Source organism: Cervus elaphus, chromosome 23, assembly GCF_910594005.1.
Source record: "Cervus elaphus chromosome 23, mCerEla1.1, whole genome shotgun sequence".
In the NCBI taxonomy this organism is placed as follows: Eukaryota; Metazoa; Chordata; class Mammalia; order Artiodactyla; family Cervidae; genus Cervus; species Cervus elaphus.
In genome coordinates, this window is record NC_057837.1 from 2,694,697 (window position 1) to 3,236,370 (window position 541,674).

At 40.5% G+C, this 541,674-nt stretch overlaps 1 protein-coding gene and 1 non-coding gene across 2 annotated transcripts; one reads left to right on the forward strand and one right to left on the reverse strand.

Moving 5' to 3' along the window:
* Positions 1-1,827: 1,827 nt before the first annotated feature.
* Positions 1,828-394,128, reverse strand: PAK5 (p21 (RAC1) activated kinase 5). Its single transcript, XM_043884728.1, has 10 exons — positions 393,837-394,128; positions 222,364-222,512; positions 107,996-108,210; positions 43,282-44,067; positions 24,346-24,837; positions 23,020-23,153; positions 20,795-20,921; positions 8,693-8,818; positions 6,561-6,695; positions 1,828-4,114 (listed from the first exon to the last, which is right to left on the reverse strand). The coding sequence occupies exons 3-10, from the start codon at positions 108,197-108,199 to the stop codon at positions 3,959-3,961; spliced, it is 2,160 nt and encodes a 719-aa protein (XP_043740663.1). The 5' UTR covers positions 108,200-108,210; positions 222,364-222,512; positions 393,837-394,128; the 3' UTR covers positions 1,828-3,958.
* Positions 370,969-371,071, forward strand: LOC122682317. Its single transcript, XR_006337333.1, has one exon. It is a non-coding gene; the product is annotated as a small nucleolar RNA SNORA1 (small nucleolar RNA).
* Positions 394,129-541,674: the final 147,546 nt, after the last annotated feature.

Genomic DNA, 541,674 nt, shown 5'->3' on the forward strand with positions numbered 1-541,674 from the left:
CAGAGTACACATGTTTCAAGACTTCTGTTGACGGGTTTGCTGCACAATCTGGACGAGTGCTGTATCATCTCCCTTTCACAGAACTGCTCCTGCTTGTACGTTTTGTACCTGCTTCAGAGCAAATCCATCTTCCCTCTGCCAGAAATCTCATTACCGTTTCTTTGATGACCTAGTGATAGTCATTGGATTGATTTGAGCAGAGTCTGAACTCACTGAGTTGATAACTTCATGGAATGATTTTATTTTTCCAGTAATTGCTGCTGAGTGTGTTCTTCCCAGTGGATAAAGGGAACACAACAGTAACTCAGCCTGATTCTATCTGTCTAAGCCATTAAAAAAGACAATCCCATTTGAATTCAAAATAACACCCCTTTCCTTTGCTCGGGCTAAGCTTGCAGTGGAGAAAGAGACAGAGGTAGCAATGCATAGGTAGTGGCGGGGAACACGGTGCGCTTTCTTATTCTTTCTTTCTTCTGAGTCCCTCCCCCAAATCAAATCTCTTGCTAACTCGTGGCTCAAACTTATGGGGAGACATCAGGAGGGTGACGTGAGGGTGTGTCACGTTCGGTGACACAGCTGGCTGCAGTCAGCTCCCTCGGAGATGCTGTTGGAGGAAGGTGAGATGCCTGAATCTCATTTGTGTCTGCCTGAAGACAGCCTCTGCTTTTGGAGTGGTCATGGTGTAGATGACATATGGGTTTTAGAGTAATATTCAGCTCCTCCCCAGCTCCTGCACACTGTAGGAAAGCAGCCACGGACGTCCCTGGTGGTCCAGTGGTTGAGAATCCAATTGCCAGCACAGGGGACACAGGTTCAATCCCCAGGCCAGGATGATTCCACATACCATGGGGCAACTAAGCCCGTGTGCCATAGCTATTCAGGCCATGCTCCAGAGCCTGCGAGCTGCAACTACTCCTGCATGCTGCAACTGCTGAGGCCACCACAAGAAGAAGCCTGCACCCTGCACCTAAAGAGTAGCCTGCTAGCCCCAACTAGAGGGAGCCCATGTGTGGCAACAAAAACAACACAGCCACAAACAAAACAGACAAATAAAAAATGGGGGAAAAGGAAAAGCAGCCGTATTTCCCTTTGATCCCCACACGGTGCATGCCTCCAATGCCCTCGCCAAGTTGGGCTCCACCCCATTTCTTAGTTAAGCGCTGGTCATGTGCCCTGCTCCCTCTCCACGCGCCCTCGAAGCCAGAGGAAATGGGTGCCTTCCGTGCCCGCCAAGGGCTTCAGGGATCTGCCTGGGGGAGGTTGCTTCCATCTTTCTCTTCCCAGGCACACAATATATACTACCCAGAGGTCTCTTCCTGAGTTTCAGGCTACGTACGTCCTGAGGGTTTTCACTTTCTTGAAATTTCCAGGTGAGAAATGAACTCTTTATGTATCAGCATTCCTCTCAACTTCATGGGACAAATGTTAACACCTCCCCTGTCACCAAGTGCAGGAGGGGGCCCGACACTCGCTTTCAGTCTCCTGGAGAGCGTCTCTGACCCAGAACAACCTCCTGACTATATCTTCTGTGGGTAAAAGCATTCAGATCAGTCCAGCATCCTTGGAACAAGAGAGGTACAGTAGGAATCTTTGGCCATGAATCTAGCTTTCCTTGAATTTGGCCTTCCAGAATTAAATTTATTTTCTTCATAGCAGTATCTGCATTCTTATCTTACAATGTTTGTAACCTCTGGGGATAGGAATGCTTATCTGTGGTTCATGTCAATGTGATATTACATATAATTTTATAGCAACTCTTTCCATTCCCCAAGATCATAAAGACATCATTCTTGTCACTCAAGAAACATATTCAGGAAATCACTAGAGTTTCCAATGACACAGTGGAAAAAAAGGCAAACATTTATTTTTATTTGCAAGAGCAGTTTCTGCCAATAGTTAGTGCTCACAAAACCTTTTAAGCTACAGTAACTTTTGGTAAACTCAATGAAGACTTTAGAAAAGACCCAGTGATAAGAAAATTACAGAAAAATCTCCATTACACTGTTGAAAATGTTTGGAATCCAAAATCCACTATTTTCTGCAATGGTTTTTAATATTTGCTCTGGTTAAAAAAAGATTTTCTTTTTGTTTCCTTTCTACTTCTACATAGTCCTGGTTAACTGAATACAATCTCTTCCATATCTGCCATTTTCTGGACTTAGATTATTTTCATTCTTACATCCTTATATTAATATTTTAATATTTTACATAAAACATTGAATGTGTTGTGTTTTATGAAAAAAATTGTAGATCCTACTTATGATGAGGCATTTCCAGTTTAGGGAAAAACTGAAAATCTAAACAGTAGAAAGTCATTTTATGCCTTTTTTTCCTTTTTAGCTATAATAAATAATTAGCAACCTATTAATTACAAACATTCTTAATTAGGCTTAGAGTAACCAGAGCATTTTCAAAATTTTAAATTCATGTTCGTTACAGTATGTGAAGTCATTAAGAAAAGCCTCTGGTTTTCCAGTTTGGTAACAAATGGCTTTTGTTTGATGCAGAATTAATAGAAACTAATGATGACTATGTAGCTTTTCCAGAGTTTTAAAGGCAAATCTATATTGGCCTACAGTTAACATGCAAATTCTTCCAACAAGCAACACAAAATGTATTGTAGTAGTCATTCATGTTTATCAACATTCAAGAAGATCTAGTCAGCAGCACAACTCTCCTATGTCAGAAACACATAACATGGTCACAACTGAATTCAGATCACACCTGGGAGAAACCCCCTTTTCCTAATGCATCCTTTGGGGTGCAGACTTCCAGTATGGTGCAGAAACAGAAGCAATGAATACCGTGGTGCGAAGGTAAGCACAGACAAGAGTTTGGTGTGCCAGCATACAGAGCTTTAAAAACAGCGACAAACAAAACCAAACACCTTGCCCTGTTCTCTCTCTTTTCCTTCTATGAGACTAGAATTCTCAGTCTTCTAGAAACATTCAATTCAGGGAATGAAGTCCAAAGGACCCGAGCACTGCGGCGCTGAATCAAGATGGTGAAGGGGCGGAACGTGGCGTTCAGCCCCTCCCACAGACACATCAAACCATCCTAGCACTGAAATTGCTCCTTGGAGGGGAAATTTGGCCACAAGGGGACGTCATACTCACTTAAGAGAAGGTACTAGGGGAAACATACTGCCTGCAAAAGATGGTTTACTACTACTAACAGGTTTGAAGGAAAATGTGATTTTTCAAAATATTTAGTTTTCTCCCAAGGAATATTTTTGGTGGCATACCGTGGCTCAAATTTCGCTGCATTATTTTTGGTTGGATAAATGAAATGTGCACCCACCCCCATCACCATCACTCTTAAGTCTTCTTCCAACAGATAAGACACTTGTTAAGATAAGAAAGATATTCTACTAAAGCTGACGGTGATTGAGAGTCATTCAGTATTCAAAGTTCCTAAAGAGTTGTTGGTTCTCTGAAAGGGATAAAAAAGTAGGAAAGACTTTTTTCAAACTCTTGCTAGTAAACAGGTATTACTTCAACTGATACAATGGCTACGTGACATCAAAGTACTATAAATTATCAAAACTATTGTACAGAAAAATTACAAATTCATTGCAAAATACATTACACTGCTACCATTAAGAAAAAAGTGCTTTTTGTTTTCCTTTCTTTTTTTTTTTTTTGCCAGAAAAGTATTCTTTCAATATAGAAAATCCTATGCATTACCCTGCATGTGGCTAGGATATACCATAAGAGAGTTTGTACTGAGTCCTCCTGATTTGCTGGATGAAAGGCTGAAAAATATAATAATGACTCATTAAAGCCATGTCCCAAATGACGGTGCCAGCTGTCAGTGGAGAGATGCTTGTTTCAGACACAAGAGGACGCGCTGGTCTGCCGAGCCCATCAGTCAGCTGGCCTGGGTCCCCGGGTTCCCTTGCGTTCTCCCGAGCAGGTCTCGCAGCCTCGACTCGCTTTCACCTCCGTGACTCTTGCGCTCAGTGATGCCGGTACTGCCTCATGAGAGGAACGATGCAGGACGGCGGCCCCGCCAGCTTCAGGAACGGGTGTCTGAGGAGCTCCTGCGCCGTGGCCCTCTGAGAGGGCTCCCGCACCAGCATCAGGTCTAGGAACGCCCGCAGCACTGAGGAGACCTGCGGGGACACAAGACGGCCTCCTGAGGACCACCGCCGAGACCCGACCCGGCCCCGAACGTGGCCTCGCGCAAACGCCCAGCAAAGGCTCCCTCCGACAGCGCCAAAGTCCAGAAAGGCAGCTTGAAGAGAAAGAGGTTACGGGAGCAAAAGCAGGCATTGCCTTTCCTAACACATGCTGTTTTCCTTGTCTTTTTCAAACCTGAAATAATAGGAGTAAGTGAAGGTACAACAAAGATATGTTCTAAAGAAGAGACAACGGCAGCTTTATGAAGCACCCACTATGTTCAGATGCTGGTCACACACATTTGATGAACAGTGTTATAAACATGGAGTGAGGTTTATTTTTTTTTATTTTTCTAACCATGCAACCATCTAAGCTTTGTGCAATTCCTTTTTTCTTAAAAGAAGATTTTTTTTTATGTGGACCACTTTTCAAGTCTTTATTGAATTGGTTACAATATTGCTTCTGTTTTATGCTTTTTTATTTTTCTGGCCTCACGGCATGTAGGATCTTAGCTCCCAGATCAGGGATCAAACCCACAACCCCAGCATTGGAAGGGAAGTCTTTACCACTGGACTGCCAGGGAAGTTCCTGAATTCCTTTCTTGAAGAGAAACAAATTTCCCTAAGGAATCTGACAACAGATAGCATCTGTCCTTTAGTTTCTTTTTTTTTTTAATAATATCTTTTTTTTAAATTTAATTTTATTTTTTTTATTATTTATTTTTTTCAGTGGGTTTTGTCATACATTGATATGAATCAGCCATAGATTTACACTTATTCCCCATCCCGATCCCCCCTCCCACCTCCCTCTCCACCCGATTCCTCTGGGTCTTCCCAGTGCACCAGGCCCGAGCACTTGTCTCATGCATCCCACCTGGGCTGGTGATCTGTTTCTTTAGTTTCTTGTAATTTACTTTTTTGCAGTATAGCTTATGTACATTCAAGTACACAAAAAGCATATGTTTTACAGTAGTTCTTTAAAACACACACACACACACACACACACACACATATATGTATACACCTATATATTCCATACTCCTACCCAGGTTCCCTAGGTCGAGAAGATCCCCTGGAGGAGGGCATGGCAACCCACTCCAGTATTCTTGCCTGGGAAATCCCATGAACAGAGGAGCCTGCTGGGCTACAGTCCGTGGGGTTCCAAAGAGTCAGACACAACTGAGCACAGCCCATTATTTAAACTGTCTGGTGTCATAAAATTTTCAGGCTCTTGTTCAATTCAAGCAGCTTCCCCGCTTTGTTGCAGGTCCACCCAGCCTACATGAGTGATTCTCCGGGGCTCTTCCCTAATGTGTAGGGATGAGGGAAGAGGCGATGCCACCACAAACAATTCTCTCCCTCTTAGTATCTGGGGGGTAGTGGGATGGTCAGTACTTTTAGTGCTAATCTGTGGAAACAGCTCTCTCAGCAAGCCCTGCCCCACTGGTGGCCGCACAGAGGTGGTTCCTCGACTTAGCATCGTTTTTTCTGAGCTTGGCTCTACTTGATGATGCCTGGAAACCAGAAAAGACCCTCGCTGTTTCCCTCACCATGTTGCTAATTGCCCTGTACTATCTAGCCCCTGTCCACCCTCTGACAAGCCTCATCCTTCACCTTGCTCACTTTGCTCTGGCTGAGGGCCTTCAAACTGCTCCTCCCTATACCTGGGGTGTTTTTATCCCAGATCTTTGCATGACTTGCTCCTTTTTGCCAATCAGGCTCCAGTCCCTTGAAAGGACTTCCTTCAACCCTCAGCCAAAACTAACTCCCAACTCCTTTTCTGCTCCCCTCAGTCACATCACAGTGTTTTATTCATTTCTTGGCATGTACTACTCTCTAAAATTATTTTGATCATCCATTTGTGTTATCTGCTTCCCCAGCTAGAACGCAACCCCTCTGAGAGTCAGGAAATGTGGGGCTTTGAGCTGGGATGTCCCGGTTATTAGAACACTCCCCAGCATGTCTTAAATTCTCAGTGCAGAAATGCTGAGAGACGCCCACCCATAGGAGAGGAGTTCATGTACCCAGTTTCACAGAGGAGCTTCAGAGAGGAAGGGGCAGACTCACTGACCCAAGGGACTGAACGAGACGGGCAGAGACCTGAACTCAGTAACTAACTCTGTAGCGGACAGCTGGTAAGAAGCTACCGCTGCAGAGAGGGCACTCTGCTGCCCGGCGACGGCCGAAGGGTGAGTGGGGGCGGGAGGGAGGAGCAAGGGGAAGAGGGCACGTGTCCACTTGGAGCTGGTGCATGATGCTGGGCAGCAGAAGCTAACAGAGCACTTCAAAGTGACTAAAAAGCAAATTAAAAAGCAAAACAAGGTCCATGCCCAGAAACCAGGATCTACTCCCAGATGGGCTGTGCCAGGCTTTAACACTCCAGAGAGAGGGAAAAATCAAAGAGCGACGTGGAGGTTCAGCAATGGATGCTGCTTCTCACCTTGTGTAGGTCCTTCACTCTTGGAGGTAAACTGTCCCGGATCCGCCGCATGGCCTGGAGGGGGGGCTCGTTGAAGTAGGGGGGCTCGCCATCAATCATCTCGATCACCATGATTCCAAGGGACCAGATGTCCACCTGTTAGGCACAGAGATTATCTCAGGCAAAGAGAACTTTCTGAAAGGCTGAGTATGGCCAGGGAACCCAGTAGATTCATACCCATTCACAAATTTATATGGTATTTGTAACGTCTCAAAATCTACAATTCAGATTTATAGGCTGAACGGATGAGTGACCAAGTGTTTGCTACTGGTCTTCGCCTGCTTTTTAAAGGCAACTTCAGTGAAGATTCTGACAGTCAGGTACATGTGCATGTCTTACCACTCTGAAGTTCAGAACCTTTAAAAAAATCCTGTTAACTTGGGTGGTTCACAGTCTATCAGGTCAGATGAGAAAACCACTCAAAGTTTTATGTTACAAACAGAGAAGAAAATTACATTTAAACCATAAAAAAATAAGAAAAGTTTTTGGCATATTCATAACAAACTCCAAACAGCTACACTGCACAACACAATATATCCTGATTCTTTTATTAAGTTGATTTTTTAAGTTCTTTGCTGCTGTATTTAGGTTTTTCCCTTTGTGTTTTATCACTCTGAAGCAGTGTATACAAAACTGTATTCTGTAAAACCACTGTCAGGGACTGGAGGAAAGGAAAGAGAGAGATGACAAGCAATCCTTCCCGCTTAAAGAATGGGAAGTCAGGGCAACGAGGTGCCAGAGCTGCTATAAATTCCCAGGCCCTGGCAGCTCCCTCGTCCCTCATTACACCTCTTATCAGTTAGCTGCATTCCTGCCCTTGCCCAGAAGTGACCTCCGCTGAGAGCTGATGCTCTGGGGACCACGGTGAGATAAGCAAGAGGCATACTTATCCGAGGGCAGCACAGCAGAAGGAGGGCCAGCCGCCAGTCCGGTCGCTGCCTCCGCTCAGTGGTCCACGCCCCCTCCTCCGGCTGCCCGCCCAGGACTGCCCCCTGCAGCTGTGTGTGGACACGCGTGCGCCCAGGTGAATGCGTGGCTTGCTCCCTGTGTGCGCGTCTCAGAGCTTTAGTGACACTGTTCCCTCCCCCGAAGGCCCTCCTCCACTTCTGCCCCTCGTTTTATGTATCCACACCTTGTCCCTTAATAGGTTAGGAGCAGGTATGGGAGCAACTTAAGTGTCCATCAGCAGATGAATGGATAAAAAAAGACGTGGTATATATACAATGGAGTATTAATCCTTAAAAGGAATGAGATGCTACCATCTGCAACAACACAGATGGACTTGGAAGGTATTATAAGTGAAGAAAGTCAGACAAAGACAAATACTGTATGACATCACTTATGCGTGAAGTCTAAAAAATGCAACAAACCAGTGAATAAAACAAAAAAGAACCAGACTAATAGATATAGAGAACAAACTTGTGGTTACAAGTGGGCAGAGGGAAGGAGGGAGGGGCAGTAAGGGGACAGGAGAATTTAAAAAACAGAAGGTTACTGTGGGATTATATGGAATCATATGTGTGAAATGCTTTGAAAATTGTAAATTGTAGAATTTAGAGAATTGTGTAATAAAAAAGACAATTTTTTTTTAAATTTAAAAAAGTCAGTAACAACAAAAATAGATTGAGGGGTTATTTCCTTTCCAGAAGAAACAGAAATTGTGCTATATTTTAAAATACGTTGCAATATTCATATATGATTTTTTCCTATGGGGAAACATTATTTCTCACCCGAATCTTCACCCCGATCTGTGGAGCTTTCCCTGACCCTGTAGCCTGTGGACACACCTGCTCAGCTGTGGGTCTCTGGCCACTTTCCGGGTTGCGCTGGCCCTGGGGTCAGATGAGGGCTGGAGTGCCTTCCCCACTGCCCATGTGGGACCTACACACTGCCGGTCAATGCTGTCGTGACACCCCAAGCAAGGGTGGACAGACTCTCTGCTGCCACAACTTGCTCTGTGGAAAGCCTGGTGAATGGCGATCCCAAGTGGAGTTAAGTCATCAAGCTGGCTTTCTGGGGTCACTAACGAGCTCAGAACTCTTGCGTCTCAGCCAGGCCCTGCCCACTCCCCAGCAACCACATCGCCTCCTTACCTCTGTCCCATACGGCAGCCTGGAAATCACCTCGGGTGCCATCCAGTAGGGGGTACCAACCAGAGATTTCCTCTTCGGCACCTCTTTGGAAACTTGGGCACAGAAACCAAAGTCAGACAGCTTGATCTGAAAAGGAAAGGAATGCAACAAACTAACCATTTAAAAACACTGGCTTCAACATTTGGGGCAAGATGGAGGGACCTAGAGATTTTCATACTAATGAAGTCAGAAAGAGAGAGACAAGTACCATATGGTCTCACTTATCTATGGAACCCAGAATAAATGATACACGTGAACTTGTCTCTGAAAAAGAAACAGACTCAGATGTAGAGAACAGAGCTGTGGCTGCCAGGCAGGGGGATGGGCAGATGGGGGTTTGGGACCAGCAGAGGCAAAGGGCGTGTGTACGATGGACAAACAGCAAGGTCCTGCAGTACAGCACAGGGGCCTGAACTCAGCATCGTGACAGTCCACAATGGAAGAGAATGTGAAAAGGGATAGATACACACACACACACACACACACATATACACACACGTGCAATTGAGCCACTTTGCCGAATAACAGAAATTAAGGCAACATTGTAAGTCAACTATACTTCAATAAAATAAATCTTAAAAATATACTGGTGTCAAAATGTGGAAATATAACAAAAGTTTCAGCTTCAAAGCAAAATCCTCTTATCATTCACAGGCCTTGGATGTATCAGCGGAGGGGCTATCAGACCCTTTCGTTGGAAAAGCACAACCCATTTTAATGAAAAAAAGCTCTCATGGCCCCACCAGGACTGACTTTCAAATGTTTAACTCCTGCTGCTGCTATCTTTTTATAAAATCGTGAAATAATATAATACACCCAAAACAAGAAACTCATCAAAATTCAAGGCCAGTACTTCCATTTAATGTAAGAGATGATGCTTTAGTGCAAATAAACTGCTAGGCACAAAGCGAGTTTTGTGCAAACTGCTACAGTTAGGTTTTTTTTCCCACTGAACACCTTTGGATTTCTAAGTACCCTGAGATGATTCAAATAACCAACCTCATTTCTATGTTTGAATTATTGCAAGACCCCACTGGTAAAGGATGCTGGAACACCACTGTAGGCACAGGCTCCCCTTTTGGTTTTCCTCCTCTCTCAGGATAACTCAAGTTGCCAATGGAAATATGGGCATAGAAACTTGGTGTTTACAATTAGTTACCAGGAGTTCAAGGTGTTCAACTTAATTACCCATTGTGCATGCATATATGTTGTTTATTTTAGAGGTCATCCAAAAGGAAAACACTGAGATTTCTTGCCCAGAGCTTTTAAGAATACTCTTAAGAACGCATTGCATCGTTAGGAACCCCGCCAGGTTATATATTCCAGGTGACCAGGATTCAGATTATTTTTGGGAGGCTTGATTCCTGCTCATGATGACCTGATCTGATTGGAGAGGATTGTCACTTAGGATTATTGGTGATAACAGAATGCATTAAAAAAATGCTTCAGGCATTGTTTGGCAATGGTCATTTGAAGTGAAAACTGCCATAAATCAAAGGTATGGTATCTAAGGCACAAATTCTCCCTTGATTCTCTTACGTCTCTGAACTGTTTTCAGCCTTTTTTTTCTGGCTGTCTCTGCTGCCCACACCATAGTACTGGGGCTTCCTGGAGTTCAGGTCCCAGCGCTCACCTCTTCTCTTTTTATGTGCTCTTGCTAGATACTTTTTTCCTCTCCCAGGCTTAATGCAGATTTCTCTCCTTCATTCTAAACCTACACATCCATCCAGTATATGTTTCTACATGGAGTTAATTCTTGTGAAGGGTGTAAGGTCCACGTCTAGATTTATTTTTTGAGCATGTGGATATCCAGTTGTTCTAGCACCATTTGTTGAAAAGACAGTCTTTGCTCCACTGTGTTGTCTTCAGTCGTGTCTGACTCTTTGTGACCCTATGGACTGTGGCCCTGCCAGACTCCTCTGTCCATGGGATTCTTCAGGAAAGAATACTGGAGTGGGTTGCCATGCCCTTCCCCAGGGGATCTTCCCGACTCAGCGATCGCACCCACATCTCAGGCACCGCCTGAATTGCCACTCATGTCACCCAGGAAGCCCTGTGCCGCTTCTCTCCCTTCTCAGAGGTCAGGTGACTCTGTTTATGTGGGTCTGCTCCTGGGCTGTCTATTCTGTTTTATTGGTCTGATGATGGACAGGGAAGCCTGACGTGCCACAGCCCATGGGGTTGCAAAGAGTTGGACATGACTGAGGAACTGAGCTGAACTGATAAATTTTAGAATCAATATGTCAATACCTACAAAACAACTCGCTGAGATTTTGACTGAAGATTATACTGAATTTATGGGTCAGGTTGGAAAGAACATCTTGACAGTACTGAGTCCTGTTCTGCCTGTAGTCCGAGTCCCCGGTCGGGAAAGAAGACTCCTCAAAACAATGCAACTTGCAATAGGGGAATTTATTACTGACTCGAGCCAGGGCCTCCCGCCCTCACCAAGGGTGTGAGGATGAAAAGGCCCCGAGCCCCAGTTCTCTCCGGTATTTATTAGGTCAAAAAAAAGCAGCAGGTAGTTGGCGCAAGCGGATTGGTTACACAGCGGGTAGTTGGCGCAAGCGGATTGGTTACACAGTTGCAAGGCAATTTTTGTTGGCCCAACGTGGGGCTTTCAGCTTTCCCCTGACAGGTTCCCTTTTTCTTGCTAGGCATATGTTGATTGGCTAGCTCCAGGAGGCCTGATGTTACCCCAGGAAACCAGGCCTACTCCTAATCTAGGCTGCCTGTCATGGCGTTAGCCGTGACAGCCTCACAAGTCCTTCCTCTCCTGCAGCCTTATTATGATCACTTACTGTTCTAGTTTTTCTTGTTGATGCTTTCAGATTTTCTACATACATGATCATGTCATCTATGATCAAAGAGAGTTTTAATTTCTTCTTTTTCAATCTGTGTACCTTTTATCCCTTTTCTTATTTTATTGCATCAGCTAGTGCTTCCAGTATGCTGTTGAAAAAGAATAGTGAAAGGGGACATCTTTGTCTTTTTCCTAAACTTAGTGGGAAAGCATATTCAATACTTAAGCATACCTCAAGGCCCTGATCATGTCTCACTGTCTCTAGAATTTTTCTTAGGAGCCCTTATTGATTTACCTGATCTCCAAATTTGTAAGAATTTAGCACTCATTTAACTTTGAACTGTTTTCCAATGCTGATTTTGTCACTCCAGCTAGGAATGACCTTGCTCAGGGGCAATAGAGCTGTCTTTTAATTGTGAAGCCATACTGTGTTAAGATCTGGGAAAGCAGTAGGTACTCAAAAAATGCATGCTATTAGGTTGACTTTATTTGATATTGACATATATATGGGTTTTTATATACAGAATACGGCTTCCCCAATGGCTGAGTGGGTAAAGAATCTGCCTGCAATGCAGGAGAGAGACACAGGAGACATGGGTTTGATCCCTGGGCTGGGAAGATCCCCTGGAGGAGGAAATGGCAACTCACTTCAGTATTCTTGTCTGAAAAGTCCTATGGACAGCAGAGCCTGGAGGGCTAAAAAGAGTTGGACACGATTGTGCACATACAATATACACACATACATGAGACAGGAGATCACACAGCAGAGATAACACTGTTTTTCCTTCTAAAATCATCACTGACTTACCGAAGACTTCTAGAATCAAAGTTGTAACACAGATGAAATGGAAGTAATGTTTTGGAAACTATTAGTGTTTTTTTTTTTTTCCATTTTCTTATTCATGATCTTCTCACCAATCAGGCCAAGACTTGTGGAGTGTGGTTTGGGGTGGGACTCCATCAAATTGGATTGCTCCAGACAGAATGTTAGAGAAAGCTGGTTTAACAGAGAGATGATTTTTCTCCATCGCTTTGGCATATCAAGAATCATACCCAGATGCTTCAGATCATATAATTTCCATGTGGTATAAAGAAGAGTGCCCTGGGAATTCCCTCACAGTCCAGTGGTTAGGACTTGGCACTCTCATCACTCCAGGGTTCAACCCCTCCTCAGGGAACTAAGATCCTGCAAGCCACATGGTGTGGCAAAAACAAAAAGAGTGGCCTGTGGCCATGGTAGCCGGCCCATAATTCTTGTTGACCTATTGTAAACGGCATCTACAGTTCTGAGAATGAAAGCCCTTATAGCCCATCACTTTTAGCCTAGGATTATTTGCAGAAGAGGACAAAGAACAGTGACTTATATCAGGCCCCAGTTCTTTGTTATACATCACTTCTAACCACTCCAAGCTTTAAAAATACCTGAGTAGCACAGATCCCCACACAGAAAAGGGAGAGAAGGCATGTGCATCTATGTTCAGAGGTAATATTAAACATATTCAATAACCAGATTCATCTAGACCATTCAGAATCTAAACATTAAGCTGAGCACATTTCTGCAGTTATCTTGAGGGCATTACCATCTTTAATGAGGCAAAAGGAGTCCTGGTATGGTTGAGCTCAAGGGGATAATACTCCAGTGAATGGAAACAATGGCTATTAACCAACAAGCATGAGAAAATTGCAACATTTTAGCAATGGATATAGATAAGGGGCTTCCCTGGTATCTCAGCTGGTAAAGAATCCACCTGCAATGCAGGAGACCCTGGTTTGATTCCTGGGTCAGGAAGATCCCCTGAAGAAGGGAGAGGGTACTCACTCCAGTATTCTTGGGCTTCCCCTGTGGCTCAGATGGTAAAGAATTTACCTGCAGTGTGGGAGACCTGGGTTCAATCCCTGGGTTGGGAAGATCCCCTGGAGGAGGGCGTGGCAACCCACTCCAGTGTTCTTGCCTGGAGAATCCCCACGGACAGAGGAACCTGGTGGGCTACAGGCCATGGAGTCACAAAGGGTCAGAAACAACTGAGCACCTGAGCATGCGTGCATAGATACGGTGGTGAAACTCCATGCACACCAGCCTCGGGTGCACCCAGCATGGCCTTGATGGAGAGATGGCACGGCAGAGTGAGCAGAAATGAACTTGAGGCAATGCTATTGGCTTCCATCATGGCCTTTGTGTGGTGTGCAGGGGTCCAGAAGCTTCTCTCCTGCAGATCTTAGTGAAGGAACGGGGAAGTGCCCAGCACAAGCCTATGGTTGACAGGAGAGCCAGTCCCAAGGATAACTTTCAAGACTTGAGGGAAGAGGGACTTCCCTGGTGATCCAGTGGCTAAGACCACACGCTCTCAATGGAGGGCGCCTGGATTCCACCCCTGGTTAGGGGATGGGACCATACCATCAGGGACCCCACACACCACAACTGAAAATCATCCCATGTGCTACAACTTTTAGGATACCTCAGGCTGCAGTGAAGACAGAAGATCCCGAGTGCTACAACTAAGACCCAGACAAACAAACACACATTAAAAGAAGACTTGAGGACAGAGGCTGGAGTAAAATATTGCAGAGAAGCCTTCCTGGAAAGTCCAGCAGCTGAGGGGACCAGTTAACGCTCACTGGTCACTGGCCCAGATAGCAGAAGAGGCTGTTACAATAAGGGAGGACCATCAAGACACAAGAAGATGGATTGTGCCTCCTTCACCCCGAGGTCCCCTAACCCCAATTTGTCTCCATTCTGAGGAGGATGGGGTGGGAGGTGGAAAGAAGGAATGCTGCTGCTGCTGCTAAGTCACTTCAGTCGTGTCCGACTCTGTGACCCCATAGATGGCAGCCCACCAGGCTCCACCGTCCCTGGGATTCTCCAGGCAAGAACACTGGAGTGGGTTGACATTTCCTTCTCCAATGCATGAAAGGAAAAGTGAAAGTGAAGTCACTCAGTCGTGTCCGACTCTTCGCGACCCCATGGACTGCAGCCCACCAGGCTCCTCTGTCCATGGGATTTTCCAGGCAAGAGTACTGGAGTGGGGTGCCATTGCCTTCTCCAGAAAGAAGGAATAGGTGGTAGCCAAATCTGAAAGACAGGTTTTGAAGGAATCAGTTTAACCTTACTGCGGTTGAACTTGATAGACAATATTTAAATTGTATAAGCAGACTAAATTTAATAGACTGAATTAAAATAGAATTTAAAAATGTTCTAGCCACTGGGGCTTTATGAAGAAGTCATGATTAATTTTTAAGAAAGAGAGAAGCTATATAATTGTGTGTGTGTGTGTGTGTGTGTGTCTAGTTATTTCCAAAGCTCAAGCGTGAGTAAATTTGCAACTCTATTACACAGATAGGAGAGCAGGGACAATTTTGCCAATATATTTTGTTTGCCTGTAAATTTAAGAAACCTGAATGATTAAGGAGGTGAACGTTTCAACATTTTGGTATTGGCAGTTTTAATTTCAGTATCTCTAGTGTGGTTTTCTTTTCACAGACATTAAAATAAGATACCAAACCTGAGAGACTAATGATTATCTCCCTGACAAAATGTAAGATCAGACATTGAAACTCAACACTTGGAGGCCAGTTCTGTTCGTCTGTTGTAGGAGTGTAAGTGCTTTTGCATGATTTTTTTTTACTCATCCAAGTACATAAAAGAGACAATTTTCTGAAAGGACATAATTGCACACAACATTCATCCAAGTAAATCTGCAAGTAGATGATGAAAATTCAAGTAATGAGTATAATAAAGCACGGTAGGCAGTTCTTAAAAGCAAATCACAGAGACTCTAGGCTGAGCTTTAGTTTAGACAGGATTGCACACTGTAGGTACTTAGGAAACCACATTTATCTCACGAGGAGAACTGGTGAGCACGTTGCCTGCCCCTGAACAGGAGATGTAGCTGGTTCCACAGGGGCCAGACAAGGAACTGGAGCTTAGAACTCAGACAAAACTGCTACTTAAACCTGAGCTCTTATCCATATCAAGTGCATTCCGGCTAGGAGTCAGAAAGTGTTAGCTGCTCAGTCATGTCTGACTCTTTGGGACCCCATGGACTCTAACCTGCCAGGCTCTTCTGTCCATGGGATTCTCCAGGCAAGAATACTGGAGTGGGTAGCCATTCCCTTCTCCAGGGGATCTTCCTGACCCAGGGATCAAACCCGGATCTCCTATAATGCAGGCAGATTCTTTATTGTCTGAGACATCAGTCAGGGCCCCACAAAAACTTGCAAGAGGGGGAGAAAAGAGACTCTACTCACAAGATAAGTTTAAAACAGAATGTAAAACCCTTGTTTTGTGAATTGTATGGGCTCTAAAGAACTGCTGCATCTGCTCCAGGTTTTTGCTAAGGCAGAAAGATGGAGCTTTTGTGCCTTTCTCCCTAGGTGCTTCCTACAAGGCAATGGTACTCATATCAGCTGGAGATTTCTCAGAGATGCACCCAGGCTGACTGAAGCAGAATATCTGAGACAAGGGCCCAGGAATTTTTTTTGCCAAAGTGTCCAGGGGTTTTAATGGTTACTGAAGTCTGAGAACCTATGTTTTTAAAAGAGCAATGACCCACAAACAAAGGAACTGAGAGAAGTAATAGAAGGGGCCAGACTGATGATGGCCAGCTGAAGGCCCGCTTTCTCAGCAGCCAAAGCCTAGAGGACAGGGAAGGCATTGCAGCAGCGGAGCTGCAAGGGCCTGGAAGCCCCAGGCAGCCCTTCTGCCTTCCGATGGAGCTCAGAGCGTGGTAGTAACTTGCCCAAACTGCACAACAGTATTAGAGAAAACTCAACCCTGGGGTCTCCTGACTTTTCATGCTGTACCCCCTGCATTAGAAAATGGGAGCATTTGGGTCTATCTCAGAGACTATTGGGAAGGAGTGAATGTAAGCAAGCTACTTAACATGCCTGAGTCTCTATTTAAGAAGAGCTTTTGGGAGATCACATTCAGGTCTTCTCCTAACAGTAAAATTCTAACAATTTGAGGATCCAGGAAAATAATACCAAAGAATTCAGTGAGCTGGTGGAGACACTGGAAAATGAGGAGCATACACCCTTGGTGAAGAGACGCTGACATCCAGCTGACTGTCAGGGGCCCCGCAGAGGACTTGTGGAACATTCACAGGGTCTGGTTGCCAGTCTAGGCCCCCGTACTTATCCTTTAACCCTCACTTCAAATCCTACAGGATAAAGGGAACAAACATATTTGCTATTTTTGGCATTATGTTAGCTTGGGCCGCTCCTCCCCCAGAAGCAAATGCTGAGATAAGGATTCAGTGTAAGTCATGTATTGGGGAGACCCAGGAATCACTAGCAGTGAAATGGAGAAGTAGAACAGGGAAGGAAAGGTAGTCATTCAAGGACTAATCAGCAAGCAAGCAAGTTCCACCTTGGGAACGAGAGCTCAGTCCTGCTGGGGATGTCTGACAGATTGCATATAGTCTGTCCTCAGTACTATTCCATCCAGGGCGAGACAACTAAGGTATTCCTACATCGATTCCCATCACTTTCTCAGGGCTGCCTCTGGGGAGTGTGGAGGTTGATTTCTTTGGAATTTCTAGCCTGCTTTGTACTAGAAGAGCAGACTACAGTGTCCAGAGAAAGTCTCCAAGCGAAGAGATGCGAGTGGTGGCATTTGAAGGTGGAGTTAGTGAGGGCCGACGTGACATCACGTGAGTGGGGCACCAGCGACATTTGCACCATGATGCTATTCACCCCCATCATGCCACCTCCATGCCTGCTGTGTGTGAAGTCAGGACAGTGTTCTTAAGTGAGAGAGGAATCTGAAAAATCATGTGAAATTTCCTAATTCTTAAAGCGTGGCAGCCAATTTATAGTAAAAAGACTACAAATATCACTTGTAAATGTCTCTTTTTAATAGATGCATTCATTGGGCTTAGGAAGATAGGGGTTTGACTTCCATTTCAGCCAATGAATTTGATAAAAGTTAGTCACTCACTGTCTAGTGGCCCCTAAGTATCATCTCTTAAATGCAAACCCCAGGCCAAGGAAAAGTCATGGATGAATTTATTCAACTTTTAACTGCAAGGGTTGGGGGCGGGGATTGCCTTCATTTTGGGCATCTACCTTGTACCTGGTTTACCTCTTATGGCTTTATACTAATTACTTTATGTAATTCTTACAACCACTCTATAATATGTTATTTATTTTCCTTTTCAAACCTCAAACATCACTCCTTAAACACCCCTAGATATTATTTCTATCATGGACAAATAGTGAACAATTTATTTTCAGTTGATAACAAATAATTTCCCTTGTAGTCTCTGAGGAGGCCAGAAAGGATTTATCCTCTTATATGTGAGGAATTCACTGTTTCTCACTTTCTTTATTGGCGGATAACTGCTTTATAATATTGTGCTGGATTCTGCCGTGCCTCGATATGAATCAGCTACGGGATACGCACGGCCCCTCCTTTCCGCATCTCCCACGTGTCTCCGTCCCACCCCCCCTTCTGTGTTGTCTCAGAGCACTGGATTGGGCTCCCTGTGTCACACGGCAAATTCCCACTTGCTTCTATTTTCTATATGGTCATGCATATGTTTCCGTGCTCTCCTCTCAATTTGTCCCACATTTTGAAATATATATATAGGTTCATAGGAGGTTGCAAAGAAAGGTGCACCCAGTTCTCCCTAAATATTAGCATCTTTTACACTATGGAAAAATATCAACACCAAGAAATTGATGGACAGTCTATAGAGCTTGCTCAGATTTCATTAGTTATATATAAACTCATTTGTGTATGTTGTGTGTGTGAGTGTCTGTGTGTACTCGGCAATTTTATCACATTGTAGACTTGCATAACTACTAACACATTGATAACCAATGGTAACATCACTATAAAATGATGATGCTACCCCTCATCTGTAACTCTGGCAACCACTAATTTGCTGTACATCTCTATATTTACAAATGTTATATACATGTTATATAAAAGTTATATTCACAAATGTTACATAAATGGAATTATGCATTGTGTATCCTTTTGAGTTTCACTTTGTTTCACTCAGTATGGGCTTCCTCTTCTGGGACTGCACTCAGTCCTGCCGGCCACAGGCCCCGCCCCCTGGCGTGTCTCCGATGTCACCACCCCCCTGCAGAGGGGCCTTCTCTGACAGCCTCTGCAGACTCTCTGCTGTCCACCCTCCTTACTCGGCTTAAATCAACGACTCATAGAAAACTTAGAATGTATCACCTTGCCTGTCTGGTGGTGATTTTGTTTGTATGTTTATGTATCTGTTTATGATCACACCCTGATATCAGGGCTTCCCTGGTAGCTCAGTTGGAAAAGAATCTGCCTGCAATGCAAGAGACCCTGGTTCAATTCCTGGGTTGGGCAGATCCCCTGGACAAGGGATAGGCTACCCACTCCGGTCCTCTTGGGCTTCCCTGGTGGCTCAGCTGGTAAAGAATCCGCCTGCAGTGCAGAAGACCTGGGTTCAATCCCTGGGTTGGGAAGATCCCCTGGAGGAGGGAAAGGCTATCCACTCCAGTATTCTGGCCTGGAGAATTCCATGGACTTTATAGTCCATGGGGTCACAAAGAGTCTGACACGACTGAGTGACTTTCAGTTTATGATCACACCCCTATGCTTAGAATAAACTGAATGAAATTAGTGATTTTGCTTTACTCATTCTTAGGACCTTGCACAGAGTTGGACGTGACTGAAGCGATTTAACATGCATGCATGCATATATAAAATACACATATATACATGGAAATATGGCAAATGGGATTATGGGTGATATTTATTTTATCCTTTATACGTTTCTGAATTTGCTGGATTTTCTGCAATAAAATCAACAATTTTTTTTTTTTTAAACAAAGAAAAGCCGAAGTGCTTGGGAAGCTTCTGGCTACCCTCTGATCATTCCTGGGCAAATTCTGATGTGACATGAATGTTTTCCATGTGAGTGAGGACGCTGGGTGGTGCATTAGAAGACAGGTGCATTCAAGGGACACTGGCTCCATTCATCCAGGGGCTCTTACATCTGGGGGGAGTTCAAGGAGATTGTTGTTGTTTAGTTGCTAAGTCATGTCCAAGTCTTTTTGTGACTCCGTGGAAAGGGCCTAAACAGCAAAACTTCAAAACTCTCCTAACTAAGCCTTCCTGAGAACATCAACTCATTCCTTCCATGGCTGTTGTTCTATATTGTTTTGTACCCTGGTGCGGCTGATAAGTCTCAAGTGAATTCTCTGGGTAGGTTGCAGTGATGGGAAATGCAGAAATCTGAGCCTAGAGATACACCAGTGTGGTGGATATCTTCCATTCATCCTTCCAGATCTAGGTCCTCCCTTCTCTGAGCCCTGGGAGATCAACTTGTGTTGACCCACTGATGGCTTCCAGCTGGACTCAGTCAATGCAGGGCTCCAGTGGGAGCCTGGAAGGAAGGAGCAGAGTGAGGCTGGGTTATTTTTGGCCTTGCTCTCAACCTGCAGGTTCACTGTGGGTCTGGCTTCCAGTGAAGCTCAGAGCTCCTGCCAGCCAGCCCTCTCTGTGACAATCTCTACTTCCAGATTCCAGTCACGAGTTCTGCACCTTACCTCTTCAGGCATGGGGTAGCAAGATCAGTGTTCCAGCCTAGAGAACTGCCCTGGTCCTCATGATACTTCCTCTTGATTGATCTACATCCGCCAATACCTTTATTAAACTCTCCCAAAGGGCTTTCCAGGTGGCACTAGTGGTAAAGAACCCACCTGCCCATGCAGGAGACATAAGAGACACAGGTTCGAATCCTGGGTCAGGGAGATCCCCTGGAGGAGGGCATGGCTACCCACTCCAGTTTTCTTGCCTGCAGAATCTCATGGACGGAGGAGCCTGGCAGGCTATAGTCCATAGTGTCGCCAAGAGTCAAACATGACTGAAGTGACTTAGCACACACACACACACACCCAAAGTACTGGAATTTGTCATCTGCAGGGACTCTTAGTGATACCGCAGACATAAATAGGGTGGACACAGTCCTAGAAAAGTCATTTTTTCCCCACCAAAAAAAATAAGCATGTGGCAGGAAAATAAAAGACCTTTCCATATTACTTCCCATGCTTATTGTTAAAGTGGAAAATTATCCTTCAAATTCAGTTCACAGATACTTCTAACAGGATGACACAGAGGATGGTGATTTCCTTTCTATAAGCCTTCTGGGAAGTGTCATAGGTGACTTATGGAAAATCAGAATTATGAGAAATTGCTCTTGGGAAGATAATACCCGTGACAGATGAAGTGACAAAGTAAACTGGGGAGGGACCAGACATGAAAACCTTACCCGACCATCGCTTGTCAGCAGGATGGAGTCACTCTTTATGTCCCTGTGGATCACTCCTTGGTTGTGAAGGTAGGAGAGAGCTCTCAGAACTGACAGACAGACAGTGGCTATCTGCTCTTCATTCATTCTAGAAAGGAAATCACATTGAAGGAGCTAGGTCAGGTTTAAGACCATCTTTGAAATGATCAAGAGAGGTAGCTCCCTTGGGTTCCAGTGAACCCGTCCATGCTCCCCAGGCCATGTCTGGAAAACCTACAGGGAAGGAAAAGGAAGTCTTTGGGACCTGATTCCCAGAACCTAAGGCTTAATCCTAATGATGACAGGGACCACGTATAAACTGAAGGAAAGAGACCCCAGTGGCTGGTCTTTGGGTCATTAGAGCAAATGCACTTCCCTGGACTCCTACAGGCAATTCTCCAGGTCCTGACAAACCACCAGGGCTCTGCAGAGCGGGACACTGAATGGACCCATAGTTCCAGGAACAGCTCCTAGGTGACCGTGAGGAAGTCCTTTAACTTCCTTGGGTCTCTTTTTCTTCATCGTGGACATGGGCATGACCATGGTTCTCTTCCTGGGCTTCCCTGGTAGCTCAGCTGGTAGAGAATCCACCTGCAACGTGGGAGACCTGGGTTCGATCCCTGGGTTGGGAAGATCCCTTGGAGAAGGGCATGGAAACCCACTCCAGTATTCTGGCCTGGAGAATTCCATGGACAGAGGAGCCTGGTGACTATAGTCCATAGGGCTGCAGAGTCCTACATGACGGAGTGGCCGAGCACACATATGCATACACACGCACACACATGCACACACACACACCATCTACCTGTATCTATATCCATACAGGGTTGCTGTGACCTCAGGCTATACTAATAGGAATCTGCCAGCTGAAATGCTGGTGATAAATGTTCAGTGTCTTCCCCAGCATCATTTTGTTTTCAGGTGGTCTCCCACTGACTCAGATCTGTAGGGGGTCATGACTGAAACACTGCCTCATTATTGTGGAGAAACAGCAGCATCTCAGTTCCCTCACATGGGTTCCCAATGCTTTCCTGCTATCTTGCTTCCCCTCTATTGCTGCTCATCTGGATTCACTTATGATTTGGATGCCATTTCAGTGACATCTGATACAACTCCTTCATGATAATCCTTTCAATTTTTTGGCATTTTATCTACCAGCAAAGCAAACTTAAAGTTTCCTAAATGTACATGATTTTTGTTTTACATATGTGTTCCTTTGAACCTTGCTTTTCCAAGCATGGTCCATGAACTAATAGCATTAGCATTGCCTGGGGGCTCCTTAGAATGCAAAGTATCACTCTCCTCCCTATTGAATCAGGATCTGCATTTTAATAAGATCTATGGGTAATTTGTATGCATATTAAAATTTGAGAAGTACTGTCTTAGCACAGACTCTTTCATTTGCTTTCAATGCCCTTTTCTTCCCACTTGCCTTCTTAGTAAACTCCTATGCATCTCTCAAAACCCATCTTGGACATTGCTGTATATCAAAAATATTTCTTGACTCTAATAAAGGTATTCAGGTATTCTTCTATGCTACTCATGTACATCTTTCTAATTCTGCACAGGTGTTGTAATTTATTTATTTTGTACCCCCAGCATTCAGGAAAGAGTCTGGCACATAAAAAGTGATTAATACACACTTGATGAAATGACCACAACTGGCATATCAGAGAATCAAGTAGCTGAGGCAACAGGGGCAATTAACCATTGTTACTTGCAAGGCGATTTGAAACAGAATTGAAAAATCTCTCTCTCTCTCAGTCTTTTATGTAGTTTATTCTTGTTAAAACTACATAAAACTTTGCTCTTTCACCTGCCCCTGCCTTCCCAGATACCCTTGGTAGTATCAACATATAGCAATGGCATAGCAACTCAGGAGAATGAAACTCAGTTTTAGATACCTTCATAGGGATGGGAAATTCTATTATTTGTCACTTAAACTCAATTCTCAGCAGCTTGCTGATTTAAAATCAATGAGTATCAGTGAACTCCTAGAGGGCAGGGAGAGTGTGAATTAAATGAATGAACTATACATACATGATATTGTAACAGGCATCTGGGAATACAGAAGAAAGGGCAGTCATTCCTCTGCCTTCAAAGTGCTTACAACTTATGAAGAGTTCATTGAGGTAGTTACTGAAGTCTTACCCTGGGTAAGAATAATACGCATCTTGAATTATTTGTCTGGATAATAAGAACCTTACCTGGTATGAGTAACGATGTCTGTCAAGGCACCGCCTTCTAGGAATTCCATGACCACCCAGAGCTCATCACTGACAAGGTAGCTGTTGTACATGTCAACCACGTTGTCATGGTGATAATCCCGCATTATCACAACCTGGGCAAAATGGAAAGACACCACTTGACTTGGGAAGGTGAAATTAAGCATTTTGTTTTCTTGTGACCACATCTGGGCTGTGAGTTTAATGATGGAGAAGTAATGATGGGGAGGGAGAGAGATTCAGAAGTCTATTACAGACGCAGGGACAGCACTGAGAGTTGCCGGTGGGAATAGAGATCACGTTAGCAAAGTCAGAGAAAACAGCAGGTCAGTGAGACTTGGGGAGAATCAAGAATAAAGACAGGCAGAACCACAGAAGAGTCTCCATTCACAAGACTGAGGTTAGTTGACTATTTTGGGGGATGTGATCAGATTTCTCATGGGTTGCTCTTAAAACCCACTGTACATACTCTGCTGTTGGTTAACTGGGCAAAAGGATCACCAACGCAAAGTAACTGAGTCTCATAAGTGAATGAAATGAACAGTTATTAGGGTATGGGCCACATGAGACCAATTTAACTTCTTGGGAGGTCTGTATTGAGTCTAAAAGAGTTTGGGCTGAATACAAAGAATAAGTCTTGAAGGTAAAAACATTATGATTTAAGCATAAAAAGGTCAGCTTGTGTCTGCTTGCTAGAGAGAGCATCCAGGAGTTGCTGTCCTGTGGCTGCTTGTGGTGACACTTTCAGAATCAGTATTGAATAATAAATTATACAGTTATTATTTAAGTTCACCTGCCCCGTCTGTTCTGGCATTGTAATTTGGAAATAAGTTCTAGAAATCGGGAGCTGTGGATCGGAAAGAAGCTGAACCCCACTTACCTGGTGCTGTCTGTGAGGTGTGGAGGGTGGAAAAGAAATGAATACCTATGGGAGGTAGAATGCATGGAGCTTCTGGTGGCTTCATATGAACCCCCACAGAAGAAGGTTCAAAATCACAGCTGAGTGCATGGTCACAGCCGTATGAACCTGCTGTCTGACCGGGGTTAGTCCTGTAAACTGAGACCAGGTGTCCTTGCTGCTAAAATGGAGATAACATCTTTCTGTCACCTGACCAATGCTTAGCACAGAGGGTGACCCACAGGAGGAACTTCATAAAGAGGCAGCCACTGAGGCACAGAAAAAGGGATGCTGTTTTTATATTTACATTTTCAGCATCCTCTAATGTCATAAAACGTACATGCGTTATTTCTAAAATGGGAAAGAAAAGTTACAGAGGACAGAAAGATTGACCCAAACACCCCATCTACCTCATTGAAAAGCAGCTCTCGCCTCTGTTGCTTCCGGAGGTCCATTTTCTTCACTGCGACTTGTTTTCCAGTGTGTTTCTCCGTGGCGATGCACACAATGCCGGTCGACCCCTCCCCAATTTTGATAAAGTTGTCCAAGTATTCCCTGGGGTCTCCTGGGCTGACCACCAGCTGCAAGGCAGCCCGGAACTGTTCGTGGGACACCCTGGAGGGTTGCTGGTCTGAGGAGGAGCCCCAGCTGGGTGGGGGGTAGGTGCTAGATGAGATGCTGAGAGAGCTCAGGTAAGAAGCTGTGGAGATGTACTGTGAGCTGGTCTGCAGGGACGGGTGGTGGTACAGGGTGGCTTTGTGGTACCCGGATGGGTACTGGTGGCTGCTTGAGGAATAGCCTGCTTTGCTCTGACTCTGAGGTAGTTTGCTGGGACCCCTGGGGTAGGTGTCGGACCCTGACAGCGGTGGGCTGAGGACCATCTGTGCTCGATCATAGTCCACCTGGAAAGACAGACACAGACAGAGAAACTCACAGGCTCTACCTGAACGTCACAGTCAGCACACCGCTGGACCAAATGATGAGCACCACTTCTCACAGCCTGCTCGGGGGAAGGCTTACCTCACGAAGTCCTGGATGTCTGCTCCCACCCTTATCTGTCCTCCAACTTCCCCATCCAGCCTCTTTCTTCCTCCTTCCCTATTAAAATCCCGAGAAGCAGACTCTGAGACCTGCATTAGGATGCAAGTAGTAGGAGGTGATCCCTGGACTTATGAAGTGGGACAGGAATGGGGAAAAAGTCAATAAAGGGTGAATCATAAAGCATGGTGGTTAGTTTTAGGTGTCAACTTGGCTACACATGGAGCCCCTTTGCTTGTTCAAACACCAGTCTAGGTATCACTGTGGAGGCAATTTTCAGATGTGATTAACATTTAAATCAGTAGACCTTGAGTAGAACAGATTACCCTCCAAAATGTGGGTGGGCCATATCGAATCAGTTGAAGGTTTTAAGAGAAAAGATGGTGTTTACCCAAAGAGGAAGGGTTTTTGCACCTACACTGTCCTTGGGCTCGAATCTCTATCAATTCTTGCTGGAATTTCTAGCCCCCACAATTGCATGAGTCAGTTCCTTAAAACCTCTCCCTCTCTCTGTACGCATGCATGCACACACGTGCATACACTGTTGGTTCTGTTTCTCTGGTGAACTCTAACATACACAGCAAGATACCATTGATGTAACTGGAACCTAATCCCACTAGGCAAGTCTGAACCCTGGAAGACTATGTAGGACACGCACTTTAAAATTGTCCCATCTGAGAGCAGAGAGTTAAGGTATTCAGGTACCAAATCTGCTTACCATCAGCAACTTGGGATATGAATTCCCTGGCACTTTTGGCTTTCCGTGTCCTGAACTGAGCAGGCTCTGACAGTCAGGGGAAGGTCTAAGACCAGGATTTTTTAGCCTTGGTGCCCATGATGTTCTGGGCCAGATAATTCCTTGATATGGATGGCTGTCCTGCATATTGAAGGATATTTAGCAGCATCCCTGGATTCTACCCACTAGATGCTGTAGCAGCTTCTCCTCCCATTTATGGCCAACAAAAGTTTCGTAAGATGTTGTCAAATGTTCCCAGGATATGGACAAAATAACCCTTGATTAAGGACTACTATTTTAGACAAAGGAAAGCAGTGCTGGCAGATAGAAAGTCAGTGGTGAAGGGGTATGTCTGAGGCACCAACAGTACAAATGTATTGAGAGAAAACATATTTGCAGGGCTGTGTGTGTGTGAAAGAGAAATCTACTCAGCTCTCAGAAGGATTACAGCCGAGAACATTCTACTCTAATTGTGAAGAGTGGAGCGGATGGGGAGGATAGATAGGGCAGGGGTGGGGGAAGCCAGTGAGGGGTTTCTAAGACAGTAGAGGTAGGCTTCAGCAATCACACTCTGAAAAAGACCAAGAAGGAGCTCTGGCCACCCCTGGAATGACTGAGGTCAAGGATGGTGAATATGCCACAGCACACTACCCTCACCTCCTTGCCCAAAGTAGGAAGTGTTAGTAGATCAATGTACTCCTTTGCGCAAGATCCTGATAATAACAGTGTTGGGTAAATAGAAGGTGCTTGAAAAAGATTTGTTGATGGGACCTCAGCCTCTTTCTTAACACAGCATCCCAGGAAGTCTCTACTACTCTACTAGGATGTACATGGAATGACATCTTCATGCTCAACCTCATCTACCCCAAGGATCTAGATTTGCTCTAAATGATGGTTATTGGCTACCTGTGGCTATCTAATTAAAATCAATAGAAACCAAAGTTAAAAATTTCATTCTGCATTCACATTAGTCATATGTTAGATATTTAATGAGTTGCTATATCAAACAGCACAGATAAGAGAATATTTCCACCATTGCAGAATATTCTACAGGGTTGCACTGTTCTATATGAATTCACTGGTCCTGTGTGGTCCATTCATTCATTCATTTAGTGCTGTGCTTAATCGCTCAGTCATGTCCAACTCTTTGTGACCCCAAGGACTGTAGCCCGTCAAGCTCCTCTGTCCATTGGATTCTCCACGCAAGAATACTGGAGTGGGTTGCCATGCCCTCCTCCAGGGGATCTTCCCAACCCAGGGATCAAACCAAGGTCTCCCACATTGCAGGCAGATTCTTTACCATCTGAGCCACCAGGGAAGCCCCATTTATTTAGCACACGAATTAATATTTGAGCAACTATTAGCTGCTAGGCACCATCTCAGGTTTGGTGGGAAGGTCCAGCAATAATCGCAAGGGATGGTATTTCTGTCTTCCTGGAGTTTACTAGAGAAGAAGATGGAAGATAGACAAGAAAACCAATAACTATGCAGTATATGGTCTAGTAGCAATGGGTGATATGAAAAATAGAGCAGCGGAAGGGGGTTGAGAGTAACAAGATGCCCTCTTGGACGGGCTGGCCGAAGAGGGCTTTCTGAGAGGTGCCGCACGAGCAGAAGCCTGGCTGAAGTGAGGGAGCGAGCCCTGGACTATGGGGAGGGGGGCAGCCCAGGCAGGGGCGCAGCATGCGCAGAGCTCTGAACACACACCGGCTCGAGGAGCAGGCGCCCGGGGAAGGCGGGCGCAGAAGGAGCGCGCAGGCAGATCCTGCGGACGCCCTGCAAGGACGCTGGAGGTTGCTACTCAGGGGGGCGTGGTGGGGTCCTGACTCTCTCGCCGCTGAAGGAGCAGCTCTGGTGGCAGGGATGCCCGTGAGCTTACTGCAGTCAGTGTGGGCAGAGACTAGAGTGGTCTCTCTACATGGCATGAGGAACGTGGGGTCCAGGGTCAAGACTAAAGACAGAGCTGACAGGATTTGCTGACGGATGGGATTAGAATAGGAAGCAGAAGAATCAGAGGTAGTTCCCAGGATTTTGGCTGGAGAACAGGCCACTTAGTAATACAAGGAGCGCAAGGGAAGAAGCAGGATTGTGGGTGGTGAGTCAGCCTCCAAGACGGCTCCCAGGGATCCCTGCTTCCCGACAGGAATGTGCAGTCTCCTCCGCGGTATCAGGTGGATTTGTGTGGGGAAAAGAATATGGTGGAAGTGATAGCAAGTGCCCTCTGAGGTCAGTATGGACATCATGTCTTCTCCACATTCTCTCCTGTTGCTCTGGCTTTCTCTGGTTGCCATCTTGTGGGGACACTCAAATGTCTATGGCGAGGTCTTCCTGCCAAGAGCCAGCTGGAAACAGAAGCCTTCCGCCAACAGCGAAGCATGTCATCTCGGAAGTGAACCTCTGCCCCAGTCAAGCCTTCAGATGGCGGTAGCCCGGGATTCCTTATTACACACGAATAGGTAACTAACACATGGGGGAAACCCAGTCCCATCACGGCTGTGTGAAGTGTGAGATGGCTATTAATCATCCGCACAGAGATGTCGCTCAGGTGACTTAGGCATGCCTCCAGTCCAGGGAAGAGGTGAGGCTGACGACATGACCCTGAGAGCTGTCAATATTTAGCTGGCATTAAAAGCCATGGCATAGAATGTGTAAGAGAAAGTTCAAGGACTCCAGCATGTGGAGTCCAGAAAGAGAAGGAGGAAGCGGCGTAGGAGCCGTGGAGGAGGGGCCAGATGGTCAGGAAAGGCAGGAAGGGCCTAGGGTGTCCTGAGGCCCGGGACAGTGTTTCAGGAAGGAAGGAGTGGGGCGCCGCCGCATGCCACAGAGAAGTGAAGCAGGGTGCAGCAGGGCGCCTGCTGCACCTGGCCACGTCATCGGACACAGGCGCGCTCAGAGGCACTGGCCCGCACACCGCGTGGCCAGGGCCACCCCCCCAAGTCAGGGAACAGGTCTGCACACAGGGGGCCCCTGACAGGTGCCGCCCGGTCCTATTCTAGGTTACGCACGGCCCTCTGGCTCCAGATCACACTGCCCGCCTCCTGCCCTGCTGCACTCGGGAGCCTCGCACCATCTGGGTCTGGGTGCTGTGCCGTCTGAGCCCTGGCCTGCTTGCAGAGCGGAGAGAAAGTATCTAAGGATGTATTGAAAACTGAGTTTTGATTCTGGTAACTTGAGTCAAAACACTTAGTAAAGTCAGGGTCATCATATCTCTCTCCGAGGGTTTTTATGAGGTTTAAGGTAAGCCTAAGGGCCCCCTAGAGCAGCCTACTGTTTAAGAAAAGGCTCTGGATGCAAAGCCTTTTTTAGCCATTTACAAGTTGTGTGACATTGGGCAAGTTATTTAGACTCCTGTGCTTCAGTTTCTCATCTTAAAGATGGGAGTAATAATAATAATACCTACAGAATAATAATGGTACTTGCCTAATAATAATAATACCTACCTCCTTTGGTCACTGCAAATTCTAAGGAGTTGAATACAAATTAAAGAATTTGAATGGAGATTATTCCATATAATCTATTAATTCATTCTACGTAGTGTTATTATATAAATTGCTTAGCAAAATAGAGGGAATGTAAAAGAAAATAATAAATAGTAACTACAATGATAATAAAACTAGTGAGCATTTATTGAATACTTACAATGTACTTGTATATATACTCCTATCACACACATCTTCTAAAACAAAGTGGCTCATTATAATATAGCAAACATCATTGAAATACTCTATTTGAGATCAAGTTGGTTTTTGTCTAAGGCCCTGGATTTGTGCCATACACAAAACAAAACTGGTATGTGCTAGGGTTAGGGGATGACAAATGTCGCTGTAAATTAAATAATTAAATTCTTCCTGCAAATTAAGCTCAGATTAGCAAAGCCCAGGCTAGTTACAAGGCTGTCATGTGAGGGGAAGCTGGATCTATGACTTTCACTCTCGAAAGTGTGTCCTGGGAGCCATCACATGCCATTATCTCCTGCTGTCTTTATGACAGTATTTCCTCCTGTACTTTGAAACAGGATTCGTTCTCCACAAGCAGGTATAACTGATCTCTGAAGAAATGTTGGAAGTGAAAGGTGTCTCTGGTGGGAATCACACTCCTCCACTGTGCTTCCTTATCAGACTCCTCGTCACGACTGTCACGTGACATTAAGAAAACATCACGTGATTCTGAGCTTACATTTAGTTTTGTGGATGGTGTTAGAGAATGCTCTAATTTCATTCTTTGCCATGTAGCTGTCCAGTTTTCCCAGCACCATTTATGAAAGAGACTATCTTTTCTCCATTGTATATTCTTACCTCCTTTTGTCTTGCAAATCAACCATACTCCAATATAGAATAAAAATTAAATTTTAAAAAACTAAATAATTAAATACCAAAAAAGAAAAGAAAAGGATGCTTGTCTGCACAAATGGGAGGATTTCCAGTTAGATAGAATGCAGAGTTCTTCACCTTGAGCTAAAGGTCTTTGAAATTAGGTCTTAAAGATAAAACAGTGCCACTGTCTTTCATGGCTGCTAGAAGGAGGTGCAGACTCTTAAAAAAGCAATGGATGAGGCACAAATGCCATCACAAGAGACAGGTTTTGGTACCAGGCTCAAGAGATATGGGTCAAAGGACAATGGACGTTTGGCTACTGGGAGAGAATGCGTGGTCCTCCCTCTGTGCTCCGTCCACTCAAAGAGATGATGGTGGACAAACAGCTGGCTACGTAAAGGAGAAATTCATTAGCAACCTGTTCTATTGACTGTGTTGCTGAACCAAGGTCCCCAGGTTATCTTCATGACCCAAGGGTTCCATGATGGTGACTGTCGCTGGCTCAAACACTGTGGCTAGCCTCGTGATTTTTCACTCTAACAGACAAGCAGAAGGTAGTTAATCCCACTGTATGGTTGATAAAACTAAAGCTCTGGGAGGCAAAACTCTCCCCAAGCAATCCAAGGTCAAGTGGCCCAAACCGTAATCTACCATCTGATTCTTTGGTTCAGGCCAGGTCACCCCCAGGGGGACAGTGTCCATGTCCCAGCTGATGGGCAAACCGGCACCACGGCCTGGTTTACTGCCTGCCCTGGCAATTCTTATATTAGTTGTCACCTCTACAAACCAAGGCTTAATGTTCTCTTTTTCATAAAAGTAGGAATGTTTTACTGGGAGCCGAAGTCGGGTCCCTTCCTTTAACCAACTGCTTTGTTAGAAGCGTGTCCCGCAGGAGTAACACACTGATGTTAATAATGATTCCTGACATTTGCTGAGTGCTTTCTATGTGCCAGGGACTATTTTAAGCATTTTATATATGAGCCTGCATTTGAATCCCAAGTAACACAATGAAATAAAGTCCTGAAACTGTTCCATTTTACAGATAAGGAAGCTGAGACACCATGGGTTTAAGTAGGTCATGGAAAAGTCTCATAGCTCCTAAGAGTCGAGCTGGGATTCAAATCCAGACAGTATCACCTTAGAATTTGTGATAGCTTCTCAGAGGTATCCTTCAACAATAAAAAGATAGCCAGGGTCAGGACTGAGGTGGACACAGTATACAGTGATAGCTACAGAGCTGAACCTGGTTGGGTGCTTCACTAGGGGCCCAGATGTCTAAGAAGCCTGGGGCAGAATGCAAGAACTCGGCCAGAAAATGATGGATGATAATACCTGGGGGAGGGGGATGGAAGAAAAATTAACTGTGTGTGTTTTAACAGTCTTGGCTTATATAAATCAGCTCAAAATATATTAGAAAGGGATAATCAATAGTTACAGCAAAATGAGTTGATTGTTACAGGAAAATGAGCACATTGCTTTCATTTTTCTCTGGTCATAGCCACAGAAAATTTTGTGTTCAGGCACAAGGCTCAAACTTTCTTCTAGGTGTTTGTCTAAGCTCTCTTCTATAACAAGGTCTCCTGGCCTTTTACATGGCTCTTAAACTGTTACAATGATTTAATTGTCCTGCTCTAGATAATCTTTCCCATCATACCCATACCTTATAATCATAAATGGGTAAAACAAAAATGATGAATTTGCCCATATATACTGTTTTGTACATACATACACACTTGTGCCTATAAGAAAGACTTTCAAAGGAGTAAAGCTTGAACTGGCAACCTTTTCTAAACCTGACTTACAAATATATTCTAGGGAAAGAAGGAGTCCATGTGAGCAGGCCTACAGTATCTTGAGATGAATGTAAGATTTTATCATTTAGTAAAACCACAATGGAGTGAAATTAGACTAGGGAAAGGTATAGATATTTAAAAAGAGAATCCAGTGTGCTGCTCACCACCCTTGTCTCAAAACATCTATGCATCTAGTGTATGCTCTAAGACTTTACTGCAGTAAGCCCTTATTTCAAGGGCACAGGGGTGGGAAGGCAGAAGGCAGGAGAGAAAGCAGTGAGGAGCCACCAGAAAGCTTGCCCCTGCTTCTCTGAAGAAAACAGTCCTGTGACTTTGCAGAGAAGTAGCTTCATACAAATAAGACTGTGGTCTACATACACTGAAGGTGGGTTTCCATACGGCAAGGTGTAGCAATAATAGAGAAGACCAGATCGATTTGTAAATTATCACCTAGGCTGATGTCACTGCTTAGCTGAGGTCACAGGACGACTAACTGTCACTAAAAATCAGACACATTCTGAAAAGGAACTCTCGCCACAGGAATCTTTAAAATTACTGAAAACAAATACAGAAAATGTTTCAGTTTCCTTCCTTTTTTAAATGGTTAATAACATATTCATTTTTTAGTTTCCCGATGACTTTCAGAATTCCATATAAATTAAATCTTGCTTTTTCATGTCTTTATTCAAACCCCATCAAGAATGAAGAAAGGCCACACACAAAAAGCAGTATTATATGGGAATAAATAATTCTCAGTTAACAACTCAGCCAGACTACCCTTGCACAATGAGCACAACATCTTCAAGGATAGGGTCAGACACAGGCTTGTGATGTATCAAAATTATAAATAATTATAGCAATGAATTCATTTAATCAATCAATTTCACCAGTGGTGTGCCGGGGTGGACAGGACATAAAACTCCACACAGCTATCAATTGCTCTGATTACAGCTGGCTGTCAGCCAGAATTCCTCTGATCCATGTTAGTTAAATGCACATTAATCTGAATTTGGCAGTGTAATCAAGGACCTAACTGAACTGTGAAATTGAATTCTGCAGTGGAACATCATTTGGCCATTTTATGCCAAGGCTGGGGAAAAGAGGCTCGGTGGGAGGAGGAAGAGAGAAAGAAAAGAAAGAAAAAACTCCTGCGGCAGCATCTATTTGTCATCGTGGCCTTCCACGCCGGTGACAGGCAGGCTGCGGCTGGATTGTGCTGGATGGGTGTGTGTGTGTGTGCGCACGCACACGTGTGTGCATGGTATAAGTCTGCACCCACATAATGGGGACTGCAGAAGCTTCCATGAAGGATGGAGTCTCTCTCTCCATGCCCTGCAGTTATATGGAATGCAGAGGCAGCTGTTTCCAGTGCCTGAGTGTGATGCTTTAATACACCTTTTCAAAGTACAACAAAGCAAAGAGACTGCTCATGCCTGGAATGAAAAAAGCCAGACTGTGTGCTGCTTGTTCTCCACAAATCAAATGCAGGATAAGACTGAATCATAGGGCTCTAAGTAAGAAAAGGACATCTTACACTGTCCTTACTTGACTCAAAGGGAAGTGTAACAGGACCAGGCTTGGCTTGGGAAAAGGAACACATTTGCTCGTAAGGACCTGGGAGAGAATCTGGAGCTGATTTTCTCTGCAGGGACATTTTAGAGACGGATAAGTAGGGGAAGGGGATTCACTAAATCCCGAGATCTGCATCCCTTGGTTATGCTCTGCAACCCCAGGTCTTCCTGCTGTGGGGCAGAGCTGCTGCTAACGGGGCCTGCTGGGCTCCTGTGTCTCCGTCCTTGACTTTCCAACCTCTCCTTCTCCCACCACGGGGGCTGCTGACACCAATGCTCTTACTACAGGATGGTGGGGAGTTTTTCCACCTCCAGTGGCATTTTAATAAACAGTAGCTACTGTTCCCACAGCTTGAGGCAGGACCTTGACACGTGCTGAGCCAGGGTCACTTTCCTCTGAACTACTTATGTTCATTTACAAAACGGAGTGGCCCTGTTTCAGAGCCTATGACCCTGGCCGGATGATACAGAGATACAGCACACACTTTGAGCTGGCATTCAATTTTGGTGAGGTGGCACACACATCACAGCAGGGAGCAGGGGTCACGAGCTGAACCCCCTAGGACCTCAGGGATCAAGGTGTCTCCTTAAGATCCTTGTTCAGGGAACCTGGGAAGTAGGTGAAGTTCTGGACTGTCAGACACTTGCTGGGTTTCCAAACTGCATGTAGCAGAAAGCTGCTCACCATATTTAACTTTTTTCCAGGAAAATCTTCCATCTTTGATGCTGGATACCCATCTAGGCATGTAGGAACTTACACGTTATGACACGAAGTTTGAAGAGTCATGCATTTCCCTGCTTGCCTTTCCCATGCATCCACAAAATGGATGGTAAATACACACAGAGAGTCTGACAAGTGGCCCATGACCTGTACAAAGAGGCAAACCTTGAGTTACGTGAAGAAGTGAATCGCTCTCCGATCAGCAGGCTGTTCCCCCACCTTGGAGTCAGTATATCCAATTAACCCCCCACAGTGGCTGCTGCAAACTCTGCAGATGCATCCTGTATTTGAGAGAAGATTACCCCGCCTGTGCCCTGTCGCCAGCTGCAGGGATGTTGTGGGGTGGGGGTGGGGCTGGACCCCTGGGGATTAGTTTGATGCTGAAGAACATGGTTCAAAAATGTCAGGGCCTCCGAGAGCACTGGGACAGACAATGCCAGGTTAGATTCATTTCGTTTTTAATTTGGTAATGGGAAAACCCACTTATAATGACCAAAATACAATTTACTTTGAACCATAATAACATTCACGGTGAGATGAGTTCATTCATATGCAAAAGACGCCTCAAGTCTCCATCAGAAGGGACAGATGTCAGAGCTATTGCTCTGAGTCACCTCTTTGTATGTTTTATGAGCCTTAATGAACAGCCTACAGGAGCCCATGTGTAAAGGAAAAAGGTCTGCAGGCAGCACTCTCCGTTATTCTATTAGGCGATTAAGCACTTCTTTCTTTCTCCCTCTCCCTCCCAGCCATTCCCCTTCTCAGATTGTTGGTGCAGCCTATCAGATTTCACCAGCCTTGTCATTTCATCACCCATGGGGCCCCTAAAGTGTCCCTGAAAAGTATTCTGCTGGGACCCTTAGGAGACCATGAGCTGCAGTTTTGTTCCTGGAGCCTTGGTTGAATCCGGGTATGCCCAGTATCGGAAAGAATGGTGAGTCATTAAACTTGATTCAGTAAGGCTGAGCACACTGGTTCAACTGCTCTTTCCTTCCAAGGAAAGCAAAGCGATAGCTGAGCAATGAACACTGGTGACTCCAGAAGGAGGGTCTGGGGAACCATGCCACGGTTTTTTCTCGCGTCCTCTATCTTCACTCAGAACTCCTTACGTCACTGTCTACCTGGGATGACATGGGCCCGGCATGGCTCACTTTGCTGCTCTATGCAGTGGGGATGGAGTGGGCAAGGTGAAAGGGTTGGTTGGCAAGGAGTCAACACAAATATCCATCGACAGTGATGATGGTGCTTGCTTTCATGCTGCTAAATTTTTGGTTCTCTCTTAGCATCTGGCTTTCATAGGAGGTCTGAGCATTTCACTTCCATTCTGGACACCAGAGAAAGAATTCAGGTGGCAGGATTGGGGTCCTCAGGCCAGCTCAGTCATGACCTAGAGCTTTGCATGACCTTGAGGAAGTCACACAACTACTGTGGCCTTCTGTGACCCAGATCTGTAAAGTGAGGACACTTGTAATTATGAGACTGCACAGAGTGACTGTGAGGGCAGAGTCAGATAGAACTTGTTACCATATTTTGAAAATGTGTGAAAGTTTATATCGATAGGATGCTCCTATGACTGGCACAAGAGATATAGTGACATGTTTTCCAACCAGAAACATTCCTGAGTATAAGGTCTGATACTGAGGATGTGACAAGTGCTAACTCCTTTACATTTATCAACCTTTCTCCAGCCACAGGACAAGCTGGAAGCAGGTACTGAGATGCCCTATTTGCAGATGAAGGGATTGAGGCACAGACAAGATCACACAGCTGGAGAGTGCTCGAATCTTGGGGATCTGACTCTAGAACATGTGCTCTTCAATGTCTTCTGTAATGGGTGAGAAAATCTGAACTCTCTTCTACAAAATCCAATAAGACCATCACTCAGGGTTGAGGGAGTGCATATGAGAGACTCAGGGATCCCTACTCTTAATGCTTTACCTATAGATCACAGTCTGGTGACGCTAAGGAGCCTGTCAAAGGATTCCAGCCTACCAAGAACAGACAGAATAAAGTGCACTCCCATGCACCAAATCCGTCTGTGAGTCAGCATCCATTCCTTATCAGCAAGGTGAGGGCTGCCTGCGGTGTGAGCATCTGGGCCTTGAGGGCTTATGTCCATTCCCCAAAGCCTTATGTACCTCATTTTTTTTTCTGTAGAAACAGGAACATCCTGGAATAGATAGACTTTGGAGTCAAATGGACTTAACTTTGGATCTCGGCTCAGCTGTTTGTCTCACATCCTTGGACATCTAGAAATATTAAGTCTCTTTGAGTCTCAGCTCCTTCACTGTAAAAAGGGAAATGATCTTGAATTCTTCAGGATTTGTCATGAGGACAAAATCAGGTCATGTTTGCAAAACGCTTAGCATAGCACCTGGCACACAGTTAACCCAGGCATCATATCACAACAGTCATCCTTCTAGAAGCTATACACACAGACTGATGTATGCAGAGGACACATATTAATAATTAGGCTACCGGAAGTATCAACTTATTTAACCTCATTCAACATCACAAGGCGTCTTTATGCCTATTTCATAGATAAAGAAGTAAAGGCACAGTTTAGCCTTTACTAAAGTGGTGACATCAAGACTCAAGCCAGGGAGTGTATCTTCCTGACCTACAGCCATGACTGCCGGAAAGCATTTGAGAAACGACAGTGAGGGGAAAAGAGTTCCCAGCTGGAGCTGCTTCTAGAGCAGCTCCCACGTGACACTGGGCTGTTTCTAGAGATATTTTGGTTGTTATAAGTGAGGGAGGGGTGCTATTGGCCTGTAGTGAGCAGACAACAAGGATGCTGCTAAATATCCTACAGTGCATGGGGGCACCCCCACAACAAACAGTTACCAGACCCCAAACGTCGGCAGTGTCCAGGCTGAGAAATCCTGCTATAGAGTAGAACAGGATGACACAACCCAACCCCCCACTGCTGCAGGTGTTGGAGGAGATTGTAAGAAGCCAAGTTAAGGCTTGGCACCCACAGAAGCTATTCCTGTGCCACTGGGGATGTGGCCAGTGTCTAGTGAGGGGCTGAGCCCAGAAATCTGGGTCCCAGCTCTCCTATGAGCAGGCTGACCAGGCTGTTTACTGAGCCTCTCAAAGCCCTGATGGGCTCATCTGTTCAAATGGGGCAAGAATTTACAGGACATGATGCTCAACAAGGCAACACATGGATCCAACACCCAGACAGTGCCTAGTGAGCTGGCAGAGTGGGGATGATGCTAGGGCCTTCTCAGCAGCTGGAGCCAGAGCAAGGGGTGGATGTCCCAGGCCAGCTCCAGACACCTGAGCCTGGTCCCTGGAGAGTGTCGGAATAAGTACAATCAAATGCATGGCAGGAGCTCCAGCCAGCTTCTCTCCCTCTAACGCAGGCTTGTCGGCAGGGCAGGGTGGAAACAGTCTCTTCCACACTTTGGTAGTTCTGTAAGTCCTATATGGATTTGGTTTGACCTTATCTTCCTCTTAAGGATTCATCTGCTTAGCCCCAGCAGGAAAACCATTTAGAAGTAGAGAGATGGATGCCAGTGTCTACATATTCATAACAACCTTAATTCCTGTCACTCTAATGGGAAAATTAGGTAGGTAGATAACATTGCAGGATTTTTTTTTTAACTATAGGTTAACATGTGTAATTTTTGTTTTGTTTTTGTTTTTTTTGAATTTAAGCCAAAGTGTAAAACTGGTCTCTCTCTCTCTCTCTCTCTCTCACACACACACACACACACATACACACCCTCCTCATTTTTGCTGTATCTGGAAACCAAGTTTCATGCTTTCTCTCATTATTGTGAACATTACCCCCCAGTTTCTAGAATTTTCCATGAGGCAAAGTCAAATTATCCGAGTCATGATCACCATGTCTTCTCTCCACAGAAAATCCAAATGTGATTGGTAGATTTTCAAGAGTTTAGTTCTAAGGACACAAGCACCTAACTATTTTTAGAAAGATGCTATATATATATTTTTTTCCATTTATTTTTATTAGTTGGAGGCTAATTACTTTATAATATTGTAGTAGTTTTTGCCATACATTGACATGAATCAGCCGTGGATTTACATGTAGTCCCCATCCCTATCCCCCCTCCCACCTCCCTCTCCACCTGATCCCTCTGGGTCTTCGTAGTGTACCAGGCCCGAGCACTTGTCTCATGCATCCAGCCTGGGCTGGTGATCTGTTTCACCCTAGATAATATACATGTTTCGATGCTATTCTCTCGAAACATCCCATCCTTGCCTCCTCCCACAGAGTTCAAAAGTCTGTTCTGTACATCTGTGTCTCTTTTTCTGTTTTGCATATAGGGTTGTCGTTACCATCTTTCTAAATTCCATATAGATGCATTAGTATACTGTATTGGTCTTTATAGAAAGATGTTATATATTTTTTTTTTCTTTTTTTTTTAGAAAGATGTTATATTTTTAAGCAAACATTTTAATTACTAGCAGGCCTCCCACCTCCTACCCTCCCACAAGACCTGCTCATGAATTTCTCATGGGTCTCCTACGAAACACGGAACAGAAGCTTGGAGTTCTGATTATACGAGATGAAAACGACTTGGTAGGAGTGTTATATGCTTTTTTCCTGAGCCATAATAGTCTCTGCATTGTTTCTGGGTTTGAGAAAACCAGATGTCAGGGCAGCTCTGCTCTGCCTTATGTTTGGGAGTCTGCAAGAAGAGGGCACGGTAAGGGTGGGGCAGTTGATGCCCTCCCTGCCTTGATCCTTCGCTCCATCCTCTCTCTATTCCTCCAGTTAACCTAACGTTCTGGTGGCCACCAGGACCTCTTGTGGGTTTTACTGGCAAATGCAGTTGAACCCCTAAAATTACATACGCCAATATAATGGGGAGAATGTTGAGTTGGGAGAAACTCCAGGCATGGATTCTTGTTCTTGTTTTGCAGCCAGCTATGAAGCCTTAAGTGTGCCATGTGACTTTCTGGACCGCAGTTTGCCCTTCTGTGAAATGAGTAGGCAGGGGATGTTGGTGGTTATATTAAATCTCAAATGCCTCAAGGGATTAGGCTAATGGGATAAGTGAGTGAAGTGTGCTAGGCAGAGCCTATCTTTTCTAATGGGGCAAGCCTTTACCTCTAGACAGTTCTGTTTCTAATTCTGTGTGGAAACGTGGGCCCAGGGACAACAAATGGTTCCACTTTTCACAAGAGAAACCTGAGACTCAAAAGCTGAGAATTCTAAGTGAAATATCTTGATTTTTCAGATGTTGAAAATGACGCCTGATGACTAAACATGTTAATGGGCCAAATACAGCTCCATGACTGAAAGATTAAAGCCTCGGAATACTGTTTTCTCAATGACAATGACCTGAAACAGCTCTCAACACAAGCATTCAAATATACTGCACAGACAAAATCATATTCAACCATGTATAGCCAAAACAATTCTGAGGAAAAAGAATACAACTGGAGGTGTCATATTTCCTCATTGCAAACTACATTACAAAGTTATAGTAATCAAAACAGGATGGTTTTTGGCATAAAACATACTTAGATCAGTGGAACAGAATACACAGCCCAGAAATAAACCCCACAAATGTAGTCAATTATTGAAAAAGGAGCCAAGGATGTACAATGGGGAAAGGATAGTCTCTTCAATAAACAGCATTGGGAAAACTGGACAGCTGTGTGTAAAAGAATGAAACTGGACTCCTATCTTAAACCAATCATACACAAAATTCAGCTCAAATGGATTAAAGACTTGAAACCATAAAGTTTCTAGAAGAAAGCTCTTTGACATTGTTCTTTGCAATGACTTTTCTAGATGACACTAAAAGCAAAGGCAACAAAAGCAAAATTAAACAAGTAGGACTCAATTAGACTAAAAAATTTCTGCTGAGCAAAGAAGGGCTTCCCTGATAGCTCAGTTGGTAAAGAATCTGCCTGCAATGCAGGAGGCCCCAGTTCGATGCCTGGGTTGGGAGAAGGGAAAGGCTACCCACTCCGGTATTCTGGCCTGGAGAATTCCATGGAAAGCTGGAATTCTCTGTTCCATTGGTTTAAGATAGGGGTCCAGTTTCTTTGTATTCGTATTCTGTTATTCTGTTCCATTGGTTTAAGATAGGAGTCCAGTTTCATTCTTTTACACACAGCTGTCCAGTTTTCCCAACACTATTTATTGAGGAGACTACTCTTTCCCCATTGTACATTCTTGGCTCCTTTTTCAGTAATTGGCTACAAGTGTGTGGGGTTTATCTCTGGGTTGCGTATTCTGTTCCACTGGTCTAAGTGTGTTTTATGCCAAAACCATCCTGTTTTGATTACTATAACTTTGTGATGTAGTTTGCAATGAGGAAATGTGATACCTTCAGTTGTACAGTAAAAATACCACCAAAAAAAATGAAAAAGTAACCTACAGAACAGGAGAAAATATTTTCAAATCTCATATTTGATAAGGAGTTAATATCAAGTATACTTGGAACTCATAGCAAGAAATTCAATAGCAAAAATACCATATTACCATATACCTTAATTTTAAAATGGGCAAAGGACTTGAATAGACAGTTTTCTGAAGAAACATGCAAATGGCCAACAGGTATATAAAAAGGTGCTCAACATCACTAATCATCAGGAGAATGCAAATTAAAAGCACAATATGATACTACCTCAACCTGTTAGGATAGTTATTATTAAAGAGGTGTGTGTGCTAAGTCATTTCAGTTGTGTCCAACTCTTTGTGACCCTATGGACTGTAGCCCACCAGGCTCCTCTGTCCAAGGGAGTCTCCAGGCAAGAATACTGGAGTGGGTTGCCATTTCTTTCTCCGGGGGAATCTTCCTGACCCAGGGATCGAATCTGCCTCTCTTTATGTCGCCTGCATTGGCAGGAGAGTTCTTTGCCACTAGCACCACTGACGAGGATGTGGAGAAAGGAGAACTCTTGTGTACTGTTGGTGGACATTTGCACTGGTACAGTCACAATGGAAAACAGTGAGCAAGTGTACAAAAAATTAAAAGTAGAACTACTACGTGATACAGCAATCCTACTTCCAGGTATATATCCAAAGGAAACAAAATCATTATCTGGAAAAGATATCTGTACTCCCATGCCCGTTGCCACATTATTAGCATAGACAACAATCTATGTGTCCATCGACAAATGAATGGATCAAGAAAATATGATTCAAAGAAATGTATATAAAAAGGGATATTCTTCAGCCTTACAGGAGAAGGAAATCTTGAACCTTGTCATCTGCAATAACATGGAAGAAACTGAAGGGCATTATGCTAAGTGAAATAAGCCATACGGAGAATGGCAACCACTGCAAATGTTATCATTTATATGTGGGATTTTAGAAAACAAAGGAAGAAGTCAAACTCATGGAAACAGAGAACAGAAAAGTAATTGCCAGGGTCTAGGAGGTGGAGAAAAGGAAGTTGGTTAAAGGATACAAACTTTCAGCTCTAAGGTCTGAGGATGGATTGTATCACATGGTGATTGTAGTTGATAGTATTGTATTGTAGAATTGAAATCTGCTAAAAGAGTAGAAGCTAAATTTCTCATACATAAGCAAAAGGTAAATATGTGAGGTGATGAATGTCTTAACTTAGCGAGGGAAATCCCTTCACAGTGTATATGTAGATCAGATCATCATCTTGTACACTTCAAATATCTTAAAATTTTGTCAATTACAAACTTGGTAAAGCTGAAAGAAATCACATTATTTATTCCTAAAGTAAGCACTGATGTTCACAAATTAGAGAATGTAACTGGATTCAGCTACAGAATGTGTTAATTTGCTTAGTTCATTCTACAACTGTGATGCTCTATAACCTTGGGCTGGGTGATGTGCACAGGAAACTACATAAATGACCTCATGCATCAAGACACGTGCATACGGCTTCCCAGAGCTTTTGTCCTTTGGTTAGTTAGACAGACCTCTTTCCAACCATTGCCCTGGGGAGAACATTGCAAAAGGCAGTCATGATACCTTCATCATGGGAGTCCAATAAATAACAGTGAGATGGAAAGCATTCTCAATATTTAAATTTTAATTGACAGTATATATTTCAGGTCTTTATTTCTTTAGGATATATTTTTAAATATATTGGGAACTAAAGTATTAGTTATTTTGCTTTTTCTAAAGTATGGCTTAAGTCACTCTCAACATGTCCCTAACAGACTTCAACATCTTGGATTATGTTTATGAGAAATAATAAACAAAGAAAAATACGGGGCATTGATAATCAATCAGACGATGCAGGCAGCCCTGCCCTCCAAGATTCACTGTACAGCTCACCAAGCTGTTGAAGGGACAGTGTTGGGTTCCAAACGTCCATGATCATGCTTCTAGAAGCCAAGTCTCCCTCAACTGGTCTGAGACCTCTGTAATCTAAAGCTCACAGCCAAATGGCCCATCTTCATTTAGTTGTAGCTGGGAGGTAGCAAAAACATTTTTAAGTTAACTATGGGAAAATAAACTGCTGGCACACTTTCCAAGATATTTTGCAAAGCCAGTAACTCCTCCAACAGTGGTTCCCAAACTTTGGGATATCATGGCCCAGCCACATTTCAAAGCAAATTTGCAACAGTTAACATTAAGAAAAAAATATTAAAACAGAAATTACAATAATGAAAACAAGATAAAAAGCACACCAAGGAAGGCCAAGCAACCAGATTCCGTCTATCATCCTAAAGTTGCACACACACACACAACGTGTCAACACTAAACTAGTAGAAAGAACATACTCTCAAGATACCGATAATCCCTTAAATTGAATACAATTAACTTTATTAAAAACTTACCACATTATCCGGACTTTTTTCCCCTTGTTGGCAGTTCTGGGTAACCTTTACCAGAGTGGAGGAACTACTGTATTACTCCCTCTAACAGTCTATAACTCTATACTCCTTAACACAAGACATAGGGGCGTACAAGCACATGACATTTATCACTAATATATCAAAATATCTTTAAAAATTTTTTTTCTTTTGCCTTTTAACCCAGAAAGCCTGTAGGAACTCCCCAGAGGATTTGATTTTAATGAATAAATGTGCCTTGTCCTAAATTCTCTGCCCTGGGGGGTGGATGGAAACCAGGTGGAGTTTCGATACCGATTCTCACTTATAGACCAACCAGCGCTCTGGAATCCAGCTGAGAGGGTGGTGGGAGCACACCTCGCTAGGGCCCGCATGCTGGAGGAGGGAGGCCGTGAACGTTACCTTTGGAACGCACACTGCGGGCTCAGACAGGCGCGGGTACGTGTAGGAGCCGTAGGAGTGTCCTTGGGGGTGGGTTTTAAATGCACTTTCTCCGAAGGGCATCATGGGCTCCTGGAGCCCGGAGCCTGACCGGGACCTCTGCCGCATGGCAGGCTGAGGGCTCGTCTGACAGAGGTACGATGACTTTGGCCTCCTGTCATAGTCATCCAGGCTGGGTCCCCATTCACTTTCGCTGTAGGCCAGGCTCTCCTTTGAGCACCCACTGGTCCCTGCAGTTCTAGAAGGTGTGAACTGGAACGGATAATCCAGAGGGGAGCTGCCCGAGGCTCTCTGGAAGCCCCACTTGAGGTCACTGTACTCGCTCGGTTTGCTCAGTGAGTCCAAGTGTGCATGATAGTCTGCAGGAAATCTGGCTCTGTCGGACTGCAGAGGCTTCATCTCAGGATAATAGGCCTCCCCATGTTGCATCTTCAATACGTGCCCATTTTGCCTGGCAGGGTGGCTGCCTTTGTAAAATGGGTCCAGATCATCTCCATAGAGACTCTTTTCTCTGTACTTTTCAGACGCATAGTCAGCAGTGCTGTCAGATTCGCTGGAATACTGCGAGAAGGTGAGAAAGCCGTTTTCTTCCCGATGGCCTGGACCCCGGCTGGAGGCTCCCTGGTCCGGGGTGGGCGGGCTTTCCTTCCTCAGGGAGTTGGAGCGGGTCACGGAGATGTTGTCAAAATCCTCCAGCAGGCCGTTGATGGAGGTCTCCTTGCAGGGTTTGTTTCCTCTAACGATTGTCTGGGAATAATAAAGGGAACACTGTTTAAAGAAAACAATTCACACTTTCAAGCTGATGGAAGAATCCTATCCTGATTCCATCCAGTTTAAACCACAGAGGAAAATAGGCCCCAGGAACATTTCATTAAAAAAGATAAAGAAAAAAAGGCTGTTGGTTGTTTGATTTCTTGACTGGTGAAATAAATATTAAACAATAGTCTCAAATTGCAAATTCTTCCTTACCTGTCTCAATAGAGATATCAAATATCAAAAAACAATTTAGAAGGCTATATATAGGGTGTCACTGTTTTATGTGCCAGCTCATTGCTTCTTCACCAAACCCTAGCTATCTAGCAATAAGCTGATGATTATAATTTTAAGTTCATAACTCTATGCTTATTCAAGGTATACTTACTAGCTTTTTACATTCATTATCCAGATTACTTCCAAAATTAAAACCACTGTTACTTAAACAGTAACATACTCAGAAAGAGGTGCACTTTTTTTTACCTTTTTATGAAAGACATATAATAATTGAGGCTATCAGATTTCATAGAAGAGCAAACTTTCTAAGCTGTAAATAGGGAGTGGCACGAAGATTACTTGTATGATTTAATTTGTGATCAAATGTGATATAACTGTAATGGTATCTTGACCGTATGCGTATCATCAGTATCATCATTGCCAAACTTTGGATGGCTTGGTAATGATGTGGTTGTACCTGAACCTTAGTGACAAACTGCCAAGCCCAAATGTTCCCTTTAATGAACCTAAATAATACCAGAATGAATACCAGGAGCAGAAACAAATCAGAAACTACTTGCAAAACTAGTCAGCTGCACCTTGACAATGACAAGGTTTGCAGTAAAATATGACGAGGGTGGATAAAAGAACAGAGAACAAAGTGTGACTTCAGACTTCCAGGAATGCAAGAGAAAAATATCTTGTGGAGGAAGTAGCAAGGAATTCAAAGCCATCTCAGTTAGTACAAGAGATTTCAAATTGGAGGAAAAAGCCAAAGTCATCCTAGACCTTGTTTTATAGATCAGTGCTTCTGCAACTACCACAGTGAAAGACAAGTCTTTTTTTTCCCCCCTCAGTCAGTCCTAGACTAAAGACTTGGTCTTCACCTGTTCTTTTAAATAAATGTTTAAGTCTGGAATACTTTCAGATTAACAGAGAAGCTACAGAGGTCTCATATATGTCTCACCTGGTCCCAATGTTTTTTATTAATCACATGTTTTAAATTTAAACTTTTTATTTTATATTGGAGTATATGTGATCAGCAATGTTGTGTTGGTTTCAGGTGCATAGCAAAGTGCCCCAGCCATACATACAGATGTATCCATTCTCCACTGAAACCTCAGGGAAGTTGCTAGTGCCACTGTTAACATCTTGCATTACTGTTACCATAAACTGTTTAGCACAGTTTATGAAGATATCATTAGATTTTTTTTCTTAGTGTTTCAGAGCCCTATCCAGTCTACCTCACTACCTTTATTTGTCCCATTTCCTTAGACATGAGATAATTCTCAGACTTTCCTTGATGACCTTGACAATTTTAATGAGTACTGGTCAGTTATTGTGCAGAAGGTCCCTCAACTGGGTGTATATGGTATTTTTCTCATGTTTAAACTGGGGTTATTGGTTTACGGAAGGAAGATCACAGAGTAATATACCAATTTCATTACATCATATCCAGGATACGCACCATCAGCATGGTTGTCGCTGATGACATTGACCTTGACCACCTGGCCATGGTAATAGTTGGCAAGTTTTCACGCTGTCAAGCTTTGCTTTCCTCCTTCTCCCCCCGCCCACTGTACTCTTTGGAAGAAAGTCACTAAGTGCAGCCCATACTCAAGGGGTGTCCAGTCAAGATCTACCTTCCTGACGGGGTGTATCTACATAAAGTACTTGGAATTCTTTTGCATAGGACACTTGCCCACTTTCCCTATTTATTTATTTTCATTTTTATATCATTTATTTGAATCAGTAGGGATAGAATCATGAATATTTACTTGTTTTATACTTTGATAGAAAGTGAAGAGGAACTAAAGAGTTTTTTGACGAGGGTGAAAGAGAGGAGAGTATAAAAGCTGGCTTAAAACTCAACATTCAAAAAACTAAGATATAGCATCTGGTTCCATCACTTCATGGCAAATAGATGGGGGAAAAGTGGAAACAGTGACAGATTTTATTTTCTTGGGCTCCAAAATCACTGCGGATGGTGACTGCAACCATGAAATTAAAAGATGCTTGCTCCTTGGAAGGAAAGCTATGACAAACCTAGACAGTGTATTAAAAAGCAGAGACATCATTTTGCCAACAAAGGTCTGTATATAGTCAGAGCTATGGTTTTTTCAGTAGTCACAAACCAGATGTGAGAACTGGACCATAAGAATGGCTGAGTGCCAAAGAATTGATGCTTTTGAACTGTGGTGCTGCAGATGACTCTTGAGAGTCCCTTGGACTTCAAGGAGATCAAACCAGTCAATCCTAAAGGAAATTAACCTTGAGTACTCATTGGAAAGGCTGTTGTTGAAGATGAAGCTCCAATACTTTGGCCACCTGATGCAAAGAGCCAACTCATTGAATAAGACCCTGATGCTGGGAAAGACTGAAGGCAAAAGGAGAAGGGGGCAGCAGAGGATGAGATGGTTAGATAGCATCATTGACTCAATGGATATGAATTTGAGCAAACTCTGAGATAGTTAAGGACAGAGAAGCCTGGCATGCTGCAGTCCATGGGGTCTTAAAGAGTTGGACACAACTTAGCAACTGAACAATACTTTGGGTTATAATTCAATACAGGAATATTTCATTTTTATTGTGCTTCACTTCATTGTGCTTTGCAGATTTCTTTTTTTTCTTTCTTTTTTTTTTTTTTAAACAAATTGAAGGTTTGTGGCAACTCTGCCTCAAGCAAGTCTACTGGCACCATTTTTCAAACAACATTTTCTCGTTTCTTGCCTTTGTGTTCCATTCTGGTAATTCTCGAAATATTTCAAACTATCCACCAGCAATCAAGATTATAATTCACTGATGGCTCAGATGATCATTAGCATTTTTCAGCAATAAAGTATTTTAAAATTAAAATACTTTTAGGCATAATTGTTTTTAGATATAATGCTATTGTACACTTAATAGACTACAGTAGCGCATACACATCATTTTTATATGCACTGGGAGATCAACAAATGTGTAGGTCTTGATTTACTGCAGTATTTGCTTTATCATCGTGGTCTGGAGTTGAACTTGGAATATCTCTGAAGGTTACCTGGACTTTGTTGCTTTGTTGTTTTATTTCAGCTTTGGTTATTCGGTTATTTGAGTTCTTTGAGTCTGGCTGCTGTGTCCCTATGACAAGGCCCAATTGTTTTATTTTTTGATCATTTGCTTACTTTCTGGCACTCTGATAGGGCCAGAAAGTACCTTAAATACCCTAAGCTTGCCTTGTATTTTCTCTGTCCTTGCCCTAAAATCAGCTGTTTCCCCAGGGTGCCCTGGCTCACGATGTTAGAACCCAGTGCCTGGCCGCTGGTGTGCACACTGCTACCGGCTGTCACTGCCTCCAAGCCCCTTCAGTGAATAGAGCCGTGAAACAGTCACATGTAAAGTGACCCATGCACACACACATATCTATAATTCTACCCATTCATCTCTATCTACAGTAAACTTAACACCAATTCAGATGGATGTCTCTAATTCTAATCTAGTACCATGTGGTTCATTCCAGCTTTCCCCCTTACTAGTTACTTCCCTGATGCCTCTGGAAATGTAGAGGATGATGGAGGATGTGAGGGATTAAAAAGCAGTTTTAAAACACACTGATACTGTCATTAAACAGACTGCCTTTGGGTGGACACAAATGTGCAAATAGAAAATGAATTTAGAATGTTTAAATACAACTCATCAGTGAAAGTAAGTTAAAAGGTGAGGGTTATAGAGTAAAGGAAAGATCAGAGAAATCCAACTAAAAATCTTGGAAAGTTTTCAGGAAGAGGAGAATTTATAAGCTAGATCTAGGAGAGAACAACACGTGTAAGCTCTCACTTACTGAGTGACTGAGGCACAGAGATGATCAGGAAGTGTTACAATGCTGCCATATTTAAGGCCATCAGGATACAGTATAATCACAGAAGAAATGTCCCCTGCTCAAATTTGCATCACAATCACTTGCCTTTGGAATTTATATCCAGAAAACATGTTGGTTCATCTTCAGTAAATTAATAAATGACTATATTGAGGGCTGGACTTGGAAATTCCCTACCAGGACACAGATATTTAGAAGAAGAAGAAGAAGAAGAAAAGCCTTCTCTGTATGATGTGACTCCTTTAGAATCAGAACATTATTGAACTCTTCCTTTGAAATTGCTGGGTCCTCAAATCTCCCTATTTCTCCACAAATACCCTTACAAGTTCACTAATGATTTGAATGGGCAGACTTGAAACTAACTCCAGTTCTGGAGAATACTGAAAGAAAAGAATGTAGTTGACAAAAAGAGGCATCTATCTTACTCATCCATCCAGCCATCCATCCACCTATCCACTCATCCTTCCACCTATCTGGAGAGTGATATCTGTAGATAGATATAATAGATACCTGTAATATCTATATCTATACTATCTGTAAAGATTTTTTTTAAGTGACTAAGCAATAACATAAATTGGGATAGATTTTTCTCTCATTAATGTGCTATAAATATCTTACACTTGAAAAAGTAAAAACCAAACAATCAAAAACAACTATTTCACAGTTTTTTTTTTATTGCCTGGTATGTGTGGATTAGATTTCTGTGGGGATTAGAGGGTCACTGTTTCAGCATATAAATTAATCTATGACCTTAGAATTGGGAAGGTCACTGTTTCTGTGCATTTGTCATTGAATAGCCACAGTATGTTCAGTTTACATGGAAAATTATCACCTAAATCCAATAAACAGAATTCTTTGCATTTGTTAATATGGAAGAAGAAACATTAATATTGCTATGAGCTGAATGCTATTTAAAAGAAAAAATAAATACTATTCACTGAGTAAGAAATATTTTTTTAAAAACCAAGTAGCATGTATTTATTATCCCTGTTTTGAATCTTCGGCTCACAGGACTTCTCAGCCTTGTGATATTGGGCAAGTTACTTTACCTTATAACCTTTTAAGTCACAGTCTCTTAATTCATAAAATGGAAAGAATAAATCCTTGCCTCATAGGGTTAATGTGATGATTTAATGAAATAACATGTGTGGAGCAGTTGGCATGATTCCTGGCATACAGTAAGTACTAATAAAGGTAGTCACATCACTATTTTATGGGTAGAATTTACTTTTAAGTTAGGTTGATAGTAATTTAGGAAAAAAAGAAGCTGCAAACAACATAAAGAAGAAATAAATCTCTGCTTTGTATACCTGGATAAAAAGGATAATTGATGTAGTAGACTTTAAAAAACTACTAATTATGAATGTCTTGAATTTAAACAGTTGAACCTCAAATTAATACCAATTGTTATATATACACTAAATGGCTACTTCTGATTAGACCTAAAAAAACGGAATTCTTTCAAGTCAAGATTAGCACTTGTAGCTTTTTAAAAAATGTAATGGCTAGTTGCAAAAATTAGTAAAACTGGATTTTCAATATTTAACTGGGAGCTTAAGGGTGGTTTGTATTTCAGACCAGTGTTTCTCACACTTTAAGGTGCACTCAAATCACCAAAACCTGCATTAAGGAAGATTATGACTTAGTAGGTCTGAGGTGGGGTCTGAGACTCTGGATCTCAAATGCGCTGTCAGGGGAGGCCGCTGCTGGCCTGTAGCTCACCCTGTGAACTTGCAGTAGAGAAGAGCCAATCTGACTCCTTGCTGGTCTGTTACTTTAAGCCTCTGTGCTCTGTTGTTTGTGCTGAGTCATGCTGGCTCTGCACCTTCTGGAAAAGAATGCTGCCTGTAGCCAGAAATATACAGGATAACCCATTCTGGAGGCTCCGACCTTTAAAAGTATAGCACTCTTCTGTTTATATAGAGATAAAAAGTTGCAGAACAGAGAATAACATTTGTCTTACTGGAGGCTTATAGGAATATCATGACCTGACCTACCTGGACAGCTGGAAGAACAAAGGATTCTGATACCAAGAAGTTTCCAACAATCAACCACACCCCCTCCCCTTTCAATATAAAAGAAGCCTGAATTCTAATTGGGTAAAATGTTGCTTTGGGACACTATTTCATCATCTTCCCTGCTTGCTGGTTTTCTGAATAAAGTCATTATTCCTTTTCCAAACAACTGGTCTCCTAATTTATTGGCCTGTTGTGTGGTAAGCAGAACTGAGTTTGGACTTGGTGACATACTCATGGCGTTATGTATTTTCCTGATTCTCCTAGAATCAGGGTTACTTTTATAAAAGTAAAAATTATGCTTTTTAGTATAATAGCATTCAGCAATATATATATATATACACTATTAAATATATAATGCATATTTTACTATTATATATAGCATGGTGTTAAATATATCATATATATTAATACATAAGTAATGGTAACTATGTACATATTGTGTACATTTTTGATGTTATGGTTGGTTATTGCTATAGTTGGTCAATATTTCTGCCTTTCCTATGAGTGAAATATTTATGTTTAACCGAAAGGAAGACTTTAATAGATCTCAGCACTTTAGAACATATTCAATAGCATCAATATCTTACCATAAAGTTCCAAGCCTTGGAGTTATTAAAAGCTGAGTACCACAGAAATGAAGGTGTGGTTGCAAACATTTGGAAAGAAGAAAATTTCATCTACAGTGAAAACAAACAAAACTCCAAAAACTGAAACCACAGTCTACCTGAGGCATTTTCTTGGATCTCCTTTATAGCATTTGAAAATGTTTACTGATGGTATACACGAATCCCTCTTAATTTTCTTTTCTTCAGTGAAAACTATTAAATCAGTGTTAACAAGAAGGGGCTAACAAAATATCAACATTAAAAATAAACTGCTGACTCGTCCTCCAATTTTTTTTTAAAGAAGGGTATAATAATAACCTTATTTAATCAGAAAAAACCATTTAACCCGAGGCAATCTGTGTTTCCATGACACAGGTTTCACTTTAAAGGACTCCTAAATGGCAAAGGGATGATAATGAAATCCAAACATGCAGAATTTTACAACACAGTTTAACCAGTAAGAACTACTATTTATTACTTTCAGCATCTGATGTTTATGAAAGCAAGATTGTGCAGTTTTGCAGAGATCAATAATACAATAACTGCAAGAGTACCAGTAAATCTCACGCTGCAGAACAGTCAGGCATTAAAAATCAATGCAACCCAATCTACTTGAGTTTGACGCCGTGGTTTTCATTGTCTCTCCTCTGTGCCTGGACCAGCTCGCCGTCAGCTCTGGCTCCCAGTGACAGGGGCCATATTTCATGGTCCTCCTTCCTGAGGCTGCTGGCCGGTGATAAGCTATAATGGATCTGTCCCTAAGAACAGCTGTCTCCCCTTCATCCTGGGAAGAGATGAAAAAGTGCCTCTGCTCTCACAAACTGTATTAACCCTGACAATAATAAAGTGTGTAATTAACAGCTTTGCCCTAATAAGACCTCACATTTCTTTTTCAAAACAATGACTTCTATCCTCCTCAAGAGTGTGTTTCATTGTGTCTTTCTGGTAAACACTTCTCAGGAGGTCAATAAGCCAGACAGTCCCCTGAGTCAAGAATAAGCCGGGACCTCTTAAAAAATAACTGACTTTCAAACAATCCATCTAAACTCGTACCCTCTTTGCAGAGAACCAGTTCCCTTGTTTTCACTAAGGAATATGGCTAGAAACTGCTGGGTACATAATCACAACAAACAAACAGATCTGATAAACTTTCATCCTTACGGGAAGAAATGTTGGCTTTTTTTTTAACATCAAAAGAACTCAGCTCTTCTAACTTATTTCAGTTTTCTGCACACACTTTTTTTGGTAACCACAGAGAGTGATGCTAATTAGGTGAGTTAGTTGAGAATCACATACTCCTGCAAAATATGAGAATTAGGGCAGGGTATCTCAGAGCAGAGGAGGTGATGAGGGTTTCTAACCATTAAAGACATTTTAAATAAATTATGCAATAGTCTTAATCATGAAAAAGCCAAATAAACAAATTCCTTTACTAAAAATATTATGTTCAACAGAAAATATTTAAAAAGTATTAACAGAATGCATCTAAGGAAGGTTCTGTGAATTTTGTAGAGATCAAGATTTTGTCATTAGAGTAATTGGATTTTCTCTGCCTTTGAAAGCCCAATAAATCTGACACATTTAGTCATCAGTTCATACAAGGATAACCCCCAATGGTGACCTCCTATTTATTGCTAACTCGGTAAAGCAAATGTATAGCTTATAGCCCTAGTTCTTGCTGCTTGCAACATGCAAGGCAGCCAGGCTGAAGTCAACTGAAGTCAGTTTGTCCAGAGTTAATAGAAGGGTTTTATGTTTGTATTTAAGTCAGTTTGAGACTATGAGTACCATAGTTGAGAACTTAACTGCTATTTGCTAGCCATTTTTTGGTTCTAGTGTCTAGGTAGCCGTTTAGTTTATGGAAGTATCTCTGCTCATTAATTTATTCATTGAATTAAACCAAAAATCATTTCTAGGTGCAGGGAGCACTTGGAGATGAATGAGACAATATTCCACAATCTATCTCTTGAGCAAGAGGTGTGAGAATTGAGTGTTATTTTCTTTAAGCTCTCCATGTGCTATATTCTCGTCTTAGCCTGGTTTCCTGAAACGCAGAGCTGAGACGATGACCAGCATGTCAGCACTTTATTTTGGGACGTTAGGTCAAGGAATAGCGTGGCGAGTAAACAGGGAAAGGGGTAAGACGTGCTTTCAAGCTGGTTGTCTCCGGACAGTGAGGGCTCAATTCTCAGCAGTAAAAAAACCACCAGGTTCAAAAGCAGAGGTAAGTGGTTCAACCGAGGTGGCAGTAGTATGCCTTAGCAATGGCCGGAGGAAGAAAAGTTGGCCTAAAAGCTGTGAGATGGGACATAAGAGGTGTTCAGTACCCGTTTTTAAGAAAAATATTTCACAATGAAAATTTAAGGACTTCCCTGGCAGTCCAGTGGTTAAGACTCCACGTTGGCACTGAAGGGCACACAGGTTTGATCCCTGGTAGGTGAACTAAGATTTTGCATGCCATGTGGCACAGCCAAAAAAGAAAATTAAAAAAATTTGAAAATTAAAAAAATTCAAAAAAAGTTTGAATAAATTTCAAATGAAGTAAGGCAGAGTCCCCTTCCCACAAACCAATGAGCTTGGATATTGGTATTCTTGATTAATGTGGTATTAACAGATCTGCTAGGTAACCACCAAAGGTATCTGCTCCCTTTCCGCAGGGTAACCTTACTGTTGCAAGGCTGTCCCAAGCCAGGGGCCACATTTCCCAGCACCCTTTGCACCTAAAATGGACCATCAGACCAACCATCACCCAAGGAACATGAACAGGTTTTGATGTGTGTCCCTCCAAGCCATATTTACAAACAAATATCTTTTCTTCTCTTTATTTTCCTGTCTGTCAGGTGGACAGAGAAGATCTAACAGGATACTCTCAGAAGTTGCCAGGAGATGCCAGAGCCACATGATGTAACATAAAATGCCCAGTGACCACGTGCATTGTCAGGCTCTGGACAGAAAGTTGCATACTGTATCAGTTCAGTTCAGTTCAGCTGCTCAGTTGTGTCCGACTCTTTGTGACCCCATGGACTGCAGCACGCCAGGCTTCCCTGTCCATCTGCAACTCCTGGAGCCTACTTAAACTCATGTCCATCGAGTTGGTGATGCCATCCAACCATCTCATCCTCTGTTGTCCCCTTTTCCTACCGCCTTCAATCTTTTCCAACATCAGGGTCTTTTCCAATGAGTCAGTTCTTAACATCAGGTGGCCAAAGTATTGGAGTTTCAGCTTCAGCATCAGTCCTTCCAATGAATATCCAGGACTGATCTCCTTTAGGAAGGACTGGTTAGATCTCCTTGCAGTCCAAGGAACTCTCAAGAGTCTTCTCCAACACCACAGCTCAAAAGCATCAATTCTTCAGAGCTCAGATTTCTTTATAGTCCAACTCTCACATGCATATATGACTACGGGAAAAACCATAGCTTTGACTATACGGACATTTGTTGGTAAAGTAATGTCTATGCTTTTTGATATGCTGTCTAGGTTGGTCACAGCTTTTCTTCCAAGGAGCAAGCATCTTTTCATTTCATGGCTGCAGTTACCATCTGCAGTGATATTGGAGCCCAAGAAAATAAACTCTGTCACTGTTTCCACTGTTTCCCCATCTATTTGCCATGAAGTGATGGGACCCAATGCCATGACATTAGTTTCCTGAATGTTGAGTTTTAAACCAACTTTTTCACCCTCCTCTTTCACTTTCACCAAGAGCTTGCAGAACAGGCACTGACCCTCTATTTTAAACAACTCCTAGGTTAGATATGTGAGCCCCAAATCATTTGGTGTCCTGACATGTTCTGTACCAACAATGTCAGATTGTGGTAGGTTGGTGCAAAATAATACTAATTCTCCTCTCCTGGCTGTATCCAGGTCCTTTTCAATGTGACTCTGCAGTTCCTCCCATCAGAAGATGGCATCTGTTTCTCTGCCTGTTTGGCTGCATGACTTGCTCTGGCCAAAAGGGTACAGACAAAGTGATGTTACGCCTATCCAAGCCTACATGTCTAGAGGCTGTGCAGCTTTAGACCCTGTCCACTTGCTGTGAGAACAAGCCTGAGATAGCCTGGTGACTGAGATTTATGGAGCAAAGATGGGTGATCCCAGCTGAGGGTGTCCTAGGCCAGCCACCCTACAGCCCACTCGACTGTATGAGCAAACCCAGATGAGACCAGAAGCCCTTCCAGCTAAGCACAGCTCAAACTGCCAACTTGCAGAATTGGGAGGAACAGCAAATGCTTGCATTCTCAGCTCTTAAAAAACTCATAAAATATAAAATTTACCATTTTAACCATGTGCACAATTCAGTGGTATTAGCTACATTCACATTGTTATGCAACCATCACCAGTATGCATTTCCAGAATTTTTTCATCATCCTAAACAGAAACTGTGCCCATTAAAAAATAACTCCCTGTCTGCCTCCCCCCAGTCTCTGGTAACTTCGAATCTACTTTCCGTCTCCAGAAATTCACCTGTTCTTTGTCTCTCATATAAGTGGAATCATACAATATTTGTCTTTTTGTGTCTGGCTTATTTCACTTAGCATAATGATTTCAAGGCTCATGTTGTAGCATGTGCCAGAATTTCATTTTTTAAGGCTGAATAATATCCTATTATACATATATACCATTTTGCTTATCCATCCACCTATTGATGGATCACCTTTTGGCTTTCAAATAAAGCTATTATAAACATCAGTGAACAAATATCTGAGTTCCTACTTTGAATATCTTTGATGGTTATAACAATAAAGACCTTTAGTCTTTCCCATTCTGTTGTATTTGTCTATTTCTTTGCACTGATCCCTGAGGAAGGCTTTCTTATCTCTCCTTGCTGTTCTTTGGAGCTCTGCATTCAACTGGATGTATCTTTCCTTTTCTCCTTTGCCATTAGCTTCTCTTTTTTCTCAGCTATTTGTAAGCCCTCATCAGACAGCCATTTTCCCTTTTTGCAAAAGAAAATTTTTAAGAAAATTAGAGATACCAAGGGAACAGTTCATGGAAAGATGAGCACAATAAAGGACAGAAATGGTATGGAGCTAAAAAAAGCAGAAGATATTAAGAAGAGGTGGCAAGAATACACAGAAGAACTATACAAAAAAGATCTTCATGACCTAGGTAACCATGATGGTGTAATCACTTACCTAGAGCCAGACATCATGGAATGCAAAGTCAAATGGGTCTTAGGAAGCATCACTAAGAACAAAGCTAGTGGAGGTGATGGAATTCCAGTTGAACTATTTCAAATCCTAAAAGATGATGCTGTGAAAGTGCTGCACTCAATATGCCAGCAAATCTGGAAAACTCAGCAGTGGCCACAGTATTAGAAAAGGTCAGTTTTCATTCCAATCCCAAAGAAACGCAATGGCAAAGAATGTTCAAAGTACCGCACAATTGCACTCATCTCACATGCTAGCAAAGTAATGCTCAAAATTCTCCAAGTCAGGCTTCAACAGTATGTGAACTATGAACTTCCAGATGTTAAAGCTAGATTTAGAAAAGGCAGAGGAACCAGATGTTAAATTGCCAACATCTGCTGGATCATCGAAAAAGCAAGAGTTCCAGAAAAACGTCTACTTTTGCTTTATTGACTATGCCAAAGCCTTTGACTGTGTGGACCACAACAAACTGTGGAAAATCCTTAAAGAGATGGGAATGCCAGACCTCCTGACCTGCCTCCTGAGAAATCTGTATGCAGGTCAGGAAGCAACAGTTAGAACTGGACATGGAACAACAGACTGGCTCCAAATCGTTAAAGGAGTATGTCAAGGATATATATTGTCACCTTGCTTATTTAACTTACATGCAGAGTACATTATGTGAAATGCTGGGCTGGATGAAGCACAAGCTGGAATCAAGATTGCCAGGAGAAATATCAATAACCTCAGATATGCAGATGACACCACCCTTATGGCAGAAAGTGAAGAAGAACTAAAGAGCCTCTTGATGAAAGTGAAAAAGAAGGGTGAAAAAGCTGGCTTAAAACTCAACATTCAAAAAACTAAGATCATCACCTCCAGTCCCATCACTTCCTGGCAAATAGATGGGGAAACAATGGAAACAGTGACAGACTTTATTTTTTTGGTCTCCAGAATCACTGCAGATGGTGACTGCAGTCATGAAATTAAAAGATGCTTGCTCCTTAGAAGAAAAGCTATGACCAGCCTAGACAGCATATTAAAAAGCATAGACATTACTTTGCCAACAAAGGTCTGTCTAGTCAAAGCTGTGGTTTTTCCAGTAGTCATGTATGGATGTGAGAGTTGGACTATAAAAAAGCTGAGCACCAAAGAATTGATGCTTTTGAACTGTGGTGTTGGAGAAGACTCTAGAGTCCCTTGGATTGCAAGGAGATCCAAGCAATCCATCCTAAAGGAGATCAGTCCTGGATATTCATTGGAAGGACTGATGCTGAAGCTGAAACTCCAATACCTTGGCCACCTGATGTGAAGAACCGACTCATTGGAGAAGACCCTGATGCTGGGAAAGACTGAAGGCAGTAGAAGAAGGGGATGACAGAGGATGAGATGGTTGGATGGCATCACCGACTAGATGGACATGAATTTGAGTAAGCTCTGGGGGTTGGTGATGGACAGGGAAGCCTGGTGTGCTGCAGTCCATGGGGTTGCAAGGAGTCAGACATGACTGAGTGACTGAACTGAACTGAACATTAACAACTGTTGTTTCACAGTACTGTAAAGCAATTATCCTTCAATTAAAAATAAATTAAAAAAAAAGAATTGCTGTTTCACATGGTAAGTCTAGTTTCAACTTTTGAGTAAGCACCAAACTCTTTTCCAGAGCAGCTACATTATTTTACATTCTCACTAGCAATGTATGAGGGTTCCAATTTCTCCACATCCTGGCAACTTTTTGTATTATTTATTTTAAAAATTTTATAATAGTCATCCTAAAGAATATGAAGTGGTATCTCATTGAGATTTTTTAATTTCTTTTTTTTACATGGACAGATTTTGAAGTCTTTATTGAAAAATGTTTTTTTTTTTTTTTTTTTTTAATATTTTGGCCTTTTGCCCAGGAGGCATGTGGAAGCTTAGTTCCCTGACCAAGGATTGAACTTGCACTCCGTACATTGGAAGCCAAAGTCTTAACCACCGGACTGCCAGGGAAGTCCCTCATTGTGGTTTTGATTTGCATTTTCCCCAGTGATGACTAGTGATGTTGAACAGTTTTTTGTGAACTCAGCCATTTGTATATCTTCTTTGGAGAATGTCTATTCAAGTCCTTTTGCCCATTTTCCCCCATTCTTTTTTAAACATCAATTTTATTGGAGTATAGTTGTTTTGCAGTATTATGTTAGTTTCTGTGAAGTGAAGTGAATCAGCTAGATGTATGTACACATGCATATGTATAATATATGTGTGTATATGTACGTATACATCCCCCTTTTGGGATTTTCTTCCCATTGAGGTCACTACAGATCACTAAGTAGAGTTTCCTGAAATATACAGTAGATTCTCCTTATTTATCTATTTTATACACAGTATCAATAGTGTATATATGTCAATCCCAGGATCCCAATTCACCCACTCTCCCTTTCCCGTGGTGTCCATGAGTTTGCTCTATCTGTGTTTCTACTTCTGTTTTGCAAATAACATTTTCTAGATTCCACATATATATGTTAATATGTGACATTTGTTTTTTTCTTTCTGACTTGTTTTACTCTGTATGAGAGTATAAAGAAGATGTGGTACATATAAAAAGGAACAAAACTGAGTCATTTGTAGAGGCATGGATGGGCCTTTGCCCATCTTTACGCTGTTTTGTTGTTGTTTATTTGGAGTTCTTTGTATATTCCGGATATTATTTCCTTAGACAAATGCTTTTCAAATATTTTATCACATTCCTGGCTTGTGTTTTCACTCTATTGGTAGTGTCTTTTGACATACAAGATTTTTATAAATCCAGCTTTTTTTGTTTGTTTGTTTTTGGTACATCTGTTTTTTGTGTCATATCCGAGAAGTCACTGACAAATACAAAGTCATAAAGCTTTTCTGTTATATTTTCTTCTAAGTGTTTTATAGTTTTAGCTCTTATGTTTATATCTTTCATTCATTTTGAATTAATTTCTATATATGGTAGAAGGTAAACCTCTAAATTCCTTCTTTTGCATGTGGACATCCAGTTTTCTCAGTACCATTTGCTAAAAAATTGTTATTTCCCCCTTCAAAGATCTTGATACCCTTATTAAAAATCACTTAACCAAAAATGTGAGGGTTTGTTTCTGGGTTCTATATTCTATTCCATTGGTTTAGATGTCTATGCTGACGCCAGCTCTATACTTTAGCTTTCATTATTGCAATTTTTATTGCTTTGTAAGTTTTGAAATAACTAAGTGTAAATTCCCCAATTTTGTTCAGTTATTTGGGGTGCCTTAAGATTCCATATGAGTTTCAGGATAGGTTTTTCTATTTCTGCAAAAAACACTAGTGAGATTTAGATAGGGACTGCATTGATCTATAGATCACTTTGTGTAGTATGGTCACCTTAACAATACTGAGTCTTCCAATCCATTAACACAGGATATCTTTCCATTTATTTATGTCTTCTTTGATTTCTTCCAGGAATATGTTGTAGTTTCAGCATGTTTTAAGCTCTTTGGTTTTGGAGTGCTTTGTTACACAATATTATTTGTGATAATAGATGACTACTAAGAAGGCTCCCAGCAGGGGATTAATCTTCCTCATTTGTTAAACAAGTTGTCAGGGAAACTGTTTATCCCCTGTCCTCGTGTTTCCATGATGGGTCTTCCACTGGAACAATACTTTCCTTCTCTTGCTTTTGCTAAGCTCTTGTCTGCATGTGGCAGGGAGCATGGCTTATCTGATTGAGGGTAAAGGAGAAGGGTTAGGGAACATGCCTGGCTTGAGGGCCCTTCTCTTTATTGTTCTGGACAATCTTCTGTCTGCATGGCATGGATATTCTTCTGCTTCCATGTGTTAAGGACCCAGAATGTCTTGTCTACAGGTCAGCAGTCCCAATCTGATCAGTGTATGAGGCCTCGTTAGTAAATGGGGCTTCACAATCATAAAGCTGATATCTGGATCTCAATCTATCTTTCCCACAGTCGAAATGGAGAAGAAAAGTTAAAATTTTACATAGCCTCCTGCTCCTTCTTCCTCTGTAACTCAGCTTGCTCCTTGCAAAGTCTAGATCACATAGGTCATGTAGTCTCAGAAAGCGGGGACTTGCAATACCAGGAACCGGAGATTATCTCACTCACCCTTGTCCTGCTCTTTGCAATCACCCAGCCTCTGCAAACCTGCTTAATCATGCCTGTCCATGTAAAGGTCAGACATCCCCCTCCCCATCTTGACCACTGTTCATGCACATGCGAAACCCCTTAGTTTAAACCAGCCTATTAGCAGCTAGTGTCGCCCACTACAGTCTGTCTATGAAAACTCTGTAACCCCTTTGTTCAGGACTCAGAGCTTGGAGTGTTAACTCCTCTGGGCCCACCCGTGTAATAAACCTGAGCTCTCCAACTCTCCCAGTGTGGTGCTTGGTTTCCCGAGTACTGGTTTCTGCAACAGAAACATAAGGGAGAGTCTGCAAAGAAGCTCACATTTCCCTAACCTCATGCGCAACTGTAATATTTGAATCAGTTCTGGAAATGAGAAGAGGTCAGGCAGGAGAATTCAAGATGAAGGAGCGACATGCTGCTGTTGGGATGGTGGAGAAGAGATCAGGAGAGAAAAGCAGTTTAGAGGGAAAGGGCAGATTCTACAATGATCAAGGTCCCTTCATTAATCATTCACTACATGCTATCTTCCACCTACTGCTTTTATCTTCTCAGCAGCTCTAGGTAGCAAGCACTTGCCTTAAAAAGGACAGAAGAGAAATTATCAAGGTTTTGAGCTTGTTAATGGTGGTAATAGATGAAATACTGTTTCAATTCTTCACCCGCCTCCTTGTAATGATTATAAAGTTAACCCCTTGTATATGACTTTTCAGTGTCTATCAGTACAGTATGTGGAAGACATATCCCCAATCCACTGACTTTGAGCTTGGTCATGGGGTTTGCTTTGGCCATTGGAATGTTGCTGAATGCATGCAAGCAGAGGCTTTAACGTGTCTGCATGACTAATACAGCGGTCAAGTCAGGATTAAATTCCAGGAATGTCTGGATTCAAAGGCTTTGCTCCACAGTTCCTTAGTACGGGATCTAGGGAATCCTGCTGCCCATGGCTAGCCCCATTGTATTCAGGTGGAGCAGAGCCCCAGGTGCCTGGGATAAGCCTGGTACAGACGCTCACCTGCCATCTGTATGGATAGAGCTTTATGGATAAAGCTTCAGGTTGACTTGTCAATGAGCTCCTCAGAACCTAAACATTTCTTTTGCAGTTCATTCTAATCGTTTTGCACTGGAGGATTTTTCCATGATAGATTGGTAGCTAGTAAAAAGCTTGGTTTACATCCAACATTTGACAGAGCTGAGATTTCAGAGCTGCTTCAAATCGGTCAAACATGATCACAACATCTGAGCAAAATGCAGAAAAGACCCTCTTTATCAACCAAAGTTTGCTTTCCTCTTGGGGAATAATTTCAACTTAATCCAAGAAATTTCTCATCTTGCCTGAATTGATATGTATTAGAGCTTTTCCAGGCCAAAAAATGGGGGTGGGGGAGAGCTTTCTTGCTAGCTCAGCTAGTGAAGAATCCACCTGCAATGCAGGATACCCTGGTTCGATTCCTGGGTCAGGAAGATACCCTGGAGAAGGGATAGGCTACCCACTCCAGTATTCTTGGGATTCTCTGGTGGCTTAGCTGGTAAAGAATCCACCTGCAATGCGGGAGATGTGGGTTAGATCTCTGGGTTGGGAAGAGCCCCTGGAGAAGGGAACAGCTACCCACTCCAGTATTCTGGCCTGGAGAATTCCATGGACTGTATAGTCCAAGGGGTCACAAAGAGTCAGACACAACTGAGTGACATTACTTTCACTTTCACTTTACAGGCTAAAATAAGCATTTACTTAATCTAGTCTTTAACCAGAAAAGAAAACAACAAAACAAAAAAAGCAAGCCCCAAGCGAATGAACAAAAGGAAAATAACATGTATGCACTTTATTTCCTATTCCTCTAAGTCACAGATGGTTGAGACAGAGGTGTCTTTGATGGGAAAGCCAAGTTGATTTATTTTACCCTATTTGGTCTTGACATAGAACCAAGGAAGCTGCGTGGGACCACTTTCAACACAGAAGCATCACAAAGCATAGAAGGCTGGCAGGTATAGTGACCTGGAGAGAAAAAATCACAGTCACCTCTAGATATTAACACGAAAGTAGCCAAAACCCCGGACAGCTACCTGGCCAATGACATAATGGCTTTCTGGGTAGATGGAGCCCGTAGGGAGGGACCCTCTGTGGCTTCTCATAGGAGGTGCCTGTGGGTGGGGAGGCCGGGACAGGTGAGCAGCAGCTGGCTTTACCTGCTGGGGAGGAAGTAGCCATCCGTTTTCTTGAGCTGCATTTGCTCCTTCTCCTCTGTTTTTCCTCCTGTTTCTGTGATCCCTTCTTATGCCACTTCATTGCCCAAAGGCTTCAAGTTCTATCCTACTCTAATCAGAGAATCAGCACCTCACAGCTCCTGAGGGTTTGGTCTCCAGTGCACACAGGGCTTCTTCCCAGAGGAAGAGTCGGGCCTGGCTTTCCACACCGTTCTCTGTGACTGGCCAGCGTTCCTCCTGCATGTGGTCAGCCCACACCCTCTGGACCCAGATGCCATGACCATTCCGAGACACTGTCTCCAAGCAGCTTCTGGATTCAAGTTGTTTGTCTAGATTTTCTAGTGCTTTTGACACATTGCACACGGTTTAAAGGTCAAAATAGCCTGGAGTTAAAACTCCCCTCCAGGTCCTCCCCACCATTCTACACAGAATAAAGAACTTTCTCCCCAGAAGAAAGGAATGGACATTAAGATTGATTACGTTCAGCTCCCAGCCGATCCCAGTCTCTGGCTGGTCTCAGGAGTTTCTTGCCCCAGTTGTTGACAGCTAACTAATCAAAAATAGTCATGAGGAAATACAGACCCCCTCAGAATGCTGTGTCCCCGCACATATATGTTTTCTACACACATCTGCTCTCTTCTCGACTTAGTGCAGCAGCCCAGCGATCTGACTGCTGCCCCTTGTCCCTCCTGTGAGGGGGTCCTGTGAGCCGATCTCGTCTTTTTTTCCTTCTTCCCGATCCTGGCCTTCTCTAACTCCCTTACCTTACACTCCCCCTTTCTCCACCCTTCTCTGTTTCTTTCTGTATTTAATCCTCATAACAACTCTATGACGGCTATACTATTATCATCCCTATTTTACAGATGTGGAACTGAGGCTTGACCCAGTAAGTAGGAAAACTGTGCATCTGAACCCAGCCATCCAGCCAGCACACCCACATGGTTAAGATTTTTTTTTCCTTTTTAAAAAAATTTTATTTATTTATTTTAATTGGAGGCTAATTACTTTACAATATTGTAGTGGTTTTTGACACACATTGACATGAATCAGCCATGGGTGTACATGTGTCCCCCATTCTGAGCCCCCTCCCACCTCCCTCCCCATCCCATCCCTCTGGGTCATCCCAGTGCACCAGCCCTGAGCACCCTGTCTCATGCATCCAACCTGGACTGGTGATCTATTTCACATACGGTAATAACATGTTTCAATGCCATTCTCTCAAATCACCCCACCCTCACCTTCTCCCACAGAGTCTAAAAGTCTGTTTTTTACATCTGTGTCTCTTTTGCTGTCTCACATATAGGGTCATCATTATTATCTTTCCAAATTCCATATATATGCATTAATATACTGTATTGTTCTTTTTCTTTCTGATTTACTTCACTCTGTATAATAGGCTCCAGTTTCAACCACCTCATTAGAACTGATTCAAATGTATTCTTTTTAATGACTGAGTAATATTCCATTGTGTATATGTACCACAGCTTTCTTATCCATTTGTCTGCTGATGGACATGTAGGTTGCTTCCATGTCCTGGCTATTATAAACAGTGCTGTGATGAACATTGGGGTACACATGTCTCTTTCAATTCTGCTTTCCTCGGTGTGTATGCCCAGGAGTGGGATTGCTGGGTCATATGGCAGTTCTATTTCCAGTTTTTTAAGGAATCTCCACACTGTTCTCCATAGTGGCTGTACTAGTTTGCATTCCCACCAACAGTGTAAGAGGATTCCTTTTTCTCCACACCCTCTCCAGCATTTATTGCTTGTAGACTTTTTGATAGCAGCCATTCTGACCATCATGAGATGACACCTCATTGTGTTTTGATTTGCATTTCTCTGATAATGAGTGATGTTGAGCAAGATTTTTTTTTTTTTAAAGATTATCTCCTGGGAGTTGTGTTAAGAGCTTTACTTACATTTTCAAATTTAATCCACTCAACAACCCTGCAAGATTGGCAGTTATTATCACCCTTTGGCATGGGGAAAGGCATGTATGGAGAAGATTAGCTGACTCAGTCAAGGTCATGGCCAGTTTCAGTGGAGGAGTCAAGGGTTGAAATTAGATTGCTTTAGATGCAAAGCTTTTGTTTGCAAACAGTTTTAAATCCCTACTCAAAATAGTTTCTTCTAAACTTGGGAAGTTGTGCCCCTTTGTCACCCACACACCAACACCAGCCTTTCTCCTCTCTCCTTAGACACTCTCTGGACAGAAGAGAAAGATGCCTGATTGTCTTGACACTATTTTCTTCCCTCAGAGGTGCCACTGAATGCTGAAAGCAGGCATCATGTGGGAGGCAGGCAATAATCCAGGGCTTGTACAGCCAGCCATGTGCTGTTATCGGGGCTGCTACTCTATTCAGAGGCATTTGATACCCCGTTAGTGAACTGCATTAGAACTGGTGTCCTAATCTGGGTTCTCCCAAAAACGGACCCTGACAGAGGACTTTAGTGCAGGTTCTTCATATGGGAGGAGATTCCAGGAAGCTGTGGAGAGACTGAGGAAACTGCAAAGGAAATAAGAGAAATCCAGAATGGGAGCATGAGTGAGCTGGTTACCAGTGTGGGTGACCAGGCTCAGTGCTGCAGGGGCCCTTCTAAGGATGCAAGCAGAAGGCACGTCAGAATTATCCCCCAAGTGAAAGGACTGTGGTCAAGGTGTGTCTCTCAGTGCCAGTCTCTTCCTAATGTTCTGGATGTTCTGCAGGTTTTTGTGGAACAAAAGAAGAAATAAAAAACCCCAATTCTGGACAGTGGCCTGGGAGGGGCAGTAATGACAACTGAATAAGATGGCTCAGGTAAGAGTGAATCTCATAATGATGACTGAAAGATGTAAGGCAGATCATCAAGTCTACAAAAACAAATGCTGAAGAAGGCGTGGAGAAAAGGAACCCTCCTACACTGTAAGCGGGAATGTAAAGTGGTGCAGCCACTATGGAAAACAGTGTGGAGGTTCCTTAAAAAGTTAAAAACAGAGCTATCATATGATCCAGAAAACCCACTCCTGGGCATATATCAGGAAAAGAAGAAAACTTTTATAAAAAATTAATTAATTTATTTTAATTGGGGGATAATTTCTTTGCAATATTGTGGTGGTTTTTGCCATACATTGACATGAAGTGCACATGTGTCTCCCCATCCTGAAACCCTGCCCACCTCCCTCCCCACACCATCCCTCTGGGTTGTCCCAGTGCACTGGCTTTGAGTACCCTGCTTCATTCACCAAACTTCCACTGGTGATCTATTTCACATATGGAAATATACATGTTTCAATGCTATTCTATCAAATCATCCCACCCTCCCCTTCTCACACAGAATCCAAAAGTCTGTTCTTTACGTCTGTGTCTCTTCTGCTGCCTTGCATACAGGATAGTCATTACCATCTTTCTAAATTCCATATATATGCATTAATATACTGCATGGGTGTTTCTCTTTCTGACTTATTTCACTCTGTATAATAGGCTCCAGTTTAATCCACCTCATTAGAATTGATTCAATTGAGTTCTTTTTCACAGCTGAGTAATACTCCATTGTGTATATGTACCACAGCTTCCTCATCCATTCATCTGCTGATGGACATCTCGGTTGCTTTCATGTCTTAGCTATTGTAAACAGTGCTGCAATGAGCATTGGGGTACACGTGTTTCTTTCAACTCTAATTTCTTCAGTATGTATGCCCAGCAGTGGGATTGCTGGATCGTATGGCAGTTCTATTTCCAGTTTTTTTTTTAAGGAATATCCAAACTGTTCTCCATAGCAGCTGTACCAGTTTGCATTCCCACCAGCAGTGTAAGAGGGTTCCCTTTTCTCCACATCCTCTCCAGCATTTATTGTTTACAGATTTTTTTGATGGTGACCATTCTGACCGGCATGAGACAATACCTCATTGTGGTTTTGATTTGCATTTCTCTAATAATGAGTGATGTTGAGCATCTTTTCATGTGTTTGTTAGCCCTCTGTATGTATTCTTTGGAGAAATGTCTGTTTGGTGCTTTGGCCCACTTTTTGATTGGGTTGTTCCTTTTTTCTGGAATTGAGCTGCATGAGCCACTTGTATATTTTGGAGATTGATTCTTTGTCAGTTGCTTCTTTGCTATTATTTTCTCCCATTCAGAAGGCTGTCTTTTCACCTTGCTTACAGTTTCCTTCATTGTGCAAAAGCTTTGCTCCCATTTGTTTATTTTTGTTTTTATTTCCAATACTCTGGGGGTGGGTCATAGAGGATCTTGTGATTTATGTCAGAGAATGCTATGCCTAGGTTTTCCTCTAAGAGTTTTATAGTTTCTGGTCTTACATTTAGATCTTTAATCCATTTTGAGTTTATTTTTGTGCATGGTGGTAGAAAGTGTTTGAGTTTCAATCTTTTACAAGTGGTTGATCAGTTTTTCCATCACTTGTTAAAGAGATTGTCTTTTCTCCATTGTATATTCTTGCCTCTTTTGTCAAAAATAAGGTGTCCATAGGTGCGTGGATTTATCTCTGGGCTTTCTGTTTTGTTCCATTGATCTATATTGCTGTCTTTGTGCCAGTACCATACTGTCTTGATGACTGTAGCTTTGTAGTATAGTCTGAAGTCAGGAAGATTGATTCCTCCAGTTCCATTCTTCTTTCTCAAGATTGCCTTGGCTATTCGAGGTTTTTTTTTTTTTTTTTTTGTGTGTGTGTGTGTGTGTGTGTGTTTCCATACAAATTGTGAAATTATTTGTTCTAGTTCTCTGAAAAATACCTTTGTTAGATTGATAAGGATTGTGTTGAATCTATAGATTACTTTGCATAGTATACTCATTTTCATTATATTGATTCTTCCAATCCATGAACCTGCTATATTTCTCCATCTATTTGTGTCATCTTTGACTTCTTTCATCAGTGCTTTTTAGTTTTTTATATATAGGTCTTTTGCTTCTTTAGGTAAATTTACCAATGGTGAATGGGATTGTTTCCTCAATTTCTCTTTCTCTTTTCATTGTTAGTGTATAGGAATGCAAGGGATTTCTGTGCATTAATTTTATATCTTGCAACTTTAATACATTCATTGATTAGCTCTGGTAATTTTCTGGTGGTATCTTTAGGGTTATCTGTGTAGAGGATCATGTCATCTAAAAACAGTGAGTGTTTTACTTCTTCTTTTCCAATCTGGATTCCTTTTATTTCCTTTTCTTCTCTGATTGCCATGGCTAGGACTTCCAAAACTATGTTGAATAGTAATGGTGAGAGTGGGTACCCTTGTCTTGTTCCTGATTTCAGAGGAAATGCTTTCAATTTTTTGCCATTGAGGATAATGTTTGCTGTGGATTTGTTGCATATGGCTTTTATTATGTTTAGGTATGTTTCTTCTATGCCTGCTTTCCAGAGAGTTTTTAACATACATGGTATTTAATTTTTTCAGAGGCTTTCTATACATCTACTGAGATAATCATATGGCTTTCATCTTTCAATTTGTTAATGTGGTGTATCACATTGATTGATTTGTGAATATTGAAGAACCCTTGCATATCTGGAATAAAGCCTGCTTGGTTATGATGTATGATCTTTTTAATATGCTGTTGAATTCTGTTTGGTAGTATTTTGGTGAGATTTTTGCATCTATGTTCATCAGTAATATTGGCCTGTAGTTTTCTTTCTTTGTGGCATAAAATATGAAAACTTTAATTCAAAAAGATACATACACCACAATGTTCATAGCGGCACTATTTATAATAGCCAAGACATGGAAATAACATAAATATACACTGACAGATGAATGGATACATAAGATGTGGCATATATGTATATTTATATATAAAATGGAATACAACTCAGTCATAAACAAGAATGAAGTAATGCCCTTTATAGCAACATGGATGGATCTACAGGTTATCATACTAAAGTGAAGTAAGTCAGACAGAGAAAAACAAATATCATACGCTATCAATTATATGTGGCATCTAAAAAATGATACAAAGGAATTTATTTACAAAACAGAAATAGACTCACAGATATAGAAAACAAATTTATGGTTACCAAGGGGTAAGGCCAAGGGAGGGATAAATTGAAATGTTAGGATTAATGGATATATAATTGTGTGTTAGTCACTCAGTTGTGTCTGACCCTTTGTGACCCCATGGACTGTAGCCTGCCAGGTTCCTCTGTCCATGGAATTCTCCAGGCTGGAATACTGCAGTGGGCTGCATTCCTTTCTCCAGGGGACCTTCCCAGCCCAGAAACTGAACGTGGGTCTCCAGCATGACAGGCAGATTCTTTACCAACTGAGCCACCAGGAAAGCCCCAACAGATACATACTACTATATATAAACTAAACAAGGATCTACTGTATAGCACAAAGAACCATATTGGAAGTCTTATAATAACCTGCAACAAAAAAGAATTCAAAAGAGAATATATATATATATATATATATACACACACACACACACATACATATGTACACATACATATACACATGCATATATAAAACTGAATCACTTTGCTATACATCTGAAACACTGCAGGTCAACTACACTTCAGTTAAAAAAAGCCCCCCCCCCACCCCCGCCAAAGCTAGACACAAGATAGCAGATCCTGTGTAATTCAATCATAGTCAAATCCTCAAACTGGCAAACTCTATGAAGGACAGTGGTTACCTCTGGGTGTGAGTGGGTATGGAAGTGGGCCCAGCGGGGCATCTGCTGGGGCAGGGGCAGGTGTTACAATAAGCTGACTCTAGTTGGCCCATTGTTAGATGTGTTGGGCTGTTCATTTATAATTTGTACACTTTTCTGTGTAAATGTTAAACATCAAGGCTTTTTGAAAAGTGGAAGTGGGGCCATGAAGGCTTGGCTTTTAAACGTGTCTAGGGCTTGTGTCCCACCAAATGAGAAACACAGAGACATGCAGAGTTAATTTCCCTCTGTGTGCATTGAAGGAAGTTCTAAAACAACTTCAGAAAGCCAAGGTTTTTAGAAAAGTAACTAACATTTAGAGTCAGAAAACCTTTTACCGATGGCTGTTTTTAAAATGAAGGATCACATCTCATCTTGTACTACCTCCCCCTCCAATACTTACTATGAATTACAAAGGGGAAAAGAGTAACCTTACATGGAAGAAGCCTGGCACACACCATCTTCACTGACTGAACCCCAGCAGCAAGGGGACACCTGGAAACTGACCAGATACAAGAGGCAGGCCCAGCACCATTTCTCTGACAGCACTGCAAAGGTCATTCACCTGAACCCCATTACAAGGAAGCGACAGACAAAACCAAACCAAGGAACATTCATGAAGTGAGTGGCCTAGGTCAAGAAGTGCCACAGCCAAGAAAGACAAAGTGAGGCTGAGGGCCTAGTCCAGACTCGATGAGACCAAAGAGACACGGCAAGTAAATGCAACATGTGATTTTGTTTCATTCTTTCTCTCTCGCTCTCTCTCTTTTGGCGGCGGGGTGGGGTGGGGTGGGTGATGCTGGCGGTGGGCTTGTACCATGTGGCTTGTGGGATCCTAGTTTTCTGACCAGGGACTGAAACCTGGCCTTGGCAGTGAAAGCGCTGAGTCCTAAAACCTGAACCGCCAGGGGATTCCCCATCCCACAACAAGGAGTTAGTTTTCAGCTGGATCTTTTTGCTGTAACAGCTGTTACTGGGACCCTGGAGAACCATACCGGGGCTAAGGATGAAATGGCTGTAAAGTCTCACCATTAATGTCCTGTGTAGGTGGTGGCATGTGGCTATTCTGAAGATGTTCTTTTTTAGTAGGAAAAATACACTATGGGATTTGAAGGTGATGGAACATTGGGTTGACAACTTACTCTCAGGAGATTCAGGACAAAGAGTTCTTTACATGGTGCTTATGACCTTTGCGTAAATTTGAGACTATTTGAAATTAAAGTGAAGAGTGAAGAAGTGTCCACAAATGCTTTAGCCAAGATTTCTGATCTCAGAGGGCAGCCAAATTTGAGAACATGAGGTGCAAGTGTTTCTTCCTGGAGTGGACTTAAGCTTATCAGTGAGGTTCAGTTATTTCTGTGCTGGACAAGGTGTTCAGACACCCTTAATCCCATTCTTTGATTTTTAAGCTTATCTTTGAAGCCAGAGGGACATATTTGAAATATCAAGTATCTTCTCTTCAAAATGTGACAAGGTTTTTTTTTTAAGAAGTGCCTGTATAATGTACACATATTTTCAAATTAAAACAAAATCAATACGAAGACCCTAAAATGAATTAATGTATTGGAAGCTGCGGAAACACTATAATCATTCAAATTAAATCTGCTTTGCTGGATGAGTCCACTTCTACCATGCTCTATGATCAGTGGTAGATTGGCCTTGACAGCACTAATAAATTAAACTGTCCAGCTGCTGCTCCTTCATCTGATGCCACTGGTCACTGCAACGAGACTGAAAGAGGAGAGAGGCAAATCTCTCTCGAGTATTGGAAGCTATTCAGTGTGATGAAGAAAAGCGCAAAGCATCTCCCGAATGAACAAACAGCTGATGCCTCTTCACCAAGTGATACTCCTCATCTGGAAGCTATGAATTCAACCACCTTCCCAGGGCCGGAGAAGGGCTTCCCTTTACAGCCAGACACCAGGCTTTGTGTAAGAGGGAATCGGTGGCCCTGCGATGCTGGTGTGTGTGTGTGTATGCACCTGTGTGTGAATATGCAGAACATCCTCCAGGCCATCTCCTTAGCAATAAAGAGGGACTTTCCCTCGCTTTCGCAGGCCCAGGCTGTGTGGCTCTCACCTGCCAACTGGTTAGTTGGTCTTCAGATAGCATCTAAGCTGTCAGCATGAATCACCAGGTCACCTGCCCTTGGAGCCCATTTGTGTTGCCCTAAGCAACCGAGCTAGAACCACCACCTTCTAGATGGATGAGGACCAGACCCATCACAGTTTTATCCTGCACAGAAGCCCACACAGCCCAGCTGAGGGCAGACATCAACAGCAGCTGAGCAGGCGCAGATGCAAACCCTTCCCTTCCCTCTGCGAGGCTGGCATTCATGGTCAGGGGTCACATGGGGCAGACGAGCCCACGGTTCCCAACTCCGAGGCCAAGCCTCTGCCCCCGGCAGTCAAGGCCACTAGAGGCAGGGACGGGACGGCTTGTATGCATGTGGTCACTAGGCATGTTTTACTGGGAGATTTTACACTAGCAGAGCAAGAACATACTAAAAATGACTAATAGTGGGGGGCTTCCTTGGTGGTCTAGTAGCTGAGATTCGATCCCTGACCAGAGAACCAGATCCTGCATGCTGCACCTGAAGATCCCACATGCCACAGCAAAGACCCAGGGTCCTGGGGGCTGCAGCCAAGATCCAGCACAGGCAAAAAAAAACAAAAAAAAAAAAAACAAAAAAAAAAACAACCCAACAATTTTTTAATGACTAATATTGGTAAATTTTCTATTTTAGGGATTTGTAAACTGTGACCCTATATTATCTGGTGGGTCTTTAATACAGATAATATATCCTCTTGTGTAAAACTCAAATGTATCCTTAAAAGTGGTCCCAAATGGAGTAGAAAAAAACAGACAGGACAGACGGAGAGCATCACGTTTAAATCTAGTCCAAAGAAGGTTTGTAACCAGCCCATGACAGTGAAAGGAGTAAAATGCCAGATGGTAATTTTCCTTGGAGGTAGCCAAGTGTAGTGGGTTTTAGTTTTGGTTTTATTTTCTTTTAAAATTACACTCAGCTATTGTTTTTTCAGGACACACATTGAATTTCAGACTCAAGTATGCCCCCTGGTGTTGGAGATAGTAAAAGCAACGGCAGCTATTTTCAGTTCTGTTCAATTCCATTCAGTCGCTCAGTGGTGTCTGACTCTTTGTGACCCCCATGGGCTGCAGCAGCTACTTGAGGCGCTTAAAAGGCATAATACCTTATATATATATATATATGCATAAATAAGTATAATAAAGAATAAGGGTGAAATCACTCTGCTATACAAAAACTGTAGTATGTAAGCTGGGCTATCAAAGTCCACAATGGTTTTTACATTGAATATATTCAAAAGCAGACTAGCTACTAAGGAGGATGTCAAAGAATGGAAGAATTTGCCTGTGTCCTCTAGATAGTCAGACTATCACTAAACATCTCCTGATTTGCTGCTACAGGTAGAGTTTGAATGTGGCTTTGAACATAGGGCTGGTACTATCAGCTCTCTGCTTTCCTTTCCGACTTTCTAAAACAAAATCGCCGGGCATGGGGCCACATTCCCTGACTGGAGAGCCAGCTTTCACAGTGTGTTTATCACGTCCTTATCCATAATCATATATTTAATAGAGTTGACTGAATCGGATATAGGAGACGTACCTAACATTTGAAATACAAATAGGCAAATATAAGGTGTGGGCATATTTACAAGATCCTAAGCTACTTCCTCTTTCTTCTTGTAATTTCTCTTCTAAGCCTGTTTCCCTGGCCCTCTGACCAGTTTCTCCTGGAATCATGCCCTTTAGAAATCCTTCACACATGAATCTTTGCCTTAAGGAATCCATCCTGAGACAGCTTTGTTCTCTTAAAAAATATTTTTAAAAATTGAGGTGCTCTAAATTCTTTAAACAGGTATGAACAATGTTATCCTGCTGCATTATGGAAACCCAAGATGCCCGGTCCATTATGGAAAAATGGCACAGTGGCATGTGTTAATCAGACTCTGAGGCAGAATGGATAGTGAACATCCGAACCCACAGTGTTCCCCGAGGTGCCACCTCCGGCCCTCCGGCTCCCTGCCTGCAGGCTGCTACTCCTCCTGAGTGCCTCACCGGGACACTCATCGTCAGCCTGCCCTCTCTGCCTGGAGAGCGCATCCCCCAGACTTGCTCCCTCACCCTTTCCCTTCTCCACTGAAATGCCGCCCGCTCTTCCCACACCACCTGTCTATTCCCCCTGCACTTCCTGTCCCCTTTACTTTCCTCTTGGCGCTATTACCACCTGACAGTTATTAGCTTTTCCTTATCCCTCCCTCGTTACAGGATAAACTCCACAAGACCGGGAACTTAATTACACATGTCATTGGATCCCGATCATCTAGAACAGGGATTAGCACAATTTTTCTGCAAACGCCCACATAGTAAGTGTTTTCAGCTCCGTGGGCAAGTCTTTGTGGCCACTCAAATCTGTGGCTGTAGCACTCAAGCAGCCAGAGACGACACGGAAATGAATGCGTGCGGCTATGTTCTAATAAAGCTTTACTTGTAAAAACCAGACTTCTGGTTTCTAGTCCAGCATGTAAGAAGCTTAGAAGTTGCCCGTCCTAGCAACATGTAACGTGCTAAACAAACTGAAGAAATCCAACAGCTCTTCTTAGCTCTGTCAGAGAAGTGAGGTCACAGGCAAACTTCTGCCCCCTAAATTGGAGAAACAGGTGAATACAGAGAATCACAGCTTATCAGAACAGAAACCTCCATGGGGCTAGTGCCCCAGTAGGAAACTTTGGACTGTAACTGACAAACTGCAGGAGGTTCAGAGTCATTAATGGAGTGGGGTACCACACTTTTGTGAGTTTTACCTATTCAACCAGGTTCTCATAGCAAATACTGGAGAAAAATCCACTCCTGATGCCCACAGGGGACAAGAAAAGGAACCATTTTGAAAAATGTCAGAGCACTCTGTTTTTCTTAACAAGGTCTGCCCTCAAGGGAAACTATGTTACCAGAGTTAAAGTACTTAAAAAAATTTTTTTTAAGAGCCTAATATTAAAGGATGAAACTATACCAATTTCCTACAATCTTTTCCAGAGTATAGAAGAAGAGGAGATTCTTCCTAACTCATTCTCTGAGATTGGCATTTGTCTCATACCAAAGTCAGACAAAGATATCACAAGAAAAGGAAACCACAGGTCAACATCCCTCATGAACAGAGATGCAAAAGTCCTCAATATAATATCAATGAGCTGAATCCAGCAAGGTATAAAAAGAATTATACACCATGAACACAGATTTATCCCAGGTCTATAAGGTGGGTTAAACATTCCGAAATAAATTAATGTAATCCATAGGGCTTCCCAGGTGGCACTAGTGGTAAAGAACTGACCTGCCAATCCTGGAGACATAAGAGACGCAGGTTCGATCCCTGGGTCGGGAAGCTCCCCTGGAGGAGGGCATGGCAACCCACTCCAGTATTCTTGCCTGGAGAATCCCACGGACAGAGGAGCCTGGCGGGCTGCAGTCCATGCATGCTTAGTTTCTCAGCCATGTCTGACTCTTTGTGACCCCATGGACTGCCAGCCAGGCTCCTCTGTCCATGGGGATTCTTCAGGCAAGAATACTGGAGTGGGTTGCCATGCCCTTCTCCAGGGGATCTTCCTGACCCAGGGATTGAATACAGGTCTCACGCACTGCAGGTGGATTCTTTACCAGCTGAGCTACCGGGCTATGGTCCATGGGGTCGCAAAGAGTCAGACGCGACTGAAGTGCCTTAGCATACAAGCATGCATCACATCAACAGAAGAAAAAACCACACGATCATATCAATAGATGCAGAAAAAGCATTTGACAAAATCTAATACTTATTCACGATCAAAAATTTTCAGCAAACTAGGATTAGGGAAAACTTCCTTAACTTGACAAGGACATCTATAGGAAACCTGGAGTCAACCCCATACTTAGTTGTGAGAAACCAGAAGCTTTACTGCTTAGATCAGAAACAATGAAAGGATGTTCCTCCTTTCCACTCCTTTAAGCACGGTACTGTAAGTCCCAGATAATACAGTAAGATAAGAAAAGGAAATAAAAGTTATCCTGATGTGGAAAAGGAGGGGATTACACTGTTTTCTTGCAGGTGACATGACTGTCTATGCAGAAAATCTGAGAGAACTGACAATCTCCTGGAACTAAGAAGCAATTATAGCCAGGATATAGTTATAGGATAAAAAATTAATATAAAATGTCAACCACTTTCCTTTATACCAGTAATGAACAAGTGGAATTTGATATTAAAAATGTAATGCTATTTACATTTGTATCCCTTAAAATGAAACACTTAGGATGGATAGGAAGGCTCAATATTGTAAAGATGTCAGTTCTTCTTAACTTGATCTATAAATTCAGTGCAATCCCAATTAAAACTCCATCACATTAGTTTGTAGATATTGACAAACTGATCCTAAAAATTATATGAGAAGCAAAGACCTCAAACAGCCAACCTAATAATGAAGGAGAAGAACCAAGTTAGAAGGCTGACACTATCTGACTTTGCACTGTTGCTGTGCTTATTTGCTCAGTTGTGTCTGACTCTTTGCAACACCTTGGACTGTAACCTGCCAGGCTCCTTTGTCCATGGGGATTCTCCAGCAAGAATACTGGAGTGGGTTGCCATGCCCTCCTCCAGGGGATCTTCCCAACTCAGGGCTCGGACCCAGGTCTCCTGAACTGCAGGCGGATTCTTTACAGTCTGAGCCACCAGGGAAACCCATCTGACTTTAAGACTTATTATAAAGCTACTGTATTAATAATAAGTATAATATAATAAGTATAATAATAATAATAAGTATAATATACTTATTATAAAGCTAATATTATTATAAATCAACTCAGTTTGGTAGTGGTGAAAGAAGAGAGAAATAGACCAATGGAAGTGAGTAGAGTATATAAAAATAGATCTGCATAAATATAGTCGTCTGATCTTTGCCTGTTAGAATGGCCAAACTTCAAAACACTGGCGATACCAAATGCTGAAGAGGGTGTGGAGCAACAGGAACTCTCATTCATTGCAGGTAGGAAGGCAAAGTAATAACAGCCACTTTGCAAGACAGTTTAGTGGTTTCTTATAAAACTGAACATATTCCTATTATGTGATCCAGCAATTGTGCTCCTTGGTATTTATGTGAATGAGCTAGTATAACACCAAGAGTGAACTTTCACTAAATTACGGATTTCGGGTGGTAACAATGTGTCAGTGCAGGTTCATTCACTGTAACAGATGTACACATTGATATGAGATACTGACAAGGGGAGATGCATACCTGAGGCAGTGGGTTAGATGAGAAATCTCCCTCTTTTCTGTTCAGTTGTGCTGTGAGCCTAAAACTGCTCTAAAAAACAGAGTCTGTTAACCACAACAACAAACCCCCTGAAACAAATGGCAGGTTATATTTGGCCAGTAGATTTAGTTTATTGACTCCTGACTTAGGTTTGTTTTTAAAGAAATAAACGAAACAATCCCAAAACCACGTAATGAATGATCCTCAAACAACTGTTGCTTTGTTCATCGTCATGAGGGTCAGGACTCTGGAAGGGTGTTGCTGGGCAGGTGCCTGTAACTGAGTCAGATACTGGCTGGTGCTGCAGGCCTGGGACTGGGCGTCCAAGATGCTCACTCACGTGGCAGCTGGGGGCGACTCTGGGCTTGGAGCTCTGATGGGCTCTCTGAGCACCCACACTGTCTCCCCAGCACGGTGGTCTCTCACACCTTGCCTGGCTCCTCCCAGAGAGAGCATTCTGAGAGAACGAGGCGGGAGCTGCAGGGCCTGTCCTCATCCACCCTGAGAGTCCCAGGGTGGCACTTGCCCCTAATTCTCCTGGGCAGCAGGGAGTCAGAACCAGCCTGAGTTGAGGGGAGGGAAGGTAGACACAACTGCTGCAGGGAAAGTATCAAAGAACAATGCCATGCTGAAACTACACTCAAGTACATTTTCACCTGGAACAGGGCTGGGTCAGTGGAGAAAGGAACAGATATTTAAGGGAGACTGTGAGGAAGGTACTGGGTCAGGTGCTTCAGGCACCTTAGCCTGCGACTCTCGAAGCAGGAATCACAGCCCCCGTATAACAGCCAGGAACTGGAGGCAGAGGGTGATGAAGGAGCTGCCCATAACGGTGGCCATCAGTGGCAGATTCTGATGCCAAAGCCACGGCTTCCTGGTGCCCATCCTTCTGGACTAGTTGATGCCCCTGGGAATGCAGCAAAGAGAAGCAGCACGTTGAGAACTGAATTGGAATTCTCTGGCTAAAACCTCTGTGTTCTCCGGTGCTTCTTAAACTTTATTGTGTGTGTGTATCACCTGGGCATCTTGAAATACAGATTCTGGTTCAGCAGGTCTGGGATGAGCCTGAGATTCTGCATCTAACAAACTCCCAGGGGACCCGAAGCTGTTTGTCTGTGGCCTCACTCTGGGAAGTAGGTCTTTGTGGTACAAAAAGGATTCACTGCCCAGACAAGGCCTGTGACCCAAGAAAAGTATGTCTCCTTCTCTGATGAGCCTGATAAACTTAGCTTTCTGTGGGCAGTTAGAAACTAAGGATAGAAGTCCAGGGTGGGTGGCAGGTGGTGGTGGAAAGCTGCTGGATTCCTTGGCAGTCTGCTGCTCACCACCAATAGGAATGGGGAGGAGTGAGAAATTGCATTTTCCTCTGCAGAAATCTTTTGTTCCTCTACTCTGGTCTTTCAATTGCGTGTGCTTGTTCAGTTGCTAAGTTGTGTCTGACTCTGTGACCCCATGAGCTGCAGCCCGCCAGCTCCTGGCATTTTCTAGGCAAGAATACTGGAATGGGTTGCTATTTCCTACTCCAGAGGATCTTCCTGACCCAGGGATAGAAGCTGCATCTCTTGAGTCTCCTGCATTAGCAGGTGGCTAGTTTACCACTGCACCACCTGGGAAGGCCCCCTGAATTGTGTGCAAAAATACAGATATTTGCAAAATGTTGGACCACCGCAACTGTGTGTGATTCAGATACAACAAGGTTGAGAGGCATAACTGAGTTCAGAAAAAAAGTCTAACTCATAAATCAATGGGATAGCTGACCAACTATTTCAAGTGAGTTCCAAGATAACACTGACTTATCTTATGGCAGCATTGACTTCACTAATTAAATGCAATTTTTTTTTTGCATTTTTAACTGGAAACACTGACAAGTTAATGCTTCAGCATATCCATACTAGATGTAGCAACATGCAATTCCAGGGGCCTCCACTGCTTCGTCCCTTCAGCTTAACGCTCAGCGTGAGTCTGTACAAATTGTTTGGTACCACTAGATGGTGCCACAGCATCTTTCTTTATAAAAACCAGAATTTAAATCTGGAATCAACAGAAAAAATCTTTTAGTTTGGGGTTCTCAAAGACACTGAATTGAACTCTGGAGACTGTGCCTTGGAAATTAGTATTTTAAGTAACTCTTCTCAGATGATTTTTCTACACGGTCAGTTGGCGTGCTGGCATGAGGTGGCACAGCAAATGATTAAACTCTTTGCTGAAAAATAAGGAAACTGCCGCAGTTCATGGGGTCGCAAGGAGTCAGTCACGACTTGGTGACTGAACGACACGGAGAAGGAAACTGAGGCTCTTTATTCAATTTGCAGGGACCAGACTAGGAGCCAGGAATCCACCTTGTTTCAATGAATCCAGGTTGTTTCAATGGTTTTTCTACCAAATCATGGAAAACAAAAAGTGAAAATTTTAAAGAAGTTTTATGGTCAAAGCATCAAAAAGACTGTTAGACCTCTAAACTGGGTCCTGAAATTGAAGACACACCATGGAAGAAAAGGTCAAGGCTATCGAAAGAAATTATGCAAGTAACCTTCAATTGAGCTTCATATTAATAATATAACGAAAAATAAGCTTTTTGTAAGGATGCAAAAGACGGGTGGGCTTGTAATGTGATCTCAGTCCCAGCAGATGGCAGCGTACTCTTAGGAATGCACAGAGCTTGGGCCCATCAAGAGAGAAGCTGTGCCTAATGCAGTAAATACAGGTTCAACAGATGAGCTAAATGCCTAACGTGTAAAGTTTAAAGTTACTTCTTGTATATGGATAAAAAAACATCATGAGTTTCCCAAATGTTATTAGCCTACTACATTATAACCTGATTGAAGAAACAGCTCTACCCCAAGCGGCTGCAGTATTTTCTGTAAGATCCCCTGATCAGGTGTTATTGCTGGGGCATATGTTAATACATATGACAAACTATTATGGGCTCAGGAGGATGAATTCAATCGTTAAATATTTATCGAGCACCTGTCTGGTGACAGGCCCAGTTCTATAAGGAGAATGTTACAAGTAAATTAAAGAAAGTTCAGATGAATGAATATTTCATGACATAGCATATGTTTCAGGACTAAGGTTTCAAAAAGAGGTAAGCAGCTAAACTCTAGTCTTAATTATTGTTTTACTGTGGGTGGACCAGAGAGGATAAGGAAAAAAAAAAATTGGGAAAAAGAAAGCATGGCTGTATCCAACCTTAGGAAATTTAGATGTACCCCAGGAATTGTAAGGATATAATTGAAAAGCAGTTCCATTCTTTGCTGACTTCTTAAATCGCGGTCATACTTAGACGTCCCGCCCTTCCCTTTCCGCCCTCCCCGCTCTCCCGGTCCCGGGCGTCCTCAGCCTCCGAGACACCAGGTCCCTGCACATCTCTCCTCCGGTCCTCCTGGTTTCACCGCTGTCTCGTCTGCATGCAGGTCCCGCCTGTGTGTGTAGCTGGGCCAGCACTTGCCAAGGCAGCTCCAACAGGGAACTGCAGCACTGAGGCCTCTCTGCCTGCTCTCCTTAGCTCCTCCCGCATTTCCTTCCTGGGGATTTTAGAGGACCCTGAGTTCTCCTCTTGTGGGGCAGATACTCGGCAACTGAAGAAAGCCAGAATGTCCTGCCTCCCTGGAGTCTCTGACTGAAGATCACCAGTGCTCTCAAAAAGTAAAAGTGTTAGTCACTCAGTCATGTCTGACTCTTTGCGGCCCCATGGACTGTCGCCCACCAGGCTCCTCTGCCCAGGGGACTCTCCACGCAAGAATCCTGGAGTGGGTTGCCACGTCCTTCTCCAGGGGAATCTTCCTGACCTAGGGATCAAACCTGGGTCTCCTGCATTGCAGGCGGATTCTTCACCAAGCAGCTGTCAAACAGCCTCCGTCCTAGACTCTCCATCATCTTGGCCACCTTTGTTCGGATGCACTTGCTAAACTGTGTCCAAGATGAACTGGAGTGAAATGGACGACACCTTCAGAGTGAACCTACCAGGGCAGGGGGTTTGTCGTCCCACCGAGGTGGGCGCGGAGAGCAGAGGTGTGGGAAGGACACACTGGTGCCGGCAGCCCTCCACAGCGCCACCTCTGGACACATCTGCAATTATCGCCCCCTCTGGAGTAAATGTTCCTGGAGGGCTCATGCCTAAGTTACCCACTGCTGTGTCCCCAGCAAGGCGCACGCAGCTTGGCACGTGGCAGGCATTTGTTGAAACAAAATAACCTGAAATGGAAGAGTGGAGACTTGCATTCAGGTCTCTCTGGAAGGAAAGAGTGGAGGAGCATGGAGGAGGACTCAGGAAGCATGATGACCCCAACGCTGCTCCCTTCCCCTCCATGTTCAGTTCTAGCCTGTCTACTTCTCTCTAGCAGATGGCTTCTGAGAGTCGTGGGCAGCTTGCCAAGCAACGCTGGGTATTGAGGATGTCTCAGTAGAGAAACTGGTGAGCTGGCTAGTGATGCAAATCCTTATCGAATGGATAAGGGGGAAGGAGAGGAAGAGGTGGAAGTTTTCTACATGTCCTATGAGAGCACAGGATAGGGAGCAAATATAGCATCTTTGAGGGGACACAGTATATCTTATTGGGGGAATTGGTTGGGATTTGGTTTACAGAATATAGTAAGGAAGGAGGTATCTGATTCCAAGTGCAGAGAAAGGGGAGAATTCTTTTATGGGACTTCAAATTAATAAATGAAAAGCAGTGATGTCAATTAGCCAGAAAATAAGTGAAAGAAAAAAAAAGTACATTAAATAAAACACCAATATGGCAGAAATGAAATCAAGCATGTGAGTCATGATGAAAAGTGAAAAAAAGTGGAAGTGTTATTGTTCAGTCATGTCTGACTCTTTGTGACCCCATGGACTATAGCCCACCAAGCTCCTCTGTCCATGGGATTCTCCAGACAAAAATACCAGAGTGGGCCACCATGCCCTCCTCCAGGGGATCTTCCCAACCCAGGGATCAAACCCATGTCTCTTATGTCTCCTGAATTGGCAGGTGGGTTCTTTACCACTAGGGCCACCTAGGGAGCCCTTACATAAGCTCATGACCCAGCAATCCCACTCCAGAGTATGTCCTGTGAATGTTAGTCACTCAGTCGTGTCCGACTCTTTGTAACCCCATGCACTGTAGCTGTCCAGGCTCCTCTGTCTATGGGATTCTCCAGGCAAGAATACTGGAGTGGGTTGCCACTTCCTTCTCCAATGTCCTGTAGTCAAGAAAAAGGTTAACTCAACTCTACATCTGAAGTCTAGCATCAGAGAATAAAATGTTACAAGAAAGTATGTTAAAAGTCACAATCCTAGAGAGACACTTAAGTATACCTCTCTTGCGAATTAGCAGAAATAGAGAATTTTTGCTGTAAAAAGAAGTAAGGCATAGGAGAACTATATCAGGAAATTAAACTTTGGTCCAGTTCTATAAAATTTTTAACTTTAGCTAGTTATCCATATCGCAGCCATGAGTGCACATTTCACATCTCAGCAAGTACCATGCAATGCCCAGCTTGATGAGAAATGAAATGCTGAAAACCTAATAAAGGCATCAATGCAGTGAATAAATCAGAAATCAAGAGAATGTGAACACTAGGAAGGTACTTACAGGAAGGTTTTTCATGCAGTGCCCAGGACTGGGTGGAAATTTTATACAGATAAAGCAAACTGAGTTTCTTCCAACTTATTTGTTTCTTTGATAATTGAAGTCTCTGCTTCTCCACACATCTCTGCCTTGTAATACGTTGTCAATGAAGCTATACCCTCAGCGATTACCATTGTCTTAAACCCAGTTTTCAAGTTCCAGCCCTACCACGTGATGATTGTGTGGCTGGTGCGGACTGCTTTGTGCTCTGAGCCCAGATTTCCCATCTGTAAACCAAGATTGACACTCCTGCCCTCACTTACGAAGGCTCAGATGAGGTCATATCTTTTCAAATGTGTTAGTACAGTGAACTCCAGCCCTGATCCCCAGAAGGAGTTCAGATCCCACAGAGAAAACCATGCTGAGAATCTGCTAGCCACAGATCTGGAAGCAAGGAACACATGTACCCAATATCCACACTGGTTTGTAGACACTGAACTTTCTAACTGGGCTTAAAATAGTTGTGGGCCTTTTCTATCTACATGGGGCCTTTCATGAACATTTTAGAAAGTATTACTGGGATTTCCCTGGTGGTCCAGTGGCTAAGACTCCCTGCTCCCAGTGCAGGGGTCTGATTTGAGCCCTGGTCAGGGAACTGGATCTCACAGGCCGCAACTAAGGCCTGGTGCAGCCAAGTAAATAAAAGTTAAAAAAAATAAAAAATAAAACAGTCAAAGGATTATTACTACTGTCCCCACCCTTACCCTCCTCCACTGACCACCTCTACAATTATTATCCCAAACATCACCACCTTTTTGCTTTTCTTTCTTCTTTGACTTGACCCACATAATAACTTTAAAAGGCAGAAAGATGTAGTTTGGAGCTTAGGGAATGTTAACCCAGCATAGGGCAGGGATCTATCAACCCGACAATGCGGAGTTCAGACTCCTAACCTGAACTATTGCCTATAAACCTATGCCAAGGAGAGAGGCAGAAAGCTGAGTAGCTCATTAATGTCTTTCTTGTTGAGACAAGCTCACCAATGGGGTAGGAGATACTGTGAGCCCAGGTTTTTGCTGTGAAGCTACCAAAAATCAGTTCTTGGAATTTGACCCTTTTTTTTTTTTTAACTTGCCTGCATTATTTTCTGTGTTCTAAGTTAACTTCTCTCCAGCTGTTGCTAACTTACAAAGTCTTGCCAACTCCTTAGCTTTATTTTTAGTCATCAACTTGGAAACGTGTAGCATGACTGGGGGTTACAAAATCACTTCCTGTTTTAGGCTCATTGCTCCTAAAGCCAAATCACTGACAAAACCACGGAGATCATAGGATGTGGAAGGCGGAAAATCATAGCATTCAAGACTGCAGGTGCTACCAGTTAATTAGGCTCTGAAACTGCAAGGTGAGGATGTAAATAGGCCAAGTAACTCTAGGTATTCACTGTGCACTCAGAAATTTTACTTGTACATTACAGAACTCCCTACCCTTTGAAGATAATGAACTTACCAGTAAAAAAATAAACTAGCAATCAACATAAAGTTCCAAAAACAGGAAGGTTTTCAAATCTTGCTGTATCTGTCCTAATGCAGCCACTGAAAATAATATTGCAGAAAACGTAACAATGTGTCAGGTTCATAGTTCCCAAACTGTATATCCAAGGGCCTCAGAGACTGTGTGAACTCTCACCAGTGTGGTAAGATATTTTAAAATTTTGAAGGCAACAGCAATGCCTAACCTTTTTAAAAAAGATAGTTAACAAGACTTTTCATTATAATAGTTTTTATTTGTGCATGGTTGTAATAACAAATATATTTTTCACCATTTATCCGAATACTGTATATATGATATGATGCCTTGTAATACTTGATTGGGCTACATGCCTGTTGAAGACATCTGGCAGTGGTCACAACAAAAACAGCAGACTCTGTGTGACCTTAACGTGGAAGAGGAGCTGAGGGCGAGAGACTGAGGGCTGCAGCCTGCTTCCAAGGCTGAAGAAGACGCAGTGCCCAGCAGCTCTGCACGTGTGCATCAGTGCTTCTTTAGGAATGGCAGAGGGCTTCCCGGGCGGTCCACTGGTTAAGAATCTGCCTCCAATGCAGGGGACACAGGTTTGATTCCTGGTCTGGGAAGACGCCTGTGCTCTAGAGTCCATGCTCCACAACAAGAGAAGCCCCCACAGTGAGACTCATGCCCCACAGTTAGAGAGGAGCCCCCACTCACCACAACTAGAGAAAGCCTGCACGCTGCAGTGAAGACCCAGCGCAGCCAATAAATTAAGAATGACATAAAGCATGCTGATTTTGTGTACTACTTGTTTTTATCCACATTGCAGGCGGATTCTTTACAGTCTGAGCTGCCAGGGAAGCCCACTATTTGTTAGGACATAAATACTTAAGCTGTTTGGATTGAACTATGTATTTAATAAATAAATGATTAATGATTGCTTTTTGCCTAAGGGGCACTGTGACAAAATTACTGAGACACTAGAGTCACTGATGCTGTGAACCAAGAAAGTTTGGGAACTGCTGTATTAGGTGAAAAAAGTAAAATAAAGCTGCATAATCACTGCACTCAGTAAAGGGCAGAAATGGTATAGACTTAGCAGAAGCACAAGATATTAAGAAGAGGTGGCAAGAATACACAGAAGAACTGTACAAAAAAGATCTTCATGACCCAGATAATCATGATGGTATGACCATTCACCTAGAACCAGACATCCTGGAATGTGAAGTCCAGTGGGCCTTAGGAAGCATCACCATGAACAAAGCTAGTAGAGGTGATGGAATTCCAGTTGAGCTATTTCAAATCCTGAAAGATGATGCTGTGAAAGTGTTGCGCTCAATATGTCAGCAAATTTGGAAAACTCAGCAGTTGCCACAGGACTGGAAAAGGTCAGCTTTCATTCCAATCCCAAAGAAAGGCAATGCCAAAGAGTGCTCAAACTACCGCACAGTTGCACTTATCTCACATGCTAGTAAAGTAATGCTCAAAATTCTCCAAGCCAGGCTTCAGCAATACGCGTGAACCATGAACTTCCAGATGTTCAAGCTGGTTTTAGAAAAGGCACAGGAACCAGAGATCAAACTGCCAATATCTGCTGGATCATCAAAAAAGCAAGAGAGTTCCAGAAAAACATCTATTTCTGCTTTATTGACTATGCCAAAGACTTTGTGTGGATCATAATAAACTGTGGAAAATTCTGAAAGAGATGGGAATACCAGACCACCTGACCTGCCTCTTGAGAAACCTGTATGCAGGTCAGGAAGCAACAGTTACAACTGGACATGGAACAACAGACTGGTTCCAAATAGGAAAAGAAGTATGTCAAGACTGCATATTGTCACCCTGCTTATTTAACTTACATGCAGAGTACATCATGAAAAAGGCTGAACTGGAAGAAGCACAAGCTGGAATCAAGATTGCCAGGAGAAATATCAATAACCTCAGATATACAGATGACACCACCCTTATGGCAGAAAGTGAAGAAGAACTAAAGAGCCTATTGATAAAAGTGAAAGAGGAGAGTGAAAAAGTTGGCTTAAAACTCAACATTCAGAAAACTAAGATCATGGCATCTGGTCCCATCACTTCATGGCAAATAGATGGGGAAATAGTGGCTGACTTTATTTTTCTGGGCTCCAAAATCACTGCAGATGGTGATTGCAGCCATGAAATTAAGACACTTACTCCTTGGAAGGAAAGTTATTACCAATCTAGACAGCACATTAAAAAGCAGAGACATTACTTTGTCAACAAAGGTCCATCTAGTCAAGGCTATGGTTTTTTCAGTGGTCATGTATGGATGTGAGAGTTGGACTATAACAAAAGCTGAGCACAGAAGAATGGATGCTTTTGAACTGTGGTGTTGGCGAAGACTCTTTAGAGTCTCTTGGACTGCAAGGAGATCCAACCAGTCTGTCCTAAAGGAGATCAGTCCTGGGTGTTCATTGGAGGGACTGATGTTGAAGATGAAACTCCAATCTTTTGACCACCTGATGCAAAGAACTGACTCACTGAAAAGACCATGATGCTGGGAAAGATTGGATGCAGAAGGAGAAGGGGACGACAGAGGATGAGAAGGTTGGATAGCATCACTGACTCAATGGACATGGGTTTGGGTGGACTCTGGGAGTTGGTGATGGACAGAGAGGCCTGGCGTGCTGCAGTCCATGGGGTCGCAAAGAGTCGGACAGGACTGAGCGACTGAACTGAACTGAAACACTGCAATCAATGTTGCTTTTCCATGCACATGAGTGTGTTTTAAGATGATGGAAGAGAATTCAGCAGTGGAGACATGGTAGGATTTCCTCTCTGTAGTTTGCTTTATTTACTAATCTACTTGTGATGAGTAAGGATTAACTCTAACAGGCTAAAAACAATGAAAGTTTATTAAAAATTACTTTGCGGGGATCACATTTGCTGCTTTGAATAAAATAACACCAGAGTTTCATTTTTGGAGGAGATTTTATTCCACTCTGCTAACTTCTCCAGCTTCCTGCTCCATACATACAGGATCTGGTTTTAGGACACTGAAGTTTGGAGAAAACAGGTTTTATGTGTCTCTCTTCTTTTGTGCCGATTAAAAGAAAACCCACCCATTTCCCACCTCTGTAGCCCGCAGGAAGTGATTGTGGCTTGGAGTCACCAGCAGATGGGGCCTCTCAGCCTAAAGGTTGACAATCTAAGAAAGATGCTTCAACCGATGGGGAGGCGGGGCTGGCTGACATTACAGATGCCCTGTGGGGACCGTATCTTCTCCGGCTCCTGCCTCATGTGGAAGGGCCCGCAGCCTCTACAGCTCTTAGATGGAAGATACCATTAGGAGCCTGCCCCAAGGAAATTCACACGTGAAAGCACCCCTGAGTGACAGAGATCTGGGGTGTTTTGTTGTTAAAACTGACCAACTCCTGAAAACTCACAGTTTATAAAGCTACTGTGTTTTCTATACAGTTGAGACATACACATGTCAGTTCAGCTCAGTCGCTCAGTGGTGTCCGACTCTTTGTGACCCCATGAACCGCAGCACGCCAGGCCTCCCTGTCCATCACCAACTCCCGGAGTTTACTCAAACCCATGTCCATCGAGTCGGTGATGCCATCCAGCCATCTCATCCTCTGTCGTCCCCTTCTCCTCCTGCCCTCAGTCTTTCCCAGCATCAGGGTCTTTTCCAATGAGTCAGCTCTTCGCATCAGGTGACCAAAGTATTGGAGTTTCAGCTTCAGCATCAGTCCTTCCAATGAACACCCAGGACTGATCTCATTTAGGATGGACTGGTTGGATCTCCTTGCAGTCCAAGGGACTCTCAAGAGTCTTCTTCAACACCACAGTTCAAAAACATCGATTCTTTAGCGCTCAGTTTTCTTTATAGTCCAACTCTCACATCCATACATGACCACTGGAAAAAGCACAGCCTTGACTAGACGGACCTTTGTTGACAAAGTAATGTCTATGCTTTTTAATATGCTGTCTAGGTTGGTCATAACTTTCCTTCCAAGGAGTAAGCGTCTTTTAATTTCATGGCTGCAATCACCATCTGCAGTGATTTTCGAACCCAGAAAAATAAAGTCAGCCACTGTTTCCACTGTTTCCCCATCTATTTGCCATGAAGTGATGGGACTGGATGCCATGATCTTAGTTTTCTGAATGTTGAGCTTTAAGCCAATTTTTCACTCTCCTCTTTCACTTTCAACACATGTAGCCCTTGATTTTTTGATTGTGAGAGAAATCAAACTCAAAATTATTTTCCTACTACAAACTTTGGTTACTGAAGGGGAAAAGTGGGAGGAGAGGGATAGATTAGGAGTTTGAGATTAGTATTTACACACTACTATGTACAAAATAATCAACAAGGACCTCCTGTACAGCACAGGAAACTCTCCTCAATATTCTGTAGTAATCTATACAGGAAAATAATCTGAAAAAGAATGGATACATGTATATGAAAAACTGAATAACTTTGCTGTACACCCAAAGCTAACACTACATTTTACATCAACTATATTCCAATATAAAATAAAATTAAAATTAAAAATTAAAAAAAAGAAAACAATATACAATTTTTTAATCCTAAAAAGGCAACTATCATTATACTTTGTACTTGAGATCATTGAGTTTGCTTTATTTTTAAATTTATTGATCACTAATATTTTATTTTATATAAATTTATTTATTTTAATTGGAGGCTAATTACTTTACAATATTGTAGTGGTCTTGTCATACACTGACATGAATCTGACTTGGGTGTACATGTGTTCCCCATTCTGAACCCCCCTCCCACCTCCCTCCTCATCCTATCCCTCTGGGTCATTCCAGTGCACCAGCCCTGAGCACCATGTCTCATGCATTGAACCTGGACTGGTGATTCATTTCACATATGATAATATTCATGCTTCAATGCCATTCTCCCAAATCATCCCACCCTTGCTGTCTCCCACAGAGTCCAAAAGACTGTTCTATACAACTGTGTCTCTTTTGCTGTCTTGCATACAGGATTATCATTATCATCTTTCTAAATTCCATATATATGCATTAGTATACTGTATTGGTATTTCCTTTTCTGGCTTACTTCACTCTGTATAATAGACTCCAGTTTCATCCACCTCATTAGAACTGATTCAAATGCATTCTTTTTAATAGCTGAGTAATATTCCATTGTGTATATGTACCACAGCTTTCTTATCCATTTGTCTGCTGATGGACATCTAGGTTGCTTCCATGTCCTGGCTATTATAAACAATGCTGCAATGAACATTGAGGTACACGTGTCTTTTTCAATTCTGGTTTCCTCGATGTGTATGCCCAGCAGTGGGATTGCTGGGTCATATGGCAGTTCTATTTCCAGTTTTTTAAGGAATCTCCACACTGTTATCCATAGTGGCTGCACTAGTTTGCATTCCCACCAGCAGTGTAAAAGGGTCCCTTTTCTCCACACCCTCTCCAGCATTTATTGCTTGTAGACTTTTGGATAGCAGTCATCCTGACTGGCATGAAATGCTACCTCATTGTGGTTTTGATTAGCATTTCTCTGATAATGAGTGATGTTGAACATCTTTTCATGTGTTTGTTAGCCATCTGTATGTCTTCTTTGGAGAAATGTCTGTTTGGTGCTTTGGCCCACTTTTTGATTGGGTTGTTCCTTTTTTCTGGAATTGAGCTGCATGAGCTGCTTGTATATTTTGGAGATTAATTCTTTGTCAGTTGCTTCATTTGCTATTATTTTCTCCCATTCTGAAGGCTGTCGATTCACCTTGCTTATAGTTTCCTTTGTTGTGAAAAAGCTTTTAAGTTTCATTAGGTCGTATTTGTTTTTTTGCTTTAATTTCCAATATTCTGGGAGGTGGGTCATAGAGGATCCTGCTGTGATTTATGTCAGAGAGTGTTTTACCTATGTTTTCCTCTAGGAGTTTTATAGTTTCTGATCTTACGTTTAGATCTTTAATCCATTTTGAGTTTATTTTTGTGTATGGTGTTAGAAAGTGTTCTAGTTTCATTCTTTTACAAGTGGTTGACTAGTTTTCCCAGCACCACTTGTTAAAGAGATTGTCTTTTCTCCATTGTATATTCTTGCCTCCTTTGTCAATGATAAGGTGTCCATAGGTGCATGGATTTATCTCTGGGCTTTCTATTTTGTTCCATTGATCTATATTTCTGTCTCTGTGCCAGTACCTGAGTGTAGCTTTGTAGTAGAGTCTGAAGTCAGGCAGGTTGATTCCTCCAGTTCCATTCTTCTTTCTCAAGATTGCTTTGGCTATTTGAGGTTTTTTGTATTTCCATACAAATTGTGAAATTATTTGGTCTAGTTCTGTGAAAAATACCATTGGTATCTTGATAGCGATTGTGTTGAATCTATAGATTGCTTTGGGTGGTATACTCATTTTCACTATATTGATTCTTCCAATCCATGATCATGGTATATTTCTCCATCTATTTGTGTCCTCTTTGATTTCTCTCATCAGTGTTTTATAGTTTTCTCTATATAGGTCTTTTGTTTCTTTAGGTAGATATACTCCCGAGCATCTTATTCTTTTCGTTGCAATGGTGAATGGAATTCTTTCCTTAATTTCTCTGTTTTCTCATTGTTAGTGTATAGGAATGCAAGGGATTTCTGTATGTTAATTTTATATCCTGCAACTTTACTATATTCATTGATTAGCTCTAGTAATTTTCGGGTAGAGTCTTTAGGGTTTTCTGTATAGAGGATCATGTCATCTGCAAACATTGAGAGTTTTACTTTTTCTTTTCCAATCTGGATTCCTTTTATTTCTTTTTCTGTCCTGATTGCTGTGGCCAAAACTTCCAAATCTATGTTGAATAGCAGTGGTGAGAGTGGGCACCCTTGTCTTGTTACTGACTTTAGGGGAAATGCTTTCAATTTTTCACCATTGAGGGTAATGCTTGCTGTGGGTTTTTCATATATAGCTTTTATTCTGTTCCTTCTATTCCTGCTTTCTGGAGGGTTCTTGTCATAAGTGGATATTGAATTTTGTCCAAGGCTTTCTCTGCATCTATTGAGATAATCATATGTTTCTTATCTTTCAATTTGTTAATGTGGTGTATTATGTTGATTGATTTGCGGATATTGAAGAAACCTTGCATCCCTGGGATAAAGCCCACTTGGTCATGATGTATGATCTTTTTAATATGTTGTTGGATTCTGTTTGCTAGAATTTTGTTGACGATTTTTGCATCTATGTTCACCAGTCATATTGGACTGTAGTTTTCTTTTTTTGTGGCATCTTTGTCTGGTTTTGGTATTAGGGTGATGTGTTTGGAAGTTTACCTTCCTCTGGAATTTTCTGGAAGAATTTGAGTAGGATAGGTGTTAGCTCTTCTCTAAATTTTTGGTAGAATTCAGCTGTGAAGCTGTCTGGTCATGGGCTTTTGTTTGTGGGAAGACTTCTGATTATAGTTTCAATTTCCATGCTTGTGATGGGTCTGTTATGATATTCTATTTCTTCCTGGTTCAGTTTTGGAAAGTTATACTTTTCTAAGAATTTGTCCATTTCTTCCAAGTTGTCCATTTTATTGGCATATAGTTGCTGATAGTAGTCTCTTATGATCCTTTGTATTTCTATGTTGTCTGTTGTGATCTCTCCATTTTCATTTCTAATTTTGTTGATTTGTGTCTTCTCCCTTTGTTTCTTGATGTGTCTGGCTAGTGGCTTGTCAATTTTATTTACCTTCTCAAAGAACCAGTTTTTGGCTTTGTTGATTTTTGCTATGGTCTCTTTAGTTTCTTTTGCATTTATTTGTGCCCTAATTTTTAAGATTTCTTTCCTTCTACTAACCCTGGGGTTCTCCATTTCTTCCTTTTCTAGTTGCTTTAGGTGTAGAGTTAAGTTATTTATTTGACTTTTTTCTTGTTTCTTGAGGTAAACCTGTATTGCTATGAACCTTTCCCCTTGCACTGCTTTTACAGTGTCCCATAGGTTTTGGGTTGTTGTGTTTTCATTTTCATTCGTTTCTATGCATATTTTGATTTCTTTTTTGATTTCTTCTGTGATTTGTTGGTTATTCATCAGCGTGTTGTTCAGCCTCCATATGTTGGAATTTTTAATAGTTTTCCTCCTGTAATTGACATCTAATCTTACTGCATTGTGGTCAGAAAAGATGCTTGGAGTGATTTCAATTTTTTTGAATTTACCAAGGCTAGATTTATGGCCCAGGATGTGATCTATCCTGGAGAAGTTTCCATGTGCACTTGAGAAAAAGGTGAAATTCATTGTTCTGGGATGAAATGTCCTATAGATATCAATTAGGTCTAATTGGTCTATTGTATCATTTAAAGTTTGTGTTTCCTTGTTAATTTTCTGTTTAGTTGATCTATCCATGGTGTGAGTGGGTATTAAAGTCTCCCACTATTATTGTGTTATTGTTAATTTCCCCTTCCATACTTGTTAGCATTTGCCTTACCTATTGCGGTGCTCCTATGTTGGTGCATATATATTTATAATTGTTATATCTTCTTCTTGGATTGATCCTTTGCTCATTATGTAGCATCCTTCTTTGTCTCTTTTCACAGCCTTTATTTTAAAGGCTATTTTATCTGATATGAGTATTGCTACTCCTGTTTTCTTTTGGTTTCTATTTGCATGGAATATCTTTTTCCAGCCCTTCACTTTCACTCTGTATGTGTCCCTTGTTTCGAGGTTGGTCTCTTGTAGACAGCATACATAGGGGTCTTGTTTTTGTATCCATTCAACCAGTCTTTGTCTTTTGATTGGGGCATTCAACCCATTTACATTTAAGGTAATAACTGATAAGTATGATCCTGTTGCCATTTACTTTGTTGTTTTGGGCTCGAGTTTATACACCCTTTCTGTGTTTCATGGTTTTGAAATGCTTTTGGATAACAAAGGCAACTTAACAAGCAAAGACCCTCTCTCAGTGCTAGATAAAATTCAAATGAGTGTGTATCATATGAAGACCATATCTGAATGAAAATTATTCAAAAATACACTTTGGTAAAGATTTTATATTTTTTAAGTGCATCCTATATACATACAAATCACAATGTGAAGAGAATCTTTCAAGAATGTATGGAGCCTTTAAATACTACTCAGTAATGAAAAGGACATGTTACAACTAAAGACTGAAAATCCTACATGCAGCAACTAAGATCTCATGCAGCCAAATACATAATTTTTTTTTTTAAAAAGAACCAATTACCAATTACAAAACAACATGGATAAATTTTATAGACATTGCAATAAGGGGGAAAATGGACCCCAAAGTATATATATACTGTATGAATTCATTTATATAAAGTGTAGAAAAATCAGAACTAATTTTCAGTAGCTGAATTCAGAAAGGGGTTGTTTCTGAGGAAGAATTTAACTAGAAAGAAGCACAGGAGAGCTTTCTGGGGTGATGACAATGTTCTATGTCTTGTTTTGGGTGGCACTTACATGGCTACATGGTCCTAGTCAACTGTCAAAACTAATCAAGCTGAACATTTTAGCCTCTGGCTCCAGAGGGCTCCTTAGCAAGACAATCTCACTGACTGTAAATTTATGTTTTTGTCTAAGGTACACCCTTTCATTGTTGTTGTTGTTCAGTTGCTAAGTTGTGTGTGACTCTTTGCAATCCTATGTAGCTGCCAGGCTCTTCTGTCCATGGGATTTCTTAGGCAATAGTGGAGTGGGTTTCCTTTTTTAGGGCATCTTCCCAACCCAGGGATCAAATCCGTGTCTCCTGCATTGGCAGGAGGATTCTTTACCACTGTGTCACCTGGGAAGCCCATCTTTTCATTTGATGTTGTTGTTGTTCAGTCACTAACTCGTGTCTGACTCTTTCTGACCCCATGGACTTCCAGCATGACTAAAAGATTGTACTCTTTCAAAATCCCCAAATCACACCTTCCTTGCATTTTCTAGGAAGTCATTCCATTCTCAAAGTTTTCATAATGAAGTGTTTACATAATCTATTGTGTTCTATATTCCATTAAAAGTTAGATACTCTATTGTAACATTTCTTTCATTTGTATTTATAAATCTATCCCTGACTAGAGTGTGTGCCTGTAGAGATGGGGACCATACATCGTCTTTCTCTAGTGCTTCACTGCCAAGAACACAGTAGGTCCACAAAAAACATTTGCTGAGGATGTGAAAGCTGATGTCAGTGCTGACACAGCTTCCGCCTGTGCCATGCCTTTACAAGGTCCACCTCAGAGGCCCCCTGCAGCCATTGACTGTCCGTGCTGAGGGCTGCTCGAGTCTCTACCTGAAGGTGTCTTCTGGCTGCTGGGGAAGGCTTGGTCACACATGGGGAGGCTAGATTTTGCCAGGAATTGACTCTTATGAGCAGCTTGCAACCAGGGAGGGGATGGAGTTGGTGGACAGATGGCCCAGCTTCCCTGCACCATGGAGGCACACTTTTAGCTGTGTCCTATGAAGTCACTTCCCTGGCAGGCAGCCCCAGCAGATCTGAACCCCAGTTGCCCACAAGCAACTGGTGTGTTCACTAACACACCTTCTCTTGGCTTCTCTCTTGTGTTATTGGAAGCTGGAAAGTTTATAATTTACTACATAGTGATAGAAGATGAGTACAGATTCTGGTGCCTGGAAGTGGGGTGCTGCTGTAACAAATACCTAAAACCCGAGTATTTGCTAGGGCTGTCATAATAAAGTACAATAGGCTGGTGGATTAACCAACAGACATTTATTTCCCACAGTTCTGGAAGCTGGAAGTCTGAGACCCAGGCATCTGTAGGGTTGCTTCTCCTCAGGCTGCTGACCTTGGCTTGCAAACAGACTTTCCTGTGTGCATCCGTGGCATCTCTTCCCTCTCTGTGTAAGGACACTAGTCCTCTCAGATTAGGATGCATCCTGACAGCCTCATTTAATCTTAACTACCTCCCTTAAAGATCCTATTACCAAATAAAATCACACTGGGGGTAGGGACTTCAGCATGTGGCTTTTGGAGGGGATTCAACCCATAACAACACAGGGATTTTGCAACCAGAAGTGGATGGAGGCTGGAGGGATGTTGAGAAATATGGTAGAAAATAATCTAACTTTCCATGAATTCTTACTAGAATCTGGACTTGGAAATGTGGACGGTGAGGGCACAGAAACAAATGAGGAACAATTCAGTTCAGTCCCTCAGTTGTGTAAGAATCTTTGCAGCCCCATGGACTGCTGCATGCCAGGCTTCCCTGTCTATCACCAACTCCCAGAGCTTGCTCAAACTCAAGTGTGAGTCAGTGATGCCATCCAACCATCTCATCCTCTGCCGTCCCCTTTTCCTCCTGCCTTCAACCTTTCCTAGCATCACGGTCTTTTCAAATGAGTCAGTTTTTTGCATCAAGTGGTCAAAGTATTGGAGCTTCAGCTTCAACAGCAGTCCTTCCATGAAAATTCAGGACTGATTTCCTTTAGGATGGACTAGCTGGATCTCCTTGCAGTCTAAGGGACTCTCAAGAATCTTCTTCAACACCACTTCAAAAGCATCAATTCTTCGGTGCTCAGCTTTCTTTATGGTCCAGCTCTCACATCCATGCATGACTACTGGAAAAACCATTGCTTTGACTAAACGTACATTTGTTGGCAAAGTAATGTCTCTTCTTTTAAATATGCTGTCTAGGTTGGTCATAGCTTTTCTTCCAAGAAGTAAGTGTCTTTTAATTTCATGGCTGCAATCACCATCTGCAGTGATTTTGGAGTCCAAGAAAATAAAGTCTGTCACTGTTTCCATTGTTTCCCTGTCTATTTGCCATGAAGTGATGGGGCTGGTTGCTATGATCTTCGTTTTTTGAATGTTGAGTTTTAAGCCAACTTTTTCACTCTCCTCTTTCACTTTCATCAAGAGGCTCTTTTAGTTCTTCTTCACTTTCTGCCATAAGGGTGGTGTCATCTGCATATCTGAGGTTATTGATATTTCTCCTGGCAATCTTGATTCCAGCTTGTGCTTCATCCAGCCCAGCGTTTCTCATGATGTACTCTGCATATAAATCAAATAAGCAGGGTGACAATATATAGCCTTGACGTACTCCTTTCCTGATTTGGAACCAGTCTGTTGTTCCATGTCCGGTTCTAACTGTTGTTTCTTGAGCTGCATACAGATTTCTCAGGAGGCAGGTCAGGTGGTCTGGTATTCCCATCTCTTGAAGAATTTTCCACAGTTTGTTGTGGTCCACACAGTCAAAGGCTTTGGTGTAGTCAGTAAAACAGAAGTTGATGTTTTTCTGGAACACTTTTGCTTTTTCGATGATCCAACAGATGTTGGCAATTTGATCTCTGGTTCCTTTCTGCCTTTTCTAAATCCAGCTTGAACATCTGGAAGTTTATGGTTCACGTACTGTTGAAGCCTGGCTTGGAGAATTTTGAGCATTACTTTGCTAGTGTGTGAGTTGAATGCAATTGTGCAGTAGTTTGAATATTCTTGGGCATTGCCTTTCTTTGGGATTGGAGTGAAAACTGAACTTTTCCAGTCCTGTGGCCACTGCTGAGTTTTCCAAATTTGCTGGCATGTTGAGTGTGCCACTTTAACAGCATCATGTTTTGGGATTTGAAATAGCTCAACTGGAATTCCATCCCCTCCATAGGAACACGTTATTGAAAATTGGAGGAAGGGGATTCTTGCTGTGTACTGGTGGGAAGTTTGTAAAAATTGTCGTTGGAGTTATGTGGAAAGCAGAAACTATGTGATAAATCTCATAACATATCTACAGAGATTTTTCAAGGAAAGTGTGGTAAGTGCTGCCTGGTTTCTTCTTTCCGCTTATAGTAAAATGCAAGAGGAGAGAGATGCATTGAAGGAAGAACTTTTTTTTTTTTTTAATGGGAAAAAGAATTTCACGACTTAAAAGATTCTGAGCCTCTCCAGATGGCAAAGGTGAGAAAAGTTGTACCACCAACACTTAGTTAAAAATCAGAAAGAGACAGTCACACAAAAGGCCTTCTGAGGAAATTAAGGGTGTGCACACAGATCTTCTCGGTCAAACTACAGAATCTCTAGAAAACGTAAAGGCATTGCCCCTCAGTCATCTCAGGGGAGGCTGAGGTATGGGACAGTTTATCGTAACAGTATCCGTGGATATAGCTTTATACATGTGCCTAATGGAGGGAACCGTATGACAGCCACACAAGGCCTACAAAGTTTTTCAAAAATTGTCTTAATAGAAACACTGCTGGGACTTCCCTGGTGGTCCAGTGATTAAGACTTTGTCTTCTAATGCAGGAGGCAGGGGTTCTATTCCTGGTCTAGGAGCTAAGATCTTGCATGCCTCATGGCCAAAAACCCAAATATAAGACGGAAGTGTATTGTAACAAATTCAATCAAGACTTTAAAAATGGTCCACATTAAACACACACACACACACACACACACACACACACACACACACACACAAAACCCTGGCAGCTTGAACTGCAAGGGACTGAGATATTACGATAGGAGGCTGTCAGAGAAACCTGAATAATCATAACATAACCATTACTTCATGATTGTGTTACAATAAATATATATGACTCCAAGCAGGTAGCTTGCACTCTCCTGCTGGCTTTGAAGAAGCAAACTGCCAGAGCAGTTTCTCTGAAAGTAGACTTTCAGAGGTCCCAGTAGGAAACAGGCTGATAAAAGTCTCAACTGCAAACACGGGCTACTCTTCATGGGAAAAGAGGGCAGAATCAAGACTCTGAGAGGGCGGGACCTGAGCCACGGAGGATTATTCCCAAGCTTGAAACCTAATCAAGGAACTCCCACCATCTATCAGGCTGGATCTCTCAGCAGTATTGGACTAGGGACTCCTTTTAACCTTCCAATTCTCCTATTTTGAACCCAAATGTATATGGCGATTATCCTATGCCCAGTCCACAAGCAAGTGTTGGGAGGGCTGGGGGCACACAGTTTGTCTCTGTAGGTTCACCCCTGTACAGATGGAATGGAACTGTGCCCTTGCAGCTAGGCCTAATAGATAGCCCCCCAAGAGCTTTATCTACACCTGACCCCCATTTAACTTGAGACGATGCTCTAACAGGATGAGACGGGAGCTCTGGGCTGGAGTAAACACATTCTGCAGTGGGAGGGACGGTGAGGATCAGAGTGGACAGGCCCTCTAGTGGCTCCTCAGTGCCTCTGGCCTCCTGGTGCTCTTGCCTCTGTGTGGTCCCCTCGCCATGAGCCTTGGCAAGACCCGTGCCTTGCTTCTAACCAACATAACCTGACAGAGGTGATAGGATGCCATGTTCACACTTCTGTGTTATGTTATATAGCAAAGGTCATGGAATATATAGCAAAGTCCCATGGTTATGTTACATGATTTGACAATCATGATACGGCATTACTTCATGAGTGAAAGTGAGAGTCACTCAGTCGTGTCCGACTCTTTGCAATCCCATGGTCTATATAGTCCATGGAATTCTCCAGACCAGAATACTGAAGTGAGTAGCCTTTCCCTTCTCTAGGGGATCTTCCCAACCCAGGGATTGAACCCTTGTCTCCCACATTGCAGGCAGATCCTTTATCAACTGAGCCACAAGGGAAGCCCAAGAATACTGGAGTGGGTAGCCTTTCTCTTCTCTAGCGGATCTTCCTGACCCAGGATCGAACCGGGGTCTCCTGCATTGCAGGCGGATTCTTTACCAGCTGAGTTATCAGGGTCATGTTTATGTAATGCCAAATACAAAAACCCCAAGCATGTAGCTCTTACTCTCTTGCTGGCTATGACGAAGCAAACTGCCACAAGCTCTACAGAAGCAAGGAGGTGAATTCTGCCCATAACCTAAATGAGCCCGGATGTGGGTTCTTTCCCAGTCAAGCTTCTGGATAACCATGAAACCCAACTGATCTCCAACTGTAGTCCTGTGACAGATTGAGCACAGAACACAGATTCCACATTCACAGAAATTGTGAGATAATAAATGTGTGTTCTTCTGAGCCACAGCATGTGTGGTAACTTATTATTCAGCAACAGAAAACTAATACAAAGATTCTCAATAGGAAGTGAATTGTGTGAGTGCAACAAACTCAAACTAGCGCCATCCCAGGTATAGCCTTTGCATCACAATTTTCACCTTATAGGTAATAATGTGAAAGTGAAAGGCACTCAGTTGTGTCCAGCTCTTTGCAACCCCATGGAATTCTCTAGGCAGAATACTGGAGTGGGTAGCCTTTCCCTTCTCCAGGGGATCCTCCCAACTCAGGAATTGAACCCAGGTGTCCCATATTCCAGGTGGATCCTTTACCAGCTGAGCCAGAAGGGAAGCCCAAGAATACTGGAGTGAGTGGCCTATCCTATTTCTAGCAGATCTTCTCCACTCAGGAATCGAACTGGGGTCTCCTGCACTGCAGGCAGATTCTTTGCCAACTGAGCTATCAGGGAAGCCCTATAGGTAACAATAGTAGCATCCAATCAGGTGGATGGTGATGTGCAGCTTGGAAATGATCAAACTGATCAACTTCTCTATTCCTATTTAGAGTCAACAATATAATGCTCATATTTGAAATTACATGACAAAATGATAAAGATGATAGGATTTGACAGTACCCCCCAAGAAACCTACAGCTGCCAGCTTTGTGCCCCAATTCCTGTGAGATGCTAAATAAAAGATAAAATTAAATCTTTCAAGTTCTGAGTATGTATGGGAGTCACATGCTTTTCCCTTTGGATTTAGAAGGACTATTTTCAGTTAGGTTACCCCTGCCAGGAGAGAAGAGTTGGGGCAAACAAGGCATCTCTGAAAACAGCATCTCTGTATTTAGAGTTTCCCAGATATCAAAGCCCAGCCATTCTCCCTGGGTGAGTTCAACTGCCAGGAGTTCAGAGCAGGCCACTCCAGGGGAAGCCACACAAGTCTGGAGGCATGCCTGTGGTCTGAGTGCTCGCTGTTTGACCTCAGATGTGATTGGCTCCGGGGGCAGGGAGGCCACGTAGACAAAGGGGGGCAGCAGGCTTTGAAGGTTTACTCGCTTGCTCCTTGGTGCTTGATTCTGTCACTGTGTGGGATCTGTCCATCTCCTCCTTGGAGTGACAGCTGGGGACAGGGTCGCTGCAGGAATGCTGGGACAGGGATTTTCTCGGAAATAGACCTAACTATCAAGTGGCCATAAATTACTTCCCAGTACAAATGATGACTGACAATTGCTTTAAAATGGTACATCCTATTTATGTTTACCTTCAGGGTGACTACAGATACCAAACTCTTGAGAGGGAGCATCTGAGAGCATTTGTTCATGAGGCCTTAGTGGTCCAATTTTCACTGGAAGCCTAGGATCTTCTGTGTTCTAGGATCATGGAACACGGATGTCCAGCTGTTCTCTATTTGTTCCCTGAGCTGCAGTTGTGAGATCCAGTCATTTGTAATATAGAAATGCCACATGGGTGCTTGATGTTGGCCAGTTGAGAGCTCAGAGGAGGTTTTTGTTTAATGTCCAGCTCTCCTCAGAATAAAAGAAGGGGTGAGTACCTGCAGGGCTCAGTCTCCTGGGATAATTCCTTCTGCCCTGAAAACATCTGTTTTTACTTTTTTTGAGTAACATCTAGGCCATAGGCACTGAGGCTGCTCCAACTGTGAAGGGAAATGTCAATGTAGCTTAGGTGAAGCATTGCTCTAAACGAGGAAAGATGGGGATGATAAGCAGTGGGGGTCAATTTTTACTTTTTTTGCTTTCAGAGGTGGCTGTGTGGGTGTTGGGAAGTGGAGGTGGGGTGGGAAGTGGTGGGTGTGAGGCATGCCAAATACTAATGTCACTTACACAACAGAAAACACTTTTCAGAAGTTTCCAGATTTGGTTGGATCACAGAAACCAAGATGGACAATAAACCTGACTTTGGCCTTGGCCTTACCCACTCCTCTGGGACTGAGCTCACTTGCCCCAGTCGCCTGAATTTAGGTAAGGGAGAGAATGGGCCAGGTGTAACATTTTCTTTCCACAGTCTCTGGTGCTGGGAAGGTTGAGAAGGCACAGTGAAGTTGGAAGGAGGTTTCAGAAAGTAATGGGCACCAAGAGAGCTGTGAGATGCCAAATCTGTTGTCCTCACTGGTATTAAAAGTGCAGAAATACTAAAACTTTAGCGAAGGTTAATCACCTATTCTACCAGGGAAAGCCTGGGTTCTAATCAACCTAACAGACACTGCTGTGGGTGTGTGTGTGTTTTAATTGGATTTGTAATTTTTTGTGACTTGTTTTCCTTTTTATTTTTTTTCATTTATTTTTATTAGTTGGAGGCTAATTACTTTACAATATTGTAGTGGTTTTTGTCATACACTGACATGAATCAGCCATGGATTTACATGTATTCCCCATCCCGATCCCCCCTCCCACCTCCCTCTCCACCTGATCCCTCTGGGTCTTCCCAGTGCACCAGCCCTGAACACTTGTCTCATGCATCCAACCTGGGCTGGTGATCTGTTTCACCCTAGATAATATACATGTTTCGATGCTGTTCTCTTGAAACATCCCACCCTCGCCTTCTCCCACAGAGTCAAAAAAATTTATTTATGCATTTCCTTATTCCTTGGCTGTGTTGAGTCGCGGGTGTAGCATGCGGGATCTTTGCTGCGTCATGCAGAATCTTTTGTTTCGGTGCACAGACTAGCCGTGGTGCATGGCGTCCAGCATGTGTGGGCTTTGGTAGCTGTGGGACATGGGAGCTTAGTTGCTCCCCAACACATAGGAGCTTAATTCCCTGACCAGGGATCGAACCCGCACCCCCGCACTGCAAGGCAGATTCTTAACCACTCGACCCCCAGGAAAGCCCCTGCTGTAGGTGTTTTTAAGTGATATTTTTGATGAGAAGTTTTAGCATATAAGCAATCTGACCCCAAAGTTTCATTTATAATTAACTTTTTCTTTAGCCTCCAACTAATAAAAATAAATGAAAAAAAAATGAATGATCACTACAAGACACACATTACTTCTTCTGTAAGAGGTTTGTGCTTTTCTTAAATATCTTTTGATAAGCACAGAGTCAGAAGGACTTCCTGAATCTTAACTATTCATATCCTTTTAATTAACATGTCCTGAAAATCTGCAGGATTGCATATCAAATCAATATTGCTGGCACAGTATAAAATTGAATCTGACCTTTATATGTATCAATTTATTTTGCAATAGAACAATTTCTTGATCTGAGACCTGTGCCCTTCATGGACAGGGATTTAACCAATGGCCTGACTGTGGTTCACAAAGCCCGCCACCATCCAGTGTCTGAACGGACCTCCCCTCCCCTTCCCTGCCCACTCTTTTCCAGGTCCCCTGACCCCAGGCTACTTCCCCATGCCTGGTCCCGCCCCCAGGGTCTTTGCACATGTTCTTCCTTCCTCCTGTGAATTTCTCCCCCTCTGAGGTCTTCTTCCTGGCTCCCTTATCACCTTCTTGGAAGACTCTCTTCAAGAGCTCTGAATGGCTTCACCCTCAGATACTCTATATTATGATGACACTTTCTTTTCTTCATCATATTTATTGCTACATAGCTGTGTTGTCTGTTTATTTAGATGATCATTGTCTGTCTTTCTGTGAGAATCACAGGTCCTCAGGACAGGGACCCTAGCACTTACGGACATCCCCCTCACCTAGAGTGAGGCTCCAGCAAACATCTGTTAAATGAATGAGTGAAATTAACATAAAATTTTCTGAATCCTGGGGGTTTTAATGATACAGATATTGTAAAGTAATTAGCCTCCAACTGATAAAAATAAATGAAAAAAAATGATACAGATCTCAGAACTGACTCTGAGGTAACAAACAAGTTTTGACAACCCTGGATAAATAGGAGGACATAAACTCTGAGACAAATTCTTTATCACCAGAGATGGTATTTTTCAGGTTTGGTAGGACTTTGTAAGCCTAAGAAGGTTTAAAAATAAGTATTGCAGCATGACCCAAGAAATTATAAAATATCTATTGAAATAATGAAGAAAGGAAGAAAAATGAAACTATTAATATTTTTGTAATAACCAAAGTATTAATATTTTAGTAAGAGGTTAAGTGCTGGTGAAACAACATATTTTATAGCCATTATGACAATTATGATATTTGATGTGTCTTTACCGTTTTTCTTTGCATATATTTACTTTCCTGTGTTAATGTGTGAACCAGCGAGGAAAACTTAAAATATTTCACCTGTGATGTTCTTGAAATATTTGGGAGCATGTGACTATTTAATACTTAAATGCATGGTTTGATTAATGTTACTAATTAAATAGTAGGTATTGGTATTTTTCTAAAATATTACTTAATAGATCCATAATTTTATCACATTGTTAAACTAAGTACAAATAGTAGAAGGTATTCTCCATACACCAAAGCTCTTTAGACAGTTGGGATCTGGTCACTGAAGCGTTGCAAGGGAAATACCAGCACCCTCATTTTATAGACAAGGAAACTCCTGTCTAAAGCAGCAGGGAGGTGATTGTCTAAAGCCACCCAGTTTGTAATTGGCTGACCTTGGACTTACACAGCACGTGCTCACTCCTTGGATCTCCTCTTCCTATTTCTAAATGCTTTTTAAAATGGCCATTTATCCTTTTTATTTTTTTATTGGAGTATAGTTGACTTACAATGTTGTGATATAAAGGCTTGTTAATATTATTCTCTCTGTGTGTGTTAGTTTTTTAAAATGATTTCTAGGCTATTAGAAAGGGTGATCATTAAGTTCAAGCTTCAGTCCACCTAAAAGAGTGGTTCTTAAAGTGTGTCCTCCACCCATCAGTGGCATCAGCAGCATCTGAGCGCTTGCTAGACAGGCAAACCATGGAGGCCACCAGAAATGAGTGAATCAGAATCTCTAGGGTGGGGCCAGGAATCTTGGATTTAATAAGATCCTCAGGAGATTCAGCTGAAAGTCCGTTTGAGAACCACTAGGCAAGAAAAACATGACCATTCAACCGACCCTTTATATGAAAGTGTTAGTCACTCAGTCATGTCTGACTCTTTGCAACCCCATGGACTGTAGCCCACCAGGCTCCTCTGCCCATGGAATTCTCCAGGCCAGAATAATGGAGTGGGTTGCCATTTCCTTCTCCAGGGGATCTTCCTGACCTACAGATTGAACCCAGGTCTCCTGAACCACAGGCAGATTCTTTACCATCTGAGCCAGCAGCAAGGCAGATTCCTAACCACTAGATCACTAAGGCCCTTTATATAAAAGTATCTAGTTCAGCAGGAATTTTGATAATGTTGTTTATGACATTCTTGTGGACAAAATGATGTCACATACAAAAGGAGTTTCTCAAAGTTATTTTCCAAAAGTTTTATGTTTTAAAAGGTGCTCCCTACCCCCTCTCACCTTGCTTACATGCCTTTGGCTTGGGTAACTGAAGTTTAACTTTTGACACAATTCTAAGCTAACCCTTGGCTCTGGGTTTCTGAGATTTTGGAAATGTTGGCCAGTGTAAACTTGCACTGTTACCTTATGTGGACAAATTGCTTTTCAATGACCTAAATCAAGGTTCTCAAAGCATGTCCCCAGACCAGCAGCATCAGTGTCACCTGGAATCTTTTCAGAATTGCAAATTCTCAGGCTCCATCACAGCCCTGCTCAATCAGAAACTCTGGGGATAGGCCTGGCAATCTGTGTTTTATCAAGTCATCCAGGTGATTCTGTTGGACTGTAGCTTGAGAAACACTGACCTGAAAGAATCGACATAGAAGAGTATGTCCCAGTGATTTTGACATGTGATTTAAATAAGGTTTGGACTGAAGCAGCTGACACAACCAATCAGCGTGTTGGTTGCAATGGTGAATTTACATTCAAAACCAGCCAGCCTGAAGTTTACAATTCTGAAGAAACAGTACTTTGCCACCATCTAAGGAACTGTATACCTCTTCCACTACTGTTTTTATATCACAATCTCTTCTCTCATTTTCCTTTGTCTGTTTTAAAGGGCAATTTGACTCCAAATTAGAACTGCCAGTTCTACTTAAAAAAAAAAAAAACTTTGACAAAATGGGCTTTAAACCTGCACAACTCTACCTATTCATTCCTTTCTATCAATTCATTCATGGCTTCTTATTCCAAAGAATATTCTGACTTCTGCAATATATTCTGCATAGTTTATAACTAGCCCTTCTCAGGTCATTTGCAAGGTTTCCCCAGAGGGGTCTTGTTTAAAAAGTGAGTTCATCCATACTTCGTGGTGTACTCTGGCCCCTTGAACCTATTATTTTCCTAATTCAAGGAGCTGGTACAGTCAGTGGATTAACTATGATACAAAAGTGCTGACAGCACCAACTGCATTCATAGGGTCTGAAGAAGGAGCAGCTCCATCTTAAGGGGTTTGGTGAGAGTATGAAGGATGGATTTCTTGGGTGTCTTTCAGTTAGAAAGCATTTAATTAACTCTGTTCTTTCTGGGGAAAATTCAACCTAGACTTCCAGATGTTCAAGCTGGTTTTAGAAAAGGCAGAGGAACCAGAGATCAAATTGCCAACATCCGCTAGATCATCGAAAAAGCAAGAGAGTTCCAGAGAAACATCTATTTCTGCTTTATTGACTATGCCAAAGTCTTTGACTATGTGGATCACAATAAACTGTGGAAAATTCTGAAAGAGCTGGGAATACCAGACCACCTGAACTGCCTCTTGAGAAACCTGTATGCAGGTCAGGAAGCAATGGTTAGAACTGGACTTAGAACAACAGACTGGTTCCAAATAGGAAAAGGAGTATGTCAAGGCTGTATATTGTCACTCTGCTTGTTTAACTTATATGCAGAGTACATCAGGAGAAATGCTGGGCTGGATGAAGTACAAGCTGGAATCAAGATTGCTGGGAGAAATCAATAACCTCAGATATGCAGATGACACCACCCTTATGGCAGAAAGTGAAGAAGAACTAAAGAGCCTCTTGAAGAAAGAGAAAGAGGAGAGTGAAAAAGTTGGCTTAAAACTCAGCATTCAGAAAACTAACATCATGGCATCCGGTCCTATCACTTCATGGCAAATAGATGGGGAAACAGTGGAAACGGTGGCTGACTTTATTTTTTGGGGCTCCAAAATCACTGCAGATGGTGATTGCAGCCATGAAATTAAAAGACGCTTACTCCTTGGAAGAAAAGTTGTGGCCAACTTAGACAGCATATTAAAAAGCAGAGACAAAGTCCTTCTAGTCAAAGCTATGGCTTTTTCAGTAGTCATGTATGGATGTGAGAGTTGGACTATAAAGAAAGCTGAGTATCAAAGAACTGATGCTTTTTAACTGTGGTGTTGGAGAAGACTCTTGAGAGTCCCTTGAACTGCTAGGAGATCCAACCAGTCTATCTTAAAGGAGATCAGTCCTGGGTGTTCACTGGAAGGACTGATGCTGAAGCTGAAACTCCAATACTTTGGCCACCTGATGAGAAGAGGTGACTCATTTGAAAAGACCCTGATGCTGGGAAAGCTTGAGGGCAGGAGGAGAAGGGGACGACAGAGGATGAGATGGTTGGATGGCATCACCGACTCAATGGACATGAGTTTGAGTAAACTCTGGGAGTTGGTGATAGACAGGGAGGCCTGGCATGCTGCATTTCATGGGGTCACAAAGAGTTGGACATGACTGAGTGACTGAACTGAAGTGAAGTGATTCTTTTCATTCCTTGTCTGTATTTTTTTTTTTCCACAGGCATTACTATGCCTGAAATGTGCAGAAATTCAGGACTGGATTCACACTTGAGATGTATTTTCTAGTCATTTGTCTTTTAGCATTTAAAAGTCTATAACAAATGTTCCCCCCTACAGACTGGATTCTCACACATTTGGCATCAAATTTGGGAAGCCCATTATGTGAGTAAGAGAAACATGGGGCTCAGTTAGGCAACTTTGCTCCACTTCTCAGTGGGGCTGATAAATTCTGTCCAAGAAGAAAGGTAGCAGCTCACCCAGGAGATGGAAGAAATGAGGTAGAAGATCCTCTTAGGTCCTACAGCCACTGGGCATGATGGATTATCACTGGGGTGGGAGCTTCCTACCTTACTGCCAGCCAGGACCTGCTAGGACTAGCACAAGTGAAGAACCATGGTGCAGTAGATGTCCCTCTAACCTCATCCCGTAATAAGCACACTCCACACTCCCTAACAAGAGAGCACATCCTGGCCTTTAACTAGGATGATACACTAAAACAGCTCCCTTCTAGAACACTCCTCATCAAATGGCAATTTCTTAAAGTTAAGAAAATAGCCCTTGTTTCATTTGGACATTCTCCTTTGCCATGATGATCAATAGCAGATAACTTTTTGGGGCACACTGCATCTTCCTTTTCTGGGTTTTATAAAAACTCAGAATATTGCAAAAAATAATGAAACTATAAAGCAAATTCTTTCCAATCTCGATTTCTTTTTAGATAAGTCCCAGCCTATTATTTAGTCATTAGTGAGGCATTTATCTTTTATTCCAGAGAAAATCATCTTCAATAGAAGGATCAGTTCAGTTCAGTTCAGTTGCTCAGTCATGTCCGACCCTTTGTGACCCCATGGACCACAGCACGCCTGGCCTCCCTGTCCAGGATACTGCCTAATATTAACAAGTAGAGTTGCTTAACTGGTCAGCTTCTATTAAATGTCGATCAATACCTGTTTAAGATGAGAGGTTCCATTTTGTCCCTAAAGATTTATCTTATTGAATATCCACCTCTTTTTTACATTTCACCTGGCCTGAAAAGTTTCAAAATCTTATCAGAACATAAAATTTACAAGATGCAAGATTAAAACACTCTGTATCAATCTTTGGGCAGGACAGACCCACATGTTCAGTACTAAAATAAATTGGCTCATAAGACCATGAATAAATGACAAAATCACAATTCCAAGTTACTCAGTGCAAGTGATCTCTTACAAGCATTTCTTGTAGTTTATCAGCTAGATTCCTTCTTTAAACCCTTTAAAAATACATCCACTGTTGTTTTACATATCATTTAAACCCAGTGTATTCAATATGCATGTTAATATAGAATAAAGTATTTACCTAGCTCAGATGCCTACTGATATAAGAAGTGAGGACAGAATTTGACCTATTGGATAACATGATGATAAGCTTCAATGATGTTTAATCCCCACAGGAAGACTTTGGGCAATGTGATGGCCCAGGGAATTCTTATCATTCTGAGGTATAGAAGTAAACTGCAAAGGCTGGGTTTTTGGTAGTCTCTTGACTTATCTGAAATGTTTTGGGTCTGATTTCCACTTAAATGCAATGATCCTGATGAACAGTCCTTTTAAAAATCTACTAGCTATTTGTTTAAGGTAAGTTATATCTTATTCCAGGAATCACATAATTCATTTTTATTTGAAATCTCTCTCTCTTAGACTATGAAGACTATATATGTATAATTTATAGGTATGTATACACTAATAAATATATTTTATTATATACAAAATATTTATGCATATGCATGTATGTGAGTATACGTACTAAAAATCATTTAGTATAGTTAAAACCTGTTCTTACTAAATTTTATATAAAAGCTTAGACATTCTGAGGAAAAATGCATAACAACACAAGGCTGCCTAGTATACTATCTACTCAGAGGTTACTGACAATATCTACCAGAGGCGGTGGATAATGTTTTTTAGTTAAAAGAACAAACACCATTAAAAGTAGGAATAAAAATTTCCTATTTTGTGTTTGCATTGTATGAATCTGAGAAAAAAAGACTCACATCTGAAACCTGAGGTTGCTTTTCATGTGCTGCCATTTATGATAAGTGGTAAACGTTATAATCACTGAGGAATAATTGTGGATAATATGTGGATATTTAAAAACAAATACATGATTTAGGCATTTGGGAGCTCACCCCGCATCAAACGGGACCACGCTTTTCAAGCCAACTTAAAGAGCAAGCCCTCGTCATACCTTCATGGGCGCCAGCTGGATGGGCGTGATGCAGGAAGGGTCCACCATGGGCTTTGGCCGGTTGGCGGTGTCCGCCAGCAGGCTGTGCCACTGCTGCGGGAGGCCGGTGAACTTCTGCTCCTGTGGGTCAAACCCCGTGTGAACCCTGTGTTCAAAGTTGGATGGGCCGGATATCTCAATCTTTTTCTTTTTTTTCCCAAACATGGTGCAAAATCCTGAGAAATGAAAACAGAAAAGGGAGCGGTTTATTATCCTGCCAGCCAGAAGACCACAGGAAAATTAGTAATTCACTCATCGTTCTGTCTTTTCAGCTTTTCCACTATTAGCTGCAGATGATGCAAGTTGTACTTCCGAGTCTGTAGATGAGGCAACTTCATTTAAAAATTTTGCTTTTTCCTTATACTTGCCATGTGGAGTAGGCTTTCCCAACTCCCTGAGTTTGGTCATGTGACTCACTTTAACTAATGGACTGTGGAGGAAGAAAAAGCCCTTCAGTTCAGGGTGGAGATGTTTTAAGATTTTTTTGATGTGGATGGCTTTTACTCTCTTTACTGGATTTGTTACAATACTGCTTCTGTGTTATGTTTGGCTTTGTTTTCTTGGCCCTAAGGCGCGTGGGATCAAACCTGCACCCCCTGCAGTGGAAGGCAAATCTTATCCACTGGACCACCAGGGAAGTCCCCAGGGTGGAGGTTTTCGAAGGTATTGTGTTTCCACTTCCCTCTTACACTTCTGCCACTTGGCATGCACATCTCTCTAGTGGACGATAGTCCCTCAGCCAAGATTCTGGAAGGAGAGATGCATGAGGCAGACACAAATCTGACCCCCAGGCTGGAGTCAGACCAACAGCTGACTTGTGAGTATGAAATAAGTGTGTCATGGAGCCATTAAGACCTCATATTTGTTTGTTATGTGGTGTTACCAAAGCAAAAGCTGGCTAGCACACAGGGAGAAGCATCTCAAAGTCTGATGTGCACTTAAAATCTAAAACAAGTCTATGGAAAAATATGTGTAAACACGAAGAATGGGGTTAATAATTACATTTGCCACATAAAATTTTATTAGGATTAAACAAGCAAACACTTGTAAGACAAATGTCTGAAAAGCACCTGGCACAAAGTGAGTGCTAAGTGCTCGTATGGAACATACCTCTGGATGAATATACCAGAGATTGACTGGTATCACCTGCAGAGAAGGGAGCCAGGGGGACGCAGGGAACAATATCGATTTTATACTGCATATTTAGAATTTTATGCAACGTATTTTACTTGTTTGAAACAATGCAGTTTACGTATTTAAAACCTCCTATGGCTTCCCTGGTGGCTCAGTGATAAAGAACCTGCCTGCCAATACAGGAGGCACAGGTTCAATCCCTGGGTCGGGAAGATCCCTGGAGAAAGAAATGGCAACCCACTCCAGTATTCTTGCCTGGGAATTCCATGGGCAGCAGAGCCTGGTGGGCTACAGGCCATGGGTTTCCAAAAGAGTTGGACACGACTTTGTGACTAAACAACAACAAATGACAAAGATACACATAGAAAATATGTAAAATAGTCAGTTTATGCTTTACGTTTATTGAAAACATGTAAGGTGCCCTGGGCTTGAATGCCACTTAGTGTTCACTGTGATCACAGGTGACTGCTTTGCCCTCTCTGAAGTTATTGTGAACAGGACAATCACAGTCATTTGGGGAATCCCAATGACCTTGTTGTACCTATTGCAAAACATGGTGCTTTGGCTTCAGTGTTACTCTTGGGAGAAACTTTCTCCCAGCCCTCAGACTTGAGTAGGGGGTTATACATACACTCCTACAGTCAAGTACATATTTTTCACCACACTTATTCATCGGTGTTAGTTGTGTACAATGGCATGCCTAGGATCTGTCTTCCCTTCTAGAATACAAGATCCATAAGAGCAGGGATGCTCTCCACTTGTTCATTACTGTTAGCCAATGTCTGGCACATGGTAGGGGTCAAGAAATATTTGCTGAGAGACTAACATCACCCAGAACAGAACATTTAGTGAAGAACACCTAAGATCAGCTCCACGGATGTTAACATTGTCCTTTTCACTCTCCCTCCCTCCCTTCCCTTCATCCTCCTTTGGAACTTCTGTTTGTTTTTTTCTTTTAACTGTTTATCCCTGCTCAGTCAGCAGGGGTTTCCTACTTCTTTCTAGCTTTCTAATGCTTCTATTCCTTCACTACCTGGTGAGAACTTGCTCTCTGGTTGGCTGTCTTTTTGCTGTAACCTCACACGTTGGAGAATCCCAGAGACGGGGGAGCCTGGTGGGCTGCCATCGATGGGGTCGCACAGAGTTGGACACGACTGATGTGACTTAGCAGCAGCAGCAGCAGCACATGTTGGAAGGGACAAAGGAGCTTGCACTGGTCTTTTCTAATAAGGGCACTAATACCATTCATGAGGTTCTGACCTCAAGGGACAATCACCTCCCAAAGACCCCACTTCCTACTGCCATCACACTGGGGTGTTCTTTGGTGGTGGCTCAGCAGTGAAGAATTTACCTGCAAACGCAGGAGATGCAGGTTCGATCCCTGAGTTGGGAAGGTCCCCTGGAGAAGGAAATGGCAACCCAGTTCAGTATTCCTGCCTGCAAAATCCCATGGACAGAGGAGCCTGGCTATAGTCCATGGAGTCACAAAAGATTTAGATACAACTTAGTGACTAAACAACGTTTGGATTAGAATGTCAACACACGGATTTTGGAGAGACACATTCAGACCACAGCACAGCATATGTAGCCTTGACAGGGACCAGAGTCTTCATAGCATTAACTCCCAAGACTTTATCAAAACCCATTTTCACATCCATCCTGGTGCTTACTTCAAACTCATTTAGCAAACTCACATAAGCTGACAATGAAAAGCTAATGAAAGATAAAAAGGGCTCAAAAATACCTTGATGTTGTCTCTCTTGCAAAACATAATGACATGTTTTTAAAACTCTTTAAGTACCTTACTATAATTAGGTTAATGAATACAGGTCAATTGATTTCCAACATTTGAGCACACCTCAGACAGAGCATGAAGAAGGAAAGGCTGCAGCGGCAGCGGACTGTCACAGGAGTGGCCCCGGTGTCTCCTGCCTGCCAGGGTCCAGCCCTCGGGTGGGGTTCTCCAGCACTGACTCTGGACCAGGATATATAATCCACAAAAGGACAGCAGAAATTATGACCCAAGCCTGGAACGTGCTTGCCCCCTGGGGCTTGCCTCCATGCTGCTCTTGGAACCAGCCAGCATGAGGACGAGGCCAGGCCATCTCGTTAGGGGGTGACAGATCATGTAACCCAGCCACTCATCAGCCCAGGCAATGAGCCCTGGAAACAGCTGTCTTGCTGACCGGCAGCTATCCACTTTTGCACCCAGTCAAAACAAGCAGGAAGAAAAAAACAACAAACAGCTGAGCCAGACCTACGGGATCAACCTACAGAATCAGAAAGTAAATAAAATGGCTGTTGCTTTAAGCCATTACATTTTGGAGCAGGCTGTTGCACAGAAAACGCTAACTGATTATGATCCCATCCCCTGCCTCTTCAGATGCCCATCACGTTTCTCTATTTTAGTTGCTTCACAGTCTCAAGCAACAGTGCCCCATCTGGGTAACCATATTAGCTGTTATATTGTGTCCACTCGGTGGAGTCTTAATTGTGATGCTATCCTCTGGCTTGTCAAGGGCCTAGAAGGTTTTCGGTGGCCAAGAAATTATGCCAAATAAGTAAGTGACTCTATACACCATCTCTCAGTATTATTTTATGAAAATAAAAATACATTTGAAATATAATTTGGTTATGCATTGGCTGAATCCACTTGACATTTTAATAAACTTTATGATCATTTTTAGAAACCAGGTGACAATTGTAGAAAAATCATTTGAGGATTTGCATATATTCATACTTGAACAAGCACTGAGAATGTTAGATCAAACATTTTTAGAACCAGAATAGAAATGTCTTACTATTTCCTTCCCGACTGTGAATTTCTCACTGGTTGCTATGGCATTCAAGTGAGAATATAAAAAAAGAAAATATTAATGAACTAATACTATTCTTGTAAAATAAGACAGAGGAAACCCACAGCTGAATTAATTTGCCTACATTTCATCATGTGATACTATACAACTGTAATTTAAATGGTAGTAAATATAGTTCTAGGTGTCTAGTAAGTTTGAATTAAAGAAGAAACAACTTAAAAAGAAAGTGAAGCTGTAAGTCCTAAAGTCATGTTCCTGTGAAGCTCACTCATGACTAAAAGCAGAGAGGGAACATCCAAAGTGTATAGTGACATTCCATGAGTGATGTCCATTCCCCTGACAGCACTGAGGAATCTCACATTCAGGCCAAAGATAGTATGGAACCCTCCTCAAATCCACACCTGCTTGGTAAAGGACTTCTTCTCTCGGACGAGCACCCGCTTAGTCTGGAAAAGTGCTAACTGTCCAGTGTGTCTGAGCTCACTTAAAACTCAAGACAATCCTCTGGTGGGGGGTCCTCAAGACCACCCCTAGGTTTCATGTGTTGGAAGAACTCACAGGACTCAGCACGGAGTGATACTCATGGCGATGATCTATTGCAGAGAAAGCAAACAGTGCAGAACCAGCAGAGGAGAAAGGTGCGTGGGCGAAGTCTGCAGGCACGAGCCCCCAGTGGTCTCTCCCAGCAGACTCAGGCCGGATGTGACCATTCCTCCAGCGCTGAATTATGACAACACAGGAAATTCTGTCCACACAGGGAAGCTTGGGAAAGACTCAGTGCCTGAGGATTTTACTCGGTACCTGTCACATGGGCACCTCTGCCTGGTCCCTGCCAAACTTCCAAACTCCAGAAGGAAACATGGGTTCAGCAGAGACTAAAATAGTCTGGATAAACAGTTTAGTCACAGTGAGCCATTATTATCAGGGAACAGTGGGAACCCTCCTAAAACCCAAGTTTCCAGATGCCAGTAAAGGGCCAATCCTGCAATTAGGTTACTCAAAGATAGTCTCAGGCCTGCTGTGTGAACTCCTTCTGCACAAGGGGTGTTATCATCATACCTCTATTTTACAGAAGAAAAAAACAGAAGCTAAGATGTAAGAAACTGACAAAACTGGAGATTCAGAATCTCAAAGCACATTCTATCAGTTGGCAGATTGTATAATAAAGCTAAATTCTGTTTACCATAGCAGAAAAAAAAGTCTTGAGATGCCTAAAATTGACATAGTTGCACACATATATTTTTGGTGATATGGAAAAAACTAAAAAAAATTGTTGAAACCAAAGAAATGTCATGTCATGCATGGTGCCCTTCAGGGAAGCAGAACTTGGAGTTCAGTCAGTTCAGTTCGGTTCAGTTGCTCATTCATGTCTGACTCTTTGTGACCCCATGGACTGCAGCACACCAGGCCTCCCTGTCCATCAACAACACCCAGAGTTTACTCAAACTCATGTCCATTGAGTAGGTGATGCCATCCAACCATCTCATACTCTGTCATCCCCTTCTCCTGCTGCCTTCAAACTTTCCAAGCATCAGGGTCTTTTCAAATGAGTCAATTCATCATATTAGGTGGCCAAAGTATTGGAGTTTCAGCTTCAGCATCAGTCCTTCCAATGAATACTCAGGGATGATCTCCTTCAGGATGGACTGGTTGGATCTCCTTGCAGTCCAAGGGACTCTCAAGAGTCTTCTCCAACTCCACAGTTCAAAAGCATTAATTCTTTGGCGCTCAGCTTTTTTAATAGTTCAACTCTCACATCCATACATGACTACTGGAAAAATCATAGCCTTGACTAGGTGGACCTTTGTTGGCAAAGTAATGTCTCTGCTTTTTAATATGCTGTCTAGGTTGGTCATAACTTTCCTTCCAAGGACCAAGTGTCTTTCAATTTCATGACTGCAATCACCACCTGCAGTTATTTTGGAGCCCCCCAAAATATAGTCTCTCACTGTTTCCCCATCTATTTGCCATGAAGTGATGGGAACAGATGCCATGATCTTAGTTTTCTGAATGCTGAGTTTTAAGCCAACTTTTTCACTCTCCTCTTTTACTTTCATCGAGAGGCTCTTTAGTTCTTCTTCACTTTCTACCATGAGGGTGGTGTCATTTGCATATCTGAGGTTATTGATAATTCTCCCAGCAATCTTGATTCCAGCCTGTGCTTCATCCAGTCCAGCGTTTCTCAGGATGTATTCTGCATGTAAGTTAAATAATCAGGGTAACAACACACAGCCTTGATATACTCCTTTCCCTATTTGGAACCAGTCTGTTGTTCATGTCCAGCTCTAGCTTCCTGACCTGCATACAGTTTTCTCAAGAGGCAGGTCAGGTGGTCTGGTATTCCCATCTTTTGAAGAATTTTCCAGAATTTGTTGTGATCCACACAGCCAAAGGCTTTGGCATTGTCAACAAAGCAGACATTGATGTTTTTTCTGGAACTCCCTTGCTTTTTTGATGATCCAGCAGATTTTGGCAATTTGATCTCTGGTTTCTCTGCCTTTTCTAAATCCAGCTTGAACATCTGGAAGTTCATGGTTCATGTACTATTGAAGTCTGGCTTGAAGAATTTTGAGCATTACTTCGCTAGAGTGTGAGATGAGTGGAATTGTGTGGTAGTTTGAGCATTCTTTGGGATTGCCTTTCTTTGGGGTTGGAATGACAACTGACCTTTTCCAGCCCAGTGACCACTGCTGAGTTTTCCAAATTTGCTGGCATATTGAGTGCAGCACTTTCACAACATCATCTTTCAGGATTTGAAATAGCTCAATTAGAATTCCATCACCTCCACTAGCTTTGTTCATAGTGATGCTTCCTAAGGCCTTCTTAACTTCATATTCCAGGATGTCTGGCTCTAAGTGAGTCATCATACCATTGTGATTATCTGGGTCATGAAGATCATTTTTGTATAGTTCTTCTGTGTATTCTTGCCATTTCTTTTTAATATCTTCTGCTTCTGTTAGGTCCATACAATTTCTTTCCTTTATTGTACCCATCTTTGCATGAAATGTTACCTTGGTATCTCTCATTTTCTTCGAAGAGATCTCTAGTCTTTCCCATTCTACTGTTTTCCTCTATTTCTCTGCATTGATCACTGAGGAATGCTTTCTTATCTCTCCTTGCTATTCTCTGGAACTCTGCATTCAAGTGGGCATATCTTTCCTTTTCTCCTTTGCCTTTTGCTTCTCTTCTTTTCACAGCTATTTGTAAGGCCTCCTCAGACAGTCATTTTACCTTTTTGTATTTCTTTTTCCATGAGTCAAGGGAAATTGAAAGTGGTCAAATAGGAGGAGGCAAGAGTGAACGTCAACATTTTAGGAATCAGTGAACTGAAATGGACTGGAATGGGTGATTTTAACTCAGATGACCATTATGTCTACTACTGTGGGCAAGAATCCCTTAGAAGAAATGGAATAGCCATCACAGTTAACAAAAGAGTACAAAATGCAGTACTTGGATGCAATCTCAAACATGACAGAATGATCTCTGTTTGTTTCCAAGGCAAACCATTTGATATCACAGTAATCCAAGCCTATGCCCCAACAAATAATGGTGAAGAAGCTGAAGTTGAATGGTTCTATGAAGACCTTCAAGACCTTCTAGAACTAACACCCAAAAAAGATGTCCTTTTCATTATAGGGTACTAGAATGCAAAAGTAGGAAGTCAAGAAACACCTAGATTAACAGGCAAATTTGACCTTGGAGTACAGAACGAAGCAGGGCAAAGGCCTACAGAGTTTTGCCAAGATAATGCACTGGTCATAACAAACACCCTCTTCCAATAACACAAGAGAAGACTCTACACATGGACCTCATCAGATGGTCAATACCAAAATCAGATTGATTATCTTCTTTGCAGCCAAAGATGGTCAAGCGCTATACAGTTAGCAAAAACAAGACCAGGAGCTGACTGTGGCTCAGATCATGAATTCCTTACTGCCAAATTCAGACTTAAATTGAAGAAAGTAGGGAATATCACTAGCCATTGAGGTATGACCTGCATCAAATCCCATACGATTATACAGTGGAAGTGAGAAATAGATTCAAGGGATTACATCTGATAGACAGAGTGCCTGAAGAACTATGGATGGAGGTTTGTGACATTGTATAGAAGGCAGGGATCAAGACCATCCCCAAGAAAAAAGAACTTGGAGTTATCATAGGGTAAATCAAGGAACCACTGGATTTTTATACTTTTTAGTGTGATATGGGCTTCCCTGATGGCTCAGACAGTAAACAATCTGCCTGCAATGCAGGAGATCTGGGTTCGAGCCCCAGGTCAGGAAAATTCCCTGGAGAATGGAATGGCTGCCCACTGCAGTATTCTTGCCTGGATAATTCCATGGACAGAGGAGCCTGGCAGGCTATAGTCCATAGGGTCACAAAGAGACATGACTGAGTGACTAACACACACACTGTGTAGTATATTTCTTTCCTAAAATATTTTAAAATTAATTCAAAACAAACACTTGCTGTAATTACCACGTATTGTAATATATTGAAATAATACTTTAAAAATTCATCCTTTGGGTTAATGTTCAGAAGAAAAGCTTGATTTACATGAGGAGCAGATTAAAAAAGAGGACTACCAAGACTACACAGTGTTGGAAAGACAGTCTTCACAAAATGGTCCTGGGAAAATTGGACAGCTACATGTAAAAAAAGTGAAATTAGATCATTCTTTAACTCCATACATACAAAAAAGCTCAAAATAGATTAAATACCTAAATGTGAGACTGAGCACTGTACAACCCCTGGAAGAAACATAGGCAGAAGAGTCTATGATATAAATCACAGTACCATTTTTTTGATCCATCTCCCAGAATAAGGGATATAAAACCAAAAATAAACAAATGGGGCCTACTTAAAAGCTTTTGCACAGCAAAATAAACAATAAAAAAATGAAAAGAAAACCTACAGATTGAGAGAAAATATTTGCAAATGATGTGACTGATGAGGGGTTACTCTCCAAAATTTGCAAACAGCATCAAAATAAATAACCCATTCAAAAAATGCACAGAAGACCTGAATAGACATTTCTCCTAAGGGGATATACAGATGGCCAATAGGCACATGAAAAGATTTTCAACATCACTAGTTATTAGAGAAACACAAATCAAAACTACAATGAGATATCACCTCACACAGGTCAGAATGGCTGTCATCAAAAAATCCACAAACAGCAGGGGTTTCTGGTTCAAGACAGTGGAGTAGAAGTACGTGTGCTCATCTCCTCCTGTTAGAGCACCAAAACTGCAACCAGCTGTTGAACAATCATTGACAGGAGGATGCTAGAACCCACCAAAAAAAGGTAACCCAAGTCCAAAGACAAAGAAGTCACAGTGGGACAGTAGGAGGGCCACTGTCACAATAAAATCAGATCTCATACCTGCCAAGTGGGTGACCCAGAAACTGGAGAACAAGAATGCCAAAGAAGTTCTCCCACTGTTGTGAAGGTTTGAACCCTATGCTAGGCTTCCTAGCCTGGGGATCTGACAAACAGACTGGGAATCCCCAGGGAATCTGAACTTGAAGGCCATCAGGATTTGATTATAGGACTTCCACAGGGCTGGGGTAAATAGAGCCTCCAGTCATGGAGGGCACAAACAGAATCTTGCACATACCAAGACCCAGAAGAACGGAGCAGCGACCCCACAGAGGACTGAACCAAAAATACCTGCTAGTGTCGGAGGGTCTGCTATGGAAGTGTAGGTTAGCAAGGCCTCACTACAGGGACAGGGACACTGGCAGCAGACATCCGGGGAGGTCCCCCTTGGCATACGCCCTCTTAGAGGTTGCCTTTAACCTTACCATAGAGCCTGAAGACCCCAGGGCTGGGTCATCTCAGGCCAAACAACTACCAGGGAGAGAGCGCAACCCCACCCATCAACAGATACTTGGATTAAAGATTTACTGAGCAAAGCCCTACCCACCAGAGCAAGGCCCAGTTTTTCCCATTGCTAGTCCCTCTCATCGGAAGCTTATACAAACCTCTTAGCCTCCTCAAACACAGACAGAAGAAGCAGAACAACCACAATCCCACAGCAGTAGAACAAAAGCCACATTACAGAAAGTTAACCAGGATAAAAAAGCAGAAAATTATGTCTCAGATGAAAGAACGAGATAGAACCCCAGGAAAACAACTAGTGAAGTGAGATAGGCCAACCTTTCAGAAAAAGAATTCAGAATAATGATAGTGAAGACGATCCAGGATCTCGGGAAAATAATGGAGAAGACGCAAGAAACGTTTACCAACAGCCTACAAAACTAAAGAATAAACAAGCAGAGATGAATAATACACTAGAAGGAAGCAAGAGCAGGATAACTGAGGCAGAAGCACAGATAAATAGCCTGGAGGAAAGAATGAATCACTGCCACAGAACAGAATATAGAAAAAAGAATGAAAAAATGAAACAGCCTAAGAGAACTCTGGGACAACATTAAATGCACCAACATTTGCATAATAGGGGTCCCAGAAGGAGAAGAAAGAGAGAAAGAACCTGAGAAAATATTTGAAAAGATAACAGCTGGAAACTTCCCTAACATCGGAAAGGAAATAGTCAACCAAATCCAGGAAGCACAGAGAATCCCAGGCTGAATAAACCAAAGGAGGGACACTCCAATACACGTAGTAATCAAACTGACAAAAATTAAAGGCAGAAATAAAATATGAAAAGCAACAAGGGAAGAATGACAGCATACAAACTAACTCCCTTAAGATTATCAGCTGATTTCTCAACAGAAACTCTACAAACCAGAAGAGAATGGCACGATGTATTTAAAGGGATGAAAGGGAAGAACCTACAATGAAGAATACTCTACCCAGCAAGACTCTCCTTCAGATTTGATGGAGAAATCAAAAGCTTTCTAGACAAGCAAAAGTAAAAGAATTCAGCACCACCAAAGCAGCTTTATAACAAATGCTAAAAGAACTTCCCTAGGCAGGAAACACAAGAGAAGGAAAAGACTTACAGAAAATAGCCCCAAACAATTAAGACAATGGTAATAGGATTATACATACAGCTACCTTAAGTGTAAATGGATTAAATGCACCAACCAAAACACACAGACCAGCTGGGCAGATGAAAACATGTGCACGTATGCACTGCCACCTACCACATTACTCTGCTTGACCCCCATACATAATCATTTTATATTGTGAGGTTAATCATGTTCCCATTATGGCTTGCAATTGTAATTATATTTTATTTTTTGTCTGGCTATTGATTGTGAAAAACTGGTAAACATCTCTTACTATTGTGATTACTATGTGATTATTGTGATTACTATTGTGTTACATAATCATTCACTTAATACCATTGTATCATTATTGTCAAAAGAAAAATAATAGAATTCTATATCACCAAAACTACCATTTAATAGAAAAACCTGTAATCACTTAAAATCCGGATGCATATCAAAATTATCTTGGAATTTTTTGAAAAATACAAATGCCCAGGTATTGCTTTTTTCTCCAAAGCTCCAGATATGTTTCTAATGAATACTCATGTTTAAAAACAACTAGACTATATTATGATCTTTTACTTTTATCTAGTTTGTTTCATTTTTTTCTATTTCACAGTCAGTGCTCCAATTTCATTTATTTTATGTTTTCCAATTTATCCATCTCTTTTTTTTTCTTTATTGATGTTCTTTCTCAAACTTCTATCAAGGGTAGTAGAAAAACTTGTGTATACATAAATAATATGTATAATATGCATATTTTAGAAATCTTATGAATTTTTGCCTAACTAAAAAATTTGTGACATTTCCTTCCTCTTGTTTGACTTAGGATTAATAGAATGCTAGATTTCTAATTTAAAAAATAGATATGTAACAAGTAACAAAGGTTTACTCTATCGCACAGGGACCTATAGTCAGTGTGTTATAGTAACCTGTGATGGAAAACAATCTGAAGAGTAATGTATGTGTATGTGTGTGGCTGAATCAGCTTGCTGTGCACCTGAACCATTGTAAATCAACTATATTTTAGTAAAATATATATGTAAAGGTGGGAAAACAACTCAGACATAAAAAAGCCTCTGCTTTAGATCAACATGAAACAGCCTTTTTATAAAATAAAATTGGAGTATGACTGATTTACAATGTTATGTAATTTTCTGGTGTATGGCAGGGTGATTCAGTTGTATATATATACATATATATATATATATATATACACATACACAGTTGTATGCATCTACATATATACATACATATGTATGTATGTGTGTGTTTGTGTGTATATATATATTCTATTTTGGATTCTTTTCCACTGTAGGTTGTTGCAGGATGTTGAATATAATTCACTGTGCTATACATAGGTCCTTCTTGTTTTATACATAGTAGTGTCTGTTAATCCCGAACTCCTAATTTATCCCTCCCTGTCTTTTTCTCCTTTAGTAATCATAAATTTGTTTTCTATGTCTCTGGATTTACTTCTGTTTTATACATAAGTTCATTTGCATAATTTTATTTTAGAATCCACACTTAAGTGATATTTGACATTTGTCTTTGACTTACTTCACTTAGTATGATAATCTCTGTGTGCATGCTAAGTCGCTTTAGTTATGCCTGACTCTCTGTGACCCCATGGACTGTAATCTGCCAGGCTCCTCTCTCCATAGGATTTCCCAGGCAAGAATACTGGAGTGGGTTGCCACTCCCTTCTCCAGGGGATTTTCCTGACCGAGGGACTGAACCCAGGTCTCCCACACTGTAGGCAGATTCTTCACAGCCTGAGTCACCAGGGAAGAGAATGTCATACTGAGTGACAGAAGTCAGACAGAGAAGCAGAAATATCATATGACATCCCCTATATGTGGACTCTAAAAGGAAACGATACAAGTGAACTTACTTACAAAACAGAAAGAGACTCACAGACTTAGAAAACAAATTTATGGTTGTCATCGAGGAAGGGACAGTTAGAGACTTTGGGAAGGTCATGTATACTCTGCTATATTTAAAATGGATAGCCAACAAGGACCTATTATATAGCACATGGAACTCTCCTCAATGTTACGTGCCAGCCTGAATGGGAGGGGGCTTTGGGGAGAATAGATACATGTATATGTATGGCTGAGTCCCTTCACTGTTCACCTGAAGCCACCACAGCATCGTTCATCAGCTATGCCCCAACACAAATAAAAAACTTAAAGTGTGGGGGGAAAAAGAGGGCTACCAACCGTCATTTTGAAATTATACCTAGAGTAGCCATAAACAAGTGATTCCAGAAGCTGCTCTCCTTTGGAGAAATAATAACATATCAGATCACAACTTAGGCTTCCAGTGGTGCCAGGTGTTTAGATTCTCATCTTGCCTGAGAAGTGGCAGTTCCGATGGAAGGAGTATTCAGCAAGGTGTTTGAATCAGGAGATTTCTAATCTTGGGCCCTTTCACCTTTGTTTCTATTGTTCTATTAATGCATTACTTGCTGACGTTTTTGAATATTGGCAAAAGCTGCCTAGTTCTGTGGTAGCTGTATACACTGAAAGTGACATGTAGGTTGGGAATGAAATATCTTTTTTGATTGTTGAATTGCACATTTACAACTGGATGAACAGGTGGAGATATTTTAAGAAACCACATATGATAGATAAAACTAATGCCTCCTACTTCTAGCCTCTCTGAATGTCTCTTAGCTCACAGGTTCTTGGCTTACGAAATAAGCACAGAGTTAGCCAAGAGATCTCCTGAGAAACAGAAACAGTAGGGTTTATACAGATGTATATAAGAGGAGATAGCATAGGAATTGGCTAACGTGGCTGTGTTGGCCAAGATGCCCCTATACACTGTCTGCAAGCTGGACAACCAGGAAAACTAGCTGTGCCATTCAGTCCACGTCCACAGCCCTGAGAATCAGGGGCTGGTGGTGTAGAGCCCAGTCTGACTATGAAAACACAAGAACTAGAGGCACCCGTGTCCAAGGGCAGGAGAAGACAGAGGTCTCAGCTCAGGGAAAGAGTGAGTTCACCCTTCCTCGATCTTTTTGTTCCAATGGGGCCCTCTGGAAATTCAACGATGCCTACCCACACTGGGGAAGGTCATCAGCATTATTCAGTTCACCAATTCAAATGCTAATCTCTTCCAGAAACATTCCCAGAAATAATATATACCAACTATCTGGACATTCCTTGGCCCAGCCAAGTTGACACATTAACCATCATGAGCATGTTGGGGAAAACATATAAGGACATTCTTCCTGTTTGTGTAGAAAATGAAGTAACCTTGTAGGTAGATTTTAAAACTCTATTTGATGGCAAGCATGCCCACTGGCCTAGAAAACACATGACTACTGGCCATTAACATTTTTTATTCTCCTGAATATTTTTGGTTCAAAAAGTCCATTTCAGGTCTATGAATTCGATTTTAATTTTCTTGCTCAAAGTGTAATTTGTTATATATATATATATATATATATATATATATATATATATATATATATATGTTTGTGTGTGTGTGTGTGTGTGTAAAGTAATTTTATATTTTTTGCAACTTCTGCCATTCTTTATTAATAAGTAGAGTTCAATAATTTGTAAGAGCAGTGCTATACTGATGTAAAATACCTGTAGTTTCCCAAACATTGGCATGCTCATAAGGTGTTCTGATTTGAGTTAGGGCCACAGAATAAAAATTCACAAGGTATTATTTTTCTAGCATTTTCAAAATCATTGAAAAGTATTTGAGACACATGCAACAGTGTGGATAAACCTTGAAGATGTTATCCTAAGTGAAGCAAGCCAGACCCAGGAGGCCAAATATTGTATGAACCCACATGTATGCGGTACCTAAAGGAGTCAAACTGATAGGAACAGAGAGTATAATGGAGTTGCCAGGGGAAAGACGGGAGAATAGGGACATACTGTTTAATGGGCACAGAATTTGGGTAAATGAAAAGGTTCTGAAGATGGATGGTGGTGATAGTTGCACAATGAGTTCATGTCTTTAATGCCAGTGAATTGTACATGTAAAATGAGGTATCATCTCACACCAATCAAAATGGCCATCATAAAAAAAAAATCTGCAAACAATAAATTCTGTGAGGATGTGGAGAAAAAGGAAACTTCTTGCACAGTTGGAGGTAATGTAAATTGATATAACTATGAGGAACAGAATGGAGATTCTTGAAAAAACTAGGAATAAAGCCACCATATGACCCAGAAATCCCTCTACTGGGCATATGCCCCTAGAAAACCATAATTGAAAAAGACACATGTACCCCAGTGTTCACTGAAGCACTATTTACAACAGCTAGGACACGGAAGCAACCTGGATGTCCATTGACAGATGAATGGATAAAGAAGATGTGGCACATATATATATATAATGGAATATTACTCAGCCATAAAAAATAATGCATTTGAATCCGTTCCAGTGAGGCAGATGAACCTAGAGCTTGTCATACAGAGTGAAGCAAGCCAGAAAGAGAAAAACAAATATCATATATTAATGCATATATATGGAATCTAGAAAAATGGTATTGATGAACCTGTTTGCAGGGAAGGAATGGAAACTTAGTCGTAGAGAATGGACTTATGGACACAGTGGGGGAAGCATAGAGTGGGACAGATGGAGAAAGTGCCATCAACGTGCACACTGTGTGTATGTTAGTCGCTCAGTCATGTCTGACTCTTCACGACCCCATGGACTGTGGCCCACCAGGCTTCTCTGTCCATGGGATTCTCCAGGCAAGAATGCTGGAGTGGGTTGCCATGCCCTCCTCCAGGGGAACTTCCCAACCCAGGGATCGAACCCTGCTCTCCTCCATCGCAGGCAGGTTCTTTACTGTTTGAGCTACAGGGAAGTCCTAACACATACACTACCATCTGTAAAATAGGTAGCTGGTGAAAAGTTACCGTACAGCACAGGGGGCCCAGCCTGACACTCTGATGACCCAGAGGGGCTGGACTTGGGGAGACAAGGGAGGCTCCAGCAGGAGGTGGTGTATGTATAATTATGGCTGATTTGTGCTGTTGTACATCAGAAACCAACACAACGTTGTAAAGCAATTTTCCCCAAATAAAAACTAAAAAATAAAAATGAGGCAGAATGGAAAAAATGGTGAATTTTATGTAATAGTGGTATAGATACACTCCAGGAACTCTGGCCTGCAAGGAAGCAGTTAGCAGAGAGGGGTCACATTGAAGACGGAGTGAAGCAGGGGTCAGAAGGCAGAGCTGGAACTGACTTACTAGACAATCTTTTTGTTCTTACCTCTCTCACCATCAAGGTGGCATTGGTCTAAGCTTTGGCTCTGACAACTGCCTAGACTGTGCTTTGAGGCCCTACAGCAGAAATGAGGAGTCAGTGTAATTACTGGACTATTAAGGTTTTCAGCTGGACAGACAGCCGGATGATTACAGGATGACCACAGAATTAAATGATGGTGCCTTTAATGTACATCTCAGAGGTGAGTCGTCACTCACTGACCTCCTCATGAAGAGATTTTTCTCTTCTTAGCCTCAGATCTCATTTGAAGAACTTGGTAATGGATATTTAAGCACTTGTGAATACCAACCTGTGTTCAGGTAATGTAGGTTTAATGACTGGCCTGTCACTGGTAGAAGAAAGATGGCTGTCTGAGAAACTGCACTGCACGGGGCTGGCACTGACACGCCATTGCCCTGTTGAGATTTCATTGCTCAGACACACATTTGGCATAGCTTCAGATTCAGGAACGAAAGAGTCACCAGACATTTAGTTAGGTTGCTTTTAGGTAAAATAGAACATGTATATAATTTGCGATTTAGAAGAAATATTAAAAACTTGGGATGGGTTTCCTTGCAGCCCAAGGGACTCTCAAGAGTCTTCTCCAACACCAAAAAAAAAAAAAAAAAAAAGAAAAAAAAAACAAAAAACTTGGGATGGGTTTATAATATCATCTAAAATAAAGCTGTTTCCTAAGAAAAATTATCATATCATATACAAAAAGGGGTAAATGACATGCTTTCCTTTCCTTGGATTCTTTTAATGCAGAATGTCTCCTGAACATCACCCATGGAGCCGCCCACTGTTCTACCGGGTGCTTCCCATTCCAGAAAAGCTGCTTCAAAGCATGTTGTGTCAACAAACGGATTATTTTTGTACCTGGCTTTCATTTGTATGCACAGATACTCATGATCCAGATGCCCCCTCCTGCTCTGTGTACTTCTCTGACTTGCTCCCTAATCCAACAACACCTGCCTTCTCAACCTTCTTAGAAGCATCTGACTTATAATTTTTATCCTTCGAATTTGAACTCAGTCTCCATCTGTAACTCCTTGCTTTTTCTTTGTCCTTCTCTACTGTGTGAATCTTCCAGGCACCTCTCATTGATCAAGTTGTTTGGATCTCACATATCTGCTGGTTCCTTCTCGTCTTAGCTTTCTGATTCTGTTCTGATTGCAGGCTGTGACTGAAGTTGGGTTTATCATATCCATTTATTTAACTCTACACTGTCTAGACCATTCACATTGCAAGACCACTCTGATCTAACTCAGTTCTCCATCCTGGCTTCAATTCATCCAACTCATTTTATCTATAATCCAACATCCAGGGCTGACAAAAGGCATGCTTTGAGGAAAATATTTAAATCCTAATCATTTTCACAGTGTCCACAGTGATAAATAGTTTTAAAATAGGAGCAAGAAGAAAATCATGCTTTGTAGAACAGCATCAACAGAGTTGTTGTCATTTATTTGCTAAAGTAGACTCTTTTGTGACCCCATGGACTGTAGCCCATCAAGCTCCTCTGTCCATGCAATTTCCCAGGTAAGAATATTGGAATGGGTTGCCATTTCCTTCTCCGGGGGATCTTCCTGGCCCAGGGATTGAACCTGTGTCTCCTGCACTGCAGGTAGATTCTTTACCACTGAGCCATCTGCTGCCTCTGTGGTAAAGAATCTGACTGCCAATGTAGGTTTCCGTGGTGGCTCAGACAGTAAAGAATTTGCCTGCAATGCAGGAGACCTGGGTTTGATCCCTGGACTGGGAAGATCCCCTGGAGGAGGGCATGGCAACCCACTGCAGTAGTTTTGCCTGGAGAATCCCCATGGACAGAGGAGTCTGGGTCACAAAGAGTTGGACATGACTGAGTGACTAAGCACAGTACAGCCAATGTAGGAGACATGGGTTCACAGGTTTGATTCCTGGGTCAGGAAGATCCCCTGGAGAAGGAAATGACAACCCACTCCAGTATTCTTGCCTGGAAAATCACACGGACAGAGGAGCCCATTGGGCTATAGTTTATGGGCTCACAAAGAGTAGGACATGACTTAGTGACTAAACAACAAACAACAATAATCAACAGAGTAGAATTCAAAACAATTGCAGGAAAAATGTGTTAGGTATTACAGTCAAAGCTATTACTTCACTATGGCCTCATCATACACCACATGTTTCTTCTCTATGCCAATAACCATATATATATGACATAGCTAAGCTCTAGATTTATGCATTTAAATCTACTATTGGATTCATCCCACTCTTGACACCCAAACATAAGTCACACTCTTCCTACTTGTTCGACTTGTTCCTTCTCTAGATATATCTCAATCCTAGTATACATACTGTACCATGTTGTATGGAATTGTTAAAGCCAATTCTAGAAATTCACTTTGACCTTCCCTTCCCTACCATCCTGCACATCCAATCACCACCAATTCCTGTCCATTCTGCTCCCCAAATTCGCACTACATCTGCACATCTCTTGGAATTCCCACTGAATTAGTTTTCTATTGCTGCTGTAATAATTACCTCAAACTTAGGTCAATTCATTATCTTATAATTCTGGAAGTCAAAAGTCTGAAATGTGTCTCACTAGGTGAAAATCAAGGTGCCAGCAGAGCTGTGTCCTTGCCTGAAGGCTCTAAGAGGGACTCTATTTCCTTGCCTTTTCCAGCTTCTAGAGTCTACCTATGTTCCTTGACCTGTAGAACCGCCCTCCATATTGAGAGTCAGCAACAGTACATTTTCCTCTGACTGTCCTTCCATGTACAGCTCTGCCCAACTCTCCTCTCCTGCCTTACTTTTCTACTTTTAAGGACACTTGTGATGACATTGGGTCCGTTTGAATAATCTCCCTATTTATTTACTTGCCCCCTTGCAAGCAGCCCTCTACCTTGCAGTCAGACCAGTTTTTCTAAAATGTAAATCTGATTGCATCATTCTTTCTCTTTCCTAAGCCTTTTGTATGATTTTGCACTGACTTTAAAACAACACCAAACTCACCAGGCTCCCTAGGCTGGCTCCGCTTGCTCCCTAGGCTGGCTCCTATGCAGGCTTCGCTTGCATAACTCTCTAGCTGCACACATCCCTCTCCTCTTCATTAAGCCTTACTTAGTCACCTCAGTTATCTTAAGGGCCCCCTGACACTCCAACCTCAGCCTTCCTGTACCCCAGTCCCTTGCGTTACCCTAGGTCTTCCTTCCTGTTCCTGGGAGGCCACTCTTGAAGAACAGAAACCCTCTTGCTTAAGTCCTCTGCAGTTCCTTATATAACTATTGTGCTTACTTCAAACTACAGAAGGAATACATGAGTAATACACTAGTTGGTGTGGACCAGCTCGTTTAAATAATAAGCAGTATACAGAATAAAAGCTGAAGGCCAACTGCCATACATGTTCCCATCACAAAATCCCAAACATGGACTTCTTACTGTTTGTTTCTGTTGTCCCTGCATGCAACCTGAAATTTCATGTATCAACATGACCACATTATGCACACTGTGGGGGGATTTGCTTTTTGTGTCATTTTCTTTTATGTTAAAAAAAAAAAGGAAACCTTGACTTTCTTTCCATATCGGTACACATATCAGTACTTCATTTTTTTTTTTTTTTGTTAAACAGGACATCATAGCATTTTATAAAATGGAATGTACTATAATTCATACATTGATTCCTTGATTGATTAATATTTAAGAGGTTTCTCTCTCTTGCTCTTTTTTTTCCTTTTGGTTCATAAAAACAACATGCTGGTGAGAATATTGGTGTATGTATCATTCCATACAAATGTGAGCAGCTCTGTGGCATAGCACATCAGATATAGAAATGATGGGACTTATGGGGCTTCCCTGGTGGCTCAGATGGTAAAGAATCTGCCTGCAATGCAGAAGGAAGACAAGGGTTCAATCCTTGGGTTAGGAAAATCCCCTGGAGAAGAGAATGAGTCAGTATCCTTGCCTGGAGAAATTCATCAACAGAGGAGCTTGAAGTGTTACTGTCTGTGGGATGCAAACAGCTGGACTTGACTGAGTGACTAACACTTTAACTTTCAGTTTCATGGCATATGTGTCAGTTTCCAAGGGCTGCCATATCAAGTACCACAAATGGGTGGCTTAAGCAACAGGAATTAATTTTCTCACAATTCTGGAGGTTAGACGTCTGAGATCAAAGTATTTATAGAGTTAGCTTCTTCTGAAGCCTCTCTCTATGGCTTGTAGAGGATCATCTTCTCCTTGTGTCTTCATGAGGTCTTCCCTCTCTACCCATCTGTTTTCTAACTTCCTCTTCTAAGGACACCAGTCATATAGATTAAGGCCCACACTGAAGACCTCATTTTAACTTAATTACCTGTTTCAGTTCAGTTCAGTTCAATCGCTCATTTGTGTCCAATTCTTTGTGACCCCATGAGCACACCAGGCTTCACTGTTTATCACCAACTCCCTGAGCTTGCTCAAACTCATGCCCATTGAATCCGTGATGCCATCCAACCATCTCATCCTTTGTTGTCCCCTTCTTCTCCCGCCTTCAATCTTTCCCAGCATCAGGGTCTTTTCCAATGAGTCAGTTCTTTGCATCAGATGGCCAAAATATTGGAGCTTCAGCTTCAGCAGCAGTCCTTCCAATGAATATTCAGGACTGATTTCCTTTAGGATGGACTGGTTGGATCTCCTTACAGTCCAAGGGACTCTCAAGAGTCTTCTCCAACACCACAGTTCAAAAGCATCAATCTTTGGCGCTCAGCTTTCTTTATAGTCCAACTCTCACATCCATACATGACTACTGGAAAAACCATAGCTTTGACTAAATGGACCTTTGTCGGCACAGCTGTCTCTGCTTTTTAATATACTGTCTAGGTTGGTCATAGCTTTTCTTCCAAGGAGCAAGTGTCTTTCAATTTCATGCTGCAGTCACCATCTGCAGTGAATTTGGAGTACAAGAAAATAAACTCTGGGCAAACACTAACGAGTATGAAAGAGGAAATTAATAGTAACACAATAATAGTGGGAGACTTTAATACCCCACTCACAACTATGGATAGATCAACTAAACAGAAAATTAACAAGGAAACACAAACCTTAAATGACACAATGGACCAGCTAGACCTAATTGATATCTATAGGACATTTCACCCCAAAACAATCAAATTCACCTTTTTCTCAAGTGCACACGGAACCTTCTCCAGAATCGATCACATCCTGGGCCATAAATCTGGTCTTGGAAAATTCAAAAAAATTGAAATCATTCCAGTCATCTTTTCTGACCACAGTGCAGTAAGATTAGATCTCAATTACAGGAAAAAAATTGTTAAAAATTCAAACATATGGAGGCTAAATAACACGCTTCTGAATAACCAACAAATCATAGAAGAAATCAAAAAAGAAATCAAAATATCTATAGAAATGAATGAAAATGAAAACACAACAACCCAAAACCTATGGGACACTGTAAAAGCAGTGCTAAGGGGAAGGTTCACAGCATTACAGGCTTACATCAAGAAACAAGAAAAAAACCAAATAAATAACCTAACTCTACACCTAAAGCAATTAGAGAAGGAAGAAATGAAGAACCCCAGGGTTAGCAGAAGGAAAGAAATCTTAAAAATCAGGGCAGAAATAAATGCAAAAGAAACTAAAGAGACCATAGCAAAAATCAACAAAGCTAAAAGCTGGTTTTTTGAAAAAATAAACAAAATTGACAAACCATTAGCAAGACTCATTAAGAAACAAAGAGAGAAGAACCAAATTAACAAAATTAGAAATGAAAATGGAGAGATCACAACAGACAACACTGAAATACAAAGGATCATAAGAGACTACTACCAGCAGCTCTATGCCAATAAAATGGACAACTTGGATGAAATGGACAAATTCTTAGAAAAGTATAACTTTCCAAAGCTGAACCAGGAAGAAATAGAAGATCTTAACAGACCCATCACAAGCAAGGAAATCGAAACTGTCATCAAAAATCTTCCAGCAAACAAAAGCCCAGGACCAGATGGCTTCACAGCTGAATTCTACCAAAAATTTAGAGAAGAGCTAACACCTATCTTACTCAAACTCTTCCAGAAAATTGCAGATGAAGGTAAGCTTCCAAACTCATTCTATGAGGCCACCATCACCCTAATTCCAAAACCAGACAAAGATGCCACAAAAAAAGAAAACTACAGGCCAATATCACTGATGAACATAGATGCAAAAATCCTTAACAAAATTCTAGCAAACAGAATCCAACAACATATTAAAAAAATCATACACCATGACCAAGTGGGCTTTATCCCAGGAATGCAAGGATTCTTTAATATCCGCAAATCAATCAATGTAATACACCACATTAACAAATTGAAAGATAAAAACCATATGATTATCTCAATAGATGCAGAGAAAGCCTTTGACAAAATTCAGCACTCATTTATGATTAAAACTCTCCAAAAAGCAGGAATAGAAGGAACATACCTCAACATAATAAAAGCTATATATGACAAACCCACAGCAAGCATTACCCTCAATGGTGAAAAATTGAAAGCATTTCCCCTGAAATCAGGAACAAGACAAGGGTGCCCACTCTCACCACTACTATTCAACATAGTGTTGGAAGTTTTGGTCACAGCAATCAGAGCAGAAAAAGAAGTAAAAGGAATCCAGATAGGAAAAGAAGAAGTGAAACTCTCACTGTTTGCAGATGACATGATCCTCTACATAGAAAACCCTAAAGACTCTACCAGAAAATTACTAGAGCTAATCAATGAATATAGTAAAGTTGCAAGATATAAAATTAACACACAGAAATCCCTTGCATTCCTATATACTAACAATGAAAAAACAGAAAGAGAAATTAAGGAAACAATACTATTCACCATTGCAACAAAAAGAATAACATACTTAGGAGTATATCTACCTAAAGAAACAAAAGACCTATACATAGAAAACTATAAAACACTGATGAAAGAAATCAAAGAGGACACAAACAGATGGAGAAACATACCGTGTTCATGGATTCGAAGAATCAATATTGTCAAAATGGCTATTCTACCCAAAGCAGTCTATAGATTCAATGCAATCCCTATCAAGCTACCAACGGTATTTTTCACAGAACTAGAACAAATAAGTTCACAATTTGTATGGAAATACAAAACAACCTCGAATAGCCAAAGCAATCTTGAGAAAGAAGAATGGAACTGGAGGAAACAACCTGCCTGACTTCAGACTCTACTACAAAGCCACAGTCATCAAGACAGTATGGTACTGGCACAAAGACAGAAATATAGATCAATGGAACAGAATAGAAAGCCCAGAGATAAACCCACGAACCTATGGACACCTTATCTTTGACAAAGGAGGCAAGGATATACAATGGAAAAAAGACAACCTCTTTAACAAGTGGTGCTGGGAAAACTGGTCAACCACTTGTAAAAGAATGAAACTAGAACACTTTCTAACACCATACACAAAAATAAACTCAAAATGGATTAAAGATCTAAATGTAAGACCAGAAACTATAAAACTCCTAGAGGAGAACATAGGCAAAACACTCTCCGACATAAATCACAGCAAGATCCTCTATGACCCACCTCCCAGAATATTGGAAATAAAAGCAAAACTAAACAAATGGGACCTAATGAAACTTAAAAGCTTTTGCACTACAAAGGAAACTATAAGTAAGGTGAAAAGACAGCCCTCAGATTGGGAGAAAATAATAGCAAATGAAGAAACAGACAAAGGATTAATCTCAAAAATATACAAGCAACTCCTGCAGCTCAATTCCAGAAAAATAAATGACCCAATCAAAAAATGGGCCAAAGAACTAAACAGACATTTCTCCAAAGAAGACATACAGATGGCTAACAAACACATGAAAAGATGCTCAACATCACTCATTATTAGAGAAATGCAAATCAAAACCACAATGAGGTACCATTACACGCCATTCAGGATGGCTGGTATCCAAAAGTCTACAAGCAATAAATGCTGGAGAGGGTGTGGAGAAAAGGGAACCCTCTTACACTGTTGGTGGGAATGCAAACTAGTACAGCCACTATGGAAAACAGTGTGGAGATTCCTTAAAAAACTGGAAATAGAACTGCCATATGACCCAGCAATCCCACTTCTGGGCATACACACTGAGGAAACCAGATCTGAAAGAAACACGTGCACCCCAATGTTCATCGCAGCACTGTTTATAATAGCCAGGACATGGAAGCAACCTAGATGCCCATCAGCAGATGAATGGATAAGGAAGCTGTGGTACATATACACCATGGAATATTACTCAGCCATTAAAAAGAATTCATCTGAACCAGTCCTAATGAGATGGATGAAACTGGAGCCCCTTATACAGAGTGAAGTAAGCCAGAAAGATAAAGAACATTACAGCATACTAACACATATATATGGAATTTAGAAAGATGGTAATGATAACCTTATATGCAAAACAGAAAAAGAGACACAGAAATACAGAACAGACTTTTGAACTTTGTGGGAGAATGTGAGGGTGGGATATTTCAAAAGAACAGCATGTATACTATCTATGGTGAAACAGATCACCAGCCCAGGTGGGATGCATGAGACAAGTGTTCCGGCCTGGTGCACTGGGAAGACCCAGAGGGATCGGGTGGAGAGGGAGGTGGGAGAGGGGATCGGGATGGGGAATACGTGTAAATCTATGGCTGATTCATATCAATGTATGACAAAACCCACTGAAATGTTGTGAAGTAACTAGCCTCCAACTAATAAAAAAAATAAAATAAAATAAAATAAAAGAAAATAAACTCTGCCATGGTTTCCACTGTTTCCCCATCTATTTGCCATGAAGTGATGGGAACAGATGCTATGATCTCAGTTTTCTGAATGCTGAGCCAACTTTTTCACTCTCCTCTTTCACTTTTATCAAGAGGCTCTTTAGTTCCTCTTTGCTTTCTGCAATAAGGGTTGTATTATCTTCATGTCTGAGGTTACTGATATTTCTCCCAACAATCTTCATTCCAGCTTGTGCTTCATCCAGCCCAGCATTTCGCATGATGCACTCTGCATATGAGTAAAAGAAGCAAGATGACAATATATAGCCTTGATGTATTCCTTTCCCAATTTTGAAGCAGTCTGTTGTTCCATGTCCGGCTTTTACTGTTGCTTCTTGACCTGCATACAGATTTCCTAGGAGGCAGGTTAGATGGTCTGGTATTTCCATCTCTTTCAGAATTTTCCACAGTTTGTTGTGATCACATGGTCAAAGGCTTTGGCATAGTCAAGAAAGCAGAAGTAGATGTTTTTTCCTGGAGCTCTCTTGCTTTTTCTATGATCCAATGGATGTTGGCAATTTGATCTCTTGTTTCTGTATGTTTTCTAAATCCAGCTTGAACATCTGGAAGTCCTCAGTTCACATACTATTGAAGCCTCACTTGGAGAATTTTGAGCACTACTTCACTAGCATGTGAGATGAGTATAATTGTTTGGTACTTTGAACACTCTCTTGCATTGCCTTTCTTTGGGATTGGGATGAAAACTGACCTTTTCCAGTCCTGTGGCCACTTACGAGTTTTCCCAATTTGATGGCATATTGATTGCAGCACTTTCACAGCATCATCTTTTAGGATTTGAAATAGTTCAACTGGAATTCCATCACCTCCACTAGCTTTGTTCATAGTGATGCTTCCTAAGGCCCACTTGACTTCGCATTCCAGGATGTCCGGTTCTAATTGAGTGATTGCACCATCATGGTTATCTGAGTCCTTAATATCTTTGTTGTATAGTGCTTCTGTGTATTCTTGCCACCCCTTCTTAATATCTTTTGCTTCTGTTAGGTCCGTACCGTTTCTGTCCTTTGTCCCCATCTTTTCATGAAATATTCCCTTGATATCGCTAATTTTCTTGAAGACTTAAATCAAAGAAAGCAGAGAAAACCACTAGACCATTCAGGTAGGACCTAAATCAAATCCCTTATGTTTATACAGTGGAAGTGACAAACAGGTCCAAGGGATTAGATCTGATAGAGTGCCTGAAGAACCATGGATGGAGGTTCATGACATTGTACAGGAGGCAGTGATCAAGACCATCCCCAAGGAAAAGAAATGCAAAAAGGCAAAATGATTGTCTGAGGAGGCTTTACAAATAGCTGAGGAAAGAAGAGAAGCTAAAGGCAAAGGAGAAAAGGAAAGATAAACCCATCTGAATTACAGAGTTCCAAAGAATAGCAAGGAGAGATAAGAAAGCCTTCTTCAATGATCAATGCAAAGAAATAGAGAAAAACAATAGAATGGGAAAGACTAGAGATCTCTTCAAGAAAATTACCTGTTTAAAGACCCCCATTTTCAAACATAGTCACACAGGTACTGGCAGTTAGAACCTCAAGAAACACATTTGGCATGACAAGTTGGTGAAGGACACAGACAATTCAGTCTAAAACAGCATAGATTTTTGAATCTTCTAATAGGCTGACAAGGAGGCTTTCAGAAAGCATAACTCATTTTCTTCTCCTACTCACACTGTCAGAAAGGAAAGCTGGCCCCAGCCACCCGTAAGCCCCATTAGTTGATTGCATCTTATCTGTGCCTGGCACAGAGTAGTGTTAGTCACTCAGTCATGTCCAACTCTTTGCGGCCCCCTGGACATGCCTGCCATTGGCAAACAGATTCTTAAAGAATCGTTATTGGGGCAAATTACTTAAACTCTTCATGCCACAATTTTCTCAAAATGCACCTAGTAATTAATACCTATGTCAAAGGGTGGTTGTGAATAAAGAATCCACCTTCCAATGCAGGAAATGCGGGTTTGATTCCTGGGTGGGTAAGATCACCTGGAGAAGGTAATGGAAACCCATTCCAGTATTCTTACCTGGAGAATTCCATGGACAGAGGAGTCTGGGGTCATGGACAGTCCATGGGGTGAGAGTCAGACACAACTGAGTGATTAACATGGCACAAAGTAAGTGCTCAATAAATATTTGTTGAATGAGTGGTCACTGGGACAAAATGTTTCTGTGGCTGAAGACTATCTGTGGTCTAATCAAGTTGGTAGCCCACAGGGTGAGACTGGTGGTATCTGAAGCTCTGTCTCAGGTTCTGCTTCTAAGGAATCCAACTTAAACAAGCAGCTGTCACTGGCAGAATGCGATAGAAAACCCAGGTCTCTCAAACTTTCCTCATAAGTCTTTATTGCCCCTTCAAAAATATTTCTAAGCATTTACTGTGTACCAAGCATTGTAGACAAAGGGGTGAGGGGAGGGGCAAGACCTTATGGAGTAGAGGTGAGAGATTTTTCCAATGGGGAAGAAAGATACAGGTATAGTGACATTTGGAGTAAGCCTTCTGGGTTCAAATCCTAGCTCTGCCATTTACTGAGGAAAATTACTTAATCTCTTTTCTCAGTTATCTCAAATTTCTCAATTTCCTGAAAATGCACTTAATAATTAAAATCTATGTCAAAGGGTTATTGTGAATATTTAATGAGCAAATGTCTGTCAAGGACATAAAACACTGCCTGGCACTTGATAATTTGTTAGATATTATTATTACACAGGAAAGAAATAAAACTTGATAGAGTATAAAAATTCTATGAAATTAATGAAATAAGATCATGTGATAGAACTGTGCTACTTGATACAGAAACATACGATGAGAGAGCCCCAGAAATGGGGCTGGTCTAAACTGAAATTAAAGTACACAACATACCTTAAATTGTGAAAAATGGGTATAAAAGAATGCAGAATATTTCATGCACAGTCATATATATGTATGTGTGTGTGTGTCTGTGTGTGTGTGTGTACATTTTATAGATTTACAGGAGGTTGCAAAGATAGTCTAGAGGTTCCATGAACCCTTCCTTCAGTTTTCCCCCATACTTACATTTTATACAATTATAGCATAAAATCAAAACCAGGAATTTGACATTGGTAAAGTATGTGTCCTTTGTACTACATCATTCAAGTGTGTAGATTCATGTAACCACTAGCACAATCAAGACACAAAACTGTCACATCCACACAAAGATCTCCCTCCTGTCACACCTACCCTACTCAGCCCTGGCAACTGCTAATCTTGTTTTTTATTTCCATAAATTTGTAACTTTGATACTGTTGTTATATTAATGGCATCACACAGAGTATGACCATTTGAGATTGGCTTTTTTTCATAAAGCCCTTGAGATCCACCAGGTTGATTTGTGTTTCAATAGTTTTTTTCTTTTTATTGTGGAGTAATATTCCGTGATACGCTGTACCATTATGATCTGTTTAACCATTTACCTATTGAGTGACAGTTTGATTGTCTCCAATTTTTGACTATTATAAATAAAGTTGGTATGAACATTACTGTACAGGTCTAATGTAGTCATGAGACTTACTAATTTTTTTATATTATGTATTTAAATAGTAATATTTTGAATTAAGGAAAATACATCATTTAAGTTAATTTCACTTCTTGCATTTTAAAATATAGTTACTAGAATATTTAAAATTAAATATACCTCATTTATTTCTATTGACTATCACTGTGATAGAGTAACTTTTGAAGAAAGTAGTTTTGTGGCTACTTGTAATGTGGATATTGGTGAAGAATGTTTAGAGTTCAGCCTTCATAAATGAGAAGGTATAGTTCTTGAAAAGTTGAGACTTGCCATTGGCAAGCAGAAAGTCTCAGAAAGAAACAGTGCAGAAAGAAAGAAGACTAAAGCTAATGGCCCCAAAAGAGAAAAGAACTTGCCATGTTCAAGAAGCCGAAATAGCCTGTGTGGTAGAAGCAGTATTGATCGAAGGGGGAATGGCATGGCCCACCATCTTGTGGTAGATGATATCTACATAACTCCAGATTCTCTGCTTTCCTTTTTTGTTCTACTCCACTGATACTAATGCCGAAATATCCTTGTCTACTTTCTCTGAGGGTAATAGGTAGGAAAATTTAAAACAGAAAGTACTTTCAAAGTGATTCTTTTTTTTTTTTTTTTTACTTGTTTTTTTTTTTTTTTTTTTGCAGTGGGTTTTGTCATACATTGATATGAATCAGCCATGGATTTACATGTATTCCCAATCCCGATCCCCCCTCCCACCTCCCTCTCCACCCGATTCCTCTGGGTCTTCCCAGTGCACCAGGCCGGAACACTTGTCTCATGCATCCCACCTGGGCTGGTGATCTGTTTCACCATAAATAGTATACATGCTGTTCTTTTGAAATATCCCACCCTCACATTCTCCCACAAAGTTCAAAAGTCTGTTCTGTATTTCTGTGTCTCTTTTTTTGTTTTGCATATAGGGTTATCATTATCACCTTTCTAAATTCCATATATATGTGTTAGTATGCTGTAATGTTCTTTATCTTTCTGGCTTACTTCACTCTGTATAATGGGCTCCAGCTTCATCCATCTCATTAGGACTGGTTCAAATGAATTCTTTTTAATGGCTGAGTAATATTCCACGGTGTATATGTACTACAGCTTCCTTATCCATTCATCTGCTGATGGGCATCTAGGTTGCTTCCATGTCCTGGCTATTATAAACAGTGCTGCGATGAACATTGGGGTGCACGTGTCTCTTTCAGATCTGGTTTCCTCAGTGTGTATGCCCAGAAGTGGGATTGCTGGGTCATATGGCAGTTCTATTTCCAGTTTTTTAAGGAATCTCCACACTGTTTTCCATAGCGGCTGTACTAGTTTGCATTCCCACCAACAGTGTAAGAGGGTTCCCTTTTCTCCACACCCTCTCCAGCATTTATTGCTTGTAGACTTTTGGATACCAGCCATCCTGAATGGCGTGTAATGGTACCTCATTGTGGTTTTGATTTGCATTTGTCTGATAATGAGTGATGTTGAGCATCTTTTCATGTGTTTGTTAGCCATCTGTATGTCTTCTTTGGAGAAATGTCTGTTTAGTTCTCTGGCCCATTTTTTGATTGGGTCATTTATTTTTCTGGAATTGAGCTGCAGGAGTTGCTTGTATATTTTTGAGATTAATCCTTTGTCTGTTTCTTCATTTGCTATTATTTTCTCCCAATCTGAGGGCTGTCTTTTCACCTTACTTATAGTTTCCTTTGTAGTGCAAAAGCTTTTAAGTTTCATTAGGTCCCATTTGTTTAGTTTTGCTTTTATTTCCAATATTCTGGGAGGTGGGTCATAGAGGATCTTGCTGTGATTTATGTCGGAGAGTGTTTTGCCTATGTTCTCCTCTAGGAGTTTTATAGTTTCTGGTCTTACATTTAGATCTTTAATCCATTTTGAGTTTATTTTTGTGTATGGTGTTAGAAAGTGTTCTAGTTTCATTCTTTTACAAGTGGTTGACCAGTTTTCCCAGCACCACTTGTTAAAGAGGTTGTCTTTTTTCCATTGTATATCCTTGCCTCCTTTGTCAAAGATAAGGTGTCCATAGGTTCGTGGGTTTATCTCTGGGCTTTCTATTCTGTTCCATTGATCTATATTTCTGTCTTTGTGCCAGTACCATACTGTCTTGATGACTGTGGCTTTGTAGTAGAGTCTGAAGTCAGGCAGGTTGTTTCCTCCCGTTCCATTCTTCTTTCTCAAGATTATTTTGGCTATTCGAGGTTTTTTGTATTTCCATACAAATTGTGAACTTATTTGTTCTAGTTCTGTGAAAAATACCGTTGGTAGCTTGATAGGGATTGCATTGAATCTATAGACTGCTTTGGGTAGAAGAGCCATTTTGACAATATTGATTCTTCGAATCCATGAACACGGTATGTTTCTCCATCTGTTTGTGTCCTCTTTGATTTCTTTCATCAGTGTTTTATAGTTTTCTATGTATAGGTCCTTTGTTTCTTTAGGTAGATATACTCCTAAGTATGTTATTCTTTTTGTTGCAATGGTGAATGGTATTGTTTCCTTAATTTCTCTTTCTGTTTTTTCATTGTTAGTGTATAGGAATGCAAGGGATTTCTGTGTGTTAATTTTATATCCTGCAACTTTACTATATTCATTGATTAGCTCTAGTAATTTTCTGGTAGAGTCTTTAGGGTCTTCTATATAGAGGATCATGTCATCTGCAAACAGTGAGAGTTTCACTTCTTCTTTTCCTATCTGGATTCCTTTTACTTCTTTGTCTGCTCTGATTGCTGTGGCCAGAACTTCCAACACTATGTTGAATAGTAGTGGTGAGAGTGGGCACCCTTGTCTTGTTCCTGATTTCAGGGGAAATGCCTTCAATTTTTCACCATTGAGGGTGATGCTTGCTGTGGGTTTGTCATATATAGCTTTTATTATGTTGAGGTATGTTCCTTCTATTCCTGCTTTTTGGAGAGTTTTAATCATAAATGAGTGTTGAATTTTGTCAAAGGCTTTCTCTGCATCTATTGAGATAATCATATGGTTTTTATCTTTCAATTTGTTAATGTGGTGTATTACATTGATTGATTTGCGGATATTAAAGAATCCTTGCATTCCTGGGATAAAGCCCACTTGGTCATGGTGTATGATTATTTTAATATGTTGTTGGATTCTGTTTGCTAGAATTTTGTTAAGAATTTTTGCATCTATGTTCATCAGTGATATTGGCCTGTAGTTTTCTTTTTTTGTGGCATCTTTGTCTGGTTTTGGAATTAGGGTGATGGTGGCCTCATAGAATGAGTTTGGAAGTTTACCTTCATCTGCAATTTTCTGGAAGAGTTTGAGTAAGATAGGTGTTAGCTCTTCTCTAAATTTTTGGTAGAATTCAGCTGTGAAGCCATCTGGTCCTGGGCTTTTGTTTGCTGGAAGATTTTTGATGACAGTTTCGATTTCCTTGCTTGTGATGGGTCTGTTAAGATCTTCTATTTCTTCCTGGTTCAGTTTTGGAAAGTTATACTTTTCTAAGAATTTGTCCATTTCATCCAAGTTGTCCATTTTATTGGCATAGAGCTGCTGGTAGTAGTCTCTTATGATCCTTTGTATTTCAGTGTTGTCTGTTGTGATCTCTCCATTTTCATTTCTAATTTTGTTAATTTGGTTTTTCTCTCTTTGTTTCTTAATGAGTCTTGCTAATGGTTTGTCAATTTTGTTTATTTTTTCAAAAAACCAGCTTTTAGCTTTCAAAGTGATTCTTTAAGAGGAGCAGAAATTCCCAAATAGACATTGAATGATGTGTTAATCCTGGTAATATATCTGTTTGTTTAAAACTTAATGTAAATTACAAAATGAGTGTATCAGTTAGCTTTTGTGCATAACAAATAACCCCAATAATTAGTGACTTAAAATGACAACCACTTATTTAGCTCACAACACTGTGGGCTGGCAATCTGCGCTAATCTCAGTTAGGTGTTACTTCTGGTCTTGTCCACACTCGCTGCTATGATCTGTGGTCAGCTGTGGTTGGCTACACACTGACTGGCCTAGGATGGCCGCATGGACTCTCTTCTTTCAGTAGGATAGCACAGGCTTGCTATGACGATATCAGGGTTCTGGGAGAGTGCAGAAGTGGGGCCTCTTGAGACCTAGGCTAGAAGCAGGCACACCGTTGGTTCTGTTATAATCTATAATCGGTGCAGGTCATAAGTCCAGCCCAGAATGCAGGTGCAGGATACAGAGACCGCCTCCTGAAGAGAAGAGCTGTTAAGTCACGTTACAAAGGGTGTGGTTATCAGGACAGGTAGTGGATTAGGACCATGTTTATAATTTACCACAGTTAGTAACAGTGGTACACTGGTAAATGGTGAATGATTGGCTCTTTCAAGGAGGTTAGAAAGGAGCAAACAGCCCTCATTGTTGTGTTTACCAATTTCCGTGGTGCAAACAGTTTCATCATGGCTGACTCCAAGCTACCATGTGACCCTGTTGAACAAAGATGCACGCATTGGTTCTCAACTGTCATGTAAGCCAGCTCCAGCATAGCACTGAGTGTGTGCTTAATTGCTCAGTCATGTCCAACCCTTTGTGACCCCATGAACTGTAGCCCACCAGGCTCCTGTTTCCATGGGGATTCTCCAAGCAAGACTACTGGAGTGGGTTGCCATGTCCTCCTCCAGGGGATCTTCTCAAGTCAGGGATTGAACCCAGGTCTCCTGTACTGCAGGCAGATTCTTTACCGTCTGAGCCACCAGTGAAGTCCATAGAGCTGACAGTGACCTCTAAATATGGAAACTGGAAGTGGAGTGCTCCAATTTCTGGCACTCACCAATGAGGATAGCATACTAAGTCCCTTGTCCTCTCTTAAAAAGTCCACTGCAGGGAGCTACATTCTCCAGCAATATGAACAAAGGCCTCCAAATTCCCATATTAGGTACAAAGATTTTAGAGGTCTTTGCAACAGAAACTATGAAATAAATGGCAGGTATTGTAATCATCTAATTCTCCAACTTCCCAGGTGACTGAAGATAGGATTCTGTGTGTATGGCTGGCAATCAAAACAGATCTATAAATCATAATTGGAAACACTGTCAAGTTCAGCAATATTAGAGACTTCTTTCTTTCCTTCAGTCTCCAAGAAGATAAGAATTGATGCATCAGAATTTCACATAGAGCAAAATAACCTTAAATAGCCTTAATTTTGCTTTATTTAGAATGGTCAGATGTACTACACAAATACTTGCCTAATTTTGCCCCATCTCATCTGAGGTCAGATGCTAATGCCACCTCTGATGAGAACACGGGCTTTTCCTAGGCAGTGGCAATGGTATCTGTCTTATTTTCAAAAATAAGTTATTAGCCTTTCTGCCAAAACTTTGAAAAACCTCATAGAGTTGGGCTTCTGTTGGAGCTTATGGGAAGAAGACTGCTTCCAAATAGGAAAAGGAGTATGTCAAGGCTGTACATTGTCACCCTGTTTATTTAACGTATATGCAGAATACATCATGAGAAACGCTGGGTTGGATGAAGCACAAGCTGGAATCAAGATTCCTGGAAGAAATATCAATAACCTCAGATATGCAGATGACACTACCCTTATGGCAGAAAGTGAAGAAGAACTAAAGAGCCTCTTCATGAAAGTGAAAGAGGAGAGTGAAAAAGTTGGCTTAAAGCTCATTCAGAAAATGAAGATCATGGCATCCGGTCCCATCATGTCATGGCAAATAGATGGGGAAACAGTGGAAACAGTCTGACTTTATTTTGGGGGGCTCCAAAATCACTGCAGATGGTGACTGCAGCCATGATATTAAAAGACCCTTGCTCTTTGGAAGAAAAGTTATGACCAACCTAGATAGCATATTAAAAAGCAGAGACATTACTTTGCCAACAAAGGTCTGTCTAGTCAAGGCTATGGTTTTTCCAGTAGTTATGTATGGATGTGAGAGTTGGACTGTAAAGAAAGCTGAGCACCAAAGAATTGATGCTTTTGAACTGTGGTGTTGGAGAAGACTCTTGAGAGTCCCTTGGACTGCAAGGAGCTCCAACCAGCCCATCCTAAAGGAAATCGGTCCTGAATATTCATTGGAAGCACTGACGTTGAAGCTGAAACTCCAGTACTTTGGCGACCTGATACGAAGAACTGACTCACTGGAAAAGACCCTGATGCTGGGAAAGATTGAGGGTGGGAGGAGAAGGGGATGACAGAGGATGAGATTGTTGGATGGCATCACCGACTCAGTGGACATGAGTTTGAGTAAACTCTGGGAGTTGGTGATGGACAGGGAGGCCTGGCAAGCTGCAGTCCACGGTGTCGCAAAGAGTTGGACACAACTGAGCGACTGAACTGAACTGAACTGAACTGATGGGAGGAAGTTGGCAAGCTGTCCACTTCTGAAGTCTTTTGTCATCTGTAGTTTCACAGAGTATTGGGTGCAAGAAACTCTTCCCTGTTGAAGAATATTGGTCAAAACAGCAAAAAGAGATTTTGCTGCTATGGGTAAAGAAAGGAGTCTCCCTGGCAATTAAATACCCCAATCTTACAGAACAATTTTGGACAAAGAATCATTTAGCTTGCAGGGGTGGGGGTGGGTATTCTTTCTTTCTTTTTCTTTTTTGCTTTAGACCATTAGATTTATCACTGACTTTTGTTATGTCTTCAAACCGTCCAAAATCCTAAAAAAACAGGAGCTATAGTCCTACTGATGTGTCATCTTCAAACGGAAGTTTCCATGTGTAGAAACTCCTGCCTTGGGACACAACACTCACCGTCTGGCTCTCCTCCTCATGCGGGCTCCTCCATGACAGCAAGCAGACTGAAGGGGAAGGGTCAGGATGGGTTTAGTTTATGCAGCCCAAGTCTGATCAGCCAAGGGGCCTCAGTAATATCTCCACCATCAACAATAACCACCTCTGATTCCACAGTTCCCTCTCAACATTAAGGTGCCCACTCCCAGTCGAGACTGTCCAGAGCATCTCATTGAATGACTATAATCCACCCAAAGCCCTCACACTCCAGAAGACCTGAGGATGATGCTGGCAGCAGGGGGGCAAAGGTATCCAGTGCACTAAAGGCTTCCAGGAACACACAAGGAATCAGAGGTACTGCAAGCAAACTGGCTATATGCTTGCGAGATGTGGTGTGATGTGTATTCCAGGTGAACCAAATCTATAGTTGAATGAGACTGTTTTAACTTGCTTCTCCAGTCTGTCATCCTTCATCCTCCCTCTATCTTTTCTTCAACAAGTATTTTATTGAGAACCTACAAAATAGTTGGCACTGTTATGGGTATTGAAGATTAATAGAGAAATAGACAAAGACCCCTGCAATGCTTTTGGGATTCATTCCAGTCAGCAGGGAAAAACAATAACAAATTAATAAGTAAATTACTTAGTGCTTTAGACTATGGTAAGACTTGAGAAAACCCTAGACAGTGTATTAAAGCTAAAAGGTAGAGACATCACTTTGCTGACAAAGGTCTATATAGTCAAAGCTATGGTTTTTCCAGTAGTCATGTATGCGTGTGAGAGTTGGACCATAAAGAAAGCTGAGCACTGACGAACTGATGCTTTGGAGTTGTGGTGCTGGAGAAGACTCTTGAGAGTCCTTTGGATTGCAAGGAGAACAACCCAGTCAATCCTAAAGGATATCAACCCAGGATATTAATTGGAAGGACTGATGCTGAAGCTGAAGCTCCAAAACTTCGGCCACTTGATGTGAAGAGCTGACTCATTGGAAAAGATCCTGATGCTGGGGAAGGTTGAAGGCAGGAAGAGATGAGGGCAGCAGAGGATGAAATGGTTAGCTAGCATCACTGACTCAATGGACGTGTATTTGAGCAAACTCAGGGAGACAATGGAGGACAGAGGAGCCTGGTATGCTACAGTCCATGAGGTTGCCAAGAGTCACACACGACTTAGTGTCTGAACAACAACAACAATGACAACAAAGGCTTGAGAGTAAATAAAAACGCAGAGAAGCGGGCTAGTGAGTACTGAGTAGGGAAGAAATAGATTAAATTTCAGTTCAGGGAAGAGAAGATGTGTCTAAGAAGATGATACTTGGGCAAAGAGCTGAAGGCAGTAAGGGTGAAAATCATGAGAACATTTGGGCAAAGTGTTCTAGTCTGAGGCAAAGGCATGGGCATGTAGATATGCTTGGTGGACCCATAAAAGGTGGCTCATAAGCTGGAGAAGGGTGAATGGGGACAGACACATGAGGACAGAGATGAGGAGGACAGACTTCTTTTTTTTTTTTCATTTATTTTTATTAGTTGGAGGCTAATTACTTTACAATATTGTAGTGGTTTTTGTCATACATTGACATGAATCAGCCATGGATTTACATGTATTCCTCATCCCGATCCCCGCCCCCCCCCCCACCTCCCTCTCCACCCGATTCCTCTGGGTCTTCCCAGTGCACCAGGCCCGAGCACTTGTCTCATGCATCCAGCCTGGGCTGGTGATCTGTTTCACCCTAGATAATATACATGTTTCAATGCTCTTCTCTCAAAACATCCCACCCTTGCCTTCTCCCACAGAGTCCAAAACTCTGTTCTGTACATCTGTGTCTCTTTTTCTGTTTTGCATATAGGATTATCGTTACCATCTTTCTAAATTCCATATATATGCATTAGTATACTGTATTGGTCTTTATCTTTCTGGCTTACTTCACTCTGTATGATGGGCTCCAGTTTCATCCATCTCATTAGAACTGATTCAAATGAATTCTTTTTAATGGCTGAGTAATATTCCATGGTGTATATATACCACAACTTCCTTATCCATTCGTCTGCTGATGGGCATCTAGGTTGCTTCCATGAGGACAGACTTCTTGAAGTGTTGTCCCAGAACAGCAGTATCAGCATCATCTTGTTAAAATGCAAATGTGGGATCTTCACCCTTAGCCTATTGAACCAGCAACTCTTAGGGGTGGGACCCGGAAATCTGTGTGTTTTACTGAGTTCTCCACATGATTCTGATTCACACTGTAGTTTGAGAAGCCAAGATTTAGGGCATCAGCTTCTATGGTAGGACTTTAAAAAAAAAGTCTGAGTGGAATAAGAGGTGATATGAATGTTTGATGACTTGATCTGAAATTATATCTGATTTTGGTAAAGATGTGTTTATCTGGTTGAATGTATGCTAGGTACATTCACTTTCCTGGATCACAAGAATAGAATGATAGAGAGATGGTTAAATAGAGTCTGCTTCCTTAGCATGGCCTCCTGGGGGCTCTCTTCAGCCTCTCTGGACAGTGGCTGGTTATGGAAGAAGGGATGCTCATCTGATATCAACACACTGCAAAGGAAACCTGGGTTTAGTTGCAGGTCTCTCTCAGCACAACTCTTGAATTTCTGCAACACAGAAATTTTTCTGTATATGAAAGATTGAGCCTAATCTTTAAGATTGAGCCTAATTTGGGGAATCCCCTACTTGATGGGGATCCATCTGTTAACTCAGCAAATGTTGGTAAAGGTGTAAACCCAGCATTGGGTGTTATCAGCAACTATATTTCTTACTGGGATGACTCCTTGATTATCTTTCCTAAGATAACACAGTGACATTCCATTTGACTATGGGATGCTGGAGCAGAATGGTGATGCTACAGAGAAGAGTGCCTAAAATGTCACTTCACAATACTGTGAAGTGATTCACAATATGTATAGATATCACATGCTCCCCCTCTATAATGTGGAGCTCACCCTAGGGGTGGGTGCCTAGCCTACCAGACTACATTCCCAGTGGCCTTTGTATCCAAATATTGTCATGTTATTTATCCTGGCCAACAGAATGTGTGCAGAAGTGAAGTCAGTCAGTTCCAAATGAGAGCTTTCATTTTGGCTTGATGCAGAGAAAGATGACATGCAAGAAGATGGTAACACTTTAAGGCAGAAGGAGTCTGGGTCTCTGAGCTATTGCCTGGAGGAGACCCACCGGCTGACCAGGGGCACCAGCATTTGACTTCATCCAAGAGAGAAACCAAATTCTATTGGGGAAGAGAATGAAATTTCGAGGGTAACTGTTATAACCATGAGCAATACCATAATATGCATGTCACTTTTCTCTGATATCAACACTATGCTGTTAGCATATAGCTTTAACCTCATATCAAAGAGGAAAAGATTGAGTATTAGAATGAAATCACTTGCGTAAAGTCCTTTGGCTAGCTGGCAGCAGATATAGGACCCATGTCAAACTCTTTTGGCTTTTAATGTATGATTTTTACATTATATTTAATGTGCCAAAGATGACATACAAATATGAAACAGTAACAACAATGACTATTTAACACTTGGCAAAATTTCAGCATTTTGAAAGATGAACTCTATTGTAATATATAATAGCAGATACTGTTTTGCTTCTTTAAATACACAGATCTATAAAGGAAAAACATTACAACAGTAAAATCTGCAGTGGTTGGGGCAATGTTTTGTTTTTTACTAAATCTTGATTTTAGCCTAGAAATTGTATGTTCCTACAAAGCTACCCCACTATGTGGTGAACTGGTCAACACAGTAATACAAACTAGAGGAAGGAAATACTGCCAGTACAGTAATTCTTAATTTCTGCATCTTGAAATGGTGTCTAAAATGTATGGAAATTTCTAGAGAGGATTATTTAAATAGCATTGTCATTTTCCTTTCTCTGTTATTCATAATGATAATCCTTTGAAATTCAAATCTTTGAAAAACTGTCAAAATGCATTTCCCTCTCCAATTTATTACTGTGGTTTAATTTGGGTATGTTTGCTGGAGAACAGTGGGATTTCTAACTCTCTTAAAAGGGAAGATGGTACTTCTGTTCCCACTCTGTGAAACATCAGTTTTATGAAATATACAAAACTTAGCAAAGACTGCCCCTCTCATTGAACATGTAAGGCTGGGTTACACCTTGGAGGTCATATCCAACAGGCTTGCTCTAAGCTCTCAGGCGAAGACAGGAAATTTATATTACCAATGAGAAGGGCAGTTTCAAAATATATTCCCTCTCAGTAGAAGAGAGAAACTTTGAATGAAAAGAGCATTTAAAATGATTGCCCTTCACGTCCACTTTTCTCTGTGCAACTGACTTTTATTGCTTTAGTTGTTCAGGAATCCCATACTGCCTTTCTCTGTCTGACTTACTTCACTTAGTATGATAATATCTAGGTACATTCATGCTGTAATTTAGTGTGAAATCTAAAAAAAAAAAAAAGATACAAATGAACTTATTTACAAAACCATAACAGACTCAGAAAACAAACTATGGTTAACAAAGGGGAAAAGTTGAGGAGAAAGATTAATTAGGAATTTGGGACTAACAGATACATTACTACATACAAATTAATCAACAAGGACCTATACTGTATAGCACAGGGCACGCTACTCAATACTCTAACCTATAAGGGAAAAGAATCTGAAAAAGAATAGATATATGTGTGTGTATAACTGAATCACTTCGCTGTATACCTAAAACTAACACAGCATTCTCTAATTAAAATAAAAATTTAAAAAAAGACTCTCAAACTGGAAATTACCCACATAACTGTCAGCCAAATGCATAAATAGTGGTGTATTCCTATGATGGAATAATGATAAAACAATGAGAGAGAGCTAAGTGAAAAGTGTCACAAATTCCAGAAACACAACATTGATGGAAAAAAGCCAGATACCAGATTCATCCTATTAGGGGGTGTTACAAATAGGCGTTACAAACAGGCAGAGAGGTTTCTTATTAATATATCAAGGTCACACCGCATTAACAGAAGGAACCCCAGACCACATGCCAGAACTCCTGGCAAGAGTGAAGGCTCATCTCTGAGACTCAACTATCTCGTTTTAGCAAAGCTTGGAAGAGAGAATTTGTGGATCCTAACCACATCTACAAAGTTCAATCTAAACAGAAGGACATGCAGCACTTCCCCTTTTCTTTCCAAACAGTTCAGTGGATTGACACTCTCTCTTGTCCAAGAAAAAAGTGTTCAGAAGAGATTCTTCCACTTCCAATGGATTTCTGTAGTAAATCAGACCTCTAGTCACCCCACACAGCTCTGAAATGCTATGGCTCTTTGATACTGTGGGAATTTGGACTTTGAAAATTAACAAGCTGTAGACTTTACATAACTGGAAAATTTCATATCACAGTATAATCTGTCCAGAAATAAACGTTTTGGTCAGACAGAGGAACTTTGTCAGATATCCGTTAAATCTCATGAAATATTTAATTTTTCAAAAGAAACAAGAGTGTATTTGCTGCTTCTGATTTTTAATTGATTTCTTTCACTTTCTTATGTAGCTTTCATCCTGTATCCTTGGCAGTACCAAAGGCAACCGTCATGCATGGATGAGAGTTATTGTTTTTTTTTGAAATGGCTTATGGCTGTGAGTTGCATGCTGTGTATCATAGCCTCATAAATACAAAGCTAAATGACATTTAAAATCAGAAAAGTATTCACAGAGATACAGTTCTGACCTATAAATGTCATATTATTTTATTAAAGAAGACCTTCTCAAAAACAGGCGGGGGAGGCATATCTAGGCAATACAACTTGTGGGGTGTGAGTGACAATTCAACAGTTGTCATTGTGAATCAGTTATTCAAAAGTCATCCAAAAGTTGAGTTATTTTATAGAGTAGCAAATGTGGCATATGATGAATCGTGTACACCACACACCTACCCTGGCCGCTGCCTGAACCACCACTAAATCCCTCCCTGACCACATGAATGCCTGGTTAGAAACTACGATTCCCAGAGTCCCTTACAGGTCCCAGAAGAACATGCGACTCAATACGTGCCATGAAGATAAGTGAAAATTATGTGTGAAACTTCTACATCGTCTTAAAGATGTAAAGATTTTTGCCCTGAATTTGTTCCCTATTTTGTCCTGTTGCTTGGAAGCAATGGCAATTAGAAGGTTGGAAACCACATCTTGAAGATGGTTGAGCCTCTCAGACTGGATCTCTGAATTACGTTGTGGAGTAGAGCTTGCCTCGATGCCCTAGACTATTAAGAAGGAGAAAGAAATAAACATCTATCCTGTGGGACATCTTGTGTACTTGAGACTCTTTGTTACAGTATCTTAACTTTTACCTTAAGAAAGAAAGTAGTTAAGAAAATATTTTGTGTTTACTTTGAAATGAGCTAAAGAAAAAGAAGGGAAGGAGGAAGAGGGTTGAGCATTATTTCTTGGCTTCTTCCTGAGACAGAATCCAATAGAATTTAACAAAGATATTTCTATAAATGTGCCCCTTCAGAGGGAATAACTTGTCATATCACTGAAATCTGCCACCCACTGTACTGAAATGAGTATCATACAACATCCTTACTATCCACAGGAGCAACTAATGGCAAACAGAAGCCTAGCAAGAGTAACAGGAATAAGAGAATGTGCTTCATTCTTCAATATGATGGGCATTATGAGAAAATATCTTCAGGAAAAGCAAAATCAAGTCAGAAACAGTAAATTTTGACTAATGGCATTATGTTGCTGGACTGGTGTTACCCATTTTCTTACTTTTCAAGAAAATAAGAATACTCCTTACTTCTGGTTATAATGCCCTCGTCCCCCTCATAACCTCAGAAGAAATATAAAAAGATATAAACTGCAGCAAAAAATTGTTGAGTACTTTTTGCCTGGGTTCTCCCAAAGATGTTATAGAAAAATGTGAGTGAATTTTTGGGCAACCCAATATATTTGTATCTGTGGGTATGCGTAGGCTGTGTTGCTTATCGCATGGACTTACAGTACAACATGAGATATGGTTAAGTATTATCACTTGTTTATTTTTAGATGAGGAGATGAGAAAGTGAAAGCTTCACATCTAATCAGTTATAGAATGACTCTTCAACAGCATTCTTAATCACTACATCATATTTCTCCCTGTTAGCCAGGGCACGGAGTGTGATAGATTAAACATGGCTGCAAACTTGGGGTCCCTCCTCCCACTAATACGTAGAGGAGAGCTTCCTGGTGGCCCAGTGTTTAGGGATCCACATTGCAATGCAGGGCACGGTTTGGATCCCTGATCCAGGAAGATCCCACATGCTGAGAGGCAGCTAACCTTGTGTGCCACAACCCCTGAAGCCTGCAGCCCATGCTCCACAACAAGAGAAGCCACCAGAATGAGGAGCCCACACACCTCAGTTAGAGAGGAGCCCCACTTTCCTCAAGTAGAGAAAGGCCTGCGTGCAGCAGTGAAGACCCAGCATAGCCAGAAATAAATACATAAATAAAATCATTAAAAATATATGTAGAGGAAAACTCTCTCCCCTTAAATCTGGGCTGCTTATAAAGAACTGTGGCACAAGTTATGTGATGCCAGGAGTTCTGGGTTCAGGCCTTAAGAGCCTCGCAGCTTCCATTTCCTGTTTCCTGGAATGCTTGCTTTGGAATACAAAGTCCAGCTACCCTGAGGCCATCACGCTGGATTGACCCTGCTCCACTCAACATGGAGTTGAAGTTGTCTTGGATTCTCCAGATTAGTCCCTCCGCTGACTACACACTACTGAGGAATCGTCACCAAAACTATGTGAGATAAAAGAATCACCTAGCCAAGTGTTGAATTAATTTGTGCCTCACAAAATCATGAGATATCATAAATTGCCTTCTTTTAACCACTAACTTTTGGGATAGTTTGTTATAAAGCAATAGATCACCAGAACACAGAATTTCCTAATTTAAAGCTTATGATGTACACATGTAGATTTATAGATATATTAATATATATATATATATATATATATATATATATATATATGTCTGTATATTTTCTTACATTCACTCACTTAAAAGTGAATTGTATCCCATTAATATATTTCACAAATATTTCCTTCTTAATATGTTTAATTGTGTTTTGAATCAAGTAATAGCAGCTTGTTAGTATTCAGTTCAGTTCAGTTCAGTTCAGTCGCTCAGTTGTGTCCAACTCTTTAAACCCCATGAACCAAAGCACGCCAGGTCTCCCTGTCCACCACTAACTCCTAGAGTTTACGCAAACTCATGTCCATTGAGTCGGTGATGCCATCCAACCATCTCATCCTCTGTCATCCCCTTCTCCTCCTGCCCTCAATCTTTCCTAGCATCAGGGTCTTTTCAAATGAGTCAGCTCTTCGCATCAGGTGGCCAAAGTATTGGAGTTTCAGCTTCAGCATCAGTCCTTCCAATGAACACCCAGGGTTGATCTCCTTCAGGATGGACTGGTTGAATCTCCTTGCAGTCTAAGGGACTCTCAAGAGTCTTCTCCAACACCATAGTTCAAAAGCATCAGTTATTTGGCACTCAGCTTTCTTTATGTTCCAACTCTCACATCCATATGTGACTATTGGAAAGACCATAGACTTGACCAGACAGACCTTTGTTGGCAAAGTAATGTCTCTGCTTTTTAATATGCTATCTAGGTTGGTCATAACTTTCCTTCCAAGGTGTAAGGATCTTTTAATTTCATGACTGGAATCACCATCTGCAGTGATTTTGGAGCCCCCAAAAATAAAGTCAGCCACTGTTTCCACTGTTTCCCCATCTATTTGCCATGAAGTGATGGGACCAGATGCCATAATCTAAGTTTTCTGACTGTTGAGCTTTAAGCCAACTTTTTTGCTCTCCTCTTTTACTTTGATCAAGAGGCTCTTTAGTTCTTCTTCACTTTCTGCCATAAAGGTGGTGTCATCTGCATATCTGAGGTTTTGACATTTCTCCCGGGAATCTTGATTCCAGCTTGTGTTTCTTGCAGTCCAGTGTTTCTCATGATGTACTCTGCACAGAAGTTAAATAAGCAGGGTGACAATATACAGCCTTGATGTACTCCTTTCCCTATTTGGAACAGTCTGTTGTTCCATGTCCAGTTCTAACTGTTGCTTCCTGAACATTCAATTTTGAATATACACTTTATAAGTTTGTTAAATAGATTAGTAACTAATGGTCATGGAAATTTGAGCAGACTTTTCTTCATCTTTCTTAGTTAATCATTTGAATCATTATAACCTCCATTCAGGAAGACAGGAAAGAAATGTTTTATTTCAGAACTGTTTTTGTATGCTTTCTGTCCTCTGAAAACATTTGCCAAGTATTGGCATATCTCTATTAGAATATAAATCTCTATTTAAAATACACAGCTCTTGCATACAACTTAAAAAAATTGGACATACACTCCTAAACTCAAACTAAAAGCAAATAAAATCACTCCAAAGGGTGACAGAAATCCAAACATAAAGCAGCATAAACAACTCTCTATGTCGCTATACTTTTCAGAAGAAAATCTTGGATCCTACACTTTCATTTTTCCTCTTCGTGATTAGTTGCTGCACAGTGGATATAAGGCAGTCAGTTCCAGCCTGGACTTAAATCTCCCAAGGCTGGAAGGATAACACAGTTTTTCATTCACATACAAAGATGATATCAACATACATTTAACAGAATGGCACGTCAGAAGGGTCATTCATTCTTTCTCCATGGCCCTCCGGCAGATCATTACGGACTCTTCTAGGGGCCTGCTGAGTACCCACTGGCCACAGCATATTCAAGAGAATTCATTTCCTTGAATCCACAGGATCACAAGAGACATTTTCTTAAATGGAAGTATAGTTGCTTTACAATGTTGTGCTAATTTCTGCTGCACAGAATGGAAGCACATTCTTTTTTATATTCTTCTCCATTATGGTTTATCACAGGATATTGAGAATACAGGATGCCTCTGTTTCTCATCTGTCTGATATATAATAATTTGCACCTCTTAACCCCATATCGGAGAAGGCAATGGCAACCCACTCCAGTACTCTTGCCTGGAGAATCCCAGGGACCCACTCCAGTACTCTTGCCTGGAGAATCTGGCAGTCCATGGGGTCATGAAGAGTCAGACACGACTGAGCGACTTCACTTTCACTTTTCACTTGCATGCATTGGAGAAGGAAATGGCAACCCACTCCAGGGTTCTTGCCTGGAGAATCCCAGGGATGGCGGAGCCTGGTGGGCTGCCGTCTATGGGGTCGCACAGAGTTGGACACGACTGAAGTGACTTAGCAGCAGCAATCCCATACTCCCACTTCATCCTGCCCCACTGCCTTCCCCTTGGCAATGACAAGTCTGCTCTCTATGTCTGTGAGTCTGTTTCACAGATAAGGTCATTTGTGTCATACTTTAGATTCCACATATGAGTGATATCATATGGTATTTGTCTTTTAATAAGAGACAGTTTTTAATATATCATGGAACACAAAATCTAACCTTGCCCTAATTGCAGAAGTCAGTGAAAATTTGTACAGTAAAACACATTTGACATAAATATGGTTGTAACTGTAACTGCACATATTGTGACAGGCCTTCTAAGACATACACAGCAAATATCAAATGGCTGGCCATACTCACTTTTTAGAGGTAAAAACTGATCTGATTATTATTTAATATTTAATAAAGTGTATTTAGAGTTGTTTCTCCAGAACTCAGATTACTATTACACTGGGTTGGCCAAAAAGTTTGTTCAGGTTTTTCTGTAATATGTTATGGGAAAACCTGAACAAACTTTTTGGCCACCATAATATTTACATGCTCTTTTAAATTTCTTATATATTGTCTATACACATGGCGTTGTTAAATAGCTGACTAGTGTCCTTCCAGAAATATCTCAAAGAAACTTCCTTTTAATTTCCATTTTAAGTGGTTACCTTATTTTTAAGTGATTCACATGTCTTTTCTTCTACATTTCAGTGCAATCATAGTAAATGTCCTCCTTCCTCTATTCTCCCGAGACTGTTATAAAGCAGAGATTGACACAACATTATAAATCAACTATACTTCAGCTAAATTTTAATATGCTTTCCTTGTAAGGAAGCATGTAAAAAAAAATCTTGTTTTTCTCAAAGAAAAGAAGGACCATATATATCATCATTCAAAGAACATTCAAGTTGGGACATCTCTGTCACGATGTGGGACAAGAATTGGCCACTTCATATTGGAGCAGAGAATTGGCTACACAGCTGCTTCCAATTTTGCTTTCCAGTTTACTCGATGAGGAGAAACCTGGGCAAGCATTAGTGCTTATAAAAATAGCTTTGAGTTTAAAACAGACCAAGCTCTTATCATAGAACTCCTGAATCTTCCCTGAAAATCAGACACATCATGCAGAAAGCTAGATTAGAGAGAGCTTTGTTCTTACTCTTCGAGTGTAGAATTTGTTGAAGGAAAGATAAAAAATAGAGGATCAGAGGAGAAAGAAAGACCTATATTTTCTTATAGAAGTAACACTAGAAATGATGGTTCAGTTCAGTTCAATTCAGTTGTGCAGTCGTGTCTGACTCTTTGTGACCTCATGGACTGAACGCCAGACCTCCCTGTCCATCGCCAACTCCCGGAGTCCACCCAAACTCATGTCCATTGAGTCGGTGATGCTATCCAACCATCTCATCCTCTGTTGTCTCCTTCTCCTCCTGCCTTCAATCTTTCCCAGCATAAGGGTCTTTTCAAATGAGTCAGTTCTTCGCATCAGGGGGCCAAAATATTGGAGTTTCAGCTTCAACATTAGTCCTTCCAATGAATATTCAGGACTCATCTCCTTTAGGATGGACTGGTTGGATATCCTTGCTGTCCAAGGGACTCTCAAGAGTCTTCTCCAAAACCACAGTTCAAAAGCATCAATTCGTCAGCATTCAGCTTTCTTTATAGTCCAAATTCAGCTTGTGAAGGCTGCCTAAGAACTAAAGCATTAGTTTAAAAAATGACTTCCACAGACATTTTTCATTCCAAATCAGCCTTACTCAATGTCCTTGGAAATGAAACCCATTTAGACACATAACATTGATCAAATGCCTGATATATGTCAGTGCTTGTAGTTATTGGATTTAATACATGTGAGATACTGGCATATAACAGACACTCAGTAAATTCTAAAAAGCCAAAGTTAGAAGTGAGTACCTTCTCAATCCCCCAATTAGAATAGTGAGTTCTCTTTAAAGGTTTTTATCAACATATACAGGTAGAGGTAGACCAATACAAACTGATGGCTCTTAACCACAGTCTACACTTGATAACTCTTGAGTAGAAACAACTTCACCCTATAAAGGATGCGGCAAACACAGTCATTGCATTAGATGGGTTTGGTGTATGGAAGGCCATGAGGCCCCTTCTGGCTCTAAGAAGTAGAGATTCGAAACGTAAAATCCGCTTCTTCTTCTGTCTGTTTATCTCTGTGCAAAATCATTCCCCATACAAAAGAAAGAACTACAGGGGCAAGAAAGAAATCTTAACATGAACGGACAGGCACAGAATGTTTTAAGTGTGTTTGACATCTTATTGCGTTTAAAATAACTACAAAATACCAGCCGTCCTTCCTGTGACAACAGATGAGAGGAATCTGGCACCTTGTCCTTAGAATGTTTCCAGGAAACAAATGCAAAATGTTTTTATTATAATATTTATTGGAAAAGAGAAAAATAACTCAGAAGAAATGAATCTCTCAAATCTCTTCCCTTAAATAAAAATAACAACCTTTAAAAAAGGCTGTTCAGCAGAACCTTTTATAATGCTTTATATGTTGGACATGTGAGCTATCAGTGAAGGAGCCATGAGCCACATGTGGCTTTTGAGCACCTGAGATGTGTTAGTGCAAGTGAGGAACTGAATTTTTTATTGTATTTAATTTGAATGAATTTTATTAAATTTTGATAGCCACATGTGGCTTGTGGCTACTACACTGGACATGTCTAAAACCTTGGACTTCACAGGTGACCTGAAGGGAGATCAGTAATACAAGTCATTCCTCTATAATTTATTTGATTGAGCTAATGACACTTTCTCTGACTCCCAAATGTCCAAATATCTGTTCATAAAATAATCAAATTAAAAACTCCTTTCCACCTCATATTTGTCCACCAGTATACTGTGACAGGTTTATGAGACATTTCTGCCTGTTAGACGCCCTCTGGGCAATTCACTATCACTCACTGTCCTTGCACGAGGGATCCTAAACCCCTGGCACTCCTGGGAGGCTCAGCGACACCAATGCAGTTGATTTATAAGCTAGCCAATCAGTATATTAAAATCCAGGGAGTAAAGTTAAACTGGGTTAATAGTAAAGATGAATTTGGAATCAGACATATGGAAGATTCTGCTAGTTAGCATGCGGATGGGACCAAAGTAATACAGTATGATTTGCTGTGCTAGAGGGGAATCCACACAGTATAATGGCCTTGTGTAACCTGGAAAGGGAAGACAAGCTCCCAGGAAGCCAGGAAGTCCAGCAGCAGAAATAGGAGAACAGTACAGCTTTGCTGAAGGAAGTACATAATTGCATTTATTCCTGACTAGCAAGACTGATTCCAAAATCTATTTATTCACTATGATAATTATATTTTAAATATTCCTCAGATCCTCCTCACCCTTTTTCCTGAGCTTACCTGAACCTATGAAAGTCTCTGTTACTAAGATATGTAGATTTAATACATATATGTGGAACTAAACTCTCCCTCACCATCAAAGGAAAAAAACCAAAAACACTTGATATCCCATGGATCCTAAAGTTTAATGAACCTGGGGATCCATCATAAAGGAAGAAGATATGTGATTTATAGAGAAACTGCTTTTCTTACAGGTCTTTCTTTGAGGTTTTCCCTTACTAGGTATTACTGCTGAGAAATCTTTGTCATTGAAATCTTTCTTGAAATACTGGAAAGAAAAATAGCTTTTGGTTAGTCCTTTCATGTTTTGGGTTTCCATGGAAATTGATTCTTATCAAGTCCATCTTAGGTTATGTGGTCTGCAGGCAGATGCTCCATTTACTTCAAGAGGTGCAAAACAGCTGGAGCCAGTATGACAGCTAAGTGGTCAGAAACAAAGCTAACCACATGGACTGTGAAAACCATAAGGATCTAAAATATTTTTAAAGACCCGTTTGCCATTGGTATCTTTTTTTAATTTTAAATTAATTAATTAATTTTAATTGGAGGCTAATTACTTTACAATATTGTAGTGGTTTTTGCCATACATTGACATGAATCAGCCATGGGTGTACATGTGTCCCCATCCCGAAACCCCCTTCCATCTCCCTCCCCATCCCATCCCTCAGGGTGCTCAGGGCTGGTGCATTGGGATGCCATTGGCATCTTTACTGACTCTGTGATTTGAATATCAGGAAGGTCACATGGAAAAGGCTAGGACTTCCTAATCTGGCAGATAGAGGAAGACAAAACTTGGCCTGATTCTGACTGCCTTAAGTTTGACTGTGGCAGAGCCTGAAGCAGGCATTTGGATGCAGAGGACTTACTGAGGGCATGCTCTCACGGGAGCAGGGTAGGTAGGGTGAGGAGCTGAGCGAGGGTGTGGTCTCAGATGGATTTTGACCTCAGCCTGACCTCAGAGGGGGCTCTGGAGCATTAGCTGCCTCATAGGCAAGGAGATCAACATTCCATCCTCTTGTGTCAATCACTGCCTGTGAGTGTAGCATCTTGGATGCTGATTCTTCCATTGGCTGAGGGCAACTCTCCAGGGAAGGGACCAGCTGTGAGAATTGGCATCCAGCACTTTCTGCAGCTTGGGGGTGATACCCAGACTCATTAATGGGATCTGAGAAACTGGGTGGGGCACCTACAACATCTACCAGACGCCTCTTCCTAAACAGGAGCTCCAGTCCCCAGGAAAAAACAGTGTTTTTAAAAGTTGTAAGTACTGAATTGAGCAAATGGGATTCCTCAAACTAAGGATGGAGATCCTGGGAACTTTTTAAGGAGACAGAGCTGAATACAGGTGACAATCAATGATATACAGTGAAGGCAGGGGTCAAAACAGTCCAGCTGACCACCCCCGGAAGCCCAGAGAACACCTTTCAGTAATTAACTAAGCATTCTCAACCTTCATTTCTTTCCCATTTTGTTTACACTGTTCAGTTCACATTTTTCTAAATCAAAATTTACCAGAGGAAAGAATGCTTTTAAAGTAGAAAAGCAAGCTATACTGCCATCCAAAATATTTCTGGAAAATAAACAAATTAGTTCAACATGTGTCTTACTGCTTATTTGGTAGTCACAAGGCTGTTTGGTAACAACTTGGTATGAGCAATGTTTAATTTCCAATTCTGTAACACTTGCTTGCAAGATAACTGTAAATTAGTAAAGCAAGACAGTGAAACAACTACTCTAAGCAATATATAAACTATTGCAATTGGATCCATCCAAATCTTTTATGTGAATATACAAAATATGACACATGATAATTTTTAAATTCCATAACTTGTTATTTTTGAAGAATCCAATAATCTATGATTACTGTCTCCCCAGAAAGGAAAATAGGAGAGTATTCAATGAACATTATTGATGCCACATTTTTTTTTTTAACAAACAAGAAAGAAGAGCAGAGTGGCTTCCATTTTAGCTTTGCTGGAAAACGTGGTGGGGAAGGAGAGGTAGAGATAGAAAAGGACTTTCTCTGAAATCTTACTTTTCATTTCAATGAAAATTATTTCAAAAGCAACAAATAAATGAAAGTTTCAGACAATACTGAAAGGGCATATCAATATAACCACAGACATATAAATACATATGTATGTATGAAATACAATCTTTTCTTTGATATAAAATCATCCTGACTGTGATGATTCATTTCTCAGGGGGCAAAAAAAACTACGCATCAACTCTCATAAATTTGCACAGTTTTGTATATTGAGTGAGATTCCAAATGTTTACAATAATCTACTATCTGCAGGAGATTCATTCTAGGACTCTTTGCAAACAGCAAAACCCACAGATGTTCAAGTCCTTTATGACAAAGTATTTGTATACAACCTATGCATGTCCTCCCATATATCTTATATCATCTTTAGATTACCTACAATACTAATACACTATAAATTCTATGTAAATAGTTGCTGGTATACAATGAATTCAAGTTTTGTGTTTTGGAACTGTCTAGAATTTTTTTTAAGTGTATTTTTGATCTGTGGTTGGTTGAATTTACAGATGCAGAACCCATGGAAATGGAGAGCCAACTGTATATATTATATAATTTTTATCATTTATTTGCTACATTTGTATTTACTTCAGGTGTTGAATTTTATGTATTAAGTGCATATCTGATATTCTAACAATAAAATAGTGGTTTTATTTTCTATAAGTACCTACTTTATTTATAAGTACTTATAAAAATAGAGACTATTTATATTTGTTTATCTAGTTACAATAAAATAGTGGGTCCAAATGTTTGACTAGTGTCAGGGATTCTTGACACTTTACCACTGAAGAATATCTAAAGACAGAGGAAAACAGACTTTCCTAAAGGAACTGAGAGCCATGCTGTTAGGGGCACACCGTGGAATTCTGTGTATGTATGTGTGTATCTATGTGTGGGGTGGGGGGGAGGGCACCTTCTCTTTTATCTTAAAGGAAAAATCTTATCTTTCACTTTGTAATATGAAGCTGCGTTAATAGGAAGCTCAGGCTTGCCTCCTCACTTGAATTATCTCCCCAGACATGTCTTAAGTTCTTTGGCATTCTAATAAGATGCATACCCTGGTTTCTGCACTCCAGACTCAGCTCAGTGCTCCATACAAGCTGGAAAGAGGAGAAAAGTGCCAGGGCTGAGAGGCTCAGGCTGTTAGAGGCCAGTGATATCTACCTCTGATTCCGAGCTTCAGTCTGAATGTTTGGGAGGTTGGGCTGCACCCGGGCCGTGGCATGTAGCCTTAGACACCAGTGTATCCGGCCACACTTATGCTTCTAAAACGTTTTGATCACTGCAATCCCACCCTTCACAGTATTCACTGGCTCCCATTTTCTTCTAGAGAAAATGTCTAAACTCTTTTGAACACTGAACACTAGCCAATTTCTTATCCGTGAGTTCTTTACCTAATCCTGAAGGGCCGGGGTTTGCATGGGCAAAATAAAAAATTTATCTTGCATTTCCCTGGTGGTGCAGTGGTTAAGAATCTGCCTGCCAACACAGGGGACATGGGTTTAAGCCCTGGTCCAGAAACTAAGATCCCATATTCTGTAAGGCAACCAAGCCCATGTGCCACAACAACTGAGCCCATGCACCCTAGAGCCTGTGCTCTGCAAAAAGAGAAGCCACTGCAATGAGAAGCCCGCGCATCACAACTAGAGAAAGCCGGTATGCAGTAATGATGACTCAGCACAGCCAAAAATAAATAAAAACATTATCATTATTAACCATCAAGAGAAACTGACTTTTCCTTAAATGAAGCATGGAACAACAGACCATAAAAATAGTAGTCACTTGTGATGCTTTCACTCATGTAAGTCACAGATACTTTCATATTTAATATCAAAAGCTTTTTCACTGTTCTGGTAACTGCAGTTCAATAAAATTGAAGCTACTCTGAGATGGGTTTGCAGGATTCACCAGACTGCCAACCATAGCATAAATCAAGGTGAAAACTCTGTTCCAGCCTCAGTGTCTACCGACTCCCTCTACCTACGTCATGATTCTGCTATACCTAGGAGATGTACCTCCCAAAACATCCTGTGATCTTTCATGACCTCACGTCTTGATCTCATATCTCTTTTCAGGGGATCTTCATCCCTGTTGGAAAATGTGCCCTTTACAAATGTTCTTGGAAGAAAAGCTTGATGAGGTTTTTCTTGATGTTACCAGGCAGAATTTGAATATATCTCCTTTGTGCTTTGGAAACTGGTGGTACATTCTTCATCTTCAGTCTTTAGCACATTCTATTTTGAGTCTGTTTGTCTGTACCATGACACATATGTCTATAGAGGATAAAGACCAATTTTTTTTTTTTGCATCTCCCAACTTCTGGTAGAGTAATTTTCACATTGCAGACACTCAAAAAATGCTATGGAATAAAGGAAAGGTTATTTTCCTGGAAATGGCAACCCACCCCAGTATTCCTGCCTGGAGAATCCCATGGACAGAGAAGCCTGGCAGGCTACAGTCCATAGGGGTGCAAAGAGTCGGACATGACTGGAGCAACTTAGCATGCAATTGATTAAAAATATTCTCAATAGTGAGGACACAATAGCAGAGTGAAGTGGCAGGAACCACTTGCTTTCAGTGACAATTTCTAAGTATAGGGTGGGCTCTCATTTCCAAATAGAGTTTCCCTTAAAATCAAATTACTGATTGATCACAAATAAAATCCCAAATCAACACAGCATCACTTCATGTGATAAGCAAGACTAGAGCTCAAGGCAAAATGTGATAGCAAAACCTGTTTCAGGAATCCTGACATTCCCTCTCAAGAGCCTTGCCCTCCTTTCATGAAAGCCCCGTGTGCATCTCCCAGGTAGGCCCTGAGGGCTCTTTCGATATCCTAGCAGCTCTAGCAATACTTCCTGCAGCATGTAATCTAGGCTTGTCCTTCTAGTTCACACTTGTCTCCAGTCCGTCTTCTGAAAATCCTTCCTGTGATCTGTTCAGGCAGCCCTGTCCTGAGAGAGCTGATGATGGCTTTCAAAACAAGCTTCATTCACTGATTTGACAACTGCTACTGGGTACTCACTGCACACTTCTTAGGTGCCAGGTACCATGATCTAGGATGCAGAAATAAAAGCAGAGTCTGTGCCCTCCAAGAGTTCCATATTAGGTGGCATTGGTCAGTTGTAACTTACTTGGTTAAAGCTATGTTAGGGAGCATAGCCAGGAGCACCATTTTAGTTTGGTTCTTGGAAGCAAACCAGTCCATGCTAAAGGAAATCAACCCTGAATATTCATTGGAAGGACTGATGCTGAAGCTGAAGTTCCAATACTTTGGCCATCTGATGGGAAGAGTCAACTCAATGGAAAAGAGTTTTCCATGATAGAAAATAGAAGGCAGGAAGAGAAGGGGATGATAGAGGACAAGATGGTTGGATGGCATCACTGACTCAATGGACATGAGTTAGAGCAAACTCCAGGTGTTGGTGATGGACAGGGACGCCTGGTGTGCTGCAGTCCATGGGGTCACAGAGTCAGACAGGACTGAGCAACTGAACAGCAGCAGCTTGGAAGCAGACCCATGCACAGGAGTTTCAGTATGAGCCTTTCATTTGGGAGGTGATCTCAGGAGGTATGGGGAGAGTAAGAGCAAGTGAGACAGGAAAGAAAAGGCATCCAAAGCAGGGTAGGTTTTCAAGCCGGTCATGCCAACTGGGATTCAATCCTGATAAAGACCTCTGGGTGATGCAGAATGTACTCCAGAGTTGTCCTACCTGTGAGGCCACAATTTATTCAGCAATTCCCATTGTCCAGTGGTTAGAAACTCTACCTGGCCTGTTAACTCTGAAGTTTCCAGTTTGAAATATATGTGCCTGAGTAAGTTTCTATGAGGAGTGAAAAATCTTTAGCAGGGCATTCCAGTTGCAGAAAGAAGTTGTAGGTATATGGGAAAACGCTGAGTGTTAAGGAGCACTGACAGGGTCTGCTCCAGACCAGAGGTGTGTGTGTGTGTGGGGGGGTGCTCCCAAGGAAGGTTTTCCAGGGGACAAAATACCTGAGAGTGCTTTGAAGAAGGACTTCTGATCTAGCATGTGATCATTTTATGTCCACTTACAATGAATATGTGCTCCTCAATTGCTAAGTGTGGTGTTTTATATGTTGATTAGTTCAAGTTTACAGCTTATTTTGTTTAAATCTATAACTTATTCTTTTTTATCAAGAGTTACTAAGATTTGTGGATTTGTCTGTCTCTGTTGTTAGTTTTACCAATTTTTGCTTATACAAAGTTGACCTTGAACAACACAGGTTTGAACTCTGTGGGTCCACTTCTATGCAGATAATTTTCAACATTAAAATACTACAATACTACATGGTCTGTGGTTGGGTGAATCTGCAGATGTGGAGGAACCATGACATGGACAGTCAACTATAAGTTATATGTGAATTCATCCCCAAGTTGTTCAAGGGTCAATTGTGTGTGTGTGTGTGTGAGAGAGAGAGAGAGAGAGAGAGACAGAGACAGACAGACAGACAGAGAGAGCAAGAGAGTGCAAGACTATTATCTGGCACACAAACATTAAGAATTGTTGTATCTTTCTGATGGAATCACCCTTTACTTTTACAAAGTATGATACGTTTTTCTCTCTGAAAATGCTTCTTGTCTTAAAATTCACTTTAGTTTCTTATACACATATCATATCTGTTTTTTATTTTTAATTTTGCATGATCTGTGTTACTTGCATTATTCCTTCAATGCTTGTATAACATTATATGTAAGGCACTTCTCTTATAAGCAGCATATGATTCTAATTTCTCTTTTATTTAATACAATCTTAAAGATTTTTAATTGAAGTGTTTAGTCCTCTTACATTTAATATAAAATAATTGGGTTTAAATCAATGATCTTACTTTAAAAAAAATTTCCCCCACTTGTCCTATATTCCTTTTTCTCTGCTTTAGGGGCTTCTTTTGGATTAATCAAGTATTCATCATTCATATTCCCACATGCCCTTAGCTGATTAATTATATATTGTTTTCTCTTCAGTAATTCTGTACAAATTAAAAAATCCTTTGAGACATTATTATTATTTTATATAGTCAGTATTCACTTATGTTTACTCCGTATCTTGTTCTTCCTTCCTTTCTGCATGTCTGTTTCTCTCTTAGGTCATTTCCACTCCACAAAGATTCTCCTTTTAGTGCAGGTCTACAGGTTAAAAAAAAGTTTTTCTAGGGCTCCCAGGTTGTTCAGTGGTAAAGAGCCTGCCTGTCAGTGTGGGAGACATGGGTTGGATCTCTGGCCTGTGAGGGTCCTGTGTGCCTCGAAGCAGCTGGGCCCACCCAACACAACTCCTGGTCTTGTGCTCTGAGCCCGAGAGCCGCACGCTCTGCAAGGCCCCAGACCCTGGCTCCATGACGGCAGACGCCCTCGCAGGAAGCTCGCACACTGCAGCGAGACTGCGCACTGCCAGGGGGAGAGGCTCTGCTCACCCCAACAGAGAAAAACGCCCACCCGGCAGCACGGACCAGCAACGCCAAATAGAATTAATTTAAAAAATTTTCTTTCAGTTTTACTATTTTGTAAACATACTTATCTTGCCTTAATATTTGAAGGTTTCTTCACCAAAGAGCTAATCTGAAGTATCATTTCAGAACTATTATAAAGATCGCATTCTATTGTTTATTGTTTTTTTTTAAATTAATTAATTTATTTTTTTCAGTGGGTTTTGTCATACATTGACATGAATCAGCAATAGATTTACACGTATTCCCCATCCCGATCCCCCCTCCCCCCTCCCTCTCCACCCGATTGCTCTGGGTCTTCCCAGTGCACCAGGCCCGAGCACTTGTCTCATGCATCCCACCTGGGCTGGTGATCTGTTTCACCATAGATAGTATACATGCTGTTCTTTTGAAACATCCCACCCTCACCTTCTCCCACAGAGTTCAAAAGTCTGTTCTGTATTTCTGTGTCTCTTTTTCTGTTTTGCATATAGGGTTGTCGTTACCATCTTTCTAAATTCCATATATATGTGTTAGTATGCTGTAATGTTCTTTATCTTTCTGGCTTACTTCACTCTGTATGATGGGCTCCAGTTTCATCCATCTCATTAGAACTGGTTCAAATGAATTCTTTTTAACGGCTGAGTAATATTCCATGGTGTATATGTACCACAGCTTCTTTATCCATTCATTTGCTGATGGGCATCTAGGTTGCTTCCATGTCCTGGCTATTATAAACAGTGCTGCGATGAACATTGGGGTGCACGTGTCTCTTTCAGATCTGGTTTCCTCAGTGTGTATGCCCAGGAGTGGTATTGCTGGGTCATATGGCAGTTTCTATTGTTTATTGTTTTTCACCATTTCTGTCAAAAATTCAGTTACAAGTATTATTGAGGTTCTTTTGAAAGTAATATGTCTTTTTCTTTGACCGCTAGGATGTCCCTATATTCTTCAGTTTTAAACAGTTTTATTATAATGTGACTCCATGTAGATTTTTAAAAAAATTATCTTGCTTGGGAATCTTATTCCTTCATAAATCTGTGAATTTTCATCTTTTCAAACAATTTTGACTATTATTTAAGCTACTATTTCTGTATTATTTCTTCTCTCTTTCAGACTTCAATTATGTTAAACTTTCCAGGGGATATTCTTTTCTATATGCTTCAATTGTTTTCCTCTCTGCTTCAGTCTCGGTATGTTCTAGTTCACTAGTTTTATCATGTATTTAATCTGCTTTATATCTATTTATTGAGTTGTTTATTGAATGAAAGGTAACAGAGGAAGGGAAAGATATAACCAAGTGAATGCAGAGTTCCAGAGAATCAGTTCAGTTCAGTCGCTCAGTCCTCTCTGACTCTTTGGGACCCCATGGACTGCAGAACACCAGGCCTCCTTGTCCATCACCAACTCCCGGAGTCTACTCAAACTCATGTCCATTGAGTTGGTGATGCCATCCAACCATCTCATCCTCTGTCACGCCCTTCTCCTCCCACCCTCAATCTTTCCCAGCACCAGGGTCTTTCAAATGATGTCAGTTCTTCACATCAGGTGGCCAAAGTACTGGAGTTTCAGCTTCAACATCAGTCCTTCCCATGAATATTCAGGACTGATTTCCTTTACGATGGACTGGTTGGATCTCCTTGCTATCCAAGGGACTCTCAAGAGTCTTCTCCAACACCACAGTTCAAAAGCATCAATTCTCTTGTGCTCAGCTTTCTTTATAATCCAACATTCATACATGACTCCTGGAAAAACCATAGACTTGACTAGACGGACCTTTGTTGGCAAAGTAATGTTTCTGCTTTTTAATATGCTATCTAGGTTGGTCATAACTTTCCTTCCAAGGAGCAAGCATCTTTTAATTTCATGGCTTCAAGGCACCATCTGCAGTGATTTTGGAGCCCAAAAAGTAAAGTAAGCCATTGTTTCTGCTGTTTCCCCATCTATTTGCCATGAAGTGATGGGACTGGATGCCATGATCTTAGTTTTCTGAATGTTGAGCTTTAAGCCAACTTTTGCATTCTCCTCTTTCACTTTCATCAAGAGGCTCTTTAGTTCTTCTTCACTTTCTTCCATAAAGGTGGTGTCATCTGCATATCTGAGGTTTTGATATTTCTCCTGGCAATCTTGATAACAGCTTGTGCTTCATCCAGCCCAGCATTTCTCATGATGTACTCTGCATATAAGTTAAATAAGCAGGGTGACAATATACAGCCTTGATGTACTCCTTTTCCTATTTGGAACCAGTCTGTTGTTCCATGTCCAGTTATAACTGTTGCTTCCTGACCTGCATACAGATTTGTCAAGAGGCAGTCAGGTGGTCTGTTATTCCCATGTCTTTCAGAATTTTCCACAGTTTGTGGTGATCCACACAGTCAAAGTCTTTGGCATAGTCAATAAAGCAGATGTTTTTCAGGAACTCTCTTGCTTTTTTGATGATCCAGCGAATGTTGGCAATTTGATCTCTGGTTCCTCTGCCTTTTCTAAAACCAGCTTGGACATCTGGAAGTTCACAATTCAGGAACTCTTGAAGTCTGGCTTGGTGACTTTTGAACAACACTTTACTAGTGTGTGAGATGAGTGCAATTGTGCATTAGTTTGAGCATTCTTTGGCATTGCCTTTCTTTAGGATTGGAATGAATATTGACAGTCGTTTTCCAGTCCTGTAGCCACTGCTGCATTTTCCAAATTTGCTGAAGATATTAAGAAGAGGTGGCAAGAATACCCAGAAGAACTATACAAGAAAGATTTTCATGACCCAGATAATCTAGTGTGATCACTCACCTAGAACTAGACGTCCTGGAATGTGAATTCAAGTGGGCCTTAGGAAGCATCACTCTAGTGGTGGTGATGGAATTCCAGCTGAACTATTTCAAATCCAGAGAATAGCAAGGAGAAATAAGAAGGCCTTCTTAAGTGAACAATGCAAAGAAACAGAAGGAAACAATAGAATGGGTAGGACTAGAGATCTTTCCAAGAACATTGGCGCCATCAAGTGAACAATTCATGCAAGGATGGGTACAATAAAGGACAGAAACAGTAAGGACCTAACAGAAGCAAAAGAGATTAAGAGGAAGTGGTAAGAGTACACAGGAGAACTATACGAGAAAAGGTCTCAATGACCCAGACAACCACGGTGGTGTAGTCACTCACCTAGAGCCAGACATCCTGGAGTGTGAAGTCAAAGTGGGCCTTAGGAAGCATCACTACGAACAGACCTAGTAGGGGTGAAGGAATTCCAGCTGAGCTATTTCAAACCCTAAAAGATGATGCTGTGAAAGTGCTGCACTTAATACATCAACAAATTTGGAAAACTCAGCAGTGGCCACAAGACTAGAAAAGATCAGTTTTCATTCCAATTCCAAAGAAGGGCAATGCCAAAGAGTGTTTAAACTACCATACAATTGCACTCATTTCACATGCTAGCAAGGTTATGCTCAAAACTTTTCATGCTAGGCCTCAGCAATATGTGAACTGAGAACTTCTGGGTGTACAAGCTGGGTTTCTAAGAGGCAGTGGAATGAGAGATCAAATTGTGTACATCCATTAGATCATAAATAAATCAAGGGGATGCCAGTAAAAACATTTATTTATGCTTTATTTACTACACTAAAGACTTTGACTATGTGGATCACAACAAACTGGAAAATTCTTAAAGACAGGGGAGTACCAGACCACCTTACCAGGTCAAGAAGCAACAGTTAGACCTGGATGTGGAACAACAGACTGGTTCAAAATTGGTAAACGAGTATGACAAGGTTGTATATTGTCACCCTGCTTATTTAACTTATATGTAGAGTACATCATGCGAAATGCCAGGCTGCATGAATCAACACTGGAATCAAGACTGCTGGGAGAAATATCAGCAACCTCAGATATGCAGATATCCCCCAATATTGAAGGGGACATGGCAACCCACTCCAGTATTCTTGTCTGGAGAATCCCATGGACAGAGGAGCTTGGTGGGCTATAAGAGTCCATAGGGTCTCAAAGGGTTGAAAACGACTGAAGCAACTTAGCACTCATGTACCACTCTAATGGCAGAAAGAGAAGAGTAACAAAAGAGCCTCTTGATGAAGGTGAAAGAGGAGGGTGAAAAAGCTGGCTTGAAACCCAACATTCAAAAAACTAAGATCATGGCATCTGGTCCCATCACTTCACTGCAAATAGAAGAAGAAAAAGTGGAAGCAGTGACATATTTTCCTCTCTTGGGCTCCAAAATCACTGCAGATGGTGACTGCAGCCATGAAATTAAAAGATGCTTACTCATTGGAAGGAAAGCTATGACAAACCTAGACAGCAATATGCTGTCTAGCAGAGACATCATTTTGCGACAAAGGTCCGTCTAGTCAAAGCTATGGCTTTTCCACTGGTCATGTGTGGATGTGAAACCTGGCACATAAAGAAGGCTAAGCATGGAAGAATTGATACTTTCGAACTGTGGTTCTGGAGAAGACTCTTGAAAGTCCCTTGAACAGCAAGGAGATCAAAGCAGTCAGTGCTAAAGGAAATCAACCCTGAATACTCATTGTAAGGACTGACGCTGAAACTCCATTACTTTGGTCACCTGATAAGAAGAGCCAACTCATTGGAAAAGACTGAAGGTCTTTGTGGGAAAAATTGAAGGTAAAAGGAGAAGAGCTGGCAGAGGATGAGATGGTTAGAAAGCATCACCGACTCAATGGATATGAATTTCAGCAAGCTCTGGAAGATACTGGAGGACAGAGGAGCCTGGGGTGCTACAATCCTTGAGATTGCAGAGTCCTTGAGGAGAGGACTTAGTATCTGAATTACAACAAAAACTGAGCTGTTCATTTCTGTAATTGTATTTTCAGTTATAGAATTTCCAGTTGAATCTTATAATTGACTTCAGGTTTCTGAAAAATTCACCAGCTTGTTATCTATATTCTCAAACATACTAAGCACAACTATGTAAAATGCCACATAAAATAGCACTAATAAATGTGGGTATGTTTCTGTTATCTGTTTTGTTTCTGTTGCTTTTTAATCATTTGATCCCACTTTCAGTATTCATGGTAACTTTTTATTAAATACTTGACAGTGCATAAGAAAAATTGTGATAGCTGAAGCCTGGCTGACATTATCTTCTTAAACTGAAGTACAGCTGTCTGTTGAACATGAGGTTAGGGTTGCCAACCTCCATGTAGCCAAAAATCCATGTATAAGTTTACAGCTGGTCCTCAGTGTCCATGGTTCAGCATCTGTGGATTCAACAAACATGGATTGTGTAGAACTGTGGTATGCATGTATGTATGTATTTATTTAAATAAACAATGTATAAGGGGACCTGGACAGTTCAAACCCATAATGTTCAAGGGTCAACAATATTACTTTTTAAATGGTTGGTAGTTATAATAGAGGTGTATAAACTTAATTATGTCTGGCATCGAGGTTAATCTAAGCTAGTTTTGATATGTACATGCATGTTTGATGGCTAGTCTATAACTAGTATACCTTTTTCTTAGGCTGGAGTTTTGCTGTTTACAGAGCCCCTTCTTCATGATTTACCCTGAACTCCTATTTGCACCTGTCAGCCTCCAAGAAACTGAGCCTGCTGAAAGCTTCTGTTGGCTTTCTAACCTCTGAAGTGATGTTTTCCACTTGGTTTCGTAGCTTCTCAGTCCTAAGCCACTACTGTAACTGCTCTAAGAGAGAAAAGTCAGAAGGTGAAAATGAACATAACACTGGTTGTACAAATACAATGATCCAGGCACATTTTATAATTATATTATTTGAGCCTCATGCATATCCTATGACATACATAGCATTATCCCTATGTTTCAGATGAAAAGCCCAAAGCACAGAGAAATGATGTAACAGGACAAGTTATACAGCTGGTAAATTATACTTAGAAATGACAGACTTAAAAGTTAACAAAATTTCCATGATCAAAGAAAGCTGGTGGTGTTTAATTTTAATAATCAATACCCACATTGTATTTTGTCAGGAATACTAATGGCACTTAGTAAGTAATTTGAAATAAATCACACAGCATCTCACATGGCTGGTTTATAGTTTATTACTTGCATTTATTTTAAGGGTACACAAGCATAATCAAGTCAGGATTTCTGGGTAGATAAATAGAATTACTCATCACTGTCAGGGTGTGATTTCAAAATTTCAAATACATTTCCTTTATCATAAGCATTTTTATCACTAAATTTTTCCTCTGGTTAGAATGCTAACGCCATGCACCTCAAATGGGACTTGGATTCAGGTACCAAGACTAGAACCCAGCCTTAAACCCAGACAGGCCAGGACTTGAACTCAGCTAAAACCCACTGTCTTTTAATTGAGATCACATGCCTGGTTTCAGGGCTTAATGAAACTCAGGTTCTTTATGTCTCATCGAAGAAAGAATTCAGCCACAAAGTGATAAGTAAGAAGGAAGTCCTTTTTAGACAGAAGCACATTCCACAGACAGAGTGTGGATAATCTCAGGAGAGTGGCCTCAAAATGGCTAGCTTTTATGGGTGGGGTAATTTCATAGGCTAATGAGTGGGGTAGTTATTCCAACTAGTTTGAAGAAGGGGCAGAGAATTTTAGGAATTGGGCCACCACCCACTTTTATTTTATTTTTGTTAAATGGTTGGCCTCAGAACTGTCATAGAGCTAGTGGGTGTGTCACTAAGCATGCTAATATATTACAGTGAGCATATAATGAGGTTCAAGGCTTACTGTAAGTCAAATCCTCTGCCATCCTGTATCTAGTTGATTCTAATTAGTTTTTGTCATGTCCTATGGCTATACCATTCTTTGAAAGGTTGTGCCCTGCCCCCTTACCTCCTGTTTCAATTCCACTCTCCAAATATATGCCTCTTTTTAAAAGTTATTCATGTATGGAAAGGGTAAAGTGCGAAAATTTCCACTTAAAACAACTAACAAAGCTTGACAGTTTACTTTGAAATCACGTTCATAGGCAATGGAAAGCTACTAAGTCAGTCAGAACTTGACCAGGATGTTAGAGAGAAGAGAAGCACATGAGGTGAGAGTCTGGGTTTCCTTTCAAGGCATTTAGTAATGCAGGAGAACTCCATATCCAGAAACTCAAAAGCCATGTACAAGTAGTGGCCAAAAGGGAGAGATTTTGGCAGTCTAATTAGCCTGGTGAGTTAAAATGTTAATATCAGGGCTGCAAGAAGAAATGGGAAACACGCTGAGGTGAGACTAATAATCTCTGTCACATTATGTCCTCAAGGGTCTTTATGTTCTTAGACAAACCTAAGGAAGGATGGCCATCCCTACCTACATCATCCCTACATGAACTGATCACATACTCCACAACTCCCCTCTCTCACTTTACCTTTATTTATTTTTTTTTAGATTTATTTATTGATTTATTTTTAAATTTTTATTTTATTTTATTTTTTCCATTTATTTTTATTAATTGGAGGCTAATTACTTTACAATATTTTAGTGGTTTTTGCCATACATTGACATGAATTTAAAAATGCTTTCCCGAGGTGTGTGGATTTATCTATGGGCTTTCTATTTTGTTTCATTGATCTATATTTCTATCTTTGCCAGTACCATACTGTGTTGATGACTGTAGCTTTGTAGTATAGTCTGAAGTCAGGCAGGTTGATTCCTCCAGTTCCATTCTTTCTCAAGATTGCTTTGGCTATTTGAGGTTTTTTTGTATTTCCATACATTGTGAAATCATTTGTTTTAGTTCTTTGAAAAATACCATTGGTAGCTTGCTACAGATTACATTGAATCTATAGATTGCTTTTGGTAGTATACTCATTTTCACTGTATTGATTCTTCTGATCCATGAACACGGTATATTTCTCCATCTATGTGTGTCATCTTTGATTTCTTTCATCAGTATTTTATAGTTTTCTATACATAGGTCTTTTGTTTTTTTAGATAGATTTACTCCTAAGTATTTTATTTTTTTGTTGTAATGGTGAATGGAATGGTGTCCTTAATTTCTCTGTTTTCTAACTGTTAGTGTATAGGAATGCAAGGGATTTCTGTGTGTTAATTTTATATTCTGAAACTTTACTATATTCATTGATTAGCTCTAGTAACCTTATCTGTGACAGAGGAGGCAAGAATATACAATGGAGAAAAGACAATCTCTTTAACGAGTGGTGCTGGGAAAACTGGTCAATCACTTGTAAAAGGATGAAACTCGAACACTTTCTAACACCATACACAAAAATAAACTCAAAATGAATTAAAGATTTAAACGTAAGACCAGAAACTATAAAATTCCTAGAGGAAAACATAGGCAAAACACTCTCTGACATAATCACAGCAGGATCCTCTATGACCCACCTCCCAGAGTAATGGAAATAAAAACAAACAAACAAAAAAAGGAACCTAATTAAATTCAAAAGCTTTTGCACAACAAAGGAAACTACAAGCAAGGTGAAAAGACAGCCTTCAGAAGGAGAGAAAATAATAGCAAACAAAGCAACTGACAAATAATTAATTTCAAAAATACACAAGTAACTCCCGTATTTCAATCAAAACGACCCAATCAAAAAATGGGCCAAAGAACTAAACAGACATTTCTCCAAAGAAGACATACAATGGCTAACAAACACATGAAAAGATGCTCAACATCACTCATTATCAGAGAAATGTAAATCAAAACCACAATGAGGTTTTGTACCTCTCACATTGCTCAGAACGGCTGCTATCCAAAAGTCTACAAGCAATAAATGCTGGAGAGGGTGTGGAGAAAAGGGAACCCTCTTACACTGTTGGTGGGAATGTAAACTAGTACAGCCGCTATGGAGAACAGCGTGGAGATTTCTTAAAAAATTGGAAATAGAACTGCCATATGGCCCAGCAATCCCACTGCTAGGCATAAACACTGAGGAAACCAGAATTGAAAGAGACACATGTACCCCAATGTTCATCACAGCAGTGTTTACAATACCTAGGACATGGAAGCAACCTAGATGTCCATCAGCAGATGAACGGATAAGAAAGCCATGGTTCATATACACAATGGAATATTACTCAGCTATTAAAAAGAATCCATTTGAATCAGTTTTAATGAGATGGATAAAACTGGAGCCCATTATACAGAGTAAAGTAAGCCAGAAAGAAAAACACCAATACAGTATACTAACGCATATATATGGAATTTAGAAAGATGGTAATGATAACCCTACATGCAAGACAGAAAAAGAGACACAGATGTACAGAACAGCCTTTTGGACTCTATGGGAGAAGGCGAGGGTGGGATGATCTGAGAGAACAGCATCAAAACATGTATATTATCAACTGCGAAACAGATTGCCAGTCCAGGTTGGATGCATGAGACAAGTGCTCGGGGCTGGTGCACTGGGACGACCCAGAGGGATGGGATAGGGAGGGAGGTGGGAGGGGGGTTCAGGATGGGGAACACATGTAAATCCATGGCTGATTAATGTCAATGTATGGCAAAGACCACTACAATATTGTACAGTAATTAGCCTCCAACTAATAAAAATAAATGAAAAAAAAAAAAAAAAAAAGAAAGAAACTGGAGCCTGTTATACAGAGTGAAGTAAGTCAGAAAGAAAAAGATCAATCCAGTATATTAATGCATATATATGGAATTTAGAAAGGTGGTAATGATGACCCTGTATGCGAGACAGCAAAAGAGACACATATATAAAGAACAGACTTTTGGACTCTGTGGGAGAAGGCAAGGGTGGGATGATTTGAGAGATAGCATTGAAACATGCACATTACCATATGTGAAATAGATTGCCAGTCCAGGTTTGATGCATGAGACAGGGCACTCAGGGCTGGTGCACTGGGACGACCCTGAGGGATGGGATTGGGAGGGAGGTGGGAGGGAGGGGTTCAAGATGGGGGACATATGTACACCCATGGCTGATTCATGTCAATGTATGGCAAAAACCACTACAATATTGTAAAGTAATAAGCCTCCAATTAAAAAAATAACTAATGAAAAAAAAAAAAAAGCTTTCCTGAAATGCATCCAGGAGTTTAGGTATTTTGATCACTAGCTGCCTAGATTCCTTGCTTGGTGCCTGCAAGAAATGCCATACTTTCCTTCATCACAACCTGGTATCAGTAGACTGGCTTTACAGTGCATGGGTAAGCAACCCAAGTTTGGTTCTGTAACACTACACTGTCCATTAGAAGCCTCCAGGGGAATTCTGTTCAAATATTCACCTACTCTCTCAAACATATATTTCACAAAATATATCTCATGCTGCAATTAAGGCTCCTGCCTCTGGTTCTGTTCTCAGAAGGAATGGAAAAATACATGTCCTACACTCTGTGAATAATTATATTTTTACAGAGAGTGAGACCTCATTAGCCATTATCTTGGGAATTAAGTTCCTATAAATGAAGTCATTTACGTTGAAGATAATTTGTATTTCTCAGAAATTTCAGAAAGCAAAGTACATGTTTCTTCTAATGTAGGACCAAATGAAAATAAATAAGATTCCTTAGAAAATATTGTGAAATCTGGGGGAATTTAATTTTGCTTCTTTTCCTTTCTTCTTTTTTTTCCCCACATGGATTGATCTGAGATGTCAAACTATCCAGAAACCATTTCCCTTATTCTCTGTTAGATTACACATTCCAGCCATGGTTAGGTATAGTCACATGATTAAGTTTGGACACATGAAATAAGGATGATAGTTGATTTATCCCACTTCCAGGCATGGCCCTTACAATTCCTGAGTGATCAATTCCCAGTTGTTTTCCCTCATATGCCAGTTAATAATGAGCAGAGAGTGGAAGCTTAAGTCAGAAGCAGCCTGGGACCCTGACAGAGCACATGGAGGACTGCCAATGAGAACCACTCACATTAGACAGTGAAATGAATGAGATACACCTTTATTTTGCCAGGTCATTGGGAATCTGGGTTTTATTACAGAAATAAACCACTTATCATTATAAAGAGACTGGAACCAGGACCCACAGATTGTTAAGTGCCCATTTTAACCCTTTAGAAATACACTGCCTGGGTTCAGACCATGGTTACTAGTTACAAAACTCTGGGAAACTCCCTGAGGATTCTGGTTCCTGAAAGAAGGCTGTTGCACAGGAACTCCCACGTTGAACTGGGAAATGAAGGAGAAATAAACACCTATTGTGTCAAGCCACTGAGAGTTCTGAAGTGGTTTACTACACAGATTTGCCTACTCAGACTAAATCAAAGGGCACTGAAGATGAGAAAGTGATCAAGACATGGAAGGCTTCAAGAAATGGCAGAATTCAAAGCTTGGAAGTATGCACAGAGGAAGCTATCAATAATTTGCCAGTTTCCTTTATCATGAATAACTGGTGCATATTGGTTTGCTAAAGTGACACTCTGACCCTCTTTTCTCTGCTCTTTTTCCTTCTGCCAGGGATGTTCAGAATGGCCTCTATTGCTTTTCAAAAAATGCATCTCTGTTCTCCAACCCCATCTAAAAACTAAGGACCAAACTGATTGAACTCATTCATGTGGGTGTTTCTTCTTTTTATAATTTTTATTTATTTAATGTTTTGGCTGTGCTGGGTCTTTGTTGTTGTATGGGCTTTTCTTTAGCTGCAGTGAGAGGGGGCTACTCTTCGTTGCAGTGTGAGGGCTTCTCATTATGGTGGCTTCTTTTGCTGGAAAGATTGGGCTCTAGGTTGTGTGGGTTTTAGAAATTCTGGCATGTGGGCTCTAGTGTTGTGTTTCCCAGGCTCTGGAGCACAGGCTAAATAGATGTGGTGCACAGGCTTACTTGCTCCATGGCATGTGGGATCTTCCAGAACCAGGGACTGAAACAGTGTCTTCTGCACTGCAAGGCAGATTCTTTACCACTGAGCCATCCAGTAAGCTCTGTGAGGTGCTTCTTCACTCAGGTATTAGCATTTTTAAGCCTTGTGGCATGTGGGCTCCCACCCATTTCCAGTAAAGAGATGGAAGTTTGTCTTATAACTAAGAGCTGCCTGAAAAGCAGAACTGATGGCAATTTGGGGAGCTTTGGGATGGGGGTGGGAAGCATGCCTGCCATGCAGATGCCCCTTACTCCCAGAGGACCTGCTGTCTGGGTGAGGGGCTCTAACCGTTCCTTTCTTTCTCCTAGAACTCCTGCCAGCCCCAACCTCTCAGGGTCTACAGACACTTTCCTTTCAGCCCTTCATTTAATCTCTTTCCTCCTTGGGTACAGCTTGGTCCTGATCTCTCTCTTAATCCAATTTCTTCCCCGCCTTTCCATAGCACCTGCCCCAGTCTTTTGACAAAGGTTGTTTTTGAGCACACTGGATACATTTTAAAGCATTTTCTAGTTGGGCAAGCTTTACATTGCTTAAACATAAAGTTTAAGCAATCTGTTTTCTCATCTGACAATTGTGTTATGGGTTGAACTGTGTGTCCCCCACCAGTACCCCCGCCCTCACCAAACTCATCTGTTGAAATCTTAACCCTCAATGTGGAAATATGTGGTCTTATTTGAAAATAAGGTAATTAGAGATGACCTTATAATTAGCTATAATGGGATCATTAGAGTGGGTTTTAATCCAATATGACTTGTATCTTTGTAGAAAGGATCTGAACACACACACACACACACACAAATGCACCTCCCCCCCCACCCCCCATCATGTGAAAATGAAGGTAGAGACCTAACAAGCCAAGGAATGCTGAGATTGCCAGCAGACCACCAGAGCAAGGAGAAAAGCGTCGAATAGCTTTTTCTCTCACAGCTCTCAGAAGAAACCAACACTGCTGACATCTTGACCTTGGATACTTGCAGATTCCAGAAATTCAAGTCAGTAAATTTCTGTTTAAGCCAGCAAACTTGTGGTACTTTGTTATGGAAGCCTGAACAAACAGACTCAAAGGTAGACAGCAATGTCTATGTAATTGGGCTGTTTGGAGGATTTCAAGAGGTGATACTTACGGGACTCATAACACAGAGTCTGGCACGTAGCCAGGACTTGATAAATGTCTGCTGCTGATGCTCTTTCTGTTTCTACCTGTTTACTGAACATTTCATCTGTCAATTGCACCATCTACGTTCTGAAGGGAAGCCCCATGCTGCCTGCATTATTCTTTGGCCTCAAAGTTTACGATAAAAAATATTTATTACATTTGAATCCATTTTCTCGATTTAGCAAAGTACGGCTACATGGAATGAACAATTTTAGTTGACCTTTAGACTTCCTTTCTTTGAACTAAATGAACCTTGATTATTTTCCTTAATAGGGTTTCCTTAATGCCTTAACGTTTTTAATCATCTCTATGGTGGCTAAGTAAGACTCTTAGTTCTTTAGTAACAGATTCTGGAATCTGACGCGGTATCAGCAGGAGCTAAGGTTCCGCTGTGCTAAGCAGGGACACCATGCGGGCTGCTTCTTCTCTGAGTGCTCTGCCAGGTCCAGTGTCTCCCTGTCGCTGTGTCTGCAGAGGGTGACGCATGGAGTCCATCTGGCCCAGACTTCTTTGGTGACTGGTGTCCGGATGGGTGCAGCCACTGGGGGAGGCACTGGCAGATGTCATGCTGGCAGGAGGAGACACCAGGCAGGGTGTTTCTCTCCTTCTCTCTTCCTGCCTGGGCACTGTCTCTGAGGCTAGCTGCATTCCTCCATGACCACAGTGCCTGGGAAACACCTGTGCACCTTGACCCTTAGTCCCAGAGACGGGACAAGCTCCTGCTATCCCCAGTCCCTGGGGCGTGGCCACCTTTCCTCACTTCCTGACTCCTGCCCACACCTCCACAGGCCTCCCTTCCATTGATTCTATTTGTCTGAACTACCTGGGCTGGTTATCTGTACCCTGACTGATGCATTCTTGAAGTCAGGCTGCCCCTGGAAAGATCCTGAGGCAAAGACTGAGTGCAAGTTGATTTGGGAACTATACTGGTAGGAAGTAGTGGACAGATGTGAGAGGGGAAGACACCTAATTAAGGGTAAGCTAGGAGCTTCCCCGGGCTTCCCAGATGGCACTGGTGGTAAAGAACCCGCCTGACAAAGCAGAAGCAAGAGAGCTGAGTTCAACCCCTGGGTCAGGAAAATCCCTAGGAGGAGGGCATGGCAACCCACTCCAGTATTCTTGCCTGGAGAATCCCATGGACAGAGGAGCCTGGCGGGCTGCAGTCCATGGGGTCGCAAAAGGTCAGACATGACTGAGTGAAGTAGCACATATGCAGGGGCCTCCCTGGGGGTCCAGGGGCTAAGATTCCACTTTCCAAGTCTTGGTTGGGGAATTAAGATCCCACATGCCTCATATTGCACAGGAACCCGGAATGTTAGGTCCATGAATCAAGGCAAATTGGAAGTGGTCAAACGGGAGAAGGCAAGAGTGAACGTTGACATTCTACGAATCAGTGAACCAAGATGGACTGGAATGGGTGAATTTAACTCAGATGACCATTATATCTAACACTGTGAGCAGGAATCCCTTAGAAGAAATGGAGGAGCCGTCATCGTCAACAAAACAGTCCCAGATGCAAGTAGTTGGATGCAATCTCAAAAATGACAGAATGATCTCTGTTCATTTCCAAGGCAAACCATTCAATATCACAGTATTCCAAGTCTATGCTCCAACCAGTAACACTGAAGAAGCTGAAGTTGAACGGTTCTATGAAGACCTACAAGACCTTTTAGAACTAACACCCCCGAAAAGATGTCCATTTAATTATAGGGGACTAGAATGCAAAAGTAGGATGTGAAGAAACACCTGGAGTAACAGGCAAATTTGACCTTGGAGTACGGAATGAAGCAGGGCAAAGGCTAATAGAGTTTTGCCAACAGAATGCACTGGTCATAGCGAACACCCTCTTCCAAAAACACAAGAGAAGACTCTACACATGGACATCACCAGATGGCCAACACCAAAATCAGATTGATTATATTCCTTGCAACCAAAGAAGGAGAAGCTCTATACAGTCATCAAAAATAAGACTGGGAGCTGACTGTGGCTCAGATCATGAACTCCTTATTGCCAAATTCAGACTCAAACTGAGAAAGTGGGGAAAACCACTAGACCATTCAGGTATGTCCTAAATCAATCCCTTATGATTATACAGTAGAAATGAGAAATATATTTAATGGACTAGATCTGATAGAGTGCCTGATGAACTATGGATGGAGGTTCATGACATTGCACAGGAGACAGGGATCAAGACAATTCCTAAGAAAAAGAAATGCAAAAAAGCAAAATGGCTGTCTGAGGAGACCTTACAAATAGCTATGAAAAGAGCAAAAAACAAAGGAGAAAAGGAAGGATATACCCATTTGAATGCAGAGTTCCAAGGAATAGCAAGGAGAGATAAGAAAGCCTTCCTCAGTGATCAATGCAAAGAAATAGAGGAAAACAATAGAATGGGAAAGACTAAAGATCTCTTCAAGAAAATTAGAGATGCCAAGGGATTATTTCATGCAAAGATGGGCTCAATAAAGGACAGAAATGGTAGGGATCTAACAGAAGCAGAAGATATTAAGAAGAGGTGGCAAGAATACACAGAAGAACTGTACAAAAAAGATCTTCACAATGCATATAATCCTGATGGTGTGATGACTCACCTAGAGCCAGACATCCTGAAATGTGAAGTCAAATGGGCCTTAGGAAGCATCACTACGAACAAAGCTAGTGGAGGTGATGGAATTCTAGTTGAGCTATTTCAAATCTTAAAAGATGATGCTATGAAAGTGCTGCACTCAATATGCCGGCAAATCTGGAAAACTCAGCAGTGGCCACAGGGCTGGAGAAGGTCAATTTTCATTCCAATTCCAAAGAAAGGAAATGCCAAAGAATGCTCAAACGACCGCACAATTGCACTCATCTCACACGCTAGTAAAGTAATGCTCAAAATTCTCCAAGCCAGGCTTCAGCAATACGTGAACCGTGAACTCCCAGATGTTCAAGCTGGTTTTAGAAAAGGCAGAGGAACCAGAGATCAAATTGCCAACATTCGCTGGATCATCAAAAAAGCAAGAGAGTTCCAGAAAAACATCTATTTCCGCTTTATAGACTATGCCAAAGACTTTGACTGTGTGGACCACAATAAACCGGGAAATTCTAAAAGAGGTGGGAATACCAGACCACCTGACCTATCTCTTAAGAAACCTGTATACAGGTCAGGGTGCAACAGTTAGAACTGGACATAGAACAACAGATTGGTTCCAAATAGGAAAAGGAGTATGTCAAGGTTGTATATTGTCACCCTGCTTATTTAACTTATATGCAGAGTACATCATGAGAAATGCTGGACTGGATGGAGCACAAGCTGGAATCAAGATTGCTGGGAGAAATATCAATAACCTCAGATATACAGATGACACCACCCTTATGGCAGAAAGTGAAGAAGAACTAAAGAGCCTCTTGATGAAAGTAAAAGAGGAGAGTGCAAAAGTTGGCTTAAAGCTCAACATTCAAAAAACTAAGATCATAGTATCTGGTCCCATCACTTCATGGGAAATAGATGGGGAAAGAGTAGAAACAGTGGCTGACTTTATTTTTTTGGGGCTCCAAAATCACTGCAGATGGTGATTGCAACCATGAAATTAAAAGATGCTTACTCCTTGGAAGGAAAGGTATGACCAAGCTAGATAGCCTATTAAAAAGCAGAGACATTACTTTGTCAACAAAGGTCCATCTAGTCAAGTCTATGGTTTTTCCAGTAGTCATGTATGGATGTGAAAGTTGGACTATAGAGAAAGCTGAGTGCGAGGAACTGATACTTTTGAACTGTGGTGTTGGAGAAGACTCTTGAGAGTCCATTGGACTTCAAGGAGATCCAACCAGTCCATCCTAAAGGAGATCAGTCCTGGATGTTCACTGGAAGGACTGATGTTGAAGGTGAAACTCCAATACTTTGGCTACCTGATGTGAAGAGCTGACTCATTTGAAAAGACCCTGATGCTGGGAGGGATTGGGGGCAAGAGGAGAAGGGGATGACAGAGGATGAGATGGCTGGATGGCATCACCAACTCGATGGACATGGGTTTGGGTAAACTCCGGGAGTTGGTGATGGACAGGGAAGCCTCGTGTGCTGTGGTCCATGGGATTGCAAAGACTCGGACACGACTGAGCAACTGGACTGAACTGGTGTCTCATGGTGCTGCCAAAAAATGAACACACAGAAATGTTCTCTTTTTTTTTTTCCAATTGTTTAAAAAAAATAAAAGGCACTTTTCAAAAAAAGGTAAGCTAGTCTGTCAGTTACAAGAGACTGTGACTGAGCCTCAATCCTGCTGGGAACCCTGGGGTGTAAAACATGTATCTAAAAATTACTTCCCCTGGGGAGGGTAGGGGCTGAGCTCAGGAGGTGGAGAGCTACTCCAGGGGATGCTCTTCACTGGAACTGCCAGCCTACCTTATCACCAGCCTGAACAGGTCTGCTTAGCAAAAAGGGCCTTTGGCCCCAGAGCTGCACGAATAGGCAGCTGGGAGAAAAGGGTAAAGCTTGGTGTGCATGGGCTGTGTCTGGAGACTGGCTCCACCACATCACATCCCCACACCTCCCCTCTGAAGCATGCTGCCTAGAGTCTCCTTTTAGACGAGCTTCAGTCATGTCACCCCTTCTGGATATTATCCAATGACAGGTTTGCCTGAAATATGCCATTTTCCACCTCACTTGTAAACTGCTTCTTCTCCCTTATCAGGGTTTCTTGGGCTTCTCTTTACTGGACTTTATTCATCTTCCAGGGTCTACTCTGGATAAGAATCAGGACAGGGCTTCCCCAGGTTTCATGTTTTCAAAGTCACAGGGCTAGACGTATAAATATAAGGTGATTCTTTTCAAATGCTGCAAATAGTGGATCCAAATGTGGCTGAATACTTAGTTAGAGTCACTAAGGTAGGTCGCTTTTCCATTGAATGATGCTGTGTCTGCCACAAATGGGACACTGAGAATATATTGATGCATATAAAAGCATCTTTGTTTTCATGAGCAGTCAGACAAATAGATAATTGAAACATACACAGATATGACAAGTGCTTGCATGAAGAGAAGCCTAGGCAGAGGGCTCTGTGTGTGTATGAGAGAGAGATTACTCATTTCAGAGCTGAGGGTGGCATCAACAATGTCTCTAGGATGGTGGGAGGTAGGGACTGGGATAAGAATGTTCCAAACATTTAAACTGACACTGTGGTGAGAGAGAAGTTCGTGCCTTTGGGGGAGGTTCAGTTCAGTTCAGTTGCTCAGTAGTGTCCAACTTTTTGCAACTCCATGAACCTCAGCACGCTAGGCCTCCCTGTCCATCACCAACTCCCGGAGTTTACTCAAACTCATGTCCATTGAGTCGGTGATACCATTCAACTACCTCATCCTCTGTTATCCCCTTCTCCTCCCACCTTCAGTCTTTCCCAGCATCAGGGTCTTTTCAAATGAGTCAGTTCGTCTCATCAGGTGGCCAAAGTACTGGAGTTTCAGCTTTAGCAGTCCTTCCAATGAATAGTCAAGACTGATTACCTTTAGGATGGACTGGTTGGATCTCCTTGCAATCCAAGGGACTCTTAAGAGTCTTCTCCAACATCTTAGTTCAAAAGCATCAATTTTTTGGCGCTCAACTTTCTTTATAGTTTACCCATACATGATTACTGGAAAGAAAGTTTACCCATACATGATTACTGGAAAAACCATAGCTTTGACTAGATGCACAGGAGTCCCTTGGACTGCTAACCAGTCCATCCTAAAGGAGATCAGTCCTGGGTGTTCATTGGAAGGACTGATGTTGAAGCTGAAACTCCAATACTTTGGCCACCTGATGTGAAGAGCTGACTCATTTGAAAAGACCCTGATGCTGAGAAAGAATGAAGGTGGGAGGAGAAGGGGACAACAGAGGATGAGGTGGTTGGATGGCATCACTGGATCAATGGACATGAGTTTGGGTAAACTCCGGGAATTGGTGATGGACAGGGAGGCCTGGCGTGCTGTCGTCCGCAAAGAGTCGGACATGATTGAGTGACTGAACTGAACTGACTAGATGGACCTTTGTTGGCAGTAATCTTTCGGCTTTTTAATATGCTGTCTAGGTTGGTCATAACGTTTCTTTCAAGGAGTAAGTGTCTTTTAATTTCATGGATGAAGGCACCGTCTGAAGTGATTTTGGAGCCCCCAAAAAGTCTGTCACTGTTTCCACTGTTTCTCCATCTATTTGCCATGAAGTGATGGGACCAGAAGCCATGATCTTTTCTGAATGTTGAGTTTTAAGACAACTTTTTCACTCTCCTCTTTCACTTTCACCAAGAGGCTCTTTAGCTCTTCTTCACTTTTTGCCATAACAGTGGTGTCATCTGCATATCTGAGGTTATTGATATTTCTCCCAGTAATCTTGATTCCAGCCTGTGCTTCATCCAGTCCAGCGTTTCTCAGGATGTACTCTGCATACAAGTTAAATAAGCAGGGTGACAATATACAGCCTTTATGTACTCCTTTCCTGATTTGGAATCAGTCTGTTGTTCCACATCCAGTTCTAACTGTTGCTTCCTGATCTACCTACAGATTTCTTGAGAGGCAGGTCAGGTGGCCTGGTATTCCCATCTCTTTCAGAATTTTCCATATTTCCCCCCCCCCCATTTATTTTTATTATTTGGAGGCTAATTACTTTACAACATTGTAGTGGTTTTTGCCATACATTGACATGAATCAGCCATGGATTTACATGTATTCCCCATCCCGATCCCCCCTCCCACCTCCCTCCCCACTCCATCCCTCTGGGTCATGAGACAAGTGCTCAGGGCTGGTGCACTGGGAAGATCCAGAGAATTTTCCACAGTTTATTGTGAGCCACACAGTCAAAGGCTTTGGCATAGTCAATAAAGCAGAAGTAGATGTTTTTCTGGAACCCTCTTGCTTTTTTGATGATCCAGCGAATGTTGGCAATTTGATCTCTGGTTCCTCTGCCTTTTCTAAAACCAGCTTGAACATCTGGAATTTCATGGTTCACGAACTGTTGAAGTCTGGCTTGGTGACTTTTGAACAACACTTTACTAGCGTGTGAGATGAATGCAATTGTGTGGTAGTTTGAGCATTCTTTGGCATTTCCTTTCTTTGGGATTGGAATGAAAACTGACCTTCTCCAGTCTTGTGGCCACTGCTGAGTTTTCCAAATTTGCTGACATATTGAGTGCAGCACTTTCACAGCATCATTTTTTTAGGATTTGCAATAGCTCAACTGGAATTCCATCACCTCTACTAGCTTTGTTCATAGTCATGCTTCCTAAGGCCCACTTGACATCACATTCCAGGATGTCTGGTTATGTGAGTGATCATACCATCGTGATTATCTGTGTTATTTCTCCCAGAGTTATGAAGATCTTTTTTGTATAGTTCTTCTGTGTATTCTTGCCACTTCTTCTTAATATCTTCTACTTCTGTTAGGTCCATGTCATTTCTGTCCTTTATTGTGCCCATCTTTGCATGAAATGTTGCCTTGGTATCTCTAATCTTCTTGAAGAGATTTTTAGTCTTTCCCATTCTAATGTTTTCCTCTATTTCTTTGCACTGATCACTGAGGAAGTCTTTCTTATCTCTCCTTGCTATTCTTTGGAACTCTGCATTCAAATGGAAATATCTTTCCTTTTGTCCTTTGCTTTTCACTTGTTTTCTTTTCATTTATTTGTAAGGTCTCCTCAGACAACCATTTTGCTTTTTTGCATTTCTTTTTCTTGGGCATGGTCTCGATCACTGCCTCTTGTATAATGTCATGAATCTCCATTACAGTTATTCAGGCACTCTCTCTGTCAGATCTAATCCCTTGAGTCTATCTGTCACTTCCACTGTATAATCATAAGGGATTTGATTTAGTTCCTACCTGAATAATCTAGTGGTTTTCCCTACTTTGTTCACGTTAAGTCTGAATTTCGCTATAAGGAGTTCATGATCTGAGCTAAAGTCATCTCCCAGTCTCGTTTTTGCTGACTGTATTGAGCTTTTCCATCTTTGGCTGCAAAGAATATAATCATTCTGATTTCAGTATTGAGCATCTGGTGATGTCCGTGTGTAGAGTGTTTTCTTGTGTTGTTGGAAGAGGGTGTTTGCTGTTGACCAGTGCATTCTTTTGGCAAAACTCTATTAGCCTTTGGCCTGCTTCATTCTGTACTCCAAGATCAAATTTGCCTGTTACTCCAGGTATTTCTTGACTTCCTACTTTTGCATTCTAGTTCCCTACAATGGAAAGGACATCCTTTTTGCATGTTAGTTCTAGAAGGTCTTGTAGGTCTTCACAGTACCGTTCAATTTCAGCTTCTTCAGCATTACTGGTCAGGGCATAGACTTGGATTACTCTGATATTGAATGGTTTGCCTTGGAAACGAACAGAGATCATTCTGTCGTTTTTGAGATTGCATCCAAGTACTGCATTTTGGACTCTTTTGTTGACTATGATGGCTACTCTATTTTTTCTTAGGGATTCTGCCCACAGTAGTAGATATAATGGTCATCTGAGTTAAATTCACCCATCCCAGTCCATTTTAGTTCGCTGATGCCTAAAATGTCGACATTCACTCTCGCTATCTCCTGTTTGACCACTTCTAATTGGCCTTGACTCATGGACCTAACACTCCAGGTTCCTATGCAATATTGCTTTACAGCATCAGTTTGCTTCTATCACCAGTCACATCCACAACTGGGTGTTGTTTTTGCTTTGGCTCCATCCCTTCATTCTTTCTGGAGTTATTTCTCCACTGACCTCCAGTAGCATACTGGGCACCTACCGACCTGGGGAGTTCATCTTTCAGTGTCCTATCTTTTCACTCTTCATACTCTTCGTGGGGTTCTCAAGGCAAGAATAGAGAGGGGGGGTAGGCTGAGTCTAAAACTGCTGGGAGCAAAACCTTAGCAAAAACCAAGGGCAAGTGGTGATTTGAGACACAGAGCAGCAGTGGGCAGACTTGACTGCTTTCCTTCTTCCAAAGATGCCTTCCTTCCAGAGTCACAGGAAGAGCCAGAATAAAATGTCTTGCTTCACACAAATTCTCTTTTTCTCCCATGTGCACCTTGTATCATTTGAGAGATGATGAGCATTGCCCTGAACTTAAACGTCTTCTTCAAAGGTAGATGAGACTATTCTAAGATCTTTAGGAACAAGGGGAGATGCCTGTGCATTCACTTGGTTGGTAATGAACTCTGACTTGTGCATCCCTGCTTCTGCCGATCTGGTCTTGTTTTTCTTTAAAGGTTTTTCATTTTTATTTTTCTGTGGACCATTTTAAAAGTCTTTATTGAATTTGTTACAGTACAGCTTCTGTTTTATATTTCAGTTTTTGTCCAATAGGCATGTGGGATCTTAGCTTCCCTACCAGGCATCATGCCCATACCCTCTGCATTGGAAGCAAAGCCTTAACCACTGGACTGCCAAGGAAGTCTCTGCCTTTCCATTGTGTGTGCCCATGGGGCTCTGCGTCTGGGGCCTCTTCCCTGGCTGACAGCACTCTCATCTGCCCAGTGATGGCTCCTTCCTCATTCTCCTGGCATAGCCAGGTACAGACAGAATGTGGGAAAGCTTGGTATATAATTCCTTCCAGCAGCTTATGCACAGGCTAGGAATGAACCATGAGTCAAGGATGCTTAAAACATTTCAGCAAGGGAACTCTTGTACACTGCTGGTGGGAATATAAACCAGTGCTGTCACTGTGGACAACATTATAGAGCTTTCTCAAAAAATAAAAAAATTGAACCATCATATGACCCAGCAATTCTATTCCTAGGTATATATAAAAAACAAAAATACTATTCAAAAAGATGATAGATGCACCCCAGTGTTCAGAGGAGCATTATTTACAATAGCCAAGATATGGAAACAATCTAAGCCCAACAACAAATGAATGGATAAAGAAGATGTGGTATACATATATAATGAAATATTAGTCAACCATTAAAGAGGACATTTTGCCATCTGCAGCAACATGGATGGACTTGGAGAGCATTATGCTAAAGTGAGATGAGTAAGACAGAGAGGGACACATACTGTGTGATACCACTTATAGGTGGGGTCTGAAAAACACAACAGACTAGTGAAGTTAACAAAAAAGAAGCAGACTCACAGACACAGAGAACAACCTAGTGGTTACCAGTGAGGATGGGGAGGAGGGGTGGGACAATATAGGTATGGGGATTAAGAGATGCTAACTGCTGGGTACACAGTAAGCTACAAGGATATATTTTACAGCACGGGGACTATAGCCAATATTCTATAATAACTATAAATAGAGTATAGCCTTTAAAATTTGTGAATCACTAGATTGTATACCTCCAACATATATAATATTGTACATCAACTATATGTCAATTAAAAAAAAAATTCAACCATGGATCTCCTTGCCTCAGTGCCCCCATCAGCACAAAACCACCCAGGGTTGTTGTTAAATTTGTGTTATCATTTGGAAACAATCTGCCTGGCAAAAATGACTGCTTTTGAATTTAAACTAGTCATTTTTCTAGCCAGTCCTACAAGACAATGTTACCCAAGGGATGAGAGGCTTGGTTGGGGATAAAGCACAGCTGCAGACATGGTCCCACCCTTGGGGTGCAGGGATAACTCAGATTCAGTTCCATCCTTGTAGATGTGAGCTTGGAATCATTGGAAAATGGTTCCCTCAGACCAACAACTGCATTTGCATTGAAGTGATATTTCAAACTGTTCTCAGAGAACCATGAGCCTTCATTGCCTTTGTTTCTTATAATTAAGGTCTGCAGTAGAATATTTCTCTCCTCAGGTACTGCCGCATTTGTTTTCTGAGTCAGGAGGTGTCACTGCTCTGTAAACAGTCCCCCTCTGTACAAGCCGTGGGAGGTTCTGTCTGCCACATCTCAGTCCTCATACTGGGCTTCAGAAAGGAGAAAATAACGATGCAGGATAAATCCGCTTCCTTTCATCCTGTGGCCAGCCTAATTATCTACTCAGCCAAATACCAATTACCTGTAATCAGAATTACAATGAAGTTCAATACCAGATGGACACTCAATTGATTCCAAACAGACTCTTAATTGTTTCTCCTCCTTTCCCCCTCTTCTTCCTTTGTGTCTATATCTGGCAGTTCTAACTCACTCTTGGGTTCCCTAGCCTCCCAGCAACTTCATCAAATCAACAATCACTCCTTCTTCCAGCCTTCACACTCAAGAGTTTAATGAGCTGGAACCTAGCGACGAAACTTCCATTAAGCAAGAGACATCCAGCAAACTGGCATGGAGAAAGCTATCTTTGGCAACCTGAACTAGATAAATGGACTATTTAGATTCTAAGTCTTTATCAAAAATGACTTTTTGATCCCCTGTATCCCATAATTGTTACTGTAAGTTTGGAAGTACACTGGCATGTACAGTGAGAAGAATACTCTCTTGGGTGTCTCTGTGGACTCATGTGTAGACACATTATGCACATATTTACAGTCATGTATAACCAAACACATCTGACCTTCTAAGCCAGTTTTGTAGTTACATGATTAACACACTGACCTGTGTGCAGTAGAAAATTATCAGAGACTCACAGAGGACCTTAATAGGCAGATGCCCACGGATGAAATTCTTATTTGAATACAAGTTGCTGTATTATAGGTCTTTGAGAAAGAACACCCAACTCCACCCTCAAAATACAGTCCTCTTTGCTCAGTGAGTAAACCAAAAGTGTGATATAAATAAGTGGATGTTTACAAATAATTCACTGAGATCAGTTGATAGAAAAACTCGGTAGCTCTGCCCCTGGCCAGAAAACCAAAGAAATCAAGATGGCAGCCAGAGTCTAGTGGAGAGCAGACTACAAAAGATGCAACATCTGAGACATCCCGTTGGGAGTTTGAGGTGGCAGCTCAATACTATGGATGACTAACTCCCAAAGAGCTGTCTTCTGATCAAACACCATGTTAGTGTGGCCTTTCAGGTTATTTTTAAAAGAAATATGTTGTCCCCAAGAGGCAGATTCTAGGACAAGGATCTGAGTGCAAATAGTTTATCTGCAAAGTTGTCTTGGGAAGCAGTGGTGAGAAGTAGGGCAATGATCCAGGGAAAGGAAGGTTGCCAATGGAAGCTGAGTTAATGAACAAGTTACTGCTGTGTCTCAATCTTGTGGGGGGTGGGGGATCTTGTAGAAGACAGCATAAAAGTGCTTCAGAGATGTCACTGACTTGGTCTGCTAGATCCCACCTGGAAGCCAGGAAACTGCAGTATTTATACATGAGCTACTAACCCTCATTGGCTCAGAGATGCTCCCAGGGGTATTAGTTCTTCACTACTTCTGTCTGCACCCCCCCAGAGAGGCTGGGAACCCTGAGAAAGCTAAGGGACACAGGTAGGGCAGTAACAGCATCTGTCTGTCTTACAGCTGCCTCACAGAAATGTATGTTCAGACATGCCTGGAAGGAGATGCCCTTGGACACGTTTTAAATGGAGGGGTCCCTGAGGACCAAGAAAAAACCCAGACTTGCAGTAAACTGAGTAACATCTCTGCCAAAAGACAAATGCTCTTGGTTACTGTCAAAATTTGGAAAGGAGTACGTCAAGGCTGTATATCATCACCCTGGTTAATTTATATGCAGAGTACATCATGAGAAGTGCTGGACTGGATGAAGCACAAGCTGGAATCAAGATTGCTGGGAGAAATATCAACAAATAACCTCAGATATGCAGATGACACCACCCTAATGGTAGAAAACAAAGAGGAACTAAAGAACCTCTTGATGAGGGTGAAAGAGGACAGTAAAAAAGCTAGCTTAAAAAAACTCAGCTTCAAAAAACTAAGATCATGGCATCTGACTCCATCACTTCATGACAAATAGAAGGGGAAAAGGTGGAAGCAGTGAGAGATTTCCTCTTCGTGGGCTCCAGAATCACTGAGGATGGTGAGTGCAGCCATGAAATCAGAAGACGATTGCTTCTTCACAGAAAACTGATGATAGTTCTAGAGAGCATATCAAAAAGCAGAGACATTACTCTGCTGACAAAGGTCTGTACAGTTAAGGCTATGGTCTTCCTGGTGGTCACATACGGTTGCGAGAGCTGGACCATAAAGAAGGCAGAGCACCATAGATGATGCCTTCGAACTGCTGCTGGAGAAGACTACTGAAAGTCCTTTGGACTGCAAAGAGATCAAACCAGCCAATCTTAAGGGAGATCAACCCTGAATATTCACTGGAAGGACTGATGCTGAAGCGGAAGCTCCAGTATTCTGTTCATCTGATGCGAACAAATGACTCATTGGAAAAGTCCCTGATGCTGGGAAAGATTGAGGGCAGAAGGAGAAGAGAGTGTCAGAGGATGAGATGGGCTAAACGACATCACTGATGCGATGAACATCAACTTGGGCAAATTCCGGGAGATGGTGAGGGATAGGGAGACCTAGTGTGCTGCGGTCCAAGGCGTCAGAAAGAGTGGACATGACTGGGTGACCGAACAACAACAACTGAGAATATGGTGGGAAATGGTGGTGGGAGAAGGTGAGGGGATGAGAGACGGTGGGGGCAGGGGAAGCCATTGTGAAAGAAGAAACACTTCCTAGAGCTAAAAGCATACTCATGGCCTTACGCAACACTGCCACCAAAATCACTGCCTCCATGGAAAGAAAAGGACCTGTGATCATTTTCTCAAACACCAGTCCCATCAGTAACATGCTGACTGAATGTCCGAAGTTTTGGAGGGTTTAAATAAAAAACCACCTTAATTTCTTCTATCCTTTTCATGGCGCTCCTTCTCTTATTCTGAACAAAAAAAATGGGGAAGATATCATAGAATACTGGTCACTCGCAGTGACAAGAATCATCTACTTTTAATAATGAAGATTCATAAATTATATCACAAATCTTATTTACAAGGAAAATAAAATGAAATTACAACTTTATGACTGTAATGAACCTCCTTATAGTCTTCACATTCAACAAGTAGTGCCAGAACCTCATTACAGAACAAAGTATTTCCTCATGAGAATACTCATATTCAGCATGCCATTTAAGATACTTTACTTTTATAAACACTTTTATTTGGGGCCATTTGATTTGACCTTTGATTTACCAACAATGATTTTTTTTTTAAACATTTGACAGCTGATCATAAATCTCAGCTGTGCCTTACCTTGAAATGGGGCTGTGTTCCCTCCCTCTAAAAGCCTAACAGGATTGCTAAGTGTACCTTATGAGGCAGAACTGAGTTTAAATCCATGTGCAAAGAGATCACTGAACCTGCCCAGGTTCACACATCACTTATTCAAACTTTGCTTATCACGCATTCTCCCCTCCAAAGAATGAACATTCAGTGATTACTCATTCTAAAAGAATTCCTGAGATTTAAAAACTCTTTTCATGTAAAATAAAACAGCAGCAGGACCTGTTTCATCCGTATTGCTTCTAACTTGACCCTCATGTCAAGAAATTCTAAAGTCATATTCATTATGTGAGAGCAACAAGATTAAAGATCATTGATGCATTCCCCCCTTTTATTTATTTTCTTTTTTTCCATTTATTTTTATTAGTTGGACCCTTTTAAATGACTAGTTTGTGGACGTCCCTGCTAGCGCAGATGGTAAAGAATCTGCTTGCAATGCAGGAGGCTGGGATTCGATCCCTGGGTGGGGACGATTCCCTGGAAGAGGAAACGGCAACCGACTCCAGTATTCTTGCCTGGAGAATCCCATGCACAGAGGACCCTGGCAAGCAGGGTCACAAAGAGTTGGACATGACTGAGTGACTAACACACACACTAAAACTTCTAAAAAGGTGTTAAATTTTAATAAGTGCAAATCAGATACATAGATAAATGGCTGGTTTAAAATATCTTCCATATTACAATGCAAATGAACTCCTGGAACAGGATTCAGGCCTGTTAAGTACCCATCTTTGCCACTGTATGTGTAGGGCTTTATCTGTGGAAGCTGGAAGGGTCAATCATAATTTTATTTCTATTGGCAGTTAGGCTATGTTTTATTTCATGGATAAGCTTCCATATAAAATGATTTAAATTGCGGTATTTTGATACTCAGGAAATTTCGACTCAGTGATTTTTTTAAATAGCTGATTCAACTTCATTCAGTTGTTTTAGAAGGAAAAGAAAAGGCACTGGGAAGTAATCATAACCAGTTCTTATGCATTCATGATGCCTTTTTACACAGTTGCAAAATATACATTAACACTGTGGAAAAGTGTTAATTATAGCATTTTAAAAAGTTCAGGTGGGGTCATGACAAAACTCTAAACTGAAGGTTGAGCGTTACCTTGGAAAGAGCATGAGTTTTACATGGGTCTATACCATCTTAGCCGGAGAAGGCAATGGCATCCCACTCCAGTACTCTTGCCTGGAAAATCCCATGGACGGAGGAGCCTGGTGGGCTGCAGTCCACGGGGTCGCTAAGAGTCGGACACGACTGAGCGACTTCACTTTCACTTTTCACTTTCATGCATTGGAGAAGGAAATGGCAACCCACTCCAGTGTTCTTGCCTGGAGAATCCCAGGGACAGGGGAGCCTGGCGGGCTGCCGTCTGTGGGGTCGCACAGAGTCGGACACGACTGAAGTGACTTAGCAGCATACCATCTTAGCAGCTGTCTTACTGGCAGACAAGTACTGGGTTAGTTCTTTATTAAAAAACAAACAAACAGAAACCCACAAAGAAACAAACAAAAGTTTCTGCCCCCTCTCTTTCAACAAAGCCATAAAAGTCCATCTCATAGGTTTATTTACTAAGAGAAGGAATACCAGTTCCTCTCTTAAAAGCAAATCATGGTTCAGTATTATAACGTATCTCCATCTTATTCTATGGATCATGTAATTTGAGTGAATTAACGTCTGGTCCCACGAATGACAAATAAGTTCTTTATGATGAGGGAATGTAATTGACCACTTGTGAGGGTAACTGATATTCCTTTTTCAGAAAAGCAATAAAAGCCTCTTTGTAAATCTGACATTATTCTTGATAATCTAAGAATGGGAAAAGACCTTCACTTAAAGTGATGCTCTGAAATGGTATGGCAAAGAGAAATTGATCTGATGCTTTAATTCCACCAAATGAAAGTCAATGAAGAAATGAGAGTCTGATTAATGATAGCCCGTGTTTCTCTTTCTCTTCACCTCCATTCTCTCGCTTTCCATCTTTCCTTTAACCTTCTGTTTCTATCTTCCCTCCCTCCCCTCCCTGTCTGTGTCTCTCTCTCATGTATATCCCCCCAAATATGCAATCTTAATAAAGCCAAAGAACAGTAATGATAATTACTTCTAACTCAAAAAGGTATATAACATGGTAGATTAGTTGGAAATGTGTCAGTAATGTGGCATTTCAAAGTAGTCATGCATAGATATTCTGTTACTAGACTGCAATCATACCCTTAGGTACTAAAACCAAGTTTGATGAAATGTGTTTTGAGTCATATAATTTTTAGTTCATTAATGCTCTAGAAAAATATGCATTAAGACCAGCTTCCTATTGGCAAAGAATATATCAGACATTCATAAAGGTTTTTTAAATAAGTTATGTTGAACAAATTATGTTTTCTAAAATAATGATTATGTAATTTATCATTTCAATCTAATGTAAACAATTGGATGACAGTCATATAAATTTATGTCTGTCAAAAATCTTTTGAATCATGTAGTATGTAGTGTTAGTCACTCAGTTATGTCCGACTCTCCATGACCCCATGGGCTGAAGCCTGCCAGGAATCCTGTCCATGGAATCCTTCAGGCAAGATTATTGGAGTGGGTTGCCATTTCCCTCTCAAATCCCATGATTTATACAGAATATGCCTACCATCAAGGTCCTATATTTTTTTAGGTTTTAGAGGACAGTTTGAATAATGTAAAATCTCTATTAGCTGCATGATATCTAATTGAATATGGAATCTACTAAAGTTCTATAATTCAATGGTTATTAATTTTTTATTTTCACTGATATGTGTTTAGTAAGGAACTTAAGATAATTAAACTCATAAGTCCAAAATCCTTATGTTAAACAATTTGAAAAACTCAATTGCAACCTATAGTTTTATTTATTTTTAATTATTTTTGCAATATATAGTTATAAGTTGTGAGATACAGCTATCGTGTGTGTGTGTGAGTGTGTGTGTATTTTAAGGAACTAAGTTACTTTTGGGGGCAGTCATGAAGGTTCAAATTGTGTTTCCTGCTTTTTGTCAAGTAAACATTTTATTGAAGTCTAATACATATGTAGAAAATCACACATATCTTAAGAGTACAGTTAATGAATTTTCACAAGAGGACCATATTCCTGAAACCACAGTAAAAATTAAAGAGAGAAAAGTGCCAGAAGCACCTCTCACACTGTGCCATAATCATCATCTTCACCAAAGATAAGCCATTATTCTGATTTCTCCAACCACAGATTGGTTTTCTTGATCTTGAACTTCATATGCATAGAATCTCAAAACACGTATTCTTTCAGGTCAAATGTATGTGATTTGACAGTTTCTGAGATTTATCCATGTTTCTAAATGACACACCCCTTCTCCATACTGTCTCATGTTCCATTGCATGATGATACCACAATTTATAAGTTCATTCACAGATTGATGGAAATATTGGGTGGTTTACAGTATGGGACTATCAGAAATAACACTGCCATGAATGTTCTAGTACATGCCTTTAGGTGAACACAATGCATGGTGGGTATATACATACCTAGGAGTGGAATTGTTGGGTCAAGCTATGTGTATATTTGGCTCCAGTAGATAGTTCCAGTCAGCTTTCCAAGGTGGTTACACAATTTACACTCCAACCAGCAGCTTATGAGTTGTTTCCATCCTCATCTACACTTTCTATTGTCAATCTTTTAATTGTAACTATTTTGGTGGGTGTGCAATGGCATTGTATTGTGGTTTTGTTTTGTATTTCCCTAGTGATTAATGAGTCTGAGCATTGTGCATACACATTGGCCACTTGGGATATTCTTTTCTACGAAGTATCTGTTCAAGTCTTTTGCTATTTTCCCTTTTTCTTACTCAGTTGAGTAAGAAACAGGTTATTTCCCTTTCTCTTACTCAGTTGATGAAGTTCTTTATAAATTCTGGATGAAATTCCTTTGTTGAACATATATATATATATATATTTTCTCACAGTCTATAATTGGCTTTCACTCTCTTAATAATGCTTTTAAATTTTAAGTACAGTTGCTGTACAATATTATATAAGTTACAGGTGTATGTACACAGGTGTACTTATAGTGATTCCTCTGAAAGCATTTTCTCAAAGATCAGGAATAAGACAAGGATTCCCACTTTCACCATTTTTATTCAACATAGTTTTGGAAGTCCTAGCCACATCAACCAGAGAAGGAAAAGAAATAAAAAGAATCCAAATTGGAAAGGAACAAGTAAAACTGTCACTGTTTGCAGATGACATGATACTATAGAAAGAAAATCCTAAAGAGACCACAGACAACTACTAGAGCTCATCAATGAATTCAGTAAAGTTGTAGGATACAAAATAAATATACAAAAACTGGTTGTATTTCTATATACTAACAATAAACTATCAGAAAGAAAAATTAAGAAAACAATCCCATTTACTATCACATCAAAAAGAATAAACTACCTAGGAATAAACCCACCTGAAGAATTAAAAGGCCAGTACTTGGAAAATTATAAGACAATTATGAAAGAAAGGCAACACAAGCAATTGGAAAGACATACCATATCTTGGGTTGGAAGAATTAATATTATTAAAATAACCATATTATCCAAGGAAGTCCACTCTCTTAATACTCTCTTAAAAATGCTTTTGACAAACACACATAATTTTAATTAGTCCAATTTAGATATTTTTTTCTTTGTATCTATCATACTCCATGTCCTGTTTTAAAAGTCTTTGTTTCCACCAAGATCATGAATATAGTCTCCTAAACTTAGGCTTATGATCCATCTGGGACTGATTTATGTGTATTGAACAAGGGGTCCAAATAGATCCAAAGAAGGGAATTTCAGTGGCCTTTACGGGGTTTGCTTCTGAAGAAGAGCAATGCTTAGTAACTTCAAGGAATAAAAACAACTCAGGAGAAACTGACCCAGTAGTTACATTAAATGAGGCGGGTTCTGCATCTACTGAAAAAACCTGGTGAATATTAATCTTGTTAATTGTTATTCAAAACAAAATGACTATAAAGGACATTGCTAAAACCAACATCATTTATCTATTGATACAAAAAAAAGCATAATACCTTCTTTTCCTCTTATAGTAACTCTTTTAAGTTCTGAAAAAATTACAAATCCTAAAAAAAAACTCCAAATCTTCAGCATACACACTTAGAAAAACTTTACAGATCAGTTTTGTCCAGGAGAAATAGAATGAAGCTACAAGTCTTAATTTAAAATTCCTTTTAGCCACATTAAAAATTTAAAAATCAGGTCAAATTATTTTTAATAATATATTTTACTTGATATCAGAGACCTAAAATATTTTCATTTCAACGTATGTCAACAGCCACACTTCAAGAGCTCAACAGGTATAACTGCCTAGTCCTTATGATACTGGGTAACCCAGCCAGTTACAAGAATACATGAAAAGATGCTCAACATCACTCATTATCAGAGAAATGCACATCAAAACCACAATGAGGTACCATCTCACGCCAGTCAGAATGGCCACCATCAAAAAGTCTACAAACAATAAAAGCTGGAGAGGGTGTGGAGAAAAGAGAACCCTCTTACACTGTTGGTGGGAATGCAAACTAGTATAGTCGCTATGGAGGACAGTGTGGAGATTCCTTAAAAAAATGGAAATAGAACTGCCACACGACCCAGCAATCCCACTTCTGGGCATACACACTGAGGAAACCAGAATTGAAAAAGATAGGTATACCCCAGTGTTCATCGCAGCACTGTTTACAATAACTAGGACATGGAAGCAACCTAGATGTCCATCAGCAGATGAATGGATAAGGAAGCTGTGGTACATATACACAATGGAATATTACTCAGCTATTAAAAAGAATGCATTTGAATCAGTTCTAATGAGGTGGAAGAAACTGGAGCCTATTATACAGAGTGAAGTAAATCAGAACGAAAAACACCAATACAGTATATTAACACATATATATGGAATTTAGAAAGATGGTAATGATGACCCTATATGCGAGACAGCAAAAGAGGCACAGATATAAAGAACAGACTTTTGGACTCAGCGGGAGAAGGTGAGGGTGGGATGATTTGAGAGAATATCGTTGAAAGATGTACAGTACCACATGTGAAATAGATCGCCAGTCCAGGTTGGATGCATGAGACAGGGTGCTCAGGGCTGGTGCACTGGGATGACCCAGAGGGATGGGATGGGGAGGGAGGTTGAGGGGGGATGGTTCTGGATGGGGACACATGTACACCCATGGCTGATTCATGTCAATGCATGGCAAAAACCACCACAATATTGTAAAGTAATTAGCCTCTAATTAAAATTAATAAATTAAAAAAAGAATACAATAGCCTCCTTCACAGTACAGTTTATATACCTACAGACCAACCAATTTTATATCCTTATTGCAACCACATATTTATATTAGAACAAGGTGGTCCTCAACATGTAGCCTCTGAATGATCAGTGCAGGCATCACCAGAGACTGTTAGAAATGCAAATTCTCAGCCCTCATCCAGACTTTCTGAGTAAGAATCTTTAAGGGTAAGTCAACCAGCCTGGCAAAGCTATGGTTTTTACAGTAGTCATGTACAGATGGGAGAGTTGGTCCATAAAGAAGGCTGAGCACCAGAGAATTGATGCTTTCAGAACTATGGTGCTAGAGAAGACTCTTGAGAGTCCCTTGGACAGCAAAGGAGATCAAACCAGTCAATCCTAAAGGAAATCAACCCTGCATATTCATTGGAAGGACTGATGCTGATGCTGAAGCTGAAGCTCCAATACTTTGGCCTGATGCAAAGAGTGGATTCATTGGTAAAGATCCTGATGCTGGGAAAGACTGAAGGCAAAAGGAAAAGGGGGCAGAAGAGGATGAGATGGTTAGACAGCATCATTGGCTCATTGGACATGAGTGTGAGCAAACACCAGGAGATAGTGGAGGACAGAGAAGCCTTGTGTGCTACAGTCCTCAAAGTTGCACGCTACAGGTTGCAAAGCGTCAGACAAGACTTAGCGACTGAACAACAAGAACAACCAATCTGTGTTTCTCTGACTCTGATGTGTATTCCAGAACTGTGGGAGTGACAGGCTTATTTCTGTTTTATACAATGATATCAATTCTGTATTACAACATTATACATATATTGTTTTATCCAAAGCAGAACTTTCTGGGGAGGGAGGCAACCTCAAAGTCAGCTTACCATCTCACACAGTCCAAACGAGACCTCTCACAACATGACCAGTGGTCCATCTCTGCAACAGACATGTGGGAGAAAGTTTCTTTTTTGCTGGCAAGTGATTTCCAATTGCCACAGGCAGCTATTAAATTCGCAGAAGTGAAGACTGGGGGCCATGCAGTAATAATCAGAGCAAAGAAACTGTATTATAGAAAAAAGCGGATAACTATATTCTCCTTATTAGCTCTGTATAAGTAAAGTGATAAAGAAATGCTTGAAGAACTTTTATTTTTAAAAAAATATTCATCTCTTTGGCTTGGGATATATGATCTTAGGGGCTTCCTGGGTGGCACTGGTAGTAAAGAACCAGCCTGCCAATTCAGGAGACATAAGAGACGTGGGTTCAATCCCTGGGTCGAGAAGATCCCCTGGAGAAGGGCTTGGCAACCCACTTCAATATTCTTGCCTGGAGAATCCCACAGACAGATGAGGCTGGTGGCCTAGAGTCCATTGGATCACAAAGAGCTAGACACAACTTAAGTGACTTAGCACGCCTATGATCTTGAAAGACTCAATCTTACTAAATTAATGTCTCTTCAAAGGCAGGGAGCTTTCCCCAGGCTTCTCATTAGTGTGCCCTTAGCCCATGGCCCAGCTCCAGGTACCTAGAGGGGTCTCAGTGAGTGAATGAATGGGTGGATGCTTGATAAAACACCCTCTGTGTCTCAAATTCTGGCTTAGGATGATCAATTAGCTCAGATACTGGGGCTCTCTTATTATTTTAACACAAAATAATAATAAGCTGAATATTTTTAACACACACAAAAAATCAATAAGTTGAATAATTTTGTTTTCTTCTTTCCCAGTAGCATTCTCCTTCTTCCCTAAATACTTCTTGTCACCTAAAAGTTGGAGGAATATAATGGAAATTTTAAGGAAAGTTTTTAAAATAGATTCAAATGTAAATTTCATAATAAGGATTTTGTTGTTCACTGTTATATCCATGGCCTTTAGAAATCGGTGCTCAATAAACACTTGTTGAAAGACTAAATTTTATCCTTTTAAAACTCCTTTAGAGCCGTCTCTCTCCTTTTCACACTCAGCAGGGGAGACCCATCCATTTTTGTGCTGAACCACAGGGCTCGACTTCCCTAGAACACCTCTGCTCTAATTTCGCCACATCTGCTGAAACGCCAACTTGTCTTTTTACCCCAGTTAAAGTTTCCCCTCCTAGAAAGGCTCACCAGAAATTCAAGGTTGTCTAAGTGTCCAAACTTCCACTCTATTGAATCCTACACTGGCTAACATGATAACTGTCAATTATTCTTTTTGCATCATTGCTTCTCATAAGCTGCCTCTTGGAAGGCTAGAACCATGGCATACACTTAAAAAGACTGTTTTTGAATCTCTCCCACATCTAACTTAGTGCCTTCTCCTGTACCAATTTCTTTTGCTCATGTTTAGTTGAATCCAACTCTTTTGTGAGCCCTGGACTGCAGCCTTCCAGGCTCCTCTGTCCATGGGATTCTCCAGGTCTCCAGGCAAGAATACTGGAGTGAGTTGCCATTTCCTCCTCCAGGAGACATTCTTGACCCAGGGATTGAAGCCGTGTCTCCTGCACCGGCAGGCGGATTCTTTACCACTGAGCCACCTGGACTTCCAGGCATAGAACATATTGAACAAAATTATGACTTGATTTAAAAGGGAAGTTTGCAAACAATGTTCTTTCTGCCCCAGAACAGTCCTAATTTACTCCTGCTGTCCTAGTGTCCTTAAGAGCTTTTCTTTTTGCTCTCAAATCAGTCCTCATTTAGACAATAAATTATTATGTTTTCCCAACATATGGCCAATGCTAACACAAGTAAACAGTGGTCACAAAGTGCCTCCAATTCCTCCCCCATGACATGAGAATAGTTTGACCATCATGACAAATCTGACACATGTAATGCCTTTGGTACCGTACTTTTTGGGATTTGTAAGAGATGAAAACATTCAGAGTGTGGCCAGTGGGATAGAGAGCTTGATTAATCTTCTGAGAACCCTCAAAACCTTGGTAGAAAACCTTCCTGAGAAAGAGGACAGAAAAGTGCAAACCCTCAACTGTACACTCTCTTCTTTTGTATTTTTGAATCATTTTTGCACATATGATGTTTTTGACAGTTACAACACTCTCCTTAAGTAGATCAGGGTGGTAGATTCTGGTATTCCTACTTTAGAAATTAAAAAAAAAAAAAAAAACAAAACTCCATGGAGTTAATAGCATTTGGCTAGCCAGAATGATACAGGAGCTAGAATAAAACCCAGGTCTTTTCTTCATTTTTGTTTTATTATATTTTATTTTTTTTAACTGGAGTACAGTAGCTTTATGCTACTGTGTCAGTTTCTGCTGTACAACAAAATGAATCAGTCATACACATAAATATATTCCCTCTTCTTTGGATTCCCTTCCCATGTAGCTCTCAACAGAGTACCAAGTAGAGTTAGTTCCCTGTGGTATACAGCAGGTTCTTATTAATTATCTATTTTATACATAGTACTGTACATATGTGAAGCCCAAGCTCCCAATACATTTCAGCCCTTCTTCCCCCTTGGTATCCATATGTGTGTTCCCTATATCTTTGTCTCTATTTCTGCTTTGCAAATAAGATCACCTATACCGTTTTCTAGATTCCACATATACAATTAATTATAATATTTTATACATTATTATATACATATTATACATTATTGTACACAGTATTATATATAATAATGTATTTTACACATTATTGTGTACATTTTTATACATGTATACATTTTTATACATTGTATACATATTGTATACATTAACATACAATATTTGTAAAACAATCTTTTCTATTATAAGTCTACATCTCCTTATCCTCCTACCCCAAAGACACTTTCCTTTTAAATAAAACCAAATCATTACTTTATTCAAGGGATATATACAGACATGACATTTGGTACACTTCCTAAGCCATAGGGGTAGTAATGATCATCCCTTCCATCCACCTCACATTTTATACACTTTCCTAGGTGCCTTTCATTTTCTTTCACATCAGAGAACAAACAGACTGTTTTCACTTTGCTTCCTTTGGTGCTCAGAGAGGTTAAGAAGTGAGCTCAAGACTGCATTGCAGCCTGTAAGGGCTATAGTCAACACAGACTGAGGGTATCTGACTTTTAGATCAGGTACCTTTGGTTTTGCCAAATGAAAATTCCATGGAACAAGATGCCATATTTCCCATGAAGCTTACTGTAATGAGATTTAACTTACCTTTTAGCAAGTAACAATAATTATTAGAAGTTGAAGTAAGACCACTTTCCAATTTTTCCTATCTTTCTTTCAGATGAACAAGTTAAGCGCTGTATGGAGATACTGAGCTGTCCGGAGCATCGTGTGTGGAAATAGCTGAAACTTCCAGTTAGACACAAGGCCCTGAGGGATGCAGGGAGGATGTCAGCTGCTGGCTGTGCTCACATGGCGTCCTTGCCGGCATCCTCTGAGGTCCCACTGACCTCAGCCTCCTTTCTGTGCTGCATGCCATGTAAGCAATGAGCTGCAATAGACACACACCAGCGACGTGTGTCTGGAATCCACAGCCTTCTGTGGCACCAGAATCCCCTCCTGGCTAAGGATTCGGTGAGTGCTCCCACTTTGCAGTTATTTCTTTTCTGTCTACTGCAGACTCTTTCTCCTTGGCCCATTTTCTGCCTTAAGGAACAAATGCCAAATAAAACAGGCTGGGCTCTTTAGGTCCCTTCCAATAGCTTCTTGTCAGGGCCTCACTTGCCAGTCCCTGGGACAGGAGAGGCAGTCTGCACTGTGACTCAAATTCTCAGTAGCAGAGAAGTAGGCTGGGGTGCATATTTCCCTCTCCTGAGTCTATTCCTCAGGCCACTTTACAGAAATACTAGGCTTGTGAGTGAAGGGATATTACTCTTTTTTTTTTAATGTGCAGAGGCTAGGGTACTGCAGGGTCAGAGAAAGGATCAGTGTCCACAAGGAATGCCCGCCAAAGTGCCACTTCCAAGCTTGGCAGGTTTACCGGAAACGCTGAATGTCTATAATTGGCTAAAGGAAGCTGTATTTCATAGGCAGAGGACCTGGAGGACTTGGAAAAACTGGACTATCATGTGACATGGGGATGCAGATGGCCTTCAGCTCTACACATGTGTGCTTGTCAGGCTAACATCACAAGTGGGATGAGAGAAGAATTAGCTTTCCAGTTTCAGCCCTCTCACACCCGTGAAAATGGGAATCCTTGAAAAGCTCCTTCAAATTACTCAGAGGTTATCCCTGAGCTGCAAAACCATAGCATTAATTCAATCACCAGCCACTGCTGCTGTTTAGTTACTGATCTACTTTTCATTGCACATAGAATGCAGAAATCTTAACTGTTAACAGCTACACAACCACTTTCTGGGTCAGAGGACAAACCATTACCAACATACTAGAAAGCTCCTGTGTGTCCCCCAAAGTTCTATCTCTGTTAACTAAAGAGTCAAGTTCTAACAGCATTGATTAGTTTAGTCTGTTCTTGCAGTCCCTGTAAATAGAATTGCACATACATCCTTTGCTGTGTCTGGCTCCTTTTGTTTAACATATTGTCTGTGAGATTCATCCATGTTATTGTGTGGATCAATAGTGTGGTCTTCATATGGCTGCACAGTATTCTATTGTGTGAAGAAACCAATATACTTTTCTTTCTTTTTTTTAAAACTTTCATTCTCTCATTGAACATTTGGCTTATTTAGAGTCAGCGTAGCTTTGCTGAGATTCTAAATTATTTCCATGTTTCTCCTCTTTCTGCTCTTCTCACTCTTAAACACACACACTCTCACACACAGGATCTTTGCATGTGTGGAGTTCTAATTGATAGAGGATCCACTAGGCTTTTAAGTTTTACTAGGGAAAAAAATCCCAAACAGAAAAACAAGTAAGCAAAAATAAAGAAGACATAACGTTATTTTCCTTGATACAAAGGAATCAAATTGCCATGCAGATAGGGTTTACATTTTGAAAGTGATCTCAGACTACATGCTATCAATTTGAACTTGTCAGCAGGAGAAATTCAGCTTGTCAGTTGCCTACAAATCTGTTTTGTTTCCCTGAACAGTCAGGTTGTTTATGGGTAGCATATTCATACTTGTTTTTAGTGTTCAAAAATTGGGAGAGCTCATGTCAGAAAACTCCAGTTTTCAGACAGCTCAAAAAGTTAAGGCATCTGGTAGACCTGAGCCACATTCCCACAGGGCGATGACAGACCGGAGCCGAGTGTGAGCCGCTGGGCCCAGACAGCACGCGCATGCTGTCTGCGCAGGGCTCACCTCCGCCTGCTGCTCACACGGCCCAGGTCTGCGCACGCCCGGGCACCCTGCCCCACCGTGCAAATCGGTCAGATTCAGGTCAGTTTGTGTCGGTCAAATAATTCGTCCACGCTTCTCACTTAGAATGCAGGAATTTGGCAATTCCCTGTTGATGAGAGTGTTTTAGACAACTATAAATTTGTTGCTTTTTTTTTTAATGTGTCCAAAAATCTTTCTACAAGTATTACATACAAACCTGATTCCAAAAAAAAGGCTAAAATAAGAGGGACAGTTCAGAATACATTAAATCTCTGTGTTAAATGCAGGCGAGAGAATGTGTAGAGAGAAGAGCCAGCTGACCTTTCTTCTTCTGCCCAGAGAAACTTCACTCAAAATGTCCACCCACAGGCCAGTCTTCTGATCAACATCTATTAGCCATGTGGGAGGATATTTGACAACGGATGAGAAAAACAGCCCCTCTGACTCACTTGATTAAATACTTTCTGGACCAAACCCAATTCCATCATGATCGGTGGGCTGGGGAGTTACTAACTGTATTTAGTCATTTTCATGGTGCCAGTGATGTCAGAGGGGAGACAAGGTGATTTCCGTCTAGATAATCTGAAGTGTCCTTATGCCAAAATTCAGATGTCTCCTGGATGCATTTAAAAAATGACAAAAAGCTGCTAGGTGCACTAGGTAGTAAAGGGAATATATGAGCACCCCCCACCCACTCTACAAATAAGCAACATAAACTAGAGAATCTCTACAGAGAATAAACTAATGAAAAAGACAGGATAGCCGTGGGGAACATGGCAACAACAACACCGATCTGGAGATCAAGCCTTAGGCCCTCTGAATAGCAAAGGCAGCACGTTTAAGCTTGTGAGAAAGAACCTAGAATGGAGCTTTGGAAGAAGGCCAAAGTTGTTACTGCCTTAGAGGAAGCAAAGTAACACTCTCCCTAGGAAAACACCATTGATTTAGGCCCTGAGGTTTCCTACATATGAACACGGATGGTGGCTTAAATGGTAAAGAATCTACCTGCAATGTGGGAGACCTGGGTTCCATCCCTGGGTTGGGAAGATCCCCTGGAGAAGGAAATGGCACTCAACCCAGTATTCTTGCCTGGAGACTCCATGGACAGAAGAACCTGGTGGGCTACAGTCCATGGGGTTGCCAAGAGTTGGACATGGCTGAGTGACTAACACACACACAATCAACTGTTAGCACAGAAGAAGAAACACCACCAAAAATAAGTTGACAAAATGACAAGCTGGCTTATTCACCCAGTAGGATTAGCAGATACATACAAAACAGGTAGATGTAAAATGTAAAAACAATTAAAAATAGAATAAAGATGAGTATGAATTGACTGTCAAAATTTTTTTTGTCAATCTGTGAACTGATTTAGAGGTGGAAAATTGGTAAGGGACCATGATATTCCACGGGTCATATTTTCTGGAAATTTTTCCTGATTTTCCAAATTGTGCATCACCCCAATCAGCTCTCCAGATTACTTTGTCCCAAAGATTTCCAGCCTCTTACAACCACTGTCAGATCTCTGTGTTTCAAGGCACCCTGATAAGAACTTTAATTTTTCTGTCCATTATGGTAGTTAAGTCTACTTTGCCACTTACAATAAGTACTGCTTACACACTCTGTTATTCTGGGTCCCATTATATAAGTGATATTAACAAGCTTGACTCCCAGACAGCTTCTCTGCACATCAATCCAGCTGATAGATGACAGCCTCCACAGAGCACCCTTCTGCAGAGAGTATTTATTGTCTTTGTACAAGGAGTATCCTCTGGGCTCTCTTAGTTAGAAACATAGTCAAGTGACAGGTCCTCAGACAGTACCTACAACTGTCTTCACATTCATGTTAACTTCCTTCTTCTGTGAGCTATCTGACCCTTTATTAAGATATGGTAAAACTGCCATATGATCCAGCAGTCTCATACCTGGGCATGTATCTGGAGAAAATCATAACTCATAAAGACATGTGAACCCCAGTGCTCACTGCAGCACTGTTTACAAGAGCCAAGACTTGGAGACAACCTAAACGTCCATCAACAGATGGATGGATGAAGAATACATGGTGCATACACAGTGGGTTATTGTTCAGCCACAAAATAATGGGGAAGACCAGAGATTGCTTCAGGAAAGCTGGAGACACCAATGGAACTCTTCATGCAAAGATGGGCACAATAAAGGACAGAAAAGGCAAGAATGTAACAGAAGCAGAAGATACTAAGAAGAGGTGGAAAGAATACATAGAAGAGCTATACAGGAAAGGTCTTAATGAACTGGATAACTATGATGGTGTGGTCACTCATCTAGAGCCAGATACCTTGGAGTGTAAAGTCAAGTGGGCCTTAGGACGCATCACTACAAATAAAGCTAGTGGAGGTGATGAAATTCCAGTTGAGCTATTTCAAATCCTAAAAGATGATGCTGTTGTCAGGAAGCATTTAACAGGAGGCTTCCTGTGTGCTGTTATGGATCTGTCAGGAAACCTTTGGCCCTTATTAGTTCCTGAATATTCAGGAATTAAGAGGAGAGGCACGCCCTTTCCTGGGGCTGAGGAATCCAGGCATTTCCTTTGTTAGTTTCTCATTATGGTGATAAGTACCCTCTTCTCTCTTTAATAGGGATCGCCTTGTGTTTTGTAAGTCTGGAATTTTAATCTTAACCTTTACGGAGAATAACTACAGTATACATGCCCAAGCCATGGTGATTAAAACACTTTTGCTCCATCAGAGCTTTGGTCTTTCTTTCTTTCTTTTTCTCTCTCTCGATTTCTCTCTATCTATTTCTGGCTGATTCCCTGGAGCGTGGAAGCTGCATAACCCAGTGAATATTAGCCTCTTTACTTCTTTCACTCTCTCATCGTTGACTCCGGGCCACCAGGCTCCGGTCCATTAAAGGACCAACAGCTGTTAAAGTGTTGCAGGCAATATGCCAACAAATTTGGAAAACTCAGCAGTGGCCACAGGACTGGGAAAGGTCAGATTTCATTCCAATTCCAAATAAGGGCAATGCCAAAGAATGTTCAAACTACAGTACAACTGTGTTCATTTCACATGCTAGCAAGGTAATGCTCAAAATCCTTCAAGCTAGGTTTCAGTACATGAACCAAGACCTTCCAGATGTATAGGCTGGATCTAGAAAAGGCAGAGAAACCAGAAATCAAATTACCAACATCTGTTGGATCATAGAGAAAGCAAGGGAATTCCAGAAAAACATCTACTTCTGTTTCATTTCCCTGGAAGAGAGAAAGGCTACCCACTCCACTATTCTGGCCTAGAGAATTCCATGGACTATACAGTCCATGGGGTTGCAAAGAGTTGGACATGATTGAATGACTTTCATTTCACTTCACTTATGTTTCATTGACTACACTAAAGCCTTTGACTGTGTGGATTGCAACAAACTGTGAAAAATTCTTAAAGAGATGGGAATACCAGACCACCTTACCTGCCTCCTGTGAAACCTGTATGCAGGTCAAGAAGCGGTAGTTAAAACCAGACATGGAACAACAGATTGGTTCCAAATTGGGAAAGGAGTGTGTCAAGGCTATATACTGTCACTCTGCAATAACTTATATACAGGGCACACCATGTGAAATGCCAGGCTAGACGAATCACAAGCTGGAATCAAGATTGTTGGGAGAAATATCAGCAACCTCAGATATGCAGATGATACCACTCTAATGGCAGAAAGTGAAGAAGAACTAAAGAGCCTCTTGATGAAGGTGAAAGGGAGAGTGAAAAAGCTAGCTTTAAACTCAAAATTCAAAAAACTAAGGTCATGGCATCCAGTCCCATCACTTCTTGGTAAATAGATGGGGAAAAAGCAGGAACAGTGGCAGATGTTAATTTATTTTATTTTCCTGCTCTCCAAAATTACTGTGGATGGATGAAATAAAAAATAAACAAAATGTTGAGGGAAAAAAAAGATGGGGTCAAAGAAGCTATGGAGTTTTCTCCTCATTTGCTATAGGCCATCAGAGCATATAAGCTTCAAAGAACCATCCTAGGAACCATAGGGAATAGCTTCAAGAGTCCTTTGCAAAAACACTGAATCTTGAGTTACTGAGTGCTCCTATATCAAATAAATCCTCACTGTTTCAGCTCCATGTGGGTTCCATTCTCCCCACTATAAACTCAAAGTTTGCTTTAATGTTGGTTTCCTTGGCTTTGAGGGCATAAATTGGCTAGGCACTTCAATTTATCAATGGGTATGCCAACTCTTCCCAGGGAAAGGCTAGTACTTTTCTATTGACACTATTCTCTAGTTATCAGCTTGGAGGCAATAAGGAGTAGCAGAGAAAGATTTTAAGTTGAATGAGAATTACCATAGGAGGTTTCAGATAAGGTCCTTGTATACCCATTGGATACAGAAGGTTGCTGTTCTCTGTCAAGGGAGAAGAGATTGTTTCTATATTCCAAGATCAGTCCAGTTCAGCTCAGTCATCTCTGACTTTTTGCGACCCCATGGATTTCAACATACCAGGCTTCCCTGTCCATCACAAACTCCCAGAGCCTACTCAAACTCATGTCCATCGTGCTGGTGATGCCATCCAACCATTTCATCCTCTGTTTTCCCCTTCTCCTCCTGCATTCAATCTTTCCCAGCATCAGGGTCTTTTCCAGTGAGTCAGTTCTTTGCATCAGATGGTCAAAGTGCTGGAGTTTCAGCTTCAGCATCAGTCCTTCCAAAGAATATCGAGGACTGATTTCCTTTAGGATTGACAGGTTGGATCTCCTTGAAGTCCAAGGGACTCTCAAGAGTCTCCTCCAAAAACCACAGTTCAACACATCAATTCTTTGGTGCTCAGCTTTCTTCATGGTCCAACTCTTACATCCATACATGACTACTGGAAAAATCATAGCCTTCACTAGATGGACCTTTGCTGGCAAAGTAATGTCTCTGCTTTTTAATATGCTGTCTAGTTTGGTCATAGCTTTTCTTCCAAGGAGCAAGCTCTTCTAATTTCATGGCTGCACTTACCATTTGCAGTGATTCTGGAGCCCCCCCAAAATAAAGTCTCTCACTGTTTCCATTGGTTCCCCATTGATTTGCCATGAAGTGATGGGACTGGAGTCATGATCTGAGCTTTCTGAATGTTGAGTTCTAAGCCAGTCTTTTCACTCTCCTCTTTTACTTTCATCAAGAGGCTCTTTAGTTCCTTTTCGTTTTCTGCCATAAGGGGTGGTGTCATCTGCATATATGAGGTTATTGCTATTTCTCCCAGAAATCTTGATTCTAGCTTGTGCTTCATCCAGCCCAGCATTTCTCATAATGTACTCTGCATATAAGTTAAATAAGCAGGGTGACAACATACAGCCTTGATGTACTCCTTTTCCTATTTGGAACCAGCCTGTTGTTCCATGTCCAGTTCTAACTGTTGCTTCTTGATCTGCATATAGAATTCTCAGATTTCTTTTTTTTTAGAATAACTAAAGAGCCTCTTGATGAAAGTGAAAGAGGAGACTGAAAAAGCTGGCTTAAAACTCAGCATTCAGAAAACTAAGATCATGGCATCTGGTCCCATCACTTTGTGGCAAATAGATGGGGAAACAGTGGAAACAGTGATAGACTTTATTTTGAGGGGGCTCCAAAATTATCGCAGATTGTGACTGCAGCCATGAAATTAAAAGACACTTGCTTCTTGGAAGAAAAGTCATGACCAATCTAGACAGCTTATTAAAAAGCAGAGACATTGCTTTGCCAAATAAGGTCCATCTAGTCAAAGTTATGGTTCATTTCCAAGGCAAACCATTGAATAACACAGTAATCCAACTCTATACTCCAACCAGTAATGCTGAAGAAGCTGAACGGTTCTATGAAGACCTTCAAGACCCTTTAGAACTAACACTCAAAAAAGATGTCCTTTTCATTATAGGGGACTGGAAAGCAAAAGTAGGAAGTCAAGAAATACCACAAATAACAGGCAAATTTGACCTTGGAGTACAGAATGAAGCAGGGCAAAGGCTAACAGAGTTCTGCCAAAAGAATGCACTGGTCATAGCATACACCCTCTTCCAACAAAACAAGAAAAGACTAAAAAAAAATAATAATAATAAAATTAAAAAAAAAAAGACTCTACACATGGACATCACCAGATGGTCAATACTGAAATCAGATTGATTATATTCTTTGCAGCCAAAGATGGAGAAGCTCTATACAGTCAGCAAAAACAAGACCAGGAGCTGACTGTGGCTCAGATCATGAACTCTTTATAGCAAAATTCGGACTTAAATTGAAGAAAGCAGGGAAAGCTTCTAGGCCTTTCAGGTATGACCTAAATCAAATCTTTTATGGCTATACAGTGGAGTGACAAATAGATTCAAGGGATTAGATTTGATAGACAGTGTGCCTGAAGAACTACTGATGGAGGTTTGTGACACTGTACAGGAGGCTGGGATCAAGGCCACCCCCAAGAAAAAGAAATGCAAAAAGTCAAAATGGTTGTCTGAGGAGGCCTTAAAAACAGCTATGAGAAGAAGAGAAGTAAAAGGCAAAGTAGAAAAGGAAGGATATACCCATTTGAATGCAGAGTGCCAAAGAATAGCAAGGAGAGACAAGAGAGCCTTCCTCAGTGATCAGTGCAAAGAAATAGAAGAAAATAATAGAATGGGAAAGACTAGAGAGCTTTTCAAGAAAATTAGAGATACCAAGGAAACATTTCATGCAAAGATGGGCATAATAAAGGACAGAAATGGTAAGGACCTAACAGAAGCAGAAGAGATTAAGAAGAGGTGGCAAGAATACACAGAAGAGCTATACAAAAAAGATCTTCATGACCCAGATAATCATGATGGTGTGATTACTCACCTAGAGCCAGACATCCTGGAATTCAAAGTCAAGTGGACCTTAGGAAGCATCACTATGAACAAAGCTAGTAGAGGTGATGGAATTCCAGTTGAGCTATTTCAAATCCTAATAGATGATGCTGTGAAAGTGCTGCACTCAATATGCCAGCAAATTTGGAAAGCTCAGCAGTGGTCAGGACTGGAAAAGGTCAGCTTTCATTCCAATCCAAAAGAAACAGAATGCCAAAGAATGCTCAAGCTACCGCACAATTGCACTCATCTCACATGCTATCAAAGTAATGCTCAAAATTCTCCAAGTTAGGCTTCAACAGCTCTTGAACAATGAATTTTCAGATGTTCAAGCTGGATTTAGAAAAGCCAGAGGAACCAGCGATGAAATTGCCAACATTCTGTTGGATCATTGAAAAAGCAAGAGAGTTGCAGAAAAGCATGTACTTCTGCTTTACTGAGTATGCCAAAGCCTTCGACTGTGTGGATCACAACAAACTGTGGGAAATTCTTAAAGAGATGGGAACACCAGACCACCTGACCTGCCTCCTTGGGCCATGTTCAGTAAATCTTTAATTCAATTTTCTGTTGATGGGCAGGGCTATTGCTTGACCTGAGGCCAAACTATTTTGGACGTAATGATGATAATGGTGACCTCCTTCACAATGTCCCATGCATGCAGTGTATCCAACCCGAAGCAGGCCACCACTGGCCCACGCTCTGTCGGCGACTCCTGGACACTCATGCACATGTCTGGGTCAGTTTCTTCCAAGATGGCCTAGGGAAATTCAGGAGTCAAGGTTCTCAAGTTCATCCACTCAAATGAACTCATCCCAGTTCTCAGCATCCCTATCCAGGCCCTGAATCTTACAAAGTTGTGTATTGAGTCTCAATATTCTATATATTCAAAGTTATGGTTTTTCCAATAGATGTGAGAATTGGACCATAAGGAAGGCTAAGCACCAAAGAACTGATGCTTTTGAACTATGGTGCTGGAGAAGACTCTTGAGAGTCTCTTGGACAACAAAGAGATCAAACCAGTCAATCCTAAATGAAATCAAACCTGAATATTTATTGGAAGAACTGATGCTGAAGCTGAAGCTCCAATACTTTGGGGGCCTGATGCAAAGAGTCACCTAATTGGGTAAGATCCTGATCTGGGAAAATTGAGGACAGGAGAAGAAGAGGGCAACAGAGGATGAGATGGTTGGGTGGCATCATTGACCTGATGGACATGAGTTTGAACAACTCCGGGAGATAGTAAAGGACAGGGAAGCCTGGAGTGCCGAAGTCCACTGGGTCACAAAGAGTCAGACATGACTGAGCAACTGAACAACATCAAAAAAGTGGTCATCTTATGCTACAATCTGTATAATTATCAGTGTATGTTACAGCTATTAGATATCCCAGCATTGAACTGTCTACTTAGTCTCATCTCGATTTACTACAGGTGGGTGCTTAAATTAACCTGATGCTACTATATACCAGGATTAATTTTCACTCCAGTTACCACACCAAAAAATTTGTGGTCCCTAATGCCTTCAGACCAATTCCCAAATCGAATTCCAATTCCTAAATCCTATCCACAGTGTATCTTTCTACAACCACTTTTTTTTAGCTCAGTTTCCTAGGGACAATCACTATCAGCTAATGCCTTAACTTGAACATGCAATCCCAAGGTAGGAAAAAATAAATGAAGCAAGGAAGAATAAGAAGCAAGAAAAAGTTCTATGTTGCTATCCTAGACACTGCATTATGATGAACCACAAAGAAACGTAGCCAGGAGTTCAGCAAATGCATCTGCTAAGTGATGTGGGAAACCTCTAAACATGCTGTGCAAAGGACACATGCCAAGGAACAGGCCATGAGAGAGACTCATGGAGAGGGACTTTACCTGCCTTGCTCCTTCTCTCTCCCAGCAGAGCAAGCTGCTCAGGACACAGGTCAGTGTTTTACAGTCAGGTACAATTTTATCCCCCAGGGTGACACAAATAGAAATATTTTATATCTAGAGATACCATTCTAATTGTCACAACTGGGAGAAGCTACTGGCATCTCGTGAGCAGAGGCCAAGAATAACTTTAAACATACTACAATGCACAGGACAGTCTCCCACAATAAGAATTATTCAGCCCAAAACATCAGTAATGCTACTGGGACAAAACCTGTTCCAGATAATGGTAAAGCAGAAAGAAAATGAAGAGGTACCCAAGGTGTGTCTAACAAAACAACGAACAGGAAAAAGACAGATGTGGAAGACATTTCACAGAAAAGAAACACAAATGGAGAACAAAACACGAAAAATCTGGAACCTCGTTAGTAAGCAGGGAACTCAGATCATGGTAAGGCACCATTTCACACTCAACTGAGTGGCAAAAATTAAGATCTTGAGAACACAGAGCATGAGACTGGGTCTCTGGAGGAATTCTCATTTTCCTGTTGTCCTGGTTAGGAGTGGAAATTGCTACTGTCTCTTTGGGAAAGAGTTTAGTATCATGCTGTAAAGTTGAACACGTGCATATTTAAGGTGAACACTCATACCAGTTTGCCTGAGACTGTCCTAGTTAAGGCTGGAAATCCTGTATCTTAGGAAATTCTGAAGTTCCAAGTAAACTGGAATGCTTGGCCACCTGTATATCCTAGCAATCTGTTCCTATATATATAACCCTAAACAACTCTTGCACAAGCACCAGGAGATATATAAAAAATAATTATAATATAATTTTCATAACAGCAGAAAATAGACATAATGGTAGAGTCCATCTACAAGAGAATAAATGGTGAGATATACAGGCAATGTAATATTTTCTAGCTATGAAAATGAACTACAGTTACTTGTAACAATATGGATGAATCTTAGAAACAATCATTTGATAAAATGAGTAAATCTGTTGACTCTGAGTATGAGATAATTACAAAACTCAAAAGGAAGCAAAAACAGGGCTTCCCTGGTGACTCAGTGATAAAGAACTTGCCTGCCAACGCAGGAGACACCGTTGCATCCTGGTTTGGGAAGACCCCACATGTTGCCAAGGAACTAAGCCCAGGCTCCACAACAACTGAGCCTGTGCTCCAGAGTCCGGGAACTGGGACTGCTGAGCCCGCGGCCCACGCCTGCTGGAGCCTGCACGCCCTAGGGCCCAGGCTCCACAGCAAGAGAAGATACCACAATGAGAAGCCATGTACTGCAGCCACAGAGGGGCCCCACTCACGGTAACCAGAGAGAAGCTCGAGCAGCAATGAAGACCCAGCACCACCGAAGGTAGATGAATATTTTTTCAGAAAAAGGAAACTATAATCAAAAATTTCATAAAGATATATTCATGTTTGGTCCAATTTCTTTTTAAGCAAGAACATGGTAAATGGTAGACAAATTTAAGATAGTATCTCTGGGGGTGGGGAGGGGAAAGGAGGAAATGGAATGGAAGGCTCCCTTCTCCCCAAAGAAAAATTAATTAAACTAATCAATTATTACATCCCCAGAAAGTATTCACTGGATTTAGTATCTTTGCTGTCAACTTTAGTGGTGTTATTTATTTCTTTTTTGGCTATGCTATTTTCTGTTTATTTTACCTCTTTTTGTTTTTTTAAATCCTTCTTTATCTCACTTTTTAGAAATAGATTGGGAAAGAAGAATGAATGTAATACAGCCCCCGAGCCAGCGAGGGTGGGTGGGTATTTTGGCCTGGCTTGCCATTCACGGGTCTTGCCAGCATGTATTTCCAGTCAAGTTCTCATTCTGCTTCCAAGGAGCTGGGGTTCCTAATGTCAGCCTGTTAAGTCTCATGCTAGAATTGGCTGCATCTGGTCACTTGGGAAGCACCACACTTAAAACACAGGCCCCAAAGAGCAGTAAAAGCTCAGGAAAACGGCAGAATAGGGCTGCTGTTTAATTTACAGTTTAGTCTCAGAGTGAAGAAATCCATGAACTGAAAATTACTATTTCACACGCACATCCCAATGGAAACACACAGGCACAGATCTCCCTATAAATATGTTCCTAGCCTGCCCCAGAAACTTGACCTTGGAGGGTCCAGAGCCTCGGAAGTTTGAGTTTGGGACCACAATCCAAAAATTATTTGTTTCTACAAAAACCCATTCAATGTGCTTAGCACACTTACAGGAGTTGTATCACAGAAAGAGAGTCTATCACGTTAGTCTGCATCATTGCATTACCTCCCTGAAACCACAAACACCATCACACACCGAAAATTTCTTACATTCAGGCCCATTCCAAACCTCACCTTTTTCTCAAGTACCCATCACAGTATTTTCTTCCTTCTTTCCTCCCTCCCTTCCTCTTTCTCTCTTTGGAATAAACACAAATAAACTATTATTCTGCCTGCAAATTAACTTTTGTCTTCCTGAATTCTGGTACTTTTTTTTGTGTTTCTAGTCTTTAATCTTGTTCCCTTTGGTGCACGATGCTCAGCCCTTCCCTTCCCCGCACCCCTGATGCCTTCACTTCCAAATCATCTGACAGCATCATGGGACACCTTTTTTGTGTGTCTCTGAACACATTCTACTGTCCTTGCCTTAAACATGCTTCTTTTTTTTTTGCTGAGGAACAACTACTCACCTTGTACAATTTTTTTTTATTATTTTATTTTTATTTTTGGCTGAATGACATGTGGGAAGCCGGTTCCCTACCCAGGGATCAAATCCACAATCCCAAACATTGGAAGTGTGGAGTCTTAACCACTGGACCACCAGGGAAGCCCCACCTTGTACATTTTAATCAAGATGTTTCTCTTCTTGGTCAATTGCAATCTCCCTTCCTGTATATGTCTTTGAAGCTCTTCTTACCAAAATCCCTCAAGTTTGGACTATTTCCGCAGCCCTCAAATTTGGTCTGGCTATGTGATTTGCTTTGGCCTACACAGCAGAGGTGACATCTGAGCCTAGGCCTCAAAAAAATCATTCACTCTTTTAAATCTTCCCCAGCCCATGCGGGTGGGCCTGGACTAGGCGGCTGGAGAGCTGAGTTTCCCAATCAATCACTGGATATGCACCTCAGGCTATCTGAAAGGCACCGGAAGCCACCTCAGACTATCGGAATCCCAGTCCACCTGTCAGCTGATTGCAGACAAACCAACAAACCAAGCCCAGATCAGAACTCAGGTCACAGAGACTTATGAGCAATAATACATGCTTATTGTCTCAAGCTACTAAGTTATGGGCTTATTCGTTATGCAGCAATGATGGATGTTCTTTCCTGATCTGATTTAATAGCTGCAACATACGTCTACCATAGCCCCTTATATCACCACATAGCTTCTTGTGTTTCTCTTCCAGAAATGTTCAAGCTATTTGAAAACAGGGGAAAACTTTTATTTTGTACCACAAAACCTAACAGCACCTGCCAATTTTTCAATAAATGAGTGTCAGAAAAATATCAATGATAACTAGTTAAGTAAGGATTATAATGATGGCCAAAGGATGGTTTTGGAGGTAGACAAACCAGAATTTGGATCCTAATTCAGTTTTCTATATGTGTTACTCCACAGATTTTGGCTAACTTCAGACAACTTTATCTTCCCATGTATAAGCTGAAACTAGAATAATATATATGCTGTAGGATTGTGGTTATAAGGTATATATTCCCTTTGCCTCCAACCTGGGACAGAGCATTGTTGTTGTTTAGTTGCTCAGTTGTGTCCGACTCCTTGTGACCCCACGGACTACAGCACACCAGGCTTCCTTGTCCTTAACTATCTCCTGGAGTTTACTCAAACTCATGTCCATCGAGTCAGTGATGCCATCCAACCATCTCACCCTCTGTCCTTCTCCTCCTGCCCTCAATCTTTCCCAGCATCAGGGTCTTATCCAATGAGTCGGTTCTTGGCATCAGGTGGCCAAACTATTGGAGCTTCAGCTTCACCATCAGTCCTTCCAGTGAATATTCAGGGTTGATTTCCTTTAGGTTTGATCTCCTTGCTGTCCAAGGGACTTTCAAGAATCTTCAGCAGCACAGTTCGAAAGCATCAGTTTTTCAGTGCTCAGCCTTTTTTTACAGTCCAACACTCAAAACCATACATGACTACTGGAAAAACCATGGCTTTAACTATATGGACTTTCATTAGCAAAGTGATGTCTCTTTTTAATACACTGCCTAGGTGTGTCATAGCTTTTCTTCCAAGGAGAAAGCATCTTTTAATTTCATGGCTACAGTCACCATCTGCAGTAATTTTGGAGCCCAAGAAAATAAAGTCTGTCACTGTTTGCACTTTTTCCCCATCTACGTGCCATGAAGAGATGGGACTGGATGCCATGATCTCACTTTGGCATGGACTGGGTGAGTGGTCAACAAATGAGAATAAAAGCATAAAATGAGTGTAAAGGACTTCACTGGCAGTCCAGTGGTTACGACTCTGCCTGCCAATGCAGGGGACACAGGTCTGATCTCTAGTACTGTGAGATTCCACATTACGTGGGGCAACTAAGTCTGTGCATCACAACCGCTGAGCCCACAAGCCTCAAGCCTGTGCTGGGCAATAAGAGAAGCCACTGTAATGAAAAGCCCACAGTGAAGAGCAACTCCAGCTCACCACAACTAGAGAAAGCTTGCATGAAGGAATGAGGACCGAGCATAGCCAAGTAAATTTTTTAAATGTATGAAAAATAATAAAAAATTAAAATGTACAAAAAGCATTTAGTATAGTACACAGCTTAGAGATAATAAAAAAATACAATTAATTAATGTGACCTATGTTCTATTAAAATGATCATGATCATCATCGTTGCTGTCACTTCTTACAGGAGGAACTGCAGGTTCTCCATCCATAATTCCTTGGCATCGTCACCTCTGTACATGCTGACCCGATGGTAGCTTCCAATGGCAAACACCTGGGACTCTCTCACTCCCTCATGTAACATCCCTCACTCCCACCCAGAGGAGAAGCCCTCAACCAAGGCAGATGGGAGAATGTGGCTGTGTCCCCCAATTTCCCTTCCCTTGTTTAGGACAAATCCAAGGTATGTTTTATACTATATCTAGAATGCCGAATGAGACTGTGCACCTTGTCACAGCAGTGATAAAATACATTTCCTCTATTTCTCCTCTTCCCTATCTCATATCCCTACTCTACTACAAAGATATAAACTAGCATCACCCCAACATATACACCAGTAGCTAAATTTAGAATCACCATCTGATTCTAGGGAAATCAACCTAAAATAATATTACTCTTAGGTTTATTTTACCCTTGTTGCTTCAGAATCTAATTACTTCTCACAGTAATTCTGACTTCCATTTAAGGCCTAGCCTTTTAATGATCTCTCCAGCTAATCAAAGAGCTGTATCCAGCCCAGTGATGACAAAACCAAGCACAGAATGTGGTGTGCCATCTTTTGTCTTCTTGAATGTTTTCATCAGGGCTCAATTCTCACTTTGAGGACAAAGTGAAATTGTAGTTGATCTTGGGTAGCTCTGTGCTCCTCTTGATGGGCATCTGAAACCCTGGTATTGACTCTTGGCCAAGACAGAGGTGAAACGTACTAGCTAGTGATTTATACTATGCTGTTAAGAGTAAAAACCTACCCCAGGTACCCTGGACCAGCTTGTCTATGCTGTTCACTAAGATGTATGAATGTGAATGTGAAAGTCACACAGTCACATCCCACCCTTTGCAACCCCACAGACTATGCAGTCCATGGCATTCTCTTTGCCAGAAAACTGGAGTGCGTAGCCTTTCCCTTCTCCAGGGGATCTTCCCAACCCAGAGATTGAACCTGGGGTCAACCCAGAGATTAACCCACATTGCAGGTGGTTTCTTTACCAGCTGAGCCACAAGAGAAGCCCAAGAATAGTGGAGTGAGTAGCTTATCCCTTCTCCAGCAGATCTTCCCAACCCAGGAATTGAACCGGGGTCGCCTGCATTGCAGGTGGATTCATTACCAACTGAGCTACCAGGGAAAGACAAAAATGTATGGATTGATGGTTTGTACTTGTTTAGCTGTTTGCAAAGCTGCTTTTGTGGAATATAAAATACCCCTCAGTAAGTCTGAGCTTTGGCTCCTCTGAGACACATGTATTTTGGTGGTTCATGATCAGAAGACAAAGTATATCCTGTATCGTGGAATGGGGGCTATGCCTGGAAGTCTCAGTCCTCTGAGATGTTTTCTGAGCTTGCATTCACCTGCTGAACCCTATCCTGTGCCTTTGTGTGTGTACTCTGAGGCATCTTTACAATTATCTGACACTATATAACTATATAGTTATACTATATATAGTATAGTACACTATATAGTACTATATAGTACACTATACTATATATAACACTATATATAACTATATCTGACATTATATAACTGCTGCACTGAGGCCCTTTTATGACAATTGAAGCCTTTTGATAGCGGTCTGGTATGGAGGAAGGGACTATAGCAACCAAATTTAGAACCACTTCAGAAAGATATGACTCTTAGAAAGCAGGGCCCAGTATTTTGCTGAGTTTTGTTGTTCAGCTGAGTTTTCATGAAAACCCCTCCTAACACAGACTTGAGGTTGGTCCATGCTCCAACAGTGGCTGTGGGCTTCTTGAAATCTTGGACCCCCCTGCCAAGGTCACTGCATAATTCTTTGTCTTCCCACCACCACCTGTGAGCTCTGCCCAGTGGATACACACTCCAGTATAGAAACCCTGTCTTTGGAGAGCATCAGTTTCTCTGAAAAGCATTGGTTGAATCCACATACTGCTGTCTTTTTTTTTTTTTAATTGAAGTACAGTTATTTACAACATTTCAGGTATAAAACAAAATGATTTAGTTATACACACATACATATATCTGCATATATGAGTGTGAAAGTGTTAGTCACTCAGTTGTATCCAACTCTTTGCGACCCCATGGACTGTAGCTTGCCAGGCTCCTTTACTCTCTGAGCCACCAGGAAAGTGCATACGTACATATTTTGAAAGTGCCTATGTATATCTTCTTTTCCAAATTCTTTTCCATTATAGGTTACTACAAGATAGTGAATACAGTTTCCTGTGCTATATAGTAGATCTCACTGTCTACCTACTTTATATACAGTATTTTATCTGTTAATCTCAAGCTCCTAATTTATCCCTCTCCTTCTGTCTTCTACCTTTGTTAATCTTAAATTTGTTTCTGTCTGTGAGTTTGATTCTGTTTTGTAAAAAAGTTCACTTTTATCATATTTTGACATTCCATATATAAGTGATATCATATGCTATTTCCTGTCTGACTTACTTTTAATGGATAACTAATATTCCGCTGTATGTACGGACTACACATACAGTTCTCTGTGCAGGACCTTACGGTTTATCCCTTCTGTTTATAATAGCTTCTCCCTGCTACCCCCCACCACCCACTCTGTCCCTCCTCAACTCGCTCCCCCTTGGCAGTCACCAGTCTGTTCTCTGTGTCTGTGATTCTGTTCCTGTTTCACAGATAGGTTCATTTGCCTCGTATTTTAGATTCCACATATAAGTGATATCACATGATATTTGCCTTTCTCTGTCTGACTTACTTCACTTAGTATGATCATCTCTAGGTCCATCCATGTTGTTGTAAATGGTATCATTTCATTCTTTTTTAAGGCTGAATAATATACCATTGGCTTCCCTGGTGGCTCAGAGGTTAAAGTGTCTGCCTGCAATGCAGGAGAGCTGGGATTGATCCCTGGGTTGGGAAGATCCCCTGGAGAAGGAAATGGCAACCCACTCCAGTATTCTTGCCTGGAGAATCCCATGGACAGAGGAGCCTGGCAGGCTACAGTCCATGGGGTCACAAAGAGTCGGACACGACTGAGCAACTTCACTTTCACTTTCAATATACCATTGATAATACATATATATAAATGATATAGTCCATTGATATATATATTTGATATTTATGATATATCTATCAGTGATATTCCACTATATATATGTATACATACACATATATATATGATATTGAATTATAAGAGCTGTTCATATATTTTGGAAACAATTCTTTACATATCCCCATCTTTTTAAAACACCAATTTTAAGTAGTATTTTCATTTTCTCTTTAACGCTCCACCTAGGAATAATCCATAGGAAAGTTTTAGTCTTTAAGTTATGCTTCACTAAGCTAAGCCATTGGTCCTTTAAAAAACTCATTTCTTATCCAGAAAGGTACCCTTAATATGAACTATCTCTCTGTGACTCAAGTAACACTGTTCTCAGAAGTTAGGAACCATGCAGGAATGAAGGGAGTTGTTATAAAAGCATATGGAAGGCTCAAGTCTCCAAGTGTTGCCTTGAACATGAGATTTCAGGGCAGAATTTTATGTCTTCTCACAGTGTGATATCAACCTCCTTTAAATTTCAGAAGCCACAAATATATACATCATAGACTGAAACAGCAAAATAAATTACCATTTATGTTATGGTAACCACCATAAACCAGCAAAATAACCACCATTATATACCAATGGTTATAAATTACCACTCTCAAGGGACTCTTGAGAGTCCCTTGGACAGCAAGAAGATCAAACCAGTTCATCCAAAAGGAAATCTGTCCTGCATATTCATTGGAAGGACTGATGCTGAAGCTGAAACTCCGTTACTTTGGCCCCCTGATGCAAAGAACTGACTCATTAGAAATTAGAAAAGACCCTGATGATGGGAAAGATTGAAGGCAGGAGGAGAAGGGAGCGACAGAGGATGAGATGGTTGGGTGTCATCACTGACTCAATGGACACGAGTTTGAGCAAGCTCTGGGAGCTGGTGATGGACAGGGAGGCCTGGCGTGCTGCAGCCCGTGAGGTGGCCAAGAGTCAAACATGACTGAATGACCGAGCTGAACTGAACTGACTGTACATTAAAACACAAATAGCAGCATACCTTACATATGACAATTAGAATTATGTTTGGGAATTCATAAAGGACATTGGGGATCATCTAGTTTAAACCAGCGGAAGGACATCCAAAACCTGTTTTAAATCCATCTATTCTCAGTGCCAGGTCTCCAAGCCAACTCATCATGCTCACTTGCCTAGGGGACAGTGGCCTATTTTCCACAATGACTGAGCCCCTACCCCTACCTAAATAACAGTCTTTTACAAATATAACATAAACTCGCTTCTTTACTATTAACCCTCCAAAGGCTTTTGTCTTTGCCGGAGTAAAGTCAAGACAATTGTCCATGTCTAAAGACTCTGCAACTTCCTCTCTATATCATGCTTCTCCAAATACTCTCTTGAACATCTGGATTCTGGATCATAGCACATGTAAGATCCTATCTTCAAGCTTTTACCCTGTGGGCTCTTTTCCATCACTCAGCTCAGAATTCTGAGTGGTCTTCTCTTTATACTAAAACAGAAGTTGCCCTTTTTTTATTCTTTACCTCATTAACCTGTTTATCATGTTCATAATTATCAATGGCTGCCAGCCTCTTTTGCATTTATTGACAATCACTTCTTGGTATCTGGGGACAATTGGTTTTAGGACCCTTGTGGATACCAAAACCCATGGCTGCTCAAGTCTCTTGCATAAAATGACATAGGAAAGTCAGCCCTCTGTATTCATGGGTTCCCCATCCAAGAGTTTAACAAGGATGCTGAACGTGAGGATAGGGAGGTGCAACTCCACTTACTTACCTCCTCCCACTAGAATGTCAGCTCTTTCAAAGCTGTCCCCCTGCCTTTTTTGTGTACTATCATATCCCTAAGTGCCTAGAACAATGTGCAGACATGTAGAAGTCACTCAGTAAATATATACCGAATAAAAAAGGTACTTTTTTGTTTTCTTACCACTACATGATTTAAAATTTTAAAAGGAAAAAACAGTAACATAATTTATTCCCCTACCTTTTTTATGATGGCTGTGGATGAATCAGACTCCAGAGGAGCGTGGCTATATCTGTTCTGCAAATTTTTGCTGGTGCTCTTTGCTGCTCTTCATTTTTCTTCAGTGTTCATTTTGGTAAGAGGTGGGAACATTTTGCCATAGTGTATTTCTGCAACAACATGGCACCAACATGAGTCAGAACCCCACCAACATTATGCTTTGTTTAAAAATAAACATAAAACCTCATTTACTTCATGCTGTCCTCCATGCTGTACATCCCCTCTTTACTGTTTGAATGCTTTTCCTCAATACGCAGCTACAGACCTGCATGTTACTACCTGGACACCCCCAGGCAAGGTCAGGTTCCCTTAGCACTGCCTGCATCGGTCACAGCACTTCCTCTAATCATTCCACTGTGAGTCCATCTCTCCCACTGATGGTGAGCCCCCTCTGGGGACAGGAACTACACCTTTGGCCCATGAATCCTTAGTCTCATTCACTCTCTAGTAGTTATACAGGTTGAATACAGCTGCTTCTCATTATTTGTAGTAGTTATGTTCTATAGAGTTGCCTGCGATACTGAACGAGTGATGCTGAGCCATTGGACTGAGAAGAATACAGGATTAGGTTGATGGTCATCTTGCCCTCAACACTTGTACCACTCACCCAATACACAACCTTGTTGTATGGTTTTATGTAAATTTCCACGTAAAGACACCTATTTAATTGCTGTTGTTGTTCAGTTGCTCAGTCATGTCCGATCTTTGAGACCTTGTGAACTGCAACACTCCGGACTTCCCTGTCCTTCACTATCTTCCAGAGTTTGCTCTACTTATGTTCACTGAGTTTGTGATGCCATCCAACCATCTCATCCTCTGTTGCCCCCTTCTCCCCCTGCCCTCAAACTTCCCAGCATCAAGGTCTACTTCAATAAGTTGGCTCTTTGCATCAGGTGACCAAAGTATTGGAGCTTCAGACTCAGTCATTCCAGTGAATATTCAGGATTGATTTCCTTTAGGATTGACAGGTTTGATCCCCTTTGCAGTCAAAGGGACTCTCAAGAGTCTTCTCCAGCAGCACAATTGGAAAGTAGCAATTCCTCGGCATTCAGCCTTCTTTACAGTCCAACACTCATATCCATACATCATGACTATTGGAAAAACCATAGCCTTGACTGTACAAACTTTTGTCAGCAAAGTGATGTTTCTGCTTTTTAATATGCTCTCTAGGTTTGTCATAGCTTTTCTTCCAAGGAGCAAGAGTCTTGTTATTTCAAGGCTGCAGTCACTGTCTGCAGTGATTTTGGAGCCCAAGAATATAAAGTCTGTCACTGTTGACATTGTTACTCCACATATTTGCCATGAAGGGATGGGACCAGATACAATGATCTTAGTTTTCTGAATGTTGAGTTTTAAGCCAGATTTTTCATTATCCTCTTTCGCTTTCATCAAGAGGCTCTTTAGTTCCTCTTTGCTTTCTGCAATAAGGGTGGTGTCATCTGCATATCTGAGGTTGTTGATGTTTCTCCTGGCAATATTGATTCCAGTTGTGTTTCATCCAGCCCAACATTTCACATGATGTACTCTGCATATAAGTTAAATAAGCAGGGTGACAATATTCAGCCTTGATGTACTCCTTTTCCAATTCTGAACCAGTCCGTTGTTACATATCCGATTCTAACTGTAGCTTCTTGACCTGCATACAGGTTTCTCAAGAGGCAGGTAAGGTAGTCTGTTTTTCTCATTTCTTTAAGAATTTCCCACAGTTTGTTGTGATCCACATAGTCAAAAGTTTTAGTGTAGTTAATGAAGCAGAAGTAGATGTTTTTCTGGAACTCTCTTGCTTTTTCGATGATCCAATGGATATTAACAATTTGATCTCTGGTTCCTCTCCCTTTTCTAAATCCAGCTTGTACATATGGAAGTTATTGGTTCACATATCATTGAAGTCTAGTTTGGAGAATTTTGAGCATTACTTTGCTAGCATGTAAAATGAGTGCAATTGTCTGGTAGTTTGAACATTCTTTGACATTGCCTTTCTTTGGTATTAGAATGAAAACTGACCTTTTCCAGTTCTGTGGCCACTGCTGAACTTTCCAAATTTGCTGGCATATTGAGTGCAGCACTTTACAGCATCATCTTTTTAGGATCTGAAATAGCTCAGCTGGAACTCCATCACATCCACTAGCTTTGTTTGTAATGATGCTTCCTAAAGTTCACTTGACTTTGAATTCCAGGATATCTGGCTCTAGGTGAGTGTTCACACTATTTTGGTTATCTAGGTCATTAAGATCTTTTCTGTATAGTTCTTTTGTGTATTCTTGCCACCTCTTCTTAATATCTTCTGCTTCTGTTAGGTCCATTCTATTTCTGTCCTTTATTGCGCCCGTCTTTGCATGAAATGTTCCCTTGGTATCTCTACTTTTCTTGAAGAGCTCTCTAGTCTCTCCCAATCTATTGTCTTCCTCTATTTCTTTGCACTGATCACTTAGGAAGGCTTTCTTATCTCTCCTTGCTATTCTTTGGAACACTGCATTCAAATGGGTATATCTTTCCTTTTCTCCTTTGCCTTTGACTTCTCTTCTTTTTTCAGCTATTCCTCCTCAGACACACATTTTGCCTTTTTGCATTTCTTTTTCTTGGAGATGTTTTGATCACTGCCTCCTGTACAATGTCAGAAACCTCCATCCATATTTCTTCAGGCACTCTGTGTATCAGATCTAATCCCTTGAATTTATTTGTCATTTCCATTGTATAATCATAAAGGATTTGGTTTAGGTCATACCTGAATGGCCTAGTTGTTTTCCGTACTTTCTTCAGTGGAAGTCTGAATTTGGCAATAAGGAGTTCACGATCTGAGCCACAGTCAGCTCCCGGTCTTGTTTTTGCTGACTGTATAGAGCTATTCCATCTTCAGCTGCGGAGAAGATAATCTGATTTCAGTATTGACCATCTGGTGTTGTCCATGAATAGAGTCATCTTTTGTGTTGTTGCAACAGGGTGAATGCTATGACCAGTGCATTCTCTTGGCAAAACTCTGTTAGCCTTTGCCCTGCTTCATTTTGCACTCCAAGGCCAAACTTGCCCGTTACTCCAGGTATCTTTTGCCTTCCTACTTTTGCATTCCATTCCCCTATAATGAAAAGGACATCTTTTTTTTTTTTTTGGTGTTAGTTCTAGAAGGTCTTGTAGGTGTAGAGATCAAGACCTTGTAGACCTATAAGACCTTATTTAATATCTGTTTATTCATTAAAAGTCAACCCACAGCCAAGTGTACTATAACTCATGCCTGAACCAAGCTTATCCAAGACATGTACATACTCGATAAGGCATATCACAGCCTGCCAGCATTTAGGAACACTAGACAACACTTCAGCACTATGCTCTGGCAGATGGTTGGCTGACATTTCCAACAGCAAAATCACCAAGAAAAATCACAGAAATACAAAAAAACATAAGAAGGTGGCTTGAAAATACAAAATCCATCAATAATGAGGATTGGATGAATACACACTGGTGAATTATATGCACTGCCATTGAAATAAGCAAAAAATAAATACTTCTGTTAGCATATAAAGAGACTAATAAAGATTTCATATACTTCATGAACAATTCAGGAACTGAAGGCTGTTATTCTTGCCTATCCTAATAAAAGGACAAATTCCAGATCTCACCCAATTTCAGACAAGCCCAAAGAAAACTTCTTTGAAAATAATTACAGGTTGAGAGTCTACCTTATCAATTAGGCATAACCCAAAGTGCTCCCCAAAAGATGGCTCCATTTTTCTCCTGAGATTATAAGAAATACCTGCTGTTATTTCATTATATGCATCAGTTAACTGTAGGTACACAACGTAATATTTCCCATACATTTTTTTTAAAGCAATGCCAATACTTTGTGAGATAAACAGCAAAGATTTTGTACTTCCAGTATCTACTTTCTAACGCATTTGAAGGACATTTAAGACTTCCTTAAGAATACAGATTTATGTTTTAAGGCTGCTGCAAAATTTTTCCAGTTAAGTTTACTTCTCAAAATTTTTAACTGGTTAAATTTAACCCTGATTTAATTGTAGTACATAGGAAGTAATTTCTTAATAAAGCCACCATTGCAAAAGCATGCCCTATCTTTAAACTACCATTCCTTTGATCAGTAGGATTTGCACAAGGTGATGTTTTGTGTAGGTAACAAGAAACAGAAGGATGATTCTGAAAGCTCAGTTCCAATGTGTTCAAAGTCTGATAAAATAGAGGTAGACACAGTTTCCTCTTAAAGTCTTGTGAGACTCTCTTCACATATTTTGGAGTATCAGAAGATAAGTCATCTTGTCAGGAAATGCAATTTTAGGATTGATAAAACCATATGGGGGGAGAGAGCATGATGGCAGAGGAGTAGATGGATACAGAGTACATCTCTGTCCACAGATACATCAAGAATACAACTTCAGACACAGAAGTGCATGCAGAACACCAGCTGAGAGCAGACAGGAGTACCTGATCAGCGGAAAAGAATATATAGGACCATGCAAAACTTGGTAGGATGAAGGAACTAGGGGGAAAACAGGAGTGTTATTAGGACTGGACCTTCCCTTGAGGGGTGGTGGAACTGAAGAAGGGGTCCGATCCCCACGGTGGGGCAACTGTCTGAGTCAGAGGAGAAACATTTAAGGCTGAGAGTGAAACAGCTGATCCATGGCAGCCTAAACAGAATGAGAATCAGACAGTCTTTGCTGCATCCATACATACCCCGGACAGGGACACAGGTCCCCTGGAAGGCGCAGTGGCTGAGAGCTGGAGTTTGGGGATTGGGGAGCAATCCCAGGGTGAGGGCTGCTGTTGACTGTGGAGAGACGGATCGAGGGGAGGTGAGGGAGGAGACTGTGGTGGGAAATGCCTGTGGAGGAAAGCCAGGCAGCCATGGAAGCCAGGTGATACTGCTGAGTCATGCATAGGGGGTGGAGCCATCACCATAGCCTCTCTCTCTCCCCACACGCCAGCATCAACAGCTGAACAATAGAGATGCTGACCCATCCAATGCCTGATGTACTCAACTACAGAGCAGGACTCCACCCAGGGTTCTCCTTTAAGAGACTGATGCACCATAATACAGAGTAGGACTCCACCCAGGGTGCCTCTTAAAAGAGCCAGACATGCCGAATAACACAGAAGGACCCCAGGCAAGGGATCCCTCTAAGTGCCAGACTGGGCAGAGCTATAGAGAAAGACTGGCCAAGGAGGCCTTCTGATCGCCAGCTACAAGAGGCTCGAAAAAAGACCCTGATAGGGCCACAACTCCTGCAACAGAGGCGTCCGTGTCCCTGCACACTTGGCACCGCCAGGGTCCCCACAAGTCCAGCAGCCGCACCACCTTCATGCTCAACCCTCACTGGGGCAGAGCTGCCACAGGCAAAACAAGTCTTGCATCTATGCCTGCAGGGTCACTTCAGTCGTGTCCAACTCTTTGCGACCCTGTGGACTGTGGCCTGCCGGGATTCTCTGTCGAGGGGGTTCTCCAGGCAAGAATACTGGAGTGTATTGCCCAGTTCTGGTTGCCATGCCGTTCTAGAGCACTATATCTCCTGCTGCCCTAGTCCCCAACTCCCCCGAGTACCTGAGACCCAAGCAGCTGCAGCACCTCCACACCCGGCCCTCAGAGGGGCAAACCCAAGTCCTCCAGGGCAGCCTCAGGAGCAAACCCCAGTGGACGACCCCCGTGCAGAAGTGGAAATAAAATCACAATTGAAACCCAGGGGAAGAAGACCCCAAACCTTCCCACCAGCTGCACAAGCTGCAGATTAAATCCACATAATCAACGAGGCAGACTCTCTGTCTAGGGAATATATAAAAGGTCATTGAGAGCTCCCACAAGAGAAAACTCACTAGTTCTGATAGCTGTGGACACTGAAGGCAAGAACGCAGAGGAGTAGGACCAGATTAGAATCTGAGCTGCCCCCAGAGCAGGTCCAGAGACCAGCACAGTGTTGGAGGGCATCCTAGGGAGGTGAGGTGGACTGTGACTCCCAGCGAGGGCAAGGACTCTGACAGCAGCGACTTAAGAAAAACATTTATTATTCTTAGGTTTTGACTTGTTCTGTAGATTCTTTTGGATTCCCCCCTTCCCCCGTTCCCCATTGTAATTACCTATTTTATTGGCACTATGAAATCCAAGTAAGTTTTTGAGCTTTTTTTCCTCAAAGTCACTTTTTTTTTTTTTTTTTTAAATTGTTGTTATATATAGATGTTGGCAAGCCCAACCTCTGCCTCTATGTTGGGCTTCTGAAGTTCTGTGGAGTTTTCCTTTTTTCTTTTTTATCTTTCTCTTTTTAAATCTTTAATTTTTAAAACCTACTTTTCTACATTTATTCCTTTGTTTGCTTGTCTTACTGTTCTTTTCCCCTTGCAGTTAATCTTGTATATAAATCTCCTTTATCTACCTCTATTTAACTTTGCATATCTACTCTTTCTTTCTTTTCCTTCTCTCCTTTCCTCTCAACATATTTGTTAGTTTTGTTTTTATTTCTTTATTCCCCACTTGACACATTGCTTTGGTTTTGTTTTCCAGTTTGTGCTTTAGTTACCTTTGTTCTTAACCGGTAGAGAAATTTTTTGATTTCCTTTGATTGCCAGGTCAATCTATTGTACTTTATTTTTGCTGGACTGTTTTGATTTTGCTTATGGATGTATATGTATATGTGTATATTCCATTATTTTAATTACTATTTGCCTGATTTGGTAACTGCCACTTTTCTGGGGTTCATCTTTGGTTTCTCATTTTTGGGTATTTGTTTTAATCTCACTTAATGCCATAACAAACCACTTGTGGAACCTTCGTTTCTGACCAGAGATCAAGCCCTGAACCTTTGGAAGGAGAGCACTGACTCCAAGATCCTAGACTACCAGAGATCTAACCATAGGGAGGATCAAATAGTGAGAACTCACAGAAAGGAAGCCTCTTGAATACAGACCCGGCATCACCCAATGACCAGTAGCACCCTGTGCAGGACGCCTCATCTAAACAACAAACAAAACAAAAATGCAAACCCAGTCATCAGCAGACAGGATTACCACCTCACTCAGCCTTGCCCATCAGAGGAAAAACAAACAAACTCAGCACAAATCTCACCCTATAGGAAGCTTACACAAACCACTGGACCAACCTTAGGAGGACAGAAACCAAAAGGAAGAAAGAATTCAAACTTGAATGCTGGGTAAAGGAGACCTCAAACACAATAAGTTAAAAAAATAATGAAAAGGCACAGAAATACCACACAAATGAAGGAACACACTGGAAACACAGAAGCCCAAATAAATGAAGAGGAAACAGGAAAACGACCTGAAAAAGAATTCAGAATAACGATAGTAAAGATGGTCAAAAGCTTTGAAAACAAAAACGGGGAAAATGCAAGAATCAATTAACACAGATCTAGATGAATTAAAGAATAAACACACAAACTGTACAATTATTGAAATTAAAAATACTCTAGAAGGAATAAATAGCAGAATATCTGAAGCAGAAGAATGAATTAGTGAGCTGGAAGATAAAATAGTGGAAATAACTTCTGAAGAGCAGAATAAAGTAAAAAGAATGAAAAAAACTGAGGGTAGTCTCAGAGACCTCTGGGACAATATCAAATGCACCAACATTCGAATTATAGGGGTCCCAGAAGAAGAACAGAAAAAGAAAGGGTATGAGAAAATTTTTGAAGAGATGATAGTTGAAAATTTTCCCAACATGGAAAAGGAAATAGTCAATCAAGTTCAAGAGGTACAAAGAGTCCCATATAGGATAACCCAAGGAGAAACACCCCAAGACACATACTAATCAAACTAAAAAAGACTAAACACAAAGGAAGAATATTAAAAGCAGCAAGGGAAAAGCAACAAGTAACATACAAGGGAAACCCCATACGTTTAATAGCTGATCTTTCAGCAGAAATTCTGCAGGCCAGAAGAGAATGGCAGGATATATTTAAAGTGCTGAAAAGGAAAAACCTACAAAAAAAGATTACTGTACATGGAAAGGATGTCATTCAAAATTGATGGAGAAATAAAAAGCTTTTCAGACAAGCAAAAGTTAAGAGAATTTAATACCACCAAACCAGCTTTACAACAAATGTTAAAGAGACTTAATATAATCAAGAAATACAAGAGAATAAAAAGATCTAAAAAATCAACCCCAAACAGTTAAGAAAATGACAATAGGAACACATATGTTAATAATTACTTTAAATGTAAATGGATTTAAATGCTCCAGCTGAAAGACACAGACTGGTTGAAAGGATGCAACAACAAGACCCATAGATACTCTGTCTACAATAAATCCACTTCAGGTCTAAAGACACATATAGACTGAAAGTGAGAGGGTGGAAAAATATGTTCCATGCAAATGGCAAGCAAAAGAAAGCTGGAGTAGCAATCCTCACATCGGACAAAATAGACCTTAAAATAAAGAATGTTAAGAGAGATAAGGAAGGACACTACATAATGATCAAGGGGTCAATCCAAGAGGAAGACATAAAAATTGTAAATATCTATGCACCCAATATAGGAGATCTCAATACATAAGACAAACACTAACAGACATAAAAGGAGAAATTGACAGTAACACAATAATAGTAGGAGACTTTAACACCCCACTCACACCAATGGACTTTGGAGAAGGCAATGGCAGCCCACTACAGTACTCTTGCCTGGAAAATCCCATGGACAGAGGAGCCTGGTAGGCTGCAGTCCATGGGGTAGCGAAGAGTCGGACACAACTGAGAGACTTCACTTTCACTTTTCACTTCCATGCATTGGAGAAGGAAATGGCAATCCACTCCAGTGTTCTTGCCTAGAGAATCCCAGGGATGGGGGAGCCTGGTAGGCTGCCATCTATGGGGTCTCACAGAGTAGGACACAACTGAAGCGACTTATCAGCTGCAGCATACCAATGGGCAGATCATCATAACAGAAAATTAATAAGGAAACACAAGTATTAAATGATACTTATTTATATATATATATTAATATATACATATTAATATAAATGATATTAAATGATGAGGTGGATCTCACTGATATCTTCAGGACATTCCATCCAAATGCAGAAGAATACACCTTCTTCTCAAGTTCATGTGGAACATTCTCCAGGATAAATAACATCTTGGGTCACAAATCAAACCTCAGTAAATTTAAGAAAATTGAAGTCGTATCAAGCATTGTCTCTGACTACAACACTATGAGACTAGATATCAATCACAAGAAAAAAAAAAGATAACAAACATGGAGATTAAACAATACAATTCTAAATAACCAACAGGTTACTAAAGAAATCAAAAGGAAAATAAAAAAAAATTCTAGAAACAAATGACAATGAAAACACAACTCAAAACCTATGGGATGCAGCAAAAGCAGCTCTAAGAGAGAAGTTTAAAGCAGTATAATCCTACCTCAAGAAACACAAAAACATCAAATAGTCAACCTAACTTTACACATAAAACAACTGGAAAAATAAGAAGAACAACAACAACAAAAAAAACCCCTCAAAATTAGAACAAAAGAAATCATAAACATCAGAGAAGAAATAAATGAAAAAGAAATGAAAGAAACAATAGTAAAGATTAATAAAACTAAAAGCTGGTTCTTTGAAAGATAAACAAAATTGACAAATCTTTCGCCTGACTCATCAAGAAAAAAAGAGAGAAGAATCAAATCAACAAAATTAGAAATGAAAAAGGAGAGGTTACAACAGACAATGCAGAAATACAAAGGATTAAAAGAGACTATATGAACAACTATATAGCAGTAAAATGGATAACCTGGAAGAAATGGACAGATTCTTAGAAAAGTTCAGTCTTCCAAGACTGAGCCGAAAAGAAATAAAAATTATTAACAACCCAATTACAAGCACTGAAATCGAAGCTGTGATAAAAATCTCCCAAAAAACGAAAGCCCGAGATCAAATGGCTTCACAGGAGAATTCTATCAAACATTTAGAGAAAAGCTAGTGCCTATCCTTCTAAAACTCTTCAAAAAATTGAAGAGGAAGGAAGACTTCCAAACTCATTCTATGAGGCCACCATCACCCTGATACCAAAACCAGACAAAGACAACACACAAAAAGAAAACTACAGGTCAATATCACTGATGATCATAGATGCAAAAATCCTCAACAAAATTTTAGCAAACAGAATTCAGGAACACATCAAAAAGCTGTGGTCAATAAACCCACTGTGACCAAGTTGGGTTTATTCCAGAGATGCAAGGATTCATCAATACACACAAATCAACCAATGTGATACACCACATTAACAAACTGAAAGACAAAAACCATATGATAAACTCACTGGATGCAGAAAAAGCCTTTGACAAAATTCAGTACCCATTTATGATTAAAATTTTTCAGAAAACGGGCATAGAAGGAACCTACTTCAACATAGTAAAGGCCATATATGATAAGCCTACAGCAAATATTATTCTCAATGGTGAAAAACTGAAAGAATTCCCCTTAAGATCAGGAACAAGACAAGGGTGTCCACTCTCACCACTATTATTCAACATAATTCTGGAAGTACTAGCTACATCAATCAGAGAAGTAAAAGAAATAAAAGGAATCCAGATCGGAAAAGAAGTAAAGTTCTCACTGTTTGCAAATGACATGATACTGTACATAGAAAACCCTGAAGACAGTATCAGAAAATTACTAGAGCTAATTAGTGAATTCAGCAAAGTTGCAGGATACAAAATCAATACAGAGAAATCACTTGCATTTCTATATACTAATAATGAAAAATCAGAAAGAGAAATTAAGGAATCAATCCCATTTACCATTGCAACAAAAAGAATTAAATATCTAGGAATAAATTTACCTAAGGAGGCAAAAGAAATGTATGCAGAAAATTATAAGACATGCATGAAAGAAATAAAAGACAACATAAACAGATAGAAATTTATTCTATGTTTCTGGGTAGGAAGAATCAGTATTGTGAAAGTAACTATACTACCAAATGCAATCTGCAGATTCAATGTGATCTCTATCAAATTACCAATGGTAATTTTTCACAAAACTAGAATAAAAAATTTCACAATTCATATGGAAACACAAAAGACCCCGTATAGCCAAAGCAGCCTTGAGAAAGAAGAATGGAGCTGGAGGAATCAACCTTCCTGACTTCAGATTATACTACAAAGCTACAGTCATCAAGACAGTATGGTACTGGCACAAAAACAGAAATACAGACAAATGGAATAAGATAAAAAGATCAGAAAAAAAAAAGATCAGAAATAAACAGATGCACCTGTGGGTACCTTATTTTTGACAAAGGAGGCAAGAATATACAATGGGGCAAAGACAGCCTCTTCAATAAGTGGTGCTGGGAAAACTGGACAGATACATGTAAAAGAATGAAATTAGAACTCTTCCTAACACCATACACAAAGATAAACTCAAAATGGATTAAAGACCTAAATGTAAGATAAGAAACTATAAAACTCTTAGGAGAAAACATAGGCAGAACACTCAATGACATAAATCCAAGCAAGATCCTCTATGACCCACCTCCTACAATAATGGAAATAAAAATAAAAGTAAACAATTGGAACCTGATTAAACTTAAAAGCTTTTGCACAGCAAAGGAAACTATAAGCAAGGTTAAAAGAGAACCCTCAGAATGGGAGAAAATAACAACGAATGAAACTACTGGCAAAGGATTAATTTCCAAAATATACAAGCAGCTCTTACAACTCAATGCCAGAAAAAAAAAAAAAAAAAAAAAACCCAATCAAAAAATGGGAAAAAGACCTAACAGACATTTCTCCAAAGAAGACATACAGATGGCTAACAAACACATGAAATGATGCTTAACACTGCTCATTATTAGAAAAATGCAAATCAAAACTACAATGAGATATCACCTCACACCAGTCAGAATGGCCTTCATTAAAAAGTCTACAAACAGTAAATGCTGGAGAGGGTGTGGAGAAAAGGGAACCCTCTTGCACTGTTGGTGGGAATGTAAATTGATACAGCCACTATGGAAGACAGTATGGAGATTCCTTGAAAAACTAGAAATAAAACCACCATATGACCCAGCAATCCCATTCCTAGGCGTATACCCTGAGGAAACCAAAATTGAAAAAGACACATGTATCCCATTGTTCATTGCAGCACTGTTTACAACAGCTAGAACATGGAAGCAACCTAGATGTCCATCAACAGATGAATGGATAAATAAGTTGTGGTACATATACACAGTGGAATATTACTCAGCCATAAAAAGGAACACATTTGAGTCAGTTCCAATGGAGTGGATAAACCTAGAACCTACTATACAAAGTGAAGTAAGTCAGGAAGAGAAAGATAAATATCATATTCTAACACACATATACGGAATCTAGAAATATAGTACTGAAGAATTTATTTACACAGCAGCAATGGAAAAACAGACATAGAGAATTATGGACACGGGAAGAGGGGAGGAGAGGGTGAGATGTATGCAAAGAGTAACATGGAAACTTACATTACCACATGTAAACTAGAAAGCCAACGGGAATTTGTTGTATGGCTAAGGAAACTCAAACAGGGACTCTGTATCAACCTGGAGGGGTGGGATGGGGAGGAAGATGGGAGGGAGGTTCAAAAGGAAGGGAACATACATATACCTATGGCTGATTCATGTTGAGGTTTGACAGAAAACAACAAAATTCTGTAAAGCAATTATCCTTCAATTAATAAAACAGTAGGAAAAAAACATATGGGTCTACTGCATAATAATAAAATATTTTTCAAAAGTAATATCTTGAAACTGTAATCAGAAATCTTCCAGGAAACAAAAGCCCAGGACCAGATAGCTTAACAACTGAATTCTACCAAAAATTTAGAGAAGAGCTAACACCTATCTTACTCAAACTCTTTCAGAAAATTGCAGAAGAAGGTAAACTTCCAAACTCATTCTATGAGGCCACCATCGCCCTAATTCCAAAACTAGACAAAGATGCCACAAAAAAAGAAAACTACAGGCCACTGATGAACATAGATGCAAAAACCCTTAACAAAATTCTAGCAAACAGAATCCAACAACATATTAAAAAATCATACATCATGACCAAGTGGGCTTTATCCTAGGAATGCAAGGATTCTTTAATATCCACAAATCAATCAATGTAATACACCACATTAACAAATTGAAAGATAAAAACCATATGATTATCTCAATAGATGCAGGAAAGGCCTTTGACAAAATTCAACATCCACTTATGATTAAAACTCTCCAGAAAGCAGGAATAGAAGGAACATACCTCAACATAATAAAAGCTATATATGACAAACCCACAGCAAGCATCACCCTCAATGGTGAAAAATTGAAATCATTTCCTCTAAAATCAGAAACAAGACAAGGGTGCCCACTCTCATCATTACTATTCAACATAGATTTGGAAGTTTTGGCCACAGCAATCAGAGCAGAAAAAGAAGTAAAAGGAATCCAGATAGGAAAAGAAGAAGTGAAACTCTCACTGTTTGCAGATGACATGATCCTCTACATAGAAAACCCTAAAGACTCTTCCAGAAAATTACTAGAGCTAATCAATGAGTATAGTAAAGTTGCAGGATATAAAATTAACACACAGAAATCCCTTGCATTCCTATACACTAACAAGGAGAAAACAGAAAGTGAAATTAAGGAAACAATACCATTCACCATTGCAACAAAAAGAATAAAATACTTAGGAGTATATCTACCTAAAGAAACAAAAGACCTATACATAGAAAACTATAAAACATTGATGAAAGAAATCAAAGAGGACACAAACAGATGGAGAAATATACCGTGTTCATGGATTGGAAGAACCAATATTGTCAAAATGACTATACTATACAAAGCAATCTACAGATTCAATGCAATCCCTATCAAGCTACCAACGGTATTTTTCACAGAACTAGAACAAATAAGTTCACAATTTGTATGGAAATACAAAAAACCTCGAATAGCCAAAGTAATCTTGAGAAAGAAGAATGGAACTAGAGGAATCAACCTGCCTGACTTCAGACTCTACTACAAAGCCACAGTCATCAAGACAGTATGGTACTGGCACAAAGACAGAAATATAGATCAATGGAACAGAATAGAAAGCCTAGAGATAAATCCACGAACCTATGGACACCTTATCTTTGACAAAGGAGGCAAGGATATACAATGGAAAAAAGACAACCTCTTCAACAAGTGGTGCTGGGAAAACTGGTCAACCACTTGTAAAAGAATGAAACTAGAACACTTTCTAACACCATACACAGAAATAAACTCAAAATGGATTAAAGATCTAAATGTCAGACCAGAAACTATAAAACTCCTAGAGGAGAACATAGGCAAAACACTCTCCGACATAAATCACAGCAAGATCCTCTATGACCCACCTCCCAGAATATTGGAAATAAAAGCAAAAATACACAAATGGGACCTAATGAAACCTAAAAGCTTTTGCACAACAAAGGAAACTATAAGCAAGGTGAAAAGACAGCCGTCAGATTGGGAGAAAATAATAGCAAAGAAAGCAACAAACGATTAATCTCGAAAATATACAAGCAACTCCTGCAGCTCAATTCCAGAAAAATAAATGACCCAATCAAAAAATGGGCCAAAGAACTAAACAGACATTTCTCCAAAGAAGACATACAGATGTCTAACAAACACATGAAAAGATGCTCAACATCACTCATTATCAGAAAAATGCAAATCAAAACCACAATGAGGTACCATTACACGCCAGTCAGGATGGCTGCTATCCAAAAATCTACAAGCAATAAATGCTGGAGAGGGTGTGGAGAAAAGGGAACCCTCTTACACTGTTGGTGGGAATGCAAGCTAGTACAGCCGCTATGGAGAACAGTGTGGAGATTTCTTAAAAAACTGGAAATAGAACTGCCATATGACCCAGTAATCCCACTCCTGGGCATCCACACCAAGGAAACCAGATCTGAAAGAGACACGTGCACCCCAATGTTCATCGCAGCACTGTTCATAATAGCCAGGACATGGAAGCAACCTAGATGTCCATCAGCAGATGAATGGATAGGAAGCTGTGGTACATATACACCATGGAATATTACTCAGCCATTAAGAAGAATTCATTTGAATCAGTTCTAATGAGGTGGATGAAACTGGAGCCCATCATACAGAGTGAAGTAAGCCAGAAAGATAAAGACCAATACAGTATACAAATGCATGTATATGGAATTTAGAAAGATGATAACGATAACCCTATATGCAAAACAGAAAAAGAGACACAGAAATACAGAACAGACTTTTGGACTCTGTGGGAGAAGGTGAGGGTGGGATGTTTCGAGAGAAGAGCATTGAAACATGTATATTATCTATGGTGAAACAGACCACCAGCCCAGGCTGGATGCATGAGAGAAGTGCTCAGGCCTGGTGCACTGGGAAGACCCAGAGGAATCAGGTGGAGAGGGAAGTGGGAGGGGAGATTGGGATGAGGAATACATGTAAATCCATGGCTGATTCATGTCAATGTATGACAAAAACCACTACGATATTGTAAAGTAATTAGCCTCCAACTAATAAAAATAAATGAAAAAAAGAAAAAAAGGGGAAAAAAAGTAATACCTTGATGCAGGAAAAATAAAATGAATTAGATGCACCTAAATTTATACTTTATTAGTACCAGTATATTACATTTTCCATATAATTAACCAATATTTGCCTTGGTTTATTTTGTAAAATTTACCATTATTTTTTATTTTCTATTTACCCTGCAAAAAACTAAATTAAAAAAACCAGATGCCATTAACTTACTTTATATGTGCCTGTCTGTGCCTGTGTGCTAAGTCACTGTAGTCATGGCCAAGTCTTTGCAACCCTATGGACTGTAGCCTGCCAGGCCCCTCTGTGCATGCAATTCTCCACACCAGAATACTGGAATGGGTAGCCTTTCCTTCCTCTAGGGGATCTTCGCAACCCAGGGATCAAACCCAGGTCTCCTTCATTGCAGGTGGATTCTTTACCAGCTGAGCCGTAAGGGAAGCCTAAGAATACCAGAGTGGTTAGCGTATCCCTTCTCCAGCAGATCTTCCCCATCCAGGAATCAAACAGGGGTCTCCTGCATTGCAGGTGGATTCTTTACCAACTGAGCTACCAGGGAAGCGCCCTCCTGCCAGTGGAGGAGATGTGAGAGACTTGGGTTGGATCCCTGAGTGAAGAAGATATCTTGGAGGAGCACATGGCAACCCACTCCAGTATTCTGGCCTGGAGAATTCCATGGACTGTATAGTCCATGGGGTCGCAAAGAGTCAGACACGACTGAGTCACTTTCTCTTTCATTGTCTTCATCACTAGCACCCCCCTGGAAAGCTCCAACATGTTCCTAGATCATCACTAAAGCTGTCAAATTTCTTTTTCTTTACACATCCCACTAAGAAACTTTTACTCATATACCTCTGATAAAACCATAATGCCATTATTGACCTAAAAAAGAATGACCTAAATGCTCAGGTAACAGCTATCCCATTGTGAACCTGTTAATAATGCACACCTTAATATAAGGTACTGATGCCAATTAAATTTCATATTTTCATTTCCAGCCTTCAAGAGGAAGGGTTGGTCCTGTAACTGACAGTTGTGACTCTACCCACCTTGCACTATCTGCATGATTTGGGCCAGTTCATTATTCCCCATATTTATTTATTCATTTGAAAACAGGAGATGGACACCATTTTCTATAACCTAGAGTGGTCCTTATGATAAAGTGAAAATGGTCTATATAAAGTACCTGGCTAATAGTGAATAGTAAAAAATATTAGTTCTTGTTTTTGCTCAGTACAAAACCAGCCCAAGCACTGCAGAAAATTGAATTTAGCTCTTAAAGCCAAGATATAGTGAACTATCACCTGTGGGTAATCTGAAAAAAAAAAGTTATAGTCCCCCCACATTTGACTTTCCAGCAAAATAAGCATCTCTATGACCGCGATATCCGTGTGTTACAATATATAACTCAAAATCGGAGTCTGTGTTATGTAAAACAGAACAAAGATTGATAATCAGTTATATTAAAACAGTAAATTTTCTTGGGCTCCAAAATCACTGCTGATGGTGACTGCAGCCATGAAATTAAAACATGCTTACTCCTTGGAAGAAAAACTATGAAAAACTTAGATAGCATAATAAAAAGCAGAGACATCACTTTGCCAACAAAGGTCCGTCTAGTCAAAGCTATGGTTTTTCCAGTAATCACGTATGGATGTGAGAGTTGGATCATAAAGAAGGCCAAGCACCAAAGAATTGATGCTTTTGAACTGTGGTGTTGGAGAAGACTCTTGAGAGTCCCTTGGACTGCAAGGAGATCCAACCAGTCCATCCTAAAGGAGATCAGTCCTGGGTGTTCATTGGAAGGACTGAGGCTGAAGCTGAAACTCCAATACTTTGGCCACCTGATGTGAAGGACTGACTCATATGAAAAGACTGATGCTGGGAAAGATTGAAGGCGTGAGGAGAAGGGGATGACAGGATGAGATGACTGGATGGCATCACCAACTCAATGGAAATGAGTTTGAGCAAGCTCCAGGAGATGCTGATGGACAGGAAGGCCTGATGTGCTGCAGTCCATGGGGTGACAAAGGGTCAGATACAAGTGAGCGACTGAACAACAACGACATATTAGAACAGACAGTTGTGTCCCTGCACAATTTTTTCTCTTCTCATTCAAAGATGAAAGCACTTATGCCGATGCATTTTAAGGTGGTTTACACTCAGAATGAAATGGGCCCCAGAAGCTCTGCCATCTTAGACTATTTGTTGCATCATTCATCCTTTCATCCCCTCTCTCTAGTAACAAGAAAAGCAAATCCACGAATGGTAGCTTTAATATGTGGTTTATGCTATTGTGTTAGAAATACAGGACTTTCTCCCCCCTAGAGTGTAGGCTATGACCTTGGCCTCATTAACACTACATTTTAGCCAAGGAAACTTCAGTGGGTTATGAAGTCATGAAAGCTACTATATATTACTAGGCTGAATCTTTCAACAATTCCAAGGCATTGGGCAAAAAGGAGAAAGAAATGGACTGTATAAGAAAATTAAGTCACAATTATTTTTTAACTTCTTTTTCAAAACTAGGATAGAACCTTTCCACAAGGAATTAATATGGATCATCCTTCTTGAAAATATTATCTTTACCACTGCATCATTGAAAAATAGCTTTTTCTTTATGTATACTTGACAATTTTTCATTATTTTTTAATTGAGTACAATTGATTTGCAATGTTGTGTTAATTTCAGGTATACAGCAAAGTGATTCAGTTTTCAGTAGGTCCTTATTGGTTATCTATTTTATTGGGTTAGCCAAAAAGTTCACTTGAGTTTTTCCATAACACAGAATGAGGTTTCCCAGGTAGTGCTAATGATGAGAATCCACCTGCTAATGCAGGAGACACAACAGATGTGGATTCAATCCCTGGGTTGGAAAGATGCCCCTGGAGGAGGAAATGGCAACCCACTCCAGTATTTTTGCCTGGCAAATTCCATGGATCGAGGCACCTGGCAGGCTATAGTCCATGGCATCGCAGAGTCAGACATGACTGAGTGTGTGCGTGCATGCACACACACACACACACACATACACACACACACTCACTCACATAACATGGAAGGGAAGCAATTCTATACTTTAGAATGGTGATATTATAACTCTATACTTTCAGTTAGGTGCTGTACTCTTTATCTAATAAGTAAACTTTAGGTGCACAAAGGGTTTCATTAACAGGCTTGAAAGCGTAAAAGCCAAGCAGAAAACAAACTGTCAGAGATAGTTTAATATAAGTCTCCTCCAAGGAGTTGAAAACATCATCACATTTGTTTCCTGCTATTCATCTGCCCCTCTGTGATCTTTGTCTCCCTATAATAAAATATTTATAGCCAGAACCCAGCATCCCTTCCTCTTTTTCACTGTTGAAATAAGGAGTGTTCTGTTTCCATGGGAGAAAATAGCAACATAATAGGAACACTAAAATTGAATACATAACTTTGGGGAGTAGTATTGTGTTGGCCAGAAAATTTGTTAGGATTTTTCTATATCATCTTATGAAAATCCTGAGTGAACTTTCTGACCAATGAAATCAGAAACTTACTATACTCAAGAAGGGATTTTCTTTCTTTCAAAGCAAGGTAACTGTGACATATGGGACTGAAAGCTTGCAATAATTATTAATATTCATACCCTGTTTGACTGCACTGAGCTCTCTCAAGGAAATCTTTTTGGGAACATACAGAATTACTTCCTGTCTTTGGATGTCCTCAAATATAGACTGAGCACTATTTTTTCTTTTCAGGTAACAATGAAACTCGATTAAAAAAAAAAACAAAACTCACCTTTCTTGATAGGAAAATATCCTGTTTGAATAGCCTCTATTTCCGAGAAACTTGCCCTAAGCCAATGGAGGAACTGAGTTTTTCAGGACTATGAACTATAGGTAGTATTCACATGCTAGGGATCATTTCAAATGGAAGAGCAGCTTGGAATATATTGGCTTTCATCTTATAGTCACTGTTCTTTGCACAGAAAAACCAAGTGAACCATTAAGTTTGGTATGTTGCTTTCCTTGTCCAGTAGAAAAAGCACTTGACGTTTTAACTGCTAGATACCCAAAGTTGTAAGCACAGTGGCACATATTTGCTTTTTGAACTTAATTAAATCATTTTGTGTCTGGGCCTCCTTGTCTTTGATTCATGGTAATGACAGCTTGGAGACATACTCACAATTTTCAGAGGATTAAATGAGACGATGTGACATGAAACACTATGCAACATTAGATTTAGAAATGTTACTTAAATTACGAATTGTTTGCATTACACAGAAATTAACTTAAACTAATCAAATATAGAAAACAAAGATAACAGCTCAAAACCTAGCAATAATGTCCCTGCAATATAAGGACTGTCTAGTCTCCACTTTAATGGATGTGCACCTGTCCAAGATGAGCCTGATAAAGTTATGTTTCCAAAGATGAAGACTTGATGGAGGGATGGTGGGGACAAAAGTGGGAAAAGAGAGTTGTTTTTTAGTCGCTAAGTTGTGTCTGAGTCTTTTGCAACCCCATGTATTGTAACCCACCAGGCTCCTCTGTTCATATGATTTCCCAGGCAAGAACGCTGGAGTGGGTTGCTGTGCCTTCCCTTCCAGGGGACTGTTCTGACCCTGAGATCAAATCTGTGTCTTTTTCACTGGCAGGCAGATTCTTTACCACTGAGCTACCAGGGAAGCCCAGAAAAATGGAGACCCCCCACCCGCCCCAATAAAAAAGCTAACTAACAGGAAGCTCATTCTTATAACCACTCTCCTCTCTAAAACAGGAGTTCTTGACTAGGGGTTTTAACTTCAAGTCTCTGGGCTCATTTAGATAGATTCATGAGTTCTATGAATTATATCTTTATTTTCATTAGCCTTATAGACAATAAATATTGTAAAGACAAGTGGTCAAGAAAACACAAACCTTTTCACATGATATTATAACTACTGCAGATACCTTAAAATATCATTTGCACTCATCACCACTTTGACTATAAGGCAGTTATTAGACCTGCCATTAGATCTTATACTTCAAAATCAAGAAACACATATTACCATAGCACAAATTTAGTTAATGTTTTAATAACTCAGTGTCCATAAACTTGGCTTCCTTTATAACCCTAAGCACTTTATGTTAGGCATTTTAAAACATTATTTTGACACTGTGGTTATTCAACAATTCCACTCCTAGGTATATACCCCAAAAAACTGAAAATAGGAAGTCAAACAAATATTGGGCCTTCTCAGGTGGCACTAGTGGTAAAGAACCCCCCTGCCAATGCAGAAAATATAAGAGACATAGGTTTGATCCCTGGGTTGGAAAGATCCCCTGGAGGAGGGCATGGCAACCCACTCAAGTATTCTTGCCTAGAGAATCCCATGGAAGAGGAGCCTAATGGGCTACAGTCCATAGAAATGCTAGGAGATGGACATGACTGAAGCAACAGAGCATGCATGCAAACAAATATTTGGTACAAGGGTGTAGCAGTATTATTCACAATAGCCAAAAAAAAGAAAGAAAAGAAAAAGAAAAGAAACAACCCTAATGTCTACCAATCAGATGGATGAAGGTGGTATATTCATACAATGGAATATTATTCAGGCATAAAAGAGAATGAATAATGATACATGCTACAGTATGGATGAACCTCAGAAATATGCTAAATGGCTGAAGGCATACACCAGAGGTCACATATTGCATGATTGCACTTATACAAAACATCTACAATAGGAAAACCCATAGAAAGAGAAAGCACAGCAGGGGGCCCACAGGCTTGGAGGACAGGGAAATAAATAGAACTGCATAAGACAATAAACTGTGGAAAATTCTGAAAGAGATGGGACTACCAGACCACCTGACCTGCCTCTTGAGAAACCTGTTTGCAGGTTAGGAAGAAACAGTTAGAACTGGACATGGAACAACAGACTGGTTCCAAATAGGAAAAGGAGTACATCAAGGCTGTATATTGTCACCCTGCTTGTTTAACTTATATGCAGAGCACATCATGAGAAATGCTGGGCTGGATGAAGCACAAGCTGGAATCAAGATTCCTGGGAGAAGTATCAATAACCTCAAATATGCAGATGACACCACCCTTATGGCAGAAAGTGAAGAAGAACTAAAGAGCCTCTTGATGAAAATGAAAGAGGAGAGTGAAAAAGTTGGCTCAGCATTCAGAAAATTAAGATCATGGCATCCGGTCCCATCACTTCAGACAAATAGATGGGGAAACAGTGAAAACAGTGACTGACTTTATTTTTCTGGGGTCCAAAATCACTACAGATGGTGATTGCAGCCATGAAATTAAAAGACGCTTACTCCTTGGAAGGAAAGTTATGACTATCCTAGGCAGTATATTAAAAAGCAGAGACATCACTTTGTCAACAAAGGTTCGTCTAGTCAAGGCTATGGTTTTTCCAGTGGTCATGTATGGATGTGAGAGTTGGAGACTATAAAGAAAGCTGAGCACAGAATTGATGCTTTTGAGCTGCGGTGTTGGGGAAGACTGTTGAGACTCTCTTTGACTCCAAGGACATCCAACCAGTTCATCCTAAAGGAAATCAGTCCTGAATATTCATTGGAAGGACTGATGCTGAAGCTCCAATACTTTGGCCACCTGATGAGAAGAGCTGACTCATTTGAAAAGACTCTGATGCTGGGAAAGATTGAAGGTGAGAGGAGAGGGGATGACAGAGGATGAGATGGTTGGATGGCATCACCTACTCAATGGACATGAGTTTGAGTAGACTCCAGGAGTTGGTGACGGACAGGGAGGCCTGGCATGTTTCAGTCCATGGGGTCACAAACAGTTGGACACAACTGAGTGAGTGAACTGAACTGAACTGAATATTCCATTTATATATGTACCAAAATTTGTGTATCCATTTATCTGTCAATGGACATTTAGGTTGCTTCCATATCCTAGCTATTGTAAAATGTGCTGTAAAGAACCCTAGGGTACATGTGTCTTTTTCAGTTATGGTTTTCCCAGGGTATATGCCCAGTAGTGGGATTGTTGGGTCATATGGCAGTTTTATTCCTAGTTTTCTTTTTTTTTTTTTTTGAACATTCTTTCCGATTATTTATTTATTTATTTTTTTAAATTTTTTTTATTAGTTGGAGGCTAATTACTTCACAACATTTCAGTGGGTTTTGTCATACATTGATATGAATCAGCCATAGATTTACACTTATTCCCCATCCCGATCCCCCCTCCCACCTCCCTCTCCACCCGATTCCTCTGGGTCTTCCCAGTGTACCAGGCCGGAGCACTTGTCTCATGCATCCCACCTGGGCTGGTGATCTGTTTCACCATAGATAGTATACATGCTGTTCCTTTGAAACATCCCACCCTCACCTTCTCCCACAGAGTTCAAAAGTCTGTTCTGTATTTCTGTGTCTCTTTTTCTGTTTTGCATATAGGGTTATCGTTACCATCTTTCTAAATTCCATATATATGTGTTAGTATGCTGTAATGTTCTTTATCTTTCTGGCTTACTTCACTCTGTATAAGGGGCTCCAGTTTCATCCATCTCATTAGGACTGATTCAAATGAATTCTTTTTAATGGCTGAGTAATATTCCATGGTGTATATGTACCACAGCTTCCTTATCCATTCATCTGCTGATGGGCATCTAGGTTGCTTCCATGTCCTGGCTATTATAAACAGTGCTGCGATGAACATTGGGGTGCACGTGTCTCTTTCAGATCTGGTTTCCTCAGTGTGTATGCCCAGAAGTGGGATTGCTGGGTCATATGGCAGTTCTATTTCCAGTTTTTTAAGGAATCTCCACACTGTTTTCCATAGTGGCTGTACTAGTTTGCATTCCCACCAACAGTGTAAGAGGGTTCCCTTTTCTCCACAGCCTCTCCAGCATTTATTGCTTGTAGACTTTTGGATAGCAGCCATCCTGACTGGCGTGTAATGGTACCTCATTGTGGTTTTGATTTGCATTTCTCTAATAATGAGTGATGTTGAGCACCTTTTCATGTGTTTGTTAGCCATCTGTATGTCTTCTTTGGAGAAATGTCTGTTTAGTTCTCTGGCCCATTTTTTGATTGGGTCATTTATTTTTCTGGAATTGAGCTGCAGGAGTTGCTTGTATATTTTTGAGATTAATCGTTTGTTTCTTCATTTGCTATTATTTTCTCCCAATCTGACGGCTGTCTTTTCACCTTACTTATAGTTTCCTTTGTAGTGCAAAAGCTTTTAAGTTTCATTAGGTCCCATTTGTTTAGTTTTGCTTTTATTTCCAATATTCTGGGAGGTGGGTCATAGAGGATCTTGCTGTGATTTATGTCGGAGAGTGTTTTGCCTATGTTCTCCTCTAGGAGTTTTATAGTTTCTGGTCTGACATTTAGATCTTTAATCCATTTTGAGTTTATTTTTGTGTATGGTGTTAGAAAGTGTTCTAGTTTCATTCTTTTACAAGTGGTTGACCAGTTTTCCCAGCACCACTTGTTAAAGAGGTTGTCTTTTTTCCATTGTATATCCTTGCCTCCTTTGTCAAAGATAAGGTGTCCATAGGTTCGTGGATTTATCTCTAGGCTTTCTATTCTGTTCCATTGATCTATATTTCTGTCTTTGTGCCAGTACAATACTGTCTTGATGACTGTGGCTTTGTAGTAGAGTCTGAAGTCAGGCAGGTTGATTCCTCCAGTTCCATTCTTCTTTCTCAAGATTACTTTGGCTATTCGAGGTGTTTTGTATTTCCATACAAATTGTGAAATTCTTTGGTCTAGTTCTGTGAAAAATACCGTTGGTAGCTTGATTATTCCTAGTTTTCTAAGGAATCTCCATACAGTTCTCCATAATGACTGTATCAATTTACATTCCCACCAACAGTATAACATGGTCCTCATTTCTCCACATCCTCTCCAGCATTTATTGTTTGTAGGTTTTTAAATGATGGTCTTTCTGACCAGTGTGTGGTGATACCTCGTGGTAGTTTTTATTTCCGTTTCTCTAATAATGAACGATGATGAGAATCATTTCACGTGTTTGTTGGCCATCTGTATGTCTTCTTTGGAGAAATATCTATTCAGGTGTTCCACCCAGTTTTTGATTGGGTTGTTTTTCTTCCTTGTTTTGAGCAGCATGAGCTGCTTGCATATTTTGGAGATTACCTCTTTGTCAGTTGTTTCATTTGCAATTACTTTCTCTCATTTTGAGGGTTGTCTTTTAATCTTATCTATTGTTTCCTTTGTTGTGTAAAAACTTTAAGTTTAATTAGGTCTCATTTGTTTTCTTTTTTCTTTAATTAATTAATTTATTTTACTTTGCAACATTGTATTGGTTTTGCCATACATTGACTTGACTTTTGTTTTTATTTCCATTTCTCTAGTAGGTGGGTCAGAGAGGATCTTGTTATGATGTAGGTCAAAGAGTATTCTGTTTATGTTTTCCTCTAAAAGGTTTGCAGTTTCTGACCTTACATTTGAATCTTTGCCGTTGCCCACTTAATAGACTCTGCATAGTGTAAACATAACTTTTACATGTGCTGGGAACCCAAAAGTTTCCTGTGACTTTCTTCATTGTGACACTTTTTTACTGCAGTGCCTAGAACTGAACACGCAATATCCCTGAGGTATGCCTGTAATATCCAGGAGAAACATATGCTATGAAGAAAAATAAAGTTGGGCAAGCATGAGAGTGAAAGGAAGCTACTGGAAAAAGAGATCAAGAAAGACTCCTGAGAGATAGCATTTGAGGAGAAACTTGAATGAAGAAAATGAGCATTACAGACAGTAGGACCAACAGTATCCCAGGCTATGAAGATGGCATCTGCAAATGTCCTGAGATCATGACTGTTTTTAGAGCGCTGAAGGTCCTGTGACCATAATGGAGTCCAAAGAGAAGAATGGTAAAAATATAAGATAGGGCAAGCAGCTAGTGATCAGACTGTGGATGGCCTAAAGGTATGGTAAAGATTTGGGGTTTTATTATAAATCTGATGGGGAAGCCACTGGAGAGCTTCAAGTAGAAGGTGGCATTTTGATTTACATTTTACAACTATGCCTAGGTTTGGGGAAACATTATAGGAAAGCAGGAATATTAGTTAAGGGGCTGGTTAGGTAGCACAGGTAAAGGATGATAGCAGCTTGCACTTACGGTGGCAATGGTATGGGCAGTGAGAAGTGGTCTGACTCTAGATATACTTTCAAAGTATTTGATGGGTTGGCTGTGGTGCAAGAGAAGCAGGGTGGGTAGCAGTCAAGCAGGGTGGGCAGCAGTCTACCTGGGGAACAGCTGGAGAGGAGCATATTTACATGGTGCCTTTGTCCTGACAACCCACTCCAGTACTCTAGCCTGGAAAATCTCATGGACGGAGGAGCAAGGTCCATGGGGTCGCAAAGAGTCAGACACAACTGAGCAGCTTCACTTCAATTTGTCCCTTTGGGTTGCAATAACAAAGTGTCACACACTGGGCAGCGTATAAGCAACAGAATTTTACTTCTCACAGTTCTGGAGGCTGGAAGTCTGAGAACAGGAGGGCAGCAGCGTAACTGGTGAAGGCTCTCCTCTAGGCTGTATCCTCATGTGGTGGAGGGCCTAGGGAGCTCAGTGGGATCTCTCATAAGTACACTAACTCCATTCTTGAGGCTTCCACCCATATGACCTAAACACTACCTCAAAACCCCACCCACTAACACCATCATCTTTGGAGGTTATAATGTCAACACAGCCATTTTGTAGAAAATATTGACACTCAGATAATAGCAAGTATGTTGGTCAAGAAAATCAAGGGTTCAGTTTTGGACACTGGGATAAACTGATTAAAAAGAATTGTTCAAATTCCTCATTTTTCACTGTGCCCACATTTTTCACCAACTAACTTCTTAGGTCACTCCCTCTCTGATTCTAGGTTTGGTTATTCTAGGTTTGGTTATTCTAGGTTTGGTTATTCTAGGCTTGATTTAGAGAGGGCATGACTGTTCATAGAACACTAAAGGGACACAGCAGTTTCCCTATATTTTCAAGTGCTTATGCTTTTTTGATTTTTCATATCTGTCATTACCAAGAAAACAGGTCCAGCCTAGCTGAAGCAGAAGAGAGACACTGGAGACAAACAGCATGGTCCTGGTAGTAAGAAATTCATAAAGAAACTGAAGCATCAATAAAGGAATGAACCACAAAACCCAGTCTCCCTCTTGGACTATTTCAAGAAGAGTTCAGCCTGGTTGACTGTGGAAAAAATTATCTTTAATTTATAGTTTAAGAAAGCTTATTAAAGCTTTTGGTGTCAGGGAATTCTATTTTTACAGATTATTAACATATTTTGAGAAACTTGTCTTAAGTATAAGATTTCAGGGCATTTCCGGATTTCTTTGAATTAACAGCACATACTCAGCTACTAGTTCATCATCAACGTCTTCATGGTCTTTGCTTCTGATACTTCCCTGCAGAATAAAGAACAGAGATAAATGTACCATGAAGCCAATAAAGCTAAAGGCTCAAGGTCATTCATTTGTTCACAGACATCAAGGCCTCGGCCTGGGAAGGACCCTAGCAATATGCTCACATGGTCATATATTTTTGAAGATTATGCAAAAGTTAAGATCTTTTAACAGCAACTGGTTAAGAGAACTGTCTCTTTGTATTCCAACTTCCCACATTACACTTCACTATATGTTGCATGCAGTTGGGGTGGCTGTAGTTATTTGGGGGCTCCAGCTGAGGAGGTACTTGAGTTAGAGATTAATTTGGTTAGTTAACGGTGGGATATATTTATGTGTTTTGCAGTCAATTTCCATTACAGTTCAGCTTTTGCTAGTTATTCCAAATGCAACAATGCCATCAAGGAAATCTCCAACACCTCCACATACTGACTAACCCAGCATCACAGCATAAAGATGCAGGGCCTGAAAGCAAATTGCAATATAAGTGTGCCCTGCAGCTCTGGGTATGTGTGTAAGGGGGAATGCTGCCTTTTGTAAAGCTCCTTAAGCCTTGTCACATGGGCACAACAGCACAAGAAGTATGCAGAAATGTATTTTCAAGGATTCATAGAACTTTTGTTTCATGAGTTGATGCAGTTTGAGCATATCCTTTAACAGCACATGGAAAGTTGTTTTGAAGGTATCATTAAAACAAGTGAGAAACTAAACCTCTTTGCTTTGATCATATAAGAAAGGTGCTTTTCGCCAGTCAGGATGGCTGCTATCCAAAAGTCTACAAGCAATAAATGCTGGAGAGGGTGTGGAGAAAATGGAACCCTCTTACACTGTTGGTGGGAATGCAAACTAGTATAGCCACTATGGAAAACAGTGTGGAGATTTCTTAAAAAACTGGAAATAGAACTGCCATGTGACCCAGCAATCCCACTTCTGGGCATACACACTGAGGAAACCAGATCAGAAAGAGACACGTGCACCCCAATGTTCATCGCAGCACTGTTCATAATAGCCAGGACATGGAAGCAACCTAGATGCCCATCAGCAGATGAATGGATAAGGAAGCTGTGGTACATATACACCATGGAATATTACTCAGCCATTAAAAAGAATTCATTTGAATCAGTCCTAATGAGATGGATGAAACTGGAGCCCATTATACAGAGTGAAGTAAGCCAGAAAGATAAAGAACATTACAGCATACTAACACATATATATGGAATTTAGAAAGATGGTAACGATAAGCCTATATGCAAAACAGAAAAAGAGACACAGAAGTACAGAACAGACTTTTGAACTCTGTGGGAGAAAGTGAGGGTGGGATGTTTCGAAAGAACAGCATGTATATTATCTATGGTGAAACAGATCACCAGCCCAGGTTGGATGCGTGAGACAAGTGCTCGGGCCTGGTGCACTGGGAAGACCCAGAGGAATCGGGTGGAGAGGGAGGTGGGAGGGGGGATCGGGAGGGGGAATACGTGTAACTCTATGGCTGATTCATATCAATGTATGACAAAACCCACTGAAATGCTGTGAAGTAATTAGCCTCCAACTAATAAAAAAAAAATAAATTAAAAAAAAAAAGAAAGGTGCTTTTTATATCTTTATTTAAGAATGGAAGAAAGACCTTAAAAATTAAATATGAAATGAACATTTGATTAAATCAATGTAAATTATTCTGATGTACTTTTGTACTAAAATAATTTTCAGACCACAGCCAAAGCATTCATCAGGAGGAAAATGGTGGATAGAAGTAATAGACTGGTTCTTATTTGATAATTCAATTAATAAAAAAGAGTGAATCATACGAACACTTGGCATATTTCCATTTTTTAATTTGACACAAATAAAGATTATGAAGATAAAATTCATCATAGAACAAACAATTACAAGTCACTGGTGATGTGGTTCATCAATTTAAAGACTATTAAGATTAGTCATTGTACAAGCAAATTTCAAGTGTCGTGAAACCTTATGGCTCATGCATTCAAGAAATATGGTAGAGGTGTTTCAAAATTTGATAATTCTAAAAAAGTTTACATACCACTACTGATAACAAGATGAGATGCCCAAATAAGCTTTTCTAGATGTCAGTAAAAAAATAAATGTCAGTCAGACATCTTAAAGAGAAAGCTGTATTATGATTCTATTTTCTCCGCAGAAGGATGTTTCAAAATAATTTTTATATTTAAAGGTAAAGAGATAATCAAAGCATTTTGTGCCAACATATACAGTGACCAAGATATTAAAGAGATGGCATGGCATTCTATTAATAAAAATATACTGTTTTTCTGATTTTGTGATGTTTGCATTGTTAGCTTATTAACTTCATAATTTGTTATGAATTATTACCTCATTCTAAATATTCACATTCCTACCTAATTTTGTATTCACAGGCACATGACTTTAAGTCATGGATCTTTAGGTTTATGAATCTTGTATGCTGTGCCATTGGTTCCTTTTCCCTGATATGACTGCTCAGAAGTTTACCTTTAAAAAAATCAACTAAAATGTATACATGAAGCACAATGGCAATTCAACCAAAGCAGAAATGTCAGAGTGAAAATGCAGCTGCCTCAGCAACTGTCTCTCTCTGTGACGGCTACACTGCAATTTCACTACTGGTATTCACCTTCAACGGGGTGGTTCGTTTCAGTAAACTGAAGTTCCCGATAAGGGTAAGTGATTCGAAGTGAAAGCGATGTTAACCAAATGCATGACAAAATGGAGCACGAGAATTAAACTAAGCAAAGAAATATAAATAGAACTTTGATTATATGGCTGCAAGAAAGAAAGCAGGTGGATTTTTATCAAGTATTTATAAACTGTCAGTGCCCACAGCACAACAATCAGCTATATGCGCTATCAATAGAAACTAAAGAAATATGCCCTGGAAGGTGTTTAATTAATTCAATAGAACACAAAAAGTGTAAGTTGTGAATTCTGAATAACTGATTCAAAGATTTAACCATTTAAGAGTCTTCTTAAATTTTTTAACCATCTAGTGTAGTTACTGAAGATATATGGCCTTAGTCTTCTTTCTAGAAATTCTACCAACTCTAGGATTTGAATCCAGAGAATAACAAACCCAGGAACACTTTATTAGCCTACAGTAACTGAGTTATACTTCAACTTTTTTGAATTAAGAAGGAAATACAATGTTTTCTTAAGAGGCAAGAAAATTCAATTTATTTAAAAAAATTTTTTTTAAGCTTTGGCAAATCAAGTATTGTCAGGGGTACACTCCATGGTAGACACTGCAAACTGAGATGTAAGTGCAAAATCTCATTATTTAACCAAACTGATGTTTAAAATATTTGAAACAGGGGTACATAATATTATGTCTTATTACTGGTGATGTTAACCTTGATCATTAGGTTAAGGTATATCTGCCCCTTAGTGAAATATAACTATTCCCTGCTCCTCTGTAATTCATAAATATCTTAGGAGTTAAGCCTTGAGATTATGCAAATATCCTATCCTCCACCAACTTTAGTTTTTGTATCTATCAGTGGATTGTGTCTGCAACAATTATCACTGTGGTATCTGCCTAAGGGTAATTTTCTCTTTCATTCTTCCACTGGAATGCAATCAATGCTATTTATTAATTAGAATTCTTTCATAAAAGAGAGTATCCCATCACCTCACTTATTTATGTAGTTATTTATATCACCAAGGAGTCAGGAATACTTATTTCATTTCACAAGTTATAATCCACAACTTTAATTATATATCAGGTTGCTCACAAAGTCCCAGTTTTGGCCCTTTGGAACTCCTCCTTGTTCATATGTCCTTTTGACATGCTCCTATTCTTTTTCCAGAAACACACACATTCCAGGCAATTTTCATATTTTCCCTGCCCCAGCCACAGAACCAACTACTTCTCCAAAGAGCTCAGGATCCTTTTATTGGAAAATGGCTTTTTGTTTAAAAATCAAGGATCTGGGTGCTGTGTATGCTTTTTGCTATTTGAGGATCACTGAACTTAGGCATTCTCAGTGGACAGAGTCAAGAAACATATGTATGTATAGTAACCCATGCCCATACTCATATCTGTAATTGCACATAATCTCAGTCTAATCTCAAGAAGCCATCAGACAATTGCAAGCCATTCTACCAAATGACTGACCAGCATCCTTCAAAGTGTCAGGTTCATGAAAGAGAAGAAAAGAATGAGTAACTGTTAGACTGGAGGGGATTGCAGAGACAACTAAATATGATTTGGGAGCTTGTATTGAACAAAGAAAAACATTAATGAGAAAACTGATGAAATCCAATAGGGTCTGTACCTTGGTTTATGGCAGGTGTTGGAACATTGCAGAACCCATGGACCTAATCTTGTCTGCCACCTGTTTCTGAAATAAAGTTTGGACACACTCTCATTTTCCACATAAGGTCTACGACTATTTTTGTGCTACAATGACAGAGCTACACAGTACTGGCAGATACCTAAGAGAGTTACTCTCTAGTCTTTAACAGAAAAAGCTTGCCAGCTCCTGATTTATAGTCTTGTACCTAATTTTGTATCCACAGGCACACCTTCTTAAACCATTTTTAAATCCTGTGTTTGGCAACTGTATTATGGTTAAATAAAATGTTAACATTAGGGATGAATAGTGTACAGACTCTCTTTGTACTATTTCTGCAATTACTCCATAGCCCAAAATTACTTCAAAATAAAAAAACTTTAAATTGAATTAGGTGCCAACATAAAAAAAAAAAAAGAAAATTTACATAAAATTTCTGTACTTGTGGGTTTTTTCCTTCAGGTCAGGATGCCTGATAATACTGCCCAATAATCAAAAGAAAATGAAAGTTGGGATTTATGGATAACATGTCTGATACTGCTGTTATTGACTTGACATTGACTCTGATAGCATCAGAACCCTGACTTTGTTTGGCATGAATATTAGTGAAAAGATCACATTTCCTACTCTTTATTTTAGCCATGTATAGTTAATGCTTTGGTGAGAAAAGGAAAGCTCATTAAAAAGGGTCAGAAGTATAATGGGGTGGATGAAACTGCAGCCCATTATACAGAGTGAAGTAAGCCAGAAAGAAAAACACCAATACAGTATACTAACGCATATATATGGAATTTAGAAAGATGGTAACGATAACCCCATATGCAAGACAGAAAAAGAGACACAGATGTACAGAACAGACTTTTGGACTCTATGAGAGAAGGCGAGGGTGGGATGATCTGAGAGAACAGCATCGAAACATGTATATTATCAAGTGTGAAACAGATCACCAGTCCAGGTTGGATGCATGAGACAAGTGCTTGGGGCTGGTGCACTGGGATGACCCAGAGGGATGGGATGGGGAGGGAGGTGGGACGGGGGTTCAGGATGGGGAAACATGTAAATCCATGGCTGAGTCATGTCAATGTATGGCAAAAACCACTACAATATTGTAAAGTAATTAGCCTCCAACTAATAAAAATAATTGGAAAAAAATAAGTAAATAAATAAAAAAGAAAACATCAGGGAGAAAATATTTTTTTCTTATAATACTAACTTTTTGTCTTTACATAGTTCAATGTGTGGCAAAAACCACCACAATATTGTAAAGTAATTAGCCGCCAATTAAAATAAATAAATTACTTTTTAAAAAAGAGGAAAAAAAGGGCCAGAAGTTGGCATGAGTCCTATTTATCCTTTTCTACTGCTCCTTGCTCAGACAATCAACATGAGGGTTAGAGGTTCAGTGGACACTGACATCATGGCAGCTTGGGTGAATACTACTAGCCAAATCTCATTGTTGTTTACAAAAACCGGGGACTTCATTCACCAAAATATTTTTGGTAGAACATGTGTCCTTGTTGGGAGAAGGCAATGGCAACCCACTCCAGTACTCTCTCCTGGAAAATCCCATGGTTTGAGGAGCCTGGTAGGCTGCATGTGGTCACTAAGAGTCAGACTCAACTGAACGACTTCACTCTCACTTTTCCTTTCATGCATTGGAGAAGGAAATGTCAACCCACTCCAGTGTTCTTGCCTGGAGAATCCCAGGAATGGGGGAGCCTGGTGGGCTGCCGTCTACGGGGTCGCACAGTGCCGAACATGACTTAAGCAACTTGGCAGCAGCAGCAGTGTCCTTGGTGAAGAAGCAAGCACTAAAGTAGCACTGCCCAAGACAAATACAATATTCAGCACAAATGTGACTCACAAATGCAATTTTAAATTTTCTACTAGCCACATTGGGCTTCCTAGGTGGCAGAGCAGTAAAGAATCTGCCTACCAGTGCAAGAGACACAACAGACAGGTTTGATACCTGGGTGGGGAAGATCCCCTGGAGGAGGAAATGGCAACCAACTCTAATATTCTTGCCTGGGTAATCCTGTGGACAGAGGAGTCTGGTGGGCTACAGTCCACGGGGTCGCAAAGAGTCAGACATGACCAAACAACTAAGAATACACACACAACAACTGCATTAAAAAGGTAAAAGAAACAGGCAAAGTTTTAATAATGCATTTTATACCAACACAATCAAAATATTATTTCAACAGTTGCCAATGAGATATTTTCATTTATGTTTTCATAATGAACTTTGAAATCCATTGTATACTTTATACTTAAGGCACATCTCAATTGGGAGCAGCCACATTTCAAGTTCTCAACAACCACAGGTGATCAGTGGTTTCCATACTGGGCATTACATGGAACTGAAAGTTGCTCAGTCATGTCTGACTCTTTGCAACTCCATGGACTAGACAGTCCATGGAATTCTCTCGGCCAGAATACTGGAGTGGGTAGCCTTTCCCTTCTCCAGGGGATCTTCCCAAACCCAGGGATCGAACCCAGATCTCCTGCATTGCAGGCGGATTCTTTACCAGCTGGAAGCCACAAGAGATGCCCAAGAACACTGTAGTGGGTAACCTATCCCTTCTCCAGAAAATCTTCCTGACCCAGGAATCAAACCAGGGTCTCTGGCATTGCCAGCAATTCTTTACCAACTGAGCTATCAGGGAAGCTCCAAGAGTCTAGAATACTCTATGACTTACTGTGATGTTTTAAAGATCTTAGGAGTGATTGTAACCAGAGAAGAAAAAGGATGAAATTATAACTATAATGGACTAATGAATTTTCCAATAAGAATCTGATAGAAACTGTATTAGCAACACAAAAGTGAAAAGTGAAAGTGAAAGTCCCTCAGTTGTGTTCGGACTCTTTGCGACCCTATGGACTACACAGTCCATGGAATTCCCCAGGCCGGAATACTGGAGTGGATAGCCTTTTTCTTCTCCAGGGGGTCTTCCCAACCCAGGGATAGAACCCAGGTCTCCTGCATTGCAGGCAGATTTTTTTTTACCAACCGAGCTATCAGGAAAGCCCAGCAATACAAAAGTTCAAACCAACTAGTTGGATTTTTTTAGTTTTTTTAATATGGCAGTGTTAAAGCATATGCAGATAACACTACCCTTATGGCAGAAAGTTAAGAGGAACTAAAAAGCCTTTTGATGAAAGTGAAAGAGGAGAGTGAAAAAATTGGCTTAAAGCTCAACATTTAGAAAACTAAGATCATGGCATCTGGTCCCATCACTTCATGGGAAATAGATGGAGAAACAGTGGAAACAGTGACAGACTTTATTTTTTTGGTCTCCAAAATCACTGCAGATGGTGATGGCAGCCATGAAATTAAAAGACACTTACTCCTTGGAAGGAAAGTTATGACCAACCTAGATAGCATATTAAAAAGCAGAGACATTACTTTGCCAACAAAGGTCTGTCTACTCAAGGCTATGGTTTTTCCAGTGGTCATGTATGGATGTGAGAGTTGGACTGTGAAGAAAGCTGAGCGCTGAAAAATTGATGCTTTTGAACTGTGGTGTTGGAGAAGACTCTTGAGAGTCCCTTGGACTGCAAGGAGATCCAACCAGTCCATCCTAAAGGAGATCAGTCCTGGGTATTCATTAGAAGGACTGATGCTGAAGCTGAAACTCCAATCCTTTGGCCACCTCATGCGAAGAGTTGACTCATTGGAAAAGACCCTGATGCTGGGAGGGATTGAGGGCAGGAGGAGAAGGGGATGACAGAGGATGAGATGGCTGGATGGCATCACCAACTCGATGGGCATGTGTTTGAGTAAACTCCGGGAGTTGGTGATGGACAGGGAGGCCTGGCGTGCTGCGATTCATGGGGTCGCAAAGAGTCGGACACGACTGAGCAACTGAACTGAACTGAACTGAACAGAAAGCATATACTCTGCAGTATGTGCATGCTAAGTAGCATCAGTCGTGTCTGACTCTCTGCGACCCCATGGACTATAGCCCTCCAGGCTCCTCTGTCCATGGGATTCTCTAGGCAAGAATACTAGAGTGGGTTGCCATTTTCACCTCCAGGGGATCTTCCCAACCCAGAGACTGAACCCACGTCTCTTATATTTCCTGCATTGGCAGGCGGGTTCTTTATCACTAGTGCTACCTGGGAAGCAATATAGAAGTATATCATTAGAAATTGGGGCTTCTCTGGTGACTCAGCTGGTAAAAAAACCCTCCTTGAATGCCAGAAACACAAGAGAGGTGAGTTTGATCACTAGGTGGGGAAGCTCCTCTGGAGAAGGAAATGGCAATCTACTTTAGTATTCTAGCCTGGAAAATTCCATCTACAGAGGAGCCTGGTGTGCTACAGTCCATGGGGTCACAAAGAGTCGGACACCACTGAGCACAAACACACACACACACATCATTGGAAATTGTCTCACTTATAACTCAAATATTTTGTAGATAAAGGAATTATTGGGATATTAAATTGTGCCAAAATAAAACCTATTAAACTTTATTAAACATCCCAAACATATAATGAAACATTTATTTACATCCTGCAACACTGGATAATAAAACATAATATAGGAATTCTGCAGTGAATATAAATGTCAAAATTAATAGTACAATTTTATAAACAGCTTCCAAAGTGATTATTAGACTTTAGGGCAGGATTCATTTACATTAAAAATTGACATGCAAGGATTTTCTCCAGAGTCAAATGAGGTCATTAAAGAAAAATCTATAAATTAGGTCAAATAGAAGGTACAGAGATCAGGTTGTATGTTAACAAGCCATAAAACAGTTAGGCAAAAACTAAAGCTGTGCAGAAAATTAAATATTTTTTCTGAAAGTATTTGAAGAAAAATATTCTTAAACAGCTATGTACTTTAACATCAATAAAACAATTTGAAGCCTTAAGGCTGTCAAATACCTGATAATTCAGTAACACCTAGAGTATGTGCTTTTTGTGGTAGACTTTCATTTGCATTCCTTGAGATTGTAAGACAAGTAATCTGTACCAAATGTAAATGGCAAAAGTTGCAAATTTAAAAAACTGACTATATATAAGAGTAAAAAGTACAAAGGAAAAAAATAACTGAGAATCCCAGGACCCAAGATATTGTTGACATTTTGGTCTACCTCCTTCCACACTAATACTAGCATAATTACTGCTGACAGATCTTACTGATATAATAAACTCAGGGGGTCTTCCTGTAGGTCAGATTCTGCCAACAGATCTGCTAAACACTCTTGGAAAATATATACCCTCATGCTTCCCTCTCCTACACAGCCAGCTTTCTGAAGGCTGCAGAGAGCTCCTTTAATCTGGAGTTGATCTGTTGGTATCTTCTCTCACATGCTCTTTCCCCTATACCATCCCCCCTCAATCAAAATTCAACACCTGTATAATAAGACCTCTGTCTAAACACACTTTCTTTCAGTTAGCTCAAAGCTTTGTAATGCTCCTATTTAAGAATAAAAAAAAAAAAAATCTTTGCTTGCATAAAGACACGGATTACCAGCTTTGCTTATTTACAACTTTAGAACAGTAGAAATATCTGGAAGAAACATCATCTTTTACCTCATACTCACTAATAACATTGGTACTGGCTATAAATACAACCCTTTGGTTCTATTTTACTGGGCTTTACTTTGTGCCTGGAAGAATCTACTTTCTCAGAAATAGATTCAACAATAAATATTTACCAAGGTCTTAACAGGGCAGACTTTGGGTTCAGGGCAGGATAGTGAATTGTGCATGAATCAGATATGTTCCTTTGGTTTCACAAAAGTAATAGTTTAATAGGGAAGATGGTCATTAATAAACTAAGCAAATGAATACATATTTATATACCGGCATCAATGTAGTAAAGGCAATAGACAACTGATGCTGAGGTGGAGAACATAAGATAGCCAATCTTAGTTATTGACCAGAAATCAGGAAGAATTGACAAGAATTCAGGAAGTTTCCCACTTTCTACATCAAAACTCAGCCTTCCACTCAGAAGCATGCCACTGTGGTAAAGGAGGCCAGGACAGAACGATTTGCACTAAGAGTTCCTACACTGCTTTTATTTTTTGTTTTGTTTTTTAATAGAAATATAGTTGGTTTACAAAGTTGTGTCAGTTTCTGGTATACAGCAAAGAATAACAGATTTTTTCAGATTCCTTTCTATTATACTTCATTACAAAATACTGAATACGATTCCCTGTGTAGTGGGACCTTATTGTTTATCTGTTTTTAATACAGCAGTTTGTATCCCAAATTCCTAATTCATCTCTCCCTCACATGCTTTTCCCTCTGGTAACCATATGTTTACATTCTATGTCTGTGAGTTTGTTTCTGTTTTGTAATAAGTTCACTGGTATTATTACCTACACTGGTTTTAACAAATAAATTCTGAATGATCTACTAAGGTAGTTATTTACATGGAGATGGTTCTCTTTGGGCCTCCTTGGTGGTTCAGATGATGAAGAATCTGCCTGCAATGCAGGTATGGAAATCCTCCCAACCACCACCATGGAGGGAAAAAAAAGTGTCTTAAGGAAACTTTTATTAGATTTACTATTGTTATAAGGGTATGTCTCCTCCAAGGCTACTGTATGCACCCTACCTTTGAAGTTGATCTCAGATATAATAAAAGAAAAGCTAACTGCAAAGTTTATGACAAAATTCAACACCCATTTATGATAAAAACTCTCCAGAAAATGGGCATAAAGGAACCTATCTCAACATAATAAAGGTCAAATATGGAAAGCTCACAGCAAACTTTATTTTCAGTGGTGAAAAACTGAAAGATAAGGAAAAAGACAAGGATGCCCACTATCCAACTATTATTCAATATAGTTTTGGGAAGTCATAGCCACAGCAATTAGGGAAGAAAAAGAAATAAAAGGAATCCAGATTGGAAAAGAAGATATAAACTCTCACTGTTTGCAGATGACATGATATTATACATAGAAAACCCTAATGGTGCTACCAGAAAATTACTAGAACTAGTCAATGAATTTAACAAATGCAGGATATAAAATTAACATACAGAAATCCCTTACATTCTTATACACTAACAATGAAAAATCAGTAAGAGAAATCAAGGAAACAATTCCATTCATCATTGCAACAAAAAGAATAAAATACCAAGGGATCAACCTACCTAAGGAGACAAGAAAACATATATACAGAAAACTATAAGACACTGATGAAAGAAATCAAAGAAGACACAAACAGATGGAGAGATACATGGAAGAATCAATATTGTGAAAATAACTATACTACCTAAGGCAATCTACACATTCAATGAAATCCCTATCAAATTGCCAACAGCATTTTTCATAGAACTAGGACAATTTCACAATTTGTATGGAAACACAAAAGACCTTCAATAGCCAAAGCAATCTTGAGAAAGAAGAATGGATCTGGAGGAATCAACCTTTCCAACCAGAGTATACTACAAAGCTACAGTCATCAAGACAGTATGGTACTGGAACAAAACAGAAATAGAGATCAATGAAACAAGATAGAAAGTCCAGAGATAAACCTATGCACTTATGGGCACCTTATGTTTGACAAAGGAGGCAAGAACATACAATAGAGAAAAGACAGCCTTATCAGTAAATTGTGCTTGGAAAATTGTACAGCTACACGTAAAAGAATGAAATTAGAACACTTCCTAACATTGTACACAAAAATAAACTCAGAGAATTTCCAGGTGGTTCAATGGCTAGGACTCCATGCTCCCAACACAGGGGGGCTCTGGTTCGATCCTTGTCAGGGAACTAGATCACACATCCTGAAACTAAGAGTTTGCATGCCACAGCTAATGATTCTGCATGCCACCACTAGAAGAATCAACATGCTGCAATGAAGATTAAGGATCCAGTGTGCTGCAACTAAGACCCAGCAAAGCCAAATAAATAAATAAAACAAATAAATATTTAAATAAATAGATAATCTCAAAATAGATTAAAGACCAGATGCTATAAAAATCCTAGAGGAAAATATAGGCAAAACATTCTTTGACATAAATCACAGCAATATACTTGTTGACCCACCTCCTAGAGAAATGAAAATAAAAACAAAAATAAACAAATGGGACCTGATTAAACTTAAAAGCTTTAGCACAGCAAAGGAAACTATAAATAAGATAAAAAGACAACTCTCAGAATGGGAGAAAATAATTTCAAATGAAATAACTGACAAGGGATTAATCTCTAAAATATCCAAAAGCAGCTCATGCAGCTCCATACCAGAAAAACAAACAACCCAATTAAAAAGTGGGCAGAAGACCTAAACAGACATTTCTCCAATGACATACAGATGGCCAACAAACACATGAAAAGATGCTCAACATACTCACAGACATGCAAATCAACACTGCAATGAGGTGTCACCTCGCACTGGTCAGAATGTCCATCATCAAAAAAATCTACAAACACTAAATGCAAGAGAGGGTGTGGAGAAACAGGAACACTCTTGTACTGTTGGTGGCAATGTAAATTGATACAGCCACTATGAAGAACAAAATGGAGATTCCTTTAAAAACTAGGAATAAAACTACTATATAACCTAGCAATCCCACTACTGGGCATATACCCTGAGAAAATCACACTTTAAAAAGACACACGTAATCCAGTGTTTATTGCAGCACTATTTACAACAGCTTGGACATGGAACCAACCTAGATGTCCACTGACAGATGAATGGATAAAAAAATGTGGTACATATGCACAATGGAATATTACTCAGTCATAAAAAGGAATGCATGTGAGTTAGTTCTAGTGAGGTGGATGAACCTAGAGCCTGTTATGCAAAGTGAAGTAAGGCAGAGAGAAAAAAACAAATGCTGTATATTAACACATACATATGGAACCTAGAAAAATGGTACTGATGAACTTATGTGCAGGGCAAGAATGGAGACACAGACATAAAGAACAGGCTTTGGACACAGTGGGGGAAGGAGAGAGTGTGACAAATTGAGAGAATAACTTTGAAACATATACATTACCATATTTAAAATAGATAACTAACAGAAGTTGCTATACAACATAGGGAACTCAATGAGGTGCTCTGTGAAGACCCAGAATGATGGGATGGGGTGGGGGGAGGGAGGGAGGTTCAAGAAGGAGGGGACATATGTATACTTATGGCTGATTCACATTGTTGGATGGCAGGAACCAAGCCAACACAATATATTGTAAAGCAATTATCTTCTGCTTAAAAATGAATTTTAAAAAAGAGAAAAAAGAAAAGAAATCAATAACAAAAATCTCTGTAAAGTTCCCTAGTATTTGGAGACTAAATAATATACTTCTAAAAATCCATGAGTTAAAGAAGAAATCAAAAGCAAAATTAGAAGTATTCAGAAGTAAATAAACATTTTTTATAAACCACATAAAAATTTGTGGGATGGAAAAACAATAGAACCTGTGGGGCTTTTTTTAATAGCTATATTATTAATAAAAGAACATAAGAAAAGTCTCAAAGCAATGACCTCGCCTTTTGCCTTAACAAAGCTAGGATAAAAAGAGCAATAAAAATCAAATTAGAAGAAAGTAAATAAATATCTCTATGGAAGTCAATAATTGCATAAAAATGATGGATAAAAATGAATAAAATAAAAGTCTGGTCCTTGATACGACTGATGCAATTGATAACAGCAAGAGTGATTAGGACAAAAAGATATGACACAATTTACCATTCATGATTTTTGATTTACCAATATTATAAATGATAGAGGAGGCATCACTACAAGTTTTAAAAATATAAAAGGACAATTAAAAATGTTGTGACAATGAACTTGTGAATTTGAATGAAATGGTAAAGTCTTTGAAAGACACGAACAGCCAAAGCCCACTCAATAACAGCATCATATCTCTTAAAGAACTTGAGTTTGTAATTTAAAGTAATTAGCCTCCAAATATACAAATAAATGAAAAAAAAAAAAACTTTCCAACAAAGAAAACTAAGTGTAGATAACTTTCCTGGTGAACTTTTTCAACTAATTAAAGAATAAACAATATCAATTCTATACAACTTGTCCAGAAAAATGGAAATAAAGGAATCCTTTCCAACTCATTGTATCAAGCAAGCATCACTGTTACCAAAACCCAGTAGAGTAGACAATAATCACCATGATATAGATGTACAGATTTTAATGAAAATTTTACCAAATGAATCCAACAGTATAATATTAAAAGGGTAATACATCATGGCCAAATAGGGTTTATTTCAGAAAAGCAAGTTTGGTTTACATTTGAAAAAAATCAATGTAATTAACCATATTAATAAGCCAAAAATTATATTTTCAATAGATGCATAAACAGCATTATCAAACTCTGACATCTATTCCTAATGAAAAATCTCAGCAAACTTGGAATGGAAGGGAACTATCCAACTTGATGAAGTGTATTTATAAAAAATATAGCACTAACATATTTAATAGTAAAGGAATTGATTGTTTTTCCCCTCCTAGAAATGAAAAAGAAGACAAAGATGTCTGCTCTCACCACATCTATTCAACATCATTCTAGAGAATCTAGTTAGAGCAAGGAGGCAAGAAGAAACAAAGATGATTAATCTCATCAGTTCTTGTTAAGTATGTGGAAGGACTGGGGTTCTCGTATACTTCTAGGGGAAAGTAAAATAGTTTAAGTGTTTTGGAAAACAGTCTGGCAGTTTCTTAAAATGTTAAGCATATGCCTGCTATATGACCTAATCATTTGATAAAGTACTCACTCAAGAGAAATGAAAGCATATGCCCAACTAAGCCTTGTGCACACCTCTTCAGCAGCTTCACTGGTAATAGAAAAACTGGGAACAACCCTAATGTCCATCAACAGGTAAATGTAAAAACCACCTGTTTTATATGTGAACTACAGACTACTGCTTAGCAATAAAATGGGATGGACTATTGATGTGTGCTCAACTTAGAGGAACCTAAGTAATGATGCAGACCAACCAAGTATGCATGCTGCTATGACTTTATTTACATAGAGCTCTAGGTAATACGACTAATACATAGTGACAGAAATAAGATCAGAGGTTTCCTGGGGACAGAGGTAGAGGTGGAAAGGGAGGGAAATAAGAGAGAGATTTTAAAAGGTCACATGAAAAATTTTTGAGGATGGAAACGTTCACTGCCTTGATTGATATTGATGATCTCATAGTTATACACATATGTCAACATGTATCAAATTGTACACTTTACATATGGGCAATTTTTATATGTCTCTTACACCTCAGTAAAGTTTTTAGTTTTTTTTTTAAGAGTATTCATTTCCTCATCTATACTAGCTACATAGGGAAGCTCAATAATCTTATAGAGTTAATGCATTGTCAAATCAGATATAAAACATCCCCCATCAAAGCAGAAAGCTCTATTAGACAGTAGTGCTCTAACTCCTATAACTGCAATTAAGAAGTGAATGATAACTTTTAAACAGCATTGAGGGATTACTCTTCCCTCTCACAAATGGCTCATGTACTTTTAACTACTACTTGCAATACTTTGTAATATACACAAAGTTCCTCAAATATCACGACACCATATCTCACCAAAAGATTCTTTCTGCAGTTGGATATACACAAGCTCTTTTTTGTTTGTTTGTTTTTGTCTTTTAAGTTGTCTTGCACAACTTGCAAACATTTTCTAAGTACTCAATGCCTTCTCTTACCTAGAATCATACGAAGAACCAAATATTCAAGCTGGGTAAAATGGTCACCACATTTGACCTTTACTGAAATACAGTGGTAAAAGGAAACATGTACACATTTGAGGCACAATTTGTGTTTGTGAAATGCAGAGTGAAGTTGTAATTGCTAAAACTTCTAACATGTCCTTTGGCCTATTTTATGGAAGTTGAGTTTAAAATTGCCACAAATTCAGAAACATTGAACTAAATTACTTGCCCAAGAGAGTGCTATTTTAATTTATCCTGCTCCTTCATTTGACTTTTAAACAGTCTTTTCCCAAAAGTTAACTGAACCTATGTCTCAACTTGTTAGCAGAGTTTCGATTAATGACCGTTGAGATTGAGACTGAATAATCAATATTTTATGAATACAGGAAAACCTCATTTTCTTGTGCTTTATTTTATTGCATTTTGCAGATAAATTGCTTTTTTTAAAACAAATTGAAGGCTTGTGGCAATGCTGTGCTGTCAGCACTATTTTTCAAAAAAGGTATATACATTGTTATTACACACACAGTGTTATTATACACTTAACTGACTATACTTAAGCATAAACATAACTTTTATATACACAGGAAGCCATAAAATTCATGTGATCTGCTTACTGCAGTAGCTTGAAACCACACCCACAGTACTCTGAGGTACAACTGGAATCAGTAATTTTTCAAGCCTGAGTTAAGAGAACCCGAAATTGAGTGACTGGTAGAAGGGAAGGATGTTTTGTCTTCAGAATGGTCTGATTAGAAGAAAATACTCAAGAGAGAAGTAGATCTTGTCACCACAACTCCCAACCTGGAATCAGTGAAGGTAGAATTAAGAATCATTAAGGCTTGTCCATCCTTGGGCATTTGTGACTGAAAACATGGGTCCAAAGTAAGTGAAGCAGTGATGGTCTTTACTGTTGTATGAAAAGGCTGTATATTGTCACTCCGCTTATTTAACTTAATCACAGAGTACATCATGCAAAATGCTGGGCTGGATGAAGCACAAGCTGGAATCAAGATTGCCAGGAGAAATATCAATAACCTCAGATATGCAGATGACACCACCCTTCTGGCAGAAAGCGAAGAGGAACTAAAGAGCCTCTACATGAAAGTGAAAGAGGAGAGTGAAAAAGCTGGCTTAAAACTCAACATTCAAAAAACAAAGATCATGGCATCCAGTCCCACCACTTCGTGGCAAATAGATATGGAAAAAGTGGAAAATGACAGATTTTCTTTTCTTGGGCTCCAAAATCACTGTGGATGGTGACTGCAGCCATGAAACTAAAAGATGCTTGCTCCTTGGAGGAAAAGCTATGAGAAACTTAGACAGTGTATTAAAATGCAGACATCACTTTGCTGACAAAGGTCCATATAGTCAAAGCTATAATTTTTTCCAGTGTCATGTATAGTTGTGAGAGTCAGACCATAAAGAAGGCTGAGTGCCAAACAATTGATGCTTTTGAATTGTGGTGTTGAAGAAGACATTTGAGAGTCCTTTGGACTGCAAGGAGATCAAACCAGTTAATCCTAAAGGAAATCAACTCTAAATATTCATCAGAAGAACTGTTGCTGAAGCCAAAGCTCTAGTACTTTGGCCACCTGAAGCCAAGAGCTGACTCCCTGGAAAAGACCCTTATGCTGGGAAAGAGTGAGGGCAAGAGAAGGGGGTGACAGAGGACAAGATGTTTGGATGGCATCACGGACTCGATGGACATGAGTTGGAGCCAACCCCGGGAGACATTGAAGGATAGGGGGGCCTGGCATGCTGCAGTCCACAGGGTTGCAAAGAGTTGGACGTGACTTAGCAACTGAACATCAACAACAACCTTTTGCTCAGTTCAGTATCTCATGCCAACCAGAAGTTCCATTTGGCAGTTGTACATGTTTCTTTCTTTTTTTTTTTTTTTTCATGTTTCATATTTTTAAAGAGAAAAGTAATTAAGAATTCTTAAAAATTCCAAAAAAATATTTTGAAATATGGAGACTACATGGAAAAGAAATTATAACTGTTCTTTGGTAGTAAAAATGCTAGAACTACTACTGGACTTAATCCACAAGCACCTTAATTAAGAGTTGATACTGTGCCAAGGATTAGGAGACTGTTGGAGGAGAAGGCCCCAGAACAGCTGGGGAATCAGAAGGAAACCTGGGATCAAACTGAAGGCTCTAAATTCATGGGGTTTATTGGGGGGAGGGGTACATTTAAGACAAATTGAAATTCTCTGGAAATGATGTGAAAGGTATTAGTGTGGGAGTGGGGCATGAGACCTGGCTCACCCTATCTTACTTTTATTCCTAACCTTAGGCAACTGTGACTGATAAATTAGTAATACTGCCATTATTTAGTAAATGCCTCCTCTTATCCAGACCTTTTGCCATGTGACTTCAAATTTTCTCCCTAAAGTGAGGTATATTTCTCTATGCCAGGTACCTTGCTCTGTCCAACAGAATAACAGCTAACTAAACAAAGGCGAGGTCTTGAGAAACTGTCTGACAACCCCTGGGCTTTTTACTATGGCCCTCACCTTGGGAACATGCTCGAGCTAGCCTGCTGGAAGATGAAGCAAGTGGAGCAGGGCTGAGCTGCTCACTCTCCCAGCAGAGATCAGCCAACAGCGAGCCAAGATAACTGGAGCTGTAGAGAGCTATAGAGCTGACCCCAGGCTGACCCAAGATCCATGAGCAGTAAACTTTTATTGCAACCTGCCCCTGAGGTTTTGTGTGTTTGCTACAAAGTACTGTGGCAGTAGGTAACTGCTAGAACCCATACTCTGAAATGCTTGAAAATGAATATTCCATGAGAATTTAAACAGATGGTCTCAGATCCCATACAGCTCAGCCTCTGCAACTGAATCAATAAGAGGTCTTGGGCTGACCCATCAAAATCTTTTCCGTCATTTAGAACATTTCTCTCACTGGCTACATTGCCAAAAGAGTACCACCAATCAGCCTCTAGTTAACCTTGTTCACACAAGATCTGCTGCCGGATAAACATCATTTTCCAAGCTTTATGCATTTCAAACCGTCTGTAAAGTCAAAAGACAGGCGTGACAAGTGTACGGCTATGTGAGACCCAGTGCGGCTCCAGCGCTGCTGACAGACAGAGGGAGGGACAAGGAAAGAAGGGGGAGACAGGTGAAACAGCACCCTGGAGAACTGTGCACCCACAACTAGAACACCCTTGAGCCACCAGTCTCCCTCCACCCCACCACACGTCACTCAACTGTGCTACCCACAAAATCTCTGGGAGGATTTCCGGTGCCTGTAACGGTTAACACAGGTGCCCCACCCCCAGTTTTTTTTCAAGTTTGCTTTACAGCATTTTGCCCTAAGACCTCCATCAGTACCTGTTCTCACTAGCCAAAAGGAATCCAAAGAGAATTTTCACTTCTACAGTAAAAAAAAAAATAAAAGGCAAAAGGTGAAATTGCATTCAGAATCTGTTTCTCAGAGGAGCTGCTATGGAAGCAGATGTGCACCCCTGTGAGAGGGGCACTGCCCACTTCTTCTTTGGGAACTGCACCCAGCATCTCAGCATCCAGCCACCAGAGATTTGAGCTCAGTCTATGAGCATCTGTGTTTTATCTTGATTTATTTTGTGCACCTGTCAGAAAATGTGTCCTAGGGCAGCTGTTTCTTTACACCATTTTGATTTATGGAAAGTTTCACAGGAAATTTCTACTTTTGCATAGTGGGGGAAACCTGTAAGACTTGTATTGAGGTCCTGGAGGAGTGAGCAATCTCGTCTCTGTCGACTAAGAATGGATAAAAAAAAGATGTGGTACATAGACAATGGAATACTACTCAGCCATATAAAATGAAATGTTGCCATTTGCAACAACACAGATGTACTTGGAGGGTCTTCTCATGCTAAGTGAAATGTCAGACAGAAAGAAAAATACTGTATGATATCACTTACAAGTGGAATCTAGAAAATATAACAAATTAGTGAGCATAACAAAAAGAAACTGACTCAAAGATACAGGGAACAAACTAGTGATTACCAATGGGGAGAGCTAAAGAAGGAGGGGCAAGATAGGGGTAGGTGATTAAGAGGTACAAACTGTCATGTATAAGATAAGCTACAAGTATGGAGATTCCTTCAAAAACTAGGAATAAAACTACCATATGACCCAGAAATCCCAGGACTAGGTATATACCCTGAGGAAACCAAAATTGAAAAAGACCCACATACCCCAATGTTCACTGCAGTACTATTTACAATAGCTAGGACATGGAAGCAACCTAGATGTCCATCAACAGATGAATGGGTAAGGAAATTGTAGTACATATATACAATGGAGTATTACTTAGCCATAAAAAGGAACATATTTGAGTCAGTTCTAATGAGGTAGATGAACCTAGAGCCTATTATGCAGAGTGAAGTAAGTCAGAAAGAAAAACAAATATCATATATTAATGCAATTTATGGAATCTAGAAAGATGGTACTGGTGAACCTATTTGCAGGGCAGCAATGGAGACAAAGACATAGAGAACAGACTTGTGAACACGAGCAGGGGGAGGAAGGAGAGGGCGGGCTGTATGGAGAGAGGAACATGGAAACATATACACTGCCATGTGTAAAATAGAGAGCCAACGGGAATTTTCCATATGACTCGGAACTCAAACCAGGGCTCTGTAACAATCTGTAGGGGTGGGGTGGGGAGGGAGGTCTAACAGGGAGGGGACTTACGTATACCTATGGCTGATTCATGTTGATATTTGACATAAACCAATACACTACTATAATGCAATTATCCTTCAATTAAAATAATAACAATAATAAAAGATATAAGCTACAAGAGCTGCAGCAAAGAAAGTGGGACTCGAGAGAATAGTCACATCCCAGGTCAGGTCTGAGTCCCTTCAATGGTTGCTAAGTGTGGGCTATTGGCTTTGCACAGCAAAGAATTCAAGAGAAAGCCATAGTAAAGTAAAAAAGGGTATATTTATGGAGAAAACAAACTCCATAGACAGAGTGTGAGCCATCTCAGAAGGCAAGAGAGGTGCCAGGGTATGGGATGGGTAATTTATAGAGGTGGGTAATTATATAGGCTAGTGAGTATGGGGGATATTCCAGTTGTTTGGGGGAAGGGGTGGGGATTTCCAGGAATTGGGCCACCACCCACACTTTGACTTTTTGGGGTCATCCTTGGAATCATCATGGTACTTGGGGTGTCTCACAATGAGCGTATCCTGAGGCTCAAGGTCAAGTGGAAGTTGAGTCTGCCATCTTGGACCAAGTTGGTTCTAATGAGTTTATGTCACGTCCTTGGGACATGTCATTCTTTAAAAGGTTGTGCCCTGCCCGCTTCCTTTCTCATAAGGACATATTGTACAACATGATAAATATAGTCAATATTTTGAAATAACTATAATGGAGTATAACCTGTAAAAATTGTGGATTACAGACTTCCCTGGTGGTCCAGAGGTTAAGAATCTGCCAGCCATGCAGGGGACACAGGTTGGATCCCTGGTCCAGGAAGATTCCAATGCCATGGGGCAACTAAGCCCAAGCACCACAGCTACTGAGCCCGCATTCTAGAGCCTGTGTTCTGCAACAAGAAAGTCACCACGATGAGAAGCCTGTGCACTGCAACTAGAGAGTGGCCCCCACTCACCATAACGAAAGAGAGTCCAAGCACAGTAACGAAGACTGATAAATAAATACAGCCAATAAATAAATACAGCTGGATCACTAGACTGTATCCCTGTAACTTGTGTAATATTGTACACAACTATACTTCAATTAAAAACTTTTAAAATATCTGTAACCAAAGGGGGGAAAAAAAAGAATGACATGACTCTGGGCAAGTTGCCTGACTTCTCTTAGCTTCAATTTTCTCATCTACAAATTGAAGATTAATACCTGTCCAGATGACTTCAGAAGATTATTCCAAGAGAAAATGTGACAACACCTATACAATTGCCTTTAAAACTCAAAGGTGCTCTACAAAATGCCAGGCTCTATCATAAGCACAGTTGCTATGGGCAGAAGTCTTTGTTGGGGAGGGGAGCTGACAAGGCAACCTCTTGAGACCTGGGGTTCTCTGGAGGTCTTGCATGGCATCTTTGTTATGCCCACTTTTTCAAGCAGCACTAAGTAGGATCTCAAATATCCAGCAGAGAAAAAAAAACAAAAACAAAAAACTCCCTCTCTCTTTTCCTAAAAGCAATGCTTAGAAAAATGTCCAGTCAACACTGGAAGTAGCTACTCAGATCCTGCCCTTTTGTCCTTACAATAAATCCTACCTTAAAAGATATAAAGCCAAGTTGGAGGCTAGCAGTGGTCTTATGATGCACAGGTATCCTTAAGGCATAGAGCAAGGAGAGCTGAATAAAGCAATGTGCTAGCCAACCCTCACCGCCTCAAGGCATTCAGATGCCACACAGAGTTGACCTTCTTAGAAAAGATTCTAATAATGATTTCCTCCCCACACACCCACACGTTACTGTGAATCTGCTCACAGCAAGAAAACCTACAGACAGATGGCAAATATCAGGTGCCAAGTATACAGTTTCTTCCATGCAAAAGCCAAATAGTGAAAGAGAACCATCTTACTTGTATTATTATTTCTAAAACAAAGGTTAATTGTGAAACTAAAGCAGATCTGCCATAAATAAAAATAGGAGTCCCATTATTTGATCCAAGTCATTCTCTCATTCATCAGATGGAAGTAGGTTTTTGTTTTTAATCGTAGGCCATAAAGGCATCTAAATATCTCATAAATAAATTACACACATTGATGATCATTCTCTTAGTTGAGGTCCCTGAGGCATCTTTAATATAAGCAAATAAATGATGTTCTGTTCAAATAGCAGATGCTATGCCCACAACCCTTGCTCTTATGTGGTTCCCTTGCATTTCTGATGTTTACTTTACACTCTTATTAGAGAAAACACAAACACACCATCAATTGTTTCAGGATTGTTTCATCAATTGCTTCGATTATAATTTTCACATTACAAGAATAATTTGGTTCTTTAATTTATCTACATATTTGGTCTCCAAATGATAAGGTCTCAAAAGTGAATACTCTCTAAACCTAAAACAGAATCCACGTGTGGGAAAGACAGAATTAACAGTGGGTCTATCACTTCTAGCTTCCTCCCTCCTTAGGACTTCCAGAGGAAGTGCTGGCCTTCACAAGACCAGACCTTATTATAAATACTGTGATGGGATTTACTAGCAGGGTGATAACCCAAGAACTCACCTAAGATTTTAGCAGATTACTCCCAGTCTGCCATAAGTGCTTCAAACACTAACCTGGAACTTACGGATTGATGGAGTACAGCCTGCTGGAGAACACATATTAGTCATGCAGGCTCTCTACCTCTGTAGCTAATCTAGGATAAAAAATTGAGACACCTTAAATCTAAATGGCTTCATCGGAACTAACTTTTATCACACTTTCGGGTAGCATTTGTCAGCTACTCCTAGCCCAAAATGTGGAGTTATAGGAAGCGGAACCTGAGGTTCAAGGCCCTTTCAGAGAGATGCAGAAATGCTGAGAATGTATTTTGGTTTTGCTCACATTCATCACTAATTATTAGCAATGCATTATGTTTGGTGAGGTCCATGATCCTTTGAGGAACAACAATATGCCAGACACAATACGTATCCTTCAAGAATAAACAGTTTAAAGGGAAATACTCTAATACCTTGGAGTCTTCAGGAGGTTAAGAAATGACCCATCAAAAAAGATATCCACATCCTAACTCCTGGTATGTGTGAACGCCACCTGACATGGCAAAGGCTTTGTAGATGTGCTTAAGTTAAGGATATTGAGAGGTAAAGATTATCCTGTTTCAGCCAGATGGGCTTTTAAATACCATCGCATGTGTCCTAAGAGCAAGGCAATGGGAGATGAGACCACAGAGGAGAAGGCAATGTGGAGGGATTTGAAGATGCTGGCCTAGAGTGATGCAGCACAAGTCAAGGAGTGCTCGCAGCAACCAGAAGCTGGAAAAGGCAGGGAACAAATCCTCCTCTAAAAGCTCAGGAGGGTGCGTGTCCCTGCTAAGATATTAACTTCAGTCCACGGATACTGATTTTCAGACTTCTGGCCTTCAGAATGCGGGAGAACAGAATTCTGCTGCTATTAGCCAAGTTTGTGATGAGTGGCTCAAGCAATCACAGCAAATTAATACACACCCTAAAGGCCCCCTGAAACATTAGTTCACTACCAAGAAACAAAAGCCCAAGAAAGCAATATGGATTCTTTTTTTTCCTACTTTATTAGGCCTGATTTTAATGTATTTCAGCTAATAGAACCATACTGAAATAGAAAAATGAATTCAAGGAATCATGGTGAAAATTCTGGGCACTATTTTCATAAATGACTATAATATATACTGATACGTAATAATTATAACATTAAAGTGTAATATACATATATAACACATACTATAAAATATTATTGTTCACTGTTCAGTCACTAAGTCATGTCTGACTCTTTACACCCTGCAGCACACCAGGCTTCTCTGTCCTCTATCTCCCAGAGTTTGCTCAAACTCATGTCCATTGAATCGGGGACGACATCCAACCATTTCATCCTCCGTTGCCCTCTTCTCCACCTGCCCTCAATCTTTCCCAGCATCAGGGTCTTTTCCAATGAGTTGGCTCTTCACATCAGGCAGCCAAAGTATTGGAGCTTCAGCTTCAGTCCTTCCAATGAGTATTCAGGGTTGATTTCCTTTAGGATTGATTGACTGGTTTGATCTCCTTGCTGTCCAAGGGGCTCTCAAGGGTCTTCTCCAGCACCACAGTTTGAAAGCGTTAATTCTTGGGCATCCAACCTTCTTTATCCAACTCCCCTCTTACATTAAGAGCACAGAATCCATATTCTTTAGAATACTTTATGCTATTAGCTCACTCAACTGGCAAAACTGGCCTGTGCTCTTAATGTAAGAGTTAGACTATGTGAGCTTATTAAAAGCAAGAACTTCTCTGACTACATTAGCATCTCCAGTATAGAGTTCTTCATGGATATTAACCCATGTCCAATGACTGGATACAAGTAAAATATTAACAAACTAAGAATTTGGGGGAAGCAAAGTCACAGGTTCTTGCTGGGTGATTAAATGGACAGACTGGTGGATTATGGATTGAACAGATGACTGGCAAACCATTCTGACTATCTCTGTGATGACAAGCAGCATCACAGAAGAACTCTTGAACACTTGTGAGGTGTGTGTGATGGAGCGGCCCTCTTGAATCATATTCCACATAAGCTCCATGTTATCTACCTGGCCTGTCTAATCTTGCCCTTGGGTTTAACCATAGGCATCTGTGTGGCCCTCAGCATTGGTTTTCGTTTTGTTTCCACGTTGCTTTCAATAACAAATTTTGCTTTCCAGGCTTCTATGATTTGGGCAAAGTGAACTCATTCTGGCCATGCTTAGGGGCCTCTTGGGGAATGGAAAATGTATTTGCCTGTGACATGAGCTAAAAAAGTTCCAACAGCAGGCAAATGGGGAGAGAAGAAACTGGACAGGCCCTTGTTCCTTCCAAGTCTGGTTTTCTGAGTATGTCTCCAGTATTTGATTTGAAATGAAATCATCTCCAGTCAAAAGTAAGTAGAAAATACACTAAAAAGCTAACTATAAGTAATATTAATCATCTGACATTTGGGGTTTTTCATTCTTCTTCTTCTTCCAATTTCAGAGATGAATTGAAAGCTGTTAGTACCAAGTTACTTCTTATTAAACCGCCATCACTTAGTCAAAGGATAATGGCGCACTTACCCTTTTATAGGTTATTTTTCACTCTGAGTGATGCTACATCATTAAGCAATTTTCACATTTAATATATAAAATACATCTGGTTTCTCACATGCCTGTTATAAGAAGATGGACTACAACATTGGTGACTCAGTTTCTCTACAAAATGAGAAATCCTACAAGAAGGAAACAACCCTTTACAGCTGTTATATTTAACAGACAAGAGATGGTCACCTTAGTATCTAAAACGCATCTTGGCTGCTGCTGCTGCTAAGTCGCTTCAGCCGTGTCCGACTCTGTGCGACCCCACAGACGGCAGCCCACCAGGCTCCTCTGTCCCTGGGATTCTCCAGGCAAGAACACTGGAGTGGACTGCCATTTCCTTCTCCAATGCATGAAAGTGAAAAGTGAAAGTGAAGTAGCTCAGTCGTGTCCGACTCTCAGCGACCCCATGGACGGCAACCTACCAGGCTCCTCCATCCATGGGATCTTCCAGGCAAGAGTACTGGAGTGGGTTGCCATTGCCTTCTCCAGCATCTTGGCTAATTGGCTGCAAATGATCAACCTAATTTATGAATGCAGTTATGCAATATTCTGGGTGAGATTACATATATATATAAAATCTCAGCCAGGATACATATATTAGCTGCATCATGCAGCTTGTGAGATCTTAGTTCCTCAACTAGCGATTGAACTGAGGTCACAGCAGTGTAAGTACTGAGTCCTAACCACTGGACTTTCAGGAAATTCCTTCTTATGCTTTATATTATTTTCATGTATTAATTTTATGTTCCTACACTGGTGATTCTCTAGCTGCAATATGCACAGGAATATCCTCTTGAAGTGCAAGTTCTGGCTCTGTAGTTCTGGGGTGGGGCCTGTAACCTGCATATTAACAAGCTCCAGGTAACAGCCACGTTGCAGATCCTTGGACCACATTTTATGTAGTAAGACCTTGAATGAATGAAGAACAGACAAGTGAGTCAATTTTGCTGAAATCATCAAAATATGAAAAGAAAAATAAGGGGAAAAAAGAAACATGTAATGTCAATGTCAAAACCAAAAGAAGAAATTGTGAATCTAGTGCAGGAGACTATGTTGTTTTCTCACCAGCTTTTGACCCGGCTTCCCCACCCCTAGACATCGGTGATAAAAACAGCATCTGTGTCAAGCCAAAGCAAAGTTCTAAAATGACCAAGAGCAAGCTCAATGTTAAAAAGTTCCTAAAACTTTCTGATCTCCCATTTGAGACCAAGGTCTTTCCTCCTCTGATAATAACATTTCAAACATTGAGATCATTCTTACATTTGGTGTCCCAGACACTCCTCTTTTGTCTGGTGGACCTGAAGTTACCCCTGCCCATACCTCCCACACACACCTCTGAAACCTTCCCCATGCAGGGCCACTTCCATTGTGGCAGTGCAGGTCACAGGAATGTATCTTCTCTATAACAACTAGCTCCTACCCAGGCTTCCCAGCATGCAGGAATGGCAGCAATGTCCCTTGAGCCTCAGCAGAATAGCCAACAGAGCCAAATCTGTAGTTTTTTATATACCTTTCAAATTGATGAATAGCTTACAACAATAAAGTGCACAAATCTTTTAAACTGAAGTAACAGATGATTTATAACATTATGCTAATTACTGCTGTACAGAAAAGCAATTCAGTTATATATATATGTGTACATTTTAAAAATATTCTTTTCCATTATGGTTATTATAGGATATCGAATATATTTCTCTCTGCTATACAGGGAGAGAATTATGCACTATATACAGTCTTGATGTACTCCTTTCCCCATTTGGAGTATATTGTGTATACTGTCACCCTTCTTATTTAAATTGTATGCAGAATACATCATGCGAGATGCCAGGCTGGATAAACAACAAGATGAAATCAAGAGAGCCAGGAGAAATATAGATAACCTCAGATATGCAGATGACACCACTCTTCTGGCAGAAAGAGAAGAGGAACTCAAGAGCCTCTTGATGAAGGTGAAAGAGGAGAGTGAAAAAGCTGGCTTAAAACTCAACATTCAGAAAACAAAGATCATGGCATCTGGTCCCATCACTTTATGGCAAATAGATGGGGAAACAGTGACAGATTTTATTTTCATAGGCTCCAAAATCACTGCAGATGGTGACTGCAGCCATGAAATTAAAAGATGCTTACTTCTTGGAAGAAAAGCTATAAACAACCCAGACAGTATACTAAAAAGCAGAGACATTACTTTGCTGACAAAGGCCCGTCTAGTCAAAGCTGTGGTTTTTCCAGTAGTCACGTATGGATGTGAGAATTGGACCATAAAGAAGGCTGAGTGCCAAAGAACTGATGCTTTTGAACTGTGGAGAAGATTCTTGAGAGTCCCTTGGACTGCAAGGAGATCCAGTCCATCCTAAAGAAGATCAGTCCTGAATATTCACTAGAAGGACTGATGCTGAAGCTGAAGCTCCAATACTTTGGCCACCTGATGTGAAGAACTGATTCATTAGAAAAGACCCTGATGCTGGGAAACATTGAAGGCAGGAGGAGAAGCAGACGAGAGAGGATGAGATGGTTGGATGACATCACTGACTTGATGGACATGAGGTTTGAGCAAGCGCCGGGAGTTGGTGATGGACAAGGAAGCCTGGTGTGCTGCAGTCCATGGAGTTACAAAGAGTCAGACACGACTGAGTGACTGAACTTAACTGAACCGTGCTATACAGTAGGGTTTTATTGTTTATCAATTCTATATATAATAGCTTCTATCTGCTAACCCCAACCTCCAACTCCATCCCTCCCCAACTCCTTCCCCCTTGGCAACCACCAGTTTTATTTCTATGACTTGTTTCTATTTCTGTTTCATAGATAGGTTTTATTTGTGTCATATTTTAAATTCCACATATAAGTGATATCATATGGTATTTACCTTTCTCTTTCTGACTCACTTTACTTAGTATGAGTATCTCTAGTTGCATTCATGTTGCTGCAAATGGCATCATTTCATTCATTTTTATGGCTGAGTAATATTCCATTGTATATATACACCACAGCTTATTAATCCATTCATCTATTGATGGACATTTAGGTTATTTTCATTTCTTGGCTATAATGAGTAGTGTTGCTAGGCATGCATGCATCTTTTCAATGTATAGGTTTGTCTGGATATATGATCAGGAGTGGGATTGCTGGTTATATGATAATTCTATGTTTAGTTTCCTGAGGACCCTCCATACTGTTTTCCATAGTGACTGCACCAATTTACATTCCCACCAACAGTGTAGGAGGGTTCCCTTTTCTCCACAACCTCTCCAGCATTTGTTATTTGTAAACTTTTTAATTATGGCCACGCTGGTATGAGTTGATACTTCAATGTAGTTTTGATTTGTATTTCTGTAATAATGAGCAATGTTGAGCATCTTTTTGTGTGAAATGAACAAATATTAAGCATACAGCTCAATGACTACTGACATACCTGTATATCGAAGCAAGAAGCCAGATCAAGACTGAACACAGCACTACACAACAGGACTTCATGCAATGATGGACAGTTTCCGTGATAAAATACACGGATGAATTTATTAGCCACAGTGCCACTGAGTGCTTTCAAATGTGGCTAGTACAACCAAGGAACTTAATTTTCAATTGTAGTTATTTTCATTAATTTACATTTAAGTAGCCATCATGGTTAGTGGCTGCCATAATGGACAGCAGAGGCCTAGAACATTTTCAGCACCTTCGAGGAAGTTTCCCTCATGCTTTTCTTCCTGCCAATATCCTCCAAACATAAGCCCTCTTCAGGCTTCCAATACCAGAGGTTAGTTCCTGCTGTCTCTAGTTTAACTGTGATCAAGAACATGTTTTCAGTTTTTAGATGGTGCTTTATTTGAATCAATGAAGGGAAGTATTTGGAAATAACCCCCTGACTATGCACAAAACAGTCAATGTCAATTTTTTTATCATTATTAATTACCTTTATTATTATAATTATTTTTTATCTACTAATACTCCTCAATTCTATCTTCATGAGGGGAAAATAGTCTAAAAATATACTGAGAGCTACTAACTCTCCTGTACAAAACTAAGAAAAACTAACAGTCAACTTATCCAATATTTGTTTAAAATACTGTATGGACAGAGCTTTTAAAATTACTATAATTCTTATTAAAAATACCCCACACCATTCACTATATGTGGTATTTGAATACATCTGTTTTTATGTATTTTCCCACTTATGAGATTTAAAAGTCTTGATGTCCGTGGTTATATTGGATATTTTTGTAAATCTGACAAAATACAGAATAGTATCTTGTACGTGGCACCTGCCCAAGGTTCATGCATAGAAAGAAGAAGATGAGAGTCCTATAATAAGTACTAATTTAAATGTTTGTTTTGAAATGAAAGTTAATATGAGGTTCATATTTTGCTATTCCATACATTGATGTAATCACTTGTAATTTCCTGCCTTTTATTAATATTCATGATCCACTAAATTACTGCTTCATTCTTTCTGGAGTTATTTCTCCACTGATCTCCAGTAGCATATTGGGCACCTACCGACCTGGGGAGTTCCTCTTTCAGTATCCTATCATTTTGCCTTTTCATACTGTTCAAGGCAAGAATACTGAAGTGGCTTGCCATTCCCTTCTCCAGCGGACCACATTCTGTCAGACCTCTCCACCATGACCCGACCGTCTTGGGTGGCCCCACAGGCATGGCTGAGTTTCACTGAGTTAGACGCGACTGTGGTCCATGTGATCAGATTGGCTAGTTTTCTGTGATTATGGTTTTAGTGTGTCTGTCCTCTGATGCCTTCTTGCAACACCTACCGTCTTACTTGGGTTTCTCTTACCTTGGATGTGGGGTATCTCTTTATGGCTGTTCCAGCAAAACACAGCCACTGCTCCTTACCTTGGACGAGGGATATCTCCTCATGGCCACCCCTCCTGAGCTTGAATGTGGAGGTCCCAATATACTACTGGAGATCAGTGGAGAAATAACTCCAGAAAGAATGAAGGGATGGAGCCAAAACAAAAACAATACCCAGTTGTGGATGTGACTGGTGATAGAAGCAAGGTCAAATGCTGTAAAGAGCAGTATTGCATAGGAACCTGGAATGTTAGGTCCATGAATCAAGGCAAATTGGAAGTGGTCAAAGAGGAGATGGCAAGAGTGAATGACAACATTCTAGGAATCAGCAAACTAAAATGGACTGGAATGGGTGAATTAAACTCAGATGACCATTATATCTACTACTGTGGGCAGGAATCCCTTAGAAGAAATGGAGCAGCCATTATGGTCAACAAAAGAGTCCGAAATGCAGTATATGGATGCAATCTCAAAAATGACAGAATGATCTCTGTTCCTTTCCAAGGCAAACCATTCAATATCACAGTAATCCAAGGCTATGCCCCAAGCAGTAATGCTGAAGAAGCTGAAGTTGAATGGTTCTATGAAGACCTACAAGACCTTCAGAACTAACACCCAAAAAAGATGTCCTTTTCATTATAGGGACTGGAATGCAAAAGTAGGAAGTCATGAAACACCTGGAATAATGGGCAAATTTGGCCTTGGAGTACAGAATGAAGCAGGGCAAAGGCTAATAGAGTTTTGCCAAGAGAACACACTGGTAACAGCAAACACCCTCTTCCAACAACATAAGAGAAGCCTCTACACATGGACATCAACAGATGGTGAACACTGAAATCAGATTGATTATATTCTTTGCAGCCAAAGATGGAAAAGCTCTATACAGTCAGCAAAAACAAGACCAGGAGCGGACTATGGCTCAGATCATGAACTCCTTATTGCCAAGTTCAGACTGAAATTGAAGAAAGTAGGGAAAACCACTAGACCACTCAGGTATGACCTAAATCAAATCCGTTATGACTATACAGTGGAAGTGAGAAATAGATTTAAGGGACTAGATCTTATAGACAGACTGCCTGATGAACTATGGATGGAGGTTCGTGACATTGTACAGGAGACAGGGATCAAGACCATCTCCATGGAAAAGAAATGTAAAAAGGCAAAATGGAGGAGGCCTTACAAATAGCTGTGAAAAGAAGAGAAGTGAAAAGCAAAGGAGAAAGGGAAAGATATTCCCATTTGAATGAAGAGTTCCAAAGAATAGCAAGGAGAGATAAGAAAGCCTTCCTCACAGATCAATGCAAAGTAATAGAAGAAAACAACAGAATGGGAAAGACTGGAGATCTCTTCAAGAAAATTAGAGATACCAAGGGAACATTTCATGCAAAGATGAGTTCGATAAAGGACAGAAATGGTATGGACCAAACAGAAGCAGAAGATATTAAAAAGAGGTGGCAAGAATACACAGAAGAACTGTACAAAAAAGATCTTCACGACCGATAATCACGATGGTGTGATTTCTCACCTAAAGCCAGACATCCTGGAATGTGAAGTCAAGTAATCTTTAGAGACCATCACTATGAACAAAGCTAGTGGAGGTGATGGAATTCCAGTTGAGCTATTTCAAATCCTGAAAGATGATGCTGTGAAAGTGCTGCACTCAATATGCCAGCAAATTTGGAAAACTCAGCAGTGGCCACAGGACTGGAAAAGGTCAGTTTTCATTCCAATCCCAAAGAATGCTCAAACTAATGCACAATTGCACTCATCTCACACGCTAGTAAAGTAATGCTCAAAATTCTCCAAGCCAGGCTTCAGCAATAAGTGAACTGTGAACTTCCAGATGTTCAAGCTGGTTTTAGAAAAGGCAGAGGAACCAGAGATCCAATTGCCAGCATCCGTTGGATCACCAAAAGAGCAAGAGAGTTCCAGAAAAACGTCTATTTCTGCTTTATTGACTATGCCAAAGCCTTTAACTGTGTGGATCACAATAAACTGTGGAAAAATCTGAAAGAGATGGGCATACCAGACCACCCGACCTGCCTCTTGAGAAACCTATATGCAGGTCAGGAAGCAACAGTTAGAACTGGACATGGAACAACAGACTGGCTCCAAATTGGAAAAGGAGTACATCGAGGCTGTATATTGTCACCCTGCTTATTTAACTTATATGCAGAGTACATCATGAGAAATGCTGGGCTGGAGGAAGCACAAGCTGGAATCAAGAATGCCAGGAGAAATATCAATAACCTCAGACATGCAGATGACACCACCCTTATGGCAGAAAGTGAAGAGAAACTAAAAAGCCTCTTGATGAAAGTGAAAGAGGAGAGTGAAAAAGTTGGCTTAAAGCTCAACATTCAGAAAACTAAGATCATGGCATCTGGTCCCATCACTTCATGGGAAGTAGATGGAGAAACAGTGGAAATAGTGTCAGACTTTACTTTTTTGGGCTCCAAAATCACTGCAGATGGCGATTTCAGCCATGAAAATAAAAGACGCTTACTCCTTAGAAGGAAAGTTATGACCAACCTAGATAGCATATTAAAAAGCAGAGACATTACTTTGCCAACAGAGGTCCGTCTAGTCAAGTCTATGGTTTTTCCAGTTGTCATTTATGGATGTGAGAGTTGGACTGTGAAGAAAGCTGAGCGCCGAAAAATTGATGCTTTTGAACTGTGGTGTTGGAGAAGACTCTTGAGAGTCCCTTGGACTGCAAGGAGATCCAACCAGTCCATCCTAAAGGAGATCAGTCCTGGGTGTTCACTGGAAGGACTGATGCTGAGGCTGAAACTCCAATCCTTTGGCCACCTGATTCGAAGAGCTGACTCATTGGAAAAGACATTGATGCTGGGAAAGATTGAGGGCAGGAGGAGAAGGGGATGTCAGAGGATGAGTTGGCTGGATGGCATCACCGGCTTGATGGACATAAGTTTGGGTGAACTCCGGGAGTTGGTGATGGACAGGGAAGCCTGGTGTGCTAGGAATCATGGGGTCGCAAAGAGTTGGACATGACTGAGCGACTGAACTGAACTGAACTGAAAAATTTGGTGACACTGGTTTCCCAGTTCTTTTTTTTTTTTAATTTTAATTTTTTTATTTTTTCTAATAAAAATATTATGACTGCAATAAAAAAAATTAGAATCTCTTACTCAATGTTATGCTTCACACTATTTAAAAAGATGTGGCTTTTTTCTTAGAGTTTCCGTAAATAGATTTAGTCTGTTTAACAGTTTTCTGTTGGGCCTGATCATTCTTATTGTATGTTTTAGGAGGTACCAACGAGGCAAACGTTTACTGCCTCCACTCAGAAAGTAGTTCCCTCTGGATCTATGAATGAATAGAGATCATTCTTTCGTTTTTGAGATTGCATCTAAGTACTGCATTTCAGACTCTTTTGTTGACTGTGGTGGCTACTCCATTTCTTCTAAGGGATTCTTGCCCACAGTAGTAGATATAATGGTCACCTGAGTTATATTCAACCATTCCAGTCTATTTTAGTTCGCTGGAGTGGCAACTGCACAGCACTAGAACGGCTTTGAGGAGATACCCCACATCCAAGGGCAGAGAAGCCCCAGCAGACGGTAGGAGGGGCAAATTGGCATTTAGAATCAAATCCTATTCCCACCAGAGATGCTCAGAGGGCTCAAACAAACCTTGTGCACACCAGAACCCAGAGACCCTGCAGAGACTGAGACAGAACTGTGTTTGAGTGACTCCTGTGGAGGTCCAGGTCAGCAGTGGATTGCCGCAGGGGCAGGGGCTCTGGGTGCAGCAGACATGGGTATGGCATAAACTCTCTAGGAGGAGGTCACCATTAACTACACCATAGAGCTGCCAGAACTTATACAGGACTGGGGAAACAGACACTTGAAGGGCACAAACAGAACCTTGTGTGCACCAGGACCCAGGAGAAAGGAGCAGTGACCCCACAAGAGACTGAGCCAGACTTGGCCGTGAGTATCCAAGAGTCTCCAGCAGAGGTGTGGGTTGGTGGTGGCCTCTGCAGGGCTGGGGGCACTGAGTGTAACAGTGCATGCATGGCCCTTTTGAAGGAGGTTGCCATTATCTTTATTACCTCCACCATAGTTTGGCCCCAGGTAAATAACAGGGAGGGAACACAGCTCTACCCATCCATAGAAAATTGGATTAAAGTTTTACTGAACATGGCCCAGCCCATCACAACAAGACCCATTTCCCCCTCAGTCAGTCTGTCCCATCAGGAAAATTCCATAAGCCTCTTATCCTTCTCCATCATAGGGCAGGCAGACTGAAAACCACAATCACAGAAAACTAACCAATCTGATCATGTGGACCACAGCCTTGTCTAGCTCAGTGAAACTATGAACCATGCCATGTAGGTCCATTTAGGACAGATCATGGTGGAGAGTTCTGACAAAATGTGGTCCACTGGAGAAAGGAATGGCAAACCACTTTAGCATTCTTGCCTTGAGAACCCCAGGAACAGTATGAAAAGGCAAAAAGGTAGGACACTGAAAGATGAACTCCCCAGGTTGATAGGTGCCCAACATGCTACTGGAGATCAATGGAGAAATAACTCCAGAAAGAATGAAGAGATGGAGCCAAAGCAGAAACACCACCCACTTGTGGATGTGACTGGTAATAGAAGCAAAGTCCAATGCTGTAAAGAGCAATATTCTATAGGAACCTCTTGTGTGGTTCCTTTTATTGGAATGAACTTTTATTGGAGTGAACTAGTTGCTTATCTGTAAGCAACAAAAAGTGACCCTGCTTTATTAAAAAGTAAAAAAAAAAAAAATCTATTGAAATGATAATAGGCAACATTACCAGCATTGCTGAGAAGCCTGAAGAGTTAGGGAGTAGCAAAGCAGGCTAAGATGGACTATCACTAAAACTCCACCCAAGGTGCCCAGTGAAGACATACATAGAGCTTGCATGCCACCACCAGCTGCACTAGTTCCTACTTGCCCTGTGGCTCCAACTGTCACTAGTTCTACCAATAAAATGGAATCTCTCCTGCTCCACCTCTTACGTCATATAGTTTAGGGTTTATTTATCTAATGGCCCATGCCCAGGTCACATGCCTGTGACCTGGCTGCAAAGGAGTCTGGGAGACTGATTTCTCTGGCTTCTGTTGACTCACAAAGGAGGAATTCTTCTAGGTAGAAAAAGGAGGCAGCTATCTGGCAGCCCTCCCAAGTTACAGATGTACATTGCAATGCCTCTCTATTCATTTTAAGAGATGACAAACAATTGCTAATGTGTAGAAACAAATCATTGCTAATATATAGAGGATCTATAAGTAAAAAGTTCCTCTAGCATCTTCAAAATGCCAAATGTCTCTTGTTCAAAATGTAATTCTTATGACTCAAAGCACCTTAGCATAACACATTTAGATGTTATCCACCCAGGGAGAAGCTTTACAATATATGACTTCCTCCTCCATTTCTCCTTCTCACAGTGTATTTCCCAAGGCCATCATCTAATTAACAATCACAAAGCTTCCTACAAAACAAATGCCTATGAAATGGCTGGCTTCTTCATTAGCTTGTTTCTCTCTCCTCATCTCTTTCAATTAGCAGCTGATAAAAGGAAATCAAAAGCACCTGATACCCATTTTTCATGACGGAGAGATTTCATGTCTCTCTGAAGCATGAATAAAATTCAATTTCAGAGCGCTCTCCCCTCCATTTGGAAAATGACACTCTGAATATCACAGCCTTTATCTGGTAAAGACCCCTTTCTGAAAATGTTTACTTGCATTGTATTAAGCAAGGCACTAATACATGGCTTTTGTAAATGTCATCTCTATATGTAGGGTATCAGATGAACAAACTTCTAATTCTTTGGACCATCCCAATTCTATTTCCATAATAAAAGATCATTTGTCATGATCAATATTTATGATGTGCCACTAAGTATATACCATGAAACTATGGAAAAATTTTTTTAAAGAAAGGCTACAAATACTCCTCAGTTTTGTTAGTCAGTAAAAATTTTATGTAAGAGTTTGCTCTGTACATCAAATTTATTAAGCAACTAGTACATGCAATGATGTGAACAATCAGATACTGTCTTTGACTTTTAAGCACACATTTTGGTGGAAGAAATAGGCAATGATCATGTAAACTGACAAACCAAACAGTATTAAGGAAGTTTACAAAGCAATAAAATGTAAGTTGATCAGCGGAGTCCTACTTGACATGGGTGGTTAAGAAAGCACCCAGGAGATGTGGTTATAAGAGAAGAAGTAAATCCCATGAAAAGTTGGAAAAGGAACATACCAGGAAGAGGGTCTATCAATATCAAAATCTCTGAGATAGAATGTGCTTGATATGCTCCAGGGCTTCCTAAGAGGCAGGTCAGGCAGTAGCTTGTTAGAAGTCAGACCACCATGGAACATTTTGGGCCACGAAAACGAGTACAGATTTATTTTAAGACTGAGAAGAGACAAGAATTAATTTATATTTTTAAAAGATCATCATGCCCATGTGGAAAATGGGCATTAGAAATGGCCAAGAGTGGAAGGAAGGAGATAAATTAGGAAGTGGTCCACCAGGTGAGATGGTGGCTTGAGTTAGTGGTGGTGAGAGAGTTGAATTTTACTGTTTTAACAGCAAAACAGATAGGAATTACTCACTGATTCAACATGGGGAATCAGAATAGGCAGAGTGCAAAAATGACCCCCAGGTCTCTATCCATCCCTGCATCCAAGTCCATTACACAGTTATCTTCCAGCTCCTCCCATCAGGAGGTGGAGTCTGTTTTCCCATTCCTTGTATTTGGGCTTGGATATGTAACTTGCTTTGGCCAAGTGAATGAGGTATTAGTAGATGCAATACCCGAACAGTTCTAAGTTGTTGTTCAGTCATTCAGTCATGTCTGAGTCATTGTGACTCCATGGATTGCAACATGCCAGACTTCCCTGTTCTTCACTATCTCCCAGAGTTTGCTCACATTCACGTCCATTGAGTCAGTGATCCCATCCAACCATCTCATCCTCTGCCCTCCCCTTATGCTTCTGCCCCCAATTTTTCCCAGCATCGGGGTCTTTTCCAATGAGTCAGCAGCTCTTTGCATCAGCTGGCTGAAGTATTAGAGATTCAGCTTCAGCATCAGTCCTTTAAAAGACTATTCAGTGGCACAGGCAGCAGCAGTCCTGGGAGGCGAGGTGTGCTGGCCTAACTCCTCTTGGAGGAGGCTGCCCTTATCCCTGAAGTTCTAAGGCTGGGTTTCAAAAAACTTTGTAGCTTTCAATCTCTCAGAGAAAATGCTGAAAACTAGCCTTCTGATACATGGAGACAAATGGGAAAAGAATCCAGTCATCCCAGCATCCCATGAGACAGCATCCTAGACCAGCCAAACCCAAGTTGATCGCCACCTGCCCTCACACTCATGTGAGCCAACCAAGCTGAAAACAACCAAGACCAGCCTGGATCTGCACAACCACCCAGATGACCTGCAGCTCAATCAGCTAAATAATGCTTGTTGCTTTAAAATCACTAAATTTTGAGGTACAGTGTGCTGCACAGCAATAACCTACTATTACAATGGAAAAGAAAAGAATTAAGTGCAACATTTACATTATATAACTTACAAAAGTGCAATACTTACTAAAGAAAGTTTATTTTCTTATTTTATGGGCAGCCCTAAAGTAATATTTATTATAATTAGAGATAGGTTGTTTTAGTCAACTATATAGTATAAGGTATCAGTGGAGGGTGGGTCTATATTAAATATGACAGACCAGAAAATATATGATAAATTCATGTTCTTTAAATTTCACCTTGGGACTTCCCTGGTGGTCCACTGGTTAAGAATCCTTCTGTTAATTCAGGGTTCATGGGTTCTATCCCTGGTCTGGGAAGATTCCACATGCTGCGGGCAACTAGGCCCATGTGCCACAACTAGAGAGCCTGCATGCTCCCACTACTGAAATCCACGTGCCCCAGAGGCCGTGCTCTGCAACGAGAAGCCACTGCAATGAAAAGTTTGTGCACTGCAACAAAAACTGAGTGCAACCAATAACAGTAAACATAATAAACTGCTCTCTAATATGTACTTTCAAGTTATTAAAAAAATTCACCTTAAATAATAATGCTGAGTAAGACTGTAAGAATTTGCATGTTATCTAGGATTACAGAAAAGTATTTTTTAAAAATTATATGTATCTTTTGGATAGCAGCCATCCTGACTGGCGTGTAATGGTACCTCATTGTGGGCTTGATTTGCATTTCTGTGATAATGAGTGATGTTGAGCATCTTTTCATGTGTTTGTTAGCCATCTGTATGTCTTCTTTGGAGAAATGTCTGTTTAGTTCTTTGGCCCATTTTTTGATTGGGTAATTTATTTTTCTGGAATTGAGCTGCAGGAGTTGCTTGTATATTTTTGAGATTAATCCTTCATCTGTTGCTTCATTTACTATTATTTTCTTCCAATCTGAGGGCTGTCTTTTCACCTTGCTTATAGTTTTCTTTGTTGTGCAAAAGCTTTTAAGTTTAATTAGGTCGCATTTGTTTATTTTTGCTTTTATTTCCAATATTCTGGGAGGTGGGTCATAGAGGATCTTGCTGTGATTTATGTCAGAGAGTGTTTTGCCTATGTTCTTCTCTAAGAGTTTTATAGTTTCTGGTCTTACATTTAGATCTTTAATCCATTTTGAGTTTATTTTTGTGTATGGTGTTAGAAAGTGTTCTAGTTTCATTCTTTTACAAGTGGTTGACCAGTTTTCCCAGCACCACTTGTTAAAGAGGTTGTCTTTTTTCCATTGTATATTCTTGCCTCCTTTGTCGAAGATAAGGTGTCCGTAGGTTCGTGGATTTATCTCTGGGCTTTCTATTCTGTTCCATTGATCTATATTTCTGTCTTTGTGCCAATACCATACTGTCTTGATGACTGTGGCTTTGTAGTAGAGTCTGAAGTCAGGCAGGTTGTTTCCTCCAGTTCCATTCTTCTTTCTCAAGATTGCTTTGGCTATTCGAGGTTGTTTTGTATTTCCATACAAATTGTGAACTTATTTGTTCTAGTTCTGTGAAAAATACCATTGGTAGCTTGATAGGGATTGCACTGAATCTATAGATTGCTTTGGGTAGTATAGTCATTTTGACAATATTGATTCTTCCAATCCATGAACACGGTATATTTCTCCATCTGTTTGTGTCCTCTTTGATTTCTTTCATCAGTGTTTTATAGTTTTCTATGTATAGGTCTTTTGTTTCTTTAGGTAGATATACTCCTAAGTATTTTATTCTTTTTGTTGCAGTGGTGAATGGTATTGTTTCCTTAATTTCTCTTTCTGTTTTCTCATTGTTAGTGTATAGGAATGCAAGGGATTTCTGTGTGTTAATTTTATATCCTGCAACTTTACTATACTCATTGATTAGCTCTAGTAATTTTCTGGAAGAGTCTTTAGGGTTTTCTATGTAGAGGATCATGTCATCTGCAAACAGCAAGAGTTTCACTTCTTCTTTTCTTATCTGGATTCCTTTTACTTCTTTTTCTGCTCTGATTGCTGTGGCCGAAACTTCCAAAACTATGTTGAATAGTAGTGGTGAGAGTGGGCACCCTTGTCTATTTTCTGATTTCAGGGGAAATGCTTTCAATTTTTCACCATTGAGGGTGATGCTTGCTGTGGGTTTGTCATATATAGCTTTTATTCTGTTGAGGTATGTTCTTTCTATTCCTGCTTTCTGGAGAGTTTTAATCATAAGTGGACGTTGAATTTTGTCAAAGGCTTTTTCTGCATCTATTGAGATAATCATAAGATTTTTATGTTTCAATTTGTTAATGTGGTATATTACATTGATTGATTTGCAGATATTAAAGAATCCTTGCATTCCTGGGATAAAGCCCACTTGGTCATGGTGTATGATCTTTTTAATATGTTGTTGGATTCTGTTTGCTAGAATTTTGTTAAGGGTTTTTGCATCTATGTTCATCAGTGGCCTGTAGTTTTCTTTTTTTGTGGCATCTTTGTCTAGTTTTGGAATTAGGGTGATGGTGGCCTCATAGAATGAGTTTAGAAATTTACCTTCTTCTGCAATTTTCTGGAAGAGTTTGAGTAAGATAGGTGTTAGCTCTTCTCTAAATTTTTGGTAGAATTCAGCTGTGAAGCCATCCAGTCCTGGGCTACAAGCAATAAATGCTGGAGAGGGTGTCGAGAAAAGGGAACTCTCTTACACTGTTGGTGGAATGCAAACTAGTACAGCTGATATGGAGAACAGTGTGGAGATTTCTTAAAAAACTGGAAATGGAACTGCCATATGACCCAGCAATCCCACTCCTGGGCATACACACCAAGGAAACCAGATCTGAAACAGACATGTACACCCCAATGTTCATCACAGCACTGTTTATAATATCCAGGTCATGGAAGCAACCTAGATGTCCAACAGCAGACGAATGGATAAGGAAGCTGTGGTACATATACACCATGGAATATTACTCAGCCATTAAAAAGAATTCATTTGAATCAGTTCTAATGAGATGGATGAAACTGGAGCCCATTATACAGAGTGAAGTAAGCCAGAAAGATAAACACCAATACAGTATACTAACGCATATATATGGAATTTAGAAAGATGGTAACGATAAGCCTATATGCAAAACAGAAAAAGAGACACAGATGTGCAGAACAGACTTTTGGACTCTGTGGGAGAAGGCGAGGGTGGGATGTTTCGAGAGAACAGCATCGAAACATGTATACTATCAAGGGTGAAACAGATCACCAGCCCAGGTTGGATGCGTGAGACAAGTGCTTGGGGCTGGTGCACTGGAAAGACCCAGAGGGATCGGGTGGAGAGGGAGGTGGGAGGGGTGATCGGGATGAGGAATACATGTAAATCCATGGCTGGTTCATGTCAATGTATGGCAAAAACCACTACAATATTGTAAAGTAATTAGCCTCCAACTAATAAAAATAAATGGAAAAAATTATATGTATCATTTAACACGGTTATGCACTTCTTGTTTTATCAAGTAAGGGTAATTTACATACACACATGCTCACCTGCTTTTTCTAATGCTTTCACGTCATGAAAGGTGATGCTTTTATGATGTGATACTACTCAGTTTCCTAGGATCCCCCATCACGGTCCAACCTAGTATCATGCCTAGAAAACAGATATGCTCACAGTCCTTGGTCTTTTCTATCCATCAACAATTCATGGAGGATGCTACATAAAGCCACTAAGGAAAATGTCAAAGTTTAAATCTCAAGAGTCTCAGAATACTGTCTTAGCAGTCCCACCATAGATTCAAGTAACACAAACAGAAAAGGACTGAGGAAAAGTTAGGTACTTAGTAACTTTTCTGAAAGCAGAAAAAGTGGATGTGATGAAAAAGGAGCTATGTCATAATCTAAAGGTGTGCAGGGTGGGAGGGGGGCACTGAACTATTACCTGTTAGGGAAGTGAGCACATAAAAATTTCATCTTCCTTTGAACACTTTTCTCTGTGGGACTCAAATTCCAGCTGAAGATGTTTCAATCACATGCTTTGCAATGCCTTCTCTAATGTCTTCATTTTTGTTTTAACAACTGCCATAGCACCAATATGTTATCTTAAGGGTCTTTTTTTTTTTTTTTTTAAATACCACATTTGGGTACGTGTTCAGGGAGAGTACCTGCTGCCCTGTCCCCACCTATGTAATCTGAACCACCAAAGAAAAGGACAGGGAACATCTCTAGTCTGTAATGAAGACCTTTTGTTGTTGTTGTTCAGTTGCCCAGTCATGTCTGACTCTTTGTGACCCCACGGGCAGCAGCACACCAGGCCTCCATGTCCCTCAGCATCTCGTGGAGTTTGGCCAACTCCATGTCTGTTGCATCAGTGATGCCATCAGCCATCTCATCTTCTGATGCCCTCTTCTCCTTCTGCCCTCAATCCTTCCCAGCATCAGGGACTTTTCCATTGAGCCATCTGTTCATATCAGATGACCAAAATACTGGAGACCTAACCAAGAACAAAAATCAATGATGGGAGGGCAGTAGTTATGGAACTAGTGTTCAGGTACAGGGAAGTTTCATATGGCTGACATGATTGACTACTGTGCCATTCTACTGAGTAATGAATATTGATTTTTTTTTAAACATGAGAGTTTTCCCAGCAAGTACCTCATTTTAACAATGAATTCTGAGAAGTACTGAACACGCAAAGCCTCTTCTCACTAAAACCTGACACTCTCCTCCATGAATTACCTGTCTCCTGTCTGGATCAGAGCTGATTTGAGCCAAATTGGAAATGGCCTTGCAAACCCTTGTCTAGGGCTCTTCCAGTGGAATTTCATATACATGGGTTGTTGCTCAGAACTGCTTTTTTTCCCTAAAGAGGTATGATACTCACATGCAGCCTGATAGTTCTACAAGAGTGATTTCTGGAATAACTCAGGTGTCACTGTATGGAATAAAGGGACAGAGCACAGAAAAGAACTGACCAAGGTCTGTTTCACACACAACACGATAGATGGTGGGTGTTATTAATAGATAAAAAAGTAGTCTTTAATGGAGTAAGAGCTAAGCCCCTGACATCAAACTGAAAACTCTGATTTCTGGTCATTCCTCAGTCAAGGTGCTTACTGATTTTTGCCTCTGTTTCCGCATGTGTGAAATGAAAATAAGAATATATTCCTCATAGGATACTGTGAAATAAATAACATAAAATAAAGGTAACAAGTAACTGAACTCCCAAATAAATGAATAGTAGTAATGAAAGAATTGAAAGTCAAATGCAATTATGACATCAAAAATAGGTAGTTTCAGTACAAGGTCAGAGTTACAAGCCAGCTTTTCTGTGGTTTTCTTGGCCTTCCTCTCATTACCACAAAATGGCGACCACAGCTCCAAACATCATGTGCTCGCCTGACTTCATTCAAAGTAGGAATAAAAGGTGTTGGGGTTTCCCTTTATGCTCATCTCTCTCTTTGTAAGAGAGGTACCTCAGACCCACTGGTCACAACTGGGTCATGTGCCCATGTCTTATGTGCAAAGGATGCTGGCAAAGTCAACATCTAGCATTTTTTAGCTTCTTTAATGGTAGCAGGATTCTGCCATCAAGGAGGAAGTTTGGGGCAAAAAGGCTAGTGAGGAGGCAACAATTTCTGCCACAATATATGCAGCAACAAAAAATAGTTGTTGGCAAACAGGTATTGGCTTTAAGTAAAAAATGAAAAATATTAGGTCCTTTTGTTATAATTCTGTCAAACTCTACTCCACATGTGGTGAATTTTCATGACAGATGCTACGTAGCCTCCATTTACCATCAATAAGAGTTTCTAGCCTCCTTTTGGGGAAGCACCACTGTCTCCTAATTTTGAATGGTCTTGGAGGGAATCAGTGGTTCTCTTCTGCTACTGAAGCACAGTGGACTAAACCTTTTCTCATACTTTCCTGGTACAACCAGAGGAACCACGTACCTTAGGTGGGAACAATTTACATTTTGGTCAAGGACTCTGCATTTCGAGCACAGGCAACGGCAATTAGGGATAACTAAAGAAGCGGGTGCAGCAGTAGGAACCAGCCCGCAGAGCTGACCTTTCTTCTCCTGCTGCGTGATGCTCATCAGTTCCCTGTATTACATCAGCCTCTGCAAGAGGTTTCCCAGATCGCTCATGGGCAGGGACACCTCTCCCCAGCTGCTGTGAGTGTTGGCTGCTAACAGTTTACAGTTGCCCTGTTCCCCAAAGAACTGCACTCCACAGACAGGAACGCCACCTCTGTCTGCTCATCCCTGGTCCAGGAGATGCCTGAAGACAGTGAGTCCCTGGGCCCTGATCATACTGGCTCCCAAGAGCTTCATGTGCCCGCCTCCCTCCGCACCCCAGCTCTACCCAGGTGGTGCAATGGTAAAGAATCCACCTGCCAATGCAAGGGGTGCAAGAGATGCAATCTTTGGGTTGGGAAGATCCCCTAGAGGAGAAAAAGGCAACGCAATCCAGTATTCTTTCCTGGAAAATCTCATGGACAGAGGAGTCTGGTGGTCTACAGTCCGTGGGGTCACAAACAGTTGGACACAACTGATTGAGCGTGTGTGCGCGCGCGCGCGCACACACACACACACACACACACACACACACACACACAGTAACTTCACCTTGGTAGCTTGAAAGAGGTCATGGGGGCAGTATTTACACTATAGAAATGCAAATGCTGTAAATCTGGTTCCCCACAGCCCCAGAGGTCCCCTTTACCTGGACACTGCTGCCTGAAAGGCTCCAACCAGAGGTAAAAGCAGCTCTTCTGCCCCTTTCCTTTCTGCCCATTTCTGCTCCCCTCTAACCTTAAAAGAACTGAATTACAGGAATGAGATCACTGGGCAATTTCACCTAACTTCTGACTTCTGCTCTCCAGAACGCCCACCATGTCTTGCCCAACCTGTTGCTTCTTTTCCTAGATAAAAAGAACTAAGAATGAAAAATTAAGTAATTAAAGAATGATTAATTCTCTACTCCCAAAGCCCCTCTAAGGAAGCCTGCAGGCAGACCATGTGGGCAATGTCAATGGAAAGGAAAGGTACTTTAATCAGAAAAGCTGGCAATCTGGGGAGATGATGGACTCACATCCAGAGACTAATTTATTGGCCTTTGAGTGGTGAGCAGCCACACTTGACTCTGGAACAGAGAGAGTCCACCGCCACTGGCTGATTGGCACAGGAACACAACAGCCCAGCCCTTTGTCTGGAGGTGGAACAATTCTCTGATGGTGTTTAAGCATCGGAGCCCAGTGAAATCAGCCTGCTGCTAGGCTCCACCTGAACCCGTGCTTGCTGCTTAAATCCTTCTCCTGCCCTATCCCATTTCCCTCGCCAGCTTCCAGCTTTCTCTGGAGAACATTCCCTCAGTAAGTCACTGGCACACGAACCCCCCCACTCAGTCTCTGCTTCTCAGGATCCCAGCCTAAGCTCCCCTGAGTACACCCTTAGCTCCTGCTTACAAAGCCCAAGGCTAAAGACTTCTGTCAATTCTTAGTCCCACTGTCTTTCCAAGGAGTTTCTTTTTGCTTACAATAGCCAGCATAAAATTAAGCCTCTATTTTGCTTGCAACCATCAAAATATTAGGAAGTAAGATATATAGAAAGGAACATAATAGCCACCTTTGTCAACTGCTTTTAAGTTTTAGGATGCAATCTAGCCCAGAAAATTAAATCCGTGAAAATAAAACAAGATCTTAAGTATTGAATCAACTGATGCAATCTGATGTGTTAAAGATGCTTAAAAAGTAAATCTACTCTTTTCCATTACAGTTACATTAAAATTATTCCAACAGCCATATGAAATACCCAGACCCATTAGTAGAAATTATTATGTAATAAAACACTATTATCCTCAGTCAGTTAAAACTGAAAGGTTTTGTAGCCTAATATAACTCTAGAAATATCCTGCATATGTAATCACTGCAGTAAGATCTTTGCAAGTGCCACTGCTTCAAGTTAACATTTTTATTTTCTTTAGTGTCTCAACCCTCGAAAGTCAATTATGCTTTGAAAACACCATGTCTTTAAATAATTAAATGCTTTCACATTTCACCCAATGAATAAAACAACCTTAATTAATAGAGAAATCATAGCCTTGTCACACTCATAGCTCAAATAAATACCTCCTAGGGTTCAACTGAAAACATGGAAGTGGGAAGTCTGACCTCCCCTGCTTGACTGCTATTCTTCAAAGATCTATAAACTTTACGCCAGAAAGATGGCACAAGCCGTGACTCAGCTATGTATAAGACAGCCCGTGCAGAAGCAGGATGTTTGAACTGCTCATAAATTAGGCACCCAAGGATGCAAAATACTGTCATGTACGTATCCTCCTAGGCAGATTTTACGCAACTTATTTTATAGTATAGGTAAATCCCTAGAGGTCCCCTGTAAATTAGTTCAAAGAATCTAAATCAAATCTCCCTCTAATTAAAGGAACCATGAGGTAAAAAGTTCTGAAAAATGCAAAATTCTTTTTTAAGAGGATTTTAAATAACCACTATCCAACTTATTACACACGGCATCTGATTAAAGTAAGAGAAAGCCTAGTAGCAAGCTGCAAAAAACAGTTGCTAAAAACCTGTTCTTCCCAGGAAACTATGGATTTTGGGTGACTGTGATGTGTCCATGCAGGCTCATCACTCTGGTGGGGAATCTTGATAATGGGGAGACTGTGCATGTATGTGGGACAGCTTATGTGGAAATCTCTGTACCTTCCTATTAACTGTGAACCTAAAACTGCTCTAGAAAAAATAAAGTTTTATTTTTTTAAAGAACCTGTTCTTTGTGGCACTTCTTATTTACATGGTGTTCTGTTTGTCTGACTTCCTCAGCAAAATATAAGCCAAGACTTTGTCTCTTCACTGAAGGGTCCCAGGGCCTATAACTATGCCTGGTCCAAAAAAAAAGGGTTCAATAAAGATTTTGTGCATGGAGGGAAAAAACAAGATAAACAAGTATCTATTTTTTACTAGTAAAACCTTATACTGATCTATTAACAAAAACGGCAGAAACTAACATAACAATGTAAAGCAACTGTAATAAAAATTAAAACAACAGTAACAAAAAACCAATAGCAATGCATTTGCAAAGACATTAAAAATGCTAAAGTTTTTTAAAATCTCAATAATCAAAATCATTCTATAGAATAAGCAGAAGGCAGTATTTCCCAGCCTTTCTATCTCGAGAAATCAGAGGAACATAATCTAGTAGAGACAGTGAAGCACCAGTTGGACGCAATGTTGAAAGTATATGTTTGGTTCCTTTCCTTACTGGCTGGAATTGATTTGAGGCATTACCCAGAGCAATTGACATGCTCCCAGCATGGCCAGATACAGTAGCCACCAGCCCCATGTGACTATTGAGCCCTTGCAAAGTGGCCAGTTTGAACTGAGGTGAGAGATGTGCCATTAAAGGTAAAATGTACACCAAACTTCAAAGATTTGGGAAAATAGGATTCAATAATTTTTATACTATATACATGTTGACATGAGAATATCTTGCATATACCTTAAAAACAGGTATTAATATATCTTAAAAGCAACAGTATTAAGATCAATTTTCATATTCAGATTAATTTACTAAGATTATCTTCACCTATGTCTTTTTACTTCTTAACGTGGCTCCTGGAAAGTGTTAAATGACATACGTAGCTCGCATGGGTGGCTCAGAATAAACTTTTTGGACATTGTAGCATTAAACAATGTCCTGATTACAGAGTGAAGCTCCTTACTGCAAACACCTATACTTTCTGCCTGGAGAGCTCCTATCAGGCTACAGGAACTCACTGAGCCTTTTGTAAGACAAGGTGGTCTTGTCAGATAGTTAATGACCCTGGAAGCGCCTTGAACCAGTGGCTGGAAGTGAGCTGATAAGTTTACCAGTTGTCTTGACTTTCACTGGGGACAGTTCAGAGGTGCATGTTACCATGTTTCATGGAGGTCCCCAGCAGAGCTGAGCACCAGTCATCCACAAGGCCAACTCCCTTGATAACATTCCTCATTGAGCTCTTTCCCTTCCCCATTTCACCTCCACTCACCCAAGTGTTTCCTGGATTTATTTTCCCAAGAAATTATGCTTGCATCAGAATCTTCTCTCAAGGTCTGCATCTGGCAGAACCAAAATGAAGATAACAGGGAAGACAAAATAAAACAGAACAAAACCTACCAGACACATTCCATACCTGTCAAGGAGTTTTATTTCAACCCTTCATAAACTTAACAACCCCTTCAAGATAAGTACAGTAAAAGCCTTTGTGACTATCACAACCAGAGATACTGCTTTATCACAGACAGGATAAAAATAAAACATGAGAATATGAAAAGAAACCATATGTTCAATTGCACCAAATCTAAATGTAGGGTGTTTTTCCCTCTTGGATCTTTTATTAGATTGCACTCAACTTGGTGTTTTAGAAGATTTTCATAGCTCTGTTCTCTTCTCTGATTCTACTTGGGAAATTGTGACTTTTTAAAGGAAATACTGGAATTCAGAGACCCTGAGATAGAATGGAGGGTTTTGTCGTCCTTAACATGGATCTGAATCCTTAGTCCATGTCCCTCGTAAAATGGCCTGATTTTGAGAACAGTGTAAATTAATAAAAACAAACCTTCCACATTCTCTGTCTTCCAAGAGCATCTTCATGCAGTCTGTTTTTAAGCTCTTATTTGAATTCCTTTCCTCTTCTCTCCAAATACCTTGGTAGTAATAAATAAGTCAGTTCCCCAGATAACATATACCTCCATTTTATTACCTTATAGGGCATAACGCTCTCACCACAGTCTTTTAGGCTCTAAGCCCAATGGCGACAAGAATAATCAAGCACTGAACTCAGGTACTAACTAGAGTAAATATGGATATTGGCTGCACTTGGTCTATAAATAACAAGATTATTTGAAGATGAGGAGTTTGCTTCCAAAGTTCTGCTGCTCTGAGAGCTTTTTCACAGTCTTACTAGGATGCAGCCTCTTTTATACTCTCATAAGAGAGCAAATGCAGGCAATAGCTTTCTGGGACAAGGAAGTGTGTGTGTGCATGCATGCCTCTGGCTCTGGGGGCAGCCTTAGGTAGGGAAAAAGGGTGTTGCTGAGTCATTTATCCAACAGCCTGAGATGTGATGTCCTTCCTACCCCCATGCTTTGTGGTGAACTCACCACGCTATTAATGGAAGCATAGAATTCAGCATTTTATAGCTTGCCAACACTGGGGTCAACACAGCATTGAAAGGCAGAGGCTATTTTCTCATCTCCTGAAGACCACTAGATCTATCTTCCTCCCCGCACGCCAAGCCTGGGCATCTGCGATTCCCACCTTCTGTCCATGTCCGCCAAGGGCAAGGTCAGTCCCTCTCCTCTGCAGTCTCAGGGAGCGCTGGGAAGGGAGCCTTGGAGCAGGGGTGTGCTGAGGCCAGCTGGCATGAGATAGTGACAGCCTGTGGTCCCAGCTCCACTCCAGTGACACCACCCTCTGCCAGTTGGAAATCTGCCCCTTGGTGAGAGTATGTATATCATAAAAATCAGCTGAAGTTACAATTCAGGGTCTCCTTGTCAGGAGACTAGCTTGCTACACATTTTCCAACACACCTCTGAATTTGGGGGAACTAAAAGAAACATAGTTTATCAAAATCAAATGTTCTCTATCCACACAGAATGGAACCATGCCCTAATAAGGACAAGACATGCCCGGGGTCAGGTTCACAGGCTCCCTTCTCTATGAAATGTTTTGTCTTTTGCCTGGAGACCACATCTAAGGAAAAGAAAGGCAGGATTTTCCAACCAAGAAACAGGTCCCAGTACTCACAGAATTTAGTCTAGGCCTGCTTTCCACAGGGACCAAACCTTTTGTGACTCCAGTCACAATACAGTCCCTTGAGGAGCTACACACATGTCATCTTCGTTGAGCACCTAAGAACTCTGAAGGAGAAAGCAGGCAAGCATCCATTGTAGGAAAAAATTCACATGGGGAAGATTTCACTTAATACTGAATCCTACAATATAACTGGGAAATCCAGGAGGCTGGGGGTGGGAGTTACACAAGATGCTGCAGAATCTAGCTCTGCTTCTTTGTTTTACTGTCATTTCACTGCTAAACATCTGATAACACTGTGTTTCAAGGAAATTACTCTGTAGCACATTTAGGTTTGTAAGAACTGATTTCTAATCACATAAATATTCAGCCATTTGCATTTCAGGAAACAACTTCTACTCCTAGATGAACAGATTATCATGCTTATCTTTGGAGAAGCAGGCAGCTATGAGGTTGATGTTGCCTCATACCTATAGGAAATCTAAGGATGCTAGACTTCACAGAATTACTGGGAGAGCTTGTTAAAACACATTCCCTAGCCCTACCCCCAGGGATTCTGAATCAGTAACTGGGGCCAATGAATTAGCATCTTGAACAACCTCCCAGGACTTCCCTCATAGCTCAGTAGGTAAAGAATCTACTTGCAATGCTGGAGACCTGGGTTCGATCCCTGGGTCGGGAAGATCCCCTGGAGAAGGAGATGACAACCCACGCCAGTATTCTTGCCTGGAGAATCCCATAGACGGAGGAGCCTGGCGGGCTATAGTCCATGGGGTCGCAAGAGTCAGACACAACTGAGTGACTAAACCACCACCACCATAACCTCCCAGGTGATGGCAATGCAACTGGAACATGGACCTCACTTTGAGAAAACCTGCTGTAACCCACTACCCTTCGAACAAGGGTAGATGGTGTTCGTGGCACAGAGTCCAGAAAGGAAGTGCTGCTGGTCCCACTAAAGGGTCTTCTGTTAAGTCTGTAAGTAGTGCTGTTACAGTGTTTACCCAAACACAGTTAAGAGTGACTCCCTGGAGGCAAGAAGACTGGTGATAGAATGCCGGGTCAGAGACAATGACCTTTTTGTAAAAACGAATTTATTGGAGTATAGTTGCTTTACAATGCTGAGTTAGTTTTCACTATTCAGCAAAATGAATCAGCCACATACATACACATCCCCTCCCTTTTGGACTTCCTCCCTATTCAGCTAACAACAACAAAAAGAGACGTATTTCTATAAAAATTATTTGTTTCCATTATAGTCTTTTTTTCCCCCAAACATAAAACTTTTTATTTTGTATTGGGGTACAGCCAATTAACAATGTTGTGATAGTTTCAGGTGAATAGCGAAGGGACTCAGCCATACATATACATCTCCATGGGGTCACAGAGTCAGACATAACTGAGCAACTGAACAACAATGAAATTCTCTCCCAAAGCCCCCTTCTGTCCTGGCTGCTACATAACAGTGAACAGAATTCCATGTGCTATGCCATAGGTCCTTGCTGGTTATACCTTTTATACATAGCACCGTGTACATGACCTTCCCAAAGTCCCTGGCAAACAAGTTCATTTTCTGAGTCTCTTTCTGTTTTGTAAGTTCATTTGAATCATTTCTTTTTTAGATTCCACAATAAGGGATGTCATACTATATTTCTCCTTCTCTGTTGACTTTCTTCACTCAGTATGACACTAAGTCCATCCATATTGCTGCAAATGGCATTATTTCATTCTTTTCAATGGCTGAGTAATACTCCTTTAGGACCCCAGGAGACTCTTTTAAGTTCTACATCCAAGGTTACATTCAGATCATAATATATAATAGCTATTTCATTCTCAGTTCATCTGCCTGTGAACCATCTTGTTGCCATTCAGTCGTTAAGTTGCGTCCGACTCTTTGCGACCCTGTGGACTGCAGCACTCCAGGCTTCCCTGTCCTTCACTATCTCCTAGAGTTTGCTCAAACTCATGTCCACTGAGTCAGTGATGCTATCTAATGATCTCAACCTCTGCCACCCCCTTTTGCCTTCTTCTGCATTCAATCTTTCCCAGCATCAGGGTCTTTTCCAGTGAGTCAGCTCTTCACATCAGGTGGCCAAAGTATTGAACTTCAGCTTCAGCATCTCCAGTGAACATTCAGGGTTGATTTATTTTAGGAGTGATGAACCATTTAGTCAAATGGAAACATGTAGGTAAGTATACAGCTTTATATAATGATAAGTTGCTACCCTACTGGAAAGTGTCCCTTTGTTTTCATTTTGCCCCCAGGACTTATACTGAAGGGTATTTAAATATCTGTAATTAAGCCAGTGTAGTTGCCCTTTCCATATGGTTTTATGGACTATCTGTGGCAGTCAGAGTGTGCCAGGCATATGAGGCATATTTACCACAAATAATGATTTTTTTTTTTTTTTTGTATTTAAAAAAGTAGAATGCTTTTTCCAGACAAAAAAGAAAAGAAATAGAGAAAAAAGAGAAGCTTTTTTGGAAAAGCTCGTTCTAGACTTTTAGGGCAATGACAACATAATGAAAACATCTTAAAACATTATCATTTATTTATCCATGCTATATACAATATTGAAGGTTGAATGATTAGTTTGATTGACAAAACATTCCAGGAATAACCAAAGAAAATGGCCCTTGTTTTCAATCCTGAGCAAAACTATCCCACACGGATCTGTTATTCTCCTATTCAAATTTAGACTCATACAAGGCATGCAAAGTGTCGATACTACTTCTAAAATCCATCAAACTGTTCTGATGGAATGCCCAGAAAGTGTTCCAGAATTCAGGTTTCTGATGGTTTAGAGAAAATGCATATTTATCTGAGTTCAGCTTCTTTTTGAAGTTCATCATCTGTATCAACTGATCTGGCACTGATACTCTTTCCACAAAATTACAGGGCCTGTTCTAAAAAGACAGCTCATTCACTTAGCACTGCAGATTATGTTCAGTAGTTTTCCTTACTGCTGTAAGCATATGAAGCATATGAAGGATCACTAGCATCACTGAAGAATTAGACAAAGACTTTCCCCCCCATTTTGGGTAATAACACAGGCTGTTCTAAACTAACAGAAATGATAAAGAGGGAAGTTAGCTTTACCCTTTCTGATGTCACTGCTTATCGCAGGAAAAACAGCATCACCTGCCAGGCATGATGCCATGTTAATCCAAACACATACAAGGCCTTCTCCACTTCTGTGCAGCTCTGCCCCTTGCTCGAGGTATCTCACCACCAGGGCAGGGTGGTGATTACTAAGAACCCTTCCTGAACCTCAATTCCTACCTGATTACTATACAAATATAAATTAAATAGTACAGTGAAGTTGATTCCAAGAAGAGTGACATTTTGCCAAAATTTTACAGAATAAATGGAGTTGTGAAACTACAGAGACATGGGATGAATGGTATCCTAACTTTTTAATTCTGAAACATTTCAAAACCATAGAAAGGTTGCCAATGTAGAAGATCCATGCCCATAAAATCTTCACATGCCTTTGAAGCTTACCATTGTTTACATTTGCTTTCTTTGACTCTTTCTGTTTTCTTTTCTCTCTCTTTTTCCTGGCCACATAGCACTGCATGTGGATCTTAGTTCCCTGACCAGGGATCGAGTTCATACCCTCGGCAGTGGAAGCACAGAACCCTAACCACTGATCCACGAGGGAATTCCCAGCTCTGCCTCTTTCCGTGTGTATTCTCTATGTACACATAATTACACACACACATACTTACATGCACATACACATTTAAATATATGCACTTTTGTGCATGTATACATATAAACATATGCATACACATTTTGGAGAACATTTGAAAGTTACTTGCAGATATGACACTTCACTCACAAGTATTCAGCAGATTTTTCATAGTGCCAAAGTCAGTCTCCCACATGACCATAACATACTGACTGCATTTGAGAAACATTAATACAATATTGTCTAATATATAGTCTATTGTCAAAGTCTCCAAATTCTCCCAATAATATCCTTTACAGCTTAATTTTCCCAGGATCCAATCTAGTACCACAGACTACATTTAGTCATCAGGAGTTGAGATTTCTTTAATCTGGGGCAATATATTGTCTTTCGTGACATTGATATTTTAAGAGTAAAACAGACATTTTCCCAAACAAGATACACAGACGGTTAAGAAGCATTACAAAAAGAAGCTCAACATTGCTGATTATTAAAAAAAATGCAAATTAAATCTACAAAGAGGTATCATGTTACACCAGTCAGAATGGCCACCATCAAAAAGTTCACAAACAATAAGTGCTGGAGAAGGTGTGGAGAAAAGGAAACCTTCCTACACTGTTGCTGGGAATATAAATTGGTGCAGCCTCTATGGAAAACCATATGGCACTTCCTTAAAAAACTAAAAACAGAACTACCATATAATCTAGCAATCACACTGTTGGCATATACCCAGGAAAGGCCATAATTTAAAAAGATCCACGCACCCCAATGTTCACTGAAGCACTAGTGACAATAGCCAAGAGATGGAAGCAACCTAAATGTCCATCCACAGAGGAATGGATAAAAAAGTTGTGGTACATATATACAATGGAATATTGCTCAGCCATAAAAAACAATGAAACAATGCCCTTTGCAGTAACACAAATAGACTTAGGGATTATCATACTAAGTGAACAAAGTCAGAGAAAGACAAATATCATATGCTATCACTTATCATCTTTATTTATTTTTTTGGGCTCCAAAATCACTGCAGATGGTGACTGCAGCTATGAAATTAAAAGACTCTTGCTCTTTGGAAGAAAAAGCTATGACAAACATAGACAGCATGTTAAAAAGCAGAGACATTACTTTGCCAACAAAAGTCTCTCTAGTCAAAGCTATAGTTTGTCTGGTAGTCAGGTATGGATGTGAGAGTTGGACCATAAAGAAAGCTGAGCAATGAAGAATTGATGCTTTTGAGCTGTGGTGTTGGAGAAGACTCTTGATAGTCCCTTAGACTGCAAGGAGATCAAACCAGTCAATCCTAAAGGAAATCAGCCTTTGAATATTCATTGGAAGGACTGATACTAAAGCTGAAGTTCCAATACTTTGGCCACCTGATGCAAAGAAATGACTCACTGGAAAAGACCTTGATGGTAGGCAAGATCGAAGGCAGGAGAAGAGGACGACGGAGGATGAGGTGGTTGGATGGCATGACCAACTCGATGGACATGAGTTTGATTAAGCTCCAGGAGTTAGTGATGGACAGGGAGGCCTGGCGTGCTGCAGTCCATGGGGTCACAAAGAGTCGGACATGACTCAGTGACTGAACTGAATTGATCATTTATATGTGGAATCTAAAAAGATGATACTAATGAACTTATAACATATATGGGGAAAGAATCTGAAAAAGAATAGATATATGTATAACTGAATCACTTTGCTGTACATCTAAAACCAATGTAACATTGTAAATCAACTATAACCCAATGTAAAATAAAAATTAAATTTAAAAATATTCTGTACAGTCAAGATTTTTCAAGGACAGTCTTCATTTTAGTTTTTCCAATTCTTTTCCTCATGATTGGTGGTGATGGCTCAGTCACCTCTGACTCTTTGAGACCCCACGGACTATAGCCCACCAGGCTCCTCTGCCCAGGGGATTCTCCAGGCAAGAATATTAGAGTGGGTTGCCATTTCCTACCCCAGGGGATCTTCCTGACCCAGGGATCGAACCTGAGTCTCTTGTGTCTCCTGCATTGGCAGATGGATTCTTTACCACTGAGCCACCTGGGAAATACTGCCTAGATATCCTTTCCTAATGCATATTCAGGGGCACTGTGGTTTCAGTCTGTCTCATTATTGGCAATAATAAATTTGATCAGTTGGAAAAGGCAGTTTCTGCCAAATTTTTCCATTTTTATGGTATCTTAGACAGCATATTAAAAAGCAGAGACATTACTTTGTCAACAAAGGTCCGTCTAGTAAAGGCTATGGTTTTCCCAGTGGTCATGTATGGATATGAGAGTTGGATTATGAAGAAAGCTGAGTGCTGAGGAATTGATGCTTTTGAACTGTGGTGTTGGAGAGTCTCTTGGACTGCAAGGAGATCCAACTAGTCCATCCTAAGGGAGATCAGTCCTGGGTGTTCATTGGAAGGATTGATGTTGAAACTGAAACTCCAATACTTTGGCCACCTGATGAGAAGAGCTGACTCATTTGAAAAGACCCTGATGCTGGGAAAGATTGAAGGCGAGAGGAGAAGGGGACGACAGAGGATGAGATGGTTGGATGGCATCACCGACTCAATGGACATAGGTTTGGGTGGACTCTGGGAGTTACTGATGGACAGGAAGGCCTGGTGTGCTGTGGTTCATGGGGTTGCAAAGAGTCGGACACGACTGAGCAACTGAATTGAACTGAACTCCGCTTTGTGACACTTTGAAGACTATGTGAATAGTCCCCTGCTTAACAACCTTTAACCTTGTGGCTAGCACCCACTGCTGACTCTTGCCTAAATCAATTATTTCTATGGTGTTTGCAAAATAAGCATTATATATACTGGAGATAGAGTCCAACACAGAAGCCCACTAACTCATATAGAGAAAATAGTCTTCATTGGAATTGATCCTGTTACAGTTTGATAGTTTCCTCTTTAGTTTCTGAGAAAATACAATACTGGTGGATAATTCTCTGGGTACAACCATTAGCTTTTACTAGGATAATTCAGATATATGAAAGGATGAAAATGCACGGGCATGAATTCAAATAAACCCTTTAAAAACAACAAATATCTTGAATGGTCTCTGCGGCTGTGACATTTACATGCATCAAATATCCACCTGTTTCCCCACATTCACCAGTTGCCCTTGCAGTGGGACGGGCCCAAGTAATTAGTTCTGACCAGTGACCCATTGGTGGAAGTGACAAGTCACTTCTGGACTGAAGTTCCTACAAAGCCATGTCTCTCTTTCTCTCTCTCTTTGCTTCAGCAGTGACCATGGAGACTGAGTGTTGAAATGAGGAGTCAGAACACAGAAGCATCCCAGGCTGCTAAATCACTGCATTGGAAACAGCTTCCCTGAAGAGTTACTTGACCTACTGTGGACTTGGCATGAGTGGGAAATAAACCCCTATGTGCTAAGCTGCTGTAATTTGGGTCTGTTTATTACCACAGCATAATCAAGCATAGTCTATTATCTCTAAAAGCCAATTTTTATCAATAATTAGAATTTAACAAGAACCACTGTTGGATTAGAAGTGATATATTAATTTATCCGTGGGGGTAATGCAACTGATACAAAAACATTAGTCATTTACAGAACAACCTTCTCTGCCCCTTCCCTGCCTCCTTTTTCTCTGACAGCCAAACTTCAGTATAAACATTGACGATGAAAGCTAGTGGTATCCTGGAGCTGTTTTAGGAAACCCGTTTGCAAGCTGGTGGATGTAACATTGGTACCTTGACATTGGCCACGGAGGGAGTATTTATACCAAAGAAACTGGCAAATGCTACACATGGGCATCACTTCCCTCATCCTCCTGCAGAGAGCTGCTTGTTGAACACTTAAACAGCACATCGCTGGCTATTTTCTGTTCCAGGTTCTGCTACAAATAGGAGATGGGCGTATGACCCAGTATTCACCAATGAGAGTTGCAGGGAAACTGGATACAGAACATCAAGAAAGACTTCTCTCCCTATTAAAAATAAAATTATATATATATATATGTATATATATATAGCATACACATGATCACTAAAAGATAGATATGTACTAGAATGTTTATTGTACCATCTTCACTGTAACCCCAAACTAGTTACTATTCAAATACTCATCAACAGTAGAATGGACAATGAAATACTGTAAAGCAATGATAATAATTTGCAACTACACACAAAAAATGGCTGAGATTGTCTCAAATATAATGAGTAAAAGAAGCCAACACAAGACATATTAGAGGGATTCCATTTAGATGAAAGTTCAAAACAGGCAAAATTAATCTATGGTGTTGGACATTAAAAATTATACAACGAGTTACACTTGGAGAAGCTAGTTATGGAAAAGAAACCTATGAGAGACTTCTTGAGTCTAATTTTACTCTATTTCTTGATCTGGGTGATGATCTCAAACCCATTCAGTTTGTGAGAATATATCAAGTGAATGCACACTTAAGATTTGTACACTTTTCTGTATGTATGTGCTTAGTCATTCAGTTGTGTTTGACTCTGCAACCTTATGGACTGTAGCCCACCAGGCTCCTCTGTCCATGGGGATTCTCCCCGCAAGAATACTGGATTGGGTTGCCATGCCCTCCTCCAGGGGATCTTCCCAACCTAGGGTTTGAACCCAGGTCTCCTACATTGCAGGCAGATTCTTTACTACTGGAGTGGGTAGCCTATCTCCTTTCTGGGGAATCTTCCCGACCCAGGAAGCAAACTGGGGTCTTCTGCATTGCAGGCAGATTCTTTACCAGCTGAGCTACCAGGGAAACCCTTCTGTATGTATAGTATACTTCTATAAAATGCTTTTTTAAATAAAGAAAGATGAAAAGGTAATAAAGAAAGATGAAAGAAGAGGTTGACTTTGCTTCTCCTTCCCACATGGACATGTGGGAGGCGTGGATGCCTAGACCCACGGCAGCCCTCTCAACCCACATACTGAGGGGAGCAGAGCTGCCTCCCTGAGGACAAGGCTGAACCATGGCACCAATCTTGGAAGTCCCTCCGGACCTTTTGCTTTGGAAGTAATACATATCATTCTGGGGACTCCCTTGGTGGCTCAGTGGTTAAGAATCCACCTGCCAATGCAGAGGACACAAGTTTGATCTCTGGTCTGGGAGGATCCCATATGCCATGGAGCAACTAAGCTCCACAATTACTGAGCCTCTGCTCTAGAGCCTGGGAGCCACAGCTACCGAGCACATGTGCTGCAAGTACTGAAGCCTGAGAGCTGAGAGCCCATGCCCTGCAATAAGAGAAGCCACCACAATGCAAAGCCTGCACACGGCAGCAAAGAGTAGTCCCTGCTCTCCACAACTAGAGAGAGTCCACACACAGCAACAGAGACCCAACACAGTCACAAATAATGCATTTTAAAAAGTATATTTTTCTTTGGCCTAGAGTAGTCATGTAATCACGGAGAAGGCAATGACACCCCACTCCAGTACTCTTGCCTGGAAAATCCCATGGACGGAGGAGCCTGGTAGGCTACAGTCCATGGGGCCACTAAGAGTCGGACACGACTGAGCGACTTCACTTTCACTTTTCACTTTCATGCACTGGAGAAGGAAATGGCAACCCACTCCAGTGTTCTTGCCTGGAGAATCCCAGGCACGGGGGAGCCTGGTGGGCTGCTGTCTGTGGGGTCACACAGAGTTGGACACGACTGAAGTGACTTAGCAGCAGCAGCAGCAGTCATGTCATCAAAATTATTTATTCTGAGGACTTCCCTGGTAGTTCAGTGGCTGAGACTCCATGCTTCCAATGTAGGGGGCTTGGGTTTGATCCCTGGTCAGGGAACTATATCCCATATGCCAAACTAAGAGTTCACATACCACAGCAAAGAAAGATCAAAGGTTCCACATGCTGCAGCTAAGACCTGGCCTAGTCAAATAAACAAACTTCTTTTATTTTTTTTAATTATTATGATTTTGGATGGAGACAGCCTTTGGTATTAAATGAAGAAAAAATTTGCATGTCAGCATTGCAAAGCAGAATGATTAACCTATGCAGTAGTTTTCAATACTGCATCAGATAACTGACATGGTTATTTTAGTCTGTTGGAACTGCTATAACAGAATACCACATACTGGGTGGCTTACCAACAACAGAGATTTGTTGCTCACAGTTCTGGAGGTTGGGAAGCCCAAGATCAAGGTGCCATTCTGGGTGATGTTCTTGTGAGAACCCTCTTCCAGTTCAGAAGCCAGTGTCTCACAGTGTCCTCATGTGGAGAAGAGGTTATGGATCTCTCTTGAGGTGCTCTTATAAAGCCATTAACTCTGTTCAGGAGGGTTCCACCTTCAAGATTAAAGGCCCCATCACCTCCCAAAGGCCCCATCTCCTAATGGCATCACCTTAGGGGCTTAGGATTTCAACATGTGAAGTTTGGGGGGATACAGACATTCAGACCATAGCAAAGGTTATCCTGGTCATTCTATTTATCAAATTAGGTCCCCCAAGGACTCACCTGCCTGCTCAAATGTCACCTCTTCAATAACAAAAAATATCTATGTACCTTTATCATGTATATGTGAATATGATTTCTAGTCATTCCGGAATAACATTTCCTCACTCCTGGCACCTATTTCTTTCCTATTGCCCTCCTTCATTGTCATGAGCACACCTATATTTCTGGAATTATCTCATTTGTCTCTATGTTTCTCTTCTAGGAGATGAGCTCTACATTAAAATGAAGGGCAGAGGAGCAGAGAGGCCTTCTCCACCTTGTTCAGTGTGGCCTCTCTAGTGCCTAAAATTGAACCTGGCAGAGTGTGGACAATCAATACAGGTTTGGGTTTTTTTTTTATTATTATGTATTTAGTTATCTCTGGCTGTGCTGGGTCTTCATTACTGCACGTGGGCTCTTTCTAGTTTCGGCGAGTGGGGTCTACTCTTCATTGTGGTGCACAGGTTTCTTCTCACTGCGGTACCTTCTCTTGTTGAGAAACACGGGCTCTAGGTCACTCTGGCTCAGTAACCAGGGCGTGTGGGCTTAGAGCTCAGGCTCCATGGTTGTCGCACACAGGCTCAACCATTCTGCAGCATGCTGGGATCCTCCTGGACCAGGGATTGATCCTGGGGCCCTTGCATTGCAAGGCGAACTCCCAACCATTGGACCACAAGGGAAGCCCAATAGATTTTTTAATAATAAATGAATAAAGAAGGAACACACACCACCAGGGAATTCATGAAGTCCCCTATGAACAAACGCGTTCCATTCTAAGAGAGCATTCATTAAGTACAATCTGTTCATAAGTCCAACAACGTTACCCTGGGTACCCAACTAACACAACCGGCTATATAGGACTGTACTGTGATAGGTTTACAATACTTTCCATACAAATAATACATAAAAAAAATAAAGAAAACATTTTTAATCTTACAGTACCAGCTGCATCACCCTGCCTTTCCACTTGCTTCTGGACATCCCAGGATTGGAATAAAGATCCTATGCTACTGTACTGTATGCAGTCTGTACAGTAAAGCACACGAAAGCACAACCAGCTTCAGAGGACGCACACAGGTGACCACGTGTGCCAGACACGCGAACTGACTTATGCAACTGGACATGCAGACATAAAATTCACAACTCGAAGGCTCATAAAGGAGACTTTTCATGTAGGAAACACTGTTGTTAAGCTTCCCACTGAGTACCTATTGGCTCATTTGGGGCGTCCCTGTTCTCCTTCACGTGCAGCAGTCATGCCACGGTTTCCCTCTTCCTGCCAGACATGGGTACCTGGCAGGTCCGATTGCACTGGTAGGTCTTCCTGTCCTACTTGCACCGGGATTCACGTCTGTCACCTAGCTGTAGTCTAAACATAGTCTGTGGGTTTTCGGTCTTGCTACCTCACTGTCCTCTTTTTATAAGAAGATTTTAAAAATATGATAAACGACACCTCCCCAAACTGCTAACACCTTTCCAGAAATCCCTCTGTAATTTATCAACATTTTCAAAAATAACCCAATGACAAGCCACCCTGACAACACAGCAAGAAAACAGCCCTACAACTCATTAGGCCTGAACTTCTGACTAGTCAGAAGCACAGCAGAGTGAATATAGCACAATTAACATTTCTTAGATAAGTGAAAATGTAGGCACCCAGGGCATGACTTGACCCATGGCAGAGATGAACGGGCACTGAAGCAGTACAGACTTCTAAAGGTGTGGAGATGAAGCTTTCTCTCATCATCAGGAGAGTGAATATTTTCCACAAAGTCTGCTCGTGGAAAAAAACATGCCATCAAAATACAAGGCAGAGGCTGTGTGACATTGCTGCCAGGAAGCACGCAGGTGCCCCGTGACAGGCGCTACCCCTCAGCCATTGGGACTAAAAATAGTTCTTTGCTGTCAGGCTACAGGGTAAAGACTTTGACATAATTTACCAGATTTGACTAGAGTTTCCCCCTCCCTGCCACCTTTTTTCTTTTTTTTTTTTTAACTTTCAATGAGGCTCTGAACTCTTCCCCTCAAAATTGAATCTGACAATTGCAAACCAAGGAGATTTAAAAGAACAAACAGGCTCCAAGTTTTCTTCAAGCCTGGTTAGATAGACTTCATGCGCCTTGAGCTTAGCCGTGGGCCAGAGAGAGCACACCCAAGCATGTCCTCAAAGGTGACGGAATGGGATGTCTTCATCTTTTCTCTAAATATTTGGCTGTGTTTCCTCTTCTTTTCATCTATTTTAAACTCCCAAGCAGCCACTCCCCATGCGATGTGACCTCTGGTATTGAGATGAAATCAGTTCAAGAGGAAACAGCTCTTTAAAAACTAAATATGGAACAAAGAAGCCAGAGGTAACTGGTGGAGACTGTGGAATGATGGGACCTACAGAAATGTGTGAATCGTTATATTGAGTTTTGCTTTAAATGGGAGGGAAATTGGGGTGACAAGCTGGAAGGACACAAAATCAAGAGAATTCCATTTTTAAAGGGACAAAAACAAGAGCACATGGATATGATACAGAAAGGCAAATTCAGGGCAGAGGGAGAAGTTTCCAGAGCAGGCAAGAAAGGACGATGCTCCATTTCAGAAGGGGGTGGTGTTTCACAGTTTCCTTCTGAGCAAAAGGAATGAGGCAGAGACCATGTGGATAGATGCAAGGTCAGTAACGTGATGCGGAAGGCATGGGGATGCTCTACTTTGATGGCTTCTCTTTACTTCATGAAACAAGAAGCAAGAATATCAGCTCCAAGTGGGAATGAGGAAGAAAGGAGGAGAAGGTCTGAAATGGTTATTAAGAAAACAGGAGAGCAAAAGGATTTGGGAAAACCATCCAACTCCCCAGCAGCTCAAAGGACTCATGAGTGCTTCCTGGTTTATAAAGTCAAGGAAAATCAGCCACCATGATGAGTTTTCTCCAGCCGTGTTTAACTGGACAAGTGCAGGCAACATGTGAGGAAGGGGTGAATGTAATCAGCATTAGATTTTTGCCTAGTGAATAAAAAGAAAGGAGAAAGGAGAAATGTGCAAAGTATAGGCAAGAGAGAAATTATAATTATGTCAACTAGACTCTGAGCTGGCATGGGGCAAGGAGACAGGAAGGGGACAAGGGCTGGTCAAGAGGGTGATGGATTTCAGATCATAGTGGGGCTGATGAATTGTTGAAGCTAACTATGACAGGGCACAAGGGTCCTCGAGAAGTTATCCTCACTGTCACACAGGGCTCCAACGGTAGGGTAAACGAAGGAGCAAGATGTCAAGGAAAGATAAACAGAAGAGACAGTCCCCATATTGTTTAAGACTGCCATGGGAACAGACAACTCAGACTAGAGCTGTCTTAAGGGAAAGATAAAGCTGTCTAGTAAGGAAGAAATTAAAAAGGATTACCAGAGAATGGAGGAGAGCCTGTATGTATAAACGTAGACCTAGGAACAACCCTTCCTTTATGAGATTGTAGATATAAGAAAACGAGGTATCAGCAAGAAGGAAAAACAACCTTGAAACAAATTTTTGGCGGCAGCCACAGCAGTGACCTGGAGCCTTCCTGCGATGGGGAATACGTGTAAATTTATGGCTGATTCATATCAATGTATGACAAAACCCACTGAAAAAATAAATAAATAAAGGGAAAAAAAAAAAAAGATTCATAAAACCAAAGACTCATTGTTGGATTTCTAGCCAAACCCATTTTACAGATAAGTAGCCAGACTCAAAGAACTGGAAGAATTTACTAAAAGCTATACAGCTACAATGCTGACATCTTGAATTACTTTTTAAAAGGGGACAATTACTGTCTTCATGTCAGTCAAACCACATGAAATGAGTATTTTATAGGTCAAAAGTGGTTGAATATTGTCACTTTCATGCTGTTAACCTAACACATGCTGGCATTCTTTCCAAGAATGAGCAATGAATTTTTTTTTTTTTAATAAAGTGGTATTCAATTGGTTCCTTACAAAATCTTCCAAATTTTATCAGGAAAACTCCACTAAGCTCTGTGGAGTTAACTGTAAATAATCTCCTAAAACTGAGGTCAAACTTAACCTTCAGTAAGAAAAAGGGGAAGAATCCAAAAGTAATGGATCAGAGCAGCCATCTGGAGCTGTGACTCAGAGATTACTGGTGACCTTCAAATCTAAATTAAGGTGACCTGAGACAAGTGTAATTGGATTATGACTATAAATATAATGCTTAAGGCTAAGGAATTACATTGTATATTAGGAAAAGGAGAATGGTCACCAAGATGTCTATAAAAGGAAACACAGAGTCAAACCCAAGGAGTGTTGTCTCCACCCATCTCCACGGAGGGATATACAATCTTGGGGATGGATGCCGTTGGTCTACAAAGCTCAATGATACCAGCAAAGAAGCTCAAGTCATCCCCTCTGAAAGCCACAATCTCTGTGAAGCTTCCCCCTGGGACATGACCACAAATAGAGACTGCCATGTCAAATCACACAGAGGCTGGAATTTCTGGTGGTTATATTTCTCATCAAATATTCATAAATCAGCTTTATTTTTCACACATTAGCCTCTGTACTTGGGGATTTTGGTTAATGTGCATTAGTGTTTGAGACATAATGAAGCTGGGCTTCCTTGGTGGTGCAGTGGATAAGAATCCACCTGCCAATGCCTGGAACACGAGTTCTATCCCTGGTCTGAGAAGATTCCACATGCTGCAGAGCAACTAAGCCTGTGTGCCACAACTACTGAAGCCTGGACCCTCCAGGGCCCACGAGCCATGACTAGTGAGCCCCTGTACACAACCACGGAAACCCACGTGCCCTAGAGCCAGCGAGTCCCAGCTGCTGTGCCCATGTGCTACAACCACCGAAGCCCATGTGCCTAGAGTCTGTGCTCTGCAACAAGAGAGTAGCCCCTGCTCTTTGCAGCTAGAGAAAGCCATGCGTAGCAATGAAGAGGCTGCGTGGCCAAACATAAATAGATAAATATAGCAGTGTGTGGTGGTGGTGGTTTTAGCTGCTAAGTCCTGTCCAACTCTTGCAACCCCACAGACTGTAGCCCGCCAGGCTCCTCTGTCCATGGGATTCTCTAGGCAAGAATACTGGAGTGGGATAGCAGTGTGTACATGTCAAAAAATAAATATAAATAAACAGATAAATATAGCAGTGTGTGCAAAAAAGAAATAAAAATGAAAATGATAAAAAAATGATAATAAAAATGATTTTTTAAAAAGACATAATAAAGAAGATGCAAATCCCTGGAATCACCAGCAGAATTTCCTCACACCAGTACTGCTGCTCCTCTTGGCCTGAGCGTGGGTCAAGAAGAGATGGCTCAGCCGCTGTGCAAGGTAAGCGAGACAGGACAGGCAGGTAACACCTTCAACTGCTAAGAGACCCTCAGCCATGCAAATGTTGGTGGATAAACATCCTGACTTCCTCACTCCTCAGTGGGAAAACAGACATATCCTGTACTGTCTCACCAAGGGTCTTCCAGACACTAAATCAGCAAGCTGAGAAATCAGATTCTTCACCCTTCAAAATCAAATGAGGGTTCTGGAGAATTCAACAATGTACAGAAGGCCACCCAGGAGCATCTGTTCAGTCTTTTCCCATTTGACAGGACTGCGTAGTGCTCAGTCACTCAACCGTGCCCTACTCTTTGTGACCTCACAGACTGTAGTCTGAGCTTTTCCCAACAAGAATACTGTAAGCAGGTTACCATTTCCTCCAGCGGATCGTCTTGACCCAGGGATGAAATCTGAATCTCCTGCCTCTCCGGTTTTGCAGGCAGATTCTTTTAACACTGAGCCACCAGGGAAGCCCATTTGATAGGAGGTCACACTTTTTATTTACATGGTGAAGAATCCAACTGCAATGCAGGAGACATGGGTTCGATCCCCAGCCTGGAAGATCCCCTTGAGAAGGAAATGGCAACCCAGTCCAGTGTTCTTACCTGAAAAATTCCATGGACAGAGGAACCTGGCGGGCTACAGTCCATGGGGTCACAAAAGAGCTGGACAAGACTGAGCTACTAAACAACAACACACTTTTATAAACTGGTTTCATAAGTGAAAAGGAGAAGCCCAAAGTCTGAATTACACATTGACTTGATGTAGCTACAAGTATATGAAAAAGAACATAGGAAGAACAAGAACAAGAACAACAAGAACAACAACAACAATAACGAGAACATATAAATAAAAGAACATATGAATAACAAGAACAAAGATAAAAGCAGATAGTAAGCAAGGGCAGAGAGTGGTAAACAGCCAAGTCAGCACACTGGAAGTGACAAGAAAGAGTATTCTAGCAGCTTTCATATTAATCATAGACTGCAGAGTTGAGCCCTGAGCTATCGGTGGCTAAGCACTTTGCATACTTTATTCTCACAATAACACTTTTTATTATTTTATTCTTACATTAACACTCCAGGTAGTTACTGTTATCAGATGTTCCACTTTGCAGATGACAAAAACAAGGCTTGATGTTAAATCCAAAGTAAACAACTGGTAAGCAGCAGAGTTAGGATGTATGCCCAGGGGTCAGTTCAAAGACCACACTCTGCAACTAATCTATTCTATTGCTCTTTTTTCTGTGCTGGACAAAGGTAGGGAGAGTTATGTCTCAGAAGGCTGTATTTTGAGAATGAAAGTGAGCATAAGGAGGGGATGGTGGTGGTAGTGGTGGTTTAGTCTCTAAATCATGTCTGACTCTTGTGATCCCACGGACTGTAGCCCACCAGGCTCCTCTGTCCATGAGATTCTCCAGGCAAGAATATTGGAGTGGGTTGCCATTTCCTCCTCCAGGGAATCTTCCCGAACCCAGGGGTGGAACCTGAGTCTTCTGCATTAGCAGGCATTCTCCTGCATTTCAGACAGAAGATTCTTTACCTCTGAGCCACCACAGAAGTCCAAGGAGGGGAGGGGAGTTCCACAAAGAAACAGGATGCAGGGTCCGACCTGCCTACTCTGGCAAATGCTGAGGCCATTCAGTACAAGGAAAGTATAGTCTGGAAGTACCCAGCCACTGGAGACTGGCCATCATTCAGCACAACAGCTTATCCTTCAGCAGGAACACTCCCTACTAGAAGAGCCTGGGATGAGGGGAAGGGGGACTAGAGGCAGTTCAACATTCCTCTTGTGAAACTAAAGCAAAAGTTGTGATTAGAGAAAACAGCAGCATACACATAACTTGAGTAGGGGAAATTGTAGACACCACATCACACCAACTCAAAGTGAAACGACAACGTCAAATGTTAGGGAGGATATGGAGCAACTGAACATCTCCTATATTGCTGGTGGGGGTATAAAATGGTACAACCAGTTTTAAGAAAGGCCTGGCCATTCCTTGTAAGATTAAATGCCAGCCTTATTACCCAGCAATTATATTCCTCAGTACTTACCCACCAAAGAAACAAAAGATGTGCAAAACTGTTCATAGTTTTATTCACAATAGCCCAAAATCGGAAACAACTCAAATGTTCAACTCGATAAATGAGTAAATGAATTGTGGTATGTACACACAACGCATATAACTCAAAGAGGAAAGGAAGGAATTACTGACAATATACAACAGTAGACCTCTGGGGCATAGTAATAGGCATGGCAGTACACACTTTCTAGAACAGACTACAGTAATGATGATGGAAATCACATCAGTGGTTACTTTGGTTGGGGGGTGCTGCTGAAAGACTTCTGCTGCTGCTGCTGAGTCACTTTAGTCGTGTCCGACTCTGTGTGACCCCATAGATGGCAGACCACCAGGCTCCCCCATCCCTGGGATTCTGCAGGCAAGAGTACTGGAGTGGGTTGCCTTGCCTTCTCCAGCACATGGAAGTGAAAAGTGAAAGTGAAGACGCCCAGTCATTTCCGACTCTTAGCAACCTCATGGACTGCAGCCTACCAGGCTCCTCTGTCCATGGGATTTTCCAGGCAAGAGTACTGGAGTGGGGTGCCATTGCCTTCTCCGCTGAATGACTAGAAAGGGGCATAAAGACTATTTTCAGGTGATACAAATATTCTATCTTGATTAGGGTGTGGGTTTTTTATATGTGTATATATATATATATATATATATACACACACATTTGTGAAAACTCATAGAACTATAAAGTTTAGATATGTGCTTTTCCTTAATGGAAATTATGCTTAATTTTTTTTTTCTTTTAGGGAAAACAAAAAGAACTACATCAGTAGACTTACTCATATGTTATCAAGTGTCAGGACAGCTGGGGAAGTTTTTGTTGCAGTCCATGAGTCAATGAATTGTCATTTCCCACAGGAATAAATGTCATAACTACAGAGGAATCCTTTGTTTTTCCCTCAAGTACAATGTATCATCACATTCATTTCTTTTAGACAAAATATTGGGTCTAAATTGCAGTGGGAGTCCCTACAGTAACAAATTGCTTTCCATCTGACATATTTGTTATTTTCCCTTTCTATGCACATTAGAATTCTCTTGGGAGGATCTAATATGTAGATATTATGCATTTGTGCCAAAGTTCCTCCAATCTGATGTACATTGATTTTTCTTTAAAAATTAAGCAAGTAGTTCATCATAAGAAAGAGTTAAATTTTTGACATCACACAGTGAAGAAATGATCTTTGAAGGTGTTGAGAAAACTAGAAAGAAGGGGGGAAAATCAGGTACACTAAAATTCAAATGCTCATCTTGTGACCAACACTGGAGAAAGTGCTTTGCATGTGCAATCTCATTAATCCTCAGAGCATCCCTGCCAAGCAGGTGTTATGTACGTGACATGAGGAAACAGGCTCCTAGAAATTAATGTGCCCACAGTTCAGAGCTAGCGAAAGATGGAGCCAGACTTCACTCCAGGTTTACATAACTCCATGGCCCCCATTTTTCTCGCCCTGGGACATCCATCCATTTCCTCACCCAACAGATGTTTATCAAAGTGCCTACTGCTTTAAGCATTAAGGGCCTAGCTGTGAGTAGCAACCCATCCCCTGCACTGCTGGAGCTTATATTCTATTTGGAAATTGGTGGTGTTACATTATGCCAACAGATTCTCTGAAAATCCTTTCAACAATTGGAACTTAATGTCCCTTCCCCTGGGTGTAGACTAGACTTAGTGACTGACTGGTAACAAATAGACTAAGTGGTGTGTCACTCTTGAAACTAGGTCACAACACACTGTGGCTGCCTCTTTTGGATCATTTGCTCTGAGGGAAGTCAGTGGTCCGTGGTGAGAAGGCTCAAACAGCCGTGTGAAGAGGCCCATGTGGTGCAAGCCTGGGGCCACCTGCCAACAGCCATGGGAGTGAGCTTGAAAGCAGACACCCTAGCCTCAGTCAAAATCTCCAGAAGATATTGCAGCCCTGGTTAATACCCTGGCTATAACCTCCTGAGAGAACTTGAGCCAGAGACATCCAAAGTTACTCCTGAATTCCTGATCCACAGAAACTATGAGTTAAATATTTGTTGTTTTAAGCCAGTGAACATGGCTAACTTGTCACCTGGTAATAGAGTGTATAAAGATGTGCCAGGAAGAAAACGAAGGACTGAAAGAAATGGAAGAGTACTGGTGCTGTTTTAGGTAAAGTGGACATGGATGGCATCTCTGAGCGTTTACTATTTTACATGAGACATGAAGGTGGAGAACAGAGAAGCGTCTGTTGGATTCTAGCGCATGTAGGTAGCTGCTCCCTTGACAAGATCAGTTACTGCAAATGGTGGAAATTGAGACCGATTAGGATACCATGGGGAATAAATGGAAAGAAAGAGGTAGAAATATTATCTGTATATGTCTTCCTAAAACCTTAACTAGAGGAACAGAAATGGAGAGTGCCACCGATGGTGGTGGTATTTTGTTGTTGTTGCTACCTTTTTGAAATGACAGATATTTTTTTTTTGCACATGTGTTGAGAAAAAAAAAAAATGAAAAAGGAGGACATGCTCAAAGAGGGAAGAAAGATGCACAATCTCGGCACAAACACAGGGACCAGACAGGAATGATATTTCCTGCATCATGACCAGAACTGTCTGCCTATGGTAGACAGAGTTGGAGGGTAGGTTTTTGTGAAGCTCTGTGGTTCTGAAGATGAGGGAATTTATGGCAAGTTTTATTAGGGTAAAATTTCTTTTAAAACACACATCAATTTTTAATTATATAATTATCTAAAATACTGCCCAAAAGAACCCTAGATGTGTTTTTATCTTGAATAAACTGCTTTGGGGTTTTGTGTCTTAACATCTCCTATGCCTCATGCTTATAATCATGGTGAGTTATGTGCAAGTTCTCCAACGTTATATTTTCACACCTTTATATTTTTGTCTGTTACACTTAGTTTATTAACCTGACTTTTATTTTACTGTACATAATGAAGCATGGATAATCTTCTCCATGGATATTCAGTCTTTCCACTTACTGGACTGTTCACTTTCTACACTAATTGGAAATGATACCTCCACTAAATTTTCATATAATCATGAGTCTATTTCTGGACTAACAATTCTTTCTGCTGATATACTAGCCTATTTCTGTATCTAGACCTTACTCTTTTTCTATTGTGAAATATCAAATACACACAAAAGGATACTGAATACAAATATACTGTAGTTTAATGAATTGTACAAATTGTCTGGAATCTGAGTTGATAGTTCACACAAATACACTAGCATTTTGGCTGGTACTACATAAAATTAGTAGATTATAATTCTTACTATCAGTTCTATGAACTTGACATAAGTGAAGGAAGGCATTTGAAAAGTCCCTACTTTATATATATTCCCATATTATATGTTTTCCTTACATTTTTATACATCCACTTACGCATATTTTCTTTTAATTACATTTATACCTTATTTAACTTATATGCGGAGTACATCATGAGAAACGCTGGGCTGGAAGAAGCACAAGCTGGAATCAAGATTGCCAGGAGAAATATCAATAACCTCAGATATGCAGATAATACCACCCTTATGGAAGAAAGTGAAGAGAAACTAAAAAGCCTTTTGATGAAAGTGAAAGAGAAGAGTGAAAAAGTTGGCTTAAAGTTCAACGTTCAGAAAACTAAGATCATGGCATCTGGTCCCATCGCTTCATGGCAAATAGATGGGGAAACAGTGGAAAGAGAGGCTGACTTTATTTTTGGGGGGCTCCAAAACCACTGCAGTTGATGATTAAAAGATACTGACTCCTTGGAAGTAAAGTTATGATCAACCTAGATATCATATTAAAAAGCAGAGACATTACTTTGCCAACAAAGGTCCGTCTAGTCAATGCTATGGTTTTTCCAGTAGTCATGTATGGATGTGAGAGTTGGACTATAAAGAAAGCTGAGCACCGAAGAATTGATGCCTTTGAACTGTGGTGTTGGAGAAGACTCTTGAGAGTCCCTTGGACTGCAAGGAGATCCAACCAGTCAATCCTAAAGGAGATCGGTCCTGGGTGTTCATTGGAAGGATGTTGAAGATAAACTCCAATACTTTGGCCATGTGATGGGAAGAGCTGACTCAGTTGAAAAGACCCTGATGCTGGAAAAGATTGAGGGCAGGGGAGAAGGGGACGACAGAGGATGATATGGTTGGATGGCATCACCGACTCAATGGACAGAAGCTTGAGTAGGCTCCGGGAGTTGGTGATGGACAGGGTGGCTTGGCGTGTTGTGATTCATGGGGTTGCAAAGAGTCAGACATGACTGAGCAACTGAACTGAACTGATACCATATTTAATACTGCAGGTAAAATTAATAATTGTCTCTTAAAACCATTTCATTATTACAACTTAATATTATCTACACTTAATATTAATACAGTTAATATTATCTACTAAAGACCTCTCTTCTCAATTACCAGCAAAGGGCAAATATATCCATGCATTCCTACCAAAAATAATTACTATAGTAATCATAAGCTCATTATTGACAACTCAAAGGACAATAAAACCCATGTTCAGTTCAGTTGCTCAGTTGTGTCCGACTCTTTGTGATCCCATGGACTGCAGCATGCCAGTCTTCCCTGTCCATCACCAACTCCTGGAGCTTGCTCAAAGTCATGTCCGTAGAGTTGTTGATGACATTCAACCATCTAATCTTCTGTCATCCCCTTCTCCCCCTGCCTTCAATATTTCCCAGCATCAGGGTCTTTTTCAATGAGTCAGTTCTTCACATCAGGTGGCCAAAATATTGGAGCTTCAGCTTCAGCATAAGTCCTTACAATAAATATTCAGGACTGATCTCCTGTTGGATTGACTAGTTGGATCTCCTTGCAGTCCAAGGGACTCTCAAGAGTCTTCTTCAACACCACATTTCAAAAGCATCAATGCTTCAGTGCTCAGCTTTCTTTATAGTCTAACTCTCACACCCATACATGACTACTGGGAAAACCATAGCTTTGACTAGATGGACCTTTGTCAGCAAACTAATGTCTCTACTATTCAATTTGCTGACTAGGTTGGAAGAACTGATGTTTACACTGAAGCTCCAATACTTTGGCCACCTGATGCGAAGAACTGACTCATTGGAAAAGACCCTGATGCTTGGAAAGACTGAAGGCAGGAGAAGAAGGGGACAACAAATGATGAGATGGTTGGATGGCATCACTGACTCGAATGACATGAGTTTGAGCAAGCCCCGGGAGTTAGTGATGGACAAAGAAGCCTAGTGTCCGCAGGGTCGCAAAGAGTCAGACATGACTGAGTGTCTGAACTGAACTGACTGCAGCACTTCACAGCATCATCTTTTAGGATTTGAAATAGCTCAACTGGAATTCCATCACCTCCACTAGCTTTATTTGTAGTGATGCTTCCTAAAGCCCACTAAACTTTGCATACCAGAATGTCTGGCTCTAGGCGAGTAATCACAACATCATGGTTATCTGGGTCATTAAGATCTTTTTTGTATAGTTTGTCTGTGTATTCTTGCCACCTCTTCTTAATCTCTTCTGCTTCTATTAGGTCCATACCATTTCTGTCCTTTATTGTGCCCATCTTTGCATGAAATATTCCCTTGGTATCTCTAATTTTCTGGAAGAGATCTCTAGTCTCCCATTCTATTGTTTTTCTCTATTTCTTTGCATTGATCACTGAGGAAGACTTTCTTATCTCTCCTTGCTATGCTTTGGAACTCTGCATTCAGATGGGTATATCTTTTCTTTTCTCCTTTGCCCTTCGCTTCTCTTTTCTCAGCTATTTGTAAGGCCTTCTCAGGCAATCATTTTGCCTTTTTTCATTTCTTTTTCTTGGGGATGGTCTTGATAACTGCCTCCTGTGCAACATCAGGAACCTCTGTTCATAGTTCTGCAGGCACTCTCTCAGATCTAATTCCCTTGAATCTGTTAGTCACTTCCACTGTATAATCATAAGTGATTTGATTTAGGTCATACCTGAATGGCCTAGTGCTTTTCCCTACTTTCTTCAATTTAAGTCTGGATTTTGCAATAAAGAGTTCATAATCTGAGTCACAGTCAGCTCCCAGTCTTGTTTTTGCTGACTGTATAGAGCTTTTCCATCTTTGGTTGCAAAGAATATAATCAATCTGATTTTGGTAATGACCATTTGGTGAAGTCCATTGTAGAGTTGTCTGTTGGAATAGGGTGTTTGCTATGACTAGTACGTTCTCTTGCATTTATTTTTTATGGAAAGGCAAAAAAAAAAAAAAAAGAAAAGAAAACAAACCATTAAATCTAAATATATAAGAATTTGACCCTGATATCCATTCCAATGATATATATTCTACAGTAAAATGTATGTTTCCACATATTAAACTAGATGTTAAACTCTCAACACATGTAAGAAAATTTCTCATGAGGCTACTGATATAACCAGGCACATTTTCTGCCTGGTCTGGAGATCAAATCATCGAAATACTAACAGTGACTTTTCTGGACTGTGGGGAATAGGTAGGTCCTAGTGAGTTTCACTTTCCACTTTCATGCATTGGAGAAGGAAATGGCAACCCACTCCAGTGTTCCTGCTTGGAGAATCCCAGGGACGGGGAAGCCTAGTGGGCTTCCATCTATGGGGTCGCACAGAGTCGGACACGACTGAAGCGACTTAGCAGCAGCAGCAGTGAGTTTCTATTATCATGGGGTGAAATCAAATAAAAAAAAATCTCTTCTAGAACCCTTTTCACCTCTGGTTCACTTTCCCCAAACACTAACTCAGATCAGGAAAATTATATTGGAGAGAAACAGGACACAGGGTACAATTTAGAAAGGCCAACATTTACTCAAGAAAATCACTAACCTTATCCTTCTTCAGCTGTGATATGGAAAGTAAGGCATATTCATTCTGACGCTAACTTTACATTCAATTTGAATTGAAAATGATAATCAAAAGCAAAATGTTATCCAGATCCTGGGAGAGGCTGAGATGTCCATGCCATGTGTATGCTCAGTCGTGTCCAACTCTTTGCGACCCCATGGACTGTAGTCTGCCAGGCCCCTCTGTCCATGGGATTTCCTAGGCAAGAAAACTGGAGTGGGTAGCCATTTCCTACTCCAGGGGATCTTCCCAACCCAGGGATTGAACACACGTCTCCAGCACTGGCAAGTGGATTCTTTACCACTGAACCACCTGGGAACCCCAGGTGTACATGTTTATGCCATACACCATGTCAAATAAATTAGTCATATATCATTAACACATATACCTTTGTTTAGAGATGAATACTTGTATTAGCACTAATCTGCCTGTTTAAATTTAGAAAAACTAATTTCTGTATATAGGTAAAAAATACATGTACAATTATACACCTCAGTTATTTTCTTCCCAAACCCATTATATTATTTAGTTTAAACATACCCCTTTGGAGACTGCTAGGCTTCCCTGGTGGCTCAGAGGTTAAAGCGTCTACCTGCAGTGCAGGAGACCTGGGTTCAATCCCTGGGTCGGGAAGATCCCCTGGAGAAGGAAATGGCAACCCACTCCAGTATTCTTACCTGGAGAATCCCATGGACGAAGGAGCCTGGTGGGCTACAGTCCATGGGGTCGCAAAGAGTTGGACACAACTGAGCGACTTCACTTTCACTTTCAATCTTAACCATACAAACATTGAATAATAGCTTTATCTGAACAAGCCTTTTTATATGCCATAATCATCTGAATGTTAAGCAGATAGAGATTTAACATCTTTGCGTGTATTCCATCCATAAATCGTGTACTTTAAAGGTTTTAACAACAATGTACATTATGACTTGGTCTTTTCATACACCATCAAAACCTTAATGTATCTGTTCCTTTACTCATCTGGGTAGTATGATGATGATTTTTCCTTTATGGACACAGGTCTCAATCCTTACATCTTTTCCTATGAAATGTACCATGCCTAAGAGAGCATCCTCAGGAATAAAGGTAAGAATTGAAAGGGACAATGTAAATTTTTATTTTAAGTGGGCAGCCATCACTGATACTTACAAATACAGCTGCATACAATTGAAAGTGAAAGTGTTAGTTGCTCAGTTGTGTCTGACTCTTTGCAACCCTGTGGATTGTAGCCCACCAACTCCTCTGTCCATGGAATTCTCCAGGCTGGAGTGGGTTGCCATTCCCTTTCCAGGGGATCTTCCTGACCTTGGGATTGAACCTGGTCTCCTATATTCCAGGCGGGCTCTTTACCATCTGAGCCACCAGAAAAGCCTGTATAGCATTGGGCAAATGAAATCCTTTCTTTCCAGATTATTAAATCTTCATAGACTGCATTTCTAAACAGATTCTATCACTGTCTCAATTCTGGATTTCAGGAACAGAATTGGGTGAGTCTGGGAGAAAGATGCACATCATCCTTCATGAATTTATCAGTGATAGAAAGGACAACTGTCTAAAATAAGTGTAAAAAATGGAGAAATTTTAGAAAAGCTCATCTGGGTCAGGTCCCCAAAAGAAGGTTCTCCTAGCAGTGGGAACTAAGAGGATGCTGTGTTGTTTCAAAGATTGAAGAAGCAAGTAAGTTACAGCAGGTATCACAGATACCATATATTACATTACCTTAAATCAGGATGCTATTGCTGAGTAGTATTAGTAGACCTCTCTATCGGCACCAAGAATCTCATGCCCAACAGCCTCATCAACATCATTCTGATCATCTGCCATCAGCTTTCTAATAGACAATGCAAAGTCAACATGTCCAAATCCTGGCCCGATCTTCATTAGACATCCAGATTCCAGCTACCTCTCACTTCCCCCATTATTATTCCCTCTCATCCTCCCCTCTCTCCCCAAATCAATGTAAAATTTTGGAACAGGTGCCTTAGTTTCTTCCTTTCTTCCTATATAGTCTGTTCTCAGTCAACAGTTAAAATAAAATTAAAAATAAGAACAAAAATGAAAAATCAAGTCATGTCAAATTTCTGCTCAGATCTTCATGGTCCCCATATGTCACTCAGAGCAAGAGTTTAAATCTTTACCACGACTTTCAGAACCCTACATGATCTGCTTGCCCTAAACCCCCATTCTCTCTGAGATCATCTCCTACCACTCTCCCTTGTGCTCAGCTGCAGTTCATTCATGATGGGTTCTATAGATGTCAAATGCACTCATGCTTTTGTAATGCCTGTTTCTCCTTCTGGAAAATTCTCCTTCCAGACATTGCCCTCCTGACCTCCTTCTAGTCTTTCTTAGATCCCATCTTCTCAACGACGCCCACACTTACCATCCTAAATCTGCAGCTCCCCCCCCTCATTCCTACTCTAACCCACCTAATGCCTCTTATCCTGTTCTCCTTTGAATAGCTGTGTTCACCTTCCACTTCACTAAATTTCAGACACCATCAGTTGTGAGTCACACCATCACCCTGCTGTGACACGCCAAACTATGATATGCCATTGCTTATAAGATACATCTTGATTTCAAGGATGTTAAAATGTGAAACTATATGTACCTTAGAACCAATGACATAAGGATGACGGTACTTTGAGAGCATCCTTCCTTATCTCTCATGCAATACTTAAATAGGATAACAGAAGGGGAGCTACTGTGGAGTCTAAATTTTGATTCATATTCTCATTCATTCATTAATAAAGTCATTCCTGGGAACTCTGTATCAGGCACTGTGGATTCAGTAATAAATAGCATCTGCTCTCAAAAAGAACTTTCGGTCCAGTAGGAAGCCTGACTATAAATCAGAAACTGAATTACAGTGTGCTAACTCCTATGATGACTACACAGTCTCAAAGAAGGTCCTCAGTAATCAAACACAAAGCTAAAGAGAGTAGGCATGGTTGCAGCCAGAGATATTGATACTGAAATTCCTTGTTTGTAACTAGAAAATAAACTCGTGAGAAGTTTTTAAAGAAAGAGAGAGAGTAGGTGTAGTTTTCTTAGTTGTCTGCTTTTTACTTTTTGCTGAACTGTGAAAATGGGACAAATAATAGTATTGATATAACAGGCATCAAGCAATATACCCAACTAAAGTATCATTTTATGTATGACAACCTAAATCAAGCCTAAATTTATTAACTCTGGGGCTCATTTTTTAATTTAAAATACAATTTTATAACTCTCTGTAAGAGAGAAGAGTTAGAAGCATTCTGTCAACTGAGTCTTATTTAACATGAGGCTCTCAAAGATCTTGAAGGCCAAAACAGCTCTTTCCTCTCCTTATTTAATAGACTTACTCAAGCTAAGAACTTTTCATCTATAAAAATTTTCTAACTATGCCAATTGTCATTCAAAGCATGAATCAAATCATGATGTAAAATTTTGGCAAGTATGAAGTCTACCAATCAACAGCAATTCTACAATGAAATCATAATTTAAATCCCACAAAAAGGTAAAAATAGTTAAACAGTAGATGCCAGTGTCCTCTCAATAATCTACAATGACACAACCAACTACAAGAATCTCAGATGGGACCAAAAATATAGACAGCATAGGTTTTCACAGGTTTAAACTTTAATTTAAAGGGCTATTCCTGATAGTCCTGTTGTATTTCTACATTACGATATGGAAGCTTGTTTAATTCTTTGTATTGGGGCTGTCACTGCTGAGACTGAGGATTGCAGAGCAGTTTCCAAAATAAGAGGCAGGTGGAAAATAAATCCAGTTTGCAGTATATTTTTAAGTTATAGCTTTAATGCTCAAGGGAGAGGCTGGAAACATAGATTTGGTGACCAACCTTGTAGAGAGCACCAGGAGAGTCATTGGGCTGTATATAATTATAGAGGGCGAGAATACCCCATCCAAAAGAGAGTGAAGAGAACCACAAGGGGATAGTCAGGGGAGATCCGAAAAGGAAAACAGTGACGGAGAATCTCGAGAGGTCAGGTGGACTGCAGATTTAAATGATTTGGTTGGATGTTTAGGCTATTTTTTCACAGTTGCTAACAACTGTCATTGGTGGGCTTAAAATGGAGTTCTGGAAGGGAGAATGAGAAAAAGACTTGTCCTGGACTAGACAGAAAATGTGAAAAGACAAGAGCATTTTAAGATGTTTGGAAGAAAAGAGGGCAGTACCTGGAAGGGAAAGGCAAGTAGTGGGGAGACTTGATAGTTTTTGTGGGTTGAGGCAAGAAGGTAAGAAAGAAAAACAGTGAATACACAAGTAAAACATAGGGCGTATCTGGAGCTGCCAAGACCTGGATCAGGTGGAATATATGACGTCAAAGGTTGATGGTTTTCAGGAGCTTGGTGTATTAATATATGAGCAGAAAAGTCAATAACAGATGGGCTGCATTCTCTGTGAGTGGGAGGCAGGACCATATGCAAGAAGCAAGAAGGAAGCTAAAAGACGTGTAGCCACAACTGCTTGGAAGTTTCCCAGTCCTTCTTACCTAAACTCTCTTACACTTACAACTGAATAAAGGAATAAATTGAACAAATGCATGTCAAACTGAACTAAATGCAGTTTAGCTTCAAATGAACATTTTCTTTAATTTCAGTGTCTTCACATTATGCTAGATTCATTTTGGCTTTCATGGCATCTTCTGGCTTTCAAAACACAAAAGTTATAGCTTCAATTAATTGTATTAGTCTCTAAATACCATAACCCTTAGATATTTTTCTGGTCTGTATTCTACAGTCATTATGAGAAATCCTGACATTAATAAATTATCCTAGGAAAGGTTGTAAAAAATTCTCCCATAATTAAACAGACAATTCATTTTTCTACTCCAAGTTGGCAAATGAACATATAACCATATTTATATTATTTAAATTATCACTGTGCCCTAGTATACTCACATATGATTTCTATGACTACAACAATAAAGGCGAACAAACAAAAAGTTTGGTGATGAATGACAGTGAGTAAAGAATTTCAATGTTACAGCTTCAAAATGGCTGTTGTAAAATGTGCTTGCTTAGCTCAATCCAGCATCTATTTTGTCAACTTCTCAAGTTTATCAAGCTCTCTTCCAGTCTCTCCATTCCCCTCTGAGTATATCTCCTTGGAAAAGTATCAAGTCTCTGAGTAAAAAAGATGATTCTCTCCAGATATGGAAATGTTGAAAATGTTTTGCTTTATAAAGAATTGCTCCAATACTAGGATGACATAAAATTAATATCCTAACAGAGGAAAAAAAAAAATGTCCAGAGAGTAGCAGAGAAACGTGTTTGAAACAGCAAAACCTTTCTGGCAATAACTTTGAAAAAATTGGCTTTCAACAAAACTTTGGTTAATACAATCATGTGTTGTTGCTTGCAAGAGTATGCCCAGTATGGCAAAACACCACCAAAATAATTGTTGGAAAAAGTAGCATATCCATAGATCATGTCAAAACTTCCAAAGGGCAGCTCGAGGGGCAGCCTACGGGTCAGAAGGAACTGTGTCCTAAAATGGACTGACCCACCCAATCTGCCTCTCAGTCACAGGGGTCCACAGAACTTTACTCCACCCCCCATCTGTCCATCCTCCATTCTTCATACATAGACCTTTATCATGATGCTGTCATGTTATGACTGAAAGATTGCTGATTTGCTCACAGGGACCATGGCAGCATTCCAGCAGGATAAAAAAAAAGAGAAAGCAAAATACAGAAAGATTATGGGGTATGCCCAATGAGTCTACTAGTTTAAAAATGTCTTTTCCAGGAGCCCATTCAACAAACAGATGCCCATGTCCAACAGGAAAGAAAGCTAAAAAGTTGGATCTTTCCAACTTTGATGGAAAAGAAAGGCAAGGAAGAAGTAGACTGGGAATGCTTTAGAGAGAATAGCAAACTACTCAAGTATGCCTGCCTGGAACATCCCATGGACAGAGCAGCCTGGCAGGCTACAGTCCACAGGGTCACAAAAGGCCAGAATCAACTGAGTGACTGAGCACACACAGAGCCCACAGATGCTGCCCTCTGGGACACAGAAAACACTCAGGGAATGTTTACTGTCATGCAAAACTCCATCCCCTCCACATGACACACACATGCTGTGGCTGTCCTAACTCTAGCCACATCTCATTTTGTGTCTTGCTTCCATGGTCCAATGGAGCACACACTGTCCCCTCGGTTGAGACCTTACTCCTCTTTAAGAAAAATCTTAAAATTGTAGTTTCACCCACATATAGCCCCATGCTTAGTCATGTCCAACTCTTTGCAACTCCATGGACTGTATGTAGCTCACTGGGCTTCTCTGTCTATGGAATTATCCAGGCAAGAATACTGGAGTGGGTTGCCATTCCCTTCTCCAGGGTATCTTCCCGACCCAGGGATCAAACATAGGTCTCCTGCATTGCAGGCAGATTCTTTACCATCTGAGCAACCAGGCAAGCCCAATACTTTAATGTTACACCTTTTACTATACTCCAAGATATGCCTATATAATTGAAATGGGGATAAGAGGACTTAGTAACCTATTTTATGAGTAATAAATGTCTGGTTAAAAATTAGACAAATTTTTTAACCTGGATTTTTAAATTACAGAATACATTTCATTATTTTTTTTGTTTCTTGTAGGATCCATATTGGCCATTTGGAAAGTGTCACAGAAAAGTGTCCTATTGGGTCCACCATACTGCCAATAAGATAGCTAAAGACAGATGCTAACAATCCCAGGTGAATTTAGGCTTCAATGCACTGTGATTCTTATACAGGTTTAAATATGAGTGTATTTAAGTGTTTCCAAACTATTCATGGTACAGCTGCTAAAAATGGCAAGAAATAATTATTCTTCCTTAGAATTATATATATTTAAGTCAAAAGAAAAGAGTACTGATGGACCCACAGTGTTGGCTTAACTTTATTAACAGTGACTTACCTATCACAGCGAATTCACATGTATAATCATCCTTCACTCTTACCTTAAGTGTGATGTGACCTCTTCTACAGATCAGAAAAATGAGACAGAGAGAAAAATTACTTGCCTTGGTTTCATAAAGGTAGTTAGTGATCTAGTCCTTCTTCCAGAACCTCTTCAAGTTTTCCCCCTCCCTCTTTCATCAGCCCCAAGAGTACCCTTGCTGCCCTCAGAAACAGCAAGCATGAGCTCACTTGCACTGGTTGTACCCTCTGCATGGAACTCTGGAAAAAAGTGGAAGTGTTAGCCACTGAATCCTGTCCTACTCTTTGCGACCCCATGGACTGTAGCCTGCCAGGTTCCTCTGTCCATGGAATTCCCCAGCAAGAATATTGGAGGGTAGCCATTCCCTTCTCCAAGGGATCTTCCTGACCCAGGGATTGAACCCACATCTCTCACTTGGCAGAAAGATTCTTTACTGCTGAGCCACCAGGGAAGCCTTTCCCTTGGCTTACTTATTTTCAATTTTGGGGAGTTAGGAGAACTGAAGAATGAGAATGGTCCCTTGGGCAAGTGACTGAAACTCTAAGTCTCAGTTTCTTATTTATAAAATAGAAGAACTGATTCCTGCTCTGCATGGTTATGGAAAGCATTTGGATATATACGAAAAAGAAAGAGTGTGTTTGTGTGTGTACATTTATAGTGGTATGCTGGTGAATATTTAACTGACTCTGAAAAAAAAAAAGGTCCTGAAGTTTGGATGGGCAGTAACACACAAGTATACAGCATTTCCCCAGTGCAAACAATAGACATGACCACCACAAGAGCATAAGTAACAGTAAAATGTAGTAAAGTGATGGGTAAGTGGTGAGTTTTGAGTGTTTATCACTTTTTCAAATAAATTTTGTTTAATTATGTATTTACATAATTTAAGTTTTAATAATGGCTGAAAGTGAGTTGACTCTAACACACTGGTCTTGGGTGGGGGGAGGGGAGGAGTAAATGCACAAACCAAAGCCAGTGCTATTTACAGGAAAGAAAAATAAATTAAAGGAAGCACTGACTTTATCGAATGTGATCTTATATCACTGATGCCTTACGGCAGCAGCTTCCACGCTAATGCACAGATACTCTGAGCCACACTAAATGGAGAACTGCAAAGGAACTTCAACCAAGGAACCACAGAAAATGTGTCTCCAACAAAAAGGCAGGGATCTATTACTGATAAGCATTTTGTCACAATAGATACCCAGTCTCTTGACGGAAAGCTTCCCCTGACAGGTTTCTGAAGAGCTTGTCAGGGCATGTCCTCAAGTGATTACAGACCCAGACAAGCTTTAAATCAAGGTCAGGGAGAAATCCCTCCATACCACTACCCAGATATCCAGATTCTAAACTGCCAATCTGCTTCAGCAGTGTTAAGATCCCAGTGGGGTAATGTGGTCAAAGCAGGGGAGAGAAGTACTATAGTACTTCTATAAGAGAATTAAAAGAAGGAGAGTGTTCCACTTTAAAAACTACCTACTGGGTAGATGCAGTGCAGAGATAAACCTGGTTCCCACTGGGCAAAAGACAGAAAAAAAAAGAAAAGGAATCATAGGAAGTGCCTTGTCCTTTCCTGTTCTCTGCTCCTATCCAAACCACTAGTATGCTTTCACCTTTGCTGAAATTAGATAACCAGCCTTCCATGTCTGTGGTTCTGTATCTGCGAATTCAACCAACCATGGATCCAAAATATTCATAAAAAAATTCCAGAAAGTTCCAAAAAACAAAACTTGTATTTGCTGCATGCTGGAAACTATTTACATAGCATTTACACTGTGTTAGGTACTATAACTATCTAAAGATGATTTTAGGTAAGCAGGAGGATGTGTACAGACTATATACAAGCACTACACTGTTATGAGACTGACGCATCCTTAGAAGTCTTGGATCCAATCTCCCATGGATACTGAAGGATGACTATATTTGGGCCAATCTATGCCTGACCCCATCCACCACTGAAAGTCCCTCTTCTAATTCCTGATGTGTTGCATATTAAAGAGGCTTCAAGATTCAGCTTAGTCACAGCATTACGCTATCATCACAAAGCAGAGAGAAGACAGTTAAACCCAAGGGGTAAAACTTACCTTGAGCCAGGTAGCAAAGGAACACACAAAACCATGCAGGCAAAACCCAGGTCTTAGAACTTCCGACAACCAATCATAAAGCATGGATGTAGAAGGATATACAGGTGAATAAAGATCCCAGCCGTGCCCTCAGATCTCTGTCTGCTCACCACTATGCACGTATTAGAATGCGGCCTCTGGAACTGAACTTACAGAATGAGACCACTGAAAAGGCCTCAAGAGCATTCCTAGTTGAGCTGCAGTAGAGTTGACAATAGGCAATTTGGACCGAATGAATCGATTATTTGTAGAAGTATGTTCCAGCTTGCCTGCAGTCAACCCTTGGGTTACTCAAGTACCTCTGAATATTTCTGTAAGATGTCTTCTGCTGTCTTCTTCACAGAATACTCTATTTGACAGAATTTATGCCTATTTCACAAGTCTTAGTTCAAGCAGGTGTTATTTTTGCTTCATCTTTCTGCCAGGTTGTATTTCTTGGGGACAGATGGCTATCAAATTGCTCTTGCATTTGGAATCCACACCAGATGCCCTCATAAATCAAAGAGCGATACTAGGCTCTTCAAGGTGTGAGCACTTGCACTCTAAATTTAAAACTCACTTAACTTCCAAGTCTTCATTGCAACAGGAAGAAAAAAGTTCCCACTAAGCCACTCCTTTGTTTTTCCTAAAACCTGGCTTATATGAAGTTTTTACTTTTGCCATCCTTAGGAGGTAGGGTTAAAGATGACCTCAAAATCACCACAAGCTAGATTCTGTACAGACTATGAAGGGTTTTTGGAAGAAAAGCCATGACAAACCTAGACAGCATATTAAAAAGCAGAGACATTACTTTGCCTGTAAAGGTGCATATAGTCAAAGCCATGGTTTTTCCAGTAGTCATGTATGGATGTGAGAGTTGGACCATAAGAAGCCTGAGTGTGAAATAATTGATGTTTTCAAACCATGGTGCTGGAGAAACTCTTGAGAGTCCCTTGGACAAGGAAATCAAACCAATCAATTCTGAAGGAAATCAACCCTGAATAATCGCTGGAAGGACTGATACTGACACTCCAATACTCTGGCCACCTGATGCAAACAGCTGACTCAGTGGAAAAGACCCTGATGCTGGAACTGTTGAAGGCAGGAGAAGGGAGCGAGAGTAAGAGAAGGCTGGATGGCATCACTGACTCAATGGATAAGAGCTGAAGTAAACTCTGGGAGATGGTGAAGGACAGGGAAGCCTGGCAAGCTATAGTCCTTGGGATCACAAAGAGTCAGACATGACTGAGTGACTGAACAAGTGAAAGTTCATTGTATAGTAGATGCTGCTGGCACTATGCCTAATTCTACCTTTCCTGGAACCATATACAGAGACGTGTTGAATATTGGAAAGACGAGGATTTCTTAGGGAAAGACAAGCAACTCTCTCCTGCATTCCTTACTGAGGCTTCAGGAGAGACTGAAATAAAGCATCCCTTTTCCCTTAATTTCCAGAGACTGTTCCAAAATCACTTCTGAGGACCTTAGGGGCTAGTGAAAGTCGCTCAGTCATGTCCAACTGTTTTCAACCCCTTGGACTGTAGCCTGCCAGGCTCCTCTGTCCATGGGATACTTCAGGCAAGAATACTGGAGTGGGTAGCCGTTCCCTTCTCCAGGGGATCTTCCCAAATCAGGGATTGAACCTAGGTCTCCCACATTGCAGGCTGATTCTTTACCTTCTGAGCCACCAGGGAAGCCCCTAGGGGCTAGCATGAACCCAAAACTGCCTCAGGAAAAATACCAGTAAGACTGAATGGCTCATTTCCATCCCCCATTAATTTGCAAAATAGATGATGATATAATTCAGGAGGGGCGTGGGGCAGGGGTCTCTGCATGCCCAGGATACAAACAAACTAACAAGCATCAGTTTGAAGAAGTTAAGGAAGGAGCTGTCAGGGAATTTAGCTAAGGAGCTTCTTTCCACAGCACAGCCTTTTACTCCAGCTTCCCAACAGCCCGCCCACAACAGCTAAAGGAGCCTGCTTCCTGCTAAGGTACAAAGAAAACTGTAGCCCAGAACTTCCTCCACTGCTTCTGCTGTTGGGCTTGAAATTCCTGAAACCTTGGCTCAAGACTTTGAGGACTAAGATGATGATACAAATCACCTCATGCCATTATTAGGCTCTGGCATCTTACACAGAACCAATACGCCTGTTATCACAGAGCAAATAGTGCAAAAGGGGCCCTGAGTAAGAGAAATTTTTATTTCGAGGTGAAGCATGGGCAGAGGAAGAAAGGGGAGAGACAAACCTATTCCGAGGCATGAACAGTGGGAGACAGAAGGTTCAGGGTGGGAGTGTATATAAAGGGAGGATGGCCACTAAAATAAGCCACCTATGAAGACTTCTATTATTTTATAGTCTGCTCTTGGATCAAAGATGAGGAAAGGGGAAAAGAGTATGTCTGAAAATAAACCTCCTTGAATTTAGAGTTTGTCTCAGGTCCAATCAAAGCAAAGGGGGAAAACTTATAGTAAATGATTCAAGAAGAATAGAGAAACCATCTATGACTACTGAGAAGCAGGTTCTGACTGCATGTGCCATGCTGCAGAGGGGAAGTGATGAGCCAGAGGCACTAGCACGCCCCATTTCCTTTTACGCTATAACTGAGTTCCCAGTTTGCTCCAAAACCCCATCTGGTCATCTCTCTACTTGTCCTCCCCTCTGTCATCAAACTCCACAGAAGCATAGTTTTCTCTGGGGACACCTCATTCTGTATCATCTACTCTCGTGATCCTTAGATACTTTTCTTCTCGTCGAGGTGATTTTGATTCCCTATTTACCAAAAGCAGTGGGACCTGGTCCTCACCTTTCCTGGCTCCTCAGCATCACTGGAAGCAGATGGGCTGCATTTGGTGTCTCCCACATCTCACTTTCTCCTGTTTTTGCTCCTCCTTCAGAGAGATCGATCTCAGACCCATTTTATTTGCCTTTCCCTTACACAACAGTGGAGTGCAACATTCAGCATCACTCTCCCTACTTTTTCTCACTGTATTGTGTCTACCTTGCTGCTATTAGACACGATTCCTTTCAAGATGACTTTAAAACTTTTAACTCTTGTTCCAGACCTCACCTCTAAGTCCTGGACAGATAGCCTAAATTCCCTTCTCCATAGCTGCCTGAACCATGAGAGCAGCAACGCATTCAGGGAGTGGTCTGAGCAGGCATAAACCACCCACTGATCCTTCTAAAAAAGTATTTGAAAAAGTACAGCATCAAACAAGACACTGGTGCTAAACCAAAAAGACTTATAATCACTTTGCATAAACCATCTTTCTATCTAAAGCCTGTGGGCTGGTGATAAAGCAAAAAAAAATTCTTAAAAAGGCATTTGGTGGGTGAGCCGTGGGCTTCACTAAAGCAATTTTCTTGGAGACCCCTCCCTCCTGACTTGCTGTCTTTGCTCAAGCTGCTGGCTCCACCTGGTCTGTCTCTGTCTGAACCACTCCCCTGCCCCAGTCTTTGGAAGGTTTTTTCTTGATCCAAGTGAAACCCTCTTTATGAAGCTTCTGAATGCACATGCCTCACAGTGAAGAAAGCCAGGAACATTCTGGAGGGATGTCCTGGAGTCTGTTCTAACTCAGGACCTCTACTGTATTACTTTTTGTTGTGGGTGTTTCCAGTGGGTCAGCTCTTCACACCAGGTGGCCAAAGTGTTGGAGCTTCAGCTTCAGCATCAGGCCTTCCAATGAATATTCAGGGTTGATTTCCATTAAGATTGACTGTTTTGATCTCCATGATGTCCAAGGAACTCTCAAGAGTCTTTTCCAGTTCACCCTTGTTTATTAATCAGCTCATCTCCCTTGCTAGACTAGAAGCCCCCCAGGTAACAGGAATGGGCTTGATAACCACTTTGGATTATCCTACTGTACACTGTACCTGTTATACTTGTTTATTAGACAAAGAAATAAATGAATGAATGATTTTTGAAAAGAATATTTCTTACAGCTTTACACTGGCAGGGAAAAGAAATGAGGATGCACTGAGTATTTAAAAGATCCATCTCAAGTAACAAGGAAGTCACAGAATTCAACACACCATGTCTATAGGGGAGAAGAAGCTTGGTAATTATGGTGAACAAACAATATCTTGTGTCAAGAAGTCACAACAGTCCTATAACCGAGCCATGGACCAAGTGATTTTCAGCAGTGCTGGGGGTATGAACTATTTTGCAGGAATTGTACTCATTAGCCCATGTTCAGTGCAGGGAGTTATTTTTGCCTGAAGATGTTTCCAAGAATTGCCAGGCATTTTTTAAGTGGGATGGTAATTTATGGCAGACACATCTCTGAGCAAATCTCCAATTTAATTTTCAGGAAACGTAAGTGGAGGCAATTCTTCTGAGAATAACAGACCTCAAAGAAACAAGCCCAAAGAAATGTATTTGAATAGAAAGCTGGAGAATATATTACCATTTCAGAGATGATTGACAACTCATTTATATTTTACTACATGTTCTATTAGGAATCCCAGCAATGAAATATTTTCAGAAAGCAAGACTAGGTGAGAGATTCTAAACTCCAAGAGATATTATTAACCTCAGATCAAGTGGAAGCTGGCACCTGAAATCCTTCTAGGAATCAAGCAGGGTATGACACAATCAATCAAGTAAGTATCCTGGCAGAAAGCTAATAGGCAGGTAACTGAGCATCTATGATGCTTGCTTAGAGAAAGGGACTAAATCAAGCTTGCTCTATTGTATCACCAGAGTGCCTTGAGAATACAGTGGGGAAGGACTTCCCTGGTGGTTCAGTGGTTAAGGATCCACTTTCCAATACAGGGGATGCAGGAGGTTTGGTTGTATGGATGTACGCAACTGGGGTGCTGAAAGTGGTGGTGTTTCCGCTCAGGACAGGACCCATAGAGTGACCTTGGGAGACTGTGGTTAAAGTCAAGTGCACAAAAAGTTCACTGAAAATGAGAAATGCAAGGAACTCAAGAAAAAGCAAAAAACAAACAAACAAAAAAACATGGATATAGTGTGCTTCCCAATGATTTTGGAAAGTTGGTCACAAATATATTTGTGGAACCTCAGCACTTTGTCTTTCCTTAAAGCTACAGCTCCCAGATCTCCTATGGTTCTTTGTATTTCTGTGGTGTCAGCTATAATCTCTAATTTTTCCATTTCTAATTTTATTGATTTGGGTCCTCTCCCTTTTTATCTTGATGAGTCTCACTCCCTAGAGTTTTATCAATTTTATCTTTTCAAAGAAACAGTTTTTAGCTTCATTGAGCTATTCTATTGTTTTCCTAGTCTTTATTCCATTTATTTCTGCTCTGATCTTTATGATTTCTTTCTTGCTATTAACTTTGGGTTTGGTTTGCTCTTCTTTCTCTAGTTGAACAGCTCCCAAATCTGACAGTTGTCTTTGTTTTCTCTTCCAACTTTCACTAATAAACTCTCAATAAAAGAAGAATCACAACTTCAGTATATGAGATTCCCTGGATGGCGTTTCCTCTCCCTCCCACTCTTTCAGGTTTTCCCTTTCTTAATGCACATTTTTACCTTCTTTCCTCACAAGACTATGACATTCCTTCTGCCTCCCAAAGGCCCAATGGACATGAAACAGGAAGGAAGAGGGCAGGGCACAAATTTTAAAAGAATGACATAGACTGAGGACTCAACTGATTAGAACCAAACAGGTCCGTGAAGACTAGGCCTTGAGCCTCAGTACGTGCTCACTCTAACACACCAGCAAGCTAACGGGCATGCCCACCAGCACCACCAGAGCTCTGAGGCCAACCATTAAGGGTCAAAATGCGTGCAGGGGCCCAAGTCCTGGGAATCTCTGCTCCTTCCCCCCAGAAGAGTTGGAATACTCCTCCCACTCTTCATCCTATGAAATCGCACAACTCATAAAAGCTACCCACAGCACATTTCATGGTCACGCTTGCCTTCTGTGGTGGCCCACACTCTTGTCTGTGGAGTATGATCCCTGGGCTGCTCCTGCCTTCTGAGATGGCCCTGTCTGTGCAATGATTTCTCTCTAAATAAATCTACTTCTTACCCATCACTTTGTCTCTCACTGAATTCTTTCTGCGATGAGACATCAAGAACCTGGGCTTCATTAAGTCCTGAAACCAGGTGTGTGATCTCAGTTGGAAGACCGTGTGTACCAGTCTGGATTTTGGCAGGATTCAAGTCCCAATCTGAGTTACATGGTTTCAGACACACTTCACTTAGAACTCAGCTTCTTATCACCTCAAGAGTTTTGCCATTTTGGATTCAAAATGATTTGTGTTAGGAGAGTGTGTAATTTTCTCGCTTCTGTCTCACTGCAACAAAGATTTTAAATGGTGGACCAGTGTTACAACTGAGTTACAGTTCAGAATTTTATTCAGTAAACAAACAATGGTACGCCCTGAAGGTGTGAGGGCAGGCCAACCCCAAAGGAGAGGCCTCCACCAGTTTTGGCTGCCTCTTTTCATATGTTTTGTCTCCTCTCCTCTGAGCCTGCCCTGGGCAAATTAGGGTTAGCCAGGAAGGGAGCATGTTTGTTTCACCTTATGTTCTCATTCCAGTGCATGGATTTTTCCTTTGTTCCCTTTTTGCAGGCTTTTCCCTTTCTTTGCCTTTTAGCCACTGCCACTTTGGACTCCTTTTTCCTATTCTAACTACCTACAGTTTCCATAAATACCCTCAGATGTGTTACAAATATTAATTAATTAACAAGAGACCTTGAATCTCATTGGGCACTTATTTTCCAAGATGAGTATGTCACTAAAGCCATGTTAAAGAAGTTCAGTCTCTAGGCAAAGAAAAACAAGATTGAGTTTTGAGTTTCCTACAGGGAACTGTTGCATAGTTATAAAGTTGTAAGTACTACACATTTGTATCACTGCCTCTGTACCAAAGGTATTTACACAATTAATGACTTTAAGTGAAAAGTATGCCCCTTGCCAAGTAAAGGGTTCTAAAACAATTAATGAGTACTTTTGCCACAGAAGTATCTAAATGTCTTTTTAAATAACTTAATTACAACATTGATCATATTTACCATCAAAAGGCTGGAAATAAGAAAGCACAATGAAATCCAACCATCATCCTACCTCTCTCTCTCTCCGAGAAAAACCCTAGTAATATTTACCTTTTTTTCTTTTTTCTTTTTTTAGATACTCAGTTATGGGGAACAGATGGATCCTGCTGTATATGAAGCCTCTATCAGCAGCTGGTACATGGATGATAAATATTTGTAGGTAATGAATATAGTGTACATATTATTGCATAATCCACCTCAAAATGTCTTTGTTTTCAAACTAAGATGTTATAAAAGGATAATTAGCAAATTATAAAAAATTTTAAATCCAATAGTTCAGAAAGGGATGAGATAAATTATTTTCACTCCATATTGCCATTCTCTGGAAGAAATTTGTAGAAATCCTGGAAGTTGACATAGAGAGAAAGAGAGACTATAAATATGAAAATGCATTTAAGAAAACTTGGAACTAGTACCAGGTTTAGCAATGACTTTTACCATTTAACTATTTATTAAATATGTTGCCCATATCAGCATATATAATTTTACTTCTCTCTTTACAAAGGCTTCATGTGGATTGTCCTATACTTAATCACTAAATTAATTGACCTTTACATTGTGGCCAGCTTTTTTGCTGCTAAAAGCAATGCTCCAAAAAAAATTATTCAGTCTCTCATCAAATAGTTTTTGAGCACCCATGTGCCATACAGTGAGCTAGATTCTGGGGATTGTGATGTTAACACCACAGGTAAGATCTCTGGCCTCACATAGTTCATGAACTAATAGAAGAGATTATAACAAGAAAACAAAAATGAACATACCCTTTCAAATTTTAATCTGTACTATGAGGGAGAAGGAGGAGAAGGAAGTGACTTACATCGAATGGGCAGGAAGGTCTCCCTGAGGACATAAATAATCACTTCCATAGGGACAGGGTAAGATAGTTGTAGAAGTACACAGGCAGTTGTAGAAGTCCCAGCAAGGGACTATAGAGTGGGAAACCTAGGAAACTGTGGGAGACCACTGTAAATTAACAGTCACTCAAGAAAACTATAGGAATGTTGTGGGACAAAGCAGGCTTGCTTAACTATAAAGCTATAAATAAAAGAACCAGGCCATTAAGTGAAAGAAGAATGTCACCATCCTTCTACTGATTTGAGTAAGTGCTATGATGATCCTAGTTTGACCTCACAGAGTCAGATACTCTACTGCCCAATATGAAGGAGGAGCTTGTGATATTAGTCTCACATCTACTTGAAGAGGGTGGTCTTTTCCCCCTCTCTAACTTTCCTTTGATTGTAAAACTGTAGTCCACTTAATCCTTGGGGCTGAGCCCCTTCACTTGCCTACTTGCATCTCTCACAAGCATCTTACATTAATAAAACTACTTCTTGCCTATCACTTTGCCTCTGGATGAATTCCTTCTATGCTGAGACACAAAGAATCTGAGCCTCAGTAAGTCCAGACACCAGGTGAGTGACTGTAATTGAAAGAACATGGGTTCAAATCCCAATCTGAGGTGCAGAGTTTCAAGCTGGCACCTAAAGCATGACAAGCAAGCAGGTTGCAAAGATTTGGGAAACATCTAAGCAGAGGGGACAGCTAAGGGAAATGTACCAGTGAGAGCTTGTTTTTAGGAAACTGAACAACAGAGAATGTACAAAGGACACTCACCAGGCCAGGTTGAAGGGGAAGAAATGCATGGATCTTATAGGGCACAAGATGAATACTTTCAACTTTATTCCAAATGTAGTAGGAAACTACTGAAAAGTGATAAGTAAGGGAGTGACATGATCTGATTTGCATTTTTAAAAGATCCCTCTAACCAGGAGAAACAGACTGGAGAGAGGCAAACCCAGGAGATTTGCTGTGGAGTAAAGTCAAAATTGATGCTTTTGAACTGTGGTGTTGGAGAAGACTCTTGAGAGTCCCTTGGACTGCAAGGAGATCAAATCAGTCCATCCTAAAGGAAATCAGTCCCGAATATTCATGGGAAGGACTGATGCTGAAGCTGAAACTTCAATACTTTGGCCACCTGATGTTAAGAACTGACTCACTGGAAAAGACCCTGATGCTGGGAAAGATTGAAGGCAGGAGGAGAAGGGTATGACAGAGGATGAGATGGTTGGATGGCATCAGTGACTCCATGGATATGAGTTTGAGCAATCTCTGGGAGTTGGTGATGGACAGGGAAGCCTGGCGTGCTGCAGTCCATGGGGTCGCCAAGAGTCGGACACAATTGAATGACTGAACTGAACTGAAAGTCAAAATCTGGTAAAAGATTGGCTATGCCAGATAAGATGGTGAATTGTCAAAGGACTTCTGCTGAACTGTGAACAACTGGGAATACCTTTCTCTGAAATAGGGAGGAAATGGAAGAATTGGGTTGGGGGAAAATATCTAGACTTCCACTTTGAATACATCAATTTTGCAATGCTATTGACAACCAAGTGGAGATGCCAATTAAGAAAGTGTGAATGTGACAGTCTGGATTTCAGCATAAAAGTCTGTACTACATATAAAATAAAAGCTTTGTCAACTTATGGATGGCTGGATACATCCAAGGAGAGATGAGTAATGCTTAGCTCACATTCAGCTGCTCACCGATCAAAAGACAATACTCAAAGAGACAAGTGCTAGCAGGCATGGAAAGGTTGCTCAACCAAAACCAACTCCAAAGATCCCACTCTACCAAGAAAGTTTTAAAAGGGAGAATCATTTGGGGAGGGAGGTCAGAGTCTTCCTTATCTCCCATTGTGTGCAAACACTCTTCTGGTGGTGATATAATAGGGAGGGGCTCCAGAAATTCCGCTTAGCCTGAAGACATGCCAGGCTGGGTGAAGCTTAAACTGGAATTAAGATTGCCGGGAGAAATATCAATAACCTCAGATATGCAGATGACACCACTCTTATGGCAGAAGGTGAAGAGGAACTAAAAGCCTCTTGATGAAGGTAAAAGAGGAGAGTGGAAAATCTGGCTTAAAACTCAACTTTCAGAAAACTAAGATCATGTCATCCGGTCCCATCACTTCATGGCAAATAGATGGGGAAACAATGGAAACAGTGTCAGACTTTATTTTCTTGGGCTCCAAACTCACTGCAAGATGGTGACTACAGCCATGAAATTAAAAGACACTTGCTCCTTGGAGGAAAAGCTATGACAAACCTAGACAGTGTACTAAAAAGCAGAGATATCATTTTGTTGGCAAAGGTTCATATAGTCAAAGCTATGCTTTTTTCCAGTAGTTATGTATGGATGTGAAAGCTGAACCATGAAGAAGGCTGAGCACCAAAGAATTGATGCTTTCGAACTGTGGTGCTAGAGAAGACTCTTGAGAGTCCCTTGGACTGCAAGGAGTTCAAACCAGAAAATCAACCATGATTATTCACTGGAAGGACTGATGCTGAAGGTGAAGCAATTATATTATATACATATAATTCATTTTTAGAGTCTTCTTCTCCTTTATAGTTTAATATAAGATATTGAGTATAGCTCCCTCTGCTATACAGTAGGTCCTTGCTGATCTATTTTATATATGGTAGTGTATGTATGTTAATCCCAAATTCCTAAGTTATCTCCCCCAAACCCACCCCCTTTGCTAGCTATAAGCTTGTTTCCTATTTTCTATGAGTCTATTTCTGTTTTGTAAATAAGTTCGTGATATAAATTTTTCAGATTCCACATGTTCCTCCTTTTGTTTCTGCATCCCCTCTCTTTCCTGATTAGCAAATGTTTGAATCTACCCTTTGGAACTCAGGGAAGGTCTAGGAGGCTGTTGTTGCTTAGTTGCTAAGTCATGTCCAACTCTTTTACAACCCCAAGGACTGTACCCTGCCAGGCTCCTTTGTCCATGGGATTCCCCAGGCAAGAATACCGGAGTGAGTTGCCACTTCCTTCTCCAGGGGATCTTCCCGACTCAGGGATCAAAGCTGCGATCCCATGTCTCCTGTGTCTCCTACATTGCCAGGTGGATTCTTTACGACTGACCCACTTGGAAATTTCCTATCAACAAGGAACAGGGAGCAAGGAAAGGATCTGTACCCAGAAGGGCTTCCCACTGCATCCCCCACCCCCGGATCCTGCTCCATTCCACTAAGACATCATAGGAAAAGGAGGTTGAGTGTAGAGAAGAACACAAGCTGTAGAGAAGGTTATTCTAGCACACAAGTCAGTGGGGGAGAAAACTGAAGCAAATGTTACAAGAAGAGGATTAACAACTGAGAGATCGGGAGCAGATGGGGAAATCCACATCAGGGGCATTTGAGAGGCAAAACCAGGTGGGAAAGTGCTAACCAATTATTGGAAAGTAGGAGGAAATATAACCGAGACAACTCTTTAGAGAAGTTTCATTTTAAAAGTCTGCAAAATAAGAAAAGTAGATGGGGACACATGTAAATCCATGGCTGATTCATGTCAATGTATGGCAAAAACCACTACAATATTGTAAAGTAATTAGCCTCCAACTAATAAAAATAAATGGAAAAAAAAAAAAAAGCTCTACTGTAAAACTAAAAAAAAGAAAGAAAGAAAGAAAAGTAGAGTAACTATAGGAGTCCTAGGGTCAAAACAATTCATGATTGTTACTATAATTATAATGACAATTCCAGTGGAGTTTTGCATATTAACAGGAATGATCCAATTAAGTGAGAGGGAATAACCAAGCAAACAAATCAATTTGGAGGTTAAGAAGAATGCGATTCAAGGTACAGTTTGTTTTTTACTCCCTTCAGGAAAGATGAAAGAGAAACAGGACTCAGACACCAGCTGGTTTGGAGATTTGTGATAAAATGTCAGGAATCTTCCCGGTTGTGTTTTCTCTCCTCTCAAGAAAGCATGAGACAAGTTATCAGGATGAAGTGTTTGCACTTCTGTGCCTCTGAGAAGAAGAGATAAGTTTGAAGGGGAATAGCTAGAAGTCAAATTATTTGCAGACAATGGAAAGAGAAGCTTGGTAGAATTGCCTGGTAGTGTTTTCCTTGGCATACAGAGCAAATTTCAAAAGATGCATGCGCTCTAATGTCCACAGCAGCACTACTTACAATGACCAAAACATGGGCGTGACCTAAGTGCCCATTTACAGATGAATAAATAAAGAAGATGTGATGTACATAAAGAATGGAATATTACTCAACCATAAAAATCAACAAAATAACGCCATTTGCAGGAACATGGATGGACCTAGAGATTATCATACTAAAAGAAGTCAAACAAAGACAAAATTCATATATCATTCATATGTGGAATCTAAAAAAGACAAATGATAGAAATGAATTTACAAAATAGAAATAGACTCACAGACATAGAAAACACACTTATGGTTACCAGAGGAAAAGGTGGGGGCAGGGCAGTGAAACAGGAGGGGAGAGGGTAAAGCACATCCTTTAAAAGAATGACATAGCCACGCTGCTAAGTCACTTCAGTCGTGTCTGACTCTGTGTGACCCCATAGACGGCAGCCCACCAGGCTCCGCCGTCCCTGGGATACTCCAGGCAAGAACAGTGGAGTGGGCTGCCATTTCCTTCTCCAATGAGTGAAAGTGAAAAGTGCAAGTGAAGTCGCTCAGTCCTGTCCAACTCTTCGCGACCCCATGGACTGCAGCCTACCAGGCTCCTCCATCCATGGGATTTTCCAGGCAAGAGTACCGGAGTGGGGTGCCATTGCCTTCTCCAACATAGCCATAGGACATGATAAAAATTGGTTAGGATCAACTAGGTCCAAGATAGTGGAAGATTCGATTTCCAGTGAACCTTGAGCCTCACTACATACTAGCATGCTAAATAACACACCCACCAATGCCATGATAGTTCTGATAGCAAAACTGTTAGTCACTCAGTTCTGTCCAACTCTTGGTGACTCCATGGACTGTAGCCTGCCAGGCTCCTCTGTCCATGAAATTCTCCAGGCAAGAATACTGGAGTGGGCAGCCACTCCCTTCTTCAGAGGATCTTCCCAACCCAGATTCGAACCTGGGTCTCCAGCACTGCAGGCAAGAAAGCCACCAAGGAAGCCCAGCCTAAACATAAAAGGCCAAAAAGTGGGCAGTGGCTCAATTCTGGAAACCCTTGCCCCTTCCCTGAAGTAGTTGGAATAATCTGGTAGTTGGAAACTACCCAGCCCATAAAAACAAACCATGCCATATTCCAGAGTTTCTCACCTTCTGAGATAGATTCTGTGGACTGTGCTTCTGTGTAAATAAATTCACTTTATTGTCTCTCACTGAATTCTTTCTGCGATGAGATTATGTCCGAGCTTCATTAAGTCCTGAGACCAGGTATGTGATATCAATTAAAAGACAGTGGATTCTGGCTCGGTTCGAGCCCCAGCCCACGGATTGAGTTCCAGTCTGAGTTGCATGGTTTCAGCATGAATAAATAGGAGTTAGGGATTAACAGATGCACTACTAGATGTAAAATGGATAAACATCAAGGACCTGTGTGTAGCACAGGCAACTATACTCAATAATAACCTATGATGTGAAAGAATCTTTAAAAGAATACATACATAACTGAATCACTTTGCTGTTCATCTGAAACTAAAACTCACTGTAAACCAACTATACTTCAATTAAAAAAAACAGTTGGGGTTCACAAATTTGTAGTGACACCAACCTGCCAGATGTGATTCTCTCAAGTAACACTCATGAAGAGTTGGGTTCATCCAGGGCAGTGTTTCTCAAAGTGTGCTACCCAGACCAGTACCATCAAGCTCACCAGGTAACTTATTAAAATACAAATGATCAGGTTCCACCCTAGACAAAGGTCCATCTAGTCAAAACTACGGTTTTTCCAGTAGTCATGTATGGATGTGAGAATTGGACTATAAAGAAGGTTGAGTGCAGAAGAATTGATGCTTTTGCACTGTGGCATTGGAGAAGACGTGGTAGTCCTTTGGATTGCAAGGAGATCCAGCCAGTCCATCCTAAAGGAAATCAGTCCTGAATATTCATTGGAAGGACTGATGCTGAAGCTGAAGCTCCAATACTTTGGCCACCTGATGCAAAGAGCTGACTCATCAGAAAAGACCCTGATGCTGGGAAAGATTGAGGGCAGGAGGAGAAGGGGACAACAGAGGATGAGATGGTTGGATGGCATCACCGACTCAATGGGCATGAGTGTGAGCAAATTCTGGGAGACAGTGAAGGACAGGGGGACCTGGCATGTTGCAGTCCTTGGGGTTGCAGAGTCAGACATGACTAAGTGACTAAACAACAACAATCCTAGAATTACGTATCGTATCGTATCTCACAGTGCCTGGGGTAAGGCCCATCAGTCCGTCTCACTTGCCCTCCAGGTGATTCTGATACACTGGAAAGTCTGAGAACCACTAAACTAGGGAGAGCTTGTTTTGCCTTGCAAATACAAAGGAGGGAGGGGGAAAAAAAAGCATACCTGCAAGAGTGATTATACTGAGGATCCCAGCAATAAAAACTGGATAAGCAGCAAAGACATACTGTATAGACACCTTTGCCCCATTTTAAAAAGTATTATATACACATTGTGGTACAGCAGAAATTAACACAGCATTGTGAAGCAATTATATCTCAATAAAAAGGTATTGTTCTTGAAGGAAAAGTTTCTATGTTTTAAATTGTGATACACATGCACAATGGCCCTCTAAAAACTTCACCTACCCATTCACAGGTCCACAGAGACAAACCCCACAGTATCATGTGGTTGCCCCAAAACTTTCTCCATTGTTGTGCATCTGTATTCTCTTTGATAGTTGCTTTTATGTTTGTTCTATGTTGTGCCTACATATCTTTTATTGCACTTATGTTCCCTAAGATAAACTGAGAACAGTGTGGGGGTACCTCACAATAATGTAGGACAGAGGATGAGAGGAGTTTTAATTGGAACATGCAATAAATTCAGAGTATTCTATGGCTCTATCATTAATAATAAGAATGTGTCTCCTGTTCTACTGCAGTGATGTTCCCATTCAGTTCAATCCTGGGAAGATTTGCATGGGTCTTCTATTAAGTCCTGGAGAATACACTTTAAGAAAGGGATTTATAATCTAGAATACAAATGTATTGATAACGTGTCTTCCTGAGATCAAATATGAATGTTTGGAAATATCTGGGCTCAAAAGGAGACTTCTATGAAGAGAAGAGAGTCTAGGAAAGTGACTAGCATGACATTCATAAAGAAATATGTGAATAATTGACAAATGAAAGACAGTGTAGACTTCATCGCCACAAATCTTTAAAAAATATTCAAGGGTAGAATTCCTAAGGAGACAACATCTACAAGAATACATCTTAATAAAACAGCTTTCTTGTCCAGTGTTCTAGGATTTCAAAGCCAAAGTTGTATGGCATTAGCTAAAGGCTAGAACAAGAATCTTTACCTTCTTCTCGATCTTTGAGATTCAGGATGCTCTAAGGGTTCCAAATGCCATTTCCCTAGAGATAAACTCACTGTTTCTATTATTCACATGTCTAAAATAGCCTGGTTTCCAACCAAAGGATTTGAGTTTCTCATTTAGCATAAAGTTAAAGGTCCTTTTTTGTTTTTTCAACTTTGAGTGTAATATACAACTACTAAAATATATATATGTATATACATATGTTATATATGTATGTATATATACATAAACTCACAACTACTTATCCTATCATTTAACATCTACTTGAACTTTGTGTCTATGGCATAACAATTTGAAAAATGTACCCAGTGACCCAGAAGCAAAAGGCATTTCAGACACTAAAGAGTGAAATAACAGATATAAGAATATAAGATAAATTCTGAAAATTCAGACTGGAGAGTGTGAAAAGTCTTCTAACAGTGATACAGTTAGGTAAAGGGTGATATCTAATCATTGGGTTTCCTCTTGTAAACTTCTTTTTTCTGTAACATATGGAATTAGTAGAGTAAAAGGGTAGAGGTTTCAACATTACTATCGACTGTATGTGAAGACACATCATAAGAACCTTATATATAACCTTTTCCAAGAAGGCTTTCAGGTCATGGCTGAGAATAACTTAGTGGGTCACTCTTTCCTCCATGGTCACCTACAAGGAGAAAAAGGACACTAGCTAGAAACACCGACTCCCTATGTGGGACAGTACAGCACACCAGCTAATTCCTTGTTCTCTCCTTGTCCATGAAAAGTCTCAGATTTTCACACTCAGTCAAGGGTATATGCTAATGTCAACTTCAATCCAAATGATGTGAAAAAAACAATGAGCTAGTATATCCTACATGCCTCACAACAATGTCCTTTCGTGTTTTAAACAAAGGTTTTCCTATCCTGTCCTAAGTAGCAAAACTTTAGACAAAGTTTTTTGTTTTAACTTTAATTGGAGACTAGTTGATTTACAATGCTATGTTAGTCTCAGGCTTACAGCAAAGTTAATAAGTTATACATACATAAATATTCCATTCTTTTTTAGATTCTTTTCTCTTATAGGTCATTATAGAGTATTGAGTAGAGTTCCCTGTGCTATACAGTAAGTCTTTATTAGTTATCTATTTTATATATATAGTAGCGTGTATATGGCAATCCCAATCTCCCAATTTATCCCTCCTTCCTCCCCTACCTCCCATGGTAATCATGCTTGTTTTCTATATCTGTGACTCTATTTCTGTTTTGTAAATAAGTTTATTTGTACCATTTTTTAGATTCCACATATAGGCGATATCACATGCTATTTATCTTTCTCTGAAAAAGATTTTAAGAGTTTCTTAATCACTTAAAAATTCTCTCTGAAACTCAGCTGCCTAAGAACAGAAGATCAATCTTTTAAAAGTGTGCAGGTATGTATGTGTGTAAGAGAAACACAACCAGGTAAACTTTGTCTGCCAGCTAGAAAAAAATAACATTTCTTCTCTTCATTCCCACGATGATTTCAGATTAATTTTAATTAAGTGTGATATGGGCAAGCTTTGTATTTCAACATTCGAGGATATTAAAATGTTATTAATTCAGACTGGTGGTAGAAAATGCAAGCATGAATTAAAGTATTTCAACTCTGAATAGCCTAAGATAAGTTAATTAATGCCACCTATAAAAGTAGCACCAACAGAAGGCCACCAAAATACCACAGCGAAGGAGGGTGCGAGGTCAAGGTTTATGTGCTTCGGCTTCGCTGAGCAGCGCGATCTCAGGAAGCAAAGGCAAGCGATGTAAGAGTTCAAGCCGAAAAGCAACGATAGCCAGTCAGCACCACTCTACGGCGCCAGCCGCCACTAAGGGCGCTGGGTTTCTCCTGACTTTGTGGAGTCGTCCTCTGAGCAGCCTTGATGCTTCTCACAGTCTGTCCGGGGGAAGAATTCAGCTGCCTCATATTTCTTATCCGACAAAGATTAGCCCCATGGGGCATTCATTTCCCCTATTTCTTGGTGTTCATTTGTGTGCAGTAAGTGGGATCTCACAGAATCCCTTGCTTTGGACAAAAATGAGACTTGACCATAACTTGAGAGGAAGCCTGGCTGCATTTGTGAGATGGTGGTTGAGGCCATAAGAAGCTGGTGGCGATGCGGTGACCAGAAGAGACAAGTGGGGCCAGGAGGACCTGCGTACAAACAAGGCTCAACGTGCACACCATCACATGCGGGAGAAGGAGCTGGCGTGTACACGTATCTGCTTTCACAGGCTTTAAGACACCTGGAAGGGAATCCCAAAAATTATTGCTGGGAGGGGGATAATTTTTTAAGGTGGAGGGAAGGAATCTTAAGAGCAGACATTTTTACATTTTGATCTTTGAATTGTATACAGGTTTGCCCTTGTGGCCCCCTGGGTTGGGAAGATTCCCCTGGAGGAGGGAAAGGCTACCCACTCCGGTATTCTGGCCTGGAGAATTCCATGGACTACAGTCCATGGGGTCACAAAGAGTCAGAGACAACTGAGTGACTTTCACTTTGTCCTATTCCAAAAGTTACATAATTTTTGAAAAACTTAACCCTGAAAAGGAAATAGGATTCAAGCATTTATTCTAAAATCATCAAGGAAACATATAAATTTTGGAAGTGGAGAAACTGGGAATTGGTGGGGATGCAAAAGTTAGGAGATAATATGCTAGCCTCTCAGTCATGTCTGACTCTTTGCAACCCCATGGACTATAGCTGGCCAGGCTCCTCTGTCCATGGAATATAACTGCTTGAAATTCCACATTTTTTCAGAGTAGAGACTGAAGAGATTCTGCATACATCAAGAAACAAGTTATCAAAATATCCAACATACCACTTAAAGTATAGTGGTGACTGATGCTGAAGACTCTTGACAGTCCTTTGGACAACAAGGAGGTAAAACCAGTCAATCCTAAAGGAGATCAACCCTAACTATTCATTGGAAGGACTGATGCTAAAGCTGAAGCTCCAGTACTTTGGCCATCTGATGTAAAGAGGCAACTCACTGGAAAAGACCCTGATGCTGGGAAAGATTGAGGGCAGGAGAAGAAGGGGGCAGCAGAGGATGAGATGGTTGGATGGCATCATCGACTCAGTGGACATGTGTTTGAGCAAACTCTGGGAGATAGTGAAGGAAAGGGAAGCCTGGTGTGCTGCAGTCCATGGGGTCACAAAAGAGCTGGACACAATTTAGTGACTGAACAATAGCAACAGAAGGGTTGGGGCTGGAAAGTGGGGGATAATTTTCGTTTTATCCCCTCCTGTATCATTTGATATTTTAAACATGTGTGTGCAGAGACTTCCCAGTAGTCCAATGGTTAAGTCTCTGTGTTCCCAATGCAAGGGGAATGGGTTCCATCCCTGGTCTGGTAGGGAAACTAAGATCCCACATGCGGCAGGGGGTGGCCAGAAAAAGTCATAAACATGTGCATGCAACACTCATACATTAAAAATATTACTTAGTAAAATTAAAGAAAATAGAAGCTCCAATTCGCACTTCAACCACCTGCTAAATACAGAGCTGCTAAGATATTGTACCAAAAAGACTTCAGATCAGAAAATCACCACTAACCCTAAGTCACTGTTAGCTGAAGAGTACCAAATCCTCACGAAACATTTAGAAAATGATGAAGGACAAACAAAAAAATCAAGGGCTCCTAAGTCAGAACATTGCTGTTGTTAAAAAAGCAAACACTGCACAAGAGCTCATTTTAAAAATGTGGGTTTACTAGAAATTGATATCCAGAATTTACAGCTGCAATTGCCTGAAACTATGAAACCCCTTTACCAGGAAATCAATGATCACTCACTACACCAAGCCCAGAGCCCAGAGAGCATGAATAGTATGCAAGGGCAAAGCCTGAGCACACATTTGAGACTAATAAGTACAAGCCTCTCCAAAGTGCTTGAGAAATAACAGTTTTCCTGTGAGGGGAAAGAGACAAATGGTCCTCATGTGAAAATGGAGACATTCCACATCCAAACAATTAGTATGACTTACTAAAGGCAAACATGAAAAAAAAAAAAAAAAGGAAGAGTCTAAGGAAAACATATCAGCTTCAAAAACAGACAATTTCTGAAATAAAGACAGATCAAGTAGACATTGGAAAAGGTGCTATCTCTAACACTTGTGATTTATCTAAACCCATTTTTCAGGCTAACATGATGCAATTATACATGCATTAAAGTATTAACTGTGAAAGAAAAACAACCTGCCTATAGACACTTTCTGGGAAAAAGTAGAATTAAAATAAATGGGAATATTATAGTCAACAGTTTTTCAGAAGCTAAGAAATCCCTTTCTCAATTAGGCATTCCTAATTGCACAAGCCTTTTCCTGTAAACCCAGAAACAAAATCCTGAAACCTTTTCAAAAACTACTCCAAAATCTGACATGGAAGGCATCACATTTCGGCTGGAGAAGTGCATTATCTCAGTTGTATTAAAATAAAGGCAAAGAATAATATGGGGGAGAAATGTTGTATATACAACTAAGCCTAACCATGCCTCCAGAGGCCCATCTGGAAGGCCTGGAGCATAGCTGTTACAGGAGACCTATCAGGCACCAGCCGCAAACAGTGTCTGCACCAGTAGCCACTTCACCACCTGGGAACTTGGTAAAAATGCAGAATCTCAGACCCAGTCCAGACTTCCTGAATCAGACTCTGCATTTAACAAGAGCCTTAGTGAATCACTTGTTCATTAAAGTCTGGGAAGTGCAATAATGGTTTCTTAATCCTCATCCCAGTGTCACCTGGAGGTGCTTATATAAAACGCAGATTTCTAAGCACCTTCTCAGACTTACTGAATCTCTAGGACTAGTCATGTTAATGTGTTAAGAAGCACTTCCCTAATCTTTCAAATCAGCCAGCGAGGACAGACACAGGCAGTTGGCCCTCCTTATCTGCAGATCCCACCAATGGAGGATGAAAATATTTGGGAAAAAATATTCCAGAAAGTTCTAAAAACCAAAACTTAAATTTGCCATGCACTAGGTAGCAAAAGAGACATAGATGTAAAGAACAGACTTTTGGACTATGTGATGTGGGAGAAGGCGAGGGTCGGGTGATAGGAGAGAATGGCATTGAAACATGTATATTACCATATGTAAAATAGATGGCCAGTGCAAGTTTGATGCATGAAGCAGGGCACTCAAAGCCGGTGCTCTGGAACAACCTAGAGGGACGGGGTGGGGAGGGAGGGGGGAAAGGGGTTCAGGATGGGGAACACATGTGCACCCGTGGCTGATTCAGGTCAACGTATGGCAAAAACCACAATATTGTAAAGTAATTAGCCTCCAATTAAAATTAATTAACTAATTTAAAAACTTTTTAACTTTGAAAAAAAAATTGCCATGTACTGGCAACTACTCACATAGTATTTACTATATTAATATTACAGGTATTAGAGACGATTTAAAGTACACAGGAAGACATGTTTGCTATATGCAAATATGATGCTATTTTGTATAAGGGACTTGAGCATTCATGGATTTGGGTATCCCTGGGGGATCCTGGGACCAGTTCCCCACAGATGGGGAGGGATGGCTATACATCAATGGAAAATAAATAAGAGTCCAGAAAAAAAATATATCTATGGTGAATTCTTTTTCTTTTATCTTAAAAAATTTATCTTTTGACATATTTTAAAATTTTTTTATTGAGGCATGATTGACATGCAAAAAGGCTGTACATATTTAATGCATACATCTTGATAATTTTGAAGGCAAGCACACACCCGTGAAACCATCACCACATACAATGCCATAACTTTGTCACCTCTAAAAGTCTTTTTTTCAAATAACATTTAATGTAACATCTACCGTCTTAAAATTCTTAACTGTGCAATATGTGTAAAGTAATTAGCCTCCAACTAATAAAAATAAATGAAAAAAAAAATAAAAAGTGAACTGAAAAAAAAAACTGTACAATACAGTAGTGTTAACTATATGTACTATGTCATAGATTCCTAGGACTTATCTTGCATAGGTGAAACCATGTACCCTTTGACCAAAACCTCCCTGAGCCCCCACTCCCCCTAGCCCCTGGTAACTCCTGACTCTACTCTCTACCTCAAATTTGACAACTTTACATTTCTGATATAAGTGGGATCAGGTAGTATTTGCTCTTCTATGTCTGGGTTACTTTACTTAGCATAATATCTTCCAAGTTTATTTATGCTATAACAAAAGACAGAATTTCCTCTTTTCCAAGGTGGAATAAAGTTTCTTTATCCATTCCTCTGTCGATGGATGTTTAGGTTGTTTCTATGTTTTGGCTATTGTAAATAATGCTACAGTGAGCACTGGGGAGCAGCTATCTCTTTGAGATCCTGATATCAATTCTTGGGTATATACTCAGCAAAGTGCCAAGGCAGTTCAAGTGGGGAAATGGTGTTGGGACAAGTAGATATCCACACACAAAAGAATGAACTTCACCCTCACCACTTCACAGACTATCCAAAAGTTAACAGAAAAAGGACCAAAGACCTACTATAAAATTTTAAATGGATCAAACACCTACTATAAAACTCCTAGAAGAAAAATACAGAGTAAATCTGCATGACTTAAGATCTGACAATGGTTTCTTAGATCTAACACCTGAAACACAAGCAATCAAAGGAAAAATAGGTAAATCTGATTTTATAAAAAACTTTTGTGCAAAGGACACTATCAAGAGAGTGAAAAAAATGATCCACAGAATGAAATAAAATATTTGCAAATCATATATGTGATAATGATATATTGATCTAGTATCCAGAGTATAAAAAGCACTCTTACAACTCAAAAAATATGGAGGTGGAAGGGTTCCTAAATAATCCAATTTAAAAGTGAGTAGACATTTTTCCAAAGACAATATATACATTGCCAATAAGCATGTAAAAAGATGCTCCATATCACCAATCATCAGTGAAATGAAAATAAAAAACACAATGAGCTTCCAGTGTATATGCACTAGGATGGCTAGAATTAAACAGTAGGATCATAACAAGATGTGATGAGGATATAGAGAAACTAGAACTCCATTAGGAACGTAAAACAGTGTAGCAACACTGGAAAACAGTTTGGGAATTCTTCAAAAAGTAAAACATGGAGTAACCATATGACCCAGCAATCCCAGTCCTAGATATATACCCAAGGGAACTGAAAAAATACGTCCACACAAAATCTGTACTAGTATTCACAAAAGAAGTATTATTCATGGCTGCCAAAAAAGTGGAAATAGCACACATGTCAACCAAATGATGAGTGGATAAACAAAATGTGGTATATCCATACAATGAATTATTTTTCAGCCATTTACTGATAATATAACATGGATGAACCTTAAAAACATTACGCTAAGTGAAAAAAAAAACAGTTACAAAGGACCACAAATTATAAACTTCATACAAACAGACAAGGCAACCCACTCCAGTACTCTTGCCTGGAAAATCCCATGGATGGAGGAACCTGGTAGGCTGCAGTCCATGGGGTCGCTAAGAGTCAGACATGACTGAGCGACTTCACTTTCACTTTTCACTTTCATGCATTGGAGAAGGAAATGGCAACCCACTCCAGTGTTCTTGCCTGGAGAACAGGGACAGGGGAGCCTGGTGGGCTGCCGTCTATGGTGTTGCACAGACGGGGAAGCTTGGTGGGCTGCCGTCTATGGTGTTGCACAGAGTCAGACACGACTGAAGCAACTTAGCAGCAGCAGCATACAAACAGAATCAACACAAAACAGGTAAATCCACGGAGATATAAAGTTGACTGATAGTTGCCTAGTGCTGAGAGTCTGGTGGGGTGATGGGAAAGGAGAATGAATGCTAGCAACATCTAGGTGTCTTTCTGGAGTGATGAGACTGTTTTAAAACTGATTATAGTGATGATTGCATAACTCGATATTAAACTGAATAATTCAATTGTATGGAATATTGACTATATCTCAATAAAGCTGCTATTAAAATTTACATGAGTGATTATTTCTGTGGGGAAAGAAGGCAATGCAATTTGGGGACAAGTACATAGGACTTCAACTATTTAGTGACACATTATTTCTTAAGCTGGGTGATAGGTATATAGATGCTCATTATATTGTTCTTTCTACCTTGCAAGTGATCCCAGAAGGAAGATCTGTGCCTTGACCAGGGAGAGAAACCTCATCACCATCACCTCCAAGTTCTCAACCAACATTAGAAGGATATATACCAGATATACCTATGATGCTTACACAACAATACAGCCTCACACCAGATCTCCCAAATCAGAGACTCTGGGAAGTTAAACTGACTATGAAAAATAGATCATTTTGCTGAGCAATCCAGTCAGAGAACAGCTGATGCTATTTTTCTGCTGAGGCAATCCAAAATTGTGTTATGTTTTCTGGCAGCCTCATAATGATGATGACTCAAGATTCAGGGTTTGGGGGATAACTGTATTTAAAGAAATAAAAAAAAAGAAGAAGAAGAACATAAAATGGGTTCAAAATATCTGCTTTTAGAAAGTTAAGTAACAGCCCAGGCAACTGAAGGGCAGAAAACTTCATTTTTGCCTCCCATCAGGAATTTAATTGGATGTATAGTTGGATCTTACCTTTTGTCTAATCTAAATTGGGCTTTAATTTGGATCCGGTTCATTCCACTTGCTGGAAAAATCAGACTTGAACAGTTTTGATTTGAATGTCTTTGATTTACCAACTGCCTCTTCAGAAATAGGCTCATCTCTTCCCTGGTTTTTCTTCTGAAAATGTCATTTCTTTGAGCTTTATCATTGTCATCTTCATATTTCTGAAAACCAGTTTTTAAAAAAACTGTTCATGAAGGTCCATGGCATGATTCTGTCATTGTTTCCTGGTCCCTCCACGTTGGTAAGCAACATTCCTTCAAAGCTGCATGAAGGTCCATGGCATGATTCTGTCATTGTTTCCTGGTCCCTCCACGTTGGTAAGCAACATTCCTTCAAAGCTGTAGTTTTTCCAGTAGTCATGTAAAGCTGTGAAAGTTGGACCATGAAGAAGGCTGAGAGCCAAAGAATTGATGCTTTCACACTGTGGTGATGGAGAACTCTTGAGAGTTCCCCTGGATAGCAAGGAGATTAAACCAGTCAATCCTAAAGGAAACCAACCCTGAATATTCACTGGAAGTACTGATGCTGAAGCTGAAACTCCAACATTTTGGCCATCTGATGCAAAGAGCTGACTCATTAAAAAAAGACCCTAAAGCTAGGAAAGACTGAGGGCAGGAGAAGTGGGCAACAGAGGATGAGTTGGTAAATGGCATCACTGCGTCAATGGGCATGCATTTAAGTAAACTCTGGGAGATACTGAAGGACACTGGGAGATACTGAAGGACACTGGGAGATACTGAAGGGAAGCCTGGTGTGCTGCAGTTCATGGGGTTGCAAAGAGTTGGACACAACTTAGCTACTGAACAGCAATTCCTTGAAAACTCTGAGCTCTGGAACTCTTTATGATGTCATTTTATTCTTTTAAGATTCATTGTCTTTACTGGCTCAATATTTCCCACATTAAAAAAAAAATTTTATAACCCAGGCCCCCTGCATTGGGAGCACAGACTCTGGGAGTCCAGACTGTTACCACTGGACTACTGGAGAAATCCCCTATATTTTTTAATTGATTCAGAGCTCATCTTCCTTATATTTTTGTCCTAGAGCATCTGTATATTTATTTATAATGCTATTTAAACCAATTAAAATTTTTCTCACTTTTAAATTGCAAATAGATTCATGAAATCACAAATTTAATATGCCTCTTATAGGTTCAGTGCATAAATGCATAGTTGTTAATGATTTTGAAAAGTTTGGCTATGGAACTACCAACATCTTCATCCATAACACACAAGGCAGGAGAACCACCTTTGGAGAACTCTCCTTGAAAGGTCACAAAGTCGGAATTTTATTCTGAGGAAGCCTCCTGAGTTATCCAACTTTAGGAAGCCCTTGACCACAGAATCCTATTTATTTACTGATTTTCCATTCTGTAAGCATTTTTCTTCATGGATCTCTGCCTTTTCATGGCAAAGGGGTTTGCATAACTCAGTGAAGCTATGAGCCATGCCCTGTAGAGCCACCTAAGATGGACAGGTCATAGTGAAGAGTTCTCAGAAAACTCAATATTTAACAACAACAACAAAAAAACTAAGATCATGACATCTGGTCCCATCACTTCATGGCAAATAGAAGGGGAAATGATGGAAGCAGTGACCAATTTCTTCTTTTTGGGCTCTAAAATCACTGTGGATGGTGACTGTAGCCATGAAATTAGAAGACAATTGCTTCTTTTTTTTTTTTTTTACTTTAATTTTTATTTATTTATTTATTTTTAATTTTTTTAATTTTTTTATTAGTTGGAGGCTAATTACTTCACAACATTTCAGTGGGTTATGTCATACATTGACATGAATCAGCCATGGAGTTACATGTATTCCCCATCCTGATCCCCCCTCCCACCTCCCTCTCCACCCAATTCCTCTGGGTCTTCACAGTGCATCAAGCCCGAGCACTTGAAAGGAAGGCTATGACAAACCTAGACAGGGTATTAAAAAGCAAAGACATCACTTTGCTGACAAAGATCCATATAGTCAAGATTATAGTCTTTCCAGTAGTCATATATAGATGTGAAAGTTGGACCATAAAGAAGGCTGTGCACCGAAGAATTGATGCTTTCAAACTATGGTGCTAGAGAAGACTCTTGAGAGTTCCTTGAACCTCAAGGAGATTAAACCAGTCAGTTTAAAGGAAATCCACCCTGAATACTCATTGGAAGGACTGGTGCTGAAGCTGAGGCTCCAATACTTTGGTCACCTGAAGTGAACTGTCAACTCACGGGAAAAGACCCTGATACTGAGAAAGATTGAAGGCAGAAGGAGAAGAGGGTGACAGAGAATGAGATGGCTGAATGGCATCACTGATTCAGTGAACGTGAACTTGGGTGAACTCTGGGAGATGGTGAGGAACAGGGAGGCCTGATGTGCTGCAGTCCATGGGGTCGCAAAAAGTCAGACATGACTTGGCAACTGAACAACAGCAAGCATTTTTGTAACACTGAAGATCTAGCTTATAATACTCAAATGACAGCCGCTTTCTCCCAAGATTCATGAGCATATTTCCCTAGCTACCCTTGCTGCTCAAAGTCTTTGGTCACAGATGCCCCTCACTGCTTCCTCTTCCTTTTGGACAGTGGTTCTGGGCCTTCTTTGTACCTGGAGGTCTTTCACAAATCATGATGTCTTAACACCTCAGAGCAATTCAACCAGAATCACCTGGAATGGGGTTCAGATATCAGTATTTTTTATTTATTTTTATTGAAGTATAGTTGATTACAATTTTATGTTCAAGTGTACAGCAAAATGATTCAGTTATACATATATTTTTTCAGATTCTTTTCCCTTATAGGTTATTTCAAAACATTGAATGCAATTCCCTGTGCTACACAGTAGGCCCTCGTTTGTGTTACATGTAGTAGTGTGTATATGTTAATCCCAACCTCCACCCCCTAATTTATCCCCCCCACCTTTCCTTTTTGATAACCATACATTTGTTTTCTATGTCTATAAGGCTATGAAGCTTCCCTGGTGACTCAACATGTAGCCAAAGCTGACAGCTACTCCTTCAGAAAGGCACAAATATCAGCAAGACAAACCAAGAGTGTATCAAAGACAGCATTTACCAGATTTAATCTTCCAGATATTTGCTTTTTTGACATCTCCAGACACTACAATTTATAATTCCATCTCTTTATACCAAATTTGAAATAATATTTTGACCTGTTAAAATTATCTCCTTGTAAAATGTACTCTATCTGCTAATACCCCAATAGAAAATTAGTTTAATATGGATTAACAAAAATTTATAAAGTCAGGTTCTGCATTTCTTGACATAGATGAATCAAAGATCTACAAAGTTAAGTTACACGATAAATACACCCACATATATTTACACATACACACACATACAAATACACAGAGCTGGAGATATTCAGGAAGTAAGTCTTCAAATAACTCTAGTGATTGAGAAACACTACCAAGCGCAGTTCACGGAAGAGACATCTGGTCGCCGTATCAGCAAGGGAAGCAGTACAAGGGTTTACAGGGCTGCATGCCTTGCTGCATATTTTCATACATTCCGTGCTGCCTAAGCACTACTTAATGACTGTGGAATATTTAAATTGAGTAAGATGAGCACCAGCCTGTTGTTGATAAAGTGCTGGTCAATGATCCCCTCCTTACTATTTTTTCTGCCCCCAAATCTGATCAAATTTGATTTCTTGAAAAGTACTTATCCAGTTTTTGATAAGACTTACCAAAGACCACCCAATAATTCTTAAAAGCTACTAAAATTCCCATACATCCTCTGTCTCCCACCTACTCTAAAAGTAATGTATTCCCAAAATGTAGAGAAAAGAGGAGAGAGAGACAGATGACAGAAGAGCTTTTCATTTGTTTCATTAATAAAGAATGGTCTAGTAAAATAGCAACCTGAAAGCTATTTGATCATCAGGTCTAACAACATGGAGAGAAGAAAAGGGGAGGAAGCACTCTGACCAGAGGCTGGCTCCGTCCACCCCGGCGTGGGGCACATGACCCTGTGAAGCCGAATGGCCCATGGAACCCAATGACCATGGCTGCAGTCAACCAAGCTGGTCTCTGCAACTAGAAACTCAGCCACTCCTGTAGCTACATGTCTATCTATGTCTTTAAAGTATGCAGTCCAAAACCTAAACACATGTATTTCTTTTAAAAATGTTATCTTTGAATACTCTTCAAAAACATTAAGGTATCATAAGCTCACACAGCCAGTGGAGCAATGCAAAGCTGGGTGGTGGAAAAAAGTCACTGTGCTCCCTAAAGCTCTCTGCACAACCTCCTTCACATCCTACCTCCATCGCCTGTGGAGTCAGAATGCCTTGTTTAAACACTTGCTACACCAGTTTCCCTCTCAGTGACTTGGAACAAGGTAACTTCATATCTATCAGCACCACTGTCCTTATTTTTATAAAGGGGAAAATTATAGCAATTACAGCACCTATCTCACATATAAGTGCGTATGCATCGCTGCTCAGTCATGTCTGACTCTTTGCAACCCCATGGACTGCAACCCGCCAGGCTCCTCTGTCCATGAGATTTTCCAGGCAAGGATACTGGAGTGGGTTGCCAATTCCTTCTCCAGGGGATCTTCCCGACCCAGGGATCAAACCTGGGTCTCCTGCACTGCAGGCAGATTCTTTACCGACTGAGCTACAGTAGAAGAGTATAAATGTCATAAAGTTAATGTCTATATGCTACTTATTCTTTCCAACCCATTCTTTCAATGCAGGGATTGAACTCAGGTCTCCTGCATTGCAGGTGGATTCTTTACCAGCTGAGCCACCAGGGAAGCCCAGAAATACTGGAGTGGGTAGCCTATCCCTTCGCCAGCGGATCTTCCCAACCCAGAAAATGAATTGGGGTCTCCTGCATTGCAGGCGGATTCTTTACCAGCTGAGCCACAAGGGAAGCCCATATACTTATTTTCTAAAATTAACTTTCCAATCCCAGCTATGAGTTGTTGGAAAATCAATACTATCGATAAGATGTTTGGAGTCATTACTTTGTGCCAGACCTTGATCTAAACCCTTTTTGTTCCTTAAAATACATATATAGTCTCACATGTAGGTACTATATATATATTTTAAGGAATAAAAAGCTATATATACATTTATATATATATATAGCCTCACATATATGTACTATATATATATATATATATATATATATATATATATGTATTTTTTTTTAAAGAACAAAAAGTGCCTAGACCAAGGTGTGGCACAAAGCAACAACTCGAAATGTTAACTATTATTTCTCTTTTACATACAAAATTCCTAGAAGTAAATATATAGTACTTCATTATAATATACTTCATTAGAGTATACATGCCTATATATAATAATGTATTGATTAAGATGAAAGGTTCTGGGGTTGGTCAAGCCTGGTTTGGAATTGAAGATATTTGCTAGGGGCCTTTCATTAGATCTGCTTTTCAAGAAACAATTTTAAGTGCCAACATGTGCTAAACACTGCTCTAGTTCCTGGTGATAGAATATTAAGACAAAATACACTGTTATGAGACTAAAAGGTCAGGCTACAATCTAGGAGAAAATATTTGTAAAATATAGATGTAACAAAGGACTTTTATTTGGAATATATTTTTAAAACCTCATAATCAACAAGAAAAACAGCCCAATTTTTTAAATGAACAAAATATTTAAACAGATACTTCACTAAAGAAGGTGTACAGATGTCAAGTAACACATTACAAACACTCAACATCATCAGCCATTAGGGAAATATGAATTAAAGCCATGAGATGCCACCACTCCCACTAGATGAGATAAAATGAAAAACAAAAAATTGTTCAAAGTGCTGGGAAGGATATGGACAACTGGAATTCTTACACAGAAAAGAGGCTGACAGTTTCTTATGGAGTTAAGTTGGCCTACCATATGACCTAGCAATTCCACACTTAGATACAATACACAAGAGAAGTGAAAGCAGATGCATGAAAGTTTTATATGTCAACATTTCTAGCAGCATATTTATAATGGACAAAAACTGGAATCAAGTCAAATGTCCATCAATAGATGAATGGATAAACTGTAGTACATTTATACAGTAAAATACTACTCATCAACAACAGGAAATAAACTTGATATATGCAACATGACTTTCAAAGTAACTATGCTAAGTGGAAAGAAAAGAAATATATTATTTACAATCCAATTTATATAAAATTCTAAATAATGCAACCTAGTGTATAAGTGACAGAAAGCAAATTGGCAGTTGCTGGGATGGGAAATGCAGGGAGAAGAAGGAGAGAGCAATTATAAGGAGCAGGAGCAGACTTTTGGGGGTGACTGTGTCACTATCTTGGCTGTGGTAATGGTTTTATGGGTGTATACCTCTATCAAAACTCAGTGTAAATATATATATATATATGGATTATTATATAACAATTATGCTGGAATAAAGCTAAAAGAGAAACATAAGCAAGACAAAAATGTAAAACAAGGTCTTTACGTTTATAAGACCAGATTTTAATGGGAGTGGAGTTAGAAAATGTTTAAATGAATACATACCACGTAGTTTATACCATGTAGTTTCAGAATTAAAATCAATTCCCACAGTGCTCACCAAAATATATATATTCAAGAATGTCATCACAGCATTGTTAGTAATAGCCCCAAGCTGAAAATGAGTAAATGCCCATCAACAGCAGAACAGATGAAATAAATTAGGTATATACACAGTGAAGCAAAGTCATTCAATCGTGTCTGACTCTTTGTGACCCTGTGGACTGTAGCCTGCCAGGCTCCTCCGTCCATGGGATTTTCCAAGCAAGCATACTGGAGTAGGTTGCCATTTCCTTCTCCAGGGGATCTTCCTGACCCAGGGATCGAACCAAGGTTTCCCACATGGTAGGCAGATGCTTTACCGTCTGAGCCACTAGGGAAGTCCATATGTGTATATATATATATATGTATATATATATATATATATATATATATATGTACTGTTATATGTAGAACTAATTTATTCCACAGAACTGAGAATGAATAAATTAGTTCTACATATAAAAACATAGGAGACTATCAGAAATGAAACACTGAAGGAACAAATCCAGGTCCAAATAAGGACTTCCTCTGAGATTCCAACTGCAGTCACTGCTAATAGAGGTCAGGACAGCAGTTACCCTGAGCTCATGACAACTCCAAGGGAACACCAGGAGGGCTTCTGGGGGCTGATGACATTCTCCATCTTAAGATCCCTGTACTTTTTGTATATATGTTAATCTTCAATAAAAAATATTTTATGTTTTCAATTTTATTGAAGTATAGTTGATTTACAATGTTAAATACATATATATATATACATATATACATATATATACATATATATAAATTCTTCTCCATTGTGGTTCATCACAGGATATTGAATATAGTTCCCCCTGCTACTACAGCAGAACCTTGTTGATTACCCATGACACATACAGTAGTTTGCAGCTGCTGATCCCCAAACTCCTGCTCTCTCCCAGCCGCTCTCTCCCTTGGCAACCACAAATCTGTTCTCTGTCTGTGACTCCGTCTCTGTTTGTAGACAGGTTCGCTTGTGCTGTAGTTTAGATTCCACATATAAGTGATACCATATGGTATTTGTCTTCTCTTTCTGACATAATTCATTTAGTATGATCATCTCTACGCCTATCCATATTACTGCAAATGACATTGTTTCATACTTAATAAAAATATTTAAAAAAAAATTAATATGAGGTCACATGATATGATAGGGATTGCCTGGTTATTTGAGGCTGGACATCAGAAACACCTCTTTGAGCAGGAAGCACTGAATTTGAAGCCCTCAGCAATGAGAATGAACCAGGTGGGGGCAGACATAACCAGACTCCAGTACTGGAATCTTCCCTGCAGGGTCACAGCTGACCCCTTGTCATCATAAAATCATAAAAATCATAAAATCATCAGCTACCTTTGTCATACAAAATTCAGTTGGCATTTTCAAACAAATATTCAGCTCTGTTGTGAAAATTAAAGAAGGCTGAGCTTCTTTTGAGAAGGAAAACAGAGAAAAATGTAAATTCAGAAAGAACACCCCCTTCAAATATATTTTTGCTCACTCTTCTTTATGCCTTTTGGTCTAAGAAAATAATCTCAGAAAAAAACTTTATTTTCTGGAAAGAGAGGAGAACTTAAATCTTCTCTTTTCTGGAGAAGAAAGTGGAGAAATATATGTATTTTTCAAGAAGATAATCCAAAAGGAGGTAAAAGGAAGAGAAAGGGGGTAATCTGAACTGTCAATCCATCAACATGGGACCACCAGTTCACGGGGCCAAGTTTTATAGAAGACTAAGGATGTGCAAGAACCAACAATGCACACCATATCAGGGAAAGCAAATACACCTGAACAGATGCACACAAACCCTGATGTCCCTCAGGCCACTAATATTTAATCTCTGAATGGACAGATGGAATCATCATAAAGCATTTATCTGATAAAATCCCATGAAAAAAGACTGGAAACATTATGGTTTCAGAGAGGCTGGAATGAGACAGAATTCCAAGTCTGCCACTTTCTCAAGATGAAGCAATAAGATAGCAAGATAAGGGCCAGATCAGAACCCAGCAGGCACCAAAGACTCCCAGGTTGGTCGAGCTTATTCAGGTGAATACCCCACAGGAGACTTTGCTATAGAAATGCTGGCACCGTTTCCCACCACATTGCTGGCATAGTAATTGAGTCTGGCAGCCAGAACTGGTGTAGGCAGTGTGGCCAGCAAACTGAGAAGGAGGATGAAGATGGCAGCACTGATGACAAACGGTACCGTGATGACGGATGGGTAGTGCAGTGGGAGGCAGACGGCCACATAGCGGTCCTAAGCCATGACTACAAAGGCGGAGGATTCCACCGGAAGGAATGTATTCATGACGAACATCTGCAGGAAGCAGCCCATAGAGGTGATGGGCTTCATGTCGAACCAGAAGATGAGCAGGACCTGTGGGAATTATTATCTTCAAGAGCTGTGCATTCACTCCTACCCTAGGGTACGTAAACCTAGGATAATCCTTAGATAACTTCAACCACTCATATCTCTAGACCACAGTCCCATAATCCTAGCTGGAACAGTGTCCTAATTTCAGATACCTTCTATGTGCATCCCAACCTCCAGAGCCTGATTTATACACTTTTCAACTCTAGATCACACCCTTTTGTTTAAAAACATTTATTTCTAGTCTGTCTTCTTTTGATCTCTAGAGTTCTTACCCTAACTTCAGATGGACACATCTGCCCATCTAAATGTATCACAAGGACATCAAATCCAGTAAGTCCAATACTTAGATTTGGACACCCTCCAACCTCTCCTTATACATAAGAAACATCTTCCAATTATTCCTACCTCAGTATATGACATAATATAAATCTAGTTACATTTTTAAAGTTTTTTTAATGTTGACCAGTTTTAAAGGCTTTAATGAACAATAAATATTGTTACAATAAAAAAAAAAGAATGCATGAACATCCCAAACCAAACAAAATGTTAGGTGTACAACGTTGAAGTAGAACCTAGGCTGGCAAACAGGGCTGTAGTAATAATACAAACAAGTGACTGGACATCATTTCAACTAAATAATAATAGCCCAAATAACAGCAGGTACCAAAGTACTTTCCAATTGATCTCATTCAAAAGATGAACCTAATAAAACATGAAGCTAAAAGGACAACACAATAGCAAATCACAGAGAGGAAAATACATTCTGTGTTAGAAAGTCAAAAAAAGAAATCATCAGTTGAGGGCTTGGGTGTATACACTTCATGTTACTTCCATGCAACAGTCAGTATGCCCCTACTAACCCACTTAATTTCCCTGAGAAACAGTTAGGTTGCAATTATCACTGATTTTCCTCCCATTAAGAGAGTTTTTGAATATGCAAATGACTTTCATTATAATTTCATACTAAATCAGTATATCCACGCAAATCTATTTCTTACCAAAGTCCCAAAATAGAAAAGCAGATGTACAATGGCAAAATTAGGACACCAAGATGAAAAGCGAAGATCATAAGAGGATGAGGGAAAAGAATCTATGTAGAGTGTCTTTGGAAGCTGCTATTTCTAGGAAAAATAGATATTTTCAAATATAATGAATCCAATCAATTAAGTCTGCCTAAAATATGTGGCCAGGGAAAATGCACTGGGCCAGAAAACTTTGTAAGGAATAGAATTACATTGGGCAATTTGACTTTTATCCACTCTAAGGAAAAAAAAAAAAAACTGTTTTCAAGATCACATCCACTGTTCCTGCTTCTGATAATGGCATCCTGATAATCATTATGGGCTTCCCTGGTGGCTCAGAGGGTAAAGTATTATGGGTCTTCTCTCTTCCCACTCTCTGTCCAGATGGTTTGGGAAAAAGCCATTCTACTCTGACTTCTGACTCCAGGGACGGGTTTGGACTCCCTCCCAAGGAGTCAATGAAAAACAAACATTCCCTCAGGAGACATGAATTAGATGAGGAATGGACACTCATCTGATCTACAAAAGTACTACTGGGATTCAAACCTGAGACCTGGAATCTAAACCTGGAGCACTGGGAATGGGTGTGGGGAAGGAGGTTATCTTGCCAACAAAATGGGAGACCCTGCCAGAGAATGAAGCCCACAAAGAAACAAACAGAGCTGAGAGGCGGGGAAGAAAGGACAATGTGATAATAGTTTTGTGCTCTTGATCCAGCTGTACCTCTGGACTTTTCAGATATACAGATCAATAAATTCCTGGTTTGCGTGGTACCCTTTGGCCTGGATTTTCGAGCTGAGTCTCTTTCAAGCAAGAGAATCCTACTGAAGACATTCATTCTCTACTTCCTATAGCATCTGGCTGCAAATATAACTTTAGCCTGAATCAAGAGGTAGAGACCAGGAAAAGGAAAGCTTATTTTCTTTAAAAGTATTTGATAAAATTCAAACCTCACCTTGGTGAAGAAGACCCCTCTTAATTAAACTGGCCCAAACTTATGTTTTAGGACTTCCCAGGTGGAGGTAAGAACCTGCTTGCCAATACAGGAGATGTTTAAGAGACACAGGTTCAATCCCTGCATAGGGAAGATCCCCTGGAGAAGGGCATGGCATCCCACTCCAGTATTTTTGCCCAGAAAATCCCCATGGACAGAGGAGCCTGACAGGCTATAGTCCATAGAGTCACAAGAAGTTAGAGATGACTGAAGCAACTTAGCATGCAAACTTCTGTTTTCTGGTAGATACAAAGCAAATGTATACTTACAATTTTAATTTGCAGTTTAATCTCTTAAATGTAAGAGTTTCATTCATACAAATTGATGGAAGTACATGAAAATGTTAGGATCTCTGAATTGACTGCCTCAGACTCTGAATTTCTGCACAAACCATTTCATATCCTCTCCAGTCTACTTAAGATTACTATCACCGTCAGTGTGACCACCATAGCCTTCTTCCTCAAACTGAGTAGATAACTTTCTCTCCTTCAAAGATTTTTTTTAAAGACTTCAGACAGAAACTTTGAGCTTCCCACCCACCAAGTTTCACTGAATCTATCTCATCCGCTCCTCCACTCCTACATCAGGAGAATAAGTGTCTTGTCTGTTCCTCCTTGTGCCTGTACTCTGAGTTCATCTCCAAGCATCAATTATCAGGTCTCTCAACTATACATGTCCATCTCTAATTCACATCCTATCAACATTTAAGCATGCTCATCTCATCAATTTTTATAGAAAATGCTGTCCCTCAATCCAACATCCTATTTCAGTTATACCTTCCAGAACTGTCTTCACTCCCTGTCTCCTTATATATTAATACCTGCTCACCATCGCAGCATCCTCAAAGGAGAAATGAAGGCAATGTGCATCCCCATGGGGATCACTGTTTGGTTTAAGGGACAAGAACAGGTGAAGTATTTAGTCAAGTCTCAACAAGTCACAACGTTACTCTTCATTCATGTTCAGCTGGCCCTTGAACAACATAAGTTACTTACAGGCTGGTTTTTTCAATAGCAAATACTACAGTTCTAACATGAGTTGGTTGAATCCAGGGATGCAGCACTTAGGATACAAAGGACTCATATAAAAAGGGCTGACAAAGGAATTGTCTGGTGGTCCAGTGGTTAGGACTCTGTGCTTTCACTGCCAAGAGCACAGGTTCAATCCCTGGTCGATGAACTAAGATCCCATAAGTTAAGGCAGTTTTAAAAAAAGGCTGACTATAAATTATACATAGGTTTTTGACTGGACGGAGGGTCAGTGCCCCAAATCCCTGTGTTGCTCAAGGGTCAACTTTATTTAGGAAAGACTTATTGAGCAACTCTGTGTGAAGGGTGTCATGTGAGAGGCTTTATTATTAATATAAACACATAAAATCTAACTTCTTCCCTGAAGCCTCTCACAGTCCAGAGTGAGATAAAGAGGACAGAAAATACTTTCACATGGAATGCTGAGCCATTACACAGAGTCTGGACCAAATCAATGGCAAGGCAAGAGGAAACCCAGCAGAAGGCCAAGCAGGCTGTGGACTATAGCACCCCAGGAGGCCCTGCTCACATGGACCAGATGGTGATGATGCTCCCTTAGCTTTATGACATGGAGGTCATGAATGTAAAGGAACTGGATAGTGAACCTGGAAGTGCTGTCTGAAGTGAAGAGAAGTAAAGTTACTCAGTCGTGTCCAACTCTTTGCAAGTCCGTGGAATCTCCAGGTTGGAATACTGGAGTGGATAGCCATTCTCTTCTCCAGGGGATCTTCCCAACCCAGGGATTGAACCCTGTGTCTCCTGCATTGAGGGCAGATTTTTTACCATCTGAGCCACCAGGGAAGCCCAAGAATACTGGAGTGGGTAGCCTAACCCCTCTCTAGTGGATCTTCCAAACCCAGGAATCAAACAGGGGTCTCCTGCATTGCAGGCAGATTCTTTACCAGCTGAGCTACCAGGGAAGCCCATCTAGAAAGGGTAACACTTAGGTTCAAGGATTCGAGCCACCAGAGATGTTAAAGAAGGACTCAATGCTGATGCTCCAAAGCCTACTCAGGACTACTCTTCCACTGACTCTGACAGCTCTCCCCAGATTTCTTCTCTTTATTCCTTTAAGAACACCAGAAATTGTGAAAGGGTGCTCTACAGGTTAATCTGCTCCAGATGGGAAAACTCCAGCAGCTATGGTGCTGTCTGATGTGAGAAAAATCTAGAAGGCTCCATGCTATACCAGTGAGGATGAGTTTTTTAAAAACCATACCTCAAATCCAAGGCTTAACAGCTATTATCTTAAGAAGACAAAGATCTGGGGCCTGTTAAGCCTGAATACCCTACTGGCAAACACTGGTAAGATTTCAACAACTTTGAATACCCTTATTGCCCCACAATTGTTTGAAGCTGATGGACACTTTTAAAATACTTTCCCAACCATCCTAAACTACCCCAACTGCTACATTCTCATCAAGGGAATCTTTCTGGGTTATTTTTTAATATCGCCCAGCTGGCTAACTGCTTGCCCAATATCCATTCCTCACTTCTTACTGATCAAGTACATTTCAATGTCCAGTTAAAATTCACCAACATTGGGATTTTCCTGGCAGTTCAGCGGTTAAGACTCCACATTCCCAATGTAGCGGGCATGGGTTTGATCCCTGGTTGGGGAAGATCTGGCATACTGCATGACATGGCCAAAAAAGAAAAACAAAAACAAAAACAAAAACCACCAACATTTATTGTATAACCACATATAAAAATGACCAAGATTTGTTCCTCTGCCCTCAGCATACCTGTTACACACTCTTCTTTCTCCATGCAAAACTGTTTTTAGTCTGGGGTTTCTAGCAAGAACTAGACTCAAAATCATGTTTATTATCCATGGCAATATATACAACTTTTATTTTTATTTTCTCCAACTTTGTCTACTTTGATGATATCTGTTCCCTCCCTTAAAAACGACCATGGCATGAGCCACATTATTTGAGACACAAAGTTCCATTAATGCCTTGGAGGATATGGCTTACCAAATGGTCCATCACTGCCCTAAAAGAATGCAATTGCATTACATGGGTAAATGATTTACTCCTGGGGAATATATCATTTTTCCTGATGCATCACAAGGTCAGTTGTAGCCTTACTCCTGTCCCATTTTTCAGCATTAGATGCATTTAACAGTTGCATGGTTAATTATCTAAGACTCCATTTCAGCATGTATATTATCTCATCCATTTGGAAATGACTTTGAGTGCAGCTTACTCGGACTCAGTGCCCTATTACCCAGTGTACACATGATGTCCTTGTCTACAACAATAGATGGTCCAACCAATACACTCACATTTGGCCAGCAAAGGATGGAGCCTTTGACAACTTCTGAAAGATCTGTGAAATTTTTCAGGAACAGGCTAGTGGATAACAAGTATGGACGTACCAGCCCTTTAAGTCCACATGCCTAGGACTCCCAACAGCTGGTACACAGACAGCCAACACTGCCATCCCAGTGGGATGTCTAATATTCAAAACTGAACTTCTGATTTCTCCCCCAGAAACGTACTTCTCCCAGTTTTCCCTTGCTTAGCTGAAGACAATCCATTGTTGGAGTTGCTCAGACCAAAAAACCTTAGCATCATTCTGAACTCCTCTCTGTCTCCTAACTCAGATCAAATCCTGAGGTAACACCACCGTCAAGATATATGCAAAATTAACATGGCTACACTGAGAACACAGGTGTTGCTTCCATCACTGTAATTTTATTGCAGTGGTGACAATGAGACCTTTAACTTTTTTTTTTTTTTTTTTTGCAAGGCAGGAGGCCTGCGTTTGATCCCTGGGTCAGGAAGACCCCCTGGAGAAGGGAATGGCTACACACTCCTGTATTCTTGTCTGGGAAATCTATGGACAGAGGAGCCTGGAAGGTTACAGTCCATGCGGTCACAGTCAGACACGACTGAGTGATAAACACTTTCTTTTCACTTTCACGAGTAAAAATTGGATATAACAAGGCTTTTCAATATTAGAAAAGATGAAGGAATGAACAGCAATGTACTTGCTATATTTAACTCCTAGCATCCTAAAGTAAATTGCTTGAGGAAACTGGATCCCAAAGATTATGGGTAAGGAATTTTGAAGTGTGTCTGTATCCCATCAAAGAAACCCAACTAAAAGAATTATGGACTGACAGCTGTGGACTGAGCAAAACTACTTTTTGAAAGGGCTTTGGGAAGCTTGGGGTTCATGGGGTTGCAGATTTGGAAATAATTTGGCAACTGAACAACAATAATCTTATTTTGAAGATCATGATTTTGGAGGAACCAAGGTGATTGGCAGTGGACAGAATCAGAATGTGTGAAATTCCTTAAAAACTTATTGACTCAAACAGTTTTTCCTAGCTTTTAGTTTTGCTGAGTTTTTGCTATAGTCTCCTTTGTTTCTCTTTCATTTATTTCTGCCCTAAACCCACAGCAAACATTATCCTAAATGGTGAAAAATTGAAAGCATTTCCCCTAAAGTCAGGAACAAGACAAGGGTGCCCACTATCACCACTACTATTCAACACAGTTTTGGAAGTTTTAACGACAGCAATCAGAGAAGAAAAAGGAATAAAAGGAACCCAGTTTGGAAAAGAAGAAGGAAAACTCTCACTGTTTGCAGATGACATGATCCTCTACATAGAAAACACAAAAGACAATAAATGCAGAAAAAGTCTTTAACAAAATTCAAAACCATTTATGATTAAAACTCTCCAGAAAGCAGGAATAGAAGGAACATACCTCAACAAAATAAAAGCTATATATGACAAACCCACAGCAAGCATTACCCTCAATGGTGAAAAATTGAAAGCATTTCCCTTAAAATCAGGAATAAGACAAGGGTGCCCACTCTCACCACTACTATTCAACATAGTTTTGGAAGTTTCGGCCACAGCAATCAGAGCAGAAAAAGAAGTAAAAGGAATCTAGATAGGAAAAGAAGAAGTGAAACTCTTGCTGTTCGCAGATGACATGATCCTCTTCATAGAAAACCCTAAAGATTCTACCAGAAAATTACTAGAGCTCATCAATGAATATAGTAAAGCTGCAGGGTATAAAATTAACACACAGAAATCCCTTGTATTCCTATACACTAACAAGGAGAAAACAGAAAGAGAAATTAAGGAAACAATACCATTCACCATTGCAACAAAAAGAATAAAATACTTAGGAGTATATCTACCTAAAGAAACAAAAGACCTATACATAGAAAACGATAAAACACTGATGAAAGAAATCAAAGAGGACACAAATAGATGGAGAAACATACCGTGTTCATGGATTAGAAGAATCAATATTGTCAAAACGGCTATTCTACCCAAAGCAATCCATAGATTCAATGCAATCCCTATCAAGCTACCAACGGTATTTTTCACAGAACTAGAACAAATAAGTTCACAATTTGTATGGAAATACAAAAAAAACCTCGCATAGCCAAAGTAACCTTGAGAAAGAAGGATGGAACTGGAGAAATCAACCTGCCTGACTTCAGACTCTACTACAAAGCCACAGTCATCAAGACAGTATGGTACTGGCACAAAGACAGAAATATAGATCAATGGAACAGAATAGAAAGCCCAGAGATAAATCCATGAACTTATGGACACCTTATCTTCGACAAAGGAGGCAAGGATATACAATGGAAAAAGACAACCTCTTTAATAAGTGGTGCTGGGAAAACTGGTCAACCACTTGTAAAAGAATGAAACTAGAACACTTTCTAACACCATACACAAAAATAAACTCAAAATGGATTAAAGATCTAAATGTAAGACCAGAAACTATAAAACTCCTAGAGGAGAACATAGGCAAAACACTCTCCGACATAAATCACAGCAGGATCCTCTATGACCCACCTCCCGGAATATTGGAAATAAAAGCAAAAATACACAAATGGGACCTAATGAAACCTAAAAGCTTTTGCACAACAAAGGAGACTATAAGTAAGGTGAAAAGACAGCCCTCAGATTGGGAGAAAACAATAGCAAACGAAGCAACAGACAAAGGATTAGTCTCGAAAATATACAAGCAACTCCTGCAGCTTGATTCCAAAAAAATAAATGACCCAATCAAAAAATGGACCAAAGAACTAAGCAGACATTTCTCCAAGGAAGACATACAGATGGCTAACAAACACGTGAAAAGATGCTCAACATCACTCATTATCAGAAAAATGCAAATCAAAACCACAATGAGGTACCATTACATGCCAGTCAGGATGGCTGCTATCCAAAAGTCTACAAGCAATAAATGCTGGAGAGGGTGTGGAGAAAAGGGAACCCTCTTACACTGTTGGTGGGAATGCAAACTAGTACAGCCGCTATGGAGAACAGTGTGGAGATTTCTTAAAAAACTGGAAATAGAACTGCCATATGACCCAGCAATCCCACTTCTGGGTATACACACCGAGGAAACCAGATCTGAAAGAGACACATGCACCCCAATGTTCATCGCATGCACTGTTTATAATAGCCAGGACATGGAAGCAACCTAGATATCCATCAGCAGATGAATGGATAGGAAGCTGTGGTACATATACACCATGAAATATTACTCAGCCATTAAAAAGAATTCATTTGAATCAGTTCTAATGAGATGGATGAAACTGGAGCCCATTATACAGAGTGAAGTAAGCCAGAAAGATAAAGACACCAATACAGTATACTAACACATATATATGGAATTTAGAAAGATGGTAATGATAACCCTATATGCAAAACAGAAAAAGAGACACAGATGTACAGAACAGACTTTTGGACTCTGTGGGAGAAGGCGAAGGTGGAATGTTTCGAGAGAACAGCATCGAAACATGTATATTATCTATGGTGAAACAGATCACCAGCCCAGGTTGGATGCATGAGACAAGTGCTCGGGCCTGGTGCACTGGGAAGACCCAGAGGGATCAGGTAGAGAGGGAGGTGGGAGCGGGTATTGGGATGGGGAATACATGTAAATCCATGGCTGATTCATGTCAATATATGACAAAAACCACTACAATATTGTAAAGTAATTAGCCTCCCACTAATAAAAATAAATGAAAAAGAAAAAAAAAAAAAAAAGAAAACCCTAAAGACACCACCAGAAAACTACTAGAGCTAATCAACAAATATAGTAAAGTTGCAGGATATAAAATTAACACACAGAAATCCCTTGCATTCCTATACACTAACAATGAGAAAACAGAAAGAGAAATTAAGGAAACAATTCCATTCACCATGAATGAAAAGAATAAAATACTTGGGAATAAATCTACCCAAGGAAACAAAAGACCTATATATAGAAAATTATAAAACACTGATGAAAGAAATCAAAGAGGACACAAATAGATGGAGAAATATACCACGTTCATGGATCGGAAGAATCAATATAGTGAAAATGAGTATACTATCCACAGCAATCTATAGATTCAATGCAATCCCTAGCAAGCTACCAATGGTATTTTTCACAGAACTAGAACAAATAAGTTCACAATTTGTAAGGAAATACAAAAATCCTCGAATAGCCAAAGCAACCTTGAAAAAGAAGAATGGAACTGGAGGAATCAACCTGCCTGACTTCAAGCTATACTACAAAGCTACAGTCATCAAAACAATATGGTACTGGCACAAAGACAGAAATATAGATCAATGGAACAAAACAGAAAGCCCAGAGATAAATCCACGCACCTATGGACATCTTATCTTCGACAAAGGAGGCAAGAATATACAATGGAGAAAAGACAATCTCTTTAACAAGTGGTGCTGGGAAAACTGGTTAATCACTTGTAGAAGAATGAAACTAGAACACTTTAACACCATACACAAAAATAAACTCAAAGTGGATTAAAGATATAAATGTAAGACCAGAAACTATAAAACTCCTAGAGGAAAACACAGGCAAAACACTCTGATGTAAATCACAGCAGGATTCTCTATGACCCACCTCCCAGAATATTGGAAATAAAAGCAAAAATAAACAAATGGGACCTAATGAAACTTAAAAGTTTTTGCACACTGAAGAAAACTACAAGCAAGGTGAAAAGACAGCCTTCAGAATGGGAGAAAGTAATAGCAAACGAAGCAACTGACAAAGAACTAATCTCAAAAATATACAAGCAGCTCATGCAGCTTGATTCCAAAAAAAATAACAACCCAATCAAAAAATGGGCCAAAGAACTAAACAGACGTTTCTCCAAAGAAGACATATAGATGGCTAACAAACACATGAAAAAATGCTCAACATCACTCATTGTCAGAGAAACACAAATCAAAACTACAATGAGGTACCATCTCATGCTGGTCAGAATGGCTGCTATCAAAAAGTCTACAAACAATAAATGCTGGAGAGGGTGTAGAGAAAAGGGAACCCTCTTACACTGTTGGTGGAATGCAAACTAGTACAGCCACTATGGAGAACAGTGTGGAGATTCCTGAAAAAACTGGAAATAGAACTGCCATAGGACCCAGCAATCCCACTTCTGGGCAGACACACTGAGGAAACCAGAACTGAAGGAGACATGTGTACCCCAATGTTCACCGCATGCACTGTTTACAATAGCTAGGACATGGAAACAACCTAGATATCCATCAGCAGATGAATGGATAAGAAAGCTGTGGTACATATACACAATGGAATATTACTCAGCTAAAAGAATGCGTTTGAATCAGTTCTAATGAGGTGGATGAAACTGGAGCCTATTATATAGAGTGAAGTAAGTTAGAAAGAAAAACACCGATACAGTATAATAACGCAAATATATGGAATTTAGAAAGATGGTAACAAAGACCCTATATGCGAGACAGCAAAAGAGACACAGATGTAAAGAACAGACTTTTGGACTCTGTGGGAGACGGCGAGGGTGGGATGATTGAGAGAATAGCATTGAAACATGTATATTACCATATGTGAAATAGATCACTAATCCAGGTTCAATGCATGAGACAGGGTGCTCAGGGCTGGTGCACTGGGATGACCCTGAGGGATGGGATGGGAAGGGAGGTGGGAGGGGGGTTCAGGATGAGGGACACATGTACACTTATGGCTGATTCACGTCAATGTATGGCAAAAACCACTACAATATTATAAAGTAATTAGCCTCTAATTAAAATAAGTTAATTAATTTATAAAAAATAAGTAAACCATTTTGCCTATATTACATGCAATTTTTAAAAAAATCTTTACACTTTGTGCAGAAAAAAAAAAGATAAATGAGAATAGGGTCACTCCTTACAACTGTCACTGCTACAAGCCTAGTCAAGTCATCGTCATCTCTTGTCTGAATCTATCACGTCTGCCAGACTTCATCCTCTAGCCCTCTCATGAGAGGCCAAAGTGACTCATCTAAACTGTGTCAGCTCCTGAACTCTGCTCAGATTTCTCCAGTGACTGCTCTCCTCCCTGACCCCATCTCCTTCTGCTCCTGCCCTCATTCACTCTGTTCAAGCCACAATGGCCTCTCTGTACTTCCTCAACCAGCCGGGCATCCCATCCTTTGCATGGGGCTCCCTCTGCCAGTGATGCTTTTCCATATGAAACAAGGGTAGTTTACGCAGGTGCTTCACTTTCCACCTTCAAGTGCCACCTTCTCAATGTGGCCTATCTCAACTCTCCATTTAATACTGCACCCCTTCCTGCCAGCATCTCAGCACTTCTGAGCCCTCTTAATGACCACTCTATTTTTTCAAAGCACAAATCCCCTTCTTACATTCTATGCATTTACTTATGATGTTTATTGTCTACTGTCTGTCTCTTCCTACACAGGAGGAATTTTCATCTCTGTTCATTAATGTGTCCCCATCTGCTTAAGGGCCACCCAAAATAAACACAGTGGTACACAATAAATGCCTACTAAATGGATGAATGACTAGCTGGGGACAGTAACTGTAATATATTTCCTATTTTTTCCTCTAATCTATCAAAGGACAAAGCAGAAGCAAGCAGACACCACCCTAATAGGGAGATCCCATTAGCCTCTTCATTTTAATCCTAGCTGTTAATTGATTAACTTAGACCGAAGGTTTTTCTGTTTTCTGGTGACACCTACAGCCACTGCATACCCTGTAGAAAATTCCCTTCAATGTGCTCTGTGTTTAAAATAAAATTGAGGTCTGGGGAAAAAAGGGAGGGGGACCACTTTCTGAAGTCTTCTCTCACTCCTCTAGCTCAAGCAAATAAAAACTCTGGGGATAGCTCTGGACTTTTCCATCTCATTCGTTTTTCATTACTTTTTTTGTTATTATTACTTTTTAGTAAGGCACAGGGATATCATTATTCTCTGTCACCCTAGGGGATTCCAATATTGATTTTGAGATTTTTTTTTAGCTATTCTATAGAATGCATATCATTTATAAGGTTCTACTTTATTTCTGTGGGCATGTCTGCATTCTGAATGTTTTAGATTTTCCATATTATAATGTCTTATGAAATATGATAACATCCTTTTGATATTCCCGTTGTTGTTCAGTTGCTAAGTCATGTCCGACTCCTTGCAACCCCATAGAAAGCAGCATGCCAGGCTTCCTTGTCCTTCACTATCTCCTGAAGTTTGTTCAAGCTCACATCCATGAAGTCAGCGATGCCATCTAACCATCTCAAGACTATATGATTTCTTTTCCCATTTTGGTTTAATTCAAATGAAATGGGATTTTTTTTTCACAATCTTCCAAAATTGAAAAAATATTGAAAAAATTAGTTGCTGAAGCCTACGTAACTATGCAAATATTCCCACCAAATATCCACAAATTCTATCCTTTCAAATTTCATACCATCACAGAACACTTAACTGTAGACTTATTTTCTAGGATGGAATTTTTTAAATACATCTTTCTAAAATGTCATTCACCTTACAGTTAAATAAACTGGCTTATTTCGGGAAATGGCATGAAGAAGGAACAATACACAAGGATAAGAGGATCCCAAAACATAGAGCAATCTTCTCTGATTCAAAGATTATAAATTCAAAAGATATTAAGGACCAAAAAGGGTAATAAAACAAGTAAAATGGCCAGATAGTACACAGTAGGGAGCAGTGGGGACTGCAGCAAAGTGAATATTTCATCATCTTATCTATGGTGGAGGCAGCTGCTACTAAGATGCTCAGCCACAGGGGATGGTTGCCATGAGGAAACATGGTCGATGTTGCCAAATTTTGTATTTGTGTTTATATGATTTTTTTTTTTAAAGAATCCTCAACTCTGAATTTTTAGAAGAGATGTCATACTATGTGTGCTAATCACAACACACCTAGGGCATAAGACTAGAAACTGCTCTAAATTGGCATTGTCAAATGTTTAGTACCTAACAGAATTCACAGTGCTCTCCTACACCTTCCAGCTTTAAAAGGACAGCTCAACTATATTTCATGGATAGTAAAAGTCTGCCATTGCTGTTCTCTGGTTTGCAGCTCCCTTATTCCCAGTTGTTAGTGGGCTCTTGGTGGTGAGTGTTTCTATCAGCCAGTGTAGACTGCTAATATGCCAACACAGGCACTGCGGCAGGAGTCCCTGTGAAAGTAAACACATACTGCTATCATGGAGACTATCTATATGCTGCCTTTAAAGTCCCTGTGGTTATCACCCAAGAATCTTCTATTTCTGAGAGTCTTTCCTCAAAAACACGTGACCATGTTTTTGACACGAGACCCTGGATCCTACACTGGAGAAACCTTTGGTAGACCACTGACTTTCATTCATTTCCATCCCAAGCTTCCTGGTTTTTCTCACTTCATAGCACATCTGTTACTAAGGAAACAAGTACCAAAGGTTAGAACAGAACTGAATAAAACCCCAGATTTCAGTATAAAAATCAATAAATGCTCAAGCAAAAGTCACATCACCAACCAAGAATACTCATACCAGGTTTGGGACAAAGGAACAGTTGGTGTAAGTTGCATCCAGAAATCAAATAATTATTCTTAATGTTTTTCAAAAATTTGACTTTATTTATGCTATTATTTGAAAATAAGAGAAGCAAAAGGTAAAGGAGGAAAGGAAAGATATACCCATCTGAATGCAGAGTTCCAAAAATCAGCAAGGAAAGATAAGACAGATGTCCTAAGTGATCAATGCAAAAAAATAGAGGAAAACAATAAAGTGGGAAAGCTTAAAGATCTCTTCAAGAAAATTAGAGATACAAAGGGAATATTTCATGCAAAGATGGGCACGATAAAGGACAGAAACTGCATGGAACTAACAGAAGCAGAAGATATTAAAAAGAGGTGGCAAGAACACACAAAAGAACCATACATAACAAAAAAGATCTTACTGACCCAGACAACCATGATGGTGTGATCACTCACCTAGAGCCAGACATCCTAGAGTGTGAAGTCAAGTGGGCCTTAGGAAGCATCACAACGAACAGAGCTAGTGGATGTGATGGAATTCCAGTTGAGCTATTTCAAATTCTAAAAGATGGTGCTGTTAGAGTGCTGCACTCAATATGCCAGCAAATATGGAAAACTCAGCAATGGCCACATGACTGGAAAAGGTCAGTTTTCATTCCAGTTCCAAAGAAAGGCAATGCCAAAGAATGCTCAAACTACCGCACAATTGCACTCATCTCACACACTAGCAAAATAATGCTCAAGATTCTCCAAGCCAGGCTTCAGCAATACATGAACTGAGAACTTCCAGATGTTCAAGCTAGATTTAGAAAAGGCAGAGGAACCAGAGATCCAATTGCCAACATCCGCTGGATCACAGAAAAAGCAAGAGAATTCCAGAAAATATCTACTTCTGCTTCATTGACTACACTAAACCCTTTGCCTCTGTGAATCAAAACAAACTGTGGAAAATTATTAAAGAGATGGGAATACCAGATCACCTGTCCTGCCTCCTGAGAAATCTATATGCAGGTGAAGAAGCGATTTAGAACCAGACATGGAACAACGGACTGGTTCAAAATTGGGAAAGGAATGCATCAAGGCTGTATATTGTCACCCTGCTTATTTAACTTATATGCAGAGCACAGTGTGTGAAATGCTGGGCTGGATGAAGCAGAAGCTGGAATCAAGCTTGCCAGGAGAAATATCAGCAACCTCAGGTATGCAGATGATACTAACCTTATGGCAGAAAGTGAAGAACTAAAAAGCCTCCTGATGAAAGTGAAAGAGAAGAGTGAAAAAGCTGGCTTAAAACTCAACATTCAAAAAATGAAGATTATGGCATCTGGTCCCATCACTTCATGGCAAACAGATGGGGAAACAATGGAAACAGTGTCAGACTTTATTTTCTTGGGCTCCAAAATCACTGCAGGTGGTACTGCAACTGTGAAATTAAAGGACACTTGCTTCTTGGAAGAAAAACTATGACCAACCTAGACAGCATATTAAAAAGCAGAGACATTATTTTGCCAACAAAAGTCCATCTTGTCAAAGCTATGGTTTTTCCAAAGTCACGTATGGATGTGAGATTAGGACCATAAAGAAAGCTGAGCACCAAAGAATTGATGCTTTTGAACTGTGGTGTTGGAGAAGACTCTTGAGAGGCCCTTCGACAGCAAGGAGATCAAACCAGTCAATCCTAAAGGAAATCAGTCCTCAATATTCACTGGAAGGACTAATGCTGAAGCTGAAGCTCCAGTACTTTGGCCACCTGATGCAAAGAACTGACTCACTGGAAAAGACCCTGATGCTGGGAAAGATTGAAGGTAAGGGGCGAAGGGGACGACAGAGGATGAGATGGTTGGATGGCATCACTGACTCAGTGGACATGAGTTTAAGCAAGCTCCAGGAGTTGGTGATGGACACAGAAGACTGGCGTGCTGCAGTCCGTGGGGTCACAAAGAGTTGGACATGACTAACCGACTGAACTGAACTGACTGTTGGAAACGTAACTTTTAGTAACAGTTTGCTTCATTACTTTTCAGTATGTATAGAATGTTTACTTTATATCCATATCCAATATTAGAATCTGCCTCTAACTAGAAACAGAGAATTCATCTTTCCTTTCATGTGTCTTTCTTTTATCAAAAGTAGATCACATTATTGCGAGGTTCCATTTCAGAATTTTAAATCATGGCATTATTCTTCTTCATTTGGACTCATTTTTTAGCCGAGGTAACATCCATTCATCCACAAACTCTATTAAAAATGAAGAACTTAAGTATGGATGCATAAAGCAAGGTGCTAGGGGACTCAAAGATGAAGTAAGTAATCTTCCTTAGGAATTATCAGTGTAGTACAATAAGGGAGTCAAGGAAGAAAACAACTGCAAAAACACTGTGATGAGTGCCTTGAGAGGTCTCCCAATGAAGGGGTCTTCGGGCCTAGAAGAGAAGATAAAGACCTCAAAGGCCTCGGGCCTGGACAAAGAAGATAACAGCCTCAAGGGCCCTTGCTAAACCACCTGACTTCGGGGATGACAAAACTGAACTTTAAGTCCCACCCAATGCTCTGGGCAGATTGCATCAGCCTGGGACCCCCCGCCCCTGTTCATCCACAAACTGCCATCTCAGCTAAAGATTACCCAGAACGCCCTGCCTGACTAAATCTTCCCCTATTGCTTCTGGAAAACCTCCCCTTAAATACGAAGTCTTCCTGATCCCGCACGCACTCAGCCTGGTCCTCAGACTGGCTGTTGCCCCTCCTTGCCTGAATAAAGGCAGCCTGTCTCCGTTGAGGTCGCCTTCCTTTCTTCACCGCCTTGTCTGAAACTCCACCTTACACCAGAACCACGTGGAAGAATGTGGAGGACGTGGACAGCTCCACAGTCCCAGGCAAACTCCACAGTGGTTCAGTGGTAAAGAATCCTCTGCTCTGCCAATGCAGGGGATGCCCTGAGACTTGGGTTCGCTCCCTGGGTGGGGAAGATCCACTGGGAAGGAAATGGCAACCTACTCAAGGATTCTTGCTTGGAAAATCCTAGCCACTGAGGAGCCTGGAGGGTGATAGCCCGTGTGGCCACAAAGAGACAGACACAACTGATCATGCACACACAGGTAGCTGGTGGGAAATTCTCAGTAAGAAGGTGATCACCAGATGATAAGATGTTCATTTTGGGGAGGCAATGATGGCAAAGCAGACACGGGAAGCTTATACAAGGTCTAAGTGAGAGGTAACACGGGGAGATGCAGTGGGCCAGGGAAGGGCTGTTCAAGAAAGTTAAGCTAATGAGACTTAGGGACTCCTTAGCTGTGAGAAGGGAGAATGCACTCTTGCCTGGAGCAGTAAGGCAGGACCCAGCTTGGAGCTTGTTGTTTAGTCACTGAGTTGTGTCCGACTCTCATGCAACACTCTATAGCCCACCAGGCTCCTCTGTCCTGGGATTTCCCAGGCAAGAATACTGGAGTGAGTTGACATTTCCTACTCCAGGAGATCTTCCCAACCCAGGGATGGTACCTGAGTTTCCTGCATAGGCAGGTGGATTCTTTACCACTGAGCCACTGTTGCAGAGAAGAAGCCAGTTCTGACGCCACGTTGGAAGTGTTTCTTTGACTTGCTTTTGTTGTAACCATATAGAATGGCCTGCCTCAGAGAATCTTGCTCCGCTGCCTGAGGGTTAAACTAAAGTGCCTTTGTTCAGAACCTGTCCAACTATAGATGGTAGGAAGCAAGAAATTAACACGTCCACTGCCTGAGGCTTGACTTTCTAGGAGATGTTTGCAAGATGAATGACCTTTTCACTTTGCTTCCTTACCTCCCCCCAATGTCTGATCTACAAAAGAACCGGGCATTCAGACCCTAATGAGATGGTTCATCAGAGGCACTAGCCTGCCGTCTTCTCTGTTATCTGGTTCCACAGTTAGTCCCTTCCTTGCTCAGCCCTTGTCTTGGATTCATTGGCCCATCGTGCGGCAAGCAGAGGGAGCTTGGACTCAGTACCACCACCAGGGAAGCCCAACTTGGAGGTAGCTAATAACTTAAAAACTTTCATAACAGGCAAAACAAACTACTGTTTAATTCAAGTTATGAATAACTGTTATTTCAATATTATTGGAAAAGTTCTTTTTTGTTTTCATGTCTCAAAAAGCTAGAGGAGAATGAACAATGTACTGAACACCATACTTTCCTTTCCAGAGGAGGAAAGCTCTACATTCCATTTCTGTAAGACTTTCTTCTTTAAATCCCTCCTCCATCATTGTTTATGTTTTTTGAAGGTAAATTATACTCACAGAGCAACTGCTCCTACTTTGGAGGAAGATGCTTTCTTTGAAACATATGAAGTACAAGTTTTCTCCACTTCACTTGCAGGAAGCTCTCTTCCTAGGTCAGTAAACTGCACTGGAGCTAAATTAGGCAAGGAGGCAACTCACTTAAGACAGATTAGCTGGGAAATCCATTTGCATGACACAAAGGACATCCTTAGATGCAACGGGATAGAGTTCCACCTAGAAAATAGCTAAGGAGTTTTCTTAAATAGAATGCCAACCTTGACTGTGAATTGAGAAGTGATGCTAACAAAGAATGACAAGATCGCAGATCTACTTGCCACTGAAGGTGTGAACAACTGAGCTTGCCCCCATCCTCCGCTATCTGTAATTTATTAAAAGAGTGACGGAACCAATAATGTTGCAAAAAGCCATCTCAATCCAGTTAGATGGGGGTGCAACAGAGGCTTAGGGATATCAACTGTGCTCTACAGGAAAGACAAAGGGGCTCTTCTCTGCCCATTCACCTTCATCATCAAGGACACAAATGGCAACTTCCTTGAAGACTGAAAGAATCCCAGAGCTGACATTTGTTTAAACTGTAAATTAAATTTGTTTTTTTATACACACAACCAAATATTGATTCCTGGTTTTGATCATTCCCTTAATCATAATACTGAACAAAGCAAGGCAATGAAAGACATTCCTTGCCCTTTACCTGAGGAAACCTGCATGAACCGAAATGCAAAATCAGAGGATTTAAGAGTCAAAGTGGGTTGATTAATCCAGTGATTCTTGAATTACTGAAGATTTAAGGATGCCAAACAAAACTTTTAATCCACTGAGTTGCTTGCTGTATGCAACAGTCTATGTGGACACTGGATCCAGATGAGGAAGGGTTTGACTCCTCTGCATGACTGTTTGCCTTGAATAACCTACTTTATAGAGCTTTCATGATGATTAAGATTCACAGGTAAAATACTGGGATGAGGGTTTAACATATCTTCTTCAACATGTTAACTACAACCACAGGAGTGCAAGCTACCTTTCTTATAATCTACATCGCTGCTGCAGGAGTAGCAAATTGTGTGTATGTGTATATGAGTGCATAACTCAGCGTGGCCTTCCTAAAACAGTTACCTGAGCAGGTGCAATCCTGACACTGGAGAGGACGACAGCACCAACGAGTCTCCGTGACTATACATCTAAATATTCAAATATGATGTTCTTGCTGTTCAGTCGCCCAGTCATGTGATACTCTTTGCGACCCCATGGATTGTAGCACGCTAGGCCTTAAATATGATAAGCCAGGCTAAAATTTGTTAAGTAGGTTCTATAAGCCTAACCAGACAAATATGCCTTCAAAGCAATGTAGAAACTCAGGCTTCAACTCAGAATCCTGGGATCCCAGACGCGGCAAGTAAGGGGTCCCAGTCTCTTGTCCCATCGCCTCACTCCTTCTGCCCCAGGCTTCAGGTTCTGTATGTGGACTACGAACTCCATCCACACCTCTCACTAATAAACAATCCTTCCTTGGCCTGCCTTGAGCCCCAGAGCCTCCCAAGAGGGGAAGTCTGAGGTCCCAGGAATGCAAAGCAGGGTCCAGTGGGGGCCAACCTGGGCTCTGAGTGCAGGGGGCTTGACTGCACAGGCGCCAAGAGGTGGGAGAACACAGCAGATAAACTCTTTACTATACAGTATCCAGGGACTCCCTTCGTAATTTAAGATTTCCTGTTTTTAGTGCAATTAAAGAATAATTACCTTTTTTTTTTGCATCCCATTTGCAAGTGTCCTCTCCTCAGGGCAAAGGTTATAAAAGGCTATAAAAGTGACATGAACCTGAGCATTAAATTACCTGGACAGCCACAGCCATGTCCTATGTATGATGAGAACTGCAAGAAGAATATAGATTGATTTATGGGTGATTTTTTAGTATTACATACCAAAAGTTGCTTCCCTGGTGGCTCAGAGGGTAAAGCATCTGTCTATAATTTGGAAGGCCTAGGTTCGATTCCTGGGTCAGGACGATGCCCTGGAGGAGGAAATGGCACCCCATTCCAGTACTCTTGCTTGAAAAACCCCATGGACGGAGGAGCCTAGTAGGCTACAGTCCATGGGGTCGCAAAGAGCTGGATACAACTGAAGTGACTTAGCACACACACAAGAACTAAAAGTTATTTGAGCTCAGAACTCATCATTCATAGTGGACTAAACTCAAACATATAAACAAATAAACAAATAGATGAAAAGAACTGACTCATCTGAAAAGACCCTAATGCTGGGAAAGATTGAAGGCGGGAGGAGGAGGGGATGACAGAAGATGGTTGAATGGCATTACAGACTCAATGGACATGAGTTTGAGAAAGCTCTGGGAGTTGGTGATGGACAGGGAGGCCTGGCATGCTGCAGTCCATGGGATTGCAAAGAGTCAGACATGACTGAGCAACTGAACTGACTGACTAAAACTCAAACATGACTAAAAGACTTACTCAGAGTTAAGATAATTCAAGATAAAAAGACGCCTAGACTCGTGCTGGTGTTCCATCTATTTTCAAACTGTACCTCTCGCTTCTGCTAAACTGTTCTTTGGAGCATCTTTTCACTGGTTCTGGTCTCACTTGAGAATAGTATCTTCCCTTCAAAATACCTGTCCAGGGGTTTCCCTGGTGGTCCAGTGGCTAAGACTCAGCTCCCAGTTCAGGGAGCCTGGGTTCGATCCCTGGTCAGGGAACTAGATCCCACATGCTGCAACTAAGAGTTCCCAGGCCACAACTAATGATCCTGCCTGCTGCAACTGAGACCCTGAGCAGTCAAATAAATAAATATTTTACAAAAACAAAAACCTGCCCATACATGAAGATCAAATCTGGAAAGCCAGCTTCTTCAGGACATGTCCTGCTGACTCCAGGAGAAAATCCCATCTCTTATGTGGGTCACCACCATGCACACAGTACCGTAAACCTTGGACTCCGTGTGCATCTCCATCTCAGCAGCTGTTGCCTCTGCAGGGGAGGTGTGGAGGGCTGCAATTCATCCCTGTTGGCCTCCAAGTCCTGGGCTGATGGGTATTTTTATTCTTTCTGCTTGGTTTGGTTTGGGTCATTGACCTCTCAGCCCATCTTTTTTGGTTCTCTCATCAGAAAGAGGGCCACAGGACTGCCAGTCAAGGTCCTTTCCCTCTGTGATGCCAAGTGAATTGTGACCTGGGGAGAGGGGCCAACCCCTCTCCCAAGCACAAAAACCAGTGGTCTGGGGCCCAGCCCAGGCAAACCCCTCATGCATGGGCCTGTTTCTCTAGTCCATGATATCTAGACTCTAAAGCGGGCTAGGTTCTGGTTTGCTTGCAAGTCTGTTTTTTTGGAAGTGGTGGTGGTTATTTTGAGGGGACACTCCCATTCCTAGCAATTCTTTTAGCTATCTGAGAGCCTTCTAGTAAATTCTTTCTTTACTAGAGTTTCTTTCATCTGCATGCAAACTAACAGTCATTGCCAATACACTTGGCAGAGACCCTGACATAAGAGTTAATCAATGAGTGTCACATACTGAGCCATTATAACCTAAATATGTATCATCACCATATTTGTAGAACAGTGAATTTTTTTTTCTAACTCATAAAACAACATTATCATTGAATGAATTTTGAAAAATTCAGGAAGGTATGAAAAATATAAGCCATACATATTTTTACTGCCCAAACACTGCCTAATTTTGTTTTTGTTCCAGTTTTCATACATCTATATGGGATATTCCTGAAATACATATCATTGTAATATAGCAGTGCATTTGGTTATTTCTAGTTAAAACTGTTGTGAAGGCTGTTCCTTGCTATTACATAACCTTTGAAATGACCCCTTTTAATACATGTCATAGTCTATCATTTGGGGGACTTCATTTTATTTTGGTTTTCACATGACTAAATTTATTCTTTTAAAACCTTACTAGATTTTGTTCCTCTTGTTTTTCCCAGGGGTTTTTTTTGGGGGGGGGGCATGGTGGGAAAAATTTAAAGAGCTTTACTTTTAATGCAGTGATGAGAAAGTTGATGACTACTTTCTGGCTTTTATTTTCTTAACATGGTTTAAAATATTAACACTTTGCAAAGTAGGTTACCCTATGCTGTCTCCCACATTTGGGGGCACTGTTTGTAAAACAGTGAGACCCTGTCACTTGGGGGCTGCTGTGTCTTTCTTCTATGTCAAGGGGAACTTTAAAATAGCTTTAACCCACCTCCAACTTTTATATAGATTGTTTTCATTGTTTTTATTATTTCAGAATATTATAACAATCCTCAATGTTAAGTTTTTGTCTGCATCTACTTATTTAGCAAACACTAACATAAGAAGCCAGAGAAAGAATGTGTCAAATAATTTAAACTTTCAAAAGATTTTGACATATTTTCAAATTGTTCTCCAGGGAGATTGTATTGTATAATTATTCTGCCAGTAGTAATGCAAATGTCCTTCTCTCTGCATCCTTGCCAGTACTGAGTATTTTATCTATATATACATATATACATTTTGCTGGTTTAATCCATGAAACACAGCATATCACTTTTGTTTTAATTTTCATTTCTGTGATTAATAGTAAGAATATTAAATATGTATGTTAGCCTTTTCATTTCTTCCTTTTGAATTAATCAGGTATTTGGACAATTTTGTTGGCATGTTATTTTCTACTTACTGATATCTAAGAGCTCCTCGATGTGATTATTACATTAACTGTTCTGTTATGCTTGGTGTCCATGTTTTTCTTCATAATTACTTTTTGCTTTACACTGTATTTTTTTGCATGCAAATGTTTAAAATATATTCAAATCTATATTTTGCTTTGTGATTCTTTCCATTAATTTTATATTAAAAAGTAATTTCCCTAAAATTATTAAATATTTTCTTCTGGCTTTCTCATCTGGCAGATGAACTTTCCAATTTGGAATTTAGTCTAGTGAGTCATGTAAACAGAGATTCTTAGTTGAATGTTTTCTGTATACTAAGCCAATTTGCTTGATTCTTTGGTCAAATATTCCTGTTTCAAAATGATTTCTCCATCGCAGTTCTGTTTCCAAAAACTACCTGAGTCTCTTTGCAATCTGTTCTACTCCATTGAGCTAACTATTGATTTTTATACCAGTACTACTCTGTTATAATGATTGTAGTTCAATGACTGTATTTATTTTTGTTTCTGGAAGGGCAACCCACCCCAACCCCCATATAAATTCTTCTGCAAATTTTTCTTGACTATTGTCATACAGTTATTCTTCCAAGTGAATATTAGAATCATTTTGACAAGTTTTTCCAAATCTCAATACAATAAAACTATATAATTGATCATGGAAAAATAACCATATCAAATATCTATCTTTCTAAGTCTAAGGCAAGTTTTCATTTGTTTCTGATTTTATGCATTTAAGTAAAATTTTATAGCTTTCCTACATAAGCCCTTAGATACCTTTTTCCTCCAAGTATTGGTATTTTATATACATTTCCAATTTTCCTAGATAATATGTATTTGTATAGATTCATAAACAGAATCATTTTCTATTGTATTTTTTTTTTTTTGCCAGTAAGTACTAGCATTTGAGGTAATCCTTGATTTCTGAACATGTATATTATAAACCAACCACTTTACTGAACGCTCTTATTGGTTTCTTAGGTTTCAGTTGAGTCAACTATGTATCCAACACTTTTAAACAAAATTAAGATACAATGTCTAATTTTTTCTTGCTTAGATAAAAAGTAATACTTAAGTATATGCATTAAATGATACTTTATTTTTAAAAATAACCTTTTTGCAACTAGTAAAATGACATAAAATTGAGGCCAAACTAGAAATGCAAAATATAACCCGTGTTCCCATATTGGACCACCTTCATTTCCCTCAGGTACTCAGTCTCACTATTCAAAACTACCAAAAAGTCCTCTAAATGAAAGAGAGTAAGTCACTTCTCACTTGGATTAAACAGGACAAAACCAAACAATCCAGCTGATGATTAAGAATTTTGACAACTGTGGAAGACAGAGAAATACACCAGGAACCTATTCTCAGGTAGACAGCAATCTGTCTCTTATTTTAACCCCAGAGACAACAGGTAGGATAGTTTTTAAAGTAGAACAGAGTCCAAACCTAGATATTTTCAGAAAGCAATTGCATGCATTTCTGTATATGCACTCTGAGCAGAGTCTGTTTTCCTCAGATAAACCTAAGCTTCCTATTTTGAAAGATCAGGATAATAGCATCTAATTGTTAATTCATCAAGTATTTGTTGTGCATCTAATCTGGATTCTGTATTATTGGGAAAGACTGGAGAGCCATATGTAGTAATAAGAGTAAGGAAGGAAGAGAACTTGAAAAGGGAAAGTGTTAGTTGCTTGGTCCTGTCCGACTCTTTGGGACCCCATGGACTGTAGCCCGCCAGACTCCTCCATCCATGGGATTTCCCAGGCAAGAATACTGGTGTGGGTTGCCATTTCCTCCTCCAGGGGGTCTTCCAAACCAAGGAATAGAACCCAGGTCTCCTGCATTCCAGGCAGATTCTTTACCAGCTGAGCCAGCCGGGAAGCCCCTAAGAAGAGAACCTAGCTCATAACAAATGCTCAATAAACAATATTATCATTACCTATTAGGGTTATTTACTGTTAATCTCTAGAAGGCTAAAAGTCTAGTTCACCACTATCTTCCTAGGGCCCAGCACGGAAAATGTTAATGTCCAACAGATATTTTGCTGAAATACTTGAATATTTGTTGACTGACATTTTTACAAAACTCTCAGTTGTCAAAAAATATTTTGACTTCATTCTTAACTGCTCACTGGAAATCAGTTCTCTGAAGATGCATTTGTTAAAGCCAAGAGAACTCCTCTTAAAGTCAGAATGAGTTCTAAATTGCTCTTTTTATATAGGTAGTAAAGAAAATAGTTTCTAAAATATCATATCCTTAAGTTGGCACAGAAAAATTCTATGAGGAAGAGCACTCATTCCTTCACTCATTGACCATTCATTAAGCATCTTCTACATGAAAGACACAAAACAAATGGCCATCACAGTTTACAGAAATTAAATGAATAGCCAAACAAATAAATAGGAAACTGCAAATTTTCAGTGCCATAGAAGAAAAGTAGGAAGGTGATGAGAGATCTGGGTTCATAAGGAAAAGAGATCAAGGAGACCCAAGTGAGTACAGCTTGAACTGGCAAAGCATGGGGGACGATTAAGAAACAGATCAGTATGACAGCAGCAAGAGGAAGAGATGCCCAGGAGGAGGCCAGCAAGAATCTCTGGAAACTGTGCCAGGTACATGATGCATCTTCTGCAGGGGACTGACATGATTCTACCTGTTCTGGATGAAGGATGGGAGAGGCCACGCTGGGCACCAGGAGTCTTGTTAGGAAGCTCCATTAGTGGACCAAACAAAAGACAGTAACAACTTGAAATTTGATGGAGGTGACAGCGAGGATGTAAACAAGAATTTATCAAGAGTTTATAGATAGATATAGATGACAGAACTTGCAAAAATTGGTGATAGTTTTTGGTATGGAGGGCAAAGAGAACAGAGGCATCAGAGATGATTTCTGAGCTTCTGGCAACTCCTGAAGAGGGGTGCCATTTACCAGGATAAAAAAGATTAGAAAGGTGTTAAGATTGGGGTATTTTTGTGACTGTTATTTTTGTTGTTTAATATGGTTTTCTGCTGTTTGTTTGCATTGTGTTGGTGGGGTAGCAAAAAGGGAGGGAGGCAAACATTAACAAATCCATCTGGACTAGGGCATGTCAGCTATGTTACCTATTTAAGACTGAAACCCTAGATTACCTTGGTTTCTAGACAAGTGACATTTGTATAAATGAGGTACCTCTGAACACTGTTTTTCTCTACCATGTTTGGGTATACAAAAATTCAAATATATTGCCTGGACTAAATAAGCTTTAAAGTCTTTTCAATATCCATGCTATTTTATCTTTACATCCTACTGATACTAACATAATACTAATACTGTCATTAAATACAGATCATAGGGTATACATGGCTGAACAGAGTTCCCTCCAAATTCAGGCCCAACCAGAACCTAAAAATGTTACCTGATTACAAAACAGAGTCTTTGCAGACGTAATCAAGTTAAGTTGAGGTCACAATGAATTAGGATGGGTCCTAAAGCCAATATGAATGGTGTCCTTATTTATAAGTGGGGGAACTTCACAATGTGAAGATTAAGGCAGAAATTAGTTATGTTGTCCCAAAACAAGGAATACCTGGGTCTACCAGAAACTGGGAGAAGCCAGAAAGGATCCTCCTCTTGAGGCTTAAGGATGACTTTGACTAAACCTTGATTTTGAACTTCTAATCTCCAGAACTGAGAAAGAATATATTTCTGCCATTTTAAGCCATCTGTTTGTTGTTCAGTCACTAAGTCCCATCTGACTCTTCGTGACTGAGAGGCTCTAGATGGGAAGATTAAATGAGATCAGACATTTGAACTTATCTAGCTTAATACAGGGCATATAGTATATGTTAAATAAACATCCATTTTCCTTCCTCTGATAATGATCACCACCACTGGTTGTGGTTTATGAGTAAACCATACCTCTACCCAATTTAGGTTAAGTCTTAGCTCTAGGCTTGTTTTACAGCTGAGGAAAGCTAGGCTTGGGAAAGTTAAATAGCTTGCTCAAGATCACAAAGCTAAAGAGAGAAGAGTCAGAGCTCAAACTCAACCATCTCACCACCAAGATGAGATCCTAGAATACTTGCCTCTCACACCAGCAACATTTTAGCAAAATGACAGAAGGCAGGCTCAAAGTGTTTTCAATGCCTGCAGTTCTCTCTCACGTTTATTAACAAGTTTAGGGATTTAGTACAATTCAACTCTACCCATCCACAGAGAAGCACAAAAATATCACCCCAGTGCTATCAGCGAACTTCATTTTCTACTGCTCCCATCAGCAGTGCTTCTGCTTTGCACATATGCATTCGAAATCAAGGCATTATTACCAGATTGGACATTTATGGTTTTAATTTAATTAAATGCATTTTTCTCAAGTTTCTCCCATTTCATTTTGATGATACTGACTCATTCTTGCCACCTAAAGAGACGATAAAAATAAATACTGTAAGCACGGAAGGAAGTGTGTCTAAACTTCATAGTCACAGATGTCCATCTTTTACAAATCAAAAAATAAAAGCACATTCTAAATTTACCTTTCCTCCTTAACTCAGTGAGTTGTAGGTCTGAATAAATCAGACATACAAATGTAAGGTGCAAAGCTGTTATTATGTGGTTTCAATTTCATAGAATTCTAGTGTAGGAGGGACTTCTAAAAAGTGGTGTGGTCCATCTGGACTCAACTAAGACAGTTATTTACCTACCACCAAACCCCAAAAAGGAAAAGGATGCTCTGAGAGGTTTTGAGAGTTACCTAAGACCCTATATCTATTTTTTGGTGCAAACCTTTGGAACACCCAGTTTCCTGATTTCCCCAAAAGTATATTTATACTTCTAAAGCTGTCATTAACTATTAACGACGACACTGTCCTCTGGCTTTGTGCCAACTTTTTTTTTCTTTATTAATTTGGCCTTTAAAAAGAAGAAGAAGAAGAAGAAGACCACTATAAAAAACATCCCAATGCTTCAAATTCCCTTAATTGACATCTAATGTGGAATTACCTTGCGTCCCAGGTTTAAAGCTCCAGATACGCACACATAGGTTCAAGAAAGGCGAACACGCTTCTCCTTCAAACTGGGCACTGATAATCTCTGGACTTTTCAAGTTTATCCTCCAGGAGGTTAACATCGCAGGCAATTTTGACAAGAGTTTGGAATCGAGATTCTCTTCCACGCTCTGTCCACACCCGTGCCCACGAGCAGAAGTTCTCTCCATTACAACCCACCACGCGCGCGCGCACACACACACACACGCACACTCCAAGGCAAGTAACAAAGGAAAACAGCCCCATAAAAGCTCAGCTATTGCATTCTCCAATCTACACCTGTCAAGAGACAAAAACCAAACGGGAATCCTGCCCTGGCAATATGTCCAACAGTCCTCAGAGAAGCAGGCATCGCGGCACCCCCGGCGTGCGGAGCTGTATACACAAAGAACCGGTGCTGGGTTTGCCCGCGGTCCGGGGGACCAGCTCATTCCCAGGACCGGTATCCTGGAATCTCCCCCATGCCCTCCTGCTCAGCAGAAAAGATCTACCCTTTATTTGACCCGCAGAGAGCCCAGGCTGGATGGCAGTGCATGGGCGTGGGGGGCGGGGGGCGGTTCCCGAATCCATCCCCTTCAGCCAGTCGGTCCCCAGCCTTCGGCATCTCCTAGGAGATGCACAATCGCGCGCTGTCACAGATGTCCGCTTCGCATCCTCTCCCGGCAAAGCCAGGTGCCTGGGTCCCCGCCGAGCGCATCCCCGCAAGCGCCCCTCCCCGCGCCCGTACCCACCCGGGCAGCCCCGCCGGGCGCGCCTGCCTACCTGGTGGCTTGGCTGTCAGCGCGGCGGCGGAGCCTCGTCCCCCTCTCCTGCTCCGCGGCTACATCGCTCGGAGCGCCATGTTCCCGGTCTCCCCGGGCGCACGCCGGGCAACTACTACGGGCTGGGTAGGGGCAAAGGGGGCGGGGGCCGGCGGGAGGGGCGGGAGGCTGAGCCACAGCTTCCCACTCTCCACCCAGGCCTCCCCCAGCTACTGAGCATGCCCAGCTGCCCGGCTTCGCCCTGGGAGGACTTTCCAGGAGCGCGCGCAGCTGCTCCGGGTTTTCTTGGCGGCCGGAGGGAGGCTGGCAGTAGCAGCTGCGGGGGGCGGGGGTGGAGAGGTTGCGGGCGTGGGGGGGCGGGGGGAGTGTCTCACGCCGTGGGATCTGAGCTGGAGAAAGCCGTTCTCGCTGATCTGATCCCACTTTCCCTCTGCCATCCACGGGCAGCTCCTGCACGCCCCCTCCTCATAGGCACCGTGCAGAAATTCTGTGCAGGGCCAAAGCTGGGCTGAGCTCGTCTTAAGGGGAGAGCAAAGGGCGAGGGGGCGGGGCCGAGAGGCAGGTCCTTCCGCTAGTCTCGGTGCTACCACCTGGAACCTTGCTGCTTCAACTTCAAGGTGCCTAGCAATTAAAATGCAGATTTGGAGTCGCTTGCTCTGCACTGAGGTCTGAGATCTACAAGCTGAACAAGCCCCCAGGGGATGCTGATGTCACTGGTCCTCCGACCCCGAGCAGCCGAGATCTAGAGAATCCCTCTCCTGTGACCTTTGGGTGGCCCTCCTGCAAGCAGCCAGCCCAGAAACATTCTCTGTCTCCCACCGAAACCACTCCGACCTACAGACGGCTTGGCGTCTAACAAGTGAAGATGCCCTCGGGATGTTGTGCCCAACCCTGGAAGGAATCTCAGTACCATTGGACTCTGAGCACCCACACAAACTGGCTACATTCTGACTTAGAATTGGAGCCTTAGGGAAAGCTGGACCTTTTCATGCTCTCTTTGCTAGTTGGGTAGCACACTCGTTGCCAGTTGAGCCTCTACTCAAGTCTGAACCACTCTGCCTTGACTGTTCCCAGCCTTTCCTGATATGGGACAAAAACTTGGACTGGGCATCAAAATGTCAATTTATTGGGCATCTAATGGTAAGGCTGGGCTTGCCAGTTAAGAAGACTGACAGACCATGATAGGAGAATAGGGTGTTTATGTACCAAAAGATGACGGGGCTTTCAGATGAGTGATGTTTGGGTTGAAGCGTGCAAAGGTATCTTGTAATTCATCTTAAACCCCTGGGTTGCCCACTCCCTTCCCAACCCCTGACGGCTCCAGCCTTGTCAAAAACAGTCAGTGCCTGGGGACAGAGCAGGGAAGAGAGGGTGGGACAAACTGAGAAAGACGCAGTGAAACACACACATCGCCATATGTAGAACAGACCGCTAGTGGGAAGTTGCTGTAATAGGAGGAGCTCAACCTGGTGCTCTGTGACAACCTCGGGGGTGGGATGGGGTGGGAGGTGGAAGGGAGGTTCAGGCAGGAGGGGCCAAGTGTGTACCTACAGCTGATTCATGCTGTTGAATGGCAGAAACCAACACAATATTGTAAAGCAATTATCCTCTACTTAAAAACAAATTTAAAAAATATTCACTGTCAAGGCTGTAGTGAGAGAGATTCACAAAAGCATTCATGAATTTTCAGCCTTGGAAACGAAGAGGTCACACACATCTGCCTTAGCTGCCCCAAAAATACCCTCAGGAATTAGTGATACGGTATGTGATATCAGATTAAAAATAAAGGTTTTTATCTATTGGTACCCTGTTACACTTAATAACTCTCAACAGTTTTCTAATTAACGCTACAATATTTATCTTGTTTTCCATTAACAATATTTGCTTGTTTTCCATTTGCTCAGTACCCTCAATGTAGTAGCTGCCATATCAAAACAGGAACCTTATGGTAAATGGATGATTCCTTTTCTCCCTCAATATTCCTATATATAGCAACTTTGCTGGTGGTATAGTGGTTAAGAATCTGCCTGCCAATGAAAGGGACATAGGTTCGCTTCCTGGGATCTTCCTGGGAAGATTCCACGGGCCACAGGCAATTAAAGCCCACATGCCGCAACTGCTGAGCCCAAGCTCTCCAGAGCCCAGGAGCCACAACTAATGAGCCCCTGCGCTGCAACTGCTGAAGCCCGTGTACTTATAGCCTGTGCTCACACCAATGGAGCCACCACGCGGAGAAGCTTGCACACCACAGTGAAGGCAGCACCTGTGCACTGCAGCTAGAAAAAACCCAGCTGGGGCAGAGAAAATCCAGCGCGACCTAAAGTAAATTAATCAAATAAAAAATATTTGTATATGGCAAATAAATGGAGAAAAAAATGGAAACAGTGACAGACTTTATTCTCTTGGATTCCAAAATCACTGCAGATGGTGACTGCAGTCATGAAATTAAGATGCTTGCTCCTTGGAAGAAAAGTTATGACAAACCTAGACAGCGTATTAAAACACAGAGGCATCATTTTGCTGACAGAGGTATGTATAGTCAAAGCTATGGTTTTTCCAGTAGTCATGTATGGATGTGAGAGTTGGACCATAAAGAAGGCTGAGTGCCGGAAAATTGATGCTTTCCAACTGTGGTGCTGGAGAAGACTCTTGAGAGTCACTTGGAGAGCAAGGAGAGCAAACCAGTCAATCCTGAAGAAAATAAACCCTGACTATTCGTTGGAAGGACTGATGCTGAAGCTCTAGTACTTTGGCCACCTGATACAAAGGGCCAACTCATTGGAAAAGACCCTGATGCTGGGAAAGATTGAAGGCAAGAGGGGAAGGGGACAACAGAGGATGAGATGGTTGGATGGCATCACTGACGCAATGGAAATGAGTTTGAGCAAACTCTGGGAGATAGTGAAGGACAGGGAAGCCTTGCGTGGTGCAGTCCATGGGGTCTCAAAGAGTTGGACATGACTTAGCGACTGAACAACAGCAATGTATAAAGGAGAAATATGTCCTGGTATATTATACCCTGCTTTTCTGTTTAAAACAATGTGCGTGTGTGGTAAGTTGTTTCAGACATGTCCAAGTCTTTGCGACCCCATGGCCTGTAGCCCAGCAGTCTACTCTGTCCATGGGATTCTCCAGGCAAGAAAACTGGAATGGGTTGCCATACGCTCCTCCAGGGATCTTCCCAACCCAGGGGTCGAACCTGCAACTCTCTGTCTCCTGTGTTGGCAGGCAGGTTCTTTATTCCTTTACCTGGGATAGGCATCTCTAAATCAGTTCCTTGATTTTCTAGGTCACACACATAACCTTAACTGCCCACCTACCACCCCCAACCCCCTCCCATCATTATTTGCATAAATATTTCCTATTCTTTACTTTCTTGTCTGGGTTCTCGTACAGATGCAAAAGTCAGAAATTACTTTTATAGAGGTGTTGTCTAATTTGTGATTGATTGGCATCAATTAAAATTTTGTTTTGAAATACTGAACTTTAATCATTTCCTGTCCTATATAAAGCTTGTCTTTGTGTGGCTATGTCTACTGGTTAAATACTATAATTATTGTTAGTTGCCTCAAATATTTTTAGGAGTTATGCAAGGTAAACTATTATAAATGAATAATAATACTATTTCTATAAATACTGCATTGCATAGGAGTTTACATCTTATGTGTACAATATCATTTCCTTAGAGTCTAGCAGGCAGGATATTAGTTAAGTACCAACATCTGTGAGTGGGAGATATAGTGGGCAGCGCTGGGTAGCGGTAGAAGTCAAGCTGTGATGCCGGCCAGTGACAGTCTCGGGCCCTCAGGGGAGTTCTGCAGCTAGGATTACCCTTTAGAGTTATCCTGAGTTGGTTTGAGCGGTCCAGTCCTTTATGTATGCTCACTCAGTTGTATCTGACTCTTTGTGACCCCATGGACTGTAGCCCAGCAGGCTCCTCTGTCCACAGAATTTCCCAGGCAAGATACTGAAGTGGGTTGCCATTTCTTCCTCCAGGGATCTTCCCAACCCAGGGATCAAACTTGAGACTCTTGTGTCTCCTACATTAGCAGGTGAATTCTTTACCACTAACCCCACCTGGGAAGCCCCAGTCCTTTATATACTAACATTAATTATTGAGTATGGAGCCTGAACTTGAGACAAGGCAGTTTCCTGAAACTGAGGCAATCAATGAAGCAGACAACAGCAGGAGGCCTTCTTCTAGCACTAATTCTGTAGCTGGGGTAACAGGTCCTTCATTTAAGAGGAATCTGGGTAATACATTACCTTATCCACTGTGCTAATTTATTTATTGAATATATACATTTTGAATACACAATCTAGGACTGCACTGACTTCTCAGAGGAATCAAAAACTGTTTTTTAAAAAGGTAATAGACTCTCTCTATGGCTCAGTTTTAAAAGCTGGAAAACAACCTGTAATCAGCAACTGGGAGTTGTTGGAGGTGGTAACTGAAAAGAAATGCCCTCCGGTTGACCCGTGACCTGGGCCATCAGAGGATCCTTACCCCTCCCTTGTATTTGAAATGTACTCCTTGCCTGCTGTTTCCACACTGGGAGACAGTTCCAGGGACACAGGAGAGAGAATGTATTTTTGGGACCGTCTGAATGAGATACATGACTCAATCCGAAACCACACCTCACAAGGGACTTGCACTCACAATTTTCCAACTGAAACCACGCAACTCTTCTCAGCTCTTACTGAAGTTCAGGTTTTTATGTCTCGGCGGAGAAAGAATTCAGCAAGAGACAAAGAAATAGGTAAGAAGTGGATTTATTTAGAGGACACATGTATATACTCACCAAGTCACTTTTTGGCCTTTTATGGTTGGACTGACCTGGCCCCTCTGGGTGTGTCTTTTATTAACAGATAACAATGAATCACAGTGAATGCATAATGAAGCTCCAGGCCTACTGGAAGTCAAATATTCTGCTGCCTTGAGCCTAACTGGTTCTAACTAGTTTATATCATGTCCCCAATGGCTATGTCATTCTTTTAAAGGTTGTGCCCTGCCCCCTCCTCTCCTGTCTCAAACCCAGATAAGGCCTCTATGTAAACTTTTAATTCCGGTGGTCTACTGCAGATTTCTGCTCATCTTGTGGTGTCCAACACAAGCCTCTTATGTAAATTCCCTTGGTTTTGAAATCTGCCACCTACCAATCTGAACAATCTGGACTGGTCTGCCCCTTTCTTCAGCCTCTCTTTGCCCGTGGGGGTGGGAGGTCGTTTTCAGATTTTACCCAGGAAGCTCCCGAGTTTGTGAACCAACAGAAGTACATTGTCTAAGTATCTGACTCTATATACTTTTTACATGTGAAATGATTAATTATGATCTCTTGAGCTGGCATGAACTCATTCTCTGACACTTAAGACACAATTTTATCTACTATCGAAACCCATATTTGTAATTTTAGAAGGGAAAACCACTGTTAAATAATAACTAAGAGGACTTACCTAGTGCTCCAGTGGTTAAGGCTCCTTGCTTCTGCTGCAGGGGGTGATTCCTGGCTGGGGAACTAAGACCCCAGATGCCACATGGCCAAAAAGTAAAAATTAAAATAGTAATAATAACTAGAAGTGTGTGTTTTTCAGTATAGTAAAGCTAAATATCAGTGAATGTTTCATGAGAAATGAACCTCAACCAACTTGATTAACATCAAAAACCATGAAAAGATGTGTCTGAGGATTAGTGAAACTAGTCAATTGGCTGAGAAGATTAAGACTGCATTCTGGAATCAAGGTTGACTGCCCCAGCTCACTCCTTCCCTTATGTATTCAGCAACAGATAGCTAGAATCCCTCAAAGATGAATCACAATTATAAAGAAATCAGCATGGACTTCAGAAAGGAAGCAGACCTGTGCTTAGATAATGAGGTGGGGTGGGGGGGGGGGCATGCCAGAAAGAATAGGGGACAGGAATAAATGTTTCAAGGAACATAAATAAAAAGAATATTATGTATCTGAAGAAGAATTGCTCCCAAGGAAATAGACAAAAGTTCAGACAAACATTTCCCCAAAGTTCTAAAGAAAAGAAAGATAATATGATCTAACCAAAAAAAAAAATTTTTTTTTAATGCAGAGATTTGAAGAAGAGACATATGACCAAAATGAAAGGGAAACTGACTGAGTTCAGAAGGAAATAAAAAGGAAATTATTAAACTGTCCAAAAGATTTTAAAAAAAAGAAATAAGACTAAACACAGCTGAAATTCAGTGATAGGTAGACAGTTCTTGACTGCAAAAAAGAATATAAAGTCAGATGTAGGAAACTTATATAGAAGTCAAGCAAAGGAGATTCAATACAATAAAGAAGAGCTGATTAGACATACCTATTCCTAACTTCATTTTCAATGACATCACATTGGTAGCTTAAAATTCATGATTGTGAGACTTAGAGAACAAACTGTGGTTGCCTGGGAGAAGGGTGAGGGAAAGGGATAGTTAGGGAGTTTGGGATGGACATGTGCATACTGCTATATTTAAAATGGATAACCAACAATGACCTACTGGAACTCTGCTGAATGTTATGGGGCAACTCCGAAGGGAGGGGATTTGGGGCAAGAATGGATACATGTATATGTATGACTGAATCCCTTCACTGTTCACCTAAAACTGTCACAACATTGTTTAATTGGCTATATTCCAATATAAAACAAAAAAATTAAAAGTAATAACACTGTAGGAGTATTCACACCACATAAGTTGCAGGCATTACACATCAGAGGGTTTTGTTTATTTTCATTTACCAGGGCACCAATTTGTACAAATTTTGCTGAAAACAAAACAAACAATAACAAACACAGAATAAAATGGAATACAAAAATTAGTAAAAATTTTGTTTGACAAATTTTTGTTTTGATTTCTGTAGTACAAGATAATTTCCTGAAATAAAAGGTATTAAATCTGCTGAACAGAAGAACACAGTCGAAATATACCCTAGTGAAGTTATAGAATTTCACAAGCAAATCATCTTTGCTGCATCCAGGCAAAAAAGGTAATTTACATACAAGAAGAGGAAAATCAAGCTGCCTTAGATTGCTTCACAACATCATATAATGCCTGAGGGAATGTGCTCTGGGAAGAAACAGTGACCCAGGAAGGTAAGCTTTGCCTAGTCAGGCTGTTCTTCAGGTTTTCAAGGCAACAGTCATTCCCAAACATACAACATATTAGGATATATAGCAGATATAAACCTTAAACAAAGAAATTTAAAAATTAGTTTATCATGAAATGTAGCCAACAATAAAGAAAGTCAAAATCACTCAGTTGTGTCTGACTCTTTGCAACCTCATGGACTATACAGTTCATGGCATCCTCCAGGGCAGAATACTTGAGTGGGTAGGCTTTCCCTTCTCCAAGGGATCTTTACAACCCAGGGATCAAACCCAGGTCTCCTACATTGCAGGCTGATTCTTTACCGACTGAGCCACCAGGGAAGTCCTTACCCAACAGAGGTAAATTTAAAAAGCAAATCTCAAAAATAGTGAAGCCATGATCAAATGGAAGAATGATAATCATCAGTTCAGTTCAGTCACTCAGTCGTGTCCGACTTTGTGACCCGATGAACTGAGGCATACCACGTTTCCCTGTCCATCACCAACTCCCGAAGCTTGTTCAAACTCATCTTCATCTAGTCGGTGATGCCATTCAACCATCTCATCCTCTGTCAACCCCTTCTCCACCCTCCTTCAATCTTTCCCAGCATCAGGGTCTTTCCCTAAGAGTCAGTTCTTCACATTAGGTGGCCGAACTATTGCAGTTTCAGCTTTAGCATCAGTCCTTCCAATGAATGTTCAGGACTGATCTCCTTTAGGATGGACTGGTTGGATCTCCTTGCAGTCCAAGGGACTCTCAAGAGTCTTCTCCAACACCACAGTTCAAAAGCATCAGTTCTTCGGTCCTCAGCTTTCTTTATAGTCCAGTTCTCACATCCATACATGACTACTGAAAAAACCGTAGTTTTGACTAGACAGAACTTTGTTGGCAAAGCAGTATCTCTGCTTTTTAATATGCTGTCCAGGTTAGTCATGGCTTTTCTTCCAAGAAGCAAGCATCTTTTAGTTTCATGGCTGAAGTCACCATCTGCAGTGATTTTGGAGCCCCCCAAAATAAAGTCTCTCACTGTTTCCATTATTTCCCCATCTATTTGCCATGAAGTGATGGGGCCAGATGCCATGATCTTAGTTTTCTGAATGTTGAGTTTTAAGCCAAATTTTTCACTCTCCTCTTTCATTTTCATCAAGAGGCTCTTTAGTTCTTCTTCACTTTCTGCCATAAGGGTGGTGTCACCTGCATATCTGAGATTATTGATATTTCTCCCGGCAATCTTGATTCCAGCTTGTGCTTCAGCCAGCCCAGTATTTTGCATGATACATTCTGCATGCAAGTTAAATAAACAGGGTGACAATATACAGCCTTGATGTACTCCTTCCCATATTTGGAACTAGTCTGTTTTTCCATGTCCAGTTTGAAATGTTGCTTCTTGACCTGCATACACATTTCTCGGAAGGCAAGTAAGGTAGTCTGGTACACCCATATCTTGAAGAATGTTCCACACGTTGTTTTGATCCACACAATCAAAGGCTTTGACAGTCAATAAATCAGAAGTAGATGTTTTTCTAGAACTCTCTTGCTTGTTCAATGATCCAAGAGATATTGGCAAGTTGATCTCTGGTTCCTCTGCCTTTTCTAAATCCAGTTTGAATATCTGTTAAGTTCATCATTCACGTATTGCTGAAGCCTGGCTTGGAGAATTTTGAGCATTACTTAGCTAGCGTGTGAGATGAGGGCAATTGTGCAGTAGTGTGAGCATTCTTTGGCATTGCTTTTCTTTGGGATTGGAATGAAAACTGACCTTTTCCAGTCCTATGGCCACTGAGTTTTGCAAATTTTATGCATATTGAGTGCAGCACTTTCACAGCATCATCTTTTAGAGTTTGAAATAGCTCAACTGGAATTCCATCACCTTCACTTGCTTTGTTCATAGTGATGCTTCTTAAGACCCACTTGACTTTGCATTCCAGGATGTTTGGCTCTAGGTGAGTGATTAAACCATTATGGTTATCTGGGCCATGAAGATCTTTTTTGTATAGTTCTTCTGTGTATTCTTGCCACCTCTTCTTAGCATCTTCTGCTTCTGTTAGGTTCATAGCATTTCTGTCCTTTATTGTGCCCATCTTTGCATGAAATGTTCCCTTAGTATCTCTAATTTTCTTGAAGAAATCTCTGTTCTTTTCCATTCTATTGTTTTCCTCTATTTCTTTGTGTTGGTCACTGAGGAAGGATTTCTTATCTCCCCTTGCTATTCTTTGGAGCTCTTTATTCAAGTGAGTATATCTTTCCTTTTCTCCTTTGCCTTTCACTTCCCTTCTTTTCTCAGCTATTTGTAAGGACTTCTCAGACAAACTTTTTGCATTTCTTTTTCTTGGGGATGGTATTGATCACTGCCTCCTGTACAGTGTCACGAACCTCTGTCTATAGTTCATCAGGCACTGCGTCTATCAGATCTAATTCCTTAAATCTATTTGTCTCTTCCACTGTATAATCATAAGGGATTTGATTTAGGTCATACCCGAATGGTCTAGTGGTTTTCCCTACTTTCTTCAATTTACATCTGAATTTTGCAATAAGGAATTCATGATCTGAGCCACAGTCATCTCCTGGTCTTGTTTTTGCTGACTGTACAGAGCTTCTCCATTTTCAGCTGCAAAGAATATAATCAATCTGATTTCAGTGTTGACCATCTAGTGATGTCCATGTGTACAGTCTTTTCTTGTGTTGATAGAAGAGGTTGTTTCCTATGACCAGTGCATTCTCTTTGCAAAATTCTGTTAGCCTTTGCCCTGCTTCATTTTGTATTCCATGGCCAAATTTGCATGTTACTCCAGGTGTCTCTTGATTTCTTACTTTTGCATTCCAGTCCCCTGTGATGAAAAGGACATCTCTTTTGGGTGCTGGTTTTGTATCAAGATGGCGGAATAGAGGGACACGTGTTCATCTTCTCCTGTGAGAACACCAACACTACAACTGCTGCTGAACAGCCATCAGCAGGAGAATGTTGGATCCCACCAAAAAAAGATACCCCACGTCTAAGGGCAAAGGAGAAACCCGAGCAAGATGACAGAAATGGTGAAATCACATTTAGAACCAAACCCCAGACCTCCCAGACACACTTGGAGGCCTCAAACAAAACCCGTGTGCACCAGAAGACCCCCCAGAGACGGAGCCAGACCTGCCCCAGCATTTGAGTGTCTCTGCGGAGGTGCGGTCAGCGGTGCCCTGCCACAGGGGCTCTGGGGCAGCAGCCCTGGGTGTGGCATACACCCTCTTGGAGGAGCTCACCACTAACCCCACCAGAGAGCTGCTGAGCGGAAGACCCACAAACTGCAGAACAGTCATACCAAATAAATCCTTACATTGTTAAGAACATTCTAGGACCGGCAACAGATTTTCCCAACCTGGGGATCTGGCAAAGGGACTGAGAACCCCCAGTGAATTTGACTTTGGAGGCCAGTGGGATTTGATTACAGAACTTCCACAGGCCTGGGGAAACAGACTCTTAGAGGGCACAAACAAAGCCTTGTGTGCACCAGGACCCAGGAGAAAGGAGCAGTGACCCACAAGAGACTGACCCAGGCTCTCTGTGACTGTCCAGGATTCTCCAGTGGAGGCATAGGTCAGCAGCGGCCTGCTCCAGGGTAGCGGGCACTGAGTGCAGCAATGTGTGCATGGGACCTTCAGAAGGAGGTCACCCTTATCTTCATTACCTCCACCATAGTTTGGTCTCAGATAGAACAACAGGGAGGGAACAGAGCCTCACCCTTCAACAGAAAATTGGATTAAAGATGTACTGAGCCTGACCAGCCCATCAGAATAGGACCCAGTTACCCCCTCAGTCAGTCTCTCCCATCAGAAAGCTTCCATAAGCCTCTTAACCTTATCCTTCAGAGGGTAGACAGAATGAAAACCAGAGTCACAGAAAACGAATCAAACTGATCACATAGACCACAGCCTTGTCTAACTCAATGAAACTATGAGCCATGCCATTTAGGGCCACCCAAGACAGATGGGTCATGGTGGAGAGTTCTGACAAAACGTGGCCCACTGGAGAAGGGAATGGCTTCAGTATTCTTGCCTTGAGAACCCCATGAACGTGTGAAAAGGCAAAAAGATAGAACACTGAAAGATGAACTCCCCTGGTCCATAGGTGTCCAATATGGTACTAGAGAACAGTGGAGAAATAGCTCCAGAAAGAATGAAGAGACAGAGCTAAAGCAGAAATAATGCCAGTTGTGGATGTGACTGGTGACAGAAGTAAAGTCTGATGTTGTAAAGAGCAGTGTTGCATAGGAACCTGGACTGTTAAACCCATGAATCAAGGTAAATTGGAAGTGGTAAAACAGGAGATGGCAAGAGTGAACATTGGCATTTTAGGAATCAGTGAACTAAAATGGACCGGAATGGGTGAATTTAACTCAGATAACCATTGTATCTACTACTGTGGGCAAGAATCCCTTACAAGAAATGGAGTAGCCATCATAGTAAACAAGAGTCCCAGTGCAGTACTTGGATGCAGTCTCAAAAATGACAGACTGACCTCTGTTTGTTTCCAAGGCAAACCATTCAATATCACAGTAATCCAAGTCTATGCCCCAACAAGTAATGCTGAAGAAGCTGAAGTTGAGCGGTTCTATGAAGACCTACAAGACCATCTAGAACTAATGCTTCCCCCCCCAAAAGGATGATAATCATATCTATTTTAAAATAAATCTAAGACTGAAAATTATGTGTCTTCATTTTCCTCAGCAAGAAGTCAATGGGTACTATTATTGTTGAAGCAGATATATATGCTTCATGTATACCTGGTATAAGAGAGGTGCATATGTATCACACACCAAAGACACCCTCTAATTTTACCATGACTTTTCACAGTCTGTTTCTCTTATCTTTAGGGAAACAGTTTACAAGCTTATCTCTTGCCAAAAAAAAAAAAAAAAAACAGTTTCTGAAGTTCAGACAATACTACAGGAACACTTCAGTTTCTTTTCCTTTTTTAAAAAATTCAATATTAATAAGATTAAATATAATTTAATTTTAAAGTAACATAGGTGATACCATCCATATATAAGAAAGTATCAGTTTGTTTTATTGTAACCTTATATTTTTATCACTCTCTATGAATAGATTTGTGGAATATTATATACCAAGGGATATTTCTGATGGAAAGATTTTCATTGTTTATATACTTTCTTATATATGTATTTTCAGAACTTTGTAATTTTTAATAATGAATGCATACATTTTTAAAATGTCATTATTCTCAAAAAAACTCAAGGTATATTTATTTTTGTGACTTTAAAACACTGTTGAATGTAAAAATGGAATGAGACAGATAATTAAAATTCATGTTAAGATTTGACAGAAAACAGCAAAATTCTGTAAAGCCATTATCCTTCAATAAAAAATAAATTAATTTAAAAAATCAGTCTAGATTAAAATACTTTATTTAGACAAAAATAAAGATAAAATACAAATCACCAGTATCAGGAAAGAATTAATGTATATAGCTACAGACTCTGCAGCCATAAAAAAGAAAAATAAGCCAAAGTTTTGAACAACTTCATGCTCATAAATTCAACAATTTACAAGAAATAGACAACTCTTCAAAACCACACCAAAACAATCTCAACCAAGGCAAAATATATACTCAAAATAGTTCTTAAGAATTAATATTTTATTAATATAATCATTAATAAAAATTGAATTCATACTTCAAAATATCTCTAAAAAGGAATCTCTAGGCCCAGATGGTTTCATTGGAGAAAGCCCTACCAAACATATGATGAATTAACACCTCTTTACACAATCTCCTCTAGAAAATACAATAGGAGAGAGAGCACATCCCAGCTTATTTTATAAGGCCAGTATTGAAAAAAAAATAGTGAAAGTTTTAGCTGCTCAATGGTGTCTAATTCTTTGTGATCCCATGTACTATAGCCCAACAGGGCCCTCTGTCCATGGAATTCTCCAGGCAAGAATACTGGAGTGGGTAGCCATTCCCTTCTCCTGGGAAGGCCAGTATTACCCTGATACTAAAGCTAAAGAAACAGAGTAGGGTAAAAAAACAAACAAAAAGAAAAAACTACAGGCAAATATGTCTTATGAACTCAGACGAGAAATCCTCAAAAAAAAAAAATTACCAAGCCAAATCTTACAATGTATAAAAATAATTATACATGATGATCAAGTGAAATTTACCCGAAGAATGTAGGGATGGTTTAACATTAAAAAATAATTAATCCACTACACTAACAACCTTAAAAATAAAAATAATGTTAGGGGAAGCACACTGACTGAAACCGCCCACCCTGGCCAGGCTCTCTAGTAACTATTCACATGAGTTGTTTTACAACAGGAGGTCCTGGGAAGGAATATGGAGCTAATAAGCCACCACCAACTGGAAGAGTTTGGGAAAGACCAAAAGGAGACACCGAGCTTCCGTCCACTTCCCAGAATCCCTCTCACTAGCATCCATCTTGGCTGAGTGATGCGTGCATCACCAGGAAGGAATCTGAGTCAGAATGACTGGCCAAAGACAACCCAAAGAAACTAATCCCATCACCATGAAACCACTGAGAGCCACTCAGCAGAGCAGTTCTCCTGGGTTCCCTCACCCTCCTGTTCTCCACCCGGGTGCCTTCTTCCAATAGTCTCTTGCTTTGTCAGCACGTGTCTCCTAGGACAATTCTTTTCCAAGTGTTAGACAAGAGCACACTCTTGGGGCCCTGGAGGGGGCCCCCAATTCCTATAACAATAATATGATTTTATCAATTGATGCAGGAAAAATTACTACAAATCTAGCACACATTCATGATTAAAAACTCAGCAAGTTAAGCATGAGTTGGATGGGATTACCTTAAATTCATTTTAAAAAGATCACCAAAAAAATCCCTCCAGCTAACATCAAACTTAATGGAGAAATATTGAATGTGTTCCCTCCAAAATGTGGAACAAGGCTAGCAGTCACTTTACACCAATTTTACTCAACATACTACCAGAAATTCCAGTCACACAATGAGGCAACCAAAATGAAAAACAATGGATTGTAAAGAAATAAATAAAACTGTCCCTATTAGCAGATGACATAATTGTCTACATAGAAAATGCTAAAGACTCTACAAAAGTAACTCCCCTAGAACTAATAAACAGATTCAGCAAGATTACAGGGTACAAAATCTACATACAAAAGTCAATTCCATTTCTGTTTACATGCAGAAAATGAAATTTTAAACACAACACCATTTACAACTGCTCCAAAGAAAAGGAAATACTTAGGTATATGCTTAACAAAACACATAAAGGATCTGTACCCTGAAAATTACAACATACAAATTAAACAAATCAAAGAAAACTTGAATAAATGGAGATACACTCTGTGTTCATGGATTAGAAGATGTAGAATACTAAAGATATCAATTTTGCTCCAAGTTAAAATTCTTATAAATATTCCAGTATGATTTTACAGGCATAGTCAAATTTATTCTAGAATTTATATGGGGGTCGCAAAGAGTTTGACACGACTGAGCAACTGAACTGAACTGAACTGAATGGACCCTAGAATAGCTAAATTGTCAGAGAGGTCATGAGGAAATGCTTGCAAAATCAAACATCCCTTTCTCTTTGGCCATGCACGGGGCATGCTGGGTCTTCTTAGACCAGGGAACCAACCTGCACCCCCTGCAGTGGAAGTGTGGAGTCTTAACCACTGGACCACCCAAGAAGTCCCTGAAATAAGCCTTAAAATTAATCTTAAGAGCAATTAAAGTAGGCCAGGTGAGATAAGGCAGGATCTGGGGAAGAGAAATACTGTCCCAGGAAGAAGTAGGATTTACAAGGCTCACTGACTCAAAAAGACATTCAGGAAAGGAAAATGTGTGATAAGCTCAGGCAGGGTTAGTGTGACTGTAGAGAGAGGTAAGGGCTGGTTGGTAAAGAATCTCAGATGCCATGCCTGGACACTTTAATTTCATCGTGAAGATCACAGAGATACACTGAGGTAGTCTAAGGATGGCCTAATTAGGTTTGCATCTTTAACACACCATTATCCCAGCAATGCATTGCAGTAGAGCAAGATTTTAGATAAGTGGTTGCAGCCTCTGAAAATAATCAAAGGCTCAAATATGGCAGTGGGAATAGGCAGGAAAGAAGGGAAAAGATTCAACAGACATTTTAAAAGTGGAATCAGGAGAGTATTGTGTCCAAATGGATGTGTTAAAGGTAACAAACCAGTAGTGGAGACGGTTTCCAGACAATTGACTGGAATAACTTCATGAATGATAGTGCTATTGGCAGAAATAGTAACTAAGAAAGATTGGGTTGGAATAGAAGAGGTATATCTCAACTTTGTTAATGTGTTGGCACTGAAGGGCCTGAGAACCCCCCAGAACTCAGAGATGTCAAGTAGTCATTTAGAATAAAAAATGTGAGGCTCAACAAGGAGGTGTGAAAGGAAGGCAAACCAGTTTGGGTGTCAGCTGATACCTATGTTTATATATATGCAGTGAAAATGGAACTAAGACAAACACCAATATAAAAGGAGTGAATTGGGACTTCCCTGGTGGTCTAGTGGCTAAACCTCTATACTTCCAATGCAGGTAGCCTGGGTTCAACCCCTGGTCAAGCAATGAGATCCCACATGAGCAACTAAAGAGCCTGTGGTTACAAAGGAAAAAAAAAAGTGGCTACAGAGATGACAGAAGGAAAAACAGGAGCATGCTGGAGGGGAAAAACAGAGTGACAACTTCTGCTAAGATGGAGGAGTCTACCTTGAGAGTTACTCATAGAGGCCTTTTCATTGTTGTTGTTCCTAGTCTCAAAAGAAATTGAAATTAAAACTTTTTTATTGACTCATGAAATAGACATCAATGGATTTCTATTGGTGAAAGGACTATAGCTGACGTTCTGTATGTAGAATTGAGCTCTAAGTGCCAGCAGCCTTAAGCAACAGCAAATTACTTCATCCAATTTAGTGAGCTCTATCCGTGTACCTTTAAGGCTATGGATTTCAGTGAAACTTGTATGAAATCTCCTTGAATGATTTAGGTTGAATTTCACTCCAGAGCAAGCTTAAGAATTCAGAATGAGATGCTAGATTTTGGAAAATTAAAATTTTCACTGCTTATATATGATAGGGACTCAGAATGTACAAGGCCTGCCAGCTAAGCAATTAAGGCCTAAGTCACTCATACACGTGTGTATAATTGCTTCCATCCTGCTGAAATCCCAGCATGTTGATGAATATCAATGCCAGATTTTTTTTCTTTGAGAAGAAAAAACATTATCATCAACACCACTATGTAAAGGCTATCCCTCAATGAATTTCAAGACATTGTTTAATATTGAGGTTGCAAGATGGAAAATAAAGTATAACCCCATTTATCAGTGGCATCTAATGAGACTTAGTCATGGTCCCCTTCTCCTTCTGTTTTTAAATAATTGTGTTTATTTATTGGCTGTGTTAGGTCTTTGTTGATGTTAGGACTTTCCTCTAGTTGTGGTGAGCAGGGACTACTCTCTAGTTGGTGTGAGCAGGCCTCTCATTGAGGTGGCTTCTTTTGTTGCAAAACACAGGCTCTAGGCAGTGCAGGCTTCAGTTGTTGCCCCACGCAGCTTCAATAATCATGGCACGCAGTCTCTAGATACGTGCTCAATAGTTATGGCACATGGGCTTAGTTGCTCTGTGGTGTGTGGGATTTTCCTGGATCAGGAGTTGAACCTGTGCCTCCTGCAGTGGCAGGCAGAGTCTTTACCACTGAGCCACTAGGGAAACCCAGTGGCTTTATTTTTAATGGCATTATACCATGACATTTTCTATCTGAAATTTAGTGGCAAAATCCAAAAGTTTGCATGACCCTCTGTAATTGTATTGAATGAATGACTAAGATTGTATGTGGCCCTTTCAGTCAGCATAGAAAGGAAGTTTCAAAAGAAAAGCTGAGTGTTTGGTGAACTGAGTGGGGCCCTGAACTTGAAATGCGTTTCTTAGGGGAGTGGAAAAGACAGTGGATAACAAAGTTCTTTCCTAAGTCTTAGAGGGAACTGGGTCACAGACCTAGGAAAAATGATAGTAGGTGACCTATTTGCTCAGTAGATAATGTAAGGTAAAGATGTAAGTCAAGGAAATATGATCATTGCAACAAATATTAAAGATAAGGAATATGAAAGTAGATGATAATGAAATTAAGTAAAGGAAAAATATTAACTAAGTTTTGAAGTCTGCTGTACATATGCGTCTGGGGTCTATGACAATGAGGATTTGGGGAAGGAACTAATTGTGGATAGGTGAAACCAGCTATCTTCACATTTAACATATGATAACTGAGACTCCTCTGGTGGCCCAGTGTTTAAGAATCTTTCCCTCAAGGCAGGGGACTTGGGTTCAATCCCTGGTAGGGGAACTAAGATCCCATATGCTATAGGGCAACTAAGCCTGTGCACTGCAATGAAGACCCAGTATAGCCAAATATTTACATACATGATAACTGATGTATTATATAACTGAGAAAGTTCACTTGCTTTATTTGGCATAATTTACTTAAGGAAGTAAATTACATGAAGAAAGTTGAGCAATGAAGAATTGACACTTTTCAACTGTGGTGTTGGAGAAGACTCTTGAAAGTCCCTTGGACTGCAAGAAGATCCAACCAGTCCATCCTAAAGGAAATCAGTCCTGAATATTCATTGGAAGAACTGATGCTGAAGCTGAAGCTCCAATACTCTGGCCACCTGATGCAAAGAACTGACTCATTGGAAAAGACCTTGATGCTGGGAAAGATTGAAGGCAGGAGGAGAAGGGTATGACAGAGGATGAGATGGTTGGATGGCATCACCAACTCGATGGACATGAGTTTGAGCAAGCTCCAGAAGATGGGGAAGGACAGGGAAGCCTGGAGTGGTACAGTCCATGGGGTAGTCCAAAGAGTCAGATATGACTGAGCGGCTGAACAAGAACTTAAGAAAAATTATTGCTGCTGCCAGTTTTCAAGGTGCCGACAAATGAGCCTTTACTGAATTTCTCCAGAACCTTTCCAGATGCAAAGTTTTACTGGCCGGTCTTTTCTTAGTCTCCAAATTAAAGAAAGAAAGAATGTACTAAAAGTATTTAAGAAAGTTTCTCTCCAAGTTTGGAGAATGCAGTCATAACAAATCTGGAGATATGGTTATAAGAAATCTTATGGTTATAAGAAAAGAAAAAAGAGCCTTCAGATCTCCAGTACTGTTATTCTTACAAAGAATACCATTGGTGGCCTGGGAGAGAGAGAAGAGCTCATTGCCACGTGATGTAACTCCATCTGCTATCCTTTAGCAAATGTCCAGATGAATTGCATTTCTGGTCTCCTGGAAGATGAAGCCAATCAATATGAAAAAGCTTGTCTCTGATTATCCATCACAATACCCCAAGGAGAATCACAGTTTTTTGTTTTCTAAACATCATTTTTGTCAAGGGGCTCGTTGTCTTATTTTTAACTACAAAATCTGTTTCTGAACTTATGAGCAATAATAATTCCAATGGCCTATTTTTCTTGTGTTTATTTCTTATGGTGATACAAGAGTAAAGTCTCACTTGAAGAATGCTTTTCTTATTCTTTTTCAATATCTTTCACTCAGTTTTCTGAGGACTGTTTATTCTTCCAGAATTGTGGGACTTTAAAATCCCTGTACTGTCATTACAGCCTGAAGAGTACCTTAGATTTAGGAGTCAAATAAATGGCTTGAATTGGAATACCACTCTGATGAGAAATGAGACCTATAAAAAATTCATATTTGAGGATTTTCCCCTATTTCTTTTTAGTACTAATGTCACCTCTTTCTCACACTGGTTAAATCTGCATGATCATCTCTTTAACAATGCTGGTATCAGAAAGGATCCCCTGTGGGATCCTAATTTATACATCATCACAGATTCACACACACACATACATACACATTCCTTAGATTAGGTCTATACTGTTTGCCTACTGTATTTTGATTTAACATAATATATATTTAAGTTGAAAGTTTTCCAACTAGTATGAATTTTGGAGGTTTCTAAGGAAATCACTGGTTTTCTCTTAGGTCCAAACACTCACCTGTTAAAGCTAAAGCTATCTTCTGGAAGGAAGTGAAAGTGCTCAGTCATGTCCAACTCTTTGCGACCCGACCCCATGGACTATACAGTCCATGGAATTCTCTAGGCCAGAATACTGGAGTGGGTAGCCTTTCCCTTCTCCAGGGCATCTTCCCAATCCAGGGATTGAACCCAGGTCTCCCACATTACAGGCGGATTCTTTACCACTGGGTCACAAGGGAAGCCCATATCTTCTGGAAGTTACTTACAATTTAAATTTTAAAACATCACATTTCATATTTTTGAATTTGTAAGGCAGAGAGTGATGGCTTTCTCAACTATCTCTTTATCCATTTCTTCAGTAGTAAAGCTACCATTGTAGGTGGGCATGTGACCACTTGTAATAAAGATCCTTTTTCCAGCCATCCTTGCAACTAGATGTGGTCACATAGCCAAGTTCTTGGCAACGGGATATAAATAGAAGTAGGGTGTGCAACTTCTGAGAAGTACAGGGCACCCCTTCTTCAATCTTCCTCCTTCCTTTAGGCAGCAGAGAGAGACTGGAATGCCTGGAGCCCCCATAGCCATTGTGGACGATAAGAAAACTTTGTGAATAGAAGCCACGTCCAACAGAACAACATTTTAAACCTGAGTTGACTTTAAACCTGACTTCTTGGATCAGACATTTTGAATGTGAGAGCAAATACATTTTTATTTTAAAGCCTTATTATTTGGGGACTTTCTATCACTCATAGCTTATTATACATATATATTATTTTATATATTATATATATATATATTTTTTTTAATTGGTTAGTACCATACTAATAGGGCTTCCCAGGTGGTGCTAGTGGTAAAGAATCTGCCTGCCAATGCAGGAGACAAGACGTAAGAGACAGGAGTTTGATCCCTTGGTTGGGAAGATCCCCTGGAGAAGGGACGATCCTTTGGAGAAGGGAATGGCACCCACTCCAGTACTCTGGCCTGGAAAACCCCACAGGCAGAGGACCTGGAGGACTACAGCCCACGGGGCCTCAGAGTCAGACACAACTGAGGGGCTGGGCACAGCACAGCACACCCTACTAATAATAAAGGTTCTAGCAGATGCCATTTCTAAGATCCAAGTATCCTATGTAAAACTGCAATGAAATTTTTAAGAAAAAATTATTAGGCAGTCAAGATCTTTTTACATGAAGAAAGACCAAAAGAAAATGAAGTTTTGTGCATAGTTATTTTAATCCTGTAAGATATATTTTCTTTTGCAAGTTCTTTAATATTCCATATAATAAAACTGAACTTATGTAACTCAGCATCTGACTTCTAACTGTGATTTTTCTTTTTTTGCTGAGCACTTGATCTGGCAACAGAACTTGCTCTTCCTGAGGATAAGACAGCCTAGATGTGTTGCGGAATTAACACGCATCCTTCAACTGGGGAACAGCCCTGAGACAGAGACGGAAAGGAGACCATTTATAAATAGCCCAGGTGCTTTACCCTAATCAGCTGGATTAACTCAGAGACATTTGTTTCACACTGGTTCCCAGAGTTCTTCACCAAGGTTAAGATCCAGTTATCCAAGTAGTAGCTAGATTGAAAACATGCTCTTTATTGGCTGCCTTATTGGCTGCCTGCTTTTCCTCTCCTCACTTTTCCACTCTTCTACTCAGTGCTTCCTGAGTTTGCAGCCTCAATGAATTGCTGCACATGAATCTTTATCTCAAGGTTTGCTTCTGGGGCATTGGAACTAAGACATAATATTTACATATTGTGTGAGCGACAGCAAAAACATTTATGGCCAAGAGAATGATAGTAAACAGTGACATGGCGTGATTGCAAAATAAAGCAAGAGTGTCTTTCCTCTCTCTTTTGCTTTCAGTCCTCGATGGTAGAACAGAACAAGGCTTTAAAATAGCCCTTGTAAAAACTGGTTAGTAAATAATGTGCTTGAAAAATATAGTCCTAGACACTGGGAAGAGTATGTTCCCACAGTCTTTCAATAATTAAGATGAATTGGCTCCAGGTGGAAGCAAGCTACATTAATTTCTTCAGGAAGAGTATAAACAGAAATCATTGGGCTTATTATTTTCCCCCAGTATCTACAAAGTGCCCAGATATAGAGCAGTTAATTAAAAAACATTTGTCAAATGAAAAAGTATAGCTGAAAGAAAATTGGTGTAGTTAGCTGATCAGCTGATCAAAGCCACTATTAGGAATGGAAAGGCAAACTATAGAATTAGAGATGATATTAGCAATATATATCCAATAAAGGATTCCAATCCAGACATTCAGACTATGAAAAGAATTATAAGTAAATTACAAAAGTGCAAGCCCATAGGAAAAAAATGGTCAAAACTACTTTACATGATTATACCCAAGTGACCAATAAACATGAGACAATGTGCTCAGTCTCATTAGTTATCAGAGTAATGCAAGTTAAAACCACAATGCAGTACCATATCTTCCAACCAGGTTGGTTTAAAAATAAAAGAGACAATGCCCACTCTTGGCAAAGATATGAAACAGTTGGGACTCTCATAGGTTGCAGCTGGATGGATAAACTGGTACAACCATTTTGGAAAAATTCCATCCATTTTGAAAAAAAAATTGGCAATATTTACTAAAGCTCAACATATACATTCCCTATGAGGCAATAACTCCACTCCTGGTATACATGTGAAGTGTGTACACACATTCATGAGAAGACATGATCAAAATATGCACAGCAACCACACTGATAATCATCCAAAACTTGGAACAACCCAGATGTTTCATACGTCATCTGCAGAAGCATGAAAACATAAACTGTAGTTTAGTCAATGAAAATAGTCAATTCAGCAATGAAATTGAATGAACCACTACACACTAAAATATATGACTCCCACAAAAATGTTTGAGTGAAAGAAGCCAGGTACAAAGGAGCACAGACTGTATGATTTCAAATACATGTTGTTCAAAGATAAGCAAAACTATGCTCTTAGAAGTCAAGACAGTAATTATTCTTGGGAGACCTACTGATTTTAAGAGAGCAAGTAGGGAGCTGATGAGGTATTAGTTGTCTCAGCCATCCCATCGTGATCCGCTAGCTTGGGGATTTGCTGGAAGGACAAACACATCCCAACATAAAGTTTTAGCTCACAGCTAAGATTTATCACTGAAGAGGATACAGGGCAGGAATAACAGAGAAGAGATATATGTAAGCAGCGGTAGAGAGGTATACACAAAGGCTAGAGAGACGAAAGCAGATTTTCTCATCTTCCGTATGGAGAGAGTGCACAGATGCGTCTTCTCCAGTTGGGAAGTAGCAGAATATGTGTGAGATGACCATGCTTAAGGAAAGTTGGCTTAAGTCTTAGAGTCCAAAGTTCCTAAATGGAATTGGTCACATTTTAGCTTGGGGTGTGAACCCCAAACCAGACCCTGGGTACATACCTTAAACTTGGTGTTTAACATGCCACCAACGTGGATCATCTTGACTCTACTTTGGGCATATAGACTGGTATCTTTGCCCAGCCTCTATGTGAACATTCCAGGAGGTGAGTTCTCAGAGTTGACCAAGGGTTATCACGATGACTACAAATTTAAACAAAAACTGAGTAAAATAGACCTGCTTCATTAACTCCCTCTGCTCACTAGTTTTGCTCTTGTTCTTGCTCTGGGGACTAGTTAGAGGGGTAGGTTTCATTTGTGTTTATGCATGCATACTAAACTTCAAACATAAAAAAAAATTTAGTCTGGTAGCAATCCAGACCGATCAATTAGAGTCCCATGTTCTTGCAAGATACTGAAACCCTGGGGAGTTATCAAAATAACATTAGGAAACCATTAGGGAATATAAAAAGCAGAGGTAACTAAACTCTAAGTAGATGTCAAGAGAATGAGAAAATGAATTACATTTATGATCATGAGTTTCAGAATATGTTAAGTAGACAGGTAGCAACAACTTTGTTAAAACATTGCATTTGGATGTTTTGGCCTTTCTTTAATGTGTCTGATATGATCAAATAACCAAATTATGAGCAAATTTGTAATTTAGATATAATTTTATGTGAATTTGATTGCAAATCTATGTTAAGTTACCAAAAACAATTTTGCAAATGTTCATTATGTTTTTAAGTTTACATATGTGCAGTAAAGAGTCAGTAGATCTGAGTTATCATTCCATTTACTATTTATTAATTATATAACTTCAGGCAAGCCCTTTAACCTTTAGCTTTCTTATCTACGCAACACAAAAGGGGCAACGGTTTCGACAACATAGTCCATGGTCACTTTTTAATCACAAGCTTATGTTTTAGTAAATTACTGTTTCAGTACTAAACAGTGACTAATTCAAAAAATGCTTTATGAACTAGGCACCAGGCTAAGTAATGTGGGCAAATGAAATGCTAGAAAATACAGCACTACTGTCTTCAAGGAGCTCGGTTTGATGAGCAGGGACACAAATAATACAACTCATAAAGAGAGAATATGGTCAGAGAGAGAGAGACAGTGGGGAATCAAAGTAGCCCCTGAAAAGGGATATTTGAGAACCGATAGGATTCCAACAGGAAAAGGAAGAGTAAGTTAACATCAAGTGAACACTCAAGCAGAGACTTCCATCATGAAAATGCTCATTTCAACAGAAAACTGCATACCCTTGCTGGTCTGAAGTTTTAGAAATGAATGTGAAGACATGTGGCAGGAAAGAAAGATTGGTACTCAATCATGAAGGGCCTTAACTTCCATAAAATGAGATGTATAGGCAATGAGGACTCGAAAAGGCTTTTAAGATGAACACAGCTCTGGCTTCAGAGTCACGGCTCCCAAATGTCACAGGTTGGGTTCCCCAGAAGCAGGCTCTGAGAGAGACATTGGTGTTTGGGACCTGTATTAACGAGTGGACTTTTCCAGTGGCTCATTTGGTAAAGAACCCTTTTGCAATGCAGGAGACCCAGGTTCGATCCTTAGGTCAGGAAGATCCCCTGGAGGAGGGCATGGCAAACGACTCTAGTATTCTTGCCTGGAGAATCCCAGGGACAGAGGAGCCTGGTGGGCCACAGTCCATAGGATGGCAAGGAGACTGAAGCTAGTGAGCACGCATGCTTGGGAAACAATCCCTAGGGACAGAGGGGAGGGAAGCAGGATGGGCAATGGGAGAAGATAAGAGCAATGCAGACTCAACCACAGTCTTGGCCAACCCCACGGGGAGCTCTGGATCCAGTGGCCCTTCGGAGTTGCACCAAACAGGACTGCAGTGTCTGCGCCCAGCACAGAAGTTTGATAATTACTCTTTCAGATATTCATTCAAGTGTGAGGGTGCTCATTGCTTCAGTCATGTCCAACTCTTTGTAACCCTATAGACAGCAGCCCACCTGACTCCTCAGTCCACGAGATTCTCCAGGCAAGAACACTGTAGTGGGTTGCCATGCCCTTCTTCAGAGGACCTTCCTGACTCAGGGATCAAACCCACATCTTCTGCATTGCAAGTGGATTCTTTACCAGCTGAGCCACCAGGGAAGCCCATTCATTCAAGATGCTTGAGGAAAAGTTCTGGGCTAAGCCTATGTCCTTTGCTTGTAGAACATTCTTATGGCTTCCAAGTTCCTTCCTGTGATATAAGAACTTCGTGGAAAAAAACAGAACTGACATTTATATTTTGCAGATGAGAAAACTAGCTTGGAAAGCACATTACATGGCCAAGGTCATAGAGCTGCCAAGTATCACTCATGCTCAAACTTGACTAGCCCTGCTCCAAGTCTCTTTCTATCTCTTCCTCTTGGTTTCCTCTTTTGCTCTCCCTCTCTTATACACTTAAAATTTATAACTTTAAAAGTTATTGTTCTTAAAATAAATGCCCTTATCATCCTTAGAAACTTCTCTAGTGGACTTTCTTATAAAAATAAAAGTTTGACCCTGTCAGGATGATAATAGATTTTCCACTATATTCTGGCTAGCATAGGTGGTCACATAGCCCTGACAATAGCTTTGCTTTAACTCAAAATACCAGATACTGAAAAGAAACTGAAACTCTCTCTCATGCTTTTTCACTAAATAAATCCCTCCTAGATCTTTACAAGAACAGATGGGGCTTCCAGGAAAAGGAGAGTCTATTAAATTCCCTTGCAAGAGGCAACTGAGGTTTTAGATGGCAACAGAATGTATTTTAAATGAAAAAGCAAGTTAAAATGAGGATTGGGTGGGTTTAATGGGCAAAGAACTGCTTTTGTTTTTGTTTGGTATCATGTGTGGTACCTTCTTCAAATCTCTGATCAGTAATCTGATTCTGTCTAAACCAGTAGGTCTGTGCAAAGCAAAGAGAAGTGACCACAAATCCCTCCAAAAGAAGCCACACTACTTTCCACGCTGACAGCTTTACTAAGTGACAAGTGAGTCACAAATTTTCATCATGGGAGTTAGTGATGGACAAGGAGGCCTGGCGTGCCGCAGTCCGTGGGGTCGCAAAGAGTCAGACACAACTGAGTGACTGAACTGAACTGAAAAACAGAACAAAGCCACTATCAGATGATTACCAATAAAAGCAGAGCAATTAGCCTCCAATTAAAATAAATTAATTAATTTACAGGAAAAAAAAAAAAGCAGAGACTGGAGCTTAGTGAAAACAGCTGTCCTTTTCTCGTCAGGTTGCTCATCAGTCCCTGCAGGGTAGGTGGTCTCCCTCATTCATGCTTCTTCCCCTGGTGCCCCCCAGATCACTTACCAGCAGGTTCTCACTACTCCATCAACAGCTTCTCTCTGGTCCTCCATCCACACTAGAGAGATGAAGCATCTTCAGCAGGTCGTTAAGATAGTGTGGAGCCTCTGGAGATGGCTTCAGGTCCTTTAGCCTTTCAGAAAAATGGTCCAAGTTCAATAAAAGGTTCTTTTGTGAATAGAGACCATCTCTTAGAATGTTGATTAGGGACAATTTTATGCTAAGGAAAGATCTCTTCCCAAGAAGCGGCAAAGAGAGAACAAGATATCTTGAGGATGCTTCAGCAATCAGTACAAGAATAATCATCTGCATTCTACACATCCTCAGGCTTCTAATTTGCCATATCCTCTATCCTCAGCACTAGCTAGTCTGCTTTATTTTTTACCCTGTTTCTGTTCTGTAAGACAATACTTCCCTACATGGAAACTCATACACAATTCCTTCTTAAAAAAAAAAAATCTTTTCAGGACTTCCTTGGTGGTACAGTGGACAAGAATCTGCCTGACGATGCAGGGGACACAGGTTCAATCCGTGGTCTGGGAAATGTTCCAGATGCTGAGGAGCAACTAATGGGCATGCACCACATCGACTGAGCCTGTACTCTAGAACCTGTGCTCCACGATAAGGGACGCCGCCGCGGTGAAAAGCTGGTACACCGCAATGGAGAGCAGCCCCACACAGCAGCAAAGACCCGGTGCAACCAAAAATAAACACATAAATAAAGATTTCTCTCCAATTTTATTGAAATAATGGACATGCATCACTATATAAGTTTAAGCCATACAGCATGATAGGTGATTTATATAAATTGTGAAATGATTATCACAAGAAGTTGACCTCTATCATCTCATATAAATACAATAATAAGAAAGGAAAACAGTTTCTTCTTGTGATGAGAACTCTTATGATCTACTCTTCTTAACAACTTTCCTATATAACATTACGGCAGTGTTACTAGAATATTACTCAGCCGTTAAAAAGAATGTATTTGAATCCATTCTAATGAGGTGGATGAAACTGGAGCCTATTATACAGAGTGAAGTAAGTCAGAAAGAAAAACACCAATACAGTGTATTAACGCATATATATGGAATTTAGAAAGATGGTAATGATGACCCTATATGTGAGATAGCAAAAGAGACACAGATATAAAGAACAAACTTTTGGACTCTGTGGGAGAAGGTGAGGGTGGGATGATTTGAGAGAATAGCATTGATACATGTATATTATCATATGTGAAGTATATCGCCAGTCCAGGTTCAATGCATGAGACAGGGAGCTCAGGGCTGGTGCACTGGGAAGACCCTGAGAGATGGGATGGGGAGGGAGGTGGGAGGGGGGTTCAGGATGGGGGACACATGAACACCCATGGCTGATTCATGTCAATGCATGGCAAAAACCACTACAATATTGTAAAGTAATTAGCCTCCAATTAAAATAAATTAATTAATTTTTAAAAATTACAGCAGTGTTAACTTTATTCACATACATTACATCCTTATAATAAACATCTGCCTCTGCTTCATTGACTACACTAAAGCCTTTGACTGTGTGGATCACAACACACTGTGGAAAATTCTGAAAGAGATGACCACTTTACTGTCTCCTGAGAAACCTGTATGCAGGTCAAGAAGCAACAGTTAGAATCAGACATGGAACAATGGGCTGGTTCCAAACTGGGAAAAGAGTACATCAAGGCTGTACATTGTCACCCTGCTTATTTAACCTATATGCAGAGTACATCATGCAAATTGCTGGGCCAGATGAAACTCAAGCTGAAATCAAGATTGCTGGGAGAAATATCTACAACCTCAGATATACCAATGACACCACTCTAAAAGCAGAAAGAAGAGGAGCTAAACTGCCTCTTGATGAAGGTGACAGAGGAAAGTGAAAAAGCTGGCTTAACAGTCAACATTCAAAAATACTAAGATCATGGCATCCAGTCCTACCACTTTGTGGCAAATAGACGGAGAAAAAAAGGAAACAGTGAGAGACTTTATTTTGGGGGGGCTCCAAAAGCACTGCAGATAGAGATTGCAACCATGAAATAAAAAGATGCTTGCTCCTTGAAAGAAAAGCTATGACAAATCTAGATAGCATACTAAAAAGCAGAGATATCACTTTGCCAACAGAAGTCCAAATAGTCAAAGCTATGGTTTTCCCAGGAGTCATGTATGGATGTGAGAGTTGGACTGTTAATAAGGCTGAGCACCAAAGAACTGATACTTTTTAACTGTGGTGCTGGAGAAGGCTCTTGAGAGTCCCTGGGACAATAAGGAGATCAAGCTAGTCAATCCAAAAGGAAATCAGTCCTGAATATTCTTTGGAAGGACTGATGCTGAAGCTGAAACTCCAATACTTTGGCCACCTGATGTGAAGAGTTGACTATTGGAAAAGACCCTGATGCTGGGAAAGATTAAAGGCAGGCAGAGAAGGGGACAACAGAGGATAAGATGGTTGGATGGCATCACAGCCTTGATGGACATGAGTTTGAGCAAACTCAGGAAGATAGTGAAAGACAGGGAAGTCTGTTGTGCTGCAGTCCATGGGGTCACAAAGAGTCAGACAAGACTGAGCAACTAAACAGCAACAACACCCTTATAACTGGAAGTTTGTATCTTTTGATCACTTTTCTCCAATTCCTTCTTCCCCCTCCCACCACAGCTCCCATCTGCTAACCACAAATCTGATCTCTTCTCTCTATGTGTTTGATGAGGGTTTTGTCTGTTTTTTAGATTCCTCATATAAGTGACATCATATAGTGTTAGTCTTTCTCTGACAGTTCTTTCTTATGTGCCCTTTTCTGCTTCCACCAAAGCTGTGTTTCTTTTTCTCACAAAAACATTTTATCTACAGGGATAAATGCAAAGCCATCACACATGTATTCACTGGCTTATCTCTTCTTTCACTCACTCAGCAAATTAAACAGTTATTGGATACAAATTACTATGTTAGGAACTAGAAATTAAAACTGATCAGAAAAAAAAAGTCTTTGGTATTATAGGATATACAGTGTAGCAAGACCAACTTTAATAAAATCAGTGATATAAATGTAAAAATTATAATAGTGAAAAGTGAACATACAGTTATGTAGTTCTACAACAGCCTGTAATAGATTTAACCTAATAAGTCATGTTAGGGAACTTTTCAAAGAAAGTGCCTCTGGACCTGAGATCGGAAGAAGAGGCAGTAACCACGAAAGGGGTTAGGTGAGGGGAAGATTGCAGAGAACGGTTTTTCTCATGGCCATTGCAAACATAATGATGGTGCAATGGAACATGAAATTTGAAGGAATTAAATGATGACAGGCTTCATGGCTGAAATGTTGAAAGCAAGGGGAATTTGGTTTAAGTTGAAATCAAAGATGTAGGGGGTGGGAGAGAGTCCAGATTAAGCAAAATCTTGCAGGCTGTGTTAAGAAGTGCTGGGTGTAATGTAAGAGAGATGGAAAGCCCTTGTCTTAGTAAGCTCAGATACTATAACAAAATCCCATAAACTGGTTTTATGCTAAGAACAAAATAAATTTATTTCTCACAGCTTTAGAGACTAGCAAGTCCAAAATGAAGGCAGATTCAGTGTCTGGTGAGATTCCAGTTTCTGGTAGAAAGAGACAGCCATCTGTGTCCTAACATGGTGAAAGGGATGAGGGAGCCCTCTAGGGTTCCCATTAGAAGAGCACTAATCCCATTAGTGAGAGTTCCATCCTCATGACCTAATGTACCGTCACACTGGGCATTAGGATTAGAGATAAGAATTTGGGTGGGGGCACAGACATTCAGTCTATGATAGCCATTGAAGAGTTTTAAGCAATATGTGGGGTATAAAACAAATCAGAGCTTGCTTTGAAAAGTTCACCTGTGGGTGCTGAATGAAAATGAATTGGACCAAAACCAGAATGAATGCAGAAGACCAGATAGGACGCTGGGACAAGAGTCTGTGTGGGAGGTGAGGCAGCCTGGTCTTGGGTTATGCAGACAGAGATGCAGGGAAGTAATTTGAGAGATATTTAGGAGATAAACCTACAGAACTTGTTGGTCGCATCAGTATAAAATGTGAGAAAGAGAAAATCGTTAAAGATAATTTTTAGCTTCCTATTTTGGGGTATCTGATAGACGGATGTGGACCAGGTTATAAAAATGTAGTTAGTGGTGATGGATGCTATTTTCTCTTCTGCTGAAGAGATTTGATTTCACTCTCTATGTTAGGCTCAATTCCACTGGAAACAAGGATTTGAATGCAAGTCCTTGCATTTGGGGTAAGGAAATGTGGAAAATGAGTAAGGAAGAGGGAAGTAAGAAAGGGAAGGAAAGCAATCCATTACCCATCCATGAACAGGTTACCACTGTGGGCAACTGAGACTCACCCTGCTGGGGTCTTCTGGGAGATGAGTAGAACATGCCTCTGAACTGCCTCATCTGGGGAATGAGGAATACAATTTCATGTCAGATTCTTTATATTATTGGTTGAAGGACCATCCCAGAGACATTAATTCATGGCCAATCTTACCTGTCCTGCGCTCTAGCTAATAATGCTCAGGAAGCCAGAGGAAGCCTCAGGCTTTCTCAATAAGACAGCAGAGTGCATTTGAAAGGAGAATGTTGAAGGACTGTTAGTGGATCATGGACAGTGTCTATTGTCCTTGAGTTCCCTCCTTCAATATAACAGATTTCACCATTTCTCCAAGTGTATTTATCCATCTTGTGCTTTTGTCTTTTTCAATTCCTGGCTCATTTCTCAGCTTTCTTTCACTGCTGCATTTTGAGGGCATCACTGATCCACAGATTCATTGAACTTCAAATTAAAATAGTACTTTCTGTAACACTCTACATCCATAACTTAATATCATTTTTATGAGACAGTAATTTATTAAGTATGAAGCCATGCATTATTCTGTGAAAGCTGTGATGAAAAGCTAAGAAGATGAACTCACAGCCAGGCATACAAAATACAGGTTATAATGAGTAGTGCTATACATAATGCTGACTTAAATTGCCCAGATGTAGCTGTCAGTGCTTTGATTTTACACTGAAAAGAGAAAGCAAGTTGGGTGCCTTAAGAGACTAAATCCGAAATCACTCTTTATTTTTATTAGTCACCTCTATGATGGAGTGCAAAGTACATTTTACAACATTTGCTGATATCACCAAGTTGGCAGCAACCACCAGCACTTTGGAAAGTAAAAGTATATCTAATAGACCATTGGACATGGACTTGATGTTCTGTAAATGCTTTGTGATTGATGGATTAGAATCTAGTACAATCTTTATAGACATTCCTCACAGATTTTGTGCCAAAGCTTTTCACTCTCTTGGGCTCCCATCCTCACCCACTTCTTTGAAGATGACATGATGTTCAGCTTTATTAAGTTCAAAGTCATCTGATTTTGGCTCCCCCCACTTTCACTCTCCACCAAAGGAACCTAGGGTTAACCCACCATCCTTTTTAAGTCTCATTCTCCTTCCAGTATCCCTTCTTCCCCCTCTACCAGTTGTTTTCTCCTATCCCCACCCTGCTCATTATGCTTTTTCTCTTCTTTCTCTTGGCTGGAAACCTGCTCAGCTGTACCCTAGGTTGAAAACCCCTCTTCTCCCCATTATGTCACTTTTCTGAGTCTCTAAGTGTGTCTTTGGAGAGAACTAACCTCCACCCACACCTCCACTTCCTCCTTGTCATTTATTTGTTAATTGTTCCGACCTTCTCTGGTTTAAAACCTTTTATGCCCAGGTCACAGCACAGCTCCAGTCCCTTCACTGATGATGACTGATCACTTATTGAGGGAGTGTGGGTCAGCACTTGGCAATTTATCTTCTTCCCACCCCATGTTTCCTGCTACCTCCTTTACCTTCTTCCTTACACTGGTTCAGAGACTTTCATCTTCAGGTCTTTTTTCTAATTCATTTAGAGTTCCTTCTCAAGTCTTCTTTTGTCTTCGGCCCTTTTCCTTCTTCCCCTAAATTCTCTCCCTTGAATTCTGCTGCGGTTGGTTCACCATCACTCTGGACTCCCTCCAATCTCGGCCCCCTGGGAATTCTTCCTCTCCCCAGGATATCTCTCACTTTTTTCTCTTAGTGCCACCCCTGTGCTGCTTCCACTCTCTTGAAAATTTAACAACTTGCTGTTTCTCTAGCACATCTTGACCTTTGTTACCTCCATACCTTTGCTGATGCAGGTTCTACCACCTCTGGCGCCTTTTTTGGCCCTTTCTCTAATGCCCACATTCCCAATCCCAGGCATTCAGGAAAACTCAACATCACAGTTACGTCTTCCATAATATCATTCCCGCTGTCATTCAGTCAGAGATATTTATCCCTCATACTACATTATGTAAACTCCCCCACAGTATTTATTATATTTCCCTGGTACAAGCGATGTCTTTCCATACTCAGCTTGCTCTAGCCCCTTCAAGTGATCCCAGATCCACTGTACACACAAGGAGATGGGAAAATGCATCCCACATTTAGGGGTTTATTTCTGAAATCACAACAGAGCCACCAACCTCTTCCCCCACATTCCTGTTCTCCCACTTTCCTGCTTTCTCATCCCCACTTGTTTCAGCATATGTGCTCCTGACACCCTACTCACTGCTGACCTTCTGCTTTCACAGTCTAGTTGGACACACTATAAATCATTTGGTTATGATTTATATCACTTATCCAAATAATGGGCCAAAGACACTTCAAACCCCACCCCAGGACTTTGTAATATTCTGGGTTCCACTGCAGAGTAGCATCACCAGATGATCAAGAGACAAAATCCCCTTGAAATCAAGTGCCAAATCCTGTATATTTTTACTATACCCATTACAGTTAATACTAATCTTTTAATGCAGAGAGTGCTCAACAATAAAATTTTAATTAATGTTAGTTTCTTTGCATGGTAAATATCTAAGAAATGGAATTTAGGATAGCATAGTATGTATGAAAGACATAAGAGGAGGAAAAATTACGTGTTTGGTGAGTCATCTGAGATAACAGATGTAGAAGGTTCTGCACAGCTAAGGAACCTAGATAACTAGAATATACTAGGAAGTCATATAACAGTGATCAGGTATGAATGTCTTCAGTTCAAATCTTGATTCCATTGTCAACTAAGGATCTGTAATTTAACCTCTGTGGGTTTCATTTCCTCAACTGCAAAATGAGATTAATAGCAGATCATACTGCAAAAAGTTCATAGAGAGGTTAAACAAGGTAATAGCTATAATTAATAAAGAAATTAGTATAACGTCTGTTATATATTAAGTACTCAATAAATGTTAATTATTATCACCAGAGGTAGGAGGATGTTAAAAGAGAAACAAAGAATCAGAGAAAAAAGTTTGCATTCTTCATGATTTTATCTAGAAGTGAATTTGTGTGGAATCTTCTTTGTGGCCATAATAAAGTAATGGCATTATTTAAAATAGACTCGACAGCCTGAAGGGATCTAAGTTCTTTCCATTCTTTCCATGTTTGTCTCCCATTCAGATCTTGAAGTCCACTTGTTCTGTCAATGGATGGGAAAAGTGGGATGAATATCAGGAGTCCCACTTTTTTAATGGGTCAAGACTAAATGTGCCACTTGTCACCTCTACTCACATGCCATTGGCTTGAACTCATCACACGACTGCAACTTGAGGAAAGGAAGGCAGAGAGATGTAAAGTGAGCTAAGAGAAAAAAAGGAGAGAGCACCTGGAGTTTTGGCCACCAATGCATTATGTATACACCTGTCCTTGAGAATTAGGGGGCTATTTCCAGACCGTGATTATCATAGGAAATAGCAAACTTATATGGGCTTCCCTGGTAACTCAGCTGGTAAAGAATCCACCTGCAATGCAGGAGATCCCAGTTCAATTCCTGGGTTGGGAAGATCCTCTGGAGAAGGGATCCCCTGGAGAAGGGATAGTCTACCCACTTTAGTATTCATGAGATTTCCTGGTGGCTCAGATGGTAAAGAATCCACCTGCAATGCAGGAGACCTGGGTTCAATCCCTGGGTTGGGAAGATCCCCTGGAGAATGGCATGGCAACCCACTCCAGTATTCTTGCCTGGAGAATCCCATGGACAGAGAAGCCTGATGGGCTACAGTCCATGGGGTGACAAAGAGTTGGACACGACTGAGCGACCAAGCGCAGCACAGCAAGCTCATGTGCAAGGTGGGGGCTCTGGCAGCATTCTCCCTCCCCACCCTCCTACTCTGGCCTAGTCACCTTGGGCTCAAAAGTACTGTGGATCAAGGAGCATAGAAACAGGCATGACAGGGGAAGTAGGGTTTTTCTTTCTTCCCTTCAACTGGTGAACTGATGATTACAGGATGCCCTTTATATGCATGCACTACACTAAGAAATACCAGGAAGAATACCCTTGCATGCTAAATCGCTTCAGTCCTGTCTCTTTGCAACCTGATGGACTTTAACCCTCCAGGCTTCTCTGTTCATGGGATTCTCTGGGCAAGAATGCTGGAGTGGATTGCCAAGCCCTTCTCTAGGGGATGTTCACAACCCTGGGATCAAACCTGGGTATCTAACGTCCCCGAATATTGGCAGACAGGTTCTTTACCACTAGTGCCATCTTGGAAACCCAAAAAATAGCAAGATCCTCCTACACCAATGACTTTTGATCACAAAGCTGAGCATTTACTTTAGTAACAAGTGTCCAGGAGAATGAAGTAAAACAATAAAAGTGGGCTTTCTTTTTCTTGTTTAACATTTTTGTACAGAGCTCCCAGCCAACAGTCTTTAGCTACTTTAAACTTTCCCTGCTAACATTTTTAGACATATCATTTTATTTAAAGTGATGAAAAAATATTTGACAAAAATGTAAGCCAAATAATTATATTTGAATGTCAGCATGTTTTTTAAACAGGAGAAAATCAAATGAAAGTTTAGTAATGTGTATACTTGGGTTTACACATTACTGTGAATCTGTGGTGCTAGAGAAGACTCTTGAGAGTCCCTTAGACTGCAAGGAGATCCAACCAGTCCATCCTAAAGAAATCAGACCCAAATATTCATTGGAAGGACTGATGCTGAAGCTGAAACTCCAATACTTTGGCCACCTGATGCAAAGAACTGACTCATTGGAAAAGACCCTGATGCTAAGAAAGATTGAAAGTGGGAGGAGAAGGGGATGACAGAGGATGAGATGATTGGATGGCATCACCAGCTCAATGGACATGAGTCTGAGAAAGCTCCGGGAGTTGGTGAAGGACAGGGAAGACTGACTTGCTGCAGTCCACGGAGTCATAAAGAGTGAGACATGACTGAGTGGCTGAACTGAACTGATACTTGGGTCTGCCAGGTTGTGCCAGTGGTAAAGAATCTGCCTGCCATTGTAGGAGGCGCAAGAGATACAGGTTCTGAAGGTCCCCTGGAGAAGGGAATGGTGACTCACTCTAGTATTCTTGCCTGGAGAATTCCATGGACAGAGGAGCCTGGCGGGCTACATACAGTCCAGGGGGTTGCAAAGAGTTGGACATGACTGAGCATCCATACACATACTTGGGAGAGACCCAGGAAAACTGACTAACTCCTGCATGTCAGTATATTTAATGCTAAATTTCAAACACTAATCTATGATCCACTTGGCTTGCTTTTTAAATCATGACATCAAAGAAAACACTCATTTTATTTCCATATACAGAATCCCAAACATAAATAGCACTCGTTATGGTCCAGACACTGTTATAAATATTATACACATATTGTTACACTTCACTTTCACCATTGCCCTGTGAGGTAGATACTATTACCTCCATTTTAGACATGATGAAACAATCCCTTGGAGATATTAAGTCATTTGCCTGAGATCACAAAGTCAGTAATAGGCAGAGTAGTTACTCAATTTGTCTCGTTCCAAAGGCTGTTCTCTTAATAAATTCAAACATTAGATCTCTTCTCTACTCCCATCAGGATTTGAAATTAATTAAGCACAATAGAGAAGTTTTGGCTAAATGGAGATACTTTACACATTTCCTTTTACTTAAAAAATAAACCTATAAAGTTGCAATATTTGAATAGACATAAAATGTATTAGATAAACTACTCATATAAAAATAAAACACAACTGTTTGGACTGATTAAATGTTCACATCATCCATATGGCAGACTGTATGGAAAAATATACTTAGAATTTTACTTTATTGGTGATAAACAAATTAACATCTGTTATCCCAATTTGGCAAGTTTAGCCAGCCAAGACGCTTCTCAACGAATATGTTTTGGAAAATTTTTTAAATATATTTGTTTTGGAGTTTTCAGAGAACTAGAGTAAGCAGCTAGCAGCACCCAACAAGGCTCCTCTTCTCCCTCTTGACTCCCATCAAAATATTCTCTTTCAAAAAATCATTCAGTTGAAACAAAAAGGAATATATTAAAATATGGAAAAATCAGAGGAGAAAAGGTTTGGGGGGAGAGGGAAAATTCCCCCTTTAGCCCTCTTGAGTTCCTGTGGCTGGACTCATAATAAACTTAACCCAAGACAAACTAATAGGAGAAAAAGAAACAAGTTTAATTTGTGGGCCTGGAGGTTCCGTATAAAGGAACCTAAGAAGTGGTGAAAGCAAATGCAAGTAGCTTTTATACTTTTAGTTGTTGTTCAGTTGCTCAGTCTTGTCTTGACTCTTTGCGACCCCATGAATTGCAACACTGACAAAACGTGGTCCACTGGAGAAGGGAAAGGCAAACCACTTCAGTATTCTTCTTTGAGAGAAAAGGCAAAAAGATAGGACACTGAAAGATGAACTCCCCAGGCTGGTAGGTGCCCAATATGATACTGCAGATGAGTGGGGAAATAACTCCAGAAAGAATGAAGAGACGGAGCCAAAGCAGAAACAACACCCAGTTGTGGATGTGACTGGTAATGGAAGTAAAGTCCAACGCTATAAAGAGCAATATTGCATAGGAACCTGGAATGTTATTAGGTCCATGAATCAAGGCAAATTGGAAGTGGTCAAACAAGAGATGGCAAGAGTGAACATCAACATTTTAGGAGTCAGTGAGCTAAAATGAACTGGAATGGGTGAATTTAACTCAGTTCAGTTCAGTTCAGTTGCTCAGTTGTGTCCAACTCTTGACCCCATGGACCACAGCAGGCCAGGCCTCCCTGTCCATTATGAACTCCCAAAGCTTACCCAAACTCATGTCCATTGAGTCGATGATGCCATCCAACCATCTCATCCTCTGTCATTCTCTTCTTCTCAATCTTTCCCAACATCAGGGTCTTTCCAAATGAGTCAACACTTTCTATCAGTTGGCCAAAGTATTGGAGCTTCAGCTTCAATATCTGTCCTTCCAATCAACACCCAGGACTGATCTCTTTTAGGATGGACTGGTTGGATCTCCTTGCTGTCCAAGGGACTCTCAAGAGTCTTCTCCAACACCACAGTTCAAAAGCATCAGTTTTTTGGCGCTCAGCTTTCTTTACAGTCCAACTTTCACATCCATACACGTCTACTGGAAAAATCATAGCCTTGACTAGATGGACCTTTGTTGGCAAAGTAATGTCTCTGCTTTTTAATATGCTGTCTAGATTGGTCATAACTTTCCTTCCAAGGAGCAAGTATCTTTTAATTTCATGGCTGCAATCACCATCTGCAGTGATTTTGGAGCCCAAAAAAATAAAGTCAGCCACTCTTTCCACTGTTTCCCCATCTGCCATGAAGTGATGGAACCCTAGGCCATGATCTTAGTTTTCTGAATGTTGAGCTTTAAGTCAACTTTTTCACTCTCCTCTTTCACTTTCATCAAGAGTCTCTTTAGTTCTTCTTCACTTTCTGCCATGAGAGTGATGTCATCTGCATATCTGAGGTTATTGATATTTCTCCAAGCAATCCTGATTCAAGCTTGTGCTTCCTCCAGCCCAGCGTTTCTCATGATGTACTCTGCATATAAGATAAATATGCAGGCTGATGGTATACAGCCTTGATGTACTCCTTTTTTTCTATTTGGAACCACTCTGTTGTTTCATGTCCAGTTCTAACTGTTGCTTCCTGATCTGCATACAGATTTCTCAAGAGGCAGGTCAGGTGGTCTGGTATTCCCATTTCTGTCAGAATTTTTCACAGCTTATTGTGATCCACACAAAGGCTTTTATTAATGCAGATGACCATTATATCTACTTCTGTGGGCAAGAATCCCTAAGAAGAAATGGAATAGCCATCATAGTCAACAAAAGAGTCCAAAATGCAGTACTTGGGTGCAATCTCAAAAATGACAGAAAGAGCTCTGTTCTTTTCCAAGGCAAACCATTCAATATCACAGTAATTCAAGTCTATGCCCCGACCAGTAATGCTGAAGAAGCTGAAGTTGAACAGTTGTATGAAGACCTACAAGACCTTCCAGAAAGAAACTGAAACTGAAGTCGCTCAGCTGTGTCCAACTCTTCACAACTGCATGGACTGTAACCTACCAGGCTCCTTCGTCCATGGGATTTTTCAGGCAAGAGTACTGGAGTGGTTCACCATTTCCTTCTCCAGAGGATCTTCCCAACCCAGGGATAGAACCCGGTTCTCCTGCATTCTAAGCATAAGCTTTACCATCTGAGCCACCAGACCTTCCACAAATAACATCAAAAAAATATGTCCTTTTCATTATAGGAGATAGGAATGCAAAAGTAGGAAGTCAAGAGATAGCTGGTGTAACAGAGAAATTTGGCCTTGGAGTACAAAATGAAGCAGGTCAAAGGCTAACAGAGTTTTGCCAAGAGAACACACTGTTCATAGCAAACAACCTCTTCCAACAACACAAGTGAAGACTCTACACATGGACATCACCAGATGGTCAATTGATTTTATTTTTTGCAGCCAAAGATGGAGAACTGCTGTACATTCAGCAAAAACAAAACCAGGAGCTGACTGTGGCTCAGATCATGAACTTCTTGCCAAATTCAGACATAAATTGAAGAAAGTAGGAAAAACCACTAGACCATTCAGGTATGATCTGCATCAAATCCTTATGAATATACAGTGGAAGTGACAAATAGATTCAAAGGATTAGATCTGATAGACAGAGTGCCTGAAGAACTATGGATGGAGGTTCATGACATTGTACTGGAGGCAGTGATCAAGACCATCCTGAAGAAAAAGTAATGCAAAACGGCAAAATGGTTCTCTGAGGAGGCCTTACAAATAACTGGGAAAAGAAAGACATGAAAGGCAAAGGAGAAAAGAAAAGATATACTCATCTGAATGCAGAGTTCCAAAGAATAGCAAGGGGAGATAAAGCCTTCCTCAGTGATCAATACAAAGAAATAGAGGAAAACAATAGAATGGGAAAGACTAGAGATCTCATCAAGAAAATTAGAGATACCAAGGGGACATTTCAGGCAAAGATAGGCTCAATAAAGAAATGGTATGGACCTAACAGAAGCAGAGGATATTAAGAAGAGGTGGCAGGAATACACAAAAGAACTGTACAAAAAAAAGATCTTCATGACCCAGATAATCATGATAGTATGCCAGACCACCTGACCTGCCTCCTGAGAAATCTGTATGCAGTTCAAGAAGCAACAGTTAGAACTAGACATGGAAAAACAGACTGGTTCCAACTTGGGAAAGGAGTATGTCTAGGCTGTATATTGTCACCCTGCTTATTTAGCTTATATGCAGACTATATCATGAGAAATGCTGGGCTGGATGAAGCTATAACAAACCTAGGCAGCATTTTAAACAAACAGCAGAGACATACTTTGCCCACAAATGTCTGTCTAGTCAAAGCTATGGTTTTTCCAGTAGTCATGTATGGATGTGAGAGTTGAACTATAAAGAAAGCTGAGTGCCGAAGAATTGATGCTTCTGAACTGTGGTGTTGGAGAAGACTCTTGAGAGTCCCTTGGACTGCAAGGAGATCCAACCAGTCCATCCTAAAGGAAATCAGTCCTGAATATTCATTGGAAGGACCGATGCTGAAGTTGAAACTCCAATACTTTGGCCACCTGATGCGAAGTGCTGACTCATTTGAAAAGCCCCTGATGCTGGGAAAGATTTAAGGCAGGAGGAAAAGGGGACGTCAGAGGATGAGATGGTTGGATGGCATCACCGACTCAATGGACATGAGTTTGAGTAAACTCCGGGAGTTGGTGATGGAGAGGGAGGACTGGCATGCTTCAGTCCATGGGGTCGCAAAGATTTGGACATGACTGAGCGACTGAACTGAACTGAACTGAACTGAGGCTTCCCAGTCCTTCACCTTCTCCCTGAGCTTGCACATACTCATGTTCATCCAGTCAGTGAGTCCATCCAACCAGCTCATCCTCTGCCGTCCCCTTCTCCTCTCGCCTTCATTCTTTCCCAGCTTCAGGGTCCTTTCTAATGAGTTGGCTCTTCACATCAGGTGGCCAAATTGCTTCAGCTTCATCATCATACTTTTTAGACAAAAAATAAATGAAGAAATAAATAAATTTAAGAGGAATTGACAAGACAAAGAAACTTAGGCTTTGACAGCTTAGTTAGTGAAGAAGCTAAACAGAATATGAGTTTGAGGTAGTAAATTTTACAAGTAACAAGGTTGGTTTATATAGGCTTTTGGCCCTCAAGTTCCCTATCTCTGGAGTTAAGGATTTTTTAAAAAATCTCTTGGTGCAGGAAGGGCACCTTTCATGTGAGATATTTATTTCCTGCTTTCAGGGAGACAGAGTGTCAAAGTGTCTAGCCTACCGTAGCCATTTTTTTAGTAACATTAATTCAAAGCAATATTCCATCGAAGCCCATTTGGAATGACCTGCCCTGGGCTCCAGTAGGTAGCAATTAGTAAGATCACATGTGTGAGATTTGGTTTATGAGAACTGAGTTGAACAGTTCCTTTCTTTATTTTACCCAGTGCTAGATGATGTCATTGGGAACTATATCCTGAATCCTCAAGAAGAGTTATTGGACTAAGAGGATAAAACAATATACTAATATTAGTATACTAATACTAATAAACAATTATACTAATATTGGAGGATAAAACAATAATACTAATATACTAAAGGGCCTGGTATATCTCTGGGTAAGTTTTTCTTAGATCTATGTGGTATCATGGTCAACAAACAGTAGATCTGCTTTATGAGGGCAGGGTTATGGTTTGGGGAAGGAACAGAAGCAAACACAAAAGGCACCAGGAAATATTTGAGGGCAAAGGATACGTTAACTGTCTTGACTCTGGTGATTGTCTCGTCGCATGTATAACAAAGCACCATATTATATACTTTAAATGTGGACCATTTTCTGTATGTCACTTATTATTATTATTTTGTTGAGGTTAATCTTGGTGATTCCTAAGCAACTTTCCAGCAGGAATGATATATGATTTCAGCAAACTTGGGCTTTCCCACTGAGTCATGGGGTGAACTCTCCCTATGCCGGCGTCAGAAGAGAAAGCAACCTTTCTTCCATTTGTATCTAATAAATGCTAGCTATGGTCCCAGGCATTGACAATAAAAAGAAAATTTTTAAAATGAAAGATCATGTGTTAGAATCAAGAAACAAAATTCAATATCAGCAGAATACACAAGACTGATCTGAAAACAGAATAACAAAAAAATGGACAAAAGAGTAAGAACGTTAATGCAAATCTAAGGTTGAAAACAGAGGCACAGTCTTTAACATTAGACAAAGATGAAGATATAGATACAAGTATTAGATGATAGGGAAATCATTCTGCAGGATGCAACATGAGGAGCTGAGGGTCTCTGAATCTGTTCCCCAGGCAAATTGGTAAAAATGATATGTCTCTAGAAATAGTAAGGTAGTACAGCAAGTGTAGAAATATCTCTTTAAGAAAATCTAACAAAATTCAGTAAGAACAGTGAAAATCTGTAGTGTTTGGACCAAGACCACTCTCTCTTTACTTTCTAGTTCAGTGAGACAAAAGCCGCATTCCAGCCTAGTGCAGCTGCAAACGCAAGACTTCCTCTACACCCCCACTTTCCATCTTTGAGGACTGTCTTACTGTGAGTCAGGATTTCAATATTTCTCATCCTATCCCCACCACCCCTCTCCCAGCTACCATTTGCTAAGATCAAGTTCTGGGAAAATTCACACAAGAGGTGGAGGTCCTTCCTTCTGCCTGCCCCTATTTGTGAGAAGGAGGTCCACCTGGAGCATTGCACCACCGAGAACATTTGGGTCTCTTGGTTCAGCTTTCAAACCTTGATTCCATGCCAAGGGAAGCCAATGGAGATGGTCAGAGATTGTTGCAGGAAAAGGAGGGAGTGAGACAATGGTCATGTCCCAGGTCCCCAGCGAGTTCTTGGGATGGGCTGGCCAAGTGAGAGCCCTTGGCTTCGTGAAGGAAAAAATTCGAACGCAAGCCACAGTAAAATGACAGCAAGTTTATTTAGAAAGAGGCACATCCCATAGACAGGATGCAACCATCTCAGAAGGTGAGAGTAGCCCTGGATGTGAATTTGCTATTTAATAGTTTTTATGAGCTGGGTAATTTCATACCTAACAATTAGAGGAATTATTTCAATTATTTTGGAGATGGCGTGGGGATTTCCAGGAATTGGGCCACATCCACTTTTTGGCCTTTTATTTCATGACAGCCTCGTAACTGTCATGGGGCCTGCGGGTGTCTTATTTAGAATATGCTAAAGTACTACAATAAGCACATAATGAGGCTTAAGGTTTGGTGGTGATGGTGGTGATTGTGGTTTAGTCACTAAGTCATGTCTGACTTAACCGTACTGTCTATAGCCCACCAGGCTTCTCTGTCCATGGGATTTCCCAAACAAGAATACTGAAGTGGGTTGCCATTTCCTTCTCCATGAGATCTTCACCACCCATGGATTGAACTCATATCTCTTGCACTGCAGGCAGATTCTTTACCACTGAGCCATCAGGGAAGCCCTCACACAAAGATATAGGGTCCCAAGGCTATCATATTCTTCAGAGCTGCCTGGACATGCAGGCTGCCAAGATCCTTCCAGCAACTTCTATCAATGTCCACTGTCTAATTTAGGGACTTCTAGGCATTGACAATGAACATTCATGGGTTTCCCATGATGCTGAAGCTGAACCTCCAGTACTTTGGCCACCTGATGCAAAGAGCCAACTCATTGGAAAAGACCCTGATACTGGGAAAGATTGAAGGTGAAAGGATAAGGAGGTGGCAGAGGATGAGATGGTTATATAGCATCACCGACTCAACAGACATGAGTTTGAGCAAACTCTGGCAGATAGTGAAGGAAGGGAAGCCTGGTGAGCTGCCGTCCATGGGGTCACAAAGAGTTGGAAGGACTTAGTGGCTGAACAACAATGACAACAACAACAACAAATGTATTACAATGAGCATATAATGAGGCTCAAGGTCTACAGGAAGTCAAATCTTCAGCCATCTTGGACCTAGTAGGTTCTAACTAGTTTTTGTCCCATTCTCAACAGCTGTATCATATATCAGTTGTGATCTTCCTCCTTCCTTTCTCAAGACTGCTCCCTCTCCCTAATACCTAGTGCCCAGTTTCTAAAGCAGAGGGGTCACTCAGAGAGAGTTGCACCATTGTCTCCACCCTTGTTGCAGGAAGCGGGACTCTTTCCAGGGCCTGAGGATGGGATTTTGCCTAGCACTTGGGAATGAATTGTCCAAGGAGACACTCATGCTGACAAAGCAAGAGATTATGTTGGGAAGGGGTGCTTGGGCAGAGAACAGGATAAGGGAACCCAGCAGAACCACGCCACCATGTATTTTGCACTCTCAGGTTTTATGGTAATGGGTTAGTTTTCAAGTTGTCTCTGGCCAATCATTTTTACTCAGGGTCCTTCCTGGTGGTGTGCACATCACTCAAAAAAGATGGATCCTAGTGAGAAGGATTCTGGCAAGTTGGCAGGACATAGGGAGAGGTATCTCCTCTCTCATTTTGACCTCTCCCAAATTCTTCTAGTTGTCGGAAGCTTGTTAGTTCCAAGTCCCTTACCAGGACCTCCTATTGTAAGAAAACTCGTATAAGTGGCTACTGTTTTAGCTGGCAAGGGTGGAGAGTTTCAGTGTTACCCCTCACACCCTCCAGCTTTCCAGGTGGTACTAGTGGTAAAGAACCCACCTGCCAATGCAAGAGACATAAGAGATGTAGGCTCGATCCCTGGATCAGGAAGATTCCCTGGAGGTGGGCATAGCAACCCAGTCCAGTATTCTTGCCTAGAGAATCCTATGGACAGAGGAGCCTGGCAGGCTACATTCCATAGAGTCACAAAGAGTTGAACTTGACTGAAATGATTTAGCAGGACTGGAAAAGGTCAGTTTTCATTCCAATCCCTAAGAAAGGCAATCCCAAAGAATGCTCAAACTACCGATGATCCAGCGGATATTGGCAATTTGATCTCTGGTTCCTCTGCTTTTTCTAAAACCAGCTTGAACATCTGGAAGTTCTCGGTTCACTTATTGCTGAAGCCTGGCTTGGAGACTTTTGAGCATTACTTTACTAGCGTGTGAGATGAGTGCAATTGTGCAGTAGTTTGAGCATTCTTTGGGATTGCCTTTCTTAGGGACTGGAATGAAAACGGACCTTTTTCAGTCCTGTGGCCACTGCTGAGTTTTCCAAATTTGCTGGCATATGGAGTGCAGCACTTTCACAGGGTCATCTTTCAGGATTTGAAATAGCTCAACTGGAATTCCATCACATCCACTAGCTTTGTTTGTAGTGATGCTTTCTAAGACCCACTTGACTTCACACTCCAGGATGTCTGGCTCTGGTTGAGTGATCACACCGTTGTGATTATCTGGCTTGTGAAGATCTTTTTTGTACAGTTCTTTTGTGTATTCTTGACACCTATTCTGCTTCTGTTAGGTCCATACCATTTCTGTCCTTTATCGAACTCATCTTTGCCTGAAATGTTCCCTTGATATCTCTAATTTTCTTGAAGAGATCTCTAGTCTTTCCCATTCTGTTGTTTCCTCTATTTTTTTGGATTGATCGCTGAGGAAGGCTTTCTTATCTCTCCTGGCTATTCTTTGGAACTCTGCATTCAAATGGGAATATCTTTCCTTTTCTCCTTTGCTTTTTGCTTTGCTTCTTTTCACAGCTATTTGTAATGCCTCCTCAGACAACCATTTTGCCTTTTTGCATTTCTTTTCCATGGGGATGGTCTTGATCCCTGTCTCCTGTACAGTGTCACGAACCTCCGTCCATAGTTCACCAGGCTCTCTGTCTATCAGATCTAGTCCCTTAAATCTCACTTCCACTGTATAGTCATAAGGGATTTGATTTAGGTTATACGTGAATGGCCTAGTTGTTTTCCCTACTTTCTTCAGTTTAAGTCTGAATTTGGCAATAAGGAGTTCATGATCTGAGCCACAGTCAGCTCCCAGTCTTGTTTTTGCTGACTGTATAGAGCTTCTCCATCTTTGACTGCAAATATAATCAATATGATTTCGGTGTTGACCATCTGGTGATGTCCATGTGTAGAGTCTTCTCTTGTGTTGTTGGAAGAGGGTGTTTACTATGACCAGTGCATTCTCTTGGCAAAACTCTATTACCCTTTGCCCTGCTTCATTCCATACTCCAAGGCCAAATTTGCCTGTTACTCTAGGTGTTTCATGACTTCCTACTTTTGCATTCCAGTCCCCTATAATGAAAAGGACATCTTTTTTGGGTGTTAGTTGTAAAAGGTCTTGTAGGTCTTCATAGAACCGTTCACCTTCAGCTTCTTCAGCATTACTAGTTGGGGCATAGGCTTGGATTACCGTGATATTGAATGATTTGCCTTGGAAACGAACAGAGATATTCTGTTGTTTTTGTGATTGCATCCAAGTACTGCATTTCGGACTCTTTTGTTGACTATGATGGCTACTCCTTTACTTCTAAGGGATTCCTGCCCACAGTAGTAGATATAATGGTCATCTGAGTTAAACTCTCCCATTCCAGTCCATTTTAGTTTGCTGATTCCTAGAATGTCGACATTCACTCTTGCCATCCCCTGTTTGACCACTTCCAATTTGCCTTGATTCATGGACCTAACAGTCCAGGTTCCTATGCAATATTGCTCTTTACAGCATTGGACCTTGCTTCTATCATCAGTCCCATCCACAACTGGGTATTGTTTTTGCTTTGGCTGCATCTCTTCATTCTTTCTGGAGTTATTTCTCCACTGATCTTCAGCAGCATATTGGGCACCTACTGACCTGGGGAGTTCCTCTTTCAGTATCCTATCATTTTGCCTTCTCATACTGTTCATGGGGTCCTCAAGGCAAGAATACTGAAGTGATTTGCCATTCCCTTCTCCAATGGACCACATTCTGTCAGACCTCTCCACCATGACCCGTCCGTCTTGGGTGGCTCCACACAGCATGGCTTAGTTTCACTGAGTTAGACAAGACTGTGGTCCTGTGATCAGATTGGTTAGTTTTCTGTGATTATGGTTTTAGTGTGTCTGCCCTCTGATGCCCTCTCGCAACACCTACTGTCTTACTTGGGTTTCTCTTACCTCGGACGTAGGGTATCTCTTCATGGCTGCTCCAGCAAAGCGCAACAGCTGCTCCTTACCTTGGAGGATGGGTATCTTCTCACAGCCGCCCCTCCTGACCTTGAACGTGGAGTAGCTCGTCTCAGCCCTCCTGTGCCGGCACAGCAGCCGCTCCTTGGAGGTGGGGTAGCTCCTCTCGGGCGGGGCCCCTGACCTTGGACGTGGGGAAGCTCCTCTCGGACGCTGCTCCTGCGCTGTGGCAGCCTGGCGCTCTCAGTAGCTACCCCTGACCTTGGGCGACGGGTAGCTCCTCACGGCCATGCTTCTGCGCGGTCCGTCGCAGCCGGCTCAAAAACACTAGAGGTTATGATGAGGTAACTGGGAAGATATTGGTAGATTCACTGGGGACAGAGGTCAAACTGGAAGAGGTAGTTTGTCAGAGAACTAGGAAAGAGATAACAGAGGATTTCTTGGGTCAGAACAAATCTAACACATTGACTTTATTAACTATCCTTTCAAAGGAGCCTGAACTTTATGGTATTAATTTGTAGAGCCATTTATGCCATAGGACATTGTTGAAAACAATAGAGCAGTTAGCCAACAATCAGTGGCTCTTAACAGCTGGGCGTAGACAGGAAAAACAACATACAGAACTCTGCTAAAATTCTTCTTCCCTCTGGGCAACCATGTTGTTTAGTTGCTAAGTTCTATCCAACTCTTTTGTGATCCCATGGACTTAACCCCATCAGGCTCCTCTGTCCATGGGATTTTCCAGGCAAGAATACTGGAGTGGGTTGTCATTTCCTTCTCCGGGTTATCTTCCCAACCCAGGGACTGAATTCATGTCTCCTGCATTGCAGGCAGATTCTTTACCACTGAGCCACCTGGGAAGTTCCTGGGTGACCACAGACTCATCCCAAATTGCATCTCCTCCTGAAACCAGGAGCATCATCAGAGACTTTACACTGTGTGGGGAAATATACTCCACTGAAATAATCCATCTGGGCACTAAACAAATAAGCAAGCAAATAACAATGACAAACCCTGGAATAGGGGTGCATGGAAGGGGATAGTACCCAGAGTGACTACATTATCTAAAACATCCATCTTCCAACAAAATATCACAAGACTTGCAAAGAAACGGGAATGTATGACCCGTAGGTTGAAAAAATAGCAAGTAACTAAAAGTACTTTTGAGAGCAACCAGACATTGGATTCAACAACGACTTCAAAATAGCCATCATAAATATGTTCAAAGAACTATTGTAAACTGGTTAAAGAGTAAAAGAAAGTAAAATTATAGCATTAATCAGAGATCAAATATCAACAAAGAGACAGAAATCATCAAAAAGAAGCAAATGGAAACTTTGGAGTTTAAAAATACAGTAGCAGAATCCCGGATGGTAGGCCCATGTTGTGCCTGTCCTGTCCAGTAACACTGCGTGAAGGACTTTTCCAGCACTTTCTTAAACAAGCAATTTAAATACTTTTTCAGTCACTAGTCCTACTGAGATTTTTTTTTAATCTAAATAATCATTAAAAAATATTGGCAGATGATGTATTAAATTAATTTGTTAAAGCTACTTAAGAAGCAACCAGTGCAAGAAGGATGTGCTGACCCTCGTTTGTTCCCCTGAAATCAGGAAGTAAATATCCCACGTGAAAGGTACTCTTTTCTGTAACAGGAAGCAGGGAGACATCTTTTTACCAGGGACTGGGAAATCAGGGCAGATGAGGCTTTTTCAACAAACCTTATTTTTCCTTGAAAATAACTACTCGAAGCTTAAACTCTTTCATCTTGCCAATTCTTCACAAGTTTATTGCTTCTTTGTTTAAAAAGCATAAAAGCTATCTGCTTTGGTCTTTTTTGGTTCCTATATCTTTGACGTCCCTGTACATAGAAAGTTAAATGAGAATTGGTTTTCTCCTGTTAATCTCTCTTGTATTACAGGGAACGTCTTAGCCAAGAACTTGGAATGGTAGAGATGGAAATTTTCTGGCAGTCTAGTAGTTAAGACTGCATGCTTCCACTGCAGGGGGAACTGGCTCCATCCCTGGTTGGGGAACTAAGATCCCACATGCTGTGTGGCATGGCTCCAAAGAGGAAAAGGAAAAAAGAAAAAAAACCAAAAGGTAAAGAAAAAAATCTTTCCCTCCCCTAGCTAATAGCCACAAAAAAATAGTCGTTATGATGGTAGACTGATTGCATTGAATGTGTAGGTCCCTTGAGTTCTGGTGCTGAATTCTAAGGAGACTATTTCTGTACTGTCTTTTACATGTTCTTTCTATTTCCATGGTACAATCTGTCCCTTCATTATTTCTGTTCTAGGAAGTGGCAGTGACCTATTATTGCTTCCTTACTCCTCCCTCTACCAAATCATGATCCCGTCCCTCCAATTTGCCCTCTCATAACTGCCAGGCCAAACGTCTCGAATATAAGCAAAAGCCATATAATTTCTTCCATCAAAGAAACTTCAATGTTATCCTTCATTATGGAATAAAGCCAAAATTTCTTAGGGTGGAATTCAAATATCTTCGTGACATGTGCCAGTTTACCTTGCCAATGTTTTCATACCCTCTAGTCCACACAGACAGCTTAGATGCCAGTCAAAGAAGACACTCAAGGTAACTAGAGCACACTCATAGCTTCAGACATTCCTCCCACATATTTACTGCGCACCTACGAGCAGGTAACTGTGAATAGCAACCAGTTCTTTGTGCCTCACATGCACCATTCGAACTATTTAAACCTGGAATGGACATAAAGCAAATAGAATAACCAAGCAATTAGGTCTGAATTGGCTGTAATTCCCTGGAGGGGGAAATAGCAGCCCATTCCAGTATTCTTGCTTGGAGAATCCCACGGACAGAGGAGCCTGGCAAGCTCTAGTCCATAGGGTCACAAAAAGTCAGACATGACTGAAGCCACTTAGAACATTGGCTGTGAACAAGCTACCAGTTTGCATCAAAATGTCTGCCCTGTAATAACTGCTTCTGGAACAATATTGAACACCCACCCTGGCAATCTTCACCCACGTTTTAAGGTCTAGACCCAATACCAACCAAACTCTAAAAGAACTTATGACCTTCTTGCTTTTGAGTAAGGCTTCCTTCTTCCCCTCTTTAGCTTGTGTCAATCTACAGCTCTGACACATAGCACATCCTGTCTGTAATTTTTCCTACAAGCTGAGCCTTTCTCTCTCACTAGATTTGAAGCTCCTTGAAAAGAGGAATCTCATCTTGTCCACCTTTTGTGTTCCTCTGTGTGTAGCCCAAGACCTTTCACATGGTGAATACTTGTGAAATTGGTTATAAGTAGAAGGCAGACTTGAAATATTTCAGCACAAACTTGTCACTAGTACTTGAGCATGTGGTGTATTGATAACATGTTATTGTTTTGTTCCATGTTACAGGGTTACTGAAGAATATAGTTTGTAGAAAATCACAACTGCTAACATTTAATTTAGTAATTAATAAACTGTAAGATCCTATTCAAGACCTTTAAAAATTCAATGAAAATGTCAATATACATAGACCAAAGCCTATAATGGTAGAAAGAGAATTTTTTCTTTTGCTCGAGCTTACTAAAAGGTAATAATTGTGGCACAATTCATGATAGCTTTACATTTTTTTTTCATAATACAAGTGTCAGACTTAAGCTTTGATTGCTGAGGCATCCAATTCAGAGAGGCACTCAGGTAAAAGATGGCTATTTTGAATACACACAGAGCCAGCAACATGACTAGATGAAGAGCCAGACCATCGCCCCCCACTGTCTCTCTTTTTTTCAGTAATTTTGGTAACTGGCCATTTGGGCTCCTTTTTCTTCCCCTAGAGTTTTATTTTTATTAGAGTATAGCTGAATAGTTTCAGGCGAACAGCAAAGGAATTCAGCCATACATATGCATGCATCCATTCTCCCCCCAGCTTCCCTCCTATCCAGGCTGCCACGAAACATTGAGCAGAGTTCCCTGTGCTACTACACACTGTGTCCTTGTTGGATATCCATTTTAAATACAGTGGTGTGCACGTGCCCATTTTTTTCTCTTTTCATGCTTTAAGTTCCTGCGCTTGTGTTTTAAATTTACCAAACATTGTGAACCCTTGAAACCCTAGGCCACCCCCAATCCCAATTCCAATAAAAGCAGAACCCCAGGTCAGCTTTCTATCTGCAACCTCACTGTGGGGCCCCAGGTATGTGGTGTAGTTTCCAGCTCTTGTAATAAACCTTTTTTTTTTTTTTTTCTTTTCCAGAGTTTCCTGATGATTATTGCTGAAAGATGTCTTGTAATCATAATAAGAACCCCAAAGGCTAGTCCAGCTACAACATTGGTTATTGATAGACTGAGACTGGCACAAAACAGTCATAATGGCCAATAATAGCAATTTATTATGCATACATCCTGAACCCCCCTCCCACCAAATAAAAACTCAGAGGAGTGAAGTGATTTTCCTGAGGCCAGTTTAGCTAGTAATTCGGTAGGCTAGAATTAGATGCCAGATCTGCCCAAATTTGTCTCATATAGAGACTGTCCTCATGTGTTTATAAGGGAAAATTCTTACTTGATTTAGCTGAAAGACAATACATTTAGTACTGACTTAGATGGAATTTTTCTTCCTTTTTTCTTCTTTATTTTTTCCATGTAGGGCAAATCATAGCAAAGCTTTTAATACTTCTGAGAGGCATTTTTAGTTGTCCCAATTTGAATAGGATAGGATTTAACATTGATATAAACAGTGACAAGTTAAAAGTAACAAGCTAAAAGGCTAGGAAGTCTTAGGCATCTTTGGGAGAGTAGGGTTGAAGGTTGATTGATGCTCACAAAATTAGCTGCCTGATGGCCTTCAAAAGGTGATGTGACCTATGGCTGGAAGTAGCCTTTGGAGTTAGAGTCAGGATTTGGGTTCAAAGACTCACAGATATAGAGAACAAACTAGTGCTTACCAGTGAGGAGAGGCAAGGGAGGAAGGAAGAGGGGAGCAGCAGTATAGGGGAGCATGGAGTCTTTTTTTAAGATTATTTATTTTTAATTGGAGGATAATTGTTTTACCAGGTGTGTTGTTTTCTGCCATATATCAACATGAATCAGCCATAGTTATTTCCCAGGTGGTTCAGTGATAAAGAATTCACCTGCCAATGCAGGAGACACAGGTTCGATCCCTGGGTCAGGAACGGCCCCTGGAGGAGGAAATGGCAACCCACTCCAGTATTCCTGCTGGGATAATCCCATGGACAAGGAAGCCCAGTGGGCTACAGTCCATGGAGTCACAAAGAGCCGGACCTGCCTGCACAAACGAGCACATTGGTTTCAGCCATACAGCAGCATGGATCAGTCATAGCCATGCATATGTTCTCCCCCTCTTGAGCCCCTCTCTCACCTCCCATCCCATCCCACCTCTCTAGGTTGTCACAGAACATTGAGCTGCGCCCCCTGAAACATACAGCAAGTTCTCATTGGCTATCTGTTTCACATATGGTAATGCGTATGTTTCAGTGCTGCACTCTCAATTCATCCCACCTTCTCCTTAGGTCCCATTTGTTTACTTTTGTTTTTATTTCCATTACTCTAGGAAGTGGGTCATAGAGGATCTTGCTGTAACTTATGCCAAAGAGTGTTCTGCCTATACTTTCCTCTAAGTTTTCTAGTCTTACATTTAGGTCTTTTATCCATTTTGAGTTTATCCTTGTGTATAGTGTTAGGAAGTGTTCTAATTTCATTCTTTTGTATGCAGCTGTCCAATTTTCCCAACACCACTTACTGAAGAGACTATCTTTTCTCCGTTGTATATTTTTGCCTCCTTTGTCAAAGATAAGGCGCCCATAGGTATGTGGATTTATTTCTGGACTTTCTCAAAACCTATGGGATGCAGCAAAAACAGTTCAAAGCGAGAAATTTACAGCAATTCAATCCTACCTTAAGAGACAAGAAAAACGTCAAATAGAAAATGTAACCTTATACATAAAGCAGCTGGAAAAAGGAAACAAACAAACAAACAAAAACAAAGTTAGTAAAAGGAAACGAATAAAGAAGACAGCAGAAATAAATGAAAAAGAAATGAAGGGGAAAATAACAAAGATCAATGAAACAAAAACTGGTTCTTTGAGAAAACAAGTAAAATTGACAAACCATTAGCCAGACTTATCAAAAGAAAAAGAGAGAAGACTCAAGTCAACAAAATTAGAAATGAAAAAGATGTTACAGCAGACAACCCAGAAATACAAAAGATCACAAGAGACTATGAGCCAGTAAAAGGTACAACCTAGAAGAAATGAGCAGATACTTGAAAAGTTCAATCTCCCAAGACTGAACCAGGGAGAAGCAGAAATTATGACCAAGCCAATCACAAGCACTGAAATCAAAGCTGGATCAAAAATCTCCCCCAAAACAAAAGCCCAGGGCCAGATGACTTCACAGGTGAATCCTATCAAACATTTAGAGAAGAGCTAACCCTATCCTTCTCAAACTCTTCCCAAAAGTTGCAGAGGAAGGAACACTTCCAAGCTCATTCTACAAGGTCATCATTACCCTGATACCAAAACCAAACAAAGACATCACAAAAAAGAAAATTATAGGCAAATATCACTGATGAAATAGATGCAAAAATCCTCAACAAAATCCTAGCAAACAGAATTTATCAACATATTAACAGGATCATACCCCATAAGCAAGTTGGGTTTATTCACAAGATGCAAGGATTCTTCAATATACACAAGTCAATCAATGTGATACATCGTATTAACAAAGTAAAAGATAAAAATCATATGATAGTTTCAGGAGATGCAGAAAATGATTTTGACAAGATATAGTACCCATTTATGATAAAAGCTCTTCAGAAAATTAACATAATAGGCACCTACCTCAACGTACTAAAGGCCATATATGACAAACCAACAACAAACATTATTCTCTCAATGGTGAAGAACTGAAAACAGTTCCACTAAGATGAGGAACAAGTCAAGGGTGACCAATCTTGCCACTATTATTCAGCATAGTTTTGGAAGTCCTAGCCACAGCAATCAAAGAAGAAAAATAAATAAAAGGAATCAAAATTGGAAAAAAAGTAAAACTCTCACTGTTTGCAGATGACATGATACTATACATAGAAAACCCTAAAGATGTGACCAGAAAATTGCCAAAGCTAATCAGTGAATTTAGTAAAGTCATAAAAATCAATATGCATAGGATGCAAAATCAATACACAGAAGTCTGTTGTATTCCTATGTATTAACAATAAAAAATCAGAAAAAGAGAAATTAAGAAATCAATCCCATTTACAATTGCAACAAAAAGAATAAAATACCTAGGAAGAAATCTATGCAAGGAGACAGAAGCATGGAGTCGAAACCACTGGACCAAAAAGGAAGTCCCTGTATTTTATGTTTTATACACAATAGTTGCTACTTCTTGATCTCCTACCCCCTATATTGCCCTCCCCGCCTTCCCTCTCCCTACTGGTAACCGCTAGTTTAAATTTTGACTCTACCACTTGTATTTAGATACTTTTGGACAGTTTACTTAGCTTTTAATATGTTTTTACTTTTGTTTCTGCAAAAGGAATAATATTCAGTGTGATTGTGAGGATTATAAAAGCCAAATGTAAAATGCTCAGATCACGATTCATAAGATATACTTTTCATGGAGACCATATGCAAAGCTAATTGGCTTTCTATCAGGGGTGTACTGTGCTATCATTTCCCTTGGTTTTATTGGTTGTCTTTCTCCTTAACACAAACTCCCAAGCAGCACTTGCTGCTCTACAATAACAGTGATGGAGAGATGAGCTTTTCATGTCCTGCCCCCTCTCCCCTTCACCCCCAGGATTCAAACTTTCCTCCTGGAGTGGTGTGTGATGCTCTCAGTAGACCCTGAGCTTGGCTCAGTGCTCATGCCTACAACACACAGAGTCTACATGGTGAGCATACCACAAGTTTTACATTAGGGCTGCTCCTGATTTTTGTGTAACTTGAAAAAAAATCTAAATATTAAAATGAAGTACTCATTTACTGAAATAAAATTTTCTGAATGAAATTTTCTATGGGAACAACTTGGACAAGAAACCAATTTAAACTATCAAGTCTGGGATGTGAGAAGTAAAAATGTCATATGGGACAGAGATGTCAACTGAAAGCCTTGGAATTCATTATTATATTTTTTAAGGACTGGAAATTAGCTATTTTTAAAAACTTCTGAAACATAATTGATTTATAAGACCTTCTAGAACTAACATCAAAAAAGATGTTCTTTTCATCATAGGTGACTGGAATGCAAAAGCAGGAAGTCAAGAGATCCCTGGAGTAACAGGCAACTTTGGCCTTGGAGTACAAATGAAGCAGGGCAAAGGCCAAAAGGATTTTGTAAAGAGAACACCCTGGTCATAGCAAACACCCTCTGTCACCAGCACATGAGACGACTCTACACATGGACGTCACCAGATGGTCAACACTGAAATCAGACGGATGATATTCTTTGCAGCCAAAGATGGAGAAGCTCTGTACAGTCAGCAAAAACAAGACCAGGAGCCGACTGTGGCTAAGATCACGAACTTCTTATTGCAAAATTCAGATTTAAGTTGAAGAAAGTAGGGAAAACCACTAGACCATTCAGGTATGACCTAAATCAAATCCCTTATGATTTTACAGTGGGCGTGACAAATAGATTCAAGGGATTAGATCTGATAGACAGAGTGCTTGAAGAAATATGGAAGGAGGTTGGTAATGTTTTACAGGAGGCAGTAATCAAAACCATCCCCAAGAAGAAGAAATGCAAAAAAAGCAAAATGGTTGTCTGAGGAGGCCTTACAAATAGCTGAGAAAACAAAAGAAGAGAAAAGCAAAGGAGAAAAGGAAAGATAAACTCATCTGAATGCAGAGTTCCAAAGAATAGCAAGGAGAGATAAGAAAACCTTCTTCAGTGATCAATACAAAGAAATAGAGGAAAACAGTAGAATGGGAAAGACTAGAGATCTCTTCAAGAAAATTAGAGTTACCAAGGGAACATTTCATGCAAAAATGGGCACAATAAAGGACAGAAACAGTATGGATCTAACAGAAGCAGAAGAGATTAAGAAGAGGTGGCAAGAATACACAGAGCTATACAGAAAACATCTTCATGGCCCAGATAACCATGATGGTGTGATCATTCATCTAGAGCCAGATATTCTGGAGTGCAAAACCAAGTGGGCCTTAGGAAGCATCACTATGAATAAAGCTAGTGGAGGTGATGAAATTCTAGTTGAGCTATTTCAAATCCTAAAAGATGATGCTGTAAAAGTGCTGCACTCAGTATACCAGCAAATTTGGAAAACTCAGCAGTGGCCACAGGACTGGAAAAAGTTAGTTTTCATTCAAATCCCAAAGAAAGGTGATGTCAAAGAATGTTCAAACTACCGCACAACTGCACTCATCTCACATGCTAGCAAAAGTAATGCTCAAAATTCTCCAAGCTAGACTTCAATAGTACATGAACCAAGTGCTTCCAGATACTCAAGCTGGATTTAGAAAAGGGAGAGGAACCAAATATCTAATTGCCAACATCCGTTGAATCATAGAAAAAGAAAGAGAACTCCAGAAAAACATCTACTTCTGTTTCATTGACTTCATGTGGATAACAACATACTGGAAAATTCTCAAGAGATGGGAATACCAGACCACCTTATCTGTGTCCTAAGAAATCTGTATGCAGGTCAAAAAGCAACAGTTAGGGCTGGACATGGAACAATGGGCTGATTCAATATTGGGAAAGGAATACATCAAGACTGTATATTATCACCTTGCTTGTTTAACTTATATGCAGAGTACATCGTGAGAAATACTGGACTGGATGAAGCACAAGCTGGAATCAAGATTTCCAGGAGAAATATCAATAACCTCAGACATGCAGGTGACATCACCCTTATGGCAGAAAGCAAAGAAGAACTAAAGAGCCTCTTGATGAAAGTAAAAGAGGAGAGTGAAAAGGCTGGCTTAAAACTCAACATTCAAAAACAAAGACCAGGGCATCCAGGCCCAACAGTTCATGCCAAATAGATGAGGAAACAATGGCTGCAGTGATAGACTTTATTTTCTTGGGCTTCAAAATCACTGCAGATAGTGACTGCAGTCATGAAATTAAAAGACGCTTGCTCCTTGGAAGAAAAACTATGACAAACCTAGACAGTGTATTAAACAGCAGAGGCTTTACTTTACTGACAAACGTCCATCTAGTCAAAGCTATGGTTTTTCCAGTAGTCATGTATGGATGTGAGAGTTGGACTATAAAGAAAGCTGAGTGCTGAAGAATTGATGCTTTTGAACTGTGGGTGTTGGAGAAGACTCTTGAGAGTCCCTTGGACTGCAAGGAGATCCAATCAGTCCATCCTAAAGGAAATCGTCCCTGAATATTCATTGGAAGGACTAATGTTGAAGCTGAAGCTCCAATACTTTGGCCACCTGATGCAAAGAACTGACTCATTGGAAAAGATCCTGATGCTCGGAGAGACTGAAGGTAGGAGGAGTAGGGGATAATAGAGGATGAGATGGTTGGATGGCATCTCTGACTCGATGGACATGAATTTGAGCAAGCTCTGGGGGTTGGTAATGGACAGGGAAGTCCATGGGGTTGCAAAGAGTCGGAGATGACTGAATGACTGAACTGATCTGATAATTGTGTTAGTTTCAGGTATACAGAAAAGTGATTCATAAAGATGTATTATTTTTCAAATTATTTTCCATTAGAGGTTATTATAAGATATTGAATATAGTTCCCTGTTAGTCATAATAGGTGTTTGTTGGTCATCTGTTTTGTATATGCTAGTGTGTATCTGTTAATCCCAAACTCCTAATTTATCTCTCCCACTGCCTTCATCTTTCATAACCATGAGTTTGTTTTCTAAGTCTGTGAGGCTGTTCCTGTTTTGTAAGTAGGTTCATTTGCATCATTTTTTTTTTAGATTACACATGTAAGTGATATCATGTGATATTTGTCTTTCCCTTTCTGACTTACTTCTCTTAGTATGATAATCTCTAGGTCCATCCATGTTGCTGCAAATAGCAAGGTTTTATTTTCTACGGCTGAACAACACTGCATTGTATGGAATTGAGGGTTTTGGAGGTCTAGTAACTATTTCAAAGGTTACTCTAAGAGGTGCTTAGTCTCTGACTCAAAGCCAGCAATCATTTGAAAGTAGCAGATGATTTAGATTGGCAATACCATAATAATGTTCTGGACCTTAGGCTGTGTGATTAGTCTTATTTTCCTTAAATATTAAGTTGGAATGATCTCTCTACAAGTCTCGAGGGTTCTTACATTTTGAGAGCAAGTTTCTAGCACTCCATGTCCTCAAGAAATAAATCTTATCTTTGGACCTTTAGAACCATGGTCATCGGTGTCTTCTGCCTGACTCGGGAGAGGAAATTAAAGTGTGTCACACTTTGCTTCACTGATGAAGGTGAGAAAATTGATAGACCTGGTCAGAGAAGAAATACAGAGAGGGTGGGGTGGAGGGAGCTATGAAGGGAGTGAAACATCAAAGTCACAGCCCTTGAGTAACCCCACCTCCGATTTCACCGGCACTCACCCTGTGGTGTCCCAGCCACAGGACTAGTTGGGCCGAATAGTCAGGTCACACTGCTCATGGTTTTTGGCAAAGAGCAGCTTATAATTTCTTCTATCTTATTTCCCCAGACCCCACCTAGCTTATTTGTGTTCTGCACCAGCCCCCTCCTTCTGTCCCAGACTGAAGTCCCTTGGCATTGTCCTTGCTCTTGAATAGCATCTGGCTATGAAAGGCCTGATCCTAGAGCCAAAGGCTCTCTCTGCTCTGCAGACCATGCACGGTGCTCTTTGCTGAATGACTCACAATGCAATGTCTCACCTGCCTACTTGAAGTTCCCCAAGTGGAAATAGCGGCTTGAAATATGCTTGAATCTGGTGATGCTTGAATTCCCACTTCTTTCTTCCCTCTTCCCTCTCTTGTCATTGTGCTGCCAAAATGCCTTGGTTTCTCAACATGTGCTGCGACTATGAATTTTAATTTTATAATTAATGAAATATGTACAAGTGGGTGTAAAATATAAATATGACTTGTGATGCACAGACATATACAATTATACCTTATGTGGAACTTTATTAGCCCCTGGAGAAGCATGATCACACTCTTCTTGTCCCTCCTTGGGGCAATAAGCCTCACTTGTCTCAAAGTCTCTTTCATTGTTCAGTCACTCAGTCGTGCCCAACTCTGCAACCCCATGAAAAGCAGCATGCCGGGCTTCCCTGTCCTTCACGAACTCCCAGAGTTTCCTCAAACTCATTTCTGCTGAGTCAATGATGGCATCCAGCCATCTCATCTTCTGTTGCCCCCTTCACCCTTGCCCTTAATCTTTGCCAGCATCAGGGTCTTTTCCAATGTCTCTTCTAATATTGGTTTTTTTTAAGTCCATGACTTCTGATTTTAACATGATCGCATGCATTTCTCTCCTCTATTTCCTGAAGCTTCACTAGGATAAAGTACAGGTATTTTTCAAAAACCCTAAACCCACAAGATGGAGAGATCAAGAAAAGGCACGTTCTCAGGTGAGCAATCTCAGCTGCTGCTTGGAAGCCAGAGAGTCAGTGGAGCAGTGGCCACTGACTCAGCTCCGCAGAAGAACAGAGCAAGGGAAGGAGGCTGATTCACTCTGAAACCCTGGAAAGTTTAGGATTTGGAGGCAGCAGCTATGTCAGAAGAAGAGGCGAAGAGCTGGGCTTGAAAAACAGAGCAACTTATTTAGACTTGTGTATGGGGCATTTCTGAAACCTCACTCATGCACTACTTCTTTAACACCTCTCTCTCTAATAAAAATAAAAGACATTCAGAGAAGCACTATAATAGGAATGAAAGAGAATTAAAAACAGTTGAACAGACAGACGGAAAAGAAGCACTAGAGGAGAAAGACAGTGAGGGAATAGAAAAAAGAAAACTTTAAAAATGATGATATCCTCAGATAAAGAATGAAACTAGCAGGTGTGAAGAGAGGAGGCAGAGAGAAGAGGGAGAACCATTTGCATAGTCACTTATACATTTTAGGGGGAGGAGAGTCTTCAGAACTTTCTTGTTGCTTCATCTAATAGTGATATTCGAATGCAATCAACTCTTCATGAACAAGAATGCAGAAATCATTCTAAAAATTCAGCAGTCATGCATTGTGTCTAAATAACCTATTCTGCTTCCTTTGAGCATAGGCAAATGATTATCCTTCATCACGTGGAGAACCAACCAGACTCGGTCAATAATGGCACATGTTTTTTGTAAGCTGATGAAATAGCTATGCTTTGTTTAATAAATCAGAAGTCTAACTCAGCTTTTAATGAATCAACTTGCTGCTGCTGCTTGGTGATTGTGAGCAAGTGGTGCATGTGTGCTAAGTCACTTCAGCCATTGTCAACTCTTTGTGACTCCATGGACTATAACCCACCAGGCTCTTCTGTCCATGGGTTTCGCCAGGCAAGAATACTGGAGTGGGTTGCCATGCCCTCCTCCAGAGGATCTTCCAGCCACAGGAATCGGACTCGAGTTTCTTATGTCTTTTGTCTTGACAGATAGGTTCTTTACCCCCAGTATCACCTGGGAACATGTGATCTACCTCCACAATAGTATAGACTGTGTGTGTCAGCTAGCTTAGTTTCACTGCCAAATCTCTCTCCCTCCTCCCCGAATCCCTCTAGAATTAGTCCCGAGGCTAAGACCAACAGAGGTAAGTGATGGTGTACAATTTAGATGTTCACTGTTGTTCACTGTTATGGTCTGAGACTTTTATTTTTAGGACTGAAATTCCTGAGCCACTATATCTTTGTCAGGTTTCAAAGAAAAAAGTTCTGAAAATGCATGTGGTTTCTGACAGCTCTTTGTTTCTCTAACCATTTTCAAATCTCCAAAGAGTTCTCGGACAAGTAGGTTACCTGACAGACCCTACTTTTCAACCCATACATTCATGCATGCCAAGTTGCTTCCGTCGTGTCCGACTCTTTGGGACCCCATGGACTGTAGCCTTCCAGGTTTGTCTGTCTCTGGGATTCTTCAGGCAAGAATACTGGAGTGGCTTGCCATTGCCTACTCCAGGGTTTCAACACATGGTACCTACTATTTTCTGTGTCTGAAGTTTCCTCGTGGCTTAATTTACTCAAAATGATTACCACCTTGCGCAGATGAAACGCATGGGAAGGTTGAAGGCCACACAGTGGCTTTGCCTTCTGATTTTAGACAACTGTAACTGATTTAGCACGCCTCTTAACTCAATGCTCAGGGTTAGTCTATCAGGAATGATTAAGAAAGGGTGAGAAGAGAGGCACGTGCTAACAAATTTCAGTAAGCAAGTGTAGTGAGTGTTATTAGTAATAATCTTAGGGATATTTTTCCTCTCTGTGTATTCTGGCTTTTTATTTTAATTTGACTTCAATTGTTGAGGATGAGGTTTAGCATAATCCCTGGCTCTTGACATACTATCACCCATCTGGACCTAGCCTTCTTCCATTCAGTCATCTGTTCACTATGCACTTACCTTCAGATGATATAATGAACAATCATGGATAGTTCTTTAAACTAGAAATCAACAAGTACTTGTATCTACCTATGTGCTTCTTCCCTCCCCCATCTTCCCTTCTCCCTGAAAGGGACCCTCACCCTCAACTCAGTATTGACAATTTATATACATTTTAAATATGTAAATAGATTTCTAAAAATGGATATACATTTACACAACATAATGTTTAGTTTAATTGTTCTTAGACTTCATCAGACGGCTACCATATTCTGAGTGGTTTTCTGAGACTTTTTTCATTCAGTATTGGATCCCTAAGAGTCATCCAAGAAATTGCTATATAACATTTTTGGGTAATATTTTGGGTGTATAATATTTTGGGGTGAATTTATCTCTATTTATGCCTTCTTTGTCTTTGGGTATTGGGAGTTTCTCCTGCTCATTTTTATGTTATCACCAAACTTACTATGAGCCTTTGTGTACAAGATGTGTCTGTTCAAATTGTTCTCTACTCTAAAGTTACTGTTTTCCCTTCTTTAATTAATAACTATTGCAGATGAGATTCCTTGAGAGCATGCAAAAATCCTATTTCTCCTCAAACATTGACCCATTAATTTTAGCATCCTCCTGTAGATTGTGCCTGCAACAATTATTACTATGTTGTTTGCCTAATGACAAGTTTGCAGTTTCTTCACCTCTTCTACATTTGTTAATTATGTTATTGTATTATAATAAAATATATAACAATATATAGTGTTATATATTGATATTATATTAATAAATCAATAACATGAATAATAGCACATTTTAATCATGATTATATTGTAAGGAAGAATTATTTCTGCTCCTCCATTATAGTATATTTAATTATTTGTCTTAGCACAGGTTCATGGATATTTATTTTATTTTTGATCATCTTGTGATATTATCATTTAGCTAGTTCTGGTTTTGGCAAGTGATTGTTCATTCAGGAGTCTTCTGTACCCTTTTAAGTTGACCCATCCTTTTTTAAGCACTTTCTTATTTTCTTGCACTACAAGATATTCCAAGGACTGGGACTTGCTCCTTAGGAAACTTGTATTTTCCCTGACTTGGCCCTGAATAAATGACTTTTATAAGGAATAACTGATTACTTTTGTTGAAGAGTGGTGTTTAGAAACCAAGATCTGGGCACTATGTATGCTCATTGCGACTATTTTGTCACTGCTCCTAGGTCTTTTCAGTGGACAGAATTATGAGATGTATGTGTATATGAACAGATTCATATACATACATATGTTCCCTTAGCTTTGAATAAATGAAGTGTTTGCTTCATGTCCAAATCTAACCTGTTAAATCGCAATTTAATTTTCCCTTTGTCCCATTAGAATCAACTTTGACACCCCAAGCTAGAAGGAATCTTTCGCTTTTCTGAAACTGAATAGACCTTCAAAGTATCCTTTGTTCTTTTCTTCCCATGTGTGTTAGTCGCTCAGTTGTGTTTGACTCTTTGCAAGCCCATGGACTGTAGCCCTCAAGGACCCTCTGTCCATGGAATTCTCCAGGCAAGAATACTGGAGTGGATAGTCATTCTCTTCTCCAGGGGTCTCCCCGACCCAGGCATTGAAGCCAGGTTTTCTGTATCACAGGCAGATTCTTTACCATCTGAGCTATCAGAGAAGTCCCCCCCTCCACCTTTTGTTAATCTCTTCATTACACTTGATACTAGACTGTAAGTGCTCTAAAAGAAGGATCCTATTTTAATTCTGTTTACATAGGACTTTTTATATTTCTTTACATACAGAATTAACAATAGAGCCACCTCTTATGGGAAGTTGCACATTTTAAAGCAGGCAATTATTTTCTTTGTGAAAATGAATTAATTTCAAAAAGAATTTTAGATCTCATTACAATAAGGCAGTTTAAGAGGAAACAAAATTAATAAAACATGTAGAAGAATGTTTATAACATTTTCGGTGTAAAATATGTGTGAATTCCTTCCCTGTCCCTTAACAAAACTACTTTCTCACAGAAGATCTTGTAATCTAAGTTAATTAATCCATTCTAAAGAAGCAGCCAACTTCTTATTCCCTTATTATGTCCCAGGAAGTTAAAAAGTCTTTAGAAAACTATTTTAAAAATTAACTCAGGACAGAATGGATTAAACATTATAAACTATTCATTTTATAAATAAGGCTGAATATTTATTTTGTTCATTTAATGATGAGAAATAATCAGCATTGGCATTTTCTTCTTTCCTACTGAGACTTCATTTTTATATTTTTAGAATAAGGGTTAAGTCAGACTCTTTAAAGGATGTTTAATAAGCTCTTTTTCTTTTTTCTTTTTGCACAAGCTAGGCAGGAAGCCCAGCTGGCCATATTAACATATTGTCATCTCATCAAAATACTTTTGAGATGTATGAGTTGGTGAGTGTATGTGGTTGTGAAGTTAAAAATCTTTTATTGCAGGCTCTATTTTTTCTTTATTCTCTATCACTGAATTGGCAAACTATGTCATATAGACCATATTTCATCCCTAGGCATACCAGAGATTCATTCAGTGAAACATCTTTATTACTTTGTGATTCTGATCTTATTTCCTGGTATTAGACCATGTTATTGTTGATGACAAGGTTAAGAAATATACTGGCTTTAACAATTGCCAGAAAATGATTAGTTTGTTTTTTCTATTTCCCTCCTCTTCTCAGAGACGGGGTCGTTTGACTCCACCATCAGCCCTTTAGAATCAATTTTGACCTCAAAGAGAGAGATTTAAAGTGTTCACCACTCAATGGTGCATGTGTGCATGCTTAGTCCCTTAGTCCGTTAGTCATTTCTGACTGTGATCCCATGGGCTGTAGCCCACTGGGCTTCTCTGACTAAGGGATTTCCCAGAAGAGGGTACTGGAGTGGGTTGCCATTTCCTTCTTCACCACTCTCTGGTGCTTAGACTCAAATTCTGTCTTCTTCTTGAGCTTTGAATGGTGCTGGGCTTCTGAATTTTTCTCCTGGGGCCAGATTCCCAATTTCCAATCTAGTCATTGCTACTGAACCTCATCTTTTTCCCTGTCCCAGCAAACAGCCTGATCTCCAACTCTCTCTGAGACCTGGGAATCTGCCCCTCTTAACAGATAACCTCCCAGGGACAGGGGGTTGCTCCCCAAAAATCTCCTCAGCCATTCCTTAGACACCTGGTTGAATTTCTCAGAACTGCTAGAAACACTTTATACTACACAAATGTGTTCAGATTCTAGGAGATGTAATTTTAATCCTGCCCAATTCAGTTCAACTTAACAGAGATTTATTAACCAACTTCAGGGCCTGGTCTTATACTAGAGTCTGGGAATATAAAGATAAATGACACATAAGAATGCTCTTAAGGAGTTCCTTGTCTTCTTGAGGACATTGAGGTATAAATATTCTCCAACCATGTATGTTAAGAACTAGATATATATACCTAATCAGAGAGAGGATCAACTCTGTAGTCCACCATCTGTGAGGGAAATATGAAGGTAATCAAGCTTTCCTGTGTACTGACTGCATAAGCATCATGCCTGAGTTTTGCCCTTCGACTATTAGAAAATATGGTAGATTGCATTATTGGCTCCACTTTATATCTATATCTATGTATATATACATATACTTTTTGACTAGACTGCATGGGGACAGTCACCTGCCACATCCCATAACTTTGGGAAATTAGTGGACATAATACAAGCAGGTGTGTGGGATGGATTTGCACACTGGAGTTTGTGTTTCGTGCTGCTACCATTGCTAACAAGAGGTGCTCAGGGAAGTCTGCCAGTCCGCAGAGGGGACTGAAAGGCACATGAAATAAAGTTGCTCCACGTAAGCTATCTTGGTCAAGCTACCCAAGAGCAGCAACCCCAAATGACACACATATGCACAAGAAAGTCCAGCTGAGATCAGCTCAGCCCTGGCCTCATGGTCTATAAAAATTACAGATCGTAACTATAAAAATTAAATATCATTGTGCTCAGACCTTAGTTTTGGTGAAGTATTATGCAGGAAGAGTTAGCCACACAGGAATCACTGAAACTGTTGACCAATTTATTAGAGTTATATTTTAGAAAGATCATCATTTTGACAGTGATGTTGACAGGGAAGAGATCAGAAGTGGACAGAGAAGGCTAGATCACCATATTTGGATAAGAGGTTGTAACAGTGAAAAACAGAATGGACTCAAGAGTAATGTAAGATGTAGGTCACAGCAATTTATTGATTACAGTTGGATGAGAGGATGGAGTTGAGAATGGCTTATTGATTTCTGGGTTAGGTTACTGACGAAGTGGATTACGATAAATAGGAGTTCAGAAAGGTTTGTTAGTGGACATGAAACAACAAGTCAGTAACCCATTCCCTTCTAAGCAGAGATAACTAGAAGTAGTGAATTCAGTCAAGTCTCAGTGTAAATGACCTGAGAATAAGACCTCCTGGCAGACATACTAAAGGTGATTTTTGGTGGCAGATATCAAGAAATCTAACCTATTTTTCAATGTCTTTCTTGATTATTAACTATACACAAAAATAGAATTTAGAAATTTATAGGTCATGGATGGCTGAAATGGACAGGCAAGACTAGATGACATTGCACAGGAGTGAGGGATCAAGACCATCCCCAAGAAAAAGAAATGCAAAAATGGAAAATGGTTGCTTGAGGAGGCCTTACAAATAGCTATGAAAAGAAGAGAAGCAAAAAGCAAAGGAGAAAAGGAAAGATATACCCATTTGAATGCAGATTTCCAGAGAATAGCAAAGAGAGATAAGAAAGCCTTCCTCAGTGATCAGTGCAAAGAAATAGAGGAAAACAATAGAATGGGAAAGACTAGAGATTTCTTTAAGGACATTAGAGCTAACAAGGGAAAATTTCATGCAAAGATGGGCTCAATAAAGGACATAAACAGTATGGACCTAACAGAAACAGAAGAGATTAAGAAGAGGTGGCAAGAGTACACAGAAGAACTATACAAAAAAAAAATCTTCATGACCCAGATAATCATGATGATATGATCACTCACCTAGAGCCAGACATCTTGTAATGCAAAGTGAGCCTTAGGAAGCATCATCACAAATAAAGCTAGTGGAGGTGATGGAATTCCAGTTGAGCTATTTCAAATCCTAAAAGATGATGCTGTGAAAGTGTTGCTCTCAATATACCAGCAAATTTGTAAAACTCAGAAGTGGCCACAAGCCTGTAAAAAGTCAGTTTTCATTCCAATCCCAAAGAAAGGCAATGCCAAAGAACGCTCAAACTACCACACAATTGCACTCATCACACACTCTAGCAAAGTAATGCTCAAAATTCTCCAAGCCAGGCTTCAACAGTACATGAACCATGAACTTCCAGATATTCAAGTTGGATTTTGAAAAGGCAGAGGAACCAGTGATCAAATTGCCAACATCCATTGGATCATCAAAAAAGCGAGAGAGGTCCAGATAAACATCTATTTCTGCTTTTTTGACTATGCCAAAGCCTTTGACTGTGTGGATCACAGCAAACTGTGGAAAATTCTTCAAGAGATCAGAAAACCAGACCACCTGATCTACCTCTTGAGAAATCTGTATGCAGGTCAGGAAGCAACAGTTAGAACTGGACACTGGACAACAGACTGGTTCCAAATTGGGAAAGGAATACATCAAGGCTGTATATTGTCACCCTGATTATTTAACTTATATGCAGAGTACATCATGAGAAACACTGGACTGGATGAAGCACAAGTTGGAATCAAGATTGCCAGCAGAAATATCAATAACTTCAGATATTCAGATGACACCACCCTTATGGCAGAAAGCAAAGAAGAACTAACGAGCCTCTTGATAAAAGTGAAAGAGGAAAAAAAAAGTGAAAGAGGAGAATAAAAAAGTTGGCTTAAAACTCAACATTCAGAAAACTAAGATCACAGCATCTGGTCCCATCACTTCACAGCAAATAGATGGGGAAACAGTGGAAACAGTGACAAACTTTATTTTGGGGGGGGCTCCAAAATCACTGCAGATGGTGACTGCAGCCATGATATTAAAAGACGCTTCCTCCTTGGAAAAGTTATGACCAAACTAGACAGCATATTAAAAAGCAGAGACATTACTTTGCCAACAAAGATCCTTCTAGTCAGAACTATGGTCTTTCCAGTAGTCATGTATGAATGTGAGAGTTGGACTATAAAGAAAGCTGAACACTGAAGAATCGATGCTTTTGAACTGTGGTGTTGGAGAAGACTCTTGAGAGTCCCTTGGACAGCAAGGAGATCCAACCAGTTCATCCAAAAGGAAATCAGTCCTGAATATTCATTGGAAAGACTGATGCTGAAGCTGAAACTCCAATACTTTGGCCACCTGATGTGAAGAACTGACTTATTTGAAAAGATCCTGATGCTGGGAAAGATTGAAGGTGGGATGAGAAGGGGATGACAGAGGATGAGATGGTTGATGGCATCACCAACTCAATGGACCTGAGTTTGAGTAAACTCTGGAAGTTGGTGATAGACAGGGAGGCCTGGCGTTCTGCAGCCCATGGCGTCACAAAGAGCCAGACACAACTGAGCAAGTGAACTGAAATGATGTCTGAAGACTGGAAAGTCATATCATAGACTATTATTAATAAAGTATGAAATGGGTATTTTTAAAATGGAAATGTGTCTCTATGAGTAGTGTCTCCATATACATTGTTCAGGTGGCACTTGTGGTAAAGAACCCACCTGCCAATACAGGAGACATAAGAGACAAGGGTTTGATCCCTGGATCAGGAAGATACCCTGGAGAAGGGCATGGCAACCCACTCCAGTATTCCAGTCTGGAGAATTCCATGGACAGAGGAGCCTGGTGGGCTACATACAGCCCATATGGTCACAAAGAGTTGGACACAACTCAAGCAATTTAGGATACATGCATACATTGTTCAGAAAAAAATCTTCTCTATGAAATGTGAAACCAAAATTCAGATAAATGATGGAGAGAAGTGGTCTTCTGGGTACACGTGTCTCACTGTCTCAGATTCTTCCATGAACATTTCACCTGTGACAGGTGACTTCCTACTTCCTTTGTATTATTAAGTTTTAGTTTGGGGTAGAATATATAATTTTGTGAGTCTTCTTGGACAATTGAACACCTTGTGTTCTCAAAACATGGATGTCAGTGCTGGAGTGTGGACAGGGAGAGATCCGCAAACTTGACTGAAGATGATGCTAACAAAGCAAACAGAAGCCACCAACCAGGACCTGGTACTTCACCTATTCACAGTTAGTGAATATTCTTCCAGAGACAGGCTCCTCAGAGTGGGTGTGAGCTACCTGACTATGTTAATGAAAAAGGCTGGGGATTGACTTGTTAAGATAAAGCTTTCTTTGATTACAATATGAGAACACTGTGGATGGAGTGAGCACTGGAAATTGCCAGAAAGAGATGGTGCAGTTCTCAGAAGAAGTAAGAGATATTAGGCAAACAGATAATAGCTGATCTTAATGAAATTCTCTGATTGGCACAAAGTTTTAATGTTCAGAGAGGTTTGATGTCAAGTCTTTTCTTGGTCTAGAATCACTTGAAATGCTGTGTGTGTTTGCTGCTTTGCTCTTTTTAGTGGGCTTATGTTTTATTTCTCCCCAAGATATTATTAACTTCTTAAGAACAGAAGTGTGTTGTACACCAGTGATTCTCAAAGTGAGCTCATACAAATCCCTAATAAAATGCAGATTCTGACCCACCATGTCTGGGTTGGAACCTGAGAATCTGAATTTCCGAACAACATCTCAGGTGTTGTGATGCTGCTGGTCTGTGGACCACATTGGGTAACACCAGTCTAGCTCTAGAAAGATCATTTATCAGAGTATGAACATCTCACAGCTGTTTATTATGGGTCTTTAATTATAAGGAATTATTCCCATGACTGCCTTCCATAAAGATATTTCCCATTTGAGAAAAGCTTTCACAGTCTTTTCTTTCTTCCTTCTAGAGAGTGGAATAAATCACAGAGGAACTCATGTAGCAAAACCATGCCTTCCTCCCTACTCACCATGAAGTGGCTGCTAGTTGGTTTGAAATGGAAATATGACTTCCGCCAATGGCAATATGTTAATTAATTGTCCTCAGCAAACTAAATTGCATGCATAAAAGGGCTTTTTTTGGAAAAGTACTTTTGAAGAAATTTCAAGGTATCTAATTTGTCTTCCTTTTTCATGTCCCCTATTTCATAGGGCACAGCTAAAATCTCCCCAACCATGGGATCCTTGTTTATGTAGGTAAGACTCATCTGTCCTGTTGATTTAGAGATGGTATCATTTATTGGATTTCACTATTATTTATTTGTTTCCCATGCTTGACTTGTCTCCCCTTGAAAGTGTTAAGCTCTTGGAAGTCATGGGTGGTAATACCAACATCTACATCAATTAAGAATCAAATACTTAACTATGTGTCAGGCATCATCCCATGGATTTTCTGTACAATATTTCACACAGTATTCTCAACACCTCTATTATGCCTATTTCACAGATGAGAAAAATAGAAGCTTAAAGGGGATAAAAAAACTACCTGAGACATGTCAGTTGCCACTCAATAAACATTCTCTGGTGCTTTGCAGGTGGCTAAGTGGGTAGAGAATATGCCTGCAATGCAGGAGACAAGATGCAGGAGATGCGGCTTTGGTTCCTGGGTCAGGAAGATTCCTTGGAGGAGGGCATGGCAACCCACTCCAGTATTCTTGCCTGGAGAATCCCATGGACAGAGGAGCCTGTTGGGCTACAGTCTATAGAGTCGTGTAGAGTCAGATTTGGCTGAAGCAATTGAGGACACATGCACTCATGCACCTGTTCTCTATTTCTTCTCTTGCACAGAATCACAGTTACATTTGGGGCAGCAATGTGGTTAACTAAAAGATTCCCTTTCCCAGCCTCTCTTGAAGCTAGGTTTGCGTGTGTCTATGGCATTGTAAATGTAAGCCCAAGTGTGGTAGAGAACATGAAGATGTGTAAAAGAAGCTGAGACGATGAGGAGAGAAATACTTTTTGAGAAAAGCATTTATCATTCTTCTGACTTCTTTCCTTCTTCAGGCCTTGAGTGAGAGAGTCAAAGTCACTCAGTCATGTCTGACTCTTTGTGATCCCATGCATTATACACTCCATGGAATTCTCCAAGCCAGAATACTGGAGTGGGTAGCCTTTCCCTTCTCCAGGGGATCTTTCCAGCCCAGGAATTGAACCCAGGTCTCCCCCATTGCAGGCAGATTCTTTACCAGCTGAGCCACCAGGGCATGATCCTTTAATGACTTCAAGCTCTGGCAGATGACCTTGGGATGAAGGCTACCCACTGGTAAGTTGGAGCAAAAAATAGGAAGAACCTGAGTCCTTGGTGATCAGGAAGCTACATTTCTAGTGCAGCACTACTAGCTGTAGACATCTGTTACATGAGGGAGAAGTTCAGAGATATTGCTGAGATTCAGTTCTATATGCATATTTTCTTCCTACTCTAAGTGGCTGGTCCCATGATATGCACATTATATGTACTACTTAACTAGGATTGCAAAATGGACTTCTTGTTGAGAAGAAAAAAAAAAAAACAGTATATTTTCTGTACTCAAATATCCCTTTCCAGAATTTCCTTGGAAGAAAAGCTATGACAAACTTAGTGTGTTAAAAAGCAGAGACATCACTTTGCCAACAAAGGTCCACATTGTCAAAGCTGTGGTTTTTCCAGTAGTCATGTGCAGATGTGAGAATTGGACGATAAAGAAGGCTGAGCACTCAAGAATTGATGTTTTCAAACTGTGGTGCTGGAGAAGAAGACTCTTGAGAGTCCCTTGGACAGCAAGGAGATCAAACCAGTCAATCATAAAGGAAATCAACCCTGAAAATTCACTGGAAGGACTGATGCTGAAGCTGCGGCTCCAGTACTTTGGCCGTCTGATGTGAAGGGCTGACTCATGGAAAAAGACCCTGATGCTGGGAAAGATTGAAGGCAGGAGAAAGGGGCGACAGAGGATGAGATGGTTGGATGGCATCATCGACTCAATGGACGTGGGTTTGAGCAAGCTCTGGGAGATAGTGAAGGACAGGAAAGCCTGGTGTGCTACAGTTCATGAGGTTGCAGAGTCAGACACAACCTAGTGGCTGAACAAGAGCAACAATAATTTTTGTTGCAGACAACCTGGCCTGGACAACCTGGTAGAGAGGGGACTGGATTGCATCTGCCTCTGGAGATACAGACTGCTTTTTGGGTGATTGTAGCCCCTCTCTCCTAGTTGTGGTTCAAAGTAGCTGTTTTCAGTGAACCTGAGTGTGCTCTAAACCCTTGCTATGGGTTCTGAGTCCACGGGGTCACAGAGTCGGACATGACTGAGTGACTGAACAAGAGAATTTCCTTGCAGATCCAGCGGGTCAAAGCCAGGAATACACTGATGCTCTCCTCAAATAATTAGAAAATGTAGTAAAGATATTTCTTGAAGTTTGGAAATGCTTTTCAAGATTCATATTTCATTTATTGGTGTTCCTGCACTCTACATTTTTGTCATTTGCAATCCAGACATCTGAAGTTGCCACTGTCATTTGTACGTTGATTTGGCAAATATTTATAAAGCATCTGTTGTACACCAGGAGCCATTTGGTTGCTGGGGACAGAAGAGTGAACAAAATAGACAATATTCCTGTTTGTGTGGGAAGGTATGGGGAGAGGACAAATAATAAACACTAAGTCGTTTAGTATATTTTTATGGAGAAAATAAAGTGGAGTAAAGTGGATAGTGTTGCCAGGATTGGGAAATTTGCCTGAAATAGATAGGAGAGCAAATTAAGGAATATTTGCTTTCTTCTTTTTTAAACACCTTTTAGTTAATTAATTTTTGGCTTTCTCTGGTTGTGGTGAGTGAGGGCTATCCTCTAGCTGCAGTTCATGTGAAGCAGAGCAAGACCCTGTGGTCCTTGCCACCCCACCATGCCCTCTGCCTGCCTTTTCTCTGTGGAAAACTTTAGTCAAAGAATAAGTTTAACCAGAGAAGTGAGAAGTGCAGAAACAAAAAGAACAGTCAAAGGAGACCAAATAATAATAATATAGTCATTAAGCATAGTCCATTAAGCATTAAGACCTTTACTTCCTTCTCAAGGACTCTAGATAATATTCTGAGCCAATTCCTGTGAGCTGACTTATAGATACTGAAACCACAAGTGGAAGAAGTTAACTACATGATGACCAGAATCTACTCATGACATCAGCTGCCACAGTTCTGAGAACTGGCCTCAAAGAAATGGAAACAATCGGGCCCTGGAACTGAAGATTACCTATACCTAAAACAATCAAGATGACATCAGTCAGACCACCATTGACCAATTTCAAGATGACTGAGAGGGATGACTGTGCTGTCTCTGCATGTGGCTCCCCCTCACCCACCCCCAGTTGCCAGCATCTGAAATAAGGCAAACTTTCCCTTCCACTAACCTGGCCTGTTTACTGGCTCTTAGGTGGTGAGCAGCTGGGCCCCCTAGACCTTAGGCAACACATGGGCTTCTTGTGGTGGTGGTCTCTCTTGGGATGGCTCTCAGTGCGTGGACTTCAGTGGCTGTGGCACGCAGGCTCGGTTGCTCTGCGGCATGTGAAATCTTCCTGTACCAGGAGTTGAACCTATGTCCCCTGCATCGGCAGGCACATTCTTTACCACTGGACCACCAGGGAAATCTTGTTTTCCGTATATAGCTGCCAATATATGTTTTTTAGTTTGAGAATTAACATATATCCTATTGACAGAGATTGATACATTTCTGAAAAGTTTCTGCTTTATTCTTGACAGCTTAAAAAACTTTCTTGAGGCCTGCCTGAACATCTGTTGTCCACCAGTCCCAATTGGACAGTAACTGATTTGCTTTTTCTTTTCTTTCTGCTGTGAATGTGAATGTCAGTCCATCAGGAGCTCAAGTACGTCATTCCTCAAGTGAAACTGTATCTTACTAAACCAATTTGGGGGAGAGAATGAAAATCAGTGAATAATTGGGTGTGCATGGGTGGGTGTGTGCCTACCTCAGGTGTGTATATATGTCTGAAATGAGAACTGCAGGACAATCCTGATATTTATTTGGTCAAAAGATTTATGTTACTAAATGTCAACCCTAATTCCTCTCAGTCTTCTTAAAATGTAAACTCGGGCCCAATAGCCTGTGGTCTGTGATGCTAATGGAGGTGGAAAGAGAAGCAGGATGGAATCTGAAAGTAATGGAAGGAAAGGTAGTGAGGCAGCTGCTAAATGGTAGATGTAAAGGTAGATAGTGCAGCCCCTTCCATTTTGATTTCATTTTCTTCATCTAATGATCAAGTGAGTGTCCAGATGATCTGTAGGTCAAGTATTTCCTAGAAATAAGAAATCCAGGGCTAATAGTCCTTGTCTTTGCCCTAGGACTAAACCCATCTGCCTAGCACAAACCAACAGAAACCAACTTTCCTGTCATTATCTTAAGCCTCTTAGAATCTTATGGTGACTGGTAATATTTAATCATTGGAATTAAAGCTAGTAACTTCTCATCACTAATCTGGAAATATAGATACTTCTAGGACCATATAATGAAGAGGACTGCAAATGGAATTTTGAGTCTGTGATATATAAATCACTATATATACCATTGCTGTATCATTATGCCCTAATCTGGTTTCTCAACATCTAAATGTACCCTAAGATCTGATAGTTTGCTATTTCCTGTTAATGAGACAATTAGTAATAAATATTTTTATTAGTCTTTGTGTTTTATGTTGGGCAGAATTCCCTAGAAGCAGAGACTGAAATAGTGATTCAGGAGTAGATGATTAATTGAAGAAGAGGTCTCAGGAGAAAAGGGATGAGGAAACCAGATTAGAACAGGGCAAATAAAGTAAGCAGGGACATGGTCTCTGTTGGAATCTGGCCTTGCTTGATCATGCAGGGAGCTCTGGAGCATGAGGTGTAACATTCTCCCCCAGTCTTTTGTATCCCACTGCTGCGTTCATCAATTGCTGACTGTGGTGGGTCCTTCTTCCGTGGGTTTATAACCTCCCACAGAAGATGGCTCCCATTGACTGAGGGCAACTCTATCCTGCTGGGAGTCACTGGCAACCAGTATTTAAAGAAGTTGTACCCCAGTGTTCATCGCAGCACTGTTTATAATAGCCAGAACATGGAAGCAACCTAGATGTCCATCAGCAGACGAATGGATAAGAAAGCTGTGGTACATATACACAATAGAATATTACTCAGCCATTAAAAAGAATACATTTGAATCAGTTCTAATGAGGTGGATGAAACTGGAACCTATTATACAGAGTGAAGTAAGTCAGAAAGAAAAACACCAATACTGTATACTAACGCATATATACGGAATTTAGAAAGATGGTAGCGATAAGCCTGTATGTGAGACAGCAAAAGAGACACAGATGCATAGAACAGTCTTTTGGACTCTGTGGGAGAGGGCGAGGGTGGGATGATATGGGATAATGGCATTGAAACATATAAATTATCATATATGAAATGAATCGCCAGTCCAGGTTTGATGCATGATACAGGGTGCTCGGGGCTGGTGCACTGGGATGACCCAGAGGGATGGGATGGGGAGGGAGGTGGGAGGGGGTTTCAGGATGGGGGACACATGTTCACCCATGGTGGATTCATGTCAATTTATGGCAAAACCCATACAATATTGTAAAGTAAAAAAAAAAAAAGAAAAAGAAAAGATAAAAAAAATAAAGAAGTTGGTATATGGGAGCACCAGCCCATAGGAGCCCCAGCCTGATGGTAGGATCAGAAAGCATCCACCACATTCCCTTTTCTCTTTTCCATCTGGGAAACCTTCCTGCTTGCCTTCTTCTATAGTATTCTTTCATATTGCCTTTCATTTTTTGTTAGTACTCATGCTCTTCTTTGTTCCACTCCTAAAAATTATGAATGACTGCATTATTCCTTGAATAAGTGACCCAACCTGTGAAGGAGTAATGGCATCAGGAGAGAATAGAATTCTGAGTTTTTTGATCAAAGCACAGTAAAATTTACAGTGTCCTGGGACCCTTTTGGTGTTGTGCAACTGACAACAGGATTCTAAGTCTACCTTTTCCAGCTTCTATTGGCTGTGCTATAAATAGTTTGGAATAAGAACTGTCCTGTTTGTCTTTCTTACTTCCAGCTTCTAGCATGGTTCCTAGCACAGAGCAGACATTCAGTGAAAGCTAATGAGTAACTGAATGAATGGTGGAGGTGAGTTTTGAGATATGAGCCTTCACTGTGTGAATCCTAAGATTCAAAAAGACTTAAAAGCTTTTGAAGGTCAGGCCAGTAATGTAAATGAATGACAGAGTGGTTGGAGAGCCCATAGAGCATCCTATGTGGCAACAACTAGTCAAATAGTGGGAGCTGGTTGGGAATGCTGGCCTAGATGTTTTGATATTTTTTGTCAAAAAAAAAAAATCTAGATATGTCTTTATTTTTAAATGTTATCAAGTAACTTAAAAGCAAATAACTCCATATTTGTGAGAATGGCCATCATCAAAAAGTCTACAAATAATAAATGCTGGAGAGGATGTGGAGAAAAGGGAATCTTTTTATTGTTGGTGGGAATGTAAGTTGGTACAGCCACTGCGAAGAACAGCAACTGTGAAAGTTCTTTTAAAAAAACTAAAACTAGAGCTCCCCTTTATCCAACAATCCTAGACCTGGACGTATATCCAGAGAAAACTATACTTCAAAAAGATATATTCATGCTAATATTGATAGCAGCACTATTTAAAATAGCCAAGACAAATTTAGGAAACAACCTGGATATCCATCAGCAGAGGAATGGATGAAGAAGACGTGGTGAATACGTGCAATGGAACATCACTCAGCCACAAGAAGAACACTGTTCTTTGATCACTCAGTCATGTCTGACCCTTTTGTGACCCTATGGACTGTAGCCTGACAGGCTCCTCTGTCCATGGGATTTCCCAGGCATGCATACTGAAGTGGGTTGCCATTTCCTTCTCCATGGGATCCTCCCGAGCCATGGATCAAACCTGCATCTCCTGTGTCACAGGTAGATCGTTTACCACTGAGCCACCTGGGAAACCACTATAAAAAGAACAAAATATTGCCATTTGCAGCAACATGGATGTACCCAGAGATTATCATACTAAGTGAAGTAACTCAGAGGAAGAGAAATATCACATAATATCACTGATACATGGAGTTTCTAAAAAATGATACAAATGAAGTTATTTACAAAACAAACAGATCCATAGACATGGACAACAGAGGTACAGTTACCGAAGTGGGAAAGCAGGGTGAATAAATTAAGAGTTTGGGACTAACATTTACACACTACTATATATAAAAAGGTAACCAACAAGAATCTACTGTATAACACAGGGAGCTGTCCTTAATATCTGTGATAACCAAATGAGAAAAGAATCTAAAGAAGAATGAGTAGAATGAGTATATGTATAACTGAATCCTTTTTGCTATACAACTGAAACTAACATATTGTAACACTGTAAATCAACTACACTTCAGTAAGGAAAAAAAAGAAAATCAAACAGCTAACACTGTTAGGACCAAGCAATGCATTTATTAACTGAACTTCACATGAAAACTTTCAGCTTTGTCCTCTGCCATGGAGTATGTTCTGATGATTACCATTTTGTTTTTCTTTTCTTTTTTTTTTAACATAACATTTATTTTCTATTTTTTAATTTTTATTTCATTTATTTTTATTAGTTGGAGGCTAATTACTTTACAATATTGTAGTGGTTTTTGTCATACATTGACATGAATTAGCCATGGATTTACATGTATTCCCCATCCCGATCCCCCCTCCCACCTCCCTCTCCACCCGATTCCTCTGGGTCTTCCCAGTGCACCAGCCCCGAGCACTTGTCTCATGCATCCAGCCTGGGCTGGTGGTCTGTTTCACCATAGATAATATACATATTTCGATGCTGTTCTCTCGAAACACCACCCTCGCCTTCTCCCACAGAGTCCAAAATTCTGTTCTGTACATCTGTGTCTCTTTTTCTGTTTTGCATATAGGGTTATTGTTACCATCTTTCTAAATTCCATATTTATGCGTTAGTATACTGTATTGGTCTTTATCTTTCTGGCTTACTTCACTCTGTATAATGGGCTCCAGTTTCATCCATCTCACTAGAACTGATTTAAATGAATTCTTTTAATGGCTGAGTAATATTCCATGGTGTATATGTACCACAGCTTCCTTATCCATTCATCTGCTGATGGGCATCTAGGTTGCTTCCATGTCCTGGCTATTATAAACAGTGCTGTGATGAACATTGGGGTGCATGTGTCTCTTTCAGATCTGGTTTCCTCAGTGTGTATGCCCAGAAGTGGGATTGCTGGGTCATATGGCAGTTCTAATTCCAGTTTTTTAAGAAATCTCCACATTGTGCATTCCCACCAACAGTGTAAGAGGGTTCCCTTTTCTCCACACCCTCTCCAGCATTTATTGCTTGTAGACTTTTGGATAACAGCCATCCTGACTGGAGTGTAATGGTACCTCATTGTGGTTTTGATTTGCATTTTTCTGATAATGAGTGATGTTGAGCATCTTTTCATGTGTTTGTTAGCCATCTGTATGTCTTCTTTGGAGAAATGTCTGTTTAGTTCTTTGGCCCATTTTTTGATTGGGTCATTTATTTTTCTGGAATTGAGCTGCAGGAGTTGCTTGTATATTTTTGAGATTAATCCTTTGTCTGTTGCTTCGTTTGCTATTATTTTCTCCCAACCTGAGGGCTGTCTTTTCCCCTTGCTTATAGTTTCCTTTGTAGTGCAAAAGCTTTTAAGTTTCATTAGGTCCCATTTGTTTATTTGTGCTTTTATTTCCAATATTCTGGGAGGTGGGTCATAGAGGATCCTGCTGTGATTTATGTCGGAGAGTGTTTTGCCTATGTTCTCCTCTAGGAGTTTTATAGTTTCTGGTCTGACATTTAGATCTTTAATCCATTTTGAGTTTATTTTTGTGTATGGTGTTAGAAAGTGTTCTAGTTTCATTCGTCTACAAGTGGTTGACCAGTTTTCCCAGCACCACTTGTTAAAGAGGTTGTCTTTTTTCCATTGTATATCCTTGCCTCCTTTGTCAAAGATAAGGTGTCCATAGGTTTGTGGATTTATCTCTGGGCTTTCTATTCTGTTCCATTGATCTATATTTCTGTCTTTGTGCCAGTACCATACTGTCTTGATGACTGTGGCTTTGTAGTAGAGTCTGAAGTCAGGCAGGTTGATTCCTCCAGTTCCATTCTTCTTTCTCAAGATTGCTTTGGCTATTCGAGGTTTTTTGTATTTCCATACAAATTGTGAAATTATTTGTTCTAGTTCTGTGAAAAATACCCTTGGTATCTTGATAGGGATTGCATTGAATCTACAGATTACTTTAGGTAGAATAGCCATTTTGACAATATTGATTTGTCCAATCCATGAACACGGTATATTTCTCCATCTGTTTGTGTCCTCTTTGATTTCTTTCATCAAAGAAATGATGTTTTATAGTTTTCTATGTATAGGTCTTTTGTTTCTTTAGGTAGATATTCTCCTAAGTATTTTATCCTTTTTGTTGCAATGATGAATGGTATTGTTTCCTTAATTTCTCTTTCTGTTTTCTCATTGTTAGCATATAGGAATGCAAGGGATTTCTGTGTGTTAATTTTATATCCTGCAACTTTACTATATTCATTGATTAGCTCTAGTAATTTTCTGGTAGAATCTTTAGGGTTTTCTATGTAGGGGATCATGTCATCTGCAAACAGCGAGAGTTTCACTTCTTCTTTTCCTATCTGGATTCCTTTTACTTCTTTTTTTGCTCTGATTGCTGTGGCCAAAACTTCCAAAACTATGTTGAATAGTAGTGGAGAGTGGGCACCCTTGTCTTGTTTCTGATTTTAGGGGAAATGCTGTCAGTTTTTCACCATTGAGGGTAATGCTTGCTGTGGGTTTGTCATATATAGCTTTTATTATGTTGAGGTATGTTCCTTCTATTCCTGCTTTTTGGAGAGTTTTAATCATAAATGGATGTTGAATTTTGTCAAAGGCTTTCTCTGCATCTATTGAGATAATCATATGGTTTTTATTTTTCAATTTGTTAATGTGGTGTATTACATTGATTGATTTGCAGATATTAAAGAATCCTTGCATTCCTGGGATAAAGCCCACTTGGTCATGATGTATGATTTTTTTTAACATGTTGTTGAATTCTGTTTGCTAGAATTTTGTTAAGGATTTTTGCATCTATGTTCATCAGTGATATTGGCCTGTAGTTTTCTTTTTTTGTGGCATCTTTGTCTGGTTTTGGAATTAGGGTGATGGTGGCCTCATAGAATGAGTTTGGAAGTTTACCTTCTTCTGCAATTTTCTGGAAGAGTTTGAGTAAGATAGTTGTTAGCTCTTCTCTAAATTTTTGGTAGAATTCAGCTGTGAAGCCATCTGGTCCTGGGCTTTTGTTTGCTGGAAGATTTCTGATTACAGTTTCGATTTCCTTGCTTGTGATGGGTCTGTTAAGATCTTCTATTTCTTTCTGGTTCAGTTTTGGAATGTTATACTTTTCTAAGAATTTGTCCATTTCATCCAAGTTGTCCATTTTATTGGCATAGAGCTGCTGTTAGTAGTCTCTTATGATCCTTTGTATTTCAGTGTTGTCTGTTGTGATCTCTCCATTTTCATTTCTAATTTTGTTAATTTGGTTCTTCTCCCTTTGTTTCTTAATGAGTCTTGCTAATGGTTTGTCAATTTTGTTTATTTTTTCAAAAAACCAGCTTTTAGCTTTGTTGATTTTTGCTATGGTCTCTTTAGTTTCTTTTGCATTTATTTCTGCCCTAATTTTTAAGATTTCTTTCCTTCTGCTAACCCTGGGGTTCTTCATTTCTTCCTTCTCTAATTGCTTTAGGTGTAGAGTAGGTTATTTGACTTTTTTCTTGTTTCTTGATGTAAGCGTGTAATGCTATGAACCTTCCCCTAGCACTGCTTTTACAGTGTCCCATAGGTTTTGGGTTGTTGTGTTTTCATTTTCTATGCATATTTTGACTTCTGTTTTGATTTCCTCTGTGATTTGTTGGTTATTCAGAAGCATGTTATTTAGCCTCCATATGTTTGAATTTTTGATAATTTTTTTCCTATAATTGAGATCTAATCTTACTGCACTGTGGTCAGAAAAGATGACTGGAATGATTTCAATTTTTTTGAATTTACCAAGGCTAGATTTATGGCCAAGGATGTGATCTATTCTGGAGAAGGTTCGATGTGCACTTGAGAAAAAGGTGAAGTTGATTGTTTTGGGGTGAAATGTCCTATAGATATCAATTAGGTCTAGCTGGTCCATTGTGTCATCTAAAGTTTGTGTTTCCTTGTTAATTTTCTGTTTAGTTGATCTATCCATAGATGTGAGTGGGGTATTAAAGTCTCCCACTATTATTCTGTTGCTGTTAATTTCCTCTTTCATACTCGTTACTATTTTGTTTTTCCTGTTTGATTAATAACAAAAAATGAAGAAATAGACAGCAATATTCTCTATCATCTTCTACTAATCAAAAGTAGCTCAACCAAAAGCACCTTTTTCACCCTCAATGAAACTCACTTTTGAGTCCTTTTCTGTACCAGTGACACCTTCTTATCTTCCTCTCTTTACTCCTGTCTATACTTACATATTATTGTTCTTAAGGCTTCAACTCCTCAGCCATGTTGTGATCTCTTCCAGAGACCTTGAGATGGTCTATGATTATACCTCAAAAGGGATCTGAGAATACCTATAAATTCCTTTGCAAAATTGTGTGTATGTATTTATGTTCACCTTAATGAGGAAGAATTAATAATTTCTGTTAGATTCTAAAAGTAGTAGCCCTTGTCCTGGGTTATTTATTCACTGTTGAAGCCTCATCTACATTTGGCTCTATCTTACAGTTAAATCATAATATGTTCCCTTCCCTTCGTCTAAAAATATTTTAATACAATCTCACTGCCTTCAAAATAAAATGCAGATTTGTTGGTTAGCTTACAAGATCCATTATCATCATTTCTAGTGTTTGCACCCTCTGTTTCACCAACTGTAACTACTCACCATCTCAAGTTCCTCCTGCTCCTGTGTGTGCACACATCTTCCTGCCTTTCTCACCCTCCTCCCCGACAAGCACGCCAGTCAGTCCAGTCACTCAGTCGTGTCCAACTCTGTGCGACCCCATGGACTACAGCACGCCAGGCTTCCCCGTCCATCACCAGCTCCCGGAGCCTACTCAGACTCATGTCCATAGAGTCAGTGAGGCCACTCAACCATCTCATCCTTTGTCGCTCTTTTCTCCTGCCTTCAATCTTTCTCAGCATCGGGGTCTTTTCAAATGAGTCAGTTCTTCGCACCAGGTGGCCAAAGTATTGGAGTTTCAGCTTCAGCATCAGTCCTTCCAATGAATATTCAAGACTGATTTCCTTTAGGATGGACTAGTTGAATCTCCTTGCTGTCCTGGGGGCTCTCAAGAGTCTTCTCCAACACCACAGTTCAAAAGCATCAATTCTTTGGCACTCAGCTTTCTTTATAGTCCAGTTCTCACAACCATACATAACTACTGGAAAAACCATAGCTTTGACTAGACAGACATTTGTCGGCAAAGTAGTGTCTCTGCTTTTTAATATGCTGTTGAGGTTGGTCATGGCTTTTCTTCCAAGGAGCAAGTGTATTAATTTCATGGCTGCAGTCACCACCTGCAGTGATTTTGAAGAAAATAAAGCCTGTCACTGTTGGTATTTTTTCCCTATCTATTTGCTATGAAGTGGTGGGACTAGATGCCATGATCTTAGTTTTTTGAATGTTGAATTTTAAGCGAACTTTTTCATTCTCCTTTTTCACTTCATTAAAAGTTTCTTTAGTTCTTCACTTTCTACCATAAGGGTGGTTTCATCTGTGCATCTGAGGTTATTGATATTTCTCTCGGCCATCTTGATTACAGCTTGTGCTTCATTCAGACCAGTATTTTTCAAGATGCATTCTGCATATAAGGTAAACAGGCAAGGTGACAATATGCATGCTTGATGTACTCCTTTCCCTATTTGGAACCAGTCTGTTTTTCCATGTCCAGTTCTACCTGTTGCTTCTTGACCTGTGTGCAGATTTCTCAGGAGGTAGGTCAGGTGGTCTGGTATTCACATCTCTTTCAGACTTTTCCACAATTTGTTGTGATCCACATGGTCAAAGGTTTTGGCATAGTCAATAAAGCAGAAGTAGATGTTTTTTCTGGAACTCTCTTCTTTTTCAATGATACAGCAGATGTTGGCAATTTGATCTCTGGTTCCTCTGCCTTTTCTAAATCCATCTTGAACATCTGGAAGTTCATGTACTATTGAAGCCTGGCTTGGAGAATTTTGAGCATTACTTTACTAGTGTGTGAGGTGAATGCTATTATTCAGTAGTTTGAACATTCTTTGGCATTGCCTTTCTTTGGGATTGGAATGAGAACTGACCTTTTCCAGTCCTGTGGCCACTGCTGAGTTTTCCAAATTTGCTGGCGTATTGAGTGCAGCACTTTCATCATTTAGGATCTCAAATAGCTCAACTGGAATCCCATCACCTCCACTAGCTCTGTTCATAGTGATGCTTCCTAAGGCCCACTTGGCTTCACAGTCCAGGATGTATGGCTCTAGGTGAGTGATCACACCATCATGGTTTTCTGGGTCATAAACATCTTTTTTGTATAGTTCTTCTGTGTATTCTTACAACCTCTTCTTAATATCTTCTGCTTCTGTTAGGTCCATACTGTTTCTGTCCTTTATTGCACCCATCTTTGCATGGAATGTTCCCTTAGTATCTCCAATTTTCTTGAAGAGATCTCTAGTCTTTCCCATTCTGTTATTTTCCTCTATTTCTTTGCACTGAACACTGAAGAAGGCTTTCTTATCTCTCCTTGCTATTCTTTGGAACTCTGCATTCAAATGAGTATGTTTCCTTTTCTCCTTTGCCTTTAGCTTCTCTTCTTTTCTCAGTTATTTGTAAGGCCTCCTTGGACAACCGTTTTGCCTTTTTGCATTTCTTTTTCTTCGGAATGGTCTTGGTCACTGCCTCCTGTACAACGTCATGAACCTCCATCCATAATTCTCCATCAGATCTAATCTATCAGATCTAATCCCTTGAATCTATTTGTCATTTTCACTGTATATAATCATAAGGGATTTGATTTAGGTCATACCTGAATGGCCTAGTGGTTTTCCCTACTTTCTTCAATTTCAGTCTGAATTTGGTAATAAGGAGTTCATGATCTGAGCCACAGTCAGCTACTGAGTCTTGTTTTTGCTGACTGTATAGAGTTTCTCCATCTTCAGCTGCAAAGAATGTAATCAATCTGATTTCAGTATTAATCATCTAGTGATGTCCATGTGTAGAGTCTTCTCTTGTGTTGTTGGAAGAGGGTGTTTGCTATGACCAGTGCGTTCTCTTGGCAAAACTCTGTTAGCCTTTGCCCTGTTTCATTTTGTACTTCAAGGCCAAATTTGACTCTTACTTCAGTCTTTTGGAGTAACTTTTGACTTCCTTCTTTTGCATTCCAGCCCTTCCAGTCCCCTATGATGAGGAGGACATCATTTTTTGGTGTTAGTTCTAGAAGGTCTTATAGGTCTTCATAGAACCATTCAACTTCAGCTTCTTTGGCATTAGTGGTTGGGGCATAGAATTGGATTACTGTGATATTGAATGGTTTGCCTTGGAAAAGAACAGAGAACATTTTGTCGTTTTTGAGATTGCATCCAAATACTACATTTCGGACTCTATTGTTGACTATGAGGACTACTCCAATTCTTCTAAGGGATTCTTGCCCACAGTAGCAGATATAATGGTCCTCTAAATTAAATTCTCCCATTCCAGTTCATTTTAGTTCACTGATTCTGAGAATGTTGGTGTCATCAACCCATATGCACATAGATGGTGCATATTCATCCTTGGGAAGAGTTTGATCTAGGAGCAGATTCTAAGACAAGGACTTGACTGTTAGAGCTTTATTTCGGAATTAATGCCAGAAAGCACAAGTAAAAAGCCAGGATGGAAGAAATTTCGTGAAAGGTGTATTATCATGCCAGTTGCCACTGTGGGCAATTAGAGAAATTCTGTCCCACTGATGACCTCTAAGAGACAACATAGAACAACTCCAGAGTTAGATGTGAAGCATAAAAGGTAAGGTATTTATGCAGCAGCTCTTGGAAGTCACTGATCTTGGGGGGACTTCCTTCAGCAACTGGGTGTGTCCCATGGCTGAGGAAAAAAGCCCTCAAGTGTTATGTCTTGGGTTTTCCCGCTAAACAGCGTGTAGCATAGAAACGAATGCTGAGGGTACCTGGGCAGGGTAATGTCAGTTTCATTATACAATCTGAAATGTACAGACTCCCCTGTAAACATACCCAATCAAAGTAAACTAAGCCAAGAGACATTCTCAAAAGATCTTTCTCCCTCACTTGAGTTATATAACTCTTTGTTTGCCCTCTTAGTGACCTCTGACAACTTCTATAAATATATTAGCCACATAATTGAGAAAATATTTGTTAAATTGATGCCCCAGACTGGGTATCGTGCTAGGCAATGAGGACGTGGCAGTGAGCATGGCAGGCATCTGACCATCAGTTACAGAAGTGACAACTGTCACACAACTGTAACTAGCTGACCATTTGTCTGCATCCAAGACGAAACAGTATATTTGTGCATTAATTCTCAGGCCTTACTCATTATCTGGCACAGAGCGTACAGTCAATAAAGCTGACCAGGGATGAGTGAGTAAATGAAGTACATTCTTCAGGCTCATCTGAAGCCTTTTATTTGGAAATTGTGAGCATGTGGAACAATTCCAAGTCGAGTTGGGCATTGAAATTCTACCAATAAGTGCAGATCTGGGAAACCACTGCCTTATTTGGGACATGCCATCTTGACTGGAGGCTTAATGTAATGTAGTAATCCATACCTAGCTGTAACCCAGAAGGAACGTTCCATGCAATTGCAAATAGCATGTTTTTTTTTTTTTTCAGTAAACTCAAAGCAAGCCAACTTTGCAGCCAGAATCACTGCAATTGATCAGCTATAATTAAATCCAGGCCTAACAGACAGCCTTTTAATCTTTAAAGTAATTCCCAATGTGAACCTGTAAAGGTATCTACCCTGGTAACCCAACTCCAGTATCTTCCTGGAGAATCCCATTAACAGAGGAGCTTAGCAGTCCACAGGCCATGGGGTCACATAGGGTCAGACACAACCGCAGTGACTTAGCACACACGCATGCAAACCAGAGCAGAGAGAATCACTTCCTGACCTTCTGGTGAGGGGAAGTGCAACATAATATGTGGAGAACTTTCTTGATTATTTTATCTTGACACAAGAACTTTCTTGATTATTTTATCTTGACATAACTGAATTTTTTAAAGAAAAAATGCAATCTAACATAAAAAGTCCAAAGAAATATTTTCAGACAAGAATGGAAGTTCCATCATGTTTGTCTAGAAGGCTTGTTAGGAGTCACACAATCAAAGACAGTAAAGAAGAAAAGGCATTTGAATTATTCTACAAATATAACTGCACTCTTTATTTCTACTTACTACTATTTTTCTGGAGATGTCTTGATATGCAAATAAACTCATTTTACTAAACAGTGTTGTGATGGAGTGAGCCACCTGTTGCTCATTGCTGACAACTGAACCATAATTGAGTTACAATTTTGTTTTCCACATGACTTGCTGCTGGAATACACTGCAGAGCACCGGTTATTGAACTTTGATGTGTCTCAGGATCACCTGAAGAACTGATAAAGAATACACATGACTGTGTTTCTTGCAGCAGGACAGGGTCTGGCCCTTTGTCTTTTTACCAAGTTCTCACACCCACTGAAGTTTGAGAATCACTGCTATTCGTTGTTTATCCCCTAAGTCATGTCAGGTTTTTGTGACCCCATGGACACAAAAGGATCCTCTGTCTATGGGATTTCCCAGGCAAGAATACTGCAGTGGGTTGCCATTTCCTTCTCCAGGGGCTCTTCCCAATCCAAGGGTCGAACCCATGTCTCTTGCATTGGCAGGTGGATTCTTTACCACTGAGCCACTTGGGAAGCCCTAATCACTGCTACGGATTTTCTCAAATATTTTGAGCAACTATTTTATGCAGAGCACCTATGAAAAAGTTTTAAAAATTGGATCTTCCCAGATGGTGCAGTGGTAAAGGGTTCACCTGCAGGAGACACAAGAGGCATAGGTTCAATCCCTGAGTCAGTATATCACTCAAAAAAAAAAAAAAAAATGATTATCAAAGAAAATCAAAAGTGTGTTTTGCAAAAACAAATGGAAACAATTCAAGTATCAGTCTAATGAAGAAGTAGCATTTCCTTTTGTTTTAATGCAGAAGAAACTATAGTTGAATTGTGTACTAAATGCTCATGGGAAACCTGCAAATTATTCTCAAAATAGTGGCTTATTAAATACTGGTCTAGGCTACAATCTTCCTTTATTTTTAGCCTTCCTCTGCTTTCTTGCTTAAATTCTAACTTTAAATCAGTGCCATTAACATTCAATATTTGAAACTTCTTTTCCAACCCATAGTTCTTTTTCTGATAATTTAAATTATTTTTTATCTAAAAGCCATTTATTTAATTATTTTTATTTCATTAAAAATAAAATAGGTCATATTACAGATGGAGACTTAGCTCAAAAAATGATTTCTGTCTGTAGAAAACTTTAAAAAAGTACAAACCTCAGCATTTAATCAGTTCAGTTTAGTCGCTCAGTTGTGTCCGACTCTTTGCAACCCCATGAATTGTAGCACGCCAAGCCTCCCTGTCCATCACCAACTCCTGGAGTTTACTCAAACTCATGTCCCTTGAGTTGGTGATGCCATCCAACCATCTCATCCTCTGTCGTCCCCTTCTCCTCCTGCCCCCAATTCCTCCCAGCATCAGGGTCTTTTCCAAAGAATAAGCTCTTCGCATCAGGTGGCCAAAGTATTGGAGTTCCAGCTTCAGCATCAATCCTTCCAATGAACACTCAGGACTCATCTCCTTTAGGATGGACTGGTTGGATCTCCTTGCAGTCCAAGGGACTCTCAAGAGTCTTCTCCAACACCACAGTTCAAAAGCATCAATTTTTCGGTGCTCAGCTTTATTCACAGTCCAACTCTCACATCCATGCATGACCACTGGAAAAACCATAGCCTTGACCAGATGGACCTTTGTTGGCAAAGTAACATCTCTGCTTTTTAATATGCTATCTAGGTTGGTCATAACTTTCCTTCCAAGGAGTAAGCGTCTTTTAATTTCATGGCTGCAATCACCATCTGCAGTGATTTTGGAGTCCCAAAAAATAAAGTCTGACATTGTTTCCACAGCATTAAATAACATGGTTCAAACACGGAAAATTTTAGTTCAGCATACATTGAAAAAATTCTACAAAAATAGTAAACCTTACCACTTCAAACCCACTAGAATGGTTAAAAAAAAAAAAAAAAAAAAAAGATTGGTCACACCAAATATTGGTGAGGATGTAGAACTACTGGAACTGTTTGGAATGTAAAATGGTATGACCAACTTGGGAAAAAGTCTTTTATAAAGTTAAAACATTGATGGTTATGATACAGTAAGTGCCCTCATGGGAGAAACTGCATGCAAGAGAAATGAAACACATGTCCAGAAAAAGACTTGTAAAGCATCTTCGTACAACTTTATTAATAACAGCCCAAACCTGAAAATAACTCAAATACTCATCAACTTGAAATGGATAAAATAATTATGTTGTCTTCAAATAGTGTAATGCTATTCAGCAACACATAAGGATAAATTTCTAAGATACAATGGTATAGATGAATCTCACAGTCATTATGCCGAGCAAAAAGAGATATAACTGAGGAGATGATGTGTAATTTTATTTATAGGAAGTTTTAAAAGAGGCAAAAGTAACATACAGTGATAGAGATCAAGTCAGAGGTTGCTCATTAGATTGATTAATTGGAGGCACGTGATATTGTGATTTATAATAAGAAATATGCTTGGTCTTTTTCCCTTTGGAATTTCCTAAGTGAATGCTGATGAGGTAACTTTTGGACTTCACCTAAGAATGGGGGGCTGGTTGTCAACTGATGTTCCAAGAATTGCTTGGTGATATATAGGAACTTCGCTCTGTCCCCCAACCCACATACATTGGAATTGGGTCCAGGAACTAGAATTGGGCATTAAGGAACTTTCTAAGATGATTCAAATGTTCTCTTTGGAAGATACTATATTTTCAAATTGCATTGAATTTTATACTTAAGAGCTGTGCATTATACTGTATGTAAGTTTTTAACCTCAATTAAAGTGAAAAATATGGAATTTTGAATCTAGTGAAGTGTTTAAACGGTTCACCATCTTAGACTAAAAGCCTGAGAGAAGCCTATAAATTATCCTTTGCATTGCTGTGACCAATGGACATGTGTGTGTTCTCACATGCATGTATGGTAGGGACGCTAATAAACCTTACAAAAGATATTTCAAAAGCTAGAGGTGAAGAGGCACTTGGATTTGATTTGCAGATAAAAGTAGAGATATTGATCTGAGATCAGATTAAATGCTCTTTCTTCAACCAAGAGAGTTTGAATATTTAAAAAGTTGGATGTCCATGTCTATCCTCACAGGATCACAAGGGATGTTGCTGATTCCAAGTGAAAGCAAAGGTAGTTTACTTAGATTTGGAAAGGAATACACAGCAAAAACCAGAGGTGAAGGGAAGAGTGAAAACAGACGAGCTTCCCAGGCTTTAAATAAAGGTCCAAATGGACCTGAAAGGGGTGGGCATCCTCCTCTTGATGAGATCATGCTAGGAATGCCTGGGAGACATTTAGAAAGGGAGGTGGCATGAGAATTAAACCCATCCCCTATCATCAGAGTTGCTCCTTGGATTTTTCAATGAAGCTTCATCAAACCCAAGCAGAGGCAGGACTCCCTAACACTAAGTCTCTATCCACTGGACTTGTATAGCTATGGACAAATTTCTTCTGTTAAGAGAAAAGAATATGTCCCATCACAAACATATACATTACCATATTTAAAATAGATAGCCAGTGGGAATTTGCTGTTTGACACAGGGAGCTCAAATCAGGTGCTCTGTGACAACCCTGAAATGGGATGGGGTGGGAGGTAGGAAAGAGGTTCAGTGGGGGGTGGGGGGAACACATGTATACCTATGGCTGATTCATGTTAATGTATAGCAGAGACCAACACAATATTGCAGAGCAATTATCCTCCAGTTAAAAACAAATAAATGTTTTAAAAAGTGAATACATCATAGGTAGGAATGAGAAGCAATATGTTGCCAATTTCAATGAAATGGTTGAAGAACCAGTTTGGGTAGCTTCAGTGGTTCTCAACCCTGGTTGTCATAATTATTTGAGATGCTTTGAAAAATACCAGTGCCTGAGCACCACCCCCCCACCACACACACACACAGATACTGATTGAATAGGTCTATAAGGGGCTCAGGCAGTCCTAAAAATCAACTGGGGTTAGTTTAGAGCAGTGGTTCTCACACTGTGAACTTCAGACCAGCAGCAGCATCATATCCAGAGAGAACTTGTTAAAATTAAGGTTTTCAGGCCTCACCTAAATCTACTGAATCAGATTCAGGGATGGTGCCCGGCCATCTTCATTTCAACAAGCCCCTGAGGTGATTCTAATGTACCGCCTAGTTTGCCCACTGATTAGAAAATTTCTCTGGGGCTGTTTCAGAATCAAGTCTTCCTGGATTTGGTTTTAGAGTCTCTGACTTTTTGAAGCATTCCTCTTTTTATATCATGGTATTAATTTCAATATTAAGCCATTTTTGTATGAACTGCATATGGATATTTCTATTTTCTGCAATTCCCCTCCATTTCTTAAATTCTTTGCCCATAAGTTTTCATCTCCCCTGCAGCTGATTGCTTTTGCCCTTTCTTTTCCTATTTCTTCTCTTCCTGAATCAGCTTCTTTTTACAAAGTCGCATCTTTATCTGCTTTCAGGATATCCACCTTGCACTGCAAGGTTTTGCATTCATTTTCCAGTCGAGCTTTGCTAAATGCAGAGAACAAATCTCATGTTCTTTATTTTCTCTTCCAGCTCATGCCTGGCTGACACCTCATCACTCAGTGTGGATGGGAAATGGCCCCAGTCTTTTCCAGCTATTGTTAACAAAGATTATATCCAGGAGATATATATCATCTTTCATCGCTGATTTATTTTGGCTCCTCACTCTGGTGACTTACCAGTTATTTCAGCTGCCCAGTGCAATTATTTCAAAACTTCAAATTCGTTTTCTTTGTAAACAAGAGTTTCCTCGAGGTTTTTCTGAATTTTATAGTGAAGTGTAATTTTATTGGCTTTCTCAGCTAAGTGTTCCCTTCATTCTGGCTGGCTGCTTCCTACAGGAATTGCTCCATGCTCTCCTTAGGTCTTGGTTTTTTTCTATCAGATCTGCCAGACATCAAACTTCATCTTCTCTTTGCCAAGTTTTGCTGCATTAGAACTTTTTTTCCACTTTCAACATTTTATAGGATTCCTTGAAAATATTTGTAATATTTCCATAGACTTCTTGCCTTCCAATATCTTATTCTACTTGTTTGATTTTATTTCATCTATTTTGTGTTTTATACTTTTTGTGTGGTTTATACTTCTTTTGTTGTTGTTTAGTTGCTCAGTCTTGTCCAACCCTTTCGTGACCCCATGGACTGTAGCCTGTCAGGCTCCTCTGGCCATGGAATTTCCCAGGCAAGAATACTGGAGTGGGTTGCCATCTCCTTCTCCAGGGGATCTTCCTGACTCAGGGATGGAACCCCCATCTCCTGCTTGGCAGGCAGATTCTTTACCAGTGAGTCACCTGGGAAACCCTTCATACTTCGTGCTGCTGCTGCTGCTGCTACGTCCTTTCAGTCGTGTCCAACTCTGTGCAACACCATAGACGGCAGCCCACCAGGCTCCCCCGTCCCTGGGATTCTCCAGGCAAGAACACTGGAGTGGGTTGCCATTTCCTTCTCCAATGCATGAAAGTGAAAAGTGAAAGTGAAGTCGTTCAGTCATGTCCGACTCGTAGCGACCCCATGGACTGCAGCCCACCAGGCTCCTCCATCCATGGGATTTTCCAGGCAAGAGTACTGGAGTGGAGTGCCATTGCCTTCTCTGTTGTACTTCCCAAGTTTCCCCAAACAAATATGCTTTCTACCAGCATTTCTTTTACCATTTGATTCATTTTTTAAAGATGCTGGTTAGAATCTTTATGGAGTCTCTTCCTCAGAGAGATGTTTATATTTTATCTTGATTTTCAACCCCCTCCCGCCTAGTCTTTGCTGCTTTAATTTTCTGTTCCTATTTGACAATTGTTGTTTATTTCAAGATAAATTTTTGTAAATCAGTTGTGTTGTCATTTATGTTCATTGTGGAAAGGAATAATCCCTGAAAGATGGTTACCTCAAGGACCTCATCTTTGGGAACTTAACAGGTTTGTTGAGTTTCAAGGGTGGGCTTTTCTTAAAGGGTTTTCGTTGAGAAATGGTTCATTTTCTCTCTTTCTCATGTGAATCCTATTTTCTCCCCCAAAGTATCAAACTCCATTTCCTCTATGAAAACAAATACAGTCTTTACCTGTTGCCCATGCTGGCAGTGAATCTCTCTTCCTCTCCCTCTCTCCCCCATGGGCTCTCCCTCTGTCTTGTACTCGATATTTAGTTGGATTAAACCATTCAGGAATTACCTACCATCAAACAACCCAAAGCTCCCACTAACTTGTAACACACAAGCAGTTCCTTCATTTTGCTGTGTTTCTTGTAGTATTGCAACTGGAAATATTTTTTATTTCTTGAGTTTTATATTCTTCCAAGTTTATTGAGACATCATTGACATACAACAGTGAATAAGTTTCAAATGTGCTGTATAATGATTCCACTTACATATATAAACCATTATCACAATAAGCTTGGTGAACACAAATAATCACATACTGATATAAAAATAAATGGAAAAAAAATTTCCTTGTGATAAGATTCTCAATATTTACTCTCTTAACAAGTTTCATATATAGCATACAAAAATGTTCATGATATTTATCATGTTGTACATTACACTCAGTTATTTTATCTTTGTACTGCTGATCCTGTTCATGATGCCAGCTGTCTCTCTGTATCTCACTGTGCACACTGTTCGCTTAACCCATGGTAGGCAAGGTGCGAGCTAAGAGGCTGAAAGAAAACACCAGGAGTCATAAGAACTGTAGATGCATCTATTCTCTCCTGGCTGGCACAGCAGATACAACATAACACAATTGTGCACAACCCTCCAGGGCTTTTCCAAGTGAACTTATGTACTCACAGAAGAAAAGTAGCCTGAGTCCAAGTGACTACATTCTGATGTGCTGCGCAGTGCTATGAATGATCTTAGCTGTTACATAAATCTCATGACACACATGCTCAGTGCTATAAGTGACCTCAGCTGTTACATAATCATCATTTACAAACCGTGGGGCAAGAGTGAGAGGCCCTGGGGTGCGAGAGAGCCTGACCATGCCATCTTCTCTGATTTACTCTTTCCCTACAATCTTGTAACTGGATGTTTGTACCTTTTGACTGCCTTCATTCAGTTCTCCCTTGCCTCCTCTAGTAACCACAAATCTGATCTCTTTTTCTATGAGTGTCTTTGTTTTTGAAATATAATTGACTTACAACACTATGTTAGCTCCTGCTATACAACACAGTGATGTGGTATTTCTATACATTTCAAAATGATCATGAAAAATCTAGTTATGATGTGTCACTATGCAAAGGTATGACATAGTAATTGACGACATTCCCCACACCATACATTTTGTAACCGTGACTCATTTATCTTGTAGCTGGAAGCTTGCACCTCTTAATCTTCCTTACCTATTTCTCTCCTCTTTGTACTCTCTCCCCTCTGGCAACCACCTGTTTTTTCTTTGCTTCTGTTTATTATGCTTGTTCATTTGTTTTGCATTTTAAATTATACATATGAGTGAAATAACTTAGCATAATACCCTCTAGGTCCATCCATGTTGTCACAAATGGCAAGATCACATTCTTTTTTATGGCTGAGTAATATTCCATCATACACATATATCGCATCTTCTTTGTCTATTCATCTATTGACAGGCACTTAGGTTGCTTCCATACCCTGGCTATTATAAATAATCCTGCAGTGAACATTGGAATACATATCTTTTCTAGTTAGTGTTTTCATTTCCTTTGTATAAATATCCAGGAGTGGAATGAAATTGATGGATTATATTGAGAGGGTAACAGGCAGGAAGGCCAGGGGTCTCCAAATGGAGGAAAGAGGCTGTAAGTGCCAGACATTTTTATCTCTCTTAAATGGCAAGAAGAAACAAACCAGTGATCTGTTTTTCATTCTTTATACAAATTTAAAAGGAGGTTTCTCTTAACATTCTGTGTTGCCATGACACCTGGTCTCACCTAAAGCTAACCACTCTCAAACTTTGAGTTAACCAATACATGCCTTTTTCGTATGGAAATGTGGTCTTAAGCTATGTTAATGAACCCCAGACTCAATCTTCAAGTTGGTTCCGCTAAACGGCCTAACTTACTTCCTCAGGTATTGTTCTCCTAATCTATGTAAACGGAACTATTTGTTGATATTCTGCCCTTCTAAAAGATTCAAGTCAATAGTTTTATGGCCTGGGATGAATTATCTGATGCCATTCTAAATTTTATGACATTCCTTTCATTTCATTAACAGACTGTGAGTGACTATATAACATACAGCTAAAGACTAGGAGGGGGGGTACTCTTTTGCCCCCTTCTGATGCCTATGTCAGAAGCTTTCTCTATACTTTAATAAAACTTTATAACACAAAAGCTCTGAGCGATCCAGCCTCGTCTCTGGCCCCGGATTGAATTCGTCTCCTCCGGAGGCCAAGAATCCCGCGTCTTATCGTTCAGCAAGAACCTTTCAATATGGTAGCTCTAGTTTTAATTTTTTTGAGGAAGCTCCATACTGTTTTTCATAGTAGCTGCACCAGATTACATTCCCACCAACAGTTCATGAGTGTTTCCTTTTCTCCACATCCTTGCCAACATTTATTGCTTGTTGTCTTTTTAGTAATAGCCATTCTGACAGGTATGAGGTGGTGGTGTAACATTTTTTGGCTGCAGGAAGCAGCATGCAGGATCTTATTTCCTTGACCAGGGATTGAATCCATGCCCCCTGCAGTGGGAGTACACACTCTTAACTGCTGAACTGCCAGTGAAATCCTTCACTGTGGGCTTGATTTGCATTTCCCTGATGATTAGTGATGTTGAGCATCATTTCATGTGCCTGTTACCCATTTATATGTCTTCTCTGAAAAAAATGTCTATTCATAAAGTCATTTGGCTTATTGTTGAGTTGTATGAGTTCTTTGTACATTTTGGATATTAATCCTTTGTCAGATACATTGTTGGCAAATATCTTCTCCCATTTAATATGTGGTCTTTTCATTTTGTTAATAGTTTCTTTTGCCATACAAAAATCTTTTAGTTTGATATAGTCCCATTTGTTCATTTATTGTTTTTGTTTTCCTTGCTTTAGGAAACATATTCAAGTAAATATTTCTAAGACTAATGTCAAAGAGGGTACTGCCTATGTTTTCTTCTAGAAGTTATATGGTTTCAGATCTTATGCTTAAGTCTTTAATCCATGTTGAATTTATTTTTATATGTGGTGTGAGAAAGTAAATTAGTTTGAATCTTTTGCATGTAGCTGTTCAGTTTTCCCAACACCATTTATTAAAGAAATTGTCTTTTCCTCTATTGTATATTCTTGCTCTATTTGTCATAGATAGTTGCCCTTGCAAATATGATTATTTCTAGACTCTGTCTTCTGTTTCATTGATCTATGTGTGGATATTTTTGTGCCAGTACCACACTGTTTTTATTACTCTAGCTTTGCAGTACAGTTTGGAATTAGGGAGTCTGATATTAATGCCTCCAAATTTATTCTTCTTTCTCAAGATAATATTGGCTATTTGGGGGTTTTTGTGTGTTTCCAAAGCAATTTTAGAATAATTTGTCCTACTTCTGTGAAAAATGCCATTGGTATTTTGTTAGAGATTACACTGAATCTGTAGATTGCCTCAGGTAATGCGGTTGTTTTAGCAATATTAATTCTTCCAATCCATGAGCCCAGTCTATCTTTCCATCTATTTGTGTCATCTTCAATTTCTTTCATCAGAGTTCTATAGTTTTCCAAGAACAAGTCTTTTACCTCCTTTGTTAAGCTTATTGCTGTTATTTTATTCTTTTTGATGCAGTGATATGTGGGATATTTTGTCTTTCTCTTTTTGTTATTATTTGAATGGGATTGTTTTCTTCACTTCTCTTTTTGATTGTTCAGTATTAGTTATAGAACCACAATAAATTTCTATATATTAATTTTGCATCCCACAACTTTACCAAACTCATTGATGAATTCAGGTATGCTGTAGGTGGCATCTGGAGGATTTTCTATATATAGAGTCATGACATCTATAAACATCTATAAACAGTGACAGTTTTACATCTTCCTTTCCAGTTTGAATTTCTCTTATTTAATTTTTTTCTTGTCTGATTTCTGTGGTTGGGACTTACAATACTGTGCTCCAAAATCCATTCTGACTCTGAAATCCATATTATTCCCCTCTACCAAATACAAACAGGAACTGGGTTCCAAACCAAGCTAAATAATTAGAGGCTGCTTATGAATCAAATCCAGGAGCATAATCTGAGGACTAGATGGGCTGAGTAAATACTAAATGAAGTCAGATGGGAAACAACTTCAGAGTGTAATTTTAAAAACTTCAAAAGCACTGCTTTCTCTCAAATATATAGGGAATTTGTGTCCATTAATAGCAGAAACTCATTAATAGCTTAATCAGTAGAATGGTAAAGTTGGGGCAAAGGAGAGAAGCACATATTATCTATGAAAGGAAAAAAAATGTTAAAATAAGATTGTTAATTAAGTACAAAACTGTTAAAGTACTACAAAAAAATTTAAGTTGTTTTATTGCCCTGTAGTACAGAATAGAAATTATTTTCAAATTATCACACTTCTATTAATAGAAGTTAACATTTAATTTTGCAGAGTCTGGGCTATAATCAAAGAAACATTGTGCTTCAGGCCCCCCTGGTGATCCAGTGGTTAAGAACTTGCCTTCTAATGCAGGGGACGTGGGTTTGATTCCTGGGAGGGGAAATAAGATCCTTACATGTTGTGGGGAAACTGAGCCCACTTACCATTACTACTGAGCTCATGCAGTCTAGAACCTGTGCCCTGCAACAGGAGAAGCCTGCTCACTACACCTAGAGAGCCCCCACGTGCCACTGGAGAGCTTATGTGCTGCCCAATCTCAGTTCCCAGACCAGGAATCAAACCCATACCCCCTGCAGGGAAAGTGCAGAGTCTTAGCCATTGGATCACAAGGGAAGTACCTAAAGTAATTTGCTTTATATTTAAAAGCTTTTATTGAACATTCTACATTCTTCATTGCACCAAAAATATGTATAATAAATTGATAAACAATTTTATTGCTGATGACCATAAAGGCAGTCATGTTTTTAAATGTATTGTAAAATTACTGCAATTATTGGTAATTCATAATTGGTAAAAACATTATAAATCTACTGCAAATTTTTATTAATAAGTATTCAAAAAAAGCAAAAAATTTTTGCACATGCCTCTCTTAATGAAATAAGTGAGACTTTTCCTCAATTTATACACTGTGGATATTTATAAAGGAGATAAATATATCCTTATTGCTAAAAGGACATGGGTCTGATCATGGATTCTATTTCTGTTCTTCTTTTTGTATATATAAACACTATGAAGATTTGTTCTCATAAACAGAACAGGATTAGAAGAAGTTTTGCAATAACAATGGCATTTTATTATTTGAATTTTCAAAATACATGCCAAAATCACATTGTGATTGGTCTATCAGAATAATCTTTTAATGATCCTATCAATTAATATTGATAGAATATTCGTATTCTATATGTATTGATTCTATCAATACGTATTCTATCAAATACGAGCTTGACAAACTCCTTCAGTTTTGCTGAAAGCTCATGATTGGAAAATCTCAGACTTGCAAAAGGTTTTCTATCCCAATCACTAAATCTGTTTAGTATCTCAATTTCTAGGAAAAATAGCTAAAAGGCTTTATCAAGAATAACCAAATGCTATTAACTAGACTTATTAGTCTTTCAACTAGATATATACTCTGAAAAGTTTTGGAAAATCAAAATGTTACTAATTTTTATATACTTTTGAAAATGAAATATTTCTAATAAAATGTTTTGAAGTGTTAGATACCTTAAATGCCCATACTTTCATCTTTTTAGTGATAATTTACAGACTGATCTACAGATTAATTCATGGAAAATTTCCCTGAATAATCTAATTGACAAACTTGGCCTCATTTTTAAACCTCACGAGCCAAATTCATCTTATCTTTCAGAAAGAGTGGGATATCACTGTTCTATACAAATATATATGCTATGTTGCATATTGCAAAATCCATCTTACAGAATGCATCTTGTAATGCATGTTACTGAAAACATGATAAAATGTATTAACTTTATATTATTTAAAATAATATCTTGCTTCTCATTATTTAATTTGTAATTAGTCAACATATCTAAAATAGAAATTATTTGTAAAGCAAGGAGTATGATAGTATAGTATTTCTTTGAAATATTAGCATATATTTGTATGTATATATGTATATGTGTGTGAGCCTTGTGTTCTGCTTTTAAGAATAATGATATAATATTCAGCTCAGTTCAGTTCAATTCAGTTGCTCAATCACGTCTGACTCTGCAACCCCATGAACTGCAGCAGGCCAGGCTTCCCGGTCTATCACCAACTCCCGGAGCTTGCTCAAACTCATTTCCATCAAGTCAGTGATGCCATCCAACCATCTAACCCTCTGTTGTCCTCTTCTCCTCCTGCTTTCAATCTTTCCCAGCATCAGGGTCTTTTCCAATGAGTCAGTTCTTTGCATCAGGTGGCCAAAGTACTGATATTATATAATATGATATAATATTAGCATTATATATTCATAATTAGTAATTAGTAACACTAATTATACCTAGAATTAGTAAGACTTTCTTCAGTTTCATTAGATATCATGATCAAACAATATGTATTTAATTAAAAGAATGTCATAAATTGCTAAAAACAAATTGATCTGACAACCAGTACATAATTTAATTTTTTAACTGCAGGAAAAACAATGTGACATTTATAAAATGAGACTCAATAAAGTTATGTAATCAAGATAAATAGCTAATAATATTGTTTGATAAAATAGGTTTTAACTATTTTATTTAATAATAACAAATGTGAAAGAAGTCTCTTAAAATTTTATCTCTGATTGGTATCCAGAACAAGATGATACTCCCATAAAACAGCTTAAATGAATTAGAGTCACTAACTTGTCATCTTTCATTCATTCAGAGGTTCTTTTCTTCCCTTATCTGGGGATGAGGGTTAAAAATAATAGACATTGCTTATGTTTAAACACATGAAAGAAATTGATATTTTAGCTTTCAGTGTTTTTATGGTCTCTTTGCTTTGTTCTAATGGAGTCTACCTCAAGAGAGATCCCTCCTTTGACAGTATTCAGGAATTTAAGAGGTTAGATAGTACACACTCATCTCTTTACTCTACATCTGAATTAAGAAACATTAGAAATGAATAGTCATGAAACACCTGTGACATAAAAAGAACTATATTTAGTCTTTGCCCCCATTTCCTGGCACACAGCTCCTAAAACCCTTGGAATTGTTGAGTATGCTACTGAGATGACTAGTGGCTACGGCTCTTAATAATCTCAGAAAGGGGACTGGTTGCTAAAGGAACCAGTCATGTGATTAGAGGGTTGTAATTTTCAGCCCCACTTGGGACTGTAAGTTGAGTTAATTACCTATGGTTGATGATTTAATCAGTCATGCCTGTGTCGTGGGGGCTTCCCAGGTGGCATTAATGGCAAAGAACCTGCTTGCCAATGTTAATGCAAGAGACATTGAAGCCTGAGTGTGTGTGTGTGTGTGTGTGTGTGTGTGTGTGTGTGTTATAGGTGTGCTCAGTCGCTCAGTTGTGCCTGACTCTGCAGCACCATGGACTGTAGCCCACCAGAATCCTTTGTCCTCCCAGACAGGAATACTGGAGTGGGTTGCCATTTCCTTCTCCAGGGAATTTTTCTGACCCAGTGATCACACCTACCTCTCTTGTGTCTTCTGCATTTCAGATGGGTTCTTTATCACCAGCACAACCCAGGACACCTGAATATGTATGTATGTTAGTCACTCAGTCATGTCTGACTCTTTGAGACCCCATGGACTGTAGCCCGCCAGACTTCTCTTTCCATGGGATTCTCCAGGTAAGAACACTGGAGTGGATGGCCAGTATTTTGGAGTGGGTAGCCAGATCACCAAGGGATCTTTCCAACCTAAGGCTCGAACCTGGGTCTTCTCCATTGCAGGCAGCTTCTTTACCATCTGAGCCACCAGGGAAGCCTGAATAAAAACCTAAATGAGGGGGGAGGAGCCAAGATGGCGGAGGAGTAGGACAGGGAGACCACTTTCTCTCCTACAAATTCATCAAAAGAATAACTGAACGCAGAGCAAACTTCGCAAAACAACTTCTGATCGCTAGCTGAGGTCATCAGGTGCCCAGAAAAGCAGTCCATTGTCTTCGAAGGGAGGTAGGACAAAATATAAAAGATAAAAAGTGAGACAAAAGAGCTAAGGACGGAGATCCGTCCCGGGAAATCTTAGGCGGCATTGCTTGGGGTAGGGTCCGGGCCTGAGTGCCCTGAGGACAATCAGAGGGAGCTTCTGTGAGTTGCCAACTTGAACTGTGGGAGAGCAAAAGAGAGAGAGAAAATTAACCGGCCGGAACACACTGCCGGCCATTCGCAGAACAAAGAGACAGAGAAAATCCAGAGAAGAGCTCGCAGGCTGCGGACCGGCCCAGCCCCGCCGGAGGCAGGAGGCAGGGGGGAGGGGAAGGTCGCGGCGAGACACAGGGCGCAGGCACCCTACCGGCGCGGGCGGGGACTGGGGCTGGGGACGCGGAGGGCAGAAGGCGCGCGCACCCGACTGTCACCAGCGGAAACTAAGAATGGGTCCGCGGAAGGAAGTGAGTGCGCCACACCTGGGTAGAGTGCGCCCACCAAGCCCCTCGCTGCCTGGACCGCTCTGACGGGGAAGGCACAGAGAGCAGGCGCAGCTTTTCCTTCCGCGCTTTTGTGTAACACCCGAGGGCTGGAACCTAGCGCAGCGCGGGGCGCGGTCCATATAGAACAGCCGGGAGCCTGAACAGCACAGACGGAGAAAGCAGTGTCAGCCCCTCCCAGCAGGGTCAGCCCTGCCCCGCAGCGCCAGCCCATCCCCGCAGCGTCAGCCCCTCCCCGCAGAGCGACGGAGCTAGCTGCCTGAATAAGAGTCCACCTCCGCCCGCCTGTGTCAGGGCGGAAATGAGGCTCTGAAGAGACCTGCAAACAGAAGCCAAATAAACAAAGGGAACCGCTTCAGAAGGGACTGGTGCAACAGATTAAAATCCCTCTAGAAAACACCGACTACACCGGAAGGGGCCTGTAGATATCGAGAAGCGTAAGCTGGAATGAGGAGCTATCTGAAACTGAGTCGAACCCACACTGACCACAACAGCTCCAGAGAAACTCCTAGATATAATTTTACTTTTCTCTCCTTTTTTTTTATTTTTTTATTTTTTCTCTTTTATTTTCTTTAAAATCCCCTATTACTCCCCCATTACTCCTTAACTTTCATTTCCATAGATTTTTATGATTTTTTTAACTAGGGGAAAAAAAATTTTTCTTTCTTTCTTTCTTTTTTTTTCTACTTCTTTCTTTTTTTTTCTTTTTTCTTCTTTTTTTTTCTCTTTCCTTTTTGTCTTCTATTTTCTATTTTTCTTTTTCTCTTATTTCTTTTAAAGTCCTCTAGTACTCCTCTACTACTCCTTAATTTTCATTTTCAATACACTATAACCTTACAAAAAAAAAAAAAAAAAAGAAGAGAAGCCCTATTTTTAAACCGAAGATTATTCTCTCCCAATCTTGACTCTCTGTTTTCTACCTCAGAACACCTCTATTTCCTCCTTTCCCCTTCTCTTCCCAATGCAATTCTGTGAATCTTTGTAGGTGACTGGGCTACGGAGAACACTCTGGGAACAGACAGCTGCGTAGATCTGTCTCTCTCCTCTTGAGTCCCCCTTTTTCTCCTCCTGTTCATCTCTATCTCTCTCCTCCCTCTCTTCTTCATGTAACTCTGTGAACCTCTCTGGGTGTCCCTAATGGGGGAGAATCTTTTAGCCATTAACCTAGAAGTTTTCTTATCAGGGCTGTATAGTTGGAGAAGTCCTGAGACTACAGGAAGAATAAAACTGAAATCCAGAGGCAGGAGACTTAAGCCCAAAACCTGAGAACACCAGAAAACTCCTGACTACATGAAACTTTAAGTAATAAGTGACTGTCCAAAAGCCTTCATACCTACACTGAAACCAACCACCACCCAAGAGCCAGTAAGTTTTAGAGCAAGATATACCACGCAAATTCTCCAGCAACGCAGGAACATAGCCCTGAACATCAACATACAGGCTGCCCAAGGTCACACCTAATACATAGACCCATCTCAAAACTCATTACTGGGCACTCCATTGCTCTCCAAAGAGAAGAAATCAAGTTCCACGCACCAGAACACTGACACAAGCTTCCCTAACCAGGAAACCTTGACAAGCCAATCGTCTAACCCCACCCACTGGGTTAATCCTCCTCAATAAAAAGGAACCACAGACCTCCAGAATACAGAAAGCCCACTCCAGATACAGCAATCTAAACAAGATGAAAAGGCAAAGAAATACCCAACAGGTAAAGGAACATGAAAAATGCCCACCAAGTCAAACAAAAGAGGAGGACATAGGGAATCTACCTGAAAAAGAATTTAGAATAATGGTAATAAAAATGATCCAAAATCTTGAAAACAAAATGGAGTTACAGATAAATAGCCTGGAAACAAAGATTGAAAAGATTCAAGAACTGTTTAATAAAGACCTGGAAGAAATAAAAAAGAGTCAATTAAAAATGAACAATGCAATGAATGAGATCAAAAACACTTTGGAGGGAACCAAGAGTAGAATAACGGAGGCAGAAGATAGGATAAGTGAGGTAGAAGATAAAATGGTGGAAATAAATGAAGCAGAGAGGAAAAAAGAAAAAAGGATCAAAAGAAATGAGGACAACCTCAGGGACCTCTGGGACACTGTGAAACGCCCCAACATTCAAATCATAGGAGTTCCAGAAGAAGAAGACAAAAAGAAAGGCCATGAGAAAATACTCGAGGAGATAATAGCTGGAAACTTCCCTAAAATGGGGAAGGAAATAGCCACCCAAGTCCAAGAAACCCAGAGAGTCCCAAACAGGATAAACCCAAGGCGAAACACCCCAAGACACATATTAATCAAATTAACAAAGATCAAACACAAAGAACAAATATTAAAAGCAGCAAGGGAAAAACAACAAATAACACACAAAGGGATTCCCATAAGGATAACAGCTGATCTATCAATAGAAACCCTCCAGGCCAGAAGGGAATGGCAGGACGTACTGAAAGTAATGAAAGAGAATAATAACCTACAACCTAGATTACTGTATCCAGCAAGGATCTCATTCAGATATGAAGGAGAATTCAAAAGCTTTACAGATAAGGAAAAGCTGAGAGAATTCAGCACCACCAAACCAGCTCTTCAACAAATGCTAAAGGATCTTCTCTAGACAGGAAATACAGAAAGGTTGTATAAACGTGAACCCAAAACAACAAAGTAAATGGCAACGGGACCACACCTATCAATAATTACCCTAAATGTAAATGGGTTGAATGCCCCAACCAAAAGACAAAGATTGGCTGAATGGATACAAAAACAAGACCCCTATATATGCTGTCTACAAGAGACCCACCTCAAAACAAGAGACACATACAGACTAAAAGTGAAGGGCTGGGAAAAAATATTTCATGCAAACGGAGACCAAAAGAAAGCAGGAGTCGCAATACTCATATCAGATAAAATAGACTTTCAAATAAAGGATGTGAAAAGAGACAAAGAAGGACACTACATAATGATCAAAGGATCAATCAAAGAAGAAGATATAACAATTATAAATATATATGCACCCAACATAGGAGCACCGCAATATGTGCGGCAAACACTAACGAGTATGAAAGAGGAAATTAATAGTAACACAATAATAGTGGGAGACTTTAATACCCCACTCACAACTATGGATAGATCAACTAAACAGAAAATTAACAAGGAAACACAAACCTTAAATGACACAATGGACCAGCTAGACCTAATTGATATCTATAGGACATTTCACCCCAAAACAATCAACTTCACCTTTTTCTCAAGTGCACACAGAACCTTCTCCAGAATAGATCACATCCTGGGCCATAAATCTGGTCTTGGAAAATTCAAAAAAATTGAAATCATTCCAGTCATCTTTTCTGACCACAGTGCAGTAAGATTAGATCTCAATTACAGGAAAAAAATTGTTAAAACTTCAAACATATGGAGGCTAAATAACACGCTTCTGAATAACCAACAAATCATAGAAGAAATCAAAAAAGAAATCAAAATATATATAGAAATGAATGAAAATGAAAACACAACAACCCAAAACCTATGGGACACTGTAAAAGCAGTGCTAAGGGGAAGCTTCATAGCATTACAGGCTTACATCAAGAAACAAGAAAAAAACCAAATAAATAACCTAACTCTACACCTAAAGCAATTAGAGAAGGAAGAAATGAAGAACCCCAGAGTTACCAGAAGGAAAGAAATCTTAAAAATCAGGGCAGAAATAAATGCAAAAGAAACTAAAGAGACCATAGCAAAAATCAACAAAGCTAAAAGCTGGTTTTTTGAAAAAATAAACAAAATTGACAAACCATTAGCAAGACTCATTAAGAAACAAAGGGAGAAGAACCAAATTAACAAAATTAGAAATGAAAATGGAGAGATCACAACAGACAACACTGAAATACAAAGGATCATAAGAGACTACTAACAGCAGCTCTATGCCAATAAAATGGACAACTTGGATGAAATGGACAAATTCTTAGAAAAGTATAGCTTTCCAAAACTGAACCAGGAAGAAATAGAAGATCTTAACAGACCCATCACAAGCAAGGAAATCGAAACTGTCATCAAAAATCTTCCAGCAAACAAAAGCCCAGGACCAGATGACTTCACAGCTGAATTCTACCAAAAATTTAGAGAAGAGCTAACACCTATCTTACTCAAACTCTTCCAGAAAATTGCAGATGAAGGTAAGCTTCCAAACTCATTCTATGAGGCCACCATCACCCTAATTCCAAAACCAGACAAAGATGCCACAAAAAAAGAAAACTACAGGCCAATATCACTGATGAACATAGATCCAAAAATCCTTAACAAAATTCTAGCAAACAGAATCCAACAACATATTAAAAAAATCATACACCATGACCAAGTGGGCTTTATCCCAGGAATGCAAGGATTCTTTAATATCCGCAAATCAATCAATGTAATACACCACATTAACAAATTGAAAGGTAAAAACCATATGATTATCTCAATAGATGCAGAGAAAGCCTTTGACAAAGTTCAACACTCATTTATGATTAAAACTCTCCAAAAAGCAGGAATAGAAGGAACATACCTCAACATAATAAAAGCTATATATGACAAACCCACAGCAAGCATCACCCTCAATGGTGAAAAATTGAAAGCATTTCCCCTAAAATCAGGAACAAGACAAGGGTGCCCACTCTCACCACTACTATTCGACATAGTGTTGGAAGTTCTGGCCACAGCAATCAGAGCAGAAAAAGAAGTAAAAGGAATCCAGATAGGAAAAGAAGAAGTAAAACTCTCACTGTTTGCAGATGACATGATCCTCTATATAGAAAACCCTAAAGACTCTACCAGAAAAATACTAGAGCTAATCAATGAATATAGTAAAGTTGCAGGATATAAAATTAACACACAGAAATCCCTTGCATTCCTATATACTAACAATGAAAAAACAGAAAGAGAAATTAAGGAAACAATACCATTCACCATTGCAACAAAAAGAATAAAATACTTAGGAGTATATCTACCTAAAGAAACAAAGGACCTATACATAGAAAACTATAAAACACTGATGAAAGAAATCAAAGAGGACACAAACAGATGGAGAAACATACCGTGTTCATGGATTGGAAGAATCAATATTGTCAAAATGGCTATTCTACCCAAAGCAATCTATAGATTCAATGCAACCCCTATCAAGCTACCAACGGTATTTTTCACAGAACTAGACTAAAGAATTTCACAATTTGTATGGAAATACAAAAAACCTCAAATAGCCAAAGTAATCTTCAGAAAGAAGAATGGAACTGGAGGAATCAACCTGCCTGACTTCAGACTCTACTACAAAGCCACAGTCATCAAGACAGTATGGTACTGGCACAAAGACAGAAATATAGATCAATGGAACAGAATAGAAAGCCCAGAGATAAATCCACGAACCTATGGACACCTTATCTTTGACAAAGGAGGCAAGGATATACAATGGAAAAAAGACAACCTCTTTAACAAGTGGTGCTGGGAAAACTGGTCAACCACTTGTAAAAGAATGAAACTAGAACACTTTCTAACACCATACACAAAAATAAACTCAAAATGGATTAAAGATCTAAATGTAAGACCAGAAACTATAAAACTCCTAGAGGAGAACATAGGCAAAACAGTCTCCGACATAAATCACAGCAAGATCCTCTATGACCCACCTCCCAGAATATTGGAAATAAAAGCAAAACTAAACAAATGGGACCTAATGAAACTTAAAAGCTTTTGCACTACAAAGGAAACTATAAGCAAGGTGAAAAGACAGCCCTCAGATTGGGAGAAAATAATAGCAAATGAAGCAACAGAGAAAGGATTAATCTCAAAAATATACAAACAACTCCTGCAGCTCAATTCCAGAAAAATAAATGACCCAATCAAAAAATGGGCCAAAGAACTAAACAGACATTTCTCCAAAGAAGATATACAGATGGCTAACAAACACTTGAAAAGATGCTCAACATCACTCATTATTAGAGAAATGCAAATCAAAACCACAATGAGGTACCATTACACTCCAGTCAGGATGGCTGCTATCCAAAAGTCTACAAGGAATAAATGCTGGAGAGGGTGTGGAGAAAAGGGAACCCTCTTACACTGTTGGTGGGAATGCAAACTAGTACAGCCGCTATGGAAAACAGTGTGGAGATTTCTTAAAAAACTGGAAATAGAACTGCCATATGACCCAGCAATCCCACTTCTGGGCATACACACCAAGGAAACCAGATCTGAAAGAGACACGTGCACCCCAATGTTCATCGCAGCACTGTTTATAATAGCCAGGACATGGAAGCAACCTAGATGGCCATCAACAGATGAATGGATAAGGAAGCTGTGGTACATATACACCATGGAATATTACTCAGCCATTAAAAAGAATTCATTTGAACCAGTCCTAATGAGATGGATGAAGCTGGAGCCCATTATACAGAGTGAAGTAAGCCAGAAAGATAAAGAACATTAGAGCATACTAACACATATATATGGAATTTAGAAAGGTGATAACGATAACCCTATATGCAAAACAGAAAAAGAGACACAGAAATACAGAACAGACTTTTGAACTTTGTGGGAGAATGTGAGGGTGGGATATTCCAAAAGAACAGCATGTATACTATCTATGGTGAAACAGATCACCAGCCCAGGTGGGATGCATGAGACAAGTGCTCCGGCCTGGTGCACTGGGAAGACCCAGAGGAATCGGGTGGAGAGGGAGGTGGGAGGGGGGATCGGGATTGGGAATACATGTAAATCCATGGCTGATTCATATCAATGTATGACAAAACCCACTGGAAAAAAAAAAAGAAAAGAAACAAAGAGAGAAGAACCAAATTAACAAAATTAGAAATGAAAATGGAGAGATCACAACAGACAACACTGAAATACAAAGGATCATAAGAGACTACTAACAGCAGCTCTATGCCAATAAAATGGACAACTTGGATGAAATGGACAAATTCTTAGAAAAGTATAACTTTCCAAAACTGAACCAGGAAGAAATAGAAGATCTTAACAGACCCATCACAAGCAAGGAAATCGAAACTGTCATCAAAAATCCTGGGCAAACAAAAGCCCAGGACCAGATGGCTTCACAGCTGAATTCTACCAAAAATTTAGAGAAGAGCTAACACCTATCTTACTCAAACTCTTCCAGAAAATTGCAGATGAAGGTAAGCTTCCAAACTCATTCTATGAGGCCACCATCACCCTAATTCTAAAACCAGACAAAGATGCCACAAAAAAAGAAAACTACAGGCCAATATCACTGATGAACATAGATGCAAAAATCCTTAACAAAATTCTAGCAAACAGAATCCAACAACATATTAAAAAAATCATACACCATGACCAAGTGGGCTTTATCCCAGGAATGCAAGGATTCTTTAATATCCGCAAATCAATCAATGTAATACACCACATTAACAAATTGAAAGGTAAAAACCATATGATTATCTCAATAGATGCAGAGAAAGCCTTTGACAAAGTTCAACACTCATTTATGATTAAAACTCTCCAAAAAGCAGGAATAGAAGGAACATACCTCAACATAATAAAAGCTATATATGACAAACCCACAGCAAGCATCACCCTCAATGGTGAAAAATTGAAAGCATTTCCCCTAAAATCAGGAACAAGACAAGGGTGCCCACTCTCACCACTACTATTCAACATAGTGTTGGAAGTTTTGGCCACAGCAATCAGAGCAGAAAAAGAAGTAAAAGGAATCCAGATAGGAAAAGAAGAAGTGAAACTCTCACTGTTTGCAGATGACATGATCCTCTATATAGAAAACCCTAAAGACTCTACCAGAAAATTACTAGAGCTAATCAATGAATATAGTAAAGTTGCAGGATATAAAATTAACACACAGAAATCCCTTGCATTCCTATATACTAACAATGAAAAAACAGAAAGAGAAATTAAGGAAACAATACCATTCACCATTGCAACAAAAAGAATAAAATACTTAGGAGTATATCTACCTAAAGAAACAGAAGTGAGGGGAGGAGCCAAGATGGCGGAGGAGTAGGACGGGGAGACCACTTTCTCTCCTACAAATTCATCAAAAGAATGACTGAACGCAGAGCAAACTTCGCAAAACAACTTCGGATCGCTAGCTGAGGTCATCAGGCGCCCAGAAAAGCAGCCCATTGTCTTCGAAAGGAGGTAGGACAAAATATAAAAGATAAAAAGTGAGACAAAAGAGCTAAGGACGGAGATCCATCCTGGGAGCTCTTAGGCGGCATTGCTTGGGGTAGGGTCCGGGCCGAGTGCCCTGAGGACAATCGGAGGGAACTTCTGTGAGTTGCCAACTTGAACTGTGGGAGACCAAAAGAGAGAGTAAATTAACCGGCCAGAACACACTGCCGGCCGTTCGCAGAACAAAGAGACCGAGAGGGTCCAGAGAGGAGCTCGCAGGCTGCGGACCGGCCCAGCCCCGCCGGAGGCAGGAGGCAGGGGGGAGGGGAAGGTCGCGGCGAGACACAGGGCGCAGGCACCCGACCGGCGCGGGCGGGGACTGGGGCTGGGGACGCGGAGGGCAGAAGGCGCGCGCCCGACTGGCGCCAGCGGAAACTAAGACTGGGTCCGCGGAAGGGAGGGGGCGCGCCACACCTGGGTAGAGTGCGCCCACCAAGCCCCTGGCTGCCTGGACCGCTCTGACGGGGAAGGCACAGAGAGCAGGCGCAGCTTTTCCTTCCGCGCTTTTGTGGAACACCGGAGGGCTGGAACCTCATGCAGCGCGGGGCGCGCTCCATATAGAACAGCCGGGAGCCTGAGCAGCACAGACGGAGAAAGCAGCGTCAGCCCCTCCCGGCAGCCCCAGCCCATCCCCATGGCGCAAGCCGTCCCCATAGCGCCAGCCCCTCCCTGCAGCGCCAGCCCCTCCCTGCCCCGCAGAGCGACGGAACTAGCTACCTGAATAAGAGTCCACCTCTGCCCGCCTGTGTCAGGGCGGAAATGAGGCTCTGAAGAGACCCGCAAACAGAAGCCAAATAAACAAAGGGAACCGCTTCAGAAGGGACTGGTGCAACAGATTAAAATCCCTCTAGAAAACACTGACTACACCGGAGGGGCCTGTAGATATCGAGAAGCGTAAGCTGGAACGAGGAGCTATCTGAAACTGAGCCGAACCCACACTGACCGCAACATCTCCAGAGAAACTCCTAGATATAATTTTACTTTTTTCTCTTTTTTTTTTTAAATTTTTTTCTTTTTTTCTTTTTTCTTTCTTCTCTTTTATTTTCCTTTAAAATCCCCTATTACTCCCCCATTACTCCTTAACTTTCATTTCCACAGACTTACGATTTTTTTAATTAGGGGGAAAAAAAAAATTTTTTTTTCTTTTTTTTTTTTTTCTTTTTTCTCTTTTTCTTTCTTTTTTTTTCTTTTCTTTTTTTTCTTTCCTTTTTCTCTTCTATTTTCTATTTTTCTTTTTCTCTTATTTCTTTTAAAGTCCTCTAGTACTCCTCTACTACTCCTTAATTTTCATTTTCAATACACTATAACCTTACAAAAAAAAAAGAAGAGAAGCCCTATTTTTAAACCGAAGATTATTCTCTCCCAATCTTGACTCTCTGTTTTCTACCTCAGAACACCTCTATTTCCTCCTTTCCCCTTCTCTTCCCAATCCAATTCTGTGAATCCTTGTAGGTGACTGGGCTACGGAGAACACTCTGGGAAGAGACAGCTGCGTAGATCTGTCTCTCTCCTCTTGAGTCCCCCTTTTTCTCCTCCTGTTCATCTCTATCTCCCTCCTCCCTCTCCTCTTCTTCATGTAACTCTGTGAACCTCTCTGGGTGTCCCTAACGGGGGAGAATCTTTTAGCCATTAACCTAGAAGTTTTCTTATCAGGGCTGTATAGTTGGAGAAGTCCTGAGACTACAGGAAGAATAAAACTGAAATCCAGAGGCAGGAGACTTAAGCCCAAAACCTGAGAACACCAGAAAACTCCTGACTACATGGAACTTTAAGCAATAAGTGACCGTCCAAAAGCCTCCATACCTACACTGAAACCAACCACCACCCAAGAGCCAGTAAGTTTTAGAGCAAGATATACCATGCAAATTCTCCAGCAACGCAGGAACATAGCCCTGAACATCAACATACAGGCTGCCCAAGGACACACCTAACACATAGACCCATCTCAAAACTCATTACTGGGCACTCCATTGCTCTCCAAAGAAAAGAAATCAAGTTCCACGCACCAGAACACTGACGCAAGCTCCCCTAACCAGGAAATCTTGACAAGCCAATCGTCTAACCCCACCCACTGGGTTAATCCTCCTCAATATAAAGGAACCACAGACCTCCAGAATACAGAAAGCCCACTCCAGATACAGCAATCTAAACAAGATGAAAAGGCAAAGAAATACCCAACAGGTAAAGGAACATGAAAAATGCCCACCAAGTCAAACAAAAGAGGAGGACATAGGGAATCTACCTGAAAAAGAATTTAGAATAATGATAATAAAAATGATCCAAAATCTTGAAAACAAAATGGAGTTACAGATAAATAGCCTGGAAACAAAGATTGAAAAGATTCAAGAACTGTTTAATAAAGACCTGGAAGAAATAAAAAAGAGTCAATTAAAAATGAATAATGCAATGAATGAGATCAAAAACACTTTGGAGGGAACCAAGAGTAGAATAACGGAGGCAGAAGATAGGATAAGTGAGGTAGAAGATAAAATGGTGGAAATAAATGAAGCAGAGAGGAAAAAAGAAAAAAGGATCAAAAGAAATGAGGACAACCTCAGGGACCTCTGGGACACTGTGAAACGCCCCAACATTCGAATCATAGGAGTTCCAGAAGAAGAAGACAAAAAGAAAGGCCATGAGAAAATACTCGAGGAGATAATAGCTGGAAACTTCCCTAAAATGGGGAAGGAAATAGCCACCCAAGTCCAAGAAACCCAGAGAGTCCCAAACAGGATAAACCCAAGGCGAAACACCCCAAGACACATATTAATCAAATTAACAAAGATCAAACACAAAGAACAAATATTAAAAGCAGCAAGGGAAAAACAACAAATAACACACAAAGGGATTCCCATAAGGATAACAGCTGATCTATCAATAGAAACCCTCCAGGCCAGAAGGGAATGGCAGGACGTACTGAAAGTAATGAAAGAGAATAACCTACAACCTAGATTACTGTATCCAGCAAGGATCTCATTCAGATATGAAGGAGAATTCAAAAGCTTTACAGATAAGGAAAAGCTGAGAGAATTCAGCACCACCAAACCAGCTCTTCAACAAATGCTAAAGGATCTTCTCTAGACAGGAAATACAGAAAGGTTGTATAAATGTGAACCCAAAACAACAAAGTAAATGGCAACGGGACCACACCTATCAATAATTACCCTAAATGTAAATGGGTTGAATGCCCCAACCAAAAGACAAAGATTGGCTGAATGGATACAAAAACAAGACCCCTATATGTGCTGTCTACAAGAGACCCACCTCAAAACAAGAGACACATACAGACTAAAAGTGAAGGGCTGGAAAAAAATATTTCATGCAAACGGAGACCAAAAGAAAGCAGGAGTCGCAATACTCATATCAGATAAAATAGACTTTCAAATAAAGGATGTGAAAAGAGACAAAGAAGGACACTACATAATGATCAAAGGATCAATCAAAGAAGAAGATATAACAATTATAAATATATATGCACCCAACATAGGAGCATCGCAATATGTACGGCAAACACTAACGAGTATGAAAGAGGAAATTAATAGTAACACAATAATAGTGGGAGACTTTAATACCCCACTCACAACTATGGATAGATCAACTAAACAGAAAATTAACAAGGAAACACAAACCTTAAATGACACAATGGACCAGCTAGACCTAATTGATATCTATAGGACATTTCACCCCAAAACAATCAACTTCACCTTTTTCTCAAGTGCACACAGAACCTTCTCCAGAATAGATCACATCCTGGGCCATAAATCTGGTCTTGGAAAATTCAAAAAAATTGAAATCATTCCAGTCATCTTTTCTGACCACAGTGCAGTAAGATTAGATCTCAATTACAGGAAAAAAATTGTTAAAACTTCAAACATATGGAGGCTAAATAACACGCTTCTGAATAACCAACAAATCATAGAAGAAATCAAAAAAGAAATCAAAATATATATAGAAATGAATGAAAATGAAAACACAACAACCCAAAACCTATGGGACACTGTAAAAGCAGTGCTAAGGGGAAGCTTCATAGCATTACAGGCTTACATCAAGAAACAAGAAAAAAACCAAATAAATAACCTAACTCTACACCTAAAGCAATTAGAGAAGGAAGAAATGAAGAACCCCAGAGTTACCAGAAGGAAAGAAATCTTAAAAATCAGGGCAGAAATAAATGCAAAAGAAACTAAAGAGACCATAGCAAAAATCAACAAAGCTAAAAGCTGGTTTTTTGAAAAAATAAACAAAATTGACAAACCATTAGCAAGACTCATTAAGAAACAAAGAGAGAAAAACCAAATTAACAAAATTAGAAATGAAAATGGAGAGATCACAACAGACAACACTGAAATACAAAGGATCATAAGAGACTACTAACAGCAGCTCTATGCCAATAAAATGGACAACTTGGATGAAATGGACAAATTCTTAGAAAAGTATAACTTTCCAAAACTGAACCAGGAAGAAATAGAAGATCTTAACAGACCCATCACAAGCAAGGAAATCGAAACTGTCATCAAAAATCTTCCAGCAAACAAAAGCCCAGGACCAGATGACTTCACAGCTGAATTCTACCAAAAATTTAGAGAAGAGCTAACACCTATCTTACTCAAACTCTTCCAGAAAATTGCAGATGAAGGTAAGCTTCCAAACTCATTCTATGAGGCCACCATCACCCTAATTCTAAAACCAGACAAAGATGCCACAAAAAAAGAAAACTACAGGCCAATATCACTGATGAACATAGATCCAAAAATCCTTAACAAAATTCTAGCAAACAGAATCCAACAACATATTAAAAAAATCATACACCATGACCAAGTGGGCTTTATCCCAGGAATGCAAGGATTCTTTAATATCCGCAAATCAATCAATGTAATACACCACATTAACAAATTGAAAGATAAAAACCATATGATTATCTCAATAGATGCAGAGAAAGCCTTTGACAAAATTCAACACTCATTTATGATTAAAACTCTCCAAAAAGCAGGAATAGAAGGAACATACCTCAACATAATAAAAGCTATATATGACAAACCCACAGCAAGCATCACCCTCAATGGTGAAAAATTGAAGGCATTTCCCCTAAAATCAGGAACAAGACAAGGGTGCCCACTCTCACCACTACTATTCGACATAGTGTTGGAAGTTCTGGCCACAGCAATCAGAGCAGAAAAAGAAGTAAAAGGAATCCAGATAGGAAAAGAAGAAGTAAAACTCTCACTGTTTGCAGATGACATGATCCTCTATATAGAAAACCCTAAAGACTCTACCAGAAAATTACTAGAGCTAATCAATGAATATAGTAAAGTTGCAGGATATAAAATTAACACACAGAAATCCCTTGCATTCCTATATACTAACAATGAAAAAACAGAAAGAGAAATTAAGGAAACAATACCATTCACCATTGCAACAAAAAGAATAAAATACTTAGGAGTATATCTACCTAAAGAAACAAAAGACCTATACATAGAAAACTATAAAACACTGATGAAAGAAATCAAAGAGGACACAAACAGATGGAGAAACATACCGTGTTCATGGATTGGAAGAATCAATATTGTCAAAATGGCTATTCTACCCAAAGCAATCTATAGATTCAATGCAATCCCTATCAAGCTACCAACGGTATTTTTCACAGAACTAGACCAAAGAATTTCACAATTTGTATGGAAATACAAAAAACCTCAAATAGCCAAAGCAATCTTGAGAAAGAAGAATGGAACTGGAGGAATCAACCTGCCTGACTTCAGACTCTACTACAAAGCCACAGTCATCAAGACAGTATGGTACTGGCACAAAGACAGAAATATAGATCAATGGAACAGAATAGAAAGCCCAGAGATAAATCCACGAACCTATGGACACCTTATCTTTGACAAAGGAGGCAAGGATATACAATGGAAAAAAGACAACCTCTTTAACAAGTGGTGCTGGGAAAACTGGTCAACCACTTGTAAAAGAATGAAACTAGAACACTTTCTAACACCATACACAAAAATAAACTCAAAATGGATTAAAGATCTAAATGTAAGACCAGAAACTATAAAACTCCTAGAGGAGAACATAGGCAAAACACTCTCCGACATAAATCACAGCAAGATCCTCTATGACCCACCTCCCAGAATATTGGAAATAAAAGCAAAACTAAACAAATGGGACTTAATGAAACTTAAAAGCTTTTGCACAACAAAGGAAACTATAAGCAAGGTGAAAAGACAGCCCTCAGATTGGGAGAAAATAATAGCAAATGAAGAAACAGACAGGATTAATTTCAAAAATATGCAAGCAACTCCTGCAGCTCAATTCCAGAAAAATAAATGACCCAATCAAAAAATGGGCCAAAGAACTAAACAGACATTTCTCCGAAGAAGACATACAGATGGCTAACAAACACATGAAAAGATGCTCAACATCACTCATTATTAGAGAAATGCAAATCAAAACCACAATGAGGTACCATTACACTCCAGTCAGGATGGCTGCTATCCAAAAGTCTACAAGCAATAAATGCTGGAGAGGGTGTGGAGAAAAGGGAACCCTCTTACACTGTTGGTGGGAATGCAAACTAGTACAGCCGCTATGGAAAACAGTGTGGAGATTTCTTAAAAAACTGGAAATAGAACTGCCATATGACCCAGCAATCCCCCTTCTGGGCATACACACCAAGGAAACCAGATCTGAAAGAGACACGTGCACCCCAATGTTCATCGCAGCACTGTTTATAATAGCCAGGACATGGAAGCAACCTAGATGGCCATCAACAGATGAATGGATAAGGAAGCTGTGGTACATATACACCATGGAATATTACTCAGCCATTAAAAAGAATTCATTTGAACCAGTCCTAATGAGATGGATGAAACTGGAGCCCATTATACAGAGTGAAGTAAGCCAGAAAGATAAAGAACATTACAGCATACTAACACATATATATGGAATTTAGAAAGGTGGTAACGATCACCCTATATGCAAAACAGAAAAGAGACACAGAAATACAGAACAGACTTTTGAACTCTGTGGGAGAATGTGAGGGTGGGATATTCCAAAAGAACAGCATGTATACTATCTATGGTGAAACAGATCACCAGCCCAGGTGGGATGCATGAGACAAGTGCTCCGGCCTGGTGCACTGGGAAGACCCAGAGGAATCGGGTGGAGAGGGAGGTGGGAGCGGGGATCGGGATGGGGAATACGTGTAAATCCATGGCTGATTCATATCAATGTATGACAAAACCCACTGAAATATTGTGAAGTAATTAGCCCCCAACTAATAAAAAAAAAAAAAAAAACCTAAATGAAGGAGTTGGGAAAGCTTCTGGTTTGATGAGCACCTTGAGGTGCTGGGAGAGAGGCATGCACAGAGAGCATGGAAACTCTGCATCCCTTCCTTCATACCTCGGCCTTTGCATCTCCTCCATCTGGTTGTTCCTGAGTTGTATTCTTTAGTAAGAAAGGAATAATAGTAAGTAAGGTGCTTTTCTGAGCACCTCAAAATTTTGAGCCATTTAAGAACATTATCAAACATGAAAAGGGAGTTGTGGAAACCTCAGATTTACAGCCAATTGGTTGGAAGTACAAAAAGCATGGACTTGTTATTGGCATCTGAAGTGGGGCCAGTCTTGTAGAATTGAGCCCTTAAACTGTGTGACCTTTGGCTAACCTTAGGTAGAAAATGTTCTAATTGAATTGAGTTGAGGATCCCCAGCTTGGTGTCAGAGACAGTTCACTGATGTTGGAAGAAACTTCCACTTTTGTCATGAGAATTGTGTGAAATAGAGAGAGAAATGGAGTTTTTTTTTTTTTCTTTTTATAAAACATGTCAAATTCTAAGTACTTAAAAGAAATTAATTAGCTTTCATAAATACAAGAAGAAGCCAAAAAAGGTAAAACAAATGAGCTAAGTATGCAAGTAAATATTATGGAAAATAACAGAAGAATAAATCCAACAAACCAAAGATAAAAGAAATATTAGAATAATGGTAGAAATATGTGAAAGCTTGAATAGAAATTGTAGCAAATAGTTTTAGTAAAGTAAAACAAAACACTTGTTCTTTGAAAACTTAACAAGAAAGATTTCTGGCAAGACTGAATGGGGAGGGGGAATGGAATTTGCAAATAGATAAATGCATAAAGCAACTAGAAAGGCTATATATATTCCCCAAAATGTAAAATAAAAGCAGAATCTTATAACCAACCTAGACAGCATATTAAAAAGCAGAGACATTACTTTGCCAACAAAGTTCTATCTAGTCAAATCTATGGTTTTTGCAGTAGTCATGTATGGATGTGAGAGTTGGACTATGAAGAAAGCTGAAAACCGAAAAACTGATGCTTTTGAACTATCAAAGGTGGTGTTGGAGAAGACTCTTGAGAGTCCCTTGGACTGCAAGGAGATCAAACCAGTCCATCCTAAAGGAAATCAGTCCAGAATATTCATTGGAAGGACTAATGCTGAAGCTGAAATTCCAATACTTTGTCCATGAAGAACTGACTCATTGGAAAAGACCCCGATGCTGGGAAAGATTGAAGGCAGGAGGAGAAGGGGATGACAGGGGGTGAGATGGTTGGATGGCCAACTCAATGGACATGAGTTTGAGTACACTCTGGGAGTTGGTGATGGATAGGGAGGCCTGGCATGCTGCAGTCCGTGGGGAACTCAAAGAGTCAGACAAGACTGAGCGACTGAACTGAACTGAATGAACTACTCTATTCTATTAATTTGAATACCTAAATTGAATGAATAAATTCGTAGAAAAATAACTGGAAACATAATCAAAGTGGAGAAAATTGAAGTGAACCAGTAAAAATTAAAGAAATTTAGTAGTCAAAGGCCTCCTTTTCTAAATTACCCAATGTCTGGTTTTGTAAGTATTACCTCTGAAATATTTAAGAATGGTTAAGTCCTATTTTTTACTCCAGAAACTAGCAAAAGAGAAAAGTCTGCCTCTGTGTAAGTGAGATAAAGTAAGACAGAATTTTAAATGACCAGTATAATCAAGCATCATTAAAGATTTAAAAAGGGGGGGTGATGTGATCATATCTACAATCAAAGATCCCTCTTCAAGGGATCCCTTCAAGAAGATCCCTCTGTTGCATAAGACATGGGGTGGGATGAAATTTAAATTGAGGGAGGAGAGGTCAAGTTAAAACAATTCTGCAAAAGTCAAGATGAGAAGATAAGAACATGAACTAAGGAAATAACAATCACAGTGGAAGAGATGGATTATAGAGCTTTGAAGAAATAGAATTGACCTTAATAACTTATTAGCCCTGAGAAGTGACAATGAGAAGGTCTCTGAGGTGATAGCCAAACTTCTGACTCAGAAGAACAAGGGAGTCAGTTCCATTAACAAGGCTGAGGGTGAAGGTGGTTGCCAAAAGTAAAAGGTGTATAATTAACCAAGAGGAGGAGGAATATTTTGATGATTTTTAGATGCCATAAGCTCTAGTAAGCAGATAAATAAAAGGATATAGATCACAGGAGGAAACTCTGAGTCAAAGATTTGGAAGATTTCAGCATACAGAAGATAATGAAAGACTGGTTGATGAGATGCATCAGCAGAAACAATGTGTAGAGTGAGAGGGACAAGGAAGTGAAGAAGACATAAAGAAGTATCTGCAGTGTCTCTCAATCTCCTCCACCAACACTGCATCCTCTCACTAAGGGCATTCTGTCTGTGGAACATGGCTCCCCAGGCAGTGAGTGGCTGAAGACACCATGGTGTTAACCCCTAGGAAGAGCCCTCAGCCAGGGGGATGTGGAGTTGTTGGTAGAGATGCCCTAGTCTCCTCCCAAATGGTTGGGGCAGAGCTCTGAGCTGTGCCCTACACTGTCGCTCAGAGCCCCTGGTGAGACTGATCTCCACCTGCCCATAATGGTGATGCATTTCTACTGATAAGGTAACTTTTGTCAGCTCCTGTCTGCCCTGTCTCAACTCCCCACTTCATACCATGGTTTCCTACAACCTACTAGCAAAGTCTTGACTCAGGAAACCCAAACTATCACAAGGAAGGGAAGTGCCAGAGAAGGAAGGTGAACTTTGAAAAGAGAGAGTAGAAGAAGCTGAGGTAAACCATCTGGTATTGTAAAAGGTAAAGGAGAAAGTGATTTTAAAAAGAGAGGATACAAATACTGTAAGACTCCACTTATAAGGGCTATCTAGAGTAGTCAGCGTCATAGAAACAGAAAGTAGGATGGTGGTTGCCAAGGGCTGGTGGGAGGGGAGATGGACTGTTGTTGAATGGATACCAAGTTTCAGTTTTGCAGGATGAAAAAGTTTTGGAGATTGGTTGTACAACATTGTGAATATATTTAACCTGACTGAATGGTACACTTAAAAATGATTAAGATGGTAAATTTTATGTTGTGTTTATTTTGCCACATTTAAATTTTTAAGTGAAAAAGAGGGAAATGGTAACAAATGGTATCAAATGCTGAGAAAGCTGTTAAAAGATAAGAAATGACAAAGATGTACAGGCATGTCAAAATTGGGGTTCTGAAGAATTTAGAAGAGAGATTTCATTGTAACAAGGGTGGTTCGAGCTGGAAAGCTGAGAATTGAGATGTACTTGGGTGAGATTAGCAAACACCGAATATTTATACCAAATGCTAGAAACCAGTGGAACAGGTGAAAATCTTAGTAATCTGCTTTCTTGCATAGTCTTGTAACTCCATGAGAAAACATAAAATGAAGTATTTCTCCACTTAGAGACCACTTATGATTGAGAACCAGCTGTATTGATCTCTGTGGCATTCTGTCATTTATTCACCCATTCTATAATATAGTTGGAGAGAGAGAGAGAGAGTAAAAAAGAGAAATAACAGTGAACAAAATCAGGCATAGTTCCTGCATCTATGACCTTATGGTGGAGTGATCCAGTGAGAGGAATGGAGAGCAATCAAATACTCAGACAAATTAATAGTACAGCCACTCCTACAAGCAATACCTCTCATTAACATTTAGAAACAGAGCTGCACAGTGCTATGATAACATTAGGATTGCTACTGGACCCAACCAGGAAGGCAGTCAGTCATGATGGTGTAGGATGAGGGGTTGCATTACTGGAAGCAGGGGAGTTGAGGAAGAGGAGGAGAGACAGAGAGAATAGTTATGTGCAAAGGGCTTGGGAGGAGAGGAAGAAATGGCAAGACAAGAGCTTAAAAGAAGGCTCTAGGGACTGGAACAAAAAGAACCCAGTTCAAGAGCTAGAGAGAAAGGGAGAGGGTCAAAGGAGGCAGGCTTTGCTGGACATCTTAGAAAGAGATGACTTCCTCTGTAGAGCAAGAAAAAGTCTGAGAAATGCTTTAAATGGAGTGGGAATGGGTGGCAGTGTGACATGATCTCTCTGGTGCCAAAGTGGTAAATGAATGGAAGAGGGCAATAGTGAACAGGGTGAGCTCCATCAGGAGGGCAATAGCAGTCTTAGCAAGAGAGAACAGTATCTGAGACTGGCTGGTGGCCATGGCAATGGAAAGCCTGGAAGAAATCAAGACATAGCTAAGATCATTGGGTCTTGAGTTTCCCATGGAGATGTGAATTTAAAGACACCCCATAGAACAAGAAGGAAATTAGGCAGGACCCAGAAGTTTCCCAGTCTACAGCAGCCAAGTGAGCAGAATATACATCATAGCACATCATGGTGTTAGGATGCAGTGAGAGAGTAGCTGCAGGTAGTTGAGTCATACCAGTTATGGTGCCCAGATCTGTAGGGTCAAATTCTGGGCCAAAGAGGTCACTATAATTGTAGACATGGAGGACTGTGTTGGGGCAAGTCAAGGCCAATTTTAGTGTAGTAGTAGGAGTAAAATAGATGGGGATTCTCAACATTACAAGATTATTAGAGCCCTCAGAAAATCAGGGATTGGAAAGCCTGCCATTTAGACCCATTTTCTACCTACTGACCGTGTGCCATTTATTCATTTGCTCATTTACTTGTCCATTAATGTATGAATTCATTCACTTATTCAACATATATTTATTGAGTGCTAATATGCAAAGGCTGTGTGCTAGAAGCTCAGAACACAAGGAAAAAGACAGATAAGCTACTGCTTTCAAAGAAAGCCTGACCAGTACATGCTGGTAAGTGTTTAGCATCTCCTTCTCCCTGTTCTGTTCTCCCCAGTTCAGACCTGCTTGTACTTCATTACACTTTCTAGGAGTAAATATTCCAGGTATCATTGAATTGAAATGATATCATTGAAAGAGTTGGACACAGCTGAGCAACTGAACTGAACTAATCATTGCATTCAAATTACCAACGTGATATCAACTGACTCACAAAATTCCTGGAAATGTAACAGTTGGCTCTTATGAGAAGGCATGAGCCAGTCCAGAATCACTGGAATGGACGTTCTAGTGGGAAAGCCAGGAAAAGTCAAGAGTTAAGGAGGAAAAGACATAATCTTTACATGGGAGCAAAAATAACTGTGAAAAAAAAAAGTGCAGTTTTGCATTGTTGAACTTTGGCATTTGATATTGGAATACATTCTTAAATAAATGTGGTTATGTTATACATCATTTTAATGTACATTTCTCACTTTATGTTTTTTTGCTAATGATATTACTTGTGCTTATTTTATATTTATTTTAGACTCTAGAAATTGTTTTAGACAAAAAGCAAGTTCGAGTGATTTTTCTTTTTTTTTTTTTGAGTTCAAAATGGGTCATAAAGCAGCAGAGATAACTCTCAACATCAGCAATGTGTTTGGCCCAGGAACTGCTAATGAACATACAGTGCAATGGTGGTTCAAGAAGTTTTGTAGAGGAAAATGAGAGCCTTGACAATGAGGAGTGTAGTGGCCCACCATCCATCAGAAGTTGACAACGACCAGCTGAGAACCATCATTGAAGCTGATCCTCTTACAACTACATGAGATGTTGCCAAAGAATTAAACAGCAACCATTGTATAGTCTTTGGCATTTGACGTAAATTGGAGAGGTGAAAAATCTTGATAAGTGGGTACCTCATGAGCTGACCGAATATCAAAAAAATTGTTTGGAAGTGTCATCTTCTCTTGCTGTACTCAAAAACAACAAACCATTTCTCAATCAGATTGTGACATGCGACGAAAAGTGGATTTTATATGACAACCAGTGATGAACAGCTCAGTGGTTGGACTGGAGAAGCTCCACAGCACTTCGCAAAGCCAAATTTGCACCAAGAAAGGTCATGGTCACTGTCTGGTGGTCTGCTGCCCATCTGGGCCACTGTGGATTTCTGAATTCCAATGAAACAAGTACAGTTTAGAAGTATGCTTGGTAAATTGATGAGGTGCACTGAAAACCACAATGCCTGCAACCAGTATTGGTCAACAGAATGAGCACAATTCTTCTCCATCACAACATGTTCAATGCTTCACACAACCAATGCTTCAAAAATTGAGTGAATTGGGCTACGAAGTTTTGCCTCATGCACCGTATTCACCTGACTTCTCACCAGCCACCACTTCTTCAAGCATCTCAACAACTTTTTGCAGGGAAAACACTTCCACAACCAGCAGGAGGCAGAGAATGCTTCCAAGAGTTCATCAAATCCTGAAGTCTGGATTTTTACACTATAGAAATAAACTTATTTGTAATCTCATTGGTCAAAAATATGTTGACTGTAATAGTTCCTATTTTGATTAATAAAGATGTTTGAGCCTAGTTACAATGATTTAAAATTCACCATCTGAAACTGTAATTACTTTTGTATCAACCTAATATTATATATTACTCCTTTGTTATTGATAGTTACTACTAAGTAAAAAGTCATAAGGGGAAAGGAGTGTCTTAAGTTAGGGTAGTGAGCCAAGACCTCTTCAAGGAAGGTCATTTAAATTGAGACTGAATGAATGAAAAAGATCAAACAAAAGCATTCTACACTAAAGGAAATACTAAGTAAAGATTTAGAGTTTGGGGTGTTTATTTCTCTGTCTTGCTCTCTGGGAATTTTTTGAGGCTGCCTGAGTGAGTTCACTGAAGTTCTCAGGTCTCTTTCTCACTCTCTCCTGCATCCCTCCCTACCCTAACCCTAACCCCTAACCCTAACCCCTAACCCTAACCCTAACCCCTAACCCTAACCCTAACCCCTAACCCTAACCCTAACCCTAACCCCTAACCCTAACCCCTAACCCTAACCCTAAACCCTAACCCTAAACCCTAACCCTAACCCTAACCCTATGGTATGCCTTCCCATGCTGACCCTAGGCTTGGTCACATGACTTGCTTTGGTCATTGGGACATTAACAAGTACAGAGCAAGTGGAGGCTGAAAAAGGATTTGTGCGCTTCCACTTTCACTCTGGGTCCTCTGCACTCACTGACAATGAACCCATGGCAGTATGCTAGAGGATGAGAGATACAGGGAGCAGAGCTGGGTGCTAAATAACCAAGGTTATAACCAAGTATAACACGTGACAGGGTCCAACCAAGATCATCAAACACACCCAGATGACCAACTCCAGATCACAGACACACAGGTCAGTTCTGCTGAACCTACTTCTTAGCAGAAGAACCACCCAGGTACATGTAAACTCCTGACAAATTAGAAATAATTGTTATTTCAAGCAACTAAGTTCTAAGATGTTTGGGTGGCAATAGCTAATACAATTCACTTTGTATATATCTATCAATGGATGGATAGACAGATAGACTATGAGAGACAGACTATGAGATTAAGAATTTGTTTGTGGGAAGGACAGTATTTTTCTGCTAAGAGAAGCCTTCAGATGTTTAGAAATCTAGCGCTGAGGTTTGACAGAAAAGAGAAAAATTCTGTAAAGCAATTATCCTTCAATAAAAAATAAATTAACTTAAAAAATAATAAAATGAAATAGCATCTTTTAAGTTTATAGTTAATAATTCAATGAATTAAATATATGTTCTCAGGGCAAGATGAAAATGGAACTCGGACTATGCAAACAAAGATGTGTCTTTCAGCCCTAGTTAGTTTTACAGAATGTATCTTATGGTCTTATTTTCTGGGTATTGAAGTTAGTCATATGTACCTTTACTGGTTTCTCCATTATATATGAGGGAGAGAGAGTTTTAGAAAATAATTTATTCTGATTTCATCCAACTTGCAAAATGTATGCTATCTCTCTAGCAGTATTTGGTTTCTCCTCTTCTCCAGGAATCTTCATGCACTGTTATGATCAAAGAAAGACAGGGCTTCCTTTTTATACATACACAAACTGTATTTAACTTACCTAGATTCCTTGGAAAACTAAACAAGCAGGGATTTTTAAAGCTGGGAGCATACACAAATTTCTCCTGGACTTCTGCTTTCTGTTTAATTACTCTGATAAGATCTGAGTAGTTGAGCAAAGGAAAAATATAGAACTAAAGAAAAATGACATGTGATAAATTTGCTGTTTTTCCAGGTGGTGCTAGAGGTAAAGAACCTCCCTCCCAATGCAGGAGATGTGAGATGTGGGTTTGATCTCTAGGTTGGGAAAATCCCCTGGAGTAGGGTATGGAAACCCATTCCAGTATACTTGCCGAGAGAATCCCAGGGGCAGGGGAGACAGGTGGGCTACAGTCCATGGGGTCACAAAGGGTCGGACACAACTGAAGCAACTTAGCATGCACGCATGCATGAATGTGGGATCTTAGTTCCCTGACCAGTGATCAAAATCACGTCCCTGCGTTGGAAGGTGGATTCTTAATCACTGGAACACCAAGGAAGTTTCAGCTGTCATATGTTAAATGTAAATGTACTTGGCTTCACCTATTTGCAACTATCTCCTTCTCCAAATCTTCATTGTCATAGACCCCAGATATATATGTATAACAGCTTTCATAACTTAGTTAACATTTTGGGCTTCTTTGGTGGCGCTAGTGGTAAGGAACCCACCTGCCAATGCAGTAGACATACGAGATGTGGGTTTGATCCCTGGGTTGGGAAGATCCCCTGGAGGAGGGCATGGAGATCCATTCCAGTGTTCTGGCCTGGAGAATCCCATGGACAGGGATGCCTGGCAGTCTACAGTCCATAGGAACAAAGTTAGACACGACTGAAGTGACTTAGCTGCATGCATGCAATAGAATTTATAGATATATGTCATTAACTATGACTCATTGATCTTTAAGGACTTGTAGAGCTTTGGGCCTGGAAGATATCAGGTAATCAAAAAATGTTTGTTGGACAACTGACAAGTACCAGAGGCCAGTTTAAATATGTGTGCACTGCCAACATTAGTGTTTGGATTACATATTTATCCCCCAAGTAACACTTAGATTATTGTTACAAACCTATGTGGTTTTATCACATTTTATCACTAAGAAATTTACAGCAGTTCCAAGTGATATGTTAATTTTCACCCCCAAAGTTCAAGGAGGTAGAATTTTTCTCATCATGTACATCCTTTGATGAAGCCCACATCATTCTTATCATGCAAAAGAGAAATGCTTTTGAAGACTGACTACTGCAAATTTGACTCTCTTCTTTGATGTGGGTTAGTTTTACACAGCCTAATTGCCTTAAGAGCTGATGATCATGTTAGCAGTGGTAAATTGCTAAGCATGGGTATTATGTCTGTATTTTTTTAAATTATGGTTTTGAAATGCTTTTGGATAACAAAGACAACTTAACAAGCAAAGACCCTCTCTCAGTGCTAGATTAAATTCAAATAAGTGTATATCATATGAAGACCATATCTGAATGAAAATTATTCAAAAAATACACTTTGGTAAAGGTTTTATATTTTTTAAGTGCATCTTATATACACACAAATCACAGTGTGAAGAGAATCTTTCAAGAATGTATGGAGCCTTTAAATACTACTCAGTAATGAAAAGGACATGTTACAACTAAAGACTGAAAATCCTACATGCAGCAACTAAGATCTCATGCAGCCAAATAAATAAATATTTTTTTTAAAAAAGAACCAATTACAATTACAAAACAACATGGATAAATTTTATAGACATTGCAACAAGAGGGAAAATGGACCCCAAAGTATATATACTGTATGAATACATTTATATAAAGTGTAGAAAAATCACAACTAATTTTCAGTAGCTGAATTCAGAAACAGGTTGCTTCTGAGGAAGAATTTAACTAGAAAGAAGCATAGGAGAGCTTTCTGGGGTGATGGCAATGTTCTATGTCTTGTTTTGGGTGGCACTTACATGGCTACACAGTCCTAGTCAACTGTCAAAACTCATCAAGCTGAACATTTTAGCCTATGTTTCATTCTATGTAAATTATACCCCAATAAAAAAATCAGGCACTCAAGATTAGTTTTTGAGTTTTATTATAAAGACCAAAGTTTGATGTTATAACCCAAAAGAATGGTGTCAACTAGGAATCAGATATTATCCAAATACTCACAGCACTAAGTAGGTGGTGTATTCCACTGGGAATACTGCTCAATTTTGTACTGTGTAGCGAAATAGGAAAATTCACAGAAAAGTAATTGTGAAACCTAATAGAAAATCAAATAGGCATGTAGAGAGTATAGGTATGCAATTCTAGCAGAGCAGACTGGCTCATTCTGTATGGAAAACCCTAAAATGATTGTAGCCATTGTGTGGATGCATACATGATCATATCAGTTCAGTGCAGTTCAGTCGTTCAGTTGTGTGCAACTCTTTGAGACCCCAAGGACTGCAGCACACCAGGCCTCCCTGTCTATCACCAACACCCGGAGTTTACTCAAACTCATGTCCATCGAGTCAGTGATGTCATCCAACTGTCTCATCCTCTGTCATCCCCTTCTCCTCTTGCCTTCAATCTTTCCCAGCATCGGGGTCTTTTCAAATGAGGCATTTCTTTGCATCAGGTGGCCAAAGTATCGGAGTTTCAGCTTCAGCATCAGTCCTTTCAGTGAACACCCAGGACTGATCTCCTTTAGGATGGACTGGTTGGATCTCCTTGCAGTCCAAGGGACTCTCAAGAGTCTTCTCCAACACCACAGTTCAAAAGCATCAATTCTTCGGTGCTCAGCTTTCTTTACAGTCCAACTCTCACATCCATACATGACCACTGGAAAAACCATAGCCTTGACTAGACAGAACTTTGTTGGCAAAGTAACGTCTCTGGTTTTTAATATGCTATCTAAGTTGGTCATAACTTTCCTTCCAAGGAGCAAGTGTCTTTTAATTTCATGGCTGCAATCACCATCTGCAGTGATTTCGGAGCCCAAAAAAATAAAGTCTGACACTGTTTCCACTGTTTCCCCATCTATTTCCCATGAAGTAATGGAACCAGATGCCGTGATCTTAGTTTTCTGAATGTAGTGTTTTAAGCCAACTTTTTCATTCTCCTCTTTCACTTCCATCAAGAGGTTCTTCAATTCTTCTTCGCTTTCTGCCATAAGGGTGGTGTCATCTGCATATATGAGGTTATTACTATTTCTCCCAGCATTCTTGATTCCAGCTTGTGCTTCATCCAGCCCAGTGTACTCTGCATGATGTACTCTGCATATAAGTTAAATAAGCAATATACAGCCTTGATGTACTCCCTTCCCAATTTGTAACCAGTCTGTTGTTCCATGTCTGGTTCTAACTGTTGCTTCTTGACCTGCATGCAGATTTCTCAGGAGGCAGGTCAGGTGGTCTGGTACTCCCATCTCTTGAAGAATTTTCCAGTTTGTTGTGTTCCACACAGTCAAAGGCTTTGGCATAGTCAATAAAGCAGAAATAGATGTTTTTCTGGAACTCTCTGGTTTTTTCAATGATCCAACAGATGTTGGCAATTTGATCTCTGGTTCTCTGCATTTTCTAAATCCATCTTCAACTTCAAATCCAACTTCAAATCCAAGTTCATGCTTCATGTACTGTTGAAGCCTGGTTTGGAGAATTTTGAGCACTACTTTACTAACGTGTGAGATGAGTGCAACTGTGCAGTAGTTTGAACATTCTTTGGCATTGCCTTTCTTTTGGATTGGAATGAAAACTGAGCTCTTCAAGTCCTGTGGCCACTGCTGAGTTTTCCAAATTTACTGGCATATTGAGTGCAGCACTTTCACAGCATCATCTTTTAGGATTTGAAATAGCTCAACTGGAATTCCATCACCTCCACTAGCTTTGTTCATAGTAATGCTTCCTAAGGACTACCTGACTTCCTAAGGCCCACTTGACTTCACATTCCATGATGTCTGGCTCTAGGTCACTGATCATACTATCATGATTATCTGGGTCTCATGACCCAGATCTTTTTTTGTACAGTTCTTTTGTGTATTCTTGCCACCTCTTCTTAATATCCTCTGCTTCTGTTAGGTCCATACCATTTCTGTCCTTTATTGAGCCTATCTTTGCTGAAATGTTCCCTTGGTAACTCTAATTTTCTTTAAGAGATTTCTATTCTTTCCCACTCTATTGCTTTCCTCTATTTCTTTGCACTGATCACTGAGGAAGGCTTTCTTATCTTTCCTTGCTATTCTTTGGAACTCTGCATTCAAATGGGAATATCTTTCCTTTTTTCCTTTTCTCCTTTGCTTTTCACTTCTCTTCTTTTCACAGCGGTTTGTAAGGCCTCCTCAGACAACCATTTTGCCTTTTTGCATTTCTTTTCCATGGGGATGGTATTAATCCCTGTCTCCTGTACAATGTCATGAACCTCTGTTCATAGTTCTTTGGGCACTCTGTCTATCAGATCTAATCCCTTGAATCTATTTCTCACTTCCACTGTATAATCATAAGGGATTTGATTTCGGTCTTAGCTGAATGGTCTAGTGGTTATCCCTACTTTCTTCAGTTTGAGTCTGAATTTGGCAATAAGGAGTTCATGATCTGAGCCACAGTCAATGTTTTTGCTGACTGTATAGAATTTCTCCATCTTTGGCTGCAAAGAACATAATCAGTATGATTTTGGTATTGGCCATCTAGTGATGTCCATTTGTAGAGTCTTCTCTTGTGCTGTTGGAAGAGGGTGTTTGGTTTGACCAGTGCGTTCTCTTGGCAGAAGTCTGTTTTGAAGCCTTGCCCTGCTTCATTCTGTACTCCAAGGTACAATTTGCCTGTAACACAACTGAATGAATGCTAGCCCCAAATGTCAGTAATGCCATCCTGATATGGGGCAAAATTTACAGACAGGCAAACACTTCGCTGTAATTTGTACAGCCTTTGTGGCTGACTTAATAGAAATCCACTTGCATATTTTGCTATATTATAAAGTGACAAATACAGAGCTTTATTCTGTTTCTTACATTTCTGACCAGTTGTTTGATAGCATGGCTCTTCTGTGTTTAAGTACTTACCTAGAACTAATCAGGAAGAACACTTTGAGGGGTCTCCTTAGTGCCTTCAAGTTGATCTTGACTTAACTGGTCTTTCTTTTTCTCCGCCAGTCAAAGGCCAGAATCACCAACCTCATCTTATGTTATGTTAGTCTCTCAGTCGTGTTTGACTCTTTGTGGCCCCATGGACTGTAGCCTGCCAGGCTCTGCCATCCATGGGATTTTCCAGGCAAGAATACTGGAGTGGGTTGCCATTTCCTTCTCCAGGCGATCTTCCTGATTCAGGGATCGAACCCAGATCTCCCACATTGCAGGCGGACTCCTTACCATCTGAGGTACCAGGGAAATCCTCTTTTTTTATGTTAGTCTCTCAGTCGTGTCTTGACATAACTGGTCTTTATTTTTCTCAGCCAGTCCAAAGGTCAGAATCACCAACCTCATCACATAGTTCTAGGGCAAAAGGAAAACCTTCAATCATATTCTTAAAATATTGAAGCAATTATGACTCAAATTCCTTATTTCACTACCATTAGACCTGTAAATGAAACTAAATCATAATTCTTCATTTGAGTATTTTTCTGGGAGATGTAGTGTAACACCACTCTGCCTATAAGACCAGTAACATATGTCCATTGTTTGGGATGATAGATCTAAGTAAGCATTTCCATCAGGTTTCATTGTTCTGAAAACAAAACAAAACAACAACAAAAACCAATTCACCCACTGCACAGAAAATTAAGCAATGATTAATAAAAAATAAAGGAATGGGTTATTAACACTTCAGAACAAAAAGCAATTAGGGCTGCTTGCCAGTATCATTTATTACTTTTAAAAGAAAAATTTTTTAAAAACTCATTATATTGGAACTTTACTAATTAGAAAGCTAATTTGCAAAGACACTTCTCAGTTCAAAGATACAATGCCTAGGCAAGGCTGCACATTTAGAGTGCCCTGGATTTTTAAAAATATGAATCTTTTCAAGTTTTCTATAAATGTGATCTACTCATTCATTTGTAAGCTCACTCTTACCAGTTACTGCTACATAAAATAGCTATTTATTGCTGTATAAAAGCTACTCTAAATTTTAGCAGATTAAAACAACAGTTATGTACTTAGCCCTTGATTCAATAGGTCAGCAATTTAGGCTAGGCTGACTTGGAACGCTAGTCGAGTCCTGACAGGGCGCCCTTATATATATGTGCAGTTAGCAGCAGATCAAGGGAGTCACGCTGCTCCTTGTGTTTGGTTAGCTGTTGGCTGGTGCAGAATCGAGACAGTTGTGCCCTCAGACACAAGGCTAGCCCTGGTCTGCTCACATAAAGAGGCAGGGGTCTAGAGAGAGCGAGAGAGAGGCAGCAGGCAAGACCTCTCGCAGTCTAAACTGGTACAAAATTGCTTTTGTCACATTCTGTAGGCTAATGCAGTGACAAGCTGAGCCCAGGTGAAGTCATGGGGAAACGGGTTCCAGCACCTGAGTTTTATCTCAGGCTTTACTTTCTATGAAACTCAGACTACGAGATTATCTACCTCTCTACAGCTTTTCTTGTTTTTTCTTTAGCCAATGTCCTTGAAAACCCTTTTTAAAAAAAATGGAATAAGTACTGTTAAGATAGGATTAATAAAAAATAAAATAATACAACTTTGTAAATCAACTATACTCCAATAAAAATTATAAAAATATTACATATGGTTCCATCACCTCCACAATAAAACAATACATTATTTTCTGATTTTATTTTCTAATGCTTTCTCATATACATACATTTTGCAGTAATCTCTCCTTTGACTACTTACCACAATATATTCTAATTTTTTTTTCTTTTTTAACCTAACCCCAATATTATAGTCATCACCACTACTGAATTATCTTCAAAAGTTTTGGTAATGGCCCAATACTTCAAAATTTGAGGATTCTAACAGATTATTATTTTAATTTTCCTTGATAGATGCTTAGTCTGTTCTATTATTGAATCTTTGTGGTTTATGATTAAAGACATTCATAAAAATTTATACATAAAGATTTTCTAAACTCTGCTTTTCTAACATGTAGCATGACTGAACAAAAGATCATAAGAACTTGGTATGATTTGAACAATCACTTGGTATAAAATATGCTGCAAAATATAGTCCCTAACAATAAACAGATTGTTAGTTTTAATTTTTTTGTGTAGTTTATATAAAAGGGATGAATTGTTTGATTTGTTCACTCAAAAAATATTTGTCATATGCCAGGCATCATTGTAGTCTTCTTAAATACAAATATGAATAAAATATGGAATTGATCTCAAAGAGTTGTCAGACACTGCAGTTCTGCTTCTTGTTAGTCTAGTTACTTGACTAGTTACAGAAGTTTATGGTTATTATTTATGAATATTATTAAATTAAAATCAAAATTGTATTTTTAAAGTTATAAAATGCTGTGATGTTTGAGCAGGTATAGAAAAAAATAACTAATGGAACAGAATTCAGAAACAGATTCATGATTTCCAAGTCTCCTATAAATGTGTTATTCAGTTCAGTTGCTCAGTCGTGTCCGACTCTTTGAGACCCCAAGGACTGCAGCATGCCAGGCCTTCCTGTCCGTCACCAACTCCTAGAGCCTACTCAAACTCATGTCCATCGCGTCAGTGATGCCATCCAACCATTTTATCCTCTGTGGTCCCCTTCTCCTCCTGCCTTCAATCTTTCCCAGCATCAGGGTCTTTTCAAATGAGTCATTTATTTGCATCAGGTGGCCAGAGTATTGGAGTTTCAGCTTCAGCATCAGTCCTTCCAGTGAACACTCAGGACTGATTTCCTTTAGGATGGACTGGTTGGATCTTCTTGCTGTCCAAGGGCCTCTCAAGAGTCTTCTCCAACACCACAGTTCAAAAGCATCAATTCTTCCACATTCAGCTTTCTTTATAGTCCAACTCTCATATCCATACATGAGTATTGTAAAAACCATAGCTTTGACTAGACAGACCTTTGTTGGCAAAGTAACGTCTCTGCTTTTTAATATGCTGTCTAGGTTGGTCATAACTTTTCTTCCAAGGAGCAAGCGTCTTTTAATTGTATGGCTGCAATCACCATCTGCAGTGATTTTGGAGTCCAAAAGAATAAAGTCTGACACTGTTTCCCCATCTATTTCCCATGAAGTGATGGGATGCCATGATCTTAGTTTTCTGAATGTTGAGTTCTAAGCCAACTTTTACACTCTCCTCTTTCACTTCTATCAAGAGGCTCTTTACTTCTTCGCTTTCTGCCATAAGGATGGTGTCATCTGTGTATCTGAGGTTATTTATATGTGTTTTTGCTTTCATAATTAAAAAAATAAAAAATAGAAAAATCATTAAAAAAAGAGAAACAGATTCACAGTAAATAAGAAAGTATTATAATTTAGAAGTGACATTTTAGTTCAGAGGAGGGAAATTAGACTATTAAATAAATTATTGTTGAGCCAATATTCCATCCATTTTGGAAAATAAAGTAAAATTAGTTTCCTACACATACCATAGAGTATAAAATCCAGGTGGAATGAATTTCTAGAAATCTAAGGAAATAAAGCAGAATATGCTTGAGGTTGGGAAGTTCTCCCTGTGCAAGACTCCAAACTCAAAATTCCCAGACGTAAAGAGAGCCAGATTTGGTTTCATAAAAACGTTTTTAATCTTCCATAAATATAAACTTACAAGATGTTGCCAGACTGGAAGAAAACATATAACATACAGAAAAATTAAAATCATATTCTATTTCTGAATGTTCAGGTTTCAGTTGCAGACAATAAATCCACACAGGCTAGTTTAGGCTGAAAAAAAAAATCTAATATGTGGAGCAGGATATAAATACACTTAATTAGGGACTAGAAGAGCAGAAGTTATCTCCAGGGGACGTCAGCATCACGGTGGAGTGAGAAGCTCCCTTCGTCCATCTCCCTCAATCTACAGCCAGTAAAATATCCACAACCAAAAACATGTCTCTGCTCTACATACCAGGATGCTGGGCAATTCCTCAAATCTGTGTTCCTAAAGGTTGGTGGGCTGGAACAGACAGGAGGCTGAATCAGGGGGACAGTGAAGGCCGTGCCCTTAATTCTGGATTCCCCAACTGCAGCCGCTGAGCTTGTAGCCCCAGAGAACTTGGGAGCAGAGGCGAGGTGGTGCACATGACTTTAGTCTTCTTGCTGCAACAAGTGGCCTTGGCCACGAGTAAGTAGGCAGCCCTGGCAGTGGACCTGCTAGACTCTCCCTCCAGTCACATAGGCGCCCATTAGTCAGACCCCTCGACCTCTGCCCATAGCAGCAGAGTCCATGAGAACGCCAGACATGGCAGAGGTGCCCACATGTCCCTGGTTGCCCCCTCGTCTGGCACTGCCCCCCTGCAGTGGTGGAGGCTGCGAAGACCCCTGAGCTGGCAGAAGACCCTGAGCTGGCAGAAATGTCCACTTTTCTGGTGCCCCCGGCACCAGCGACACTGGACAGTCAGCAGCAAGGCTTCAACAGCTCTGGAGGCACAAGCAGTGATAACGAGGGTCAAGTTGGTAGACAGAGGCGGTAGAGGGTGGAAAATGACTCTCAAATGTAACCAGAGGCCTCTTGGGCAAGAGAAACCAAAAACTTGTGCTATAGTGCCACCTACTGAAAAACAAAAGAAAGGTCTCTAATTTCTAACCTGTTAAACTAGCTGAGCCATCAGATAAATCTTTAGAAACAAGTTTTTAAAAAATTAAAAAGTTTTGCCTAAAGAAGAAAGATATTTGCTACTTGAAATGTACCAGTAAAAGAAAAACTCAACAAACAACATGAAGGATCACAGTAATTTTGTAACACAAAAAGAAAATGGCAGTTCTCCAGAAACCAAAGTTAAAGGGATGGATTATTGCAATCTGATAGAGAATTCAAAACAGGTGTCATGGAGAAACTCAATGAAACAAACTTGTAGTTATACAGGCCTACATCAGGAAAAGAAAATTCTCAAATAAACAAACAGCCTTTCACCTAAAATAACTAGAAAAGAACAAAGCCTGAAGAGAGTAGAAGGAAGAAAACCATCCATCAAAATAAGAGCTGGAAGGATAAATTACAAGCTTTTAGCTAGACTAACAGAAAAAAGAGAAGGCTCTCTTACTTAGAGTAATCAAAATTTTCCCCCAAAAACAAAACAAAACATACAAAGGAGATTTAATGATTATCCTTCTCAAATTCGTCCAAAATTTGAAGAGGAAGGAATGCTCCCAAATTCATTTTATGAGGCCAACATTACCTTCACATCAAAACCAGATAAAGATAACACAGTAAAGGAAAATTACAAGCCAATATCTCTGATGAATATAAATGCAACCCTCTTCCCCCACCCCCTGGAAAAGGAAATGGCAATCCGTTCCAGTATTCTTGCCTAGAGAATCCCATGGACAGAGGAACCTGGCAGGCTATAGTTCATGGGGTCGCAAGAGTCAGACATGACCTAGTGACTAAACCACCACCATCACCATCCCAACCAAAAACATTAGCAAACAGAATACAGCAACGCATGAAAAGGATCATACACCATGATCAAGTGAGGTTTATTCCAGGAATGCAAAGATGGTTCAACATCCACAAATCAACAGGATACACTACATTTACAAAATGAAGAATAAAAACAATATGATCATCTCAGAAATAGCATTTGACAAAATTCAACACAATTTAAAAAACTTGATAAAATGGATATAAAAATAATGTACTTCAACATAATACATTATTCTCATGATAAAAAGCTGAAACCTATCCCTCCAAAATCAGGAACAAGACAAGGATGCCCACTCTCATCACTCTTATTCAATATAGCATTGGAAGTTTTAGCCAGAGCAATTAGGCAAGAAAAAGAAATAAAAGGCATCCATATTGGAAAGAAAAAAGGAAAACTTTCACTATTCATGGATAACATGTTATGGAAAATCTTAAAGACTCCACAGGAAACTACTAGAAATAATAAACAAATATGGTAAAGATACATTACAAAATATATATATACAAGCATTTGTTGCATTTATATACACTGACAATAAGCTAGCAGAAAGAGAAATTAAGAAAACAATCCTATTTGCAATTGTCATTTAAAGAAAAAATATCTCAGAATAAATTTATCCAAAGGGATGAAAGACCTATACACTGAAACTGTAACATATCATTGAAAGAAATTGAAGATGACACAAATTATGGGGAAATTTTCTGTGATCATAGATTGGAAGACATGATATTGTTAAAATGTTCATATTACATAAACCAATCTACATATTCAATATAATCCCTATTAAAATCTCAAATACACTTTTTCACAGAAATAGAACCAAAAAATTCTAAAATTTATATATAACCACAGAAAATCTAGCCAAAGCAATCCCAAGGAAAAAATTCCATGGACAGGGGAGCCTGGAGGGCTATAGCCCATAGGGTCACAAAGAGTTGGATACAATTGAGCACACACTCACTAGAGTAATCAAAAGAAAATTAAGTTGGCAGAAAAACAGATTCACAAATCAATGGAACAGAATTGAGAGCACGGAGATAAACCCACACATATATGGACAATAAATTTACAATAAAGGAGCAAAGAACAGTGGAGAAAGAATAGTCTTTTCAAATAAATGGTGTTGGGAAAGCTGGACAACCACATGCAAAAAAATGAAATAAGATCCCCATCTCACACTCACAGAAAAATCAACTAAAAATGGATTAAAGACTTGAAACAGAAAACCTTAGAAGAAAATACAGGGAGTTCTTTGACATAAGTCTTAGCAATATCCTTCTAGATGGGTCTCGTCAGGCATGGGAAACAAAAGCAGAAATAAAGAAATGGCACTGCGTCAAGCTAAAATGCTTCTGCACTGCAAAGGAAAGCATCAACAAAATGAATTTCTTGAGTAATCTGGAAAAGAACTACCGTATGATCTGGCAATCCCACGTCTGGGTATCTATCCCCAAAAATATTAAAATACTAATTTGAGAAGATAGATGCACCCCTATGTTCACTGCAGCATTATTTAAAACTGTCAAGACATGGAAACAGGACTTCCCTGGAGGCACAGTGGATAAGACACCACCTGCCGATGCAGGGAACATGGGCTCCATCCCTGGTCCCAGAAGATTCCACGTGCTGTGCAGTGACTAAACTTATGCCCCACAACTACTGAGGCCATATTCTAGAGCCCAAGAGCTGCAACTACCAAGCGCACGTGCTGCAACTACTGAGGTCTGTCTGCCTAGAGCTTGTGTTCCACAAGAGAAGTCTCCACAGTGAGAAGCCCACGCACCACAAGGAAGAGAAGCCCCTGCTTGCCACAACTAGAGGAAACCCGCACGAAGTAATGAAGACCCAGCACAGCCAAAAATGAATAAAATAAATCAGTAAGGATTTTAAAGATGTGGAGACAACCTAATGCCTGTCAATAGATGAATGGATAAAGAAGACATAGGACATACACACAATGGAATACCACTCAGCCATAAAAGTGATGAAATCTCATCATTTGAGACAACATGGATGAACTTTGAGGGTATTATAATAAGTAAAGTAACTCAGGTGGAGAAAGACAAATGCCATATGATTTCACTTACATGTGGAATCTAAAAAGCAAACGAACAAACAATAACAACAACCAAACATGTAGATACAGAAGGTAGAGTTGTGATTACCATTGGAGAAAGGTCACTGGGGAGGGGGAAATGAGTAGAAGGGGATCAACTGTATGGTAATGGATGGAAACTGTCTATAAAGAAATATAATATAATGTACATATTAAAGGCACAATGTTATAATGCAAAGTTATCTCAATAAAAAACAAATTAAAAAAAATTATGGCCAGGTTCAATACTACTCTCCCCTATGTATAATCTGGAAAGTTGCCTCTGTGCAGGAAGCTAACAAACTGAATATATTGCTACTGAAGACAGAAATCCATGCTAAATGAGAATAAGTGTCTTCATTAATAATGAAAGCAGATGAATCAAAAGAATGCATACAGATTAGACAGTTGAACCACAGCCACTGCTCCCAAAACCATTCCACCTCCACAAGTGAATTCTGTGAAATGTGTTCTGGGCCTTGCCTCCTCTTCTCTTATGGACAATGTACCCTGTAAGTACATCTGATTGGTGGCTTCTAAATGATGATCAGTCCTCAAGTTTCAGAAAAATCTGGGAAATCTAGTGTTTATCTTTCCCCTTTTGCATGCAGGAAGTGGATTGGGATGAAAGCTGAGTCAACTGACCACAATCTCTAATATGCAAAGAGTTCCTATGAATCAATAAGGAAAGAATGAACTGATTACCAAAAATAATTCATAGAAAACAAAATTTTAAAAATTTATATGCTATAAAAGAATGTTCCTCTTCATCAGCAATCAGGGGAGAACATTATACAGTTAAATTTTCTATAGTTAGAGGTGAAGTTCAGATTGGCTGAAATAATAAATTATATCTAATATATGCAGGAAGAAGGAACTCTCATTGACCTATTGACTTGTAGTGGGAAAGTAAGGTTATTCAGATTTCCCCTGCCCTTTTTAAATTATTTTCAATTAATACTTAGAATCCTTTGACCCAACAGCACTTACTCTAGTAATCTGCCCTTCAGGAATACCTAAACTTGCACAAAGAGATATGTGTAAAGAGCTTATTGTATGATGGTTTGATATCAAACAATTAGAAATAACTTAAGCATTCATTGAAAAGGCAATATTTAAATTGTACAATCATGTTGTGGAATTTTATACAGATTTTTTGACAACTATATTATAAAGACTGACATGATAAAGGTCCATGAACATTAGTAAATGTAAAAGCCAGTTGCAGAACTATAGTGAGATATTGTTTTTGAAAAATAAAACATGCATGTAGCCTAGCCATCCCTATATCTCTACAAAAAAATCTCAATAATGTCTTCACTGGTGATTTGGTGTGTATGTGTGCATGTGTGTGAAAGGTTCGGGGGGAAAGCACCTTACCCTGGTACCAATGGTTGCTTCAGGATAGTGGGGTTGGAGAGGAGACTTCGATTTTCACTCTGCATGTTTTTATAATGTTGGAATATTTTACAAGTTACAATGCTCTTGTAAGTGAAAACATGCATGATGTACCAAGGAAAATTCTGTCAACAGTTATTCAAACTGCTAGATTGTTCCCTAAAACCCTCATTCCAAATGCTGTCAACAATAATTTTCAAGATAATCATCATAGAATATCCTTGAGGCCTAAAAACTTGCCTATGAAATCTTCTGAGATTTGTCTGTCTGATAATCATCAAAACTTCCAAGTTAGTTAACCTCAATACCATTCCTAGGGCCTGCCCACTCCACACACAGTCTTTACCTGTTGAAACACTCTGTCTCCAGTTGGCAATAGATGTTACTGAATGATGCTGCTGCTAAATTTCAGCCTAACAAAATATGGCTCAGAACCTCACCAAACAGAGCTAAGATACAAATCCCAGGATAAAGTGCAATTATTTTGGCCTCTCCTTGGCTCAAAAGAAACTGCTAAACTTTTAAAATTAGTAGTAAAAATGGCTAATGAGGCTGTACTGATTTTTGCTTTATATAAATTGTCTGATTTCCCTGCAGCTCTCTTTGTGTGATTTTTGGCCCTCAGAATTTAATGAGAATAAAAATCATATGATGCAACGTTGGGGCCATTTTCTCCTTCAAGTTACCAAATTCAGATGTCCCAGGAAAATGATACTGCCTCTTAGCATTACAGGAAAGCATCTCACCAAAGCTCATGGGGACACACCCAAATTGAGAATGTACTTTCAAAAAGCAATAGCCAGCTTTGCTTTGCACAGATCTTTACTCTGAAGCTGATTAGAAGAGCTATTCAAACCATTTACAGCTTGAGATATACTAGGTAATTCCTAGCTCGTATTAAAAGCCCAGGATAAGAACACTCTTAATAAATTAATCTCTAAACTGGGGGGAGGGGGGGATACAAAATTATGCTGATTAGAGACAGATAATTATCATAACAAGTAAAGAAGAGTTAAAAAATGAAAACATCCTATCTTTCCAAATAGGATTTCATTCTGTCACCTGGAATTCTTCAATATAAATAAGCATATTCTCTAGAAATAAATGTTAGCTGAAAGATGTATTTTTTCCCCTTTGCAACTGATGGCTGTCTCAGGCTAAGAAAACTCAAGCCATTTTCACTTCTTAATTCTCTTCTTCTCACTTTTATTCTTTTATCATTTGAAGGTAAATCTCAATGTAAAACAAGTCTTCTTCCCAAAGTCTCAAATTTGGTCTCTTTGAATTCTGATTTTGAAGCAAGTTTCCCATGTAACCTTTGCAAACTGAAGTCTCCAAATCAAGTCAATAGTGAATTATTTAATGTGGAAAGAAGCAGTTAGTTGGGGGGCCTCAGTGTCACAGAGACCGTTCTGGAGAATGACTTCAGACAAAGGGGCTGGGCAAGGGAGAAGACCAAGTGTCCTGCAGCACTGCTTCTATTAACATAATAACCATCGCAATCATGTGTGTCTTGTTCCAGCCCCACTGGCTACCTTCCTATCACCAGAATAAAACACTGACTTTCTACTCACTTTTCTCCTTTTCCCCATATGCTAATTTCTACCCTTCATTTAGAGCCAGTTTAAATTCAACCAATAGTTTTACAATTCCTTAGTCTTGCCTGGTCTGGAAATCTCTTCTTGCTTTGTCAGTTCATATCCATAACCTTCAGGAAATTTTCAGTGCATGTTTGCTTATGTCATTGATAATTTTATAAAAATAGTCTCTACCTTCCAAAAGTATATCAATAACTCTTTCAAGCTAAGGTCCCAGTTCTAATACATTTTTTCCATTAAAAAATTAAGGCCCAGAGGGATCAGGTAGAGAGGGAGGTGGGAGGGGGGATCGGGATGGGGAATACATGTAAATCCATGGCTGATTCATGTCAATGTATGACAAAAACCACTACAATATTGTAAAGTAATTAGCCTCCAACTAATAAAGATAAACGAAAAAAATTTAAAAATTTAAAAAAATAAAATAAAAAAAATTAAGGCATAATTCTCCCTCTTTTGTGTACAGTTCTTCAAGTTTTCACAGGTATATATAGTCATGTAGCCACCATCAGGGTCAAGATGTAGGGTCCTTCAAAAAATTCCTCTATCCCCCTTTCTAGTCAAACTCTATACACATCCCCAGCTCCTAGCAGACATGGATCTAATTTCTGTCCATAGCTTTATCTTTGCAAAAATGTTATATAAATGGAATCCTATCTTTGGATCTGGCTTCTTTAGCTTAATATGTTAAAGATGCATCTATGTTGTTGCATGTTTCAACAGTTCATTCCTTTTTATTGATGGATAGTATTCCATTTTATGGATATACTGCAGTTTGTTTATCAACACTCCAGGTGATGGATATTTGAGTTCTTTTCAGTCTGGGATGACTATGAGTTTGATATCTTTTGAATATCCAAGTACAGGTTTTTTTGTGAATACAGGTTTTCATTTCACTTGGGTAAATACCTATGAGTGGGATGTTAGGTGTGTTTAACTTCTAAATATTTTCTGTTGTGCCCCACCTCCTTGTATGCTGCTTTATATAACAGACTTTGGTTGGGCTCCCTTCATTTAATGGTCTGGGTAAAATTTGTTCACAGTCACAAACTATTCGTTCATAATTCTCTCCTAATGTCAGTATGTTTTGGGGAATTTCACTTTGATGGGTACCACTGCATCTGATTTCTGGGTCCTTTAATGATGCTCTTCCCACCACTAAAAACCTTGGTTCAAAATTTGCAACACCTTCAAATTAATTATATAGTGTCCTGTTACATAAATGCATGAGTAAGTATTATAGATTTTACTGAAAGTTCATAGGGACCATAAGTTGTGAGGGTGAAAGTGTTACATTTTACAACCCACAGAAAATGACTAAAAATTACATCTTAAACAACCCTGTCCTTTTTTGGAATCCCAACTTGGACACTCATCATTCTGACTTCTTTCTATTCTTGCCCTTATAGAAGCTAGTCTTTCTTTTTTTTATGGTAGCCAGTGAATAGAATATATTAAAGAGAAGGATAATACAAAACTGTCAGTGTAGACACTGAGAGAGGTAAATAGTCCCCCGTAACTACTTTTGTTAACTTCTCTCTAACCCTAAAACAGATTTCCTGCTTCCATACACAGGGCAACTCATCTCTTCCTGGCTGCTATTTCCAATGGTGCATATGTAAACTTAGAAGAGCAAAACAAATGCTTTCCTGTTGAGATTATTTTCCCTATCTAGAATATGACAGTTTCTTCTTAAAAATGCTATTTTTAGTTAAGTTCTAATTTTTTGAAAGCTGATAATTCATATATGGTTGTTGCTATTTAGTTGCTGAATCATGTCTGACTCTTTGCAACTCCATGGACTATAATATGCCAGGCTCCTCTTTCCTCTACTGTCTCCCAGAGTTTGCTCAAACTCATGTCCATTGAGTCAGTGGTACTATATAACCATCTCATCTTCTGTCACTCCCTTCTCCTATTGCCTTCAGTCTTTCCCAGCATCAGGGTCTTTTCCAATGAGTCAACTCTTTGCATCAGGTGGCCCAAGTACTGGAGCTTCAGCTAATGTCCTTCCAATGAATATTCAGGGTTGATTTCATTTAGGATTGACTGGATTGATCTCTTTCTGTCCAAGGGACTCTCAAGAGTCTTCTTCACCACCACAGTTTGAAAGCATCAATTTTTCAGCATGGTCCAGCTCTCATATGGAGTTGGGCCAACTTTATGATCCATAAAGCCCAACTCTCATATCTGTACATGACTACTGGAAAAACCATAGCTTTGACTATATGGACCTTGTCAGCAAAGTGATGTCTCTGTCTTTCAGTATGTTGTCTAGGTTTGTCATAGCTTTCCTTCAAGGAGCAAGTGTCTTTTAATTTCATGGCTGCAATCACCATCTGCAGTGATTCTGGAGCCCGAGAAAAGAAAATCTGTCACTGCTTCCACTTTTTCCCCTTCTATTTTAAAGGTGAAGAATTAGGGATATTTGTGCAATCAATCCACCATGTTTACAAAATCAGAATATTCTATTAATTAGAAGATCTAATTTTTCTATAATTCAAAATCAGCAAAATTTTACCTTTACTCAGCTCATGAACACAAAGCCAATTAAAGTAAACTTCACACTTCATTAAAAAAGATATCATTTTTCCCTAATGAAAAGCTAAAACCACATTGTTGGATTCCTTTCAATTTAATAAACTACACATAACCTAAAGCTAGAATAGTACCACTATGGTCTTCTGTCAGTTATTTTAGTCAATACCATTGAATCTGTTTAAATAAAACATTAAAATGGTTGTATAAAAAGCTTTAAATAAAAAGAAAATATGAAATAAAAGAGAAGCTAAATTATAACTTGCTGTTGTTTAGTCGCTAAATCGTGTCCAACTCTTGTGACCCTGTGGACTATAGCCTGCCAAGTTCCTCTGTCCATGGGAATTCCCAGGTAAGAGTACTGGAGTGGGTTGCCATTTCCTTCTCCAGGGGATCCTCCCAACCCAGGGACTGAATCCATATCTCCTGCATTGGCAGATGGGTTTTTACCACTGAGCCAACAGGGAAGCCTCCAAGTGATAACTTAGAAATTCCCTAATATGCTCTATTTTTGGAGCAAGGGTGATTTTATGAAGTTATACATATACACAGTTTAAAGAGTAAAATGTGAAACAGGTTTCCAAGTTTGAAACAGAAATTTCCTAAATCCCTGCAGTCACCATCTCCTTTCAACAGGCAATTCTCTGCAATGTTTTACATCTATTCTTTTTGTTTAGATATCCACAAGCTTAAAATTCCATTCTTATGTTGTCTCCTCTTAATTTTCGGTCTTGGGTGTTTTCTGTTGTGTTCCTATTATGGAAAGTGATGAATCATGTGTGATCTCTCCTGCATCTTCCTGCTCCCTTCCTCCCCAACCCGTAATGCACTTTTCCCCCTCTTCCCATCCTCTTATTCCAATCTGGGTTAGAGAAATATGCAAATATTATTATAGGAATGCTTTCTGCAGGTCTTCTGTGTAATATACATAATTATTTTCCATGTTGGTGTTTTGTTTATAATGTTTCCTTACTCTCTCTATATATTTTTTAGCAATGCAACCCCAAATTTTCTTCTAATTATTTATCTCTCCTCTTTAATTATTGAGATATGTCATTATCCAATAATTTTGTCTCTCAAATAAGTTTATCCCAAAGCCCTGCAACTTTTGTCTTATGCCTGGAAAATCAATATCTTTCTGATGATTCTCTTTATCTCTTCCATAAGTTGGAGTCTCTATTTTCTTAACCCTTCATTTCCTCTCCCCTTGATTTCTTTATTTCTTTGGTTGTGCACATCCTCCAAAGACTTCCTCAAGAAAAATGTTGGAGATCTTGCGTGTCTAAAAATATGCTATCCTCAGATTAAGTGACAAGTTGCTAAAGTATAGAACTCTATTTGAAAATAAATTTTCTTTGGGATTTTGAAGGAATTTCTCTGTTGCTTACTGCATCCAGTGCCATCTATAGCTATCTAGTGTTGGCCATGAGACGTTCAAGGCTACTCTCAGTTTTTACTCTTCAACTGTGACTACCTTTTTTCTTGTAGTATCTTCTGTGTCCCGCGAGTCTGACACCTCAATTCAGTGCTTTGTCAAAGGAACATTTCCATCCATTGTGTCTGGCACTTGCTGAGTTCCTTTAAACTAGAAATTTATATCCTTTTATTCTGGGAGATTTCTTGAATTGTGGTTTCCTCCTCTCTGCTTCCCTGATATCTCTGTCTGAAATTCCAACTTTTTTTAACTTTTACAACTTCTGAAACTGTAGCCTTCTTTTCTGCTCTTTCTTTCCATCTCTGTCTTTACGCTTTTCTTCTGGTGGAGATATTCTCAACTTTATTTTCCAAGACTTCCAAGGAGTTTTTATGTCTGTTCTCATGCTTCAATTTCTAAGAGCTCTTTTTCACTATCTGAACATTCCTTTTTTATAATATCTTGTTCTTTTATTCATGAATACAATATCTTCCTTTAGGATTCTGAAGATATTAATGTAGATGCTTTTTAAATTTCTTCTCCTTACATTATGTTTCTTTCTAAGTAGTTCCCTCCCCGCCACCCCCCCACCATTTCTTTCAGCTTTAATCTTTCACGCTATGTATTTCTCCACTGTCTGGTGTCCTTGACTGTCTGCTTATATTTAAACCTAAGGACCCCAGAATGCTGAGCCAGTGGGTGGGCTTTGTCGACTCTGGGCTTTACTGTAGAGGCATCTAAGGAAGCTCTCTGGGGTGACAGTTAACAAAAGAGTCTTTACCTCTTTCTTTTTGGACATGTCAGTATCCCCAGAGGAGGACTTCTGATTTCATGGCTAGAAGGTGGTCTTGCTGCCAGAATTCTGGTAACTAAATGGGAAAAGATGGCTGACGGGTAAGTATGGAAATTTTCACCCTTAAGCCTAGAAGAGTAACCATCAATCACAGTTTACTCAGGACTGAAGTGTTTCCTGGAATGCAAGAGTTTTTAGAGTTAAAATTAGTTCAGAACAGTGATTACCTTAGCCTTGTGAAGTGCTATAAAGGATGCTGTTCTGGCCCTTTCTTGGAGTGTTCTTCCCCAAAGTCAAGCGGACCTGTCCATCACCTCTAGACTATGCTTTAGAATTCCTGCGCAAATGATCTCAAGCCTGCTCTGGGGACAGTGTGGGCCCCTTCCTTTTTAGGGTGAATAATTCCACCCCCTGAACCCGAGGGATGGCCCAGGAGTTTAACAGAGCTTGAACAGGAGGACCCAGTCTCTGCACGTGTTCATTTGAGGCCCTGACAAGGAACAGTTCGGGGAGAGAGGGGAGGACCGGCCAGGAGCCCGGGCCCCCAGTACTCTTGCTGTGGGTTCTGAAAGCAGCCTTGCTTTTTCCATTGCGATATCTACTCCCCTCCCAACTGTGCCTATACCCCTTCAGTCCAGAGACCTCTCAGTCAAACTTTCCCATTACTGTATTTCTTGCATCTTACCAGGATGCAAAAGGGCAATTGCCCAGCTACGTGGAGGGGCAGTGGGATCTTGTAGTCAAACCTCCTTAAGAGACTGCCACCCAAACTATCATGGTACCATCTTCACTCTCACTTCAGGAATACCCAGAGCTGCCAGCCCCTGGACTGTCGGAGGCCAGCGGGCGGTTAGGTGCATCGCTTCTCATCTTTCCTCACTTCGGGAAACATAGAACATATGTGTGTTTTATTTACATAAATCATTGTTAGTTAGCTTTCTTTCATTTGTGAAGCCAGGTTCCTCCCATCTAGTCACGTCCCCTCTTCCAACACCTTGTGGTGTAGTTGCTGCTCCCGTTTTTGTCTTAGTAGGTCTTAATTTTTTCATTGCTGTGTTAATAGAGTTTACTGGGTTCAATCCCTGAGTTGGGAAGATCCCCTGGAGAAGGGAAAGGCTACCCACTCCAATATTCTGGCCTGGAGAATTCCAGGGACTATACCATGGGGTCACAAAGAGTCAGACACAACTGAGCGACTTTCACTTAATAGAGTTTATAGAAGGAAAGAAAGAGAGTATGTATATTCAATCATCCAGGTCTACTAGAAAGTTAAAATGTCACAATATTTCCAGGAACATAGTAAACAGGAAGAACAAGAATAGATTTGGGGTAAGGATGTGGGTGAGAAATTGAGAGAGAAACAGGCAATGCCTATTTCAGAATGAAACAACATCCAGAAATTACGTGAGATAACACCTACCAGTTTGTTTGCCACCAAATATATTATATCAGGCCAACATACAGCTGCCTGGAATGGGCTGAGAAAGCAAATGGAATCACGTTTCTTTCCAAGATATTATTTCTGACCTCTGCTGGTGATAAACTACCGTGATTGTCCTACTTTACATACAGGTGGAGAACAAAAGCAAATAAAAGCTCTCAAGTGGTAAGATAAGTACAGGTAAAAGAACTTAAAAAAAAAAAAAAGATTAAATGTTTTGGGAGGGTGTCATAAACACAGCTCTGTAGCCTCACCTCGGGGCCTCCTGGGGGCTCGGTGGTAAAGAATCCACTGCAGTGGAGCAGCCACAAAAGACGTGAGCTCGATCTCTGGGTTGGGAAGACATCCTGGAGGAGAGCATGGCAACCCACTCCAGTGTTCTGAACAGAGGAGCGTGGCAGGCTACAGTCCTTAGGAGCGCAGAGTCGGATATGACTGAGGCGACTTAGCAGGCGCACATGCACGCAGCCTGACTTCAGCCTTGCTTCCTGGTGATGCTGCATTTCTGGGAGAGTGGAGGCTGTCGGCAGCACCTGCGAAGCTGGAACTCGCATGGCTGTGGGAGGACAGAGGTCCCCACGGGGGAGCACAGCCCCCCATCCACCTAGTACAATCCCGAGCACTCAGTAGAGTGCATTCCTTTTGGCCTGAAGGTCGGCTTTGGACAGACAGAGGGGTAGGTGCTGCTGTCAAGGCCAGGCCAAAACCCCAGTTAGCTCAGAGAAAAGTCGCTGCCCTTGACTATGTGTCTAACATGGACTCTTGCAATGCCTGATTTCAATGAAAACTCCAGGAATCCCCCTTTACATGCAAGAAAATAGAAAGCCAGAGAGCTTTACATAATTTACCCACAGGCCTCATTGGCAATTCGACAGTGAAACTAGGAATCCCATCCAATTCTGTCTAGTTCTCTAAACCATGTATTAGTACCATGAATCTGGGTGGAGGCGAGGACTTCCATTGTACAAATGGTTGCTACTATGGTTTTCCAATCAGCAAGGTGAGGAGCCTGGGGCTCAGGTGTCTTGGGAAGCATGGTCTAGGCAGCAGAGGGTGTCTGGAGAGTGAGCATTCTTTACTGTGAGGTGCAATTAGCTTTCCTTCCATGTAGGATCCCACTTACTTTCAGATGTCAAATCTTCTGTCCTTGGATCACACTCCCATTTTAAGGAGAGTGAATTCACACCATTTAGTGTACTGACATCTCCTGGTTCATGGCATGCTACAACTTTTTGGTTACTTTTCTAATTGTGGAAGGGGTGTATTTGTTTCATATTAAGGACCTCGGCCAATTGAGATCATATAGGGCCATATGGCAAAGAGAGAGGAATTTTCTTTCTTGAGTTTAGGATTTATTTTTAGTCATTTTTAACTACTCTTAATCCAATATCCCTCCCCACTCCCCCAGAAAGCCTCCCTGGGTTAGGTTTTCTCAGAAAAAGCTCATAGAAATTATCTCAAATTCTGGAAGACTTAATAACATGTCGAAATAAAAATGCCCATGATCATACCAATTGACGCTGGCCATGAGAATCATATAGGAGGACAGCTCAGAGACTGCAGGGTGAGACAGTTCTCCAGGGGAGAGGACCACTGTGAGCTGTCTGCAGGGACACTTGCACCAGGAGATGATGAGTGCACGGGGACCAGGGCACAGACCCCCACAGCATCCCGACTCCCCTCACTGCACAATCAGCAGCTTGATTCAGTGGCTGTCTCAGTCTCTGCTTCTCTCTGATGGTCTTTCTCATCTGCTCCCACTTCCAAATATTTGGTTTTTTTGTTTTTTATTTTTCACTTCCAAATATTTGATTTCATTTTTGTTATTTGACCTTTTATTTTAGAAATGAAAGGATATCCAATATGACTTACAACTAGGAAAGCACCCATATGATCATCATTCAAAATTAGCGACAGTTAATATTTCCTTGTATCTGCCTTCAGAACCAAATAAAACATTACATAGTCCCTTTCAATTAGAAACCCCCTGGGTCCCATTCCCTAAGCTCCTCTCTAAAGGTAAAAACACTCAATGGTGAGTTTCTTTTCATTCCATGTTTTACACCCTGAACAATAACCAGAATAGAACATATGTGTGTTTTATTTACATAAATCATGCCAGGGTATATATTTCCTTTTTTAACTTTTAAATTATGTTTTGAAGATATAGCTATTTGATTTTTACATCATGCCTACAGTTTTCTACAAATCAGCCTCCAACTTTATAGAATTCTTAATTTGGTCCTTATTGAGTTATTAGTCACAATTGTATTTCCAAAGAGAGTCAGACGACCCTTGGGTAGGCTTGATGAATAATGGGCTAGCCTGATATTACTGGATCACTGGATCACACAATCCTTTTTTTTTTTTGGCCTTAATTCCCAGGTCTGGGAAAATTTACCAAATGGAATCAAGTGTTGTTGTTGGTCAGTTGCTCAGTTGTGTCCGAATCTTTGCGACCCCATGAACTGCAGCACACCAGGCTTCCCTGTCCTTCACCATCTCCCAGAGCTTGCTCAAACTCATTTCCATTGAGTCGGTGATGCCATCCAACCATCTCATCTTCTGTCATCCCCTTCTCCTCCTGCCCCCAATTCCTCCCAGCATCAGGGTCTTTTCCAATGAGTCAGATCTTTGCATCAGGTTGTCAAATATTAGAGCTCTAGCTTCAGCATCAGTCCTTCCAAAGAATATTCAGGATTGATTTCCTTTAGGATGGACTGGTTGGATCTCCTTGCAGTCCAAGGGACACTCAAGAGTCTTTTCCAACACCACAGTTCAAAAGCATCAATTCTTTGGTGCTCAGCCTTCTTTATGGGCCAACTCTCACATCCATGAGATGTGACTACTGACTAGTCACTGTCACTAGTGTCACTAGTCACTACTAGTCACTACTGACTACTGACTAGTAGACACATCCATGACTACTGGGA

Excerpts from the sequence above, each read along its gene's own strand:
- PAK5 (XM_043884728.1), bottom strand. The coding sequence starts at position 108,199 with ATGTTTGGGAAAAAAAAGAAAAAGATTGAGATATCCGGCCCATCCAAC. Across the intron at positions 8,819-20,794 it reads TGCTGACAAGCGATGGTCGG|ATCAAGCTGTCTGACTTTGG; the intron begins GTAAGGTTTTCA and ends TTTCCTTTTCAG. Across the intron at positions 4,115-6,560 it reads GAGTGAAGGACCTACACAAG|GTCTCCTCAGTGCTGCGGGC; the intron begins GTGAGAAGCAGC and ends GTGTCCCCGCAG.